Source organism: Schistocerca cancellata, chromosome 1 (genome assembly GCF_023864275.1).
Source record: "Schistocerca cancellata isolate TAMUIC-IGC-003103 chromosome 1, iqSchCanc2.1, whole genome shotgun sequence".
Lineage (NCBI taxonomy): Eukaryota > Metazoa > Arthropoda > Insecta > Orthoptera > Acrididae > Schistocerca > Schistocerca cancellata.
In genome coordinates, this window is record NC_064626.1 from 236,733,218 (window position 1) to 237,309,933 (window position 576,716).

The 576,716-nt window shown below is 43.3% G+C and overlaps 1 protein-coding gene and 1 non-coding gene across 2 annotated transcripts; both read right to left on the minus strand.

The window, feature by feature from the left end:
* Window positions 1-3,666: 3,666 nt before the first annotated feature.
* Window positions 3,667-433,877, minus strand: LOC126166548 (zinc finger protein 467). The gene is made up of 10 exons (XM_049920414.1): window positions 432,703-433,877; window positions 329,368-329,461; window positions 73,888-74,142; window positions 65,058-65,300; window positions 54,331-54,762; window positions 47,159-47,548; window positions 40,736-41,068; window positions 30,138-30,352; window positions 16,728-17,088; window positions 3,667-3,726 (listed from the first exon to the last, which is right to left on the minus strand). Exons 3-10 carry the CDS (start codon window positions 74,128-74,130, stop codon window positions 3,667-3,669), a joined length of 2,277 nt encoding a protein of 758 aa, XP_049776371.1. The 5' UTR covers window positions 74,131-74,142; window positions 329,368-329,461; window positions 432,703-433,877.
* On the minus strand, window positions 73,379-73,453 carry Trnap-cgg (transfer RNA proline (anticodon CGG)). The gene has a single exon. It is a non-coding gene; the product is annotated as a tRNA-Pro (tRNA).
* Window positions 433,878-576,716: the final 142,839 nt, after the last annotated feature.

The window sequence follows — 576,716 nt, forward strand, 5'->3', positions numbered from 1 at the left end:
CAGTGACTAGTTGCTGTTTGTTCATAAATTAAGAAGTATATTGTAGTAACGTAATTAAATGAGGCATTATGTTTGTGACCTAACTCAAGGGAAGGCGTTTTATAACCAAAAGCGATGTATAAATATTCTAACTCCGCGCGTCAGTTTACCACTCTAATGGCCGCCGCCCAGCTATTCAATTTGTTCACTCTTCACAGTCGACCACTCGTGCGGTTGTGGGGGCCTGGTCATCGTCGACAGAGGCCATGTCTGACTGTCGTACAGTTCATAACCGATGATTTTATCACAGAGTCATAGTTCGAAGGACGGGCACTGAATACTCGTACAATCAAATATAATCTTGTGTTTATGTAACACGCCGTGTTCCAGACTATTAGGAGTCTGTGAAAAGAACTTCAGCAGAGATACCAGTTATGCGCTTAGCAACAGTTTCCACAACGAAAATTTGTCTCGAAACCTGGCAGAAAATCCAAAGAGATTCTGGTCGTATGTGAAGTATGTTAGCGGCAAGAAACAATCAATGCCTTCTCTGCGCGATAGCAATGGGGATACTATCAAAGACAGCGCTGCCAAAGCAGAGTTACTAAATACAGCCTTCCGAAATGCCTTCACAAAAGAAGACGAAGTAAATATTCCAGAACTCGAATCGAGAACAGCTACCAACATGAGTAACATAGAAGTAAATATCCTCGGAGTAGAGAAGCAACTTAAATCCTTCTGGTCCAGACCGTATACCAATTGGGTTCCTTTCCGAGTATGCTGATGCATTAGCTCCATACTTAACAATCATATACAACCGTTCGCTCGCCGAAAGATCCGTACTCAAAGACTGGAAAGTTGCACAGGTCACACCAATAATCAAGAATGGTAGTACCGAGCGAGGTGGCACAGTGGTTAGCACACTGCACTCGCATTCCGGAGGACGACGGTTTAATCCCGCGTCCGGCCATCCTGATTTAGGTTTTCCATGATTTCCCTAAATCGTTCCAGGCAAATGCCGGGATGGTTCTTCTGAAAGGGCATGGCCGACTTCCTTCCCCGCCCTTCCCTAATCCAATGAGACCGATGACCTCGCTGTTTGGTCTCTTCCCCCAAACAACTCAACCCAACCCCAAGAAAGGTAGTAGCAGTAATCCGCTAAATTACAGTCCCATATCGTAAAAGTCGATATGTAGCAGGATTTTGGAACATATATTGTGTTGAAACATTATTAATTACCTCGAAGAAAACGGTCTATTGACACACAGTCAACATTGGTTTAGAAAACATCAGTCCTGTGAAACACAACTAGCTCTTTATTCACATGAAGTGTTGAATGCTATTGACAAGGGATTTCAGATCGATTCCGTATTTCTGGATTTCCGGAAGGCTTTTGACACTGCACCACACAAGCGGCTCGTAGTGAAATTGCGTTCTTATGGAAAATCGTCTCAGTTATGTGACTGGATTGGTGGTTTCCTGTTAGAGAGGTCACAGTTCGTTGTAATCGACGGAAAGTAATCGAGTAAAATAGAAGTGATTTCTGGCGTTCCCTAAGGTAGTGTTATAGGCCCTTTGCTGTTCCTTATCTATATAAACGATTTTGGAGACAATCTGAGCAGCCGTCTTCGGTTGTTTGCAGATGACGCTGTCGTTTATCGACTAATAAAATCATCAGAAGATCAAAACAAATTATAGAACGATTTAGAAAAGATATCTGAATGGTGCGAAAAGTGGCAATTGACCCTAACTAACGAAAAGTGTGAGGTCATCCACATGAGTGCTAAAAGGAATTCGTTAAACTTCGGTTACACGATAAATCAGTCTAATCTAAAAGCCGTAAATTCAACTAAATACCTAGGTATTTCAATTACGAACAACTTACATTGGAACGAACACATAGAAAATGTTGAGGGGAAGGTTAACCAAAGACTGCCTTTTATTGGCAGGACACTTAGAAAATGTAACAGACCTACTAAGGAGACTGCCTACACTACGCTTGTCCGTCCTCTTTTAGAATACTGTTGCGCGGTGCGGGATCCTTACCAAGTAGGACTGATGGAGTACATCGAAAAAGTTCCAAGAAAGGCAGCACGTTTTGTATTATCGCGAAATATGGGAGAGAGTGTCACAGAAATGATACAGGATTTGGGCTGGAAAGGCATTTTTCGTTGCGACGGAATCTTCTCACGAAATTCCAATCACCAACTTTCTCCTGCGAATGCGAAAATATTTTGTTGACACCGACCTACAGAGGGAGGAACGATTACCATGATAAAATATGGGAAATCAGAGCTCGTACAGAAAGATATAGCTGTTCATTCTTTCCACACGCTATACGAGATTGGAATAATAGAGATTTGTGAAGGTGGTTCGATGAACCCTCTGCCAGGCACTTGAATGTGATTTTCAGAGTATCCATGTAGACGTAGATGTAGATGAATGCATGGAGGCATGCACTTGACACACACTGGATAGAATGCACGAACTCACTGTATTGACACTAGGGCGGTCCTTATTTTCTCGGATTTCGTGTTTCTTCACGCACACCCCCTAGCTTCATTCCTTTTCTCTTACGAAGAATTTTAGGACCTACTTTGTTGGAACAGAAGACGAGGGACCCATGCCGCAATGGCCGAGAGGCTGCATCATATCACTACGCGTTGCTTACTACTGCTTTTGCGTGTGCTTGACTGCTGTCATACTCCGCAGCGAAGCGTGCGCTGATATGAAACTTCCTGGCAGATTAAAACTGTGTCCCCGACCGAGACTCGAACTCTGTGACCTCTGTCACCGCATAATTGCGTTTAACTAGCTTTTGTTTTCGTCTTGTTTGTTTTGTTTTCTTGAAAGGGAACCGCTCCTGGAGCTAGACGGTGGGTAGGGCAGCGGTTGTCACCCGAGGCCTGACCATCCCGCCGTCACGACTGCCGCAACGAGCGTCCGAGCCGTCTTCTCGTCTGTTGGTAAGGGTTCACCCCCTATTCCATCCACAGGGGACGAACGTGCTCCAGATATCTTCTTCAGTAACAGCGTCTCATGCCCTGAAAACTCCCATGAACACGAGGGTCCTAAAATAAAGTACTTAAATAACTAGCGGAGTGGGTCCTGTACTTCGGGTGGCGGCTGGAAGCCGCATGTGTCACCATCAGGGACCAAAACTTCTGTGTGCATCACGAAATATTTAGTAAAGGGCCATGCCTTTTAGCTTGTTAACGGCATTCGTCCTGGTTGCTGGAATATATACTCTGACGGGGCGCAGTATATCATCAGGGGAGACAGACTCCGACAATCTCCGCAGCAGTAATGCCGGTGTGAGCAGTCAGCAATCGCCAGCCGCGTCACGGGTCAGGCGGTGCGCATCCAAATCAACGACTGAGCACCTCAGACACACGGGGTCGTCCGTCAGATGAATGGACTGTAGCCGCTGACGAGTAGCGAACTTACCGTTCACCGCCACGTTCCACAACGAACGCACCGACGTAGGCAGGAAAGGCTTGTGGGCCGTACGTCAATCTGGAACCGCGCGACCGCTACGGTCGCAGGTTCGAATCCTGTCTCGGGCATGGATGCGTGTGATGTCCTTAGGTTAGTTAGGTTTAAGTAGTTCTACGTTCTAGGAGACTGATGACCTCAGAAGTTAAGTCCCATAGTGCTCAGAGCCATTTGAACCATTTGGGCTGTACGTCACACCGTGTTCCAGCCAACATCGGGGTGCCGTTGAGCGACCGTATTGATGGGTTGTGTCTGTTAGTAAAGGCGATAATAGAGTTACGTGCTGGGCATCTGTGTCCACGGAACGTCCACTGGTAAGTAACTGAGGTCAATCAAGAACTCTCTGATGTGGGTGAGTGGCGGTCAAATATGTTCCACAGAAACCGGTAGATATAGGGGGCACAGTGCCACTTCAGCTACCATGGTGCCCGTCAGACCGGCGTGTGCAGAGGTCCACCAGCGACGCAGTGTTCAGATACAGCTCTCGCACCCGGTTATAGATACGAAATAAACGATACCGCCCACCCGCTGCAGCAGTGTCAGGGTGGCGTATCGTACTTCAAAAACGAGACCGGTGCTCACCGAATGTCCATATGCTACTTGAAATCTGTCGGGGATCGTAACAACCAGGGGAAGGACGTGCGCGAAAGAGTTCATTTTTGAGACAAGATAGGTGTTGACGTAACGTGTTCGTAGGAGCATGTCCATTCGACGCAGTTTGTTGCTCTGTAACAGAGTGCGTGCCTGGTGTAGTAGTCGGCGGTATGTAGGAGTCGCCGTGCGGCGAAAACTGCTTAGAGAACGGCACCTCCAAATTTTGGAGTGTGGGCACTTTCTCAAAAGGCACCGTCGTTGTTTTGGAAGAGCCCCCACCTGTGACATTCATGTATTTTGTCAGCCGACTGAGCAACCCAAACACGACTCAAGACCCGTCCTCACAGCTTTACTTTCGCCAAACTTCATAGAAGCTTGTAAGGCCGGAAATGCATATCATCCTATTTCCATCTATTATACTATAAATTTTTTTCCTTATTTTGTTACCTGAAGATATCACATTTCTGTGTCTTTATGTATTGTAATTGTTTTACTATTTTTATATATATATATATATATATATATATATATATATATATATATATATATATATATATATATATATATACAGGGTGTTTCAAAAATGACCGGTATATTTGAAACGGCAATAAAAACTAAACAAGCAGCGATAGAAATACACCGTTTGTTGCAATATGCTTGGGACAACAGTACATTTTCAGGCAGACAAACTTTCGAAATTACAGTAGTTACAATTGTCAACAACAGATGGCGCTGCGGTCTGGGAAACTCTTATAGTACGATATTTTCCACATATCCACCATGCGTAGCAATAATATGGCGTAGTCTCTGAATGAAATTACCCGAAACCTTTGACAACGTGTCTGGCGGAATGGCTTCACATGCAGATGAGATGTACTGCTTCAGCTGTTCAATTGTTTCTGGATTCTGGCGGTACACCTGGTTTTTCAAGTGTCCCCACAGAAAGAAGTCACAAGGGTTCATGTCTGGCGAATAGGGAGGCCAATCCACGCCGCCTCCTGTATGTTTCGGATAGCCCAAAGCAATCACACGATCATCGAAATATTCATTCAGGAAATTAAAGACGTCGGCCGTGCGATGTGGCCGGGCACCATCTTGCATAAACCACGAGGTGTTCGCAGTGTCGTCTAAGGCAGTTTGTACTGCCACAAATTCACGAAGAATGTCCAGATAGCGTGATGCAGTAATCGTTTCGGATCTGAAAAATGGGCCAATGATTCCTTTGGAAGAAATGGCGGCCCAGACCAGTACTTTTTGAGGATGCAGGGACGATGGGACTGCAACATGGGGCTTTTCGGTTCCCCATATGCGCCAGTTCTGTTTATTGACGAAGCCGTCCAGGTAAAAATAAGCTTCGTCAGTAAACCAAATGCTGCCCACATGCATATCGCCGTCATCAATCCTGTGCACTATATCGTTAGCGAATTTCTCTCGTGCAGCAATGGTAGCGGCGCTGAGGGGTTGCCGCGTTTGAATTTTGTATGGATAGAGGTGTAAACTGTGGCCCATGAGACGATACGTGGACGTTGGCGTCATTTGGACCGCAGCTGCAACATGGCGACCGGAAACCCGAGGTCGCTGTTGGATCACCTGCTGCACTAGCTGCGTGTTGCCCTCTGTGGTTGCCGTACGCGGTCGCCCTACCTTTCCAGCACGTTCATCCGTCACGTTCCCAGTCCGTTGAAATTTTTCAAACAGATCCTTTATTGTATCGCTTTTCGGTCCTTTGGTTACATTAAACCTCCGTTGAAAACTTCGTCTTGTTGCAACAACACTGTGTTCTAGGCGGTGGAATTCCAACACCAGAAAAATCCTCTGTTATAAGGAATAAACCATGTTGTCCACAGCACACTTGCACGTTGTGAACAGCACGCGCTTACAGCAGAAAGACGACGTACAGAATGGCGCACCCACAGACTGCGTTGTCTTCTATATCTTTCACATCACTTGCAGCGCCATCTGTTGTTGAAAATTGTAACTACTGTAATTTGGAAAGTTTGTCCGCCTGAAAATGTACTGTTGTCCCAAGCATATTGCAACAAACGGTGTATTCCTATCACTGCTCGTTTAGTTTTTATTGCCGTTTCAAATATACCGGTCATTTTTGAAACACCCTGTATATTTATGCATTTACGTCGATGTACAGTTGGTTTGTTTTGTAAATATTATTTGTATTTTTACGCTGGGTCTTGCCTAGGGAAAACTATGCTATCGAACGATTACATCGATAGGTCGTGTGGAGAACCGAAGTGTTTAGGATCTTTGGTAGTGTTAACCCTGCCGCGTGGAGCGCGGGAAGAGAGGGAGTCTGGCTGGAGTACGGCGGTGGAGCAGGTGTGTTGTGTGACGCTCCCGCGAGTTGCCGCGCTTTCGAGGTTTGGCAGCATGTAAGTGCGCTCTTGCTATGATAGTTTTCTGACACGGTGTCGCGGACGGGAAGCATTAGCTGGCGCACATCAAGAGCCCGTTTCGCCTGGTGACCGTGTCGAGAAGAAGGCGCGCCAACATCCAGCTCCTGCAACAGCGACGGCCGACAATGAGTGACTGTTGCCACCTCCTCGATCGACGACTTCAAACCTTCAATCAACCAACAAGGAAGACTGAAAGCACGTACAGTTTTAGAACTGTATGGCAGACCTCAGCTTTTCAGACAGTTCCATTTGCCTCACAAAATTACAGCAACTTAGCATGAACCTTTGTTGCTCATTGTCCCAATTGCATTACCAAGCAGGGTCCCTTCCTTTTCCGGAATGAACCCGAGTGTCATTGAAATTCAAATGCCAGCATTAAAGTAATATCATTCAATTACACTGCTTAATTTCAAAGTTCAGTTAAAGTATTCATAGCTGGCTACAATATTTAGATTACACAAGCACAAATTAAGAGTGCGAGTTTTGTTACCATATTTTAGCTTACCTGTGACTGCAGCTCAGCTTGGTACGTACTAAATTTTACTATTGTTAATTGTTCGGAATCATTTAATTCAAGTTCAAAGTTAAATCTCTTATTTCTAAATTGCATAGATTCAAGTAGCTTTTGAAATGATTGTTGAGGTAGCCCACGACTAACCTTATTTTATTGAATTTCGTAGTGCTTCAGAAACAAAATTCACTATTAATTTCAGTCACTAAATTAACTTTCCATTTTCCGGTTTTATTTATTCTTTTGTTAAATTAAGTCAGAGTGTAGCGAAATTTATTACTACTGACAAACAATCAGTTTTCACACAACACGTGTCAACCTTCAGTTGCCACGCTTTTAGTGCTAATTATATGTGCAATATCCTTTCTTTTTCAGTTATTATAGTAGTTGTCCATACGGTAATTTTCCCCAAATCTCAAATATCTAATTAACGCCAGTTAATTGTTAACGTAACGACCGCACATTTACTTTCTTTATTAACTTTACCCCTTTTCAAAATTAATTTCCACCAGTTTCATTTGCATTTTTCCTTTCATTTAGATGTAATCCTTTCCTCCCTCTTTACCGACAGATTAACTTCGGTGACGATTGCTTTTCCCAAATGTCCATTAGGTACACGCGCTTTAGTTTTTACTGTCATTAAGGTCGATAAGTGAGGGGGAGGTTACAAGCTCTCCTGCGAAACTTGCGGGACTACCCCTCCTTGAACAAATGATACAGCGGAAACTTGGCTTAGCCACATTCTGATGAAAGTTTCCAGAATGAAATTTTCACTCTGCAGCGAAGTGATGAGTTTTCTTCAGTCAAGAGTTTGGACATTTTGAATAAGTTAAGCACAGACTTAGATTTCTTAAACAAGGTTCCTTTTTCTTGGGATTCAGACACTTCCTATCTTAGTGACAAACAGGCTACGAAAAGTCAGAAGGTGATATATAATACGACAGAAAGTGAAGTTAATGTAAGTTTTCAATGGACCACTATCAGATGAAAGCAGTTAATCACACACATAAGCTGTAACAAACAGGACGTAGTTACGTGATACAATTTCTCGGCACTGCGGCATGGGTTACTCGTCTTCAGTTTCAACGAAATAAGACGTAAAATTCTTCTTCAAGTAAAAGGAAACAAATTAAGGGGCGTGCGTGAAGAAACACTAAACTTAAAAAATAAATAAATAAAATAAAATAAAAAGTAAGGACCAGACTAATGGATAGAGGGCGCCACATCAGTAAGCGCCATTTTCATGATGTCATGATTAACCAATTCAGCCAATCAGATTCCGTCTTTTTTGGCATAAAATGGGAGCCTCGTCAGTTTCTCGAAGTCAGGCATAGCCCCTGACGATAGTGATGGAGGGAGTTATGCAAAGCCTGGGATGTTATTAGAATTCGAGGCGGCAAATTTACCGAGAATTCTTATCGAAGGACTACGTCGCGAAAGTCCTCATAGCCACAGATACTCATTCCTTTGTAGTTTTACGTATCGACTGATTTAGCCATCCGTTATTTCAGTGAAAATTCTTCTTTTTATCATTTAAAACCGATTAATATACTGCTATTGATTAAACTGATCCAGGACCAATTAATGCATAACTAATTAAGCAGATGAATCGCTGGGGGCCTAAAGTTGAGTGTAAACTTTCGCCGAGGCGCAAACAAGGAAGAAATTAACATTGTTAAATTTTGTTGAATTAGAAAAATTCAAAGAAAAGTAACGAATCGTGGCAAAAATACTTCCGACATGTGGCACTAGATGCTTAAAAGCCATTTGATTAAGCCATCAAACAATTCAAAAAATGTTTCCTCTATGATCACGTCTCTTCATAAACAGAATTACGGTGATCAAGGTAAATTGGTGGATAGAGAGATACCCGGCTTGAATAAATTTAAATTACGAAGTCACTGTTCATTTATTTAAACACAAACTTACAATGTAGAACCAAATATTAAAGTTTTAAAACGAACCATACTCTGATATTCAGTGACAGAAGTACGAGACACATGTATTGAAGCAAATAAATACAGAAATAAAAAAGTAAAAATACTTAATTTTTATAACTATATTTTTTATTTACGTTATTCCGAAAAAAGGTACGCTACTTGTTCTGTCAAAAAATTGGTGACTCCAGTCGCGGATAATGTATGACTGGAAAGACTGGACAAGTATATAAGTGAAAATACTTTTACCCAGTGAATGAGTGGAAACACATATAACAGACCCAACGACTTATCTTAGTAGATAAGCTGAAGAAAGGCAAACCTACCTTTGTGGCATTCGTAGATTTAAAGTAAGACTTGGACAATGTTGACTGGACTACATTCGTTGAAATTTTCAAGATATCAGGGATAAAATACAGGGAGCAAAAGATTATTTACAACTTGTACAGAAATCAGATTGCAGTTGTAAGAGCCGAAGGATATGAAAGGGAAGCGTTGGTGACAATGGACTGTCATGGACTGAGCGGCTGGTCCCGGCGGAGGTTCGAGTCCTCCCTCGGGCATGGGTGTGTGTGTCCTTAGGATAATTTATGTTAAGTAGTGTGTAAGCTTAGGGACTGATGACCTTAAGATTACACACACACACATTTTTGGGGTAACCTATCGCCGATGTCACTCAGTCTGTACACAGAGCGAGTCAGATATGGCAAAAGGCTTCGAACAGCAGTTGTACAGAACGGATAGTGTCTTGAAAACGGGCTTAAGATGAACACCGATAGAAGTGAAACAAGGGTAATGGAATGTAGTCGAATTAAATCAAGCCAAGCTGAGTGAAGCAGATTAGGAAACGAGGCACTATATGTGGGGCTTGACATTTGCATTTTAGGCAGCAGAATAACTGGTGATGGCCGAAGTAGAAAGGAAATAAAATGCAATAGTAAGAAAAGAATTTTCAAAAAAATAAGAGTTTATTAACATATTATATAAATGTGTTAAGAAGTATATCCTGAAGGTCTTTCTGTGAACTGTAGTCTTGCATGGAAGTTAAACGAGGACAGTAAGAAATTCGGACAATAAGAGAAAAGAAACCTTTGAAATGCAGTGTTGCAAAAGAATGCTGAGGTTTCGATGGGTAAATCTAATAAGTAATGAGGAGTTACTGAATCAAATTGGGAAACAAACAATTTATGGCTCAGCTTGACTTAAAGAAGGGATTAGTTGATATGATACATCTTGATGCATCAAGGAAACGTCAGTTTGCTAACGGAGGGAAGTATGGGAGGTAAAAACTGTGGAGGGAGATGAAGGAATGTACACAGTAAGCAGCTTCAAGTGGAGGTTGCAATATTTATCCAGAGATGAAGAGACTTACACGAGACTGTCTAACGTGGAGAGCTGTATCAAACCAGTCTTTGGACTGAAGGCCACACCAACAGCAACGACAACAAATGACGTAACCGTCGGAGGTTAGTGTCTGTCGGTAGTCTCACAACAAGTGAAACCACTGCAACGCGAAGACTGAATGAAAAACATACATACAGCTGATGTGGCCGCAGAGATTAGCTTCATTTCTTTGATTCATATGACTGGAAAAACCGGAAGAACGAAAAAACAATCGACTGGCCAATCAGTTGTTAAAACTAGCCGGTTGTCCCTTCCCTGATTCCGAGACCGAAGACGAAAGGAACATTTCATTCGTTGTGTCAACAGCCGGTGACTATAATCGTTTGTTAAACTCACCTCAAAAATCTTTCTACTGCAATGACGCTCTTTCCAATCTTTCCAATTACGATCTCGCAATACGGAGGACGGAGGTTCAAATCTCATCCACATTTAGTTTCTCTACCTGTACTAAGGGTTAGTACAGGACGTAGTGAGATGGCACCGTGCATACGGCACTAGACGTATTTTGGAGAACGGGAGGTCAAATCACCATTACGGCTATCCTCCATCGCGTAGTTTGCTTCGCGTGTCGCACATCGCTAAAGCCGTGCCGTGAAACAGCGCTGTCGGCACACTGGAGGAGCTGGTTAATGTGATTTCCGCTCTGTATTAAAAGCGTTTGCTTTCTTAACCATATTCTAACCATGTTGTTCTGTCTGTAGTATACATAAATAAAATTTTCAATATCCATGAACATGTTATAAGAAAGCAACGGGGTTCCATGTCCAGTGAATAACGACATCATCATATAAATTTTTTTTAAATAAGACAAATTACTCCTGAGAGGCAGCCCACTTATATTTATATAACCTTGAATATTACAGAAACTATTTCTCTTACTTTAATAATGAAGTCCCGTAACCCTTCGGATAACGTGAAGGTGGGGAAAAAAATCTATATTTAACGGCATGCGAATCCGCTATGCGTTGCCCCATAATCTGAAGCCTGTATCAACTACGCTACGCTGAAGTTCTACAGTGAACGTCCTTATATTTTATATTACTATTATCTGAAGTTCTTAATCGCCGATATGTTATCTAATTATAACAAATCCCACCAAGAGCGACGCGTTTTTGATGAGGTTTCAGTGTGCCATTGCATCAGAACAGCGTATTTTCATAAAACGCGAAGTCTAACACGAAAATAAGTAAACGTGGAAATCCTTTGACAGCTAATATGACGTTTCCCGTCATTTTATCACAGAAAATCTTACCAATAACGACGCTCCTTTGAGAGATCCTGAATGTGCTGATGCTTAGAGACAGCATATATTTGTAAGTTATACAAAATATGGACATCAACTGAAAACGACAGATAGATCGTGGCGTCAGGCAAGTTCTGCTTGTACCGTAGAAAGTGTTCTTGCCTCTTACTAGTTCTATTTTACGTGGCTCACTACCCAAATATTACAGAACTTATTTTCTATTTCACGTGACGAAATGGCCTCGCGACGAGAAAAAGCTGGAACAGACGTCACAAAACGCGTACAGCTCCACTTCGGCATTAGCTAACTCGTGCCATGTGTGGATGCCTTGAGAGTGCTGCGATTCCGGACGCGACCGTGGCTGCTACTTTGTCGACGCCACTGAAGCTCTAAGGACGAGCGCCGGGTACATTTCATGCCACAGAGGCAGTTTTCAAGTAAAAGTACGAGCATATTATGGACAGCCGCACCATACTGGTCTTCCGACTGAGCACCACACCAACTATTGCATTCTGAGACATTGTGAAAGATTCTTCCTTGTTTGATTAATATTCCGTGGGCCGAGTAATCTGTATCTTTCGAGTCTTCTTTATGAAATACTAACGTGAAAGCTAGAGACAGGTAAAGGGCGTGGTAGAAAAAGGTGGCAACAAGTAGTGGGCAGCAATCCGCAAATGCACAAATACTGTGCGAAATGTGAACCAAGCGAACCTGCGGATCTGCACACATACCAGTAGTTTTGTTATGATGAGTGATGGTCAATAAGTAAGCTACTGCACGTGCAATGACGTCAGCTACCCTCACGTGTCTGCCGGGTAAGCATGTATTATGATGTGCGCCCCACTCTCCCCCTCCCAAGCCGTACAAAGGGCACAGATGAGCATCGAAAGAGAACGCATCTATCCATCGTGCTACTGAAGTAGTTTTACATTATACAACGCGCATAATGTGTAACAACTAAAGAGGAAGTATGGATTAAACACTTTCAAGATTGTATAAACATTATATTCATTACTTTTAGTCGTATCACGCAGTACATATCAACCGATGAAAGCATTTTCATAAATCTGATAAAGATCAAAAGTCAAATAGTAAATACAATTATCAAAAAGTAACTAATTTCCCTAACTCGCGTAATATTCAAATGGTTCAAATGGCTCTGAGCACTATGGGACTTAACATCTATGGTCATCAGTCCCCTAGAACTTAGAACTACTTAAACCTAACTAACCTAAGGACAGCACACAACACCCAGCCATCACGAAGCAGAGAAAATCCCTGACCCCGCCGGGAATCGAACCCGAGAACCCGGGCGTGGGAAGCGAGAACGCTACCGCACAACCACGAGATGCGGGCTCGCGTAATATTCTTCAAATGAATAAGTCTCTTGTACTACACATTTCCAAAACCAGCCTATGTTCTTCCTCAGAGTTCATGCTATCTCCATACCAAATTTCATCGAAATCGGGTCATTGGGTTAGTCGTGAAAGCATAACAGAGTTACTTCCGCATTTATAATACGACAATGAAGTGATAAAAATCATGGGATATGTACTGATATCGTGTCGGATTTCCCTTTGCCCGGTGTGGTGCCGCAACACGATGTGGCATGGACTCAACAAGTCATTGGAAGTCCAATGCAGAAATATTCAGCCTTGCTGCCTCTACAGCCGTCCATAATTGCAAAAGTATTGCAAGTGCAGAATTTTGTACACTAACTGACCTCTCCTTGACGTCACATAAATGTTCGATGGGATTCGTGTTGGGCAATTTGGGTGGCCAAAAATATCTTCAAACCAATCGGGAACAACTGTGGCCAAGTGACATGATGCACTGTCATCTTTCCATCGTTGTTTGTGAACATGACGTCCGTGAGTAGTTGCAAATGGTCTCTAAGTGGCCGAACATAATCATTTTCAGTCAATGATCGGTTCAGTTGGACCAGAAGACCCAGTGAATTTCAGGTTAACACAGTTCACACCATTATGGAGAGAGCCACAGCTTGCACAGTCCCTTGCTGACAACTTGAGTCCGTCGCTTCGTGCGGTCTTTGTCACACTGGAACCCGACCATCAGCTCTTACCAACTGAAACCGTGACTCATCTGACCAGGGCACGGTTTTCCAGTCGTCTAGGATCTAACCGATATGCTCACAAGCCTAAGAGAGGCGCTGCAGGCGATGTTGTGCTGTTACGAAAGACACTCGCGTCAGTCGTTTGCTGCCATAGTTCCCCAACGGATACGTTCGTCGTAAGTCCCACTTTGATTTCTGCAGATATTTCACACAGTCTTGCTTGTCTATTAGCACTGACAAGCCTACACAAGTGCCGCTGCTGTCGGTCGCTAAGTGAAAGCCGTCGAGCACTGCGTTGTCCGTGGTGAGAAGTAATGCCTGAAATTTGGTGCTCTCAGCACACTCTTGACACTGTGGATCTCGGAATATAGAATTCCGTAACGATTTCCGAAATGGAACGTCCCATTCGTCTAGCTACAACTACCACCCCGCCTTCAAATTCTGTTAATTCCCGTCGTGCGGCCATAATCACATCGCAAACGTTTTCACATGAATCAGCTGTTACAAACGACACCTCAGCCAATGATCTGTCCTTTGATGTCTCGTGTACGCAATACTACCGCCAGTTGTATATGTACACATCGCTATCCCATGACTTGCCACTTCAGTGTAGTATGGATAAAGCTTTCAGTTATGACCTTTTTTTCGTGATCCTGTTTTGGTTTAAATAATGCCTAACGGTACCCCAAGCTATGGCCAAGTTACCTTGCAAAACTTCATGAAAAACTCTAGTACTTTTGGAGATTAGCCTGTTCAAACACACAAGCAAACAGGCACGGCAGTATTACAGATTTATTATTAGTATGGAGAATGGGGGAAAGAAATGCAGTAGAAGAAGAATGGGTAGCTTTGAGAGATGAAATAGCGAAGGCAGCAGAGGATCACGTAGGTAAAAAGACGAGAGCTAATAGAAATCCTTGGGTAACAGAAGAGATATTGAATCTAATTGATGAAGGAGAAAATACAAAAATGCAGTAAATGAAGCAGGTAAAATGGAATACAAACGTCTCAAAAATGACATCGACAGGAAGTGCAAAATGGCTACGCAGGGATGGCTAGAGGCCAAATGTAAGGATGTAGAGGCTTATCTCACTACGGGTAAGATAGATACTGCCTACAGGAAAATTAAATACATCTTTGGAGAAAAGAGAATCACTTGCATGAATATCAAAAGCTAAGATGGAAACCCAGTTCTAAACAAAGAAGGGAAAGCAGAAAGGTAGAGGTAGTATATAGAGGGTCTATACAAGGGCGATGTTCTTGAGGACAACATTATGGAAATGGGAGAGAATGTAGATGAAGATGAAATAGGAGATATGATACTGCGTGAAGAATTTGACAGAGCACTGAAAGACCTAAGTCGAAACAAGGCCCCGGGAGTACACAACATTCCATTAGAACTACTGACAGCCTTGGGAGAGCCAGTCCTGACAAAACTCTACCATCTGGTGAGCAAGATGTACGAGACAGGCGAAATACCCTCAGACTTCAAGAAGAATATAATAATTCCAATCCCAAAGAAAGCAGGCGTTGACAGATGTGAAAATTACCGAACTATCAGTTTAATAAGCCACGGCTGCAAAATACTAACACGAATTCTATACAGACGAATGGAAAAACTGATAGAAGCCGACCTCGAGGAAGATTAGTTTGGATTAAGTAGAAATGTTGGAACACGGGAGGCAATACTGACACCACGACGTATCTTAGAAGAAAGATTAAGGAAAGGCAAACCTACGTTTCTAGCATTTGTAGACTTAGAAAAACCTTTTGACAATGTTGACTGGAATACTCTCTTTGAAATTCTAAAGGTGGCAGGGGTAAAATACAGTGAGCGAAAGCTATTTACAATTTGTACAGAAACCAGAAGGCAGTTATAAGAGTCGAGGGGCACGAAAGGGAAGCAGTGGTTGGGAAGGGAGTGAGACAGGGTTGTAGCCTCTCCCAGATGTTATTCAATCTGTATATTGAGCAAGCAGTAAAGGAACAAAAGAAAAATTTGGAGTAAGAATTAAAATCCATGGAGAAGAAATAAAAACTTTGAAGTTGGCCGATGACATTGTAATTTTTTCAGGGACAGCAAAGGAACTGGAAAAGCAGTTGAACGGAATGGACAGTGTCTTGAAAGGAGGATATAAGATGAACATCAACAAGAGCAAAACGAGGATAATGGAATGTAGTCGAATTAAATCGGGTGATGCTGCGGGGGCCGGCCGATGTGGCCGAGCGGTTCTAGGCGCTTCAGTCTGGAACCGCGTGACCGCTACGGTCACAGGCTCGAATCCTGCCTCGGGCATGGATGTGTGTGATGTCCTTAGGTTAGTTAGGTTTCAGTAGTTCTAAGTTCTACGGGACTGTTGACCTCAGATGTTAAAGCCTTTTATTTTTTATTTATTTTTTTTATTTTTTGATGCTGCGGGAATTAGATTAGGAAATGAGACGTCTAAAGAAGTAAATGAATTTTGCTACTTGGGGAGCAAAATAACTGATGATGGTCGAAGTAGAGAGGATATAAAATGTAGACTGGCAATTGCAAAGAAAGCGTTTCTGAAAACGTGAAATTTGTTAACATCGAGTATAGATGTAAGTGTCAGGAAGTCGTTTCTGAAAGTATTTATATGTAGTGTAGCCATGTACGGAAGTGAGACGTGGGCGATAAATAGTTTAGACAAGAGGAGAATAGAAGCTTTGGAAATGTGGTGATACAGAAGAATGCTGAAGATTAGATGGGTAGATCACGTAACTAATGAGGAGGTATTGAATAGTATTGGAGAGAAGAGAAATTTGTGGCACAACTTGCTTAGAAGAAGGGATCGGTTGGTAGGGCATATTCTGCGACATCAAGGGATCACCAATTTGGTATTGGAGGGCAGCGTGGAGGGAGACGAAGAGATTAATACACTAAAGAGATTCAGAAGGGTGTAGGTTGCAGTAGGTACTGGGAGATGAAGAAGCTTTCACAGGATAGAGTAGCATGGAGAGTTCCATCAACCCAGTCTCTGGAATGAAGACCACAACAACAACATGGAGACTGCTGGCAGAAGAGACGAGTAACGATGGCCAGAGGGTGGCTACTCACCGTGTGGAATAAGAGATCGACCCGCGTGGAGCAGCGGTAGGGGCACTGGCTGCACGCGTGTTCTTTTAGTAGCCCCTCCGTCGCCTGGGACTCGACAGCGACTGCCGTGGACAACGGGTCGCGGTCTGCGGTGGAGGCAGGCGGAGACCCGGCCGCCTCCTCTGGGGCCTGCTGAGGTTCCTCTTGGACTTGCCGAGGAGGGTCCGCGTCTGCCGCGGCCGACGTCGCCGGCGCCGCTTCCGGCTGCCCCTGGCTGCCCTGCTCTGCAGCAGCGCCCTGCGCGGGGAACGCGCACGCCTTGTCGCGCACGTGGCGGGCCAGCTGCTGCGCCAGGGCGAACTTCATGCCGCACATCGCGCACCTGGAACAGCGCTAGTCGTCCTTCTTGGATTCCGTATCGATCGAAGTTTAAGCTGCCAAACACATACGGACTCACACTTGTGATATATCTCAACTATTCAAAAACAGTCTTAGTCGCAATTATTATTATTATACCGCCAACCGGTTTCAACCCGACGTACGGGTCATCTTCTGCGCGTTTACACTGTGAAAAAAGAAAAAAAAAATGTTTCAAATGGCTCTGAGCACTATGGGACTTAACATCTGTGGTCATCAGCCCCCTAGAACACAGAACTACTTAAACCTAACTAACCTAAGGACATCACACACACCCATGACTGAGGCAGGATTCGAACCTGCGACCGTAGCGGTCACGCAGTTCCAGACTGAAGCGCCTAGAACCGCAAGGCCACACCGGCCGGCTACACTGTGAATATCCGTCAAAAAGATTCCATTATACAACAGCTAAAATTACGTAAATTTAAAATATGTTACCCATTCAAAATATGTTACCCATAGGAAACTATACCAGACTAGCCCGTCGTCATGGTAGCAGCTGGTGTGTTCGTATGGTGTTCTCGCTACACAGACTAGAGGGCGCCTGATATACGCTTTATAATCCATGGCAACGGCGTCCTCACCACAAGGAGTAGAGGGTGTTGTTGTCCTACCATATTAGCCGTTTTTGTAAATTGACCGAATGTTTTCCACGTAAATGTACGAATAGATATATCATAATACAAGACGATACCAGTTTTTGTGTGTCACAAATTGTTTTACTTTATATTATGGCACATAATGTAATATACTTTTACGAATTTTACGAGTTGACTACGGAACATTTATTATTATTTTATAATTAACACTATAATTGTAGCTCTTTTTAAATGGAATGGTTCCGCTCTCTGTTATTTACTGTCACTTAAATTTATGTTAAACCAAGGTGATTAGTAATTACTTATAATAAACTGTATTAAATGCCGTTGATCGCCGCTGGGGGTGTTGCCGTCTATTCACGTGATCTCAGTACGCTATTTAAGCCCATACGAAGGGCTGGTCTCGCATAGTTTCCTGCCGTTATGTAGACAGAAGTAACACCACCAGCAGTCGACCAATGGGTAACATATTTTAAATTTACGTAATTTTAGCTGCGTATAATGGAATCTTTCTGACGGATACTTATAATTTCACAGTGTGAACGCCCAGAAGATGACCCCTACGTCGGTTTGAAACCGGTTGGTGGTTTAATAATAATAAATGCGATTAAGACTGTTTTTGAATAATTGATTAATCGTACTAATCGCTGCTTCATCTCCACAGTCATGTTGTCCAAAAATCTATGTGATATATCTGCTGCACAAGCTGAGAGGTCGTGTAAATGACGCGCGGGGTAGCCGTGCGGTCTCAGGAGTCTTGTCATTGTTCGCGCGACTGCTCTCGTCGGAGGTTCGAGTGCTCCCTCGGGCATGGGTGCGTGTGTTGTCTTTAGCGTAAGTTAGTTTAAGTTAGGTTAGGTAGTGTGTCAGCTTAGCGACCGATGACCTCTGCATTTTGGTCCCACAGGACATACCACAAATTTCCAAATTTCCCGTATAAATGAAACTCTCGTGCTATATGCATACTTCGCTTTTTTTCAGGTCCCATCTGACACATGGAATTCTGCTATGGGGAAACTCACCTGGATCTAAGGCCATATTTAAATGGCAAGAAAAAGCCCATCATATACACTCCTGGAAATGGAAAAAAGAACACATTGACACCGGTGTGTCAGACCCACCATACTTGCTCCGGACACTGCGAGAGGGCTGTACAAGCAATGATCACACGCACGGCACAGCGGACACACCAGGAACCGCGGTGTTGGCCGTCGAATGGCGCTAGCTGCGCAGCATTTGTGCACCGCCGCCGTCAGTGTCAGCCAGTTTGCCGTGGCATACGGAGCTCCATCGCAGTCTTTAACACTGGTAGCATGCCGCGACAGCGTGGACGTCAACCGTATGTGCAGTTGACGGACTTTGAGCGAGGGCGTATAGTGGGCATGCGGGAGGCCGGGTGGACGTACCGCCGAATTGCTCAACACGTGGGGCGTGAGGTCTCCACAGTACATCGATGTTGTCGCCAGTGGTCGGCGGAAGGTGCACGTGCCCGTCGACCTGGGACCGGACCGCAGCGACGCACGGATGCACGCCAAGACCGTAGGATCCTACGCAGTGCCGTAGGGGACCGCACCGCCACTTTCCAGCAAATTAGGGACACTGTTGCTCCTGGGGTATCGGCGAGGACCATTCGCAACCGTCTCCATGAAGCTGGGCTACGGTCCCGCACACCGTTAGGCCGTCTTCCGCTCACGCCCCAACATCGTGCAGCCCGCCTCCAGTGGTGTCGCGACAGGCGTGAATGGAGGGACGAATGGAGACGTGTCGTCTTCAGCGATGAGAGTCGCTTCTGCCTTGGTGCCAATGATGGTCGTATGCGTGTTTGGCGCCGTGCAGGTGAGCGCCACAATCAGGACTGCATACGACCGAGGCACACAGGGCCAACACCCGGCATCATGGTGTGGGGAGCGATCTCCTACACTGGCCGTACACCACTGGTGATCGTCGAGGGGACACTGAATAGTGCACGGTACATCCAAACCGTCATCGAATCCATCGTTCTACCATTCCTAGACCGGCAAGGGAACTTGGTGTTCCAACAGGACAATGCACGTCCGCATGTATCCCGTGCCACCCAACGTGCTCTAGAAGGTGTAAGTCAACTACCCTGGCCAGCAAGATCTCCAGATCTGTCCCCCATTGAGCATGTTTGGGACTGGATGAAGCGTCGTCTCACGCGGTCTGCACGTCCAGCACGAACGCTGGTCCAACTGAGGCGCCAGGTGGAAATGGCATGGCAAGCCGTTCCACAGGACTACATCCAGCATCTCTACGATCGTCTCCATGGGAGAATAGCAGCCTGCATTGCTGCGAAAGGTGGATATACACTGTACTAGTGCCGACATTGTGCATGCTCTGTTGCCTGTGTCTATGTGCCTGTGGTTCTGTCAGTATGATCATGTGATGTATCTGACCCCAGGAATGTGTCAATAAAGTTTCCCCTTCCTGGGACAATGAATTCACGGTGTTCTTATTTCAATTTCCAGGAGTGTACATTGCGCGGCTCACACCAAAAGAATCATGTGGACACTACTTCAAGGAAATATATATTTTTACAGTAGCTATTTGTAGTTGTCTACTATACACCAAAGTGCGAACGGCCTTGCCGCAGTGGTAACACCGGTTCCCGTCATATCACCGAAGTTAAGTGCTGTCGGGCTTGGCTAGCAATAGGCTTGGTCACTGTTAGGGTCTGCCGAGTACTGTTCGCAAGTGGGGAGCACTCAGCCCTTGCGATGCCAGTTGAGGAGCTGGAGCTACATCTACATCATACTCCGCAAGCTAATTAATGGTGTGTGGCGGTGGGAACTTTCGGTACCATTATCTGGTCCTCCCAACCCTGTTCCACTCGCGAATAGTGCGTGGGAAGAATGATTGTCGGTAAGCGTCTGTATTGGCTCTAATTTCTCGAATTTTCTCCTCGTGGTCAATAAGCGAGATGCATGTGGGGCGAAGTAATATGTTGTCTGAGTGCTCCTGAAAAGTGCTGTCCCGAAATTTCAATAGTAAGTCTCTCAGTGATGTACAACGTCTGCCAGTGGAGTTTGTTTTGCATCTCCGTAACGCTCTCTCACCAGCTAATCTATCAAACGATCCCGTGACGAAACGCGCCGCTCTATCAGTGCTACCTGATGGGGACCCCAGATAGATGAACAATACTCAGGAATCGGACGAACAAGCGCCTTATAAGCTACTTCTTTCGTGGATGAGTTACATTTCCCTAAGATTCTTCCGATAAATCTGAGTATTATGTCTGCTTTTCCCACAATCTGTTTTATATGGTCATTCCACTTACGGTCGCTCTGGCTAGTTACGCTTAGATATTTTACGGCAGACGCTGTCTCAAAATACTTGTCGCCAATAGTGTAGCTGTACAGTAGTGGATTTCTTTTCCTATGTATGCGCAATATGTTACATTTATTTACGTTCAGGGTCAACTGTCAGAGTCTGCACCATTCATCAATTCTCTGCAGGTCGTTCTGCAAATTCTTACTACCTTCTGGCGTTGCTACTTTGGTATACACGACTGCATCATCTGCGAATAGCCTTAATGAGCATCCGACGCTTTCTAGTAGATCATTTATATGTATTGTGAGCAGCAGCGGTCCTATCACACTTCCCTGTGGTATTCTGGGTATTACCTTTACCTCTGTCGATTTAGAACCGTTAGGAGCGACGTGTTGAGTTCTATCTGCAAGAAAGTCTTGAATCCAATCGCAAGTCTGCTCCGATACTCCGTAAGCACGTATTTTTTTTCATCAAACGGCCGTGCGGGATGGTGGCAGATGCCTTACTGAAGTCAAGGAACACGACACCAGCCTGAGTGCCGTTGTCCACTGCGCTGTGGGTCTCATGGAGGAACAGAGTGAGCTGAGTTTCGCAGGATCTCTGTTCGCGAAATCCATGTTGATTTTTAGAGAAGAGCTATTCATTTTCCAAAAACGCCATAGTTCTTGAGCATAAAATATGTTCCATAATTCTGCTACAGATTGATGTCAACGATATAGGTGTATAACTGTGTGGATCTGTGTTACGGCCTTTCTTAAAAACGGGAATGACCTGCCCTTTTTTCCAGATTTACCTGATTGAGAAGTAACGACACCAGTCACGAAAACTGACTATGGCCAGGAGAGCGGCGTGCTGACCACACGCCCCTCCATATCCACACCCGATGACGCCTGAGGGCTGAGGATGACACGGCGGCCGGTCGTAACGTTGGACCTTCAAGGCTTGTCTGCATAGTGTTTTTTTTCTTTTTAGTATACACCAAAAACCTGAATAATTTTGACCTTAGGATGTCAATACACCGTCATAGCACTAGACATAGACACACAACAGACAAGCCGCATGCCAGACTAGCAAAAGTCCGCAATCTTGTTCTCAGTACTTCAACAAACTACCTAAAAATGCCCACTCAGTGCCCCTGAGTAAGTTTAAAGGCACAATAACAAAGTAGTTAAAAAGGAAAGCCTTCTACACAGTGAAGGAATTTGAAGAATGTACAATAAATGACGCGGAGTTTTGAGATGGGACTATACAAAATTATAAATTGTAATATTTCATGAAGCTACTAGTGCAGTTATGTTCATTCACCTATCCGAGCAGTATATTCATTCACTGTGCCATACTGTATAAGGCAATACAGAGATAAAGTTTATTATAATTATTAAGATTATATAGAAACAAAAACATTAGAGTGACTTGCTGATTCACTGTGGCCTTCTCTATTAGGTCTACAAAGAGTGATGCCTTCGTATAACTATATACTTCCCTCAAGTAGGTTCTCGGGTAAAAGTGGCCTTGTAATATAATTAGGTAAGAATTCATATAAAATCACTGTTATGTTGTAACTATAAAGGTATATAAATTGTATACGACGACGCCAATTTCATTTAAATATTTTAAAAAGTGAATAATATCCTATTCTATTCTTTCCCTCCACCCACCATTGACAAAGAGAGTGATTCTCACAAAATATTAAAAAAAATTGAAATCTACAGGCTGGCCAGCTGTGCAACTATAACGTCATTGCGTTCGAGAAAACGAACTGATGGAGAGTGTGCCCCAGCTTGTAACATACGAGTATCATTCCTGGCCATGTTCGTCGGCTTGTCGTCGTGACTATTGTGCATGTCGGCGCTGTTTTCTGTGCAGCTGGAGATGATGGTCAACTTTTCCACAATCTTTGTAAACCCATTATGGTCTGTGCATATTATGAGTGCTTAAGAGCTAGTGCCTTTCCCATAAAGGAATTTTTTTCCCGGCAGCTCTTTCCAATAAAATAAATAAAGATAGGAAGCATCACTTTTCAAAGTAGTGTGTCGAGTTCCGTAACTCAATTTGCCACTTCAAGCGCCATCTAGTGGCATGGACAGGTCAGCTTGTGCAGTATAGCGTGCTCCCTATCAGAAAATGTGTCTCTGAGTGTGCATAACGGGACCTGTCGGTTCCTTTGTGTACGAGGGTGTACGAGGTGCATTCAAGTTCTAAGGCCTCCGATTTTTTTTCTCCAGACTGGACAGAGATAGAAACATGTGCATTGTTTTAAAATGAGGCCACGTTCATTGTCAGTACGTCCCAGAGATGGCAGCACCATACGGCAGATGGAATTTTACCGCCAGTGGCGAGAATGAGAACTGTTTTAAATACTTAAAATTGCGACGTTTTCCTTACTTGAACAGCGTGCAATCATTCGTTTTCTGAATTTGTGTGGTGTGAAACCAATTGAAATTCATCGATAGTTGAAGGAAACATGTGGTGATGGAGTTATGGATGTGTCGAAAGTGCGTTCGTGGGTCCGACAGTTTAATGAAGGCAGAACATCGTGTGACAACAAACCGAAACAACCTCGGACTCGCACAAGCCAGTCTGACGACATGATCGAGAAAGTGGAGAGAATTGTTTTGGGGGATCGCCGAATGACTGTTGAACAGATCGCCTCCAGAGTTGGCATTTCTGTGGGCTCTGTGCACACAATCCCGCATGACGACCTGAAAATGCGAAAAGTGTCATCCAGGTGGGTGCCACGAATGCTGACGGACGACCACATGTCTGCCCGTGTGACATGTTGCCAAGCAATGTTGACGCGCAACGACAGCATGAATGGGACTTTCTTTTCGTCGGTTGTGACAATGGATGAGACGTGGATGCCATTTTTCAATCCAGAAACAAAGCGCCAGTCAGTTAAGCACACAGATTCACCGCCACCAAAAAAATTTCGGGTAAACGCCAGTGCTGAAAAAATGATGGTGTCCATGTTCTGGAACAGCGAGGGCGTAATCCTTACCCGTTGCGTTCCAAAGGGCACTACGGTAACAGGTGCATCCTACGAAAATGTTTTGAAGAACAAATTCCTTCCTGCACTGCAAGAAAAACGACCGGGAAGGGCTGTGCGTGTGCTGTTTCACCAAGACAACGCACCCGCACATCGAGCTAACGTTACGCAACAGTTTCTTCGTGATAACAAACTTTGAAGTAATTCCTCATGCTCCCTACTCACCTGACCTGGCTCCTAGTGACTTTTGGCTTTTTCCAACAATGAAAGACACTCTCCGTGGCCGCACATTCACCAGCCGTGCTGCTATTGCCTCAGCGATTTTCCAGTGGTCAAAACAGATTCCTAAAGAAGCCTTCGCCGCTGCCATGGAATCATGGCGTCAGCGTTGTGAAAAATGTGTACGTCTGCAGGGCGATTACTTCGAGAAGTAACGCCAGTTTCATCGATTTCGGGTGAGTAGTTAATTAGAAAAAAAATCGGAGGCCTTAGAATTTGAATGCACCTCATACACAGGTACTGGTGAGCGCCCGCAGTGAGCTGATGCGCAAGTAGCCTGGAGACACCTTAGCGCACCGAAGTACGTCTGAGCCACCCAAGCACTGCAGCGGACAGACTTGTGTTATTTATGATAATTACAGAACAAAGTATTTTTATATAAAAAGTTGTGTTCCGTCTCGTCATTGTGGAGCTAAATAATGGGAGGGCAGTGAGATCTCTCGCACACTACACTCCAAACTTAAACGTTCCCTTGCAGGACCAGAATCATGCGTGCATTTTATTGTGAACCAGCGCGGATGACCATAAAAGCACACAGTTCACTTGTAGGCTATAGTCCTGCTATGAAGTGCAATGGAACCTCAGACCAATACTGCAGGCTATATGGAAAGTGACAGACAGTCTGGTATCCCACCACTCTCTGGGGCGGCTCCAGAACACCTGCGGTCTGGAACCCCATATACAGAAATAGTATTGTCTTTAGTGATGACTCCCGCTTCGAACTGAGCCCCCTAGAGCACCGAATACGAGTCCAGAGACGCCCCAGACGGAGATGGGACACCAACCAGACTGTCACCCAATACATGCCCCGACAACCAGGAGTGATATCTGGGGTTTCACTTCATTACATAGCAGGACCCCTTTCGTTGTCACTCGCGGCACCCTTCCAGCAAAACGGTACGTCGACGACATTCTACGTTCTCTAACAGTCAACGCCGTTTCGTTGCTCTTCATGGCTCAAAATCGTTCAAATGGCTTTGAGCACTATGGGACTTAGCTTCTGAGGTCATCAGTCCCCTAGAACTTAGAACTACTTAAACTTAACTAACCTAAGGACATCACACACATCCATGCCCGAGGCAGGATTCGAACCTGCGACCGTAGCGCTCTTCATGGCAACTAATCCTGAGCTTACAGCTCAGAATATAATGCCCACCCGCACACGGTGTGAATTTCCACAGCTTGTCTTGCTTGCCAAATCCTACCTTCACCTGCAAGGTCGCCAGATCTATCCCCATAACGAAACGTTTGGAGCATAATGAGCAGGGCCCTCCAACCATCTCGGGGTTTTGACTATCTAACGCGCCAGTTGAAAAGAATTTGGGTACGATATTCCTCTGCAGAGCATCCAAAAACTCTATCAGTCAATGCCAAGTCGACTAACTGCTTGCGTAAGTGGCAGAGGTGAAGCAAGGAGTTATTAACTTGCTCAGCTTATGAAGCTGTTTCTCTTGAACAAATCGTCCAATTTTTGTGAAACTGTCATCATTTGTTTCTCTGAACACGTAAATCATATCTATCGGTTCTACTGATTTCGTCCCATACGCATAATTCCTTGGCGGTGCGTCTTTTTTTGTCTTAGTGCGCATATTAATGATCTTGCAGGCAATATTAATAGGAAAGTCAGCTTCTTTTCAGATGATGCAGATATCTATAACGAAATTCAGTCTAAAACAAGCTGCAGAATATTCAGTCAGATCTTGATAACATTTAGCAGAGGTTGAAAATACCGCTACAGTTGTAAATTACTTTATTTTCACACGACCAGGCGCGCCTGGTACACGCAGCGCTCGGGGACCACAGCACAGCTACGACACCTGAGGATGGGTTTATAACAGTCCGAAAACGGTCGTGTGAAAATAAAGTAATTCACAACTGAAGCGGTATTTTCAACCCCTGCTATAATGCTCAGTTGCGGATGATCTTTCAACAGGATTGTTTGTTGATAAGATTTCATTGTGGTGCTAAGATTGGTAACACGCAGAAATGTAAAATTCATAACTGTGAAATTGTGATCTTTTCAAAACGAGAAAGAATATATCCTATGGTTGCCATATCAATGAATCACACTTGGAACCGGTCAGCTCACATGAATACCGGGGTGTAACACTTCTTAGGGATACAATACGGAACAATGACAGAGGCCGAGTCGTGGGTAAAGCAGGTAGCTAACTTTGGTTTACTGGTAGGTTACTAGCAAAATACAATTAGTCAACAAAAGGAGATGGTTTATAAATCCTTCGTGCGACCCACTGTAGAAAGTTGCTCAAGTGCGTGGGACTCGTACCAAACAGGACTAACAGTGGATATTGAAAGCATACAGAGAAGGGCAGCACGAATGGTCACAAGTTTGTTCGACTCATGGGAGAGTCTCACAGAGACGCTGAAGAAACTGAACTGGCAGACTCTCGAAGATAGATGCAAAGCACGCGGAGAAAGTCTACTTATAAAGTTCCAAGAATCAGCTTTAAATGATGAATCTAGGAATATACTACAACCCCTACATTACCGCTCTCTTAGGGGTCGTGAGGACACCATTAGCTTAATTATAGCTCACACAGAGGCATTTAGTGAGTCAGTCTTCTCGTGCTTCCTACTAGAATGGAAAGGAAAGAAACCTTAATAACTGGTAAAATAGTAAGTGCCGTCCGCCATGCATTTCTCAGTAGTTTGCAGGACATGGATGTGCTAGGAGCGTTCCTTAAGTAATGCAACACATTTTTTTTCGGTGGGAATAATGCGAAATAAGTTGTCGAACACAGTGTAATATTCCCGCTTCAGCTCATATACTTTCATGGAGTTCCGTTAAGTGCCTATATGTAGCCTTCAAAATGGCGTCTTCAACGGAGGTGCGTTCCAAGCACAGATGCGTCAGTGAGATTCTTTTGGCGGAAAACCAGAGCATGGCAGATATCCATGCGCGTTTGCAAAATGTCTAGGGAGACTTGGCAGTGGGCGAAGTGTCCGTCATCATCGCAACAGGTCTGTCCGATCTCCCGCGTGCTGGCCGGCCGCACACAGCTGTGACTCCTGCGATCTTGGAATAGGCGGACACTCTAATTCGAGGTGATCCACGGATCACAATCAAACACCTCTCTGTACAACGGGGCATCTGTGTTGGTAGTGTTGACACACTCCTCCACCAGTGTGGGTACTCAAAGATTTTCGCCCGCTGGCTTCCTAACAGTAGACCATAAAGAGCAATGAAGGGCCATCTGTCTTTCATGTTACGAGGCTGATCGTGACAATTTTTTTGTCCAACATCGTCGCAGGCAATGGTACAACAACAGTCCATCGAGTGGCGCCAGACCACTTGTCCACCGAAGAAAGAGTTCAAAGCCGCACCCTCTGCTGGTACAATCATAGCGACGGTCGTCTGGGATTCTCGAGGGGCTATACTGTTTGATGTCCTCCCCAATGGTGCAACTGTCAACACCGTACTACGCTATTTAAAAAAAAAAAAAAACTAAAAGAACGACTTCAACGTTTTCATCATCACAAAAATGCAAATGAACTCATCCTTCTACATTACAACAAAGGGCCTCACATAAATCTGCACACCAGAGAGGGGCTCACAAAACTTCATCGGACAGTTCTTCCTCATCAAACCTACAGCCCGGACCTCGGACCTTCCGACTTCTGTATCTCTGACCCAATGACGCTTGAAGCAGAACGTGGATGATGGGGAGGTTACGATGCAGCAAGACGTTGGCTCTCACGTTGATCAGAGTGTCACATTGAACGGAGATCATGTTGAAAAAGAGGATTCTGTAGCCATAGGAGTGGGGAGTATTACGGTGTGCTGGAATCCTGAATGAAACCAACCTGCTTTCAGTAAAAAAAGTGTTGCATTATTTATTGGACGCCCCTCGCTTCTACACTACTGGCCATTAAAATTGCTACACCAAGAAGAAAGGCAGATGATAAACGGGTATTCGTTGGACAAATATATTATACTAGAACCGACATCTGATTATATTTTCACGCAATTCGGGTGCATAGGATCTGAGAAATCACTACCCACAACAACCACCTCTAGCCGTAATAACGGCCTTGATACGCTTGGGCATTGAGTCATTGGTGAATGGCAGCTAGCCCTAAAAGTGGAAAAATGTATATTAATCCAATGAGTGGGAAGAAAAAACCTGTAGTGTTTGGATACAGTCTTATTAGTGTCCTGCTTGACAGTCAAGTCATTTAAATATCTGGGCATAGCGTTGCAAGGCTATATGAGGTGGGACGAGCGTGTGTGAGTTAGGGAAGGCAAATCGTAGACTTCGTTTTATTGGGAGAATTTGAGAAATTAGGGCTCATACGGAGGGATACAGAGTCGTTTTTCTCTCGCTATATATGCGAGTGGAACAAAAGGAGAAATTACAAGTAGTGGTACAGGGTACCCTCTCCCACCCACCGTATGGTGGCTTGCGGAGTATCTAAGTAGATGTAGAAACAGAGCATGGATGGCGTGTACAGGTACAGCTGCGCATGCAGCTTCAACACGATACCACAGTTCATCAAGAGTATTGACCGTATTATGACGAGCCAGTTGCTCGGCCACCATTGATCAGACGTTTTCAATTGGTGAGAGATCTGGAAAATGTGCTGGCCAGGACAGCAGTCGAACATTTTCTGTATCCAGAAAGGCCCGTACAGGACCTGCAACATGTGGTCGTGCATTATCCTGCTGAAATGTAGGGTTTCGCAGGGATCATATGAAGGATAGAGCCACGGGTCGTAACATCTGAAATGTAACGTCCACTGTTCAAATTGCCGTCAATGCGAACTAGAGGTGACCGAGACGTTTAACCAAAGGCACCCCATACCATCACACCGGGTGATACGCCAGTATGGCGATGACGAATACACGTTACCAATGTGCGTTCATCGCGATGTCGGCAAACACGGATGCGACCATCATGAAAAAAATGGCTCTGAGCATTATGGGACTCAACATCTTAGGTCATAAGTCCCCTAGAACTTAGAACTACTTAAACCTAACTAACCTAAGGACATCACACACACCCATGCCCGAGGCAGGATTCGAACCTGCGACCGTAGCAGTCCCGCGGTTCCGGACTGCAGCGCCAGAACCGCTAGACCACCGCGGCCGGCGACCATCATGATGCTGTGAACATAACCTGGAATCATCCGAAAAATGACGTTTTGCCATTCGTGTACCCAACTTCGTCGTTGAGTACACCATCGCAGGCGCTCCTGTCGGTGATGCAGCGTGAAGGGTAACCGCAGCCATGGTCTCCGAGCTGATAGTCCATGCTGCTGCAAACGTCGTCGAACTGTTCGTGCAGGTGGTCATTGTCTTGCAAACGTCCCCATCTGTTGACTCAGGGATCGAGACGTGGCTGCACGATGCGTTACAGCCATGCGTATAAGATGCCTGTCATCTCGACTGCTAGTGATACGAGGCCGTTGGGATCCAGCACGGCGTTTCGTATTATCCTCCTGAACCCACCGATTCCATATCCTCCTAACAGTCATTGGATCTCGACCAACGCGAGCAGCAATGTCGCGATACTATAAACAGCAATCGCGATAGGCTACAATCCGACCTTTATCGTGGTGGTAAGCATTTCTCCCCCTTACACGAGGCATCACAACAACGTTTCACCAGGCAACGCCGGTCAACTGCTGTTTGTGTATGTGAAATCGGTTGGAAACTTTCCTCATGTCAGCACGTTGTAGCCAACATTGTGTGAATGCTCTGAAAAGCTAATCATTTGCATAACACAGCATCTGTCGGTTAAATTTCGCGTCTGTAGCACGTCACCTTCGTGGAGTAGCAATTTTAATGGCCAGTAGTGTATGCTTGAGACCCCACGCACGTGTGGAGTGCAGAGTACTCACGCGCTCATGAGGTTGGGGTGGACGGCGCGGATGTGCTGCTGGAGGCTGGGCAGCCCCTCCACTGTGAGCGGGCAGTAGTGGCAGCGGCGGGGGCCCGCCAGGTGCTGGATGGCCGTGTGGCGGTGCCGCGTGGAGCGCCGGTGCGCCAGCGCCTCCGCGCTGCTGCCGAACTCCAGCGAGCACGCCGAGCAGAAGAACAGCTCCCGGCCGTGCGCCTGCACACACCCACACCGGCACCTGCATGGTAGGCTTTCAGGGCTTATACCACCTGCTACCAGAGACGACATCCTCCCCTTGGGCGACATTGTCAAACAATAGATTGATATGAAACTTCCTAACAGATTAAAACCGTGTGCCGGACCGAGAGTCGAACTCGGGGCGAGATACTGGCAGACGTAAAGCTGTTAGGGCGCGGCGTGAGTCGTGCTTGGGTAGCTCAGTTGGTAGAGCACTGTCCCGCGAAAGGCAAAGGTCCCGAGTTCGAGTCTCGGTCCGGCACACAGTTTTAATCTGCCAGGAAGCTTCATATCAGCGCACACTCCGCTGCAGAGTGAAAATATCATTCTGGGAATAGATTGATACGTTATTAACAGACATTTCCTCAACGGCTGTCCCTGAGATAACTTACCGGTTAGGAGTATTTTTATTAGTGATATGCCTTTCTCCAGCGAAAATACTTTCTGTTTTAATCCAATGCGTTTCGGAAGTATCACTCCATTCTCATGGACTACAATTGAGGGTTATATTTGCCTCCTCAGTTAATGACTCAGTAACAAATGTACGACATAGTCGCTAGTTTCCATCGAAAAAGCGAATAAGAGAAAACAAAATTAAGCTGACGTGAATGATACACTACTGGCCATTAAAATTGCTACACCACGAAGATGACGCTTTACAGACGCGAAATTTAACTGACAGGAAGAAGATGCTGTGATACGCAAATGATTAGCTTTTCAGAGCATTCACACAAGGTTAGCGCCGGTGGCGACACCTACAACGTGCTGACATGAGGAAACTTTCCAACCGATTTCTCATACACAAACAGCAGTTGCCCGGCGTTGCCTGGTGAAACGTTGTTGTGATGCCTCGTGTAAGGGGGAGAAATGCGTACCACCACGTTTCCGACTTTGATAAAGGTCGGATTGTAGCCTATCGCGATTGCGGTTTATCGTATCGCGACATTGCTGCTCGCGTTGGTCGAGATCCAATGACTGTTAGTAGAATATGGAATCGGTGGGTTCAGGAGGGTAATACGGAACGCCGTGCTGGATCCCAACGGCCTCCTATCACTAGCGGTCGAGATGACAGGCATCCTATTCGCAGGGCTGTAACGGATCGTGAAGCAACGTCTCGATCCCTGAGTCAACAGATGGGGTCGTTTGCCAGATGACAACCATCTGCACGAACAGTTGTAGCAGTATGGACTATCAGCTCGAAGACCATGGGTGCGGTTACCCTTGACGCTGCATCACAGACAGGAGCGTCTGCGATGGTGTACTCAACGACGAACCTGGGTGCACGATTGGCAAAACGTCATTTTTTCGGATGAATCCAGGTTCTGTTTACAGCATCATGATGGTCGCAGCCGTGTTTGGCGACATCGCGGTGAACGCACATTGGAAGCGTGTTTTCGTCATCGCCATACTGGCGTATCACCCGGCGTGATGGTAGGGATGCCATTGGTTACACGTCTCGGTCACCTCTTGTTCGCATTGATGGCACTTTGAACAGTGGACGTTACACTTCAGATGTGTTACGACCCGTGGCTCTACCCTTCATGCGATCCCTGCGAAACCCTACATTTCAGCAGGATAACGCACGACCGCATGTTGCAGGTCTTGTAAGGGCCTTTCTGGATGGAGTAAATGTTCGACTGCTTGCCTGGCCAGCACATTCTCACCAATTGAAAATATCTGGTCCGGTGGCCGAGCAACTGGCTCGTCACAATACGCCAGTCACTACTCTTGATGAACTGTGGTATCGTGTTGAAGCTGCATGCGCAGCTGTACCTGTACACGCCATCCAAGCTCTGTTTGACTCAATGCGCAGGCGTATCAAGGCCGTTATTACGGCCAGAGGTGGTTGTTCTGGGTACTGATTTCTCAGGATCTATGACCTAAATTGCGTGGAAATGTAATCACATGTCAGTTCTAGTATAATATATTTGTCCAATCAATACCCGTTTATCATCTGCATTTCTTCTTGGTGTAGCAAGTTTAATGGCCAGTAGTGTAGTTCCCTCCCGACGGAGGTGTGAGTCCTCCCTCGGGCATGCATGTGTGTGTGTGTTGTTCTTAGCATAAGTTAGTCTACGTAGTGTGTCAGCCTAGGGACCGATGACCTTAGCAGTTTGGTCCCTTAGGAATTCACACACATTTGAATATTTTTTTAAATGATAGTTGTTCATTTGCCCACGAAATATTTGTCTGCTCCATCGATCAAAAACTTTCACATTCAAATAATGTAACACTTTTATGACTGTATTACATTAAAATTTGTGAATCTAGAGTGTATTAAAGAATCCGAGCTCGTAATATCACTGTTTACATAACTGGTGAGTGTAAATAAAGTTATTCAAATCAGTGACAGTTAAAAACATTTTACATTCTTGCACATGATTTGTCATGCCTACTAGCACAGTGTCTGACTAAAACTACTCGTCACAATTTTACCTACGTATATTGACAAATACATAATTTATATATTTGACTGTCTTATGAATCAGTATTATCATTTTAAAGTTGCAGTTGTAGTTCAAAAACGCGTTGGACTTAAACAGTAAAAACAAAATTAACTGAATATGGCGTATTACTAATAAAACACACCTACAATACTTGTCACAGTTTTTGCTATTTCTATTGATTTGTATACAATTTATACATCGTGTATCCTCTGAATCAATAGTATCATGGCAATATCGTAGTTGAAGTTCCAAAACATGTTGACTAAAACAGAAAAATGAATTTTTTTGACTAAAGATATGTACTATTTATAAAAATATTCCTAAATTACTTGTCACGATTTTTCCAATTTCTGTTGATGAATACATAATGTGTACATTTGAATATCTCGTGAATCAATAACATCGGGGAAGGGTTGGAGTTGTTCCAACAAATGTTGGAGTAAAACAGTAAAATAAAATGTTTTCACTGAAGATGTATAGCCAGAATACATTTCTGGCCTATGAGATTGCTAATTTACCACTAACTCTTAAGAAAGACACATTGAAATGTACAGTAAACTTATAATCTGTTTTACACTGTGCAAGTTAGAAGCTAAATATATAGACAGATAGGTAGACAAATAGATAGGTTTGCTTTTCTTGCTACACATCCACAGTCAGGAGATCCTATAAGACGTTGAGTACGTTCTAAAACCAAATGCATAATATATATTTACAAAAGAAGAGATACGCAAATTGTAATTCCACATATCCACACGAAAAAATCCTCAAGAAAATAGAATACATCTAAAATCTAAAACATATTGCCATTTAAAATTTCAAAGCAAAATTGTCACAAACTGTCTAATGCACAAACAATAAACAGCAGAAGATAGTTTTTCAACACTTACTTATACAGACTGCATTACTGTACAGCAGATGTGCAGAACACACATTATTAATAATATATACAATAATAGTACTACCAAATCCGTTATCAAGAGTTATAAAAGACCATGCATTTTAAATACCTAGCATCCAGTCACCTCAAACTGTGAAGACAGTTCTGATACCCAGCAGTTACCAGGCTCAAGTAGAGACAGGTGACAGTTGGCATGTGAGATAAAAATAAATTCCAACATATATGCAATATAAATACAAAGAAAGACCGACGTCAGTTGAATCTTCAAAAGAATTGGTCAATGATGTAGGCGATGGACATCGATATATCCTTGAGGTTTTGTACTTTATTAGTAGCTAAACTTCTTACAGCTGCATGCAAGTTTTGGAAATATGTGTTACGGCATGGTGAAAACCTTCCTGCGCTAAGCAGGTGACTTTAGATCTTTATACAGGGGGTCCAAGAAGCAATGGATATGACAGGAGTGATCATTCGAAGTAAAAAAATCTTGTAAATGTGGGTTCTACATGTCACACTTTAAGAACTATGAGCTCTTCATCTCTGAACCCTTAAAACATATCTCTTCTGCTGCAAGTTCTTTGCTTTCCATATTTTGGGAGGGGGTAGCGTGGACCACAGCAAGGAAAAAATGTCCAGCAAACATGGGCTCTAAAATACCTTATGAGCTACGAGCACATGTTAGTAGAGAAATGTGTTTCGCAGTAGCGAAGATCAACAAGTGCTCATAGCTTTGAAAGTATGCACTTTAGAGCCCCTGTTTATAAATTTTATTGCTTCGGATGATCGTTTCTGTCATATCTCTGATTATTCATCATTTCTTCTGGGAAGCACTGTATACACTACCCTCACTTCTAGTACTGATTCCATGAACCGAACTGTTAGTTTCAAAAACAGTTATCTTATTTGTGACAAGTTTCATAAAATAATAAATGTACTGGGAAGCAGTATTTAGTTACCCAGTTCCTTGAACAGGCCTCTGCAACACATTCTTGAACTTGCATCGCAAATAATTTATATTACACGCTAATGCATCCGTACGACTTTAGCTTGAATTGATGCGAAACCCCAGATATGATCCCATATTATGGAAGGAAAACACGCAAAATGTTCTAGCTTTTTTATTTTTATGTCTCATATATCTGATAACATCTGCATTGCATATAAATAATCCTTTACGCATCTCCTGTGGTATGCTCCTCCCTGCTGAATTTATCATCAAGTCGTAATCCCAAGAATTTAATACTGTCAACCACTTCATTTGCTCATCATCACAATATAGACATAAGCTGAGTGAAAGAGTCTCATAAGCTCTGATCTGCATATAATGTAGGTTTTCGGAAGTTTAGCTAAGTGGAGGCAGGCAAAATATGACAGATGAACAGAAGACTGATTTGTTGACCAGTATTAGATCTTACTGCTATGAGATAACATTTTACACTCTAGCGCTTTTAGAATGTTTCTGTAGCTGTAGAAATAGACGACTGAGAATGTAAAATAAAAGTCTACTTTCTCAAAAACTTCATACACCTTATCACGTCACAAGATATTACCTGGTCCAAACTTGTAGTTTGCTGGTGACAGAGAATAAATCTGTCTATAACCAGTTGCGATGTTCTTATATAGTTAAATAACCACCACCCGCAGAATTCGTATTGATACAAAGTCGTTTGTAATCTGTGTAGGCTACTTGCATAAAATCAGCTGATTGTTTTATTAATACTTCTGGTTAGTCCTGTGACTTCACTCTTTACATCAACTGAAATATCACTTTGCACGACGACACAAATGTGTTGCTTATGGGGGGCTACTCGATCATTGTACCCAGATTTTTAAAACTTTCTACACACAGTCATAGTGCTAGCTGGACTACTGGTAGCACTCTGAAACTGATGAATGACTCCGCCTGCTGATCTTATGCATTTTTTTACAACCTCCCTCCTCCATATTCGACACTCCCTGTCTGTCAGTACATAGGGTCTGCCTAGTCTTCGATCAGCCATAACTGTTGCTTCACATTTCCACTTCACAGCCACATCACCAAAAGTCGACCTGGCCAGCGTTAGGAGGGTTGAAATGTCCTTGATGGATCTGTTACTCAGTTGACATCCAATGACTAGACTACGTTTCAAGTCGCTGAGCTGTCCTGACTGACCCAGTCCACTGTTACTGTTTCTCTGCCGACATCACAGTATGCCTTACCTTCTTTTATACTGATCTCACGTGACATGTAATGGTCAATTCCTCGTCACATGTGAATGTCCAGATACTTCTGATGATATACTGTAAAGCTATGGTTGCACAAATGATAACACATAACTCAGCCTTATTGCAGCATAGGTGCTGGAGCAATGCAGGTTTAAGTGATACAATAATTCCTCTATAAGTCAAAACGGAAGCATAACGCACAGTGGCACCACCTGCCGATGTGCATAGTCCATATGAAGTGGCACTACCAGATAGCAGGTTAGAGTTTCCTCATCAGAGCTCATCGGCGAGAAAATGCGAGAGGACCACCTTGTGAGGAATGGAAATGTAAAGGGTACAATGATAATTCCTGTATGCCAGATCAGTGAGATTACATGGGGACCATAAAGAAGTTCGAAGAAACGGTAGATCGTGCTCTTAGAAAATAAAGGCGTTCTGAAGACCCATGTGCTGCGGATGCATTAAATGGAAACAAGTGGTGATTGTTCATCCATAAAGATCAGGGAAGAGTGTTAGGAAGAAGAAGAGTGCTTCAGGGTAAATATAAAATACAACAGATAATGCTGCGCTGTTGTTGCTGTTGTTCAGTACCAGCTTTGTCTGAGAAAGCGGCATGTGCTCTTACATTTCTGGCCATTTATCTATGTAGTTTGAAGCTCCGGTGGACTTTGCGTTCTGTCTAATGTAGAGGCTGAGAATGAAAGCTGTGTTACATGTGTGTGTTTTTCTGATTTTTGTGCTTAGTATGTTATTAAGTGTACTGCTGCTATGTACAGTGTGTTATTATAGAAATTGGCAAGTTATAATATTCCTAGGATGCTTATAGTTAACATGATTGGGAATTGTACCTAATGATGAGACAAGATGAAATGGTGAAATGTCTGTTTTGTTGCAGAGTGAGTGCATGTGTTTTTTGTATGATAGAAATGATGGATGTCATATTTGTGTCTTGGTGTATGCCTGTGTTGGAAATGGACTGGGATGCATCTGAAACGATTTCAAGTGTTTTATTTGGAGGTAATTGTAGCTTGTGCAGCAGACATGCTCCAGACCTCTTAGACATATAGTAGAGAGGGAAGTATTATTGCCTTCCAAATTAACGTTTTGGCTTTGGTTGTCAACCCATTGTCCTTGAGCAGTGCGTATACACTAATCAGCCACAACATTATGATCACCTACCTAATAAACTGTATGTCCACTTCTGGCACGGACAACAGCAGCGTCACATCGTGGCATGGAAGGACTGAGGCCTTGGCAGGTCTCTGGAAGAAGTTAGCACCACATCTGCACACACACACACAAGTCACCTAATTCCCGTAAATTCCGGGGAGGAGGGCCTTTCTCCCTGACGATGATGTTCAATGACAACCCACCATGTATTCAATCTGGTTAAGATCTGGCGAGTTGGGGGGCTAGAAGATCATTTGGAACTCGCCACTGTGTTCCTCGAATTACTCAGTCACATTCCCAGCCATGTGACATGGAGAATTACCTTGATGGAAAATGTCACTGCCTTTGGAAAACATGGCAACGGCCTTGCCGCAGTGGATACACCGGTTCCCGTGAGATCACCGAAGTTAAGCGCTGTCGGGCGTAGTCGGCACTTGGATGGGTGACCATCCAGCCGCCATGCGCTGTTGCCATTTTTCGGGGTGCACTCAGCCTCGTGATGCCAATTGAGGAGCTACTCGACCGAATAGTAGCGGCTCCGGTCAAAGAAAACCATCCAAACGACCGGGAGAGCGGTGTGCTGACCACACGCCTCTCCTATCCGCATTCTCAACTGAGGATGATACGGCGGTCGGATGGTCCCGATGGGCCACGTGTGGCCTCAAGGCGGAGTGCTGTGTGTGCTTTTGGAAAACATGATCGTCATGAAAGGGTATACGTGGTCTGCAACCAGTGTACGATACTCCTACGCCATGATGGTGCCTTGCACGAGCTTCACTGGACCCATGTATGCCCATGTGAATGTCCCACAGAGCATAATAGAGACGCTGCAAGCTTGTCTCCATCCTGCAGTACAGGTGGCAAGGATCTGTTCCCCTGGGGTGTCGGATTCGGGTCCTCCCACTAGCATGATGAAGAAGGTATTATGATTCATCTTACCATGCAACACTTTGTCACTACGCCAACACCTAGTGCCGACGGTCATGTGTCTATTTCATTTGTAGTTGCGTATGTCGTGGTGTTAACATTGGCACATGCATGGCTCATCGGCTGCAGAGGCCCATCGATGGAAGTGTTCCGTGCACTGTGTGTTCACACACACTTGTACTCTGTTCAGCATTAAAGCCTGATGATAGTTCCGCCACATTTCACTGCCGTTCCTGTTTCACCAGTCTGCCCAGCTTATGATGTCAGACATCTCTAATGAGAGGTGGCCAACCAAGTCCAAGACATCTGGATGTGGTTTCACCTTGGTTTCACGATGTGCTGAAGACTCTCATCACAGCACTCCTCGAACAATCGACAAGTTGTGCAGTTTCCAAAATGCTCATGCTGAGTCTCTGGGCCATCACAATCTACCCTCAGGCAAACTCAGATAGATCACGTGCCTTCCACATTCCGCACACGAACAGCACATTCGTTGATACAACATGCGCTGTATGTGTGTCTGATTAGCACTCATTCCCCACCAGGTGACGCTGCTATCGCTTGGATGGGTTTATGTCGATAGTGTGTTGATGCCCATAATATTCTGGCTGATGAATGTAACTGATGAAACGAAGCGAAACCCTGATTATATGCATCGGTAACGTGTAAGTCCCAAAGAAGTTTGAGGTCAATTTTGAGGTCTACACATTTTACCAATTCGCACTGGGGAGGTCCCATCTGTGTAGAGAGATTTGACGATTGGAAGCTCCTCCCGGTAGTGAACATAATAGCGTTGCATTTCTGTCGATTAATTTTGATTTTCCAGAACTTACACAACTGAGTAATTAGTCAAGGTGCCACTACAGGCACATGGCGATGTGATTTGGGTTTGGGCGACTCGAATAGAACGCTTTATCATCTCTGAAGAGTGGGAGATGAATGTTGCCTTTTTGGGATGTTGTTGTTGTTGTTGTTGTTGTTGTGGTCTTCAGTCCTGAGACTGGTTTGATGCAGCTCTCCATGCTAGTCTATCCTGTGCAAGCTTCTTCATCTCCCAGAACGTACTGCAGCCTACAGCCTTCTGAATCTGTTTAGTGTATTCATCTCTTGGTCTCCCTCTACGATTTTTACCCTCCACGCTGCCCTCCAATACTAAATTGGTAATTCCTTGATTCCTCAGAACATGTCGTACCAACCGATCCCTTCCTCTAGTCAGGTTGTGCCACAAACTCCTCCCCAATTCTATTCAATACCTCCTCATTAGTTATGTGATCTACCCATCTAATCTTCAGCATTCTTCTGTAGCACCACATTTCGAAAGCTTCTATTCTCTTATTGTCCAAACTATTTATCGCCCACGTTTCACTTCCATACATGGCTACACTCCATTCAAATACTTTCAGAAACGACTTCCTGACACTTAAATCTATACTCGATGTTAACAAATTTCTGTTCTTCAGAAACACTTTCCTTGCCATTGCCAGTCTACATTTTATATCCTCTCTACTTCGACCATCATTAGTATTTTTGCTCCCCAAATAGCAAAACTCCTTTACTACTTTAAGTGTCTCATTTCCTAATCTACTTTCCTCAGCATCACCCGACTTAATTCGACTACATTCCATTATCCTCGTTTTACTTTTGTTGATGTTCATCTTACATCCTCCTTTCAAGACACTGTCCAATCCGTTCAACTGCTCTGCCAAGTCCTTTGCTGTCTCTGACAGAATTACAATGTCATAGGCGAACCTTAAAGTTTTTATTTCTTCTCCGTGGATTTTAAAACCTAGTCCGAATTTTTCTTTTGTTTCCTTTACACCCCTGTCTCACTCCCTTCCCTATCACTGCTTCCCTTTCATACCCCTCGACTCTAATAACTGCCATCTGCTTTCTGTACAAATTGTAAACAGCCGTTCGCTCACTGTTTTTTACCCCTGCCACCTTCAGAATTTGAAAGGGAGTATTCCAGTCAACTTTGTCAAAAGCTTTCTCTAAGTCTACAAATGCTAGAAACGTAGGTTAGCCTTTTGTTAATCTAGCTTCTAAGATAAGTCGTAGGGTCAGTATTGCCTCACGTGTTCCAATGTTTCTACGGAATCCAAACTGATCTTCCCCGAGGTCGGCTTCTACCAGTTTTTCCATTTGTCTGCAAAGAATTCGCGTTAGTAATTTGCAGCTGTGACTTATTAAACTGATAGTTTGGTAATTTTCACATCTGTCAAAACCTGCTTTCTTTGGGATATCGTTAGTATAAATAGTGTATAGTTTGGGATCCAGGACAGAACTCTGCTTCTCATGGTTAAAAATGATTCAAATGGCTCTGAGCACTATGGGACTTAACTTCTGAGGTCATCAGTCCCCTAGAACTTAGAACTACGTAAACCTAACCAACCTAAGGACATCACACACATCCATGCCCAAGGCAGGATTCGAACCTGTGAACATAGCGGTCGCGCGGTTCCAGACTGTAGCGCCGAGAGCCGCTCGGCCACCTCGGTCGGCGCTTCTCTTGGGTTGATGATACTTTATGACTAGTCTGACGTGAGAAAAAGTTTCCTATTGCCTAAGAAAGACGTCAGAATTTTGATTATGTGAAGGGGATATCTGATTAATGTAGCTTGTGTATTATGCCATAGTGTCAAACACAACCGAAGGCCTCCTCCACATCTAAAGCTTTCTGTATTACAGCTGCAGTGGTGGCGCGCGGCTCACCTTCTTGACGTGTCGCTGAAGCTCGGCCCACGACTGGCAGCGCAGGCTGCACTGGGCGCAGCTGCGGAGGCACGGCCTGGCCACCCTCTGCATCAGCCGCAGCGCGCGGTAGTGGCCGCGGCGGCGGGCGTGCGCCAGCACCTGCGCGCGCAGCTGGAAGCGCCGGCCACAGTCGGCGCACCAGGGGAGGCGGCGGCGCCGCAGCTCGACGGGCAGCGAGCCCGCGGCCGCCGCCACCAGCTCGCCATGCGCCTGCGAGCGCAGGTGCCCCAGCAGGCCGGCCGCGCTGTCGCACGACGCGCGACACAGCGAGCACCAGTAGTCGCCCTGCAACTGTGCGGCACCCCTCTCACGTCACCCCCTCGTTCACGATTTAACCCTTTATTTGGCACATACACAAATATTTGAAGAAAAAGTACTGAGTTCATGAATTATACTGAAGCACTAAAGAAACTGGTATACGCATACATATTCAAAAACATAGCTGTGCGGTTCAGATGGCTCTTAGCACTATGGGAATTAACATCTGAGATCATCAGTCCCCTATAGTTAGAACTACTTAAACCTAGCTAACATAAGGACATCACACACATCCATGCCTGAGGCAGGATTCGAACTCCAGTTTTTGTAATAACAGCGCCTTGTCATCCTTTGCATATCCATAGCTTCTCTTATGCACTACGTGGTCATATTGCTGTGTACATATTCGAAATCTGTCCATAATGGCTTTTTTACTGTGTTGCAGATGATCGTCCATGTACATAACTATGTTTAGTACCTACTCCTTGGACAACAATTGTCCTTTAATATGTTTCACTGGAGATGTGATATGTGGCTCCTGGTCCGACAAGGATGATGAGCTACAGGGGTCGACACCTGCTTCAATGTAACTTTTATTGTTGAGCACTTATTGTCATCATTGTACTCCTCATGTACAATCTCCACACAGTCAAATGTATACGATACCACACTTTCAGTGACTCATCTTGTAGAAACGCTAATATTTCATCTGCCGCTTCTTTCTCACCCTGCCAAATTCTTTGGATTCCTTTCTGAAAAAATGTCATCTTCTGTAGATGTTGTAGATACAATGCAATATTTGCTTTGTTTATCATTGCCGTTGCTCAGCTTTGTATCAATACCACTTGCACTGTAGCACTTTTGTGAGTTACACGTCGACTAAGCAGTTCAACTACACTCTGTAGCCTCATTCTGTGCTCACCATCTACAGCGTGAAAACTATTTAAACTGACAAACTCTGGGAGGTTGTAGGGGACATCAAAACAAGTATTTTTTCCCTAAAGTAATTTTTTCCTATAAGGATTATTTAAACCGGTGCAGGCTGTATTGCGCTCTTCAGTTGTTCGAGCCCGTATTACGATCTTCAGTTGTTAGAGGGCGTATTACGATCTTCAGTTGTAGGCAACTGCTGTCCACCAGTGTAGTAGTGCATTGTCTCTGTTTATTAATGGAGCGATACACCTGGAGTGATTACACTGCTATGGTTGGTGCATACTACGTAGCACACCACAACAGACAAGCTGCACAGCGGGTTTATCAACAATATCCTAATCGCCGTATCCCGCATCATATGACCTTTGCTGCTGTGTACCAATGTCTGTGTGAGGCCGGGTCATTTAGCTGATTACCTGAACAGGGATGCCGTCGCACGGTAAGAACGCTGCAATTTGAGGAAGCTGTCTTGCAGCTTGTCGAGTGGGATCCTTCAATCAGCACTCATGCAATTGCACGTAACATGGTGACGAATCAAACGAATGTAAGAACAGTCCTTCGAGAACAATGGTTACGTCCATTTCACTTACAGTGGGTCCACAACCTGGATACCAGTTGATTATCCACCCAGAGCACAGTTTTCGCAGTGGTACCTGGAACAGTGTGAAATGCATCCTACATTTCCATCCTCTGTATTGTTTACCGATGAAGCAACGTTCGGGCATGATGGAGTCTGCAACATGCACAATCCGCATGTTTGGAGTGAGGATAACCCACATGCTATAGTTACTAGCGCTCATCAAGTGCGGTTTTTTGTGGGACGGTGTTGTTGGGGACCGTTTAACTGGGCTGTATCTGCTACCTAGGCCATTAAATGACAGGCACTATTATAATTTTCTCGCTAGGGCATTGCCAGAATTGCTGGAAGACCTCTCACTCCCAACAAGACAATGCATGTGGTTCCAATATGACGGGGCGTCGGCACATTTCAGTCATCGTGTGCGTCGATTCCTTGACCGACGGTTCCCAGAAACGTGGATTGGCAGAGGTGGTCCTGTACCATGGCCTGCTCGATCGCCAGTTATGCCCCCTCTGGACTTTTTTGTGTGAGGAGAGATGCGCAACCTTGTTTACGCAACCCCTATTGCATCACAAGAGGATAGTAGCAGCAGCAGGAACAATTCAGGATACTCCGGGGGGTTTTGCCCGTTTCAGACAGAACATGATGCGACGGTGTAACCTTTGTTTACGTGTCAATGGAGGCATTTTTGAAAATCTACTGTAATTGAAATTGGGTTGTGTTAATGTGTTGTCTCTTGGTCATAAAAAACTGGAAAAGTGTTTGTTGGTTTAATTAAAGAGAGAACTTCCTCTACCGGTTTAAATTCTGCTCATAGGAAAAAATGACATTAGGGAAAAATATTTGTTTTGATGTCCCCTACAACCTCCCAGAGTTTGTCGGTTTAAATACTTGTCACCCAGTATAGTCTCGCCGCCTGTTGCCATTGGCCGCCAATACTGTTGTTGCAAGGTAGACAATATGTGGGGCGTCGAGTACCGTAAACATCATTGGCCTTTTGCGACCTCACACTCGAGGAATTCCTGATGAGTTTATTAAAAAGTACTTCAGCTTATACTTCCAGAGTGTATCATAAAAATTACAACATCTCACGTGAACTTGTACATTAGGAACTTTTCTTAAAAATACCCTAAAAATTTTAATGTTCGAAGACTAAACTCATGACTGGGCCCCCAAAATATGCATATGAGTGCGTAATGAAATTACCATCTCCCTACAACGTTCTAGTTCCAACACCCTGGGTGTGGCTTGTAAAAGCAAAGAACACTCTGTCATAAAACTACTGACTAATCAGTGTCTCAGTTTCATACAGCAATCACTCATTAAAAAATATTGCACTGCACTCAGTTGGAAATGAGATAAAATAATCTCTCTTTAACTCAGTGTCGTAGGTTTATAAAAGAGACCATTGACTATGGAATTAACAACGAATTATGTTCCCCCTCTTCGTAATAACTTCTGTCATCTAAAATAATTTAATTATTATTAGCTTCAGTAGGCCTGGCTTGGTGGAAAAATATAAAGTCGTCATTCAGCAGTGCTCGATACAATTTATAGGATGTGCATGACTGTGGCCTGCTGCGTTATGCACATCAAACTGTGCAAGATAGGTTACAGTGATTTCTGTGGAACCAGTGGATGGTTGCTTAACTTCAAACAGTGCTACAGAGTTGGGAGACGTAAGACACAGAAATTTCAAGCAAAGCGTTGATTTGACGATGGACAGCAAACTGCAGAATCGGCACGAAAATTTGCAGATGAGATAAACAAACTTAACCCATCGTTCAGTAAGGAATATGGTTTCTTCTCCGACCAATCGGGATTTCAAGAGGAAATGTGTAGAAATGCATAAAAAGTGAACTCTGGAGATCAGAGGTACCAAGAGACTTTTATCGAGGTCAACTAACGTCAATGCCTTAACGCCTCTGTATACAATTACGTCGACTGTTAATCTGGATGGTAAATTGTCTAGAAAGTTATTTATTGTGCTGTGAGAAATTGGTGGTGCCCTGTCCCCTACCATTCTTTCTCATGTGCATGATCTTGCAAGCACAGTACGGAATACTTACGCCACAGCAAGCATGAGTGGGAAAATAGTAGTAAGAGAACTACAACTATGGTATGAGCACTGCTTTTGGCCACTAGCTGGACAAAATAACTTGCTTTTGCTTGATTCCTGGAGTGCATATAAACATCACACTCCTTTAGAGCAAACCATCCCTAGGACAGAATCAGTGTCTGGATATTTGCATTTCCATGCCTATGAAACATATTATCGGACTATCTACAGCTGCACCTTAAAATACAGTCAGTTTCACGATAAGATCCATGACCGACTGTTTTGCGTTCGGTTGCATGCCAATACATTCCATCATTTCTCATCACTTTGTTACACCAATATGATTCAACAAACATCAAAAAAAGTTTTGCATCACCCTGGTTCCGAGAACTCCTGAAGGTAGACGTTGACTGTGGATACTGTATCACAGATACAGTCCCTTTGACTGTTCAGAGACGTTACTAAACCCGCCCAAGGATGTAAACAACCATGCATGAGCAGCTTCTATTAGATGGAGGGGGTCCGACAGCCGATCACTTCGAATCATTCCACCAGGAAGGACGTACACGCCTAGACGGCCAATACCGCGGTTCGATCGTGTCCGCATTGTTACTTTGTGCCAGGAAGGGCTCTCAACAAGGGAAGTGTCAAGGCGTCTCGGAGTGAAACAAATTGATGTTGTTCAGGCATAGAGGAGATACAGAGAGACAGGAACTGTCGATGACATCCCTCGCTCAGGCCGCCCAAGGGCTACTACTGCGGTGGATGACCGCTACCTACGGAATATGGCTCGGAGAAACCCTGACAGCAACGCCACCATGTTGAATAATGTTTTTCATGCAGCCACAGGACGTAGTGTTACGACTCAGTGTGCAATAGGCTGCATGATAAGCAACTTCACTCCCGACGTCCATGGCGAGTTACACCTTTGCAACCAGACAGGATACAGCGCAGTACAACAACATGCCGAATGGACCGCTCAGAATTGGTATCACGTTCTCTTCACCGATGAATGTCCCATAGGCCTTCAACCAGACAATCGTCGCTGACACGTTTGGAGACAATCCGGTCAGGCTGAACGCCTTAGACACACTGCTCAAATGGTTCAAATGGCTCTGAGCACTATGAGATTTAACTTCTGAGGTCATCAGTCCTCTAGAACTCAGAACTAGTTAAACTTAACTAACCTAAGGACATCACACACATCCACGCCCGAGGCAGGATTCGAACCTGCGACCGTAGCGGTCGCGTGGTTCCAGACTGCTGCGCCTAGAACCGCTCGGCCACACAGGCTAGCAGACACACTGTCCAGCGAGTGCAGCAAGGTGGAGGTTTCCTGATGTTTTGGAATGGCATTATGGGGGGAGGGGCGACGTACGCTGCTGGTGGCCATGGAAGGCGCTGTAATGGCTTACGATACGTGCATGCCATCTTCCGACCGATAGTGCAACCATATCGGCAGCATACTGGTGAGGCATTCGTCTTCGTGGACGACAATTCGCGCCCCCATCGTGCACATCTTGTGAATGACTTCCTTCAGGGTAACGACAGTGCTCGATTAGAGTGGCCAGCATGTTCTCCATACATGATCCCTATCAATCATGCCCAGAATAGACTGAAAAGGGCTGTTTATGGACAATGTGACCCACCAATCACTCTGAGGGATCTACGCTGAACTTGTGGATGGTATGTCACGACGAATACAGACATGCATCAATACAAGAGTTTGTACTACTGGGTACTAGAGGTACCGCTATGGTGGTACAACATGCAGTGTGTGGTTTTCATGAGCAATAAAAAGGACGGAAATAGTGTTTATGTTGATCTATATTCCAATTTTCTGTACAGGTTCCTGAACTCTCAGAACACAGGTGGTGCAAAACTTTTTTTGATGTCTGTATATGGATTCTTTAGGAGTGGACATCTAACTGAACGTGCCACGTGGTTTGTAACTCCCAAGGAGTTTGCCTTCGATCTTGATGGTGCAAACCTGTTGCTCACTGTGAAATGCCATTTTTCAAATGGCTCTGAGCACTATGGGACTTAACATCTGAAGTCATCAGTCCCCTAGAACTTAGAACTACTTAAACCTAACTAACCTAAGGACATCACACACATCTATGCCCGAGGCAGGAGTCGAACCTGCGACCGTAGCGGCGCGCGGTTCCAGAATTTAGCGCCTAGAACCGCCTGGCCACTCCGGCCGGCTGCCGTTTTTCATTCAATGTTCATGGTGCAAGTTAAAGGTTTGTTTTGAACATTTATTGAATGTTGATGATGTTCATTCTGTGTAGTTCAATACATACATCGTGTAGAACGTTGATGTCTGCTCCTCCTGGACACTCATTTCCTCTTGTCCTCCTGATGAACATGGTGAGTCATTAGCAGCTAATATGTTTCACGTCATAATTGTTAACACAACACTTTCAAAAGAGCCTTACTAAAGACTTACTTGAGACCCTGCACTCAAGGGGTTCCTTGTCAGTCATTCAGAACAATAAAAGAACCACTACACGCCATAAACCCAGAAGCGACAGTTGCAGCGACTTACCTCTGTGTCACGCTGGCGGTGCTCGCGGGAGCAGACGTGCTGCTCGAGATCGTGGGCAGTGTTGAAGTAGAAGTGGCAGGGCTGGCAGCGGAAGGGGGCCAGCCTGGCGATGGCAGGCATGTGGCGCAGCACCAGCTGGCGGTGGAGCTGCGGCGCGGCGGCGGCCCCGCGCCGCCAGTGGTAGTGCGACAGCAGGTGCTGGCCCCACTGGTGGCGCTGCAGCCGCGCGCGGCACGCCTCGCACTGCGCCAGCCGCTTCTGCCGCTGGCGCTGCTGTTGCTGCGGCCGCGGCTCCTGAGCTGCTGCTGGCCGTTGCTTGGTGGTGGTGGCAGGCGGCGGGGGGCTCGAGGGGGCCACGGCCTGCGACGCCGCCTGGCGGTCTGCCTCTTCCTGCACGCAACATTTGCTGTCATCATATATCTCCTGACCAGAAGTGTCGGCACCATAGATACTGTCCTTTACAGTGCTAGAATCCTGATGGAAAAGAGGTTCTCTCTCACTGGCACAACATATGAACGACACAGTTGTTCACCCTGTAGTTAGTGAGTCTTTTCAGGCATATGGTAACATCTCTTATGTAAGATGACTACGTTACATTTTTATTTCAAACCAATGCTACTGCTTGCTTGCAATGGTGTTTATGGGATGGTAGAAGACCTAAAGTCCTGTAGTTCTGGATTTTCATTGATTTCCCTACCTGCATCCATTATTATAGGTTTTAGCAGCAGAGAATGCAGATTTATTTCCATAAATCAGTTGAAATCACACAAAAGCAACACAGAGGGCCAAAGTGAGGAATGTATGGCACACCTTAAACACAGTGTGAAGGGCGTTTTTGTATTGATGGCACAAACATTCAAGTATGATGCAGAACAGCAAATGTAACAATTTGTGATAAGAAAACCTTGCCTGGAAATTAGTAGCCATAAGCAAAAACGAGGAAATTTAAATTTATTGTCAGCCTTTTGATGATAATAACCATCCAGGTGGTCCCATGTTCTGTCTACACAAATATAAATTAAATTGCTTTGTTGCGGTTTCTGTCTGTATGTTGCAGCTAATCTCAGAAACTACTGTAGGGCTTATTATACAGTTTCACAAATACACACTGAAAAGACAAGGAACTGGTACACCTGCACGCAGAGGTGCAGCAACATGATGTAGCAAGGACTTGACTAATGTCTGAAGTAGTACTGTAGGGAACTGACACCATGAATCCTGCAGGACTGTCCTTTAATCCGTAAGAGGACAAGGGGGTGGAGATTTGTTCTGAATAGCACGTAGCAAAGCATCCCAGATATGCTCAATAATGTACAAGTTTGGTGGCCAGTGGAAGTGTTTAAACTCAAAGGAGTGTCCCTCGGATCACTCTGTAGCAATGCTAGACGTGTGCGGTGTCGCACTGTAATGCTGGAATTGCCCTTGTCCGTCGGAATGCATAATGGACATGAATGGATGCAGGTGATCAGGCGGGATGCTTACGTATGTGTCACATATTAGAGTCGTATCTAGACAGATCAGGGGTCCCATATCACTCCAACTGCACGCCCCCCACACTATCACAGAGCCTCCACCAGCTTGAACAGTCCTCTGCTGACTTGCAAGGTCCATGGATTCATGAGGTTGTCTCCATACCCGTAAACGTCCATCCACTTGATACACTTTGAAACGAGAGTCGTCCAACCGGGCAACATGTTTCCTGTTATCAACAGTCCAATGTCGGTGTTAGCGGACCCAGACAAGGTGTACAGTTTTGTTTCGTGCAGTCACCAAGGATACACGAGTGAGCCTTCAGCTCCAGAAGCCGATATCGATGATGTTTCGTTGAATGGTTCGCACACTGACATTTGCTAATGTCCCAGTATTGAAATTTGCAGCAATTTGCGGAAGGGTTGCACTTCTGACACGTTGAACGATTCTCTTAAGTCGTTGTTGGTCCCGTGCTTGCAGAATCTTTTTCCGGCCGCAGCGATGTCGGAGATTTGATATTTTAGCGGATTCCTGATATTCATGGTACACTTGTGAAATGGTCGTACGGGGAAATCCCCTTCATCGCTACCTCAGAGAAGTTGTCTCCCATTGCTCGTGCGCAGAGTATAACACCACGTTCAAACTCACTTAAATCTTGATAATCTACCACAGTAGCAACAGGAACCAGTCTCATAACTGTGCGAGTCATTTTTTGGTCTTATATAGGCGTTGTCGACCGCAGTGCCGTATTGTGCCTGTTTATACATCTCAGTATTTAAATGTGCATGTCTATACCAGTTTCTTTGGCGCTTCAGTGTATATAGTTTGTGTAAATAATTTATTAAATTTGTGCAACCTGGCTGAACTGAATTAAAGTCCCTCACTGCTGTGATAACAATGTTGTTGCCTTCCGGCAGTGAATGGCAGAGATTTTTGGAATTAAGTAAGTACGCCCATCTACCCCCCTAGGCTGGCGTCAGCTACTACTAATTGTGTTGGTTGCCAGATGGTACGCCAGGCCAGTGCGAACTAGTAGTGCTGGGAGGTCGGTACAAGCTACTACTGACACCTGAACGATCTCTAATGCATGACACTTCAGATGTTAGCCTGATAAAATCAGATATTATGTTATGGAGTTAATGTTTAACCAGTAAGAAGGTAAATGCAGGAAAAGGTCACACAGAAAATTCAGCTTGCACCAGATGCACTGAAGCCAGGTCAGTGGCCTTGTGCTGAACTGGCACTGAAATCAGGTGGAGTGTGTGTTGTGGTAGTACACAGATCCCATCATTACCACGAGATGTCAGTCCAAACAAGAATAGATATGGAACAGATAACATTTCAGCAGATAATTCTGCTGGCTGTAGATACTACATGTGCAAAGCCAGGGTGGGTCACTATTTCTTGCAATAATTTCACAAAATCTGCACAAAGTACTACATTCACAGCTACTTATCAAAGTCACATCCTACATACTCTATGTAGAAATGATACTGTCACACAAAATTGTGCCATACCTACATAAGCAAAGCCAGCTGTCATTCAGACAATGTCAGTGACAGACTACAATTAGCGTCATGAGTTCTTCTTCAGTTTCGACTCATATCTCGTACGCAAGACATTTTACATAACCCCACAGGAGCAACTGAAAGTCAAGAGTTCACAACAAGATGTGTAAAGTGAACTCAATGTCTAATACATTAGACTCATATCAGCGCACAAAGATCAAGTGGGACATCATCCAGCAACGTGGGGCATATGCATCGCAGACGCAGTGGTCACTAATATTGTTAAGCAGGGAGAAAGCCTGGTAAAAAGTTCACTGCAAATCTGGTTCTTCGCAATTGTAACTTGAGGATTCTCTGTTGCACCTATTTGGCATGTCTTCATTGATGAAATGCGAATTATCCGAGATAATTACATACGGTGTAAAGTGACTGTCAATAATGCAGCACAGTAACAGCCTCTGGATCAACACAATGCACGCTTTGATGTCAGCAAGCTGGAGCACATTCATTTTTGTGAGTAGCTCGCTACTGCTCCCATATTACTTTCCATACTAGCGTGTGAGATACGTATTAAGCGTGCGACTGATCGAGTGCTGGCTCAAAAATTCTAATTGGGACGAGCAAAAATTGTTTCTTCCACGCCAGAAGTCCACACGGGTTGTTGTTCTCCCCAATAATTCTAATGTAGCACCATATTCCCCTGATCGATGGCACAGCCTTCGAAACATGGTGAGCTTCTGATATTTTCTACTTATAACTTATCTTTACTACAGTTTCCATCTGCATGTTGATACATGAATATTATGTACGCTAATTATGTTACTTGGTTTAATTAGGGCTGGTACTTCAACTTGGAAATACTGACTGCAGTCATTCCTAACTTTTACATCAGAACTGTAATGCAAGTGGATACATCACTCCAGGCGAAGTGCATTATTATAGTTTCATGTCCTTTGCTACTCCACAATGCTGGCGACTACTTCTACCTAAATAAAAATAGAGGTCTATGTGTTTGTTGCTACACCAACTTCGTATGCCTGAAACAGTTCCACCCAAACTTTGTGAACACAGTATTTACTATTTTTAAACAAATACTGTGGTGACAAGTGACTCCTAGCACACCTATGCCTTGGGAAAAGAGTAAATACAAAAATTATGGCTGAAGCAATCGCAACCAAACCTTCGTCATTGTGTGACTTACTGGCTGGAATAAATGTTGTTGGAATAAGACATGTCTAAGAGTTTGGGTGCAAACTCTGGATAATCTCGACAAATTTAAAGCTTAAATGGCACACACATACATTAGTATCCACAAAAACATACTATACTCATGGATGTGAGACAACCAAAGCACTGCTAGCGGTTGAGATCAGTTACTGCACTAAATGAAAGCAAGCAATATTAGTACTGAATACCCAATTTTGGGTTCACTAGGTTGAAAGCTTCAAGACTGGAGTTAAAATTCAGGGCGAAAGGATATCAATGATCAGATGACATTGCTATCCTCAGTGTAAGAGAAGAATAATTAATGGACATGGTGAATGGAATGAAGAGTCTAATGATTAGAGTATATGGGTTGAGAGGAAATCAATGAAAGACAAAAGTATTGAGGAATAGCAGGAATGAGATTAGTGATAAACTTAACATCAAATGTCTGCTACCTTGGAAGCAAAATACCACATGACAGATGAAGCAAGGAAGACAAAAAGGCAAATTAGCACAGCCAAAGCCAAATTCCAAGTCACAGGAAGACTACATTTATCATACATTGGTCTTAATCTGAGGAACAAATGATTGAGAAATACGATGGAGCACTGCATCGTATGGTAGTGGATCATGGACTGTGGGAGAATCGGAAAAGAAGAGAACCAAAGCATTTGTTATGTGGTGCTATAGAAGGATGTTGAAAATCAGATGGCTCGATAAGACATGAAGAGGTTCCCCACAGAATCAGCACAGAAGGGCAAATATTGAGAACAGTGACAAGAGGGATAGAATGGTAGGACATGTGTTTTGACATCAGGGAATAACTTCCATGGCACTAGAGCGAGCTGCAGAGGGTAAAAACTATAGGGGAAGACAGAGATTGGAATATATACGACAATAATTGAGGATGTTGAGTGCAAGTGCTACTTTGAGATGCAGATATTGACACAAGAGAGGGCTACATTCATCCACTCAGAAGACTGGTGATTAAAAGAGAAAAACGTTGATTTGTGACAGTCCAGTTGCTATTTCATCCTTAGGCGAGGTGGTGAGGCTGGAATGTTGTGTAAAACAGGGACATTGGTGCAGAGTGGATTTGTGAGCACCATGGATACCTTTAGATATTAGGTTGATGCATAAGTTTGTGTCATTTTAATTTTGCCCATTGGTATTCCGCTTGCTATGGGTATATTTATAGGCTGTCATTTTTTATTTGTAGCTCACAGTTGCTATTTGAGTTTAGATATTGTCATTTTGTCATTTGAAGACAGTGATTGGAACTGCGGACACTAGAAAATGGGGTGCAAAGTGGAGAGATTGGAACATTTCCGACATTTCCTTCTGTTTGGGTTCAATACAGGGGTCTCAGCAGTGGAGGCAGTACGAAAGAATTGTGTCATGTATGGGTATAACGCTACTGGACAGAGCATTGAAAGAAAAGGGATTTCTCGTGTTAAGGGAGATCATTTTGATAGTAACTGTCCACATTCAGGAAGACCTCTGCAGTTTGATGAAGATCATTTGAATACATGAATTCATAATGATCCACTTCGGTGTACTCGAGGATGTGATGAACTGTGGTCATTCCACCATCGTGTGATAAAAATTTGTAAGGGCTTATGGGACCAACCTGCTGAGGTCATTGGTCCCTAAGCTTATGCACTACTTAATCTACCTTAAACTAGTTTACATTAAGGTCAAAACACACACTCACACTCACTCACCCACCCACACACACACACACACACACACACACACACACACACACACACACACACACACATGTCTGAGAGATGCCTCAAACCTCTAACGGAGGGAGCTGCACGGACCATGAGAAGATGTCTCAGACTGTGCGGATACCCCGTGCAACATCATGTGCTATTTTCATGCAATAGGTAAGATTAAAAAATCGGGTGTATGAAAAGCATATGCTTTAAGCCACAATCACAAAAATCTACAAGTGGCCATATGTGGATCACTGTGTGCTCATTATCAATTGGCTCATGAACACCATCTACCATTCTTGTGCTGTATTGTTAATGGTGACAACAAATGGTGTCTTTACGCTGATGTAAGGAAAGGAAAGGAATGGTTGAACCCAAGCAAAGCAGCAACTGTCCATACAGAGAACTGCATGCAGCCACAAAAGATAATGTTAGAATCTGATGGTGCAGTGACGGTGTACTTCCCCGATATTTACCCATCCCTGCTGTCACTTATTGTTAACAACTGAGATGTCTTACAGACAAAATCCAAGTACAACGACCAGGAAGACAGCGTGAAGTGATGCTACTCCACGATAAAGCCCGTGCAAATTCTAGACTGACAGAGAAGACTATATAGGATTTGGGTTGGGAAGTCATTTTGCACCCATCTTATTCACCTGATTTTATGGCCTCAGAGTTTCACCTTTTCCACTCTGCATCGAACAACCTTCGAGGAAATTTCTGTCCAAATAAGGCTCGAATAGTTTTTCACCTTCAAATCACGTGATTTCTACAGTTACAGAACCAAAGCTACCAGAGCATTGGCAGACTGTTGTAAATAGTGAAGGAGAACTTATTACTGATGACTAAAGTCTCTGTTATGTGTATCTGTCGTAAATTTACAGTAAAACGTGACAAAGTTGTGCACCAACCAATACTTTCTCGAGCCTGGGAGTCCACAGCTTGTTGTCTCGCGGTCACAATCTCGCTTCTCGAGCAAGGGGTCCCGGGTTCGACTGCCGGCAGGGCCACGGATTTTCACCTGCCTCTAGATGACTGGGTGTTTGTGTTGTCCTCATCATTTCATCATCATTCATGCTAGTGGCGAAATTTGACTCAGTAAAAGTTGGGAATTTGTATGGGCACTGATAACCGCACAGTTGAGCGCCCCACAGTCCAAACATCATCATCCTCATCATCGAGCTCGGAGTCACCCAAGAGCATATTTATGCTTGTTTATTGCAGGGAGGAGAGATTAGAACTGTTGCAGTGCAGTGTGTACCTGCAGGCGGCGGCGCTTGCTGGGCGCCCAGAGGTGGCTGTTGATGTAGGCGGCAGTGCGGCGCACGACCCGCTTCGCGCGCGGCCTCTGCTGCGGCTGCAGCTGCGGCGGGCGGCTGGTCTCGAGCTGTCGCTCGAGCAGGGTGCGCTTGAAGTGCAGCTCGGACTGCAGGTGGCGCTGGTAGAGCGCGCGCGAGCTGAGCCGCCGGCAGCAGGCGCCGCACCAGTACTGCACAGTGCTGCCCTGCTTGCGCACCGCGCGGCCTCCGGGCACCCACTTGCCGCTCGTGTGCCCCGGCGGCGGGCCACCGCCCCTGCCCTCTTCCTCTTCGTCGTCATCTTCCGGCTCCTGGCGGCTCCTCGCCTGCTGCTGCTGCTCTTTGGGTTGCTCCGTCTCCGGCCACCGACTGCTGGCACTGCTTCCACCGGAAGCCTGCAGACGATGTTGAAGTATAAACACACAACTGACAAAGTAAAGGATTCAATTTGAATAAAATTTATTTGGAAATTAGACAGTGTCGTTTTGAAACTATAAGGGGCGTTCAACAAGTAATACAATACATTTTGTTTTCTCGGCCAATTTCGGTTGAAAAACGCGGAATTTATTGTGGGACATCGTGCAACATTCCCACTTCAGCCACTATACACTATGTGATGAAAAGTATCTGGACACCCCCAAAACATACAGTTTTCATGTTAGGTGCATTCTTCTACCACCTACTGCCAGGTACTCCATATCAGCGACCTCAGTAGTCATTAGACATCGTGAGAGAGCAGAATAGGGCGCTCTGCGGAACTCATGCACTAAGAACATGGACAGGTGATTGGGTGTCAGTTGTGTCATACCTCTGTACGTGAGATTTCTACACTCTTAAACATCCCTAGGTCCACTGTTTCCGATGTAATAGTGAAGTGAAAACGTGAAGGGACACTTACAGCACAAAAGTGTACAGGCCGACATCGATACCTCTCCTCAGTGCAGCACTCCGTGACTAATGGGCTGCCATTCCCCAAGAAACCTTCCGGCACCTGATGGAACGTATGCCTGCGTGAATGGAAGCTGTCATCAAGGCTAAGGGTGGACCAACACCATACTGAATATCATCATTACCGAAGGATGACGCCACGAACTTGTAAGTCAATTTCAGGCAGGTGTCCGGATACTTTTGATCATGTAGTGTAGCTTCATGAACTTCCGATAGGTGGAGGCACTACATGTAGCCTTCAAAAATACTGTCTTTAATGTAGTTGCGTTGCAAGTAGAGAACTGTCACTGAGTTTCTTTTCGCGGAAAAACAGAGCATCGCACATATTCACAGGCGCTTGCGGAATGTCTACAGCAAGCTGGAAGTGAACGGTGAGTCATTGGGCGAGGCATCTGTCACCGTGGCAACAAGGTCGCACAAACCTTCCCGATCTCTGTCGTGCCAGCTGGCTGCACACAGCTTTCACGTGTGGACACTCTCATTCGAGCTGATAAACGGATCATAATCAGAGACATCGCTACAGAACTTGATGTCTCTCTTGGTAGTGCTGACACGCTCGACCACCAGTTGGAATAGAAAAAAGGATATCCTCGGTGGGTTCCTCACCGTCTAGCAGAAGACCACAAAGAGCAATGAAGGGCCACCTGTCCAGAATTGCATACGTGGATGATGGGAAAGTTATTGATGCAGCAAGACTCTGGCTCTGATATCTATCAATGGAGTGGTACCATACAGGCCCTCCCAGGAAGATGGCATAAGGCCGTCATACTGAATGGAGATTATGTTCAAAGGAAAGGGTTTTGAAGCCAAACGAGTGATGGTGTGTCGGGATCCTGAATAAAACCAACTTCTTTCACAAATTTGTTGCATAGCTTATTGGACACCCCTCGTACAACCACCATTAAATCGATGCTTCGGCCTTCTTTGGAGCAGTTCTCTTCAGACTGAAACTGCCTGATGGGGACTGCTGCAAAGACAGTCGACTCACCGTGCTTTCAGTTTCAAATTGACTTGGCTGAGGATCCCAACAATTTCTTTCTAGTTTTAATTTCCTCAATTACACAACCACTACCAATAGACAATATTGCTATTCATTTTAACATCTATACAGTAGAGCTCGTGGTACTATCATGTGATCATTACAACTGGAAAGCAACCCGTTGCATAAAAAAGACAGTTGCTTTCTAAAAGAAACGAGCTGGAGGCTGCAAAATGAAAACCACTGAAAGGATCGTAATGTCACTGCCCTCGGAAGGAGGTGAGGTCCCTGTAAGATCACTGAGGTCCCAAACTCGCCGCTTTCCACAGCAGTCAGTCGTATTGAGAACAGTGAAATGACGGCTACAAAAGGCGCTCCCTGACGCCGGTGGAGTGCGGGGTACGGAAATTCAACGAAGGGCGGAACAAGTGTACAGAGGGAACTGTATGTTTGTTGCAAGGGTCAAGGCGCCGCACAATCGACTCAGGGAACGACAGTTGTCGTCTGGAACGCCACACTGCATTACCAGTACAGCAGAGGTCAGTGGAAAGCGTTTGTGCCATCTTTGAGGGCACATTTAAGTTCAAAAAAATGGTTCAAATGGCTCTGAGTACTATGGGACTTAACTTTTGAGGTCATCAGTCCCCTAGAACTTAGAACTACTTAAACCTAACTAACCTAAGGACATCACTACACCCATGCCCGAGGCAGGATTCGGACCTGCGACCGAAGCGGTCGCGCGGTTCCAGACTGTAGCGCCTAGAACAGCTCGGCCACACAGGTCGGCCACATTTAAGTTTCGCAGAGTATGCGCCCAGTGGGTGTCACATAGTCTTCAACAAGCACAGAAAGCCTACTAGATGGGACTCTAACTCTTCAACATCTGCAGTGCTACGCCAAGAAAGGCAATGGCTTCTTGTCATGGGTGATCGATAGAGACGAGACATGGAAACTTTCCCGCGTTATCAGTTGAGTCAGGTTTCCTGGTCGTCATTTCCGGCAAAGATGTGTTTGGAGATAAGGAGTATGAAACTTTTCGAAATATTAGCTACATCACGACGTCCTGACTCGGCTGTTAACTCAAGGAAACTTCATCATGGTGTCATCACTTTGAATCAGAGTCAAAACGAAAAGTCTCCAATGGAAGCATGTAAATCGCAGTCACCAAAAAACAAGGCCATCCAAACAAGTGCGGAAAAGGTTACTCTCACCTTCTTTTTTGACCAAAAGGTGAATGCGCAGAGTTAGCTGTAAATCTTGACTACATTTCGAAACTGATCAAACTGAAAAAACAGTGGCAGCTCACCTGTGGGTTCATTCTCCTCCACGCCAATGCAAAGCACCATACAGCGAACGTAGTCAAGGAGCTCTTGCAGGCATTGAAATGGGAGGTTCCTAGTCGCCCTTCACATTGTTCGGATCTGTCCTCCAGCGATTATGCCATTTTTGATGACCTAAAGAAGGCTATGAGGGGAAAATGTCGTCGGACGAGGACGCCAAGTAGTACCTTCAGAACTGGTTCACAGTGCAGCCCCAGGAATTTTACAAGACCGTCACTCACCGCCTTGTGTCGCAGTGGGACAGATACCACAACAGTGCTGGCAATACTTTTGTAATAAAGGTACAGGTTTCGTTTACAAACCTCCATCTCGACGTCTTTTTTTTTTGTGTCCCACATACGCAAGTGTTGAAGAACTCAACAAAGATAACATAATCCCACCATCAACCTAAGGACAGCAGGTGTGTGACCGATCCTCATTGTGCTGAGTCGACTGCAGTGCGCGCGAGAGAGGGCGAAGAAACAACGGATAGCTTGGTGGTAGTTCCCGAAGATGACCGGTACTGCCTCACCTAATGACATAGCTTCGTGCTGGGCTTGTACGGACATGTAGCACTCACCGTGATGAACCCACTTCTGAAGTTTCAGAGAGTGCAGATGCCATATGTTCCCTCTACTCACTACCACTTTGCACTGTCTTTTGACGTGTCCAGCCTTCTTGTTTCCTTAGCCACGTGGAAGGAGCACGTACCTTTTGGATCGCACTCAGCCAGAGCTCGCTTGCATGAAGGTGCCGAGATACTTGTAAACCTTCACTAAGCCATGCCGTGAGAAGAGCTGATGGTGGGGATTTTAAAAAAAAATATATACTGTGAAGTTTACAAATAACCTGCAATCTAAGGACTAACACAGATTGAAGCCCCCCGGAAAAGGCACAGAGGGTAGGCGCCCCGGCTGCCGTAACCTAGTTATACCACGGTATGTGAGGCAAATCGTGGCTGTCAGCTCTTTTTAACACAATCTAATGGACACAGAGGTGGTCTGTTTGTCATTCATGGGACGATTACGTCTGGTAACTGGGTCGAGGACGCATACACATCATCTCAGTAAAAAATGGTTCAAATGGCTGTATGCACTATGGGACTTAATATCTGAGGTCATCAGTCCCCTAGACTTACAACTACTTAAACCTTACTAACCTAAGCACATCACACACATCCATGCCCGACGCAGGATTCGAACCTGCGACCGTAGCAGCAGCGCGGTTCCGGACTGAAGCGCCTAGAACCGCTCGACCACAACGGCCGGCTCATCTCAGTAGTAACCATTGCTCTTTGACCACATGGGCGAAAGCGACATTTTAATGGGTCTAGTGTATGGGAAGAATGCTGTCCTAATTTGTCATCTGTCCAGCCCCCTACAGATAGTGCTTTATTGCACTACATCAGGTGAGATTAGTTCTGTGAAGATTCCTGAAACAGAGAGCCTCAGACTTCCTCTCCAACTTGTCCAATTGGGCATTTGTTTACATCCTCGGACTCCCGAATGGCTCTTCTCCTCCCGCTTAAGCTTTCGCACGGTGGAGATTTTATTTACTTCCACCGTGCTTATTGTCTACTTATACATAATATGTCGTGTTTACAACTTTCTTTAACATACAGCAACTGACTAGAAAGTTGTGTTTCAGCATAGCACTAATAATAATAACAATAATAATAATAATAATAAAGTAATAATGAAAATGTTGTTAGTAGCAATATTAATTGTTATTACTGTCAATACTAATTGCGGGAATATATGTACAGTATTGCCTGAAAATAAAGAGAATGAAATTTTAAAAAGACGAATCTACGTTACTAAAGGGCTGAAAACACCTCAGTCCAGGTTTTGGTTGCATATCTAACGGCTTCCAGGGGCAATTAAAATTTGATTTATGTACTGTTTCATACAATTACTGGCCAAATTTAAAATTTTAAAAAGTTGTTAAAATCTGCTCATTAAGAGGTATAAACTTACGTCAAAGGTTCAACACAGTAAGTCAAATATTTAAGTTAGAAACTATGCGTATGTCTTGAGGCGGAGTAACTAAAGGCGCGCAAATTACCCAGACTATATTCATCAAGCATTTCAGAACGAGAGCGTTTAGCGGCTTACAACAAACTTTACACTCCATTTCAAATCTTTTCGAAACTTTTTTTTCGCTGATGCATAGCACCAAGTAATGAAATGAAAAAAGCTTGTCCCTTACTACAATTTTGCTGTTTAGGCAATAGAACTTCAATATCAGACGAGTTCTAGTCTTTAAAATACCATGGGGGAGGGGTGTCATTTGAAAATACTACATAGATAAAATTGAACAGTAACCAACATGATTAAGCTTGTTCTTAACACCCTGCCCACAAAGTGGGGTGGAAAACCACACGCCCGCTCAATTTTCCGTAGTGCGTATGCGGGATGTAGCGCAGATCTTATCCCCAGCAAGTGTATCCTTCTAGCCCGTCGCTCTCACAGTATTGGAGTGGTCTCCTGCTCCGTGGTAAGCACTACCCGGGTGGGATTTCACCCAACTTGTCGTTAACGCCCTACCAATCCACCATATGGGTAGACGGTTATGCATGTATATGCGCAGGGTTTCCCTCCTAAAAGTTGAGAGGCGCATTTTCTCTGGTGTTTCGGAAGATATTTGTAATTTATTCTTTGCAATGCGTAGCCGGAGTCAGCCCAAACAAATACTGCTCATCACATCGTCCATTCGACACCCAGTGTCGAGGGTAAGCGGCCCGCGCTGCCTGCTACCACCATGTGGCAGCACTGCGCTGTTATTGCTGGAACAGCGTAGTTTTCCTGTTCTACTGACGATTTTAATACACATCGACGAAAAGAATATCCCGCTACATTAATTTGGGAACGTTCTACCGAATAGGCATGAAAAATTCCACTCTAAGAACATCACTTTTAGAATAATATTGTTGTTAACAGGGAGCAAACCGCCACTTACCGTAGGCAACAGGCGTCTTATGAAAGATGTGATGATCGGTATTTGTTTGTGCTGACTCCAGCTACACATTGCAGAAATAAAATTGTAAATAGCTGGCGAAACACTAGAGCAAATGCACCTGTTGTCTGTTAGTGATGTTCTATATTCAGGGATATGACAGGAACGATCAATCTAAGAATAAATTCTACTTAACATGAGCTATGAAAAGCATTCATTAAGATCGATGAGCACTCTATTCTCTATACTGCGAAACAAATCTACTCTACTGCAAGAAATTTGCCTTAGATGTTTTGGCGAAGGTAGTATGGACTAAAACACGAAAAAAAGATCTAGTGAAGATGGGCTCTAAAATCTATACCTTAAGAGCTATTACCACCTGTTCCGTAGAAGAGGTTTGCTTCACAGTAGTGAAGATGAACAATTGCTCATAGCTCTGAAGGTATACATTTTAGGATCCAAGTTTACTAGACTTTTTTTTGCTTCGAATGATCGTTCCTATGATATTCCCGAATACTGGCCATTCCTTCTGGGACGCCCTCTACACAGACTGGAATTGCGTCAGAGCATGTTACTGCTCTACCTCTGCTGTTTTAGAAGCCATTCGCAGAATGGACTGTTTGCAGAACTGTATTACACTTCATGTGTTACTCAGTTCTGTGTGACGTGTAGCTCCCTTTCACTGCCACTGAGATTCAACTGATGTTCTGCCCGCATGGGGCTTTTATGGTACTGCGGGTTCTGACTATTATGGCGCCGTGATCCTGGTTCCACATACATATTTTCCAACACATCAGCCGCATTCATATCTTCCACATCACTGAATACACTTGCTATCATGTCATCGTTCACATTCATGCAACTACAGTGATGCTATACAGGGTGGTCCAAACGCTCGGAAACACCTCATAAATCCAATCTGAGTAACAGTCCCCACACATGAGGAAGGGGAGGTAGAAAACCTTACAGGCCATTTCACTAATATGGTGGCCGTCTTCAAAGCTGTCATCTTGGATTAAAGTCAAAATTTCCTATGAGAAACTGGTCATGTGACATACCGAAGAGGTAGAGAATTTCACCAGAAAAACGCTGACGTTGTTATTTTGAACACAGCTTCATTCATTCTAGAGTTATAACTAATTATGTTTGGTGGCAGCGTGAGTGTTACGTACCGAAAAGGCATCAAATGGGGTTTTAAACGGTGCAAAGTGCAAATCCCATGCCTGACATGTTACATGTGTTTAAATGTTAGGTAACATTTACTCATGCTCGCGTTTTAACCGTTATTTCCTCATTTACACGTTACGAAAATTTCATTAACACGCGAAGAACGCATCAAAATCATTGTGATGTCAGGAGAACAAAGCACAGGGGTAATTGCTGAGTATTTCAAAAGTCGCCACCCGACCAGTCAACCCACTTGTCACAGTGCAGTTGTCAAGCTTTTGGATAAATTCGGGTAACAGGTTCCATCGGAAATAAACCTAAAGGTGGAAGACCAAAATCCGTCACAGATAAATTAACAACAGGGAGTGTGCTGGCATCATTTAGCAAGAATCCAAAAAGGAGCATTCGGTGCCTATCGCAAAAATGTGAGGTAAGCCGTATCTCAATTCTGCGAATTTTACCGCACTAATAATAGCACCCATACAAAATTCAACACCTCTATGTGGATGAACCAGACCGTCGGGTACAATTAGCAGAATGGGTGCCGCAGAAACTGCAGATAAACCCTCGTTTTTCGTATCAGGCACTGTTCAGTGATGAAGACAATTTCTTTATCAATGGTGAGGTGAACAAGCAGAATCACGTATACTGATCAGATAAAATTCCGGATTGATGCATCTAAAACGTTCGGCTAGCAAAAAGTGGTGTATGGGGTTCAATAACAGCCAACGGTTATCTGAGGTTGTTGGATGAAGAAGTGTTTCCTTCGCTGTTAATGGAGGACGGGACATCTCTGGAGTTCTTTTAGCACGATGGAGCCCTGCCGCAATGTGGACGCTGTATGTGGGCGTACCTGGATGTGCAGATTCTCCAGAAGTGGATTGGTCGTTGGGGTGCAGTGGAGTGCCCATCATGATCACCAGATTTAAATCCTTTGGATTTTTATCTGTGGGGTCACGTCAAAGTTCTGGTTTTTGCCGTGAAAGTACGGGTCTGGTTCACCTTAAGCAGCTCACTGTTTATGGGTGCGGGCAAATTCAGCATGATATGGTGCTCAAAATTCCTTAGCACTGGGTTCGGAGAATGGCATTAACATTTTGCCATAATGGACAGCATATCGAACCGTTCCTGTGATTGTTGATGTTCTCTCGGGAGAGTGTAACTTCGGCTTAATGCCATTGCGGAACGTAATACTCACGCTGCCGACCGTATCACGGCTGCCACACGTAATTAGTCATAACTCGACAACGAATAAAGCTATGTTCAAAACAACAACGTCATCGTTTTTCTGGTAAAATTCTCTGTGTCTGATATGACCACATTCCCACTGGAAATTCTGAGTTGACTCCAAGTCGTTGGCTTTCAAGATGGCCGCCATGTTGGTGACATGGCCTATTAGATTTTCCCCTTTCGCTTTCTTATGTGTAGGGTATACCGTCCCCAGCGAAATAATAATAATAAAAGACAGTATTTATAAAGAAGAGACATTTAAAATTTGAATAATAAGTGGACACTAGCCGCTCAGGCGAACATAAATTTTTCTCCGTAGTATAATAATTTCTCTGTGTAAGTTTTGAGGGCAAAGAAATATAACAAAATGATCTAAAGAAACGACAAGATAGCTCTTTTGTTAATTTTTTAGTCGTCTTCACTTCTTCTCTTGTCTTGGTTGCGTGTAGACGGACATCTTGCGAGTGCTGGAAAATGTAAGCATATTTGTACTAATTAAGAAGACAATATATTGATTTAATATTATTGTTCACTTTTAATTTGTAAGAGGTGATCCCGATTTCATGTCCGCCTTCCTTGAATTAACCTGCATTCGAGTAATTTACAGTTCAACAATCGCAGCGGCCGATGCAGCCAACGACGCCAATACGTGGCGATATTAACTTATAAAATTTAGCAGAAGCGAAAAACTCGCCCGCTATTAACATAATATACATTTTTATCCACAGCCGCCCGACGTTGCAGAAAATACGAAGCTTTAAGATTCTTATTTTCAGAACAACATCCGAGAACCAGAGCCAGGACATCGACTACAATGCAATGGTTAACGGAGATAAAAAAAATACTCTCGCGCGTGTGTGGGCCCCAATTGTAATTAATAACTAAAGATTTTTTGCTTTGCTCAAATCTTAAGAATCAGAGAGTCTAACATTCATTAACGTAACAAATAATTTAAGTGCCTATTGGCTTCCGTCTCGGGTTCTTCGGCCGACGTTCATCTAATGATTTTTCTGACGTTTCGCCAGCACGAGTGGCTGGCATTGTCAAAGCTTCACCCTCCATTGCCGGTGGTGAACTGGAGGCGAGCTCGCGGCCGCAGACTATATGTACCTGGCGCGCCAACGTCCGAGGGCTTCTCCACGGTCATTTCCGGTGCGGTTCTCCTCTTGCTACCTGCGACGGTCGTTCGCTGCAGTACGGGAAGCCAGGATCCGTTTACCTTAAGGCTTTCCTCCTTCTTGTTGAAACTGTGAATGAGACCGACCACGCAATAAAATTCGCCGACACGGAAGTTCTGGCTGTAGAGAAGCACTATCACACGCGCTTGTTCAGAGAAGCTGTAGAAATCCAAAAACACGCGAACAGTTTCAACAAGAAGGAGGAAAGCCTTAAGGTAAACGGATCCTGGCTTCCCGTACTGCAGCGAACGACCGTCGCAGGTAGCAAGAGGAGAACCGCACCGGAAATGACCGTGGAGAAGCCCTCGGACGTTGGCGCGCCAGGTACATATAGTCTGCGGCCGCGAGCTCGCCTCCAGTTCACCACCGGCAATGGAGGGTGAAGCTTTGACAATGCCAGCCACTCGTGCTGGCGAAATGTCAGAAAAATCATTAGATGAACGTCGGCCGAAGAACCCGAGACGGAAGCCAATAGGCAGTTTGTCAACAAGTGGCCACGAAAGCCTCAACAATTTTGAAATAATTTAAGATTAATATTGTTAAAAAGGAGAACTTCACAAAAGCATTTAATCGTAAATGAAAATAAAATGAGATATCATTTTTATTAAGGCCCACCACATAAGTCGGTAACAATCAAAATAAAAAATAATAATATATTAAATTACGACGGCCGACGGACGCGAGAAGGGATGTAGTTTTACTGCTTGCTACTCCGTTCGGATTTTATGAGGGTACTTCTGGACTTTTCAACCACCCTGTGGGGTGGATTTTTTTTAAGTATCGTATCCTGGCATATTTGTCTTTCTCGTTTCGGGTGGGGGGTGGATAGGGGGCGGTGCAGTGGGATGATGTTAACGACGCTGTGTATCTTCGTCCACGATTCGTGATTTATTACAGTTGGCTACGATGCCTACCTCTTGCTGGTGATGGGGAGGTGAGCCCGGTCGGTGTTCCTGGGGTGACAGCTGCGGCCTCCACTTGCCGCCGGTGAAGGAGGGCGGCGGCTCCAGCGGCGGCGGGGGCGGCAGGGGCGACGCGGCGCCGCCCCCAGCCCAGGCGCTGGGCCGCCACTTGCCCCCTGTGTGGCCGCGCGGCGGACACTCCTCCTCAAAGTCCGCGAACTCCTCTCCGTCACTGTACTCCTCCTCCTCTTCCTCCTGAAACAGCACATAACTAAAGTTGTGTGTGTGCGAGGTCTGGCTAAAAAATAACAGGACTCACCTTTTAACAAAGAGCACTGCCTTCGAAGTTCAACGATATACGGGCGAGTCACGTGACATCCTCTCTCTCCATTTCCGCTGCGTGTTCACCCGCCGATCACACAGTCGGACGCTGGCCTCCTGTGTCAGGCCGTGTATACGCAGCCCGTCGAAAATGTTTCGAAGAGCAACACATGAATGTGGAATTAAGAGTGGAACTTGTAAATACTGTCGCAGAGGTCCATTCTTTATTCAAGACACAAAAGAATTAAAGGATTAGCTGCCAGTGGGCTGTGATTTACACTACTGACCATTAAAATTGCTACACCACGAAGATGACGTGCTACAGACGCGAAATTTAACCGACAGAAATAAGATGCTGTGATATGCAAATGATTAGCTTTTCAGAGCATTCACACAAGGTTGGCGCTGACGGCGACACCTGCAACGTGCTGACATGAGGAAAGTTTCCAACCGAATTCTCTTACACAAACAGCAGTTGACCGGCGTTGCATCGTGTAAGGGGGAGAAATGCGTACCACCACGTTTCCGACTTTGATAAAGGTGGATTGTAGCCTATCACGATTGCGGTTTATCGTATCGCGACATTGCTGCTCGCGTTGGTCGAGATCCAATGACTGTTAGCAGAATATGGAATCGGTGGGTTCAGGAGGGTAATACGCCAGCCGGTGTGGCCGTGCGGTTCTAGGTGCTTCCGTCTGGTACCGCGTGACCGCTACGGTCGCAGGTTCGAATCCTGCCTCGGGCATGGATGTGTGTGATGTCCTTAGGTTAGTTAGGTTTAATTAGTTCTAAGTTCTACGCGACTGATGACCTCAGAAGTTAAGTCGCATAGTGCTCAGAGCCATTTGAACCATTTGAGGGTAATACGGAACGCCGTGATCGATCTCAACGGCCTCGTATCACTAGCAGTCGAGATGACAGGCATCTTATCCCCATGGCTGTAACGGATTGTGCAGCCACGACTCGATCCCTGAGTCAAGTCAACAGATGGGGACGTTTGCAAGACAATAAGCATCTGCACGAACAGTTCGACGACGTTTGCAGCAGCAGAGACTATCAGCTCGGAGACCTTGGCTGCGGTTACCCTTGACGCTGCATCACAAACAGAGCGCCTGCGATGGTCTACTCACCGACGAACCTGGGTGCACGAATGGCAAAACGTCATTTTTTCGGATGAATCCAGGTTCTGTTTACAGCATCATGATGGTCGCAGCCCTGTTTGGCGACATCGCGGTGAACGCTCATTGGAAGCGTGAATTCGTCATCGCCATACTGGCGTATCACCCGGCGTGATGGTATGGGGTGCCATTGGTTACACGTCTCGGTCACCTCTTGAACAGCGGACGTTACATTTCAGATGTGTTACGACCCGTGGCTCTACCCTTCATTCGATCCCTGCGAAACCCTACATTTCAGCAGGATAATGAACGACCGCATGTTGCAGGTCCTGTATGGGCCTTTCTGGATACAGAAAATGTTCGACTGCTGCCCTGGCCAGCGCATTCTCCAGATCTGTCACCAATTGAAAACGTCTGGTCAATGGTGGCCGAGCAACTGGCTCGTCACAATACGCCAGTCACTACTCTTGATGAACTGTGGTATCGCGTTGAAGCTGAATGGGCAGGTGTACCTATACACGCCATCCAAGCTCTGTTTGACTCAATGCCCAGGCGTATCAAGGCCGTTATTACGGCCAGAGGTGGTTGTTTTGGGTGTTAATTTCTCAGGATCTATGCATCCAAATTGTATGAAAATGTGATCACGTGTCAGCTTTAGTATAATATATTTGTCCAATGAATACCCGTGTATCATCTGCATTTCTTCTTGGTGTAGCAATTTTAGTGGCCAGTAGTGTATATCAAAGGAGCAACTTGAAATTTGTGATGTTCCGCGTCCGCAGCTCGTGGTCGTGCGGTAGCGTTCTCGCTTCCCGCACCCGGGTTCCCGGGTTCGATTCCCGGCGGGGTCAGGGATCTTCTCTGCCTCGTGATGACTGGGTGTTGCGTGATGTCCTTAGGTTAGTTAGGTTTAAGTAGTTCTAAGTTATAGGGGACTGATCACTATAGATGTTAAGTCACATAGTGCTCAGACCCATTTGAACCATTTTTTTGCTGTTCCGGGATTCAAATCCGGGTTTCCTGTTTACCAGGCAGATGTGCTGAACAGTACGCCAACCCGGACACTGTGGTCACTACAACTGCACGGACTACAACAACACGCCTCCCGTCAGACCCAAATCCTCAGCTTAAACCACACACTACTGACGCAGTGTCCTAGCTCATTAGCCTCATTACCACCAGCGTGAGCTTGATGTGAATCTGAACTGAGTTTTTTTTTATACATATGTAGGAAGTACAGAGGCCACACATACGTATGCCATTCTTTATTGAAACAGTGCTATGGTGATGAACGTGTTTCACGCAGTCATGTTTTTTAGTGATTTAAGCGGTTGATAGGGGGACGACAAAACATTCAAAGTGAGCCACGTTTTTAGTGACACTCAGCGACAACAGAGAGCGAAAACATTGAAAATCCTGGAGATTTAATCCGAAAAGGCCGTCGGTTGAGTATTCATGTGGTTGCTGTTATTGTAAGAATCGACAAAGAAATACTTTGCAGACTTCACATAAACATTTTTACGTGAAGGAAGTTTGTTCAAAATTGTTCCCCAAGAGCACGAGGCCTGTTATGCCGTTTTTGGCAAAGCATGGGTCCCTTACCTATCCTGCATTTATCATGAATCTCTCGCCCAGAGCGAAGCCACAAGCGACTGGAAAAAAGCGCTGGTGACTCCAGTATTTAAGAAGGTTAAAAGAACGGACCCGCAAAATTACAAAGCAATATCTATAACTTCGGAATCGTTCAAATAGCTCTAAGTACTCTGGGACTTAACATCTGAGCTCATCAGTCCCCTAGAACTGAGAACTACTTAAACCTCTAAGGACATCACACACACCCATGCCCGAGGCAGGATTCGAACCTGCGACCGCAGTGGTCGCGCAGCTCCTGACTGAAGCGCCTAGAACCGCTCGGCCACACTGGCCGGCCCCTAACTTCGATTTGCTGCAGAATACTTGAACACATTCTCAGTTCGAATATAATAAACTTTCTTGAGACAGAGAAGATTATGTCCACGAATGAGCGTGGGTTTTGAAAGCATTGCAAAACTCAGTTTGCCCTTTTTCCACATGATATGCTACGATCTATGGATGAAGGGCAACAGGCAGATGCCATATTTCTAGATTTCCGGAAGGCGTTGCACACTGTGTCCATTATAGGCTGCTAACGAAGGTACGAGCCTACAGAATAAGTTCACAGATGTGAATGGCTCGAAGACTTCCAAAGTAACAGAACCTGTAGGTTATCCTCGACGGATAGTGTTCATCAGAGACAAGGGTATCGGTAGGACTGCCCCAGGGAAGTATGAGAACACCGCTGTTGTTCTCTATATGTTGTTGTTGTGGTCTTCAGTCCTGAGACTGGTTTGATGCAGCTCTCCATGCTACTCTATCCTGTGCAAGCTTCTTCATCTACCAGTACCTACTGCAACCTACATCCTTCTGAATCTGTTTAGTCTATTCATCTCTTGGTCTCCCTCTACGATTTTTACCCTCCACGCTGCCCTCCAATATTAAATTGGTGCTCCCTCGATGTCTCAGAACATTTCCTACCAACCGACCCCTTCTTCTAGTCAAGTTGTGCCACAAGCTCCTCTTCTCCCCAATTCTGTTCAATACCTCCTCATTACTTATGCGATCTACCCATCTAATCTTCAGCATTCTTCTGTAGCACCACATTTCAAAAGCTTCTATTCTCTTTTTGTCTAAACTATTTATCGTCCACGTATCACTTCCATACATGGCTACACTCCATACAAATACTTTCAGAAACGACTTCCTGACATTTAAATCTATACTCGATGTTAACAAATTTCTCTTCTTCAGAAACGCTTTCCTTGCCATTGCCAGTCTACATTTTATATCCTCTCTACTTCGACCATCATCAGTTATTTGGCTCCCCAAATAGCAAAACTCCTTTACTACTTTAAGTGTCTCATTTCCTAATCTAATTCCCTCAGCATCACCCGACTTAATTCGACTACATTCCATTATCCTTGTTTTGCTTTTGTTGATGTTCACTTTATACCGTACTTTCAGGACACTGTCCATTCCGTTCAACTGCTCTTCCAAGTCCTTTGCTGTCTCTGACAGAATTACAATGTCATCGGCGAACCTCAAAGTTTTTATTTCTTCTCCATGGATTTTAAGTCCTACTCCGAACTTTTCTTTTGTTTCCTTTATTGCTTGCTCAATATACAGATTGAATAACATCGGGGATAGGCTACACCCCTGTCTCACTCCCTTCCCAACCACTGCTTCCCTTTCATACCCCTCGACTCTAATAACTGCCATCTGCTTTGTAAATAGCCTTTCGCTCCCTGTATTTTACCCCTGCCACCTTCAGAATTTGAAAGAGAGTATTCCAATCAACATTGTCAAAAGCTTTCTCTAAGTCTACAAATGCTAGAAAGGTAGGTTTGCCCTTCCTTAATCTTTCTTCTAAGATAAGTTCTCTATATACATCAATGAATTGGCGGACAGGGTGGGCATCAAATTGCGGTTGTTTGTTGATGTGGTGTACGGTAAGGCGTGTAAGTTGATTGACTGTAGGAAGATACAAGACGATTTAGACAAAATTTCTAGATGGTCTTATGAATGGCAGCTAGTCCTAAATGAGAAAAAATGTTGGTTGATGCTGCTGTAGCGTTGGATATAGTATATTGAGAAAATTTAGAGAACCGGTATTTGAAGCTGACTGCCGAGTGAGTTTACTGCGACCAACATACACTGCGCGTAGGGAGCATGAGGTAAGATATGAGAAATCAGGACTCATACGGAAGCACACAGACTACCATTTTTCCCTCCCTCTCCCTGTGAGTGGAACAGGAAAAAAATGACCAGTAGTGGTACAGGGTATCCTCCACCAAGCACGGTACGGTGGCTTGCGGAGTATCGATGAAGATGTAGTTGCCTGCGTTGGAGCCACATATTGCTCCCTATGACTTTTTTCTGTTCATGAAAATGAAATCTACACTGAAATAAACTAGTAGTGAGCCACTTGAGGCCGTGAAAGTAAAAGCGACGGACACCATAAACATGCTTTCAGAAGATAACTTCTAACACTGCTCTGAGCACTAGAAAATTCGCATGGAGCGGTGTAAGGATCGTGGAGAAGAGTATTTTGAAGGGGAAAAAGGACCAATTGTGAAGCAGAAAAAAATAAAGAATGTAATATCCCCGATGCGGTTATTTTTGTAGCCAAACCTCATTCTTTCTTACCGTATTGCTTGACAACAGCGTTCACTTCGGCTCCTAAACAGGGACGACGTATCTGCTTACTCAATTACGTAATGTAAAGAAATTGTAAAGCAGAGATTGGTTCCTGAAATCTAAAGTGCTCCTTGCATATCTTTATCATTTATCTGTTATAACAATGAGAGGCTATTGTACTACTTCTGTCTTGACTGGTGTCACTTGTCTCTCCGTCTTCGTTTTGGATATTGTAAGTGTTACTCATGTAAAAAGGTTTTTTGAACAATTACTTAGTTAAATTTCTTAGCAATGTTTTATTTAACATAAATGTTTGAAGCATTTATTTTTCGTATGATTTTATCTTGCAATACTAAGTTACTATTTCATAGGACGCCGTTTTCAAAAGGATTCCGACCGCCACTCTTCAGCGTCGAAACGATTTCAGTCTCATCTTTGCCTTTTTCATTAATTATTCACTCATCAAAGAAAGAACCTATCTATGTGTAAGCCGAAGTCAAATCATATTAACTTCGTTTTTACACTCCCATGATGTAAGAACTTCATGAATGACTCGCGGTCAAAAGCTCACTGAACAGTGTCGCGAGCTACCCGTCACGCATTGCCCTAACATTCAGCGACAGGAGAAAATTTAATTACTTAACACTTAAATAAGTTTTCTCATTGTAGCAACTACTCAGATAATGAGAAACGAGCCCATCGCTGTTGGAACGTGCTTTCATGACGCAGAAAAATACAATGCCGGAGAAAACGTACTAGACCTGGAAACACGACGTCGATTTTGATCGGATGACGGCGTATGTCACCTGGGCGATAGTAGATCTACTGACAATTGTTTTAACATCGTCCGCCAAGAGATAGCTTAGTGGCGTAGCTACCAGAGCGTCACCGGTGTCTACCCTTTAATATGGAAGGCTCACAGCCAGAAGGCTTAGTGTGGCGCAAACGTGTAAAGCAAGCAGGCAACTATGCCACAGAGACGCACTCGTGCTTCCTACAGCCAACTGAGCGAGTTTGAAAGGGGGTCAGATTGTGGCTTCGGAGCGGCGGGATGGTCCTTTCAGAGAACTGCCACACAAGCTGAACCTTCTGGGTCAGTTTTGCAACGATGCTGGTGTCAGTGGTCATGTTCAGTCGTGTTGTAAGGACACCAGTGGCAGGTCGTGCAGGCAGCAAAGCACAGAAAGGCGGCTTGTGGACCCAGACGTGTCAACATGGACTGTTGCGAATAGGTTATTAGTTGTGGCGCTACGGTTACGCACACCTCCAACGCCTCTTCCACTCACGCCACAGCGTCGACGTCCACGACTCGAGTGGTGCCGTTAGAGGATCACTTGGAAGATGGAATGGCACGCCTTGATCATCAGCGATGAAAGCAGAATCTGCCTCTCCGCAAGCGATGGTCGTTTGCGTGTGTCACGTAGACCTGGTGAGCGCTGTGTCATTGAGTGCATCCATGCAAGACACAGTGCCCCCAGACCTTATAGTCTGGGATGCGATAACCTACAACTGTCGTTCTGTTTGGAGTTTCTGGAGGGGACACTAACCAGGACTCGGTACGTACTGAATGTTGTTGGACCTGTTCTTTTGCCGTTGTTGCAACGGGAAGGTGTTGTGTTAGTCCAATAGGATACTGCTCCGCCAAACTGCCCGTGAAACTCAACGTGCTCTGCAAGACGTTCAGCAACTTCCCTGGCCAACATGATCTCCGGACTTGTCTCCGATGGAGGACTGGAGGGAATGAGAAGTGACTCGTGCGACTCGTCAACCAACTACTCTTACAGAACTACGTGAACAGGTCGAGCAGACATTGCATAACGTATCCCAACACACAATTCGTCATTTGTACGATCGACTGGATGCCAGAGTCAGCGACTGCGTTCAAGTCTTTGGAGGCTACACCACGCAGTAATATGTGTGTTTCAGCATGAGCCGATAACTGGTACCTCGGAACCGCTAGTACTATTGGTCTGGAATTGTAATCATAACATGCGCTCCATATACACTGTTGCAACAATGAATCTTGAGTGAATTGGAAACCTCTAAAAGGGTGTAATAATTTTTTTCCAGCAGTGTATGTACGGGAAACCTCGGAATTTCTCCCATCTGTAAATGTCGCACGCTTGAAGGATTATCCTATGATGTAATTCTCTCTAAGCTGGAAGCACTTCCAGATAGAGCTATCCAAGCACGCCTCACGACCCGCCCTTACAGCTTCACTTGCACCAGTACCTCTCCCCTACCTTCCGAAGCACACAGAAGGTAGCATGCGTATTTTGCGGGACTAGCACCCCTGGAATAAACTGCAAAGAGGAGAAGTGGCTTAGCCATAGCCTAAGCGATTGCTTCCAGAATGAAACTTCCTGGCAGATTAAAACTGTGTGCCGGACCGAGACTCGAACTCGGGACCTTTGCCTTTCGCGGGCAAGTGCTCTACTAACTGAGCTATCCAAGCACGACTCACACCCCGTCCTCACACCTTTAATTCCGCCAGTACCTCGTCTCCTACCTTCCAAACTTTACAGAAGCTCTCCTGCGAACCTTGCAGAACTAGCACTCCTGAAAGAAAGGATATTGCGGAGACATGGCTTAGCCACAGCCTGGGGGATGTTTCCAGAATGAGATCTTCACTCTGCAGCGGAGTGTGCGCTGATATGAAACTTCCTGGCAGATTAAAATTGTGTGCCGGACCGAGACTCGAACTCGGGACCTTTGCCTTCCGCGGGCAAGTGCTCTACCAACTGAGCTACCCAAGCACGACTGGCGGAATTAAAGCTGTGAGGACGGGGTGTGAGTCGTGCTTGGATAGCTCAGTTGGTAGAGCACTTGCCCGCGAAAGGCAAAGGTTCCGAGTTCGAGTCTTGGTCCGGCACACAGTTTTAATCTGCCAGGAAGTTTCATTATCAGCGCACACTCCGCTGCAGAGTGAAAATCTCATTGTGCTTTCAGAATGTTTCACTCTGCAACGGTGAGTGCGCCGTTCCAAATCCGCGCGGACTCCACTGCAAAATGAAACATTCGTTGTGAAAACTACAACAGTATTGCCAACTGAAGTCTTTGCTCTCAATAAACATGCATTCAACGGGAGCGCAAGAATTCCAACGCTTCGAGAAGTGCCTACTGAACCGCTGTTAATGGATTAGAAACAGAGGTAACAGCTTCAGTAGGGAATGCTAGTGGTGGGTGAGTACCTCGTCTGTGTCGCGGCCGGCGCGCTCGTTGCTGCCGGCGGAGGTGCCGGGCGCGGCTGAGGCGGCGGCGGCCTTCTTGGCGGAGCTCTGCAGCTCCAGCGAGGAGAAGAAGTCGTCGGCGCGCAGCTCCTGGCCCTGGCGCGGCGGGCAGCCCGCCTTGCGGTGCTGCACGTAGTTGTCCAGCCCCGTGATGGTCGCCCGGCACTTGAGGCACAGGTGCGTGTCGTCGTCCTCCTCCTCCATCCGTGCTGCTCACTGCCAACACAACACCGGCCTCTGCACTCACATTCACACACTTGGGGGGCATTGTCGTTCCATCTAAACTTCCGCGCTTTTTCGCTACACTGAGGTGAAAAATGTCACGCGATAGCAATATCTACATATAAATATGACGGTATTACCGCGTAAATAAGGTATAAAAAAGAAGTCTACATCTACATGTATACTCCGCAAGCCACCCAACGGTGTGTGGCGGAGGGCACTTAGCGTGCAACTGTCATTACCTCCCTTTCCTGTTTCAGTCGCGTATGGTTCGCGGGAAGAACGACTGCCGGAAAGCCTCCGTGCGCGCTCGAATCTCTCTAATTTTACACTCGTGATCTCCTCGGGATGTATAAGTAGGCGGAAGCAATATTCTCGATACCCCATTCAGAAACGCACCCTCTCTAAACCTGGACAGCAGGCTACACCGCGATGCAGAGCGCCTCTCTTGCAGAGTCTGCCACTTGAGTTTGCTAAACATCTCCGCAACGCTATCACGCTTACCAAATAACCCTGTGACGAAACGCGCCGCTCTTCTTTGGATCTTCTCTATCTCCTCTGTCAACACGACCTGGTACGGATGCTACACTGATGAGCAATACTCGAGTATAGGTCGAACGAGTCTATTGACGGAGCTGTCGTTTGTACTCAGGTGATTCATGTGAAAAGGTTTCCTACGTGATTATAGCCGCGCGATGGGAATTAACAGAGTTTGAACGCGGAATGGTACTTGGAGCTAAACCCGTCGGCTATGGCAGTAAACGACCGACATGGGTGCTTTTGCTAACAGATACTTGAAGCTAAACGCGTCGGATATGGCAGCAAGCGATCGACACGAGTGCCTTTGCTAACAGCACGACATGCCTCTAGCACCTCTCCTCATCTCGTGGCCGTATCGGTTGAACCTAGACTACTGGAAAACCGTGGCCTTTTCAGATGACTCCTGGTATCAGTTGGTAAGAATTGGTTTGGGCCCGCCCGGTGGGTCGTCCGGTCTAACGCACGGCTTTCCGGGCGGGAAGGAGCGCTTGGTCCCCGGCACGAATTCGCCCGGCGAACTTGTGTCGAGGTCCGGTGAACCGGCAAGTCTGTGGATGGTTTTAGTCGGTTTTCCATCTGCCTCGGCGAATGCGGACTGATTCCCTTTATTCCGCCTCAGTTACACTATGTCGGCGATTGCTGCGCAAACAAGTTCTCCACGTAAGCGTACACCACCATTACTCTACCGCGCAAACATAGGGGTTACACTCATCTGGTGTGAGACGGTCCTTGCGGGGTCCACCGGGGGCCGAACCGCACACTAACCCTGGGTTCGGTGTGGGGTAGCGGAGGGGTGAAGTTGACTGCGGTAGTCGTCGTGGGGTTGTGGACCACTGCGGCTGCGGAGGGGACGGAGCCTCTCCGTCCTTTCTAGGTCAACGGATAACATACGATACAATACAAGAGTTGGTTTTTAGGTTTGGAGTGTGGCGCAGACACCCGAAGCCGTGGACCCTAGTCGTCAACAAGGCATTCTCCAAGCTGGTCGTGGCTTTACAATGGTGTGGGCAGTGTTTACATGGAATGTTCAAAAATGTGTGTGAAATCTTATGGGACTTAACTGCTAAGGTCATCAGCCCCTAAGCTTACACACTACTTAACCTAAATTATCCTAAGGACAAACATACACACCCATGCCCGAGGGAGGACTCGAACCTCCGCCGGGACCAGCCGCGCAGTCCATGACTGCAGCGCCTAGACCGCTCGGCTAATCCCGCACGGCTACATGGAATGGGATAGGTCTTCTTGTCCAACTAAACCGAACATTGACTAGATATGGTTATACTCAGGTACTTCGAGACCATTTGTAGCCATTCATGGGATTCATATTCCCAAACAACGATGGAATTTTTTATGGATGAAATTGCGCCATGTCACCGGGCGACAGTTGTTCGCAACTGATTCGAAGAACATTCTGGACAATTCGAGCGAATGATTTGGCCACGCACGTCGCAGTTCGTACACGAAATCCTGCACCAGAAATACTTTCGCAATTATGGATGGTTATAGAGGCAGCACGGGAACTCCTTTCTCTGTTTTACGAGAAATGGCGCCATCTCTTTCCATTCGTTCTACAGGACACAAAATTCCCCTATTTTGGTATTTCGTTTACTCTATTCTTCACTCCAGCCCCAGTGGCATACCTGTCGTCCGATTTCCGAACGGAGACCACCGTCACTCACGACCTTGGAGCGTTATCAGCATATAACGACAGCAGTACGCTCACATCTATGCAGACTGTTGTGAATCTGAGGCGAGTGTAGGATTCGCCTTCTTTTGCACTTCTAGTGGCGCCTACCAAATGTTTGTGCTTCTACTTCAATCTTCTATCTACACGGCGGAGCTACTGACTCGCTATGGTACCAGGACATTTCAGTTCGTCCTGATACTTACGGACTCTCAAAGTGTGCTGCAGAAACTGCAACGTCCCGCATTTGATAAACAGACCATTAGGTACCTTCTGGACGTCTTGACGGCCATAAGAGAGGCGCAGACCTTGGGCATTGCCGTTCAATTACTCTGGATTTAAGGACATCGTGCCATTCTTCATAATGAAACTGTTGACCGCCCTGCCAAAAGGACTATTACAGAGAGCCAGTTATGCCGAACGCCGGTCTCTTATACGGATATCACATCGACGATACGGAAGGCTGCTTATTAGGCTTGGAACTGTGAATGGCATGTCTCTCAGCACTCTAAGGGCGGCCCCCTGGTGGCCATAAAATCTAACATCTCTTCTCGACCATGGTTCGCCTCGGTGCAGCTTCGTTGACGTCAAGTGAGTTCTGTATTTCGCATGAGGCTGGGACACGGGTGTTACCCCGCTGACCTATATCGGTTGAAGATAATCAACTCTGGGCACTGCGACAAGGACACAGCGGCAGTAGTGGATTGGCACCTATCAAGTACACGACTGCACAGTCAGACTTGTATAAGAAAATGGTTGCCAGAGGTTACCCCCTCCTCACCAGTGTTCCAGTTGTACGCCACCATTTTGATAAATATAACTTGCTCACAGACTATTTGAAAGCCACCGGCATCCACATTAGATTTATGAGTTGCCGAAGTCTTCATTTTCACATGGCATCAGCCCTGTTCGTAATCCGGTGCGTAATTTTGTGTTTTAACAATATAAACGACTTGCCATTATGTAGTAGTATGGAGAGGCATCTATAGGACATTACAGGTGTGGGTGAAAATTGGAAATCATGACTCACTCCCCCTCCACCCCGACCGTCTCGTGAGCTGGGTCTCCTTTGGATTCGTTTTCATGGATATTAATTGTCGACATACATTTTAGTCACTTCACGATCGATTTCCAATCAGTCACAAACTGCTTTATGTCTGCGGAATATCTGCCCGGATGATGTTTTGGTCGTGCAAGTGCGAGACGATTGGAAACTGTTACATGATTATGGTGTCTGAAGTTTTAATATTATTTTGCAGTATTCATATGAACACCAGCCACTTTCCATGGAACATAGATGTCACTATTGATATTATACCACAAGGACATAATATATGCCAATATATGTAATGACAATCTATAGTGAAAGCCTGGACAGATAAAAGAGAAGCCTTAATGTTGCCACGGTAAACCAACAAATATTTCTGATAGTTTCTTTCAGGCAGATGCCATAGTCATATAAAATTTCTTGTCTGTAATTACTGTTTTTTGGACTACTGAGGCATTTCGCCTACAATGCCATTTTGAAGCGGTAGTTGTGCATGAGGACAAGAAGCCGGCCGCTGTGCCCGAGCGGTTCTAGGTACTTCAGTCAGGAACCACGCGGCTGGTACGGTCGCAGGTTCGAATCTTGCATCCGGCATGGATGTGTGTGATGTCCTTAGATTAGTTAGGTTTAAGTAGTTCTAAGTCTGGGTGACTGATGACCTCAGATGTTAAGTCCCGTAGTGCTTTGAGCCATTTCAACCATACGAGGACAGGTCACCAAGCTGTCCAGCCAACAATATGTAGCAGTCAATCATATAACTTAACGACAAGAAATCCTCTTGAAGTTGAAGCTCAGTCTTCTGCCGGAGTTTTCTTACAAATAAATTTGTTTTTCGATAGGTTCCTATTTGAGCAGACAGATTCTTTTTCTTTCCACCGAAACGTGTTTCACCGAAATTACAGCTTCATTGGTGGGTTCTTTTATCTTTCTTTCGATTAAATAATGCAAAACTGCTTTTTACTAGCTGTACATGTAAAGCTTCAATCTTACGTACAGGATTCACAAATCTGAAAAATAGTTAGAAAGTTTAAATACGCTATTAACACATATTGTGGTTTCTGACGATTTCTGGTCTTTGCGTCATAGCTGTTTGTGTTTTTATAAACACCTGCAGCCTTACAAAACTTAACATAGAAATCTTATTCAGATCCAAAATTTAACACTATGTTCTCTGCCCTCGCACAACTGTCAGACTATTGAAACCCACACATACCAAAATACACGCACACACGAAAAACACGCACACACAAAAAAACACGTACACACAAAAAAACTCGCACAAACACGAAAAAAATACACACCCGGAGAGAGAGAGAGAAGAGACAAAAAGAGAGACTGCTCAAAGCCTAAGGCAAAACGAGATTCGAAATTCTTCCCCATAAGACATTAAACTGTTCGCCAACTTGTTTTCCTAACTTGGAAAGTGTCAGATAGCGTTTAAAAATGCAGTTTCACAGTGTGAAGGCAACATGGAAACCTGTAAAAGAGTAAATATATTGCCGCCCCCCCCCCCCCACACACACACACACACATGAAATGTTTCAGATAAAATAATGTTAACCACAACACTTTCACATTCGCAGTCATAAATTTTGAATATTGTGTTCTGTATGGCTGTTGATAGCAAACTTTAAAAGATAAACAGCTATAACGCAAAGTACAAAGAAAATTTAAAAAAAGCGCTGATGATAGCCCATTGTCAGCGAAACACGTCCGGGGAGAAAAAAGAGAAAAAGTATGTTTGCTCATGGTGGGACATATTTGAAAACAATAAGTAATAATGATAAAATTGGTACGAAAACAGATTAAAAGTAGTAGGATAGAAGAGGACATTGTTGACTGAGAGTTAATTGAAATATAATTAACTGCCGCAGCAGCATCGGTAATAGTCATACAGGCAAATACCTCCCGGATTGGTCAGCATTAAGTGAGGAACCTAGGAACAGACTAGAGCCCTCCCTGCATTGTTCCTGTAGGCGCAGTGAGTACTTCAATAGACTTGTTGCAACGTACACAGAATCAGCTTTCCCACGCTTCATAAGCGGATCCAATGGAAAGAAACCCTTAACGCAGCTCTCAGACTGGCGACTTCGTCGCGGCGATTCAGCCGCGGTTCAACCGCTGCAATGCGCGACTATTGCGCCCCTGAGTCGCGCGACTGAATAGCCGAGCACGCGGCTGAACCGCGCGCCAGAATTTCAGTGGCGAGAGCTGTCTGTGCGCTTGTGCGAGACAGTTACCAGACGGATTCTGACCGGGAAGTGTTGCTTTTCGCTTTGCTAATGAAAAGGAAATACAGACGCCACCGATGTCAACGAAAATACTGGATTCATCCTATGCCGACCACTCGAGAAAAACACGGAGATATTTTTTTACACTTTATAAGGACTTTGGAGAAAACTATGTAAAATTCTTTAACTACATAAATAAAACGTTTATTTTACTTATACATTTATTTGTAAGGTAGGTTTAAAAGTAATTTGTTCCGATGTATAATATTTAAATACGATGAACCAACTCTTTAATATTTACGCTACCCAGAGAATAAATCAGAGACAACTGATGAATCCGATGATGTAGGTGAAAGTATGGCATCCCGATTTGATGTACTTGGGGTTGGATGGATGGATTTGAATATACAGATACAGTTATGTGTGGAGTGAACTGAAAATTTGTTTTCGAGTGAACTATAAGACCTGTTCTACTTACACAAAATTAAATTACTTCAAATTTGGTGTTCATCTTCAGATGCTGTGGCACAGATTTCAAATCATCTAATAATAACAGTACATAATATTTATCAGCGTCATCTGCTTCAGGCTTTTATGAATTTTTTTCTTTATGTTTACTGAAACGATCACCCCCCCCCCCCCTCTCTCTGTCATAATTTGTTTCATACGAAAATCCTGAGGATCAGAATCATTTCCTGCGTCAGTATGCAGTCTGCTAGGTTTAGTGGAAACTACCGGTGAAAGGAAAGGTAGCACATCAAAAAATATATGTACATACATTTTGATTAAACAGGAGAACCACTTTTTGAGGCTTTCCTCTTGTTGAGTTAAACTTGGCAAAGTCTCGACATTTCTCTGACTCAGGTGAGCCTCTTTCATTCTGCTTCGTCGGGGATGAAGCGTTTGTTCTTGAAGACAACATGCAACATCAGTCCCGTGGAAGTAATTTGACAGAGAAAAGAAAAGTTTATAATTATGGTATGTAACAGGGTGGGATTTGCAATGTTTAAACCAAAGAATGAAATGGACATTTTGCCATTTGCTAAGTTTCGCATTCACCTTGGAAAAAAAATCCAAAATCTTGACAGAAGGCATTTTCTTGAGGAAATGGTTCATTCGCATGGTCAAGTTACTTTTTAATAGTGTTTCAAGCTGTTTATCTTTTTTCTCATACTTTTTCATAGTATTGTAACTCTAATCGAGATAGGCCTACGAACAAAATGGTTTCACTAATCATCATGCCTTTTCAAAATTAAGAACAACAGACTCAGGAAATAAAAAGTGCTTGTTACTTTCACTACGTTACAACTAAATACGTCAGTTTACATTTCAAAACATTGTTCAGAAACAACAACAGCTGAACTATGAAAAGCGGAACGTATAGCGCTTTAGGTATCCGATAGATGGCATGCGAAGATAACCACGACTGAAAGGGCATTATTCGAGGAACAAAGCCGTTTCAAGAATTACGTCGCTGTAACAAAGCCGTAAAGACACATTTACAACGTGAGGAACAAAGCCCTTTTCATGCAGAAGGGTATATTCACGTACGCACGTATAGAATCTAGCACAGTTCTTAATTAATTTTGTCAAAAATTATTATATCAGTTGGTTTATTTTCTAAACCATGAACAGATGTTTTACAAATCTCCTTGCAAGCATTACGTTTTCCTGTCTTATTGCTGTAATCCTCATTTCCTGAGTTTCAAATTACAGGACGGCATTCTACATCAATGATGAGAAGTTCCAGGTCGAAAGTCGTTTTTGCAGCAGAAAAGAGCAAAAAAACTGCACGTGATTCACAAAGCGCTAAGAAACGACAACTGCAACACAGCTACGCGAGTCGGCAAGTGTTTACCCCCTATCTCTGTGACACCTTCCTGTCTCCTCTATATTTCTTTTGTTACGCAACCTTCCCTTCTACAATAACCTATGAAACCTTCCCTTAGGATTTCTATCCCTTGATTAATAATAACAAATGAAATCTTCTCTTTGAAATTAATTCTCTTTCTCAATAATAATAAGTGCAATCTTCGCATACAAATTTAAATGGTGCTTATTAAAAGTGATTTGCTGATTGTTTCGACGAAACATAGAACGTGTCGTCGTCGTGGCCCTCAGTCGTTACCTGCAATTACCCAAAACTCTTCCTTATCTTTTTTACTGTTACTGAATCGCCATCTGAACGCTACATCGAACTGCGACATGAATATACTTACTCTGTTTCACTATACTCTATTAGCTGCTGGTGGGCTGTCATAATAAGTGTCTGTATTTATTACCAAAGCTGACGTTATTCTTTAATAGAAAAGTTGATGTTATTCTTTAATTAATTTGACTGAAGTTACGTAATCCATAGTTAAACTTTTTCTTGACAGCAATAAAATATGGCAAAGTTTTACGTTGATGGTTTCTGGGATGGATTATAATCAGTAATGCAGTACTGCTGGCAAAAATTAATTATATTCTGAAAACGATCCTTCAGATATTTACTGTTGCTAATGAAATGATTTTACTAACGTTCAAATGGGACTTACTTTTTACACTAATCTTACAACTAGCATTGCGCAAACATTACTTCAGTAGTCCTGAGTTTCTCAAAAAAAAAATAATAATAATTCAATAATATTAGTTCCTCTTATGATAATAGTTAGCTCGCTGGCAGGCACACTGCTCCTCTCAACCTCTCGCTTCAGACCTGCTACCGACTCGCGCTTCACATCTAGCTTACTACTGACTTCCTACGAACGCTAAAGTGCGGTCTCTCCCGCCAAAAATGTTTTCTGGTGCAGACAATCCCTACTTCCATTACAAAATGTATCAATGCGCGGTCTTTCACGCTCTTTCCTTAAAATGTATCCATACGCGGTCTCTCCCGCCCTTCTTAAAATTATATCAATGTGCGGTCTCTCCCGCCAACAATACTTTGGTGCAGACATTCCCTGCTACCACAATTATTTCCAAAATGACAAATATTCATTATTCCTACTTAACCCTATTAATAAAATATAAACATCTTTCATAAATTGTGGTTTGACAATAGACAACAGAAATATACACGTCTTACATCTGCAACCGCACTGATTGCCAGGGTAAGCCGCGTGGTCTGAGGCGCATTGCCGCGGCCTGCGCGGCTGCCCCCGCCAGAGTTCGAGTCCTCCCTCAGGCATGGATGTGTGTGTCGTCCTTAGCGTAAGTTAGTTTAAGTTAGATTAAGTAAGTCTAGGGACCGGTGACCTCAGCAATTTGTTCCCACAGGAACTTAACAGAAATTTCCAAATTTTCCAAAAATTGCGATCACCGCGACCAGCCGCGGAGACAGGTGAGTGCACAGTGCGTCGTGCGGTCAAATCGCCAGTGCGTGAGACCTTGTGGGAACTGCGTGTTAGTCGCGCGAGCAAATATCGCCAGTGTGTGAGCGCCCTGATACGTGGCACGATCGGAAGTCCCCTATGCTACGAACACTTTCCGTTTGCAGAGGACGAAGGTAAATTTGGCGTGGGACCTCGACGTGAGTACAGAACTAAGCTGACGACCTCGGTCAGTAGGCTCCTCGGGAAGGTCCCGGCCGCCTCTTGCAGTGGCAGAGCAGTCGTGCGCTTGGCAGCGCTGGGTGCGGAGCACACGGCAGGTGCGGCGATGCGCGCAGATAGGCTGGCGAGCGAGTCCTGTGGCGCGTCTTGCCTAATGATTTGCGAGCCCGCGCGCCAGATGGCTGCCGCGATACGGCACGCCGCCGGCCTCCCCCTTCCCCCAACCCCTCTCCCACCTGCGCCCTAACTCAGCCGCCACAATTAGGGCGGCGCCGCCCATTGTCCGCCGCCCAAACAAAGCCGCGCAGTGCTGCGGACGCCTCGGCGCGACCCTCCCCTCCCCAAGCCAGCCAGCCAGCATTAAAATATCGGCCGCCGACTATTTATCAGAATTCGAGCTACCGGATTTAAGCAACGACCAAATGCAGGTGGGCGTGAAATATACTGCTCGGAGGATTTCACGCAGGCGAGGACGCGCTCCTTCTGTCGCCTGCACACGCAGCCGCGAAATCACGCGCTGGAACGTCGGCTTAAGCGGGTCCCCACTCTCTCGCGCCCGTGGCTTTCTGCTACCGCCTTCTGCTGCCCTGCCACATCCACATACGCGAGAGACATCCCTGGTCTGGAGCACAAGAACAGAAGATCGTGAAATGTGAGAACAATTGCAAGAAAGTGCTGAGAGGACTTCCTAATACAAATGAATCTACACTACTGGCCATTACAATTGCTACACCAAGAAGAAATGCACATGATAAACGGGTATTCATTGGACAAATATATCATACTAGAACTAACATGTAATTAAACATCCTGGCAGATTAAAACTGTGTGCCCGACCGAGACTCGAACTCGGGACCTTTGCCTTTCGCGGGCAAGTGCTCTACCAACTGAGCTACCGAAGCACGACTCACGCCCGGTCTCACAGCTTTACTTCTGCCAGTATCTCGTCTCCTACCTTCCAAACTTTACAGAAGCTCTCCTGCGAGAAGCTATACTGGCAGAAGTAGAGCTGTGAGACCGGGCGTGAGTCGTGCTTCGGTAGCTCAGTTGGTAGAGCACTTGCCCGCGAAAGGCAAAGGTCCCGAGTTCGAGTCTCGGTCGGGCACACAGTTTTAATCTGCCAGGAAGTTTCATATCAGCGCACACTCCGCTGCAGAGTGAAAATCTCATTCTGGAAACATCCCCCAGGCTGTGGCTAAGCCATGTCTCCGCAATATCCTTTCTTTCAGGAGTGCTAGTTCTGCAAGGTTCGCAGGAGAGCTTCTGTAAAGTTTGGAAGGTAGGAGACGAGATACTGGCAGAAGTAAAGCTGTGAGACCGGGCGTGAGTCGTGCTTCGGTAGCGCAGTTGGTAGAGCACTTGCCCGCGAAAGGCAAAGGTCCCGAGTTCGAGTCTCGGTCGGGCACACAGTTTTAATCTGCCAGGAAGTTTCATATCAGCGCACACTCCGCTGCAGAGTGAAAATCTCATTCTGGAAACATGTAATTACATTTTCACGCAATTTGGATGCATAGATCCTGAGAAATCAGTATCCAGAACAACCACCTCTGGCCGTAATAAAGGCCTTGATACGACTGGGCATTGCGTCAAACAGAGCTTGGACGGCGTGTACAGGTACAGCTGCCCATGCAGATTCAGCACGATACCACATTTCATCAAGAGTAGTGACTGGCGTATTGTGACGAGCCAGTTGCTCGGCCACCAGACGTTTCCAGTTGGTGAGAGATCTGGAGAATGTGCTGGCCAGGGCAGCAGTCGAACATTTTCTGTATACAGAAAGGCCCGTACAGGACTTGTAACATGCAGTCTTGCATTATCCTGCTGACATGTAGGGTTTCGCAGAGATCGAATGAAGGGTAGAGCCACGGGTCGTAACACATCTGAAATGTAACGTCCACTGTTCAAAGTGCCGTCAATGCGAACAAGAGGTGACCTAGACGTGTAGAAACGTCCCGTTAGAAAAATTATACATGACTGTGCTTAAACTGACACAATATTTTTGGCGCAACGCAATCTGACTTTCAATAATCCCTACAAAAGAATGGCCCTGACTAACATTAAACTATACCTTTCACAAATCACTTACCTCACAAAAATCTTCGTTACTCAAGCTACTGAAATACAGCGAGCGCCACTACTGCCAGCTAAATAAAATATTCAAACTACTGAAGGCACTAACTACTGATGGGCATAGTTAGCAAATGAAAGATTTTGATAGAGAACAAACAATGTATTTACCTTAATAGTGTTCAAAAGTCATAATATATATAGCAGTTCATGACATCCATTCTTATAAATGTACTGTTTCTGATGCACACACGTCCAGATCATCCGCTCTCAAAAATCCGCTATCTCTCTCCCCACATCCACCACTTCTGGCGGCTCACCTCCAACTGCGCAACTCTACGCGCTGTTAACATCCAGCTGCCCAACACTACAATAGCCAACAACAATGCAAACCAGCCACAGACTGCACACAGCACAGCCAGTGATTTTCATACAGAGCGCTACGTGGTGTTACCAATAAAAAAAACTAAACAGCCTACTTACAGTGTAACCAATGGCACCTCGTACCATCACGCCGAGTGATACCCCAGTATGGCGATGACGAATACACGGTTCCAATGTGCGTTCACCGCGATGTCGCCAAACACGGATGCGACCGCCCTGATAGTCCATGCTGCTGCAAACGTCGTCGAACAGCTGGTGCAGATGGTTGTTCTCTTGCAAACGTCCCCATCTGTTGACTCAGGGATCGAGGCGTGGCTGTACGACCCGTTACAGCCATGCGGATAAGATGCCTGTCATCACCTCGACTGCTAGTGATACGAGGCCGTTGGGATCCAGCACTGCATTCCGTATTACCCTCCTGAACCCACCGATTCCATATTCTGCTAACAGTCATTGGATCTCGACCAACGCGAGCAGCAATGTCGCGATACGATAAACCCAATCGCGATAGGCTACAATCCAACCTTTATAAAAGTAGGAAACGTGATGGTACGCATTTGTCCTCCATACACGAGGCATCACAACAACGTTTCACCAGGCAACGCCGATCAACTGCTGTTTGTGTATGAGAAATGGGTTGGTACCTTTCCTCATGTCAGCACGTTGTAGGTGTCGCCACCGGCGCCAACCTTGTGTGAATGCTCTGGAAAGCTAATCATTTGCATATCACAGCATCTTCTTCCTGTCGGTTAAATTTCGCGTCTGTAGCATGTCATCTTCGTGGGGCAGCAGTTTTTAAGGTCAGTAGTGTATATGGTTCCAGAGACCTTTTCATGTCTCAAACATTTATGAAGATCGCAGTCCTTTGAGATTTGAAAACGTCTCTGGAGCCATATAGTTCTATTTGATTAAAGTAGCTATGTCTGGGTTTAAGGCAGGATCGCCCATTTCGTTCGACGCTGAGATGTCATTCCCATGCAGTTGGAGAGGGGAATGCAAAATGGACTGAGGCATGAATGGGAATTTGGATTTGGTTTGAGAGGGAGATGTGCTAGGGTATTCTGTGCAGTTGTGCAAAGACATAGTTCCAGGGTGGCGTAGCGGTTAGTGTATCTGCCTAGCGAGCGGGTGACCTGGGTTCAGATCCCGGACTTGGTACAAATTTCGATTCATCGCTTCAATCTGCATATATACTTCCTAAGGTCTATAGTTCCGTAGTAAATGTAAAGTGACTGCTTTAATGGACACAAGTATTCAGTGTTTGCAGCCCTGCATTCAATTCCCAGTGCAGACCTAGATGGTGCAGTAGGTCAGGCAGTGATCACGTGGAGCAGCGAACAAGTAAAGCAAAGCTCCAGGTTTTGGGCTGTAATGAACAAATCTGGATCGACAGACCGCCGTATCGTCCTCTGCCAATGGCGTCTGGGATGCAGTTTTGGCGGAAAGGGGGGGAGGGGGCGATCAGCAAATGGCTCTCCCGGCTGTCGTCGGTTGACTTGACCCTGGAGCCACTCCTTCTCGCTAAAGTATCTCCTCAGCACGCACCTCTAGCCTGAGTGCACCCCATTCTAGTTTTGCCACCAAGTACCGGGGATTGAACCCGGATCCTCTGCACTGCAGTCAGTGCAGTCAGACATGTTGGCCACTGAGCTACGGAGGCGACAGTAGGGTCCGGGCCATTAAGGTTTTGATTTCCCAAATATTATCTAAAACATTCCTGTTGAATCTGGTGAATCCTAGGACAGTTACTGCGACGATTCTGTCTTCCCTCCGCTTCCAGCAACGCACGAATCACTAATGACTACAATGCCTTCATTGAACATCCCGATGGTTTTTTTGAAAAACGCAAGGCCGAATTCTTTCCCTGTCATACCCCAATCCGCGACAACTAACTACTAACAAGGCCAAGATGTTCGGATCTCAAATTTACTGCAGACTTTGTACACTTAATAGTCCATTAAGACAACATAATGTGGCGTTGTAAAACGTACTCCGTAGGCGATTTCGAGAAGATCGCAGGAGAAGTTTCACGACTCAATGATGTACCGATGTGTGGCGACCTTGTGCGTGAGTTGGAGACCGTTATATGGTTACAGTTCAAGCCTCGTAATAGGTGGATCGCTGGACCGAGACCAGGTCGAATTTTTTTTATTATTATTTTACAGCTTTCAACACTGTTTCATACATATTACATGTGAAATGTAATATTATGAAAAGACACGTGTATTTGCACGAACATTCATTGAATTTCCAATGTTATTTGGCTGCTTACTAATTTTTATTACTACAACAAATATTTTACTTCTTTTATTTCTATAAACAAGTTAAAAACTTTATCAAGCTTGTTCATATTTGATTGAAAACGAACGAGAAATTTCTTTTCGTGAACGTGTTACTAAAATTCAGTCAATCGTACATCGTCAATTTTCGGCACCGATATTTACGAAGATCCTTTACGCATGGTTTGTATGCAAACTGTCGGAAGAAAGATAAATTTTCCAAATTTCAACGAGCTTTGTTTTTCCTTAGAAACTCCGAAGAGTCCTTTTTCATACGGGAAAATTGCATTCATTCGAAACAGCAGGTGCGGTTTTAATTTATCTTTTTTGTGTTTGTACGAAAAATCTCATCTTGCAACTAGTAATGTCGAAAGCGCATCCGACATTAATCGTATATTACTCTCATATTCTGGCATACTCTCAACTTATTGCATTATTGAACAAATTACATCTTTATTTATTGATGTTTGATTTGGACTTTCCAAGTCTGTTCTTCGCCCTTGAAACCTGTGTCTGCAGAACGTAGTGTCCAAGTGAAAATCAATTCTAGGTACCTTACCCGATTACAGGTTATCGTATTTCGGAACTCACGACAGGCATACATTTTCAGGAAACTTTGTGTATTTGGTCATCTACTTGTCGACAGTTATCGTATTTGTTCTGATAATAAAACTTAGCAAACAACCAAATAATATTGGGAATTCAATAAACATTCACACAAATAGACATGTCTTTTCATCTTATTACCTTTCAAATGCAATATTTATCAAATAATATGACTAGCGTTGAAAAAATGTAACTTGAGCGGGACTCGATCCAGCGATCTACCGATTACAGTGTGTTCAGGGTCGCAATGCATCTCTATATCATTGATGCGTTCTTTACTCCTGGTGTTGGCAGTAGCGCAAAGATCCGAGGCCCGATTCCTGATGATCTGACACTAATTATCTAAAATCCAACAAATATTAACAGAAATATGCATCGAAGATCCTCATTTCATATTAGTGGGTATTTATTCGAGAAAAGACGAAAATGAACGAATTCCTTTCTTCAGGGCAGAGGGGTAATAACAGTCTCGCGCATGATACCTCAGCTACATACTGTGCTTTTTCTTGTACACGCTGTTTGACGGACTCAGCGTTCACTTTATGCAGGCAAAAACGAAAACATGAATGTCTAAAACCCGGTAAAATTCAGAATTACCCTATTTAAGATTGATGCTGGATGACTGTCTGTTCAGTAGTGGTGTCGGTAGTTAAAAATGACGACCGTGTGTGTGTGTGTGTGTGTGTGTGTGTGTGTGTGTGTGTGTGTGTGTGTGTCTGTCAAGGCTAAAAGCTAGTAGTAGACCACGTCTTAGGTGTTCCAGCTGTTGATATACATAACCTCCTTCGTCAACACAGTTCAGACTAGAATTTAGATGTGGGACACAAAAGTGGCGACGTGGAATTTTTGATACCAAACTTACTAGTATTTCTCTATTTTAAAACACTAAGCGATTGAAAAGAATGAAAATCTCATTCGGACTTTACACAAGCATTAGTAGTGTAGTTAATTAACAACACTTTTAGACCTTCTTTATTCCACATTTTACGTCCTTCTTTGCTGCTGTACTACTGGCAGAAAAGGTCCCCCACGAAAGAAATTTTTGTCACAAAACAACTGTTAGCTGCTGGGAAGCGGCCGTTAACTCTACCATAATTCCTTCGAATGGTCCCTTAAGAAGGCAATAACCTCTGAGCTCTCTCATTAATTTAAAATGCCTGTATGAAACCGTTCCCTGGTGATGGTAGTAAGACTGGTTGTTTTGGCTGTTTCGGTCGATGTATTTCATCCAGTCCTACCACTAATCTACTATATATAGCAATATGTGCCCATACATTCTATTTCTTCGATTCCTCGCCAATTTTTTTAACCATTCATACATTTTACAATATATTCATTCCCTGCTCGATCAGTCCATCACATCTTCAAGAGCTTCCTGAAACACTACAATTCAAAGGATTCAGTCGTTTCATTTTTGTCTTCCCCATTTTTCACAACAGTTCCAAACATAACTTTTCATGAATCTCTTTCAGTACAGTTATTATCAAGTTATTAGGAGCGGTATCGAAAAGCAGTAAACGAAAATATTGTACATAAATACAAGAAATATGTAAGTTCAATAACGCACGAGATTTAATCACGGACGTTTCCAGTCATGTCCACTGTTGCTGCTGTTGTGCTTTTCAGTCCGAAGACTGGTTTCATGCAACTCTCCACACACTTCTGTCCTGTGCAAGCGTCTTCACCTCCGAATAACTGCTACAACCTACATTCATTTAAATCTATTTGACAACTTCACGCCCAGGTCTTCCTCCACAATTTTTTACTCCATGCGCTTCCCAACGTTACCAAATTGACAATTCCTTGATGTCTGCTCGATGTTTACCTGTGATAATCGTATGTTATTTTCTGAACCGAACTACAAACAGTATTCTGCGGAACTGGACTTACTACGTGAGTAATTCACCAAGTAGAAGATTCTGACGTAAACATAACAAAAATGACAGCAAGAGGTCAGAGATAGCGTACATGTCGCCCGTGTGCCTGGCTGAACTTGAGTGATCGTTGTAGAAATCATTCAGCCTGCAAACGAAAAGAAAGCGCCTAGCCAATTATTCTCCAATCCGTCAATGGATTACTTTTGCACAGAAAATTAAAAAAAGTAGTAAATAAAACAGTTTGTTAAACGAATATATCAAATTTCATCCAGTGAAACTGGTAGATTCATACGTGCATTTACCAGCTACCGATGACAAGTATTTGAAGCAATTTCTGCTGAAAACATTTTAACTTTGCAATACACATCATTTTTCAATGAGAGGTACTTATTTGCAAAAGTCAAAATCCGGTGTGGGTTTCTTTGAATACACACAACTGTTGCATTACACTTTCTATACGACTTCCACGGTAACCTCGTCTTTCGTAACAGATTCGCACAACAACAATTCATCGCCTATGCACAAGCACATGCACAAACCTACGCACAAACGAAAGGTTTCCTACATTTATCATCCGTTTTTTTAGCTTTAAGTTTACGATACTCGTCTGCCGTTAAAAATCTTATCCTCCTACCGTTCTACAGAAGGCATTTGTAGTTTCCAAATCTATTTTAGTCTTGAATACGACTTCCGCAAAGACCTCGATCCATTGGTAACAGAAATAATTTTTATTGCAACGGAAAGAAAATGAAACGTTATACTGAAAAGTAAGTGTCGTATTCGGTAAAAGTAACGAACGAAATGAGAACCGTTCACTTCTTCATCTTCACTTCTAAAAATGAAAATAAGTATAAATGGTTCCCAATAAGTGACTGCATTGCATAAAGGTAACTGCGAAATAACGCCACCTTTCCGTATTTAGTTAGCAGCAAGGAATAAGGGCTGGATGCACTAATATACGTGTGGCGCGACATGGGGAAATTTTTCTTGAGTGATAGCAATGCCATTTACTGGAGGAAATACAGTTAAGACTTCCGGAGCGAAATATAAATTTACGTAGTCTTGAGAGTGGTACTACTGAAACCTCTAGAACAGTACTTAAATCTGACGTTTTTCTTCGATGTGCACGGGTAACAGAATATTAGATTTTCTGTTAAGAGCTCTTCATAGCGATTCGCTGTCATATCGGGATAATGGCTATTGCGGCCATTGCTGCAAAATTACAACGAAAAGATGCGATATGCAGTGCTTTTCCATATAAAGATGTACGATATCGAGATTTCTTTTACTTCCAAGGGAAAAGAACAGCGCGCTTACTAAATAGACAGACACAAGTCTGTGGAAATAGGAGCTATTCTATTAGAAGATTACCGTATTCACTCATACGATGTAACAAGAACAACTGGACTATTCACAAGACTCGAAGCCATTGTAATCCTGACAATATTCCCCGAGAGTTGTTTTCCTCCTCCTTGCAACAAATGCAATAATGAATTTCTTATAGTTAACATAAGGACACTGCTAGAGACGATTCAATTACTTTTTTTTTCGAAGTGGCTAACTGGAGTTCTACGATCACTACAATTGTGAATATAAAGAAAATTCATTTTTGTTAATTAATGTAAAAAACAGATGACGTAAATGATGGCCACCACAGTCGTTGTACATTAGTTTTTGACATGGTTTTGCATCGACAAACGAGTAACTAAAATCGGGTTGTGTATCACGAGTGTATCACGAGTTCACAGTACACTGTAATGGACAGAAGAACAATTGATTAACGAACCACAAGGTTGTAAAGTGATGAAATCGTAAGTATTTGAATTCAATGTTAGGGCAGAATACCAGTTGCTTATTTAGTTAAAGAACATCAATTAACGTAAAGTGTTATGACAGTTATTGAAGATGCTGCGAAGGAAAAGTGTTCTGTAGTTGTAAATGGGCCGACCGAAGATTTATCTGTTAAGTTATTGTATAATAGTTTATAATGTCACACTTTTTTTAAAAACTGTTGCAGATATCTGGACTCTCCATCTGCTAATCTAAAATAGGTTAGTTATGTGGAGCTGACGTTAATTTCGCATTTCACGTAGCCATTTATTGTAAGTAAATATAAATTTTCAGGAAAATATTGACAAATGACTTAACAGTAATAGGATTGCAGCAACCATATCACCGTTGTCGTTACGTGAATATCCAAACAATGAATTAATTTAGTTCTGTCACTACAAAGTGTGGGTCACATTAGATTACATTAGATACGTGGTTTCGTTTCAGAGATCCAAACTTTTAGATACTCTAGGTCTATTGCATACGAGGTCAGAAACACTAAAATACGAAAACAAGAATCACAAAATAACTAATATGCTAATATTCTTTTCGGATATTTCAAAGTGAAATAGTTCTAGATTATGTGGAATAAATAAAAAATTTTAAACTCGTTTCCGTTTACAAATTAATACAACACTTATTTCAAACACATGAATGTAGTGAAACAAAAGTGCACAAGTTTTATCTGTTATTTTAATTTATGAATTTCACATCTTTTTAAACTGTTGCAGATACCTGGACTCTTCATCTGGTAGTCTAAAATAGGTTAATTATGTGGAACTAATGGTAATTTCGCATTCTACATAGCGATTTGTTGTAAGCAAATATAAATTTTCAGTAAAACGTTAACAAATGGGTTTAGAGTAATAGTACTGCAGCAATCATATCACCGCTGTCGTTGCGTGAAAATCCAGACGATGAATTAATTTAGTTCTGTCACTATAAAGTGTGAGTCACATGAGATAACATTAGATACGCGGTTTCGTTTCAGAGATCCATACTTTTAGATACTCTAGGGCCATTGAATACAAGTTCAGAAACAGTAAAATACGAAAAAATAATTACAAAATAACTAATATGCTTATGTTCTTTTCAGGTATCTCAAAGTGAAATAGGTCTTGATTATGTGGAATAAATAAAAAAAATTGAAATTCCTTTCCGTTTACAAATTAATATAACACATTTCAAACATATGAATGTAGAGACACGAAAGTGCCTAATATTTATCTGTTAAATTATCATAATTTATAGATCTCAAACTTTTTTTTAACTGTTGCAGATACCTGGACTCTTCATCTGGTAGTATAAAATAGTTAGTTATGTGGAACTCATGGTAACTTCTCATTGTAAATAACCATTTGTTGTAAGCAAATATAAATTTTCAGGAAAATAATAACAAATGAGTTTACAGTAACAGGACTGCAGCAACCGTATCACCGCTGTTGTTAAATGAAAATCCAAACAATGAGTTGGTTTAGTTCTGTCACTACAAAGCATGACTAGGCAGTTGTAGACAAGCATCGCCGAAATAATTTACAACGTGCTAAAAAGTCGTGAAAGTCAAAAATTACATAGAATTCACGTCAACAATATAGTGTATACAGGGGTTCTACAAAAATTGGGAACACTGCGAGAAATGCATGCTTGAACATAAATGCAGATGCTCACCAAGCTTGCAGGCTTGGCTGTTAGATTAGATTAGATTTACTTTCATTCCAATTGATCCACAGTGAGGAGGTCCTCCAGGATGTAGAACATGTCAGAAAAACAATACATGACAAATATTTACAACTCAAACAAATAAGCTAATGTACCATTCCACAGGTCCCAAGTAGCATGGTCATCATTTTTCAATGAACGCTGTATGAAAGAATCATTTTACAAATACTAATGCACTGAATTTAAAATAAAAAAGTTTTTATTTATTTATAAGGTAATAAACGCGTAATACAACTACTAAATACTTATTTACAATGAACACATTACTGCACTGAACTGGTGCAGAAGTTAGATTGTACTTACACACACACACACACACACACACACACACACACACACACACACACACACACACACACCTATTTACAATGAACACATTACTGCACTGAAATTGTGCAGAAGTTATATTGTACTTATATATAAATCAGTTGGTTCTTCTGAGAAATTCATCAATGGAGTAGAAGGAGTTGGCCACCAATATATATATATATATCAGTTGGTTCTACTGAGGAATTCATCAATGGAGTAGAAGGAGTTGGCCACCAATAAATCCTTTAGGCTTCTTTTAAACTGAATTTCATTGGTTGTTAAGCTTTTTATGGCTGCTGGCAAGTTATTGAAAATGTGCGTTCCTGAATAATGCACACCTTTTTGTACAAGACTAAGTGACTTTAAAACCTTGTGAAGATTATTCTTATTTCTAGTATTGATTCCATTAATTGAGCTGTTGGTTTAAAAAAGTGATATATTTTTAATGACAAATTTCATTAAGGAACAAATATATTGGGAAGCAGTAGTTAGTATCCCTAGTTCCCTAAACAGGCTTCTGCAGGATGTTCTTGAATTCACACCACATATAACTCTTACTGCACGTTTTTGTGCCCGGAAAACTTTAGCTTGGCTTGATGAATTACTCCCAAAAATAATCCCATATGACATTATGGAATGAAAGTAAGCATAATATGCCAGCTTTTTCATTTTTATATCCCCTATGTCTCACACAATTCGCATTGCAAATAGAGACTTGTTAAGACGCTTCAGCAGTTCTGTGGTGTGCTCCTCCCAGTTGAATTTATTATCAAGCTGTAATCCCAGCTATTATATTTGACCACGAGCGGCATGTGTGCAATGAATGTCCTCAACACGTTTCAGGCGTCAATCATGGTCAGAAAAGTGCTCTGTGTAGTAGTGAGTGCATTCTGTTGGAGCTTAGTGAATATGAGAGTGGGTAAATCGTCGATTGTTGGTGCTCGTATGGTGGCAGAGAAGGTAGCCAAAGTGTTTGACGTTTCAAGAGGTGCCATACCAAAGATTTGTAGCACATACAGGGAAAGCGGAAAAGCATCATGCACTAACACAGAATGCGGACGAAATTGGGTGTTGAGTGATCGGCACGGACGACCGCTGAAGAGGATTGTAACGAAAAATAAGAGGACGACAGCTGCAAAAGTCACTCCAGAACTGAACGTCGGACTCACGAACCCTGTCAGCACCAAAAGAACACGAAGAGAGCTCCAAAAGAGCAAGGTTACTCTATAACTGCAGGGCGAGATGGGATTCCAAAATCACTCATCAGTGATGAAAATGCCCACAGCAGGAAAATGTGGTGGCGAAGCCATTGAACCTGGACTATGGAGTAATGGAAGAGTGTCATGCGATCGGATCATTCTTGTTTCACACTGTTTCCAACTTCTGGCCGAGATTACATCCCAAGAGTGACACATGGCGAGGGTTCGGTGATTTGGGCAGCCACGTCGTAGTGTTCCCTGGGTCCCATGGCTCTGCAAGGTCGCTTTACTGACAACGACTGTGTGACCATTTTGGCAGATCAGTTCATCCACACTACAGTGTTTGTTCCCCAGTAGCGATTCTGTGTTCCAAGACGACAGGGCCCCGATTGACACAGCTCGCATTGTCCACGACTGGTCAGCACGTGGATGAATTTTCGTATTTCCCCTGACCGTCGAAGTCACTAGATCTCAACATTATTCAGCTTTCTTGGTCTGCTTTGGGGAGAAGCGTGTGTGATCGCTATCTACGTCCACCATCGTTACCTGAATCAGCCATTGTTTTGCAGGAAGAATGGTATGACTCCATTGAAAACCATTCAGGACCTATATCTGTACAATTCGAGACGACTGGAAGCTGTTTTAAATGCCAATGGTTTTCGTGCACCACATTAGGCTTGATAACGTGTTGTAGTTTTGGTGTTCCCAAATTATTGTCCACCCATGTACCTCAATGGCCTCTGCTAAGAAGGGGTAGAAGGATTTGACTCTTGTAAATCTTTTAATTCTTCTTAAACTGTGCTCTATAAGCAACTAACTTTTCATAACTGAGTGCGTTACTGAAAACTTATGTCCTTGAATTATAGACAAATTTCTAGGCGAAAGACAGTGATTTAGGACCTTCATGTAGGCAGTTTTTATTCCTAATACAAGAGTTGGAACTTACGTAGTGGCAAGACTGCTGTGGAGACACTATGAAATGGAATTTACTATTGTCGCTGATAGCACACGTTGTTGACTTATCTACCTTACCCCTGAGCAAATGGACTCGCCCGTCCAGACGTGCGCACAATCGAGGGAAAAACAGTCACTTGTGAGCGAGCGGTCTAACGTAACGGTGTCACTATGTTTTCGAAACAGGAACAACGGAGTTGGATCGAGATTGAATATGCCAGAGGTCGTACAGCACGACAGTGTCATCAAGGTCTTCAAGAGGCGTGCGGGGAATCGGCATTGCCGTACAGAATAGCAGAATAGTGGCACGGTGGGTAAAAGCCTTCAACGAAGGTCGGAAAACTGTGGCAGACATGCATCGGGCAGGCCGTCCTAGTGTCTCTGAAGAAGAATTGCAAGCTGTTGCCGCGTTAGTGGACAGTGATCGACGCCATACGATTCGTGAGCTCGTCCACGAATCCGGATTAGCGCATAGGACTATGCTTCGCATCCTGAAGGAACGCCTGGGCATGCAAAAATTGCATCACGATGGGTTCCGCATAAATTGGCGGAAATACAGAAATGGATGCGTTACGACGTTACGACGCTGCTCAGACGCACTTGGAGCGCTATGAAACATGGGCCACATCGTAAGAGACAAAACTGAAACGCCAAACCAACGGACGGCGTCATTATGGGTCACCGCCAAAGTCGAAAGTGCGTCAGAACCCCAGTATGGTGAAAGTTATGGTGATTCTTGTGTACGACTGTGATGGTGTTATACTAACGCATTACAGTCCTCTACGACAGGCCGTCAATACACAGTATTTCTGTTCGTTTTTGGAGCATCACCTGCGACCAGTTTTGCGAAAGAAGCGGCGACACTTTCTGCACAACCCACCCATCATTTTGCAGGACAATGCGCGGGCGCATACAGCGCAAGCTTTGGCTGCTCTGTTCGGTCGATGGAACTGGGACGTCCTTGTGACTGATTTGATTCCGAAGATGAAGTTCGTGGCATTCACTTCAGAAGTGTTCGAGAGATTCGACAGGCAGTAGACCGCTCCATTCGCACCATCAACAGAACAGGCTCTGCTAACGCTATACTACGTCTTCCACATCGCTGGAAACGGGTTCTACACAACGCTGGTGACTACTTTGAAGGACAGTAACAGGTGTAGACATGTAACTCTTTTGTATCGGTTGTGAATAAATAGTCGTCACTATTTGAGTTCAAACACTCGAATTTATTCCGCGAATGGAGTTGTTGGTTTAAAAGCCAGATACATTCTTCAAATTTGATTACGGAGTAAATGTACTGAAAATCGATAGTTAGGGAACACAGTTCTTTGAACATCGTTCTGGAGGACACTATACTTAACTAGTACTATACGCTTTCAGACTCTGTTAAGTGGTTTAAGCAGTCTCGTGAAATGTCCCTACCAACTCGACTTATTAGCAAATCGTAATACCCAGAATTTAGCTTTGTGAACTCCGTCTGTCTGCATCCACTTGGTGCAAATCTCATCTAAGTTTTCAACTGTATATAGTAGTTTCTTGAAGCTTAGTATCCAGGAATAAAAAACGTGTGATGAAGCAAATGGTTCACACTCATTCAACCATTTAGTGGATATCCAAGCAGAATACCGTCTCTAATGACCTCGATGTCGACGGGACGATAAACTATAATCTTCCTTCGTTCCTTCCTTGCTTTCGAACAGAATAACGTTTTTGCACAAATAACATCTACTGTTCAGGGGGAGACGGAGTGGGGTGGGATGAGACTGGAGCATTTCTCCGATAACATTAAAATCTCAGTACAGACTTCGTTGCAGCGAAAGACATCAGTGTACATGGAAAAATGTCGCGAATCTGCTTCGATCTTTTCACGAAGTCCATATAAAATTACGTATTTTTCTTATGCACACCTGTTTTCATCATTTATAGTAAGAACGTCCTAAAGTAAATCATAAATTTTTAGGAAATTTTATGTATTGTTTTATGAATGAGCTATACACACGTAAATACACGTTTTGCGTCCATGTTACGTACTCAGAAGCTAGAACTCGTTTGGTACTTGTAAATCGGTTTGCACAAGTTGGAACATTTTCACTACGCACAGCTTTAAATGATATTTATTCCTTTTGCTTGAAAGAAACCACAGACAGAAAATAACGAGTGAGAATGAGTATATGACAATCGGTAACATATTCCGGATGTACATTTGACGTGTACGAGCTTCCCGTGTCATTCTGAAGCGCGTAGGCAGAACGCTCACGAGTCCGACTGGGTAACGTGTCGTTAGTATGCTAATTCATGTTTACAAGAATGACGACAGGAAGCAGATAGTCGGCGGCATTCATTAAAATTTAGCGGATTCGTTCGAGGAAACCTACACAGCCCGTATAGGGAGTGTTCTGCAGTCGCCACAAGTGACGAGCAAGACAATGGACTCTTTAGTAACCACAACAGCTAGTGCTCAGCATCTCTGTAATTTAAAGCAAACAATAGGCACTAAAAATATGTGCCTGCAGTACCTCAAATAATAGAATATTATTGGCACCAATAGAGTGGTGATACAGTGTAATATACAATGTGAAAGAAACAAATCCTTGGTTCAAAGATTAGTACCTGGCAACCACTGGAACAACATCAGGGCGCTATGGCACTTCGTTCTTCTTATAGCCAACATGCATTTATTCTACATCAATTAATTGTTTAGTCTCAGAGATGTGCTGCCAAACAATGAAAATTTCCAAAAAGTCCTGCATTAACGAGAGCTCATTTCTTTATCTAGATCACTTCTGTACCATTCCGCAAAAACTGTGCATATAAAGAGGAATGAGACTTATTTACCTGACCCGGTCACGTTTGTTCGGGCTTCCACAGACGTCGTTAAATCATTCCAAACAAACGCCAGGTGGTTGCTGCTCCGAGACTGGAGAGAGATTCCGTAAAACGCTACGTTTGGATAAGAGCGCTGTATAGCGCGCTGTATAATAAGGTAACGGTGACAATGGGGAAGACAAAGATGAAACGATTAGGAGTATTTGAAATCTACTGTTACAGAAGACTATTGAAGATGAGATGGACTGATTAGAGTAACAAATGAAGACGGCCTGCAACGAGTAAACAAGAAAGAATATAGAGCACAAGGAATGGAAGAGATTGAATGATTGGGCGCCTACTACGGCATTAGTTTTTGCTGAAAACTGTAGCAGAAGGATGTTGGGAGGAATGAATTTTAGGGTCACACCATCTCCAGCGATGGGAAAGACCCACCATGGCTTAATAGCCATGTAAGAAAAATGCTACGTAAACGAAGAGAGCCTCATCACAGATTCAACAGAAGTCGAAACCTAGCAGACAAACGAAGCGAAAATGAGCATACGGAGACCAGCAAGAGAAGCGTTCAATCACTTTGAAAGTAAAATTTTGTTAATCTGTTTGGTCTTACGTAAAATCAGTAAGCGGGTCGAAATCATCTGTTCCGTCACTCAGTGACCGTACAGGCAGCGAAATGGAAGAGAAGATAGCGAACGCCGAAATAATGAATTCAGTCTTCCCAAAATGTTTCGTCAAGGAAAATCGTAATACGGTCCCTCCTTTTAATCGACGAAATAGCAGATATTGGGAAAGCCGGTCGCGGAACAGAAAAGCAACTACAATCGCTTAGTAGTGGAGAGGCATCAGAACCACGTGAGATACCTGTAAGGTTTTACAAAGATTATGTGAAAGAACTTGCTCCCCTTCTAACAGCAGTTTTTCGTAGTTCGCTGTAGCAACCAAGCGTACCTAGCAATTGGAAGAAAGGGCAGGTCATTCCCGTTTTCAAGAAGGGTCGTAGAACAGGTACGCATTATACATCTGTATTGTTGACATCTATTTGGTATAGAATTGTGGAACGTGTTTTTTGCTCAAGAATTATGACGTTTTAGGAGAATGAAAATCTCGTCTATAAAAATCAACATAGATTCCGCAAACAGAGATATTACGAAAGTCAGTTCACTATGTTCCTCCATGACATCTAATGGCACTCTGGTTCATCCCGTGTTCCTTGACTTCACGAACGCGTTTGACATCGTCCCACACTGCCATCTAGCGGGGAAAAAAAAGATTACCGAGTATTGGACCACTTCTCGCAGACAGAACTCAAAATTTCGCTTTTAACGGAACAAGATCGACAGATGTAAAGGTAAATGCCGGCGTACCCCAAAGTAGTGTGATAGGACCGTTATGTTTACAATGTATACAAATGCTCTGGTAGAAAGCGTCGGAAACTCTTTAAGACTGTTCGTAGCTAGATGATAAGGTTGTCTATAAGAAACTAGAAACACCAGAAGATAGTACAGATTTGTAAAACGACATACATAAAGACTGATGAATGGTGCAGTCTCTGGCAACTGACCCTGAACCGTAAATAAAAGTGGCATTTGCACATACATAAGAATAGAACTCCACTACTGTAAAACAACAGTATTATTGACAGATTGGTGGAAACAGTATACACCGTAAAATATCTGGCAGGAACTGTCCAGAGCGACATTAAGTTGAATGACCAAATAAGACAAACAGTAGGGAAAGCAGACGCCAAACTGAAAATCTCTGGAAGAATCTTAAGGAAATGTAACTCATCCACAAAAGAAGTGGCTTACAGGGCACTTGGTTGGCCGATTCTTGTGTTATTCATCAATCTGGTACCCTTTCCGAGTAGAAGTGATAGAAGAGATAGAGAAGATCCAACGAAGAGCAGCGCGTTTCGTCACGGGATCGTTCAGTCCGCACGAGAGCGTTACAGAGATGCTCAACAAACTTCGGTGGTAGACGCAACAAGAGAGGCGTTGTGCACCACGGTGTGGTTTTCTATTGAAATTTGGAGAGAGTACTTTCCGGGAAGAGTCGGACAACGTATTGCTTCCTCCGTAACACATCTCGCGAAATGACCACAATGAAAAATTCTAGAAATTAGACCCAATACAGAAATTTACCGACAGTCATTCTTCCCACGTGCCATTCTGAGTGGAAGAGCGAAGTGGAGATCATTTAGTGGCACCAGATGTACCCTCCGCCACACACCGTCAGATGGCATGCGGAGTATTGATTTATATGTAGATTTAATACTCTCTTTCAAATCCTGAAGATGTCAGGGGTAAAATACAGGGAGCGAAAGGCTATTTACAATTTGTACAGAAACCAGATGGCAGTTATAAGAGTCGAGGGACATGAAAGGGAAGCAGTGGATGGGAAGGGAGTGAGACAGGGTTGTAGCCTCTCTCCGATGTTATTCAATCTGTATATTGATCAAGCAGTAAAGGAAACAAAAGAAAAATTTGGAGTAGGAATTAAAATCCACGGAGAAGAAATAAAAACTTTGAGGTTTGCCGATGATATTGTAATTGTGTCAGAGACAGCAAAGGACCTGGAAGAGCAGCTGAAAGGAATTGACATTGTCTTGAAAGGAGGATATAAGATGAACATCAACAGAAGCAGAACTAGGATAATGGAATGTAGTCAAATTAAATCGGGTGATGCTGCGGGAATTAGATTAGGAAATGAGACGCTTAAAGTAGTAAATGAGTTTTGCTATTTGCGGAGCAAAATAACTGATGATGGTCGAAGTAGAGAGGATATAAAATGTAGACTGGCAATGGCAAAGAAAGCGTTTCTGAAGAAGAGAAATTTGTTAACATCGAGTATAGATTTAAGTGTCAGGAAGTCGTTTCTGAAAGTATTTGTATGGAGTGTAGCCATGTATGAAAGTGAAACATGGACGATAAATAGTTTGGACAAGAAGAGAATAGAAGCTTTCGAAATGTGGTGCTACAGAAGAATGCTGAAGATTAGATGGGTAGATCACATAACTATATTAAATAGAATTGGAGAGAAGAGAAATTTGTTGCACAACTTGACTAGAAGAAGGGATCAGTTGGTAGGGCATATTGCGAGGCATCAAGGTATCACCAATTTAGTATTGGAGGGCAGCGTGGAGGGTAAAAGTCGTAGAGGGAGACCAAGAGATGAATACACTAAACAGATGCAGAAGGATGTAGGTTGCTGTAGGTACTGGGAGATGAAGAAGCTTGCACAGGATAGAGTAGCATGGAGAGCTGCATCAAACCAGTCTCAGGACTGAAGACCATAACAACAACAACGAGTATGTAAGCAGTACAGTTACGCTATTATGAAAACTACAGGTGACAAGCGACAGGACTACATCAAACCAGCTGTAGTGTTAATTACCGAAACAACAATATGAACAGATTCTTAAGCTGTATGTCCCATTAACACTGCAGTAAGTTGATCACGTCATTTACATTTTTGGAACTTATCGATGTCCACGTCAGAGAGACAGCAAGTTATATTACTGTTAAACAATCTTTGGTTTTGTCGTGGCACAGTCTTTGCCGCTGAGCCGTTTGGTATGTTCTTAGCTGAAATGTGGTAGGTGATGGACGTATTCGGTAGTACAGCGTTGACTTGTGATTGTAGCTGTTAGATGAAGAAAGATATACTGAAAAGGACAGCAAGGATGAATATGATGTATATATTAGGAGGCGAAAAGACTATAAATTTTGTATAATGTTATTATTTTTTGAAGAGCAGAAGTCTGAGGTTAGATTGCAGCACTGCGCAGCTAGGAATGACTATTGTCAGCTAGTTAAATATGTTCACCTGCTCATAGCTGAGAGGAAGACCACCCTATTTCCCTGAATCACGCTTTAAAATATCAACTGATAAAGCTGTTTGATTTTTATAGAAATTCCCTGTTAACACTGTACCATTTTAAAAACCAATATTGGTCAGTCCAGTGTTATATGTGAAGATCACACGAAATTTTACTCTGCAAATACATAAAACTGCAACCAGTCACTTTTTTGAATAGTTATTTATTATTCCATGAACCGGTTTTCGAACCTTTTCAGGTTCATCATCAGATGGTTTTCTGGAAGTTACGTCACTATTTCTAGCACACAGCATTATGCTAGAAATAGTGACGTAACTTCCAGAAAACCATCTGATGATGAACCTGAAAAGGTTCGAAAACCGGTTCATGGAATAATAAATAACTATTCAAAAAAGTAACTGGTTACAGTTTTATGTATTTACACTCAATTAATAGATAAGGTTAATTTTACTCTGTCTTGTTGAATACATACTTCATTCTAAAATCGTTGTCTTGGAATAACATTTCATAGGTATATTTACCCTCCCCATTCCACTATTTAAAGAAGGTTTATCATCACGCATTACCTTATTGCACCATGTGGTACGCAACAAAAAATGGCTCTAAGTACTATGGGACTTGGAATTAGATTTTCAACCTGCAGCGGAGTGTGCGCTGATATGAAACTTCCTGGCAGATTAAAACTGTGTGCCGGACCGAGACTCGAACTCGGGACTTTGCCTTTCGCGGGAAAGTGCTCTACCAACTGAACTACCCAAGCTTGTAATCTTCTATTTCTACGATTTCTCGATATATATGACGAATTTTATAATCGTATGTCATTGACAAGAATTAAAAATAAATAAATCACCCCACAGACGTACTCTAAGTGCCGCATGTTGTTGATTAACCTAACCAGAATAGAAGGTTCAGGCACTCTCTTACTTTGGATCCGGGTTTTACACATACAAATTCGCATATTTCTGTTTCTGTGTACGCATTTTAAGTGAACCAGGGTAATAGAAAGACTCATTTACGAAGACACTGAAAGAATTACTTCAGTTTGATTTCCTGTATTTGGCGGAAAATTTAGCGCTGTGCATATTACGACTCTAATCACTCGTTTATATGTGCGTTGCATGCGAGTCACTGTTGAGATCTAAAATACTGACTCCATTCGAGTTAACTTTTGCACGTAGCGCGCAAGTTTACGCAGCTAGCGAAATGCGACGCGGCTTATGCTGCAATCTAGCGGCACCGTTGAGAGTTAAGGTAGCAGTGAGTGCAGAGGTGGTTTCTGCTTTACTCTCAGTCCTTTGCTGTGGCAGTCCTGAACTATCGCTAAGCGTAGCAAGTTTCATGTCTATTATCGCGTTTGAAATGAATAATTAAGACGAAAGACCTCTACAGTTTTTCGTTGACTACAAAAACATGAGTTACAGAAACAAGAGGGACGTTACAGCTAAAGTGATGATGACAGCAATATTACAGTCACTGAGAAAACAAGAGAACTCCTTGCTGAGAAAGCAAATGAAGCTCTCAAGGAAATTTATGGTTGTTCAATAAGCAATAAAGTGACAATGAACATAAAGAAAGCTAATGCCATGAATTTGAGATTGAAGAGAAAAATGAGAATGTTAAATTAAATGTAGATGGCACCTCTATAGACTGTGTAACAAATGCAAAATTTCTAGGAATGAACTGATTCGCAGTTGAAGTGGTGTGAACACACAAAGCTACTTGCAAACAGAATGTCATCAGCATGTTATGCCCTTAGAATCCTATCATCAGTGTAAAGCATGCAGTGTCTTTTAGTTACATACTATTCGTATGTACACTCAATTTTTAGCTATGGCATTCTTTTTGGGGGAAAAATGCACAAAATATGAACACAATTTTCAAACTCCAGAAAAGAGCCATAAGAAACATAACCCAAAATGGTAGTCGAGCTCATTGTAAAGATCTGTTCAAAACACTGGGGATTTTAGCTGCTCTGTGTCAATACAATTACCAGTCAATTGTACACATCAAAAATAACATTGGTACTTACTGCGCAAACAGTTTTGTCCATGACCATGGAACAAGAGATAGACTCAACTTACATTTGCCAAGAAAAAATAAACATAACACTCAAAACAGCATTTTTACCAAGGAATAAAATTGTACAATAAATTACCAAAAGAGATAAAAGAAATTGCAAAAATACACCTACTTAAAAACGCAACTAAAAAGTACCTGTTGTGCAATACATTTTATACATTGAAGGATTACTTGGATAAAACAGAGTAGGGGTTTGGTAAAAAACGTTATACAAATAAATAATAACAATAATGATTATAAAACATCCAATATCCCACATAACGCCTTCATACTATGTTTTTTTCCTTCTTTTTTCCTTTTCTAGAAAAACTTACCCCCAAGCTATGCATTGCACAATGCTAACACATCTTCCTCTTTTTGAGCTCAACATCTCATTTGTTATAGAGGGATGCTGACTCAGTTTTTCAGGATAGCAAATAGGATGGTTAAGATGGCTCTGAGCACTATGGGACTTAACTTCTGAGGTCATCAATCCACTAGAACTTAGAACTACTTAAACCTAACTAACCTAAGGACATCACACATATCCATGCCCGAGGCAGGATTCGAACCTGCGACCGTAGCGGTTCCAGACTGTAGTGCCTAGAACCGCTCGGCCAAACCGGCCGGCAGCAAATAGGAAGTTCTGGTACAGAAAATGGTCCAATATCACCAGTGTGTGTGTGTAGTGAGTGAAGTGTTATGAAACAAAGTGTGTATAGTATGTGCAGTGACTGATAGTGAGATACGGGTGAACAGTATGGCATTACATTATTTAATAAGTTATTTGTAAAAAAAAAAGTTTTGTATACCATGAATAAATCTAATGATTGTCTCTAACTAGAAGTCTGTAAATATATGTGTGTACGAATTAGCAGATTTTAAATTGGTCTAAACTTGTAAATACTTTGACATGCGCTATATCCTTGAAAAATGAGATCTACAGATGAATAAAGCTACTACTACTGGTGTTACTACTACTACTACTACTACGTTATGTTACCAAGAACACATATAACAAAAAATGTCTCTCAACAGCCACAAAACTGAAACACTACAAAATAGCCACACAGCCGCAAACAACGAATGTTAGCGAAGCTATATTTAAAACAACCAGTACTTTAACAATACACAGTTTACTCTAAATAGAAAGAAGGACACAGAGAGTGGAGAATAGCTTCAAACGAAACTGCTTTTAAAGAAATAGAACCAGTGACAAGTAAAGTGAAAAAGAAACGTATCTCTTTCCTAGGACATTTGATGACTACAACAGAAAACAGAATTAGCAGGAGAATAATCGAAAAGTTATGGAATAGTAAGAGGGGCATTAGATGGATTGCAGATATCAAGGAGGACATGATCAAATTATAGATTACGATGGAGGATTTGAAAGGCAAGACAGACGCACTCAAGATACTTCAGGACAAACAAATCACATAACCAATAAAAATTAACAAACAGAGAATCGGAAGGGTGATTTCGGATGAGGAGAGAAGGGCACGATCTGAAAGAATGAAAAAGTATTGGATCAAAAAAAAGAAAACCAGAAGAACAATGTTAATAATATTGACTAATGTGGTCCAATGTAGGCCATAAAACAAATAAGTAAAATTATTATTATTATTATTACTATTACTATTATCACTATTAGCGACTGCAGCTGCAGTAATACAAGTAATGTCAGTGTTAACTTTGTTAGTTCATAGTCAGTGTAAAGTACTTACACTGCCACTTCAGACACTCAAATCACTTTAATGCTAATTGTCATATAAAATTGTTATTTCTTAGGGTAACTATGATATAAAAAAGGTACCGTATGTGTGAACTCCTGGTCCGATGTAAGAGAGGGCCTGATGGCTCTAATCAGATCATGTTAAATAAAAGAATTAAGATTAATAAAAAAAATAATGAATGGTCTGAAGAAACCTTGTAGATAAACTTTGGAGTATGGCAGGACAGACAAGAGCCGCCATTAAATGACACGAACGAAGACGAAAAACCCAGCGAGTTGGCGCAGTGGTTAGCATACTGGACTCGCATTCGGGAGGACGACGGTTCAAACCCGCGTCCGGCCATCCTCATTTAGGTTTTCCGTGGTTTCCCTAAATCGCTTCAGTCAAGTGCCGGGATGGTTCCTTTGAAAAGGCCCGACCGACTTTCTTCCCCATCTTTCCGTAATCCGACGGGGCCGATGACCTCGCTGTTTGGTCCCCTCCCCCAAATCAACCTACCAAGACGACAAAATAAAATTTGGTGCCTACCTCGTTGCGATATAATATCATCAGTGCTCATCATACTGTGTAAAATAGTTCAATACATTTCTGTGAAAGTAACATACGTAGATTGAAGTAGCACAGTCGAATGTTGGTAGTCACTTTGGGATACTTGTAGAAGCCAGTGAAATCTCTAAATGATGTTCATATATAACAGCTGTATTGTTCAACGAGTTTAGTAATAGCTCGTCACGTTCAGTAACATCGTATTAGACCAACCTTCGTAATCTAATTCGGTATTTAAACTGTAGCAATGTTCGGAAACATCGATATACCTACACATCACATTCCTATCCTCCAATAACTACCACGTGATGTCATCTCCTCAGTGTCTGAATTCGAGATATTTATTGGAGCTGCCACAGTAACAACAGATGTGGCAACCGCTTCCAAGAAAATCTAGGGATTTTCTTTAGTCAGTCTCCTGACTAGCCTAAAGTGCCCAAATCATCTGACAGTGCCCAAATCATATGACAGTACCATTTACAACCTGCGTCCTCGATTATTTGTTGCATTTATTCCAATACCTGTCTCCCTCTACAGTTATTGCCCTCTACAATTCCATTCAGTACCATGGAATTTTATCTCTGATATCTTCATACTTGTCCTTTCATCCTCTCCCTTCTTCTAGTTCGTTTTTCCCAAATACTGCTTTCTTCATTGATTCTGCGGGGGGGACCTTATCATTTCTTACGTTATCAGTCTACTAAATTTTCAGCAGCCTTCCGTAACAACACAACACAAGCGTTTTGATTCTCATTGTTTCAGGTTTCCCACATAAAATGGTTCACTACCATACAATGCCGTACGCGAGATGCTTAGTCTAAGGAATTTCTTCCTGTAATCAATCCTGTTTGATATTAGTAGACTTATATTAAAGAAAAGTGCCCTCTTTCATTGTATTAGTCTGCTTCTTATATCTTCCTTGGTTAGTTCGACAAAATATTGCTTCAAAAGTAGTATAATTTCTTCATTTCGCCTACTACGTGGTTCACAATTTTGGTGTTGAGTTCAACAATAATTTCGTTCCTGTTAGTCCTCATTATCGTGTTTTTCTACAGATTGCTTTCAATCTATATTCTGTGCTCATTATACTCTTCATTCCACTCAAAATGTCCTGTAATTCTTCTTACTTTTGCTGAGGAAATCAGTTATGATTGACATCTATTGGTTCAAATGGCTCTGAGCACTATGGGACTTAACTTCTGAGGTCATCAGTCCCCTAGAACTTAGAACTACGTAAACCTAACTAACCTAAGGACATCACACACATCCATGCCCGACGCAGGATTCGAACCTGCGACCGTAGCGGTCGCGCGGTTCCAGACTGTAGCGCCTAGAACCGCTCGGCCACCCCGGCCGACTGACATATATTCACCTTAAATTTTATACTACTTTTTAATGCCCCTCATCCATTACTTCTTCAGGGTATACTTTGAAGAGTAGAATACGAGATGTAAATAACTGCCAAAACGTCAGTTCACTTAGATGATGTTTTGAATTATCCTCTAGGTTAGCTTTGGTTGAAGATGTGCTTAGCTTGTCGTTAAAAAAAACCTATTTTGGGAAATATGACTCCGTAAGTAGTTATCTATTAACATACTTTGTTTCAAGTAAATTATCTGCATTTCCAAATAATACCTCATTTGTGTTTTAAATTCTTCTGGGTCTACAGTCTTATACATGTCTTGTAAGGACAGTATATATACATTAAGACAAAACGCTGCTATATTAAGACTTTTTATTGAGATGTTATTTTCTGGTGCTGTACATTTATTTCGGCTCCATGGCCATTGTCATACTTCCTCCAAACGTATGGTGTTGCTAGTACGTACATCTATGTCTGTCCATAACTGAAACAATTTTGCGTCTGGTTGTTGTAGTACTTACTTCCATGAGACAACGTTAACGCAGTCAATGTCTAATAGCTTGTATTGCTGCTTATAATTATTATTCTGTAATATAACGTCTCAATATTTGAATTTTTTTGCTGAGTAATATTCACTAACACGTATTTCATATTTTGCTACGTTTCCACTGACAGCAAAATCAACGACCTTATATGGTTACATAGTTGGCTTCTTTATTTATGGAGGTATATGTGGTAGTAGTAAAGTCTTTGCTGAATAACATCGTTAATTTAGCTGCCAACTGAAACTTACGAAAATAGACTGTAGCGAATATTGCTCAGCAACAAATTCCGCTACTGAGAAAACGTATCCCAGTACAAAATGAATCTACATTAAATTTCCTGGGAAAAAAAAGCCGTATTCATTTTTTCTTTAGGAGATGAGAGCAACAAAGTACTGAAAATTTCGCACAATGCACATGCTCCGTAGTTAAAGTGATTTATGTGAGTCAGTTTGAGGCACACTTGATACACCAGAGTATCCTAAATCAAATTATTCGCCTTGACTTCCTCTCCAGCGCCGTGGTGTGGAGTAAACAGTTACCGCTTACACCATGTATATTGATAACATTAAAGGCGCAATTACGATTATTGGGATACATCCGATGTTACTTACATTTCCGTTCAGCATTCGCTGACTACAGAACGTGCTGGCTTCTACAGAAGACTTCGTAGTCATGGCAGCCATAGCCTGGATATATCATTTTGAAGATAAGACTACATCGGCGACAAGTCCATTATTTATAAGTTCGACCGTTTACGCAGCATTTTAGCTGCGTCATCAGGTGCAACCTCCACAAATTAGTAGGCAAAAGGTCATGTGAGACAAGAAAATGCAAAAAAAAAATAAAAAATAAAAATCAAGTGATGTTTCGATCGAGAAAAGAGAAAGGGATGCCCTAGCTTTCATTGTCAGAAATTTTTCGCTAAGTAGCGGACGTTAGGTATGAAATAACATAAAATAACAAAGAAGGCTCACGTGATTCGTAGAAAGGACGAAAGCAACATATAATAAATTGCTAATAAAAAAGGTATAACGGGTTCTCATGTACCGAAAAAGTGATAAAAAACACTTATAGGATTACGTACAAATATGCTGCTCACGGCCCCTGTTTGCCTAAGAAGGATTGAAAAACATACTGGTATAAACCCCAGTTATTCGATCTTAAATTTTCTTTCATCCCCCAAAAAATCCAAACTGGTCGCCCTTATAAATAAAGAACTTGCAGCTGAAGCGGTCTTATCCTAAAAAAAGTACTGTATTCTAGTAGACTAATATGACACTTAGCCAGTCATGTACACTGAAGCGCCAAAGAAACTGGTATAGGCATGCGCATTCAAATACAGAGATGTATAAACAGACAGAATACGGCGCTGCGATCGGCAACGCCTCTATAAGACAAAAAGTGTCCAAAGCAGTTGTTAGACCGGTTACTGCTGCTACAGTGGCAGGATCAAGATTTAAGTTAGTTTGAAAGTGGTCTTATAGTCGACGCACGAGCGAAAGGACACAGGATCTCCGAGGTAGCGATGAAGTGGGGATTTTACCATACGACCATTTCACGAGTGTACCGTGAATATCAGGAATCCGGTAAAACATCAAATCTCAGAAATCGCTGTCGCCGGAAAAAGATCTGCAAGAACGGGATCAACGACGACTGAAGAGAATCGTTCAACCGTGACAGAAGAGCAACGCTTCCGCAAATTGCTGCAGATTTCAATTATGGGCCATCAACAAGTGTCAGCGTGCGAACCATTCAACGAAACATTATCGATATGGGCTTTTTGGAGCCGAAGGGCCACTCGTGTACCCTTCATGACTGCACCACACAAAGCTTTACGTCTCGCCTGGGCCCGGCAACCCCGACATTGAACTGTTGATGACTGGAAGCATGTTGCCTCGTCGGACGATCCTTGTTTCAAATTGCATCGAGCGGATGGACGTGTACGGGTATGGAGACAACGTCATGAATCCATGGATTCTGCATGTCGACAAGGGACTGTACAAGCTGGTGGAGGCTCTGTAATGGTGATGGGTGTGTGCAGTTGGAGTGATATGGGACTTCTGATACGTCTAGACACGACTCTGACAGCTGACGTGTACGTAAGCATCCTGTCTGATCACTTGCATTCATTCACGTCCATTGTGCATTCCGACGGACTTGGGCAGTTCCACCGGGAGAATGTGACACCCCACTAGTCCAGAAATGCTACGGAGTGGCTCCAGGAACACTCTTCTGAGTTTAAACACTCCCGCTGGCCACCAAACTCCACACACATGAACGTTGTTGAGCATATCTGGGATGCCTTGCAACGTGCTGTTCAGAAGAGATCTCCACCCCCTCGTACTCTTACGGATATATGGACAGCCCTGAAGGATTCATGGTGTCATTTCCCTCCAGCTCTACTTCAGGCATTAGTCGAGTCGATGCCACGTCGCGGGGGCCTTACACGATATTACACAGGTGTACCAGTTTCTTTGGTCCTTCAATGAACTGACCGTTGTGGCCGAGAGGTTTAGGCGCTTGAATCTGGAACCGTGCGACGGCTATGGTCGCAGGTTCGAATCCTGCCTCGGGCATGGATGTGTGTGATGTCCTTAGGTTAGTTAGGTTTAAGTAGTTCTAAGTTCTAGGGGGCTGATGACCTCAGATGTTAAGTCCCATAGTGCTCAGAGACATTTGAACCATTTGAACCACACAGTCAATGAGCGTATCTAGAGACTCGAAAATGTGGCACAGCGTGGAACGACTTTCGAGACTCTGGGTAGACCGTATCTACGTGTTCATCTGTATCTTCTTATCGTGAGTAAATAAATGAAGATTTTTTTTTACATAACTGTGCTGATAGAAGTTTCTTATCCAGCAGAAATGTTAAGCTTAGGATACTGCAACAGACCAATGTCAGCGATGTTGGTCTGTAATTCTGGCATTTGTTCTTTCTACCTTGTTGTAAGCACATCTAAGCAACCACACGGACTGGTCCGCAGCTCGTGGTCGTGCGGTAGCGTTCTCGCTTCCCACGCCCGGGTTTCCGGGTTCGATTCCCGGCGGGGTCAGGGATTTTCTCTGCCTCGTGATGACTGGGTGTTGTGTGATGTCCTTAGGTTAGTTAGGTTTAAGTAGTTCTAAGTTCTAGGGGACTGATGACCATAGATGTTAAGTCCCATAGTGTTCAGAGCCATTTTGAATCACACGGACTAATTATGCGAGTCGCAGGTTGTAGAAGTCATTGTAGGCAAAATGCGGTTAGAAAAGCGTCCTGGAGAATGATAGTCTATTCCGTTGCCTTGGAAGACGTTCCTAACCGGGGTCCATCAAATTCTAAAACAAGCTTTAGACAAGCATTGTGCGAAGTGCGGGGGAGCCCCCCCGGAGATGGCACATTGCGGACAGAAGTCGGTGTGGCGCCGGCGGCGCGCGTTCGGTTCCGATTGTTTGTAAACGCCGGCCGGGCTCTGACTTCCTGCGGACGCGGCCGCGTCACCGTCTCAGGGCCCGTAGACGCAACATGGCGGCGCCCGCCCGGAAAGACGTCACCGCCGGCGCCTCCCGGCGCAGATAAAGCAGGTGCCCGTCACCTCGCCCTCTGCCGGGATCGACGGCCTACACGTGCTGCGCTAGCACGTCTTCTTCCGAATGCACACTGGTTTTATGCTGCGTTCTGTCCTGTGTCGCCGTACCTCCTTACCTTATCAGTTGTCGATGTTCAATTGCAGATTAAAACGCAGTGGAATGGAACAGTTCGTCACAAAGGCTTGGGAACGTAGACACTGTGGTTCTTGATACTCCACTACCTAGGCGCTCAGTCCGGAGCAGCGCGACTGCTACGGTCGCAGGTTCGAATCCTGCCTCGGGCATGGATGTGTGTGATGTCCTTAGGTTAGTTAGGTTTAAGTAGTTCTAAGTTCTAGGGGACTGATGACCATAGATGTTAAGTCCCATAGTGCTCAGAGCCATTTGAACTCCACTAACACAGCAGACTTACACCGAAAATGATGTGACTCGTCCACATCCTGCGCTTGTCAAGCAAGTCTACTGTTCCAGGCCGTGCCGGTTTTAATGCTTCTTTGAAAATAGGCATCTGAACTTCGAAGCCGCATAAGGGAAACCGAGCGAGGTGCCGCAGTGGTTAGCACACTGGACTCGCATTCGGGAGAACGACGGTTCAATCCCGGGTCCGGCCATCCTGATTAAGGTTTTCCGTGATTTCCCTAAATGGCTCCAGGCAAATGCCGGGATGGTTCCTTTGAAAGGGCACGGCCGACTTCCTTCCCTAATCCGATGAGACCGATGACCTCGCTGTCTGGTCTCTTCCCCCAAACAACCCCAACCCCATAAGGGAAGAACTTTAGAAAACACAATAACTTTTACTTGTATGTATTGTATGTTAACCGGGGACCTAGAAACGACGGAGAGGCTCCGTCCCTGTCCTAGTCGCAGTGGTCCACACACCCACGATGACTACCCACTTCACCCCTACGCCGCCCCACACCGAACCCAGGGTTCTTGTGCGGTTCGGCCCCCGGTGCCCCCCCCTCCCCCTCTCCTCCAGTAACGTCTCACACCAGACGAGTGTAACCCCTATGTTTGCGTGGTAGAGTAATGGTGGTGTACGCATACGTGGAGAACTTGTTTGCGCAGCAATCGCCGGCATAGTGTAGCTGAGGCGGAATAAAGGGAACCAGGTCGCATTCGGCGAGGCAGATGGAAAACCGCCTAAAAACCATCCACAAACTGTCCGGCTCACCTCGTGTCAGGGACCAGGCGCTCCTTCCCTCCTGAAAGCCGTGAGTTAGATCGCTCGGCTAACCGGGCGGGCTACCTTTTACTTTGAGAAATATGCCTCTATATGAGACTGGCGATGTACCATCAGGTTTTCGGAAAAACATTACCCACACAGCTTCGACGAATGCAAGAGCTGACAAGAGCGAGAATTATCGCGCGATGTGTTTAACAGCTCATGTATTCAAGTTGTTGGCAAGAATAATACGAGTATACAGAAGAACGGAAAAGAAAATTCAGGATCAGTTAGATAACGATAAGTTTGGCTTTAAGAATGGTAAAGCAAACACACAGGCAGTTCTCACGTTGCGCTTGATAATGGAAGCAAAACGAAAGAAAAACCAAGACACGTTCGTAGGATTCGTCGACCTAGAATGAATGTTCGACGATGTAAAATGGTGCGAGATGTTCGACATCGTGAGAAAAGTAGGAGCAAGCTTTAGAGAAGACGTGGTGTACAATATGCATAAGAACCAAGAGGGAAAAAGACTCGAAGACAAACAACGAAGTACTCTGATTAAAAAGGGTGTAAGACACGGACGCAGTCTTTCGCCCCAACTATTCATTGAAGAAGCAACGTCGGAAATAAAACAAAGGTTCAAGAGTGGGATTAAGATTCAAAGTGAAAGGACATCAACGTTAAGATTCGCTAATGACATTGCTATCCACAGTGAAAGTGAAGAAGAATTACAAGATCTGTTGAACGGAATGAATCGTCTAATGAGTGCAGAATATGGACTGAGAGTAGATCGAAGACAGACGAAAGTAATGAGAATTGGCAGAAATGAGAACACGGAGAAACTTAACATCAGGATTGGTGATCACGAAGTAGATGAAGTTAAGGAATTCTACTTTCTAGGTAGTACAATAATCCATGATGGACGGAGAAAGGAGGACTTCAAAAGCAGACTAGCAGTGACAAAGAGGACTTTCCTGGCCAAGAGAAGTCTACTAGTATCAAATGTAGGCCTTAATTTGAGAAAGAAATTTCTGAGAATGTACGTTTGGAGCACAGTATAGTATGGTGGTGATATGTGGACTGCGGGAAAACCGGAACGGAAGAGAGTCGAAGCATTTGAGATGTGTCGTTACAGGAGAATGTTGAAAATTAGCTGGGCTGATAAGATAGGGGACGAGAAGGTCCTGGCAGAGTCGGCGAGGAAAGGAATATATGCATAACAATGACAAGACGAAGGTACAGGATGATAGAACATCCGTTAAGACATAAGGGAATAACTTCCATGGTACTAGAGGGATTTTTAGAGGGTAAAAAGTGTAGAGGAAGACAGAGATGGGATACATTCAGCAAAAGTTGAGGACGTAGGTTGCGCGTGCTATTCTGGGACGAAAAGGTTGGCACAGGAGAAGTATTCGTGGCGGGCCGCATCAAACCAGTCAGAAGACTGATGACTCAAAGTGAAATTAAAAAGTACTCCATGTGATAAAATGAATTGTTTCACGTGTTTGTGAACGTACTGGTGATAATAATGTATTACCACAGCATAATCCTCAAACAACTTTACGGACCTGCCCTCGTTCACAATTTTAGACGAACAGTTGGTAACAGGTAGGTTTTTTAAAATTAAAATACAGAACGTAGGTACGTTTGAACATTTTATTTCGGTTGTTCCAATGTGATACCTTTGTGAACTTATCATTTCTGAGAACACATGCTGTTACAGCGTGATTACCTGTAAATACCACATTAATACAATAAATGCTCAAAATGATGTCCGTCAACCTCAATGCATTTGGCAATACGTGTAACGACATTCCTCTCAACAGCGAGTAGTTCGCCTTCCGTAATGTTCGCATTGACAATGCGCTGAAGCATGTTGTCAGGCGTTGACGGTGGATCACGATAGCAAATAGTCTTCAACTTTCCCCACAGAAAGAAATCCGGGGACGTCAGATTCGATGAACGTGCGGGCCATGGTACGGTGCTTCGACGACCAATCTACATCTACATCTACATTTATACTCCGCAAGCCACCCAACGGTGTGTGGCGGAGGGCACTTTACGTGCCACTGTCATTACCTCCCTTTTCTGTTCCAGTCGCGTATGGTTCGCGGGAAGAACGATTACCGGAAAGCCTCCGTGCGCGCTCGAATCTCTCTAATTTTACACTCGTGATCTCCTCGGGAGGTATAAGTAGGGAGAAGCAATATATTCGATACCTCATCCAGAAACGCACCCTCTCGAAACCTGGCGAGCAAGCTACACCGCGATGCAGAGCGCCTCTCTTGCAGAGTCTGCCACTTGAGTTTGCTAAACATCTCCGTAAAGCTATCACGGTTACCAAATAACCCTGAGACGAAACGCGCCGCTCTTCTTTGGATCTTCCCTATCTCCTCCGTCAACCCGATCTGGTACGGATCCCACACTGATGAGCAATACTCAAGTATACCTGTCATGAAATATGCTATTCAATACCGCTTCAAGCGCACGCGAGCTATGTGCCGGACATCCATCATGTTGGAAATACATCGCAATTCTGTCGTGCAGTGAAACATCGTGTAGTAACATCGGTAGAACATTACGTAGGAAATCAGCATACATTGCACCATTAAAATTGCCATCGATAAAATGGGGGCCATTTATCCTTCCTCCCATAATGCCGCACCACACATTAACCCGCTAAGGTCGATGATGTTCCACTTGTCGCAGCCATCGTGGATTTTCCGTTGCCCAATAGTGCTTATTATGCCGGTTTACGTTACCGCTGTTGGTGAATGACGCTTCGTCGCTAAATACTCGTAGAACGCGTGCAAAGAATCTGCCATCGTCCCGTAATTTCTCTGTGTGCCCAGTGGCAGAACTGTACACGACGTTCAAAGTCGTCACCATGCAATTCCTGGTGCATAGAAATGTGGTACGGGTGCAATCGATGTTGAGGTAGCATTCTCAACACCGACGTTTTTGAGATTCCCAATTCTCGCGCAATTTGTCTGCTACTGATGTGCTGATTAGCCGCGACAGTTGTTAAAACACCTATTTGGGCATCATCATTTGTTGCAGCTCGTGGCTGACGTTTCACATGTGGCTGAACACTTCCTGTTTCCTTAAATAACGTGACTATCCGGCGAACGGTCCGGACATTTAGATGATGTCGTCCATGATACCAAGCAACATACACAGCGCACGCCCGTTGGGCATTTTGATCACAATAGACATACATCAACACGATATCGACCATTTACGCAAATAGTAAACGGTCCATTTTAACACGGGTAATGTATCACGAAGCAAATACCGTCCGGACTGGCGCAATGTTACGTGATACCACGTACTTATACGTTTGTGACTATTACAGCGCCAATTATCACAAAGCGAAAAAAGTGGTCCAACTAAAACATTCATATTTATTTACGTACTACACGAATATGTAATAAAAATGGGGGTTCCTATTTTAAAAAACGCAGTTGACATTCGTTCGACCTATGGCACCACCATCTAGCGGGTCAACCATAGCGCCATCTGGTTTCCCCCTTCAAGCTAGACGAGTTTCGTTCTTTGTAGTGTTTTCGTTTGATGCTTATTTCAAATGGCTCTGAGCACTATGGGACTTAACATCTGAGGTCATCAGTCTCCTAGAACTTAGAACTACTTAAACCTAACTAACCTAAGGACATCACACACATCCATTTCCGAGGCAGGATTCGAACCTGCAACCGTAGCAGTCGCGCGGTTCCAAACTGAAGCGCCTAGAACCGCTCGGCCACCACAGACGGCTGATGCTTATTTTGTGAGATATTTAGCCCGGTCACTATCAATGGACCACCCTGTATACTGTCCGTCCAAAAAGTTCCAAGACTGTTTCGTTCCTGTCGTATAAGCGACGTCGGCGCGGTAACTACGGTGGCAGCTGAAACTAAAACTCAGTCCACCATTGCGGTTTTTTGTATTCAACTTCCCGGACGCACTTACATTTCCAACAGTGCAACTACGCGTGCGTGATTTCCTAGACACTGTGGCCGTGTGTACAATCGTATTCTTTTCCGAGGCTGAATGGAAGTCTCTTGCAATGTCTAGTAAACGACAGGCAACTGGGGCCCTTGTGTGCTTCGTTGTGTAGTGCGTTGTGGTTATGCTATACGACGATTTATGCGCAAAATTTCTGTTGACTCCAAAGAAAGCATGCCGTAATTTCTAGCTAACTACAGACAACGAGAAGTCATGTGGAATGTAGCTTTTAAAAATTATTTGAATAAAAAATTGGGTTGTGATGCCCTGAGAGTCGAGAATTAAATGAATACTCTTCGAACCTATCACAATAAAGGATAAGTATCGAGGTAGAGGTAGAAAAACAGAGAAGAAGAACCTGATAAGCTCTTGAAAAGAGCATATGAAATCTGTGGGTGAACATTCATCAAATGGCGACTTAAAAGCACGACAGCTGGAATGCCCGGCATCTGAACGAAAGGAAAGGTGACATATGTAGAGCTACTCAATAAAATGCTGAACTTTGAATTTAACTGACATTAAATTCAAAATCAGAAAACACAACCCGCATTCTAGCGGATTCTGAGGTCTATAGCATTACCGAATTTGTGGAGTACAAGGCTGTTAAACTATATGCAATCTCTCTTACGATCCAAGATGCACAAACAGCCTTTTATAAAATAAATTAGGAAAATTAATTAAGTTTCACAAAATATCTAAGTACTTTCCGTAAGTATTTCTCAGTTTTGGGAACAGTCGCTGAAATGCTTTGTTTCTAAATACGAAAAAACTACCTCATAGTTATATTTAAGTCGCCGATTGTCAGTTAACGAAATGTTACTGTCAATCTTATCACCGCTATTTCTCAAGCAGGAAATCTTAAATCTCGTTGTTACCTTCTACTCAAGTTGGCAAACAAAACGTCGCCATCACTTTGAGTTTCTCGTACTTCTGTTATTTAGATACTGCCTTTCCCATGGTCGCCTTAAGTTTTTTTCCGTCGCCTTTCATGACACTAGACGCAGCACAAACTGCCGAGCAAAAAAATTTACGTATAGCAGACTGCTTGCACAATGAAGCAACGTGTGAACAAGAGAACACGTACCTATGTGCGTTCGTTCCACTAATTTTTGTGGTTGTCCTTTTGTTTCCGTGCGTCAACGATTGCGCACGAAGAAAGAGCATAGTGTAGACATATCTTAACTTTAAACAGGTGTATATTCGACAAGACAGTTGTGAGCAGGCAGCGATAAACAGTGGACGTGCGACATAGTATTTCGAAGTTGTGTCACAGATCGCAGTGCAGTAACATCTCTGAATCAAGTGATCGAGACATTTTCCAGAATATTTTGAAGAAGAGAAAAGAGTGTACTAAGCTGGTCCCCGCACACCTTTACTTTCGAACGAAAACAATGACGCCTAGACGCCTATCACGACTTGACTGAAATAAAAAACGCGGACAGTTCTTTTCTGGTCAAAATTGTCACGGGTGGCAAGACTTGCAGTTACCAATACGAACCTACCACAAAGCGACAAAGTGTAGAAATTCACATGAAGAGTCAACGCTTTGACGGCAAAATCGATATTCAAGTCAATGTGATGCGCGAGTTGAACAACATCCCAAAGAAGGACTTTTCGGACAGTTTCTTATCGTTACACGAACGTTTTGCGCACTGTACTCATGTGGAGGGATACTATGAAGAACGCCAGAAGCATCTTAATGTTTATATATTTTTTAACGACGCACTTTTTGGTTATTCCTGAAGTTACTTTTCCATTTGAAGTTCTCTCCTCTTTAAACAGACGTGGGAAATTCCTTTCTAGTAGACGGTTTTGAATGCAGTCACAAATCAAATCAAATCCAATACTGCATAACTTCGTATGTTGTTTTCGAAGCGACCTGTATCGCTGGTCTTCCATAAGTCACGCAGTACAGCCTGGGCACCGTTAATACGCGAACCTAAAATGTATCCCAGAATTGTGCAACAGATTAACATAAGTGATTTGGTTGGTTGGTTGGTTGGTTGTTTCGGGGAAGGAGACCAGACAGCGAGGTCATCGGTCTCATCGGATTAGGGAAGGACGGGGAAGGAATTCGGCCGTGCCCTTTGAAAGGAACCATCCCGGCAATAAGTGATTTAAGCTTACAATTGTGGGAATATGTGCCAGGACATCCTCTGGAAACTAGAATGACATACGCCTTTTTCCAATGATTTGGAGCGCTTCTACATCAACGTGCTGCTATAAGTTGAGCATGTCCTTCCACATTATCTACATTGCCGGACATTGAATTTGTAACACCAGGGAAGCAAGGAAATAATGGAATATTACTTATTATGAGTACACAATGTAGCAGGAAGAATACACGACTGCACTGAGGTGGAGAAAGTCATAGGACAGCGATATGCACGTATACAGATGGCGGTAGTATCGTGTACACAAGGTAGCCAAGGGCAGTGCATTGCCATTAGTACTCGGGTGATTCCCGGCGCACGACGGGAATTACAAACTTTGAACGCGGAAGGGTGGTTGGAGCTAGAAGCTTGGGACATTCCATTTCGGAAATCGTTAGAGCATTCAATATTCCTAGATCCATAGTGTCAATAATGTGCCGAGAATTCAAATTTCAGGCATTACATCTCACCACGGACAACGCAGTGGCCGACGGCTTTCACTTAATGACCGAGAGCAACGGCGTCTGAGTAGAGTCTTTAGTGCTAAGAGACAAGCAACACTGCGTGGAATACTGAAAAAATCACAGTGAGACAGACGACGAACGTATCCGTTAGGACAGCCCGGCGAAATCTGGAGTTAATAGGCTATGGCAGTAGACGAACGACGCGAGTGCCTTTGCTAACACCACGACATTGCCTGTGGCGCCTCTCCTAGGCTCTTGACCACAACTACTATGTTTACATGGAATGGAATGGTTCCTCTTTTCCAACTGAAGCGATCGCTGACTGGCAGCGGTTATGTTTGGATACTTGGAGATCATCTGCAGCCACTCATGTACTTCATGCTCCCAAACAACAATGGAATTTTTATGGATTATAATGCACCATCCCCCCATGAACCATGGACCTTGCCGTTGGTGGGGAGGCTTGCGTGCCTCAGCGATACAGATGGCCGTACCGTAGGTGCAACCACAACGGAGGGGTATCTGTTGAGAGGCCAGACAAACATGTGGTTCCTGAAGAGGGGCAGCAGCCTTTTCAGTAGTTGCAGGGGCAACAGTCTGGATGATTGACTGATCTGGCCTTGTAACATTAACCAAAACGGCCTTGCTGTGCTGGTACTGCGAACGGCTGAAAGCAAGGGGAAACTACAGCCGTAATTTTTCTCGAGGACATGCAGCTCTACTGTATGATTAAATGATGATGGCGTCCTCTTGGGTAAAATATTCCGGAGGTAAAATAGTCCCCCATTCGGATCTCCGGGCGGGGACTACTCAGGAGGACGTCGTTATCAGGAGAAAGAAAACTGGCGTTCTACGGATCGGAGCGTGGAATGTCAGATCCCTTAATCGGGCAGGTAGGTTAGAAAATTTAAAAAGGGAAATGGATAGGTTAAAGTTAGATATAGTGGGAATTAGTGAAGTTCGGTGGCTGGAGGAACAAGACTTTTGGTCAGGTGATTACAGGGTTATAAATACAAAATCAAATAGGGGTAATGCAGGAGTAGGTTTAATAATGAATAGAGATGAATACACTAAGCAGATTCAGAAGGATGTAGGTTGCAGTAGATACTGGGAGATGAAGAAGCTTGCACAGGATAGAGTAGCATGGAGAGCTGCATCAAACCAGTCTCAGGACTGAAGACCACAACAACAACAATGCACCATGTCACCGGCCCTTAACTGCATGCGATTGTTTTGAAAAAAAATTCTGGACAATTCGGGACAATGATTTGGCTGCCCAGATCGCCCGAGATGATTCCCATACAACATTTATCGGACATCATCTAGAGGTCAGTTCGTGCACAAAGTTCTGCACTGGCAACATTTTCGCAATTACGGACGGCTACGGAGGTAGCATAGATCAATGTGCAGGCAACTTCCAACGACTTCTTGAGCTGATGCCACGTCGAGTTGCTGCACTACGCCGGGCAGAAGGAGGTCCGACACGATATTAGGAGGTATCCCATGACTTTTTTCGCCTCAGTGTACGTTTGTAGGTGATTTGAGGGTATAATTATAGAGTGTGCAGTGTAAGAGACAGAGCGGCATTCTCTTGAAGCAACAACGGCTCTAATCCGTCTAGGCATCGAGTCGAACTGAGCTTGGATGAAAGATAAGGGCATGTCATTACACGCTGTTTTATGCCATAGTTCACCAATCGCAGTGAATACCGAGTGGTGACGAAGTAGTCTCACTGAAACGCATGACCAGATGTTTTCAGTGGGTAAGAGTGAAACGAGTCTCTGTATCCGTCTCATGACATTTTGATTGGTTTACCTTGCTATCCTATCTCATATTAGTACCTCTGATTTTCGGTGCGCTTCTTCACTTAACCTGGGAGAAGACTGAGCAGTGGAATAATTATTTCAACCATAGATAACGTTATGATGAAAACGACATGTCTGACGTGCATTAGTTTAAAACATATTTATATATGTGTAGCTATTATCCATTGTTTCCTACGTAATCCACACGTCTGTTATACGTAAGTTGTATCTTTTATTCCTATGTTCCCTACGTTCTTTCCTTTTCCGCTCCTCTTGCATGAAAGACTGAGTGAATGTACGTGCCTGCTTTGTATTTCCCAGGAGGTTGTAGTGTAGAATTTTACGTCAGCTACCATGACAGTATGACCAACGTCGAGTAGTTTGATGGAATTTCCTCATTTTGAGAGAACTGAAGAGCAATATGTTTAATTGTTAAAAACCGTTTAACAGACAAATTCGTACAAAATGGTTCAAATGGTTCTGAGCACGATGGGACTTAACATCTGAGGTCATCACTTCCCTAGAACTTAGAACTACTTAAACCTAACTAACCTAAGGACATCACACACATCCATGCCTGAGGCAGGATTCGAACCTGCGACCGTAGCCGTCGCACGGTTCCAGACTGAAGCGCCTAGAGCCGCTCGGCCACACCGGCCGGCTCGTACAAAATAGTTTTTATTTAAAGCAACCGGTTTCAACAGATTATGGTGTCATCTTCATGTCTTAGATCTGCTGTTGTAAAACATGTTCATTTTACGCTGACTTCACGCACAAATGTCCAGTGGATAAAAATAGCACATTATAGAAGGTTTTTCATCCCTAAAATGTTTAAAAACCTTTTAAAATGTGCTATTTCTATCCACTTAACATCCAGTGTGTCAGGTCAGCGTACAATGAACATGTTTTGTAACAAAATATTTTATGACCAGTCGTCTGTTGAAAGCTGTTGTCTTAAATAAAAAATATTTTATTTGATCTTGGCTGTTGAATGATTTTTATCGAGTATCCTGACCGAGGCAAAGAGTTTGGTCCTCAGTGTGGAAGTCATTCGACTGTTGTTAGATTGGTGGAGAAAGGGACCTCTTTGGTCACTTCCGTCTACCTGTGCGATTCTCTGGTCAGCAACAGTGCTCGCGCACTCTGCTTCTGGGTTTTGGTGAGTGAACATTGTCGGTCAAGACCGAGCTTGGTAATTTAGAATCATGATGAGGGTGAATAAGTCTTCGGCCTTACTGAAGGATTTAATCATCCTCTTTTGCAATTAGGTTTTCGGAACCATATTCAATGATTTATTTAAGTAGGGAATGATAAGATTTCCTTGACTTATTGATTTATTCAGAGACTTGCTTTGCTCCACTGGAACTTTGAGATGTGAAACTGTGAGATACCTTGTGAGACTTAAGTTGTGTGAGAATAATACTCTTTTTAATGTGCGTGTAACTGTCTCTCTCTCTCTCTCTCTCTCTCTCTCTCTCTCTCTCTCTGTGTATGTGTGTGTGTGTGTGTGTGTGTGTGTGTGTGTGTGTTATCCGGTGCTTTTTTCCCACTGGGTTCAGTTGTATTCACATTTCCTTCAATGATCCTTCAGTTTCATCTTTTCCTAACTCCCGTGGTAATCTTTCGGTACAATGAATGCAATGTTAAAAGTGTTTCTCTAACATCTTCCCTAATTCGAGTGGTAATCTTTCGTTACACTGAATGCAATGTTTAAATGTTTTCCAAGTAAAATTAATCCAGGGTTCTGTTTTTCTGAAACTTGCGTCTTTCGTATGTACCACGTGTTACTACGAACTGGTCGAATCCTCAGCTTTCCCTACTCATTATTTAATTGGCACTACTGCATTTCACTTAATCTTTTTCGAACGTGTGTTGCTTATTTAGTCAATTTTCAACTTGTATGATAATTCATGTGCTTGCCACCTTTGTTAAGTTACTCAACCACGTGGATTCTTTCGCTTGTTTTTGCGTGTGAATATATTTTGGATCACTTATTACATCCTATATTTGTGCTTCTTTCGTTTATGTCTTCATGAGATTAGTCGGTACGAAACTCTACGCCATAACAGTGGCTACGGTGATGGTGTAGCGTCTACCTATCTTTCATGTTTTCTCTATGAATCCAGTTATGAGTGTGCCAATCTATTCTTTCGTTTCCTTGAATTTCATATGTGATTCAACAAACAGAAGCCCTTTTCGGCATCTAGAGTGATTTCAGTTCAAGGTAATCTCATGAATAAATCAGGCACCAGTAACCGTTAGCTATAGGTAGTTCTTTTCATGCAAATAAATGTTCACTGTAAACATCCCAGTTTGTCTTACCACATGGTTTCCTTAAATTTTCTTAGCTGAACTTCATAGACATCATCATAAGCATTACCAAAGTACAGTTCATGATAGGGCAAGTAAGTGTCTTATATTCTGTAGAGAAATTACTCGATTTACTTGAAATCCATTAGGTTTTAATGGAAACGACGAAAGTCTATAAGGCAGCGATAAATTAAGATTATATCTCCTCTCCTCCTCCCCAAGAGGGTTCGCAATAGATTACCAGATGTGGTTTGGTGTAACGAGGATTAGCTTCTTTAGTGTTCCTCAATTAGACTGTTGTGTGGCTCTATTGGTATTTACTTTCATTCGTTAATTTGTGCTAGTTGATGTTCTGATCTTATAGCATAGTGTGCTATGAATGGCTTGACCGCTAACGAGGAAAACACAGCAAATGCAATAACCTTATTTCCCAGAAACTTCGCTCGGTGGAAGAGGAGTCAGAATAAGCGAACAAGTGTCTCGGCTTATGCGTAGATATTTCACTGTTTCTGAGAAAACGAGGCTCAAAGTTTTCGAGGTACTTTATGTATCTTTAGCGAGCGAATAGTTAGGCCTAAGCGGAGGCAAAGTGGCTAGCACCGCGGCTTCATACTTTTGCGCCCCATATTAGAAACCCTATTATTGCTGTTATGTCCGCCGCTGGTAGATGAGTGGTCAGCGCGACAGAATGTTATACCTAACGGCCCGTGTTCGATTCCCAGCTGGGTCGGAGACTTTCTCCGCTCAGGGACTGGATGTTGTGTTGTCCTTATGATCATCATTTCATCTCCATCGACATGCAAGTCGCCGAAATGGCGTCAACGCGAAAGACTTGCACCAGGCGAACGGTCTACCCGCCGGGAGGCCCTAGCCACACGTCATTTCCATTACTGTTATTTTTATTTTCGTTCTTCATTTATCTACCCATGTCCACGAATGTTTTCCAGTGTCCTTATTCGTCTACTGTTGAACACATTAAAAAACAAAACAAAAAAACAATAAATGTATGTAAAAATTATTTGAAATTATTTTCTGTGGAATTGCTGTAGTCTATCTCGACTCATAATCAACTGCAAGCGCCATTTTCGGAAACGTGATCCTTATGCGCAGTTTATCGGGGAGTTGTTGATAACGCTTGAAATCTTTATAAACGTTAACAACATTTCTTTCCCGAGTGAGATTTAAGTGAAAAAATGTCACTGTGCAAACCTCCCTTCATGCGATGCTCGTGCTGTTGGAAACTTCTATGTCAACAATGTTTCTACTATCTGTTTTATCCAAGGCAATGCACCAAATCTTTCTGAAGAATAAACAAAAGAATAAAATATAATAATTAAAAATTGTTATAAGAATGAAATTTAAGAATACGGCAATTACTGCATAGACCAGTTGTAATTTTGCAATTAATATAGCGCCCTTGTGTTCCCTAACTAGATCAGAAACATTCGTGTAGTAACCTTCTGCGGACATGGAAAAAATAAAATGAAATGAAGTAAACAGAAACAATAATCGGGTTTCAGACACGGTAATCAAAAGTGAGGGACCACGATAGTAGTCACCATGCTACGGGTTGGACTGAGCTGAGTGGGCGCTAAAAGGCATCTAAAGTACTTCGAAAACTTTGACGGCAGTTTTCAAAGAAACGGTCCAGTAATCAAAAGTAAGCCGAAACACATGTTCGCATATTTTGGCTCCTCTTTCACTGAGCGAAGATTCTGGGAAATCGGGTTATGGCACCTGCCGTGTTCTTCACTTACCGTGTTCTCCTGGTCAGCAGACAGTTTTATTTTATTCAGTTTTGTCTCAGCCAGCCTCGCGCATCGCAACCTACACATACACTGGCTACTTTTGTATTATGAACCACCTTCATATAATCAACTAGCTATAGATAATAACCACTTTTAAGAGCTCTGGAGAACGTGTTGGACAAGGCAACTGTCGAACAACCTCTATATCGAGGTGGGTCTGGACAGCACGGGAAGCATGTTATCTTGTTGGAAGAATGTTACAGAGATCTCTAAGATAGGGCACAGCCATTAACCTTAACACTTTAGGAACGTAACGACTGTCCTCCAACTTGTCGGCTATGGAAACTTACACCATCACTCCAGGTGCAGTGCCCGTATCACGTTGACAAATGCAACCTGGCAACGTTCGTTCTGCTGGGAGTTTCCACACTCCAAGTGGTCCGTCGTGATGCCGTTTGTGCTGTCACGTAAAGTGTAAATCCAGCAATGGTCACCTTGCAGACAGTCCGTGAATCTCTATCCGCTCTCTGTTCGTGTGGATACTCTTCGTGCTACAAACAAACCAATTTCATGTTGCCCTGGACGGCAATTATTCATCAGAGAGAAGAGTAACGTCATGAGTGCTCCAGGGGAAGTGTGATAAGGCGGCTCTTGTTCTTTATACACATTAACTGTGTGACAGACACGGTGAGCAGAAATCTGTAACTTTTCGCTAATGGCGCTGTAGAGTACGTGAGTACTCCGTCGTTGAGTAACACTAGGAGCATACAGGATGACTCAGACAGAATTTCTGTTCGGTGTGATGCATGGTAGTCGCTCTAAATATGGGAGAATGTACGTTAATGAAGATCAATACGAAGAACAGCCCTGTAACTTTAGATTACAGTATTAGTGACATAGTGATTCGCACAGTCACGTCGATTAAAATCTAGGCGTAACGATGGAAAGTGATATGAATTTGAACGAGAACGTAACGTCAAAACTAGAGACCGCTAACGGTCGAGGTAGTAGGGAAAGTGAATGGTCGACTTCGGTTTACTGGGAGAATTTTTGGGAAATTGTAGCTCATCTATGAAGGAGGCCACGTATAGAACGCTACTGAGACTCATTCTTGAATATTGCACTAGTGTTTCGTATCCCCAGCAAATCGAATTAAGGAAACACATCGAAGCAGTTCAGAGTGTGCTACTACATTGCTTACCGGTAAGTTCGATCATCATGCTAGTATTACGAAAATACTCAATGAACTCAATGGGAGATCCCTGGAATGAAGACGACGTTCTTTCGCGAAACACTACCGACAAATATTTTTAACTTTTGTAGGGCTGTCGTTCTGAGTTGCGTATAACATTAGGTATGGACATAATTTTTACTTCTGGACGTTGGACGTCCAGTTACAGCCCTCTCTCTCTCTCTCTCTCTCTCTCTCTCTCTCTCTCTCTCTGACACACACACACACACACACACACACACACACATGGAACAAAAACACAACATATACAACAATATCCATGGAACGTGTGAGTAGAAAAATTCAGATGGCTATAAGCACTATGGGACTTTACGTCTGAGGTCATCAGTCCCCTAGATTAGAACTAATTAAACCTAACTATCGCAGCACATCACACACATCCATGGCCGAGGAAGGATTCGAACTTGCGACCGTGGCAGCAGCGCGGTTCCGGACTGAAGCGCCTAGAACCGCTCGGCCACATTGACCGGTCCTCTGAGTAGAACTTTAAATTATCACTACATCTTAAAAACACAAACTGTCAGAACTATTTACAACCTATATAGACATCGTCCTTAATATAAACTAAGTAGTATAAACAAAAATATGTACTTTTCCAGGCCATTGAAAATGCCTTGCAAAGAATAAAGGCAAAACGTGTATGACACAAAAATTTTGTTTCATTCAGTTGTAATTAGACGGTATAAAAATTTTAAAAAAATCAACATACCGTAATACAATCCAGAAAATGTAGAAAACCTCTATATGGTGACTGACTGCAAAATGAGTCTAATGCCGCCATATTACTTTTACGTAAGCACCGCAAACGCAAGATACGATAAATTAGGGCTCGCACGGATGTACTCAAGACAGTCGTTTTTCCCTCGTTCCGTTTGCGAGTGGAACGGGAAACGGAATGACTAGAAGTGTTACCAGATACCCTACACCATGCACCGAATGGCGGATTGCGGAGTATGTACCGAGTGACAGTTACTCGACTGTATGAAATAAAATTGTAATAACTTCTAAACGATTTGCGTTACGACGTTAAAACTGCACGACTGGCCGTAGGGCGCGGTGGCAATCAGTATGCGCTGTATGGTTTGGTTTAGCGAGGAAGCTCATTTTCATCTGGGTAGGTTCGTCAATTACCAAAATTGGCGTATTTCGGGGACTGGTAATCCGCATTTCGCGATCGAGAAGTCTCTTCACCCTCAGCGGGTGACAGTGTGGTGTTCATTGTCCAGTCACGGAATAATAGGTGCGATACTCCTTGATGGCACGGTGATTACCGAAAGGTACATGAAGCATTTTGAAGATGACTTCATCCCCCTTGTCCAAAGTGACCCTCATCTCGACAAAACGTGGTTCACGCAATACGGAGCTCGACCCATCCACGCAGGAGAATGTTTGATGTTGTGGAGGAGCACATCGGGGAACGCATTCAGGCTCTGGGGCACCCAGAGACCACTGGCATGGGCCTCGATTGGCCGCCATATTCTCCCGATCTGAACTCATGCGACTCCTTTTTGTGGGGCTATATCAAAGACGAGGCGTACAGCAATAACCCGAAAACCATTGCTGAACTGAAAACGGCCATTCAGGAGGTCAACGACAGCATCGATGTTCACACACTTCAGCAGGTCCCGCAGAATTTCGATATTCGTCTGCGCCACATCATCGCCAATGATGGCAGGCACATCGAGATGTCATAACCAAAATCGGAATATCTGTAGTGACGTTTACATGTCGAATAAAGTTTGTTTAAGCCTTAGTTTGTAACTAATTTACGTTTCTTTTCATATTGTTCAATAATTGTCACCCTGTACCTAGGCGTGCATGTACATTCAAGGTAAGTGACGTGCCTGTACGATATGCACAGCTGAGCGAATAATATACCTGTTCGCGTGCTGGTTGCGTGAGGCAGCCTGAGATTCTCCATAGCGTTTGGTATGGCCCTACTGAATATGTGGAGTACATACTCGCATCACATTCAAGGCGTTCCGCCCAACACGAACAGCAATATCACGGAATAGTTAACCACAGTTTGAACAGACCACAATCCTGCCCCTTCTTACACGAGGCATAGCACGGTTTTCTCACAAGTAAGACTGAAATACTACTTATGAATGAGAAAAACAATGTGTAATTGCTCGTTGCATACACATGGCGTTACTGCTACCTGCTTCCTGTGGTTGCGCTGAAATGCTAGCCACTTGCTTATCCAAGCGTGTAGTACACATGATACATTCCACCTTCATGATGCTGCAGTATTAATGACCAGCAAAGTACACAGAGATTAATCCCGTAAGACACACTGTACTGCCGCGCGGGATTAGCCGAGCGGTCCAGGGCGCTGCAGTCGTGTACTGTGCGGCTGGTCCCGGCGGAGGTTCGAGTCCTCCCTCGGGCATGGGTGTGTGTGTTTCTCCATAGGGTAATTTAGGTTAAGTAGTGTGTAAGCTTAGGGACTGATGACCTTAGCAGTTAAGTCCCATAAGATTTCACACACACACATACTGTACTGCCCAACGTAGGTTGTCATAACTAACTGCCCTACGATCAAACCTGTCCTTCAGCACAATATAGAAATCGTTGTAAAGCGAGGCGATGCACGAAGCGCAGCGACCCCAATCAGGAAGTTTTGGCTGGCCGGGAGGAAGTAATAAGCCATAAAACATCCGTCGAGCCACGAGCTGCGACGTCACGGCTGCCGCTCTCTGGCAGGATACGGGGCCAGCCAGCCAGCCTCTTCCTCCTCAATGCATTTCTTTCTGCACGTACTGGCATACTCCTTCAGTCTCCGGCGTAAGTCTGAGTTTTCCGACATTGTGAGACCAAATTTTGCACAGGTGTACTTTACAATGCAAGACATGGTACTGTCAAGAAGCACATTAGATGGAGCACCATGTCAGCGCCCTCTAGCAATTCTATTGTGTTTCGATTTTCTAGTGCCTAGTTACAGGAGCGTTCAGTATTGTATTGTACTGTATGGAACCGGGGACCTACAAACGACGGAGAGGCTTCGTCCCCGCCGTAGCCCTCAGAGGTTCACAACCCCACAACAGGTCACAGCAGTCCACTCACCCCACCCCCGCCCCACACCGAACCCAGGGTTATTGTGCGGTTCGGCCCCCAGCCGACCCGCCCCCCTCCCCCGGGAACGTCTCACACCACACGAGTGTAACCCCAAATAAGTGCGTGGTAGAGTAAGTATAGTGTACGCGTACGTGGAGGCAGTGTTTGCGCAGCAATAGCCGACATAGTATGACTGCGGCGGAATAATGGGAATCAGGCCGCATTTGCCGAGGCAGATGGAAAACCGCCTTAAAAACCATCCACAGACTGGCGGGCACACCAGACCTCGACACTAATCCGCCGAGCAGATTCGTTTCGGCGACCGGCGTTAGACCACACGGCTAACCGGGGAGGCCAGTGTTCAGTAAGTAAGGCAACCACTTTTTTTCTCGGTCAGTTTCTGCTGAAAAAAAAAACAGAATTTGTTTTGGGACATCGTGGAATATTCTCGCTTCAGCCTCTATCGTTTCATGAAGTTCCGACAGGTGGCAGCGCTATACGAAGCCTTCAAAACGACGTCTGTAAAGGAGTTGGTTCCCAAGCAGAGAGCTGTCACTGAGTGTCTTTTACCGGGATACCAGAGCATCGCAAATAGTCGAAGGCGCTTGCAGAATGTCTACGAAGATCTGGCAGTAAACAAAAGCGCTGTGAGTCGTTAGCCGAGGCGTCTGTCATCATCGCAACAATGGAGTGAACAAAGTATCATGCCCCAGTTGTCCTGCCTACTATGTAGGGAAAACAGGCAGAAACTTCAAGACCCGTTTTCAAGAATATGTAAATGCTTTCAGGCTCAAGAATTTTGAAAAATCAGTCATTGCACAACATATGTTGGAAACTAAACATGTCATAAACAGTCTGGAAAACAATTTGGTAATACTACATAACGAACCCAATTGTAAGACCCTAAGTCTGTTAGAACAACTGGAGATATACCTCCACAAAATCAAAAAACCAGAATCTATGTTAAATGAACAAACAGATTTCGCAAGCCATAGTTGATGATGGCTCTGAGAACTATGGGACTTAACATCTATGGTCATCAGTCCCCTAGAACTAAGAACTACTTAAACCTAACTAACCTAAGGACATCACACAACACCCAGTCATCACGAGGCAGAGAAAATCCCTGACCCCGCCGGGAATCGAACCCGGGAAGCTATAGTTATTTCAGTAATTTTAAAGCCCTTTTCTAAAGTTATTCCTTGCATATGTTTAAAGTTACATATTTAGCACTATGAATAAATTCATCTTTGACAACATCATGTACAAGAACATCTGTGAAGTGTTTATAAACGTGTGTGCAAATGTACATCCTGAATGAAGTGACATGTAAGAAAATGACGGAGAAAAGAATGTTTGCCGGTGCTAAAACGTTGAAAATGCTTTCCTTGGATTATGTGGTAAGTTTGCAATGTGTCATTTTCCACTATTTTGCACATATTTTCCGCGTTCGACTTACGAAATTCATAACATAACATTAAACCTTTTCGTGACAGGAATATGACGAAATTCATAACCTAACATTAAACTTTTTCGTGTAAGGAATATGCATTTCACCTCATTGAGGAGAAGAAATAAAACATATATTAAGACAAAGTACACCTGATGATGGACCCACAGGGTCCGAAATGCATCGTGTAGTTAATAAAACGAAAAATTTGTGACTGAAGGCTTTGTTTAACTCATACCTCCAATGTTTTGAATACAATCACGTTTTAAGCTGCAAAATATGGATAAAATTAAAATGTTGCGACAACCTGTCCCATCTCCTCTTTTCCGGCCGGCCGCACACATCTGTGACTCCTGCAATGGTGGAACGTCCAGCCACTCTCATTCGTGGTGATCAACAAATGACGACAAGCACCTCCTGGTCAACGGGAAGTCTCTGTTAGAGCTGACACACACTTCCACCCGTTGGGGAGCTCAAAATTTTGTTTTTATTGGGTTCCGCGCCGCCTAACAGAAGAATATAAAGAGCAGCAGAGGACAATATGCGCAGCAAGACGCTGGCTCCGATGTCGATCAGCGGAGTGGGACATTGCAGGCTTAGAGGTTCTCCCAGTAATGTAGCGCAAGGCCGTCGCATTGAATAGAGATTATGTTGAAAAATTGACTTTCTAGCCAAAGGAGTGGGAATAATACGGTGTATTGCAATCCCGAATAAAATCAACGTACTTTCACAAAAAGAATGTTTTGCATGACTTTCTGAACGCCACTCATAGTTGCGAGTTCTATGCTTCACCTCAAGCATGCTGGTCAGAGAAACACAACCAGACAATCTACGGAACTTCAAATCGAGGAACATTTTACAAATAAACGCACGTTAGAAATGCACCGTTGTGTAACCATAAAGCAACAGCCAATCAGTGACGGCCGGCCGCCGTGACCGAGCGTTTCTAGGCGCTTCAGTCCGGAACCGCGCTGCTGCTACGGTCGCAGGTTCGAATCCTGCGTCGGCATGGATGTGTGTGATGTCCGTACATTAGTTAGGTTTAAGTAGTTCTAAGTTCTAGGGGACTGATTATCTCAGATGTTAAGTCCCATCGTGCTCAGAGACAATCAGTGACGAGCGCGCGGAAGTGTGTCCGCTAAGTGAATCAGATTTGTCCTGTCCCTCAGTGAGAGGAGGCAGCTTGAACTGTTCCTCGACGATGTCAACTTTGTAGCGATGTTGGACGCACAAATTCCGAACATTTTCTGCCAAAATTTTGATTTGAAAAAAAAAAAAAGGAGAGTGCAGTATTTAATTTCTGTCTTTTTTTTTCATCACTGTCTTCGTTCACACTTATGATCTAGTATACTTGTTACACTATAAATTCATTCGTGCTCTGTGTACATTAGCAAAAGTCAAAAAATGTTTCTTTTAGATTTCATTGTTAATAAAATTGTACCGTCCGCCTCCGTAGCTAACAACGGAAACACCTCATCGCAGCCCCTCACATTTAGCGGTAAGCATCCCATAGGACATCCCATCAAAAACTGAACAAACATCAAGAATAAAACAGGAAGAAGATATATTGAATTATGGGAGAAAGAAACAAAATAGGAGCAGTGAACGGTCAAATTTCACCATGTGCAACATAGAGCATTCTTGAACGGCCGTGGCGTCTTAATAATGTAGTGACGGTGTTGGACTGCGAAGGGGGAGATCCGAGTTCAGGTCACCACCGTGCCTAATTTTTTTTTTCCACGAAATTATGAACTGTCAGTCCGGTCATTGACGTGTCTATTCGCTTATTCAGATTTGTGTGTAACGTCCGTTTGCAACAGCCACGAGTAACGAAGTGACCTTCAGACGTACGTAAAGTGACCTCCAGACGTACGTATCTCCTATTCGTTCTATAAAGTACCACACTTTATGACTCTTGCGTTCCGTTTAGGAAGTTTTGCCGGCCGGTGTGGCCGACCGGTTCTAGGCGCTACAGTATGGAACCGCGCGACCGCTACGGTCGCAGGTTCGAATCCTGCCTCGGGCATGGGTGTGTGTGATGTCCTTAGGTTAGTTAGGTTTAAGTAGTTCTAAGTTCTAGGGGACTGATGACCTCAGAAGTTAAGTCCCATAGTGCTCAGAGCCATTTGAACCATTTAGGAAGTTTTGACTCTTGACTTCCTTCGTTGTAACATAGTTCACACCCGTTTATTTTTGTTGTTTTCATTTCTGTGAGAGGTCTATGCGGCATCTCACCTGCTATCACTGTTCGTCACATTTACTTGCGACAGTAAAATAGCCTTACCACATGACTCATATTCTATAACCAATGTATAGCATGACAATTTCGAAGACTACAGGAGAACAGTCACGTCAATGACCGGATGGATAGTTCATGGGTTTGTGAAAAAAAAAATTGGGCATGAGGGAGTGTTAAACACTGATTTCCCGCTTTGCAGTCCAACACCGTGACCACAGGACCACGACGCCGTCGTTCTCAGAAGTCTCTCGACATTTCAGATCTTGAGCTTGGATCGTTCACTGTCTCCGGTTTGCTTCTTTTTCAACATTTCAATACACCTTCTTCTTGTTTTCATGCTTGATCTGTGTTCAGATTTTGACGGGCCACTTTAGCACTAAATCTGAGGGGGTTGCGATGGGGAGATTCCCTCGAAGTGTTCGGCTTAGCCATACGGAGGGCCCGCATTCAATTCCAAGGTATAGCCAGAGGTTTTTCCTACATGCGAGCATTGGAACGCGGTCTACTCAGCCTCGTGATGCCAAATGAGGAGCAACTTGAATGAGAAGTAGCGGCTCCAGGATCTGCCAAACTGGCAACGGTCGGGAGAGCGATGTATTACACCACGTCACTCCATACATAGGCAGAGGATAACACGGCGCTCAGTCTGTCCCGATTGGTCCATCTGAAACCATAACGGTGGGACTTTCTTCCTTGCAGAGCAACAAGTCGAATACCTTACGATAGTGCTGTCTGTGGAACAATTTATTATCTTAACAAATTAATTTTTTTTTTTTTTTGTCATCAGTCTACTGACTGGTTTGATGCGGCCCGCCACGAATTCCTTTCCTGTGCTAACCTCTTCATCTCAGAGTAGCACTTGCAACCTACGTCCTCAATTATTTGCTTGACGTATTCCAATTTCTGTCTTCCTCTACAGTTTTTGCCCTCTACAGCTCCCTCTAGTACCATGGAAGTTATTCCCTCATGTCTTAGCAGATGTCCTATCATCCTGTCCCTTCTCCTTATTAGTGTTTTCCACATATTCCTTTCCTCTCCGATTCTGCGTAGAACCTCCTCATTCCTTACCTTATCAGTCCACCTAATTTTCAACATTCGTCTATAGCACCACATCTCAAATGCTTCGATTCTCTTCTGTTCCGGTTTTCCCACAGTCCATGTTTCACTACCATACAATGCTGTACTCCAGACGTACATCCTCAGAAATTTCTTCCTCAAATTAAGGCCGGTATTTGATATTAGTAGACTTCTCTTGGCCAGAAATGCCTTTTTTGCCATAGCGAGTCAGATTTTGATGTCCTCCTTGCTCCGACCGTCATTGGTTATTTTACTGACTAGGTAGCAGAATTCCTTAACTTCATTGACTTCGTAACCATCAATCCTGATGTTAAGTTTCTCGCTGTTCTCATTTCTACGACTTCTCATTACCTTCGTCTTTCTCCGATTTACTCTCAAACCATACTGTGTACTCATTAGACTGTTCATTCCGTTCAGCAGATCATTTAATTCTTCTTCACTTTCACTCAGGATAGCAATGTCATCAGCGGATCGTATCATTGATATCCTTTCACCTTGTATTTTAATTCCACTCCTGAACCTTTCTTTTATTTCCATCATTGCTTCCTCGATGTACAGATTGAAGAGTAGGGGCGAAAGGCTACAGCCTTGTCTTACACCCTTCTTAATACGAGCACTTCGTTCTTGATCGTCCACTCTCATTATTCCCTCTTGGTTGTTGTACATATTGTATATGACCCGTCTCTCCCTATAGCTTACCCCTACTTTTTTCAGAATCTCGAACAGCTTGCACCATTTTATATTGTCGAACGCTTTTTCCAGGTCGACAAATCCTATGAAAGTGTCTTGATTTTTCTTTAGCCTTGCTTCCATTATTAGCCGTAACGTCAGAATTGCCTCACTCGTCCCTTTACTTTTCCTAAAGCCAAACTGATCGTCACCTAGCGCATTCTCAATTTTTTTTCCATTCTTCTGTATATTATTCTTGTAAGCAGCTTCGATGCATGAGCTGTTAAGCTGATTGTGCGATAATTCTCGCACTTGTCAGCTCTTGCCGTCTTCGGAATTGTGGATGATGCTTTTCCGAAAGTCAGATGGTATATCGCCAGACTCATATATTCTACACACCAACGTGAATAGTCGTTTTGTTGCCACTTCCCCCAATGATTTTAGAAATTCTGATGGAATGTTATCTATCCCTTCTGCCTTATTTGACCGTAAGTCCTACAAAGCTCTTTTAAATTCCGATTCTAATACTGGATCCCCTATCTCTTCTAAATCGACTCCTGTTTCTTCTTCTATCAAATCAGACAAATCTTCACCCTCATAGAGGCTTTCAATGTATTCTTTCCACCTATCTGCTCTCTCCTCTGCATTTAACAGTGGAATTCCCGTTGCACTCTTAATGTTACCACCGTTGCTTTTAATGTCACCAAAGGTTGTTTTGACTTTCCTGTATGCTGAGTCTGTCCTTCCGACAATCATATCTTTTTCGATGTCTTCACATTTTTCCTGCAGCCATTTCGTCTTAGCTTCCCTGCACTTCCTATTTATTTCATTCCTCAGCGACTTGTATTTCTGTATTCCTGATTTTCTCGGAACATGTTTGTACTTCCTCCTTTCATCAATCAACTGAAGTATTTCTTCTGTTACCCATGGTTTCTTCGCAGCTACCTTCTTTGTACTTATGTTTTCCTTCCCAACTTCTGTGATGGCCGTTTTTAGAGATGTCCATTCCTCTTCAGCTGTACTGCCTACTGCGCTATTCCTTAAATTAATGACATCACTATAATTTTAGAGTAGCATCAGATGTTGAGTGCTTACTGTGAAGGACAAGGAGTTGCTACGTACTCGAGTGAGACAGCGTAATCAGCAACTGCCAGAGTTTCAAAGAGGACTCGTTGCGGGTCTCCATTTGGTCGTCTGCCCATATCGGGCAATACCCATAATTGCGATGCGTTCTGATGTGGCTTTAGTCGTGTGTTAGACTGGATGGGAATGTGAAGGCAGGCATAATCGTCGTCAAGGTTCCGGTCGAGCACGGCTGATCACCACAAGAGAGGATCGGCGTACTGAGCACCAGCCACACTGTAATCCCTTCCCACTTGCACTTGCCATCCAAGAAGTAGTAATGGACTCCATGCAACATTTTGTCTCATCCCGCACCATTGGCGGGAGACTAATAGCACCAGGACTAGTTTCACTACCGACCCATGCGTTGGTTGTCGTTAACACCACAACATAAACAGCTGTGACTGGAATGGTGCCGTGACCCAGAAAGCATGGACTTCTGATGAATGACATCACATTCTGTTTAGCGATGACTCGAGGTTGTGCTCCGCCCCAGATGACTCTCATCGACAAGTACGGCGACGACCTGGGGAGAGGCTCCATTCTTCCTGCGTTTTGGGGACGAGCAGTGACGTCATGGTGTGAGGAGCTATCGGGTATAATCTCAGGTCATAGCTAGTAGTGGTTGAGGGAACTCTGATGGCGCAACGGTACGTCCCGCTGATGGCGCAGCGGTACATCACGGGCTTCCTGTGTCCTCGTGTGTTACTTCTCATGCGACAGTTTCGTACCGTCATTCTTCAGCAGGACTATGACTCTCAATACAAGATGCGAGTATCTATGAACTGTCTGCGTGATGCTGAGCTACTCCTATGGCCAGCGAAACACTCAGATCTATCTCCGATATAACATGTGTGGGACAAAGCTCAGGCGTCAACTCTGTCCCTTTGCTAGTATCCATGATGCCAATCAATAGTTACAGTAGTTGTAGGAAAGCTTGCCCCGGCAGAGTACACAACGGATTTACGACACCCTTCCCAACCGAATTAGTGCATGCATCCAAGTCAGAGCGAGAGTAAGGTCACAATGATAAGTGGGCTCTTACTGCCAAGCTTTTTTTTTGTGAATTTAACTGAATTTTGTAATCACTGGAATGACGTCTTCTACCCTTCGCAAACCGACATCATTTCGTGTTCCCCCCGTCTGGGTGCTTGGCATTTTTTTTTCCCCATTCAGTGTAACTTGTGTGCTCGCAAGCTTTCGAAATGACGAGACTTGCATGCCAAGACGATTTCATTAAGATAATTAACTTAATTTGTAGATAGATATCGCTGATTTTTGAGCAGTGGAAGAGGCAAGAAACCTCAAAAGAAGGTCTGCACAATTCGCCACGGGTTCGTTTCGTCAGCGAAGGAGAATCAGAAAGATTATAAACAATATGGGGAGGGAGGCGCTAGAAATAACGCGATATCGTGGAGAAACCTGCTCAAATAGTTCCAAGCATTCACGTTCCCGAACGAGTCAAGGAATATATTACGTTCTTCAACACAAAAATCGCGTAATAACTAGACGCTGTAACTTCAGAAATGGAATGGGAACAGCAATAATTACACTGATACACTATATGAGATACCCTCCGCCACATACTGCACGGCGGTTTGTGAACCTTAAGATGTATCTGTTGATAGATACAGATTTATAGATGAGTTCACATCACAGAAAACAATAATTAGTTTAATAACTGAAGGAGTACAGGGTAAGTATAAAATCCTTGAAACATGTAAAAAATCGGTAGACCCATAGGTACATACCGTATTTTACCGACTATAATACGCTTCGGTCTCTAGCAAACACTTAATATTCAAGCATTAATTTTTTTAAATAAAATTTTACAATTTTTATCATTAGATTGCAAAGCCAGGTTTAAGAAAATTATTAGTTTGTAAAATAGGACTGACTTTTAAAATCCGCGAAAATTGTCATCTGAACTTTCTTCTTCTTTTTCTTGTTTTTTTCTTCCTCTTCGTCATCGTCGTTGTCCTCTTCATATAAATGATGGTCTTCACTGCCGCCGAGAGCGTTACTTACGCCGCACTCCTCTCACTCTAGACTACGACTGTTTTATCCACTAACACACTTGTTTCATTGTAGGTCGTTTTAAAGCTCCCTTCGGCGTGAATTCATGTTGGATTGGATTCACCATCCATTTGTTCCGTTTCCCTCTCATATACAATTTAAATGGTTTATTTATCGAGGCATGAGAAGGTTGCAATTCTGAAGTAAATCCTCCCAGATTAATTCCGTTTCCCTCTCATATAAACTTTAAATGGTTTATTTATCGAGGCATGAGGAGGTTGCAATTCTGAAGTAAATCCTCCCAGATTAACAGCAAGCTCTCTATTTCCCTGTCTAACTTTCTCTTTCACAGAATTTTTGAAATGACTACTAAACTGATCTAGCACAAGAACAGAACTCTTCTTCAATAAAGCACCTTTCCTTCTCTCCCACACTCCGTTAACTCGTAATTTCATACCAGCCTCGTCCATCCAACCCTTTCATGTACGTGAACACCAATACCTGGCGGTATTTCAGAAGTTTTTGACATTGCTTTGTGGTTGAAAATGGTCACTGGATTAAGTTTAGTGGCGTCAGTATAACATGAAAGGACAACAAGGATGTACTGCCTGGCGGTAAGGCGACCATGGACTACGACAAGATGAGTACGACTGTCAACGCTGATACCTCCTCGTACCATCAGGGAACCTTGGCCGAATGTCTTCCCACACCATAAGGGAACCTTGGCCGAATCTTTCGATTTCTTGGCCAACGTTTGGCAAATATGGCTCAATACCAACACCAACACGGCCAACACCAACACGGCCATCATATTGCGTCGAAGGATATCTGGACTGCGAACAAGGGCGTCTACATCTACATCTACATAGTTACTCTCCAAATCTACATCTACATCTACATGGATACTCTAAAAATCACATTTAAGTGCCTGGCAGAGGGTTCATCGAACCACCTTCACAATTCTATATTATTCCAATCTCGTATAGCGCGCGGAAAGAACGAACACCTATATTTTTCCGCACGAGCTCTGATTTCCCTTATTTTATCGTGGTGATCGTTTCTCCCTATGTGGGTCGGTGTCAACAAAATATTTTTGCATTCGGAGGAGAAAGATAGTGATAGGAATTTCGTGAGAATATTCCGTCGCAACGAAAAACGCCTTTCTTTTAATGATGCCCAGCCCAAATCCTGTATCATTTCTGTGACACTGTCTCCCATATTTCGCGATAGTACAAAACGTGCTGCCCTTCTTTGAACTTTTTCGATGTACTCCGTGAGTCCTATCTGGTAAGGATCCCACACAGCACAGCAGTATTCTAAAATAGGACGGACAAGTGTAGTGTAGGCAGTCTCCTTAGTAGATCTATTAAATTTCCTAAGTGTCCAGCCAATAAAACGCAATTTTTGGTTAGCCTTCCCCACAACATTTTCTATGTGTTCTTTCCAATTTAAGTTGTTCGTAATTGTAATACCTAAGTATATAGTTGAATTTACGGCCTTTAGATTAGACTGATTTATCGTGTAACCGAAGTTTAACGGATTCCTTTTAGCGCTCATGTGGATGAACTCAAACGTTATTTAGGGTCAACTGCCAATTTTCGCACCATTCAGATATCTTTTCTAAATCGTTCTGTAATTTGTTTTGATCTTCTGATGACTTTATTAGTCGATAAACTACAGCGTCATCTGCAAACAACCGAAGACGGCTGCTTAGATTGTCTCCCAAATCGTTTATACAGATAAGGAAAGTGCCTATAACACTACCTTGGGGAACGCCAGAAATCACTTCTGTTTTACTCCATGACTTTCCGTCAATTACTACGAACTGTGGCCTCTCTGACAGGAAATCACCAATCCAGTCACATAACTGAGACGATATTCCATAAGCACGCAGTTTCGCTACAAGCCGCTTGTGTGGTACAGTGTCAAAAGCCTTCCGGAAATCCAGAAATACGGAATCGAACTTAAATCCCTTGTCATTAGCACTCAAGACTTCATGTAAATAAAGAGCTAGTTATGTTTCACAAGAACGATGTTTTCTAAACCCATGGCCGGCCGGAGTGGCCGAGTGGTTCTAGGCGCAAGAGTCTGGAACCGCGCGACCGATGCGGTCGCAGGTTCGAATCCTGCCTCAGGCATGGATGTGTGTGATCTCTTTAGGTTAGTTAGGTTTAAGTAGTTCTAAGTTCTAGGGGACTGATGAGCTCAGAAGTTAAGTCCCATAGTGCTCAGAGCCATTTGAACCATTTTCTAAACCCATGTTGACTGTGTGCCAATAGACAGTTTTCTTCGGGGTAATTCATAATGTTCGAACACAATATATGTTCCAAACTCCTTCTGTATATCGACGTTAACGATATAGGCCTGTAATTAAGTGGATTATCCCTACTACCTTTCTCGGATATTGGTGTGACCTGTGCAACTTTCCAGTCTTTGGGTACGGATCTTTCGTCGAGCGAAAGGTTTTATATGATTGCTAAGTATGAAGCTAATGCATCAACATACTCCGAAAGGAAACTAATTGATACACATTCTGCACCAGAAGACTTAATAAAATCAAGTGATTTAAGCTGCTTCACTACTTCGCAGATATATACTTCTATGTTATTCATGTTGGTAGCTGTTCTTGATTCAAATTCTGGAATAATTACTTCGTCTTCTTTAGTGAAGGCATTTCAAAAGGCTGTGTTTAGTAACTCCGCTTTGCCCGTGAGCAAAAGGGTGGGGGCTGCCCTCCTCCCCCCACAGTCGCTCAGGGAAAGGGAAAAATTTAGTGTAATGAGGTGTTTTTCTTTCACGAAGATCATTCAAAATTCGGCTTTACGTAGGTTTTTAACAGGACCTCAACTGGAGATATTTTATGGCTACTTATAAGTCGCCATTCACTTTCAAAAATATTTAAATACTACATACACCAGGTACCGCCCTTCCCCATTCCTTCTCCCGCTACAGACTATCGCACGGGCATCCTCGTCTGCGAATAACACGTTTCGCCAGTGACTAAGTGGCAGCTGACTTGGGAACGGCAGAACTGAAGGCGAACTGCAAGATGTCGTCGTGTCAAACGCGGTACTCAAACGGGATATGTCGGTCGTAAGGTCCTTCATAAACTGTTGATTACAGTCCGATCGGACACAGCCCTTCTCAGACTGTCTTGCAGTGCTCTGGCGGTATCCGTATGACGCCACAAAGTACAGCTGGGCAGAGGTCGGTGGGGTTGTAGTGCGTCGGCGACCTTGCCCAACTCGCCTTGTGTACTTATCTGTCTCCCTGCAGCGTGTCCACAACCTATGGATGAAACATGGAGAGGCACTGCAATCTGCAGCAACACGGCCAAAAGTCCATCCTTTATGCATCAAACAGACCGTTCCTGCAACTTGCATTGCACTAAGATGTCGCATTGCATTGACTGAATGCAACGTCCACAAATGACAACTGGCATCTGTGAGACTCACTAGAAAACACTGGGACATTTGTACTAACTTCCTTGTGAGTGGTCACTAGATACTTAAATGCATAACGCAGCCAACAGATAGCGAGTGATTTTATTTGTTGACTACATTCAAAATGAAGATCTCCAGCCATGCAGTAATATCACAGGTACTGTTTCTATCAATACAGGTTTAATATACCGGACATTGATACACGTGTTCCCCTAAGTCTTTTGAACAGTCTACGACAAGTACACGAGATTGGAACCTCAATATGACTGTAGGAGCATACCAGCAAGTTACAGGAGGATGTGAAGACGAAGGATCCAAAGGTGTGTTTTTGCTTCACGACTACGACCCACCTCATTCTGCACGGGACGCAGTCACACATAGTGCCTCTTTGGACTGTGAAATTTTGCCTCAGGTTCCACCCCCGCCCCCCCCCCCCCACTCCCCTAATCCTTCTCCTGACATCTTCCTCTTTCGTCAGAAGAAGAAACCATTTGTGACGGCCATTTCCAGATTGACGACGAGATGATTTTAGAAATGAATGTTCTGTGAACAGCTACGCTACTGGCCATTAAAACTGCTACACCAAGAAGAAATGCAGATAGTAAACGGGTATTCATTGGACAAATATATTATACTATAACTGACATGTGTTTACATTTTCACACAATTTGGGTGCATAGATCCTGAGAAATCAGTACCCGGAACAACCACCTCTGGCCGTAATAACGGCCTTCATACGCTTGGGCATTGAGTCAAACAGTTTGGATGGCGTGTACAGGTACAGCTGTCCACGCAGCTTCAACAGGATACTAGTTCATCAAGAGCAGTGACTGGCGTATTGTGACGAGCCAGTTGCTCGGCCACCATTGACCAGACGTTTTCAGTTGGTGAGAGATCTGGAAAATGTGCTGGCCAGGGCAGCAGTCGAACATTTTCTGTATTCAGAAAGGCCCGCACAGGACCTGCAACATGCGGTCGTGCATTATCCTGCTGAAATATAGGGTTTCGCACGGATCGAATGAGTGGTAGAGCCGCAGGTCGTGACACATCTGAAATGTAACGTCCACTGTTCATAGTCGCGTCAGTGCGAACAAGAGGTGACCGAGACGTGTAACCAATGGCACCCCGTACCATCACACCGGGTAATACGCCAGTATGGCAATGACGAATATGCGCTTGAAATATGCGTTCACCGCTATATCGCCATACACGGATGCGACCATCATGATGCTGTAAACAGAACCTGGATTCATCCGAAAAAATGACATTTTGCCATTCGTGTACCCAACTTCGTCGTTGAGTACACCATCGCAGGCGCTCCTGTCTGTGATGCAGCGTCAAGGGTAACCGCAGCCATGGTCTCCGAGCTGATAGTCCATGCTGCTGCAAACGTCGTCGAACTGTTCGTGCAGATGGTTGTTGTCTTGCAAACGTCCCCATCTGTTGACTCAGGGATCGAGACGTGGCTGCACGATCCGTTACAGCCATGCGGATGCCTGTCATCTCGACTGCTAGTGATACGAGGCCGTTGGGGTCCAGCACGGCGTTCCGTATTACCCTCCTGAACCCACTGACTCCATATTCTGCTAACAGTCATTGGATCTTGACCAACGCGAGCAGCAATGTCGCGATACGATAAACCGCAATCGCGATAGGCTACAATCCGACCTTTATCAAAGTCGGAAACGTGATGGTACACATTTGTCCTCCTTATACGAGGCATCACAACAACTTTTCACCAGGCGACGCTGTTCAACTGCTGTTTGTGTATGAGAAATCGGTTGGAAACTTTCCTCACGTCAGCACGTTGCAGGTGTCGCCACCGGCGCCAACCTTGTGTGAATGCTCTGAAAAGCTAATCATTTGCATATCACAGCATCTTCTTCCCGTCGGTTAAATTTCGCGTCTGTAGCAGGTCATCTTCGTGGTGTAGCAATTTTAATGTCCAGTAGTGTAGAATGCAGACGTCTACAACCTAGCTCTGCGCTCATCACCCATCATTGTGGAAAATGTGTGACGTTCAAGCGTGAATATGTAAGGAAACTTTGTTTCTTTCGAGACGAGGGTTAAAACTTTACCACTGCCTCTGGTATCACTCATTAACATGTCTCCTGTTTCGCTTTCTCGCCCTGAGGATGCATAAAATTCTTGCCGTGTTGCATTCAGGGAGCACATTACGGGAATGGTAACCTCTGTGTGGACCGCAGTGTCCTGCGGCTCGCGCGCGGCAGGCCGGTGCACGCGGACTGGTAGCGTCTGAATTATGTATCGGAGCGCGCGGCACCCCGGAGCACATCACTCTAACAGCGGCCGGCGTCAGTCGGCTACAGTGAGTGACGCGCGCTGTCGATGGAGCCGCCCTCGGAGGTCGTTGAGCGCGCCTCGCGGCTCTCGTCACCGGTTAGCGGCGCATCAATCAATCAGCCCAACACGCTGCCACGCGGATACCGCCCGGTACCCTGTCCTCGAGAGCCATCGTGTCCCGTCTGTGTCTGCGGGTGACGCCGCGTCCATTCCGAATTACATCTCTAACATCGCCACCTCGAACGCAGCATGCCCAAGCGCGACTGCTGCACCGCCTTCTTTCGCTTCGAATGACGGCAATTACTGCTTGCGCATGCCTCGTAATTAACCCTTTTTTTCCTGTCAGCAGTCTGTGACACACCACGAGTAACGCCGAGTAACTCGATCTACATGTACGATGCACAAGGATTCTACGTTTTCATTACCACAGGGTTGCAAAGAGAACCCAGAGTTTGTTGCTGGAGCAGGTGACAGTGCACAGATCTGACAGTTAAGTGCGCGAGCTACAGGGTACAGCACTGACCTCCATTTGTAGCGTGTGTTTGTACGGTGGATGGGAAGAAAATGGTTAAGGGGCTCCGGAAAGGCTCAAAATCATGAAAAGTTCAATTTTTACTTTTTTGCGTTTTCTGAATCTATAGACTATTACCTTTTAATAGATATATAATTTATTCAATTCCGAAGACTACAACTATTTTTAAATTTTTTTTGAAATGTGTTCTACATGGGCGTGACCCACTGTGGCGCTGTTAAACTGCTGTCAAATGGTGTTATTATTAACGTCCGTGTTCAACAGGTACATTTTAGTGATGTGAGATAAAGTATGTGTTGTGGCTAACCTGTGATGGTTCAATATATATCGCTGGTGTGATTGTCGATTGTTTCATGTTTATTTACTCTGTCGTTATCTCGAAAATGTTCGTAATTAATTCTGTTTCTTGAGTCTCTGTTTTGTTGAAGTATAATAATGAGTAAAAGTAAAGTTGCTGTTGCGACTTTCAATGATGGCAACATTGTAAGGTGCAAGGTATTTAGAAATATGGGAATGAAGATAGGTTCTAACATGGTATGAGCGATGCTTGCTTTAGACAAGGAACGCCTTCGGGCTGCAGACAGGGCTGTAAAGAGTCTAGAAATACAAGCAAGAGTAAACAGGAGGAGGAACAAGAGGAAGCTGGAGGAGGAGTTTGCAGAGGATGAAGATAATCCATCCTATGGACCTGTGATGCACTAAAAAGTTAATCCAATCTTTGTCGCTCGATTCCCAAAACTTTTATTTTCTCATACTAATTACATGTTTTCTAAGGATCTTCCAAACATATTTGTTTCAAACTTTCAGTAAATGTTACACAGTACCTTCTGCATAATTTAACACAGCCTTTTTCCAAAAAACTGTATATTTTTGAATATATAAATAAAAAATTGCAAAAAATGTTGTGAATTTTCATTACAATTGAAAAAAAAATCGTCTTTAATAACTGAACTAAAATTTTGTAAAATCCCTGTGTTAAGTTGTAGCCCATATTCCAATAAATAATTTGTAAAAAGTTCAACTTCCTACCTCAAATACTTTGTGAGGAAATATGTAATTTATAAGCGTTATTTTAACATTGCAAGTATAGGGCGTTCCGGAGCCCCTTAACAGGGTATTAGAACAAATAAGCCTTCGGTCACAAATATTAAGTCAAAATTGACCAGGTTTCGACGCTACTATGAGCGTCGTCTTCAGAATTAGACTAAGTGTCCTAAAACATATTAAGCATATAATTCATTAATAAAATTAAAGTTTGTACTGACTGGAAAAAGATGCAGTACTTACAAGTCACATATTAAAAAAGATCTAAGCAGGAAAGGCGACGTCATGAATAGTTGTAAGTAAGATGGCGAGCCGCTAAGGACTGCTCGTACTTTAGTGAACAAGTATTATATGCTTAATATGTTTTAGAACAGTTGGTCTAATTCTGAAGACGACGCTCATAGTAGCATCGAAACCTGGTCAATTTTGACTTAATATTTGTGACCGAGGGCTCATTTGTTCTAATATAATTCTGACACGGTCGCTGAACCTTAGCAGCTATGTTCAAAGTTTTATGGTTCAAATGGCTCTGCGCACTATGGGACTCAACTCCTGAGGTCATCAGTCCCCTAGCACGTAGAGCTACTTAAACCTAACTAACCTAAGAACACCACAAACATCCATGCCCGAGGCAGGATTCGAACCTGCGACCGTAGCGGTCTCGCGGTTCCAGACTGTAGCGCCTAGAACCGCTCGGCCACTTCGGGCGGCTGGATGGGAAGAGGGAGGGGGGCCGGGTTGCAGTTCATTTCATTCCAAAAACAGGTCTGATGCAACTCTCCATGCTAGTGTATCCTTTCGCGCATCTTCATCCCTTCAGAACTACTGCCACCCACATCCACATGAATCTATACACTGAGGTGCCAAAAGTCTTGGGACAGGGATGTGCACACATACGGACGGCGGTAGTATCGCATAAACAAGGTGGAACTGTCATTTGTAATCAGGTTATTCATGTGAAAAGGTTTCCGACGCGATTACCGACGCACGGCGGGAATTAACAGACTTTGAACGCACAATAGTAGCTGGAACTAGACGCAACTGGAAATTCCATTTCAGAAATCGTTAAGGAATTCTGTATTCCGAGATCCACAGTATCAAGAGTGTGCCGAGAATACCAAATCTCGGACATTACCTCTCACCGCGGAAAACCCAGCAGCCGACGGCCTTTACTTAAAAAAGACCCAGAGGAGCGGCGTTCGCGTAGAGTTGACATTGCTAACAGACAAGCAGCACTGCGTGATGTAATCGCAGATATCAAGGTGGGACGCACGACGAACGTATCAGTTAGAACAGTGCGGCGAAATCTGGCATTAGTCAGCTATGGCAGCAGACGACCAACGCGAATGCCTCTGCTAACAGCACGACATCTCCTGGGCTTGTGACCGTATCAACTGGATCCCGGACGACTGAAAAGGTGTGGCCTGTTCATACGAGGCCCGATTTCAGTTGGTAAGCGCTCATGGTATGGATCGAGAGTGTCGAAGACCCCATTAAGCCATGTATCCAAGTTGTCAAGAAGGCACCGTATAAGTTGGCGATGGCTCCATAATGTCTACTATGTTTACAAGGAATGGAGTGCATTCTCTGGTCCAACTGAAGCGATCACTGGCTGGAAATGGTCGGATAGTTGGAGACCATTTGCTGGCACTCATGGACTTCACGTTCCCAAACAACGATAGAATTTTTATGGGTGACAATGAGTCACGTCACTGGGCCAGAATTGTTCGCAAACGGTTTGAAGAACATTCTGGACAATTCGTGCGAATGGTTTGGCCATCCAGATCGTCCGACATGAATCCCATCGAACATCTAAGGGACACAATCGAGAGGTCAGTTCGTGCACAAAATCCTGCACTGGCAACTCATTCGCAATTGTGGACGGCTATAGAGGCAGCATGGCTCACTATTTCGTGAACTTCCAGCACGGTATTAGCAGGCCAGGTTAGCTGATGGCGCTAATGCGCTGCTTCCTGAACTCGGGTAGGAGCGCCGGCCCCGGATCGAATCCGCCCAGCGGATAAACGACGGGTGTCGGTGTGGCAGTCAGCCTTGATGTGATTTTTAGGCGGTTTTCCACATCTCACTAGGTGAATACCAGGCTGGTCCCCATCGTCCGCCTCAGCTACACGCCTCGCAGACATTTGAAAACGTTCACACACTCTCTGGCTTACTCTAGATGCAGTACACCAATTCCGTCCCGGGGGGTACAGGGTGGTGACAAGAAGGGCATCTGGCCACCCTCCAACACTAACATCGCCAAATCCATAGTAACAAGGCCGACCCCGCGTTGAAGTGGGAAAAAGGCCCACGAACATAATGATGATGATGATGACACTTGCCTCCATTACCAAGTAAGCGATTCATTAATGGCTCACAATGTGGCCTATTTCATGTACTGTCTAAGGCCTTAATATATCCCACGAGCAGGTAACAAACGACGTAACTACAAGCAACCTCCTAGACGAATATCAACCAAGTTTCCATAAACATCACAGCGCATCTGCTTTAATAAAGATAACAGATGACCTGAAGGTTGCCATGGATGCACAAGGAGCGAGTATCATGTACTTCTTAGACTACAGCAAAGCCTTTGACGCTGTCAGCTTCGACATTTTACTTGCTAAACAGAGCAGACTAAATTTCTCGCAAAGTCCAGTGCAATTGTTTTGCTCATAACAGACGTCTCGCCAGCAACGCGTCATGTCTGACACCATAAACTCATAATGGAAACAGGTAGTATCAGACGTCCCCCATGGTTGTGTATTAGGTCCTATACTATTTTCACTGTATTTCAGTGCTGTGCCATCAGTTCAAAATGGTTCAAATGGCTCTGAGCACTATGGGACTTAACATCTATGGTCATCAGTCCCCTACAACTTAGAACTACTTAAACTTAACTAACCAAGGACATCACACAACACCCAGTCATCACGAGGCAGAGAAAATCCCTGACCCCGCCGGGAATCGAACCCGGGAACCCGGGCGCGGGAAGCGAGAACGCTACCGCACGACCACGAGCTGCGGACAGCCATCAGTTCTGTCCTACTGCAAACACCACACGTACACTGATGACCTCCAGTTGTATCTAAGTGCAAAACCAGTAAACCTGAAGACAGCTACTGAGAAACTCAATACCGACATGTTCGCACTGTCAAAACGGGAGCAGGGTAGAGGGTTAAAGCTCAACCCATACAAAACCCAAGCGATGCTGGCCGGTCACTGTAAGCTCATTGGCGAGATATACCGGGAATCTGCACCTTCTTTAACGCCACATGGGACAGATATCATCATCTCTCCCTCAGCAAAGTACCGAGGAGTGATAATAGCTGAAAATCTAAATTGGACTCAGCACGTAACCGCAAAGTGCAGGAAGGCACCACCATCTCTTCCACAAAAATGTGAAAAGCTCTTGCCTTTGTACATACACTTATGCTTCCGATTATTGATTACAGCGATGTTATCCTGCAAGGTCTTTCTCAGGATATTTCACTGCTGCTGCTAATTCTTTCAGAGTACAAGTTCGTGGTTCACGAACTTCAAGAAAGATTACAGAATGTTGGGTAAATTGAAAGAAAAGGTGGGGGAGAAAGGAAAGGAAAGGGAAAGGACAATTGATACTAGTTGTGTCAGGACGTTGTGTGGCATTAGGGGCGACAAGTGCAAATATGTCCGGACTGGGAGTCGAAGCCGGGATCTCCTGTTTACCGGGCAGTTAAGCACTGCGCCACCCGGACACAGCGTTTAGCGCAACTGCGCGGACTATCTCGGCACGCCACCCAGCCAGCCCACATTCTCAACTAGCACTACCTGTCCACAATACCTGTCCGTGTCCTCCATGCTCACTACTTCGAGATTCCCGCAGGAGGTCAGACGTAATACTGCATTCGCACTGAATGTGGTGGATCCATTTCCCACAGACGCAAATCAATTTATGAATGGGTGGCGCCTGTTCTTTCGGACATGTCTGAAAGAACAGACACCTCGCCTTCATATAAAACAGACTGTGACTTAGACACATCCCCGCTTTCATGAGAGCCAGAGATGTGCATGAAGACCACTTTATTCGCTAAGCGAGGGAGCCTTTTTTTCGAAGAAGTAAACCAGAATCCTGCAAGTTCCCGATATAGTTACACTGTATTTGGAACGCTGATCAAAGTGGATTTGATTATAGACTAGCTTCTTGTGCGACACTCTATAAAAAACGGAAATAATCAAGAGTTGCCTTGCTCCAGTCTGTACATAGTACAACTCAGATGGTCCAGATCTGCTTTCGCCAAATGTGCCTATAATAATTCGGCACATTGTTTTATTCATTTGGTCGAGGAGCGTCATGTACAGATTTAAATTCTGATAGTTGGCAAACTGTGGTGTGCGTACTGTAATACCTTCGGTACACACACCATCAGATTATTTGATTTGTCGCTCTAACGAAGTAGGCGAGTGTCAGCAATATGTCTCGTGGTCTTATCGTGGCGTGTTTATCTTCTGCCGTTAGGTCAGACGATAGAAATGCCACTTGCACGCTTAGAGTAGCAGATTGACGGCCACCAACTTAAAACAGAACTTGATTAGTTTTCACACACATTTATTAAAATAATAGAAATAATAGATATTACGTAACTTGATTCTGGATGCTGTTTACAATTGGCAATCTGAAGTTCCTTTGATCTTGGTACCTTAATCTTATTCTCACATATTCTGATACTTGACAAAGTGTCTATACATTTCTCTTCATGCCTATGTACAGGAATATGATAATCTTATTAGGCGCAGACTGAAACTTGACTATAGACTGGTACAGACTAATGCAGACTGGTACAGACAGGTGCAGATAAATGCAGACTGACTAATCGGAGGTCTGTACCTCGTTATAATACCTCGCGCGTTCAGGTATCACTGCGCGAGTGTGATACGCGAGGAGAAAAGGTTCTACGTTAGCAGCAATCACATTGGCTGCGTTACATATTAATACGTGGATCGGCGGAAGCAGAATTTGGTCCGTCTCTAAGACAGCGCCATCTCGTAATGCGGAGATGGACGAGCGCTGCGCCTGCGCTCTTGTGCTTAGCGGGGCGCGCTCTAGTGGGAAAGTTGTGTACGCGCTGACTACGCGGAACTATGTACACAATACAAACTAAGAGCAAAAAAATCCTAATCACAGGGGTACGTAAAGCTTCTAAATACAATTGGAACACTGAATTCCTGATCGAGCCAAGAGACTTCCCTTGTTAGAGCGACGGGTTCGCAACGATTGAGCGTTGCGTAACACTGGCCTGCTGTCCTTTCACGCAAAAGAGGGCGCTTTTGGGCCTAGTGCGCTAGACCTCTCTGCCATTTAAATCACTTATTACAGTTCCGCTGTTCTACACGTCCTCTTATCGTAGCTCGTAGCAGACCATTACTTCCGAGTGTTTCGTTTTTTACAAACAGTAGTGTAGAGGAAGAAACAGTTGCAACAAAAAGAACTTGTTCAGTAGGTGAAGAAACAAGTCGTTGGGATGATGAAGAAGGCGCGGGAGAGGGGGCCGCCAGCCACCGCTGTCGCCATACAGCGGCCGCAGACGAACCGCGCTCTCCATTGTTGCTGGCGCGTCCGCCGCACCGGGTGATTGATTGATTGGCTGGGAATCGGCTGCCAGAGAGCCGAGTGGCGCTGCAGCAGAGGCAGCTGGCCTGGCCTGGCCGACACACCGCTTCCTTTTTCCTCCTGTCTCTTTCTCTCTCTCTCTCTCTGCCTTCTACGGTTGCTCTTCTTACGACTCCTCAGCCTCTCTCGGGATGATGGATCCATTACTTTGGTCCTGTCAGGAGATCCAGGCCGGTAATTATTAGAAACCTCGGATATATCTAGCAGGAGAAATTAGTTTTCGCGGTCATCTCGTAAGGACGCCTGCTTCCACTCGTATCTACTGGTGGAGCGCGGTGCGGAGATGGGGGGCGGGGGGGGGGGGGGGGAGTGGATGGCCGCTTGAGCGGCGACGAAGCTGCTCGGCAGAAAAGGAATTATACGAGGAGCCCGCGCTGCCGGCAGATGATGGAACGCGCCCGATGGTCGCCGCGTCGATACGAAAAAGATTCTGCCAATTTTAACGGCGCCCCAACATCTGCTGCTGCTTCTGCTGGCGTTTTCACCATCGCGCTCTGGGCAACAACCTCCTGCAGCGACACATTTTTCTTGCCAAATTTCACGACTGATACACATACAAGTACACATACAAATGTAATGTATTGCGAATACATAGAAAGAAGGATCCTTTATTGTATGATTATATGATAGCGGAACAAACACTGGTAGCAGTTACTTCAGTAAAATATCTGGGAGGATGCGTATGGAACGATTTGAAGCGGAATGATCATATAAAATTAATTGTTGGTAAGGCGGGTGCCAGGTTCAGATTCATTGGGAGAGTCCTTAGAAAATGTAGTCCATCAACAAAGGAGGTGGCTTACAAAACACTCGTTCGACCTATACTTGAGTATCGATCATCAGTGTGGGATCCGTACCTGGTCGGGTTGACGGAGGAGATAGAGAAGATCCAAAGAAGAGCGGCGCGTTTCGTCACAGGGTTATTTGGTAAGCGTGATTAGCGTTACGGAGATATTTAGCAAATTCGTGGCAGACTCTGCAAGAGAGGCGCTCTGCGTCGCGGTGTAGCTTGCTGTCCAGGTTTAGAGAGGGTGCGTTTCTGGATGAGGTATCGAATATATTGCTTCCCCCTACTTGTACCTCCCGAGGAGATCACGAATGTAAAATTAGAGAGATTCGAGCGCGCACGGAGGCTTTCCGGCAATCGTTCTTCCCGCGAGCCATACGCGACTGGAACAGGAAAGGCAGGTAATGACAGTGGCACGTTAAGTGCCCTCCACCACACACCGTTGGGTCGCTTGCGGAGTATAAATGTAGATGTAGATGTAGATGTAGACTTCTTGATGATACTGAGATAGTTGCAAACTTGCTAGGCAAATCTGTCCCTAATGCATAATATTCAAACGTAATTTAACTCACGGTAAGTGTCCAAAAATCATGGGTACGCACTGGATCCGACATCCGGTCGCCGGCTGCTGAAGCCATTGCGATGCAACTGTGCCCGTGCAGTTCTGGTGGAAATGACTTCCTGGCACCCCACCTTCACATCGACGGCGAGCTGACTCACACAGAATAGACCGTCGGTCACCCCGTATGATTCTGGGGAGTTGAAGTGACACCCGATCGTCAAACACTTGTCGTTCTACGCGACGGTTTACGCATGTGGAGAAATGGTCTTTCCGATACTGACGATACACCCCTCGACGTTGTTGACCTCGGAAACTCGAGTTCTTATGTAATCTCCAATGTGCTGCCATCGTCACTACTAACATGCTTATAACAGACGGCTAAGAAATCGTTTTACACTAGTGCCATACACCGAATCTGCAGGGACTGGAGAACAATAAGGAGACATCGCGAGGAATGCATACTTCAACATAAAGGTAGATGTTAGCCAAGCCTGCAGGTTTCCCTTTTGTATTTGACCATGAACGTTGCCTATGCAATATCCTCAATATGTTGAAAGAGTAAGTAGAAGTCAAAATAGTGTTCCGTGTAGTTGTGAGTGCATTATGTCGGAGCCAAGTGAATTAGAAAGTGGGCAAATTGTTGGTGTTCCGTAACCAAAGTAGCTGAAGTGATTGGTGTTTCAAGAGGCACCGTAACGAAGCTGAAAAAAACGCCAAGGAAGCCCCATAGGGAGGGAACTGTAGGGCGAGCTGGAACTCCAAAATCACTCATCAGTGACGCAAATGCCCTTCACAGGAAAACGTGGTGCCGAACCCATAAAATATAGACTATGAAGCAATGGAAGAATGTGATTTGGCAGGATGACTCTCACTGTTTGCAACTTATGGCCTAGTTTACGTCCCAGGAGTACAACATGGCGGGGATTCAGTGACGATTTGGGCAGCCATATCGTGGTATTCCATGGGCCCCATGGTTACATTGCAACGTCACATTATTGCCAAGGATTAGGTGTCCATTTTGACTGAACAGGTACATCCCATGATACAATGTTTGTTCCCCAATGCTGACGCGATGCTCCAAGAGGACAGGGCTCCTATCCACACAGCTCGCATCGTACAGGACTGGTTTTGTGAGCACGAGGACGAATTGTCGCATCTCCCCTGGGCATCACATCTCAATAGTACTGAGTCATTGTGATGTACTTAGGAGAGAAGGGTGCATGGTCACTATCCTCATCCATTATCGTTATCTCAACTTGCCACTGTATTGCTCGAAGAATGCTATAAGCTACTATTTAAAACCATCCAGGACCCGTATTTATCCATTCTGGGAAGACTAGAAGCTGTCATTCATTTCCCTACACCATATTACACATGGTAATGTGTTGTATTTTTGGTGTTTCCGTGTTTTTGTCCACCCGCTGTAGCTGCAAAATTCGGGTGTCATATATGTCGTATTGCAAATTGGACCACCCTTCCCGTGACTTTGGGCCACTCAGTCTATGCTCCTGTTGGAGGTGACGGTAAGTTATAAGGTCACTCACAAAGAGAATTCCCCAGTAATATTGTATATGGATATCGTTTGAGATTTTGATTTAGTAGTTAGCGGCGACCATTATCCAAAAGCCGTTTTTGTCTACCCATTACAACCAGATTCAGTCAGAGGTGATGTAAGCAACGGGTCCTTCGGTGCCAAACAGTGCCACAGCAGTCTTCCTTCCCGGTGACTCTGCAGTAAGCCAAGGCAGACTCTGCAGAGAGCAACGGTTTTATATTGCTAATATCGGCTTGGCAATGCCTTTTCGAGAACTTCGTGTTTTCGATGGACTAGCTGCTTCAAAAGAGTTGGTGCTAGTAGCTTGACCCCATCTTCTGCATTCGCCTCGTGGAGTACAGAGCTGCAGACGCTCTAGTCGAAATTGTTTCACCAGGTATCTCTCAGATTTCAAGAATGAACAGAACCTACACGTAATTCCGAAGTGCGCGAGAACAAATGGTTCAAATGGCTCTAAGCACTACGGGACTTAACATCTGAGGTCATCAGTTCACTAGATTAGAACTATTTAAACCGAACTAACCTAAGGACACCACACACAACCTGCCCGAGGCAGTATTCGCACCTGCGACCGTAGCAGTCACGCGGTTCCAGACTGTAGCGCCTAGAATCACTCGGCCACGTCAAAATAATGTTCCGAATAGTTGTGAGTGCATTATGTCGGAGTCAAGTGAATTCGAAAGTGGGCAAATTGTCGGTGCTCGTATGGTGCGTGCTTCCGTGACAAAGGGAGCTGAAGTGTTTGGTGTTTCAGGAGGCACCGTATCGAAGCTGAAAACAACGCCTAAGTGAATACCGGGTGAGTTTAACGCCAAGAAATCCCCGTAAGGAGGCAATTGCAGGGCGAGCTGGAACTCCAAACTCACTCTTCTGTCAAGCAAATGCCCTTCACAGGAAAACTTCCGTTGGCCACCAAACTCCGCAGACATGAACATTATTGAGCATACCTGGGATGCTTTGCAACGTCAGATCTCCACCAACCGTACTCATGGATTTATGGACAGCCCTGCAAGATTCATGGTGTCAGTTCCCTCCAGCAGTACTTCAGACATTAGTCGAGTCTATGCCACGTCGTGCAGCGGCACTTCTGCGTGCTCGCGGGAGCCCTACATGATATTAGGTAGGTGTACCAGTTTCTTTGGGTCTTCATTGAAACTGGTACTTTCATGTGTAATTAAATTAAATATAAGAATTGGAGAGTATTACATTGACACCGAAAACAAGAAAAAACAGTTTCCAGAATGAATAGTACCTTGACGTTATTCCGGGCAGTGGAAGAAAATTGGTGACAGGTGGCAGCCGTGACGCCAGCTTTCAACTACGAGGCGCAAAAGGCTGCCGTCAGTAATCAATCTAAACCACAGTCGTATGGAGCCTCGCAACAATGAGACGTTACCATAGATACATAAACAAAATCGCATCACGTGATTGGTTAGGACAGACGTGATTGGTTACGACAGACACGAGAAGCAGCCGTAACTAGCTACGTTAACTGTCAGGGATCTTTTCTCGCCATACGGACTATAGTTTTGGATCTTCGTGGAAGAGGTCTGTGAGCTGTTTCTTATGTATAAACTTTCGTACATCATACAACGTTGTTCATTTCTCAGTTACTGAATTGGAGACACCTACCCAGAACCGTGTAGCACCCGTTTTGTCTCTGCTGAGTGCGGTGGCAGTGGCTTGGCGGCATGGACTTCAGAAGACATCCATAGCATTTGGGATTAACCCTCAACCACCGCGCACAATCCACACGTACTGGTCGATGCTGGGTCGAAGACGCCCCCATCTCGTCCGAAGGCGACCAATGTGAACTTAATACGACTGAATCCAAGTGCATATCAAGCCATAGGCATATCTCATTATGTGTACATCAGACCATCCTGAGACACTTCACGAATGACGGAGTGGTGTAATTTCTTCCTAAAGTATAAGCTGCCTATGGCGTGCTTTAGCTGATCGTACATTGGGTTCCTGTATTGTTCACTGGCGAGATAGGATACAGAAGACTCACTGGACCCATATTATCACACATAAAACGTTCTCCACACGAGAGTATTCCATCATTTTCCTGAACGGTATGCTTTTGGGAAGCGGAGTCCACTGCATCATGTAGTTTCCAAAGTATTCGTTCTTTCAACTGCCGCGGCGACACCTGTCAGCATCAGGCTCTTCTGCACGACTATGGTAGTGGCGAATTTCCCCGAGTCGAAGAACTCACGGTACACCCTTGACACGAGGTTACTTGCTCCTCTTCTTGTTGTTTATTGTAGGTCACTGGACGAACGAAGCGTTCCTACTGACAGCAAAAACGTCTTTCCAGTTTTCGAGAAGGGTTGCGGGACAGAGTGCATTTTTGGGACACGTTTTATGCTCGCATATTATTACCTCTTTAGTAGTCGATGAGATTTCCGCAAACATCGTATGAAACCGAGCTCACTCTGCAAGATGACAGTAGAAAATGGCGCTGAAATCGATGGTTTTCCTTGACATCTGGAGATTGTTAGATGCGTTTCAGTGCTGTCGCCCAATAATAATAAAATAAAACAAGAGCGTATATAATACCTGACAAGTTTAACATACTGAATTTAAGAGTTCCTAAAGAATTTCTGACAAAAGAACACAGAATGTCATTCGTATGTGACAGAAATCTTCAGATTGTAATCTCTCCTCTCCATCCTAATTCCAGCTATTGTCCACAATAACAGGCCCGACGATTTCAATAAACTTTCTAGTTTACTTGGCTTTTCATGTAGAGCTGGCTCCAGTGCTTCTTGTGTAGGGGTCTGATTCTTGAAGCTGAAATTCTTACATTTTAGGTCGTCGTGGTTGATTTGATCTAAATAAATTTGAAGATTACTGTTGTAGAATTTTTGTCGTTACGTTACTATATGTTGTCGCACTTTAGTATAACATACAGTCTTTTGAATTTTCACATACACAAAGCCGAAATTACATTGTTCGCTCAAAATACAAAAATAAGTCCGATCACATCAGAAGCAAGCGTACTACTACCTCACTCTGCGGTAATAATCATATTCCAAAGAGTTTACAATTTTTCTTGACAAAGGAATTTCTATTAATGTCGATTATTATTTCACAAATGAAACCAGAAATAAACGTAGTAAACAGTACTAGATTGCGTAATCAAAAACATAAATTTGAGTTGTACCAAATAATTCGTAATTTCAAATGTTTCAAAAAAAATTAATTATACATTCAGTGCAAGTACTTATCGACTGTAACATCGCAAATAAAGTAATTAGTTTTTATAAATTTTCTTGAAATATACCGTATTGTGTATAAAATTACATGAAATTTTCAGAAAAGCAGCTGAGATAATACTGACCTGTCCAAATTCGAAAAATAATACTGGTATCGACAACCACTGTTGAGGAATAGTAATGCTAGAGGAGGACGTCCCATTGCAAGATTTAAACGCATCTTCGGGCGTATCCCACGGGAGTGTTATAGCATCGTTACTGTTCATAAAAATGACCTGGCGGATACGGATTGAAGCTCCATGACGCTTTTTGCGGATGATGCTGTTGTGTACAGACACGTAAGTCGCAACACTAGCAAATTGTAGTTAAATGTGGGAAGACCTGCAGAGGATCGATGCTTGGTGCACAGATTGGAATTTGACATTCCGCGTAAAGGAATGCGCATAAATAGGTGGAAATCCCCGTAATAGTATGATTCCATGGTTGCCGAACAATCACAGAAAGCAATCAGATCCACTAAGTCTCAGGCAGTATGCGTACGGACCAGTTTAAAGTGTAACGAGCATATAAAACGAATAGTAGGTAAGGCAGATAGCAGACTGAGATTCATTGAAAGAATTATCACTAAATGTAGTCCACACATGAAGGGTCGTTCGACCGACACTTGAATACTGCTCGTCATTCTGGCACCCGTTCTAGAAAACATTGACAGAGGAAATAGAGAAGGTAAAAAGAGAGCAGCACGTTTCGTCACTGACCGTTTGGTAAGCGAGAAAGCGTCACACACATCCTCAACCAACTCCAGTAGAAGACGCTAATAGAGACGAGTTCTGCATCAAGGTGTAACTCACTGTCAAAATTCTGAGAGCGTATGTTCTTAGAAGGGTCAACCAATATAGTGCTTCCTCCTGTAGACATCTCGCGAAAGGGACACGAAGTAAAGTTGACAGATTGAACCCAATGCAGACCATTCGCATATCGAACAAGATAGGGGCAAGTGAAGTGGATTAGAAAGTACCCTCCCCCGTACACCATATGGTGCCTTGCGAAGTATACAGGGTATACCAGGAAAAATGCTCAGTATTAAGGGATATGATGGGAATGATCATTCGAAGCAAAAAGGTCTAGTAAACATGAGCTCTAACATGCTTACCTTACGAGCTATGAGCCTTTGTTCAGTAGAAGAGATGGGTTTCATACCAGCGAAAATGAACAGATACTCATAGCTCTTAAGGTATGATCTTTAGAACCCATGTTCTCCAGACGTTTTTTCTTGTTTCGGTTCATACTGCCACCTCCCAAAACATGGAAAGCAAAGATCTTACAGCAGAAGAGATTTGTTTTAAAGTATCGAAGATGAAGAAATGTTCATAGCTGTTAAGGTATGCATTTTAGAGCCTATGTTTACTAGACAATTTTTGCTTCGAATAATCGTTCCTGTCGTATCCCTGGATATTGACCTTTCTCCTGAGACATCCAATGCATGTATAAGGGGCGTTCAAAAAGAAAAGAAAAGAGCCGGAGGCACAATTACAGAAACCAGTACCTGTGTGTTACAAGTATTGACACTGGCTTTTGAGACACTTGTCCCACCGTGACACAGGGTGGTGAATGGCTGTCTCATAAAATTCCCGGGTCTGCGAAGTTAACCAGTTCCGCACGTACAGCTGGATGTCATCGTCCACACGAGTGTAGGAAAGGTTATGCTGACGTTCTTCTGTGACCAAGATGGGCCCTTCTGATTCACTTCCTGCAGCACGCAACAGTGAATGCCCAGTGAAACAGTGAAACCCTGACCACAACTTCGCCAAGCCATCAAATCAAAACTACCAGGCAATCTCACCCATGGGGTCATTCTGCTCGACGACAATGCAAAGCCTCATACGGCCAACCCAGTCGCGGAACTCCTGCAGAAATTCAAATGGGAGGTTATCGGCCACCCTTCACAGAGTCCGGACCTCTCTCCCTGTGATTACGCCATTTTTGGTCCCCTTCAGAAGCCTCTGAGCGGCAAACGATTCACCTCGGACGACGACGTCCACCTGTACGTGCGGAACTGGTTAACATCGCAGACCCAGGAATTTTATGCGACAGCCATTCACCACCTAGTGTCACAGTGGGACGTCTCAACAGCCAGGGTCAATACTTCTAACACACACGTACTGCTTTCTGTAATTATGCCTCCGGCTCGCTTCTTTTTGAACGCCCCTTATAGATGTTCGGCCTCATAGATGGATAATTCTATGTATATAGGAGGACACGATCCAGCCACCTTCAGACGCTCTGGTATTGCCTCTCCTACGCTGTACTGACACGCAGACTTATTACTCCCTTTACACGGAGGGCTGATGTATTCGACGTGGCAGCAGGAATGCTCGCTCTACGACAGAGTAAAACACACACACACACACACACACACACACACACACACACACACATACACACACACAACAGATAAATAAATAATGAAATAAAAATTTTAAAAAATTAAATAAACACACACCCATTCACCTGCACACACACACACACACCCACACACACACACACACACACACACACACACACACACACACAGACAAAGCACAAAATGACAGATACACCTCATAAAGATTCAAAACTCCCGCCCAAAAACCATTCAACTGTACAGCTGTCACCACGTAACCGCTACGGTCGCAGGTTCGAATCCTGCCTCGGGCATGGCTGTGTGTGATGTCCTTATGTTAGTTAGGTTTAAGTAGTTCTAAGTTCTAGGGGTCTGATGACCTTAGAAGTTAAGTTCCATAGTGCTCAGAGCCATTTGAACCATTTTGTACAGCTGTCCGCCATCTTGCTACTGCAGTTTGTAAACAGTGACATAATAAGTTGCTTAGCGCAGGCCTTCACAGTGAAGATAATGGGGAAAGCAGCAAGAGTAAGTGAAATACATTGTAAAACACACAAACACACAGAGTCTTCTACACAGTATTAGTTAATGGTAGGCATGACCGTAACATGCACAGTCATGAATTGTCGAAATAAATAATTGCTCTATATTCATTCTGTATGATTGCAGAGGACAAATTATGAAAAAAAAACAACAGCATTAAATTACATAAAAACTCGGAAATGCACAGCCTGTGATAATAAGGAATACACACAAAAAAATTTGTCAGTTTTTCAAATATGTAAATACTGTCTTAAAAACTCAATTTAACATGTGTACAAGTAGCAAAAAGCATTTTTCCTGTTTCAAATGCAGAGCGAGATGGCGCAGTGGCTAGCAAACTGGACTCGCATTCGGGAGGACGACGGTTCAATCACGCTTCCGGCCATCCTATTTAGGTTTTCGGTGATTTTCCTAAATCGGTCCAGGTAAATGCCGGGATGGCTCCTTTGGAAGAACACGGCCGAGTTCCTTCCCTGTCCTCCCCTAATCCGATGAGACCGGTGACTTCGCTGTCTGGTCTCCTTCCCCAAAAACAAGCCAACCCTGTTTTATAGACAGTAGCAAAAAAACCACTGATGATGTTGAAACTTCAGCGAAACATGTCCGCGGAATATAAAGAAAAACAGAAATTGTCTTTTGCTTAAGGTGGACCCTCTCAAAAAACAAATCTATTTACAAGCAGACAAGGACAGAAGATCGTTCAAATGGCTCTGAGTACTATGGGATTTAACATCTGAGGTCATCAGTCCCCTAGAACGTATAACTACTTAAACCTAACGAACCTAAGGACATCACACACATCCATGCCCGAAGGCAGGATTCGAACCTGCGACCGTAGCGGTCGCGCGGTTCCAGACTGAAGCTCCTAGAACCGCTCGGCCACACTGGCCAGCAAGGACAGAAGAGCTTCAAACTCAAGATGATAATGTCTAATTAAATTGCTCATGAGTGCGTATAATACACTCCTGGAAATGGAAAAAAGAACACATTGACACCGGTGTGTCAGACCCACCATACTTGCTCCGGACACTGCGAGAGGGCTGTACAAGCAATGATCACACGCACGGCACAGCGGACACACCAGGAACCGCGGTGTTGGCCGTCGAATGGCGCTAGCTGCGCAGCATTTGTGCACCGCCGCCGTCAGTGTCAACCAGTTTGCCGTGGCATACGGAGCTCCATCGCAGTCTTTAACACTGGTAGCATGCCGCGACAGCGTGGACGTGAACCGTATGTGCAGTTGACGGACTTTGAGCGAGGGCGTATAGTGGGCATGCGGGAGGCCGGGTGGACGTACCGCTGAATTGCTCAACACGTGGGGCGTGAGCTCTCCACAGTACATCGATGTTGTCGCCAGTGGTCGGCGGAAGGTGCACGTGCCCGTCGACCTGGGACCGGACCGCAGCGACGCACGGATGCACGCCAAGACCGTAGGATCCTACGCAGTGCCGTAGGGGACCGCACCGCCACTTCCCAGCAAATTAGGGACACTGTTGCTCCTGGGGTATCGGCGAGGACCATTCGCAACCGTCTCCATGAAGCTGGGCTACGGTCCCGCACACCGTTAGGCCGTCTTCCGCTCACGCCCCAACATCGTGCAGCCCGCCTCCAGTGGTGTCGCGACAGGCGTGAATGGAGGGACGAATGGAGACGTGTCGTCTTCAGCGATGAGAGTCGCTTCTGCCTTGGTGCCAATGATGGTCGTATGCGTGTTTGGCGCCGTGCAGGTGAGCGCCACAATCAGGACTGCATACGACCGAGGCACACAGGGCCAACACCCGGCATCATGGTGTGGGGAGCGATCTCCTACACTGGCCGTACACCACTGGTGATCGTCGAGGGGACACTGAATAGTGCACGGTACATCCAAACCGTCATCGAATCCATCGTTCTACCATTCCTAGACCGGCAAGGGAACTTGCTGTATCCCGTGCCACCCAACGTGCTCTAGAAGGTGTAAGTCAACTACCCTGGCCAGCAAGATCTCCGGATCTGTCCCCCATTGAGCATGTTTGGGACTGGATGAAGCGTCGTCTCACGCGGTCTGCACGTCCAGCACGAACGCTGGTCCAACTGAGGCGCCAGGTGGAAATGGCATGGCAAGCCGTTCCACAGGACTACATCCAGCATCTCTACGATCGTCTCCATGGGAGAATAGCAGCCTGCATTGCTGCGAAATGTGGATATACACTGTACTAGTGCCGACATTGTGCATGCTCTGTTGCCTGTGTCTATGTGCCTGTGGTTCTGTCAGTGTGATCATGTGATGTATCTGACCCCAGGAATGTGTCAATAAAGTTTCCCCTTCCTGGGACAATGAATTCACGGTGTTCTTATTTCAATTTCCAGGAGTGTATCTACAGGACAAGTGCTACAATTTTTATTTGCACGTAACAGAAAAGTTGCTATAAGGTGTTTTCAATTTATTTGTACCTAATTCCCGTAAGATTCATTTCAGGTCACTGTGGGTTTAATAAATCCACTGACATCACATTAAGTATTTTTAAATGAAACATATCACTGGCGCATCCTGTAAAATAGTCGGAAGAAATGAACTTTCCCAGCTAAACAATGTAGACGAGTGCGCGTTACCGGAAATTAGAATCTGTCTCGTTTGCTGTGCCTCGAAGTTGTGCAATGGTATATGGTGATGCTCGTTGGCTATGACGTAAGTTACGCACTCGTATACTGTCACTGATGCGGTTATAAATCATGCTTTCACGAGCCAAAGTGTCCATACGACTCATGCCCACCCATCAGCGATGTAACCCTGGGAAAAGCGTCATGTTTTTTTGAAACTAAGAAGCTGAAACACAGTTGGTATATAACTTGAAAATAGTATTACTATGTGCGAATTTTGAAATTGCGATCTAACACTACTAAACAAACTCCATTCGCAATAATAATCTGAGATGAAAACAGAAAGGTAACAGCTGCTGGATCCCTGACAGTTTTTCCCCGATATTGGCCACTCTCTCGCAATAAGTAAACACGCAATGCTGGCAACTTTCTTTGGAAGTGTATTATGGAAGTCACATTTATTAATAATTTTTGTAGGGCTCCAGACGAACTCGTGTTCGGAGAGTGCCATTTCATTAAAGTTTGAAGCGATGAGACGCCGTGAAACTTAAGTGCGACTTGATTAAGCAGCCGCCCGCGGACTTGTGGACTCGCTCTAATATTAAAACAGGCAGGTAACAAGGCGGCTGCCGGCACACTCTGTCTGTGCGCCTCCCACTTGCTGTTTCCGCACGAAGAGGCAGTGGCTCTCTGAGCGTGGAAGGACCTCAGCTAAGTGTGAACGACCTGTCTGTCACTTTGCCTGCAGATTCAGGCCGGAGGCGGACGATCAATTACACCTAATATTCTGTCTGTCCAGTTCGGACCTTGTTAGGGTCTCACTGTACTTCTACCGCGCGATGTAGCGCAGAGATTAATTAATTGATTGATTGTTTTACTTAACCTGATCAGATTAGGGCCATCGGGCCTTTATTTTACATCTGGCCACGGTTTCACACGTACACTACTTTTTTCACCTCATAGTTATGTAAGAAGTAACAGTAATTTCACCCAACCGGCTACGCGTGAGCATTAAGTAGTAAAAAAAAAAATACTACGCTCAACTTGAAGAACAACGCTGAGCTGAAGACGAGCCAAATAAGTAGAACAACGACGATGAAAATGAAGGGAAAAAAAGACAACCGCTTCCGGGACGGGGAGGCGCCCCGGCCACGATTCGAATCCGCCCGGAGTATTACCAACGAGGAGCGGTGTTCCAATCAGCCTCGATGTGGTTTTTAGGTGGTTTCCCACATGCGACTAGGTGAATACCGGGCTAGTAACTACGTCCGCCTTGCTTTCAAATATTTAGAAAATGTTCTCCTCTTGCACATATAGTTTACTCTAGATGCTGACAGATGTGGTACGCTGATTCCGTCAGGTGGGGGGGGGGGGGGGTGAATAGGGGATTGATGACCTTATGTGTTCAGTCTCCTTAAACTCATATCAGCACGAGCAGCAGCCACAGTAATTATAATATGATATATAGTAATAAATTTGTAGTAATAGAGTTGAAAATTATTGGAATGCATGGAGAGAGAACGTGAATAAACAGTTCTAAGAACTAATAAAGTTAAAGTCAGCAGTACTGCTGTTATCGCTGCTGTAATAATAATAATAATAATAATAATAACAGTGGCAGACACAAAAGGTGTTGATGGGTGTACAAAAGTGATACCCATGGAGGGTTCTAATGGAAAGAAAATTAGGTAGACAACACCAGCTAAGAGCACTGGAATGAAGAATATCGGGTTGGAAAGGAGGCTGTAACGGAATAACAGGCGTGTACAGGGAAACAGAGAAATATTAATCATGCTTCACTAAACATGTTATTAAATGTCTTGTGAAGTTGGAAATGTCATTCAGTTCAGTGACGCAATGAGACAGACACAGAGGAATTAATGACATTTAGCTGCTAGTGGGCTTTGATTTATATCAATGAGGAAGTTGAAAATTTGTGCCGAACCGGGAGTCTAACGCAAGTCTTCTGTTTACTAGGTAGACGCTCTGGCCGCTACGCCGTCCAGTCACAGTGATCACTGCAACTGCACTGACTGTCCTAGCACGCCACCCAGCAGACACTAATTTTCAACTTATTCACATACTACTGACGTAATGACCCTTCCCATTACCCTCATTACTCGCGGCGTTCCGTCGATTCCCGCAAGAGTTCGAGCGCGACGTGCATCGCTCTGAAGGGATCATTGGCCAGCCTCGCCTAAATCATATAGGTGATGTCTGTTCCTTAGGACATGACTGGATTGTGATCCAAAAGAGAATATTGCGCCTGCTTCTGACTCTATCGAAAACCACCGCTCTCGCTAATACATGTTAAGTCCGGGCCCACCAACAGTCAGCAGCACAGTGGCTAACGAGCCTCGCACGTTAAACGCTCTACGTGCATCCAGAAGCACAGGCAGAAGGAATGTGCGGTAGTGACGCTTTCAGTTGGTGTGTCACGTGATACACTATTTCCTTGGTACTCTACATCGCCCCCCCCCCCCCACCCCATGTGTCCTCCTATGTGCACCCACTATAATACTGCATACAAAGAAAGCTCCAGATCCCAGCGTCCAGCATCAGTATCTTCTCTGGTTTCCCCTATTCAGGAAGAAAGCACTGTCATTTCTCGACATTCAGACACCTCATTGAAAGTATCCGCAGCAGAGTTCAAGCCACCATAAAAGTTAATGGTGGATACACCCCGTATTAATGTCGACTAATAGGTGGCCGGACGCTTTTGATGAGACAGTGTAGTAATCAACTTCGGCAGTTTGGTAGCTTACAGGATTTAATCGAGCGGCTTCAACTAGATACGGCATACCTCAACCATCTTCCTCGCCAAAGTGAGAGCGTTATAACGACTAGTGGCAGTGTTACGCGATATTAGCGTATTTACTACTGTGGGTGTCTCTTCTGTTTTCCTTCGGCCGGCCGCGATGGTCTCGCGGTTCTAGGCGCTCAGTCCGGAACCGCGCGACTGCTACGGTCGCAGGTTCGAATCCTGCCTCGGGCATAGATGTGTGTGATGTCCTTACGTTAGTTAGGTTTAAGTAGTTCTAAGTTCTAGGAGACTGATGACCGCAGCTGTTAAGTCCCATAGTGCTCAGAGCCATTTGAACCATTTTTTTGTTTTCCTTCAGTGTGCTTATTTTCCAAGCACACTATTGCTCTGCACGAAAACAGGCACATTAAAGTCACATCGCACGGAAGTATGAAATTATGTCGAATGACCGATACCAGGCACAGCAACATTTCAGTGAGGTGAGGCGCGCAGCACTGTGGGGCACGACATTAAGCCGACTTGTGCCATGAGGCCTCCTTTAAACCTATAATCAGTGTCGAATGAAAAGCCTTTAAGGCCTTCGTAACTGATCAAACTTGTTTGTCAAATTCGCTCGGATTTGTCAACACGTACACGTACGCACAAAGTCCTTCAGTGTAACCTCACTTCAGAAGTTCGTGTATCCTGTATCTTGTTAGTAGTGGGAATGGCTACAAACGCAGATCAAACATTTCTGACATTGACTCCTGCACTGTATTTAAAGAAGAAGTTGAAGATGACAACACGACAGTGGTCCAGGCAATCGTTTAAAAGAGAGAGAAATATACGCATGAAAATCTGTTAAAGGAAATGTTACACTCGAAACACGACAATTTCATCAACTTTCTCCCAATAGACATCGAAATTTTCAATAAGTTGTTTACAGTTATTTCGTCCTCACATTGCACAAGAAGACGCAAGTACGCGAGAATTTATTTTCTTCTACTTGGTCCCTTAATTAAAACACCACTGAAGAACCGGAGAGCTTTCATTTTTTTAAATTTTATTGCACGGCCGCTTTTATGTTATGGGTAGAATATTGATTTTCTTCTTAACCTCTTCTTGCCTAATATATGGGAAAGATGTTACACTTCTACTATCTTGGTAATTCCTAGTGCTGTTTTGTTTTCGTCCTCGATCGTGGTTTCCACAGCTGTGGAGCCGGCCGGTGCGGCCGAGCGGTTCTAGGCGCCTCAGTCTGGAACCGCGCGACCGCTACGGTCGCAGGTTCGAATCCTGCCTCGGGCATGGATGTGTGTGATGTCCTTAGGTTAGTTAGGTTTAAATGGTTCTAAGTCTAGGGGACTGATGACCTCAGCAGTTAAGTCCCATAGTGCTCAGAGCCCTTTGAACCATTTGAACAGTTGTGGAAATTTACGATACATTGAGATAAATTGGAATAAAAACTTCTTCAGTAAACGTATGCAGCGAAACATCGCCACAAACAACGTCTGCCATTTCGTCAAATTTTACATCAGTTAGAATTAGTCTCAAAGACACTCTGTATTTCACAAATATTTCGAGCAGCTCTGTGTATAGTAAAATAGTTGACAAACCTAGAAAAATTCGATAAACTGATCATTTATGAGGGTCTTTCGAATGTTCCAAATTGTCGCAGAGTCCTGCACCTCTAGAACACGCCTTTAACAGGTAGCGGAACAAAGCTCTCTTTAATTAAACATATGCACCGAAACATCGCCACAAACAACGCCTGCCATCTTGTCAAATTTCCCGTCAGCCATAATTTCCCTCAAACACATCAAACACGCTGTGTGTCTGACAAACATTTATAACAGCGCCACATGCGGTCAAATAGCTAACAAACATAGAAAAAACACGCCTTTAACAGGTAGCGGAACAGAATTCTCTTTAATTAAACATATGCAGCGAAACATCGCCACAAACAACACCTGCCACCTTGTCAAATTTCCCGTCAGCCATAATTTCCCTCAAACACATCAAACACGCACTGTGTCTGACAAACATTTAAAACAGCGCCACATGCGGTCAAAAAGCTGACAAACATAGAAAAAAACACGCCTTTAACAGGTAGCGGAACAGAATTCTCTTTATAATTTATAAAAAACAGCTACCAGCCACATGTATGGTTTAAAAAGGTTTATTATCTTCACACACATCCATGCCCGAGGCAGGATTCGAACCTGCGACCGTAGCGGTCGCGCGGTTCCAGACTGACGCACCTAGAACCGCTCTTTAATTAAACATATGCAGCGAAACATCGCCACAAACAACACCTGCCATCTTGTCAAATTTCCCGTCAGCCATAATTTCTCTCAAACACATCAAACAAGCTCTGTGTCTGACAAACATTTAAACCGGGCCATATGCGGTCAAAAAACTGACAAACACAGAAGATTTAACAAACTGTTTGATCGCTTACGGGGGCCTATAGAATGATCCAAATTGTGGCACCGTCCTGCGCCTCCAGTACGTGCCTATAGCAGGTAGCGGCCAGCCGCCCCGACTGTAGGCGCGGACCGGTGGCGACGCCCCGGCCACGGCGTGTTGCGGCGTGGCCTGCGCTAAGGAGGCGCCTCGCCGACGTGTCACCTGGGAGGGTCAGCGCGCCCCGCTCTCAGTGTATCGATTGGCCGCGGGCGACGCCGAGCTGCCCGCCCCTCCTTGGGGCACCTCTCACACACACAGCCTCCACTGCCACCTGCTAAACACCCGCTCCTAGCCCACGTGTGGCTCGGGCTGCTGGTTTCAACTCCTCCCTCTTCTGCGTGTGCTGGAGCGATGAGGAATTACACCTCAAACGACTTCTACACCTACTTGCGGAAGTCGTACACTTCCAAAAAATCAAAGTTACGAAATGTTTTTTCAGTCTTGGTATACCTACTGAGGCGACGAAAGTCATGGGACAGATCCTAATATCATATCAGACCGCCTTTTTCCCAGCGTAGTACAGCAACTCGACGTGACATGGGCTCCACGAGTCGTTGAAAGACCCTTGCAGAAATATTGAACCGTGCTGCCTTTACAGCCGTCCATTATTGCGAAAGTGTTGCTGGTGCAGGATTTTGTGCACGAACTGACCCCTCAATTATGTCCAATAAATGATCGATTGTATTCGTGTCGGGCAATCTGAGTGGCCAAATGGTTCAAACGGCTCTGAGCACTATGGAACTTAACTTCTGAGGTCATCAGTCCCCTAGAAATTAGAACTTCTTAAACCCAACTAACCTAAGGACATCACACACATCCATGCCCGAGGCAGGATTCGAGCCTGCGACCGTAGCGGTCGCGCGGTTCCAGACTGACGCGCCTAGAACCGCTCGGCCACACAGGCCGGCGAGTGGCCAAATCATTCGCTCGAATCATCCTGAACGTTCTTCGCAGCATTCGCGAACAATTGTGACCTGGTGACATGGAGCGTTGTCATGCATGAAAACATGAGTCCATGAACAGCTGCAAGTGGTCTTCAAGTAGCCCAAAACAGCCATTTTCAGTCAGTGATCGGTTCAATTTGACCAGAGGATCCAGTACGTTCCATGTAAGCACAGCCCACGCCGTTATGGAGCCACCACCAACTTGCACAGTGCCTAGTTAACAACTTGGGTCCATGTCTTCGTGGGGACTCTATCACTCGAATCCTAACATCAAGACTTACCAAATGAAATGGGGACTCACCTGACCAGGCCGAAGTTTTCCCAGTCGTCAAGGGTCCAACCGACATGGTCATGACGGCCGCTGTGGCCGAGCGGTTCTAGGCGCTTTAGTCCGGGATACCACAGCTCCTACAGTAACAGGTTCGAATCCTGCTTCAGGCATGGATGTGTGTGATGTCCTTACTTCCACCTACTTCACATGTGCATATTGCTGTCCCACGACTTTTGTCATCTCAATGTACATCGAAAAACTAGGTTTAAGTAGGGGACTGATGACCTCAGATGTTAAGTCCCATAGTGCTTACAGCCATTCAACATGGTCACGAGACCAGGAGAGGTGCTGCAGGCGATGTCGTGCAGTCAACAAAGGCAATGGTTCGCCACATTCTTCTCATGGATACGTTTGTCGTATGTCCTACATTAATTTTCTGTGCTTATTTGACGCAGTGTTACTTGTCTGTTACCACTGACAACTCTACGGAAACGCCGCTGTTTTCGATCGTTCAAAAAAATGTTCAAATGTGTGTGAGATCTTATGGGACTTAACTGCTAAGGTAATCAGTCCCTAAGCTTACACACTACTTAACCTAAATTATAAGGACAAACACACACACACACCCATGCCCGAGGGACGACTCGAACCTCCGCCGGGACCAGCCGCATAGTCCATGACTGCAGTGCCCTAGATTCGATCGTTCAGTGAGAGCTGTAAGTCACTGCGTTGTCCGTGGTGAGAAGTAATAACTGCAATGTGGTATTCTCGGTACACTCTTAGCTCTGTGATCTTGGAATACTGAATTTCCTAACGATTTCCGAAATGGAATGTCCCGCGTGTCTAGTTCTAACTACTATTCCATGTTCAAAGTCTGTTAATTCCTTTAGTGCAGCCACAAGCACGTTGGAAACCCTTTCACGTCAATCACCTGAGAATAAATGACAACACCAATGCACTGCCCTGTGCGATACTTAAACCTGCTTAACATGTGTATATCACTGTCCCATGACTTTTGTCATCTCAGTGTAAATTGAAAAACCCGCGTCACAGTACCATAGCACGCTGATCACGAGTGGCGTAGTCCAATGGTACAGTGGTATATTGCGTGTTAGTTGGCTTACAGCAGGAGCAGAAATGTTGCAGCAGTTTCGGTCCACTCCAGAGGACTTGGTTAGTTGGGATGTGGCATTTTGGATTCCCTCGTCTAGTGGCTTCCTATTTCAATGTGTACTAGAAATAAAGAAACGAACAAAAGTTAATTAAGTAATTTTACGTTTTTGGGGTGATAATTAAAACTTTATGACTGCATCTTGCATGTGTGCAGGTCGATAAATTTTGTACTCACTCGCGTGCATAGAAATTTGTCGCAGAGCGGACTACTTTCTAAAACTGATATTTTTTGTACAACTGATTCGATGAGTTGAACTTCTCGCGCCTCAAAAATTAAATTTGGTAAGAAGTACATAAATCATAGGCCTATTGCATTTTAAACGAGAGATTTTATGTTTTTTGATTTAACAATATTTAATCACATACTTATGTATGAGGGACACTCAATTCAATAAGTGTTGCTACATTTTTTTTTATGAAAGCAGGTGGGTTTTATTCTGGATTCCAATACACCATATTGGCTACGAAACCTTGTTTTTCAACATAATCTCTGTTCAATGCGACGGCTTTACGATACTTTACTGGGAGGGCAGGGCCTGCATGCCTGCATGGTTCCACACAACTGGCTGACGCCGGAGCTAGCGCCTTGCTGTATCAACAAGCTCCCCATCATTGATGCACTGATTCCCGCAGAGTGTATTCTTCATTGGGCCAAACAGATGGAAGTCAGAAAGTGCGAGGTCAGGGCTGTAGGGTGGATGAAAAACAGCCCCATTAAAGTTTGCGAGCTCTTCTTGGATACGCAGACTTGCGTTGTCATGGAGAAGGAGAAGTTGGTTTGCAACACCTCGAATGAGACTGTCCGCACGTTCCAACGCTGCAGGAGTCACACCTGTGTGCGGCAAGCAGGCACGCGGAAGATCGGTCAGGTTTCCGCGACCTTGCGATCATGTCAGATGCCTCGCACAACGACTCACTATGAATGTCTGCCATGCTCTGGTATTCCGCCAAAAGAAACTGAATGACAGCTCTCTGCTTCGAACGCCAAGTTGGAGCGTACATATGGCGCCGCCACCTATCGGACTTCATGAAACAATAGAGGCTGAAGCAGAAATATTCCGCGATATCCCATAACAAATACTGTGTTGTTTTTTTTTTTTTCAACTGAAAGTGGCAGGGAAAAATTGGTTTGTGTATAGCATTACCTACTGAATACCCGTCGTATCAAACGTATGCAACAAGTTTAAGTAACGGACCATAGAATGAAGGCTTTCACGACCGGATGACATAGTTGCTGGTAAACCTTTCGGGATGTGAGGTCGTGGTTCAAGTAACTCTTCTGTTCCTGACGTTTCGTCCAGAAGTGTGCTGGACATCTTCAGAGCCACTCCTCCGCTGAGTCTTGCCGACTGACTGGTCGGACGTCCGAGAGCGACATATATACTGTAAGAAAGGGGGCGTGGTCGAAGTAACACGTGGTAAGCAGAGCTAATCCTTGTCAAAGATAAATCCTAACTATCGATTGTCATCTTGTCAGAGATAAAATTGTCTAGCTCTTCAGATTCGAGACACAATTTTGTCTTTGACATGACGACAATCGATGGTTAAGTTTTTTCTTTGAGAAGGATTATCTCTGCTTATTACGTGTTACTTCGATCACGCCCCCTTTCTTACAGTATATATGTCGCTCTCGGACGTCCGACCAATCAGTCGGCACGACTCAGCGGAAGAGCGCCCCTGAAAATGTCCAACGCAGTTATGGGTGAAACGTCAGCAACAGAAGAGTTTCTTGGGCCACGACCTCACATCCCGAAAGTAACGGAGATAGAAAATATTCCTATATGAAAATAAATCTCCTTCATAAGTAATGTTAGCCTGACACTGAAAGCAAAAAATTTGAACTACCGTGCCATGCGAAGTATGCTGTTGCTACCACAACACAAACGGCTGGAGGAAGCATGGATTGCTTATGAATGATATCGTATTGTGTTCGGCGATAAATCGCAATTCTGTACTACCCCGGATGACCATCGTCGGCGAGTATCTTCCAATGCTTTCGAGAAGCACAGCGATGTTACTTCTGGAATCGTGGTGTGGGGAGCCATCGAATGTGGTGACTTCAGGTCACGGCTGGTAGCGATTGAGAGAACTCTGGTGGCACCGTAGTACGTCACGGACGTCCTGTCCTCATGTGTTCTCTCTCGACTGGCATACGGCGGTGCCATTTTTCAACAGGGCAATACTCGTCGGCACGTCATGTGTCTCTATGAACAGAGTGTGTGATGTTGTGGTGCTCCCATGGCCACCAAGATCCCCACATCACTCTCCATCACAGCATGTATGGGACAGCTCGGATGTCAACTCCGTTCTAATGCTAGTACGCAAGATATCAAGAATCAGAACAGTTGTGGGCCCGTTAATTTCAGGACAAGATACAAAGACGTTAAGTCACTCTTCCGAACCAAATCAGTACATTCATCCAGACCAGAGGGGTGTAACATCATAAGGATAACTGGGCCCATAGTGCCGAGTTCTTTGTAAACTGGATTCGATTGGATCACTGAAATAGCGTCATATACCCCCTCAGATCTAAAGTTTCATTCCGTTGTTTCATTTGTTCTGGATGCTTAACTTTTTTGTCAGGCAGTGTCTTTATTTATTTATGCACTTATTTCACCTAGCAAAATTAAGGGCCTCAGCCCCACTCTCACATCTAACCAGACTCTCACATCTAACCAGACATGCTTAGCGAGTCAAAATTACAATTTGTTTAGCACATGAATATTACAGTAACAATAAAAATATTATAATTACAATGAAAAAAATGTATTAGTAATGAGTATACAGGGAATTTTAAAATTTCAGTCTTACTAAAATTAAGCATTTCCTCATTATGGTCTTGTTGAGTGTGAGTACTGACAGCTAACAGAAACGTGTGCCAAAGGTACACAAGGAGTTAATGTGGGAAAGAAGGTGGCTCGTCAGAGGAAGTGTGAGAAATAATAGGGTGTGATTAGCAGAATAGATGGAAGGGTTAAAAAAAGACATACAAGGGCATGAGAGAAGCATAGGTAGTTTACAACGTGACAGTGACATAGGCTCCCTGTTGAAAGGAAAACAGCTGGGATTTGCAGACAGTCAAGCTACGCCGGTGATAACAGATAAAACTTGAACCACCTCTTGAACAAAGAGTGCTCCTGGTAAGACTAAAGTTATAGGGTAGTGTGTTCCACAGTCGTATTGCTGAAATGTGCAAGGAGATGGAGATATTTAGTATTACACAGGAACAGCCAAGAATATGAGAAGTCAAGTAATTCCTATAAGCATCAAACACTAAACGAATCTGCCTTTTGACTTCTATTTTTAGTTCAATTCCATTATACCCCGGCCCATGACAAACATCAACTTCAAGGGTCTCAGCAAACAAAAGATGTAAACAAATATATGCAAAAAATCGCAGTTCAAGATGTTTACAAAGAAGTCCGCTCTTCTGCCTGCTGTGTGTGTGTGTGGGGAGGGGTGTGTGTGTGGAGGGGATGGGGTGTACGTGACGAAAAGACTTCCTTTCTTTTTTCAGAAATAATACCGGTACGTCAAAAGTTGCCTTTATTTGTAGCTTGCCTTTATTTTACGTAGCTATGTATTAAGACAATTTACCGATAACAATAGTCAGAAATCTACCAAAAATGCTCAGCACTACACGTAGTTCATAGGTTTACTCGGTGATTAAATATTTAAGCTCTGTTTGGGTAATCCTAATCCGAAAGCCATATATACAATTCGAGTAAGAAAAACTTGTTGTTTGGCTGAAAACTGAATTTTGTCACTCAAAATCAGGCACTCTCCTTCCGTTGTGAACAGCGCTACGAGCCTGCGATACTATCTAAGAATCACCGCTATTTGTAAATGTGTGAGACAAAATTAGAAACTAATTTTCAGGTCTCAGCTGACAAATTGCATTAATTTTTTTTCCGCGCTACTCAAACCCCCCTTCCCCTGCCATCACCAGAAGTATACTCACATCACTTATCTAACCATGCCACTACTCACCTAACACACGCTGCACTTTGCCAGTATGCACCAAGAGCAACGCAAAAATGAGAAATTCTTCCGAAGCGATAGACAGCGAGGAAATCAGCATTACCATGGTGAAGAATCTTGCAGATTGTTAGGAACAGTCTTGAGATACTTATTTTTCCCTCGTAAATGGGAAGTATCTCATTACCGGAAAAGAAGTATAGTTCGGGCTATTTCTAAGAACGAAAATCCACAATTGCCTTGTGACCTTAGAATATAATGTTCACAACTAAATTACTGAACTCATACATTAATTAAATTACATGACAGTTATCAGTCCGGTCTTCCTAAACACCATAACGCTAACACTGCTCTCATTAAGAAAACTGCTCAACTGAAATATGTCACAGACAATCGTGAGGCTATATAATGACTCTACTAGATTTCAGCAAAAGCATTTGATACTGCCAATTCTGACATACTGCTCCGAGAAATGTACAGCTTACATTTGCATATAGCCCGCTGATATTGTTTGAAAAGTACTCGAGAATTATGCAACAGCGTATTGTCTGTAGGAATGAAAGGTCGTCCTTAAGCATATTTTATCTGTAGTACCCCAGGGGTCAGTCCTGTGTCCACTATTGCTCTCCTCGTATTTCAAGGACATCATGCCGATTCTGTCCTGTATGTGCCATTTCTTTGCCGACTACTTGCATCTTTACTTATGTATTAGAACTGAACATATCACTACTACCATTGTTCAGATAAAAATAGATATGTCTTCAGTGGTCAGATGGGAGCAAAACCTAGGACTTAAACTAAACGCGAAGAAGTTTCAAGTTATTTTAGCATTCTGCGAAACTTTAATGAGTTATCACTTCCACGAAAAATTGCCTCCTATTATTCTCGATGGTATCCGAATGCTACAGCAGAACATTGTGAAGAAATTGGATTTAACTTTGGATTTACATATCAGCTGAGCAGATAATACAGTATCCAGAAGCAGCAAGGCTTCCGTTTGCCTCTATGACCTCGAAAAGCATCGAAACATAAAGTGCCTGAAATAAAATAAAATAAAAACTTAGGCACCCGGAAGACATAGTCAGATGTCAATGTAATTTCGTAAACGAACAAACCATCGCGGGCATATAAATGCTTAGAGTTGCAGTTCTCTGTGACAGGTAGAACGGCCACCAGAGTGCATCAGTGTTGTTTGTGTTTAGTGTTGTTACGACGCCTGATAGGGTGCATAAAGGGCGTGAAAAGCGTCAGATGTTAAGTGATCACTGTGAAGGACACGGAAATGCCACGTATTCTTGTGAGACAGCGTTATCAACACCTGACAGGCATTGAAAGAGGCGTCACTGTAGGTCCCCATTTGGCCGGCTAGTCCAATAGTGCACTCGGATGCGACAGTGGCCCTAAGTTGGACTGACCGGAAATGTGAAAACAGACGTCCTCATCGCCTTGGTTTCGGTCTACCACTCTCGACCACCACAGCAGAGTATTGCCGTACTGTGCATCAATTACATCCCAACACATTCATACCTGCGCCTCCCATACTCCCTGCTTCTGTGTCATCCCACACCATTCGCCGTACGCCGGCAGCAGCCGCTCCAGCGAATTACCGTCCCATGAGTAGTACGCTGTTAACACCACAACACAAATGGCTGCTGGAAGTATGCACTGCTTATAAATGATATCGCAATGCGTTCAGTGGTGACTCATGGTTCTGCACTACAGCGGATGACGATCGTCGGTGAGTATGGTGGCGACCTGGAGAGAAGCTCCATTCTTCGAATGTTCTGGAGAGACACAGCGGTGTTACTACTGGTTGGTTGGGATGCAGGAGGGGACCAAACAGAAGTCATCGGCCTCTTCGAATTAGGGAAGGATGGGTAGGGAAATGGGCCATGCCGTTTCAAAGAAACCAGCCCGGCATTTGCTTTAAGTGATTTCCCTATATCACGGAAAACCTAAACCAGGATGGCCGTACGCGGGTTTGATCGACACCCCCGGGATAACAAGGCCGCCCAGCAGTGTTAGTGACGTCACACTAAGCGGCCCATAGCCGACGCAGCAGTCCACGGACACCGTACAGACGCGCCTGATGCTAAAGATCTTCTGTCCGTCATACAGAAAGGAGCGAACTATAATTCGAACCAAAGACCAAATTATATATATTCTTGTAAACAGCATAAAGGGGGTTGGGTTGTTTGGGGAAGGAGACCAGACAGCGAGGTCATCGGTCTCATCGGATTAGGTATGGAAGGGGAAGGAAGTCGGCCGTGCCCTTTCAAAGGAACCATCCCGGAAATTGCCTGGAGCGATTTAGGGAAATCACGGAAAACCTAAATCAGGATGGCCGGACGCGGGATTGAACCGTCGTCCTCCCGAATGCGAGTCCAGTGTCTTACCACTGCGCCACCTCGCTCGGTCAAACAGCACAAAGGTTCATAGCGAAATACCGATTACATATACGGACAGGAATAGGTTCTAGAACTCCTCCGAAAAGTGTTTATCTTCAGTACCAGAATGAACATCAAATTGTCAGATTTTCTAAATAGAAAAGCACTTTCTTAGTAACAGACAGCAATAATGAGACTTGCAGTTGGTGATTTCTACGTGGAAAAGGAAATAAGCTGTAGAGAGATTGAAAATGATAAGTAAAGAGAGCCTCAGCCTTTTGCTCACATTCTTACATGTAATACACTTGGTTGTTTTTCATTTCCTTACCTTTCATAACATTTTTAATATTGTTTCAAGAAGTGTATCTTCAATAGCAGAGTGAACTTCGAATTGTCAGGCTTTTCTTAAAGGAAAGAGCAGTCCCTTAGTATCACAGTGCAAGACCGAATCTTGTGTTCAGTGATGTCTATGTTAAAAGGAGAATATTTTATATCTATCTTTTGTTTCCATTCTTTATTACTGGGGATACACTTGCAAAAATTCTTGAAAAGAGCTGTCACCATGAACGTATGAGTAAATTCACAATAGTCATGTGTTTTATGAGATAAAGCGAACTCTTGTTACCTTATTGTAAACGAACGTTGTGAGGGTTTTGCTATGTATGACAGTGTTTAAGATAATTTACTTTCAGTGTAATAGCTTGAAAATGTTAAGTCCTGCTGTCAGTTGGCATTTGTCACCACCTGTATGCGAGTTTTAAAGCTACATAGTGTTCTGACAATTATAAAATAGTGGCAAAGTTCCTCAATCGATTAAACTTATTCCTGCCCGTATATGTAATCGGTATTTCGTTATGAACCTTTATGCTGTTTACAAGAATATATATAATTTGGTCTTTGGTTCGAATTGTAGTTCGCTCCTTTCTGTATGACGGACATAAGATCTTTAGCATCAGGCGCGTCTGTACGGAGGTGTCCGTGGACTGGGTCTGATCCGTCGTCCTCCCGAATGCGAGTCCATTGTTACTCCTGGCGCCATGATGTGGGCAACCATCGGGTACAACTCAGATCACGGCTGGTAGTGACCGAGAGAATTCTGAGGGTACAACGGTTTGTCACGGAGTCCCTGCATTCTCAAAAAAATGGTTCAAACGGCTCTGAGCACTATGGGACTTAACTGCTGAGGTAATTAGTCCCCTAGAACTTAGAACTACTTAAACCTAACTAACCTAAGGACATCAGACACATCCATGCCCGAGACAGACTGTAGCGCCTGGAACCGCTCGGCCACTCCGGCCGGCTCTGCATTCTCATGTGTTACATCTAACGCGACAGTACCGTGCTGTCGTTATTCAACAGGACAATGCTCGTCCACACACGGCGCACATGACTACGAACTGTCTGCGTGATGCTGAGGTATTCCCGTGGTCACCAAGGCCCCCTGATCTGTCTTTCATAGAACATTTGTGCGACCTGTTCGGATTGACGACTCCGTTCCAGTGCTAGTACCCAGGAAAAGGACCAGTTACAACAGTTGTGGGCAAACTTGCCCCAGGAGAGAGTACGACAGCTTTATGACACACTGCCCAACCAAATGGGTGGTTGCAGCCAGAGCAGAGCGGGTGCAACGTCACACTGATAACTGTGGTCATACTCCTAATTTCTTTCTCAATTTGACTTTATTTTGTGATCACTGAAGTAACATCACATAGACTCTCAATCTGTGAAATTTCATTTTGATTCCTCTTCCCCTTTCGGGTGCTTCTCATTCTTTGTTAGGCAGTGTATTTCCACAAGATATGATACGTACACTTGTATAATCATTGGTTCTGCGGAGCCTCCACTGTAGGGGTATAATCGAACGCAGCATGACTAGTGAAGATCCTAGGCTGTTAGAACCGACAATGAATTACATCTGGAACATCCGTCTATTTCACCATGCCAGCGTCTCGAAACTACCAAACGCTGCATCTACCTCATCGGCTCCTCTATGTGCTGCCATAATACTATCTTACATCAGGAATTAAGCACCTGTCAACTCACCATAACCGCAACACAAGATGACATATAGACATGATATCCCAGGAGGAACAGGAGCCGCGCGGGATTTGCCGAGTGGTCTAGGCGCTGCAGTCACGGACTGTGCGGCTGGTCCCGGTGGAGGTTCGAGTCCTCCTTTGGGCATGGGTGTGTGTGTGTTTGTCCTTAGGATAATTTAGATTAAGTAGTGTGTAAGCTTAGGGACTGATGACCTTAGCAGTTAATTCTCATAAGATTTCACACACATTTGAACATTTTTGAGGATCAGGAGGTATTCAGGGTTACGATAGGAACGATCGTTCGAGGCCAAAGAGTCTAGTAAACATAGACTGTAAAATTCGTACGCTCAGAGCTATGAACATTTCTTCATTTTCGATACTGTGAAACAAATCTGTTCCACTGCAAGCTCTTCTTTGTCATATTTGTGATGAGGTAGTATGAGCCAAAACAAGAGATGATTGCATAGTAAACATAAGCTCTAAAATGCTTTGCTTAAGAGATTAGAGCACTTGTTCCGTAGAAGAGATATATCCCACAATAGCGAAGATGAACAAGTGTTCATAGATCTAAGGTATGCATTTGACAGCCTATGTTTACTCGACATTATTTTCTTATTTAGACCATACTACCACCTCTCAGAACATGCAAAGCAAAGAGGTTGCACTATGTTTCATAGTATCGAAGATGAAAAAGTGCTCTTAAGATTTGCAGTTTAGAGTCCATGTTTACTAGAATGTTTTGCTTCGAATGATCATCCCTGTCATGCCCCTGAATATTGACCATTCCTTCTGCGACACCCTGTACAGTATCGTAGTTGCGTTCACTTACAATGCAGAAACTTATACAAAATCGTTCTCTGTTTGTACTGTCCGCCTCTGGAATGAGCTACAACGCACTCGACACTCAGTTCAATGCCATGGTGCATTAAAGAAAAAGCTTACGCACTTCCTTTTGTGAACCCCGTAGCTCTTGCCTAAAAATTTTAGCCATACTGCCAGTCTGTATCTATAATAAAGTAAAGCAAATGCTTCCACCGTTTCTCAGTTATCCTTCGTTTCCTTTTCATTTCTCAGTGTGTCCCGCCGTTTCTTCATTACTTGTTTATCTATAACGTTACTCTTTCTCTCCGTCTCCGACCCCATCTCACTCGCCCACTGCTGCCAGTTGTAATGGGACACCCCTCTCTAATATTACCTTTATTTATAGAAATAGCCGATACCAGGGATCTCTCGTATAGGTGAACATCATCTCGGCTATTTCAATGAAAGAATTTCATATAATTTTGTATACGATGTGTTGTATTTCAGGCTAAAATATATAAACAGAAATTAATTTATAGCAATCAATATTTACTATCTCTGTTCGTATAGCTAAAACTATTCTTCTTACGTCGGGAGAGCGTGCAGTCATGATGTGAATTGCTGATCGTCTACCCCCTTGCCTTACATTGGTTTCTCAATTTCCTGTTTAAGAATTCAGGAACATCCCGATGGAAGTGGGGTGGAGCACCGTCCTATTGGTAAATGAAGTCCACATTATCGGTCTCCAGTTGTGGCATGAGCCAATTTTCCAGTATGTTCAGATACACGCGTCCTGTAACGAGACAATAAACTTTAAACTATGAGACTATACAAAACACATTAACTTTTGGTGAATCTCGAACGTACTGCACGATAACATGGGTATTCTCTGTCCACCAGATGCTTACACTGTACCTGTTTACTGTGTCATTCACAGAAAATGTTGCTTCATCACTGCAGATGAGTTGTTCACAAAATCCATCCTCTTCCATAAACTGTTGCAACTGTGCCGAAAATTCAAAGCGTGTGACAGTCATCGGGAGTCGGGGCTTACAGCAATTGCAGGAGGTAATGTTTCAGCTGGAGTAGTTTTTTTAAGAACTTCCACACGGTCGATTGTGATATGTTCAGGTATCTGCTTGCTCTGTTCGTCGACTTCTATAGGCTACGTGCGAAACTCGCCCACACGCAATCAATCGCTTCCTCATCCGTTGATTTCCCCTTGCAGAGGCAGCCCGAAGCTTTAAACGGTGCATACCATCGCCGAATGGAGTAGGCAGTTGATGGATTTTTGTTGAACTTTGTTCTGAAGTGTCATGGCACTATTAGGGCAGACTGATGTGAAAGCGTTCAAGCACAGCTTATGCTTTCTCTGCACCGGTCACCATCTTGCCTAACGGCTTACTCCTCCGCTCAGCGTTCCAGACTGAGTTCTATAAATTTCCTACAGCAGACAAAAGAATTCTCCAAAATTATACCATTTCAGTAACTTTTCACAAAATATCTTAGTCCTGTCTATTCCTTTAAATTACTATTTGTTAACAGTGTTGGCAGCTTGAAAAAGTTTAGTTGCATGTTCAGAGCCATAAAATTATCGTACAACTCAAAACATTATAGTACATAAACTAAATCTTTTTTTAATTTGTAAATAAAAATACATTATCTGACCAGAAAATTAAAAAAAACATGCTCTAGAAACGTCACATTTGATTTCTTCGTAGGTTTTTCATTATTCTATTGATTTACCATTAGCTCACCACCTAGATCTCACTTCGCAACTCGACAGCTTTATCCACTGCACTACTGTAAGCAAACAAAATCTGTGTCCGTGATTTTCACTTACATCTCCTGGAGTCTCTTAACCGCCGATCTATAATTACTTACATTTTATAGTAACAATATGAAAGCGTTTGCGAGAGATAGTATTTGAAACAGCATATATTTATAGGGCGTACTTTATAATATAAAACACATCAAATAAAAGTTTCAGGTCAAACGACGAAGTCCAGTATGGCGTCTCCTCAAAGCACGGTACGATCACGAAGGTCGTTAGGTATCTCAAACGATCAAAACTGGGCCTGTACACGGCATAGCGATGTCATGGAGAGGTACAACTGCGGTTGACCTCCCACGAAACGAAAGATGTAACAATGAATTTGAAGAATATATTGGATTTGAACTGAAATATGGCAGTAGCAGTAAGGCTGCACAAATAAAATACTTCCCCAATTTCCGCAGCACCGAAATTGTCTTCCGCAAAAATTTCCCCTAAGTTTCCGTTTCTCCAAAATTTGCCCCCCCCCCCCCTCCCAGATAAGTATTTTGTTCCAAAATTGCGATAAGGTCTCCAATCTGAAGTCGCTCGCTCTACTCTTGTGACATAAATCTAACATGTGTCTGTAACAATACAAAACATTTTGAGTTTTTCCATATGTGACTCTTGAGTTGTGTGACAATATCTCAGTTAACGTAGCTACAGTGAATTTACGAAATCCCTTCAGTCCTTTATAATAATATTATATCGCATATCCAGAAGCATTTGAATAAATTTATTTAGATATAACGTAAAGATGAAGAAATCATTATTTTATTTATTTTCTACACGTATGTGCATCTGCTCCCAAAGAATGCAGAACATTTGAAAGAGGCACTGTAATGCATGAGAGGCGTTAGCTATAGTCCGATTAAAATTACTTGACAGCTGAAGACTGTTCTTGCCGCTACAGTGTTGCCACTTCAGCTCTCCGCTACCGTTCCGTTATAGGCGACACACAAACACGGCTAGTCACTTCACAAATGCTATTAATGTGTAACCGAAGCAATGCTGGAAGCGAGCATCGCGATTTATGACGGAAATGCTAGATTCTCTGTCGACAGCTGACTTTAAGTGACCAATGATTGAACTGCGGCTTACGTCGCTTTTTGTAGCCCTTACCTAACCACAATCTCGTGTTATGCAACGTATCCGAATGTTCAGATGTTCTAATGTGTGTCAATTCCTAAGGGACCAAACTGCTGACGTCATCGGTCCCTAGACTTACACGCTACTTCAAACTAACTTATACTAAGAACAACACACAAACCCATGCCAGAGAGAGGACTCGTACCTCCTCTTGCAGGACGGACCGCGCTCGCGTTGTCCGTGACTCGGCGCCTCTAACCATGCGGCCACTCCGCGCGACAACGTATCCGTGAAGGCGTCGATCAACAGTCTGCGGCAGAAGTAAAAATCACGATCTCATTGTTCACGGCGTTTAATCCGTTACCAACCGATGGGCAGTCCTGGAGAGCATATGGTTGCAGATCATAGGCGACACAAGCGGATTCCAAACGAAAAAAGAAGACAGGAAGAAAAACAAGAGTAAATAACACTATGACAACAATTACTTGGCAAAGTAAGAAAGAAAAAAAACTACATTTAGGCTAATTAATTGAATACAAATAGTAAAGTATTTTGATTAGATTTAGAAAATTAAAAATTTCACTGCATGTGACGAAATTTTAACCTATGACCTCCCACACGTCAGGTTTATACGCTAACGTTTGCGCTGCACCATTGTACTGCAGAAGATTTATGAATTTGACTGACTGCAGCCTTCAAAAATTCGGCTTCACGCAGTGTGTAAAATGTCAGACGATCTTTGTGATTATAGTAACTGTATATCTGATGCTGATCGCCTTTTGTGAAAGGTTTGTATTTCGTTAGTGGCGATGGTGTGTGTGTGTGTGTGTGTGTGTGTGTGTGTGTGTGTGTGTTGTTTTTGGTGTGGTTATCATGTGCGGTGAAATACGAAATAAAGGAGCCAGACCCAGGCTTTGGGATCCAAACACATCAAGAAAAATAAATAAATAAATAAAAGCCGGACAACGAATTGGAAGTAAACTGTGTGGCAGATTGGCAACGGCGATCGGTTCAGACGTGACTCAGAGGCTGTAATTGGAGGAAACCAGTTGCAACGTGTGATGTGTCAATCATAAAGTAATTATAATCAGACTATAGTATAGGGACACAAAAAACTGATCGATTAATTTCGAAACAAATATTTTAGTTTTGAAGATCGATATTTTTCGGTATTTGTTTGGCCTCGGTAGTAAAAAATGTATTTTTTGTTTTTTTTACGACGATAATAACGCGTAAAAAACGAAATATCAGTTACTCATAGCAACAGTGCTAAATTTTTTTGTTTTTAAATAAACATATTATTAAAAAAACGGGTAATTTTTACTTGTAAATTACCAATGCTTAAATATTGCGTTGTAATAGAAAATGGGAAAATTGATCAGTGTTATTTTAGTAACAATACTAATACAAACAAACACATGACGTAAGATTTGGTACAGCGTTGCTGTGAGAATAATGTACCTGTTGCCATGTACCGTGGTATATTTGATGGTAGATGTGTACACGCAGTGTGGCAGACTTGCCCCATCTGGTATATACGGTAGTTTCTCACTGTCGTCGTCGGACATAACTTGTAATACAGAACGGCACCACCCTTAGTCTGGAAGTATTTTACGAAGTGTAGTGTCAATGAAGTAACGATGAAACTAGAAAGTAGTTAATCTATCGCCTGTGTCTACATAAACGCCTTTATCTACCTGTAGCCCTCGAAAACGGACAAATTAACACCAAAAAGACAGGTCCTCGGCCTCAGTTTGCACCCTTTAGCACTGACTATTCCTAACGGCCAAATAGTGGTACGATGCTCGATTACAGCATCATTTTTGGGCAATGTTTCAAAAAGTTAGATTCGACAGGAGAATACTGATTATTCTTTCTAATATTCAACCACTTACCATTTTTCGAGAAAAGCAGCGAACGGTGGACGGAATAAGTGTTCCTTTATTTGTCTGTTTAATTGAACATTTAGATTCTATGTATTCAGTCTTTATTCGATTTCTGTGTTTACTGCAGGAAATATTAGTAATAAAAAATCGAAAGTCTGTTATTTTAGAAATGGTTATTTTGAGCGGTTTTAACATCAGGTAAAACTGATGTGGTAAAAAACTGATATAACCGAAAACCTGTTGTTTCTGCGGCAACCGCCATCCCTGCTATAGTAAATCAGCAAATAAAATAAATAAACACAAAAAAGGATAATGGACCACTGTCGCCTGCTTAGCGGCATCTCGGTAGGAAAGGCGACCCTGAAGTGAGGGTATTTACATTTTTATACGCAGCAGTTGCTGTGTGGTGTGGGCGCGCGGATGCCGGCTCGGCTACGCCAGGTCAGGCCGCGAGGACCGGCGACTCGAGCCGCGCTGCTCGGCTGTGCGCGCCGAGGCCCGCCGTGGCCCGCCGTCTAATCGATGCGGTGTCTGCGCCGCTTTGCCTTACCACTCGCCACCCATTACGCACCTTAATAGCTTTCCTGTAAGGGGGAGACCCGGCCGCGCCCGCCTCGCAATACAATGGGGAGGGGCTGGCGCGGGGGCGGCGGAGGCGGAGGAGCGCCGGAGGCGGCAGAGTGGGGGCGCCGCGCTGCGACGCCGCCGCTGCCCCCGCCACTCGATAAAAGTAGGATTGCGTTCAAGGGAATGCGTCCGAGCCCCGCCGGACACCGGGCCCCCGGCTCTCCAAAGCGTCCGAGGTACGAAAAGCCACACTCTGCCGCAAAAACAGCGATATCCTGCCACTGCTCATTTATTTGTATCGAAAGACCAGCGTAATACACAAGGTTTACAACGGATAGACATTTCTGTATAAACATTTTTATGTCGTAAGCAGAACCAATTTCCATTGGCGGGAACAAAAATCGCAGAACTAAGGAGTTGTGCCACGAAGTTGGTAGGCGTGTTTCTACATCTGAAAGATGATGTCTCTAAAAATTTCACACCACTTGCATAAGAGTGGCGCTACTAGCGCCACAATGAGAATGCAAATCAGGAAATCACGTCTGCTTTAAATACACGCTGTAACGGTCGTGACCGTTAGTTACACTATTGGCCATTAAAATTGCTACACCAAGAAAAAATGTAGATGGTAAACGGGTATTCATTCGACAATATATTGTACTAGAACTGACATGTGATTACATTTTCACTAAATTGGGCTGCATAGATCCTGAGAAATCAGTACCCAGAACAACCACCTCTGGCCGTAATTACGGCCTTCATACCCCTGGGCATTGAGTCAAACAGAGCTTGGATGGCGTGTACAGGAACAGCTGCCCAAGCACCTTCAACACGATACCACAGTTCATCAAGAGTAGTGACTGGCGTATTGTGACGAGCCAGATGCTCGGCCACCATAGACCAGACGTTTTCAGTTGGTGAGAGATCTGGAGAATGTGCTGGCCAAGGCAGCAGTCAAACATTTTCTCTATCCAGAAAGGCCCGTACAGCACCCCCAACATGCGGTCGTGCATTATCCTGCTGAAATGCTGGGTTTCGCAGGGATCGAATGAAGGCTATAGCCACGGGTCGTACACATCTTAAATGTAACGTCCAATGCTCAAAGTGCCGTCAATGCGAACAAGAGGTGACCGAGACGTGTAACCAGTGGCACCCCATACCGTCACGCTGAGTGATACGCCAGTATGGCGATGGCGAATACACGCTTCCAATGTGCGTTCACCGCGATGTCGCCAAACACGGATACGACCATCATGATGCTGTAAACAGAACCTGGATTCATCCAAAAAAGTGACGTTTTGCCATTCATGCATCCAGGTTCGTCGTTGAGTACACCATCGCAGGCTTTCCTGTCTGTGATGTAGCGTCAAGGGTAACCGCAGCCACGGTCTACGAGGTGATAGTCCATGCTGTTGCAAACGTCGTCGAACTGTTCGTGCAGATAGTTGTTGTCTTGCAAACGTCCCTACCTGTTGACTCAGGGATGGAGACGTGGCTGCACGATCCGTTACAGCCATGCGCATAAGATGCTTGTCATCTCGACTGCTAGTGATACGAGGCCGTTGGGATCCAGCACGGCGTTCCGTATTACCCTCCTGAACCCACCAATTCCATATTCTGCTAACAGTCATTGGATCTAGACCAACGCGAGCAGCAATGTCGCGATACGATAAACCGCAATCGCGATAGGCTACAATCCGACCTTTATCAAAGTCAGAAACGTGGTGGTACGCATTTCTCTTCCTTACACGAGGCATCACAACAACGTTTCACCAGGCAACTTTCCTCATGACAGCACGTTGTAGGTGCTCTAGAAAGCTAATCATTTGCATATCACAGCATCTTCTTCCTGTCGGTTAAATTATGCGTCTGTGGCACATCATCTTCCTGGTGTAGCAATTTTAAAGGCCAGTAGTGTACCTTTGAGACTGGACGTGGTGATTTGCTGTTGGCCAAGAATGCCTCTAAGGCGAAAAAACGCCATTATAAACAGCTCAATGAGTTTGGACGAGATCGCGCAACTGGGTTACGAGAAGCTGGATATTCCTGCCGCAATAATGCGGGATGACTTGGGAGGAAACTAGCCAATGTATCTGATTGTTGGCATCGGTGTTCACGACAAAGTATCGTCGCAAGAAGACTGGGCTCCGGATGCCCACGTGGCACTGCCGACAGGGAAGACCATCGTCTTCGGGGTACAGCTCTGGTGCGTCCCACTCCATCTGCAGCAGCAATTTGAACAGCAATTTGCGGCATAGTCACACAACGAATTGTTACAGATTGGTTACTTTAATGATAGCTTCGAGCCAGACGCCCTGTAGCGTGCAAACCACCGCCATTTGCGACTTCAGTGGTGTCAAGCGAGAGCTCAGTGGAGGGGACGGTGGGGATCTGTTGTGTTTTCTGATGAAATCTTAATCTCCCTCGGCGCCAGCGATGGTCGTCTGTTGGTTAGAAGCATGCGTAGCTTGTAAAATTATTTTCGACAGCTTTTTTGACAATTTCGGCTCCAGCGAAGCTACATGTTTACTATGGAATTTGTAAACCGTGGGAAGTCAGTAATTAAGTTGTTTTTCAGAGACAGTATTTTGTCGTTTTTACACATGGAGGTAAAAGAAAAGGGAGTTGTCATTACGTCACGAACTTGAAGCCGACGTCCACTATCTTACATAGCCCAAAATATTAGGTTCACAGCATTTATACTTACACGGTTCGCCGCAGTGATACTTCCCTGTGATGTCACTCTAACGTGTATGTGCCCGGTTTCTCCAGCTGGGGATATCTATCGAATTTTGTGTTCGTATCCTAAAATAGAATCTGGTGCTCTGATTGTGTGGAGACGTAAACGTAGCTGTTTCATAAAAAATGTCAGCTTGCGTCGTTTAAGGGTATGATAATCGGTCCGACCATAAGCTTACGATTAAAGATATTTAACTAAACGAACACTCCTTTTTGCCTTGTTTCACAGACTTTATCATGATTACTGCACAACTTAGATTTCAGGTTAGAACCCCATTTTGAAGTACGTTACTGATTTAAATCGTCATAAAGCAAATATAAACATGATGATAAAGGAAAGATAAACATCTCAACTTCTTAATGTATTAATCCTTGGCTTAATGTAAAATTACTTCAACGATCATATTTTTCACAAATTACATACGGAATTACACAATTCAACAATTACACAGATATATCTAAACATACCCAGGAATAAAGCTATCATCAGCCTGGGGCTTCATGTACTGATCGACTCAGCCGCCAAGTTTTACATCTCTCTAGTAGTTGTCATATCCTCTAAAAGAGGTGAATAATTGAACTGAGTTTGCTCACTTAATAACAAATGTGGAGATACATGTGGAGATTAAATGAGCAAACACAATTCAATTATTCACTTCTTTTAGATGATATCACAACTCCTAGACAGAAGTAAAACTTGAGGTCTCAGTCCATCAGTAAAAAAAAAGTTCTAGTCTGATGCATAACTTTTTCCTACGTATGTTTAGTCATGTTAGTATAATTGCTGAATTGCGTAATTCCAAGTATAATTTGTCAAAAAGAAATGGTCATTGAAGTACTTTTAGAATAAGCCAAAGATCGATACAGTAAGAAGTCGACATGTTTATTTTAGAAACATATCTTTGCCTTATCATCATGTTTCTCCTTGCCATACCACCTTTGGAATCAGTAATGTACTTGAAAATGGGCTTACAACCCGAACCTAAGTTGTGCAGTAATCATAATAAAATTTGTGCAACGCGACAAAAAGTGTGTTTGTTCAGGTGGTTTACAATGTTTCACAAACACCTGCGGTTGATTCCATCAAAATTATTTTGAGAGCAAGCCAATCAACATTAACGGTGCTTTATAGACGATTCCTAGCAAAGAAGGCGAAAAAATGTCAATATACGAGGGCTGTTCGGAAAGTAAGTTCAGAACGGTGGCGAAATGGAAATCATTGTGAAAATCTGATGAAGTTTTACACAGATGTGTTTGGTAGTGTCTCTAGAATGCCTGTCGACCGCAGCACGTCGCTCTTTTCAATTCTGAGAGCATAGTGAGCACGTAAAGATACCTAGAGAATACTGTCTCCCGCCAAGTATGAGGACCTGATAAAGGATTTCGCCTGATGTCCTGCAGCCCACATTACATAACTGTCATGCGTTTCGCCTTCATAACAATTCTCACCCATACTCTGCAGGGACAATATAGATCCTCCTGCAGCGTTTTCGATGGGAAGTCATAATCCACAGTACAGCCTGTAATTTGCTCTTCCCGAGTTTCAGCTCTGCTCCAATGAACCGCTAGCTATGAGCATCATATTTTGACACAGACAACGAGCTGTAGACGAGCGTAGAGGATTGGCGGAAAACACAGGCGGCTGCCTTCTATCACGAGGGTATTAGAAAGTTGATACAACGCTACGACAAATGCCTAAGTCGGAGCGGCGGCTATGTAGAAAAGCAGCTGTAAGGTGTAGCTAACTACTGTAATTAAAACATTTTTGATATCCGCAGTGGTTTCCGTTTCGCGACCAATCGGAACTTACTTTCCGAATAGCCCTCGTATATGGTTTAATAAGCAGTGCCTAAATTACGAACTTATGCCAAATACGCTACCAGCAAGATCAAAGAGACCTCAGCATCCATAAGACATGTGGAGAAGGCAGCAGAAAAACTATGGTTAAAACAATAAATGTCGAATTAGCACAGAGTTCGTGATAATGTGAGTATGCACCTCAAATTAATACATATGCAGCTTAGTCACTTGCTAGATCCATGTGAATTTATGTGGTTGGACAATACTGTCAGAGAATCAGTGTCAAACATCATTTATAATAAGTTTTTTTGTCAAAAGAAGAAGTTAGAACAGTTGCTATCTATTAAGAAGAGAACCCTAACCCCCAAAAATTCCGATCCAGTTTGCAGAGAGAATCGCGAACTTATCAGCATTAACCCTTTCAGAATTATAAGAAAAGTTATTGTCAAAAGGCTCCAAACATGTTAACAAAACCCCAAGTGTTAGACCATCGACGTGTAGACCTGGAATTAGCCGTACAGAAAGATATAGTAACTAAAGTGCAATGTATACAGGAAATTAAGCAAGCACAGAAACAACAACAACAACAAGCACAATATGGGAAGAACGAGTTGTTAGCCATGAAGAGATTTAGGACTGAAAGCAATAATGTCATTGTGAATAAGGCAGATAAAGGAGAGACTGTAGTACTGTTAAATAAAACATATTACACAAGTGAAGTAGAAGATTTTTTCCAGTTCGTGGAGCTACAAAGACTACTGAAATATCCAACAGCTAGTTACAATGATCAGGCTAAGCAGACAGTAAGCAAGTGCTCCAACATCTTCTCTATTCAGCCTGTAAGATCATTTGCAAATGAATCCTAGTTGTATGGTTTACCCAAGCTCCACAAACCAGAAGTGCCAATCCGTCCAGTGGTATCTGCAAAAGCTCTGGTACACAGTATTGCCAGAAGGATCAACAACATCTTGAAGAAGAAACTGAACTTCAAATCGAAATATAGCATTAAGATTAGTTTAGATTTACTTAATAAGTTAACAGATGTCAAGTCTCCAAGAAATGCAAAATTATTCTCTTTTGATGTGCAGAGCTTGGTGACAAGTGTTCAATCGAAAGACTGTGTAGACATTGTGTCACAGTGATTCTATCCGCAATACATTAATCAAGAAGAACAGCTGAGCATCTTTAGTACAGTGGAATGTTGTTTAAATGAAAATTATTTCTGTTTTCAAGGGAGCTATTGTAAGCAAGCAGATGGTCTGGCAATGGGCTCACCTTCATTCCCCTTACTAGCAGAAATGTTCATGGGCAAGTGGGAGACTGATTTTTAAGGAGGAGCCATCGGCAAAACGTATTGTATGTTGGTGCAGATATTTTGATGATATTCTTGGTATGTGGAAAGGCTCAAATAGACAACTCCACAAATATGTGGAAGATATGAACCAGTGGCGCTATAATATAAAGGTCAGCGTGGAGTTAGGGGGATCTAGTTTAATTTCCTGGACATTAGCTTAAAGATAGACAGCAGCCATAAAATTTAAATTTATCGGAAAGATTCTTTCACTGACACATTCATCCTGGCTCCCTCCCAACATCCTACAGACTATAAACATGCGGCATTCCACCACATGATCCACCGTCTCCTTTCTATCGCCATGTTCCAGGAAGACTATGACCAGGAACTTAATATAATAAAAACAAAAGCCACAAATAACGAATTTCACCCCAACATCATAGAAAAAATTCTAAGTAAAAAGATGCAGAAGCAAGCCAGGTCTCTACTGTCCCCACTGAACACTGACCAACTGGAAATGAAATGGTGCAGATTACCTTTTATATGGAAATCGCCAAACTCGGTAACTAACATTTTGAAGGCAAAGGGTTTCTCAGCGCTTTTCTGTATCCCTCAGAATATCGGTAGTTGGCTGTTCAATGCAAAAGACAAACAGGCAGCCAACGCAAAGGTGGGATTTATAATATCATACGCTGGGAGAGTCAGTCTTGCTGTATTGGACCGACTGGGCTTAAGGAACATCATAGAGGCTGGAGATTGCGGAACATTGCCCTAACAAAAATCACAAATACATAATAGATGTACAATGCTTACACACACAGGAAAAGAGGCCACAACTCAATGTTAGAAATTCTAGAAATTAAAAGAAAAGTATCTCCACACATATTATTAAATGAGCAAACCCTATTCAGTTATGCACCTCTTTTAGACATCGCAACTTCTAGACTGAAGTAAAACTTAGGGTCTCAGTCCACCAGTAGATAAAAAACTTCTAGGTTGAAAATTGTGTAATTACATATGTAATTTGTCAAAAATGGTCATTGAAGTAATTTTACATGAAGCCAAGGATCGATACATTAAGAAGTTCAGATGATTATTTTTGCCTTATCATCATGTTTATCTATGCTTAATAATCTATGAAAGCAGTACTATACTTGAAAATGGGCTTATAACCCGAAACCTAGGTTGCGCAGTAATCATAATATAATTTCTGAAACAAGGCAAAAAAGTGTGTGTTCAGTTAATTTACAATGTTTCACCAAGAACTCACAGTTGATTCAGTTAAAAAGGAATCACATTTCGTTCATAAGTGGAGCCGTTGAACCAATATTTTCTTTTGTACAAATGAACTATAGTTATGCCGTTTACTTTTTTCGTTCCTGTGTTTTTCATTATCTTCAAAACAGCAAACCCTCCGAATCCGAGTCACTTTTCTACCAAATAGCAAAATCACATTTAAAACATTTCTCACTCTAATTCTTTCAGCAGCACCTGATTTAATTCGAGTACAATATGTTACCCTCTTTAAACGTTCGTTGATATTTATCTTATAGCTTCTCTGAAGAGGCACATTCCATTCCATTGAAATGATCACACTTTCCATTACCATCTCTTACAGAACTACAACGTTATCCAAAAAGTATCCATCAGCATCTTATTTGGAAATGGAGGGAGGAATGGAGGAATTCTTAGAAAAACGTTTACGAGAGGACGGACAGGGTATTGGAAAGATTGGTGATAGAGTCAGCCATAAGATGAGCTGATTATCAAAGGTAAAGAAATAGTGATACTGAATGAACCTGGTCCAAAGCTATGAATAGAGAGAGAGAGAGAGAGAGAGAGAGAGAGAGAGAGAGAGAGACAGAGAGAGAGAGTAAAAGCGACAGACCATTCATAAATTAAACTCAACAATGCGTCAGGTGTCAGTCCTTTCTACGCTTACATCCCTCTTCTGCGTACCATAGAAGTCATCAGATTTTAAGTAGAGCCCAGCAGATACTACTACATACTTAAAACCAAATACATCTCGAAATCAGATAAGGGTGACAAAATGCGGTAAATTTTACATGATTTTACGCGCAAAAAATACCATTTACAGTATGAATGAATCCTTCTTCAAATGCAAACACAGAGTAAACGGAGAATATACTGCGCAAATTGCAATAGATATTGCACAGCAACTTTTTGCGCATGTGACTTTTTTCGGGGCTTGTTTACTTTAGCATTACCTACAGTCCGACTGTTGACATTTCGGGCACACCTGCTGAAAAAAATACCCTCGATATTTTCATATGTAGCTAAATCTGACAATGAGGTATGGTTTTAGGTAAAAACGAATTAAGAATTTGTTCTGCTAGAGATGATATTCCATAATTTTTCCATTTTGAAAGAAAGTACTTTACATTTTTTTTCTCACAGGATTTTGCATGTTTCATATTCTAAAATCTACTTCAGCTCCGCAGTTCATACTAGGAACTTAACTACCGGCCGCTCAGGTCAGCGTTATTTTTGTTCCCCTTAAAGCGAACAGTTCTAATAGCTTTCTATTCGCCACGCCGTATACCATGCAGGCAGCAAATAAAGAGCAAACTAATTATCGAAATCTGGAATTCATTTAGACATCACACGGAAATTCTGTTACGCAATCCACCAATAAAAGATAACATTGTTGCATTCACGCCACAACATTTTACTATTGCAGCGATATGACGCAAGCGTTTATAACAAAGGTGTGTTCAAAGCAGACAGCTATCATTGAGTATCTGTTGGCGGAAAACCAGAGCACCGCTGATATTCGTAGGCGCTTGCAAAAGTCTACGGAGATCTGGCAGTGAACAGAAGCACAGTGAGTCGTTGGGCGAGGCATTTGTCGCAAACCTGTTCGATCTCCCACTTGCCGACAGGCTGCACACAGCTGTGACTCCTGCAATGTTGGAACGTGCGGACACTCTCATTCGAGCTGATCGATGGATCACAATGAAAGACCTGGCTGCTCAACTGGGCGTCTCTCTTGGATATGTTGATACACTCGACGACCAGTTGGGTTACGCGAAGGCATGTGCCCGCTGGATTCCTTGCTGCATAAGAGATGATCATAAAGAGCAACGAAGGGGCATCTGTGCACAACTGCTTGCACGTTACGACGCTGATCATGATAATATCAATCATGTGTTCGTCACTTCGAACCGGACACAAAACGGCAGTCCATGGAGTAGCGCCATACCATCTCTCTTCCGGAGAAAAAGCTCAAAGCCGCACCATCAGCTAAGTCATGGCGACGGTCTACTGAGACTCTGAAGGTATTATTCAGTTTGATGTCCTCCCTCATGAATCAACGATCAGTTCAGAAGTGTATCGTACTACCCTCAGGCAACTGAAGAAACGACTTCAGCGTGTGCGTCGCAACATAAATGCAAACGAACTTCTCCTTCCCCATAAAAAAGCAAATCTGCGCACCCGAGAGGAGTTCACAGAACTTCATAGCCGGCCGCTGTGACCGAGCGGTTCCAGGAGCTTCTGTCCGGCACCGCGCTGCTGCTAAGATCACAAGTTCGAATCCTGCCTCGGCCATGGATGTGTGTGATCTCCGTAGGTTAGTTAGGTTTAAGTAGTTCTAAGTCTAGGGGACTGATGACATCAGATGTTAAGTCTCATAGCGTTTAGACCCTTTTGAACCATTTTGAACGTCATTGGACTGTCCTTCCTCACCAACCCTACAGCCCGGATCGCGCACATTCCAACTTCCATCTGTTTAGCCCAATAAGGGATGCACTTCGCGGTTGATGGGAGGTTACTGATGCAACAAGACGTTGGCTCTGACGTCGAGCAGTAGAGTGGGCATACAAACCGTTCCAATAAGATGGCGTACGGCCGTCGCACTGAACAGAGATTATGTTGAAAAACACGGTTTTGCAACCAAAAGCGTGAGAAATAATATGGTGTAGTGGAATCGCGAATAAAACTAACCTGATTTTTAAAAAAATTGTTGCATTATAAGAGGGGCAATTAGAAAAAAAGTTTCCCCTGTCGACTATGAGCAGAGTTGTGTGATATGAGTGAAAGACGACACGGCAGGTGAGCGCGCACGTGCAAGACACCGATACGCAACTGGCTAGAGGTCCACTGCGATCAAGCAAAGCGGAGGCCAGCCGCTCAGTCTTTTCTCGGAGCTACGGAGAGAGTGTGCGTTTTGGAGTCGTGATCAAAGGCGGAAGTGAGAGCTGTTATCCGCTGTGAATGGGCACGTCGAGTATCAGGCACAGAAATTCATAACCGCCTTGTTGAGGTTCATGGGTCAGGTATGATGTCGAGGCAAATGCTGCGGAGAGGGTGCCAGCAATTAAGTGATGGACGTCAGCAAGTGCAGGACATACCGAGACCTGGACGGACGCGCACGGCCATTACAGATGAAAATGTCAGGAAGGTGGATGACATGATTAAAGCGAACCGGCATATCACCATCGATAGAGTAGCGGCGTAACTTGGAATCGGAAATGAGCGAGATCACAAGATCATCCACGACATTCTTCGATACAGGAAGGTGTCAGCAGGATGGGTGCCCCGCCAACTGACACCGAGACACATGGTACAACGCATGCCGTTCAGCCTGGAACAGCTCGTGCGTTACCATGAATCCGGCAATGAACTTTTGTTTCGGATTGTGACGGGGGATGAAACGTGGGTCCACCGCATCCATGGAGGAGTGGAAACATCCTACATCACCTGTCCGAAAGAAGTTCAAAAGCACTCCGTCTGCAGGTAAAATGCTACTCACCGTCTTCTGGGACGCCAAAGGAGTTTTGCTGCTGGACTTTCTGGAGGATGCAACCATCAATGCTGCGCGGTACTGTGCCACTCTGTCTAAATTGAAAGAGGTGATTCGGAAAAAAGCGGCCTGGCCTTCTCAGATCTGGCGTTCTGCTGTTGGGTGACAATGCGAGACCACACACGGCGACGGCAACGCAAAACCATATTGCAACTCTTGGTTGGGAGCGCCTACACCATCCGCCTTACAGTCCGTATCTCGCACCGTCTGTTTCCTGCTTTGAAGAAGACTCTCGGCGGAAGGCGCTTTGGCAGCAATGCTGACATCAGAAAAGCCGTTCAACGCTTCTTCCGTAAGCAACGCCCTGATTTTTCCCTGGAAGGCTTTTTGAAGCTTATAAAGCGGTATGAAAAAAGTCTCAATGTACTTGGAAATTATGTAGAAAAATAAAGATATGTCGTATCTGTAACGTCTCATTCTCTTTTTTTTCTGCTATCACACACAACTCTGACCACAGTCGACAGGGGAAACTTATTTTCCAAGTCCCCCACGTATATTGAACGCCCCTCTACATTCTCAGGCGAGAATGACTAAATTGTTGCCTCAGAATCACAATTTTCTAAAACCATTGTGCATTAAAACAAAAGATCCCACACGACACGACACTTCTTGCATGAATTTTTAATTTTCTGCTCCTTTTGCGCAAAAATTAACTTTTTCCTTATTGTTCTATCTCTTTCAGGACTGACGCAGAATCAGGTAGTAGTGGTGTTTCAGATGTTCATACACGCTTCGTTTCACGGCGACACGCAAAGGTACACCCTGTAACGGTGGACGAGGTAGTATCGGTAACGGAAGAGACAGACGGAGGCGAAGTTGTTATCGCACGCAGCGAAACGTAGGCGCAGAATACTGCGGCAGTCATTAACGAGTTACACGTTCGATAAAAATCCATTCGCCGGCGCTCTCGCGTTTACACGACCTAAACGCGCAGATGGATCTGGAACACCGTACTCCGGTCGGAAGCACCCGGTCGTATAATGTATACGGTACAAGTGACGCAAAGTTCGACCGCCCGCTGTGGCGATGTCGGATTAGTTAATGCCCGCATGCACGTAATGAAAGTACCGGCCCGGACGCCGGTTTGCGAACGCGCCCGGGGTTTATTGCATGTCTGGATCGGTGTCCGCAAGAACAAAGTTTTAAATAGCGGCGGCGGCGGCGGCAGCGCCAAGTTAGTACAAGTCAGAGCGACGTCAAGGCGGACGTAAGTAACGGCGGCGTTTGCGTGCCCGCGCTCGGATGACGAGACGCCGCTGCGATAATGGCCGTGCGGCCCCGAGGCTGCGTCGCGTCGCATTGCCTTGGCAGGGCCCGGCTCGCGCTGCGTCACAGCAGTAGGCCGACGAACACTGGAGACAGATTTAGAGACGGCGCCACCCTTCACCACACAATTCTCGGCAAACCCTCTCCCCACCTACCGCATCACACCTGTCACTCCTATTAAGTTTCGTATTAAACTTCCCTAATCCTTGGGTGTAGAGAACACACAGATGAAAACTTGAACTACACTGAAGACCCAAAGAAACAGGTACACCTGCCTAATATCGTGTAGGGCCCCCGCGAGCACGCAGGAGTGCCTCAACACGACGTGGCATGGACTCGGGAGGGAATTGACGCCATGAATCCTGCAGGGCTGTCCATAAATCAGTAAGAGTACGACGGCGTGGTGGTCTCTTCTGAACAGCACGTTGCAACGCACCCCAGATGTGCTCAAAAATGTTTTTGTGTGGGGAGTTTGGTGGCCAGCGGAAGTGTTTAAACTCAGAAGAGTGTCCCTGGACACACTCCGTAGCGATTCAGGACGTGTGGGGTGTCGCATTGACCCGCTGGAATTGCCGAAGTCCGTCGGAATGCACAATGCACATTAATGGATGCAGGTGATCAGAGAGGATGCCAACGTACGTGTCACCTGCCAGAGTCGTATCTAGACGTACCAGGGGTCCCATATCACTCCAACAGCACACGCCCCGCACCACTACAGAGCCTCCACCAGCTTGAGCAGTCCCCTGTGGACTTGCATGGTCCGTACACGTCCATCCGCTCGATACAATTTGAAACGAGACTCGTCCGACCAGGCAACATATTTCCAGTCATCAACAGTCCAATGTCGGTGTTGTCGGGCCCAGGCGAGGCAAAAGCTTTGTGTCGCGCAGTCATCAAGGTAACACGAGTGGGCCTTCGGTTCCGAAAGCCCATATCGATGAGGTTTCGTTGAATAGTTTGCACACTGACACTTACTGATGGCCCAGCACTGAAATCTGCAGCAATTTGGGGAAGGGTTGCACTGTCACGTTAGTAGTCGTTGGTCCCGTTCTTCCAGGATCTTATTGTGGCCGCAGCGATGTCGGAGATCTGATGTTTACCTGGATTTCTGATATTCAGGGTACACTCGTGAAATGGTCGTACGGGAAAATGTCTGCTTCATCGCTACCTCTGAGATGCTGTGTCCCATCGCTCTTGCGCCGACTATAACACCGCGCTCAAACTCACTAAAATCTTTAGAACCTGCCATTGTAGCAGCAGTAACCGATCTAACAACTGCGCCAGACATTTGTTGTCTTATATAGGCGTTCCCGACCACAGCGCCGTATTCTGTCTGTTTACATATCTCTGTATTTGAATACGCACGTGTCTATACTAGTTTCTTTGGTGCCTCAGTGAACAAAAAGTATATTAGCTGCTCAAACAATTATCGTTTTCGTGATTGATGGGATACATACGTCCCACTATAGCAGTGTTTCCCAGACTTTCTTACACCATTACCCTGTGTGCAACCAAACATAAGACATTACCCCCACCCACCCCCTCCCTCCACCCCCCACCAGTTGCTGCACCCGCTCTCCCCCACATTGTAACTAATTACTGCACCTAACTAAACTGTAGAAATAAAGACTTATTTTTAAAATGATGGAAGATGAATGAAATTTAGTGTGCGTGTTTGGTATGTGTGTGTGTGTGTGTGCGTGTGTGAGTGAATGTGACAAAGGAAATCATGGTGTATCGCAGGTGCTACCCGTGACTCTGTCTCAGATCAGAAAGCTAACTATCCACAGAGAGGGCAGATATCTGTTCCAAGACATACTTCTCCTGCATTAATCCTCTCCACTGCGGCACTTGCTTGATCTGCACACTGCAACCCCATTTAAAATAAAAATGTTCTGATGAGTGTACTATACTTACTGTTTGTAAATCAATTGAGTGCTGCACTTTTTACTTCTGACCTGCCAAAAATTGAACGACTTCAGGCTGTTAATGCGTTGTGTCTAACCACTCCAAGAACAATAATAATAACAGTGTGTACAACACTATAGTAGCCCTTACATTGTTAATGCTGTGTCGTGCTGTCAATTAATTCATTTACCTCTTTCGCAGCGAGTAATGAAGCAATTTCTGACCTACTGCAGGCACTATCTACAACTTGAAGAATACATTTTCTTGAAGTATTTAGCGCTTTTAGCTGCAAGTCTCATTTTTATCATCAACGTTGTACGAGACAAAGCACAACATATGTGTGTCGCGTGTGGACTATGTGAGGAATCTGTGACCTCCACCGCATTAATGCTACTAACTGAAAAAAATTAATTATTGATAACTTATATAATCAATTTTAGAGTATTTTAAAATTGTGGTAATAATAATGATCTTTTGAAAATAATGTAGTTTCGTAACTGAAACAAAATCGAATCGTTTAGTTTTCACCACTAATAAAATTTCATTGTACCCCTCAGGGGGTAATTAACCCAGGTAGGGAATCACTGCACTAAAGTAATGAACAGTTTTCAGCGTTGGCAAGTCTACATCTCATATCTGTCTAGTGACAGCACGTAGCGACGTGCAGTCGGAAATTGAAAAAAAAAAAAAAAACAGGTAACATAAGGTGGACGTGTATAAGGCTGTGAGTGATAAAATGGGATGGTGAGTATTTATAGTGTGTCTTTTTCACGGAAATCGGATCAAATCACTATCTTGTTCCTTCCAGAATTTTTTAAGTAACTAATTTTGTTTTCTTATACACGATGTTTCACAATTCGTGTTACACATTTTTAGAGGTTGCAGAGGGGTCTTAGTAGATCAAGTTTTACGTAAGAACCCCTGTCCGGAAACGTCATCCAACGTCATCAGTATAGGAGCGACGCCTGTAAGTGTATGTATACAGGGCTATTGTTTCCAAGCTCTAGGGATTGATCGTTAAGATGATAGGAAACAAAAAAGATCTAATCGGACTTACGTTCGGAAATGCATGGTTTCCATTCTAGAGACCATTTATTCAGTCATACTTTGTTACAGGGACCGCGGTCTAATACGCGCTGTACCATGCAGCCGCAATTACAGTATGAATGGTTTCCCCTTAGAGGGTGGTACTGTTCCACATACGTCACGACCTAGCACCCTCTCCTACCATAGCAACTGGTAATGTTGTGTCCAGTTCACTTCTCTTGTCGATTTGCCTTGTAGTGGATGTGACACAGCGTCGTACACAGTGATTCCGTTATCGAATCGAGAGCTTCCCGACATGGTGTTTACTTATGCCCGCCGACAACAACCACAGCGTTCAATGTTTGCAAAAGCGTTTCGCCGTGTGTCTGAGAGAGGGTCGTTTCAGGGAGCAGGAAATCATGAAGTGCGTACCCGAAATGTTCGGACACCGGACTTGAAGGAAAATATGGTTAACAAGATGGAAGACGATCACCGTGTCAGTACTAGGCAGTTGGCCCGCCACTACAGTGTAAGCCAGACGACATGTGAAACATTCTCCATCACAATTGTCACTACCCTATTACTTACAACAGGGCTTACTAGCGATAGAATTTCCACATCGGGAGCAGTTTTGCCAGTGGTTTCTTCGCCAGGCAACCACGATTCCGGTATTTGTGCCGTCCATCCTGTTCACAGATGAGACCACCTTTAGAGGAGTGGTATCATCAACTTTCATGACAGTCATCTATGGGACAGTACGCAGGACTCCCATTGTATGATGATAGCGAATCATCAGCATCGGTGTAGCCGGAATGTGTGGGCCGTGATAACTGGCGATCATATTTTGGGACCAGTCTTCCTTTCACATCGCCTAAGAAGCCGGAACTATCGCCGTTTCTTGCAAGTGACTTTGCCTCCCCTGCTGGAGGAATTGTCTTTGATGATTCGATTCGTTATGTGGCTGCTACGTGACAGTGCTTCGCCGTTAAGGTACGGACGCATCTCAACAGTATCTTTCCTTGTCTCAAAAGTATCGAGTACGCAGAGTCCATTCCAGATGTCGCGACCAGTGGAGCAGCGTATTCGTGTCGCCTTTGACACTGTTCGGATGTAGCCTGGCCGATGTCAACGTGTGAGGCAGAACATGCTACGGCGCGAAGACGCACACGTTGAGGGACCATGGAAATCATTTTCAACACACACTGTAATTGTGGCTACTTGGTACAGTGCGTATTAGACTTCAGTCTCTGTAACGATGTATGACAGAATAAATGATTTCTAGCATGCATTTCCGGACATAAGTTCGTTAGACTTTCTTTGTTCCGTATCCTCTCAACGATCAATTCATATAATTTGTACACGGTGGAAAAAAATCATGCTGTATACAGGATGGTTCCGTGATGATGTTACAAACTTTCAAGGTTGATGGAGAAGGATAAATGTATCAATTTGAGAGACGGTCCCTAATTCGGAAACGAACGAGTCGAAAATTACAAGTGAAAATCAACCGGATACATCTGACGGTGGAATACATGCAACGATACTGTTGTTGTTAAGAATGTTGTAGCCGCGCGGTCTCAGGCGCCTTGCCATGGGGCAAGGGGGTCCTCCCTCACGCATGGCTGTGTGTGTTGTTCTTAGCGTAAGTTAGTTGAAGTTAGATTAAATAGTGTGTAAACCTAGGGACCGATGACCTCAGCAGTTTGCTCCCATAAGAACTTACCGCAAATTTCCAATGAATGTTGCAGGAAACATTCAGAGGTGGTAATAGGGACCAAGACAAGAAGAAACGTCTAGTAAACATGGGCTCTAAAATGGGTGCTTGAGGAGCTGTGAGCAGTTGTTCATCTACGCTAGTGTGAATCATACCTCCTCTATTGAAAAAGTGTTCATAGCTCTTCATGTACCCATTTTAGAGCCCATGTTTACTAAACATTTATCTTGGTTTGGTCCACACTAGCATCTCTGAAAGGTGCCTACCCTACAATCTTAGCAATAACAGTGCCGGTACATGTAATGTCAGAGGTATCAGAAGTACACTCCTGGAAATGGAAAAAAGAACACATTGACACCGGTGTGTCAGACCCACCATACTTGCTCCGGACACTGCGAGAGGGCTGTACAAGCAATGATCACACGCACGGCACAGCGGACACACCAGGAACCGCGGTGTTGGCCGTCGAATGGCGCTAGCTGCGCAGCATTTGTGCACCGCCGCCGTCAGTGTCAGCCAGTTTGCCGTGGCATACGGAGCTCCATCGCAGTCTTTAACACTGGTAGCATGCCGCGACAGCGTGGACGTGAACCGTATGTGCAGTTGACGGACTTTGAGCGAGGGCGTATAGTGGGCATGCGGGAGGCCGGGTGGACGTACCGCCGAATTGCTCAACACGTGGGGCGTGAGGTCTCCACAGTACATCGATGTTGTCGCCAGTGGTCGGCGGAAGGTGCACGTGCCCGTCGACCTGGGACCGGACCGCAGCGACGCACGGATGCACGCCAAGACCGTAGGATCCTACGCAGTGGCGTAGAGGACCGCACCGCCACTTCCCAGCAAATTAGGGACACTGTTGCTCCTGGGGTATGGGCGAGGACCATTCGCAACCGTCTCCATGAAGCTGGGCTACGGTCCCGCACACCGTTAGGCCGTCTTCCGCTCACGCCCCAACATCGTGCAGCCCGCCTCCAGTGGTGTCGCGACAGGCGTGAATGGAGGGACGAATGGAGACGTGTCGTCTTCAGCGATGAGAGTCGCTTCTGCCTTGGTGCCAATGATGGTTGTATGCGTGTTTGGCGCCGTGCAGGTGAGCGCCACAATCAGGACTGCATACGACCGAGGCACACAGGGCCAACACCCGGCATCATGGTGTGGGGAGCGATCTCCTACACTGGCCGTACACCACTGGTGATCGTCGAGGGGACACTGAATAGTGCATGGTACATCCAAACCGTCATCGAACCCATCGTTCTACCATTCCTAGACCGGCAAGGGAACTTGCTGTTCCAACAGGACAATGCACATCCGCATGTATCCCGTGCCACCCAACGTGCTCTAGAAGGCGTAAGTCAACTACCCTGGCCAGCAAGATCTCCGGATCTGTCCCCCATTGAGCATGTTTAGGACTGGATGAAGCGTCGTCTCACGCGGTCTGCACGTCAAGCACGAACGCTGGTCCAACTGAGGCGCCAGGTGGAAATGGCATGGCAAGCCGTTCCACAGGACTACATCCAGCATCTCTACGATCGTCTCCATGGGAGAATAGCAGCCTGCATTGCTGCGAAAGGTGGATATACACTGTACTAGTGCCGACATTGTGCATGCTCTGTTGCCTGTGTCTATGTGCCTGTGGTTCTGTCAGTGTGATCATGTGATGTATCTGACCCCAGGAATGTGTCAATAAAGTTTCCCCTTCCTGGGACAATGAATTCACGGTGTTCTTATTTCAATTTCCAGGAGTGTATTTTCTCTTTTTAACTTTGGACTCGTTCGTTTCTGAACCAGGAACCCTTACCTCAAATTGATATATTTACCCATCTCCATCATCCTTTAAAGTTTGTAAGATCATAACGGAATCACCCTGCTTACACACACATTTACAGGCACTGGCTCCTATGATTTTGACGCTCTCTAGCGTCGCTGTATGATGTTTCCGGACGTGGGCCCCTATGTAAAACTTGACCTACTATATCCCCTCTACAACCTCTAGAAGTGAGTAACATAAATTGTGAAACAGCCTGTACATCATATACATTGTTCTGATACGTTACTTAACACCACAGTAATTCTGTTGCATTGTAGATAATTTGTATATAGCGGCGCATACATGACGAAGAAAACTTTATAGAATGTAGAAAACATTGGTGAGCGTTATGTCAAAACCACCTTCAACTGTTATATTTAAAACCTGAGCGGGATGCTTCATTTTTTGTCATTGTCAGAAGAATAAATGTGTTTTGTTTTTATTTTTATGCTTTTTTCGTAGTCGTCGTTCTGATAAAATCTTTCTTAAAGTAAACTCTGAAAATCCCAGTTTGACATTAAAACATGGATCTAGTTAGATCCATGAGACACATCTGTTCCACTTCACCGATTTTCAAAATTGGCCAGCTTAAAAAATTTTTGGTAATGAGTTGTCACAAAGGAAGACAAGTTATGATCTTTTATTTTTCAAGTACATGCTAAATAAATTTTAATCGTGATAGAGTTGAGTTCAGCTAATTTTGCTCTTCATGTGCTTGTTAGTCTTGGCTACAAACAACCTCCTAATACGCTGTGTGTATTTCCACTCAATAATGCCTTATGGAATAATTTTCTGAAGTCACTCATCACTCAGAAAGTAAGTAACGTTTGCGCAAAAGCAAGCAGTAACAATATTAGGCCGCCTGGTCAAACGATCCGGACACCTATTAGTGTAAATTAGTATGAGGTGGCTCCATTCTTCGCCTTTATGACAGGTGGAACCGTGTTGGTGCCACTTTCAGTAAGGAGTCCGAAACTCTGTTGAGGAATGGCAGCCCATTCTTCCTCAAGAGCCCAAATCAGAGAAGATAGTGATGTTGGACCGAAGTTGACATTCTAATTGATCCCGAAGGTGTCCCTTTTGGTTCATGTCGAGACTCTGCACAGGCCAATCTCTTTTGGGAATGATACTGTCCACAAACCGTTGTCTCGCAACTGCCCCTTTACGGCAGGGCTCTTTGTCATGTTGATACAAACAATCTTCATCCCCGAACTGTTTCCCTGCTGCATGCAGTAGACAGTGCTGTAAAATGTGTTCATATTCTTTCGTATTTAGCGTTTCCTCAAGCGCAATAAGGAGAATACAACCTTACGACGAAAAATAAACTGTACTATAGCACCACGTCTGTGGTATCGATAGCTACGATGCCACGGCGTGGGTGCAGGTACGTAGGTTGGCACTACGACACCGACACCTACGACAGCGCCCTCTAGCCGGCGGCGTTCAGCTCTACGAGCTCCGCTCCCGATTCAGACCATTTGATCAAGAGCAGACGGCCGGGACACTTCGCTTCATATAGATAGAGCCTTTACACTGCTTACGACGGGTCTATGGCTTGCTCATCATTGCGAAGTTACGTAACCATTTATTAACTTGTTTTTGCCTATAGTAAACATCTATAATATGACACGTAGTACCGACGTGTTTTACCTTTTCCTGCTCCTACTCACTTCCTACATTCGGCCTACCCTTCAGTTTACAGGAGCAGACCCACGCGCCGCCTTCCAGGCAGGATACCAAAACATCACTTGTACTCCACTGTTGGCACTACACATGATGACAGGTGAAGTGCGCGGGATTAGCCGAGCGGTATAAGGCGCTCCAGTCATGGACTGTGCGGCTGGTCCCGGCGGAGGTTCGAGTCCTCCCTCGGGCATGGGTGCGTGTGTTTGTCCTTAGGATAATTTAAGTTAAGTAGTGTGTAAGCTTAGGGACTGATGACCTTAGCAGGTTAAGTCCCATAAGATTTCACACACATTTGAACATTTTTGAACAGGTGAAGTTCTCCAGGAAGTCGCCAAACTCAGACCTTCCATCGGATTGCTACAGAGTGTACCGTGATTCATTACCCCAGACCACTCGTTTCCAGTAGTTCACTGTCCAGCAGCGTCGGCCTTTACACCGCCTCAAGCCTCACTTGGGAATGACTGCAGTGTGACGCTTATGTGAAGCTGCTTGACCATTGTAACCCATTCTTTTGAACTCCCTACATACAGTCGTTGTGCTATCTGGAGTACTGATAGCACTTTGGAACTGACGAATGATGCCTTCCGCTGATTTCATGTGATTATTTTACTATCACTCTCGGCAGTAGCCCACGGTCCCTGTCCACTAGTACGTGAAGTCTACCTGGTCTTGGTTTAGCTGTGGGTGTTCCTTCACGTTTCCACGTGAGAATCACATAACCAACCTGAGCAGTTCGCGTACATCACGCCCACAGCATACTGCTCCTTACGTAGAACATCACTTTGTCGTGCAGACATCCGAGCACTCACATCTCTGTGCGGAAGACTTGGGTCGCGTGCAGTGTCGACTTCCCACAATGCGTTACTGCGTCGCACCAACTTTGATCGAACTTATAAGCGCAAGGAGACATGTGCTCACAGAATGCGAGAATCCTTATTTTACTTTCTCCATCCTTGTTGAGCATTCCACGTATGAGGCAAGCAACCGCAATGTATTTTGTTAAGTCAGGCAGTACTTACTGATGTCAATTATTGAAACAACGTAAATAATTCGATGTAGACAAGAGGGATTACCCAGAAACGTCGGATGATGGAATGTGTATTTGGAATTAGATCGTATATGTTGAATGAATAAGCAACATCAGTTAAGTGCGTCCTGAGAAAGTTTGCAATCTTTCAGAGACAAAAATTTTTCTTTAAGAAGGTCAGCAGGTAAATGAATTTGCACGAGTTGTTCAAAAGGAATCAGAAATAATAACAACGATGGCGAGATGATAAATTTTACTTTATTCGTAATATAAATCAAATTGACCGCATACGCGGAACTGAAACTATTTGTTGGGCCAAGACTGTAACCCGAATTTCCCGCTTTCCCCTGGTAGTGCGTCATACCAATACATCGCACGGACGGACTCCAACCTTCAGCCTGTCACCTCACAGCAACACACTTTCCCTCGTGCGTTAACCTGACTGCATTGTGGGAGATCGTATGGTGAGTTTGGAATGAATTGGGAGGATCTCCTTATTTCAGCTGGTCTTCGAGGCGTGCTCACAGGCGTTATTTAGCAGCGCACTGACAACCAGAGGCACGAGACCCGAGATCGAATCCCGATGCGCCTCATAGTTTTGACTTGCAGCAAAAATATCACGAGGTAGATGGTCATAATCAATTCTTATCGCTACCTACAGAAACGTCCGTGATAACAGCTGACTTATTTGCTGTTTTACAGGCCATATCACAAGAAACACAGCTGGCTCGGCAGAGATCTGATATGTACCGACTCCATCAATGTTCTAGTGCCCTTTGCTTCGGAGAAAACAGCAAAATATCGCACGACATCCAAAGACTTCTTACGATATCTAAAGCTCTCCATACATCGATCTCTCTCCTGTGGATACCGGGTCACATTCGCATAATGGGCAACGAACGCGCTGGCTAGCTTTTCAAAAAGAACATGTGCAACAACTCGTAACTTTGAATAACATAATGTCTTCATCTGTTCATGATAATGAAGCATACAGAAAATACTTTACAAATTTCAGAATTTTCATGTCCTATACATGAAATAACTTCAATTTACTGCTATCTGACGTGACTAAATTCTTTACTTCGTTGTATGCCTTTCTCCGAAGCCATTTGACACAAAATAGATGAAACAAAGCAATATTAAAGTTGATATTTACTGTAACGCGCAGGAAAGGAATATTACAGTTTAGTTTGCCTTTCACGTTGAGTTCATTTAAGACGGAGCACAAGCTCTGACTGGACAAGACTAGGGAATCATCCCAGAATTCGCTTGATGTGACTGCGTGATATCAAGAAAAAAAAATCATAAGGAATGAACGTTAACGTCCCGTAGATATCGAGGTCATTAGAGAAGGAACAAAAGCTCAAGATAAATTTAAAGTCCAATCATCTTCTAGAGACAATTTGTTCTGAATGCATTTGTGTTCCTCCTTTTATAACGAACAGATAGTGACAATAACTTCCATTTCATCCCAGTCATGGAAGCCCCAGTGTTATCATTCTTACATGATACCTTGCGAGCAGTAGCCTTAGGCTAACAGGCAGGCATCGTCTTCTTCCGTTTCTGAAAGTCGTTCGACACTGTACATCGCCACCGTTGTCGTCGAGTGATTATAGGAGGATACAAGATTACTTATACAAAATTTCTAGTTTGTGTGATAAATGACAACCTGCTCTAAATGTAGAAAAATGTAAGTCAATTCAGATGAAAACGAAAAACAAGCGCGTAATGTAAGAATACAGCATCAGTAGTGTACAGTTTGACAGAATCACATCGACTAAATATGTAGGTGTAACGTTAGCGAAGGCAAATGATCGACTTCGATTTATTGGGAGAATTTTAGGAAAGTGTGACACATCTATAAAGCAGACCGCATATACACACATGCAAAACATTTTTTCATCACCTTAGTTTCGAGAGTTCCAGACTTGTACAGAAAATTGGAACAGAGATCAAGATAAACATCATTTCTGCCCTTTTTATTGCTCATAAAAACCACACATAGCATGTTGTACCACCATACAGCGAGACCTTTAAGGTGGTGGTCCAGAATGCTGTACACACCAGTACCTCTAATATCCAGTAGCACGTCCTCTTGCATTGATGCATGCCTGTATTCGTCGTGGCATACTATCCACAAGTTCATCAAGGCACTGTTGGCCCAGATTGTCCCACTCCTCACCGGCAATTCGGTGTAGATCCCTCAAAGTGGCTGGTTGGTGTCACGTCGTCGATAAACAGCCCTTTTCAATCTATCCCAGGCATGTTCGCTAAGGTTCATGTCTGGAGAACATGCTGGCCACTATAGTCGAGCGATGTCGTTATCGTGAAGGAAGTCACTCACAAGACGTGTACGATGGGGGCGCAAACTGTCGTCCATGAAGACGAATGCCTCGTCAATATGTTGTCGATAAAGTTGCACTGTTGATCGGAGGATGGCATTCACTTACCGTACAGCCGTTACGGCGCCTTCCATGGCCACCAGCGGCGTACGTCGCCCCCACATAATGCCACAAAACAGCAGGGAACCTCCACCTTGCTACACTCGCTGGACAGTGTGTCTAAGACATTCAGCCTGACAGTGTTACCTCCAAACACGTCTCCGACGATTGTCTGGTTGAAGGCATATGCGACACTCATCGCTGAAAAGAACATGATGCAATCCTGAGCGGTCCATTCGGCATGTTGGGGCCATCTGCACCGCGCTGCATTGTATCGTAGTTGCAAAGATGGACCTCGCCATGGACGTCGGCATTGTAGTTGCGCATCATGGAGCCTATTGCGCACAGTTTGAATCGTAACACGACGTCCTGTGGTTGCACGAAAAGCATTATTCAACATGGTGGCGTTGCTTTCAAGGTTCCTCCGAGCCAGCGGACCTGCCATCTCTTTTAGGCAACACTCGGACGAATGTGGTTAAAGTTTCAAAGTTCTGTGCCCTGTCAAATGTTTTTACAAAGATTTTAGGGAGAGGATTTTAATTTTCTCACTGTGTGACAAGCTCGCCCATATTTTATGTAAGTGGCCAGCCAATAACAATTTCCTGTGACATTCTTGTTGCTATGTTTCCCCTTTCCTTAGGTTTTACTTTCTTATGTAGCATTTTCCTTCTTTTCCTGCTTTCTTTGAGTGTGTGCTTTAGTTTTCTTAGGTCTGTCCACATTCGTTCCTTTTAATGTGTGTCAGGGCGCTGATGACCTCGATGTTGAGCGCCCATAAGCCCCAACACACGACCACCACCACCACCACCGAGCCATAATCCTTAGATAGCGGTCATCCGCTGCAGTAGTAGCCCTTGGGCGGCCCTAGCGAAGCATGTCATCGACAGTTCTCTCTCTCTCTGTATGTCCTCATGTCCGAACAACATCGTTTTGACTCACTCCGGGACGCCAGGACACTTCCGATGTTGAGAGCCCTTTCTGGCACAAAGCAACAATGCGAACGCGATCGAACCGCGGTATTGACCGTCTAGGCTTGGTTGAACTACAGACAATACGAGCCGTGTAGCTCCTTCCTAGTGAAATGACTGGAACTGATCGGCTGTTGGACCCCCTCCGTCTAGTAGGCGCTGCTCATGTATGGTTGTGTACATCTTTGGGCGGGTTTAGCGACATCTGTGAATTGTCAAACGGACCGTGTCTGTGATACAATATCCACAGCAAACGTCTATCTTCAGGAGTTCTGGGAACCGGGGTGGTGCAAAACGTTTTTTGATGTGTGTAGAACAGTAGTGCGATCCATTCTTGACTATTACTCGAGAGTTTGTGATCCGTTCCGGGTTTGATTAAAGGAAGATATCGAAAGAATTCATAGCTGCGCTGGTAGATTTGTTACCGGCAGGTTCGACCAACGCTGTATCTGCGAGTGGAACAGGAAGGGAAATAAGTAGTAGTGGTACAAGATACCTTCCACCAAGGACCATTCAATGGTTTGCGAAGTAAATAGTAAGTAGATGTGACTGTAGATCTACTTATAACCTAGATACCACTATAGGAAGTAAATTTACGGGGTATGTATGAAGCATAAGAATACCTACAGTCCCTGGTCAATCGGCCTAACCATCTCATAGGTTCCTCATGTGCGTTTCACAGCTGTCCGCTTCGTATACCGTCCCAAATATCCCACTATTCTCAACGATTGAACAGCACCCAGCTACGAATGATTTATTCAGACATGGCCTCGTCTTACTTCACTTCAAAGAGTTCATAGCGACGATTTGCTGCTTCCGTTAACTCATTCCAAAACGATCAGTGAGTGCCTGTATGTGTTACCTGTCTTGATACTGTTCATGTTTACAAATACGTCACCTGCCGTTCACAGCTCACCACTAAACCACCGATATTCGTGTGGTTTACGTCGAGACCGCGCGGCAATGTTGACCGTGAACTTTACGGAAGACCAATATAATTTCAGAGTTTCTCACTGCAATTTTGTAAATCGCTGTCTGTTACATTTGGTACAGTTTCGTGTCATCTCCACCAAACATATTTGGTCAATGCTGTGGTATCACTAGCGGATCATTTTTGTAATATATTTTAAGAAAAAAAAAGGAATTATCCGAATGGAATGGAAATCGATAGATGCGACTGCATGAAGAGACAAACAAATAATTACAATTTCAAAAAACTGGATGATTTATTCAAAAGAAAGAGTTTCACAAACCGAGTAAGTCAGTAACGCGTTGGTCCACCCCTAGCCTTCATGCAAGCATTTATTCGGCTTGGCACTGATTGAAAGAGTTGTTGGACTTTCTCCTGAGGAGTATCACGCCAAATTCTGGCCAACTGGCGCGTTTAATCGTGAAAAATCCTGCGATGGCTGGGAGGCCTGCCCATAATACTCCAAAAAGTTGTTAACTGGAGTGAGATTCTCAAACTATGGTCATTTGTTTGTCCCTATGTGTACATCAAATCTTCCAAATTCCGTTTCATTCGAATAATTCCTTCGTGGTGCGCCTTTTTTTATCTTACAGTGTATATTTTGTAATCAGTGTGTAAAAATATGATGATGACGGTACAACAATGTTGAGACGTGGTTGGTGAAGATAAAACAAAATTATGTACTAAATAACAAAAACTTTGTTTCCGAAAATATTGATGCCCAGTTACGGGAAAACTGCGATACAGATAGCCGTACCGTAGATGCAACCACAACGAAGGGGTATCTGTTGAGAGGCGAGACAAACGTGTGGTTCCTGAAGAGGGGCAGCAGCCTTTTCAGTAGTTGCACGGGCAACAGTCTCGATGATTGACTGTTCTGGCCTAATAACACTAACCAAAACAGCCTTGCTGTGCTGGTACTGCGAAGGGCCGAAAGCCAGGGGAAACTACAGCCGTAATTTTTCCCGAGGCCATGCAGCTTTACTGTATGGTTAAATGATGATGGCGTCCTCTTGGGTAAAATATTCCGCAAGTAAAATAGTCCCACATTCGGATCTCCGGGCGGGTCCTACTCAGGAGGACGTTGTTATCAGGAGAAAGAAAACTGGCGTTCTACGGATCGGATCGTGGAATGTCAGATCCCTTAATCCCAAAGAAAGCAGGTGTTGACAGATGTGAAAATTACCGAACTATCAGTTTAGTAAGTCACAGCTGCAAAATACTAAAGCGAATTCTTTACAGACGAATGGAAAAACTGGTAGAAGTCGACCTCGGGGAAGATCAGTTTGGATTCCGTAGAAATGTTGGAACACGTGAGGCAATACTGACCCTACGTCTCATCTTAGAAAATAGCATTTGCAGACTTAGAGAAAGTTTTTGACAATGTTGACTGGAATACTCTCTTTCAAATTCTGAAGGTGGCAGGGGTAAAACACAGGAAGCGAAAGGTTATTTACAATTTGTACAGGAACCAGATGGCAGTTATAAGAGTCGAGGGGCATGAAAGGGAAGCAGTGGTTGGGAAGGGAGTGAGACAGGGTTTTAGCCTCTCCCCGATGTTATTCAATCTTTATATTGAGCAAGTAGTAAAGGATACAAAAGAAAAATTCGGAGCTGGAATTAAAATCCATGGAGAAGAAATAAAAACTTTGAGGTTCGCCGATGACACTGTAATTCTGGTAGAGATAGCAAAGGAGTTGGAAGAGCAACTGAACGGAATGGACAGTGTCTTGAAAGGAGGATATAAGATGAACATCAACATATGCAAAACGAGAATAATGGAACGTAGTAGAATTAAATCGGGTGATGCCGTGGGAATTAGATTAGGAAATGAGACGCTTAAAGTAGTAAATGGGTTTTGCTATCTGGGGAGCAAAATAACTGATGATGGTCGAAGTAGAGAGGATATAAAATGTAGACTGGCAATGGCAAGGAAAGCGTTTCTGAACAAGAGAAATTTGTTAACATCGAGTATAGATTCAAGTGTCAGGAACTCTTTTCTGAAAGTATTTGTATATGTCGTGAATCACAATAGAGCAGCGATTAGCAGTCCAACAACACTTTATTCCATAGTCACAGATCATACAATACAACAAGTCAAAGATACATTGTCCAAAGAGTAAACAAACAGTCTCTCACTTGCGAGAGGTACATCACTCTGTGACATCCTCCCCACCCTGGTCGACCTCCAAAGGTACGGCCAGCTGCACAGGACGACTAATGATGTGACCTTCTGGTGTCCGGAGTATTATCGTCCTTACCCTGCCGTCTCTTCCTGGTAGTACCTTTTCTATCCTGGCCTTCTTCCACATATGTCGCGGACGAAGGTCCTCTTGGATCAGCACGATGTCGCCAGGGCGAAAGGGGATGACTCGTCCCGATGGGCGTTTAACTTCATGGTAGTTCCGGAGCTCCAATAGGTATTCTTTAACCCAACGGTTCCAAAAACTGTCACAGAGTTGCTGTCTCAGTCGGAATTCCTTTGTTAAATTTGTGCTCGCTGAAGGCTCTGGTCCCGTCGGAATAGTCGTAAGTTTTTCTCCCGTCAGAAAATGGTATGGTGTGAGTGCATCACAATCATCTCCTGGTGTGATGGGCCTGGAGTTCACCGCGGCTTCAATACTGATCAAGGTGGTATTCAGTTGTTCCTCAGTGAGCTTTGCGAGTCCCAATACCTTCCGTAGGCAACGCTTTATAGTGCCCACCATTCTTTCCCACCATCCTCCCCACCAAGCCGCACGGGAGACAATGAATTTCCAAGTAATACCGTGGTGGGCGAGGAACTGATAAGATTTTGTGGTGGTTAATGCCTTCCAAAGTTGGGCTAGTTCCATATTCGTGGCGTGGAATGTTTTCGCGTTATCTGTATATATCGTGTGGGGTAGTCCGCGTCTTCCGGCGAATCGCTGAAGTGCCATAAGAAACTTGTCCGTTGACAAGTCTGTACAGAGTTCGAGATGGACAGCTCGTGTGGTAGCACATGTGAAAAGAGTGATATATGACTTGTGCGTTTCCTTCCCCACTTTGATGAATAGTGGGCCAGCAAAGTCTATTCCGGTTACAGCAAATGGTTTGGCAGGTGAAACTCGTTCAGGTGGCAGCGGTGCTTCGATCTGTTGCCCTCGTGGATTCTTCAAGATCTTGCATGCGAGACATGAGTATAGGATTCTGACGGTCATTGGGCACAAGACTGTAAGAAGATCGTACGCGTTAATGATCGAATAGATAAATTGAAACTAGCAAACAGATGCTTTCTTTGTCTTCAACGTGGGCACAAGGTGTCAAATTGCAAAAAGAAGGAAAAGGCTCGGTGTGTTAACTGTAAAAGACTGCATCATAAGTCCATTTGTGAGGAACGAAAGGATATTAGGGGTCCTGCGGGTCAGACAAACGTTACTTCCGTGGGAAAGGTATCTGTCGCTCCTCACGGATATACGTACCTTCAGACAGCTCAAGTATGCGTCTCAGGACCTACAGGATTGAGCAGGACAACGCGATGTCTACTGGACGCAGGTAGTCAGTCCAGCTTCATAGCAAAATCGCTGATTGATGATCTGAAACTGCAAACGGTAGACCGACAAGAACTAACTGTTTGTTCCTTTGAATCAAACCCTACACGCCCACGCCACCGCAGGCTTGTTCAGTTTAATATGAAGGGGCTTTGGCAGGATTCTTCAGTGCCGCTTACTGCCTTCGAAAGTACTCACGTTATTTCTCACCAGCCTTCGGTTCCACAACATATAAAGAGTCTACCAGATGCCCGTAAGATTACGCTCGCAGATCCGAAAACCGATTCAACAGAAGATCTTCCCGTGGAGATTCTTATAGGAGGCGATTTTTATTGGAAGATAGTGAAGCACAATTCGCCCATACGCATCTCTGAAACCTTAGTGTTAGTTCCTTCTCTGTTTGGCTGGATACTTAGTGGTAACAAGTCACAAGCCTGTGTGCATGCAACCGTGGTAAATTTTGCTCAGACTGACCGATCTCCTCTGCACCCTGACAATGATTTCAGACGCTTTTGGGACTTGGAAACTATAGGGATTACTGCCGATCAGGATCTACCTGTGAACAACAAGGATACGAGACTTCTTGAAGAGTTTAGAGCATCTTTCTCTATAAAGGATCATCGAGCAGTAGTTACACTTCCAAAAATGCAACATAAAGTGCTTTCGAGTAACAGACCTATCGCGGAAAAACGATTCAAGCACCTCAGGGAAAGATTTCAACGTCAAGAGACATTTAAGCAAATGTATTTCGATCTTATGCTAGACTACATTACGAAGGGGCAAGTAGAGGTCGCTCCAGAACTCGTAGTATAATTACCAGCATGCTTGCACATCTGAAAACTCTTCTGTCACATCTTAAAACCTGTATGGGATTAATGACAATCTTCTCCTGAGTGAGAGATACCTTCTTAACTCCAGGGTCCTCATGAAGGATGGCATTGATTGTCATAACCCAAAGACAGCGTGGCAATACTGTGTTTAGTTGTAGCCATACTCTCCTATACAGTTCTTGTATATATCGAGGTACATTCTCATGCAGCAAAGATTTGAAATAACTTATGATGGTTTCAGCAAAAGGCCATACACTAGTTGCTGGCATATTTAACAGCTGTCTTAACAATTGAGCAGTTCTTGATGGACATGTGGAAATATGGGCGCGATTCTGGGAGCAGTTTGAGCAGTCGGTTGACAAAGATCCGACGGTAACTACAATCAATAAACACATTTTTCTTCGCGGCTATCTCTCCGGAGAACCAAAGCATTTAGTGGACGGTATTGCGGTGACGGCCGAGACGTACGCAGAAACGAAGAGGATTCTCCGAGCGCGTTATGGCAACAAGGATCGAATAATTCAAGCCCACTTAGATTATCTCGAAGCCATAAAACCAATTAAGCTGTCCACCCCAGAGGAACTTAATTCAACATTCATTGAATGCCAGCGACGTATTCAAGCTCTCCGGGCACTTGGAGAAGACGTGAACGGATACGGCCGAGTCCTCGCGCCGAAAATTTTACGCGCCTTTCCGGATGACATATGCCGCCGCTGGATAATTCACGACAGTATAGAGTGTAGCCCTGTATGGAAATGAAACGTGGACGATAAATTGTTTAGACAAGAAGAGAATAGAAGCTTTCGAGATGTGGTGCTACAGAAGAATTCTGAAGATTAGTTGGGTAGATCGCATAACTAATGAGGAGGTATTGAATAGAATTGGGGAGAAGAGGAGTTTGTGGCACAACTTGAATAGAAGAAGGGATCGGTTGGTAGGGCATATTCTGAGGCATCAAGGGATCACCAATTTAGTATTGGAGGGCAGCGTGAAGGGTAAAAATCGTAGAGGGAGACTAAGAGATGAGTACACTAAACAGATCCAGAAGGATGTAGGCTGCAGTAGGTACTGGGAGATGAAGAACCTTGCACAGGATAGAGTAGCATGGAGAGCTGCATCAAACCAGTCTCTGAACTGAACACCACAACAACAACAAAATAGAATTGCTGACATTGTCGGTTTTTTTTAACAGTAAAACGTAGGGATATGAGGAAGAATTCAGAATACATAAAAGGTTACGATTCAGTAAAAGCAGGAAGTAGTTAATAATCACTGCAGTCTATGTTAGTGGAAATAGTTTAGACTGAAACTGACAGACGAGACAAAATGATTTGCGAAAAGTATTTTTTGGCGCTGGCAATTTTAAAATGCGTTGATAAGTGTTATTGCACTTTCTCGGTGACATCGTGAATATGAATGTAAAAAAAACTGGACAAACCTTTCTACGAATTAACGATATTCTGTTTTCAAAGATTTGAAAGAGGCAGTTGACTGATATTCGCTGGTAACCGTAAAACGTGTAAGTAATTTTTGCCATATGTTAATAAGACCGCAAATAATTAAAAACACTTATATTCAAGGATACCATTTTTTAAGATCGTAAGTTACTTCATTTTTAAAGAACTGAAAAAGAGAGTGGGCCGAAATTTAGAGGATGATTCACTGACCACCATGATGCGAGAAATGGACATGCAGGGCTTCACAAACAGAAAACTGAGTGCGCGATGTACTTACAAAGTTGATTCCATTTATCGCGCGTTTATCAGATCCAGGAAACATAGTTCGAGGTCGTAATGGACTTATCAAAAGAAAAAAAAATGTTGCCGCTGAGAGTAGCAAAGTGTATAGGCGTCCTCAGAACTGCGACCGCTACGGCAGCAACTGATTTCAGCAGCGGCGGATTTTCTGTTCTTGTTTTCCACGCCGCGTCAGGACATTAAGGCTGGAAACTGCTCCGACATAAAACGCCATACGTCGTTACAGTTATTATACGCGCTCTGTAAAACAGTTCCACCTGAAATTGTCCGCCGGCGGCTCCGGCGCGCGGAAGGATACATTTTCACATGTTAACGAGACATTAGGGTGCGGAATCGCTAAAAACAACACCGCGAGCCGCGTCAGTGCGAAAGAGAGAGATAAATCAATTACGTTTGATACGCGCGGCTCGAGTCTCTCCACCCCCGCACTCGCCTCACTTTTTTTATACGGCACTGTGTGAGTGTGTGCATGTGTGTGTGTGTGTGTGTGTGTGTGTGTGTGTGTGTGTGTGTGCGTTATTTTTTTAACGGCATCGCGGCATACGAGTCAATCCGGTTTCAATTAGTCTCCGGAGACATCACAAGGATAGCCGCACAAATAAACCGCAGCGGCGGCGGCGAGAGAGCGAAAACGGCGGCCGGGATTAATTCACGACGGCTGACATAATGCCTGGCGTCGCGCGCGCCCCGCCTGTCGGCCTGTCCGTCGGACGCGTCGCGACGCCGGCGCCGCCACCTGCGATTTATCGCGGCCGGGGTTACGCTCGACCGCTCGGTCGTTAGCGCACCGCGGCGCCCTCTATCTGCGCCGTGTCAACCCGCGCGGCGCTCCCGCGCGTATCCCGCTGTTTGTTTTAAGCGCGAATACCCCGCGTCGATCGGCCGAATCGGCATTAGTCTTTCGCTGTCCGCGTTACTACGCGTCCTATTAAATTCCTGCACGGGTTCGCCTCGTTGTTAACGTTAGTCACAATTGCTCGGCCCAAACCTGCGATTAACTTACACTGTCCGCTCGGTAGTGGCGTCGTCCGCACAGCGGATTTCTAACCGAAGGGACTCGCGTTCGATTCTCGGCCAAGTTGGAGATTTTTCTCCGCTCAGGGAATGGCTATTGCGTTATCTTCACGTTCGTATCGTCGTAATTCTCATTTCACTATTCAGATGTATGTATGGGTACGTCCCGAAGGCCAGTAGCATACTCGTAAAAACTTTCAGTGGCAACTTGGTCTATATGCCCTCTTTCAGAAGTTAGGGGTTTGGGAATTGAATACGAACCTAGACTGCAACGTACTGATATGCTTCCATCACGACACCCCACAGGAAATATCATTTGTCTTCAGAATGAGGCCGGCCGATGTGGCCGAGCGGTTCTAGGCGCTACAGTCTGGAACCGCGCGACCGCATCGGTCGCAGGTTCGAATCCTGCCTCGGGCATGGATATGTGTGGTGTCCTTAGGTTGGTTAGGTTTAAGCAGTTCTAAGTTCTAGGGGACTGATGACCTCAGAAGTTAAGTCCCATAGTGCTCAGAGCCATTTGAACCATATTTTTCAGAATGAGATTTTCACTCTGTAGCGGAGTGTGCGCTTATATGAAATTTCCTGGCAGATTAAAACTGTGTGCCGGACCGAGACTCGAACTCGGGACTTTTGCCATTCGCTGGCAAGTGCTATACCAACTGAGCTACCCAAACACGACTCGCGCCCCGACCTCACAGCTTTACTTCTGCCAGTACCTGCCAGTACCTCGTCTTTGGAAGGTAGGAGACGAGGTACTGGCAGAAGTAAAGGTGTGAGGACGGGGCGTGAGTCGTGCTTGGGTAGCTCAGTTGGTAGAGCACTTGCCCGCGAAAGGCAAAGGTCCCGAGTTCGAGTCTCGGTCCGGCACACAGTTTTTATCTGCCAGGAAGTTTCATCATTTGTCTTATTAAAATTTAGTCTTCCATGTCAATAGTTTCTGTTCAAATGGTTCAAATGGCTCTGAGCACTATGGGACTTAACACCTGTTGTCATCAGTCCCCTAGAACTTAGAACTACTTAAACCTAACTAACCTAAGGGCATCACACACATCCACGCCCGAGGCAGGATTCGAACCTGCGATCGTAGCAATCGCGCGGTTCCGAACTGAGCGCCTACAACCGAATAGTTTCTGTTTTCATTCTAATTTTGTTAGAGGTGACAAAGACACTCCAAAATCAGTTTAACGATATGGACAATTTCTTGAAAAGACGTAAAAGATTTAAAAAAAATTATAATAAGGGTAATGGACTGGTGTCGAATTAAGTCCGGCGATGCTGCGGTAATTATATTAGAAAAAGGGACGCTGATCGGGTGCACGAGTTTTGTAATCTTGACAGACATACTTGAAAAACCGACAGTGCTAGAAGTAAGTAGTGCTGACTGACAATAAGAAGAAAAGCGATTTTGGTAAAGAAAAATACAAATTTAAGTATTGGTAACCCTCTCATGAAAATACATCTCATGACTATAGGCCCTTATATGGAAGTGAAACATCGGCGATAAAAGGTACAGGTAATAGAAGACTTAAAGTCTTTGAAATGTCGTGCTACAAAAGAATTCTGAAGACTGGATTGGTAGATCACATAACTAATGAACTAGTACTGATCGGATCGAGAAGATGTATTTTCGGGAGCACACCAAAGGGGTGTTACAGCGTCTCCCTAAGGCGGCGTGATGACACTCAAAGGGGGGGGGGGGGGGAGAGGCAGGCAGGTAGAGCTTATACAGGGTGTTACAAAAAGGTACGGCCAAACTTTCAGGAAACATTCCTCACATACAAAGAAAGAAAATATGTTATGTGGACATGTGTCCGGAAACGCTTACTTTCCATGTTAGAGGTCATTTTATTACTTCTCTTCAAATCACATTAATCATGGAATGGAAACACACAGCAACAGAACGTACCAGCGTGACTTCAAACACTTTGTTACAGGAAATGTTCAAAATGTCCTCCGTTAGCGAGAATACATGCACCCACCCTACGTCGCATGAAATCCCTGATGCGCTGATGCAGCCCTGGAGAATGGCGTATTGTATCACAGCCGTCCGCAATACGAGCACGAAGAGTCTCTACATTTGACACCGGGGTTGGGTAGACAAGAGCTTTCAAATGCCCCCATAAATGAAAGTCAAAAAGGTTGAAGTCAGGAGAGCGTGGAGGCCATGAAATTGGTCCGCCTCTACCAATCCATCGGTCACCGAATCTGTTGTTGAGAAGCGTACGAACACTTCGACTGAAATGTGCAGGAGCTCCATCGTGCATGAACCACATGTTGTGTCGTACTTGTAAAGGCACATGTTGTAGAAGCACAGGTAGAGTATCCCGTATGAAATCATGATAACGTACTCCATTGAGCGCAGGTGGAAGAACATGGGGCCCAATCAAGACATCACCAACAATGACTGCCCAAACGTTCACAGAAAATCTGTGTTGATGACGTGATTGCACAATTGCGTGCGGATTCTCGTCAGCCTACACATGATGATTGTGAAAATTTACAATTTGATCACGTTGGACTGAAGCCTCTTCCGTAAAGAGAACATTTGCACTGAAATGAGGATTGACAAATTGTTGGATGAACCATTCGCAGAAGTGTACCCGTAGAGGCCAATCAGCTGCTGATAGTGCCTCCACACGCTGTACATGGTACGGAAACAACTGGTTCTCCCGTTGCACTCTCCACACAGTGACGTGGTCAACGTTACCTTGTACAGCAGCAACTTCTCTGACGCTGACATTAGGATTATCGTCAACTGCACGAAGAATTGGCTCGTCCATTGCAGGTGTCCTCGTCGTTCTAGGTCTTCCCCAGTCGCGAGTCATAGGCTGAAATGTTCCGTGCTACCTAAGACGCCGATCAATTGCTTCGAACGTCTTCCTGTCGGGACACCTGGAAATCTGTCTCGATACAAACGTACCGCGCCACGGCTATTGCCCCGTGCTAATCCATACATCAAATGGGCATCTGCCAACTCCGCATTTGTAAACATTGCACTGACTGCAAAACCACGTTCGTGATGAACACTAACCTGTTGATGCTACGTACTGATGTGCTTGATGCTACGTACTGATGTGCTTGATGCTAGTACTGTAGAGCAATGAGTCGCATGTCAACACAAGCACCGAAGTCAACATTACCTTCCTTCAATTGGGCCAACTGGCGGTGAATCGAGGAAGTACAGTACATACTGACGAAACTAAAATGAGCTCTAACATGGAAATTAAGCGTTTCCGGACACATGTCCACATAACATCTTTTGTTTATTTGTGTGTGAGGAATGTTTCCCGAAAGTTTGGCCGTACCTTTTTGTAACACCCTGTATAACCTCTTTCAGAAGTTAAGTGGTTTGGGAATTGAATACGCACCTAGACTGCAGTGTACTGATACGCTTCCATCACCACAATCCCACAGAAAATATCATTGTCTTATTAAAATTTATTCTTCCATGTTAATAGTTTCTATTTTCATTCTAATTTTGTTAGAAGCGACAAAGACATTCCAAATTCAGTTCAACGAAATGGACAATTTCTTGAAAAGACGTTACAGATTTTAAAACAATTATAATAAGGGTAATGGACTGGCGTCGAATTAAGTCCGGTGATGCTGCGGTAATTATATTAGAAAAAGGGACGCTAATCTAGTACACGAGTTTTGTGTTCTCGATAGACATACTTGTAAAACCGGCGATGCTAGAAGTAAGTAGTGCAGACTGATAATAAGAGAAAAAGGTATTCTGGTAAAGAAAAATACAAATTTAAGTGTTGGTAACCAGCTCATGAAAGTAAATCTTATGATTGTAGCCCTTATATGGAAGTGAATAGTGGGCGATAAAAAGTACAGATAATAGGAGACTAGAAGTCTTTGAAATGTCGTGCTACAAAAGAATTCTGAAGACTGTAGTGGTAGACCAGATAACTAATGAACTAGTACTGATCGGATCGAGATGATGATGTATTTTCAGGAGCATGCCAAAGGGGTGTTACAGTGTCTCCCTAAGGAGGCGTGATGACACTCAATTGGGAGGGGCGGGGGGGGGGGGGGGGGCAGGCAGGAGGCAGGTAGAGCTTATATATAAAACGCAGTGACCTGACTGACTGACTACTGAATCATCATCGCCCAGCCCAAACCACTAAGGATAGATCTGGAGAAGGAGTGGATCTTATACTGTACGCGTTGTCTAAGAAGGGATTTTTCGAAATTCCTTCCCTAAGGGGGTGAAATGGGGACTGAAGTGTTTTCTTGAAAAATACTGCTACTAAGGCAGTTTTGAAGCTAGACCTACAAAAATTTGTATTTGGTTTCTAGGTCGGAAATAAAGAAATACGTGTTTCAGAATTTTTGGAAATTTGACCCTATGTGGGTGAAATAGTGGGTGAAAGATTTTTTTTAAAAAATACAATATTAAAGAATTACTGAAGTATTTTTAAAGCTGCATCTATGAACATTGGTATTTGACTTCTCAGTTACAAATTAAAAAATACATGTTTCATGTTTGTGGAAATCGATCACCTAAGCGGCTGAAAAACGATATAAAATTTTTTATGAAAATATTTTATTATGAAAGCATTTTTAAAACTTAATCTATGAAAATTTAAATTTGGCTTCTCAGTTAGAAATAAAAATATACTCTCTCAATGCTTTTGGAAATTCAACCCATATGAGGATTGAACGGGAAATGAAAGTTTTTATGGAAATATTTCACTGTGCATGCATTTTAAGGTAAAGCTATGAAAATTTGCATTTGGCTTTTCTGATAGAAATAAAAGATACACATATCGATGCTTTTGGAAATTCAACCCATAGAGGGGGGAAACGTTTTATGAAAATATTTCACTGCGAAAGCATTCTTAAAGCTAAATTTTTGAAAATTGGTGTTTGGCTTCTCGGATAGACACGAAAAAATACGTGTTTCGCAGTTTTTGGAAATCCAATCCGTAAGGGAGTGAAATAGAGTGATTCACTGACTCATCGCCGCCCAGCTAAAACTGCTAAGTACTAAACTTGAAGTTTGGAGAAGGTGCGAATCTTATACTGCAGGCATCGCGTCAGAAGGCATTGTCCGAAATTCCACTCTCAAGGGGGTGAAATAGGGGATGAAAGGCTTTTTGAATGTATGTCGCTATTAATGGAATTTTGAAACTAGAACTACGAAAACTGGTATTTGGTTTCTCAGTCAGAAAATAATTAAGTGTTTCAGAATTTAACCACTAAGGAAGTAAAATAGTGGGTGAAAGCTTATTTGAAAATAAATAATTACTAAAGAACTACTAAAGGATTTTCAAGATTATATCTATGACAATTGATATTTGATTTCTGCGTTAGAGATTTAAGAAAATATATGTTTCAGTGTTTCTGGAAATTCAACCCCTAAGTGAGTGCAGTAGGGAAAGAAAATATTTAAGTAAATATTTCGTTACGTTAAAAAAATTTGAAAGCTAAATTTATAAAAATTGATATTTCACTTCTCGGTTAGAGGATGAAAGTTGCTGTGGAAATATTTGCAAAAGAACGCAAAAGGCATGATTAACGAAAGCTTTGGACTCCAGCTACCAGAATCGCTTTTTGGTCAGAAGTACATTGGGAGAAGACCATGATTATATGGCCTTAATTAGAATGTAAAGCTTAGCAAGTATTGCAAAATTCGATTACATAAAAACAAAATAAACCTCTGCAGGGAGTACAGTTTACGCGAGCGCTAGGCTAGTGCATTGACAAATAGGGCCACACAATGCATTCAGTAATTAACTTTTCAATACGGCATTAAAAACCATTTTAGTAACTACTGGTGATTCCTTTGGGTCTGGTTCGCAAAGTAAACTTTTCCGAAGGCAGCTGTCGTGCTAACTTCCCTGTAAACCCCGCACTCCACTGATGTATTCCATCATCTTTTTGCACGCTGCCTCCAAGACAGAGAGCAATAGTGAGCCATCGATTCTGGGTTTGTCAATGTAGCGGATCGATGTTGCGAAATAACGTAAATTTACTGATTCTTGGTTACTGGTAGTATGTAAGGTTTGTACCTGCATAGCTTTAGCGTCAAGATATACACAATACTTTATTATGTTTATATTGTTACCGCGGCCGGCCAAAGTGGCCGTGCGGTTAAAGGCGCTGCGGTCTGGAACCGCAAGACCGCTACGGTCGCAGGTTCGAATCCTGCCTCGGGCATGGATGTTTGTGATGTCCTTAGGTTAGTTAGGTTTAACTAGTTCTAAGTTCTAGGGGACTAATGACCTCAGCAGTTGAGTCCCATAGTGCTCAGAGCCATTTATTGTTACCGCGGCCGCGGTGGCTGAGCGGTTCTAGGCGCTTCAGTCCGGAACCGCGCGACTGCTACGGTCGCAAGTTCGAATCCTGCCTCGGGCATGGATGTGTGTGATGTCCTTAGGTTAGTTAGGTTTAAGTAGTTCTAAGTCTAGGGGCGATGACCTCAGATGTTAACTCCCATGGTGCTTAGAGCCATTTGAATCGCACGGCTAGGTAACTGATGACCTCAGATGTTAAGTCCCATAGTGCTCACAGCCATTTGAACCATTCTGAAGTGGGGGGAGGGGGGACTCGGGGGAGGGGCATGTCGAGGAAGGCAATGGGGGCGATGGTGACGGGGGTGGAGTATTGAGTGGACGAACGATGTCTAAGAGACAAGTGCGGAAAGCACGATGAAAATTTGAAAATTGGGTCGCGAATACAGAAAGGTTGAGTACTGCTGGTTTACAATATATAGGGTGTCCTTGCAGGAACAATCTGTATCCACGGATATGACGCGGACGATCATTCGAAGCAAAAAAGGGCTATTAAATTTGGGCTCTAAATTGCACACCTCAAAACTTACGAGCACTTCCGTATCTGACCTACTATGAAACAAATCTCTTCTGCTACAAGCTCTTTGCTTTCCATATTGTGGGAGGAGGTAGTATGGACAAGAAAACAAGGAAAAATAAAAAAAATATGTAGCAAACATGGGTTCTAAAATGCATACCTTAAGAGCTGTGAGCACTTGTTCAGTAGAAGGGATGTGTTTACTGGAGTGAACACGAACGAGTGTTGACAGCTCTTAAGGTATGTATTTTAGTGCTTCGAATAATCGTTCCTGTCATATCCATGAACAGTGACCATTCCTTCTGTTATACCCTGTGTACGCAGCAACTTTAGAAAATAAGTTACACGTGTGGTTCCAAGCTGAGACCACTGAAAACAAAGAGCAGCGCATTGCCAGAAGAGAGTACACGTAACGAATTCCCTAGAGATACAGCTCTACTCCGGTGCGGATAACAGGTGCATCAGAGTGCGCAATTGAAATGGCGTGGCTATTGGAAACGTTCAGGCTGAAGTACGCGGAACAGTACATCCTTGTGAGCGAAACGTCTAAATAGTACACAGATTCACCGTAAAATCCTCGCGGTTTACGCACTAAATGCAATGACACGACCAAAAATAGTGAAATGGTACCAACAGTTCCACCATAGCCGGACAGACATCTACATTCATATCTATGTGACTACCCTGCAGTTCAGAAATAAGTGTCTGGCAGAGGGTTTATTGAACCACCTTCAAGCTATTTCTCTGCCGTCCCACTCTCGAACAGCGCACGGGAAAAATGAACACTTAAATCTTCCCGTGCGAGCTCTGATTTATCTTATTTTATTACGATGATCATTTCTCCCTGTGTAGGCGAGCGCCAATAAAATATTTTCGCGTTCAGAGAAGAAAGTTGGTGAGCGAAACTTTTTGAAAAGGTCTCGCCGCAACGAAAATCATCTTTGTTTTAATGATTGTCACCCAAAATCTCGTGTCATATCTGTGACACTCTCTCACCTAATTTCCGATACTATAAAACTAGCTGCCCTTCTTTGAACTTCTTCGGTGACCTCCGTCAATCGCATCTGATACGAATCTCATCCCATGCAAGAATAGTCCGGGACAAAAGGTGATGCTGATCCACTATACAGCCCACATCTTGCAGCATTCGATTTTCATCTTTTCGGCAAGCTGAAATAACATCTGAGGGAGGGGGGAAGAGGGGGGGGGAGGAAGAAGAGATTTTCCAACGGTGAGGACCTTCTTCACACAGCGGTTCTCCAATGCCTCCGTGCAAAGGAGAGGATTTCTATTTTCGAGGAACCGAGCGACCGGCTGAACATCCGAACGTTCAAATTTCCTGGCAGCTTAAAACTGTGTGTCGGACGGAGACTCGTACTCGGGACTTTTGTCTTTCACAGTCAAGTACGCTACCGACTGAGGTACTCAAGTACGACTCACGGGCCGTTCTCACAGCTTTACTTCCGCCAGTACCTCATTACCCATGTTCCAAACTTCTGCCAGGAAGTTTCATACTAGCGCACACTCAGCTGCAGAGTGAAAAATTTCATTCCGACCGTTGTTTGCACTGACTTGGTGACCATGTTGACAAATACAGTCATGTATCTGCGTGTTACTTTGAAGTGCTGTGCAGCATTCAGTTAAAGTTAGCTGAGTTGTCATAATAAAGTGTAACTTACTTTTTGCAGTCCCACCAGTCAAATGAACTGGTGGATGTCGTCGGAACTTCGTGAGGCTGTTCGCGGACGATACTTTCCTCTATGTCTATACTCCAGACGATACTTTCTGATCACCGCTAGTCCCCTACCTTCCTGTTCCTGTCGGGGATAATTGGCGGGAAGAACGATTGCCAGTTAACCTCCATGTAGGCTCGAATGTCTTTATTTTTATTTTCATGGGCTTCACGCGGGATATACGTAAGAGGAAGTGAAGTATTTGTTGACTCTTCTGGAACGTACTCTCGGAACAAACCATATCGTGATGCTGAACGCCTCTCTTGGACCGTCTGGCAAAGGAGTCGGTTGGTCATCCCTGTGACACTTTCGTGCTTATTAAACGAACCTGCAACGAAAGGGGCGGCTCTTCTTTGGAACTTCTCTATTTCCTGTATCAGTCCTATCTGGTACGGATCTCATACTGACGAGCAATATTCAAGTATTGATCGAACATGTATTTTATATGCTACTCCCTTTCTTGATGGATTACAGTTCCTGAGAATTCTTCCACTTAATATCAGTCTGCTGTCTCCTTTATCCACGTTTAATTTTTCATCTGAGATCGCTCCATGGAACTTTATGGAACTAACTGCTTCTAGTGATTCTTCTGCTATCGTGTAATCATATAACAAAGGGTATTTCTGTATTCGCAGTACATTACATTTGTTTATGTTGAGGGTCAGTTGAAACTCCCTACACCAAGTGTCAATCCTCGGCAGGTCTTCCAGAATTTCAGCCGGCCGCTGTGGCCGAGCGGTTCTAGGCGCTTCAGTCCGGAACAGCGTGACTACTACGGTCACAGGTTCGAATCCTGCCTCGGGCATGGTTGTGTGCGATGTCCTTAGGTTAGTTAGATTTAAGTAGTTCTAATTTCTGGGGGACTGATGACCTCAGATGCTAAGTCCCATAGTGCTCAGAGCCATTTGAACCATTTGAACCAGAATTTCGTTACGATTTCCTAGCGTCACGAGTCGCCTGTGGACAACAGTATTATCCGCGAAAAGCTTCCTGGAACTTCCTACGTTATCTGCTAGGTCACTTATATATACTGTCAAAAGTAATGGTCCTATAACGCTCACCTAGAACACGCCCGAAGTTACTTTTACGTCTGACGATTTCTCTCCGTTGAGAATGACACGTTGTGGTCTGTTTCCTATAAACTCTTGAATGGAATCACAGAGTTGGTCTCATATTCTGTACGCTCATATTTTCTTCATCAGGAGGCAACACGGAACTGTATCAAATACCTTCCGGAGGTCAATGAACAGGCACCTACTTGGGCACCTGTACGATTACTTTCTGGCTCTCGTTGATGAACAGATCGAGCTGTAAGATTGCAACGCCCGAAAACTGTGGCGAAATGCGGGAAGATCTGCAAAGAATCGACGAATACTGTTGGGACTGGCAACTGACCCGGAATGTCAATAAATGTACTAACAAGTGAAGAGATTCATTACTATTCGATTACGCTGTCTGCAACAAACCACTGAAAAACGAATTGTAGTTCGACTGCAGCAGTCTACAACTAAATCTTACTTTCTCTGGATTCCAGCACAGCAAGGTACCCAAGAAAAAATATAATTTGGCTCCTTCGCAAAGCATGCAATGCACAACCGGTTCTCGTTCATCTCTGGTTTCAATGCATCCAACTTCATCCGTGATCGTAAAGCGAGGGCATGCAATGTAAGAATGGGAAGAAAAACGACGGCATGGAGAATGATAGTACCATAATCAGGAACCTGCACTCCAATCCAGCACCAGTATGCGTTTCCATAGCAACGGCTTCCCCCCTCAGATCAGCAGGATAGTTATAAGAGACTCAAAACTTGTCATGCAACCCAACATCATTAATAGTTGGTTAAAACATCCCATCTTTTCGACTGAAAGGTGGTGCTATTCTGAACTGGATACTAGCCAAGCTGAAACACCAATTTTCCACTAGTGCCATCAGTAATGTCGCATTGTAAAATAAAAACAACATACTGGATCATCATTAGTTTATTAAGAGTTTCTTATCAGCAGCAACAGGGAATGCGACAGGTTACACAATCATCACGAAATTTACAAGATATTGCAAGCTGCACATGTATGAAGTGCATAGTCCCAAGGGCAGCTTTTGTACAATCTTATGAAGGAGACAGTGCCTCGTCTATATATTGTTCGATCTTTGTCTTAAAAAGTCGTCTAATAACAAAGTTTTTGTCCTCAATTGTTTAAAAAATATCATTTACTATCAGTGACAATAATGTGTTGTCACCAGCTATTATTTGTTCTATAACTCTTAATGCAGTATTTGTTCTTATCATCACACGTACCATCTCAACTAATAAGGTACTGGCTGCATACTGTGTATAACCGCCTGTATACAGCGTGGTCAGAAACAGTCTGAAAGCTTGGACGGGTGTTGCAGGAGAGACTGTGCTAAGAAATAATCGCTAAGAAAAAAATTCGATGCGTTGCGCCCTTTCCGAGCCATTTAGCATTGCTGTTAGCCAATCTAGTCAAAGCGCGCCTGTCAGAGACCGTGTCCCCAAACTGGTTTTTCGTTTAGTTTCGTCAAACTGAAGAAACGCCGCTTTTGCGTAACTAACTTAAATTTATCACTTCCAAAAAGACACATTTTAACTGATAATGAGTATTTGAAAAAGTGATAACTCACGGGCCCATATATGTCTGTGCCTTACAGCCATAATTCATCTTCATGAATAAATACGAACATTGGAAGTAAGTCAATTTTATACACAAAGAAAAATCTTGCTTTCTAGTTTCACGATTCAAATCATAATGGAACCTTTATCTTCGGGTGTTACATTTTCGATTACTGCATTTGTGCTGTTATCTGCAACGTCAGTTTAGTGTACATGCTGGTCTTTGCTATCTTGGTCGCTCAGCAAATTACAGTTTTTTTTAATCATCTGTGATGATTTGTGGGAAAAATTGTACTTTCATTAATACTGACCTGATTTGGCATAGAGCAGCATAAACGAAGTACTGAAAATGTACCACAAGTTTCTCTTCACGGAACATCCGCAACTGTTATTCATTGTCAGTGATAAAATCCGCTACGGTCGTAAAAATTATTCTAAAAAGGAAAGTGCATCTCGGTTTCAGAAAATATGCTCCTTCTTCAGTTGCATATTAAAATATTGCGAGGTGCCGGGGCTAGCAGTGTATTTAACACTCAATTCTTCTAGAATCTACACATGTACATGATGTTCTAAGCCCCCCTATTCTAACTCCAACTTTTGCTGTTGCACAAGGATAAAAAAAAATACGCAAACTGACTCTAATCAACCCTGCCAGTGGAGTAGAAGAGAGTTTGGCACCTGCAACAATTTAATTTGATAAATAAGTTAAATAAACGAAGGTTTCATTAACATAGTGAGGAATGATGGGGTTGCTCTACCGATTAACAGAATGAAAGTTCTGTCCAAAATAACAATATGATTTATTAAGACTAAACACAAAATAATAAACAAAAACACATGAAACATTTATAATATATCAAATTGGCTCAAATTGGAGACTCAAACAAACGCTGTGAATGTGAAGTTGTCCCTAAACTAGATTGTGAGGATTATGACGAAGTGGTATGTGCAGCCAATTCCTTGCAACTCAAATCTTAGAGAAAACACATAGCCAACCCAACATTAATTCCTGCTACCCAAGACAGAACAAAGTTAGAAAAAGACGAACAGGCACGCTCTGCTGAGCTCTGATTATCACCTAGGAAAATCCCTGTCTGCCGGTGCTGCGGACATACCTTACCAAACTGTCTTCTTAACTGCCAGAAAACGATCTGGCATACCGGAGCCGATGGCCGGTTGCTTCGACGTCCTCGACCGAAAGGCGAGAGCCAACTACCCACAAGAGCACCTGTACAAAACCGAACACAGAACATTCCCTCCCCCACGACAGTGGCCGTGGTTAAACGTTCCAATCAGCAACTCGAAAACCGGCGGAAAATTCCACTCCATTGCCGGAACGCTACCATGCCACCAATGGAGATTCTTGGCGCCAATTTCTGCGCCGATCTTGCTACGTCACGGAGCTATGCCCTGAGCAAGCCAATCACAGTTACTATTTTGCAGAAAGCGCGGGAATTTTCCCGCCACAGCTGCCTGGGTACACAAGTCATTCCCACGCCTCGCTGGTAGCCCGCCAGAAAGTGTTTTCGCTAAGTTTCTGCGAAGTAACGGAACCTCTAGCCCAGCCGCTACTTCAGGCCCTGCGGGCGTGCCTCTTGACAATGTCGGCGTCTGGAAAGCATTCACTCGACTCCCTCACACCTGTCGGCTTACCCTTTCAAAGTCAACACAGCCCGCCTGTCACTGGACCACCCGGGTGAAGAGAGACGCTGCGTGGGAAGTCCGCGTGTGAAGGAATAGCAACTTTCCACCGCATGCAATTAGAGAGGAGAATCGTAAGATAGAAATATGAGAGGGGGGGCTATGCCACCTCTCAATATGAGTCCACAAAGGCTACATAACTACAGTTAGAATAGGGAAGAGGGTCAATGAGGTTCTGGAAGGTACTGAAAAGGATGTGGAACCATACCAACCCCAATGCCATGGGTTGCTAGGCTAGGAGTCTTGGTTGAGAGTCCACGGCGCAAACAGCCCGATCGAGGTAGTCCCATTCGATTGGATTTAATCCCGAAGAGTTTGGTGGCCATCATGCCAAAAAAAAAAATTAACTGCATGAAGGGATGAACATGGTCCCACAGAATAGATGCATACTTGTGTTGGTCAATTGTGCCTCCCCAAATAATGAGATCGTGCAGGGAATGCCACGAAAACATTCCCCAGACCATAACGCTCCCTTCTCCCTGGGCCCTTTAGACGATTTTTGCAGCGTGTTTGCTTTCGGACGTTTAACACCGATGGAGATTAAAACGTGATTCATCTGAAAAGGCCATCTCTGGTAACAGAGCGGTCGCCTAGATAAGGTACTGGCGTGCATCTTCCAGTTTTCGTCCTTGTGAACTGCAGTCAGCATGGATGCACACCTGTTGCAAAGGTCCATACGCAACAACAATCGCTGAAGGGTCGCCGAGGAGACACTGTTGGTAGCCTCTTGGTTCATGTGGGCTTTCAGTTGAACGTCTGTCCACCCGTACACATCTCCGCACTGGTCGTTCACCCATGTCATCTATGGCCTGTGTTGCACCACAGTCGTTCCTGCGTCGGTTTTGGATGGAGCCATTTTGTCATGCACAATATAGTTCAAAAATGGCGACAAGCGAACATTTTACAAACTTACCATTTCGGAAACATTTCCATGGCCCGAAAGCAAATGATTTTGCTCATTTGGACATCAGATAACGCACTCAGTATCAGCAATATAGCGAGGACTGCAGTGTTTTCCACATCCTCTCCTTACCAGCTTTATATACCCTCTACTGCAGGACTTAACAACTAACCGGTTTTGAGCGCGAGTACTCGCGTCTGCTCAGGCACGTGCTCGCGAGCAGGTGCAAGGTCGTGGAGTGGGGAGGGAGGGAAATGCGTGGGCACGTTTGAATAGGGCCGCAACGTGCCTATTGAATTCGCGCCGACTGTGTAACGTTTAAAATACTACGATCAGCTCTAACAGTCCCTTCGCTGGTTAAGAATCATGTCAAGTCGCCGTTGTGTAACCCCAACCATGCTTTCGCAGTTCAACCCCCATTGGGAGGAATTGTATCTGTTTACAGAAAAAGTTGGTGTTGTAAAATGTTTAGTACGTCACAAAACGCGGAATTCTTTTAGGAAATTTAATTTGCAGCGACATTATATGTCGTACCACGCGAAAGACTACGGAAGTGGAAAATGTGATGGACCAGATCGTGCACAGTAAGTTATTAAACTTAAAAGGAAGCTATTCGAAGAAGATCTGGACGACGAAGAAAAATCAACTGAGGCAGCTCTCAGAGTGAGTTACAAAATTGCTTTCCTTTTAGCAAAATCCCTGCGGCCCTTCACTGATGGCAATTTAATAAAAGAATGTTTGGTAGTTGCAGCGGAACATTTGAGTCCATCTCTAGTTGAACAGTTTCGGATTGTGCCATTATCTAACATGACCATTATGCGTCGCATACAGGACATGGCAGACGACTTCCAGAGCCAGCTTGCAAATATCTGTAAAGATTTTATGGCGTATTCTCTAGCTCTGGACGAAAGTGTTGATATCACTGGAATAGCGCAGCTTTCCATATTTATTAGAGGTGTTAATAGAGATCTTCAGGTGAGGGAGGAGCTCCTCGATGTAGTAGCCATGAAGAACACTACAACCGGAGGTAATATTTTATGTAGTGTTGAAGAAGGTGTTGAAAATATAGGATTGTCGTGGAATTCTTTAGTTTCAGTGTCTACAGACGGTGCACCAGCGATGACAGGGAAAAAATCAGGTTTAGTTGCGCTGTTGAAGGAGAAAATGCAAAAACTGACCGTGCCGAATGAAATAAGGGGCGTTCACTGTGTGATCCACCAGGAAAACTTATGGGCAAAGAGCATCACTCTAAAAAATGTTATGATTGTTGTTGTTCGTACAACCAATTATAGAAGGAAGCACGGGCTACAACACAGGCAATTTAAAAGCTTTCTTGAGGATGTAGAAAGCCAGTATGGTAGCCTGCCTTATTACAGCGAGGTCCGCTGGCTTAGTCGTGGCGAATTATTAAATCGATTTTTTTGCCTATTAGATGAGATAAATATGTTCATGGAAATAAATAACATGTGTTCCTGAATTGAAAGAGCCTTCATGGATGTGATCTCGCGTTCTTAGCAGATTTAACTAGCCATCTGAATGCTTTGAACATTTCACTACAAGGTAATGATCTGCTAATTACTCATTTCATAGATCGAATACGAGCTTTTAAAATTAAATTGACACTTTGGGTGAGTCAGCTGGAAACAGGAAATCTAGCTCATTTTCCTAAATTATTACGATGTTCACAAAGACTGTGAACGTTATTCACATAGTTTAGTTGCTCTTAAGGAAGAATTTGATCAACGCTTTCAAGATCTGACAGCGCTAGACAGTGATTTTGATCTGTTCTCCTGTCCATATTCAGCGAATATTGAAGAGATTCGTCCTGAGCTGCAACTAGAAATTATTGACCTGCAGTGTGACAGAGAATACAGAGACAAATTTCAGAACAAGAAAAACATTTTGGATTCTACAGACACTTCCCTCAGGATAGATTTCCTCGTTTGCACAAACTGGCGGCTACAATAATATCAATGTTCGGTTCCAGGTATGTCTGTGAACAACTGTCCTCTGCAATGAAATGTAACAAGACGCGCCTGAGAAACGCATTGTCTGATCGAAAATTAAACTGCACGCTGCGCCTACAATGCACAAGAACAATTACTCCGAACATAGACGCAATTGTAAAGGGCAAAAAGTACAAGATAACCGAGAGTCCCACACTTCAGTGACACCTTTTATTGTGTAACAGTTCACAAATTAATACGAATGTAGAGGCATACACTAAGCTAATAAAATTATGTGGCACGTGTACATTCTCCTTTATTTGTTTCATTTGTCGCAGTAATAATTCGTGAGTGATATCCCTGCAGGTGGCCGCGGATTTACATTGACTGGCGGCAGCTTTTGTGTGCCCCACGTGACTCTCCCCACTCTCCGCTCTGGTCCGGTAGTGGGGGTAGCGTGCTCGCGCTGCTCCGTGCTCGCGCCTGCTGCTCACAGCTTGCTCCGCGAGCACGTATGTTGTGAAGCCCTGCTCTACTGCCACCTGCGCCTGTGCATGGTTATTCCATGTTAACGTCAAAAAAGGGCGATTGTCACATTAATGCGACTGGACCGTTTAGTTAGCCATTAATAATCCATCGCCAGCCCTTGTGGCCAAGCGGTTCTAGGCGCTTCAGTCCGGAACCACGCTGCTGCTACGGTTGCAGGTTCGAATCCTGCCTCGGGCATGGATGTGTGTGATGTCCTTAGGTTAGTTAGGTTTAAGTAGTTCTAAGTCTAGGGGACTGATGACCTCAGATGTTAAGTCCCATAGTGCTCAGAGCCATTTGAGCCAATAATTCATCTTGCTAAACACTATAACAGTCTCAAATTGTGAAGTAAATACTGAAACTGTAGTAATGTGGGCTGTATATGGTGCATCGAGCCCTTCTGTATGTAGATACTAGAATTACGGTTCTGGTCAAGTGACCACTCCCTTGCCTTACTCCGTCGCCTGCGTCTCTACCAACCCCGCTGTGTACAATATTGGTTTCAATCTTTGCAACAGGTTTCCATTTGTTTTGAGCATCATTTTCGAAACAGCACGTCTACTGACCTAACTACCGATTGGTTTCACTATGTCCGTGTAATCTGTTCGAAAGGAGAATAACAAAGTTTTATTGTAAACTAATAATGTTATATTGAAAACTAATAAACACCACTTCGTCAGTGAGGTGAAAACCAGAAAATTCAGATGTCAGTAGTTATTATCACAATCGTTTACAATAACGAACTACACCTCGCAGATTTCAGTAGGCGGCAACACTGGTAGTAGGATGCGAAATGTGTCGATAAATAACTGTGGTGGTGTCAGGTCGGCGCAGCTGACGCTTTTCGTGATAATGATTCCACGTCTGCCGCAACTTGCGTCGCAGGTTGTATCGCGAGCTGTCAGCTTTCGAAATCAGCCGCCCACCAGCTCGACGTAACGTAGTGTAATGTGGATCAATGTCCCGCAATATTTTCCGCCTGCCAGTGTGAATCTCTTTCGGCGTTAATCTCTTCGGAAACAGGCACTAATCGCGATGTGACCTCACGGCAGCACACCGCCATTTTTAATGAGATTCTCCCCCGCCACCGGAGCCCGGCACATCACATGCTGATGAAATTTAGGAGGCAGTACACGACACGTTCACTTTAACTGAAAGAGAGTTCCTCCGGCCTCTCACTACTCATCCGCAAATCTAGCGTAGTTTGTGAAGACAACAGCAGCACTAAGCAAGAATGAGGGTGACATGAAGATACGTTATGAAATGAAAATTATAAGACAATAAAGGGTACTCCAGCATCTAATGGTACTTGAGTTACGTAACCATTACGGCAAAACCTCAACCTCTTGATACCAGCAATGTTCTACTGTGTTCCTGTAAAATAGTTAACATATTTCTGTGACAACATTCAGATTTGATTTCATTAATGTAGAGGTACTTCGATACATCGATATGTATATATTGCAATGATATTATTCTTATGTGTATTCTTTCTTTTGTCACTATGATCTTTGACGTAACTCTGATTTTTGGGCACGTAAGCGGTTATCAGAGAGTCAAGCTCTGGTCGTCAAGTTAAAAAGACGCAAATTGTAGTCAGTTTATGAAATGTGAACTTTAACAGTGAGGAACATATTTTCAAGTATGTTTTATATTGTGAAGTGATGTTTTGGAACGAGTTACGTGATATAGCAACAAAAGCAATAAAAAAGAAGTGGAACTTAAATTCGGAGTGCTGATTACTTTTTTACATCACCATTGTCCTAACTCGCAAAAGTTTAATCTTCAAGAATGGTTTATGAAACACATCTATAAAACTTTTGAATATCGCAGAATAACACCTAGGCCTCTTTGCATCCGAGCTTGGAATCATCACTACCTAGATTTTCGACGATTGAGCCATGAGTTCACAACGAGGCCATCGTGGGAAACACGAAAAGATGAGTGCCTAGTTTATCCATTATTTCAAGAAATGACTTTATTAACTGTGCTCTAATGACACCTGCCACATAATATAACTTTGTTGTTCCCCAAAATGCAATATTTAGCAGCGTGAGCAACACTACAATCATAATTAATTTTGACCTTTGTTGTGGTAGGGTTGTTAGAAGCATTGCTGCGACTTCCGATCGCTCTTATTAGTCGTAAGCTACAGAAGTGGCTCGCATTTACTTTAGGTATTATAGCATCAGGGAATAAATTCTATGTTACTAGATAGAGCAGTGGTTTCCCCATCTTTCTGGGACCATTACCCCTGAACGAGATCAGATGATATCCAATACCCTGAGCAAAGTTTGGGACGTAAATGAACATTAAATTGTAAATAATTAACACTCGTCTTTGAAAATCACAAATGATTTACAATTCCTGGCTAATGTTCAAACAACTGAAACTCTCATGCTGTCTAAATTTTTCACTGCACAAACAAATAACGTTAGTTCAGTTCTAAGCTTTTGTTTCCATTGCTACCGTAGCCGAAGGTGTACGTACGTTCACACTTGCATGTTGCGAACGGAATCGGTGTTCTTCAGAGTTCATCCAGTAATAATAGCTACTAATAACCGAACTTTCGCTAAATTAATACCTGTTCCGTTTCAAAGAAATCTGTTAGATTTGTATTGCCTTTTCGAGGTGCAAGAAATAGTGCTTTCGCACGAATTTCATCGTCTGAAAATATTCCGTCAGTCACAGAATTTGACCTAAAAACCCAGATATTTCCTTACTAGTTTTCCCTATTAGAAAAACTAGTTGCTATTAGAATTCATTAATGATGGCGAGCAATAACTACTACCACTGGATGGACAGAAAAAGAAATAAACAGAAATTTAAAATGGTCTCGAATGCAAATGACTCTTTGCAGTGAGACCTAGCCTTTTAATATGAAAACCATTAAAACTTTAAGGGCTACTCAGTGACACATGGACAGATGCACGTTGCTTATTTCTGGGAAAGAGAGGAAAGCAGAAAAATGGGTTAGAGAACAGACTAAAGTCGAAGATGTAATTATGATAGAGATAAAAAAATGTGGGGTGGACAGCAGACAGGAAGGTGGATGATGCATGGCCAAACGAAATTCTCTTATGGTTTCCAAGAAAATAACCGAAGACTGAGAACAACAAACGGAAGGTAAGTAGGTAGGAAGGTAAGTAGGTAGGTAGGCAGTCGGGAACAGAAAATAATCAGGAGACGCAAGGATTCGTATCGCTCAAAGTCGTAGTGCATGGAAATATCTAGAGGAAGCCTTATGCAGCAGTGGATGTCAAATGGCTGATGCTCATCCTCCGTTACATACCAGAGTGTACCTTTATAGTGACAACAGCGATTATTTTCAAAAAATCATTCTGAGTGGTTATTAAATCATCAATGAACCCATTTTGGTTGTTCCCCTCAGAAAGTTTAATTCTACCTCTTACGGGGTAATTAATCCTAGGTTGGGAAGCACTGAGGTAGAGCCACAGGTGGCAACGGAAGAGCCGAGTTATTGAGAGTGTCTGAAATTTAGTCTAAGAATATGGGGGGGGGGGATACTTTAATAAATGGTTCAAATGGCTCTGAACACAATGGTACTTGACATCTGAGGTCATCAGTCCCCTAGAACTAAGAACTACTCAAACGTAACTAACCGAAGGACATTACACACATCCACACATCCATGCCCGAGGCAGGATTCGAACCTGCGACCGTAGCAGTCGTGCGGTTCCGGACTGAAGTGCGTTGAACCGCTCGGCCACAACGGCCGGCCTTTATTAAATCCAAAGACCTACTCGAGGTTTGGCGTAAGGTGTTTCCTTTTACAAGACATGATGTGGGTTGAATTACTGAGACGCGAGACCCTTCAGAGCAAAGTTTCAAACCGTAGGAACATGTCCCTACGTGTAAGAACTTTTGGCTCTTTTTTCCATAATGTAAGGATGTAGGGACGGATTTCCGATCTCTCTGTAAAACGTAGGGACTTTTTGTCCAAGAAAGAAAAATAACAAAATAAGAAACTAAAATAGGAAAAATTGCAAAAGTGAATAAATTTAAAACATTGTATTGTCCGGTACCACTGCATACGGAAAGTAGGCCTATGAAGACCTACCTCAGGAGCGAAACGAGGTGTAGAAGGGAAATATTTTAGTCCGTGTCTGGAGAGGGTACGTGAGAGGGGAAATACTGACGGGTCTCTTGCTTAGCCCTTCTCGTACCGATGAGCTGCAGCCTCCTCAGGTCAAATTTCGCGCGGAAGTAAGCCTTATCGCTACATTTCCCTACGCAGAAATTCTTAAATCTCGCTATGACCAAGCTTCCTGGAGAAATGCAAACAAAACGTCATCGTCACTAAGTATATCTCGTACCTCCGCTGTTTAGATACTATTTTATCCATAGTCGTCTTGTGTGTGTACGTCTTTTATCGCCTTTCAAATAAATGCAGCACAAAGTGCCGAGCAAAGTAATAGATGGGCAGCATACCACTTGCCCATTGAGGCAACGTTTGGACACGAGAGCGCCCAACTGCGTGAGTTCTTTCTACTAATTTTTGTGCATGCCCTTTTGTTCCTCACTACGAAAGACGCTTCGTGTGGACACACCTTTACTTTGTCGAGTGCTTAGTGTTTGACCACGAGCTGTACGTTAGTGGAGGGCGTAAGTTTGGACTGAAGACCGATGGTGTTAAAATGTAAAATGGTCTACAAAAAGCAGCTGCCGCGTTCCTATTTACCTCACAGATGTGCATGAACGTCTCTGTATCATACTTCTATGAAACACTGACACTTCTATGCGTCATTTCAATCAGAGCAAGAGTTCGGTAAGAATCATGAGGTGCATAAGTTATTAGGACTACGGAACATCTTGAGAATCCTGGCAGTGGTACTGGTTTCAGCGCTTATCATGCGCCTGCTTTGTTTCAGCATTACACAAAAATGAAGGTCAGCTTTCAGGTGCGAATTTTTATTTCTTCAGATACGCGTTTCGAAGTTACCCAATACAATAATTTGAAGATTAAGACTTTGTGAAACCCCAGACTAGTCAACTGAAGAGATAAAAATTTGCATCTGAAAGCTAATTTTCTTTCGTTGTATAATGAGTACCATATATTCCTCGTCGAATCCTTACTCGCATCCCTCGGCTTCCCAAGAACCCGACAGTCTTAGAGAAAGAAAACGGATAACAAAATTTAAAAAATACATAAAAAATAAAATAGAAATTAAAACTGAGTCTTTTCTCTTTAGACGCCTACAATGAAGAATAACTGGAAAGAGTGCGTCAGTTCCAGTAGAAAGAGCCCCTTTCGCTGCGTCCGTTGGCGCCTTTAGTAAGAAGCAAAAAATGATGTGCTGCCGCACATGGCATACAGGCTAACTGCAGCAAGCTTCCCAAATAACACTGTCAATATTTTGTTTGAAAACAGTGACTGTTCAGTGAACAGAATTGTTCATAAATGGATAATGTTACTATCTAATACATGATTAGCTTTTTTTACGTCAGTCCAGAATTTTTTGCATCGGTAGGAAATTTCAATGTGAAGGAGTTACGGCTTGCCTAGTGAACAATACGGCGGTGGTCAAATGTAGTCGACATGCATCTTGACGACCAATATGCCTGCGCTCGCGCTCCATTTAGCCCAAATTAGAGCCGCTATCGCATCCGAGTGCCCCACAACAAGGGCTGTAGACAAAATATCGACATATCGATATTTTCTATGAAAATAAATAAACATGGCGGCGACTCTGTTGCCCACGTATATATCGATATCAAAATAGAAATACAGAGTGCCAATATTTTTATTTTACATTATATTTTTTCACAGTCTTCAGTAAATATTTGAAGTTGTTCCTTAAGAAATTGTAGTCGAACATAATTTTACTGTCACTGTGTGAAGGAGTCTTACTACTTTTTGAGCTTTCATCACGTCCAATCTTTCGCTTTGACTGAGTGAAGCAAGTATATCGCAGGTTCGAGTCCTGCCTCGGGCATGGATGTGTGTGAGGTCCTTGGGTTAGTTAGGTTTGAGTAGTTCTAAGTTCTAGGGGACTGATGACCACAGATGTTAAGTCCCATAGTGCTCAGAGCCATTTGAAGCAAGTATATGTGGTACAAAAGAGGAAGAACTCCGATTGTCCTTGGGGCTCTCTGTCTGAATGGAATAAAGATATTTCCGATGTGACAAAACAGCGCACCAGTGGCGTTAAAAAACAATTTCAACGCAACTAGTGTGCTATTTCTTCACATCGGCATTCTCCAAAAACAGTTGCCGAAAATGATGAACAAAACTGTAAATGATAAGATTGGTCTTTCTGGTTGGCGGAGACGTATCAGGTGAAACGCTGACGTAATCGGTGCTCGCGCTACTAACAGAGACTGCAACGTTTAGCTTCACCACGTAATTTTGACACTACAGCTCCTACGTCACTGGCGTTCGAAGCAATAGAAATGCCGTGGTGGTGTAATGGTCAGCATATCTGCCTACTAACAAGGGAACCTCCCCATCGCACCCCCCTCAGATTCAGTTATGAGTTGTGACAGTGGATAGGCCTTGAAAAACTGAACACAGATCAATCGAGGAAACAGGAAGAAGTTATGTGGAACTATGAAAAAAATAAGCAAAATATACAAACTGAGTAGTCCATGGGCAAGATAGGCAACATCAAGGAGAGTGTGAGCTCAGGAGCGCCGTGGTCCCGTGGTTAGCGTGAGCAGCTGCGGAACGAGAGGTCCTTCGTTAAAGTCTTCCCTCGAGTGAGAAGTTCACTTTCTTTATTTTCGCAAAGTTATGATCTGTCCGTTCGTTCATTGACGTCTCTGTTCACTGTAATAAGTTTGGTGTCTGTGTTTTGCGACCGCACCGCAAATCCGTGCGATTAGTAGACGAAAGGACGTGCCTGTCCAATGGGAACCGAAAACAATTGATCGCAAGGTCATAGGTCAACCGATTCCTCTCTCTTCCGTTTGCTGTAGTCGACTGACGTCGTGTGTTTCGATGTTTGTTTAGGTGTAGCGTCCCCATACTACGGTGAAGTTACCTCGCATCAAACGGACGGAGGGACAGATAATAATTGTGTGAAAACAAAAAATTAAACTTTTCACTCTAGGGAAGACTTGAACCAAGGACCTCTCGTTCAGCAGCTGCTCGCGCTAACCACCGGATCACGGCGCTCCTATGGTTACCCTCCTTGATGTTGGCTATCTTGCGCGTGGACTACCCAGTTTGTATATTTTGCTTATTTTTTTCATAGTTCCACACAACTTCTTCCTGTTTTCTCGATTGATCTGTGTTCAGTTTTTCAAGGCCTGTCCACTGTGCCAACGTATAACTAAATATGAGGGGGGTGCGATGGGGAGGTTCCCTTGTAAGGAAGAAGACCCGGGTTCGAGTCCCGGCCGCAGCATAAATTTTAATTCACTTCTTCAGCTTCCAACGTTATCGGAGATAAATTAGAAACTTCAATAACTCAGGGAAAATTTAATTTAAGATCTATACGACCACATGTAGTACAGCACTTCCCCATTACGTCCAATGCTACACTGCTATTCCAATGTCGGAAAGTCCTGGTAATATTGACAATATAAGGAGAGATGTGAACCGGAGGTTATGCTGGAGAGGATATTTGACTTGGGTAGTTCGCATAGCTATGTTAATCATAATGCTGCGGTGGTGTAATGGTCAGCATATCTGCCTTAGCAAGTAAGATAACCCGCGTTCCAGTCCCGGCCGCAGCACAAATTTTAATTCACTTCTTCAGCTTCCAACGTTATCGATACGAAGTGTTCCCGACAAATCCGATATGTGACGAAACCGAACGACGGACCCGTAGGACACCTCTTAACGTGTCACTCATATACAGTTACTATAGTTAGCAAAGTGGTTACCGCCAAGAGTGAACGTCCATCATTTTCCTTTCTATTCTGGCTCTAAAGGGGAAAGGCAGGCTGCTAGCTTGTTGATGTACAGAATACCTAATAATAAATCGTTACTTAAATATACAGCTCTAAAACTGGTAGTATATTTACAATGTGCGGCCTATATTTTTATAGTGCGGTACGTCAATCTTTTTCCGCCGATGTATCGTTGTATCGACAATTTTTTCGATGTATCGCGAGCCGATAATGATACTTTATAAATATCGATGTATCGAATTCCCGATATTTTTAAAAATATCAACTGTCCAATCCACAACCCTGGATATTGCACGACTCGACCACCTGGCCAAATGATGTCCCACAACGAGGCCCCCTCTCAGATACCGTCAGACGCTAGTAATGCCGTCTCATACAAGTACGCAACGTCTCCGTGTCCATCACAGTGACTACTCGACATGTAACACCATTCACATCACTTATATACCCCACCAGGCGTGAAAACAATACTAAAGCCGAAAAACGCTAACGCACTTTGTCGAACTTTCTGTCACAGAAAACTGCAGCTCTATAAATCTACTTACCCACTGATGCCGTGTACGCGCACGAAGGTTACATTGACACCCGACCGTGTCTTCTGGGTGCTTCATTTTTTTTGTAAGGCAATGTCTATAGATATCACAAAACATTTGACCTAAGGTAAAAAAAGACTTTAAAATTATATCATTTGTCCAGTTGCTAATTCAATCTGCGAATTTATACCACCGTATTAATGCTGTACTGATTTCACTACATTCTGAAGCAAACGATTTCCCTTGCGGTGGCAGACGGCAGCCTGTAATGACGTGGCTGTTGTCCTACTCCACGCAGTACGCGCAGGGGTGTCCGTTACAGCCAATGAATGTGCTGTCCAGACATTCCGTGACTGAAGCGGCGGCGGAGCACTGTCACGGAAACTTCCTGTGACACACGCCACAGTCACGTCGCGGCCGCGACAGAATGTTCAGATCTATTTCGCTTTGTACTGTCCCTGATACCGAAATGAAAGACGCAATGTGCTGTTCCGACGGTGTCTAATTTGCAACCGCACATACACGAGTAGGTGTACTTGCGGAAATTCTGCTACTTGTTCAGCTATTTACTCTACAAGCTAGTGGCTGGTATTCGAACACAAGGCCTGTCTGACAGAATTACACTGCGCAGCACAATAAAATTGTCACATTTTCGAAACTCTGTGATTTTCTCCTGTTGCGACGCTTCAAACAGCAAGGCTTCAACACATCCGGAAAAAAGACCACAGCACAGAAACTCATGTGAGGTGTAACGAGCACCAATGAAGTCACACTGGCACCAAACGTCACCACAATTCAGTCCAGCACCACCGTGTACGCGTCACACGATGGGAAGGTCGTCATACCCCCTTTTACCCACATTTCACCCCTTCTTTATACACCTCTGCGACAGAGGTCAGATCAGCGACGCATAGCGTTGAGATCACGCAGGTTTCTTGTGGGTGGCCGAAGAAAACATTTCAGTCAGGACGATTTTCTTCACAATCTTTGACACTGTGAAAGACATGCTAGTGAATGGGAAAGGTCGTGCGTTTCTTTCTCATTCATTAGCACGCCTTTCAACTGCTGACATCCTATGACAGTGAAATTACAGTTAAATCAATACCATTAGCTGCTGACGGATGTTGATATACATCAACGGGGACAGTTGAAAATATGTGCCCCGACCGGGACTTGAACCCGGGATCTCCTGCTTAAGCTCTATCCATCTGAGCGACCGAGGCCACAGGGAATAGTGCGACTGCAGGGATTTATCCCTTGCACGCTCCCCGTGAGACGCACATTCCCAACTTAATGAGCACACACTACATTCGTAGTGCCCCTGCCCATTACACTCGTTACTCGCGGCAGACAATCTTACCGAGTCCCATAAGAGTTCGGGCAATGCGCGCGCATCCAGCACAGAAGAAGGAGTTCAATGACTAGTTAGCCTCAACTATCCATGAAGATGATATCTGTTCTTTCGGACGTGTCCGAAAGAACAGATACCAGGTGCAGTCGTTTATCGTCGAGTAAACGTCATTAGAAGATCAAAACAAATTGCAAAACGATTTAGAACAGATATCTGTATGGTGCGAAAACTGGCAATTGGCCCTAAATAATGAAAAGTGTTAAGTCATCCACATGAGTGCTAAAAGGAATCCGTTAAACTTCCGTTACGCGATAAATAAGTCTAATCAAATCAAATTCAACTAAGTACCTAGGAATTACACTTACGAACAAGTTAAATTGGAAAGAACACATAAAAAATGTTGTGGGGAAGGCTAAACAAAGACTGCGTTTTATTGGCAGAACACTTGGAAAATGTAACAGATCTTTTAAAGAGACGGCCTACACTAAGCTTGTCCATCCTCTTTTGGACTACCGGTGCGCTGTCTGGGATGCTTACCAGATAGGATTCACGGATTACATCGAGAAATTTCAAAGAAGGGCACCACTTTTTGTATTACTATGAAATATGGGAGAGAGTGTCACGAACATGACACAGGATTTCGGATGGAGACCCATTAAAACAAAGGTGTTTTTCGTTGCGGCGGAATCTTCTCATGAAATTTCAGACACCAGCTTTCTCCACCGAATATATTGTTGACGCCCACCTATATAGGGAGAAACGATCATCATAATAAAAAAGGGGAAATCAGAGGTCGCACGCTAAGATATAGGTGTTGTTTCTTCCACGCGCTGATCGAGAGTGGAATTATACAGAACTACTGTAAGATTTGCAGAGTATCCATCTAAATGAAGACGTAGACAAGGAGTATCCCCGGAACTGTGTGCAGTTCGGCATCTCTTTTGGAAATCCCAGCGGATGATTTCCTTCACCGAGCGAGGTGGCGCAGTGGTTAGCACACTGGACTCGCATTCGGGAGGACGACGGTTCAATCCCGTCTCCGGCCATCCTGATTTAGGTTTTCCGTGATTTCCCTCAATCGTTTCAGACAAATGCCGGGATGGTTCCTTTGAAAGGGCACGGCCGATTTCCTTCCCACTCCTTCCCTAACCCGAGCTTGCGCTCCGTCTCTAATGACCTCGTTGTCGACGGGACGTTAAACCCTAACCACCACCTAACCACCACCACGATTTCCTTCTTCCCACTGACTTCCGTTGTCTCTCGCTCCACAATTACAACGCACGTAGTTACTCTGGAGACTGAACCATAATTCCTTCATCAATTTGGCCCTAACGAATTTTACTCGCATGCAGTGGAGTTCGCCGGTAAGATTCATTGGTTAATTTTTTGGTTCAAATGGCTCTGAGCACTATGCGACTTAACTTTTGAGGTCATCAATCGCCTAGAACTTAGAACTAATTAACCCTAACTAACCTAAGGATATCACACACATCCATGCCCGAGGCAGGATTCGAACCTGCGACCGTAGTGGTCGCTCGGTTCCAGACTGTAGCGCCTAGAACCGCACGGCCACACCGGCCGGCGTAATTTTTTGAGTTACCAGTCTTTCGGCTTGACTGAAGCGTCGTCATCTTTTCCCATCTCGTGCTAATATCTTCATCTCAACGTGATTACTAAGACCAACATCCTGTATAATTTGTGTTACGCATTCTAGCCTCGACACTACCTTCCACCGCCCGCTAACTGTTTCTGCATACGGTAGCACATGCCCCACTGACGTGGTCCTTCTTCTGGTTACAGTTTCTCTTCACCTACTCTTTTTAGCACTTCTCCATTTAGAAATTTATATATACAGTTAATTTTTATCATTTTTCAGTAGCGCCAGATTTCAAATGCTTCCAGTTACTTCTCCAGATGATCGACGCTCCATGTTTCACTTCCGTACGACGCTGTGCTCCAAACGTATTCCGTCAGGGGCTTCTGCCTCATGTCTGTTTCAATATCTGCCTCATTTTTGATTCAGTATCTGAGGAATATTTTTGTTGAAGAAAAATTTATTTGTCTTCGCCAATCTATTTCTGAGGGAAGAATTATTCCACCGCAGTTTCATGCCCAACTTCTGCGGCGTTATTCTCGTTTCTACCATATTTCGTCACCTTCGTTTTGTTTTGTTGATCCTTAAACATGATTGTGTGTTAAGTACTCCTGTGCCTTCCGTTCCTTTCAACAGTTTTTTATAGCCACGGTTATGTAATTATTCCAAGATTCCTTCTAAATAAATCAGGCGAACTCTGCACTGGCTCAAATTTCTTCCTTATACGTTTCCAACTAAGTCTTCATTATCAACGGAAGGTTAACCGATGCTCTTAATTAAGGGAAGGAGATAGGGATGGCAATTACAGCTGAAACAACGAGTTTTCGGTTATATAGAATTTTTTCATCATCAATTTGACCTGATTGTTAAAACGGATCAGAATGACCCATTTCTGAAAGAACCGATTTTTTATTTATTTTTATTGCTATTATTTCCAGTGATACACATACGCTTCCTACAGAGATTGGAAAATTCTAATGAAGGTGAAGGATTGATATGAGGTTGAGGCTGTAACAGAAATCGTTCTCAGTGTCTCCAGTAAGGATGGCGAAGACGAAGGAGACGGACGAGGCGATAGTGCGAGCGAAAGGACACATGTTGATGAACTTCCTGCTTTGTCACTTTTGGACGGTTTCAATTTTTCGCCCTTAAGCAACCATAAAATTAAGAGTTCACTTATTATTCGAAGTTTATAGCATGGCAGTAAAATTACAGGTACATCGATCAAATTTGCCTTCACTTGCAATGAATATTGTGGGTACGTTCTCCTTATAATGTGTCGCAAGTCTATTGTGCTTCCTCCGGTTTTAAATCGTTCAGAGCAAATGGAGCAATGTACTTCATGGCTACCGAACTTCGTAAAATAGTTCCAACCTAGGGATCGTACGACTCTGCAACGCAACTGATGTCCGAGAACGACAGTAAGAAACAGCGCTTGCTCCCTGCACGTACCGTCTGATAGGCCACGTCACATACCAACATGTACATTATTGTCTCAGCAATGCTGTACCGATCCTTACGTCATGTGCTTATTGCTAGTTTCTGACTGTTGGCGTCGTTGCTAAAATAGCACTGGTCGCTTTACCCATTTCCTATAATAACCCAATATTTCGAAGCAATGAAAACTTTACGAATATATATTCCTCGGTCGTAAAAAGGTTTGATTTGAAAACCAAAAATTTTAGCACTGCTGCTGCGGCCAACTGATATCCCTGTTTTCTACCCGGTTATTAGCACAAAATGAAAAAGAAAACTGTTATAACCGAGACCAAACAAATATCGAAAAATACCGTTTATTCAGAACTAAAATACTGGTATTGGTTTTAACCGATAGTTTTTCCCATCCCGAGAGGGAGAGAGATGGGATATGGGGGAGGGAGAAGAAGAGGAGAGAGACAGAGAGAGAGAGAGAGAGAGAGAGAGAAGGAATGAAGAGTACAGTTTAACGCCCCGCTGGAGCAGAAGGGCTGTTTTTGTTTTTTGTTGAGTATCAGGAAGAAAATTGGTCGTGCCCTTACAAAGCGGCTGTCCCGACATTTGCAAGCAGCGGTTTACAGAAATCATGGAAAACCCAAATCTGGATGGCCGAATTACTGTAACATATTTCCTAGTATGTGTCTCGTTTCCTGTCAGTGTGTGTGTGTGTGTGTGTGTGTGTGTGTGTGTGTGTGTGTGTAGGTGGGTGAACGGGTGGAGAGGAGAGGAGGGGAGGAGAGAGGAAGAGAAAGAGAGAAAGAGAGAGAGAGAGATAGAAGGGGGTGGGGAAGGTTAGGAAGGAGCGACGGAGAGAGTGAGTATACCGGAGGAACAAGAAAGGCTGTAACTGACACATTCCCCACTCATTTCTATTGCATTTAACGAGAAGTTACGCGCTCTGACCATGAGATACGTCAGAAGAGAAAACCAAATGAGCCGTTACTGACGTAATCAGATATATAGCCAGGCCTCTGTCTGTAGCAGACTTCTTTAGATAATTTAGCATTTCCTATCATATGAACATGCATTTCCAACACTAATGTTGTGGTCAGGTTCTAAAAAAAACTAATACTTATCCTACTTCACTACTTCTAGCTCTTAATAATCGGCCTCGCCTGCAAGAGACCAGTACGGCAACATTTCACAGAGTGTGACGAAGGATATCGAGTTACATTGGACTCAAACTGTCACATAAATTGAATTTTGAAACAGAAATTTACCTTACTATGAAAGTGACTTATCGGTATTTCACAAGGTTAAGCGCTGGTCCTCTTTGAAATGAAGGTCATAATTGACTGAATACTTCGAGGCGCAGTTTTCGGTGTCGTGAAGACAGACATCGCAGACTTAATTTCAAAGACTCCTTTTCAGATATTTGGTTAAGATCACAAGTTAGTACTGTTTTCGTGAAAGTAAAGCGATTCAGAGAGGGATAAAAAATTCGTTCTGGATCCGTAATCGCTTATTTGAGACAGCAAGTTTAGATAGCCTGCCTAAGTAAATTGTACACTGATTATCCGTATCGACCTTATATGCCAAATAGATACGGACACATAAAGAATTGTCGTAGAGATTAAGTTATTGTCATGAGTGGTATGTATCCACTAGGGGGCACCACGCAAAACCAAATACAATAGCAGCCCTTAGCACAGTAATTTTTATATGGATTTCATTAAATAAATAACGCGGTAATTTTTCAAATAAAAAGTCAAATCTAACGGTAAAAATATGAATTTTTTCCCCTTACTCTCAAAATGTCAATGAAAATATAAGATAATAACACCTTCATTAATGAAATATTTTGAGGTGTTTACCGTAATAATATTTCGGATGTCCTCAGTTTTCTAGGATGCACAGCCTCTCCTCCCGTGTTTTACTTAAGTATTCTGAGAAGACTTTATTCTGTCGGCACGTCGCGAAAATCTATCATATTAATGTGACGACCTGCCAAAAGCTTTAATAGCTGCCTTTTGCAGCTCGAAACGTGCACCAAGACCGTTAGTGAGGTTCCGGAAGATACCGAAAGAGATGTGGAGCCGTGGCAACTCCAGTACCGTTTCGCGCCCTACACAACAATGGCCATCTGCCTGACGAAGCAAAAGTCTTTTGGGATGTTTACCGCATTAATCTTTGGGGTATCCTCAATTTCCTGGGACGCACAGTCTCTCTTCCCGTGTTTTACTAAAGTATCCCAAGAAGACTTTATTCCGTCGGCACGTCGCGAAAATCTATCAAATTCGTGCGACCTTCTGTCAAAAGTCTGGATAAATAACTACCTTTCGCAGCGCGAGACGTTCAGAAAGAGACTTAGTGAGTATTTATTTATTTCTAATTTCTGCTACCAGTCACTTTTTTATTTTATGTTTAATGTAACATAATACAACGCGTTTCGAACATGTTATGTTCATCTTCAGGCGTTTATACATACATACAGAGAAATGTTACTTAAAAGAAACAGTCTTAAATTAGATTAATCTAGAAATCCTTGTCCATTGTTTGTTACTGTAGCGGCTGGTGTGGCATTTGGGGGGGAGGAGGGGGGGGGGGCAGTGGTTCAAATGGCTCTGAGCACTATGGGACTTAACTTCTAAGGTAATCAGTCCCCTAGAACTTAGAACTACTTAAACCTAACTAACCTAAGGACATCACACAGATCCATGCCCGAGGCAGGATTCGAACCTGCGACCGTAGCGGTCGCGCGGTTCCAGACTGTAGCGCCTAGAACCGCTCGGCCACTCGGCCGGCGGGGGGGGGGGGGGGGGGGGCGGCAGGGCAGTGGATGGCTAGAAATCGAAATCAGTGATGTCTCTTGCTGGTTTTCTTCCTTTTGGTTGACTATGTATGATATCACAGCCTGCATAGGGTGCAGATAGATTTGCATCAGTTATGTAACACATAACTGGTTTTCTTCCTTGTGGTTGATTATGTATGATATCACTGCCTGTATAGGATGCGGATAGATCTGCATCAGTTATGTAACACATAACTGGTTTTCTTCCTTGTGGTTGACTATGTATGATATCACAGCCTGTATAGAATGCAGATAGATTTGCATCAGTTATGTAGTACATATCTGGTTTTCTTCCTTGTGGTTGATTATGTATGATATCACTGCCTGTATAGGATGCGGATAGATTTGCATCAGTTATGTAACACATAACAGGTTTTCTTCCTTGTGGTTGACTATGTATGATATCACAGCCTGTATAGGATGCAGATAGATTTGCATCAGTTATGTAACACATAACTGGTTTTCTTCCTTGTGGTTGATTATGTATGATATCACTGCCTGTATAGGATGCAGATAGATTTGCATCAGTTATGTAGTACATATCTGGTTTTCTTCCTTGTGGTTGACAATGTATGATATCACAGCCTGTATAGGATGCAGATAGATTTGCATCAGTTATGTAATACATATCTGGTTTTCTTCCTTGTGGTTGACTATGTATGATACCACAGCCTGTATAGGATGCAGATAGATTTGCATCAGTTATGTAGTACATATCTGGTTTTCTTCCTTGTGGTTGACTATGTATGATACCACAGCCTGTACAGGATGCAGATAGATTTGCATCAGTAATGTGTAACATCTCACACATAGTCAACAACAAGGAAGAAAACCAACAGAAGACATCACTGATTTCGACTTCTAGCCATACACTGCCCCCCTCCCCCCCCCCCCCCCAAATGCTACACCAGTCGCTACAGTAACAAACAATGGACAAAGAGTTCTAGATTAATCTAGTTTAAGACTGTTTCTTTTTAGGTAACATTTCTCTGTATGTATGTATCTATGTATAAACGCCTGAAGATGAAGAGAACATGTTCGAAACGCGTTGTATTATGTTAGATTAAAAATAAGATAAGAAAGTGACTGTTAGCAGAAATTAGAAATAAATAATTATCCCACACAGTCACGGTCCACAAACATAGCCATCATGGCCGAAAATAATTAAGACTTAGTGAGGTTACGGAAGGTGCCGACAGGGATGTGGAGCCATGCTAACTCCAATGCCGTGTCCGTCGCAACTCAGTGGTTATACAGTTGCGGTATTGGCGCACATATTCCACCCTTCGTCGCCGACGAACAACAGTCAGCATGGGTGCATGAACCAGGCACCTGGTGCGGAGGCCCATACGCAACAACGTTCGCAGAACAGTCGTTGAGGAGATACTGTTGGTAGCCCATTGGTTCATCTGGGCGCTCGGTTGCCCAACAGTTGCGCGTCTATTCGCCCTTACACATCTCCGCAGCTGTCGGTCACTCCTGTCATCTATGGCCTGTCGTGCGCCAAACTTGCCTCAGCACCTGTTTTGGATAGCACGTTTTACCCACGCACGGTATACTTTAACCACGGAAATAAGCGAACAGGTTACAAACTTAACCGTTTCAGAAATGCCTCCACCCTTGGCCCGAGAGCCAATTACTGTGCCTTTTGGACGTGAGCTAAATGGCACTGTCTCTGTATTACGACAACGACTTCACTGTTTTCCGAGATACTCCAGACGGTTTATGTAATCTCCACTGCTAGTGCTGCCACTGCCGTCTCTGCATGGTTATTGTGCATTAAAATAGCCGGTGGTTACATGAAAGGGGGGACCGTGTAGTAGTTCTAAGTTCAAGGGGAGTGATGACCTCAGCAGTTAAGTCCCATAGTGCTGAGAGCCATTTGAACCATTTTGAACGGCCTCTACCCCGCACCTCTCGACTTCCATCTGTTTGGCCCAATGAAGGATGCACTCCGAGGGAAAGAGTACGTGGATGACCAGCAGAAAGGTACCATGCAGGAATACAGGCCTTCCCAGTAAGGTGGGGTGACGCCGTCGCATTGAACTGAGGTTATGTTGAGGGCTTTGTAGCCAAACGAGGGCGGAAAATATCGTGTACTGGCATCGTCAATAAAACCAAAGTGCTTTCAGAAAAAAAGTGAATTAGTTATTGCACGCTCCTGTTTTTATTACCTGAAGATATGTCCCATGAATTGTACAGTGCAATGGTTTTTTTATAGTACTTACTTACATCGAAAATAGAAGAGCTATACTTACTAGGCTTGTAGAAAGTGTCTTGCAGTTTTGGCCAATCACTGCCTTTTCTTTGGTAATAACGGTTGTTAATGATGCACTACACAGATACTTTCTGCTAAATAACAGAACACATAAGAATGGAAAATTACTATTTAAGTTCAGTTCACCAATTTCAGTTCACTTGGAGCCTTCTGAAACATATAGCTCTTTGGAGGCTGGTAGAATCTGCCTTTCTTAGAGAGGAATCAGAATATGGCGAAATGGAATTATAGTAGAATTCGTTTCCAGCAAACTTATTCCTTCAGATATTCAGCCAAAGCAAACGCAAGTTGCAAGAATTCCTTGTTATTGGGGAACATGAACTTCTTAACTAAATTTTTCCTTTAATACGCAAGGTGTTTCTCAATTTCTTCATCAAAAGTGTTCTTGAATCTCCCCGTTTGATGAGTTAGCGTTACTGAATTACCTTGCTTAATTCCTCCCATCCTGTCTCAAGGTATGCTTCGAGGTACAGAAAACGGTTCAGCTGCCTCTTTCGCGGTCACTTCTTTACAAAAAAACATTGCTCACAGCCATTTCTATGCAGTTTTCATTCCATTTCCATCTTATTTTTTTCCATTTTCCGCCAAATCAGCCGGAAAATAAGTAAGAAGGAGGAATATGAAAATTGGAAATACTTCTGGTAGATACTGAAAGACGTGGGCCGGTACCTCGCGACAAACACACCGTAGGATCTATTCATATACTACGTTATTTTTATAGAAACTGTCATGAAACTTTTGTTAGCTGTCAGCCCTTACATAATATAGATACCCGAAATATAACGTCGGAATTAATCACTTACCTTAAAAAGAGGTAGCACAGACCTCGAAAAATCTTCCGTGCACTAAGAGTTCCAGCAATCGCCATCAAGAACCCTGAGCAGACAAAGCACTGAACGGAGGGAAGAATATATCCGTCCCCAGCGCACATGGATACACAGGCTTGCTCTACTTAACTGTATACTGCTGCTAGTTGGAAGCGGAAAGAGAAATCACAGTAGTGGTCAGCACCGAAACCGGCCGATACTGCTCGGCTTCCCACGCTGGTTTAGCCAGACGCTAGGCTAGTTTCCGTCTCAGAAGGCACGGCACACAAACAGTTGAAATGGAATCACACATAAGACAAATTTTCCACAGTTCACAGACAGGTGTTCGACACGGCTTGCTCCCTTTGTTTTACTGGCGATTGGGATGACAGGAAACACATCCGGCCGTACAGTTAAAACAAAATAAATCTGCCAAAACTTGAGGTCAACGGAGCCAGTATTAGCCGGGGTGGACGCTAACGAAAAGAACATGATAAACAGAGAAGGAAGAGGAAGGTTAATCGACCGTCTCCTTTCCGAAGGAACAATGCCGATGTTCGCCTTGAACCGTCGTCACGTCAGTATAGAGCATGCCGTGTTTCTGACGTCATAGCGTGGAAAAAGCACATTGAGGAATCTCTCCGATGTATAGAGCATTGGTCGTCAAAATTTTTTACTCAAGAGCCAATACTAACATCCTTGGGCGGGGCTTCGGACGAATATGTAGCGCGATCTCATCATTAACTGGTAACCTATATAAAATAGTGTTTCTTTTTTTAACGAACACACCGCCATTTGGATGTATTGTTGTTTATTCATTACAACCCAGGTTTCGGCCTTTTATACCAGTTCCAAGTGACCGAGTTTATGTCATTAACACATATTGCAAGGCATGAAGCTAAAAATTGAAAATAAATTAAGATAAATATTCGCTCCCCACAAAATGCCAGATGTAAAATCATCATCTCGTAAAAACTTCAGTAAATATTAGTGGGAGCACGTCACATTTAATAACAAATGGGTCGTAATTAAATAAAAAACAATAAAGTGAAATGGCGGTGTGTTCATTTAAATATTATTCTATGACTGTTGCTCACCAACATCAAAAAATTGTTTATAAAATAGTGTGTTGTGAGCCCTCAATAGACTACTATTGTGCCGGCCGGAGTGGCCGCGTGGTTCTAGGCGCTTCAGTCTGGAACCGCGCCACCGCTACGGTCGCACGTTAGAATCCTGCCTCGGGCATGGATATGTGTGATGTTCTTAGGTTAGTTAGGTTTAAGTAGTTCTAAGTTGTAGGGGACCGATGACCTCAGAAGTTAAGTCCCATAGTGCTCAGAGCCATTTGAACCATTTTTGCAACTGCCTGACGAAGCGTTGTGTTGTCTGAGTGACTGCACGACTGTCTGTTGAATAACAGTAACTGTACTAACATTGCATAATGCATTTAAATATGGCCCGCATCTCGTGGTCGTGGGGTAGCGTTCTCGCTTCCCACGCCCGGGTTCCCGGGTTCGATTCCCGGCGGGGTCAGGGATTTTCTCTGCCTCGTGATGGCTGGGTGTTGTGTGCTGTCCTTAGGTTAGTTAGGTTTAAGTAGTTCTAAGTTCTAGGGGACTGATGACCATAGATGTTAAGTCCCATAGTGCTCAGAGCCATTTGAACCATTTAAATATGACGCACGATCACAAATGTTTACTAAATGTTTTCAATCTCATTTTTCTTTCACTCATTGCATTGTATTACAACACATTTAATTTAATTCCACATTTCTTGCTACAAATCTGTGCCTTTGAAGATGACCGTCTCTATGTTGCGAATTGAGGAATACACGTTCCGTTCCATTTCCAATTTATAGTATGACAGCTGATCCATACGAGGCGCACACGCCCGCGAATTGTCAGTACTGGAAGACAAACAATAACACATTCCCCTTGTCACATCCTTTAACGCCACAGTGCCTGAGCTACTTATCATTCTGCCCCTAAGGTAAGCGGCGAACTTCACTTAGATCATGACCGAATTCACCAACGTCAATTACAGTTAAGCCCATCATGAAATATTACTGTCGCTGTAAGTATTGTTGTTTGTTACGCATTCTTCAGAAGCTCTTAACGTTAGTTGACGTTTATGGGATTCGGCTGTTAGTTGCTAGATCCATATTATTATAATATACGGCTTAGAACAATTGATGTGGGCCAGAGTTTGACGAACACTGGCTTAGGGCAATATTAAGCATGGGAGATATTCTGAACGTGCATCTGAACGTAGACCAATGTGAGGGAAGAACGCTACCTACGTCACATACACGCCATCGCTTTTCAGTGCAGAGACAGGAGACGCCATATTGGTTTTCAGTTAGCCAGTTATTGGTGGGTTTTATATTATAATTTAAGTTCTATGAATTATGCTGTTTCAGAGCACCAGCAGATTGAGGACCTTGCGAAAACCGGACCGTAATTGGTACGATTTGCTGTAATAAAAGGACTGGAAACGTCGTATCGATGCAAAAGAATTTTTGAATTGTTACTTGCGTATTCGGAAAGTATGTCGTTTCAGCGCAAAGGCACATTGAAGATACATCAAAACCACTTTCTTCTTGGTACTATTAGAGATAATTAAATGCCAGTTAATAACACACCTGCGATTAAAGCCTCTAGAGGTCATATAGTATAGAAGTTCAGGGAAGCGTAATTAATAAGACATAGAATTACAAAGTGTTGTGTGATGTGTAGCTGCTTCGCATCTCACTATACGAATTTATTTTTGCTCGTCTTCGCATTTTTCAACAGATTCTGAGACTTTCTTACTAATGTAATAGAAGCGTATTCGATAATATTCGATGTTATCTAAATATAAGTGCGCTCTCTCTCAGCAGTGTCTTTCATCGACTGGCCTTATCAAGAAGAGAGTTTGCAGTGCTTGCACAGGATATTTTGCACTTTCTGGCTTAAACTCTTGTATTTCGCATGTTTTAAAGATTCTGCTACTGAATAGAAACAGTTATATACCTTCGGGTATTACTAAAATTTGAGAATGATGAAAGAATTTTATCCTGTGTGGAATACTATTGTAAGTTATTGTAAATTTGTATCGCACTATCTGTAATGGTACTTTCAGAAGCTGATGTGCTTACTGAGTGGATATGGAACCTCCCGTTTTGCCTTATAACATGGTCATGGATACTGAAGTTCATATTTATGTGTAATATAGACAGGACAACATGACTAGCATATGGACAAAGCGGGATATGTGTGCTTCATCCAGACAGCAAATCCATTTCGTAAACAATCTGCGCGGTTCGCGAGCCTGATACAGGCGACAACTGCCGCTCGAACGTGCTGCGATTGTATCACTTTGAAGCTCACATAACGTAAGCAGAAGCTAGGTAGTTGTCTGAGCGTTCAGCAGGACGATAGAGATCAGGTTAGCGCGTTACACTTGGATGCCACGGGTCGTGTGGCGACTGCTTTAGGGAAATCACGGAAAACCTACACTTGGATAGCCAGGTGGGCATTTACACGTCTCTCCTGCGAAATGTGAATCCATTGCGCTACCGCGCTCGTTGGAAGGATGAGTCATGCCCAGATATTTTCAGTTCACCAAAGACACTTACTATACGCACAATATAACACGGCGCATTCCGCGGGGGACGCTGGGTTTGTACGCGCGCGATCGCTGCCTAGCACATGTGGTATTGCGTTGAGAGGTGAAGTGGAAAAGCGGGGGAAGGGAAAGGGGGGAGTGGAGGGTGGCAGGGGGGGGGGGTAGGTAAGCACCTACACTGCTCGAAGCAGTGCTGGCGTAAGTGTTACGGTATATCTTGCGTCCCGCTGGTATGGAAGGATCCTAGGCTTCGTACAGAATCCAGCAACTGTGGAACCGACAAACGTTAGCTGTTATTCAGCACACACGAGGAACTTACCAATATTGCCTAATACAGGGTGTTGTCAGATTCTTGGTGCAGTCGGAAACACAACCAAACCCGCTATGTAATTGCAGTAAGGTTCAAATGGATCAAATGGCTCTAAGCACTATGGTACTCTGAGGTCATCAGTTCCCTAGACTTACAACTACTTCAACCTAACTAACCTAAGGACATCACACACATCCATGCCCGAGGCAGGATTCGAGCCTGCGACCGTAGCAGCAGCGCAGCGCGGTTCCTGACTGAAGCGCCTAGAACCGTTCGGCCACAGCGACCGGCTTGCAGTAGAGGCTTGCAAAAATATCAAACATCTTTTTCCTTCGGTTTAACGCATACTGTATGAAGATTTTTCTGTGAATAAGCTAAAACTGAGCAAAATGTTTTACGAAATGTTTTCCGCAGAACACTCGCATCTCCCCCCTCCCCCAGATGTTTCTTTGTTATTGCTGTAAATATCATGAAATATACATGTGAAGCTACTAAGAATTAACAGGTTTGACAAACAGAATGTGAATGAACCGACGTCATTGAGTCCTATAAACCACATGTTACATATTTAACAATGGGTGCATTATTATAAAAATGTAATATGCAAGCGTCCTAGTTGCCTAGTTTTAGGCTTTATATTCTGCAAAAATGCGAGGACTAAGCATTGCGATGAGCCATAAAGGGAGTGCAAAATGAATTTCTTACTATCGCTGAAAACGTTTTTTATCACTTATAAAAAAGGAGTCTTCTGCTGCAGAGAAATAATTAATAAAACAATTTTTAACTGCTTAACTATCATGGGATACAGATACTTATATTATGTGCTAACAAAACAGCGTATCGCTAATAATTAAACTAATGATGTAATGAGAGAATCTATGGAAAACTAATATTACAGACAAACAAGCTTTCATTAAGTGAACATGTGATTATAAATTTGGGAGTAAGGTCTTATGGTTCGCAAAGAAATCTGTAAACAGCGTTAGCATCAGAGATTATAGCTCAAGGCGCCAAAGGTGCGAAACTACCTGAAAATTAAAAAAAAAAGAGCGCTATTGTTTACAGAGTACTCATCACTATCTTTGTGTAAGTGAATATTCAAGCCTTTATGAAGCAGACTTTTAGTGCCACTTTTCTACACTCACGCGAGTTTGTCGTCGGAAGCAGTGGGTACGTGAGTAATACGATTTAAACGGTAGAAGTTTATTTTACTGCTTTGCGCTTTAACCATAAATTTACAATATAAGGAAAAAAAGAAGAGCTGCATTTCTGGTCAGAATTCATGGAATTATTGAGCTTGAAGTTCTTTCTCTAACTATAAGCGGGAAAGACAGAAATAAACACTTCATGCCAGAGTCTAATTAGCACAAAGTTTTCCAGCAGCTGCTTCCGTATACAAACACGAAATGATAAGGGCAGAAACTGCATAGATCCACATACACATTGGATTATTAAATTACTCCTTCCTTGCGCAGTAGTTACCTAAATGTGTCACACTAACGAACGTGTTCTTTGATGTTTTTTTCCGATGAAATTCGCGTGCAATGTGTTGGGAAAATGAATTAAAAATAACAAATATCTAAGTTTGTTTGTTTGTATGTGTGTGTGTGTGTGTGTGTGTGTGTGTGTGTGTGTGTGTGTGTGTGCGCGCAGCCATATTAGTATCAAAATGTATGAAACAAGTGAAATATAGAATTAATGGAAACGAATATTACTGCCGAGTTCATAGTTTTCCGGGATCAGTACAACGCTGAAACGCTCAGAGCAATTTCAGCCAAACTTGCTACACATATGACTTAATACCCAGAAAATAAAAAGTGTGGGCTAGAATGTACGCAGATCTCCAAGGGATGGGGATGGACATAAGGGGATGACGTGTAAGTATACCTCTAGAACATTTGGAGGACTTTCAACAAAACTTAGTACATACTGCCTTACTATCTAGGAAAATAATACTTTAGGGGTTAGACGCGTCTAGCACTCCTATCTTGTGGGAGTCGAGGCGATGATGATAACGTTTTGACTTGTAAGAATAATCCTGGAGCACTTTCGCCAAAATTTGAAACATACATGATTCAGTACCGATACAAATAAATTATTTGGATGTAACACATGTTACTCTAGAGACAGATTTCATTCCTTTCCTATTTGGAACAAGAGTGTGTTAAACACGTAACTGAGAAACGCCACGTAATCAGCTAATTTTTAAGTAAATGAAGTTCAGTTAATTGGTACTCGATGATAGAGATGATCGTGTGACAAGATTGTATGGTACATTGATCAGAAGTTGAATCGGAAATCACATACTATGGGTGTTATCGAACACTTGAATGCAGCAATATTTGTTGTACATATAGGCGTAATTGTTGCTTTTTGTGACGAAAGTATTAGAAATTTATCTTACGATTCATACTTCCATTCATTGATTACATATGGAATAATTTTCTAGGGGAATTCCAGACAAAGAAATAACGCATTCGTTGACAGAAACGTGCTGGAAGGATAATATCTGGTGTCCATTTTCGGCAAATATTTAAAAAATTAGGAATGCTAACAGCAGTCTCATAACACAATTACTCCCTAAAGAAGTTTGTTGTGATGAATCAGGCACAATTAAAAAATAAGAGCAGATTTCATAAATTTAACACTAGGAACAAAAATAGTCTGCAGTATCTATAACTTAAACTTGTTCTGGCACTTGAAAATGTTTGAACAGTTGCCTTTTGAGCTAAGATGTTGCCAAATAATAAAAGTAAAATCAGACTATTTCATGTACATTTTGTTAAATGTCAAGGAAAATTATGTTGCTGAGTGTTTTACATATGTTTACTTCATTTGTAATACATACAGTTCTTAGTTTGACAAATGTTGCTCTGGTGTGATGTGATTTTCAAGTCTTTCGAAGGTTCAAAGTTTTACGAGCCTGTTGAATACCATACGAGAGAGTCAAGCGTCGAGCATCAGCGTTAGCACAACCGGTCATAAATTTCCTTAAGCGTTTGCAGAACGCTTCTACATTCTTGCTGGGACAAATATAACGATCGTTTCGTGAAGACTGCACTTTTCTCCTCACTCTCTGGTGCTGCAGCAGTTGACAGCCCCGGTATTCAAAACTCAAGTGTCTGTGTCAGAAAGTGAAATTTATAAACAGCGCTCGGTGCAAGTCAGTACTACTTTTTTCATGCTTTTATTATAGATACACTGCCAAACGCAGTCGACTTTCCAATGACGACGAAGACTTCACCGCGATAACTTTTTAATACGTGCATGAATGTATCAATCTCACGATTCCTTATTATTTTCTCGTCAAAAATGTACCATTATTATTACAAATTAACAGTCGAAGGGGCCATGAAATCATTTGAGTAGCTCATTATTATTATTATTATTATTATTATTGTTCCTTCCGAAGAAACATGATTCATTTTAGCGATGCAAGTGTTACGCTGTCCTCACCCGAAACGTGAGACCAACGTGGTCGAGGAAATGGTAGAATATGGTGACGTCAAAACGAATAATTTCACATTTCAGAGCATTTTCAAGCTTGAAAAGCAGAATGAGACACAATAGTTTTTTGTTTCGTTGAGGGGAAAGTGGTCAACTATAATCAGAACTTAGGAGACGCCGTACTGATTACGCCTTTTGCAACTGGTTGGGTTTATGCTATAACTTATGAATATCTGTCGTTTCAAAGAATCAGCACATTGAGGATCTCTGAAAACGCTTCGTTTCTGGCACGGTTTGTTACAACAGAGTGACGGGAAACCGCTTAATAGTGGTAAAGTCTTTTCGTCTTTGAAACTTTTAGTACTGCAACTTCCGAGCTATGAAAGTATGCCGCTTTAAGATATCGGCACTCTAAACTCATCATTTTTAGTACGATTTCCTGTACTCAAATGTCTATTAATAGTAAACGGTGATTAAATCCTTGAGGACATGGCAAGGTCACAGAGACTAAAACTGACATACGTTAACTGCAGCGTACCGGACAGAGGCGTGTACTGCGGGGTGAAAGATTGCTGGTTAGCACCCAACTTCCCACACATATTTTTGTCAAATTCATCTTTTCTTTAAGATTCCAAGACTCTCGTCAGCTTGAGACAAATATGATCTGCGATATTCGATGTTAGCTGTAGAAGTGCGCCCTCTGTTCAGGAACGAGATTAACCTGGAAACAACCACCAATGAACTTCGAGATTGTTGTCTACACTGCTGCCTTACTCGCTAGCAATTCAGTGTTTACACAGAAGAGCCATAGAAACTGGTATAGGCATGCGTATTCAAATACAGAGGTATGTAAACAGGCAGAATACGGCGCTGCGGTCGGCAACGCCTATAGAGGGTGAATCACTAACTATTGCCACCAAGAATGACTCCGAAAGTATGATAGGAGCTGAAAAGTTTGTAGGACAAAAGTTGCATCGGACAACGGGGGCCATAATGTGACGTTGGTTTTATGTTGCTAGGTGGGGTCTTGTCAGATACATGAAGGTCAACTCTGTTTTTTTAAATGGGATGCTATAGTTCGATACTTATTTTCTGATAGCGTCTATCGAGAAGAATCCAATGATGTGTAACAGTAAGGTGTTTGAATGTCAACGAAGGTCACAAAGGTGGCATGAAAGTTCATTTACAGAAGGTGTTCGAAAAAATGACCATTGATATCAATGCAGTGCTGCAATCTTCTTATCATGGATTGAGTGGTATTCCTTATCATATTGCCACTTATCGAAGCACATGCTCTGACAATTATCTCTCGCATATCTTCAGGTGTAGTTGGAACGTCTTTATAAACAATGTCTTTTACGAATCCCCATAAGAAAAAATCCAGATGTGTCAAGTCTGGCGAACGACACGGCCACGACAAATCTCCTCCGGGTCCAATTTAACGATTTGGGAATTTTCTCTGCAAATCATTTCTAGCCATCAGCGAAAAATGTGCCGGGCACCCATCGTGTTGATACCACATTCTGTTCCTTGTTCCTAAAGGTATTTCTTCCAGTAACAGACCAAATACTTCTTGCAGGAATGTGGTGTACTTCCTACTATTAAGATTTCCTTCGATGAAATAGGGGCCTATAATTCTGTCCTCCAGAATCCCACACCATACATTCACCGACCACGGTTTTTGGTGTGCAACTTGCCGCAGCCAACTTGGGTTTTCAGTTGCCCAATTATGCATGTTACGCAAATTAACATTTCCATGGTTCGTGAATGTAGCCTCGTCAGTAAATAAAATCAAATTAACAAATGTGTCATGCCTCTGAATCTGACGCTGAGCCCATCGGCAGAATTCAATGCGACGAATACAATCCGTACCAGTTAATTCTTAATGGAGACTGATATGGTAAGGATTATATTTATGGCGATACAGAACACAAACAACACTACTCTGGCTCACTCCCGATTCCCTTGCGATTTGACGCGAACTAACACAAGGATATCGAACCACAGCGGTAAGAGTACCAATTTTCGTTTCCTCGTTAGCAACTTTCCTTTGTCGGATATGTTTCCGATGCGTTAAAGATCCAGTTCTTCTCAATTTATCATACACATATTTAAATGTACGACGTTTAGGGTGAGTACGTTGAGGATATCTTTCAGCGTATACGTTTGTAGCTCTCACTGAATTTCGTTGGCATTCTCCGTAAATGAGAAGCATATCGACTTCTTCTTCGAAGGAATACATCATTCACATTCCCTTGATTCGACCATACTAGTCTTGCCGTTCTTATTAGTGTTGTATTGCGAAATCGTCGACGGTGTTCACATGTCAATGGCACGTTAGATGGATGATCCGTATTGGGCGAATATTTACTATTTGCATGATATACGAGAGAGAACTGTCAGAGAATGTGCTTCGATAAGTGTCGAAGTGATAAGGAATACCACTCAATCTACGATAAGAAAATTGCAGCACTGCATGGATACCAATGCTCATCACTTCGAACACCTTTTGTAAATGGACGTTCATGCCACCTTTGTGATCTTCGTTGACCTACAAAGACCTTATTGTTACACATCACTGGATTCGTCTCGATAGCCGCTATCAGAAAATCAGTACCAAACTGTAGCATCCCACTTAAAAAAATCAAGTTGACCTTCATATCTCTGACGCGACCCCATCTGCCAACAAAAAAACCAACGTCATATTATGGCCCCCCCTTGTCCCATGAAGCATTTGTCCCACAAACTTTTCAGCTACTATCATACTTTCGGAGTTATTCTAGGTGCCAATAGTTAGTGACTAACCCTCTATAAGACAAGTATCTGGCGCAGTCGTTACATCGGTTACTGCTGCTACAATAGCACGTTATCAAGAATTAAGTGAGTTTGAACGTGGTGTTATAGTCGGCGCACGAGCAATGGGACACAGCATCTCCGAGATAGCAATGAAGTGGGGATTTTCCCGTACAACCATTTCGCGAGTGTACCGTGAATATCAGGAATCCGGTAAAACATCAAATCTCCGAGATCGCTGCTGTCGGAAAAAGATCCTGCAAAAGCGGTACCAATGATGACTGATGAGTATCGTTCAAAATGACAGCAGTGAAACTCTTCCGTAAACTGCCGCAGATTTCAATGCTGGACCATCAACGAGTGTCAGCGTGCGAACCATTCAACGAAACATCATCGATATGGGCTTTCGGAGCCGAAGGCCAGCTCGTGTACCCTTGATGACTGCACGACACAAAGCTTTACTCCTCGCCTGGGCCCATAAACACCAACAGTGGATGACTGGAAGCGTGTTGTCTGGTGGGACGAGTCTCGTTTCAAATTGTATCGAGCGAATGGACTTATACGGGTATGGAGACCACCTCACGAATCGATGGACCTTTCATGTCAGCAGGGGACTGTTCAAGGCTGGTGCAAGCTCTGTAATGGTGTGGGGAGTGTGCAATTGGAGTGGTATGGAACCCCTGATACGTCTAGATAAGACTCTGACAGTTGACACGTACGTAAACATCCTGTCTCATCACCTACATCCATCAATGTCCATTGTGCATTCCGACAGACTTGGCAATTCCAGCAGGGCAATGCGACACACCACACGTCCAGAATTTCTACAGAGTGGCTCCAAGAGCACTCTTCTGAGTTTAAACACTTCCGCTGGCACCAAACTCCCCAGACATGAACATTATTGAGCACATATGGAATGCCTTGCTATTCAGAAGAGATCACCCCCTCGAACTCTTACGGATTTATGGACAGCCCTGCAGGACTAATGGTGTCAGTTCCCTTCAGCATTACTTCAGACATTAGTTGCGTCCGTGCCACGTCGTGTCGCGGCACTTCTGCGTGCACGCGGGGGACCTACACGATATTAAGCAGGTGTACCAGTTCCTTTAGCTCTTCAGTGTATTTATTCATCGAAAAATCTTACCAGATTGTGACACACACACACACACACACACACACACACACAAAGTACAGGAAATTCAACAGTAAAATTGCAGTAAATAAATGATTCTTTTACTATCTACAAGAATGCGTGCACTACGTGTAGTAAGAGATTTTGCGTTTTGTTACAACTGTCTTGTATTTCACAAGTTCTAAAAATTTGATACTGAAAGGAAGTAATGGTCTAATAGGAATGCTCTTAGCAGTTTACTAAAAAGTAAGAATAATGTTATAATTTTTATCTTACGTGGAAGATTGCTGTAAATTTGTGTCCCACTATTTTGATTGCATCCTTACTGACTGGATATGGAAGTGTTCTGTTTGCCTTGTATCTCGTTCACGGATACTGAAGTTTGTATTTGCTATACCACAGACAGAACAACATGGAAACACACAGAGAACGAAGCAAACGTGCGTTTTAATAGCGCTATCGTAGCAACATTAAGCGCCTCACAAACTGTGTGGTGTGCACGCCTGGTACAGCCGTCAATTGCCGTCGAAGTTTGCTGCGAGCGCCACTCACGATGAGGAGTACATTCCTCGTGATACACCAGCTCGTGACATCATAAACGGTAGAAACCACCTTTGGAGTCCTTTACGATAAGAAACAAGGTCTCAACCAGTCGCGCAATGAGCTGCCAACATTAAACCGAATGCGCACTGGCCACAGCATAAATGCCGACGCCCCGCATATATTAGCGAATATACCGTGTCCAACATGTGACTGCGGAGCCAAAATGCAAACAATCTGAGATACAGTGGAAGAATGTGCAAAGCGAGCCCACAAGGACCCTTCACCGATTTCCTTGCAGCAACTGATTATATGCGATGCCTGGATTTAATTTGTAATTAAGTTTGGTACATAATGTGTACACGTGCACATGATCTGTGTTGAGTTCGTTGTTATATGGATATACAGGGCATCTCCTCTATGAGCGACCGCCTCTGTAGCTCAGTGGCCAGTGGGCCTGGCTGCTATGAGGAGGCGCCCAGTTCGATTCCACGCAGTGCCAGCGATTTTTCCACGGTGGGGAGAGTGGAATGGTGTGCAGTCAGCCTCTTCATGCCCGTTGTGATGCTAACCGAGTGAGAAGTAGTGGCTCCGAAGTCAAGAAAGCCAAAAATGGCTGACCCTATGCTCTTCCATATCGCATCCAACGACGCCACTGGGAGAGGTAGACACGACGGGCGATCAAAGAAAACCTTCGGTTTGTTTCCCGTTACAAACAAAATGATTTTTAAAGGTGATTTTTTCGTTCCCTTTCGATAGAGCGCTCCCGAAATACTATTATGCGACGTTTGTTTTGTCGATTCGTATTAACAGGGACAGTAAAACTAGAAGAATTACTAGTACTCCAGCAGAGACACGTGTGCCGCCCTGCCCCGCAGTCCGCTACCGCCTTGCAGCAGCGCCACTCAGTCGTTGCTGGTGTAACCTGGTTTACTGTCCCTCTTACTACATATCGAAAAAATCTGCGGCGCCTATCGAAAGGAGCGTAAAATTCCGCGTTAAAATTCCGTTGTTAAAAAACAAACCGACGTTTTGCGATGGCACTGAGCGTCGCATGAAAAACATGATGAACAGTGTTTGGACGGACTGATTCCAGCTACACATTTCAAAAACGAAATTGCGAATATCTACCGAAACGCCGGAGAAAATAAGCCTGACGGCTCTTAGTAGACACACTCGATACGTGTATTATGTTGTACGCCATACCATAAACAAAATAACAAATTTACAACAATTCTGCAAAAGACGACCAGAATCCGCGACACGTCGGGTGTATGCTTCCCCTGTCAGTGGGCTCGACTGTTTCTGTTTCGGAGTGATGAAGAGTACAAGAAGCAGCGAACGACGCAGGACACGCCGGTGTGGGATGCAGGGAGAGAGGAGCGGCCCGTGTGACGAGAGAGGTTCGTGTTCCCAGAGGCCCAGCTGCCAGCCGACGATATTTCAACATTTTACTGTGGCCGCCCGCGGCGCAGGAATGCGGCGTAAATCAAGGTGCGTATTAGCCACCGAATGCTGCCCTGCGCCGGCCAGGGTCCCGCTGTACCTTGCATCACGACCTGTCACGCGCCAAACATTCTGTCTGAGCCCTTACTCCCCCTCCCGTGGTCCCAGTGTTCTCCCAGATGGCGGCGGTTGAATTTTCGTCAAGACTATGTGATAGCGATATGCACATTTACAGTATGGCGTACACAAGGTACAGAAGGGCAGTGCGTTGCCAAAACTGTCATTTGTACTCAGGTGCTACAAGTGAAAAGCTTTCGGGCGTGCTAATGGCCTCACAACGGGAATCGACAGACTTGGAACGTGGAATGGTAGTTGGGGCTACACGCAAGGGCCATTCAATTTCGGAAATCGGTATGGAATTCTATTTTCCGAGATCCACCGTGTCAAGAGTGTCCGAGAATACCAAATTTCAGCCACCACCTCTCACCATGGACAACGCAGTGGCCGGCGGCCTTCACGCAGCGGCCGACAACAGCGGCATTTGCGTAGAGCTGTCAGTGCTAACAGTCAAGTAACACCGCATGAAATAAACGCAGAAATCAATGTGGGACGTCCGACGAACGTATCCGTTAGATCAGTGTGGCGAAATTTAGTGTCAGTGGGCTAGGGCACCAGACGACCGTCGCGAGTGCCTTTGCTAACAGCACGACATCGCCTTCAGGGCTTGTCTTGGGCTCGTGACCATATCGGTCTACTGGGAAACCGTGGCCTGGGTAGATAAGCCGCTCTTTCAATTGGTAAGAGCTTATGGCAGGGTTCGTGTGTGATGCAGACCCCAAGAAATCATGGACTTAGGTTGTCGACAAGGCACTGCGCAAGCTGGTGGTGCTGCATAATGGCATGGGCTGTGTTTTCTCGGATCATTGACCGGGAATTGTTACGCTCGCCTATTTGGAGACCGTTTGCAGCTATTCATGGACTTCGTGTTCCCAAACAATGATGGAATTTTTATGGATGACAATGTGCCATGTTACGAGGCCACAACTGCTCGCGATTGATTTGAAATACATTCTGGGCAGTACGAGCGAATGGTTTGGCCACCCAGATTATCATCATGATTATCATCGAACATTTATTGGATATAATGGAGAGGTCAGTTCGTGTACAAATTCCTGTACCGGCAACATTTTCGCAGTTACTGGCGGCTATAGGGGCAGCATGGCTCTATATTTCTGCTGGGGACTTACTGGGGACTTGCTGAATCCATGCCACGTCGAGTTGCTGCACTACACCGGGCAGTAGGAGCTCCAACACGATATCCCATGATCATAACGTTAAGCTCTCACGGCCGGCGTCTTCACTGATTGAAATTTCCGGGCTAAGAGGCCTCTTCACGTTTCGTTGCCAACTGCGGGAAGATGTTACCCGCAGTTGGGAACGAAACCTAAAGACGAAGAATTTCTACTAGCCACGAAATTTTAATTAATGCTTATCCCATGAGTTTTCTCACCTCAGTGTAAGCTGAACGGCGGAAGCTTTATTGAGAAAAGCTGGCGAACTTAAATTAATGTACAGTCTCTAGCCACACTATTAGGTGCATCTTGAGTTTTTAACATAACACGAGCTTGGGAGGGAAAATGTTGCAAAGATTATTTTGAGCAGTCTAAATGGATTTCATGTCTTTAAACATTGTAGATTATTAATAATCGATAAACCACACACTTTTAACAGTAATTTTTGCTGTTTCTAAAAAATGTCGAATAAGCGGAACTAGGCCCATCTGCTTAAAGCTTTGTCTCGCCGCCTTTTGCAGCTATGAATGGTTTAGTTCGTTTTGGCATACTGTTAATTCAGGCTTGTACAGCGTTCTGTATTGTGGGTGATGACACCATATTTGAATTATCTTTCCAGTAAGACGAATTTCTGTGGTAATTATTTCCTTTTCATCTTCATCCTCAACTTCCAAACATTTGCATTTGGATTCAAGTAGGGCTGATTTCCTGGCCAGGGCACCAAACTGAATTTTTCTTGCTGCAAAAAGGTTTTTACTTGCAATGAAGTGTGGCATGGAGCTACGTCCTGTATATATACAAAAGGCTGTCCTTTAATGAAACATTCTTTTATTTGAGGTAGTAGCCTCCTTAACACCTCCTTGTACTGGGCTCACCGCATTGTTCCCTCAACCAAGTACACGCGTCCAGTGACTTTGCCACTGATGACAGATCATATCATAACCTTGGTGACATATTTCAGTCGGTTCAAATGGCTCTGAGCACTATGGGACTAAGCACCTGAGGTCATCAGTCCCCTAGAATCTAGAACTATTTAAACCTAACTAACCTAAGGACAACACACACATCCATGCCCGAGGCAGGCTTCGAACCTGCGACTGTAGCGGTCGCGCGGTTCTAGACCGAAGCACCTAGAACCGCTCGGCCACACTGGCCGGCTTTCAGTCTGCACAATACAGCCGAGATTGTACTTTTCACCGGGTGCCTTCGTACGAACTGATATTTATTTACCAAAATTTCAAATGTACACTCATCACTAAAGCAAACCTGAAACGAAATGAAAAAGACCATTAAGATTTGCTTTAGGATTGCCCTTGAACTCAGAAAACTTACTTATCACTACCGTATTAAGGCTAATACGGTGTAGTTTAATGATACTCACCGACTTACAGACGTTCAAATCTTGATACTTGTGCTTCTTTGTCCATGCAAGACATTTTGAGATCTTAGCAGCAGGTAATTTTGGCTTTCGGGCAGGCCTACGAGCCTTTAAGTTCATTTGTGAAATTCTGCGTTTTAGAATTCTTTCAGATGCAGTAACGTCGCTGTGTTCCAGTTTTGTTTTAACTTCTTTTGTACAAACACACCAGTTCTCACGGGATTTCTTTTTCAAGGAGCGCTCAGACCTCGATGAAAATACGAGTACTGGTCTTCTGTCACAGCCGTTCTTCCTTTAAGGAATTAATTCTTCACTAAAATCAAGTTTCTGCTTTACACGCCTTATGGATGATTCTGATATGCCCAATATTCGAGAAATCTACCGATTTGAATCCATATTAGTGCCATCACAGCTTTCACTCTGCTTTGTTTCGAAGAGTCAAATCACTTACTTTACCCATTATTTTCGTATCTTATTGTATGCAAAATCATTCATTAATCAGCAGACCTTGTCATTAGAGGCTACAGATGGTAAATACACCAGGAAACTAACAATATTAAATGTTAATAATGCACTCACACTTTATAGATGTATGCTCTTTCTGTCCTCAAACTGTAACTGGCAAGCGTTCATCAACTATCAGCTCTCACAAGAATGCTGCAGCACAACAAATGAGCTCATTTCATTCAATAATAGCTCTTTAACAATATTCGACCCAGAAACAGTCATTGGTGAGCCAGCTTACAAAATCAAACTCCAGAAATAAATAAATTTGTCAAAAGATCGAGTGCGTCAAATAACATAGCTAGGGGCTGTATGTTTATACAGTTTACCGATCTTGGAGCACGTGCATTTATTTGTGATGTATTCGCTTCGCTGAAATAGTAGTCAATACTGATGAGTCATTGAAGAAATGATCTCTCTTTCCGCGTCGATGAAAGCAACGATAGATGTGGTTAGCTCACCAGACAAAACATTAGTCAGCACATTAAAATCGCACAATGGTTCCCCAAACTGTGTTGATTTGGCGATCAAATTCTAACGCAAGTCATGGCAGTGAAATACTGCACATGTGACAATCGGATGTGTGGACTCGGCAAACTCACATGAGTCACCGTGGAGACGTGACAGAATAGCAGAAGATCGCTGTCAGGTTTGGACGTGTCATTGACGACAATGTAAATAAATTCCTCAACGTGAATGTCCAGTGAATCTGCCAGGGCTGGTGTTCACTCGCAACACTGCAACGTGGCATTCGAAAAATGGTCGCAAAAAGATCCTAACCGATGAGTTGAAGAAAGTCGCTTCCAAACTCAACAGGAACGCTACCGACAGGGAATGCAGGTCCATCTCAAACATTTCCGGGAGAACATTTGCTTGAAATTAATGTTTGGAATCGAATACCTCGCAAATGGCTGCGGTACATAAAATTGCACGTCTTCAACGGGCCAAATAACACATAAACTGGACAGTAGTTTAACGGAAACATATTGCGGTCCAACTAATCGCGACTTTGCTCTTTGCAAATGATGAAAAGGGTCGATTCACGGACGACCCTATGAGGCGTTTTAAACCACATTGTATGGAGGTGGTTCTGTGACGTGTTGTTCGTTATCTTGTATTGAGCCCACTTATTCAGGTTACAGTGATCACTGTGGTGTTCCAGATATAATGAGCAGCAGCGTCCTTGTTTTTCGCTTGAGCGACATCAGGTAAGCTGTATCAGCATATGCTTTAATTATGTAAATTTATTTTTAGGATGTGTGCACTGAAATGTTGGCGTTTTCCGTCTGTTTCATGTTGCACGGAGGAGGCCGTGGCAGGTAATTCATCGGTGTTGCACCGACGCAGCAAATTGGCAGTGCGGGTGATAATCACACGGTCCGCGACGGTGAGAACATCGGATCACCATTGTCAGCATCACCTTTCTACATTGTTAAAAACTGATGTCTTAAATAAATATATGAAAATTTTTCAGTTCAGAAGAAAGTCTTGAGCTTGTATGACAATATCACATTATCAACGTTGGTAATATAAACTGAATGTTAACTAAATTTGTGTCAACTACGTCTACTGATTAGCATAGTAATTGTGTCGCTTAAACGTAATGAAGTTACTGAGTTCGAACTTCTTGCAAGGAAGTTCTTAACGGGCAAAACTATTTTGTAAATTAATGCACGATGGAACATAGAACAAAATTTGTGAAAAGCGGCGGAATTAGGTTCGGTTACTGTAATATCACAGAAAAAAATTAACCTTCTGTAAGGTGACGAACTCTAAACAATGAGCTAAGTAGTTTCGTTCGATCGCTTAACTTCAAATTTGATCCTGGTAATTAATGAGGTGTGTGGTGGGAAACTCAACGCAAAAATCTAGAGGAGGAATCATTCTTACTGTTTCTAATCAGTTATCGATAGATATACATGAAGACAGTAATCGAAAGTGATATATTTTAACGTTCCCCAGCAGAACTGTTAAAGAATATCTGTGGTCGATCGAATTTCGTCAAGCTGATGTGCCATTGTTTTAGCGAAGCGAAAAAGCAATACTTACATGACGAAGATGATTTATTATAAATTTAAAAACCAGTACCTTCTCAAGCAGGCTGACTACACGAATCTGATATACACAAGAAAACAACAAATAGGAATATAATTCCCCTTAAACAAGATATGAATGATCTACAAAGAAATTTTCGTATGAGACGTGGTCCTATCGATAAACACGGTCATTTATGTTAATGGAAAGAGTCTTTGAAAAAAAATTAAGTAACTTTTGGTACATCTGAAAAATGAGCACAACATTTTATCATAACCTGAATACACCGGCTTTACTCTCTGAAGTATCGAAGGCAGAGAGGCCTTTAATTATTAAGATTGTACCAAGCAGAGAATAAGCTGCCAGTGGCAGAAAGTATCACAGCAACTAACAGGATGGGCCATCTGCGAGATAACAGTAGCCTTGCTCACGGGGCTCTAGGCACACTTTCCTCGTCTGACTAGCACTGGTGTATCCTATCGTACCTCGACTGTCCCGCTATATCAAACTATATTAGTTCCATAAAAAAACGTCTCTATCTGAGGCAAAGGGTGAAACTCAGCAGGCAACATTCATGTTTTATAAGAACTGCCCACAGACGGCAGTAGACACGTCACATGGTTTAATGCCACTCATGTTGTACACTGAGTAGTGGATATCGTATTGCATGTTAGATTTTCCGTAGAGTTTGCTGCAACAGTACATTTCATACCAACGAGGTTTGCTCAAAAAAATTCTACCCAAAAAAATTTTCTGTGCTTATCTTTTACTTATTGTGCATGGCCTCCTTCGAAATACTCTCCTCCACAATTGATACACCGCTCCCAGTAACGTTTTCACTTCCGGAAGCAGTCTTGGTACGCCTCTTGCTGGATCGCGCGAAGCGCCGTCTGCAAATTTTCTTTTATCTCGTCTGTCGTTGCAAATCCTCGCCCTCTCAACGTGCTTTCCAACTATGGAAATAAAAAAAAATGTCCGCAGGGGCCTGGTCTGGGGAGTACAGAGGATGAGTCAGCACAGTGATTTCGTTTCTTGTGCAATAGTCACGCACCAACAGGTATGAATGTGCGGGTGCGTAATCGTGATGCAAGAGCCACGAATTGTCTCGCCACATTTCAGGCCGTTTCCTTCTCACAGGATATCATGATATGATCCAACTGAAATGTTACATTCTTCTGCAATCTCTCGGACACTCAGTGTCCAGCTGACACGCACAATTTCGTTGACGTTCCTGACTTGAGTGTCGTCGGAAGATGTCGAAGGGCGTCCAGAACGAGGGTCAACTTTAACTTCCGTCCGGCCTTTTTTAGGCCGTGTGAACCATTCATAACATCTAATACGGCTTAAGCACTCACCACCATAGGCTTCCTGCATCATTTGGTGACTCTCTGTAAAGTCCAGCCGGGGTGGCCGAGCGGTTCTAGGCGCGTCAGTCTGGAACCGCGCGACCGCTACGTTCGCAGGTTCGAATCCTGCCTCGGGCATGGATGTGTGTGATGTCCTTAGGTTAGTTAGGTTTAAGTAGTTCTAATTTCTAGGGGACTGATGGCCTCCGACGTTAAGTCCCATAGTGCTCAGAGCCATTTCTCTGTAAAGGCTTTCTTGCGGTTCAAGCAAAATTTAATGCAGACGCTTTCCTCCTGTTGTCTATCTAGAAATTCGCAAACTGTGCGACCACCGTTCTACTCAGTACAGAACTGAACAATAACTAAGAGACACATCAGTGAAACTTCCGGCAGCTACACACTAAATACAGGCGTGTGCAGGGATACGAACCGCATTTCGCATAACAATGGTGCGAAATTACGTATATTCCGGAATATGTTAAACCAGTTGCATTTATGGGATACACAGCTGACTGCTAGTCCTGTAAGTATATTTTAGTTTTTTTCTATGAAGCACAGTTTACTATACAGGATGTTTCAGAAGTGATAGTCAATATTCAGGGATATGACATGAATGATCATTCGAAACAAAAAAGTCAAGTAAACATGGGATCTAAAACGCATAACTTAAGAGGTATGAGCAACTCTTGACCTTCGATACTGTGAAACAAATCTCTTCTACTGCAAGCTCTTTGCTTTCCATATTTTGGAAAGTTGTAGTATGGACCAAAACAGGAAAAAAAATTTCTAGTAAACGTCTTCATCTTCGCTATTTTGAAACACAACTCTTCTAATTAACAAGTGCTCATAACTTTGAAGATATGCATTTTAGATCACTTGTTTAATGGACATTTTTGTCTTGTTTTCGTTTATACTACCATCTCTTAAAATGTGGGAAGCAAGGAGATTGAAGTAGAAGAGATTTGTTTCACATTATCGAAGATCAAGAATTGCTCATACCTCTTAAGGAATGCGTTTTAGAGCCCATGTTTACTTGACTTTTTTTGTTACGAATGATTATTCCTGTCATATCCCTGAATCACTTCTGAAAGACCGTCAATATCTTATGCACTTGATGTTAAATACTTTCCTGAAGATCACATAATCCGAAAATGGGCGGAGTATCGACCGAAACCGACTCCTACAGTAAAGCAACAGTACAGTCGCCCATTATAAAATGCAGTTACAAAAGTTCCTGAAAATATTCAAAACCGCCTATACATACTATGCGAATACGGTGCTCTCGATCTAGGATACTGTGGTTTTATATCAACATTGCATTAACATCAGGTAAGGCAGTATTAGAAATTACCAATAGGCCTCCACGCCCAGTTATTTAAAGAATCGGACCACAGTGTATAAAACAGTTCCAAACACTTGATGAGTATAGTCTGGGCAATTTCCGCTCAGTTTTAAGAAAAGTTGCTATTTCACTCATCTTAATGTTTATGACATATTTCCTTAACTATTGATCTTACAGTGCTATAGTTTTTCAGGTGTATTCAGTGCTATACGTACATACTGGGAAAATATGTTCCGAATAGAATTAGTAATAGAGAAGTGATAAATTAAAACTACAGGTCCGATGTCGAAGATATACCACACAAACAGCGAAAATGTAGCAAGCGATAACCTCTTTCTCACCTTTCATTGTTTTGTGGGAGGTATCAGCGAGAAAAAGTTTAGAAATGGTTTAAAATTACGTGTAAAGTTCGTCGGAAGTCGTTAAGTGGTCTCATTCTCAAATACCGGATGAATGAAGTCAGGGTGGTTTGCGAGCTGCGAGTTAAGCTGCCTGAAGGCATATACACAACATGTAACTTGGGCACTTGGTATATTGTGTTAAACATTTGGCGTAAGCTTATTCCTCTTAATGAGCAGATTATGAGAGCATATTAAAATTTTTAAATTCTTTCAATTATCATATTAAATACTGAAACTGAAATTTTTGTTGTCCCTGGAAGCGGATTGGTAGGCAACTAGCAAATCGGATTAGATGAAGGGGTGACTAGGCTCCCATTTTTAGGCTTTCAGTAATGCAGACAATGATTTAGCAATGATAGTTCATGTATTATAACAGGGGTCTACAAGATTAACACTAGAAGGGCAGAAGTGGTCAAAATGACCCCTGTCATAAGTTTTTCGTTGTTTGTCATATCCAATTTATTTACTTCGTTAATGAAATTGTATGACCTTTTCTAATTTTTTCTCCTCGTTCTGAAGATGCTTTAGTACTTACAAAATATTTTAATTTTCTTCGCCATTTCATTCAGTATACCTAGAACGGCGGAAGGCTCAAATGGTTCAAATGGCTCTGAGTACTATGCGACTTAACTTCTGAGATCATCAGTCGCCTAGAACTTAGAACTAATTAAACCTAACTAACCTAAGGACATCACACACATCCATGCCCGAGGCAGGATTCGAACCTGCGACCGTAGCGGTCACGCGGTTAACGGCGGAAGGGGTCAATTTGACCCCACAGTGGCAACAGTGAGCATTAACGCAATGCAGTTGCTCCTTATTGTTGCAATTTGGCAGATGTACATTCCAGTCCGCCACATCTTATGTTGTGTCACTCGGTCAGTTTTTGTCCGTGAAATACGTTTTAGAACATGCATCGTCAGCGTGGAGTTTCTGATGAAGAAGTGTTACATCTATTAGAGAATTCTGAAGATGAATCGGAAAATGACTTCACTAATGAAGATGATGATTACGTACCCGACCCAAGTGAAGATGAAGACACTGTGAACGAGGGGCGATTAGTGGAAGATGATTCAGATGCTGATGTACATCAATCATCACCTCCTTCATCACAGCAGGTACAGTTGGAAGAGTCTACAAAGATGATTGCAAGGGATGGAACCATGTGAGAGATTGGAAATTATTCATCTTCTGCAAGATGTTCTGAAGGAGACCGGAGGTCCCACTGGTTATGCTTGCGAACGAATGGACAGCTCTGTCATTAGTGCCTTCCATCTTATTTTTGATGAAGCAATGCTTCATCTCATGAAGAAATACACAGAATCAATGGCTCGGAAAGTACTACAAAACAATAACTGGACTGTATCACTTGAGGAGCTGGAGAACCTGATAGCCACCACGTATGTTCGGGGTGTATTGTGCACGAAAGGTATGTCTGTGGATGATCTCTGGTCTCACTCTTGGGGGCCGGCTTTTATGAAGGACATTATGCCAAGGGACAGATTTCAGGAGCTTCTTAGTTTTCTCCATTTTGATGAAAGATCAACCTGGGCTGAACGCCTCGCAGTCAACAAATTCGCTCTTGTGTCTGAAATTTGGGTAAAGTCCATGGAAAACAGAATTCTCGCTTACCGCCGTGGAGAAAATATAACCATTGACGAGCAACTGTTACCAATCAAAGCAAGATGCAGGTTTACTCAATTCATGTCCAACAAACCAGGCAAACAGATGTTAACGACAAAGTATGCATGTAATGCTTTGCCATATCTCGGTAAAGAGGACACACATAGAGAGAAACAGCCACTTTGACAGTATGTCGTTCTGCGTCTCCTGGAGCAAGGAAGAAATGTGATCACAGACAACTTCTTTACGTCTCTTTAACTTGCTAAAAAACTCAAAGAAAAGAAAATTTCATTAATTGGTACAATGAACAAGATCCGCCGTGAAATCCCCGATGAAATAAGGAAGCGGAATGCTGAAATAGACTCCACCACAATAGTGCAAAATAGTGGCAACACAGACTGCACCTTGGCTGTATACCAAGGAAATGCCTTCTTCTGAGTACGCTGAATGCTGAAGCAGCAATAAGGAAGGAAAGAAAAAAACCTGCAACCGTAACATTCTTCAATGCAATAAAGTGCGTAGGTGGACGGGGTTGATCAAATGACTCGTAAATATACTATGAAGGTTGCATGTAGGAGATGGCCAATGCATGTGTTCTACAACATATTGGACATGGCGGCAATAAATGCGTGGGTCCATCTATAACATAGTAACGAACAAGAAAATGGAAAGGAAGAAGTTTTTACTTCAACTGGCAAATGAACTCAAGGGAACGAAAGAGCAAGAACATTAGGCAAAGGAAGAGGGTATGGGACTGAAATCACCTAGAAAGCGGAGGAAGTGCCAAATCAGCCTCTGCAAAGGGGCCACGAAGCCGCGTGCGAAAACTGTGCGAGTAAAGCGCATCTAGCAGCTTCAAATGACTTGAGTGACAAGTAATACAGAGCTGTTGGTAAAACACACGTGAGAGTAAAATGGACCAAATATACTAAATGTGTGTAGAAGGTTGTATGAATAGTAATTAAATTAAAATCTATAGTTAAGAAACTTGTTCCAGTAGCAACAATAAATTTGTATGATAAGTTGTAGTTCAAATAAATTAGTAATTATTATTTATAATTGTAAGTAATTGTTGTGATTACTAGAAGTGAAGTATGGATTAACAAACACTAAAAAAGTACTTGTTTAAGTTAAATATGAAAATATTTTATGTGGCGTCAAAATGACCCCATTCCATCGTTTTAGGAATGTCAGAAACATCGCCGTTCTAGTGTTAATTTGAAGGCATTTTTCGCTTTCGGTATCGTTATCTCGAGCATAATGTGTGTAATGGCACTCAAAATGTGCCAGGCTTCTCTCAACATTCATAGAAATTCGTTACGCCTCACATGTTGTGGTTTGTAGGAGAAATAACTGACGAAATAACTGTAATTTATTTCACGTAACAGACGGATCAAGTAATATCACTTAGTTGAAATGTGCGTGGATTCCTAAGGGACCAAACTTCTGAGGACATCGGTCCCTAGACTCCCACACTACTTAAGCTAACTTATGCTACGAACAACACACACACACCCATGCCCAAGGGAGGACTCGAACCTCCGGCGGGAGGGACCGCGCTATAACTTAGTAAGTAATAAAAATTCATTTGACATAAAATCGCAGCGTCCTAGGTCTTATGAGCTCAAGAAGAATTTAATTAATTGTGGCGTTATTGGCTACGTAATGGAACCGTGAATGTGTGGAGTAATTATTTATTTGTATTTTCTGCTACCAGTCACTTCTATTTGTTTTATAACATAAGGCAACGCGTTATCAGCATGTTCTGCCTATCTTCGGACGTTTATGCATACAGAAAATTGTTACTTAAAAATAAGTGACCTTGAACTACATTAACATGGAACTTTTTATTTACTGTTCGCGGTTGCAGGGGCTGTTGGGATACATGGAGGGAGAGAAGGGATGACAGTGGCTGGTCTGAAACTGATGACCAGTGATTTCTTCTGCTGTTATGGATATGAATCTCGTAGTTTAATACGTCAGGCTGTGGTGTCAGCCGTAATACACAATGGGAGCAGTTCCACATCTCCAGCAGCTACCAGTAAAAAAGAAGTTGTATGTTATTCTAGTTTAAGACAATTTACTTTTAAGTAAAAATTTTCTCTATGCATAAGTGTCTGAAGATGGTCAGAACGTGCTCTAAGCGCGTTGATGTTAAATCAAACATAAAACAAATAAAAGTGACTGGTAGCAAAAATACAAATAAATAATAATAGGCATAAGATATTCTCAAACTGTAGGATAAGAATGTTATCTGTTCATGTACAAGTATCCTTAAATCAATAAACACTTAATTTCTCAGGAGAACGGGTAGTCATAGTCGTTTTTAACAGTAATTTTTTCAGGAAATTTAATAATAAAAAGCGCCTGCTCACATCATGGTCCGAGTTTCTATGTAGGAAGCTTCATAACGATGTTTAAAACCCCAAAATGCGTATCTGCGAATTTTGCCGATTTCTGTCTCGCAGGAATTCGAAGTCAAGTAAGTTCACCATGGTGTTTACGCAGTTTTCAATGTCGATACTACATCTTGTAGTTATCAAAACATGCAGATACTCGCTTTTGGAATGTTGGCATGACTGGTAAAGTCCTTACACAGTGAATGAAGCCCTGAAACTATGACGTCAGAATGTGCGTTGGCGCAATGAAATCGCTACTGGGAAGACAGCAGGTGGAGTTTATTATAAAGTTTTCTAGTCATTTAACAGTCTCCGTTTTGCCGAGAACAGCCACTACGGCCAGCAGCAGAAAAGTACTTTTTTTCCCCACACGTGAATCTGGAAAGAAAAAAAAGGGGAAAAAAAGTAAAAGTCCCGGCGACGAGCCGGAGCTTCATCACGAAGTGACGGACGGGTGTATTCAAGACGGTCCGCTTTATTTGGCGGCAGGCGCAGCAATCTGGGAGCGGGCGGGTCGCCCGCGGCCAGGAAGGAGGCGGAAGAATACCGCGGCCGGACTTGACGTTAATCCTTCACAAGTGGCGCGCCGGGCAGCGGCAGAGGCAGAGGCAGAGGCAGGCCAGATTGTCGCGGCGCGCCCCCAAGTCAGCGGGCCGCAGCCCGCGGCGCGCCGCCCGCTAAACAAGCTGACCCCGGCACGCCACCTGCCTTTTGTACATTTTAATTAAGTGCTAAAGCACCAAGGACGCGGCCTTTGTTTTTATTTCAGCTGTCCGCCGTCCCAGTCCGTCACGCTGGCTGGAGTCCTCCCGTTTTTGCGGGGGAAATGCCGCGCGCTGTGGGCTTTCCGGCTTTAAAGCGCGCAGGCCTAAGCTGGTCGCTCGCGTTTGCGAAAGCGCCTCTGGGTGGTCGCTCGCGAGCTCCGATAAATAGCCCTCGCCATCTTTTCATACTATATACACTGTTCGAAAGAATCAGGGGAACACAAACATCAACGTCCGGTATGTTAAATCTATTATGGTACAGACGGTACCCGTCTTTTGCATAGCTTGGGATCTTCGCTTTCAATTTAGGCAAAAATTAAAATCATTCGCCATATTAAGTAAACTGAAAGGTGGATACGGGGGGGGGGGGGGCGGGAGAGGAAAAGGAAAGAGAGAGGACCATTGCTGCCAGCTGCATTCGGACGTTACGCGGAATAAATGGCATCAAGTGAAAATATGTACCAGACCGGGATTCGAACCTGGGATCTCCTGTCTGCTAGGCAGGTGCATTAACCACGTGGCATGCGGGGCACGGCGTTATCGCACCTGCGTGAACTATCTCGGCCCGCCTCACGGCCGATGCACACTCTCATCGAGCGCCACCTATACGCCGCCCCTATCCATTTCCTCTGAGATTTCCACAGGGGTCAAACGTGCAACCGCACAGAATAAGATAGATCCGTTGCCCAACTACATCTACATCTACATTTATACTCCGCAAGCCACCCAACGGTGTGTGGCGGAGGGCACTCTACGTGCCACTGTCATTACCTTCCTTCCCTGTTCCATTCGCGTATGGTTCGCGGGAAGAACGACTGCCGGAAAGCCTCCGTGCGCGCTCGAATCTCTCTGATTTTACATTCGTGATCTCCTCGGGAGGTATAAGTAGGGGGAAGCAATATATTCGATACCTCAGCCAGAAACGCACCCTCTCGAAACCTGGACAGCAAGCTACACCGCGATGCAGAGCGCCTCTGTTGCAGAGTCTGCCACTTGAGTTTGCTAAACATCTCCGTAACGGTATCACGCTTACCAAATAACCCTGTGACGAAACGCGCCACTCTTCTTTGGATCTTCTCTATCTCCTCTGTGAACCCGACCTAGTACAGATCCCACAGTGATGAGCAATATTCGAGCATAGCTCGAACGAGAGTTTTGTAAGCCACCTCCTTTGTTGATGGACTACATTTTCTAAGGACTCTCCCAATGAATCTCAACTTGGCACCCGCCTACCAACATTTAATTTTATTCGATCATTCCACTTCAAATCGTTCCGTACGCATACTCCCAGATATTTTACAGAAGTAACTGCTACCAGTGTTTGTCCCGCAATCATATAATCATACAATAAAGGATCCTTTTTTCTATGTATTCGCAAAACATTACATTCGTCTATGTTAGGGGCAGTTGCCATTCCCTGCACCAAGTGCCTATCCGCTGCAGATCTTCCTGCATTTCGCTGCAATTTTATAATGCTGCAACTTCTCTGTATACTACAGCATCATCCGCGAAAAGCCGCATGGAACTTCCGACACTATCTACTAGGTCATTTACATATATTGTGAATAGCAATGGCCCCATAACACTCCCCTGTGGCACGCCAGAGGTTACTTTAACGTCTGTAGACGTCTCTCCATTGAGAACAACATGCTGCGTTCTGTTTGCTAAAAACTCTTCAATCCAGCCAGACAGCTGGTCTGATATTCCGTACGCTCTTACTTTGTTTATCAGGCTACAGTGCGGAACTGTATCGAACGCCTTCCGGAAGTCAAGGAAAATGGCATCTACCTGGGAGCCTGTATCTGATATTTTCTGGGTCTCATGAACAAATAAAGCGAGTTGGGTCTCACACGATCGCTGTTTCCGGAATCCATGTTGATTCCTAGTGAGTAGATTCTGGGTTTCCAGAAATGACATGATACGCGAGCAAAAAACATGTTCTAAAATTCTACAACAGATCGATGTCAGAGATACAGGCCTATAGTTTTGCGCATCTGCTCGACGACCGTTCTTGAAAGCTGGAACTACCTGTGCTCTTTTCCAATCATTTGGAACCTTCCGTTCCTCTAGAGACTTGCGGTACACGGCTGTTAGAAGGGGAGCAAGTTCTTTCGCGTACTCTGTGCAGAATCGAATTGGTATCCCGTCAGTTCCAGTAGACTTTGTTGAGTGATTTCAGTTGCTTTTTTATTCCTTGGGCACTTCTTTCGATGTCAGCCATTTTTTCGTTCGTGCGAGGATTTAGAGAAGGAACTGCAGTGCGGTCTTCCTCTGTGAAACAGCTTTGGAAAAGGGTGTTTAGTATTTCAGCTTTACTAGGCAATTAATTATATGGACAGGGGATGCGGATAAGAGGCGTCTATGGGAGTGTCGACCGGCAGTGAGACGTGCCGAGATAGTCCCGTATCGTGCCGTGGTTAACGCACCCCGGGTTCGAATCCCAGTCCGGTGCACATTTTCACTCTCGCCGCTGATTCCGCGTGATGTCCCTATGGAGCTGACAGGAATGATCCCCTCCGTTTCCTTTCCTTTCTTCCCGCCACCCGCCTTCAGTTCACATATAATGGATCACAGCTGTGGAGGAGGAGGATATTAGTGTTTAACGTCCCGTCGACAACGAGGTCATTAGAGACGGAGCACAAGCTCGGGTGAGGGAAGGATTGGGAAGGAAACGGCCGTACCCTTTCTAAGGAACCATCCCGGCATTTGCCTGAAGCGATTTAGGGAAATCACGGAAACCCTAAATCAGGATGGCCGGACGCGGGATTGAACCGTCGTCCATCCGAATGCGAGTCCAGTGTGCTAAGATCACAGCTGTGGATTCTGCGTGCACCACACATTCATATCATCCGCCATCTATTGGCCGTGTTATGCATTACAGTATCAGGTGACTCCTCAGACGTGCGGTTCTGGCGCTGCAGTCCGGAACCGCGGGACTGCTACGGTCGCAGGTTCGAATCCTGCCTCGGGCATGGGTGTGTGTGATGTCCTTAGGTTAGTTAGGTTTAAGTAGTTCTAAGTTCTAGGGGACTTATGACCTAAGATGTTGAGTCCCATAGTGCTGAGAGCCATTTGACTCCTCAGAAGGAAGGAAGCGTCGATGCCCCAGTGTTCTCTAGTGAGGTACATGGGCGGTAGCTCTCGTTTGCGACCACTTTATTCCATCAAACACACTTAATGTGGCATCTTAATGCAGTGCAAGTTGTAAGGGCATTTTGTTTGATCCAAGAGAGGATGGGCGTTGCTGCAGTTGCCAATGTCTCTCCGTCTGTTATCCACAGGTTGCGGACACACTACAGGAGACAAGTGAGTACAGAAGGTCGCCGACGCATTATAACCCACGTGAAGAGTCATACTGGCCATCTTTGCGCTGTGTTGTTGTACGGCTACTACCCTGCACTGCTAGACGGTCTCAGAAGGGCCACTGCAGCCGGTGCATCCGATCATATTGTAAGGAACAGGTTACAAGAAAGGACCTTACAACCCAGACGTCCTGTTCGAGTACCCTGCTTGATACGACATGTAGCAGCTCGCCTTCAGTTCCACCCTCCCCATGTTAAATGGCAACTTAGTCAGTGGCGAAACGAGTTATTCGCAGACGAGTCCAGAGTTCTTCTGACACAAGGCGACAGCCGTGCTCGTGTGTGGAGGCCCCGTGCTGAGTGTTACCTGCCGAATGTTGTCCGGGAAATCGAAAGATTCGGCCACGGTTCTGTGACGGCGTGGGAGCCGTACGGATCTTGTCGTTGTCAGCGGTCGCCTTACCGCTGGGCAGTACATCAGACAGATCCTATTAGGAAATTTGGTGGCTGCTGCGTACGGAGGTGTTCCTCATTTCTTTTTAATGCTAGGGCCTATGTGGCGGGAGTCACCAGGGATATTTTGCAGATCCTGCACATTAAAGTAATGGAATGGCCAGAGGCGAGTCCTGACCTAAATTCCACCGAGTATGTGCGGGACATGCTTGTCAGACGTGTTCGTGGTCATCCTGCTCCACCACAGGTCTCTAGGAACTCTCATGAACTCTCATTTAAGAATGGGGACAGGTACTGCAGGGTGACCTCTATAGACTTATACGGATCATGGCACGCAAGTGTCAGGTGGTGATAAAAGCTCACGAAGGGCATACACGTTACTGAAGCTCTCAAAGTCAAACGAAAACCACCCAGGGTGACGGGTTGAATGATTGTTTCCACCTTGTTTTCGACACATTTCGAACGTTACGCGAATGAACTAGGATATAATCACGTTTTTTAATTTGTGAAAGATAAAAATATAACTTGGTTAACATATCCAGTCTTCAATTATTCTTCAGTGGAGTACGGCAGAAGCCAAATTCACGTTACACTAATTCTTATGGAAATGAGCGTTTGGCGTCATTGGCCGGGAGGCCCCTCGCGGGGCAGGTCCGGCCGCCGTGGCGCAGGTCTTATTACATTCGGCGCCACATTGGGCGACCTGCACGCCGGATGGGGATGAAATGATGATGAACACAACACAACACCCAGTCCCTGAGCGGAGAAAATCTCCGACCCAGCCGGGAATCGAACCCGGGCCCGGAGGACGGCAATCCGTCACGCTGACCACTCAGCTACTGGGGCGGACACTAATTCTTATGAGCAGTGTATTTTGCGACTTGTTCACAGGTAATGCCGTCTCTCGCTTCCTCCGTAGTTCACCGTCTTACTATACATCGTTCTTGCGATATCTGAAGTGTTATCACTCATCGTCTAGGCCAGTTTTCCCGGCCTAGGCTTAATTACACCATGAGGGGTAAAAAATAATCGAATGGTAAAAACAAAACGGTTCATTTGCATTTTGGCCACGAAACAAAGTTATTTTTAAAAAGATCGTTACTATTATCAGTATTTAGGAACATCGGAACATCGATTGCACAAGTTCCCAAGAAAATTTTTCGGTTTTAAATTCTAGTGTCAATGCGTGACGCAGTATGGTTACAGCATCTGAAACGAACGCATGAACATCGTATTTGTGGTGTCGTCCGAAGAGCGGAGTGCGAAAGTAAGGTTGGTACCTCGCAAGGAAACCACAGAAAAGTATATTCGCAGAATGCCGTACCGATGGAGTACCGGCATAGTCACGCCTTCTAGAACTTCGCTAAAGCCACCGCAACCCAATGGACTATTTAGCCCGCCCGGCTAGCCGCGGGAAGGCGTGCCGGTCCCTGGCACTAATTCGCCAGGCGGATTAATGTCGAGATCCGGCGTGCCGGCCAGTCTGTGGATGGTTTTTTATCCGGTTTTCCATCTGCCTCGACGAATGCGGGATGGTTCCCCTCATTCTGCCTCAGTTACACTATGCCAGCGATTGCTGCGCAGACACTGACTCACTTGTCTACACGTATGCGTACACCATAATTACTATACCACGCAAACGTTTGGGGTTACACTCGTCTGGTTCAAATGGCTCTGAGCACTACAGGACTTAACTTCTGTGGTCATAAGTCCCCTAGAACTTAGAACTACTTAAACCTAACTAACCTAAGGACATCACACACATCCATGCCCGAGGTAGGATTCGAACCTGCGACCGTAGCGGTCGCGCGGTTCCAGACTGTAGCGCCTACAACCGCTCGGCCACCCCGGCCGGCACACTCGTCTGGTATGAGACGTTCCCGAGGGGGGGGGGGGGGCGGGGAGGGGGGGAGGGGGCGGGAGCTCCACTGGTGGACGAACCGCACAATAACCCTGGCTTCGGTGTGTGGCGGCGGTGGGGTGAGTGGGCTGCTGTAGCGTGTTGTGAGGTTGTCAACCACTAAGGGCTACGGCGGGGACGAAGCCTCTCCGTCGTTTCTAGGTCCCCGGTACAATACACATAGCGGTCTAGTTACGGCTGAGCAGAGGAACATTCGCCCATCTTCACAGTCAACGATCGTGACGCCAGCACCGTCTTAGATACGCCACCAGAGTATTAAGTGTCTTAGGCAGCATTTATGTGACCATTATGTCAGTTGTTCTACGACCAAAAAGACTCGTAAAATTGCTGCATCAAGTGAGACTTTGATATTCAGTGACAGTTGTAAATAGCCAGAGCACTCCTGTGGAAATGCGTTATACAAAGTTAAGTAAATCTTCAAATCTGTACTGTAAAAAAGTGAACTAATATTTTACATGTTATAGTTCCAGGCCGTCTCCTTACAGAGCAAACCAAAGAACCCACCGTTGTGCCAGCGAATGTACTTCCGTACAGCAAAACAATCTTCCCCACATAGTCCACCCACTAAATACATACTTCGTACCATTTATCTATGACATGTACATCACATATGTTTAAGTATCTCTTGAAAATGCATTCTCTGTGTTGTAGCTCAGAGTAACACCTTTCGTACTCAGTTATTCCAATCTCTCTCTTCCCACACAGTTTTTACCGTTTAAAGCTGCCTCTAATACCGTGGAAGTTACTCCCTGAGTTTAAACACGTCCTATCATAGTGCTCCTTCTCCTTATCGTGTTTTCTACAGGTTCCTCTCTTCATCTATTCTGCGCAGAATCCCCCCCCCAATTTGTTGTATTATCAGTCCATCTAATTTTCAGCATACTTTAGTAAAACCAAGGCTAAAAGCGAACACCTCAGGCTTTACCGTGAGTGATACTGATACATGTTATGCGTTGTTTAACTTCCAAGGTAGCAGAATTCCTTCACTTCGGTTACTTTTTGGTAGCCAATTTTGATGTTAATTTTATCGCTAATCTCATTGCTGCTTTTCCTCATTACTTTAGTCTTTCTTTGGTTTACTCTCAATTCATATTCCGAGCTCATTAAATTGTTGATTCCATTCTACAGGTCTTGTAATTCTTCATGGTTCAAATGGCTCTGAGCACTATGGAACTTAACTTCTAAGGTCATCAGTCCCCTAGAACTTAGAACTACTTAAACCTAACTAACCTAAGGACAGCACACACATCCATGCCCGAGGCAGAATTCGAACCTGCGACCGTAGCGGTCAGGCGGTTCCAGACTGTAGTGCCTAGAACCGCTCGACCACTCCGGCCGGCGTGTAATTCTTCATCATTTTCACCGAAGATAGCGATGTCATCAGCATATGTTATCACTGAACCCTTCTTTTAATTTCGTCATTGATTCTTCGAAGCACATTAGGGGAGAGATATTGAATCCCTTCCTTACACCCTTTTTAATCCAAGCACTTGCTTTCTCACCTTCCATTCTTATTTTTCCCTACTGGTTCTTGTACATATTGCATATGACCCGTCTTTTCAACATCTTACACCATTTCACACTTCGAAATTCTTTTTCTAAGTAGATAACACTACTGGCTTTAATTCACTGGTAATAATAAGAACAATAAAATATTTAATTTTGTCCATCATACACGGTTTTTTTCGAAAGCCTGCAAGTGTGTCACTAATAACTGAAATAATGTAGTACTTCACCAGTTCCGTTTCATATATGTACCACAACCTGTTTTAAGAATTTATTTCTATTTCCAAGAGCTACTGGATTCATGCGCAAACAGCAAAATGTATTATAGTTCCCTATGACATCCACAGTTACTGTAGTTATTCAAATTGTGCTCATCAGCGCCCGGAAATTTCTGATTGCGCCGAATTCCTGCTCGAGTAGCGTTTAGCTAAATGTCCACTTTGAATCCTCCAAGTGCTGTTCGAATCGCTTTACATTGTAAGCCATTTCCATTACAATTCCCCCCAGCTGCACATCAAACGATGCTAAGTACGAAAAAAGATTTTGGTTAAATATACCGTCGATGATGAGGTCCTCAAAGACGAAGCACAAGCTCGTATTGGGGAAGAATGTCGGTACTGCACCAGTTAAGCAACTACACTCTCATAGTACTTGAAAACGGAAACAATTTCCCGAAACAAGTTGTGCCACGTACGAAAAAACGTAACTCACGCAACGCTTTATTTTTCAAAACATTAATTGCAAAATATAAAGGAGTATCCGTCCGGAGCGGCCTAAAGGTGAACTACCACGTAAAACCAGTAGTTGGAAAAAAGCTGTCAGCCTGACATTCAGTGGAAAGATTATAAGGAAATGTAATCCAACACGAACGAAGTCGCTCAGAAAACATCAGTTCTGGCTATTTACGGGGCACAGATTCTTTCATGTCCGACAGTGCTTAGCATCCCATCCACTTTCTAGAGTCATAAAACAGTACGGAGTTCAATACTTACACTGGAATCCCATTGGGACATCTGTGTACTTCTACTGTAACACAGGAAATTATTTGGCTGTGATAATTCAGTATCTCTGCCACAGACTGTCGTACCACTGTATTGCTTTTCGTCATAAGAGCTTACGGGTCCTGCTGACGTGAAAGGACATTATTGTGTTTTGAGATTTATAATCTGGTTTTGTATTGTTTCAGTTCATATAAACCGATATTACTAATGCAATAAGTGTATAACTCGATCACATACGATGAATATATCCTGGCGGAACTCAGAAGTTCAGCTTGTGTTTTGTTCATAAATTAAAACAAACATATGTATTCCAATGCACTATTCTCTTTTTAGCTGTATTCGTTATATGCTCTCCAAATATTAAATCCTTTAGTGCAGAGTTTCATAGTTTGGGCAGGAAAGGGTTAACTACAATTAACACAGGTCAAATAGTTTCTACCGCGGGAATACCGTAAAAGCGAAATTTTACTACTGTAGAGTGATCAAATAATCGTTGAAGTCGAACGGTTTAAATTATTGAGAAGAAGAGTAGATGAAAATCTCGCTAAACCCAACAATACTACTGATGTTTTCAAGCTCTTCAGGATAACAGTTTCAGTGTGCGAGTCAAACGCCAGAATTTCCTCACGTAATTTTTCTGAAATCAGAAGCAAACCTTTCAATTTGGGGCTTCGTAGCCGGTTATTCCTGGATGTCTATTGCGACATTTCGAACCAATATTATGAAGACCAAATTTCAAGTTATTCTTTCTACAGGATTACTGGATTATGTAAGGAATAATAGAGCTACTGGTAGAAGATGATCTGGATTCCGTAAACGTGTAGGAAGACGCGAAGTAATAACGACCCTACACTTATTTTGAAAGACAGGTTGAAGAAAGAAACGCACAAATGTATAACATTTAGATTTAGACACGCTTTTGGGAATGCTGAGTGGAATATACTGTTAGAGAAAAAACAGAGGGAGAAAAAGTTAAGGTATACCTTGAACTAAAATCAGGCTACAGATATGAGTCAAAGAACATAAAAGGGAGACAGTAGTAGACAGGAAAATGAGACAGGGTCGCAGCTTATCCCCAATGTTAGTCAATCTGATCAAGGACGGTTAGTGTCTTGGAATGAAGTACTAGGTGAGCATCAACAAAATTAAGACTAGGGTACTAGACCATAGTCCAGATAGCTAAAGTCATACTGAGGGCTTTAGGTTACGAAATAAAACGCTAAAAGCAGTAGATAAGTTCTGTTATCTGAGCAGCAAAATAACTTACGATAGCAAACAATAAAGAAGATATAAAATTCAGAGCGCCAATAGTAAGTTTCTGAAACAAATTTGTCTGGAATATAGCCTTATACGGAAGTGAAACGTAGACGATGAATATTACAGACAAGAAGAAAAAAGCTTTTGAACTGAAGTACGATAGAAGAATGCTGAAGATTGTATCGACAGAGTGAGCAACTAATGAAGACGTAATTCATCGTATTGAAGAGAAAAAAAGAGCTTTATAGCACAAGTTGACTACAACAAGGGTGCGGCTGATAGGGCACATCCTGAGATCGCTACAGGGTCGGACTGTGAAATAGTCTGGATAAAGCTGTCAATCAGACAAGGATTGACCATTGTATTAGGATTTTTTTATAGACCACCAGAATCCGCAACAAACGCCGCAGAACGTTTCAGGGAAAGTCTTGAGTACATAGGAAATAAATATCCAAATTATCCATTAGTTATAGGTGGAGACTTTAATCTGGTATCCATTGACTGGGAAAATTACACGTTTATCACAGGGGGAAGACGCAAAGACTGGTATGAAGTTTTTCTAGGAGCGCTCTCAACGTACAACCTTGAGCAATTGGTTAGAAAACCAACTCGAGACGGGAACATATTAGATATCTTGGCGACAAACAAACCTGATCTTTTTGAGTAAGTTAATCTAGAAGAAGGTATTAGCGACCATAATGTCCTTGTGGCTTCTATGCCAATGGAAGTTTCAAAAATACCAAAGGAAAAGCGTAGAGTTTTCTTGTTTGGGAAAGCAAATAAAAGTGTCATTAATGAATATCGTCATAGTCAGCTGCAAGCATTCACCACGGGACCCAAAGATGCCGAGCATCTTTGGTCAGAATTTAAGTGTATTGTCCACCATGTGCTACAGAAGTATGTGCCTAGCACAAATATAGGGGAGGGAAAGGATCCACCTTGGTACAACAAACATATTAGGAAGTTGCTGAGAAGGCAGAGAATTTTGCACAGTCGTTTTAAACGTAGTCACTGCCTCGCTGACAAATAGAAATTGTGCGAAATGAAAGCAGCTGTCTGAAGGACAATGAGAGATTCTTTTAACGAATTTGAAAGCAATATTTTATCTGCAGATTCTGAAAATAACCCCAAAAACTTTTGGTCGTACGTAAAATCTATGAATGCTACAAATAATTCAATACTTTGTCTTGCTGACAGTACGGGCTATGTAACTGACGATGATAAACAGAAGGCCGAAATTCTAAACCTAGCTTTCAAAAACTCGTTTACGGTAAAGGACTGCAGCACCATTCCCCCTTTCAATTATCGAACAAATGCAAGGATGACTGACATAGTGGTTAGTGTATCTGGGACTGTAAAACAGTTAAGATCCTTACACGCCAGGAAGTCATCTGGCCTAGACGGTATCCCCGTAAGATTATATGTTGAATATGCTACCATTCTTATCCATCATCTATCAGAGATCATTGGAAAAGCGGGAAATTCCACGGGACTGGAAGGAGGCCCAGGTCATAGCAATCTATAAAAAGAGTAGAAAATCGGATGCACATAATTACCAGCCAATTTCACTGACGTCGATTTGTTGTAGAAACATGGAACATATTTTTGGTTCAGACATGATGCCCTTTCTAGACTCTGAGAAGTTCATCTGTAGAAACCAGCACGTTTTTAGGAAACAGCGGTCTTGCGAGACACAGCTGGCCCTCGTTGTGTATGATATACAACAGGCTCTAGATACCGACTCCCAGGTTGATGCCATATTTCTCGACTTTCGAAAGGCGTTCGACTCAGTTCCGCACTGCCGCTTGCCCCAAAAAGTGTGCGCTTACGGTCTATCCGATGACATATGCGGTTGGATAGAAAGTTTTCTAACAGACAGAGAGCAGGCATGTCGTCCTGAATGGGGTGACTTCAACAGAAACAGGCGTAACTTCAGGTGTGTCCCAGGGCAGCGTACTAGGTCCGCTGCTTTTTACGATTTACATAAACGATCTGGTTGATGGTATTGGCAGCGGCATTAGACTGTTTGCCGATGATGCTGTAGTCTGCAAGGAAAGTAGTATCACACGAAAGTTGTGAATAAATCAATGAGGATTTGCAGAAAATAAATGGATGGTGTAATGAGTGGCAGTTATCTCTCAATATTAGTAAGTGTAACCAGCTGCGTATAACAAGGCGAAAATCCCCATTAATGTACGAGTACAAAATAAATGCCCAGTCTTTGGAAGCGGTAACATCCGTCAACTATCTGGGTGTGACTATTCAAAATGATCTCAAATGGAATGATCAGATTACACAAGTAACGGGCAAGGCGAACTCTAGATTGCGGTTTATTGGTAGAACCCTGAAGCGATGCAGCCCTTCAGCAAAGGAAATAGCTTACCATACGTTAGTTCGTCCAGTCTTAGAGTATTGTTCGTCTGTATGGGACCCTTACCTGTTGGATCTGATTCAAGAGACTGAGAAGGTCCAAAGAAGAGCGGCAAGATTTGTGACTGGTACATTTAGCCATCGCGAGAACGTTACAAATCTCATAGAAAGTTTGAAGTGGGACACACTTGCAGATAGACGGCGCGCTAAGCAGAAGGAGCTGCTCACTGAATTCCGAAATCTGATCTTCGCCGAGGATGTAGAGTATATATTATTACCATCAACTTTCAAATCGCGCAATGATCACCTTTCAAAGATAAGGGAAATTAGAGCTCGTACTGAGGCGTTCAGAGAGTCGTATTTCCTTCGCGCGATCGGCGAGTGGAACAGACGGGAGAAATATGACTTTGGCGCGAATTGTGCCATCCGTCACACATCGCTTGGTGGCTAGCGGAGTATGTATTTAGATGTAGATGTAGATGAGGCAGTACCAATGGGTTACACTAGACAACAACATTTTTGTTGCATTGCTATCAGTAATTGTTCTTCCTACATTTAAGGGTGGTTATCTCAGATGTGAGGTCGATTTTCTGCTTAAGGCTCCTTTTTTCCCAATCGCCAAATGCCAATATTTCTTATTAATATCATTAAATCATAATGTGGACGGATAAATATTTGATTTAACTGTCTTGAACGTAGCCAGGTAACACAAATTAAATAAAAATCGAATAGAAACACAGTCTAAATATATTCAGTGATACAAACTGCAAAGCATACCACCATCAAGAAAGTTACATTTAGATAACAGTGACTTATACAGACATTCCTTTGATGGAGGAATATTCGTTTCAAGTTCTTCCGTTTGTGGGCTACTACAAGGAGATCTCGTTTAACACTCCAGCTATAGTCTGCTGGTCCTAACTCCCACGATACTTTCCTTCCATTGTCGCGAGCTCCTGAGGGAACCGTCCCCTTGGTCGTCACCGAAGACTCCTAACCTATCAGGGAATTTATCTACATGACTGTACAGAAACTGGAGTTTGACACTCATTACATCGTAGGACATGAAAATCTAAAACCAAATCAGCTATGAGACTTTGACAGTCAGCAGCTTTTTTGTTACCAAGAAAGTTTTACATTAGCGCCACGATGACACCGATGAAACTCTTTCCTTGATGTAAATTCTTCATGAGGTACAAGTGCCTGAATCTGGCGTCCATTAAACACTCCTGCCTTGATCTTCTCAAGGGACAAAGCAATAAGAACACAGACCATGTTTTGGAAGCACTCACCGTCACCATCAAATGCTTAAACAATTTCTTTAATCAGACCCAATATGATATGGAGTGGACGGAAAATTTATTTTTCTCAGCTGAGAATTGGATCATTCAGAGCATTTGGTGTACCGGCTTGCAGAGTTTCAAGTCTAGGCTACTCCTTCTAGCTCCAGTGTCTAACTCGTCCGTCGCTTTCCTAACGGGCAAGGCGAACTCTAGATTGCGGTTTATTGGTTGAATCCTGAAGTGATGCAGTCATTCAACAAAGGAAATTGTTTACAATACGTTAGTTCGTCCAGTCTTAGAGTACTGTTTGTCTGTATGGGACCCTTACCAGTTGGGTCTGATACAAGAGATTGAGAAGGTCCAAAGAAGAGCGGCAATATTCGTGACTGGTACATTTAGCATTCGCGAGAGCGTTACAAATCTAACTGAAAGTTTGAAGTGGGACACACTTGCAGCGCTAAACGGAAGGGGCTGCTCACTAAATTCCTAAACCTAATCTTCCCCGAGGATATAGAGCATATATTATTATCGCGCAATGAACACCATTCAAAGATAAGGGAAATTAGAGGTAGTACTGAGGCATTCAAACAGTCGTTTTTTCCCTCGCGCGATCCGCGACTGGAACAGAGAGGGGGAAATATAACTTTGGCGCAAATTGTGCCCTCCGCCACACACCGCTTGGTGGCTAGCGGAGTATATATGTAGATGTAGATGCAGAATAGTAAATTTGATAATGGAACGAAATGCAGAGGTTTAAAATTATAGAGGAAAACGAAAGCTTGACTACAAAAAGCAGTTTCAAGTGGATGTATGTTGCAGTAGTTATACAGAAATTAAAAGACTTACACAGAACAGAACAGCCTTCGGACTGAAGGTCACAACTACAGTATTACCACCAAAACTAGTCTACATTTTCGATCGTACGAACTGGTTAATAAAGGAACTAAATATTTCGAACGGTGCCAATAGAGTATCGTAATTTTCATGGGAAGTAAGCGGGAATCAAGGTGAGCAGCCACGGAAGCAGAGGAGACGGTATGTAGGCACGCAGGCGTGTGCTGGTGTTCCCGTCAGGTGTTTATATCCCACCCGGCAGTTCACGGCCGCCTCGATCGGTCGTTTTCTCGGCCGCTGCTGCCCTGGCCCCTGACATGCCTTCCAGAGGCTATTGAACAAACAGTAGGGGCACCATCAGCCGACAGTTACCGAGGTGTCAACTCCCACACACGGACGCTGAATGGAAATTGTCTGGACGCACACTCGTACTTAAAACACGCCTCTTCTAGTTTCAGCATTGGTAAGTCCTTTTACGTTGGTCCATAAACGCGCAATCTCTTCACAAAAGTGAGGTTTAAGTAAGAAATTTAAGGATCTCGGAACTGGAACTTGCTCATTAGCTTTTGGCCAATCAGTGGAAAAACGGCGCATGCGTTTACAATATCTTCTTGTCACTAAATAGGTTTCGAACATCGTACGTATAGCATTCGGCCATCGCCATGGCTTTTTGATGCTGAAGTAGCTGACAATCAGTCCTCTAAGTTGCGGAGTGTTGCAGTTAAACACTTGATATAAATTGTGCCCAAAACCAAGTTTTATATTCACAATCAAAGGTTGAAGGAATACTGAAGTGATGTGTGTGTCTGTGTAGGTGGGCGCGCTCATCTCCTATACAAAGTGTTTGTAATGCAAAAAAAAAAAATCATCTATTCAAAGGTTTTAAATCATTTATTTAAAAAGCTATCACTATCAGTTTAGAAGAGTCATAACTGGTCTAAGTTTCCTTGCACGTCTGGTTGCCTTATAGTGTGACATTTCACACAATCAATATCCTGAAGCAAATCGAGATTTACACGCCAAATCTAGAAAAATTTACGAATTAATAAGGAAAAGGACAGAGCTGTGTCATATTCTTGAGGGCGAAATGAAGTATTTTTAAAATATATTGTTTAAAAGCAAGCACGTCCTTTTTTGCAGTAAAATTTGAAATCCTATATTTCTGTTTACCACGAAAAAGAAGCACCATGAAGCTTTTAACTTAGGACAGTCATGTCGTTTAAAGAAGAACCGTAGCAATTCGAAACTGGTGACGGCGCTATTTTTTAATTAAGGGATTTGCAACTAATTTGTGACTGGTTGATGTTTCACTATAAAAATCCTCCGTACAAGACCTTTGAGATTTATGTTATATTGATCACATTATCTATACATAGCAATTTATTACGTAACTATGCGTTTCATATTTTATCACAAAATATCTTTTTGAATTAACTACTTTTTTCAGTCTCAACATCTGAATAACTTTGAATAACGGTTCATATGATGCGTGCTGATATAACGACTAGCCAGTTAATATGTAGCGTCCACAGATTTATAAATAAATTTAGTTTGGGGATTATGTACTTGACCCATCTAACAGGTATTCTAAGGATTCTTACGTAAAACCTCTGCGGGGTTTGCGTCCGAAACGGAAATAGAGAACCACTACGCATCGATAACGTGCTCATGGATTCCCTTTAATATCCTCACTGATGTTAGGCAGTATGCACAACTGTAATTATAGAAGTTCGCTCAGAGTTTGCTTCTTTGCACAGATAATTGCCTCGCCTAAAAAAATCGCTTAACGCATCAGAATTTACAAGTAGATCGAAACATGAACGTAACCAAGTACGAAGAAAGACATTAACTGCGAAAGTGTTCTGTGACCGTTTCGTTGTAGCTTATTGTAATTTGAGAAAACATATTTTCTGAATTTATTGCATATCAGGTCGTTTTAAAGTAGCGCTGTGTATAAATTAACTATGGAAATAAATTCGAGTACCCAAACCAGGAATTATGAATGTTAAAGATACGACTGTCCCGATTTCTTGCACTGTCTATAACGACAAATAATTTCCACGACATTTTTCCTTGCATACGTCCTTTGCTGGCGTGACGTGTTCTTTGACAGCCATATTTGATTTGAGTTATTAATGTGCAGCGAAGTTCTGTCAACGAGACATGTGTAGGAAGTCAAAAAAATTCTAGTGCAAGCTCCTGACTTGAAAACGATCTTTTTACTTCATAGGAGAAAACGCTGATAGGTTACTAGGTATGAAACGAACTTGCTTTACGAAACTGAAATGCAAAATAAGATGCACATTGCTTTTAGACATAATGTGAATCGTGGTTCCTGATACACGGAAATATGATAAGATACAAAGGCAACATCAGTCAAGAGCGGAAACACGAAATTTAGCTTACTCAGCCGTACTATGCAGATTGATATAACTGTGGACATGAGCAACAGAAAACTGGTCGAAGAAGAAAAATGAAATTATAAAATACAGAATACATAAAAGAATCTATGTTGGTGCCATACCGAAAGATTTCATTAGAAAAGCTTGCCATTCGCTTTAAATACAGTATAAACGATTCGTTTTTAAACGTTGGTTTACTCGTCCATCAACTGCCAATAACAGTCCAGGTAAAACAAGTCTTCATGCACGTTATACTTAATTTTTGCCCACCACACCGCTTATTGTTTGAGTAAACTGCTTATTCTCTTCTTATAACTTCTAACAGTTCTAAATTTAGCGCTGTGTAAGATTATTCACATACCGTCAGAACAGTAAAGCACTAACTCCGCTTAGTTCCATATTCTTAGTATTCTTAAGTTCCGAATTCTACTGAACGCGCATTTCAAGTGACCCACATATAGGGTGTAAAAAAAAATTACATATAGAAAATTTTAAAGTGTTTAGCGCAGATAAAAAGAAACTTTTTCATGTGATAAAAAAGTCACAGGTGCATCATTTTCCCTCTAAGGATCAATGAAGATTTTGACGCTACTGATGATCAGAGACGATGTTCAAACATTCGAGTGATGATTATTGTTTCAGAGATGTTGCTCGAAAAGTCGCAGCTCTTACTTGTTATATTTTACCTCTTTGTAATACTGGATCTCTGGAATATCAGTTTTATCATGTGTCGTTCAACTTATTTCACTTCTCAGAATAAATGTTGTAATTTCTCATTTAGTTTAATATTTAATGTGTTTTATCCAAGATCAATAGTTCTAAATCGCATTTTGACTGTAATAATACCTCTCGTTTTAGCCCTAAATCCAAAATTAACAACTGTCATCTTTGGCAACGATCTGAGATACTCTGTGGACGCACTAGTTTAAAATCTTAGATCCCACAAAAATTTGAGAATCACACACCGGTTTTTAAAATAGTAATGTTGTAGAATTTTACATCTGTGTCGTGTGTTTCTTCATTGAGAATATATAAAATATTCTACTAAGAACAACGGCACAGTCAAATAACGCAATCTTCTTTGCCTTTATTGAAGGAAGCATCAGACTGCACCCTGTAATTTATGGAAAACAGAAATAAAACCAACGGCGGACAACCTGATGAGTTCCCCAAATACTAAACCAATGGCTAACTCGCCACTCGGTTTAGAAGCGAACATAAAACTGCATTTTCTTTGACGAAATGAACTACGCTATCAATCACAAATCTATTCTTTCTTGCTGCTTAATGCATTGTTGTTAAAGCAGTGCATTGTTCCTCAAGAAATAAAGCATTTATGAGTGTTTCTCTCCTCCGCTTTATTTGAAACGGATATGACTTCACAATAAAAGCAAACGGTGGATGTTTATTTCTTCGTTAAGCAGTCTCAAGGCATAGATGTAGTCAAAAATAATTCTTAGCCAGCGAACAGAGACAACAGCCTTGAAATAGCTGTAGTTGAGATACGGTAAACCTTTCCGTCATTTTCGAGTTTAGTCGTTTAGGTCTCGATTCATAAATATGAGCCGCTGTTTTACGAGCAACAGTTGACACCGTGTAAGCGGTAAATCGTGATATACTATGTTTTATTTCAAAGAAAGCAAATGTTGTAGCGACTTCAAGATAACACTAGCACCGCCAGAAGAATTACACGCTCCGTAGAGTGGTTTTTTGACGGCCGATGTGGGAGCGCCACAAGAAGAGGGAACGCTCCTAGTTAATTGGAGTATGCTGCAGCAGTCACTGTTCAGGCTGTCCAACTCATCGGAGTAATTGAGTGGGCAGTAATTTATAACTCGTGACTGTCACTTCGGAACGCCCTAGTACACATCTCCGTCCATAGACTGGCACACGTGTACGCTCTAAGAGGAGATATTTGCCATTGTGTTGCAGTGAGTACCGCTGCTCAGTACTGATGCCAGTTGGAGATAATTCTGCCGATAACACGCCGTCGATCGTCTTATGAAAGCCTTCAAGAATGAGCCTTTTTGCGCACTGGCCAACGATACATAAATTTTAAAATTTTTAACAGTAGAAGCAAGTTATCTGACCAATACATTCCCATCTTCGGTTCAGCATTTCGCTTGATCTGAAAGGAAAAACTTACTATTAATGTGATAGCCAATCAATAAGATGCTCATATGCTCCACACTACGGCACATGGGCAGCTAGATTACTATCATGTTTGTGAAGACCACAGCAGTAAGACTGCAACCACAGAGAATAAAAACTACCTCATGTGTGACTGGAACGAAAAAAAGGATGTTAGATTTCACATCCCATCAACATAGAGGGTATCAGAGCCAGAACAGCAGCTCATGAAATGTGATGTTGTTGTATAAAGAAAACATCGGAACAAGAATCTACAATGGATCGAAGCTTGGTGCATGGAGTGGCAATGACATTCACTGAAGATCCCTCAACATAAACAAATGTAACGGTCGTGTTAATAAGGCTAAAGGGAATGATCGCAGCTATCACTGCCGTTCTATGTGTACGCCGAAGCAATACGAAAAGTTTAAAATTTTGCAAGTGGAATAAAAGTCCAAGGTAAACAGAAATCAATGCTAATATTTGCACATGAGCTAGCGCTTCTGATTGGATATAAAGGACACTTAGAGAACGTTTGAGAGGAATGGACAACACAGTTAGCACAGAATGCGGCTTAAGAATCAACGGGGCAAAGACAAAGGCGATGATGGATAGTATAAAGAACAATAACGAACGCTTAAAAAATTTAAAAAAGTATTCAGTATGTAATGACATTTAAAAACCTTGGTACTGAATTGTCCTGCAATGGTTAGTGAACAAGTGGCAAAAGCGAACAAAGTAGCGGGATATTTAAATGAGCCATTTGGAAATAAAGCGTATAGGAAAAGATGCAAAGCCAAGAATATAAAAAACAATACTGAAACCAATTAAGATATACACAGCAGAGACAAAACATGAACCGTAAGGCAAAGGATGCACAGGAAAGAATATACAAAACAATAGTGAGACCATTTATGATATACACAACTGAGAGAAAACCTGAAACTGTTGGTAACCATGGAAATGAAAATTCTGCGGAGGACTGCAGGGAAGACATTCAGGGATAGAGAGAGATGTGAAAGCATTAGAAAAGAATATAAAGTGGACCCTATTAATGAGTGGGTGCATAAGAGAAAGCATAAATAGATCTAACATAGGATGAATAAACGGAAGACTGTGAAAATCGTAAGAAATAAATCACCAGCCGGTGAAAGAAATATAAGCCATCTAAGGAAAAAGTGGAATGACAACCTCAAAACAGACTGAGGAGTAGTGAAGAATGACAACATCAAAATAGACTGAGGAGTAGTGAAGAACAAAGGTTTCAATCGAGGAAGAAAGGAAGAAGAAGACCTGCTTAATATAAAAATTGGAACCACATACTACTGGAAGAAGTGAGGAAATTCTCCTATTACGAAGTAACCAATTACTTTTTCCCTTTCATTTTTCGTGCTGAGTGTCAGCCTGAAAATGTTTCGTAAAGATTTGAAATTATGTGTAAAGTTTGTTGGAAGTTGCTAAGTGCTCTCATTCGCAAATACTGGATGAATATTGAAATGAAGTCCCATGCTTCTTGAGAGAGCGTAGGGGAACGATGCGGGAGACCCACCACCGCCGTATTAGGCAAGGTCCTATGGAAGTGGTTTGCCGTTGCCTCCCTCCCACCGTAATGGGGATGAATGATGAAGACGAAGACGACACAAAAACACCCAGTCATCTCGGGGCAGGTGAAAATCCCTGACCCCGCCGGGAATAGAAGCCGGGACCCCGCGAGACCACGAGCGACGGACTGGATGAATATAATCTGGGAAATTTTGCCCCTTGAGTTAGTTGTCTCCAGACATGCACACATTTTCAAAACGATTTATTGACAAACAGCCAACACGGATTCAGGAAATATCGTTCTGAAACACAACTGGCTCTTTATTCTCAGGAAGTAATAAGTCCTATCGATAGGGAATGATTCTATACTTTTAGACTTCCAGAAGGCTTTTGGCACCGTTCCTCACAAGCGGCTCCTAATAAAATTGGAAATTTGTGGTAAGGTCTTATGGGACCGAACTGCTGAGGTCATCGATCCCTAAGCCTACACACGACTTAAACTAACGTACACCATGGACAACACACGTACCCATGTCCGAGGGAGGACTTGAACCTCCGACGGGGGAGCCGCACGGACCGTGACAAGGCGCCCTTAGACCGCGCAGCTCCTAATAAAATTGCATGCCTATGGAGCACGGTCTAAGGTGTGCGACTGGATTTATGACTTCCTGTCAGAAAGGTCACAGTTCACAGGAACTGAGGAAAAGTCATCGAGTAAAATAGAAGTAATATCTGGTGTTCCCTAGGGTGTTATAGGCTCTCTGTTCTTCCTGATCTACACAAACTATTCAGAAGACAATCTGAGTAGGCCTCTTATTTTGTTCCCAGATGATACTGTCATTTACCGTCTTCTAAAGTCAACACACAATCAAAACCAGTTGCAAGTGCTAAAAGTGACAACTGACTCTAAATAATGAAAAGATCGAAGTCATCAACATGAGCACTAAAAGGAATCAGCTAAATTTCGGTTACAAATCTAAACTACATACATAGCTACTACAACTACGAATGACTTAAGTTGGAACGATAACACAGATAATGTCGTGAGGAAAGCAAACGAAAGACGGTGATTTAATGGCAGAACACTTATAAGACGCAACAGATCTACTAAAGAAATTGCTTAAAACTATGCTTGTCCGCTGTCTTCTGCACTACTGTTACAGCCGTGGGATTCGTATCAGATAGTACTGACGGAGGACATCGAGAAAGTTCAGTGGAGGGCAGATCGTTTTGTATTATCACGAAATAGGGGAGATAGTTAGACAGATCTGATACCCGAATTGGGTGGTAATCATTAAAAGAAAGGCGTTCTTCCTTGAGGCAGGAGCAATCGCCCCAGAGGGTGAAAATATTTTTTGGAGCCCACCTACATAGGGAGATATAATAATTATAATAAAATTAACCCTATGCCATTCACTTAACTGTGATTTACTGTGTAATCACGTAGATGTAGATGTAATACCTGACTTACTGTTGTAAACCTTTAAAGTAAGATTATACCTGTTAATGACCAGATTATGACACCATTTTAAATATTTCGAGAATGATTATGTGAAATACTGAAAATCTACTTCTTGTTGTTCCTGTAAGCCGTTATATAAGCAACCTGCAACAGACACCGTGTGACAGTTTTAGCCGTTTAGAAATATAGATGTTGGGTGTAACAGATACGCAGAGATCACAATATCAACGCAAAGCAGGAAAAGGTGGAAGATAGCACCGAACCAGTCGAACGAATGATGACCTAAAAATTTTTAAAAAATCGGCTACGTAAGCTAAAATAGCCATTCTTGCTCGATTACACGACTGACAATCACTGGAAAGAGTATCAATGTATAATATTTATCAGTATGCATCTGAAGCGCCCAACTTATTGCGATTCATTGAAAGAATCTTCGGAAAATGTAACTGCTTCACGAAAGAGGCTGCTTTAAATTCCTAGTTGACCGAGTCTAGAGCCTAATAAAAAAAAAAAAAATGGTTCAAATGTCTCTGAGCACTATGGGACTTAACTTCTGAGGTCATCAGTCCCCTAGAACTTAGAACTACTTAAACCTAACTAACCTAAGGACATCACACACATCCATGCCCGCCCGCATCTCGTGGTCGTGCGGTAGCGTTCTCGCTTCCCACGCCCGGGTTCCCGGGTTCGATTCCCGGCGGGGTCAGGGATTTTCTCTGCCTCGTGATGGCTGGGTGTTGTGTGATGTCCTTAGGTTAGTTAGGTTTAAGTAGTTCTAAGTTCTAGGGGACTGATGACCATAGATGTTAAGTCCCATAGTGCTCAGAGCCATTTGAACCATTCACACATCCATGCCCGAGGCAGGATTCGAACCTGCGACCGTAGCGGTCGCGCGGTTCCAGACTGTAGCGTCTAGAACCGCTCGGCCACTCCGGCCGACGGAGCCTAGTCCTTCGGGGTTTCCCTTGGGCAACTATTGAGCAGTTTCCCATCCACAGTGCGGTACACGTAATTATCTGTCCCAAAACTTGTCTAATTTCGTTCCAAAAACTCTATGTGACTTTCGGAAACGTGCTGGTGCCCATTACCAACCATGTTGGTTCACAATCTGGTGGAGGTTGTCAGCGGAAAGTGGTACCAACTGAGACAACATTCTTTGTTATGTGCGTAGGCTAATTGCTATTTTTTCTATTGTTTTTTTTTTCATGAGAGGATTAGAACAAGCAGACACAACTTCGCATTTTATCTTCACCTTATTTCCTTCACTGGTTTTGGACGTTATCATATTTATTATGGAGAGGTGCTGATTTATTAAATATAACCTTTACACGAGAGCTGAAATGTTTGTCATAGCTTCCTCTCATGTTATTATTCTGCGTTTGTTTGGCCACTGAATTAGTAAGAGAAAGCATATTATGCAATCATAAATTTGATATAGTTCTCTTTATGGTTCAGTGATGGAGATCAACATACAGCATCGAACTGGAAATGGAATATATAATTGCGATTTGCATTGATAGCAGACAACATCAGAGTTCTTCTGGATATTACATTACATGATAATGAGCCTTTCGAAGACGGAAGTCGAAACAATCTGAAACCATCGAAGGATAAAAAAGTGAATATCAAAACCTAAATAATGTCTGGAAGCTGTAAACTCTCTAAGAGTGGAATATGTTGTATTATAACCACAGAGAGCAACAATCCATACATGAGATTTTGGGTCTGAAGAAGACTGAGGGTCCAAATGCCCCAACACCACTTCATTCAGAAACCAGTGGCAGAATTCAACACGCGCAGGCTGGTCTCGAAACTTAATCACACCCACAACAGTAACGCACTGATTCTTTTTGATAGTGCTCTGGCATAACTATATTGTAAGTTGAAGGTGTCAGCGGAAAAAGTGCTGAACCCACAAGAGCGTATCTGAAGTTACTTCATGTTATACGCTTGTTTTAAATCACAGACATTAATATAGTAATACAATACATACAGCAGAGAAAACAGTACTTTCTAGAGTTACACGTTGAATTACTTACTACTTGCATGTGATGCATCGGAAATACAATAGTTAACGTGATCAGACTAATCCGTACTAACCTGAAGATTAGCACTTTTAGTTCCCACTTGCACAGTTAACAGACGTTTCAATTTTTCCACGTACGCAATGCTTTCCTGTAGTCTAAATCAGTTCGGAATAGTTTTCTAATGATCTCTTTCCAGTTAAGGTTACGTTGTCAGGAAATGCCGAAAAAGCTTGCCGCCGCCAACCTGTCTTGGACATCTTGTATGGTAATACTGATGATAATTATGATGATGGTGATGATAGTGAAGGTGATGACGCACCACCCATCACCACTACCACCACCACCATCACAAATACCACCACCATCAGTAACAGAACAGATCTGAGATTTATTAAATTCTACGTAGTACCGGGCTTCGATTTTATTTTTACCCTGTGACACGTTTTTATCCTTAATGGTAATCTTTAATTTTCATCCGTCTCATATGTGCCAACTATTTTTATTTGTATCTGATTATTTTGCCAATGATCTAAGAAAAATAAAATGCTGCCCATTAGTATTGCAACACCAGGAAGAACAGCAAATAACGAAATTGTACCTATCGTGCATGTATGAGTTCAGTATAGTAGTAAGAATACATGACTACATTTGTAGGTGTTCTGAGCGTACAGGAGACGCGGAATTTATTACACAGAGCTGTCACCTCTGGAAGCAGAAACGGATCTCACCCGGCTGGCAGTTGAGTCGAAATGATTGATTAAAACGATGTGCCGAATCAGGACACGAGCATGGGCCCTTTGCCTTTCCATAGTCTACCGACTGTGCTATCAACTAACAACCCGCCTTCACAGCTTTACTTACGTTAGTACCCACCTTCCGAACTTGCAGAAGTTCTCCCGCATACCTCGAGTGTTCAGCACTTTTGGAAGAGAGGATATTTCGGAGGAACGGCTTAGCCACAGCAGGGAGACGCTTCCAGAATGAAGTTTCACTCTGCAGCGGTGTGTGCTCTGATTCGAAACTTCCTGGCAGATTAAATCCTTACTTACAGAAGCGCTGCTCTCGCAATGTACGCAGGAGAACATCTGTTAAGTTTGGAATGATGTAGATGAAGTTCCCGCGGCAATAAAGCTGTGAGGAAGGGTCATCACACGCGCTTGGATAGCTGAATCTGTCGGCACTGTAGCTCAGCGCGTTCGGTCTGAGGGTTAGCTGCCCTCTGTAATTAAAAAACCGTGTTAATGGATGAACGATGAACTTCAACAAGCGTCATAGGACGTCCGCCCCGAATAAACAGAACGAACAATAACGAACAAAATGAGATTAGAAAATAATTGGCCGAACAATTCCCGAGCAAAGCAAACGTCCAAGGTATTTTCAGATCACCACCAGATGAAAATTCACTCTAGAGTAGAACTAAGCTTTAATGGCAGATACGGATAGGTTATTAAACGCCACAGTTCATCAATCGTAGTGGCTGGTGTGTGAAGGCACTCTAGTCTTTCACCATCCCATAACCAGATGTTTTCAATGTGGTATAGATCTGGAGAAAGTTCTGGAAAGGGAAACAGCTGAAAACCCTCTGTATCGGAGTTGGGCACGACGGGCATGTGTATCACTGGGTATTGAGTTATCCTGCTGAAGGATAGCGTCACGTCAAAACTGTAACGCCAGCTGTTCAAATTTCTGGCTGTGCCAACCAGAAGTGCATCCAGTGGCATCCCACCTCGTCTCGCCAGATGCTGGGCCATCACGTCGATGAGGAGAGGGATCTGGTAACACACGTTCTCCTCGAAACCTCTACACATAGCTGTATTCATCGTGATCCTGTACGTGTCGAAAAAAAAGACATGGAGCTGTTCCTGTGTCCACTTGTTAAAAACTATTAAAAAATCAAGACGGCACAAAATATTTTTCTATTCAAGACAACCGGTTTCAACAGTCTTAGCTGCCTTCTTCATGTCTCATAACACGATCATTTTACGCTGATATCATGCACAACATGTCAAGTGGGTAAAGCTCAGCACATTATAAACGTCTGTCATTGCTAATTTATTTAAAAACACACAGCATCTTGTCCAAAAGGCCATGTCCATATGCACATTGCTCACAGATGCTTGTTACATGACACAAATACGATACACAATAGTGCATCTGTTTACATACGCTAGACACATACTAAACAGTACAAATAAGTTTTTAACAATTAAAACAGATCCTCCTTCAGTACTCTCATAACGAGAAGAATCAATCCTGTGTTCATTGTTGGTGTGAGCTGGACCACTATAGATGCATGTCTCTCTCTCTCTCTCTCTGTTGCCACATAAAGGGAAGCTGAACAATGGTAACCGTACTGACAGCCAACAGTTGTTCAAAGCCTCACAACAGGCTACAGCAGTCCACTCACCCCACCGCCGCCCCACATCAAACCCAGGGTTGTTGTGCTGTTCGGCCTCCAGTGGATGGACCCCCCCCCTCCCCCAGGAACGTCTCATACCAGATTAGTGTCACCCCAAATGTTTCTGTGGTAAAGTAATTATGATGTATGCGTACGTGGAGACAGTGAGTCAGTGTTTGCGCATCAATCGCCAACATATTGTAATTGAGGCGGAATAAGGGGAACCAGCCAGCATTCGCCGAGGCAGATGGAAAATCACCTTGAAAAGGCTGGCCAGCACACCGAACTTCTACACTAATCCGCCGGGCGGATTCGTGCCGGGGACCGGCACGCCTTCCCGCTCGGGAAGCAGCGCGTTAGACCGCGCGGCTAGCCGGGCGGGCTGTCTGGATGGGTACTTGTGCTGCAGACAACCCCACTTGCTGATTCGAGGAACATGTCGTGGCTGCTACCCTCCATGGCCGAATGATCAATAATGTCTGTCCTCTTTGGCGCTAGACGCACAGGGCAGTTAATTCCCTGCATGGCTTTGAGTATTACCCTCTGGAACCTATCGATTCCATCTACGCCCAACGCAAGCAGTAATGTCGTGAAACGACAAACCACAGTGCCGATAGGTAACGATCGTGTCGATATCGAATCCTGCCATGTGCTGGCAGACGATTCTTCTTCTTAAACGATCCATAACACGATCTCATCACAAAAAACTAACATTCAAATGTGATCCCTAAATGAGAAACCCTATGCGTAATCTTTCCTCATATACAGAGGGTTTCACATTTCCAATTACAGGCGTATAAGGGTCGTAGAGGGGACTTAGGAACTTAGTAGAAACTTACCGTCTGGATTTAAAATAAGTTGGAAGATCAGACCACTTTCAAATCTCCCACCTCACGGTACGCACACATTCTGAGAAGAAAGCGCTGCCATCACTCTCCGCTGTAACCCATACTAATATTATAAAGGCGAAAGTAACTCTGTCATGTTTTCGCGACTAAACAACTGAGTTGATTTCGATGAAATATAGATGGATATAGCTTGAACAATCAAGAAGACTTCAGAAAAAAGTCCAACCCTAAGAGGGTGACGTAATAAATGGGGCATCTTTTTTTTTACAACAGCCAACATAAACTTCGTTAAAAATGATTAAATTTGTTGCATCATGTACACATTGTATAACGTACAGATCCCCACGCCCCGGTGCACGGGCAGATCGACAGCGATGCTGTAAGTACTGCGTCGTCGGGCGTTGGGGCAGTAGGGGGATGGCACAAATCGCGAGCTATGCTTACCATAACAGACAGACACTTGATAGCAGCTGACGTTGTTGTACATACAACAGCTGACTTACTCACCATCACTCAGCATGCGAACATTACTGATTATATCATAACAGTCAGTCATGACATAATATACCATTTTCGTTCCCCTACAACAATGCCTGCGAGAATCCGGTACGTTCGCAACTAGAACGGTTGACTGTGATGCTCCACGGACGCGCTGCAGTCTCGACTTTGAAGAAGACGTTCTTCCTCTCATAGAAGTGAACCTCACGACTAATACTTGAAACATTGTCCATGCCATATTTCTTTCATCGTGGGTTATTTTGCTTCCTGGGTATTGGAATCCATCAACATCCTCCACTCTGTGACCACCAGTTTTTCTTGGTCTTCTCCTTTCTGCTATTTCTCATTACTTTTGTCTTTTTCCGATTTACTCTCAGTTCATGGTCTGTAACCATTAGACTGTTCATCCATTTAAAAGATTATGTAATGCTTCATCACTTTCACTGAAGATAGCCTTTCATCTCGAGTTCTAATCCCACTCTTGAACCTTTATTTTATTTCCACCATTGCTTCTTCGATGTATAGACTGAACAGTCTTACTCCATTTTCAATCCAAGCACTTCGTTCTTGGTCTTCCATCTTATTGTTCCTTCCTGGTTCTTGTACATATTTCATACCACCCGTCTTTCCTGGTAGCTCTACTTCAATTTTTCTCAGAATTTCGAACATCCTGCACCATTTCACATTATCGAACGCTTTCTCTAAGTCGACATATCCTACGAACATATCTTAATTTTCCTTCACTGGTTCCAAGATGAAGTGCAAGGCCAGAACCGCTTCTCTTGCGCCTTTAAAATGGTTCAAATGGCTCTGAGCACTATGGGACTCAACATCTTAGGTCATAAGTCCCCTAACTAACCTAAGGACAGCACACGCACCCATGCCCGAGGCAGGATTCGAACCTGCGACCGTAGCAGTCCCGCGGTTCCGGACTGCAGCGCCAGAACCGCTAGACCACCGCGGCCGGCTCTTGTGCCTTTACCTTTCCTAAAGCCGCACTGATCGTCATCTAACAGATCCTGAATTTTATTTCCCATTCACGTATATATTGTTCTTGTCAGCAGCTTGGACGCGTGAGATGTTCACCTGATAGTGCAATAATCTTCAGAATTGTATGGTTGCTATTTTTCCGAAAGTGCTTCGCCAGTCTCACTGAATCTACACACCAAGTTGAATAGTCGTTTGCTTCCCATTTCCCTCGGCGATTTTTGAAATCTGATATGATCAGGAGCGGATATAGAGTCAGATCACAATTAAGTAATGATGGTCCTTTGTCAAAACTTTGTGTACTAAGTCCCTTCTGTAACCCCTAGACGCCTGTAATAGGAATAGTAAAACAACCGGTAAAAAATGTACATGCCATTACTTGTACCTACGAGGGGTGTTCAATAATACAACACTTTTTTTTCTCAGCCAATTTCGCTTGAAAAAAATTTGGAATTTGTTGTTGGCTATAGTGGAATATTCCCGCTACAGTCCCTGTACTTTGATGAAGTTCCGTTGCATGGTAGCGCTATACGTAGCCTTCAAAATGGCGTTCGTCACTGAGGTGCCTTCCAAGCAGAAAGCTGGCACTAAGTTTCTTTTGGCGGAAAACCAGAGCATCGCAGATATTCACAGGCACTTGAAGAAGTGTACGGAGACCTGGGTGTACACAAAAGCACGGTGAGTCGTCGGGCGACGCGTCTATCATCATCGAAACAAGGTCGCGCAAAACTGGCCAGTCTCCCGCGTGCCAGCCGGCCCCACGTAGTTGTGACGCCTGCAATGCTGGGACGTGCGGACACTCTCATTCTAGGTGATCGACGGATCGCAGTCAAATAACTCGCTGCACAACTGGACGTCACAGCTGGTAGTGCTGACACACTCGTCCACCAGTCGGGCTACTCAAAGGTATGTGCCTGCTCTGTTCCTCGGTGCCTAACAGGAGACCATGAAGAACAACGAAGAACTATCTGTGCGGAAACGCTTGTGCGTTACGAGGCTGATCGTGACAGTCTTTTTTGTCGAACATCGTTACAGGCGATGCGACATGGATTCATCACTTAGAACCAGAAATAAATCGGCAATGGTTCAAATGGCTCTAAGCACTATGGGACTTAACATCTGAGGTCATCAGTCCCCTAGACTTATAACTACTTAAACCTAACTAACCTAAGTACATACATCCATGCTCGAGGCAGGATTCGAACCTGCGACCGTAGCAGCAGCGCGGTTCCGGGCTGCATCGCCTACAACGCATAAATCAGTAATCCATGGAGTGGCGTCTCCTCCAAACAAAAAGTTCAAAGCGTAATGAAGGATGCACTGTGTGGGGAGCAGTACGTGGGTGATGGAGACGGTACTGAAGCAACAAGATACTGGCTTTAACATCGACCAGCAGGGTGGACCATGCGGGTATAGAGGCCCTCCCAGTAATGTGGCGCATGGCCGTCGCATTGAACGGAGATTATGTTTAGAAATAGGTTTTTGTAGCTAAAAGAGAGGGAACAGTATGGTGTATGGGAATCCTGAGTAAAACCTATATGCTATCAGAAAAAAACGTTTCGCTGTACTTATTGAACGCCAATGGCCTTGCCGCAGTGATAACACTGGTTCCCGTCGGATCACCGAAGTTAAGCGCTGTCGGCTACCATCTGGATGGGTGACTGTCCGGGTCTGCCGAGAGCTGTTGGCAACCGGGCTGCACTCAGCCCTTGTGAGGCTGAAGGAGGAGCTACTGGGCCGAGTAGTAGCGAAGTAGCGAAGACCGGCAATGACCGGGAGAGCGCCATGCTGACTACATGCCCCTCCACAGCTGTGTCCGGTGACGCCTGTCGGCTGTGGGTGACACTGCGGCCGATCGGTACCGTTGGGCGTTCTGAGACCTGTTCGGACGAAGATAGCTATTACTTAAGCCGTCGGCACACGGACTGTGCATCCGAACGTTGAGCATTGAGCGTGCCGAGTTTCTGACGTGACAGCGTGGAACAGCAAGCTCGGGAGTGTTTCCAAACGTGCAGAGCAATATCTGGCATGTCAGATATTCTGAGCGTGCGTCTGAGCGTTGACCAATGAGATGGAACAACGCCACCTACGTCACACGCACGCCGTCTACCTTCAGTACAGAGCTGTGAGGCGACATATTGGCATTCATTTCAAGCCTATATGTATATATGCCGTTTCTGAGCACCAGCAAATTGAGAATCACTGGAAAACCCGTTGTTAGTTTTGTGATTAGATCCAATAAAATAATGAGAAATATCATATTCGAAGCCAGAGAATTATTGTAACTTGTGTATTATGAGAGTAGGCTATTTGATGGCAGCGACACACTGAAGATCCACCCAAAACGCATTGTTCTAGGTACAATTTGTTATAATTAAATTTCAATTAGTAACATAATTATCTACGATTAACATTTTTTGCAAGGGGTAAGATAAAATGATGAAGTACACGGAGCGTGTTGTTGATTAAGCGCAGTCAGTAGCGACTCTGGTCAATGACCAGATCTTGTTGGGGCGGTGGTTCGCGTCGTAACACTTCCAAATTTTTTTCCTAACATTATCGTTTTTATTAGGTTCTGATACTTTATTATTAGCTTAAAATAAGTATATACTATATTTGATGTTATGTAAATATAAGTTCACCTTTTTTTTGAGGGGATGACTTTGTTCGATTGGCTTAATCTACAGGACAGCTTACGCTACTTGTATAAAGATATTTTGCTCCTTTTTCTTTTACGCTTCGTAATTCGCATGGTAGGTAGGAACAGTGATCAAGTAAGACTGACCTTGGCGTTTTACTAAAGTGTGGGAATGATAAAATAATGTTTATCTTATGCGGAGAAGTATTCCAAATTTTTACCGCACTGTTTCTAATGGAACTTTTATAAGCCTGACTCCTTACTGATTGTACATGGTACTTTCCTTTTCGTGGACGATGGAGGAAATGCGCGTTTTAACAGAGCTAACATGGGAATTTTACGCGCGCCCATTGAGTAAATACTGTGATTTACGGACTAGAAACATCACTCAACTGCCGCTGGAGTGCGTTGCGATCACGTATACCACGTTGGGGCCCACGTACCGTATGCACAAGTCGCATCGTTCCTGAGCATCCAGCAGCACGTTGTACTTTGGCATGCTCAACGTTGACGTTCGACAGCACGGTCCGTGTGCCGACGGCTTTAGTAAATGCCCCTCGTACTTTGCGCGTTTGCCTACAAATGGTTTTAATGGAGAGCTGTTTATTTGTTAATTTATCAATTGGAGGCGCTATAAAAATTGATGCCACAACGTAAACGTTTCGTCTTCCAGTATTTAGTCTGAAGCATAAATTTGCGTGTCGCAAGGAATAGCAGCTCAGAGTGTCGGGATCAATTTACAAATATATTTCCCCTTCTTGTCCACAGTTTGTGGATGAAAACAGTGAGGATCGGAGTTTGCGGACGCCCCCGCCTCGGTGGCGCTGCCGTCGCGCGGCTATATATAGCGCGTCTGCGCAGCGCCGGCCGTGTGACGTCACGCGCCAACAGGTGAGCGGCGCATCAGTCAGCGGCGGCCCGCGGGACGGCGCTTTCGCAACGCTGTTTATTCGTCTCGCGGCGCGTCAGCTGGCAATTAAATCGGATGCCGCCAGCCGCCGAACCCACGCAGTCTCCGCCGCTTCTGCGCCCCGCTCCCAGGATCCGTCGTCGTCAGCAGCGTTCATCGCTCGCTGTGTTACAACGCATAGAATTCACGCACGGACCCAGATTTCACTTATGTTTGTTATTGTTTCTATGTACAGGGTGGTCCATTGATAGTGACCGGGCCAAAGATCTCACGAAATAAGCATCAAACGAAAAAACTACAATGAACAAAACTCGTCTAGCTTGAAGGGGGAAACCAGATGGCGCTATGGTTGGCCCGCTAGATGGCGCTGCCATAGGTCAAACGGATATCAACTGCGTTTTTCCTTACATATTCGTGTTGTACGTACAGAAATATGAATGTTTTAGTTGGACCACTTTTTCGCTTTGTGACAGATGGCGCTGTAATAGTCACAAACGTAAAGTACGTGGTATCACGCAACATTCCTCCAGTGCTGACGGTATTTGCTTCGTACATTACCCGTGCTAAAATGGACCTTTACCAATTGCGGAAAAGGTCGATATCGTGTTGATCTATGGCTATTGTGATCAAAATGCCCGACGGCCGTGTGCTATGTATGCTGCTCGGTATCCTGGACGACATCATCCAAGTGTCCGGACCGTTCGTTATTTAAGGAAACAGGATGTGTTGAGCCACATCTGCAACTTCAACCACGACCTGCAACAAATTATGATGCCCAAGTAGGTGTTTTAGCTGCTGTCGCGGCTAATCCGCACATTAGTAGCAGACAAATTGCGCGAGAATCGGGAATCTCAAAAACGTCGGTGTCGAGAATGCTACATCAACATCGATTGCACCCGTACCATACTTCTGTGCACCAGGAATGGCATGGCGACGACTTTGAACGTCGTGTACAGTTCTACCACTGGGCACAAGAGAAATTACGCGACGTTGACAGATTATTTGCACGCGCTCTGTTTAGCGACGAAGCGTCATTCACCAACAGCGGTAACGTAAACCGGCATAATATGCACTACTGGGTAACGGAAAATCCACGATGGCTGCGACAAGTGGAACATCAGCGACCTTGGCGGGTTAATGTATGGTGCGGCATTATGGGAGGAAGGATAATTGGCCCCCATTTTATCGATGGCAATCTAAATGGTGCAGGTATGCTGATTTCCTACGTAATGTTCTACCGATGTTACAACAAGATGTTTCACTGCATGACAGAATGGCGATGTACTTCCAACATGATGGATGTCCGGCACATAGCTCGCGTGCGGTTAAAGCGGTACTGAATAGCATATTTCATGACTGGTAGACTGGTCGTCGAAGCACCATACCATGGTCCGCACGTTCACCGGATCTGACGTCCCCAGATTTCTTTCTGTGCGGAAAGTTGAAGTATATTTGCTATCGTGATCCAACCAACAACGCCTGACAACATGCGTCAGCGCATTGTCAGTGCTTGTGCGAACATTACGGAAGGCCAACTACTCGCTGTTGAAAGGAATGTCGTTACACCTATTGCCAAATGCATTGAGGTTGACGGACATTATTTTGAGCATTTATTGCATTAATGTGGTATTTACAGGTAATCACGCTGTAATAGCATGCTTTCTCAGAAATGATAAGTTTACAACGGTACATGTATCACGTTGGAACAACCGAAATAAGATGTTCAAACGTACCTACGTTCTGTATTTTAAATTAAAAAACCTACCTGTTACCAACTGTTTGTATAAAATTGTGAGCCATATGTTTGTGACTATTACAGCGCCATCTATCACAAAGCGACAAAAGTGGTCCAACTAAAACATTCATATTTCTTTACGTACTACACGAATATGTAATAAAAATGTGGGTTCCTATTTCAAAAAACCCAGCTGATATCCGTTTGACGGCAGCGCCATATAGCAGGCCAACCATAGCGCCATCTGGTTTCCCCCTTCAAGCTAGACGAGTTTCGTTTTTTGTAGTTTTATTCGTTCGATGCTTATTTCGTGAGATATTTGGCCCGGTCACGATCAATGGACAACCCTGTATAAATCATTTGGCGGAAAGGACGGGCAGTAATCTGTGTTTTTTGCAGATGATGCTGTGCTGTACAGTAAGGTGTCAACGTTGAGTGACCGTAGGAGGGTACAAGATGACCTAGAGAAAATTCGTAGTTGGTGTGATGAATGGCAGCTAGCACTAAATGTAGAAAAATGTAAGTTAATCCGGATGAGTAGGAAAAACAAACCTGTAATTTTCGGATACAGCGTTAGCAGTGTCCTACTTGATACAGTCAAGTCGTTTTAATATCCGGGCATAACGTTGCAAAGCGATATGAAATGGAACGAGCGTCTGAAGACTGTGGTAGGGATGGCGAATGGTTGACTTCGATTTATTGGGAGAATTTTGGGGAAATGTGGTTCATCTGTAAACGAGACTGCATATAGGACGCTGATGCGACCTACTCTAGATTGATACTCGGATGGCTCTGAGCACTATGGGACTTAACATCTGAGGTCATCAGTCCCCTAGAACTTAGAACTACTTAAACCTAACTAACCTAAGGACATCACACACATCCATGCCCGACGCAGGATTCGAAGCTGCGACCGTAGCGGTCGCGCGGTTCCAGATGTAGCGCCGAGAACCGCTCGGCCACTCCGGCCGGCCTACTCGGATGTTTGGGATCCTTATCAGGTGACGTTAGAGGGAACCATCGAAGAAATTCAGGGGTTGACGTCTGCATTTGTTACCGGTAGGCTCGAACAACAGGCAAGTGTTACGGAGATGCTTTGTGAGCTCAAATGGACTTTCTTTGTGAGGAACACTATTGAGAAAATTAGAAAACCAGCATTTTAAGCTGACTGCCGAACTATTCTACTGTCGCAACGCACATTGTACGTAAGGACCAAGAAGATAACATGCGAGAAATTAGGGCTCATACGGAGGCATACAGACAGCCGTTCTTCCCTCGCTCCTGCCGGCCGCGGTGGTCTCGCGGTTCTAGGCGCTCAGTCCGGTTCCGGACTGCGCGCCTAGAACCACTAGACCACCGCGGCCGGCTTTTGTAGCAGAAGAAATAGTTGTAGTATATATATATTACATCAATGTATGTATCAAAAATATGGAAAGTACCTGAAGAGTATTAGACATAAATAATTAATACATCATTTTACACCATCCAATAAAATGTGATTCGTATGGCCTATTTTAGCTTTTCAGATAATGAGGTGCAGTTATGAAGAACAAATAAATAAATTACTTGACCGCTGGTTTGGCCGTCAACTGCAGTACCACGTTGTAATAACGCACTCACAATGATCTCTGCAACGAGAGAACACAAATAGCCGGCTGGTCGGGCCGTGCGGTTCTAGGCGCTTCAGTCTGGAACCGTGTGGCCGCTACGCAGTTTCGAATCCTGCCTCGGGCATGGATGTGTGTGATGTCCTTAGGTTAGTTAGGTTTAAGTAGTTCTAAGTTCTAGGGGACTGAGGACCTCAGTTGTTAAGTCCCACAGTGTTCAGAGCCATTTGAACCATTTTTTTAGAACACAAATACTGATTATGTGTGTCAGTTATTAAGCTTTAGCGAAATAATGCCGTAATTTTATGATCTTCGTTCTAATTGATTGTACATGAACGATATGTCAAATTATTCGAGCTGTACATTCTGTATGAATACTGTGACTTAAAATTTTATGACGATGTGTTAACTCGTTTTGGCAGTTTTACTGATCAATACTGGTTTTTTATGATTTGAAAATGGCTCGTGTGTAGGTGAAACTAATAATGACAATAAAATTAGTTTGCGCTGTTGCTTCGAGGAGTTTTAATCCTTAATGTATCACAAACAATTATGACACATTGCTCGTCTCCAATGCTGACTATGTCAACAAACATGACTTATTCATGGACCAAGAGTCATGTTGGGATTGTCGGGAATGAGAGGCCGACCAGGTGGCAAAGAACACTGCAAAGAACGAGGTACAACACAGATGCATCCCAGCTGGAATCTATTATGCGCGCGCCACTAGATGCGCAGCAGCTTAGGCTGGTCATTGACGCCGATGTTACAGCCTGACCTACCAGCATGGATCTACTTTAGCTCGTTAACAATGAGACGTGTGCTGCAAGGCCTTCTCTATCCGCGTTTCTTCTTACCGTGCTCCTCGCCTCTCCGACAGTGGTCAGCGCTTACCGCGACTGTATCAGTAGCTGTATTCAGAGACATGGCCAAAAGCGAACGGAACAAGGCTCGGGAGACATTTACACAACAGCACCTGGTACAGACAAACCCACTCACATACACCGAAGGCACAGTGGTGCGCTGAAAAGTGAGATAACCGCACAGGCAAGGGATACAAGAGACGGTTCGTAAGAACCGTTAACCATACCCACATTGAAATTCAAACGCACCCGCTACAGACAACTAATCGTTACAGCTCACGGTATACCATCGCCAAACTGCGACTGTGGGAAGATCCAGGACGTCAACCATTTATATACAATATTGCGATGGTATCTGTTCTTTCGGACATGACCGAAAGAACAGATACCACTTCCATATAGTTAAAGATTACCGGCCATTGACCTTCTTCTTCCGTGGAGATGCACACGCATTGCTCAACCTCTTACGGAACTCGGTAAGATTGTCTGCCGCGAGTAATGAGTGTAATGGGCAGGGGCACTACGAATGTAGGGTGTAGACATTACGTTTGGAATGTGGGTCTCACGGGGAACGTGAAACGGATAAATCCCTGCAGTCGCACTATCCTCCGTGCCCTGGGTCGCTCAGATGGATAGAGCATCTGCCATGTAAGCAGGAGATCCTCGGTTCGAGCCCTGTTCGGGGCACGCATTTTCAACTGTCCCCGTTGATGTATATCAACTTAGGGTCCTTATTTAATTATCATTTCATTTATAAACAATGGTTGCTCTAGACACAGAAAGGGGTCTGACTGGCCACTTACGGTGCTGGTTAATATAAGACAAGAGTTTGGCTCCAGTGTCATGATACTCTTGGCACAGAGAATAATAGACATTTTTAAACTGATCGTGAAATTCCTGTTAGACGTTGGCATTAAATAGTAATTCATTTGTGTGTGTGTGTGTGTGTGTGTGTGATGTATGCCTATGGTAATCACAAATATTTAGAAAGTAGTTTGTTAATCCAAGACGTGACTGTGCGGCTGGTCCCTGCGGAGGTTCGAGTCCTCCCTCGGGCATGGGTGTGTGTGTGTGTGTTTGCCCTTAGGATAATTTAGGTTAAGTAGTGTGTAAGCTTAGGGACTGATGACCTTAGCAGTTAAGTCCCATAAGATTTCACACACATTTGAACAATCTAAGAGGCAGAGACGTTTTAGTCAATAAACTTATTGAACTACGAGTGTTAGCGTTAATTTTACTGAATTTTGTAATTTAAATTACTCATTTATATACGGAAAAGACAGACTAACGATTACAGTTGACATAATCGTCTTGCGAGTTTCAGTAACTGTGTTGATATTTTGTTCTCACTGTACAAATTTTTAATTAGTTTAAATGTGTCTACCACTCTGAAACATCTTCAGATCTAAGTCTACTGAGGACTATATATCAGGTATTCTGACATATGGTTCTGTGTAGATAAGACGGGTTGCTGACGCCACTACTTGGATCGTAATATGACCCACAGTGATCGAAACATGTAATCTAATTAAAAATTTGCAACTGGAGGGAACAATGAATGAGGATTAAGGATTAATGACTTCTGTGGAAAGGCAGCATTGTAATTTTGAAGTAGCTCTGATGTACTCACGGACCATTAAACAAAAACTAAAGTTCAGATTCTGCAACACTTGCATCACCAAAAAAGATCTGTCTACCGCTCACGTTTGGTATTCCAACTACTGCAACCTTTCCTTACTGTCGCAGAAGTGTAAGTGTGACAGTGGACGGTTTAGAAAAGACAAAAGGAAGAGAGATAGTAATATTGAAAATATCATCGTAAGGTGTACTGTAGTTTTTGAAGTAAAATCTGCAAAACTGACAGCGATTGTGTGGGAGTGTGGGAAGGAGTGTAAACTTCCAAACGACAACTCTGTTTATACTGTATGTTCTGCAAATAGAAATTGGTTTTGTGATTAATATGATACAGCAACAAGATGCCATCTTAACAGATTGAGAGCTTCTACATTTAATTTCTAGTTTGGTACTGATTTGATAAACCTAACACCAAAGTAAAAAATCCCCATTTCTATTCTGTGAAATCTTTTGACTGGATAAAGAGTACCAGTTGCAAGCGAACAAGTGAGACAGACAGTGCACAATCAGTACGCCCTCCAGGTTGCACACCAACCATTGCAGAATTTCACGTCGCAAATCATCTTGAAGGATATAAAAATGGAAAAATAAACTCGATTTATTGTGAAAAATGTCCCATCACTTCACTGTAACAATATGAGAAAAGGATAAATATACCATAAAGGATAAATATACCATCCAGATTTAGGCTAAAGTCGGTATGGTTCAAGAACGCAGACGATTTCCCTACCCATCACTTCGCAAGGCGAGCTCGTGCTGGTCTCTAGCGACGTAGTCGTCGACTCGAGTTTACCCCTTATTTCCAGCCTTCACATTATATGTCGAAGAAGTAGCTGACCGTGAAAAATATTTGTTGCAAAGCGATTTTTTAACATTACATACCATTTTGTAACAATTTTTCACTTTATTCTTTGCTCGGTCTGTCGGTAAATAATCATTTATGTATAGCAGTTAACCTTGTCAGGACTGATTTTTGACTTGTCTGTGCACGTAACAGAACGTTTGAGACCTTTCTGGTGCGGCGTACTACTGGAACACGGCATGGATAGAAAAGTGGGGCGTCAACATCCAAAGAACAAAGATGCTTATCGGATGAGTACAGAAAAAACTGAATTTTTAATTCTGTCTGAGGGACGTCGTTAGAAGACGAATACTTTGAACTAAGACGAAGGCACGATTGGAGAAACTCCAACGTATTTTTAAAATTTCGGGTTAGTACGTGGAGAATATCATCTTCTAATTACAACTGTACCACTTTCCTCGCCGTAAATGAGTAGGTATGGTAAGTTGAACACACAGACGCACGCACGCACACGCACACACACACACACACACACACACACACACACACACACACACACATCGTTCATAGGGGACAGTATACTCTTCTGCGACCAGTTTCAGTGCTGGCATTACAACGGCAATGACCAGTAGTGAGTGAAATACGCAGTTGACATATGATGCACATAATTTAAGTTCATTACACGATTCTGGAAGAAAGGAAGTTCATATAACTGTTTTAACTGTCGCCTGAATTACATTACCCTACAGCAAGCAGCCCAGGACTGCCGTTTCAGTGGTGTCCTCCGCCGTCGTGATCAATGAATCCTGGTGCTTAGCGTCATTCTCTTTTTTCCCCTTGTGAATGAGGGCAGCAGATAATTTAGTGCCAGATATTATGCTGCCTCTCAAAATGAGCAGACCAGCAGTGTGGGTGTCTCGGCCAACAAGAGAGCTCTAAACATCGATGCCGGATTTCATTGTACAACGTTGGCTACACTGGATTTCCGTCTTCCAATGGACTCTTACACATTTTATGTCCCAGAGAGAACACATGAGCTAAGGGATAAACGAGTTCCAAACCTGATGTTGCGCGTGTAAATTACTGCTCGACCGCTGTCGGCAAGAGGGAATTGACTATTTTACTGCTCCTGTTTAGATCGTAAACAGTGCAGCCGAAAACGGAACCCGCAGTCACACGTGTTATGACTGCCCGCAGGAAACTTTGAATCTACGGGAAGGCAGCAATGACGAGTAATTTTGTACTCAAATGCACTAGCAGTCCTCTGCGAATTCGCTCGAGAAATGTTTATCAGTACCGGCGTAAAATTTAACTTAAATTACATGTTTCTCGTGTTGTTAAGAAGCAAGCCATTATTTTCTGGAATCCTCATGCCATCTTTATGAATATTACGTTGACGCAAAACCATCTAACACGATTAACAGGGTAACGTAAATGTTTTTCGTTCTAAACTGCGAATTCCCTATGTTAGCGACACGAGGTATTCATCGCAAATTTCAACTAGAAACCACGCGGAGATCGAAGTTGTTCGATATCATACGGTTAGATATTATAACATTAGAGTATAGACAAGTGAAAGATCGTCATTTGACTCGTTCGATTAATCGCAACACTTTTCTAAATTTCCTCTTGTGTTCCCGGTTTACAGAATACAGTTGAGTTATGTGTCTTAACAACGATAAAACGATTTTATTAGCGTTTGTAAATTAATGAGAACATACTGCTTCATTCAATATTGTCGTAGGGTATATTAAAAATGCTGAGTGTTAAAGTTGTAAGTAGGCTGTTTAGATTTTTATGTTGGTAACACCACGTAGCGCTCTGTATGAAAATCACTAACTGTACTGTGTGCAGTCTGTGGCTGGTTTGCATTCTTCGAATATTTGCTATTGTAGTGTTGGGCAGTTGGATGTGAACAGCGCGTAGCGTTGCGCAGTTGGAGGTGAGCCGCCAGCAGTGGTGCATGTGGGGAGAGAGATGGCAGAGTTTTGAGAGCGGGTGATTTGGACGTGTGTCCGTAAGAAAAAGGAATTTGTAAGACTGGATGTTATGAAATGACTTTTGAACACTATGAAGGTAAATACACTGGCCGGCCGGGGTGGCCGAGCGGTTCTAGGCGCTACAGTTTGGAACCGCGCGACCACTACGGTCGCAGGTTCGAATCCTGCCTTGGGCATGGGTGTGTGTGATGTCCTTAGGTTAGTTAGGTATAAGTAGTTCTAAGTTCTAGGGGACTGATGACCAAATAAGTCCCCTAGTGCTCAGAGCCATTTTTTTAAAATACATTGTTTGTTCTCCATCAAAATCTTTCATTTGCTAACTATGCCTATCAATAGGTAGTGCCTTCAGTAGTTAGAATCTTTTATTTAGCTGGCAGTATTGGCGCTCGCTCTATTGCAGTAGTTCGTGTAATGAAGATTTTTGTGAGGTAAGTGATTCATGAAAGGTATAGGTTATTGTTAGTCAGGGTCATTCTTTTGTAGGAATTATGGAAAGTCAGATTAAGGAAAGAGAGAAATGTCTGAGTACGTTCTGTTTTGCTCGTCTGTTTGAAAATCAAATAACGTAGAGGTTTTCCAGCACTGTCATTTATAATTTTCCAAAGGGGCCGTTACAAAGTCCCTGCACGCAGGATTTGGAAATAATGCTGTAGTAAAAAGAGGAAAGTAGCAGTTCTTCTGCGACACGTATTTAGAGCCATTATCGTTCATAACGCTGGAGAAACCATGTATCTATATGTACAACGTCTCTCAATATTGAGAAGCAAGAATTGCTCGATGTCTTCCACTCACTAATGCCTTGTAGTGTTAATGGAAATGTTTAAAGAACATATACAACAATTGTATGGTTACAGTGAATGCTGTCTACTAAGACACTTTTTTTTCGACTCGTCGGCCTTCTGACTGCTCTGGTGTGGTCCACCACGTATTCCTCTCTTGTGTCAACCTCTTCGTTTCACAGCAGCACTTGCACTCTACAACCTCATATATTCGTTGAATGTACAAGAGTTTCCCAGAAAGTAGAGCACCGCATTTTTTCTCCAACAATTCTTTACTGAACATAATGAGATCTACACACACGAAAGAATAGTGTTTTATCTACACATCCTATTTTTCCACGTAATCTCCATCCCGTTCTATGGCCTTCCTCCAGCGCGAAACAAGGGCGTGTAAGCCCCTTCGGTACCAATCCTTGTCCTGATGGATAATTGCTTCCATACTTCCTTTGCTAATTGACAGATGCAGCGCCAACTGCCGTGTCATAATGCGTCTGTCCTCGCGAATGACGTCATCAGCTCGCTGCAACATGTGAGGTGTGACAGCCATGGATGGTCTCCCCGACCGCCGCAAATCGTGGAGCTCGGCCGAACCGCCTTTTGATGTCCTCACCCTCCGTGCCCAGCGACTAACTGTACTGTCGACAGCAGATGCTCCATACACTTCGCACAAGCGTTTCTGGCTATTCCCCACAATTTCTTTCCTTGCAGTGAGAAATTCAATGACGGTACGTTGCTTGTAACGTATATCACGAACAGACGCCATTTTGAAACTGTCCTGCAGCTACGCTATCCGTCGGAAGTGATGGAAACTTGGCGCGCTCACTCTGGAAACTTCAAATAGTACATCTTTCTCTTCATTTTATTGTCCTCTACAGCTCCTTCTAGTACTGAAACCTGTTACACGTCTAAATAAACATTACTTGTATCGTCTCGTACTGTAAGGGACATTCAAATGAAAACGAGATATATGGAAAAAGTAAGTAAACTGTGTATTATTTCAAATGTAGCCACCATAACCGTTAACACATTTATCCCAGTGTGAGACAGGACGGTCAATGCCTTCATGGAAAAATGTTTGCGGTTGTCTACGGAACCGTGATTATGTCCAGGCGTGCGTGCATCTTTTTGTCCGGAGGAAATAGGTCGCCGCAAATGTCTTTCCTCAGGACACCAAATAGATTGAAATCGCTTGGCGAGTTATAGGGAGTGTATGGAGGATGTGTACGGGCTTCACAGCGAAACTAATCCAACTCTGCCAAAATCAAGATGACCTTTTTCTCTGGCTGCAAGGGACCGCTGCTAATTGGCTTTCTGGAACACGGTGGCATAATTAACGTTCAGCGGTACGCGGACACTTCGCAAAATTTGAAGCGCACCACAAAATCCAAACGCCAAGTATGTTACAGTACACTTGTTCGCCCACTGATTGAATACTGCTCACCGGTGGGGAATCCGTACCAGATAGGATTGATAGAAGAGATAGAGAAGATCCAACGGAGATCACAGCGCTTCGTTACAGGATCATTTAGCAATCGTGAAAGCGTTACGGAGATTATAGATAAACTCCAGTGTAAGACTCTGCAGGAGAGACGCTCAGTAGCTCGGTACAGGCTTTTGTTGAAGTTTCGAGAACATACCTTCACCGAGAATCAAGCAGTATATTGCTCCCTCCTACGTAAATCTCGCGAAGAGACCATTAGGGTGGGGGGGGGGGGGAGTCTTTGGGGAAGGAGACCAGACAGCGAGGTCATCGGCCTCATCGGATTAGGGAAGGACGGGGAAGGAAGTCGGCCGTGCCCTTTCAAAGGAACCATCCCGGCATTTGCCTGGAGCGATTTAGGAAAATCACGGAAAACCTAAATCAGGATGGCAGGACGCGGGATTGAACCGTCGTCCTCCCGAATGCGAGTCCAGTGTCGAAGAGACCATGAGGATAAAATCAGAGAGATTAGAGCCCACACAGAGGCATACCGACAATCTTTCTTTCCACGAACAATACGAGACTGCAATAGAAGGGAGAACCGATAGAGGTACCTAAGGTACCCTCCGCCACACACCGTCAGGTGGCTTGCGGAGTATGGGTGTAGATGTAGAATGTTGAGGGACGGCGTCATGCTGTTGCAAGGCAATGCCTGCCCACATGTTGTCAAGGTTGCTTCGACTGCGCTGCTGAAGTTTCGCTGGGAAACCATACAGAACCGATTTCTCCCCCTTTCATTTCCATATTTTTGGTGCTCCGAATTAGTGGGCGTCGATTTACTGGAGACGAAGAGGTGCACGCCCGGTTACAATTACGATTTCGTACGAACCGCAAACATTTTTTCATGAAGGCACTGGCCTTCCTGCCATGTGTATGCTCACGTCATACGCATCTTCAAGTGGAACGTGACTTTGATCACTCGGCTTAGTTCTGTGTACACGCAGTGCGGTGGTAATCTCCAAAGCTTTTATGATGACTGAGTCATACAGCACACTAGCGAACCCAGTAATGTTTGGCTAATTGCTAAATATGTGTGGGAATTGGATATACGGTTTAATCTGGAGTATCCCTGGGAATTGTGTCAGGACATACATTTCGGTCCTCCTTGCAACTTGGCCCATTTTGAGGTATGGAACTCGAAATTATAATAAACAGGGCCAGGGCCGCTTCGAGAACCTACAGAATGTCCATAAAGTCCCTTTACAACTTCAAAATTTTATTACAACGGCAGTTGTTGAAATATTTTAACAAAATTTCTTCCATTGTAATCACTGTTTAAAAAAGTTTTTATATATACTACATTTTTGTGTTTCAGGCACTCTGTTGATGGAAGGAACTGAATCTCTATGAAATGGCAACTCCTCAAGGGAAGTCACAATGCGTGTCCTGGTTTATTGAGAAAAAATCGGATGTTCATATCAACGAAACTTCAGAACGAAGTATCGAAGAGATCCACCATCGCGCCTTTCAACACATACATGGCACAAAAAATTTATGGAGAAAGGGACAGTGTTGGATAAAGGAAGGAGCGGGTGACAAGAACATCCGAGGAAAATATCGATCTCGTTTTAAACCTTTTCACTCGTTGACCTACGAAGTCCATCCGCACTGCTGCCAGACTATTGCAACTACCACGTTCAACTGTGCCTAAGGTCCTCCACAAGAACTTACGGTTGTACGCTTACAAACTGCAACTGTTAAAGGCACTTGAGACAAATGACAAGCCAAAACGGACAGAGTTTGCACTCAACATGCTGGGAAGCCTTTCGGAGGATGAAGCATTCCTCCAGCAAGTTTGTTTCAAAGACGAGGAAACTTTTCATGTTTCTGGGACATTAAACAGACACAATATGAGAAACTGGGGATGTGAACACCCCCTCACTAGGGAGCTTCACCGGGATAGTCCAAAAGTGAATGTGTGGTGTGGAATCATGTGCAGCCGAATAAGTGGTCCATTTTTCTTCAACGAGTCAACAATTAGTGCAGATGTTACCTTGATCTTCTGACCAAATATGTAGCACCACAACCGACTGACTTACAACCATCATTTTCCAGGAAGATGGTGCACCACCACATTGGGGACTGCATGTTCGTCGGTTCCTCAATGAAACATTTCCAGGCGGATGGATTGTGAGGGATGAGCCAATTCCTTGGCCACGGCGTTCGCCAGATATCACTCTCTTGGACTTTTTTTATGGGGGTATGTAAAAGATATCGTGTATCAAACACAGATACGGAACATTGCTGACTAGAAGCAAAGGATTCGTACTGCCATTGTCACCATTGATGACGCTGTGCAACAGCGAACATGGCAAGAAATCGAGTATCGTCGTGACGTGCTTAGTGCAACTAAAGGCGCTCATATAGAGGTCTATTAAACACTGTCAAAAAAACTTTTATAGACACTTATTACAATAAAAGAAATGTTGTTAAAAATGTCAACAACTGCCGTTGTAATAAAATTTTGAAGTTGTAAAGGGACTTTATGGACACCCTGTATTTCCAGACAAACGAAATTTAATTTCCTTTTTATGGTTTTTTAAATTTTTTGTACACAGTCAATTTTTCCGCTTTAGATACGGTGTAACAAACAGTGAACCAGTGAAATGAAATGAGCGTTTGGCGTGGCTGGCCGGGAGGCTCCCTCCGGGGAAGTTCTCCCGCCAAGTGCAAGTCTTATTTCATCCGACGCCACATTGGGCGACTTGCGCGCCGATGATGAGGATGAAATGATTATGAGTACAACACAACACACAGTCCCCGAAAGGAGAAAATCTCCAACCCTGCCGGGAATCGAACCCGGGCCCGCTTGCATGAGCCCGTTACCACCCAGCTAAGCAGGCGGACAACGAACCAGTGAAACGGCAGCGTAAAACTGGCCACGATAAAAACACTCTTATCGTAAATCGATTCCAACGAATCTGAATGGCCGACCATGATCCTTCTTTATTGTTACTGAAATCAAAATCTTGATTCGGTTAAACTGAATGGGTAAATCAGTAGGAGTGACTAGAATAGGGGGTATGAGAGAGACCTCTCCAGCTGCTGGGTTTGTCAATATTGTAGCTTCAACGACATCATTTCGAGTTTCAATCCGCGAACGGGTAGAATTCTCAAAGTTCAAATGGCTCTGAGCACTATAGGACTTAACATCTGTGGTCATCAGTCCCCTAGAACTTAGAACTACTTAAACCTAACTAACCTAAGGACATCACACACATCCATGCCCGAGGCAGGATTCGAACCTGCGACCGTAGCAGTCGCGCGGTTCCGGACTGAGCGCCTAGATTCTCAAAGTTTCTGAAGATTCAAAATACGCACTAGTATCAGATACACATATAATTTTCGTAATATACAGGTTCTCTGTTAAAACTGACTGCGAGGAACAAAACAAAATAGCACATTGTTGTGTACACAGTTTTTGTATAAAATTATATCTACGAAAAACAATATACAGGGTGAGTCACCTACCAATACCGCTGGATATATTTCGTAAACCACATCAAATACTGACGAATCGATTCCACAGACCGAGCTTGAGGAGAGGGGCTAGTGTAATTGGTTAATACAAACCACAAAAAAATGCACAGAAGTTTGTTTTTTAACACAAACCTACGTTTTTTTAAATGGAACCCCGTTAGTTTTGTTAGTACATCTGAACATATAAACAAATACGTAATCAGTGCCGTTTGTTGCATTGTAAAATGTTAATTATATCCGGAGATATTGTAACCTAAAGTTGACGCTTGAGTACCACTCCTCCGCTGTTCGATCGTGTGTATCGGAGAGCACCCAATTACGTAGGGATCCAAAGGGAACGGTGATGGACCTTAGGTACAGAAGAGACTGGAACAGCACATTACGTCCACATGCTAACACCTTTTTATTGGTCTTTTTCACTGACGCACATGTACATTACCATGAGGGGTGAGGTATACGTACACACGTGGTTACCGTTTTCAATTACGGAGTCGAATAGAGTGTGTCCCGACATGTCAGGCCAATAGATGTTCAATGTGGTGGCCATCATTTGCTGCACACAATTGCAATCTCTGGCGTAATGAATGTCGTACAAGCCGCAGTACATCTGGTGTAATGTCGCCGCAGGCTGCCACAATAAGTTGTTTCATATCCTCTGGGGTTGTAGGCACATCACGGTACACATTCTCCTTTAATGTACCCCACAGAAACAAGTCCAGAGGTGTAAGATCAGGAGAACGGGCTGGCCAATTTATGTGTCCTCCACGTCCTATGAAACGCCCGTAGAACATCCTGTCAAGGGTCAGCCTAGTGTTAATTGCAGAATGTGCAGGTGCACCATCATGCTGATACCACATACGTCGACGCGTTTCCAGTGGGACATTTTCGAGCAACGTTGTCAGATCATTCTGTAGAAACGCGATGTATGTTGCAGCTGTTTGGGCCCCTGCAATGAAGTGAGGACCAATGAGGTGGTCGCCAATGATTCCATACACTTACAGTCCACGGTCGCTGTCGCTCTACCTGTCTGAGCCAGCGAGGATTGTCCACGGACCAGTAATGCATGTTCCGTAGATTCACTGCCCCGTGGTTTGTGAAACCCGCTTCATCGGTAAACAGGTAGAACAGCAACGCATTCTCTGTTAATGCCCAAATACAGAATTGCATTCGATGATTAAAGTCATCGCCATGTAATTGCTGATGTAGCGACACATGAAACGGGTGAAAGCGGTGACGATGCAGTATGCGCATGACCTTTGACTCAGTCCACCGGCTCTCGCAACTGAACGTCGGAGGTTTCAAGCGTCAACTTTAGGTTACAATATCTCCGGATGTAATTAACATTTTACAATGCAACAAACGGCACTGATTACGTATTTGTTTATATGTTCAGATGTGCTAACAAAACTAACGGGGTTCCATTTAAAAAAAACGTAGGTTTGTGTTAAAATACATACTTCCGTGCATTTTTGTATGGTTTGTATTAAACAATTACACTAGCCCCTCTCCTCACGTTCGGTCTGTGGAATCGGTTCGTTAGTATTTGATGTGGTTTACGAAATGTATCCAGCGGTAACGTTAGGTGACTCACGCTGTATATAAGAAAACAGTTTGTCTAATGGTTCAGACGCCCCACTATATTAATTAAAACCAACTACATGAAAGAGAGCGAAGCTGAATATTTTCACAGTATTGCAGTCTCCCTCCCGCAGTCGGTTTTAGCAGAAAACCTGCACATTGTAGCCGGCCGGAGTGGCCGTGCGGTTCTAGGCGCTACAGTCTGAAACCGCGAGACCGCTACGGTCGCTGATTCTAAGTTCTAGTTCTAGGGGACTGATGACCTCAGAAGTTGAGTCCCATAGTGCTCAGAGCCATTTTTTTTGCACATTGTATAAAAAATTATACCACCTATGTCCGTCCGACAGTTTGTTAGAGAATCTTGTGAAAATTTTGAAGTAAATCGGTCAAAAACTCTCCGAGGTTCACACACACACACACACACACACACACACACACACACACGCACGCGCGCACACACACACACACACACACACACACACACACACACACACATACAATACCGCAAACTGCAAGCTCTACTTAAGCTTGCGAGCAAGGACCAAAGTCTTTACCAATCCGCCTGCCTCCTGTACGAACTGAGGATGACCTAAGAAAGCAAGCGATAACAGTCACTGAGCCGGCCACGGTGGTCGTGCGGTTCTAGGCGCTCCAGTCCAGAGCCGCGCTGCTGCTACGGTCGCAGGTTCGAATCCTGCCTCGGGCATGGATGTGTGTGATATCTCTAGGTTAGTTAGGTTTAATTAGTTCTAAGTTCTAGGCGACTGATGACCACAGCAGTTGAGTCCCATAGTGCTCAGAGCCATTTGAACCATTTTTGAACAGTCACTGATACCGACATGAGCCATAATTTGAAGATGACTGCACCCTGCATCTTCAGTAGCTGCATGCAGGGCCTCTTCCACATCTCGGATGAGGCACCCGAGTGCACAGTGAAGTTCTTCCAATCCTGAACGCTGCTTCCCTAAGGGGTCCATTACGCGTCTACCTAGCAAACCCTTCTCCCCGTGTGGCTACCCCGATACTGTTGATGAATAGGCTGTTTGTTTACTCGTAGGGCGATTGGTTAGAGATGGGGTAACAGACTCATTTCAACAACTGGTGGCCAGTCGATTGTTTCATCGTTCACTCTAAAAATCTCCTGTGTTTTTTGCTACACAGGAGAAAAATAAACTACAGTTGGAAACCCGTGTCCTAAACAGTCACCCATCAAGTCACAGAAGCACAAAATTCATAGGAGATACGGCCTGTCTACGCAACAGCTACTCCACTGCCGATCGTAGCATTCATTCGCAGTCACTGAATAATAAACAGCATTGCCAGATGTTTCCCCTACAGTCGGTTAATATACACAGTCACGTTTGCTGCCAAAGGGATGACCTAGTGTCAGACACCGGCTCCTATAACTTGACGCTCGGTAGCGTCATATTAAATAGAACAAAGATCTGTATTCATTCTTCAGGAAAGAAAGATGAAAAAAGGAATGTTACCAGAGTACTGTGAACACGAAGGTATTAATAAAGCAACTCATGAAATACCTGAACTGTGGTTTTTAAGGTGCACTTCTCTCAGCTGGCAGGCTGTTGTCAGGGCAATTCACCACTCCATCACACCAAGGAGGAAATTTCAGTCCTGTAAGAAGAAAAATCCCAAGTAAGAAAAACTACAATAAAACAATGAAATAAAAGGTGCCGTAAGAGAAAAAAAATCTCTCTCTACTCCCTGGGTGATAACGGGCAAAACTTGGCCCCTAAAACGACTATTCTGTAATGAAACAGCAGTCGCATTTCTGAAGCCACAAAATGACGTTAATTCAAAGAGCTTGATCATGCGGGATAGCACTGATTAAGGCAACGGATCTGCGTCTGGGAGAAGAAGTTTTACGACCCCGTCCGACCACTCAGATTTAGATTTTCCGCTGTTTGTTTAAATTAATATGAATGCCCTGGAGGTCCCTTGAAGAGGTCACGTCCAGTTTCCTGCTTCATACTCTTGCATTCCGATCTTTTCCACCGCATCTTCTTGTAAACGAGAAAAACTGTCAACATCGGTATCAGTAAACTGGTTGTTTCATTCGATATCAATAACAGTCACGATAAAGCCTAGCCTAAAATGTTCCCATTTAAAATTACAGTACTGACTTGTTGATCGTCACTGCACATTCACTTTTCTTTGATATGCTTTCTTTCTCGATAGTGTTATGCACTCGGTACCAAAGCATCTTTGGGTCAAATGGTTCTGAGCACTATGGGACTTATCATCTGAGGTCATTAGTCCCCAGAACTACGAACTACTTAAACTTAACTAACATCACACACATCCATGCCCGAGGCAGGATTCGAATCTGCGACCGTGGCGGCTGCGTGGTTCCAGACTGAAGCGCCTAGAACCCCTCGGCCACAACGGCCGTCAAAGCTTCTTTCTCTGCTTGTTGAGATGTATCTAACCAAGATATGAAAAGTACAGTAACATTTAATTTTGTAAATTATATACGATAACATCCTTTTTGTTAAATTTTTGCAGTTGGGATAACATGGTATTTGGAAAACATCTAACTTTTCTAGCGTCTCGATTCTGCTTAACATTCAAGTCGTACTTTCTGAAAACTGAGTTACATGAAAAGAAAAATCTTCCGACTGATTTAAGATGTTTTTCTTGTTACATAAATACCTGGCTCTGAGCACTATGGGACTCAACATCTTAGGTCATAAGTCCCCTAGAACTTAGTACTACTTAAACCTAACTAACCTAAGGACATCACACACACCCATGCCCGAGGCAGGATTCGAACCTGCGACCGTAGCAGTCCCGCGGTTCCGGACTGCAGCGCCAGAACCGCTAGACCACCGCGGCCGGCCATAAATACCTAAACATGTTTCAGTGAAACATCGATCCAGCAGTGGATCTTAAACGCGTAAATATGATGTTTTGTTATCCCTTGCCACCATTAGTTGGCACTCGTTTACTTTGCCGAAACTTCAAGTAATATGCAACACATGGCAAGTTGGAAATATGAACTAGTATGACACTGTCACGAGTATATGCCCACGTTTAAGATGTTTACCTTTTTATTAAGAGGTGTCTTACTGGTAGTGACGGACTCATGCTACAAAAATTTTTCCCGTAAAATGGACTCCTTTACTTCCGGTGTCATAAAAAGTTTTGGTCGGATCTTGTAAAAAAAAATAGGACAAATGGTGGACCACTGCCACATAAGTCTAACAAGAGGAGAAAACAGAAACAGTTATACATCATCAATACAGAAGCTAGATAAATGCGATGCGTTATTATCGCGGCCAACGGCCGACCTTCAATTCTTAGGATTACCTTGGAAAAAGGTGTCACAGAGTCCGCTGACGTAACATTAGAGCAATATTATGTACGAGTGTATTACACCTTCTACGCTACTCCGGAAGACATGTTTCGCTACGGGTCAAGAAGACACGTCATGTATCTCCAACGTAATGGACGATTTGACCCTGTGTAAGGCACCGCTGTTATCAAGCCGCATAGGCATTTGCGTATACATTTTAACTGGTTTAAGGACCGTCGTTGGCACTGATGCCGCTAAGAGGGTCCTGGATTTACGGCTGAACATCAAATCAAGGCACTGGAGACGAAAAGAAACGTAACGATCTGCAATCATGTTTTTACTGCGCAGAGCAAAACTTCGAGTTGTGTTACAGACGTTCTTATATGGGTTGAATGCGATAATAACAGATTAACAGCCATTTCACAGCCAGAAATTTTATTTGAGGGCTCCAACATTTGCTGTACCTTGGCACTGAAAAATCGTTAGTGGAAGTTCTTCTATCTCGGCTTCCTATTAAAGTTGTAAATCGCCTCTCTCTGCAAATGTAAAAGAACGTGCACAAGCACGAACGCGCGCAGACACACACACACATACACACACACACACACACACACACAAAAGCATGAATCCGCACTTTCTCAAGTCAGGCAAAAAACTGGGGGGAGGAGGGGGGGCACCGGGAAGTTTAGATCATTGGTTTTGAGGGGTTTGCATAAAACAAACTTTTTCACTTGTAACTAACAGAAGCTACTGCACTCACAAAAATACTGAGATGACGTTGAAACAGTTATGTCTTATCTAGCTCACACTGCTCCGAAGCCTATAACTTTGATTGACTCGATTATATTTAGCTGTACAGGAGAAATTGTACAATTAGAATAAAGAAATTTACACAAAGTAATAACAACACAAGAAACGACAAAAGGAACGATATTACGTCCGATCATTCAAGAGGACACGACGAAAAGAAAACAAAATATGTGATATGCAAATACTCATTATACTTCCGGATACAGTTTTAGAAACAGTTACGGAAAGTGTTCCACTCATTTCAAAGTCTGTCAATGGATGAAGCAGTACACTAGTTACAGAAGCTTATCACGAGTAGTTCTAGTGTAATCTGCAGCTGAAGTAGTGAAAATCAAAGTTAAGGTAAACTGTAACTAAAGCACTTTATATAGAAGTGAAAAATTAATAACTTATAAGGAATCACAACGGATCGGCGGAATTGTTTTCTTTGCTCCCTTCTTAGTCCCAGCTTTTATTTTTTCAGCTGGAGAGCAACCCTCTATCTGCATGCACAAGATGCTCCTTGTCAGTAGTGAAAAGCGGCTTACTCTAATTTCTTCATTACTGTTAATTACCCTTCTTACACCGTAACTGAGAGGATCGATCCCTTCCTACTTTCCTCACTTTCAGTTACCTGTATAGTCTTCACAGTCAGACAGTTTACAATTTACATTCTTTTCTAATAAATCTGGAACCACTTCGGCAGAGATACTGAACGAACGTTAAAAGTACATTCATTGGTTATAGGCGTGTACAGTACACTAAATATTACGATTAGTACCCACCTGTTTATGCAAAACACTAATTCTTCTTGTCTTACTTCTGTCCCCTGAACGTCTTTCGGTATATCTGTGCCATCGCCAGTGGGTTGTTATGTTACTAAACATGCAGATAAATCCGAAATGCAAACAGGCTGCAAATGTGACATGGCCTTCCTAAGGCACACAAAGAAAGAATTCCTCTAAGAACCACTGCAATATTCGTGCTCCTATATACCAGTTGGCGAAATAGGTCGAACGCATTCTCAGAGGATATGAGAAGTGTCAGCACTACATTCGCAACTCCGCTGAGTTTGTACACCGCCTGTCAACTCCGCCTCCAGGTTACCGGCATTATGGCCGGTTTTGATGTAGTTTCCCGCTTTAGGAGATTTCCACTTTCTAGTTTCTTGGAACTCTTCGCGGGATAGTTCAAAGATTGTTTCACAGAACTTTTTAGACACGTTCTGGCATCATCTTATTTCCTGTTCGACGGAAAATATTATGAACACACCGATGGCGTGGCCATGGATAGCCCGTCATAGCCTATCGTGGCGAACCTATACACGGGACACTTAGAAACGAAGCCATTAGAATACGGCAAGTTGAAACCCACGTTGGTATGTCGTGTGACCATATGGAGCCGAAAAGCTTCAAGAGTTCATGGAACATTTAAAATACATCTGTGGTAACATACAATTCACGATACAACCTTAGAAAGAGGGCCAATTACCATTCCTCGACGTGTTAGTTAAGAGACTGGACGGATCTCTGGGTCACAGTGCATATATAAAACCTACACACACTGACCTCTATCTCCACGCCTCGACCTCACTGTCCATCACAAAGATGGTGCTAAAGATTCTGGTCCATAGAGCACGAAGGAGAGACTGATATTGCAAAGGAATGGGTATTCAGAGCCTCAAATTGAACGAGCGATGCAGTTAACATCAAGAACACCTGAGAGAAAAGTTGAGACAGAGAACAAAGAAGAGAATTCAAACATCGTTTATCTGGTTGGTTGGTTGATTTTGGGAGACCAAACAGCGAGGTCATCGGTCCCATTGTAGAAGGGAAGGATAGGGAAGGAAGTGGGCCGTGCCCTTTCAAAGGAACCAACCCGGAATCGCTTGTCTGCCTTATGCTGGCCCAATATCTGGAAAGATCGGTAAACTCATACGGAAACATGGCATCCGGTGTATTTCGCTCCCGTCAACTAAGATAAAAACTGCTGTTTGTAACGTTAAAGGCGATCTAGGTCTCCTAAAGCTGGATGTCCCATGCGAATGTGGCATGTCTTACTTGGGGCAGACTATCAGAACAGGAGAAGTATAAGGAACAGCAGCGACACAAGCGACTAAAACAACCGTGCAAATCAGCTGTCACCGAGTACTGCCTCGAGTGTAGCCATGAAATGAAATATGATGAGACCAGCAACGTGGCGCAAACGCCAAGTTTCTGGGGCACCAGAATTAAGAAGTCTATCAAAATAAATGTCAGGAAACCTACACTACTGGCCATTAAAATTGCTACACAACGAAAATGACGTGCTACAGACGCGAAATTTAACCGACAGGAAGAAGATGCTGTGATATGCAAATGATTAAATTTTCAGAGTATTCACACAAGGTTGGCGCCGGTAGCGACACCTACAACGTGCTGACATGAGGAAAGTTTCCAACCGATTTCTCAAACACAAACAGCAGTTGACGGGCGTTGCCTGGTGAAACGTTGTTGTGATGCCTCGTGTAAGGAGGAGAAATGCGTACCATCACGTTTCCGACTTTGAAAAAGGTCGGATTTTAGCATATCGCGATTGCGGTTTATCGTATCGCGACATTGCTGCTCGCGTTGGTCGAGGTCTAATGACTGCTAGCAGAATATGGAATCGGTGGGTTCAGGAGGGTAATACGGAACGCCATGCTGCATCCCAACGGCCTCGTATCACTAGCAGTCGAGATGACAGGCATCTTATCCGCATGGCTGTAACGGATCGTGTAGTCACGTCTCGATCCCTGAGTCAACAGATAGGGACGTCTGCAAGACAACAACCCATCTGCACGAATAGTTCGACGACGTTTGCAGCAGCATGGACAATCAGCTCGGAGACCATGGCTGCGGTTACCCTTGACGCTGCATCATAGACAGGAGCGCCTGCGATGGTGTACTCAACGACGAAGCTGGGTGCACGAATAGCAAAACGTCATTTTTTCGGATGAATCCAGGTTCTGTTTACAGCATCATGAGGGTCGCATCCGTGTTTGGCGACATCGCGGTGAACGCACATTGGAAGCGTGTATTCGTCACCGTCATACTGGCATATCACCTGGCGTGATGGTATCGTGTGCCATTGGTTACACGTCTCGGTCACCTCTTGTTCGCATTGACGGCACTATTAACAGTGGACGTTACATTTCAGATGTGTTACGACCCGTGGCTCTACCCTTCATTCGATCCCTGTGAAACCCTATATTTCAGCAGGATAATGCACGACCGCATGTTGCGTGTTCTGCACGGGCCTTTCTGGATACAGAAAATGTTCTACTACTGCCCTGGCCAGCACGTTCTCCAGATCTCTCACCAATTGAAAACGTCTGGTCAATGGTGGCCGAGCAACTCGCTCGTCACAATACGCCAGTCACTATTCCTGATGAACTGTGGTATCGTGTTGAAGCTGCATGGGCAGCTGTACCTGTAAACGCCATCCAAGCTCTGTTTGACTCAATGCCCAGGCGTGTCAAGGCCGTTATTACGGCCAGAGGTGGTTGTTCTGGGTACTGATTTCTCAGGATCTATGCACCCAAATTGCGTGAAAATGTAATCAAATGTCAGTTCTAGTATAATATATTTGTCCGATGAATACCCGTTTGTCAGCTGCATTTCTTCTTGGTGTAGCAATTTTAATGGCCAGTAGTGTAATAAACCGGGATGGAGGTTTCAGTTTATATAACTCTCGGAGTTTGGCACTCAATTTATTATCACATCCATCAGAGTCGGAAAACGCTCAGAAAATTTGCGTTTCATAGAGCATCAGCGTGCGCTCTGTCAAACAAAAGAACATCAAAGGGCTCAGTGAATGTCGGGAATCGAACTCGGCTATAAAAAGCGACGCGAGACCAACAATAGCTGACAGTCTGGTTGGAGTCAGCGCAGCTAATACACATAATAGCAAAACTCGCAGCACCTGAAGAAGACAGCTGGGTCGGTCGTGGAAATATTGCGCAGAAAATGGAAACAACAGCTCGGCTGAATACCCGGAAGCTCACTATTTAACAATCCGTAGACGCTTCTAACAAAGTAACACAGCAGGGTAAAATTTAAAACACAGTGGTGTCAGCCCATAATCGAAGATCCAACAAAGTGTCAAAGTTTCAAACTAGATAAATATAGCGTAGGTCGAACAACACAGGCAGGAGAGGACGCTGCATACGTTCCGCTACCATTAAAAACCAGCACAAAAGCATTAGAAAGCAGAAAAGACCAAGATGTAACCATTTTCCTACCCTGTATTCATTAGCATATTTGGCACAACAACAAAAATTGATTTTGACTTCGATTTATTCCACCCTGCACATCTCAAAATAACATTGCCGAATTAAAAGACAAAATTGTGGAGCATGTGAGTTGTCAGTCAATACGAACACCTCGTATCATACTCAGAATGCCCTTACGTATCACAGAATCTTTAAGGTCGAAGACTGTAGCCCCTGAGCTTTGATAAACCAGTGCCGCGCGGGATTAGCCGAGCGGTCTCAGGCGCTGCAGTCATGGACTGTGCGGCTGGTCCCGGCGGAGGTTCGAGTCCTCCCTCGGGCATGGGTGTGTGTGTGTGTGTGTGTGTGTGTGTGTGTGTGTGTGTGTGTGTGTGTGTGTGTGTGTTTGTCCTTAGGATAATTTAGGTTAAGTAGTGTGTAAGCTTAGGGACTGATGACCTTAGCAGTTAAGTCCCATAAGATTTCACACACATTTGAACATTTTGATGAACCAGTACGTCCTACCATCAAAGTCCACGGTACATTCAAAATCAAAGAGTATGTTGTAGTTGTGGTCTTCAATGGGAAGACTGGTCTGATGTACCTCTCCAAGCTGTTCTGTTCTATGCAAGCATCTCTCTCTCTCTTCATAACTACTGCAACCTACACCAACCTGAAGCAAATTACTGTAGTCAAGCGTTGCAACTCCCCCCCCCCCCCCCCCCGGTGTTCTATCATCTTGTAGTCAATTTATTACTTTTTCCGCGATTCGATCCAATACTTCTTTAATTATCTTACCTACCCTGTATCTTACCTACAAATATAGCACCATTCTTATCCATCACTGATCAGAGATCATTGGAACAGCGGAAAGTTCCACGGGACTGGAAGAAGGCCCAGGTCATAGCAATCTACAAAAAGGGTAGAAAATCGGATGCACATAATTACCGTCCAATTTCACTGACATCGATTTGTTGTACAATCATGGAACATATTTTGTCTTCAGACATAATGACCTTTCTAGACTCTGAGAAGCTCATCTGTAGAAACCAGCACTGTTTCAGGAAACAGCGGTCATGCGAGACACAGCTGGCCCTCTTTGTGCATGATAAACAACAGGCTTCATATACCGTCTCCCAGGTCGATGCCATATTTCTCGACAATCGAAAGGCGTTCGACTCGGTTCCGCACTGTCGTTTGCTCCAAAAATCGCGCGCTTACGGCCTATCGGATGACATATGCGGTTGAATAGATAGTTTTCTAACAGACAGGGAGCAGTATGTCGTCCTGAACGGGGTGATTTCAACAGAAACAAGCGTAACTTCAGGTGTGCCCGAGGGCAGTGTAGTAGGTCCGCTGCTTTTTACGATTTACGTAAACTATCTGGTTGATGGTACTGACAGCGGCATTAGACTGTCTGACGATGATGCTGTAGTCTACAGGAAAGTAGTATCACATGAATGTTGTGAGCAAATGAATGAGGATTTGCAGAAAACAAATGCGTGGTGTAATGACTGGAAGTTATCTCTCAATATTAGTAAGTGTAACCTACAGCTTATAACCAGGCCAAAATCCCTATTAATGAACGAGTACAAAATAAATGCCCACTCTTTGGAAGCGGTAACATCCGTCAAGTATCTGGGTGTGATTATTCAAAATGACCTCAAATGGAATGATCAGATTACACAAGTAACGGGCAAGGCGAACTCTAGATTGCGGTTTATTGGTAGAACCCTGAAGCGATGCAGCCCTTCAGCAAAGGAAATAGCTTACCATACGTTAGTTCGTCCAGTCTTAGAGTATTGTTCTTCTGTATGGGACCCTTACCTGTTAGATCTAATTCAAGAGATTGAGAAGGTCCAAAGAAGAGCGGCAAGATTCGTGACTGGTACATTTAGCCATCGCGAGAGCGTTACAAATCTCATAGAAAGTTTGAAGTGGGACACACTTGCAGATAGACGGCGAGCTAAGCGGAAGGAGCTGCTCACTAAATTCCGAAATCTGATCTTCGCCGAGGATGTAGAGTATATATTATTACCATCAACTTTCAAATAGCGCAATGATCACCTTTCAAAGATAAGGAAAATTAGAGCTCGTACTGAGGCGTTCAGACAGTCGTATTTCCTTCGCGCGATCGGCGAGTGGAACAGACGGGAGAAATATGACTTTGGCGCGAATTGTGCCCTCCGTCACACATCGCTTGGTAGCTAGCGGAGTATATATTTAGATGTAGATGTAGATGAGGCAGTACCAATGGGTTACACTAGACAACAACGTTTTTGTTGCATTGCTATCAGTAATTGTTCTTCCTGCATTTAAGGGTGGTTATTTCAAATGTGAGGTCGATTTTCTGCTGAAAGCTCCTTTTTTCCCAATCGCCAAATGCCAATATTTCTTAAAAAATGGTTCAAATGGCTCTGAGCACTATGGGACTCAACTGCTGAGGTCATTAGTCCCCTAGAACTTAGAACTAGTTAAACCTAACTAACCTAAGGACATCACACACATCCATGCCCGAGGCAGGATTCGAACCTGCGACCGCAGCGGTCGCAGGATTCGAACCTGCGACCGCAGCGGTCTCGCGGTTCCAGACTGCAGCGCCAGAACCGCGCGGCCACTTCGGCCGGCCAATATTTCTTATTTCTATCATTAAATCATAATGTGGACGGATAAATATTTGATTTAACTGTCTTGAACGTAGCCAGGTAACAAAAATTAAATAAAACTCGAATAGAAACACAGTCTAAATATATTCAGTGATACAAACTGCAAAGCATACCACCATCAAGAAAGTTACATTTAGATAACAGTGACTTATATAGACATTCCATTGATGGAGGAATATTCGTTTCAAGTTCTTCCGTTTGTGGACTACTACAAGGAGATCTCGTTTAACACTCCAGCTATAGTCTGCTGGTCCTAACTCCCACGATACTTTCCTTCCATTGTCGCGAGCTCCTGAGGGAACCGTCCCCTTGGTCGTCACCGACGACTCCTAACCTATCAGGGAATTTATCTACATGACTGTACAGGAACTGGAGTTTGACACTCATTACATCGTAGGACATGAAAATCTAAAAACAAATCAGCTATGAGACTTTGACAGTCAGCAGCATTTTTGTTACCAAGAAAGTTTTACATTAGCGCCACGATGACACCGATGAAACTCTTTCCTTGATGTAAATTCTTCATGAGGTACAAGTGCCTGAATCTGGCGTCCATTAAACACTCCTGCCTTGATCTTCTCAAGGCACAAAGCAATAAGAACACAGACCATGTTTTGGAAGCACTCACCGTCACCATCAAATGCTTAAACAAATTCTTTAATCAAACCCAATATGATATGGAGTGGACGGAAAATTTATTTTTCTCAGCTGAGAATTGGATCATTCAGAGCATTTGGTGTACCGGCTTGCAGAGTTTCAAGTCTAGGCTACTCCTTCTAGCTCCAGTGTCTAACTCGTCCGTCGCTTTCCTACGTGCAAATAAAGCAGGAATACTTTGCAAACCCGTTCTGTTAGACTTCCTGCCAATTAACCATTTTGAGGTCCACGAATATTGTCCAGGAGTGCTCTTGGTATTTTAGTGGGGTAATCAAAATCTTAATGTCATTAATAAACAAAATGACTAATCGAAACAGGTGCACAGATATTCCCATTATGTAATGAACTGCTTTTTGAACTGTCTATAAATAAACGCGTCTTCAGGACTGTACAACGTAATCTCTAATTCCTGAAGAAGACCTCAGACGTTATGGCAATAAACAGATTTATGACATAAACATAATATGACAGAAGCTGACACTTCAACTGTAAGTATGGGGAAAGACACAGTTTCGTTTCAAACTCTTCCGTTGTGAACAACTTCTGGGAGATCTCGTTTAATACTCCAGCAACGGTGTACCATCATATGTTTGTGTCCATCTCCCTTCTAAGTAATTAATCTAACCGCAGACAGCTGGAATGGAAAAGTTCGAATTGCATGAAAACCAGAGCATGTAGAGCAAAACCGATTTCATATTTGAAATCAATAGATCAAAAAGAATAAGAATCAGTAAAAAAAATCTCATGCAACTGAGAAATGGAAAAAAATTTGTTCACCCGTGTTTCACGCCTTCAGTAATTTGCGGCTAATCTGAATATTTACCTATACAGAAAGTACCATCTTACTTGCAGTTCATGTTCGGCAGCTACTTCCACCCTCATTGTTGACGAGTTATCAGCTAAGCTGTCACGGTGCGTCGCCTGTAAAGAGGCAGTCCGAGCTTGCATAACGTATGTAACAGTAAGTGCTGACCACATGCCCCTCCGTATCCGCATCCAATAAAGCCTGTAACTGAGGACGACACGGCGGCCGGTCGGTACCATTGGGCCTTCGTGGTCTGTTCGGGAGGAGTTAAGTTAATATTAAATGGCCAATGAGGTCTTTAAAGACGGAGCACAAGATCAGATGGGGGAGGAGGGAGGGGGGGGGGAGAAAGCACGTGGAAAGGGTGCGGCTGTGTTGTTTTCAAAGGAACCATCCCAGCATTTGCCTTTAGCAACTTAGGAAAACCACGAAAAACCTAAATCTGGGTAGCCAAAGGTGTTCCAGAACCGCCATTCTCATTGAAAAAGAGCTCGTCTTACGACTGCGGCTGTCTAATTCGCGTGATTTAAAGTAACCTGCTTTTAGTGTTCACCACTTTTTTTCTATGCTTGTTTTCCTCTGTCGATGGGGATGAGCGTTAACTGCATCGGCCTGCAGAGTTGTTCTCTGCTTCTCTCATGCTGTCTGAGGATTTGTAGCACGGGTCGGGGCAGAAACAGATCACAGCTGCCTAAGACGCATCGACAACTGCATAATAAATGCAATCAACCTCGGCGGCCAGACAGATATCGATTGTTACTCGGGTTAGCCGAATCGAAACAGCTCTGGCCCGCATTCCCGTCGCAGGAGACAAGGACTTAGTGCTCTCTGCTATCCTCGTGATATACTCGTAATTATCCCTCCAAGACTGGCAGCCAGACAAACTACATTACATACGCTTGCATCTGTGGTAATTCTAAGGACCTTACTACGTTAAGCGCGACGTACGAACGTCGCCGTAGATCACAGTACATGTGTGTGCCAGCAAGTACCAGCCTGCATTCCCAGCTGCATATGCGCAAGCTGATATTTACGACATGGCTTTACAGTCAGGCTGAGTCAAGCCCAGTTTTGCTGTAGATCTTACTGTACCTGTGAACGTAAATTTGCAAGGGCAAAAATGGATATATGGCAAGCCTAAGGCTAATCTATTTGATTTAGTGTTAATCCTGAGGAATAATGGGAGAGCCTCTTTGAAGTTTAGGTGATATGGAGAGGAACTAGAAGATACCATAATTTTTTGACGCAGTCCGTGAGACTGATAGCACAAGAAAGGCAGCGATCTCGGTTCGAAAGTTTGTCGGGCTCAAGTTTTGTCAGAAGACTTCGTCGCAGCATGCACTCCGCTAAATAGTAGAAACCTGTCAAGGTCAACATGTAAGCATTTATGTAGCTTTTAATTTAGTTTGTAACTGCCTATACTGTGAGTAGTATCCGAAATTATACTCGTATACGCAGTGCGTTTTATAACGACCAAATACGACTGCACTGCTTCTGTCTTCTGTTTTTAGGGGAGTCTACATCCATATCTGCTTCTTCCTCCGCAAGCCAAAGTGTGTGGCGGAGAGTCTTTCTGATACTACCATCATTTTTTTGGTCCTTTTTCTCTTCCACTTCTGAAGAGCGCAAAGAGAGAACTATGTTAAGACTCCGTATGAGCTCGAATTTTTCTGAGTAAAAGCTACACCTTATTCCAGAAGCCACGGTGTGTGGCTCGGAAAGTGCTTGTGATACCGTTATTTTTTCCCATTTTCAGCTCCACTTGAGAATAACGCGAAGGAAGAACGATGTTTTAAGACTCCATACGAGCTCAGATTTTTCTTGTTTTTACCGTCCAGGTCATTTCGCAGGGTGTATGTGGGAGGAACCATTGTTGATTGCCTCTTCTCAGAATGCACGTTCTCAACAAACTTTCTGTGAAACCCAGTGCCTCTCCTTGTATCACTGGAGCGTGATGAGCACCTCTGAAACACTATTTCGTGTTTACAAAATGATCCCGCGACGAAATGTGCCACTTTTCTTTGCATCTGCTCTTACAACCTTACCTATTAAGGGTGACAAACTGACGGAGATATACTCAACAATCGGTTGTAGAGGCGTTTGCAAGCTATTTCGTTCTTTGACATCCAAGGGAGTCTACACTGCAAAGCAACCGCGAGGTGAAAATTCAAGGCCACTTAACTTCATTGAGGACGTTCTCAATCTCGAAACATAAAAATCTTGAATATTGTATGATTCGCAGCTTTAAGATATGTATTGAAGGATAGAGCTGCACTAGAAAAGTTTATTTGTCATAGCCGGTTTTCGGGCTGACAACCGATCATAGCAGCATCTGATACAAAGAAACGAACAATTCTATGTACATCAATTTCTGCAAAACGTCAACTGTACACGAGGTGCGACAGTAAGGTAATGAGACTAATGTGAAAAAAATGTTGCTTACCATTTTAGTCAAGTTTACTATTGTCTCCTTCAAAGTAGTTTCCCTTCTGAATGCACACACTTTTTCCAGCGCTTCTGCCATTGATGGTAACATTTCTGGAACTCATCTTCTGTAATATCCTCCAAGACCCTCATCACAGCTTTTTGGACACCTTCTGTCGTTTGAAAATGGTGTCCCTTGACCGCAGTTTTGGCTCTTGGAAATAGAAAAAAGTCGCACGGAGCGATATCTGGTGAATAAGGTGGATGTGGTAGTACTGAAATTTGTTTTGAGGTTAAAAATTGCTGTACTGACAGAGCAGTATGGGATGGTGCATTATCGTGATGCAGAATCCAATTATCAGCAATGTTGGCACAGACACGAAGAACTCTTTTACGAAGTCTTTCTAAAATTTCTTTGTAGTAATATTGGTTAACTGTTTGTCCAGGAGGCACCCACTCTTTATGAACAATTCCCTTGGAATCAAAGAAGCACACAAGCATGCATTTCACTTTTGACTTTGACATGCGAGCTTTTTTTGATCCGGGTGGTCCTTTTGAGCACTATTGCGAACTTCAGCGTTTTGTCTCTGGATTGTACTGAAAAAGCCAACTTTCATCACCAGTGATAACACGGCTCAACAATTCTGGATTGATTTCCGTTTGCTCTAACAGTTCGGCTGCCACATTTTTCCGTGTTTCTCGCTGTTGTGGTGTGAGATTTTTGGGGTCCATTTTTGCACAAATATTTCTCATACCAAGATCCTCCGTTATTATTAGACGAACCGTTTATCGATTGATGTTCAGTTCTTCTGCAATCATTTTCACGCGTAATCTTCGATCAGATCGTACGAGTTCATGCACCCTGGCCAAGCTGACATTCGTCCGTGAGGTTGATGGTCGTCCACTGCGGTCTTCATTTGCAACATTCGTTCTGCCTTCACTAAACATTTTATGCCAAGGAAAAACTTGAGCTCTTGACATAACCTCCTCTCCAAAAGCCTTCTGAAGCTTACCGTAAATTGTCGTCGGGTTTTCACCCAATTTAACGCAAAAAGAAATGGCATACCGATGCGCAATATTATGCGGCTCCATTTCTGTGACGAGAGACACAAACACGTGTTAACTTATTACAGCACAACTCACGACTGAGCAGTTGCATCGATGTGCTGCTTGGATTAGAAGCAGCTTATAGACCAAGGTCAAAGATATTGTGCCTACACAAGCCTGCAGGGTTGCCACATCTTGCAAAGAAAATCAGTCTCATTACTTTATTGTCGCACCTCGTATTCAGTAGCGGACGTCTGTCTATTTACATTATGTACCTCTACAGCATGACATGCGTGTCAGTTAATACCATAGTATATGAAATCTGTCCTATCATACAGTACACAGGTTGTCAAGTGTTATTGCTGTCAAATCTTAGGCAGTGACAATCCCTGATCACATTTTATTTAACTGTCATATAGTGTAAACATGCAACTGACAGGTCGAACAGTCTACAATACCTATCTTTCGTTATTTCTAAGATCATATTAATATACAGCTGTGACATGCATTCATATATGTAAATTATATATCAGATGATGGGTTATAAACCCGAAAACCGGTTTTCGCAAATAAACATTTCTAGTGCAGTTCACGGAGTGTGGAAGATGTCCTTTAATGAAAATTTTGAAACATCTTTTTCTATGCCTTCCTGACACGAAAGAGATGTGGAAATTGGAACACAGGAGTTAGCTGCAGGACGTCGCAAGTAATGCAAACCTAACAGAGCTATTGCGCTTCCTCATAACTAGCTTGTAAAAGTGACCTATTACGAACATCCATTTAGAGAGGCAATAGAAAACAGTGTCAATCACGACATTACGCTGTTTTCTTGTTGGAACGGAGCTTTCGGAAAGAAATCCGTAGTAGCACTCACACTCACTTTTGTCAATTTTCTGGAACTGCCAACACGTAATATACACTATCTTATTAAGAGCCCGCGCATCCCTGCGATACGGATCTGATCCTTAGGCGTGACGAAAGGCGGAATCGCTAGTATAAAGAGAGGCAGCGAGCATTCTGCCGTAAGCAGAGAAGTAGGTCGATCAGGAGAGCTCTGCAGCTTCGAACGTGGACTATTAATTGGATGCCACCTGAGTAACAAAACCATCAGGCACATTTCAACTCGTCTAAAGCTGGTTCTTGCAACTCTGCTAACTTTATCAATAGACTAAAGTCAACTCAGTGAAACTGACTTACAGGTGAGCTTCGATGTCACCTCACTTTTCACTGAAGTTCCTCTTACGGACTTTTTGTCACTCATCAGCAATAATTTCACAGCCGATATATCAGCACTTTTTCATCGTGTCACTTCCTCGTCCTGCTTTTTACTTAACAACGAATATTTTGAGCAGGCTGACGGTGTTGCCATGGGCAGTCCTCTCTCCCCTCTGGTAGCAAACTTCCTTATGGAAGACTTTAAGGGCCGGCCGTAGTGGCCGTGCGGGTCTAGGCGCTACAGTCTGGAGCCGAGCGACCGCTACGGTCGCAGGTTCGAATCCTGCCTCGGGCATGGACGTGTGTGATGTCCTTAGGTTAGATAGGTTTAATTAGCTCTAAGTTCTAGGCGACTGATGACCTCAGAAGTTAAGTCGCATAGTGGTCAGAGCCATTTGAACCATTTGAAGACTTTAAGGAAAGGACACTTGATTCGGCAGAACTTAAACCAGGTGTCTTCAGGCGATATGTAGATGACTCTTTTTGTAGTGTGGCTCCATGGTGAAGAAAAACTGTCACGCTTCTTCCAATATCTGAATTCAATCCACAAGAACATCCAGTTTACGATGGAAATAGAGAAGGATGGTTACTTACCGTTTTTGGACTTCTTGTTTACAAGGAGAGTGGATGGGCTAAATGGTTCAAATGGCTCTGAGCACTATGGGACTTAACTTCTAAGGTCATCAGTCCCCTAGAACTTAGAACTACTTAAACCTAACTAACCTAAGGACATCACACACATCCATGCCCGAGGCAGGATTCGAACCTGCGACCGTAGCAGTCCCGCGGTTCCGGACTGCGCGCCTAGAACCACTAGACCACCGCGGCCGGCAGAGTGGATGGGTTATTAGGGCATTCTGTCTACCCTAAGCCCACACATACGCACCTTTATCTGAAAGGTCGAGCTGCCATCACGCTTCAGAAGCTACAGGCGTCCTTAGAACGTCGGTGCATCAAGCTCATATTGGTTTTGATGGAGACGGCCTTACAAAGGAGCTGGAACATCTACAGCCGGTGTTCAAAGATAATGATTACTCCCCAAATCAGATTACTATTCCGCTGAGGAGGAAGAAACGTGACCACCCATAACATCTAGAAGATAAGGAGCTGGTGAAGTCCAGGACGTTCCTTCCATACCCTGGCAACCTTTCGTCTAAAGTAGGCAGGATCCCAAGGAAACATCAAGTTAACGTAATCTTCCGTGCACCGGCGAAGATTAGTGCCGCTTTTTACAAAATTACCTTCCAGTGTGGCACAACTTACATAGGTCAGACGATGCGCACAGTACATTAAAGGTGCGTTGAACATGAACGCCACAGTTCGCCTTACGTGCTCAGTAAGTCCGCCGTAGCTGAGTGCTGTACTACCACAATACACTCTGGGCTTTTTTTTCTTTTATTGAGTTTCGATTCCCCCCCCCCCCCCCTCCCGAAAGGGGTGGCTGGCAGCGGCTTAGTACGCCGCTCTTCAGCCTACAGAATTTTTAAAACCTAAGAAAAAGAAATGCACAATAAAAGCAGGCGATTAAAACGGTGACTTAAATTGTAAAATGGTGGAAAATTGTGGAAGTTAAAACATAAAACAAAGGCTTGGCGATACTATTAAAATACACAGGAAGCTGACAGGTAAAATAATAGACAGACAATTAAAAAAGCACGGCGACAGTCTGGTTTCTGTTCACAAGAGATGTAAAAAATCACACCCAGCGACAGTATGATTTCTGTTCATAACACTTCGGAAAAGGCACACAACACTTAACACACTGCGCTAAAAATTTGGCACGAAGATGACACACCATAGGCAAGGGCAGATAGGGGGGACCTGGACAGATGAGGGGGAAAAAAAGGGGGAAGTAGAGGAAAAACGAAGTGGGAGGGGGGGGGCCGACAGAGGGAGAGAGGACTCATAAAGAAGGGGCAGGGCAGACACGAGAGGGAGTGGGGAAAGGCAGAGGAGGGGATAGAAGGGAGTCACAGAGAGTGTAGGCAGGGAAGAGGGGAAAAACAGGATAGGAGGGGGAGAAGAGGAAGCCCAGAAAAGGACTGAGGAAGGGAGGGGGAGGTGAGGATCAGAGTTGATAGGAGGCATAAATGAAGGGAGAGAGGGCATCATCTGGGAGGGGGAGTCGACGGAAGCCACCTTGGAAATGGAATTGAAGTGTGTAGAGGTGGAGGGTAGGGGGGACACAACAGTGAAGGCGTGGTAGAGGGCGGGGGTTGGAGAGGAGAGGAGCAACCAGGGGATGAGGGGGATCAAGTCGGCGGGAGGTGTAGAGACGATGGATATGTTCGAGGAAAAGGAGCAGATGGGGGAAAGGAATCAGGTTGTAGAAGATCCGCGTGGGAGGCGGGAGGCGTATGCGGAAGGCGAGGCGTAGTGCACGGCGCGACGCTCTGGGGATTATTCAGCCGTAAAAATATTGGCACCGGCGAGATCTTTTTGGGATTCAATAATTAAAGAATCTATGAAAATACATCTAGTACAAAATCTTATAAATTGTGACGGTGGCTTTCAACTGGACAAGGCTTGGGACCCGGTGGTGTCTAAGTTCTTCTGAGACAAAATATTTTATTCATACTGACACGCCTCGGGACATTTGTTTTTAGCGATGCGAGCGCGCATAATGAAAGTGGGCGCATAGTATTTACAAAGGGCGTGGACTTCGATAGAGAATGCTCCTGTGACGGTTGCCATTGCGCATGCATTTCCGCACAAAGTTTTGTTAAAAAGCCAACACCGTGAACTAGTAGTCTCTTCTGGCGGACACTAACCTGAAGATGTCTAGACGGTTGCCAGCCGAAATACTGTGGCAAGAAGTCAACATGAGCCGGTTACAATTCCGAAACCTTATAGAATCTTCTAAAGTTGCCCAGTTGGCCTGCCGGTGATGTGACTGTGAAGTGGAAACGCGAAGAAACAACCAAAACTACTGCAAGACCAGGCAGATCTCATGTACTGACGAACAGAGGCCGTCGAGCATAGCGTGGCGATATCTGTTCTTCCATCTTCTGGCGAAAATGGAACTTGGAAAGAGAAGGAGTAGTCTTCCGGAGACTCCGTGCTCACACTGCGTTCTTATGTAGTAAGACATCCGCGAAGATTAGACTGTATTCACGCCTCGCGAATTTCTTCATAGACATACACAGTGACAATTATTGAACTAGATGAAATAAAATCGTCATAACTTCTGATAATGGTTACTCCACACATCAGATTAGTACTGCGCTGAGGAGGAAGAAACGTGACTACCCGTAACATGCCGCGGGGCATGATGGGAATTAATTTGCGCATGCGCACGCGCCTCGTTGCTGTCAGCCAGTTGCACGTGAAAACTGAAAAATTGGCGCATTTGGGGGACTGAGAATCCGTATTTCGCGATGGACAAGTCTCTTCACCCTCAATGGGTGACTGTGTAGTGTGCAGTGTCCGGTCACGGAATAATCTATGCGATATTCCTTCATGGCATGGTGAGTACGAATGGTACGTGAAAGTTCTGAAAGATGATTTCATCCCCATTATCCAAAGTAACCCCAATTTCGACAATATGTGGTTCATGCAAGATGGAGCTGGACCCCATCCAAGCAGAAGGGTGTTTAATATCATGGAGGAGCACTTTGGGGCCGCATTCTGGCTCTAGGGTACCCAGAGGCCATTGGCAAGGGCCTCTATTGGCCGCAATATTCTCCTGGTATGAACACATGCGCCTCCTTTTTGTGGGGCTATATTAAAGACAAGGTGTACAGCAATAGCCCCAAAACCATTGCTGAGTTGAAAACAGCCATTAGGAGGTCATCGACAGCATCGATGTTCCGACACTTCAGCGGGTCATGCACAATTTCACTATTCGTCTGGTCCACACCATCGCCAATGATGGCAGGCATGTCGAACATGTCATAACCTAAATCCGAATATCTATAGTGACTTTTACATGACGAATAAAGTGTATGCACACCAACTAATTTACTCATTTTTCATACAGTTCAGTAACTGTCACCTTGTTTTTAACGGTTATTAACTGCTTCCAGTTATGGATCGCCATTAGTGTAATCGATCAACCAAGCATTTTAAGCGTATTTTTACGTCGTTGAAAATTAACTGCCAGTTCCCGTACAAAATATTGATCCTCTGCATGTTTTTCTACATTTTGGTGCAATTTCCTGGTGTTAGGACTTCCTACTTTTTAGAAGCTTGATGTACGAACAGCCTCACAATGGAAGGAAGCGTAGGATTCAATGTCCGCTCGACGACGAGAGCTTCTAACGTTTTCCACTGTTGAGTATGGTCAAGAGTAAGGGCGCTAAAAAGCTTTTACCTGGTTATGTCGCTCCATTTCGGATGACGTGTGGACTTCTCTCTGGTGCGAAGTCCTAAATCCAGTCACAAAGCTGGCCCAATATTCCGTAATGTCGTGAACAATATATCGAATGCCTCAGATGAAAAAGCCATACTGAGATATACGTAACCGGGAATCCTTGGGTAAAAGTTTAAGTGGTACTTGATGCGTATTTTACTGTTCAACGGAGAGAGCTCCTTTTGTGGGTGTGCATAAGAACTTGGGCGCAGTTCCTTATTGAAGACTGTTCTCAAACAGGTTTACGCTAAAACAGAGCGCTTTCTGGAGATAGGATCACGCTCGTGTCATTAATGCCGTATGGGTTGTAAATCGTGAGGAAAACTGGTTATACAACTAAGTTGCAAAGTATCTCGATCTGTAGCCTTTTTAACATTAAACAACTTATTATTACTGGACACAGGCGGCCGAAAAACGTTCGCAACTGTTACGACCTGCGATGAACGGCATGCTCAGTGGTCCACTAAGTTAATCCGTTGATCAGCCTCCAGGTCAGCCCAGTTACTAATGGGAAACTACCGACCCGCATCACGGTCTCTCACAAAGACCGAGGCTTAGTGTTTTCCAGTAGGACGATCAAAAATTTCCGTAAAATCCGATAGACTGGGACTGGACGATATGTTTCAGTAGGTTGTCGTCGCTGTTTCTACTCAACATATAGAGCTGTAAGTCTGCTATTACCTTGAAGTTATGGCTCAGAATCCCCCCAGACTCTGTCTTACACACGTCGCCAGCAACCTTGACGATACCTTATTGTCGCTTTGCACAACAGAAGTAAGCGTGTTGTAGATTTTGCTTTCTGCTAAAAATTCCACGTATTCGTAAGAGTTGCACCCCGCTATGATTTTATCTACATAGTATTTTCTACCCCTTGCAGTTACTGTTTACGTTGGTAATAGATATCGCTGTATCTCCGATACAGACTGTACGTATCGATACGTCTTTCGTTTAAAACTATGCAGGGCAATGAATCGAGCCTTCCTTAGTTGATTTTGGACTATTAGGTTCCTGCATATATTCGAAGCTTATTTCCGTTAGACAGTTAAGCGTTGATAGCACATTACCTAGAGTTTACTGTCACTCATTTGGTATTTGGAGCACTGTGTACAGAAATATACCATGGACTTTGAAAAACTCAATAAAATATATGCGATTTGTATGTTGAGGGAAAAGTGAAATCTCCTGACGAATTCTTCGTTTTGTCCACAATTAGTGAATAAAAATAGAGAAAGTCGCTGAAAACATTTGCAGCGTCTACAGATATAACGATTTTGAAAACAGCAAGAAAATTATTTCATCGTTTTTAAAAGATTCACTTTTAACGCAAGGTACGGCACGTTCGGGCATATTAAATGGATGGAGGCTAAGCTAACATTTTAAACCATCATGACTCACGCTAGTCAAACCATTATTTAGTTGATATGACTAATTTTGATCAGTCATTTCATGGGCAAGGTTAAAATACTCGTTTGTACGTGTCACATACTTTAAGTACAAAGTAAAAAATCAGCGGTATCTTTGTAAGTCTCTGCGTGTTTATCATCGATTATTAGTTCATGTATAGCAATGACGTTTGTTGCCAAAAGTCAACATCGACTCTGTCTATCTGAGAACTTTAGCAATAACAAATAATGGTATCATTTATAAATTTCAAAAACAGGAAATGCCGCAGAGCAGTGCCAAAAACACAACATTTCCCTACAAAACATTCCCTCTGTTGATAAAAGATGGTGTTATGCATTTGGCATGAGAAAAACGTACCATGTTCTACGAACAGATCATCGGATAAGCAGTGTCATATATTCTTAGCAACCCAAATGCCTTTCAGCCGCAGGAGAGAAAAAACGACCGGGAAAACTACATCACATGCTACTTGTGATATTTGTCACCGACTGTTAGAGGAATACTCTTTAGCAATCTTGATGTTGGCTACTTGCCTGTCAGCTATTTGGATCAGGTGTGAAAGAATCTGTAGTGGCGAGTGCTAGAGCTCATCTGTACAGTGCGGCGTGTATATTTTCTAAGTTAATCAACCATAACATAACGGTCCTGTAATTTGGAGCAATCAGTTAAACTTCTGAGTCAGCAACTATAAATAACGTAACTGAGAACCTGCAACAAAGTATATGTAGCAACGCCACCGAAAGAAACTCGACTGAGTTGTTAATGTGGGCGCGAAGCAATTATGAGTGGCCACTGGACGGAGAATGTCGCATACCATAATACTCGTACAATATTACACATTTGTACGTGATTACCACGGCGAAATCAGGTACCTAAGAGCATAGTTAACGTGTGATTCTTCATTTCCTATACTTCAGTCCTTAGGTTTCCGTCTTTTGGTTTTCTATGCAAAAGGTATTGAAGGAATTCTTTCAATAAGGAATCTGGTTTTCCATCTGACTCAATAGCGTTTTTATTTGTAAAGCTGAAAGTTTGTCCATACCCAGCTTGGGAGACGTTCTGAGATAATATAGAGCATACTACTGATTAATTTATGTAATTAATTTTTCCCAAATAAAAATTACAACATAGCCGAAAAAAAGGAACTTTTCTATCGCCACAATACAATTGCAGCGCTCGATGTGTCCTCGGAGTCTTTCGAGGTGGCATACTGAACTCAGTGTACTCCTGACGACGATGGCGGGGATGGCCATCGAAAGCTCGAGGGTTTTATTCGAATTGACGCGGCTGGAAAACCGAGAACGTTTTATTCACGCAGTGCTCGATTTAGTCTATGTCTTCTGCTGGAATTAAATATAAGTTTATTAATTCTTCTTAGAGGCAGACCACTAACAAATTCTGAAATGCCCGAGCCTCTACAAAGTAAACAAAATATTCAGTACTGTAACCAGAGCAAGAATTTAGTTACGTTGTTCGTCATTTGGTATTACGTATACCGTGCAGCTATCCTTGGTACGCTCCACTTCATTAAACATCATCATCTTATAATATAATGTAGAATGTACATAAAATACTTTCAATAGATATAGAAACATCTCAAAAATGTTTGCCTAGTTTTCACGTTTGTACTAAACTGAGTAGAAGGTTGATAGAACAAAAACAGCTACAAGAGAAAAAAATGTTGAACTATCAATGATAATCTTATGTATCACAGTCAGGTTAATGTGCAGGGAATCAGATAGGAAAGTAGGTGCAGCTTTTGTACTCCTATACCGGAAAACATTTGCGTCACATCTGTGGGAGTCTGGACACAGTTCAAGTAATTTTAGGAATACGTTTCGGATGAAGTAGTGTCTTTCTGAGTGGTGGAATACCTCGAGGTGAATGACAAGCTTCACATGTTCCTATATCTGTATTTCCGCAGATCTATTGAGGTGCTTGCGCACGTCCTTACGGCTGTGCCGTGGATAACGATTTCATTCTACAAAATGACCAGGGAAGTGTCGTCTGATGGAAGAATATCTTCCATCTAAACTATTTGTTTCTTAATTAGTACCGTGTTATATTCTACGCTTTGGCTAACCTGTAGCTATTAACCATACCACTTTTGCAAGTTATCGCTACTTGTGTGGCTTTTTTGTTAATTTTTACGGAAACCAATGCACTGTCTCGGCTGGGGACTGCAGTTGATACTTTCAAGCTTTCTCATTGTTGTTTCATTCTTGATTCTTGCGATTAATTCGCCGCCGGGGCGATGTGAAATCGTACATCAAATCTTGTAGATATAACCAAATTAATACAGAACTACTGAAATGTGGTTTATTAAATCTAAAGTCGCGCTTCTTCATAGTGACAACCGATTTCGATGAACCGCAGAATATCTTAAGATCATAGTTACTGCAGAGCGACTAGTCATTTTCAGGTGCTGTATACAGCTTTCATGAGCCACCTTAGTGACCTGTGTGAGTCATGGAAGCTGTACGCAGCACGTGAAAATGATTTGTTGCTCTGCAATTACTATGATCATAAGACAGGGGGTACCTAGCAATTGGCAGGGGAACGCTACTGCCCAATCACCTCGTCCACAGGAAAAAAAATTACTTTCATGAAACAAATTCACAAGTTGCCCTCCACAAAAGAAGGCGTATCATTTCAGTATCAGTATGAAGAAAGCCAAGAGGATACTGCCGTAGAAACTTGTCTGTCAGTTAAGTTCATTGTAGGGAGTACGGGGACTTATTAAAAAGTGGTAACATTAATCTGTTCGGTGATTAGTAAATACAGCTTTTCAATAGTTCTGAATTTCACTTTGTAAGAAATAGTGTATCATTTTCTTCGTCCCTTCCCCTTCCATGAAACTAACGAATTGCCCCCGCCCCTGCCCCAAAGTTAGGGTATGTTCCATGCTCTTATCTGGTGGTGATCTGTAACCGAGCGAAATCAGTTATCCCTCCAGACAATACATATGACTTTCAACTATAATAAAAGACTTGACGGAAATAAAGGAAAATTTCAGGAGTGGGATTAAAATCCACAGTGAAATGATATCAATGATATCATTAGCTGATAAGATTGCTATCCTCAGGAAAAGTAAGGATAAATTACAGGATAAATGAAATTCAGAGGCTAATGGTCACAGAATAATCACTGAGAGTATATCAAAGAACGGAGAAAGTAATATAGGGTAGCACAAATGAGCGTCAATATAAATTTAACACAAATATTGGGGCCCACGATGTGGAGGAGTTGCGCTACCTTAGAAACATAATAACGTATGATGGACGAAGAAAGAAGGGTATAAGAAGGAGACCTCAGCATGTAAAGAGAAAGAGTCTCGCTGAGGTAAGTCTACAGGAATGAAGCGAAGACCTTAATTTAAGCAAGAAACTTCTGAGACTGTACACCTGGAGGAAAGCACTGTACGGAAAACAATCGTTCGTATATTGTTAAAAAAGTAACGAAAGAGAATCGAAGCTTTTGAGATGTGGTGTTACACTTGGATGCTGAAAATTACGGAAACCGATAGAAATGCGAAGGCGCTCCACGGAACCCGCAAAGAACGAAAGACGTGGAAAACACTAAAAGAAGGAACAGGATAAATAATAGGCCATGGTACAAGCGGAATCCGTAGAGGGCAAAAACGCTAGAGTACACGGATATTGGTATACATAAAAATAATAATATAACAAGTAATCGAGGATGTTCGGTGTTAAGTGTTACTCTGACCTGAAGAGGCGGCGCGGGACAAGTCGTGGCGAGCCGCTTCAAACCAATCTGAAGATTGATGAACTGCCACCCCTGACATCAAAACTTCTAGTCACGAATTTCTCTTCTTGACAGTGTGTTCACACTTTATGACGATACTATATCCACACAAGTCACATATATTTATAATTATATTTTGGTATGTTGTTTATTAATTTCATTTTTTTCCTGTGGTGGCATCTATCGTTATGTTTCGACAGTCACGCAGCAACAGTTGCTTAAGCTTTGTTCAGCTGTGAAAAAAAATAACATTTGTCTGCCGACAATGTATCGTGGCCCATAGTTGTTGGTTGCGCTGGGAGAAGATATGAAACAGGTACAATTCGTAGTTACAATTGGTCGACAGCATTTATGAGATGTGGGCGTCATAGTACAGTATCAGATTATTGTTTTAGACAGTATGTTCAGTTACACATTCATGTCTGAATTTTTAGCTGAGGTGAATTTTCAGTCCAAAAAAATTTCTCGAAACTGAAGTAAGCATTTTCAGAGATTATGTATTGTCGATTATAAGTGTTCGTGAAAGAAACGGGATATTAAAACTAACTTTGCTAACAGTAACTGACCATTCTAATTTACAGGCTTCACTGCCCGCCGCCTCATTATCGATTATAACTAAAAGTTTCATAACTCTATTAAAGTAAAGCCGGCCGATGTGACCGAGCGGTTCTAGGCACTTCAGTCTGCAACCGCGAGACCGCTACGGTCGCAGGTTCGAATCCTGCCTCGGGCATGGATGTGTGTGATGTCCTTAGGTTAGTTAGGTTTAAGTAGTTCTAAGTTCTAGGGGACTGATGACCTCAGACGTTAAGTCCTAAAGTGCTCAGAGCCATTGGAATCTTAGAAAGTGGTACATGGTTCCCTCCGCCAAGCATCATTCGGTAGCTTGCGGAGTGTGTATGTAGATTTAGATATAGATCTTTATTGTATTCACTCTTCATTCCAGTTCCTGGTGGTAGCGCATGGCCGGCCGGGGTGGCCGAGCGGTTCTAGGCGCTTCAGTCCGGAACCGCGCTGCTGCTACAGTCGCCGGTTCGAATCCTGCCTCGGGCATGGATGTGTGTGATGTCCTTAGGTTAGTTAGGTTTAAGTAGTTCTAAGTTCTAGGGGACTGATGACCTCAGATATTAAGTCCCATAGTGCTCAGAGACATTTGGTAGCGTATGAGTCCATTCACTGATAATCTTCTCCAGTCCGCAGTTGAAGAGCATGCATGAAAGGTTATTGTGATGTCACCGCCAGACACCACACTTGCTAGGTGGTAGCCTTTAAATCGGTCGCGGTCCGCTAGTATACGACGGACCCGCGTGTCACCACTGTCAGTGATTGCAGACCGAGCGCCGCCACACGGCAGATCTAGAGACACGTCCTAGCACTCGCTCCAGTTGTACAGCCGACTTTGCTAGCAAGGGTTCACTGACAAATTACGCTCTCATTTGCCGAGACGATAGTTAGCATAGCCTTCAGCTACGTCCTTTGCTACGACCTAGCAGGGCGCCATTATCATGTGCTATTTATCTTGTGATGCCTGTACCGTCAGACCGATGTACACCAATTATGGATTAAAGTTAAGTATTCCAGCAGCAACGTACCTTATTGGCTATAGTAATTACATTGTCCTGTTCCAGACCTCACGTCAGCCTGAGTGAGCCTAAACGCGTGCTTTTCGGCTACCAATCATAGTGGCTTGGCTGTCTTGCCAAGTCACAACAGTTATCACAGTCTCTAACTTCTGTTTGAATGGTGAAAGTTTTAGAGAGCTCACCTCTAAGCTTGACTTCGGAGGTGGTGTTTCTCAGAATGACTTGCACTAGTCTGATGGTCCATTTACCTTGGCCCATTTCTCGTACAATGGAGATCAGGGCCTTCCTGTCTACCGATCAAAATGCCTTTTGAAAGTTCGCTACTTCGGGATATCCACCATGACTTCAGTATGTAAGGATGATCTTGGGGTTTTGTATTTGCTCTGTGTAAGATCTACCAATTCGAAAGCCAGCCTGATATTCACCTAGCTGGGAGTCTCGTTTGTTTGCGGATCTAGTTAGGTGACTGATATCAGAGATGGGGCTATGTATTTGTCGAGGTAGGTCTTACTACCCTTCTTGTGAAGAGGATGGTTCACAGCTGAGGTTCATCTTCCTGGTAAGGTCTGGTAAGGTCTCCCTTTCCCATACGTGCTCCATAATCTGATTGATACTCTGCAGAGACTGTTATTATTATTACTATTATTTATTTATTTATTTATTTACTAGCTATACCTGGTTACACTTTCCTGTGGCTCAGTCTGCTCAAATGGAAAAGAAAGATAAGAGAAAGCATATGTTATAAGATATATGGCAATTAGATATATGATATGTCCTAATGTCCTAATCTCCTTATTTCCCCTGCCTCTGTCCATCTTCCCCTCTTCCTTTCTTTGTTCATCTCCTCCTCCTTAACCCCTTTCAGTGCAACACCTCCTCCCCTGTCTCCCCATCTCCTCCTGCCCCTCTCTCTTCCCCTCTTTTAGTCCATCATTCTCTCCCACCTTTTTCAATTACCTCTTCCCCACTCTCTCTCCATCTCCTTCTGTCCCCTCTCTCCCCCTCTCTAAGTCCATCTTCTTCTTCCCCCGTTCTCTCTCCGTCTGCTCCTGCCTTCCCTCTTCATGTCCTCCTTCCCGTTTTCTACGTCCATTTTCTCTCATCTCTCTGTCCATCTCCTCTACCTCACTCTCCCTGACCTTGAGCCTTGTTTGTTGTCATTACAAATTCAGATTCTGTAATAGTAATCAAATAAATGATAACAATGGCGTGTGACCGTCGGGTAGACCGCTCGCCTGGTGTAAGTGTTTCAATTTGACGCCACGTCGGCGACTTGCGCGTCGATTGGGATGAAATGATGATGATTAGGACAACACAACACCCATTCCCTGAGCGGAGAAAATCTCCGACCCAGCTGGAAATCGAACCCGGGCCCTTAGAATCGACAGTCTGTCGCGCTGACCACTCAGCTACCGCGGGCGGACAAATGGTTCAAATGGCTCTGACCACTATGGGACTTAACTGCTGAGGTCATCAGTCCCCTAGAACTTAGAACTACTTAAACCTAACTAACCTAAGGACATCACACACATCCATGCCCGAGGCAGGATTCGAACCTGCGACCGTAGCGGTCGTGCGGTTCCAGACTGTAGCGCCTAGAACCGCTCGGCCACCCCGGCCCGGGGGGGGGGGGGGGGCGAGCGGACAGTATTCTAATCATAAACCAATAAGCCAAAATACAACAATCCCGTCTGCTAACAACGTTTCACTAAAAAGCACGCAGTGTACATGTGTCTGAAAGTTTAATACAGTAAGGTGTAAAAATCTGAAGTAAATCGCAAAGTTACATTTTGAAATTTTCGGTAACTACGTTTCCCTTTAGAATTAAGCACCTAAAAACATGACTGTGTTTAATTCAACATTGTATCAAAATTTCAAAGCAATCGGTCAAGAACTTTCAGAGTAACGATTCTGAACAAACGAACATTTACATTTTTGTCAATAAAATTTTTTGACCCTGAAGAAGGTCACCTGCAACAGAGACCGAAACGTCGGCAGTTTTACATATTGACTAAGCGATCACAAAACCAGAAAAAATTTATTGACTGTGACAATGGCCTCGGAAGTCATTAATGTTATTATAAAAATCCTAGGCATCTGTGGCATCTCAAAAATGGGGAGGGTGACAGACAGCGAAAGTTGACTGCATACTGATCTACATCTACATCTACATCTACATCCATATTCCGCAAGCCACCTGACGGTGTGTGGCGGAGGGTGCTTGAGTACCTCTATCGGTTCTCCCTTCTATTCCAGTCTCGCGCTGTTCGTGGAAAGAAGGATTGTCGGTATGCCTCTGTGTGGGCTCTAATCTCTGTGATTTTATCCTCATGGTCTCTTCGCGAGATATACGTAGGATGGAGCAATATACTGCTTGAGTCCTCGGTGAAGGTATGTTCTCGAAACTTCAACAAAAGCCCGTACCGAGCTGCTGAGCGTCTCTCCTGCAGAGTCTTCCACTGCAGTTTATCTATCATCTCCGTAACGCTTTCACATTACTAAATGATCCTGTAACGAAGCGCGCTGCTCTCCGTTGGATCTTCTCTACCTCTTCTATCAACTCTATCTGGTACGGATCCCACACTGCTGAGCAGTATTCAAGCAGTGGGCGAACAAGCGTACTGTAACCTACTTCCTTTGTTTTCGGATTGCATTTCCTTAGGATTCTGCCAATAATCTCAGTCTGGCATCTGCTATACCGACGATCAACTTTATATGATCATTCCATTTTAAATCACTCCTAATGCGCACTCCCAGATAATTTATGGAATTAACTGCTTCCAGCTGCTGACCTACTATACTGTAGCTAAATGATAAAGGATCTTTCTTTCTATGTATTCGCAGCACATTACGCTTGTCTACATTGAGATTCAATTGCCATTCCCTGCACCATGCGTCAATTCGTTTCAGATCCTCCTGCATTTCAGTACAAATTTCCATTGTTACAACCTCTCGATATACCACAGCAGCATCCGCAAAAAGCCTCAATGAACTTCCGATGTCATTCACAAGGTCATTTATGTATATTGTGAACAGCAACGGTCCTACGACACTCCCCTGCGGTACACCTGAAATCACTCTTACTTCGGAACACTTCTCTCCGACCTGATCAACAACAAAAGCACACTCGTATGACCCTCCCGCCCCCCTCTCCAACTCTTCCAAAAGAAACGGCGAAGGAAACCATATTCGGAAAACCATCTCAAATGACGAACAGAACAGAACCGTGGCTCGGCGCGTGCTCCGCAGCCTGTGGTAATGAGAGCGGAAGCAGCTCTCCGGCGGACAGAAGCTCCAGGGCGCGGCGCTGAGGCCGGCTGAGCCGAGAGCTTCCTCCGGACAACGACCGACCGGCCGCCTAACGACTGGCGACTGATTTACCGGGAGCCGGCCGCTGGCCAGCTCATTACCTCGGTCCCCCCACTCGCGCGCGATTTAAGAGCGCGCGTCAACGCCACCGTCGCCGATTTATACGCGCTGATAACAAAACATGCTAAAAGGTTTTTTCGCTTCTCCAGCCCCCTCCCTGCCCCCTCGGCCAGCTGGCCCTGCCCCCCGCGCCCCTCCCCTCTCTTTTCCAATCTCTCCCCCTCCCCCCCCCAACTCTGTCCACTACCGTCTCTCTCGCGGCAGTTCGCTGTTTGCGAAAATTACTCGAAAGAACAAAGACGGCGAGCGCATCGGAGGTCGGAGCGGGTATCGGTCGGTATTCGCGCCTTTTTCCAGGCGCGGCCGGCGCCGTATTTCTTCGACTTTAGGCGACAACGCGACAGCGCGGACGGCCCTCGCGTCCGGCACATTATCGCCCGCCGAACTGCGTACGTTATTCGACGCACCTGACGTCTGTATGCGAGCCGGCGAGCAATGTGAAAAGGAGAAACCCGGCAGGTACAATAAAAAGAACGGGCAAGAGGGGGACGGTGGGGGGAGGAAATAATAAAGAACGGCTCAGCTTATCCGATACTGTTTATAGTTCCCCCGTACCCTGGCCAGTCTTGTAATTCCAAGTGTACCGATGCGCACCGCGCGCCGGTGCTGTTAGCTACTCGGCAGCACAAAAGGCAATCGTGTCCCCCGCGCAATGATTAGCGCGTATGACGTGGAGCACCCGCAGGAAACTCGGCGTTTCCCGCGATACGTGGCGACGAGTGGGTCTGTGCAATATTGTTACCCCTACCTCAATTTGTTTTTCCTTTTCACGTCGGCCCTGTAACCAGAAAGTGAATGCTTTCCAAATATTCTGCGACCTAAGCCAAAAAGAGGGAGAGAATGTTCTGATTCTCCAATCATACTCCAAATAACTAACAGTTTCCTTGCAAACATACAACAGTAAAATGCTGAAAAATACATAAAGCACCAAAGTAAGATATCTACTAATGTATTTTGAGAGAGAAAGTATACAGTTACTATGCATTATTAGCTTTGAGCTATGACAGCCAGAAATAGAAAAAAATACTTGCTCGGCCAGAAACGAAGATACGAATATTGGCAAGTACTAAACGAAGCAGAGAAAACCAACAACTCGATCACGGAACAGGCTTCTACAGAAGACGTAATTATGACCATAATAGAAAGAAAATGGCGCCAAGCAGAACATGTCTGGTAGAGGGATCAAAAAAGTTATTTTACGGATTCGACGGGCTAAGAAAACACCGGGACCATGACACACGGAGAATTCAAAAGTTGACGTTAAGGAACATGTACATGTATTCTTCATGACCGTAAAGGCTGGCTCTGAGCACTACGGGACGTAACTTCTGAGGTTCAAATGGCTCTGAGCACTATGCGACTTAACTTCTGAGGTCATCAGTCCCCTAGAACTTATAACTACTTAAACCTAACTAACCTAAGAACATCACACACATCCATGCCCGAGGCAAGATTCGAACCTGCGACGGCAGCGGTCGCGCGGCTCCAGACTGTAGCGCCTAGAACCGCTCGGTCACTCCGGGCCGGGAAGACCGTAATGTATGTAGTACTTTTGAGGACACATTTAAGGTCGATTCACACTTGATGGAACGGAATGTCATGCCACTTTACGTCACATGAAACCATTGCTCAGTGCATTTCGAGTGGCGTCATACACATAAGACGACAACGGCACAGAACGTCACGTCGCGTCACATCCGTCACGTCACAACACCGTACTTTTATTTTTCTTGATCTTTGTGTTATCATTTTACCCTGTTTTCTCATCAAATTTCAAATTTTCACTGATGAGTTTGATTTTTTTCCATTGAACATTCTTCCATACACGAGGCCAGCAATCTGAAAGCGAAAACTGTTGTAGGTTTTATAATAACGGAACAGAACTGATGCCTACAACGTGTATAAATAAGAACACAAACAGATGGAAAAATCTACACATCTGCATCAAAAATTGGACCTTCTGGTCCGTTCCGTCTCCTTCAGAATTTGTCAGGCCATCTATTCATATGACTTCCCAGAGATCTTTTGCCTCTTGGTCTGTATTGTTTTATGGCTTTAGTGATTCTTGCATCTGGCATATGATCTATATGGTCTTTCGATCCTAAGTGATATTGTTTTGTTATGTCAATTGTGTTTTCCATATTCAGTTCAGCTTGGATGCCATCATTTCTCTTTCTGTCCATCAAAATATATACGGCCACGTGTCTAAAGAAATTAATTTCACACGGTCATATTCTCTTTTCATCTCTCTTCTTAAGAGTCCATTTTTCGCATCCATAGAGCAGTGGTGGTAGAGCAATAACCATAAAAAAACTTCTGTGGACTATCTTTTCCATTGTTACGCATAAGGTTCCACTGAAATAGTTATATAGATCTAAGTTATTTTGTATTTCATTGTTTGTCCTGTGCGTAATAATGCACCATAAATATTTAAATGTCTTAACTTGCTCTGTGATCTGCCTGTCGGCCTCAATCTTAAATCGCATAGGCTGGCGTCCTAAAAGTGCAATTGAGTTTGTCATTGTGATGGAGACTTTCAGATTGTATTCTCTGGCTATTTTACTTAAACTGAAGGCAGCTTCTGGTAAGTCATTTTCATTCTGACTAATAATTAACTGGTCGTAAGCAAAAAGCATGTTACTAACATCCACATTGTTAATTTTAAAATGTTGTGCTATCTACCAAGGTTCTGGTTACATCGTCGATATACATATTAAAAAGAGTGGGTGAGAGGGGGCACCATTGTCGAACTACTTGGTTTATTTCAGCCATATTATGTCGCGGCCAGCTATTTTTATTTGTATTTTGTTATTCATATACAAACCCTGTACAGGTCTTATAAGCTGACACAAAATCTATCTGTTTCTTAAAATTTCCCACAAGTTGTTTCGATTTACTTTATCACGTGCCTTTTCGTAGTCAATGAATGCAAGAAAAATTGGTACATTGAATTTTTTTCTGTTAGTCGTGTCATGGTGAAGATACAGTCCGAACATGATCCGACTTTTCAAAAACAATGTTGGGCATCAGATAGTACAGTTTCAGCACTGGTGACGGTCGTTTTGTTAAAACTATAGCATACAATTTATACCATGAATTCAGAAGCTGACATTCAAGCCTGTTTACTTTCTTATAAATTGGCCATATCTGGGATACATTCCACTCTTTAGGTATATGAGCACTGTACCAGTACATATTCATGACATCGGGTTTCTTATTTTCGCAATATTTGATGCAAATTTTATCAGTTTTGTATAAGTTTTATCACATCATGAAGTCTTCCAGTTCTTTCTTGACATACTGCATCCTGTAGCAAGTCTACATTCCTAACGGCTTCAGACATAATCACCTGTGTATCTTGCACATCCGCCCAGAGTGTTTTATCGTAGTGTAACCAATTAGACTGGGATTGATGAAGTAATTCTCATTAAATAACCTTTTATTAAGTGGAAAAGTCAGTTCTATTGACAGATAAAAATACAGTCTTTTATGACGTTATTTGCTATGTGGGAGAAAACATAATGAATGAGGAGGTAAACAGGCTGTAAGTATTTTCTTATAAATAGTGCTTGTTGTGTTAGTATGTATATTTATATTCGCTATCAAATAAATGTCGACGTTTTGAAACGTTTTTTCACTTCTCAGCAATTTATCAACAAATCAAGAATATCAGCTACGAAGTTTGCTTTGGCATTTAATAAATTTGATCGTTATGAGTTCCTCAGTTCCGACACTATATTCAGACTTTTTATCACAGATGGAACGGAAACGAATTCTTACACTCGGTAGAAGAGAATCGTCCTCGTTTATGGAAATCCTCCCCTCTTCTCGAGCCACGACTGGCAAATTGCCATTAACACAAGTCAGGGAACAGTATAAGACAAGACCATCAGATCTCCAAAAGGCGTCTTGCGTCACTGCGCAAACGTCCGTGAGCATCATTCCTGCAGTAACGACTGAGGAGTTTCGCTTATTCGTAATGCCTAACACGTTGCTGGAGGTCCTCAGGGACATTTACATTGCGTGTGGGTGTCGATAGAGCGGTGAGCACGATGGGGCGTACTGAGAAATTCACGCTTCACAGCAGTAGCGTTTCTGTGATCTGCTTTGTTCTTTATAGAAAACTGATTAAAAATGCAAGTGGAAGTCAGTAACGGATGTCGCAGGAGGAGAGGAGCAGGAAGAGGGGGAGGGGGAAGAGAGGAGAGAGAGGAAGAGGGGGAGAGGGGAGAGAGAGAGAGAGAGAGAGAGAGAGAGAGAGAGAGAGAGAGAGAGATGGAGGGTAGATGCAAGGGGCGTAGAATAAGTTTTGCAACACGTATTGTTCTCAGCCAATTTCGAATGAAAAAATGCGAAATTTGTTGTGGACCATGATGGAATATTCCCGCTTCAGCCCCTACAGCTTCATGATGTTCCGAAAGGTAGCGGTGCTATACATAGCCTTCAAAATGGCGTCAACAACGGAGGTGCCTCCCAAGAAGATAGCTGTCCTTTTCACGGAAAATCAGAGCATCGTAGATATTCACAGACACTTGTACAGTGTCTACAGAGACTTGTCAGTGAACAAAAGCACGGTGAGTCGTAGGGCGAGGCGTCTGTCATCATCCCAACAAGGCCGCGCAAACCCGTTCGATCTCCCGCGAGCCGGCCGGCCGCACACAGGACGTATCACAATCAAACACCTCGCTGCTCAAATGGACGCCTCTGTTCGTTGCACTGACACACTCGGTCAACAGCTGGGGAACTCAAAGGTGTGTGCCCACTGGCTTTATCACTGCCTAACAGGAGCCCGTAATGAGCAACGATGTACCCTGTATGGGGAATTGCTTGCATGTTACAAAGGCTGATCGTGACAGTTTTTTCTCGAACATCTTCGCAGGCTATGAACTTGGGTTCATCACTTCGGACCGGAAACAAAACGGCAATTCATGGAATGTTGCCATACAATTTCTCCTCCGAAGAAAAAGTTCATAGCCGCAACGTCCGACGGTAAAGTCAAGGCCACTGTCTTCTGGAACTCTAAATCGGTTATTCTGTTTGACGTCATCCCTCACAATGCAGCGAGCAGCTTTGAAGTGCACTGTGTCCTCGGCGTCTTTCTTAGTGGTTGGCTTCAGTAAGCTCGAGTGTGTTATCGAAAAATGGTTCAAATGGCTCTGAGCATTATGGGACTTAACATCTGAGGTCATAATTCCCCTAGACGTAGAACTACTTATACCTAACTAACCTAAGAACATCACGCACATCCATGCCCGAGGCAGGATTCGAACCTGCGACCATTGCAGCAGCGCGGTTCCGGACTGAAGTGCCCAGAAGCGTTCGGCCACAACGGCCGGCTGTGTTATCGAAATAACGTGGTCTGAAGTGTGTTGTGCTACCATCATGAAACTGAAGAAACCATGTCACCGTGTTTGTCGCCACAAAAATTCAAACGAACTTCTCCTTAGAACATGACAACCCAAGGCCTCACAAAACTCTGCGCATACGAGAGGACCCCACAAAACTGGATTGTACTTCCTTATTCACCCTACAGCCCAGAGGTCGGACCTTCCGACTACCGTCTGTTTGGCCGAATGAAGGAAGTTCTCGGCGAGAGGCAGTACGTGGACGACGGGGAGATTTTTGATGCGGTAGGAAGTCGACCAGTAGAGTGGTACCATGTGGGCTTACAGACTCCGCATTCAACGGAGGTAATGTTGAAAAATAGAGTTTGTGGCCAGTAGAGTGGATAATATTATGGTGTATTGCATTCCAATATAAAACCCAACCTGCTTTTAGAAAGAAATGTGTTGCATTACTTATTGATCGCCCCTCGTATATGATTTATAGGCGAGGTGAATTCGGAGGGTGAAAGGGACTCAACGGCCGCATTTTAAAAAGATACAGCATTTGATGACATTGTTAACCTCGTTACAATTAAGGAACAATGCAAATGCCGTGTGGCTAGGGCCTCCCATCGGATAGACCGTTCGCCGGGTGCAAGTCTTTCGAGTTGACGCCACTTGGGCGACTTGCCTGTCGATGGGGATGAAATGATGATGATAAGGACAACACAACACCCAGTCCTTGACTGGAGAAAATCTCCGACCCAGCCGGCAATCGAACCCGGGCCGTTAGGTATGACATTCCGTCGCACTAACCACCTTTTTTGTTCGTTGTTGATCGTTGTGTTTGGTCGTCGCGGACGTCGTAAGACATCCGGCAAGTTCGTTTGTTGATCCTTCCACTCAGTTTTTTTATTACAGAGGCCAACCAGCTCTCTGACCGAACACGGTGAGCTACCGTGCTGGCATCACTCAGCTACCAGGGGCAGACACAGTAAGGAGTGAAAGGTCTAACGAGCACAGCACGCGGATGACAGCTAACCGAAGAAAGGGGAAAGAATGACGAGCATCTGAAACGAAAATAGCGTCAAACGTGAAATTGAGGGATCCAGTAAGAGACGAAGTGGAGGAATGCCGCTGCCTCGGAAGCGAAATAGCCCATGACGGACTGCGAGCTAACATCCCATAAATGTTCGGGCTAACATGCGGTTCCTCTTCGTCGAAATGTCTTGGCTCAAACTCGTCTAGGGGTTGAACCGCACGTGTCGCATTACACGCCCTAAATTAGACACTTGTGACCCTTTGGTTAAAGTGTCTGGCTGATGGCAAGTTTGCGAAATTGTATGAAACATACAACGTTAATATAACACATAACAACAGAAATAATAATATCTGGAGCTAAATTAACGACCCACAAATGATGTAGGCCACACAGTTGCGATTTGCATAGAATAATGTTTATTCAGAAAGCAAACTAATAGCGAAAGTGGTCGTATTTAAAGTTACTGTTACACTCGAGCGCATATCCATTTGACACAGTTCCATCATTCATAATCTCATCAAGAAGCACAAGCACTCCACCTCGATATTTACACGAAAAGTTAAAGAGTTCACACCAGGTGCACGGCTGCTCACCGCTCAGATCCTAAGTCCCGCGATACCTCACAACGCGAAATTTTCTAAGTCGTTTCACATCCTAGCTGCCTCAAGACCGACTGTCCGCTTTCGCGTCTCAATCCGAACTGTACCCTTTGGTGTCTCCAGCCGAACTGCCCGTTTTCGCGTCTCTATCCGAACTGTCCCCTTTGGCTTCGCGACCAGAACTGTACTCTTTGGTGTCTAGACCAAAACTGTCCCTCTTTGCCCGTCTCCGGCCGCGTTTCCCGCGCGCCGAATATCCTCGCTCAACTGACTAGCAGCAGTTCCCTTTTCTGAAGCCATCCATCTGATTGGCTATAGATTATTCTACATTACTTAACATTTTAACATATTTAAATAATCAAAGCTTGACCACTTTCACGTTGTAAATAAAGTAACAATAATATGCATTACATAATAAACGTTTAATTCTTTTACATAAAACCAATACAATTTCCTTCTTTGAATGTAACGGCCAGTACCCTTCCACCAATGTGCTTTCTGACAAATAAATAACGAACAAAAGTAACTATTATGCTCTAAACATTACAACACATATTCTATTAACTAATAATTCAATAAGGTGTCATGCTGTCATCGTTCAATGTGTTTGTGTGGAGGAAATGATGATCTGATGCTTAACTGAAAATCCTGATAATTTAAATTTACTATATCTTTTAAACAAATGAAGTTACAGAGTTGATATTTACATTGTTTGTCATTTTAACGGTGCGCTTCTATATGAAATGTCGATCCTTAAGATCGACAAAAGCGTTCAGATTTTAGTATTCAGGTCTTTGTTACAAAACTTGTTAATTTCACTTTAACAATAAATCCTATACTATTATAGATATCATCAATATTCAAGTTTTATTGGGATCACCATGAAAATTTATGGAGAATGGCAGGTTAAAATTACTACGGCTTGATTCCCTGAATCACTACAGAATTAAATAGTTTCCATAAATGCTTCCCTTTATGGCCGATCTTAGATCTGTCATATTTAACACTACTACGTATCCCTGGCCACAAAGGTCTTCTACTGGGTTTTCCTATGACGTAGGTTCTCGTCTGTCTCACTCGCACACTACAGCGCTTAGGCTTCGATAGACAATAGATGCCTGTGAGTTTACCCTTCTCGTGGTGAATCTGCGCCCTTTGTGGCACGCGGTCCTGGACGACAAGGTTCCTTTCACACTTCCTGAAGGCTGACTCTTACTGCCATATACTTGAATGAGAGCAAAATGCTCGTTAACTCATGGGACGAAGCAAGGAACAGATAGAAAACGGTTTAGCAAAGGCAAAGAGGACATTCCTGTACAGAAGAAGAATGGAAACATCAAACATTAGCCTTAATCTGACGAATGTGCGTTTGGAGCATAGCATTCTACGGAAGTGAAACACGCAACTGTGCGAAAACCGGAAAAGAAGAGAAACACTGAGTCTGAGATGTAGGGTTACTGAAGGATACTGAAAATTCAACGTACTGGTATGTTCTGTGCAGAAGACAGGGACTAGAAAAAGGGACAGGTTGATGGACGTGTGTTCCATACTGTCTGAAAATAAGATGCATTTTTCCAGAAAGGAAAAACAGCAAGCAGCTGCTGTAAATTATTATAGATACCATTCATAATGCTGCCTGTATGCAATGCCGCACATAAAGTTCTTTATATATGAAGTACAATGCATCTGCAAACATTTTCTTAAGTGTTTCCATCATTCACGGAATTATGTGTTAATATACACCTGCTTCAAATAGACAGGTGCAGCTAATTAAGAAATTTACTTCTTCGTCTGCTTCCGTATTGTATACGGAAACTGATGAAGTAAATGATCTGAAGGGAGATAATGCTTGGATATATATATCATTATTCCCTAACAGTATCACTGCTCATAACTTTTTTAAACACCAATAAAAAATTCAAAAAGTGTATAAGTGCGTAGTAACTACAAACATGGAGTATCCGGTAGGTATCAGTCGAAACACTGCACGATTCAGTAAAATTTTAACAGCTACTGGAAATTCGTAAGTCAGCAATTTTTAAGTAGAAAATTAGGTTCATTAATGGTTCCAGATAAGCCAACATCTTAGTAAATTTTTTTATTGACCAAGAACTTCAGAAACCATTTGGCCTATCCGTAAAATATTATGGAACAAGAGTCAACAGGCTTCCATCCTTCACAACTGACGTATTTCAGGGATAAGGTTTTAAGAAAATATATTCAAATATTATGGGTGTACTGGCTTTTTTTAAATCGGGTATCTTTAAAGCCTTCTAGCGTAAAGTTACATTGTGAAACCTTGGCTGGTGTGGTTTTTTTACAGGAAGCACAAACTAGTACCAGACACTACTAATAATTCTAACTGATAAAAACAAATTGTGCTGTTATTCTTTTCGAAAGGACATGTTACCTTCCGATGACTATTAACATTTATCATGTGTCCTATACATGGTGCTAACCATATCACGTCATCAGTAACCGGCTATGATTACAAGTTTCGTGGAGTGGTGCTATCCACGAAGTGTGTCTTCAAAATCAGAAGAAGTTTATACTATGGACTACTATTCGGCATAATATGAAGCCTTGCTACAGCAGACGTCACCCTCACAAAAACATCGCAACATTTTCGAAATACGCGCAAAATAAGTAACCGAACAGGTTAACTGGCCTTTTAAAAATCAAATATAAAAATAATCCTTTGTCGGTTCTAAATCGGTAACGGTGCTTTTTTTCCAATCAAAAGATAATCCAATGGTAGCTTTTTGCATTTTTTTACTTGCTTTCAAAAGCTACCTGCATATTTTTAAACAATATTTTTTACGGTTTTGAGTGGCAGGGAAGGAGCGGGTTAAGATCCGATGGACCATTTAAGGCGAGGCCGTAACGCATGCTTGAATTGGATAGGTAGTGAAAGGATACTGACCGCGTAGTTTTCAAAGCAACCACTCGGCTGTGGCCGGTAGAAGGAACCACCTCGGCGTCACCTTGTAATTATTTAGGGAAAACATTGAAACTTAAGTCAGTGCATGCTTTGTATCCCGCTGCTCCAAATAACGCGTTCTGTGCCACACAGCCTCCACGGTTTTCAGCAGTAAATGTGGATATTACGTTTCATTACAAGTAAAATTAATCGTTGAGGTGTGACTTCACTGTAGGAGATACACCGTATTTCACAAATATACCGTATTTACAGATTCCACGAATGGACAAAGCGGATAAGTAACACTTGTACTCCACCAAACACCGTAAAGTAGCGACGTATGATTGCCGATGTAGATATCCTTGCTACTAACTAACTAAACCTGAATTAAAAACGTATATCGGTTCATAATCAGAGCACGGCCTCCAGATCGACTGCAGCGATCGAGTTGGGAAGTGGTGGCGTTATTTCATTGGCATAACCAGTTTCATTCTATTAACATACAGCAGGCTGAAATATGCGAAGTGGCTTATGCGCCTCATTATTTGGGGAGCGTGATACATCGAAGGCGACATCATTGTGGCTTAAGTGGACGAAAGGCTACTAAATCGACGTCAGGGCGTTGTCTCGTTCCGCGCTCTACAGAGAACTGAAGGGCTAGATTTTTTTCTTCCAACGTGTGTTTGTCGTGCCTAACTTGTTTGGAATAGTAAGAAGGAGGAAAGAAAATAATGGTTTAAGGTCCTGTCGATGACATGATTGTTGGATACGGAGCACTAACTCGGATAACGAAACTATGAGGCAAGTAATGGGCCGTGGCCTTTCAAAGGAACAATCCTGGCACTTAGGGGAATCACGGAAAACCTAGATCTGGATGGTCGCACGGGGATTTGAACAGTCGTATTCTCGAATGCTGGTTCAGTGTCTTAGCGTCGGCCTGAAGAGACCCAAACAGCTGTTTATTCATTTACCACTACATGAGAGGCCGTGGCAGCATACAATAAACATCCTTACATAAAACATCTTACGCTCATGTATGACAATATATTAGCTTTCCTCGTAGCCGCAGGTGTTCACTCTGTGAAGACAAAAAGGCAAATTCTAAGAAAATAACAATTTCTGCAGTGTCTAACCAACAATGCAATAGCACTGTGTTATGTCTGGGTAGAGTTATTTTATCAGCACTGTCGTCTTGTCCTTACGTTACGTAAAGGTGATTTACGACAGAGCTTGACAATAGTTAAGATTGTAAAGCGAATTGGCTTCAATCAATAGTCTCTTACTAACAAGCCTCCTCCATAACTGTCGACGTACACACATTATTAATAGCGAGCTTGTATTCATAAACTATGAAACATATATGCTGTAAGTATTTCCGGGTTCACGAGCTTAAACGTACGTGCAGTATTGGAAGCGACGTCAGGCAAGACAATGATAAATAACAAATGCTCTCGTGGTATCTTCTCGGCATCTCACATGCGTGATTGCGTCTCAGCTTGACATTTTTCACGATGTATTCCACAAACAGTTTTCTACATATTGTTTAATCCTTAGCTTAGATAATACATCGTATGACTAAGAGATTACGTGGCGACGTAGTGTATTTGTACTTGGCTCTGAGCAAATGTTTGAGCACTATGGGACTTAACTTCTGAGGTCATCAGTCCCCTAGAACGGAGAACTACTTAAACCTAACTAACCTAAGGACATCACACAGATCCATGCCCGACGCAGGATTCGAACCTGCAACCGTAGCGGCCGCGCGGTTCCAGACTGTAGCGCCTAGAACCGCTCGTCTATTTGTACTATTTTGTATCTTTGTTGTGCAATAATCTAAAAGAAATTTATTTCTTATATACGTTACCAAGGTGTGTTAGTAAGATCTATTGATAGTTGTTATATGCCCCAGAAGTCCGTACAAAAGTGTTTCAGTTATAAAATGTACCAACTATGTAATTAAGTGGCATATACAGCAAACACACATAAATAAACACAAAAAAGCCAATATGATATTATTCTTTCAGTTGCTGTCGCCAGGTCTCCGGAACTATAATATCGTATTGAAAGCTTCATTACAATACGCCTGAGAAGGCCTGAACATGGTCAAAAAGGACAACTCAGAAACTAGAATTTCAGAATACATAAGACTGTGAGAGAAATTATGGGCCTTATCAAAGACGATGGGTATACAGAATCAGAACTCTAGTAACACCTAGCCGGCCGGTGTGGACGTGCGGTTCTAGGCGCTTCAGTCTGGAACCGCGTGACCGCTACGGTCGCAGGTTCGAATCCTGCTTCGGGTATGGATGTGTGTGATGTTCTTAGGTTAGTTAGGTTTAATTAGTTCTAAGTTCTAGGCGACTGATGACCTCAGCAGTTACGTCGCATAATGCTCAGAGCCATTTGAACCATACTAACACCTAGAGCGCGTTACAACTGCAACAAGAAAGAAGAGGCTTTTTTTTTTTTGTCATCAGGTCAGAATGGACAACCCGAGACTCACGTCATGACCACCGTTTCTAGAGGAGAAGTGGCTAACGATAAGTGAACAGGACTATTTAGGAAAGACCTTGAACAGCTAGAAATTGACCATAATGACATTCAGGCTGAGATCAGTGTAGTACATTTATCAAAACATCAGATTCTCGTCAGTCATTAACAGCAGTAAAATTGCGTTCCCGGAATGGAGAATTACGGACGTAGGACTGTAAAAACACCCATTGTCCAAGCTGAGGAAAGCTCGCAAGAATTAGCAATGACGTAGGCCTAAATGAAGTAAAATAATAATAATAACAATAATAATAACAAATTAAATTACAGATTAAATCAACACGCACATGAATACGCTGAATTGCAGAGTGTAAAAATGGGTACAGCACGATGGTAGACGCAAAGCTAGAGAAGCGCGCCGGCCGCGGTGGTCTAGCGGTTCTGGCGCTGCAGTCCGGAACTGCGGGACTGCTACGGTCGCAGGTTCGAATCTTGCCTCGGGCATGGGTGTGTGTGATGTCCTTAGGTTAGTTAGGTTTAAGTAGTTCTAAGTTCTAGGGGACTTATGACCTAAGATGTTGAGTCCCATAGTGCTCAGAGCCATTTGAACCATTAGAGAAGCGCTCACTAAGGAAAAATATCTGCGCCCTGAATGAGTCGAAGACTACATTTAACTATATAATAGCACAAGCAGTGTAAGTCTTAAATCGTAAATATAAGGTTGAAATATTTACAATATAAGACTGGTTGTAAGATACACACTTCTTAAAGTATGAATTAACAGAAATTAGTTAAAAATGATGTAGGTAAGCTAGACGTTCATTGGAAGCGTGATGGGTAACTCCCGCCTATAGACACAATCCAGTAGTGGGAAAGTGACCATCGGCGTTCGCAAGTGCGCACGAAAAAGTCGAAATGAAACATCTGTTAGTCAAACTGCTACAAAAATAGGCTTAAGCCGGCATAAGAACGGCAACACAGGAAAAAGGCAATGAACAGGCAGAACAGATGTCATAACAGATGAGAAAATATTTCTGAAACCATTCTGTTCATTTAGCAACTAGCGTGACTATCTCTCTCTCCTTTTAATTCAGTAAAAACTCAGTTGTTCAAACGTATGGAAATGGTATCCTTGATGAAATAGTGACAGATTTATGCGTCCTACATTACGTTCACGATTGTGTTTCAAAAAGTTGTTTTATTGCTGTGTTACGTCATATTCTTAGTAGTTTACTATACTCCTTTTCTCTTTCTTTTTGAACAGATCATCTGATGATGAGTTTCTAAGAAACAGAAATCGGATATGATAAAATTTGTACACTCCGTGGCTCGAAAAATATACTAAAATAATTCTGTTGATAATACGATCACCATATCCCTCTCAGACATTATTCACTGTTTAGTCTATGTAAGGCTGCCTGGTCTATGCAATATTCTTGTACTGATACAAAATTCTTTTCTACAGCTACACCCGTACTCTGCATGGCACCTTGTGGTGTGTGGCGGAGAATACTTCTGCTGGCCCTATCTTGCCCTCCCCCTCCCCTTCCCCTGTTCCACTTGCGAATGGTGCGTAGGAAGAATGATTGCGGGAAAACCTCCATATGAGCTCAAATTCTCCGTTTTTCTCGTCGTGGTCGTTTCGCGAGAGACGTACACTCCAGGAATTTAAACTGTTAACTTCTTCTTGGTGCACAACGCTTCTCTTCTAGTGAGCATGTAACACTATCGGTTAGTACAGACTTAGCAATACACTAATAATGTTACTCCTGTGAAAGGATTTTAGGCACTTCAGTCCGGAACCGCATGCCCGTTACGGTCGCAGGCTCGAATCCTGCCTCGGGCATGGATGTGTGTGATGTTCTTAGGTTAGTTAGGTTTAAGTAGTTCTAAGTTTAGGAGACTGCTGACCTCAGATGTTAAGTCCTATAGTGGTCAGAGCCATTTGAACCATTTTTTGAAAGGATTTTAATTTATGACCGTGAAGGTGTGTAATGGAAAGGTATTGGGCTGTTTTAAGTCTCTCTAAAGATTTCTGTTGAGAGGAAGCAATAGTAAAACTAACGAGAATCGAACGAAGGTTCTATTAGTAATAAAGTAGCTGTAATTACGCAGAAGGAAACGGTTGGCAGCCGAATAAGGCAAAATAGTGCCAAGTACTAACACTGTTTATGAAGATAGTTAACTATGAAGACTGACTTTACTTGATACTGCAATTTTGTTTTGCAAGTAAGATATAAGGCAGTAGCGCAATTTAGGAAGTAATGTACCACTGAAATGAACTACACAGGAGAAATATTAACACGTTTTGGCAACAACTAGCTCTCAACAACACTTACTATCTGTATAGTAAAGCAGCATACTGACGATCATTACAAGTAAATGATTTACTGATGGTGGGGCAGTACGAACTTGGACAAGACGTTCTTTTATCAGTTTAATTATTGGAAAACACTATCACCGAAATGGTTTTCTGATAATAAATTTCTCTGTTATGCTTATTATTTGTATCCTCAAGGAGCATTCACTTATTTTTGCTGTATAACTCAAATGGGTCATGCGATACCCAGATCTAGCATAGTTTGAACAGTTGCAGCTATTTGCATATTATAGTACTGACAGATTAGATTCTGGGTCCTCATGCTAATTGTTAAGCTGGATTTCAATGTCACAGTACAACTGCAGCATTAATAAAGTGCATTTGCCAGCCTTCTAACATTTTTACTATAATAAGTAAATAGCTAGAAATATTCAAACTATACTGGATCCAGGTATCACATGTCCTATTTGAATTATATAGTACAAATAAGTGGATGCTCCTTGAGGATGCAAACACTAATCACTTATCAGAAAACTATTTCACTGATAGTAATGTAAATAACGGTAATTCCAAACCAGCACAATAATTAATCCTTGAGCTGGCCCTCGAAGTCTACTAGACAGTGAGTATTAAGAATTATGACAGTTTTTGCAGATAACTGTAATACTGTACTGAGATTTCATTAAGAACAAACTTCAAGGCTGCATACTTTCTTTGGAATTATACTTTAATAAAACTTCAACTATTCTTTTATGAAAAACGTGGATTTGATGAGAAAATTTCGAGTTCAAAGGCTTCGCATATTGCTCGTCTTACACACTCTTTGTCTTAGTTCAGCGTTGGTTTGCCAAGTAGGCACTAACTTCGCACAGTTCTGAGACGGAGCTCTCTTTGCTTTCGTAGCAACTTTCTGACACACGGAAGGTCACTCCCAGCACCTCACAACCCTGCTAGACACATACTGCTCTGAGGCGTATTGATCAATGCTTTTGTATGCTTAGCATATGTGCTCTACATCTTCGTCTTCGCAGCTAAATATTGGATGTGGACTACTTACATACTGCGCAATTTGTGTACTGTCACTCTTTGTAAACAAATTATTTTCCTATCTTTCCTAACATGCCTTGTAACACCTGAGGTTAATAATGCTAGCAAAATGTAACATCCGCTCCCACACGTCTCTGTCACATTAATTCTCTTCCCCTATTCCTACCTTATCTCATCCTTTCTCAAATAGTAGGTCAAAGTCCGTATTTTGCTGGATATTATTATATTGCTTCAGTAATGCTACGAATTTTGAAGTTAGGATCGGATGACGACGTGGATTTTGGAAAACGTAATTTTAAATAACCAATCACGGATAAAAAACTTCGAGTTTACTTTTCTCGTTTGTTATACGAACATCAATAACGGAAGTATGAAATGTCTGAAAACTGCCAGAACGTCACGAAATCCCAATTAATTTTTCACATTGAAAGACCAACTCAGACCAAATTAATTAATTTACTATTGAGTATTTTATCTGGAATAATAATCGATAGTATAAGGTGCCACGACACACATCTACGCGTCCACATGTCACGAATGCAGTCAACTGCAAGTTATGACTCCCAGCTCGCTACAGACTGCTATCATGCGGACAGCGCTAACAACAACGATTAAGGGGGAACGACAGGATGACGGTCGCAAAAATTCGAATTTTTTTAATCACGGATTTCGAATGTACATATATTGAAGAAATATTCCCCAAAATATTATGTACGAACTCCAAAAAGCGTTAGCCGCGCATGCACGGCATGCCTCGGCGTTAGGGAAGCAGTTCCGCGCTCAAGCTCCCTTCGTTGCGTCCATGAGATTTTTAGCGCTGATTGGTGCAAATGTTTACTAATCTTATGAAGACATAGTCGTTTTTTACTTTTTTCTTGTTGGCCCCCTGGCAGACGCTCAGACAGCTGTTTCGTGGCCGAGTTAGCGTCAGTCGGCGTCATTCAGAGACGTGTGTTTTTATTGTTCGGCGTAAAGCGAAAATCAATTTTGCTTGGTATTTTTTACATTTAATACACGGGGCAAATGCCGTTCAAATCACAATCGGCGATGAAATGCACCGATTCAGTGAAAATAGAGACGCCAGCGGCGACGCGCTCAGCGACGAAAAGGGCTTTGAGGATGGAAATGAGGGCTTGTCAGGTCAAAGCAGCAGAAAGCAGCCATCCACTATCCGGGGCGATAGCTATTATGGACGAGACATCAATAATATCCCGCAAGTTTAAAGCTTTGTCCCTTTTTTATATGAAAAATACTTGTCAAACTTTAAACGCGTTTTGCTCTAAACTATGCTTTTCGGCATGGTTGTCCTCGCCGACGTTACAATTTTCATCCGATTTTAATGATTTTTGGTCGCCCTTGAAGCAAACTGAATTCTCTTCAGTTTGTCGCCGCCGATTTGATTTTATGACGATTTGATTATATGATGTTGTCTAGTTTTTTTTCGGCCAAAATAAAGGGGGGTCCATAATGGCCATTTTTTCATACAATTATAATTTCGCCAAAAAAAATTTTTTTTTAATCCCTACAAGGCAGTAAAATTACATCTGTAAGGATCAGGTTGGCATGTTAATTTCGTGCTCCGGACAAAGTTACAGCGACAACCATCGATCTATCTTCTCCCACAGCTGCCTTGGGAAAATCCTAAGATATTAATATTTTTCAGTAAAAAATACCAATAAAAACTTCAATGTAATTTTAGCACTCGGCGCATCTTAACCATCTGTGCTGCGCGATTAGAGAGATATAAAGATATACGCAGAATGAACGCAACAGTAAAATGACAAAAGCGACATTTATTAAGCGTAAGGATATACGACCATTGACGCCCTTCTCTGCGTTAACTGATTCGAGCAGTATGCTCACACTGACAAACCTGTGCTCGTGGTCGTATACGAAAATTCCACATAGGAGGGAACACTGGAAGCAACACTCCCAGGAAGGGAGGGAGGGATGGTGAGGGGGAGGGGGAGGAGGCCAGAAGTGAGGTGTGGCGAGGCGTGGCGATGCGCCGCCGGCCTTGAGACGAAGCGGTCGGCGCCTGCCGTGGCCCGCGGCGTATGATGAGCGCGTTTTCTGTGGGCAGTCACGCCCCAGCCAGGCGGAAGCTATGCTCATTCCCCGCACGTGCCGGATGCCGGACACAGCTGCACAAGCTGCCTCCGGACCACATAGAGTATAGACAGTCGTATCTGAAGGGAATCTTCGCCACTGCGTGCAGCTGGCAAATGCCAGTCGGGTTTCTTGAAAAAAATGTTGAAATGTGTGTGAAATCTTATGGGACTTAACTACTTAAGTCATCAGTCCCTAAGCTTACACACTACTTAACCTAAATTATCCTAAGGATCACTTACGGGCGCAGCTTTTCCATTCGCCTAAATGTGTTTCTCCGCATGCTACACGACTACCGGCTGTAGGAGAGACGTGTGTTTTGTCTGCTAGATGCAGCAAGAGTCGATTTACAAGTGTGCCTTTACTGAACATGCTGTGGGAACATCAGAGACTAGCTGTAGGAGTGTCATTGAGAACCAAAAGAGCTTACCAAAAAGCTTCCAAACAACGAAGCTGAAGAAGAATGTATTGGCTTTAAAAATGCACTTTTTATTTATTTATTTCTTCTAATGAAGGATCCTAGTCTAGCGATCAAATGGAAAAATAAACGTGATATATATCGTCCTCGCAAAAGACGTTCTAAAGCAGGTTTTACAATCATAATAAATCCAAACATTTTCATAATCTAACTTGAACAAGATTAATATCAATCAACTTCACAGCTACCTACGGTCGATTGTCAAGAAAACAATGAACTGGCGCAAAAACTTATCTGTCTCGTTTTTTAAGTCTACCGTGAATGGTTTCATTTTGTACAAAGACATCACCAAGCAAAAGATATCTCTAGTGGAATTTATAAGAAAAGTTTGCATGAACTTGGTAGTTGCAGGAGCATATATTCGATCATTGCAACCAACACCAGCCATTTTCCAGAAAATATACCACCCACTGCCAAGAAAGTAAACGCCACGCGCTACTGTAAAGTTTGCTCTGACAAACGACAGAAAGAGACTGGCAAGCACAAAAAAGACAGGCAGGAGAACGGTATACAAAGACTGCAAGGTTGGGCTTTGTATATCACAATGTTTTCAAGACTACAACTTGGAACTAAATTTTGTATAATTTACATGGAATCATTTTCTGTCATAAAAATTAAATGAATATGCACCAATGAAGTTTTAAGCTTTTTTTCAGGGGGAGTTTATTCATGTTCTTGGCAATGCTAATACACCAGCACTGACGCGCGTACATGTATATGCTAGTGCATTTCTTCATCTGTAATGTATAGGGTTAAGATGCTTCACTATTGTGTTATTATTGTTTCAGTTTTGTAGAAAATCGCCAGTTCACCTCCGCAGTCGAGAAGGTTCAAATGGTTCTGAGCACTATGGGACTCAACATCTTAGGTCATAAGTCCCCTAGAACTACTTAAACCTAACTAACCTAAGGACATCACACACACCCATGCCCGAGGCAGGATTCGAACCTGCGACCGTAGCAGTCCCGCGGTTCCGGACTGCAGCGCCAGAACCGCTAGACCACCGCGGCCGGCCAGTCGAGAAGGAAAGAGCACTATTGAATGTGTTAAAAGACCGCACGAATTGCAGTGACGAATTTTTGTTCTTATGCGTATACTGAAGAATACATGTTTAAACTTGTAGATGATTTAGAGGTTTACAGGATGCTCAATTTACACTCATGCTCATAAATTAAGGATAATGCTGATAGATGGTGAAACAACGCTCTGGTGGGCGGTTTGAGGGTTTAAATCACCTCGGGGGTATGACCATGCGGTGCATTTAACCTGCGGTCGTCGCACGGTGGCGCTGGCAGCAGTCCACATACACAGAGGTGTGATGGTGCGAGTCAGAGTACGGTGCAGCGAGTAAGTGTGCAGACATTTTCAGACGTGCTAATGGCGACTGTGTGTTGAAAAAGAGCAAAGAACACCATATTGATGACGTTATGAGGGGTAGAATACTAGGGCGACTGGTGGCTGGTCAAAAACAGCAGGTCGTAGCACGGGCCCTCCGTGTGCCACAAGCTGTGATGTTAAGATTATGGCAACAATTCCAGCAGACAGGAAACGTGTCCAGGCACGTACGGGACGTCCACAGTGTACAACTCCACAAGAAGACCGATATCTCACCATCAATGCCCGCAGATGGCCACGGAGTACTGCAGGTAGCCTTGCTCGGGACCTTACTGCAGCCACTAGAACAGTTGTCTCCAGACACACAGTCTACTTACGACTGAACAGACATGGTTTATTCGCCTGGAGGCCTGCAAAGTGCATTCCACTGACCCCTGGTCACAGGAGAGCCCATAAAGCCTGGTGTCAATAACACACTACATGGTCAATGGAACAGTGGTCCCAGGTTATGTTCACGGGTGAGTCCAGGTATAGTCAGAACAGTGATTCTCACCGGGTTTTCGTCTGGCGTGAACCAGGAACCAGATATCAACCCCTTAATGTCCTTGAAAGGGGCATGTATGGAGGTTGTGGTTTGATGGTGTGGGGTGGGATTATGATTGGTGCACGTACACCCCTGCATGTCTTTGACAGAGGAACTGTAAGAGGTCAGGTGTATCGGGACGTCATTTTGCACTAGTATGTCCGCGTTTTCAGGGGTGCAGTGGTTCCCACCTTCCTCCTGATGGATGATAACGCACGGCCCCACCGAGCTGTCATCGTGGAGGAGTACCTTGAAACAGAAGATATCAGGCTAATGGAGTGGCCTGCCTGTTCTCCAGACCTAAACCCCATCGAGCACGTCTGGGATGCTCTCGGTCGACGTATAGCTTAACGTCTTCAAACCCCTAGGACACTTCAGGAGCTCCGACAGGCACTGGTACAAGAATGGGAGGCTGTACCCCAGCAGCTGCTCGACCACCTGATCCAGAGTATGCCAACCCGTTGTGCGACCTGTGTATGTGTGCATGGTGATCATATCCCATATTGATGTCAGGGTACATGCGCAGGAAACAGTGGCGTTTTGTAGCACATAGTGTTTCGGGACTGTTTTCTTAACTTATCACCAGTGCCGTGGACTTAAAGATCTGTGTCGTATGTGTTCCCTATGTGTCTATGCTATTAGCGCCAGTTTTGTGTAGTGCCACGTTGTGTGGCACCACATTCTGCAGTTATCCGTTACTTATGAGCATGAGTGTAGTACTAATAGCATACTGTGAGAGGTGATGTTCCCGTTCGAAAGTCATACAATCGGTACGCTAATCAGCCGTGAGCAATGTGGCAATCATGCTACTGATACACCAGGTTGAAGATACCCATTTGGAAAAGCACCGTATCCTGTTGACTGAAGAAGCCCGTAATTGCCTGCTGCACATTCTTTTTTAAGGCACCGAAGGCTTAATAATCGCACGGGGAGCGATCAGGATTATTGGCCGGGTGCTCGAGTGTCTTCCATCTGAGTTGGCGTAACTTCCGCGTTACGACGCCGGTGATATGGGGGCGTACGTTATCATGACGCAGCATGGAACTCGCGCACCATTCTACAATGGTGGTTTTCGAGTTATATGCATGTTATTCACTCTCCGATAGATGTCTACCGGTGTTTGTCTTTCAGCCAACAAAAGAATAACAGCACGTCGATCCTAATTGGACGCATATGGTAAAAACGTCATCACAGTTTGCGTTTCCGCATTTACCGCTTGCACGTTGAAAAGACGCGAATATCGCACTAATCCCTTGCCTAGATGTCGGAGCTTATACATCCGCATCGGAGTCGCGCTACATTGCACATAGGCTGCAGCAACGCCATCAAACCGAAGCTTTTTGATCGCCCCTTATAAAAGTAATGTGCTCACTGAAGCTCTCTGCCCAAATCCTTGAGCGCCATGCACGCCACCTCGCTTATCGCATCCGTTTACCCCATGCGGATCCTCTATGATTTGATCCCCTTCCCCCATCTCCTCCTGTTCCTTGAACAAATACGAATCCTATATGCCTCCCGCAAACTGGATCCTCTCCATCCTTTGGTTTCCCCCATCCTCACCCACCACAGCCCGCTGCCGCACCTGTACCACAGTGTCCCAACTGGTCTCCATCTTCACACACTCCATACCCTCGCCCAAGGTGGCTTCCGCCAACTCTCCCTCCCAGATAATATCCTCGTGCCTTCCATATACCCCTCCTATCAAATCTAATCCCCTCTTCTTTCTCCCCACACTCCTCAGGGCTCCATCTTCCCCTTTCCCTTCTTTCTCCTTTTCCTCTGCCCCCCACCTTCTTTCTCCTTTCCACCCCCCCCCCCCGGGGGCTTCCGGCTCCTTTCCTTCTCCCCTCCACCACCCTCCTCCTGGTTTCCCCTTACCGTTTCTCCCCCTTCCTGCCCCCCCTCCCGACCCTTCACACGGTGGTGGCACCCCCCCCCCCTTCGGTGCAGTGATTATTAACGTTTTTGGTGTGACACAGTGTTTCTCCAGTGCCGTGTGCAGTGCTACGTTACATCGCCACCAACAGTGTCGCCAGTGTCACTCATTTGTGTTCCCACTATGGTGCTTCTTTGTTTTTGCTTCGGTCTACAGTGCTTATTTTCCACATGTGTGTGTGGCTCTCATCTATGTTTTTAAATCTACCTTTTATACTCATCTGTTTTTGTTATCGTTTATTCACCCATTTTTACCATTCTCGTTTACATATTCTTTTCTCATGTGCTTATGTTTTCTGTAACTCTCTTGACTGAAGAGAGGCATATTGTGCTGCTGCCAGCCCGCCCCATTATGGGGAGTGAAATGACAATAAAGGGAAAGAAATGAAGCTCTCTGCCAGCATCGTGGCGAACTTGAACACATTAGAAGATAACCCTTACAAGACAAAATAGACGGATTAATATCGGAGTGATATGAACACATGAGAAGAGTGGAAAGATAAATATCAAGAAGGATGTTCGAAGTGGAGTGTGAAGGACGAAATCGAGAGGAAGACGGAGGGATAGAGGACCGAAAGGAGTACAGTAAAGTCTAGAGAGGAAGGGAAGGAAATGGAACGTGGTGAAAGATGAGAAAAAATGGGAAACTACAAAATGGTGCGCTGCTTGTCTTTATAGCAGATGCAACACACGACTGATGGCGATAGTGATGATCATAATGATAAATTCCAAATACTTTGATATGTTCAGGAGCTTACCAATTCCGCAAAATTCGTCTAGACTTTTAAAGACAACCGTGCTGGAAACAAGGCAACCTCTCGGCTTAGGGCCCGTTCACACAGCACGAAAGTGCAGCTTGATTCAGGGCGCCGAAGCGATTAGATGTGCATAGAACCTCACGGGTCCTTTCACACAAAACTTCGTCTTCCTGCCTCTGTGGCCGTCATGCCCTTTGCTTTCAAGTGAGTCGCTGCTCTTCGATTTATACGGAGTCAACAAATGGGCCCCATCACATGGCGGGCGGAGGTGAGTAGGTGCGGGGGAGGGGGGGCAGCCGCTTGAAGGCAGTGGGGCGCCCTTCGCACGGCGTTTCGTCACATCATCGAGTCTGCAGTTGTATTGTTTTCACTCAATGTTCGCTGTTTATCACTAGCATACTGCGTACTAAAGGTTTTTTTGTGTGTGTCTGACGATGTAGTAAACAGTGACTTTATTCGTCGTAGAGTTTCCTTGTCGAAGTGCAATGTAGGCTAGTACTGCGGGACTAATTATTTGAATAAAAATAAATTTTTAACATACCACATTTTAAATTGGACTAAAAAATATAAAATAGTTTCTCCTACCCCCATACAGACTCCTAGCCCCACGCAGGCAGTCTCTGTCCACCTTTGTGGAATTCCGTTAAAAAGAGAAAAACCTAAACTTAAGCTCAGCGATGATGTACTCTTCAGTCGTTTTTAACAGCTTTTTTTATTTAAAATTATGTGGTATGGAGAAAAACGGTGTACAGCCTGTCTCAGTTTTCTTGTTGCTCTTAACAACAAATTTCTTATTCATGTTGCTTTCTACATAAATGCATGATGATTATTACTGGTACATCCACTTTGTACTCAACCCGTATTAAATATGTGCATCGTGTTATCAAAAACCCGTAAAAACTTTTACCGATATAACACTGTAAAGGCTTTGTGATATCCGTTCATTTTTATATATGATGGCTTTTTAGATGCGATGTTACATAGTGCCATTTTTTACTAGAGTAGTAGGTTTAACCTTCGTACTTTGTATTTTCTTCAAACATTTTTATCTTCAATATTAAGCTGTAAAGAGGATTCCCTAAGGCGATTTTCTATATTTTGCTTGTTTACAAATCTGAAGATGGTTGTTAATTACAACAGAAACTAGCTAATCACATTTTAATCGTCTTATGTAAATGCGGTTTAGGCAATAAAAGATTTTTTTGAAAATAATGTTTTTGAAATTTTAACAAATTTTGTAATAGTTGTGAAAAGACTTGTAATATTTAAAACGAAAAACGTGAGGTGCATGCAGTAAATAATAATAAGGATGTGAACTACTGCTGCATCAAGTATGTACTGCAAGCACCCCACGTTTTAATTCTTAACAGTGTTTTCATAGCTATTAAAAATCCAAAATCATAATTTTTCAGGACTCTCTGAATGTGTTTAAGAATCTATATGGGGCTAGATGAAATTATTTTATACTTTTGGTCCACATTAAAAACATGGTATATTAAAAATTTATCTTTATTTCAATAATTATTTTCCGCTTTTCTGTTTAGCGCATGTGAAATTTTTCACTGTATTTATAACAGAGCGATATGTTAAATTTCTCGTTTATTTAAGTGTTTTTTTTCCGGCCGATAAAATCTGAAATAGAATAGTATCATACCTACATACTAACAATATAGCAAACTGTTTCATTGTTTTTTCCTAAAATAATTAAAACAAAGAAGCAGGCAGGGAGATATCGAGATGTATCAGCTACCGTGTAAAAACGGACTTCAGCCGCCTTCTCACGGGACGTGAAAAGCCACGTGGACGAGGAGCTGGTGACGTCACAGCGTGGAAATCCACGTTCCAGTGCACTGTGGAGCATGAAATAAAGACTCTGGTTTTTCAGATTTTTGCCTCGTGGATATGAACGTTGCCAAATGAGATGCGACATCGTTTTACGTTACAAGCACAACATAGGAACCGCCAAATTGTATGGCGTTAAACATCGTATTTCATGGATTTTCTTTCTCTCACAACATGTGGTACGGATATAATCCGTTTCAGAGCATCAGCAAATTGCGGATCTGTCGAAAACGCGTACTTTTAGGTATGATTTATCATAATAAGTTGAAGGAAAACTTCATAGACTTCCTGTAGTTGTTTTTAGTGTTAAACTTGTGTCTACCGTTTCAAGGCTACAGCACAATGATGATCAATCACAAGCGCGTCTTTCTGTACAATTTGCATATTAAATATAATACAGTGACATTTGTAGATACAGTATCTACAAACTGTAAACCATATATGAAGATGCTATTGCAATGTCGATGTTGTAGCGCAGCGGATAGCACCGTGAACACTGCGTTGAAGAGCGCAACGTAGCATGTTCGTGTGCACCGTCTACAAAAAAAATGTTTTTCCAACTTTCCTTTTCAAAGAGATTCTGTGTCTTTCTTACTCATTTACTAGAAATATTGTCTAAATTTCTAGTAAATAATGTAGTTGCTGCAATTCTGGTTGCAAAGGCCAACGTCTGAAATATTTCCCTAGTGGTTATTATGAAACTTTCTGTGAAATATAAGTATTTACCTCTGGGTTTATGCGCTGCTTCTTGTTTGTATCTTTCTGGTAAATATCTTTTTCAGTCATGGTGAGCAGCTTCGAGAAATTTCCTGACCGTTCGAATGAAATCACGAAACGGATCAGCGAGCTAGGTGGCGCAGTGGTTGGCAAACTGGACTCGCATTCGGGAGGACGACGGTTCAAACCCGCGTCCGGCCATCCTGATTTAGGTTTTCAGTGATTTCCCTAAATCGCTCGAGGCAAATGCCAGGATGGTTTCTTTGAAATGGCACGGCCAACTTCCTTGCCTAATCCAATGGGACCGATGACATCGCTGTTTGGGCTCCTCCCCCACATCAACCAACCAATAACGTAAACGAATCTCGATCTTGAAATCTATTTGATGAAATACGTTACTTCAGAGTGTGGGTAGTCAATGTAATGTCTCGAATATGGATATTATACATGCGCAAACTGACATTAGACACTATTCACTGAAAATGTGATAAGTATTTCCGAATGTGGGATGAAAATTCAGTGGAGTTAGCGAATAGCTTCTACTAGTATGTATCTCAAATTTCTCTGCAGCATTATGTAGTGTTCCTCAGCCAGCAGCCGGCCGCTGTGGCCGAGCCGTTCTATGCGCTTCAGTCTTGAACCGCGCGACGCTACGTTCGCAGGTTCGAATCCTGCCTCGGGCATGGATGTGTGTGATTTCGTTAGGTTAGTTAGGTTTAAGTAGTTCTAAGTTCTAGGGGACTGATGACCTCAGCAGTTAAGTCCCATAGTGCTCACAGCCATTTGAATCATCAGCCAGCAGATCGCTGTTTAAGCCATCGGCTAGACTAGAATCTGCTTCCCGATTTTCTCCGCTCTTCTTTGACAATCGCTAATAGATTTGACGCAGCTATTTTACGGACGTCCATTGTCGTAAGAAAACTGCGTGGTTTGTGAGCCAAATAAAGCCGTTAACGGCCGCTGCACAGCGCCAAAAGCGCAAATCACTTTACCCAGCTCGTCCAGAGTACCACCGGCGCACTCGCTCGTGAAGTCGGGTGTCCCGTTCGCATCGGCATCAACGTTAGCTGTTTCGTTCCGTGTGAGGACAGCTTTGTAGGAGACAAGGGTGGCATGACGAGGCGAGGAATGAGGCAAGGCGAGCAGGCGGACGTCGCAAGACGTGAATCGGCGAGCTGGGACGGCAAGCGGGGGATGAGGGCGTGGGCGGGCTGGGGCGATCGTGACCAGGTGAGGCGTGCCGGGAAAGTGTGAGCCGCTCGCCAAATGCCGGCAGCGGCCGCGGCGGTGCGCGAGGCGTCCGCGCCGGAGATAGCCATCGGCCTGGCCGGGGGCCGCCGCCGGTCCCTTGCCTCGCCCCTGCCAACGGCAGAATTAAGGGCCGCTCTCACACAACGGGCCACACAGCGCTCGCCTTATCTCATCTCATGGACGGCTCCTATTTTTTCGGCCCCGTCTGTCGAAACCGCGTCTGTGTCCGCCAGAGGCTCGGTATTTACTTTCGTAGAGTACCTGGCAAGCTAACAGCCACTTCAGTCATACCAACTTGAATTCACTCTAAGACAAAAAAAAGAAAAAAACAAAAACGCACCACGAAGTGATTATCCGAATGGACAGAAAGCGGTACTCGTGGCGTTCGTGTACAGACAAACAAATAGCTAAAGTTTCAGAAAGGTTGGATGATACACTACTGGCCATTAAAATTGCTACACCAAGAAAAAATGCAGATGATAAACGGGTATTCATTGGACAAATATATTATACTAGACCTGACATGTGATTACATTTTCACGCAATTTGGGTGCATAGATCCTGAGAAATCAGGACGACCACCTCTGGCCTTAATAACGGCCTTGATATGCCCGGGCATTGAGTCAAACAGAGCTTGCAGCCCGCATCTCGTGGTCGTGCGGTAGCGTTCTCGCTTCCACGCCCGGGTTCCCGGGTTCGATTCCCGGCGGGGTCAGGGATTTTCTCTGCCTCGTGATGGCTGGGTGTTGTGTGCTGACCTTAGGTTAGTTAGGTTTAAGTAGTTCTAAGTTCTAGGGGACTTATGACCACAGTAGTTGAGTCCCATAGTGCTCAGAGCCATTTTTTTGAAACAGAGCTTGCATGGTGTGTACAGGTACAGCTGCCCATGCAGCTTCAACATGATACCACAGTTCATCAAGAGTAGTGACTGGCGTATTGTGACGAGCCAGTTGCTCGGCCACCATTGACCAGACGTTAACAATTGGTGAGAGATCTGGAGAATTCGCTGGCCAGGGCAGCAGTCGAACATTTTCTGTATCCAGAGAGGCCCGTACAGGACCTGAAACATGCGGTCGTGCATTATCCTGCTGAAATGTAGGTTTTCGCAGGCATCGAATGACGGGTAGAGCCACGGGTCGTAGCACATCTGAAATGTAACGTCCACTGTTCGAAGTGCCGTCAATGCGAACAAGAGGTGACCGAGACGTGTAACCAATGGCACCCCATACCATCACGCCGGGTGATACGCCAATATGGCGATGACGAATACATGCTTCCAATGTGCGTTCACCGCGATCTCGCCAAACACGGATGCGACCATCATGATGCTGTAAACAGAATCTGGATTCATCCGAAAAAATTACGTTTTGCCATTCGTGCACCCAGGTTCGTCGTTGAGTAAACCATCGCAGGCGCTCCTGTCTGTGATGCAGCGTCAAGGGTAACTGCAGCCATGATCTCCGAGCTGATAGTTCATGCTACTGCAAACGTCGTCGAACTGTTCGTGCAGATGGTTGTTGTCTTGCAAACGTCCCCATCTGTTGACTCAGGGATCTGACACCCTCCGCCACACACCGTCAGGTGGCTTGCGGAGTATGGATGTAGATGTAGATCGAGACGTGGCTGCACGATCCGTTACAGCCATGCGGATAAGATGCCTGTCATCTCGACTGCTAGTGATACGAGGCCGTTGGGATCCAGCACGGCGTTTCGTATTACCCTCCTGAACCCACCGATTCCATATTCTGGTAACAGTCATTGGATCTCGACGAACGCGAGCAGCAATGTCGCGATACGATAAACCGCAATCCCGACAGGGTTCAATCCGACCTTTATCAAAGTCGGAAACGTGATGGTACGCATTTCTCCTCCTTACACGAGGCATCACAACAATGTTTCACCAGGCAACGCCAGTCAACTGCTGTTTGTGTATGAGAAATCGGTTGGAAACTTTTCTCATGTCTCCACGTTGTATGTGTCGCCACCGGCGCCAACCTTGTGTGAATGCTCTGAAAAGCTAATCATTTCCATTTCACAGCATCTTCTTCCTGTCGGTTAAATTTCTCGTCTTTAGCACGTCATCTTCGTGGTGTAGCAATTTTAATGGCCAGTAGTGAAATTAAAGTTTCAGAAAGGTTGTATGATGTATTCAAAGGCGAGAGTTTCACAGATTGAGCAAGTCACTAACACGTTGGTGCCACTCTGGTCCTCAAGCAAGAAGTTTTTCGCCTTGGTATTGACTGGGGTTGTTGTATGTCGTCTGAGGGATATCGTGCCAAATTCTGTGTAACTGGCATGTTAGATCTTCAAAATCGCTAGCTGGTTGCTAGATCTTGCCCATAATGCAGCAATTGTTCTCAACTGGGGAGAGATCAGGTAAACTTGCTGCCCGAGATATGGTTTGACAAGCACGAAGACAAGCAGTAGAAACTCAAGACACGTGTGGGCGGATATTATCTTGCTGAAATTTAAGCCAATGATGGCTTGCCATAAACGGAAACAAAACGGGGTAGAATATCGTCGACGTACCGATATACAGCTGATCACAACCAGAAGGGTTGGTCCTTCTATGAAATGAAATTACGCCCCAGATACCGCCATATGATGGGCGACAGCAGGATAGTATCCCACTGCTGTCCGGGGTCTCTCCAAATGCGGCTTCACTGGTCATCGGGGCTCAATTCGAAGGGGGACTCATCACTGAAGACAATTCTACTCCCGTAAATGACATTCCTGATCGAAGACGTGTCTGGAGGCGACCCGAACAGAGGTGCGATACCAACCTAATTGTCGCCCGCCATACAGTCCGACAAGCAGGAGTGATGGTCTCGGTGCCATTTGTTTTCATAGCAGGAACCTTTGGTTGATGTGCGGCACCGTTACAGCACAGCGGTACATCGACGACATTCTACGTGCCATTTTGTCGCCCTTCACTTCAAGCTTACATTTGAGCAAGATAATGCCTTCGCGCATACCTCAATCTACTGCTTTTCTTTGTGTTTGCCAAACCCTACTTTGGCCAACAAGGTCGCCACGTCTCTCACCAATTGGGAACGTTCGGAGCATTATGAACAGGGCCCTGCAGTCGGCCGCTGTGGCCGAGCGGTTCTAGGCGCTTCAGTCCGGAACCGCGCTGCTGCTACGGTCGCAGGTTCGAATCCTGCCTCGGGCATGGATGTGTGCGATGTCCTTAGGTTAGTTAGGCTTAAGTAATTCTAAGTCTAGGGGACTCATGACCTCCGATGTTAACTCCCATAGTGCTTAGAGCCATTTGAACCATTTTAAAGGGCCCTCCAACCAGCTCGTTATTTGGACGATGTTAGGAGCCAGTTATACAGAATTTGGCACGATAACCATCAGCAGGACATCCAACAACTGTATCAATCAATGCCAAGCCGAATGACTGCTTGCATAAGGGCCAGAGGTGGACCAGCGCTTTATTGACTCGCTCAATTTGTGAAGCTCTTTCTCTTGCATGAATCAAGCAATTTTTCTGAAATTGGAATCTCTTCTTTGTCTGTAGATATACATTACGATAAAGAATTAATGGATAAAGTCGTCCGACAGGCTTTTACAAGCAATACTGTTTTCAGTTAGAGGACGGGGAAACCGAAAAATTTTAATTATCACCTTGAAAAAAAAAAAAAGAAAATGCGAGAGTGAAACTTGATAGTGATGCTATGCTTCCCCGCACATGTACTCTTCAATGCGACAAATTTTTCTCAAACGTACATTACTTGACGCAGACATTAGGCGTAGTAGTCTGCGTTTTAGGTGTCCATGAAACGTTAAACTTTGAAAATTACATCGTCGTCATTTCAGAAATATCTGTCGCTAAATGCTGTCATCATTCAAGGAACTAAGAAGTCCCTGGACGCCATTTCAGGAGGATATGATGGAAGAGGGAGCAGCATGCCCTGGACAGAATGATATGGGACGTTGTTGTGCGGCAGAAACAAAAAATATAGGATACTCTACCCTAAAATAACTGGAACTTCTGGTGAAATAAAAGTAGCTAATGCGAAAGTTTTCCTTCCATTATTAAAAACGGTCACAGATCGCATCAGCTCAGTCCTAATACACAACATTGGCACAGTGTTTAAATGGGCAAGAAAGTTATACGTATATTTGAGTAGTGTAAGGACCTGCGCGCAACACTTATCGCGGCAGGAGTATAGAAAATTCCTTGTACATGGGATCAGGTGTATATAGGAACGACTAGAAGAAGCATCAGTCGTACCTTAAAAATACAGAAACTGTCGTTTAGGAGACACGGATAAATCGGCAACAGCGAGGCCTGCGTGGGGACCAAAGAACCACTACATTCGATCTACTTTTCATCAATACTGGAATATTACTCTACATACGACCAGGATTTCTTTGGGTCTTCTGCCAGATTTTGAGACAGAGTTTCGTTGAGAAAACTAATTAAAAAGCGTCTCATATTGAAGTTCGCACTAAATTTCGAGCGTCTATAATACTTCGCCTATTATGGCGATTTTGCGTTGTTTTAACTTTGACATGTTTTTTTCATTGCTTCTACAATAGTGTTCTGCCCTGTTTTGTGTACCATGAAGGATCAGTACCATCTCTCATTAATTCATTAATTTGTTTGGAACATATCTCTCAACTGCCGTCGATTCTATTTTTTTGAATTTAAACCATATATGGTCTACGCTTACTTTGTCAGATTGGAAGGAGTGAAGACTGTCTCCTATGAAGGTTTCAAGCGAATTTTTATCAGCTTTTTTAAATAGCTTTATTTTGCGTTTGCTTTGGTTAGGTTTGGATGTTAGTTATTCAGTCTAGCCACAACAATCTTGCGGTCACTAATCCTTGTCTCTCTCATGATGCTCCTTATTTGATCAGAATTATTTGTTGCTAAGAAGTCAAGTATGTTTTCGAAATCATTTCTACTTCGAGTGGGCTCCTGAACTAGTTGTTAAAAAATTTTCTGAGAGGGCATTCAGTATGACTTCGGACGACGTTTTATGCCTACCATCGAGGGTAGATTGAAGTCACCACGAACTATAATTATATGCATGGGGTACCTGTTTGAAATGACACTCAAGCTTCCTTTGAACTGTTCAGCAGTTATATCATCTGTATAGAGCGGGGGGGGGGGGGGGGGGATGAGGGGGGATGGGGGATTGCTGAAATGATCCAGTTACTAATTTATTCCGCTTGTTAAGTGTAGCCTCTACCCATACTATCTCACTGAAACTATCTACTCCAATTTCACTATAAGGTAAACTACTTCTAACAGCAACAAACACCCCACCATCAACTATATTTAGGCGCTTCACTCCGGAACCACGCGGCTGCTACTGTCGCAGGTTCGAATCCTGCCTTTGGCATGGATGTGTGTGATGTCCTTCGGTTAGTTAGGTTTAAGTAGTTCTAAGTTCTAGGGGACTGATGACCTTAGAGTTAAGTCCCATAGTGCTCAGAGCCATTTGAACCATTTGATCAGCTATATTTAACCTACTCTTTCTGAAGACGATAAAGCCCTTTGTAAAAATTTCAGCTGAACTTATTTCCACTTCTAGCCAGCTTTTCATACCTATAACGATTTTAGATTCAGTGCTTTCTATTAGCGCTTGAAGCTCTGGTTCTTTTCCGAAAACAGGTACGACAGTTTACAACAACAATATTTATTGTTTCTTTCCGCACCCTTTGAAACTGGAGCCCTTTCTGCGTATTCCGGACACCATCTAACCTAAAAAAAACCGTCCAGTCCCCTCCACACAATCCCCGCTATCTGTGTAGCCGCTTCCTGTGTGTGGTGAACCCCTGACTATTTAGCGGAACCTAAAAACCCACCACCTTACGGCGCAAGTCGAGGAATCTGCAATATATACGGTCGCAGAACCGTCTGAGCCCCTGATTCAGACCCTCCATTCGGCTCTGTAGCAAAGGACCAACATCACCATTATTATCATGCAGTGCGTCTTGGTTCTGGTGTACGTACGACCAGGATCTCTTTGGGTTTTCTGCCAGATTTCGAGACGGAGTTTCGTTGAGGACGACGATACTACAGATGACGAGCTCCACCTTCATCTTGCAAGCAAGACTGGCAGTCTTTACTACTTCAGCTTGTCGCCCAAAACCAGAGATCTTCTGATCCAAAGCGACACACATTGTTAGTCCCAACATGGGCCACCACCTACAACTGGCTGCACCCTGTGCTCTACATGGCATCCGGAATCACCCATTGCACAAGTGGAATGACTGCTCCTGGTATGCGCACAGAATGCACACTGGATTCCTACCATTCCTTCGCAGCTATATTCCCAAGGGGCCCCATCTAACGATGACACTCCCAATTACCAGTAATGTTACCCTCTGTATATGCCCACACCTTGCAGGCCGAGAGGATTCTCCTGGAACAGGGTGACGATTCCATTTGGTTCAGGGACTTCGCCAGCCACAGAGCGCGTGCAACACGTTCGTCAGACGAGGCTCTTCGATCGGCCACTCAGAAAGTCTTTCGCTGCCGGTCGTATCTTGGAACGACCTCTCACTCGGCCACGGGCGAGGGGCCAACGTTAGTGCGGGCAGCACCCGGGGCGGCCACAGTGGTGGACCGATAGGGGGGACACGTGGATCGTTCTGGGCAACCCTCGGATCGCCTCGACCGGCTCCCCACAATGATGCCCATTGGCAACAGCCTCAAGCTGCGCGACCGAAGCCAACGCCGTCTGGATTTGTGAGCGATGGGTCACCAACTAGGCTCGCAGCTGAACACAGTAATCACATTTTCTGTCCGTACTAAAGACGGCCTGATAACTACACACATACGCACAAAATATTGGAGTTGAAACTAAGTAAGTCGCTTCTAATGAAGAGCTGTGTCTACTTACAGTACTGGCCGGCCGGTGTGGCCGTGCGGTTCTAGGCGCTTCAGTCTGGAACCGCGTGACCGCTACGGTGGCAGGTTCGAATCCTGCCTCGGGCATGGATGTGTTTGATGTCCTTAGGTTAGTTAGGTTTAATTAGTTCTAAGTTCTAGGCGACTGATGACCTCAGAAGTTAAGTCGCATAGTGCTCAGAGCCATTTGAACCTTACAGTACTCGTAAGCATAATTCTCAAACGAACGGCGTACTCGACTTTGTCTGCAGCAGGAACGCTTGCCCTCTCTCACTGTAGGTCTAACGGACACTGACCTGATCTCACTAAAACAAATAAACAAAAACCTATACGATATGAGGGTCGATGGAAGCGGAATTCTTTACACTACACTGGCATTAAAACGAAAAACTATGTCTAGTAAGCAAACAAACACGCAAGAAATTAAAAAATTAAACTTGTATCCAAACAGATAACTGAAACAAATCAGTTCGGTTTGAAGCTCGTAAACATAATTCTCAACGAACGGTGTAGTTGCCTTTATCTGCAACAGAAACGCAGAATGAACAGAAAGGCCAAAGAAATAGAAAAACACAAAAACAATTTTAATAGAAAAAGTGGCCGAACTTGGTGCGAAACAAAGGAAACACTAGCAACTTTCCTGCAGTAAAAACTTCAATAACAACGCCGACGTGACTCCATGATCTTTGTCAGCGGTCGAACGACTTCACGATCAGACCTTTGTGCGGTTACGTATAAACGGTTCGGCTTGCTCACATTGTCTGAGATAAAAAATCAACTAACGCTGTCTTTGTAGTCTCTGACCGTGACTCCAGCATTAGGAGACGAAATGTTAACCATTGAAACATGCCTTAGACCACAGCCGAATGCCCGTGTAACTATTACGTTTTTCCATTGGTTGATGAAGTATATTTCCGAAAGAACCAAAGTATCCAAAGTGAGCAGCAAAATGAAAGTGGTTTAGATATGTTCCATCAGTAAGTATTCCTTATTTTGTTTCCTGATTTTATAATCATAAACGTTTATCTCTGATTGGTGAGAATAGTTCTGTCTATATGGAATCTGCTTGCCTGACATCTAATCCACTTAATCAGAATCATGTAATTATTTGTTTGTGTTCAATACATATACCGGTAATTCCAACTAAGAGAGGAGTTCAAAAAGAGAAATTTACACATTATCACGGCTGCCCGAGTAACTTTGACTGAAAACTGAAATTCACTTCACAGCCAAACAGATACACGACACTATTTTTCATCATAGTCGCCAAGTCTCGGTAAAGAATGTCCGGAACATGCTATTGGTCGTCCAGTTCCTTGACGGGAAAAATTCGCTCCTTGGTGACGGAGCCATTCGAGCTCAACTATGTGAATGTTGTCATCACTGAAAAATCTCTCGACCCCCCCCCCCCCCTCCCCTTCCCACTGCGCACTAGGTATTGTTTCGCTTTACCGAAGAGATAGAAATCACGTAGTGGAAGATCTGGACTTCCCGATCAGCCATGTTACATTGATCAGATTGTCGGCATCATTTCACTACGCTGGATGCGACATTGCATTTGGCCCATACACAGCCAGATTTTCACGGCGAATCTGTTTGAAATTTAGACGTTTTGCTCACAAGCATCGTACTGACCCGCGTTCTTCAGCTGTGGAGTACTTTTCCATTTCCTGCGCCATTTTTATTGCCCGTTACCCGCACCGCAGCATAACCCTGGTTGAAGGAAACATGGAACACGCACTCTTCTCTGACAATGAACCACTCTTGGGCGCAATTGTCTTAGCATGTGTCGACATGTGAAACTTACTTTCTGAAATTCGTAAGTTCATTTCCAGGGACCTGAGACGCAACAATAACTCCGAGAATTAAGTTCTGATATCCGTTTACTCCGTCTGTCTAGTTATCTATCTGTGTTTTCATATCTCAGTATATTTCTCGAAGTCACAGCTCGAAGACAACATAGGCCTTTGTGGCTGCACACGTAGCTGCCAGAACAAAAAGTGACAGATGAAAGGCACAAAATAAAATTCACGGGACTGCTCTGCTCTCAAACTTACGACGCTCAAATTAAGGACTAGTACCAACTACATTGAATTCTGCAAGCCGCTGTAGTGTTTGCGGCGGACAATGCGCCAGTGTCACTTTACCCCGCTCAACTCGAAACGGTCCGCGTCTAGAGTGAATGTCGCCACACATTCGTTTAAGTGCAAATGTGTCGGCACGCACTCGCGTTCCCCAGCGCCACTACTGGAGGTTGATGATAAACTGAATACGCTGCTTGTCTACGACTGTAGCTACCAGAAACACACTCACACACTTACAAAACACTTTCGACAGATTCTGCATGATACATTGCGCTTAAAATGTAGAATGATTAAGGTTTCGTAAACGACAGCGCTCTGAAGTTTGTGTTTTGGGAAGTTAGTCGTTAAGTTTGAAACTTTTGGAACGAAACGGCCATATTTAATACTATTTAAGTGGAATCAAAACGCTCAAAAGCACAGTCAGGGTTAGAAATAATGATATTACCAAACGAATGAGTATTAGCATAGCAAGAGGGAAACACGGCAAGTTAGAAAGTTAAGAAAAAGTTTTTAAAAAAAGCTTTTTATTGGGAAAACAGCATTATAAGTAACATTTCTTCACACAATCTCCCTCAGCTTCTATACAGGTTGGTCCATTGATCGTGACCGAGCCAAATATCTCACGAAATAAGCGTCAAACGAAAAAACTCCAAAGAACGAAACTTGTCTAGCTTGAAGGGGGAAACCAGATGGCACTATGGTTGGCCCGCTAGATGGCGCTGCCATAGGTCAAACGGATATCAACTGCGTTTTTTTAAATAGGCACCCGGATTTTTTATTACATATTCGTGTAGTACGTAAAGAAATATGAATGTTTTAGTTGGACCATTTTTTTTTTTGCTTTGTGATAGATGGTGCTGTAATAGTCACAAATATATGGCTCCCAATTTTAGACGAACAGTTGGTAACAGGTAGGTTTTTTAAATTAGAATACAGAACGTAGGTACGTTTGAACATTTTATTTCGGTTGTTCCAATGTGATACATGTACCTTTGTGAACTTACCATTTCTGACAACGCATGCTGCCACAGCGTGATTACCTGTAAATACCACATTAATGCAATAAATGCATTTGGCAATACGTGTAACGACATTCCTCTCAACAGCGAGTAGTTCGCCTTCCGTAATGTTCGCACATGCATTGAAATGCGCTGACGCATGTTGTCAGCCGTTGTCGGTGGATCACGATGACGCTCCGTCGCTAAATAGAACGCGTGCAAAAAATCTGTCATCGTCCCGTAATTTCTCTTGTGCCCAGTGGCAGAACTGTACACGACGTTCAAAGTCGTCGCCATGCAATTCCTGGTGCATAGAAATATGGTACGCGTGCAATCGATGTTGATGTAGCATTCTCAACACCGACGTTTTTGAGATTCCCGATTCTCGCACAATTTGTCTCCTACTGATGTGCGGATTAACTCCGACAGCAGCTAAAACACCTACTTGGGCATCATCATTTGTTGCAGGTAGTGGTTGACGTTTCACGTGTGGCTGAACACTTCCTGTTTCCTTAAATAACGGAACTATCCGGCGAACGGTCCGGACACTTGGATGATGTCGTCCAGGATACCGAGCGGCATACATAGCACACGCCCGTTGGGCATTTTGATCACAACAGCCATACATCAACACGATATCGACCTGTTCCGCAATTGGTAAACGGTCCATTTTAATAAGTGTAATGTATCACGAAGCAAATACCGTCCGCACTGGCGGAATGTTACGTGATACCACGTACTTACACGTTTGTGACTATTACAGCGCCATCTATCACAAAGCGAAAAAAGTGGTCCAGCTAAACCATTCATATTTCTTTACGAACTACACGAATATGTAATAAAAAATGGGAGTTCCTATTTAAAAAAACGCAGTTGATATCAGCTTGACCTATGGCAGCGCCATCTAGCGGGCCAACCATAGCACCATCTGGTTTCCCCCTTCGTTGTTTGTAGTTTTTTTGTTTGATGCTTATTTCATGAGATATTTGACCCGGTCACTATCAATGGACCACCCTGTATACTTGGTTGATATCTTGACAAGCTTCGCAACTCCGTCCTGGAAGAGGCCTTGTCGCATCGTCATACCCAATCCCGCACTGCCTCCACAACGTCCGTCATGCGACGAAAACTTGGATTCATGCGTTGCTCCTTCATCGGACCGAAAATGTGAAACTCACTTCCAGCTAGGTCAATACTGTATGGTGTGTGTTCCAGTAACTCAGAACCAAGATTCTGAATCCACTGGATTGTTTTCTCATCAGTGTGGGTGTGGGCACTATCCTGAAGCAAAATCACACCTTCGTTCAGATTCTGGATTTCAGATATCGCAACAGCTCACACCAACTGTCACTATTAACTGTTTGACCATTAGGGGTGTAATGAATCAGCTGTGTGACATTTCAGACCCCAAAATACGCACTATGGTCACCAACTTTCTTGCAGAAGTTTGACTTTTGAGTCTGAATGCTGTAGACGAAGATGGATCTTTCCTCAACATGCTCTACCACACACTGGCTTGTGTGAGGGACAACGACAGTCGTAAGCAGACACCTTGAATAATAACCGCTTGGCTGCTCTTGTAAATAATTTATTTAACGATCGTTTTAGTAGCCTAGAAATCACATCAACAGGTTAAATCGGTTAAATTACAAAAAAAGGTATAAGAACCGTCATGAAGTATCCTCTCAACCTAACGCGGCAAAAAATCAATACTAGAATAGAACACTCAGTCAAAAATTAAAAACACGTATTTCATATCGGTTTTTATAGTTAAAAAAATTAGGTACGCTGGAGGAATCGTGGACCCATACTTCCCGCTTATCTGACGATCTGCTAATTGCGTCATTTATACACAGACATGGAATGTTCAGTGCCGTCCATGTTGCAACATTAATCTCATGATTGACCATGTAAGTAATTTGCTCTATTTCTCACTAGTGATTGTAACTTTAATTCGACCCAGACTGTAGCGAACACTTTTTGTAATTTAACGGGTTTAACCTGTGATGTGGTTCCTAGGCTACGAAACCGGTCGTTAATAAATTATTATAAGAGCAGCCGAGCGGTTATTATCCAAGATGTATAGTTATTGTGTCATTAGTAGAAATGGACTATGATCTATCCGACTTTTTCCTCAAACCGCCCCTAAGAAGTACAAAAAAATGATAGTTTCGATATCTTTGGAGCTAACAAATGAAAACTTTAGCTGCTGCTGAACTCCTGTCAATATAATCAATCCTGGCGCGGCCAGGAATCATTCACTTAACTGTCTCGAAGATGTGGCCGGTTTTCGAAATGGATGACCTATCCGAACGCTTTTCGTCGAAGACAGGTACTCGTCCAGTTTTAAAGTGATTTTTCCACCAGTTCACCAAGATAGCTACCACTACAATTATTATAGCTGCTTTCTTCGAATAATATCCGAACTTTAGTCCGTTCAGCGTACAGAAGAGGAAACACTCCATCATTTCTTCTGTGGTGCGCACGGACAACGGGGGCCCCATAATAATAATAATAATAATAAAACCTCCGAAATTACATTGGAGAAGTTCACTGAATCCATGCAACCAATGCACAGGAACAACAGAAAGGTTGAGTCAGTTGTTTCAACGTAAAGAGCACAGAAAAAAACTGCCCTTGCTTATTGATTTCTCCTCGTATGCTAATTAATTTGCAACTGAATTCTCATTTCTGTGATGGTTTCACAGAAGTTGAGGTCTGTCCGTTACGGAGATAAGCCAGCATACCAGAGCAGTGTACTATCTCATTATGCCACAGAAACAAAGCAGACTGCTTGCAGTAGGACTCCGTATTGTATACTGAAGGGAAAGATCCTGTCAACGGGCGACTGTAGAGGCACAAATAATGTCATAAAACAGCAGCAGAACCGATGTGGCGAGTCGGTAACAGCGGACGGTATTATGTTCATTTGCGTGCGCCAGCGCCGCGGTGACAAGGGGACTAATAAATATGCACCAACTACGGAGTGTAGTAGTTTCTTTCGAGCGATCGTGCCGCCTTGTCCGTTGGCGTTTGTTGCGATGTACCGTGTGCATTGTCCAGCACTGGGAGCGTGAAGCGGAAAGGAAATACGAGACGCCGCGTGCTACCACTGTGTTCTGTGATACACACATGGTGAGCAAATGACAAGCTGCGCACAGGAAGTTAGCGTTCCGTACACAACGATGTGGCAACAGCAGCACAAGTGTTTTCGGATGTAACTTCAGTGGGCTCGTGTCTTGCTGGAGAACTACTGTTTCACCTAGAATGACTTGTGGATGCCGTCCGCACTGGCGGAATGTTACGTGATACCACGTACTTACACGTTTGTGACTATTACAGCGCCATCTATCACAAAGCGAAAAAAGTGGTCCAGCTAAACCATTCATATTTCTTTACGAACTACACGAATATGTAATAAAAAATGGGAGTTCCTATTTAAAAAAACGCAGTTGATATCAGCTTGACCTGATTCCATATTTTGTTTATTTCCACAAGCCTTTTGACATCGTTACTCATAAGCGACTTCTAATCAAATTTCGTGCCTACTAAATGGTTCAAATGGCTCTAAGCACTATGGGACTTAACATCTGAGGTCATCAGTCCCCTAGGCTTAGAACTACTTAAACCTAACTAACCTAAGGAAATCAAACACATCCATGCCCGCGGCAGGATTCGAACCTACGACCGCAGCAACAGCGCGGTTACGGACTGCAGCGTCTAGAACCACAACGCGCGTGCCTACAGCCAACTGCATTCGTGATTTCCTGTCAGAAAGGTCACAGTTCGTAGTAATCGTAGTAACAGACGGAAAGTCGTCGAGAAAAACGTAAGTGATAATTGGCGTTTTCCAGGCAAGTGTTATAGGCACTCTCCTAATCCTACTCTAAATTTCGTCGTAATTGACGGATGGTCATCGAGAGAAATAGAAATGATAGCTAGCGTTCCCCAAGCACGTGTTACAGGCACTGTCTGCTCCTAATCTATTATAAACTATTCAGGAGACAACCTGAGCTCTTAGATTGTTTGTAGATGATGCCGTCATGTACCGTCTCGTAAAGTCATCACAATATCAAAAAGAATTCCAAATTAATTTAAACGGCATTTGTTTACGGCGTGAAAAGTGGAAATTAACTCTAAATAATGAAAAGTGTGAAGTCATCTACGTGAGTATCAAAAGGAATCCGCTAAATAGATAACACAAAATTCAATTATATATATAGTTTAAGATCAATTGTAAAATTTGTACCGAACAGACAGGTAGACAGACAAATAGACCGAAAAATAAGGTACGCTCCGCAACACACCAGAAAGCGATTTAACCAGGAAGCTAGTTTAATACATTTTTATTAGGTCGGTTTCTTCTCTGGTTTTTTTTTTCGCTACAAATTTTGCAATTGATTTTAAACTAGCTTCATGGTAAGCTACAGACTTGAAACTTTGAACTTAACCAAGAACTGGATGACAATGCAATATTAACTCGCTTTCATTTCTGGTATGCGGCGCACAGTAGGTACTTGGTGTAAGCACTGGATGACACTGGAATGTTAAATCGCTTTCTGGTGTGTTGTGGAGCGTACCTTAATTTTCGGTATATTTGTCAGTCTGTCTGTTCAGTACAAATTTTACAATTGATCTTAAACTAACTTCCTGATCAGCTATAGACTGAAACTTACAGCTTAGCTCAGAAGTGGATGACAATGTAATATTAACACGCCTTCTCTTTTTGTGTGTGGCGGAAAGTAGGTACTTGGTGTACCACTGCGATTTCCCTGTTGTCATGTTCCAGTCTGGAATGTTTCGCAGTTAAGAACTACTGCTGCTAAGCTTCCCTGGGCGCTCGATCTCTCTCATTTTTACATTCGCGGTCTTTTGGCGACATATGTCTATGAGGAAGCAATATATTGATTGACTCAGTTGGAAAGAAAAGAAATAAACCTGAAGTTTATTTTAAAACGTCCTAATAAGTATTAAGTAATCTCTCCTAGCCCCTTACAGATTCCTAACGTCATACAGGTAGCACTGAGAATCTGTGCTTTCGAATTTTTAATAGCTATGACACTACCTGTAAACCGGAAAAATTCAGGGGGCGTGTATGTAGCTGACATGATTTTCTGCACAAAATATTTATCTTCCACACAAATAACAGGCTGAATATTCAAATGATTTTTCAGCATTCGTCGACATCGTTAAACACTGCCTATAAAAAGAAATGCAAACTGTCGCTAAAACGAGTCAAGATCCCTTTCTTATTCAGGGAACCATTGCGCTCATCTTTGAATCCCAAGTTAGGGCTGCAATACGTCTGGATTTCCCCGGATTGGTCCTAATTTTGTGGGCGACCAGAAGCGTGCTGCAGGAATTTTAATATAACTGACCGGGTAAGGCTGGACCTTCTTCCGTGTCTGTGGAAATTCGATTGATTGGAAATAGATGATAATAAACTTTAAGTAAAATTCATTATAGGAGGACCGAACCAGAGATAGTTTCTTCGTTTTAATCTGTTAAAAACGCAACGCCAAGCACCCATAGATGCTGTCCTATACGCATACAGTAAGTTCCAAAATGATCTTTACAACTTTTTTCACGTATGTGGTAGTAGGTAGAAAGGTGCGGCTTATGGCATAATATTCACACACACCTAAAGCTGATTTTTTTCTTATTTTCACATGTTAATTATTGACTGGCTACCCTCCAGCAGTTGGCACAATGTGTGGAATGGTTGGTAGAGACCAGATTTGACACCCAGGTCCTGCGGAACCCCATTACATTTTTTTCTTCGAGCGAAACTTGCACCAACTGTGAGCTCACATCACAGCAGCAATGAATGAATGAATGAATGAAAATTAATTAATTAAAATGAAACAATGAAAATAGCCTGCGTTGTCCCATTGAGGGCAAAGGCCTCCTACAAGTAGGGGTAGCTGCTTTTAAATACTCACGCGGTGAGCTAGTCCGCATAAGAGGGTACCGCACTTGATGCACACTACACATTGAATTACACTTGCTCACTTAGTTGTAGTTCTAATTCTTTCCTTTCCTTTCTGTCTCTGCCTATGCTGGTCCACTGTCTTCCTGCTTGTTTTCTGAATAAGTGGGGGCCGGCCGGGGTGGCCGCGCGGTTCTAGGTGCTACAGTCTGGAACCGCTACGGTCGCAGGTTCGAATCCTGCCTCGGGCATGGATGTGTGTGATGTCCTTAGGTTAGTTAGGTTTAAGTAGTTCTAAGTTCTAGGGGACTGATGACCTCAGAAGTTAAGTCCCATAGTGCTCAGAGCCATTTGAACCATTTTTTTCTGAATAAGTCCGGCCATTTGCCTCTTGGTCTGCCTGGGAGTCTCTTGCCGATGTTGGGGTCCCATGTGGTAGCTCGTGCCTTCCATCTGTCGTCTTGCAGCCTCGCTACGTGGTCGCCCCATTTCCATTTGGTCTTCGTAGCCTGCTGTGCTATGTCTATTGTTGCCGACATCTTGTGTATCGAGGTGTTCGATATTCTGTCTTTCAGAGAGATGCCAAGGATATTCCTCTGCATTTTCCTTTGGCATACCTGCAAAGTGTTCCTCTCTTTGCCTTTGAGAGCCCATGTCTGATATCCATATAATAACACTGGAAAAACGCAGCTTTCGAATGCCTCCATTTTGAGCCTCCTATTCATGGTTCTGCCTAGCAATATGAACTTTAAGGCCCAGAAAGCTTTCCAAGCTAAGGAAACTCTTCGTTTTATTTCTTTTTCCATTTTGTTGTTAAAGGAAATTATTTGGCCTAGATATATCTACTGTGATGCATACATCAGTTCCTTTCCTTCAAGATATATTGGGGCTTCTAATCCATTTGTCATTACCTGCGTTTTAGCTTTGTTCACTGTGAGTCCTGCCATCTTGCTTTGTGTGTTAAGCTCCTGGAGCATTGTTGCAGTTCCCTTGCAATTTTGGCAAAGATGACTATGTCGTCAGCGAACCTAAAATTGTTAGTCTCTTGTCGTTGAGGCACATTCCGTCTTTCATATTCCATTTTATTTTCCTGTATATGTGCTCCAATATGCAGGAAATTAGTTTTGGGGAGATGGGATCCCCTTGTCTAACTCCTCTTTCCACGCGGAAAGGTTGATCCATCTTTTCGGTTTTAACTCTAGCGAAGCTGTGGTTTTGAATGTTTCTTAGTAATTGGATGTATTTTGCTTCTACTCCTTGATTTCTTAGTGCTTGAAGTATGTTGGGGTGTTCGATGGTATCGGATGCTTTGCTGTAATCGACAAAAGCAAGGTATATTTTGAGGGTCCACAGTGCTGAATCCTTTGCGGAATACTGCTTGTACTGAGGGCTGGTTTTCGTCTAGTGTTTTTGTTAATCGCCTTGTTAGTATTTCCGTGAACAGTTTATATAGGCCAGGCATCAGGCCTAAGGGCCTATAATTGTTCATGTCATCTATCGTACCTTTTTTGTGCAAAAGTAGGCCTACAATCGTACTTGTTTTCCACTGATAGGGAATGTCTTCAGATTGCACGATTTTTTGAATACTTCTGTGATGATTGGAGTTAGGAGATCTTGGGCTTCTTTCAAGGGCTCATTGTACATGTTGTCTTCTCCAGGTGACTTCCCATTTTTCAATTCAGTGATGGTTATTCTAACCTCGCTGTGTATTATAACGGGTATGGTTGTAGTGATTGGGTCTTGATCGACAGGATTGCGATCTGTGGCTTTGTTTGGTAGAGAACTTGCTTTGTAGAATTCCGTTGCTGATTTGATTATATCCTCTCTTGTGTTTAGATGTTCTCCCGCCTGATTCTTCGTTCCTAGTATTCATTGTTTCCCGCCCTGGGCGCTTATCCTCGCTTTTCTAATTGACTTGTTTGTTCCTAGTATTTGTCTCGTTGTTGCTGATCGGTGCTCGCGGATATCTTTCGTATTTCCCTTTTCGAATTTTTTTATAGTTATACATATTCTTCTTTATTCCGATCTGAAATATCTCTAGTTTTTAACATTATCGATCTGTGGTCGATTAGCTGTATGGTACTCTGACTTAATTTGCCTCGACTTCTCTTCATTTGCTCGTCTTTGCTTGTGTCCTTGTGAGCTTGGTATATGCATTTTTCTAGTGCGTTATACATTTCTTGAGTGCCTTGTTTTGTACTGATCTTTACTTGTTGTAATTGCTTCTGTATTTCTTGTTTTAATTTGTCTGTGTTCAGTTTTTCTATTTCTGGTTTGCTTGCTTTTCCTACGTTTCTTCGTATCTTTGGAATTTTTATTTTTGCTCTCACCATTCAATGGTCTGTACTAAATTTTAATTGTGAGATTTCTTGGATGTTCTTCATTATGTTTTGTTTCTCCGTCAGAATGTAATCTATTTCGTTTTTCGTCTTGCCATCTGGCGAGCGCCAAGTCTATCTTTGATTTTGATTTTTGCTGAAGAAGGTGTTGGTTATTTTCACTTTGTGTTCTTGAGCAAGCTGTACCTTTCTTTCTCCTCCTCTCCTGTTCCTTGTACCAAAGCCGTGTGGTCCGACTGGGACTCCATCATCGTTACTGTGGGGGACGACTTTACTGTTGAAGTCTCCTATTAGTAGGTTTATTGGTGACTGACATCTCTCTAATGTGTCATCTAGTTTCTCACAGAAATCTTCTACTTCTTCGTCGGTACTCCTGTCTGTTCACAGCACACTCTAATGAGGCCGTCCTAGCCAGTCATGGAACCTGTGTGCTACAGACGACGCACACAGTTGAGGCGGATATCCGTCCCTCCATCCCTCCTTTTTTCGTGACAGTCGCGATTTTCCTAGCTCTGTCCCGAATTTTTTCGAAAGTAATTTGGGACATCTATTTGCCCGGGATTTAACTTCAAAAATGGCTCTGAGCAGTATGGGACTTAACATCAATGGTCATCAGTCCCCTAGAACTTAGAACTACTTAAACCTAACTAACCTAAGGACATCACACAACACCCAGTCATCACGAGGCAGAGAAAATCCCTGACCCCGCCGGGAATCGAACCCGGGAACCATGGCCCGGCAAGCGAGAACGCTACCGCACGACCGGGATTTAACTATTATAAAAATACTTACCTGGAATTATATGTTCATTTCACCTGTATCGGAATGCTGTTACTGAAAGGTTATTTTCCCAAATGAGTAATGTATGAAACAGTGACAAAACGCAATTTGTTGTAGACACTACGACAGCCATATCAATGACGAGAGTGTATTATGGTGAAACTTAAGTTTAATGTTTTCATAACGGTGTTAAAGAATACAGACAAGCTGAAGAAAATTGACAGCGCTGATAAATACTATATGTCTGCTCGCACCCCTTCATCTTAGAAGGTAATAACAAGATATAAATTAATGTACTTTTTGTAACTAATTAAAGTGATAGTTTGCATTTATTACATTCAATTAAGACTTTTTTTAAATTTCAAAATTTTTTAATGTGTCCCGAATTTGGCTCTAGATAATCTGGTTACCTTACACACTGAACTCTGTTAAGCAGCTACTAGAACCTTAGGTATGTATGAACATCATGCCGCAAACCGCTCTTTTCTACCTTTCCCCATTTTTTAAATACACTCCTGGAAATGGAAAAAAGAACACATTGACACCGGTGTGTCAGACCCACCATACTTGCTCCGGACACTGCGAAAGGGCTGTACAAGCAATGATCACACGCACGGCATAGCGGACACACCAGGAACCGCGGTGTTGGCCGTCGAATGGCGCTAGCTGCGCAGCATTTGTGCACCGCCGCCGTCAGTGTCAGCCAGTTTGCCGTGGCATACGGAGCTCCATCGCAGTCTTTAACACTGGTAGCATGCCGCGACAGCGTGGACGTGCACCGTATGTGCAGTTGACGGACTTTGAGCGAGGGCGTATAGTGGGGATGCGGGAGGCCGGGTGGAAGTACCGCCGAATTGCTCAACACGTGGGGCGTGAGGTCTCCACAGTACATCGATGTTGTCGCCAGTGGTCGGCGGAAGGTGCACGTGCCCGTCGACCTGGGACCGGACTGCAGCGACGCACGGATGCACGCCAAGACCGTAGGATCCTACGCAGTGCCGTAGGGGACCGCACCGCCACTTCCCAGCAAATTAGGGACACTGTTGCTCCTGGGGTATCGGCGAGGACCATTCGCAACCGTCTCCATGAAGCTGGGCTACGGTCCCGCACACCGTTAGGCCGTCTTCCGCTCACGCCCCAACATCGTGCAGCCCGCCTCCAGTGGTGTCGCGACAGGCGTGAATGGAGGGACGAATGGAGACGTGTCGTCTTCAGCGATGAGAGTCGCTTCTGCCTTGGTGCCAATGATGGTCGTATGCGTGTTTGGCGCCGTGCAGGTGAGCGCCACAATCAGGACTGCATACGACCGAGGCACACAGGGCCAACACCCGGCATCATGGTGTGGGGAGCGATCTCCTACACTGGCCGTACACCACTGGTGATCATCGAACCCATCGTTCTACCATTCCTAGACCGGCAAGGGAACTTGCTGTTCCAACAGGACAATGCACGTCCGCATGTATCCCGTGCCACCCAACGTGCTCTAGAAGGTGTAAGTCAACTACCCTGGCCAGCAAGATCTCCGGATCTGTCCCCCATTGAGCATGTTTGGGACTGGATGAAGCGTCGTCTCACGCGGTCTGCACGTCCAGCACGAACGCTGGTCCAACTGAGGCGCCAGGTGGAAATGGCATGGCAAGCCGTTCCACAGGACTACATCCAGCATCTCTACGATCGTCTCCATGGGAGAATAGCAGCCTGCATTGCTGCGAAAGGTGGATATACACTGTACTAGTGCCGACATTGTGCATGCTCTGTTGCCTGTGTCTATGTGCCTGTGGTTCTGTCAGTGTGATCATGTGATGTATCTGACCCCAGGAATGTGTCAATAAAGTTTCCCCTTCCTGGGACAATGAATTCACGGTGTTCTTATTTCAATTTCCAGGAGTGTATAAGTGATTTAAGTTGTAAAGACAATTTTGTAACACTGTATCTTCCATACTTTTTTATTGAGGCGAAGGGAATCCGCCGACAATGGGCGATCGCATACGCCGCCCCGTTCGTCAGATAACTGAATGTCTTAAATGCCATTTGCCTTCCACTCACTGAGCTGTATAGAATGAAATTCATTTACTTCCATTTATGTTACTGCAAATAAATATTAGTCTGAAAATGAACGTCTCTATAATGCGCTTTCACAAATCCTTGTTACTCTCATGTGTAATTTATATCTGCTGGTCGGATGGAGGCGTGCGCCCGCTGGCGTTGTCGGTACTGAAACGCAAGCGAGGAAACGTTCTCCCCCCCCCCCCCCCCCTAATGTTCCTGCTTTCTGCGCAACATCGTGGCGTGGCCATCGACCACCTTATCGTCTACATGCTGTTTGTGTCCAGGAAAATAATTAGATTTCGAATTTTTTGTCTGGGGTCGGCAATTTAGGTTCAAATGGCTCTGAACACTACTAGACTTAACATCGAAGGTCATCAGTCCCCTAGAACTTAGAATTAATTAAACCTAACTAACCTACGGACATCACACACATCCATGCCCGAGGCAGGATTCGAACCTGCGGCCGTAGCGGTCGCGTAGTTCGAGACTGAAGCGCCTAGAACCGCTCGGCCACACCTGCCGGCGGCAATTTAGGTGATGGCAGGCCTACACCAGTGATACTCAGGTTTATGTATACTGCTTATTTTAACTCTGGCATACCGCTGACACACGTCTTCACTTAGGACCACCCTCTGTCAATATAATGTAGCACTGCATTAGTTCAACTAATTATATTATTGCAGGCTGGTTTCACTCCTATGAATGAATGGATAGCTCCGTCATCTAAAACCCTGAAGAGTGGTTTCAGTTAAAAGCATGCACACTCGGTTCAACCGACAGAAAAACTAATACTTGTTTTCATTTGAAATAAAGGAATGAATAACTCAATACGCAAAACTTCAACGATGTCGAATCTTTTAATTCGATTGCTACCACTGATTGCTTCTACTAGAAAAAGGTAAATGAATAACAACCCAACCGACAGGAAAAACTACAATTGCCTGACACGAATGCTTTCATTCGGTTGCTCCCGCATACTGGTTGCACTCAAAAGTTTGAATGAGCAGTCCAATGACTGACTCGACTGTTTTCATTCGGTTGCTCCCACAAACTAGTTTCACCCAACAGAATGAATAAATAATACAACCGATACATGTAACTACAACCGAATGAGTCGACTGTTTGTAATGTCCCCACAGAAAATACCCTCTACCACGCACCAATTAATCATTTTCAATCAAACCATCCACATTCATTCACTTTGGAAAAGTTATCTGATCTGATTTTCTCGTAATATACGCGGCGACAGCTCGACGACGCCAAAGTATTTTCTAGTGCGTTTATTCTTTGAAATAACAGAGATGCATATATGCATTCTCCATGGTTGTTAAAGGGTTAACTAGGACAGCTTCTGGAGTATCTGTTGAGCGATTGACGTGTTTCTGAGAGATACATATACTGCTTTTCTTCTCGCTAAAGCGAGCCAATTAACATTTGTGCCGCTAGCGGTTTGTTTGAAGAGAAAGAGACTGTAAACGGAAAATAATTAAGGCGTGGAATCACCGGAGATCTGGACATGTAATGGAGATGGATTTAATACACAATTTCCTCCATAAATAAGGTTTGTAACTTTTTTGTTCTGGAGTGAATGAACGAATGAGTTTTTTCTGAATCATCTGATGATCACGTTGACCCTGTAATTAGTGGGGAAGTTTCAGCTGTGTCGAAGAGAGCCTGCAATCACTGAGTCTGTGTTAAATCGTCCAAAAAGGCTTTGTACACATCTAGAATTCGCAATCTTTCGTAAAAGGAACAAATTGTCCAAACGATTGATTCTCCCGACTGACTGCAGTGTTTAACAGTAATAATAAATGTAAAGATCTCTTACAGCAAGCCAGCCGCTGATTACCAAGACGAAGGACTCCACCAAAGATCCTATTTGGCTGATTTCACGTAATGAAATATTACATTAAACACTGTACGTAGATAAAGGAGAGAAAGAGAGAGAGAGCGAATGAAAATAGAGATAATACTAATAATCCTCCATTAGTCTAATTTTTCGCCTGTCTTATCACGGATCAGCCAAGAACTGGGAGCGCCTTACTTTACTGTACAGACTTATGTGTGAAGGTGAAGGGATCTTAAAGACAACAGATACACGTCTATACAGACAAGACATTACACAGAGATAGCGGCTAGCTGCATTCATCATCTATTCTTAAATAAAGAGACGGCAACTTATTATCCGAACATTTAAAAATGTTAAATGTTTTCCAACAATCAAATGAATCGACTGTTTTCATTCGGTTGTTCCCATCACTAGAGGCCGGCCGGAGTGGCCGTGCGGTTCTAGGCGCTACAGTCTGGAGCCGAGCGACCGCTACGGTCGCAGGTTCGAATCCTGCCTCGGGCATGGATGTGTGTTACGTCCTTAGGTTAGTTAGGTTTAATTAGTTCTAAGTTCTAGGCGACTGATGATCTCAGAAGTTAGGTCGCATAGTGATCAGAGCCTTTTGAACCATCACTAGATATGATACGCGAGATGGGGTGGCAATCGTGAAAACAAAGCCGGTTTTCGTTGTGGCAGGATCTTTTCAAGAAACATCAGTAACCAACTTTCTCCTCCTAATGCAAAAGTATTTCTTTGGCGCCCACCTATATACGGCGAATAATAATTGTAAGAGAAATAGCTTTCGTTTTGTTGTGATAAGTAAATACGAAAGAACCTTCCAGCACTTAATGGCGCTGGTGCAGATCATACTCAGTTGCTCGTCGTCTGGATCGCAACAGAACAATAGTAACGAGGATAATGGAATGTAGTCGAATTAAGTCGGGTGATGCTGAGGGAATTAGATTAGGAAATGAGACGCTTAAAGTAGTAAAGGAGTTTTGCTATTTGGGGAGCAAAATAACTGATGAAGGTCGAAGTAGAGACGATATAAAATGTAGACTGGCAATGGCAAGGAAAGCGTTTCTGAAGAAGAGAAATTTGTTAACATCGAGTATAGATTTAAGTGTCAGGAAGTCGTTTCTGAAAGTATTTGTATGGAGTGTGACCATGTATGGAAGTGAAACGTGGACCATACATAGTTTAGACAAGAAGAGAATAGAAGCTTTCGAAATGTGGTGCTACAGAAGAATGCTGAAGATCAGATGGCTAGATCACATAACTAATGAGGAGATATTGAATAGAATTGGAGAGAAGAGAAATTTATGACAGAACTTGACTAGAAGAAGGGATCGGTTGGTAGGGTATATTCTAAGGCATCAAGGGATCACCGATTTATTATTAGAGGGCAGCGTGGAGGGTAAAAATCGTAGAGGGAGACCAAGAGATGAATACACTAAACAGATTCAGAAGGATGTAGGTTGCAGTAGGTACTGGGAGATGAAGAAGCTTGCACAGGATAGAGTAGCATGGACAGCTGCATCAAACCAGTCTCTGGACTGAAAACCACAACAACAACAACAACGAGATGACAATCCGAAGGCAGAATCAAGAATAGGAGCCCTCTCCATATTGAATTAACCATTTTTGAAGTGTCGGTGAAAGACAATAAAAAATTATGAACTGAGAATTTCACAGTATATTAGCAACAATATATCAACGGTGTACAAGTTATCTTTAAGCGTTATAAATTGTTTTGGCCACTTAACTTTAAAGTAATAGGTTGTTTACTCATGAAAGAACACTAGGCTTCCTATGATCAGATATTTGGTGCTAGCTGTGACCAAGAACTCATAGAACCAAGCAAGAAAGAAACATGTTGCCGCTACTGGCAGCATATGATGCCCCGCGGCTGAAACTCTGTAAATTTCAGCGTCAGATGCATTAAACGCCGTCAGTACCAAAACAGACGCAGCTCGGTCCCAAAACAGCGTTTGCGCGTATGGGTGTAAAAAAAGGGAAAAAAAAGAGGAGGGGGACATATCGACACGTGGAAAAACATATACACGTTCAAAGCTCTAAAATGTATCAAATTTCGTCCCTTTGATGAAAGAAATACACCGGCGGTCATTGGATTGTTCTACTGGCAATAACACTGAGGCTTTTTGTTTCAGCTGGTCGTAAAAAATTAATCACAAGTTACACATTTGCCGAACACTTTGATTACTGCTACGGCGAACACGGTCTAACAAAATGTCGACTCCCTTTGCGGTGAAATCCAACCAATATATTGCGCGCTGATGATTGAAAAACATGTTATTCGTGGCGCCTGTAAGGCACTTGTTGTCGCGAGTTAATTACCTGCCTACAGGCGCGCCCGCTTTGCACGACTCGTTGCGTGGAATGACGCGCGCGCGATCTGCAGACATGCGCGTTCCAACAACGTACGTGTTACATAAAGCACTTGCTCATTATTAGACACTTCAGCCGCGTATCACAAGCGCACTTCACTGATTAAATCCTTCTCGCCAACTGTATTCAGGTGGTCTGTCCTGTTTCCGTACGCCTTCAATCAGCATCTATTTATAACCTGCACGATGAGGTAACTAATAAACTACTTATTGAATGACATCTTCGCAAATACTACACGGACGGAAAAAACGGCAACACGAAAAAATTATTAATGTAGTGTACTGAAATTTCAGGAGTACATTTGTTTAGGAAACATATGTCAGTAATTAATACTACAGGATCACAGGTTAAAGTAACCCCAGACAAGCCATCGCAACTGTGAAACTCTCGTACATTAATAACTGATGTAACCGCCAGAATGTTGAATGCATGCACGCAAGCATGGTTGCATTGTATTGTAAGGTGCGGTATGTCAATTTGTGGGATGGAGTTCCAAGCCTCTTGCTTTTGGTCGGACAATACAGGGCCGGTTAATGCTGTTTGCGGAAGACGCTGGAGTTGTCATCTGATGTCCCATACGTGCTCGATTGGACACAGGTCTGGTGATCGAGCAGGCCAAGACAACAAATTTGTGTGAATTCCTAAGGGACCAAATTGCTGAGGTCATCGGTCCCTTGACTTACACACCACTTAAACTAACTTATGCTAAGAACGACACAGACACCCATGCCCGAGGGAGGACTCGAACCTCCGGCGGGTGGGGCCGTGCAATCCGTCACATGGCGCCTCCAACCGCGTTGCCACCAAGACAAGTCGACCGCTGTAGGGAGTATGGATTACAACAGCGGTATGTGGGTGAGCGTTATCCCGTTGGAAAACACTCCCTGGAGTGCTGTTCATGAATGGCAGCACAACAGGTCGTACAACTAGACTGACGTACAGATTTGCCGCTAGACCACGTGGGATCACCACGAGAATGAACCTGCTGTCATACGAAATCGCACCCGAGACTGCAACTCCACGTGTAGGTCCAGTATATCTAGCACGCAGACAGGTTAGTTGCAGGTTCGTTCTAACCAAGACAAAGCCATCACTGGTACCGAGGCAGAACTAGCTTTCATTAGAAAACAGAACAGACCTCCACCTCACCCTCCAAGGAGCTCTCGCTTGATACGACTGAAGTCGCAGATGGCGGTGGTTTGGTATCTACATCTACATCCATACTCCGCAAGCGGAGGGTACTTTGAGCACCTCTATCGGTTCTCCCTTCTGTTCCAGTCTCATATTGTTCGTGGAAAGAAAGATTGTCGGTATGCCTCCGTGTGGGCTCCAATCTCTCTGATTTTATCCTAATGGTATCTTCGCGAGATACACGTAGGAGGGAGCAATATACTGCTTGACGCCTTGGTGAAGGTATGTTCTCGAAACTTCAACAAACGCCCGTACCGAGCTACTGAGCGTCTCTCCTGCAAAGTCTTCCACTGGAGTTTATCTATTATCTCCGTAACGCTTTCGCGATTACTGAATGATCTTGTAACGAAGCGCGCTGCTCTCCGTTGGATCTTCTCTCTCTCTTCTATCAACCCTATCTGGTACGGATCCCACACTGGTGAGCAATATTCAAGCAGTGGGCGAACAAGTGTACTGTAACCTACTTCCTTTGTTTTCGGATTGCATTTCCTTAGGATTCTTCCAATGAATCTCAGTCTGGCATCTGCTTTACCGACGATCAACTTTATATGATCATTCCATTTGAAATCACTACTAATGCCTACTTCCACATAATTTATGGAATTAACTGCTTCCAGTTGCTGACCTGTTATATTGTAGCTAAATGATAAAGGATCTTTCTTTCTATGTATTCGCAGCACATTACACTTGTCTAAATTGAGATTCAATAGCCAGTCCCTGCACCATGCGTCAATTCGTTGCAGGTCCTCCGGCATTTCAGTACAATTTTCCATTGTTACAACCTCTCGATATACCACAGGATCATCCGCAAAGAGCCTCAGTGAACTTCCGATGTTATCCACCAGGTCATTTATGTATATTGTGAATACCAACGGAATTCACGCTACAGGGCGTCTGGCTAGGAGTTGTCCTCGAAGTAACCGATTAGTAACAGTTCGTCGTGTCACGGTGGTGACAACTGCTGCTCAGATTGCTGCTGCACGTCCAGTATGATGCGCCAGTCCCACACGTCGAAAAGACGATCTTCCCTCTAGGGTCGCGTGGTCTAGGGCGCCTTGTCACGGTCCGCGCGGCTGCCCCCATCGGAGGTTCGAGACCTCCCTCGGGCATGGGTGTGTGTGTGTGTGTCGTCCTTAGCGTAAGTTAGTTTCAGTTTAGTGTGTAAGCTTAGGGACCGATGACCTCAGCAGTTTGGTCCCATAAGACATTGCCACAAATTTCCAAATTTCCGTCTATGCATTGCCACGTGGCTGTCCAGAGTGGGACCGTACATTCCCGTGACCACCACCGCCAGCAATCATGTACAGTGGCTACATTCCCGCCACGTCTTTCAGCAGGATCGGAGAAGGAACATCCAGCTTCTCGCAGACCTATTAGACGACCTTATTCAAATTGTCAGGTATTGATTATAGCGTCTTTGTCGTCTTAAAGGCATTCTTGTCTAACACCAGGCGATCACGTCCAATCTCCACGACCGTTACACCGTATATTTAAGGCAAACCTGATTTGCATCTTCATAATGGTGTTACCAGCGCCACTCTTACGCGACTGGCGCCAAATCTGAATATGTAGATATCACCTTTTAAATATAGAAACACGCATACAAACTTTCGTTTACTTCGGACATCTCCTGTTTGGTCTTGCGGTATATTTTCCCGTCAGTGTACTTGCATACGGAAGATAGTCAAAAAATTTTACCACCTCTAAAAGTTACGGAATTAATTTTTTGTTTGTTTCGAGGTTATGTCTGAAATCCTGGTGCGCAGTGAAACCCCGCGGCATAGTACGTAGCAATCCGTTGGGGGAACCAAAGAAAAGTAGCGCGGTCCACTGATAAAATGGAGGTGCGCTGGGCAGTTTTTCCACATAATAGTGGTGCTCCAATATATGTTTGTGAAGACTGTGATATTCAACAAGTAGTGTATTTAATTACCAGATGAGTAGTTTATAAATCGTTCCTGATAAAGGACATATTGAAGGTGGAAATATTCCGGTTGATTGTTGTTTTATATATATCGGTTCCAACATTCTATAGCATACATTACTAATTAACAACAAAGTAACTGAATAAGTGTCACATTATAAATATTTGGGCTGTGACATGAGATATTATTCTGGGAATGATGTAGATGAAAATCTGCACAAATACAAGCAACGTGTGGAACAATAAACAGAAATCTTACCGAGAAAAACCGGAAAGATACAAAAACTCGTGCTAATTCAGTTTTGCAAAACAAATACTTACATGTTTACCGAATGTGTGGTAGCTATTGTCCTATGATTTGATGTGCAATTAATACTGTGTAATGTATCGGATGATCAGCTGGCCTGGTTGCTACATGGACGGATGTATATGGTACATACTATCTGATCAAAAATATCCAGACACTCCTACGTAATGCGGAAGTGACCGCTGAGTGTCACGAAAGGCGTACGCGCCAGTATAAAACGGCACGGGGAGTACTGTGTTGGTCAGGAGTGCACAGTCATTTCGAACGTGGACTAATCATTCGCTGCCATCTGAGTAACCTATCCATCAGATACGTTTCAGCCCGTCTGAAGTTACCCGAGTCGATTGTTGGTAATGGGATTGTGAAGCGGAAAGGCGAATAAACAACAACAGCTACACCGAGACCTCTCAGACCTCATGTACTGACGGAAAGGAACCTTCGATCGCTGTGGAGGGTCATGGTAGAAAATCGCATGAGATAAGCAGAATGAATCACATGTGAAATCCGAAGTGGTACCAGCAACCAGCTAGCACAATAATTGTGCGTAGGGAGTTAAAAAGAATGGAGTACAGTGGGTAAGCACCTCCTCGTAAGCCAAACATTTCAGCACTCAAGGCTAAGTTACGCTTGAGGTGGTGTAAAGAGTGACGGCACGGGATAATGGATGACTGGAAGCGAGATATTTCGAGCGGTGAATGCCGCTAAGCTCTGTGGAAATCAGATGGAAGAGCTTGAATTTGATGAACGATTCCTGCCGTCCGTGTGTAGCGCCAACAGTGAAACACGAAGGAGGTAGCGTTGGTTTTAGTGGTTAGCGTGTAGTCCCCTTATTGTACTAAACAAAACGGTAAATGGTGAAGGGTATGAACATATCTTACACCATCGTGTGCTGCATAGACTAGAGGAACACTTCGAAGCAGCGCCTTTCGTGACACTCAGCGGTCACTTGCGCATTACGTAGGAGTGTCTGGATATTTTTGATCAGATTAGTTAGGTTTAAGTAGTTCTAAGTTCTAGGGGACTGATGACCACAGATGTTAAGGCCCATAGTGCTCAGAGCCATTTGAACGTTCCTGAAATGGACTGGGTTGCCCAGAGTCGTGACTTTAACCCAATAGAACACCTTTGGGATGAGGTAGAACGTCGACTTCGCTCTTGACGAAGAATAGGTTGCCATTCTTCCACAGATATGCAGACACTTCATTAATAGTGTCTCCAGCAGAGTTCAAGCCGCTATAATGACGAAGGGTGGACACACCCCATAATAATGTCCACTATTACGTGTCAGGATACTTTTGATCACTTGCAAACGGCTGTATTAGCGAAACTGGCCAGTAGTGGTTTCAGTAAATGCTGTTCTATGTACATATAAGTCTTGGGAGAATTGATGTCTTTCAAGAAATTTCAGTTGACTGTGGAACCTAACCTGATAAAACTGAGTGAGACACGTCTGGACAAACCCATTATCAACAGTCGAGTCAGAAAATTTTGAGAACTGAAACTGATTACATACAGATATCATGTTACAACAACTTCTTAAATGTAGTAGACTGAAAAAAGAGACAATTTTCCGTTTATTGAACAACGTACACATATTGAGCAATTTGCGCTTCTGGAGAAGTGAACTAAAATCGAATGTTCACGTCTTGCGACTGACATTGTGAAATCAGCTTGAAAATACTGCGAATTCTGCATATTTTCACCTCTGACTTGATGGGTTTGTCCGGAAATTGTCGATGTCTAGTTTTTACAATACAGGGTCTACAAGTACGCAGAAAATGCGTAGTAGGTACCAGCTAGTTCCAAAGTAGGGGAGAAATGCTTTCTGGTGTTACGTCACTGAAAGCATATCCAAACTATTACAAACAGCAAATTCGTTAAAAAAGCGAAAACCTCTGTACGGAAGAGCAGAGGGGGAAGTTAAAAAGTTAAGGGTGGATTACTTCCCGCAACGTGTTCGTACTATACGGTACAGCGAAACAGAAGGAATATGTCTTTAATCTTGCGCTCTATGACCCAATAGCCGGCCGCGGTGGTCTAGCGGTTCTAGGCGCTCAGTCCGAAACCGCGCGACTGCTACGGTCGCAGGTTCGAATCCTGCCTCGGGCATGGATGTGTGTGATGTCCTTAGGTTAGTTAGGTTTAAGTAGTTCTAAGTTCTAGGGGACTGATGACCACAGATGTTAAGGCCCATAGTGCTCAGAGCCATTTGAACCATATGACCCAATACTGAAAACCCGTCTATAAAGGATGTGTGAACCATAATGACCAAGAAAGGACTCTCGTCATTTTTTTTTCATTTATTATGAAGATGTCAGGAAAGATCGTAATCTATACGAAATATCTTTCATGTTAGTGCATATTGCCAAAGCAATACAAGATGCACAGAATCACAGAAATGAAGGCGGCTCTTTTGGAACAATATGTGGAGAGTGATCTTCATTTTGGTGTACTCAACAGCATAACTAGCGTATGGCAACCAGTACACATGCCCTGTGCACCTCCTCCCTGGGAGCGTAGTTTTGTGAGAGGCGAAAAAATGAGAAAGGGCAAAAGAGAATGGGGAGGAAGAAGTAGGAGAGAGAGAAGGAAGAATATGTACAAGATGAAGGGAAAGGACGGCAGGGAAATAAAATTATGAAGAAATACGGAGTGAACTGTGCTGAAGAACAGTTTCAATAGACATAGTTGTCCCCGATACGGAGACACTTGCTTCTTTTTTCGGTTTTCAGATGGAGTCACTCTCATTATTCCAGGTGGGCCAATACTTTGAGGGACGGAACTCCGTTAAAAATATCTGGGCCGTAGAATTCGTCATAGGGAAAAAAATGTACCAATTATTCGCTACGCCCATTATTGCATATCATGCTGAAGGGTACCTGCCATAGCGGCCGAAAAGCTGGAACGTTTGGCCGCAAGACGCTTCACACGACCTACAACACGGAAGGATTTTACGGAAAAAGACTTTGCACTGATCGTTAACGAACAATGAAAATCGAACGTGTTGTTGGAAACACTATGGCAATGAACTGGGTGCTGCTCCGTGTTTTAATTTGTTGTTGTAGTGTTTACTTCGAAGACTGATTTTATGTAGCTGACCATACTAATTTAATCCGTATATGCCTCTATATCTCCGCGTAACTAATGCAATCTACGTCCGTTTCAAACTGTATAAAGTGTATAAGTTTCGTGCCTCTCCTCTAGAACCCTCCCCCAAACACACACGCACACATTTCCCTCCATTACGAAAATGACGACCCCTTGATGCCTCAGGATATGGCCTATCAACGGACGTACTCAGATATTTCTCTCTTTACTTATTCTGATCATCGCTAAACTGACACACAATATTTTCAGCGCAACGCAATCTGACTTTCAATAATCCCTACAAAAGAATGGCCCTGACTAACAATAACTTATACCTTTCATGGATCACTTACCTCACAAAAATCTTCGCTACTCGAACTACTGCAATACAGCGAGCGCCAATACTGCCAGCTAAATAAAAGATTCTAACTACTGAAGGCACTAACTACTGATAGGCGTAGTTAGCAAATGAAAGATTTTGATAGAGAACAAACAATGTATTTACCTTAATAGTGTTCAAAAGTCATAATATATATATATATATATCAGTTCATAACATCCAGTCTTACAAATTTCCTTTCTCTGACGGACACACACGTCCAGATCGTCCGCTCTCAAAAGTCCGCCATTTCTCTCTTCACATCCACCACTGCTGGCGGCTCATCTCCAACTGCGCAACGCTACGCGCTGTTCCCATCCAACTGCCTGCCCTACAATAGCGAAATTTCCAACAATGCCAACCAGCCACAGACTGCTCACAGCACAGTCAGTGATGTTCATACAGAGCGCTACGTGGCGTTACCAACAGCCTACTTACACTTTTTACGTCGGTCCATTCTTGTAACTGCAATATGGTTTCTGTATTGCCTCTTCGCAGCCAAAACTAATCTTCCGTGAGGTCGACTTCTACAAGTCTTCTGTAAACACTTCGAATTAGTATTTTGTTATCTTCATTTATTAAACTTAATATTTTGTACTATTAACGCCGTCAGCAACTAAACTGTATCATACAAAAAAGAATTGATAAAATGTGTACCTCTTCCTTCGTTGTAAAATTGCATTGATCTCATTAGCCAATAAATAGGTGAAGCAGCGATGAATATTAAACAAAAAATAGGAAAGAAGGGGAAAGGGTGCAGTGTATAAGTTCGCCCTCGGCACCAATTAGCCTGTTTATATCACTGAGTGTTCTAAGGCAAAAACTACGCTACTGAAGCTAATTATATTACACTTTCCGTACGTCAGACAAGAACTGTTATTTTCGTATGGAAGTCAATAAATAAGATTTTACAGGTAAATCATCATCTCTTAAAACCCTGTACCTCTAATCAGCACACATGGAGTAATATGAATAGTTTCCCTACGCTACTGGCAAGGTCGCCTAACGTTTTTCTGAACATGCGGCACATTAAGTCACGCCCCTACGAAAGCTACGCAACGCAGCCGCGAGATGTTCTCCAGTGTGCTAACCGGTTCTGCCGAAACCCAGTGTGCGCACGCGGGTTGAACCTGCATTGGAAGACATCAGAGATTATGTTAAAATTCTTTCCGACTCGGATTGTCTAATTACCATTTTCTAGCAGCTAATGCCTGCGACGAACGGAATGAGATATGTAGACGCCTTTCTTAATTAAACCTGAACCAGTTATGACTGTCATGATTCAAATACGGCGATTAAAATTCCAAGCTGCTATTTTTTTGTGATGAACAGTCATTTAAAAGTTACCTCAACCATACCAATGCGACAGGGTTCCAGACTTCTTCCCCCGTTTTTATCTTTCATCTTCTTTCCGGTGTTGACAGGAATTTTTTAATTCATCATGAAACAGTTAAAAAACAAAAGGTATTTTTGACATATAATATAATTTCTAGTCATTACTACCAGTCCTATAGCCATGCACAAATTTGTAGCTCCGATTATGTCTATCAACAAATTTTCAACACAAGGATGAGATGAAATGTGTGCACAGAGGAATTTTTATTTAAGGTGTGTAGTGCACAGCACTACCAAGACAGACGACTGGTAAAAAACACAGTTATTGTTCTGCGAGAAAATTTCTGAAAGTAGAAAAAAAACATGCGTAGTATCTTGGTGCGGCAATCGCACATTCAGATACTTATTGATGTTGTATCAGCTGAATTCATATGTTAAGTTGTAGGTGATGAACTAATTCTTTATAGATCTTCGCGGTAATAATGTCTCTACTAAAGGCACTAGCTACACAGAATTCCAGGCATGTAATATCAATTAATTTAGTGGATGATACTGACGTATTTGAGCAGCTTCTCTTCACTTCAGTGATCAATACAATTCAGTTCTAACTTCGGGCAAATGTTAGTTTAAGTAGTGTGTAAGCTTAGAGACCGACGACCTCAGCAGTTCCCATAAGACCTTACCACAAATTCAAAAAAACAGCAGTAGTTCATCTTACAGAGCCCCCTATTCTGTCTTTGCAGTAACACAATTACTGTATGGTAGAAAATCCTGGTACTGTTAAGGATGTTGTTGTTACAGAGTCGATACACATGCAAAATTCAATGAATAAGCATGCTTAGCATGTAAGTTTGCATATCTGCATCTACCTACTGACAGCATATGAACGATCGGCTGTGCAGTATACGCACGCACGAGAACAATGGAATAAGTGACAACCACTTAAAATTATTCATGTTTCTGTCGGACTGCGCCGGCGTGTGCGAACACGAGCTAAAAAAAAAAAAAAAGGATTAATTACTCAGGTGTGCAAAACTTGAGGACGAAAGGAAATTTTGCATAATGCGTCAACTGCCAAATAACATAGCTCGATGAAGCTTGGACCATACATAGAAGCAAGTGCTACAGAATAGTACAGAAGGTAACTGAAAGAAATACGCAATGAGACGAACAGAAATGAGACTTTTATTCGAAGAAAAAAAGTGCACTGGAGTGACTGCGGTTCATGATGGTCCTCTTGACATTACGAAAGGCAGGACATGGTTCTTAATAGGTTGTGTGGTCACCGCAAACAGCAATGCATGCTCTGAAACGTACTCTCATACTGGGCACAAGGTTGGTTAGGAATTCTTGTGGTAGGGAGTTTCATTTCTCCACCTGCGTGGTTGGCGATGCTAGATGGTCGTTTGTGCAGGCGAACGTGCTGCAGTACATCTCCCGAACGCACCCCACAAGCGCCCGATGTGCTTTAAGTCGGGAGAACGGGTAGGCCAGTCCATTCGCCGAGTATTGTCTCGCTCCAAGAGCTCCTCGAATTGACCTCTTCGTTGCAGCCGCGCAATGTCATTCATTAAAATGACGTCAAGGCCAAGTGCATCCCTGAAAAGACGCACACGGGAAAGGAGTACAGTGTGACAATAACGTTGACTGGTGAATGTGCAGTGTTTAAACATCTGGAGGTCGGTAGCCATGCAACATTATGACTCGCCGTAAAGCAGCACCTGGACCACCAAAACGATCTCGTACGCCAATGCTCCTGGGTGCATATGAGGTTACGCCCTGAATCACTCCTCAGACTGAATCTGTTCTCATGCGCTTCAGTCGTCACACTTCATCCTTCTTCCCGTTTCCCGAAAAACATAACCAGTCTGAACTCGTCCAAATGTTGTAAGGAAGAACACCTCCACAGTACACCGTAACTGCGCTTTTCCCGTTCCTTCCTCTGTTTCACGCTTTGGGGACAGCGCCAAACGGCGCTACAAAAAATTTTCTTACAAATCCGGCCGTTTGAATGGCTTACTGTACATACTGAAAAGAGGAGGAAAGGAAGATTAGGATTAAAGTACCGTCGTCATCAAGATCATTAGAGTTAGAACATTAGCTCGGTTAGGAAAGGGATTATATAAGAAATCAGAGGTTTCATTTTCACAGAGACCATCCCAACGAAATTCGCCTCGATTGATGTAGGGAAATTATGGAAAAACTACGAGTATACCTGGATGAATAGAGGCTATTTCAGTCGCGCTTCTCTCCTACACCGACCCAGCGTTTTAAACACAGCCCCTTCTCGCTCTTCAAGACTGTACGTAACACACACAAGCATACACATTGCCCGACAAGGCCCAATGTAAAACAGTGAGTCGTTACACGAATCCGCCGTCATTTATTCGGTGTAGGCGTACATTTTTCCACTGTAAGAATAATCTACAACTGGTTGTTTATCGAGAAAATCAGTTAATCCCCTCAATATGTTACTGAATTAGCTCAGCTTATTATTCAACTTAATAAAACCAACACTCAATTTGTATAAGGTACTATGTATTATATTAAGATTCAACATCCCATTGGCAGTGAGAGCCATAAGCCACTACGCAAATTGTCATATCTAGACATGACTAGGAAAGGAAGGATTGCGGCCCAATCGTCGGTCGATCCGGGGGTTTCCTTCAATCACTTACCACTTATTTCACTTCTGCCAATGTCTGGTACGTATGAAAAGACCAAGTAGCATTACGGGTCTGACTCCACGTTAAACTGTAGGTCCCTTATTTAAATAAGATCAAAGGTCGCATGAAGGCAAGAGCATACCCAAGGCCGGTTCGGGAAGTATTTTCCAGAAACGCGATTTATCATTTGGCGTCCCCCCCCTCCCCCTTTTCCCTCATACACTTAAACCTGTGTCAGTTTTCGCTGCTAATCACCATACGCACTCTACACAAATCTTGTACTTGGTCGCCCCGTCCCAACTTTGCGCCCCAAGCGGCGGTTTGTGTCACTTGGACCTCCGACCGGCTCTGGGCTTACCACCTCGTATACGACAATGTCTTGTAAAGTACTATGGTGTCCAAACCACCGTTGGAATTGAAGACAACTTCACCTTACATTCTTCTTATAAACGAAGACATAATTTCGAGCTCCAGTTCGAAGTGCTACAGCTCAATTTTTTTTAATAGGGTTATCCAAACAAGAAGCACAGAGTATCGAATATTCGTGAAACATTTATACTTTGTCTATAAGTCGTTTATTTCAACAGTCAATCCATTATAAAATGCTTGGTTATATTTTACGTTTTACAGTTTTTTTTGTGAGATCGGAACGGGCAACAGCATAATTCTTGAAAAGGAGACGATGACGACGACATTTGCTCATTAAACATTTACCTCACTGAGACAGACAGTACAAGACCCATTATTGACATTGTACAGGTCTACTCAAATTACTTGCTGTTACCTGATGCAGTTTCCCGTCGATAACTCGTTGGAGGACTATAGAATTTTATTCGATGCTTTAGATAGAAACATTTTTTTTCTTCATAAGCGTAATTTCTAGCGCCGCCAGGGGGCATTTCCATTGGTCACCTGACGGGAAGTTACATGCACGGCCTTCACCAAAAACTGGTACGCAACACTGACGTGAATTATTTTGGTGTTTTACTTTGTATCTATTCTGTTTGTTTTCGGGACGTGTGTTGTTTTGTACGTACAGGTCTTGTGTGTGGCCCGAACTCCACCGATACAATTTCAGAGGTTGTTCAGTGATATCTTCAGATTATTTTGGCGTAAGGAATACGCGTCTCCTGCAGCTCATTTCAGAGCCATTGCATTTCCTTTGATTTCTTACCCCATTTACCTTTGTAAGCGTACTGCGCTGAAAATATCTACACAACAGTACAAGTGTCGACTGTAAACGCTGTGTCTCTTGTTTAACCACCAGTTTGTTCCAGTCATTTTACTCTTCGACCTCAAGCGTTCATTCAGTATAGCTCGGTTCTGCATAGGGTTTTGTTTTTCCTGAAGCATTAGTTGTACGTTGACAACAATGAAAAACAGTAAACATTGACAAAATCCCTCATATCATGCAGGAATAGCGTCGAAAAGTTTTCAACGCAACTCCCTTACCGTCCTCTTACCCTCAAGCGTAACAGTGGAATCAGTCCACAAGACCCCACAGCAAAATTTCCCAAAATGACGCCAACCAGCATCTTTCACATTCCGCAGATGAAGCGATAAGCAACACAGTACGTAACACTCACGACCGTATGGAGTCTGAAGGAACTTTCAAATGCAACGATCGCCAGCAAATCATTTATTTATTAGATTTCGATAACCGGTTTCGGGTCTTAATGTTTTATAAGACTACATCATCTTTTTCATCTGTACTGCAGGTGTATTACACGACGTATATACGTGTCAGTGTGGTGAACTTCACTAGAAATCGGCTTGTCAAACGCAAAAGTAATACACTGACACGTATGTACGTGGTGTAACATTACTTGTGATGCCGATGAAAAAGATGATGTAATGTTATAAATCATAAGATCCGAAGACGGCGAAATAGCCTTGCCGAAACCGGTTATCTAGGCCTAATAAATGCTTTGCTAGCGATCTTGGCGTTTGAAAGTTTCATCAGAGTCCACACTACTGCAAATCGCCCCACGCTGATACAGTGTCAGGAGTATACGAGGGTTCGAACTTAAATAGTGGCAACTATTTATTTACAGCTCGTACAAAATAGATAAGTGTTTCAAAGTTTTACTGACCTTCAAAGTAGTCACCAGCATTGTGTATAACCCGTTGTCAGAGATGTGGAAGTAGTAGGCCACTCTTAGCAGTGCCAGTTGTGTTGACAGTTCGAGCGGCGCGGTCTATTGCCTGACGAATTTGTAGCAGGTCTGAAGCGAATGCCGTGAAGTGTTTCCTTCAGTTTAGAAATCGAGTTGAACTTACGAGGGTTTAAGTCAGAGGAGTGCCGTAGGTGGTGTAGGACTTAGCAGCCCATCAGTCAAACAAATCAGTAACAGTTTGCACTGTACGTGCTTGAGCATTGTCCTGCAAAATGATGGTCGGGTCCTGCAGAAAGTGTCATCGCTTCTGTCTCTAAGCTGGTCGTTGGTTGTGTTCCAAAAATGAACAGAATAGAGACAGAAGTAATGACACTTTCTGCAGGACCTGACAATCATTTCGCAGGACAATGCTCAAGCACGTACAGTGCAAGCTGTTACTGATTTGTTTGACTGATGGGGCTGCTAAGTGCTATGCCACCGACTGCACTCCCCTGACTTAAGCCCTCGAGAGTTCAGCTCGATTTCTAAACTGAAGCAAACACTTCACGGCATTCGCTTCAGAACTGCTACAAATTGGTCGGGCAATAGACCGCGCCGCTCGAACTGTCAACACAACTGGCACTACTAAGAGTATCCTACGACTTCCACATCGCTGGCAACGGGTTATACACAATGCTGGTGACTACTCTGAAGGTCAGTAAAACTTTGAAACACATCTATTTTGTACGAGCTGTAAATAAATAGCTCCCACTATTAAAGTTCAACCCTCGTATAATCATAACCCTACCATAAAATCATTTTCGCGACCCCGCTTGTTAGATAAAATGCATGGATGTAAATAGATGCGATCCTTCGAGACAAATAGGGGTCCCTAACTCATCAGACAAGCGAATGTTAGTATGGACAGGTCAACTGGTGAACAATATTTCTAAGGGAACCGGTCTGCATTTGTCTCGATTGTACTGCACATTTGCGGTGCTGATTGAACATCCTGTGATAAAAGTGTGTGTGTTTCGCCTGTAGGTAGTTACATTACTCTGTATTTTGTGTCGTATGTTTTGGTAACTGCATACTACAGGCTTTTTAGCTGTTTTGAAAGTATTCTCACAGAAATTTTCGTAACTGGGTTAGAAGACCCAATAAATCATAATTTGACCATACATTATTACTTTGTAACGAGTCATCAGAGACCACGGGTCCCATACACCAAAATATTCATAAAATATCCCTACACTACCGCCGAAATTTTATCAGTAGAAGTCGGGCTGTGTTTAGTCAGAAAGGCAAAATGGGATTTAAACTCAATAAGCAGACTACAGAGTTATCTCTCTTGATAATTGAATGTCATCGCTTAATGGGAAGAAGAAGAAAACAGTTGTATTAGCCAGTCTTCTTTAGGTAGTCCCTTCTCATCAAGTTAGTATTAAACGTAAAAGCTCAGTTAAGCCTCATTCGATAAGGAGTAGTATCAAAACATGCAGAAAATCACTTTCGATATATATCAAACGTTTACTATACACGCCACCCGCATGTTTAAGCGTTTGATGGAGAACCAAATAACGCGCATGTTTGAAAACTAAACATTCAAGATGTCTTCACGTGATTACTCCAAAAATGAATGTAAACATACGTCCCGCAGTGAACATCTCCCTCACGTGGGAATCCGGCCTCTAGTGGCGGGCAGAAGATAGTAAGCACGGCGCGACTGCACGTCATGACAATCCCTGCCAATCTCGCAGTGCAGACACTTTTTGCGAGGTGTATATAGCGTGTTTGCTCAAAACTCCAACTAATGCTCAAAAAAAAGCTAATCCGGAACCTACCTTAATGCCAGTTAATTACGTGCCTCTCTGCTGTCCCAGCAGGGCATGAAAACGAGAGTGGCAGCTGGAAATACGAGTTGGGTTAATACGAGTTGGGTTAATGGGAAGGGGCAGTTATGACTGATACTGCAATTTAGAAAAGACAGTCAACAAGAGGGCACCTGTTTGCAAGGGCTAAAATGCTAGAACAGTTACTGAAAACAAATAAGAGTAAATAAATTAAGGAATGACTGGATGTGAGCAGTATGGTAGAATTAAATAGATAAGCTTACAATGCTGGAATTTTCCTTAACTCCATGCTATCCAACTTCAGTCTGACTGAATTACAGTACTAATACGGAAAGCCTTCCACACGCTGCGGAGAGAAAATGTAATAAAAAGCTTAAACCTACAAAAATGTTATGTCAAGAACAACAGCAGTAGTACCGGCGCAAACCGGACAGTTGGTTTCAGAAAAAGGTGTTGAGATATGCAATGTAAGGGAAATGCGCAGATGGTAGTGAGTTGCATTCAAGTGACTCAGGGTCCCACACTAACGCAGAATACGGCAAACTAACACCACAAATACTTGGGCTGGAGAAATAGCTTAAGACTTCAACAAGAATGTAATAGCACCAATTCCAAAAAAGCCAGGTACTGGCAAGTGTGAATGTTACTGAACCGTCAATTTAATACATCATGGTTGCGAAATACTAAGACAAATTCTTTTCATACGAGTGGAAAAACTAACAGAAACCGATCTCAGGAAAAATTTGTACTCCGCAGAAATGTAGTAACATGTAAGGCAGTAATATTCCTCGGACTTATCTTACACACATTTACAGCATTTCTAAATTAAGAGAATTTTTATCTATGTTGACTGCAACACACTCTTTGAAATCATAAGGGTAGTAAAGATGAAATACAGAGAGCGGAACAGTAGCTACTTGTACAGAAACCAAACTGCGGATATAAGATGCGAAGATCACGAAAGAGAGCAGTAATGGGAGCTAAGGAGCAGTTTGGAAGGGGAATTAAAGTTCAAGGAGAAAAAGAAAAAAACTAGTTTAGCGATGACACTGTAATTCTGTCAGTGGCCACAAAAGACTTAGGGAGTCAGTTGAACGGAATGGTGAGAGTCTAGAAATGGGTAATAAGATAAATTTCAATAAAACGAAGGTAATTAAATGTATCCGAGCTAAGTCCGGACAGTGCCGAGGAAGTAAAATTAAGAAATGAGACACTGGAAGTAGAAGACAAGTACTGCTATTTGGGGAGCAAAATAAAGTGACAATACCAGAAGTAAAATGCGGGCTGACAGTAGTAAGAATGCTTTTACAGATGAAATAAATATTTGTCAGTTTCAAAACAACCATTTTAACAATTACTGACGTTTCCAGAACGACATTCCAAAGAATTAAATAACATAAATTTAAGTGTTAGAAAGTCTTTCCTGAAAGTGTTTGTCTAGATAGTACCTTAAGCGAAAGTGAAACCTCGGCGGTAAACAAAACAGACTGGAAGAGAATACAGCGTTCTAAGTACGGTGACACAGGTGTATGCTGAAGATTAGGAGGGGAGATCGGATAACTAATTAAAGAGCTACTGAATAGAGTCGAGGAGAAAAGAAATTTTTGGCACAGCTTCACTAAAATAATGGATCAGTTGATAGGATACATACTAATGCGTCAAAGAATAGTATGGAGGGAAGTGTGAGAAGCGGGTAAAAATACTAGAGGCAGACCAGCGCTTTACTGCAGTAAGCAGGTCAAGTTGATCTAGGTTGCACCGGGCTATGCAGGAGAATTGCACTGAATAGCCTGGCGTCTACAGCTGCATCACATCAGTATTCGGACTGAAAACCAGAAGAACAACATTTAGTTCGGAAAAATATAGCGCACAAAAGCGTAGAGAGTAAGGCAGTTATGTATTTTATTATTAGTAAGACCAGATTTGAGATTTTGTATTAGCACAATTTATTTCCAAAACCAATTCTAGATGGAGAGTTTCTGTTATGAATTCAAGAGTGAAAAAGACTTGCTAAAATCTGGAGCAGAAGATTCGGCCTGTGCCTAGCTTAAACATAACATAACTTAGGCAAGTATTGGAACTGGTATGTAACGTAAGTTGTTATTCCATTCTTCACTGTTCGACTGTCAAAGATAGCAACTGAATTAGGTCTGTGAAGAGAGGACTGCATTCAAGTCTGTACTGTAAGATAAGGATTCACAAGGCATCGGTACCAGTTCACAGCTCCTGCAAGGCATGTGCCTCGCATCTCCCCCCCTCCCCCCACCCCACGCAAAAAATATGCATGTAAGGAAAACAGTACGTCGATCGCAAAAACTGACGATGGTCTTATAGAATTTGTCCAACAGGTACCTCTCACCACATAAAAGTATAGTTGGTGAATTCCTAGAAATACTGTCCAGCGATGAATTCCGGTTTTATAACCTCCTTTGCTCAAACACACTTAGCGTTAAAATAACAGCAAGATGGTTTGTAGCGTGAAATGAACAGTGAAAAACAATCCTCCCATCGAGTGAATGCTGATAAAGATCTGGGGTTTCCAATCATAAATTTAAAAGAGTGTGTACTACACTGAATTAAATATTTCATCGTAAGACTCGTGCTTATTATTGGGATAAAAAGAATTTTGATATCGCTTTGTATTGATACTGCGTCGGCAGATCATAAAAGTAGAATTCTATTCATCGTCCTCCGCTTCTGTAACATGCTGCTACGTATACTTATGATGGCTTGACAATAGAGCATGGATTCGAAACACAGTATGAATAAAAGATACGGCGACTGTATTGGTTATTGTTTCTATTCTCACTAAACAATTGCGCGTTAAAGTCACGCACTACATTCATAAAAACATGCTTACGTCTAGAGCAATCTCTTCGCAAAGCAGCGTATTTCTATCGTAATTTTGTCGATATTCGTCCACGAAGTCGGTCTCTTCGATTTGTCCCAATGATTTTGCATTGTTACTGACACTTCCGACACAAAAAGTCTATTGACGATATTTTGTTCTTCCAATTTAATTTAAGGTACAGAAATCAGAACCAATAAATCGAAGACCTTTAATATTTTCCTCACCACATATTGAAGTAGCTGCATGCTAAATTGTCTTAGTGGAAGCTTACTTTCTTCTTCACACATATGTTTGCTGAAACCTGGTACAGAGTAATTTTTGTCGACATATTCAAACAATGAGAAATCAAATTATTTTATTTTGAAACTACAGGAAACTGATGCCATAAATTTCAAACCGAAAACAAAAATGTTGCAGCAGTCGCGGAAATAAAATGCTCAATAGTATCAATTGTTTCCCTTTGCAAGCAATACAGTAATGCTTCCGAACTGTTGACAAACATCGACTTTACGATAAGCAGCGGGATAAATACTCGGCAGTTTAAGTTCAAATTCACTGCTTTTCTTTCTATCATTATCAAAATGAATTACGCAGATGTTGAGTCATTTGTAATGGAAGAATTCGGACGCAGTCTCCCCTTAGAAATCGTTAACTTCGACGTTGTAAACCAAAAACTGGATTCATTTTAGCTGTTTACTGCACAGCTGTCGTTTCTATAACGCCGTATATTATTGTAATATTCCCGTTACACTGATAAATTTGGCAGTTTGTTTTCGTACGTGCAGCCCACTAATACACAAAAGTAAGGCTATACCTGCTGCATGAAATACTACTCTGACTCCTCTGGAGGTGCCTTCAGAGAGGCAAACGACCCTATTTTCTTACCACTAAAATTATCTGCTTTTCTGGTATGAAAGCCATCTTGTTTGCTGTCCATGCCCGATGACGGTGCCAAGATACCATTCAAATAGTACAGGAGATAAAATTGTGTAACACGGATAACCCAACATTCTCTCTGTGCAATACTGCACCCAGAAAATTCAACCGATACTTAATTAGAAAAGTAAAAATCGCCGTATGTATACGACTACTGAGAGTTGTCACCAACATTGTATCTTTATTTCATACACACTCTCCCAATATCAACTATGTGGTGCTCTTCTCCTGTTGAGAAGCAAAGAACTCCACCGATTGAAGTAAGCATTCACTCCAACGTGGTCTCGATGCATGTGGTAAATTGTCTCAATATTTGTATTTCCACCTCCAGCGTAAAATTGTTCGACAACAGTCTAGTAGCAGTTATAATTATCTCCAACATTTGTTGTAACACAACCACACCGTATAGAAAAATTTAAGGAGAGAAAGCGTGTAGAGTTAAGTTTTCTGAGAAATAGGAATGTGCATGCAAGCGCTCTCTATTGAAAGCACTGTTGAGAAAAAGCTTCAGTTTCTTATTGGGAGACAATTTAATATACAAACAAAAAATAATAATTAGCGAGCTGCATCAGATTTTATACTAAAGTTTTCAATCATGTCCTTTTGCAAGGCAACAAAAGGAGCACATTACAATTCAAAAGAGGCTAACAGCAAAAATCAGAGTTCGCAAAGAAAAATTAAGATCTTCCCTATGAGCCTTAGAATATAAATTTCAACGCAAGCGCTCCACAAGTGACCAGTGTCGCGTACCGTTGATAAAATTTTGACAGTTGATCCACAAGATTATCCTGCGTAAATATACACCACAATTTGAGACGTTTGTTCTCACAGAAGACGTTAATAACCACATCTGTACGTGATTTACCACAAAATATTCCAAGAAAAACTTCACCTGCCTTGTTGACATTCGTTGTTGACGCGCTATGTTGTTATTTATTTTTTACAGTGAAAGAACTTTTCGTGAAGGTCTAAGTATTAATCATGGACCATGCGCGAGCATGTGGTTTTGGGAAAATAGGCCGTAACAAAGAATTTATTCTTAGCCGTACGTTATACTGTGAAAGATCAACCAACATAATTCACAATGGACTGGTTCATTCGATGAATATTTTGGTTTCGATTATTGCATGTTGGCAATGCTTCTAAATTTATGACACGTCAAGGATTCTCACTATACCTCTATTGGTGTCCAAATTTAACGAAAAACTTTAGGAAAGGAAAACCCCATACGTTTAATATGTGAGAATGACTATGATGCGTAACTAATCATGATATATTAAAAATACAAACAATTTCTACACGAAATAATGCGATGAACACTGCAATGCATGACAAATAATCTGATTCATATCTCGTTTTGTTCTATAAAAGTTTCTGAAAACAAAACAAAAATATTATTAGTATTAAGTTTGCTCACGTGAAGAAGCTGCACGAAACTATAAATTCGAATTTATTTTTTAATTGTGGTAAAGCTCTGTTTCAAAGTCAAATTACCTTAGTAGCGGATATTTTCAAACGTACTAATATACAAAAATAATGCAAATAGACGCAGCGTGATTCACTTTTCTTAAAGAGAGATTTTAATTATTGCAGTGATTTCGTGTGTGACGAAAATATTAAATCCGAAGCTACAGATTACTACATCCTGATAACAACGCATTTTAAACTAGAGACAACGAAAATCAAAACATTACAAAATACACCATATGAATAACACGCAAAAAAGATCACGTCATTCCGATCGCACACGGGAAACAGTATCTGAATGACAAAAACTGAAGAACTACTGGGAAACTGTCCAACAAGTTCGACACCGTGCTCACTATTAACGTCACTTCGCTTAAAAGCACATTATAGTAACTTTCACACTTTTTTTTTACACATGAAACTACGTCAGTTCCGACATTCACGAATTATTTCTTTCGCTGCAGTATCGTAATCATACTGGTGAAAGATGTGTATTGTTGTGACAGTAAAACACATGTGCACTTAACAAAAAAAAAGGCAATCGTAATCCAAACGTGCGCCAATCAATGCACCGCTGGAGCGTCGCGCCGCTATTGGCCCGGGCCCGCCTCTAAATGTTCTTCTGTCTCGGACGCTGCTGCCACCTGGCACCGGGCGCGGCAAACACAACATAAATCTTAGCGCTAGCCTCGCGAGCGGGAGCTCGGGTATTCTCAGCGCCGCCTACCGCCGCTCCGACCAACCCAAGCTGCTACGAGTTGAGGTTATGTTGCCTCAAACTGCTTAGTAAAAAGAGATAACGTCGTTTTTCAAGGCAAACGAGCAAAAATTGAACTCAGTTGATGATCTGGTGTTGTCGGAATAAATGATAAACACCGGTTATCAGAAGCTTTCTGTTTCGCTTGCGGAGCAATATACGGTGCCCAACATGGACGCCCGCTAGCGAGTGAAATGACACGAGTAACGTTTCACACGACGTATGTCAGCAGCAGAAAGATTCACAGGGAGGAAATACGCTAACTGCGATCACTGTGACACCAGAAATAATGTAGTATCACTTACCTGTGATTTCGAGGTCAGGAAAAAGTCGGGGAAATGCTTCTCGTAGCACTGTATTAACCCCCTCTCGCTGTGATCGAATGGACTGGCCGCGCAGTGGTGGGGAGCGGAGGGGAAGGGATGGGCGGTGACTGGCGCAGGCTCCGCCCAGCACGCGTGACGTCACCAGCAGACCCATGAGGTTACTCGCACCGCGGCAGCGCGCGGTGGCGGTGTTTGCTACGCGACGACGTTTAGATTTTCGGAATACTCGGTGACGAGGAGTTGACAGCGGGAGCCGCGCGGAGCGTGAGGGAGCACGAAGTGAGCGAGAGAGGGGGGAAGGTGTCGAGAGTGAGAGAGAGGGAGAGGGGAGGGCGTGCGAGTGAGAAAGAGAGAAAGAAAGGGGGAGGGAGAGAGAGAGAGACAGCGCGCGCGCGGACTACGGAGTGGCTGGTGATTGCGCCGCCCGGTCGGCCGGCCTGGGTCTATCTGTCCGCCCGCCGGCCGCCTGTCTACTGTAGCGGAGCCGTGTCAGTCAGTCAGTCAGTGTCTGTCGAGGCTGGCTGACCGCTTCGCCCCGCCGTCGCCACCGCCGCCGCCGCCACAGCCGGCCAGCGTTGCGTCGCCACGCCACGCCGCTCAGTTGTCGGCGCGCAGGTGACCGAGGAGGAGCTACTACCACCACCACCGGCGCGCTCTGTGCTTTAATGTGATTGTTGCGTGCCGCGCTCTCTGCGGAGTGGGGGGGTTTCCCCGCGCGAGTGAGAAGCGACGCGTGATGTGTGGCGTCACTATGACAAATCGGTGAAAACTAGAGGAGAGGCAGGGAAAGGGGCAAAAATAGAGCGAGAGAGAGAGAGAAACGAATAGTGTAGGGGAGAGTGGAAGAGTAATTACACAGCTCAGTGTTTGTCGCGGGCGTCCGTCGTCATGGTGATGAAGCGCTGCTGAAACTGACACTTGCCGTCACAACTGGCTCGCCGACAGCCGTCAGCCGCCCGAGTGCCGGAAGTCGTCGTCGTCGCCGCCGCTGCAGCCATGCCGAGGAGGAAGCAGGACTGTCCGAAACGCATGAAATGTAAGTACGCGGCCCCGTGTTCCTTCCCCGGCGCGGAGTTTCGATTTTTGCGCCGGCCCGGCGCGGCGCGGTGCGCCCGCCGGCTGCCTCTTTGTGCTGTGAGTGACACTTGAGTGACGGGGCCACGGGGGAGAACCGGGCGGGCCCTTTTGTTGTCGCGCGCCGAGCACATGGCTGGGAGCTGTAGGTCGCGCAGGTCGATGCAATGTAGCGCGCGCGCACACGTGCGGACCGCCGCTCACGTGGAGACGCGGCGCAGCGCCGGCGATAACGCCACGCCGCACGCCGCATGCTTACCAGCACTCCACTACACACGCCCTCCACTTTCCGTAAATTCGGATACGGAGCGATTCACTCGTTGTAGACTGCTTCGATTTTCTGTAGATCGCTGACCATCTTGGTAGTTTTCAAGCAAACCGCGTGATATCGTCTCCTATTGGGCATTTATGGCACTGCAAAGCTTTCAGTAGCGTGACAACCTAGAATTTTAGATTGTACGAAACCGACCAAAATAAAACGTGCCATGTGAGGTAGTTTTACTGTGTAAATGCATTTTGCATTACTGTTGCCACCGATATACAGTCAGCGAAGTACTCTCGGTTTCAGAGGCCGCTTCCCTTTTCTGTGGCTGCATCACAGCCGTTGTTTTGGCTGGAGTGCGATATCGGATCCCCCCTCAAATCTCGGTTCTGATGATAGTCTGATATGCAGCAAAGCCCGAGATCTAGGTTAGCTCTGACTTGAGTTGTCGAAGCCAACGAATATGACGCCAAAGAAAGACCGGTCTGTAGCGTAGCCTAACGTTTACCAGCACTCCACTACACACGCTCTTCAGTTTCCATCAAATTCCTAAAAATAAATACAAGTACGGAGCAATTTACTTGTTGAAGACCTCTTCGGTTATCTGTATACCGCTGACAACCGCGGTAATTTGCAAGCAAGTCCCGTAATGTCGTTGATTGTTGGACGTCTGTCGCGCTGCAAAGCTTTCAGCAGCCGCCGCAACCTAGAATTTTAGATCATATGAAACCAAACAGGATAAACTGAGCCACGTGAGGTTGTTTTACTGTGGAGATGCACTTCGCAAATTAAAAAAAAAAAACCAATTATATTTTCGTAGACCGCTTCGCTTTTCTGTTGCTGCCTATCACTGCCATCATTTTGGCTAGAAGGTGATAATGATATTGGATCCCCCCTGAAATCGGTGTGATGACAGTCTCGTCTGTAGCATAGCCCGATGCTTACGTTAACTCTGACTTGAGTTGGCAAAGCCAACGAATGCGATCGCCAAACTTCGATTGTTGTAACAGATTGACCGGTAGCGTAACCTAACGTTCACGTTTGCGCCATATTTAACGCACTTATCGTCATAAAAACTGAAACAGCAAGATAAATTCCAGAAAACATATATTAGATAATGGAGAAGTCTTAGACAATTATTTTGATATATACTAAGTTCATATCAGTAAACTAAAAAGGTGCAAGGGTGACGGATTGCGTAACGCAATCATCCCTAATTCAACACAATCCTCGTGACATCGTTGTCTATTCGATATATGCGTCATTGCAATCATTTTGAAAACCGCGACAACCAAGAATTTTAGGCTGCGCGAGACCGGCCAGAATAAATTGTAGGACATTCGGCATTTTACTGTATACAGACTTTTTGCTTTTCTATAGCTACTGATATTTATAATCAGCATCGTGAATATACTCCCATTTTCAAGCAAAAAAAAAAAAAATAACTATAAATAATGCGCCTCTTCTCTTCACAAGCGATATCTTTCTACATCGTTGTTTTTCTGACATACTAATAATTTTATTAATATTGCCAATTCCGCCCCAACATGCCTAGCAGCTCTCGCGATATGCTTATTAGTTTTAGTCAAACAGCAAACAATAAAGTCGGGAATGGAACGCATTTATTTGTTGGGGACCGCTTCGCTTTGCCGTAAACTGCCGATTACCGTCGGCGATCTTAAGCAGATAACCCCTAATCCAATGCAAAACGCGTGACAACTTTCTTTCTTAGGTAAACGTGGCAATAATCGCAACAACACGGAAATTTACATTGTGTGAGTGCGACAGAATAAACCGCGCCACGTGAGACTATTTCACTGTACAGAAGGCATTTTGCTTTTCTGTAGCTACGATACACAACCAGCGTCGTGAGTACGCACTCTTTTCCCAGGAAAAAAAAAAAAAAAAAAAAAAAAAAGGCAAATGTTCGCCAGTGCTCTTTGTTGAAGTTAGTACTTTCGCTCCTACTACATATAGAGCATCCCAAAAATTTTAATAATTTTGCCAATTTAAGTCACCTTAAAAAAAAGCAAAAAAGGAAATAAAACAGATGTATTTGCCCATTTCGTCGTGTTTCAGTATTGGCAACCGTACCTTTGTTTATACCAAAATATTTCTGGAAAAATCTTACTTTTTACTGTAGGTATTGGAATCTTCACGTGATCGCCCTCGTGGTGTGAGTAAAATAAAAATAAAAAGTGTCATGAACCTTCTCCCTTCATGTTTGTACGTCATCTCAAGCTTACCACGTGGATTTCGTAGGTAATTTTGGCAACCTCACCACCGCCTCTGTCTGTATACGTAGTAATACAAACATAGTTTGGGAGGAAATTCCAAAAAATTCTCGAACGTGTGTAGCTACAGAAATCGCCACGACTATGTACCAAATCTCATTCCCGCACTAAATAAATTTTCGCCACCCCTTTCCTCCTTTAGATCGCAAATACTTGCAAATAAAGCCTCAAACTGCTCGTGAATTTTCTGACACCTTCAGCACCTGTCGCATTCTAGGCCAACACCTGTGACAATATCGGGCCAGTGAATCTCTGTGAAATTTCAGTTTTCTGTCACTGTTGAAACAGTCGTCTTTTCATGCCTGAATACTTCAACCAGTTTTTTTCTTCTGCTTTTCAATTTATCGCGTCCTAAAATATTTCCAGGCAGATCATACCTACATTGTGGGCAGAGACGTACTTCATTGAGAACTGTAAGTTTTCTTGAGAGCACAGGAAAAAGTCGTAATATATACATGATTCCGCTTTCCAGATGAAAGTTTACTTTTCTCCTGGTGCTTATATTTACTGCAAGTCATTGCAATTAGTTTTGCGCCATAACAGAGAGATCAAGGGTTTTAGCATCGTTTGTCCATCACAGTGCATTGCCAAATAAACTGAAGCGATTATTGTTGGAAGAAACAGGATTTTTTTTTTTTATTTCTGGTATTCACCTTTTACGCTGATGTACAGTTCGTCTTCTGCTGTGGAATAAATACCTTTATCAGCAACTTTTTGTACAGTCAAATCGCTGTATAATTTACCTCATGAAACGCATATTTTTTACCCACTACTCTGCATTCCTGTGTCATTACAGCAGTAGCTACAGAAACTGTTTCATATTGTCAGTACTCTGAACCGATACAACGAAACTCTGGGAACTATTGTAGAGTGCTGAAGGAATCTCCAGATTGGCATTGCCAAATAAACTGAAGCGATTATTATTGCAAGAAACAGGATTTTTTTTTTTTAATTTCTGGTATTCATATTTTACGCTGATGTACAGTTCGTCTTCTGCTGTGGAATAAATACCTTTACCAGCAACTTTTCCTTCAGTCAAATCGCTGTATAATTTACCTCATGAAACGCATATTTTTTACCCACTTCCGTGCATTCCTGTGTTGTATCACGAAGACTGCCTCTTCAAGATAACGTAGATACCGCTAATAATGCTCTAGTCTTTGAACAAATAACACTATCGCGTTCTTTTTCCTTTCAGTTTGGAGAGGAGATGATTATGGTTATTTCGTTCCCGTGTCGTCCTGGACGGCACTTCTGCCACGTCGGATATTGCCGTGCTGGATTCGTTTTCTGAGGAGGCCACGGCGTGGAATAGAGCAGGCGAGTGCCTTGTTAGTTGGTCTGTTCCTGCCACTCGGAGAACTTAGTGCGGGTCGCGACGCATTCCGGTCGTCGGTTCCGGGAAGGCGGCTGTTTGCTCGCCCCCAGAGAAGACGCGCGCCGTGAAATTGGAGGCCCTCGTGGACAAAAGGCCGCGCCAGATAAGCGCCGCACGTGTCCATCCATCAGACGCGCCCGCCTGCCAATCAGGTGTCAGCCGCTGTCTTTGTGGCGGGCGCTCCTCATCCATCTCTTGTCGCCGCTCCGAATTAACACGGCTCCAGCTGCCGCCAAAAACCCCGGGCCTCGCGGCGACCCCGCTCCAGGCGTTCGGAACACCGGCGATACGCGACAACTGCGCCGTATAGGGCCAATGTCAAAAGCTACCGGCAGACTCCGGTGGAGCCTGGCCGAGGAATACTCTGTTACGTGAAATTATCGGTACACTGGACGAGACAGAAGAAATAATCACCATGTGTGACAGATCACATCTCTATCAACTTGAAATGGATAAGACCCTTAAAGTATCATTCACTTTCATCGTCCGCGATACGATACAAAAGCGCAGCAACTATCTAAATTGCGATCTGACACTTTGTATAATTTTGCCATTGTAGCGAAAATAGAATTCAGGCCTTAATTACGGTAAATCCTGTACACAGTGGTCTCAGGGCGAAGTTCTTAATTTTTCCTCGTCATCTCTCAATTACTGTGTATGCGTAGCACAGAATGGAGACGAAGAGGCAGCTTTTCGCGGCAGCTAGCGCGTCTGATTCACAGCTACGTTATCCATAATTAAATATAAATCGAGTAGAGAGCCTGCAAATGTTGTCTGCTATCTGGATGTCATTACAACAATAGCCACACAAACCGTTTACATTGTCAGTACTTTGTATCAGTACTACACCTTATATGACCAGTCAAGGTACTGGCGGATTCCTATGAACGCTGGTCGAGCATTACTGTTATGTGAAGTTACTGCGGACCGGACGAAAAAGAAGAAATAATCACAATGTGTGGAAGACTTCGTCGCGTCTCTGTCAACTTCAAATTGTTACGACTCTTAAGATATCACTCACTTTCAGTATAAATCGTCCGCGATGCGACATAAAGCAGTAGGAACCATCTAAAATACAAGTTGACACTTTTTTTATTTTTGCCATTGTACCGACAACAGAAATTAACCCTTAACTATAGTAAACTCTGTACGCAGTGGCGATAGCAGGAAGCTCTAAATTTTCCATTGCTGTCACCTCTCAAGTACTGCATATATGTCGCACTTAGTAGAAACGAATGAGGCAGCTTATCGTAGCCGTAAGCGCGTCTGTGATTTACCGCTGTTTCATCCAAAATTTGAAAAAATTATGTAGAAAGACTATACATGTTGCCTTTACTAATCTGTGTGGCTGTCATTACAGCAGTAGCTACAGAAACTGTTTCACTTTGTCAGTACTCTGAACCGGTACAACGAAGCTCAGGGAACTATTGTAGAGTGCTGAAGGAATCTCCAGACTGGCATTGTGTGCAAATTTTAGGTTTTAGTGTCGTGGGAGAACAAACAAAATTACTGATGCCTTGTTCAGCTACGCAGAAAGCTGTGCTTAATGGGAAATCACAACTGTACTGGGAAAGAAGCGTGCAAGTGCGAAAGAGAGAAGTTGTCTTCCGTATTCGCGTACAGCTTGAATGTGTTTAGGCGCCAATATACGGTAAATTTGTGCGTTACGTGAAATAGAATTTAGAGAAATGTTTGTAAAGACTGTTTGTCACACTGAGATTATGTGCTCTGACATAGCACCAACAGAGACTTGACAGGAATTATATTTGTAACACACTACATTGACTACATACGACTGTTCAAGAGAAGCAATCTGATTCTAGCCTGTCCACATAAGTCACAAGTGACTTCTCTATGACGTCGATCACGCCTAACAAATATCGCCAAGACTCGAGAGAAACGCTTTGAAACAAATATCTCAGCCTCTTCGCGCCACTTAAGGAAAATCCATTATAAAGTGCAAGTATGGTGAGCTGAGTGGAGGCGAAAGAAATTGTTTTGCACAATCACTAGCTTCCTGTGTAAATTTCTGTAAAAAAAGTACTGTGGAATTCTGAGGCTTTTGCATGGATCTAGCAACGGTAGAGTAGCAGGTTTTTCGCTTAGTTTCGTAAGGGCGCAAATGCCATTTTAAGCTCAATAGTGGCATAGTTTAGTAATACTATTTTATTGGTAAATTGGTGGTACATAAAGCACAATAACGACGTTAATTTTGTAGCATTTCTGTCCTGTCCCAGAATCGTCAGGGGAACAGAAAAACAAGTAATGACGTAAATGCTAGTGACAACACTACTTGACACGCTCTTCAGTGAACTGTTCGATTAGTACGTATATACGACAATACTCTATGCATCACGTCGCTGATGAAATTTTCAAGATTTCGACCTTAGAAAAAGTATTCTCCCATTACAATGTAAATGATATCCAACGCCTTACGGAGAACGCGTGTTCTTCCAAAAAATGCAATTTACTGGTAGCAGTTGGGGGGTTATTTATTTGCACACTACCTGACGGAGCATTATTAGATGGCAGACAGCCTCGCTGAATCGTATAAGGAACTTTTCCTGATTAAAATACGTCAAACATTTACAACGGTGGTAAATTTAGCGTTGCGACTTACTGTTTTAAAACAGCAAAGTCTCTTGGCAATAACAATTGTGGAGTCCTAGAAGCATGCAAAATGTATTGTTAATCTTCTTATAACTGCAATTGTTTCTGTTTTCACGAATGCCATTTGACTTTTCCATAATTCTTAACACTAAAAATAACATATCTGACAATATGCGTCGTGAAGAGAAGTAATTTCACACAATGTCGTACTTTTTTAGAGATAAGTTAATGAAATAAATTTTGTCATTCAAACTACGTATTTTAAATGTGAATAAAAATTTAAAACAAGATATTTATATGGCATATTACATTTTAACATTTTTACTTACATTACATTACCTTTATATTTTAACTTTGTTGCTTTTCAACTTCGTCATAATTAACAATTTCTTATATCTGTAGCAACTAATTTTGTGGACAGTTGCATCTATTACATTTTTTAAAGGTAATTAATATCGCCACAATGTGTAGCAGTAAAACTATTCATTACGTACATGTCTATAACGAAGTGTCCTTTTTTTAAGCTCTCACGAAGTATTTAACAAGGAATTTTGCTAGTTTACTGCTGACATAGAATTACATGGCGGGTAGGTGGTTTACGAAAGTGTGATGATAGTACGTAGTAGTACTTTTGCAATCAGTAATATTAAGCAAACAAAGTTGCTCCTATTGTTGCGTTGTAGGCATATTGTCAGTAGAAATATCGCTATGAAACGGTACGTCATGAAACATCACTTGACCGACAGACTTTTGCAGATAACTTCTCGGATTATAATTACTTACAATTTTTTCGTGGCTCACAAAAAGATGCTAGCAAGAATAAATTATCTGTAAGGTTTTTTTTAATATACGTAACTTATCAACGGTCGCCCACAGAATAAAAAAAAATAATTATTTCATGAAAGCTATTACGATTATGTCACTTGATTCCATGCATTTAAAATTTGTAGTTTAGGGCTGTAAAATTTCCGCCAAATACGTATCTCATTTTCAAAGCGTCGTAGTTCTGTACCTTTGAAGCCACGCTCGTTGCTTATCTTTTCCGATCATTATTACATTATTATATTAGAAAATGGAAAAAAAATTGTCCCTTTGGATTGGTATACCCTTGCTTTCTTTTGAGCTGTGAATCAGCTCTCTCTGCAGTTACGGCAAAACACATAGTTTAATGTAAAACTGAAGCCGCGGTAACATTTCGACGAATAACACTGTATTATGTTAATAGGTCTGATAAGAAAATTAGTCACTGAAGTATAAAACGCAAAGCAGAGGAAAAGAATCTGCGGAAATATTATAGTCTTGAAATGAAAGAGACATGCGCGTCAAGAAACTGTAGTGTCACGCACAATTTTTGCAGTCCCTTCCTAGCATGTGCAGTTGATCTAGTACGCAAAATTGTTTGCTTCTGTGTTTTTCCACCTTTTCTTTCATGTCTAGTTCATCTAGATCAAGGGTGTCCAACCCGCGGCCCGTGGACCGCTTGCGGCCCAAGAAGTGAGCATCTGTCACACGATCCGTCAGGGGAAAAAATTCCATGAAATTCCGTTAATCTAAAGTTATCATGAATTGAATAATTTCAGTCTGAAACTCCAGCCACACAGTGCTATTCTCTCATTGGTCGACACTTTCTTTTTTTCTCTGTGTCGGTGGTTATTGTTAGAGTTAAGTGTATTATGGGCGGCACAAAAATACTCGTCACCCAGATAAGCTAAAAGGTTGGACACCCCTGATTTACATTGTAAAATTGTATATTTTTCCTCTGCCAGTTAACACTTAGGGCATGAAGCACTGCCACGCTCAGATAAAAGAACTTGATACTGAACGAGGAATCTTCGAGTGATGCACAGCCCAGCAGGAAATATGCTGGCGTAGCGATGCAGGCGAGACTCAAGGAGTTTGCGTAGAGGCGGAGAGCCGGGCAGTCAGATAAGGCCCGTAGGCTTTCCGAAATCTGTGTGGGGGAAGCGAGCGATGCGACACGCAGGTGCGTGGCGGTGCAGCGGCGCCTGTGTTACATGGAGCGGCGGCAGGAATGCCGGAGAGGTGGAGTGGAGGCGGAGGCGCCACGCCAAGTGAAATGGACCGCGCCGCCGCATGTTTTCGGCACGGCTAGTAGCACGGGCCAAGCCCGCCCCCGCTCGTGTTGGCCACCGACTTAGGAAAAGGGAGCGCCGTCCTAGGACAAACGGCGACCACAGTAAAACACGACTGTTCTTGCCTTCTCCTCTTTGCTTTCTTCCATGTCCGCACCCTAGATCATTTGTTGTCATTCCCTTTCTCACCCTCTGATTTCAATCTCCACTTTTAGTACCTTCTAAGATACGAAGGTAATAAAATAGAAATCGCTGGGAAAAATCGTGAACGTATAAAAAATATTAGGCAGAACAGCTGTTCTCCTCTTCATCTTGTGGCTTGTCCGTGTCTGATTTAACATATTATTATAGAGATACGCTTCTATCTTGAGCTGTCGCAAGTGAATACACTGTAGTGGATGAAATTGCAGAGTCCACAGAATATGACATACTAGAACAAAATATCCACTGTACTGCAAATTGGTACTATGAATAAATTCCCATTGATTCTCCAAAACAATATTAAAACGTCCTTTTAAAAAAAAAAATGAATGAAAATTCTTCAAGGCCTCATTTGCTCCATACATGTTCCTTTATTAGGCAACACAATCTATTTCATTCAGACCATTACAGGTGCATCTTCAGGTTATAATCCGTATTGAATATAAAAAGTGCTTTTATAAATTTGCTGGTATATAACAGCGAGAAAAAGGAACAGGTTTTTACTGACAACCTTTCACTTCATAAGGCTAGAGAGAATATGTGACGTCCTAAAGTTAAAGTTGTATATCGGTTAATTGCCTAACCTAAAAAGGCTAATCATCGAATGGCTAAACTTGGAATTTGCACTATTCTAAGACGAACGTCGAAAGCGTCAATAAAATACCTGGCGAACGAGAGAACAGCACTGCAAATAAGAGCATAGAAGGCGAAAACAGTGACACAGGAGACTCATACTCCAATAAAAATGCATAAGGAACGTGATCAAATCACTGAACATTAAAACGTACAGAGCAGAAACAGTGGTAATGGACGCCGTGTAGTGAAAAATGTCACTCAGACAAGACTGTGTTGTGACAAACTCAAGGAGTAAAATGTTGACTCCTTATTAAATGTAGAGCTAAAATGCGGTCCGCGACAGAAGAGGAGTGCAGTTATAACACAGAAGATCTCCGCCGCGTGCATAAAACTACAGTTCTTGTAAATCACCTGCAGACAAACATGAACCGATTTTCTTTTTAAATGATCGTAGGCGAGTGCAAATAGGGAAAAATGGGGCAGCAAGCACAATCTTGTTAACCGGGAAGAAATGTTAAGAAAAAGCTTTTTGGTCACTTACCAATCAAACTGAGCTAAAACATTGCTAAAGGAAGTTTGGAGTGGTCATTCGGTGGTAGGTTCTTGCACCAGGCTATTGGGAGTCCCTCTTGTGTATCCATTACACTGGGTTGTTGTGGCAGTCATACAGCAGAAGAGATCACTGAGAGGTACTAAGACGTGCTGAACGCGGTCTGACCACGAGTTTTAGAAAGGATTATTTTGGAGATTTCTTTACAGTAACAATGTATGATCTAAGCTGTGGTTGCCGTAATTACAAAATAGACTGTATTACAGATGTCAGACAGCCACATAAACATTATTATGTGATTTTAAGAAGATAAAAGAAGCCACTGACGATTGAGAAACTTCGTCGAAGCATGTTGGTTGTTAAATAGGATGAATTTGTGTTTGCACAAATTGTTGTCTTCAGTCGGAAGACTGGTTTCATGCAACACGCTACGCCACCATATTCTTCCTCTCTGCATAACTACCGCAACCTACATCCATTTGGACCTGCTTAGTGAAGTCAGGCGGTTGTCTCCCTCTACAATGTTTACCCCTCCATAAAGGAAGTAACTATTCCATTTTGTTTCAAAATCTGTCCCATCACCGAAACCTTCTTTCCAGACTGTCAAGTTAAACACCTTTCGTCTGTTGGCGGCAGGTGATTTTGAAGTAATCACTGTCTCAAAAATCTACGGATAGCGGTCTTGGAGAGCGGGCCCCTACTTTGACTGGACCAACGGTGTGAATCCTTTTTACACGTCTGTCATTGGGCCGGAAGATGGCTTAATGTATCGCCGAAACTGGTCGTCCAATAAAATAACAATTTCGAAATTTAGACGACTGAAAACTGTTCGATTTGACATTCTGTGCTGAACAGTCGAGGTCCCACAACCATCTGTGGAACGATGGACATAAAGATCCCTTTTTTAGTCAAGCTATGCAATTAATTTCTGTTCTCACATCTAATCTTCAGCACCCCATCTATATGTAGCACCACACCTTAAAGGCTTCTATTCTCGTCTTACGTGAACTGTTATCGTCAAAGTCTCACTTCCATACGAGGCTCCTACTATTGATATTATAAATTTCTCTCGTTTAGAAACGCTTTCCTTGCCATTGATAATCAGCAGTTGATATCCGCTATAGTTGGGCTATCGTCAGTTTTCTTCTGTCCAGGTACCAACCCTCATCAATTACTTTTAGTGTTTCAGTTTCCTAACCTAGTTCTGCCACCACCATCTTATTACATTTGTCTACATTCCATTACCCTCGATTCACTTTTGCTGATGTCATCTTATAACATTTTTTTCAAGTCACTAACCGTCTTATTCAACTGATCTTCCACGTACTTTTGCCGTCCATGACAGAATAACTTTTCATACAATTTTTCCCACCGAATTTTAATTCCTTTTTCAAATTTCTCCTTGGTTTACTTTACTGGTTGCTTACGGCAGATATTAGATAGGGACAGGCTAGAGCCCTGTCTCACTCCCTTCTCAGCTACTGTATTCTTTTTTGTACAAGTTGTAAACAATCTTCCACTCCATGTTTTTTATCCCTGCCACATCCAGGAAAGTGTATTCCAGTCAATATTGTCAAAAGGTTTTTCTAAATTTGCGGATGCTATAAACGTGGATTTTCCTTTCTTCAGTCGATCTTCTAAGACAAGTCGCATGACAATTAATAGTAAACTACTGAGTGGACAACAAATAAATCAAGGCAAAAATTGTGATTTTTAGAACAGCTACCGAAACAATCACGGAAGGCTCCGATCAGAAGTATTATTTCTCATTACGCCTTATAGAAACAAGAACAACATTAGAAAACTTTCGAAGATTTAAAATATTACATTTTGGTAGCGATTATTCTGACTTTATGAGTTTCGCACTTCCTTATTACTGCTATGATTAGAATGATTCCGATCCAAATTTTACGTTGCTATTTTGGTATTAGGCTCCCTCTGAACCTATTTTACAAAGTACTTCAGCTTCTTTCAAACGTTTACATTTTAATCTACTGCGGATAACGTCATCAGCTGATGAGTCTGCCGAATTTTTAAAACAAGTTAACATTTCCAGCATAAAAGCAAGCACGGTTTTTATTTCATCAAGAATTATACTCAAATTACATCATTCAACAACCTGTTCAATGACTAACCTAATGTCGAACATTTTCTAAGCCCAAAATATTCAACTTTACAAGCTTTTATCAAAAACTGTTATTTATTATTTTCTTGGTTTTGTTTTGAAGCTTCAATGGCGCTGTACAATACAGCGGTTACGTTCGTCTTATTTATTGAGTCACCTCAAACGTACTGTAACTCTTTATTTTAGCGAATGCTGCTCGAAGTTATTGTGTACAATCGTCATAATCTTCCCCTTTGTAGGTCATGTTAAATAGTGCTTCGGTAAAATTTAACAAATATTCCTATTTTATTTTTTCTGTGTAGCTCTTCCTCGATTTTCTTTACTTTGCATGTCACCATTGTCTCTTTTACAACTGGTATATTCATCGTCTTTATTAATTAGTTTGTTTTTGTAGAAATCCTACTATATTCGACCCATTAGTTTTAACTGCAAAGAATATTTCATATCTGAGGTCCACTTGTAATTGTTCACCTTATGTTTCTGGTTTGTAAGTCTGACCAGAATTTCGAACGGCATTTATATTTTGGGTTTCAATCATCGCACAGTAAGGTCCATTACCAGTGTTTGCAAACCTGTCATGTAATATACCAAATGATGTTTCGTTTAAATATTTCACCAATGTCATTTCGAACATCAGCGTCTTCATTTCGTCTTGGAAGCTCGTCAGGTATTTCTATGATTATTCGGCTTCTTCTGGAGAGTCAGAATAGGACTGAAATATTTCACTACTATCGTCAGTTACGAGAGAATGGAAATAATATTGTTGGTTCAGAACTTCTAAGGATTTGAGCTTTGGGAGCGTCATGCGCAGACATAATTTTGTAGAAACGTAACTCTTACAGAGAATTCAATGTGTGGTTAATATATATGTATATATCGTAAAACAGACAAACAATAAAAACTACAATTCGTTGCTAATGCTCGAGGATTTAATGACAAAGTTATAAAGATTACAGTGTACAATGAATCTTTGGCAAGCTGTGGAAAAGTCATAATTTAAGACAATTGTGGCAGATATTTCTTTGTACGCTCGTTCAAATACGTTGTGTAGAGCCCAGGAGGATTTACACCGCATTCCAAACATGTTGCTCTTTACCAGGAAGCGAAAAATATTGAACAGAAGGTGAAAAAATTGTATCTAGAGATTGCTTTCGAAACCTTCGTGTCAGCTTACAGTCCAGATCTCAGAAAAATGACACACAAATCGTAACAATAAAAAGCAACTTAAATAAATAATCTGAAGACATTTCTGATATCACAGCCCGCTTAAGTCTAGAGCAGGGGTTCCCAAACTTTTCTATTGACGGAATACTTTGAGAACACTAATATAATGAGTTGCTTACCTTTTTTTATTTTGAAGGTTAATAAAATTTTTAAAAAATAAGAAAAACTCGTTTTTTGCATTGATTACTTCAGTTTATATCATAGCAAATAACACATAAACCACAATGAAATTTTAAATAATAATTAGTATCGGCCAAATGTCAAAGAAAAAAAACTCCATGTTATTTATTGTTTTTCGAGGAGAATTTATTCACTTCTCGCAGAACTGCAGAACACAGTTTGGGAAATCCTGTTCTAGAGTACAGATCATGTCGTGTTCTTCAGTGGGATACAAAATTTTGGATTTGCCCATTCATAAATATTACTTTTTTGTAGCGAATTGATACAATAATTTCGATGCGTTGCTAATCGTTATTGATCGCGCAAGAAAGGTAAATTTATTTAAAAAATAGAACAACATCATAGCTAATAAATATATAAATTTGTTAATGTTTGAAGATAAATATTTTGACCTCGTTTTCAGTTTTAGGGTTATAAATAACCATTATGTGGGGCACAATACAAGCGATTCAGTGTTTGCAGAAATGTACATTGAAAGCATCGAAGACCCATTTGACGTAAACAAAAATTTCCCCTTGCGTATTTACCTCTTACTTTCGAAACTAGTAATAAGCAACGAGATATTAGAGATTGATACATCAGTCTGTTTCCGATTTTCTTAGTCGGCAACAGAAAGAAGTAATAATTAGCTCAAAACTAGACGCAATTATTTATTCTACTCGAAGAAAGAAAGAAAGACAGTTTTAAGCCCCGCAAAATGCTACTCTTGTACTTCTTCAGTATAAAACTCTAACGCTCCTTTGTTTTGAGTAATCGTTTTCTGCTCATCATGTGTACATATTTCAATGTATTTTCCATAAAGACTTCAGTTCCAGTATGATGCTGACGGTGGAATTCTTCCATTATTAAGCTCGAGGACATTGCAAAATTTAACGTTTTCTTATGATGCTACCCCATGTAAATAACGAAGAACATTTTAATAATATTTCTTGTTAAGCTTTTAGTGGTAAGAGATACGGATTATTGTGGAATTCTACTCCAGAAATTCGAGAGTCTGTTTCCTTTCTCAGCGTTCTTCTGTGTGTGTGTGTGTGTGTGTGTGTGTGTGTGTGTGTGTTGTATCATTGTTCCCGAACATAGTTCAACAGCCACCCAGAAATGCGGTTATTTTACGGCAAGTTACCAGCTTATGAGGCGAACGACGTTAAATGCCGTAGAGTGTGTTGCAGGATATTTTTCACTCAGTAAATTCCCTAACCCCAATACATGATATTCCGTAATGGCACAATGAGCGGAGATTAAACGATCGGCTCTGAATACACTATGAACAAATAGAAGCTCTCCATAATAATTTTAGTTTTTGGGTTCGGAACTTGTCTACTAGGCTTATCAATGTTCTTACGCGGGACTGGGTGAAACAGTGAAGCGGTTGAGATATTGGATTCGAGAAGTGCAAAAGTGAAGTTTAAAGATCCGTCTGATCATACTGTTTTATTTTTTCTTGGTTTCCCCAAGTAACTTCAGCGAATGACTGTATAGTTTGTCTAGACCGCGAATTTCGCCATCATTTTTTAACTGAGCTCACATCCCCTCTCCAATGATTTTGACGTCGATCCTTACTCCAATAATTCCTACTATGGTACTGACAAGTTTTTACTAATAGGCTATTGTTAAAATTGAATGTGAGCATAAAAATGGCCCCAATTAATATAATTTTCGTCGATCGCCCCGGAAGAGCATTTATATCTATGTAGTGCAGTTTGAGTTTGCTTTAACCGTGTGGCTTGGTCCAGCAATTTCTTCATTCTTTGGTGTATTATTCTTATGCGATTGAAAGATGATAGCAAGGCACAAAACGATCCTAAGAAACATAATCCAACATGTAGCGTGGCCTAAATTGTAACACAGTAAGCACCAAACTCAGCAGAGGGCAACGGGCGTAGACTAACCGTGTAAAGATGGCGGTGGATGCAGATGATGGTGGTGTGTAGCTTACAAAACGACTATTTGTATGACTGCAGTGAATGGGACATCGGACAAAACTAGAGTGCTCCGTATATAGCCTGGATGGATAAACATCACTTTAGTTCGCAAGTACGACGCTGTGCTGGCTGGAGAAAACGGGTGCAATACTATAGAATAACTGGATCTTCCTTCTGTTACATTTTGTTGTTGTGGTCTGCAGTCCAAAGACGGGTTTTACGCCTCCATGCTACATCCTGTGCAGGTCTCTTCATCTCCGAATAACTACTGCAACCTACTTCTTTCTGAATCTGCTTACTGTCTCTATTTACAATTTTTACCCCCAACACTTCCCTCCAATACTAAATAGGTGAACTGTTGATGTCTCAGGATGAGTCCTATCAACCGATACCTTCTTTTAGTCAAGTTGTGCCACGGATTTCTTGTCTGCCCAATTCTATTCAGTACCTAATCATTAATTAACGTGGTCTCACAAGCTGCGACATAGTTGCGAATTGAACAGTGACCCGAATAGAGAATAAATTTCCATGACTTTATGTCTACTGTCACAAATTTTTTGTCATCAGACTACCTGTTTCGGTTTATAATGACCATCTTCAGATCCGTTTTATAAAAACATGTCCTAATATACTGGAGCCGTATTGGCATCAAGTGCTGAACATAAAATGAGCGCCAGCATCTTCAAATGCATATAAATAATGGTATATACAACAGTCATCTTGTCAACAGCACTCATTTACGTGGTCTGACCATCTAATCATCAGCATTATTCTGTAGCACCACGTTTCAAAAGCTTCTATTCTCTTCTTGCCTAAACTCTTTATCGTCCGCGTTTCACGTCCATATATGGCTACACTCCAGAGAAATACCTCCAGAAAAGACTACCTAACACTTAAATCTATGTGTAATGTTAGCAAAGTTCTCTTCTTCAGAAACGCTTTTCTTGCCATTGCCATTCTACATTTCATATCCTCTCTGCTTCGGCCGTTATCATTTATTTTGCTTCCTAAATAGCAAAACCTATATTATACTTTACGTGCCTCGCTTCCTAATCTAATTCCCCCAGCATCACCAGATTTAATTCGACTACATTCCATTTCCTTCCTTTGATTTTATTGATCTTCATCGTATATCGTCCAATCAAGACACTGCCCATTCCGTTCAACTGCTCCTCCAAGTCTTTTGCTGTCTCTGACAGAATTACAATGCCATCAGCAAACGCCGCGCGTGATTAGCCGAGCGGTCTCAGGCGCTGCGGTCATGGACTGTGCGGCTGCTCCCGGCAGAGGTTCGAGTCCTCCATCGAGCATGGGTGTGTTTGTTTGTCCTTAGGATAATTTAGGTTAAGTAGTGAGTAAGCTTAGGGACTGATGACCTTAGCAGTTAAGTCCCTTAAGATTTCACATACATTTGAACATTTTTGAACATCAGCAAGCCTCAAGGTTTTTATTTCTCCTCCCTGAATTTCAATTCTTACGCCAATTTTTCTTTCGTTTCCTTGGCTGCTTCTTCAATGTACAGATTGAATTACATCGGGGTAGTTACAATGCTGTCTCACTCACTTCTCAACCACCGTTTCCCTTTCATGCCCCTCAACTCTTATAACTGCCATACGGTTTCTGCACAAGTTGTTCAAATGTTCAAATCTGTGTGAAATCATATGGGACTTAACTGCTGAGGTCATCAGTCCCTAACCTTACACACTACTTAACCTAAATTATCCTGAGGACAAACACACACACCCATGCCCGAGGGAGGACTCGAACCTCCGCCGGGACCAACGGCACAGTCCATGACTGCAGCGCCTCTGGAGCCGAGCGACCGCTACGGTCGCAGGTTCGAATCCTGCACCGAGAATGGATGTGTGTGATGTCCTTAGGTTAGTTAGGTTTAATTAGTTCTAAGTTCTAGGCGACTGATGACCTCAGAAGTTAAGACCCATAGTGCTCAGAGCCATTTGAACCTTTTTTTTTTTTTTGACCCAGCTAATGCCGCGCGGCGCACAAGTTGTAATTAGCCTTTCGCTCGCTATATTTCAACTCTACCACGGTCAGAATTTGAAAGACAGTATTCCAGTCAAAGTCGTCAAAAGCTTTCTCCAAGTCTACAAGTAGGTTTACATTTCTTGTACGAGAAGTCACAGGACCAGTATTCCTACATTTCTGCGGAATCCAAACTGGTCTTCCCCGAAGTCGGCTTCTATCAGTTTGATTTCCTTTACTGCTCGCTCAATGTGCATTTTATGCTACATTGCATGCTCTGCAAAATGTATGGGTGCATTTGTAATAGCAAACCAGTAAATAAATAAATTACGTGCGGGAAGAAAGAAATAGTGTTATGATATTCGGACGAGTCCTTTGTCAGTACGGATTAGCAAGTGTGAAGAAGTTTCCGTGGGGAGGGGGTTGGGGCGGGGTTTCACGCATGCTGCGGGAGCAGAATCATTTCACGGTTATAAAAGTGTTGTCGCAGCGAGTGTATTAGCCCGGTGAAGAAGTGGGTCCCGGCAGCGACAAGCCTCGCGCCTTTTTACAATTTCCCCTCTCCCCGGTGCCAGCCCGTGGCGCGGCGTTCCCGCGTAATATATTTTTAAAGACCGGCGCCGGTGGGTGAATGGCGCGCGGCGGCTGTGTACCTGACCAGAAGGGTGCACGCAGCCTGCAGCCCGGATCGCGCCCCCCTTCGGTCCTCACAGGGGCCGGCGCGGTGCGGTGCGGTGCACGCTGCAGCCGGAGCCGCCTGTGCAGGCGCGCGCGCCGCTCTTTGAAAGCCCAAAGTCCTCTCCTCTCCTCTCCTCGGCGACTCCCTTTCGCCTCCTTTCTTCGCGTGCTCCCCCTCCCACTTTCCTGTGGCCGGCCCGTGCCGCCGCCGTCTTCTTCTACTACTACTTCTTCTTCTTCGGCGGCGGCGGCACACTCATTCAACAAGCGCCCGCCACGCTGTGCCTTATCGACCAAAAAGTGTGCGTGGGCAGGCGGCGGCTACCGAGACCAGAGGACTCCCTCATTGAGCCCGCCGCCGAGCCGCGGGGAAGAGGGTGCGAGAGCGGGAGAGCGGGGGAAGAAAATGGTAAGGAACGGAAGGAGGAGGAAGAGAAAAAAATAGTGGGCGGTGACGTGTGCAGTACCGAGATGGTATCGCGGATCGATCACCTCCGACGTCCCTTTCCTGTCTGTCATACCTGGCGCGCCGCTGGACTCCAGGCGACATTCCTGCGTCCCGGCACGCCGAGGGCCTCACTTCCAGCCGGCTGGACACGCCGACGTTTCCCTCCCGCTCTGCCTCCACCTCCTCCCCTTCCGCATCTCTCTCTGTCCAAAGAGCTCTCACTCTTTTCTCCTTGCCCTCTCCCGCTGCATATTCTCCCCCCGTCTGGAAGCAGGCTGGCTTCACTGAATAAAGACGTCAAAACACAGTGACCCACCAAACGGTGGCGGCGCCCTCCTAGCGCGGGGGCGGAATGCAGAGGACGCCCTGTTTCGTAATTCTGCCGCTGAATGAAACGCTACTTCTTCCTTCAGGGCTACAGACCTTCACAACGCGACAATCGCCCCTCACAAATAAGAGCGCTACAGTACCTGATTCGGAACGATATTTGGTATCGACAGTAATACATAATTCTCTATCCATACCTCGATAATATTGGAACAAAAGTGTCGATATCGACAATATTGCAAGATACTGTTTCCACTTTTACATATTTCTGAACTTGGTTAAGCGCAAAAGTTCTTATTTAGATTACAAAACGAAATATGAAAGCCGGCCGGTGTGGCCGAGCGGTTCTAGGCGCTACAGTCTGGAACCGCGCGACCGCTGCGGTCGCATGTTCGAATCCTGCCTCGGGCATGGATGTGTGCGATGTCCTTAGGTTAGTTAGGTTTAAGTAGTTCTAAGTTCTAGGGGACTGATGACCTCAGAAGGTAAGACCCATAGTGCTCAGAGCCATTTGAACCATTATTTGAAATATGAAAATTATGAATCAAATTGAGTTTAAAAACAAATCTAAATCTACATCCATACTCTGCAAACCACCGTGAAGTGCACGGGAGAGGGTACGTCCCATTATACCAGTTACTAGGGTTTCTTCCTGATCCATTCACGTATGGAACGCGGGGAGAATGATTGTTCGAATGCCTCTGTGCGTGCAGTAATTATTTTAATCTTATCCTCACGATCCTTATGAGAGCGATACGTAGGCGGTTGTAAAATATTTCTAGAGAGACATCATGTAAAGTCAGTTCTTGGAACTTTGTTAATATACTTTACGTCTATCTTTAAGAGTCTTCCAGATCAGTTCGTTCAATACCTCTATCACTCTCTCCCACAGATTTGACAAACCTGGCCTTCTCTGCATACGTTCAATATCTCCTGTTAGCCCTATCTGGTACAGGTCCCACACTCTTGAGCAGTATTTTAGAACCGATTGCACGAGCGATTTGTTGGCAATCTTCTGTGTAGGCTGATTGCACTTGTCCAGTACACTAAAAATAAACCGAAATGTACCACCTGCGTTACCCATGATTGAGACTATGTGATCATTCCATTTAATATCCCTACAAAATGTTAGAACCAGGTATTTGTATGAGCTGGCCGGTTCCAACTGCGATTCACTGAAATTATGTTCATAGGACACTACGGTCTTTTTATTTCCGCAACCGCAAGCATTAAAAAGAGACATATTCCAAACAGGAAATACAAAACAGGCCATACTTTGAATTTTATGCTACACCCATGTACTGTTACTACAAACAAAACTATTTTTGCAATAAAATGTCACGTGTACTTCATTTATTCTTTTCTCTGATAAGCTGCCTAAAAAAATTAACTTTTCTACATGTTTACCATGAAGCTGAATACTCTGTTCAAGGACTCTGGCTCCAAATTGCGAGAAAAGATGTACACATGACAGTAAAGTTGAACTTGCCATCTTGAGTACATAAATTCCTTTTGAGTACTCAAACTAATTTTCTAAGTTAATGGCTGTGTACTTTATATTGTCGGTATTGTTGCTGAAGTCTGATACATCCGCAATGAGCTGCTTACGCCATGCAGACTTTACTACTGCACTTGTGTCCTATATATTACATAGATGCTGTATACATTTTAATTCTCATCGATATAGTGTCAAGTTACTGTTCCTCGCACAGTATTCGATAACTTCGTAACCAATTCTCTGATATTTCTTGCAAACGTATGAAATTATCAAAAGCCTTCTATCAATACTTATATCAATGTTACCAAAGCGTTCCTTTATAGAATACAATGGCGTTTTGTCGTCTTCTTCACCACTTTTGACAGATGTGTTGATATTTTATTGCATCATTTTGTCGTAAAACAATTTCCTATTTAAGAGTGAAACTCACAATGACTATAATTCACGCTGTGTTTTTTTTAATCCACTGCCCCTTTTTATTAAATTTTGTACCTTTGCATTCCACATAGTAATTAGCATATTAGCCAGAAATTAGTAACAAAGGCTTACTTCAGTAGCTTAAGACTGTTTTTCTTTCGAGACTACTTAGAGTACTGCGAGTAGGTGGTATTTTTGCTAGAGATGTGTACTAGTCAGGTGCTTCCACCAGAAGGATTGGAACATTTTTCCTGTCATACATCTACAAACATACTCCGCAAGTCACTTTACAGTGCTGGTAATTCCTACCAGTACTAGTGATTTGTTCTCCTATTTCATTCGTGTGTAGGGCGAGGAAAGAATGACCTACCTCTGCCCTCTCTGACTTTATTCTTGCTATTTCTACTCAGGAACTACGTAGAAGACTGTAGAATTGCCGTACGGTCTCTCTGAACACCAGTTTTCCAATTTAGTAAATAGTAAACTGCCACAATACATTTACGTTGACAGTTGCTGACAATGTTACATCTGTAGTGCACCGCTGGCAAGTTATCTTTTTGTATTTATTTATTTATTTATTTTTTAAAGCTGTCGATCGCGACGATAACGGGAAACATAAAAATGCCTTTTGCATATATCTCTGTCCACAACTTGGACAAAGAAAGTCTTTCAAGCTTGTATATTATTTTAAAGTCCATTTTTTTCTGAATTTATTTTGCCAAATTTCCACGAAAGGAGGAGGTCGTTCAACATGGTAGCAATGCGTAGGTGCAGTGTGTGCATGCGTTGCGCAATCTTATTCCTGTATGTATATCGTGTTTCGCATGATTATGCAACATGTTCCAGAGAGGAAATTTATAGTCTGGTCCACATACGAAAACTGTATGGAACCAAGTACACATTTGTCATTATTGTGAGTAGAAAACTTGAGAAGTATTTCATGTTCATAACTAAACTGGCTTACTCTTTGTTTCCATAGCAACTTCGCTCTGTGAAAAAAAAAAATCGTATGAATGAACGTTTTAATCGTCTGAACTACCAGCAGCTGGAGTGCTGGGTTTCGTACAGTCTGATAAAGTTATGTTTCGGTTGCCCTTGGCTGCCACTACACTGAAATGTCATCGATCTCGTTGGAAGTCACCTTACAACACGTCTCTTAAAGATAAGTTAGAGAAAAAGACACTCAGATGCACGGCCTTCGCAAAACCTGTCTCTGAAGCAATCGCTGGTAGATTCACGCTTCTGCCTCTTGGAAGGCGCCAACTTTCCTCTTCGAGCGGTAGTGCTAACAGCTGTGAAAATACTACTGATCGTACAACCGATCTGAGGTTGTCACTGAAGTTACAAGCATACCATGCTTTCCCCCACATGTCTTATTCTGCGTCGATAGGAACGCGGATCAAGACTTAATTAAGTCCGTATCGAGAGTTATGCAGATTTTAGCGATAACGCCGTTTACCTATACGCCGGTGTTCTAAATCAGGCATAGAATCGACTTAGATTTTATTTTCTCCTGAGGTAGATGCTGGAAAGCCAAAGGCGAATACGTGTGCAAGAACAGAAGTCACAGTCTCATGCGTTCTACAAGAGATTGCATGTCGATTAGCAGCTTCAGTGATGGGACTGTTCTTAAGCTATTAAGACGTCTGTGACATTCTTGAGGATTTTATTATGTAAGTATTTAACAATTACGTGTTAAGTACGTAGCAGTTTCCTGGCATTACAGTAATGATGTATATTCGAGGTTTTATCGCCACGTAACTTGCTTTTTCCGTTCTTTTTTTGTGCTGTATGCTAATCACATCAGTGTGTAACCTTTTTTCGTGTGATAGCGTGCTGTTAGTTAGTCTTAACTGCCCACGTATGCTGATTACCTGTGCATATCCTCTAATTCAGTGTTGCTCTTGTAACTTCCTCACTGTACTTATTCACTAGAGTAGCCATCGTGTTGATATTCTTATTAAACGAAGTTGCCTTCCGACATTGTTGTTCTTGTATGAAACGGGTAATGTTTCTTCGTAGTATTGGCAAAAACTATAGAAAACGCTTCAGTGCTACTCAGATATTCTCTTGGATTTTGGGCAACGTTTTGAAAAATTTGTAAACAATTTGTGTGATACCGATAGTGACCTGGAACTGTGCAGATGTATGGTAAAGTTTTGATTTTGGTTTCTGGCGGCATTCGTATGTTGGAGGATGTGGAGAATTACACGTAATCAGACTGAAAATCCTTGTAGACGCATGCAACCATTAGGAATAATCGATGGTAGGCAATGAAAACTTCGCAACTACTTTTCGTTAAATTTTGCAGGGGAAACAAAAATGCCTTCTTAAAAAATAATGTTAAGTGATACAGAAAGTTGCTACATGTAGAACTGTTTAGTAGAAGCCTAGTTATTGACAGATTAGATAAATCCATGCACTTTCAATCCTCCTTTTGATTATGGAGTTACTGGTTACTGTAATTACGAATTTTCACAGACAATGGAGCTACGAGGTTTTCATTGCCTACCATTGTTATAATTACTGGAAGGAATTTAAAAAAGCTGTGCGGTTGCTTAAAAAGAGTCTCTGGTTTTCTTTGAATTTTATATTAACTGTAATGATGCGTTTCTGGTTTGACCCATCATCTGATGACCTACTATAAACAGACAAAAGTAACAGAGGCTATGTCACAAATTTTACAGAAATGTATTTTTTTAATAAAAGTCAGTTCTAAACGAACAATAGTCAAAAACAAAACCCCTTTTGATACAGAAATATATATCATGTTAGATATCAATACATGAGAATTTGAGGTAGACGTCAAATACTGTCATTACTGATATGCAGAATGACTGGTGGTACCATTAGTTGCACCGTTCGAGGCTAATTATTGCAGTACCACACACGTAATCTCAGTGCCACCGTATGCTGGGATGAAGGCTCAGTCACATTAGGTGGCATAACTATGTCGGTGCAGGTTTAAAGAGTGCCAAACAGTTTCGTGGCCCATGAAAGTATTACATTTAAATTTTTAAGAAACAATTGCGGAAAGTGCGTGTCAATGTACAAACACTTAAAAATTGCTTGCCCACACACAGGCAATAACCCTAACTTACAAAAATTCAAGTGACATGTTATCATGAAACCAGCATATAAAATTCTATACAAGGTTTTTTGTTTGTATACGTACGTCAAATTATCAAGATATCACCAACTGAAATCTGTCACAGTACAGATTGGCTATGTAACCACAAAAATACATTTCCATTTTTATTACAAAGTAAAAGTTCACGGGTTATTGCTCATCCGACACACATTCTTACAACATTAGATAAAGTTAAAACTTCACAAATGAAAGGCAACAATTTCAGTTTCACAACAGAACAGAGACTCACGTGCCGTCAAAGACCCGACCTAGTACATAATAGGTGTAAAATAAGATGAAGTTAAAATTTCACAAAGAAAATGCTATGAACGGGATAAGCAGGAACGGGATACTATATTCTTTCATTTTATTCTGATGGAAGAACAGTTATCCGAAAATCCCAAATTACATAATTATACCTCTTAACTTTGTTAGCGTCTATTCAGAGCTGGACCCGCCGATCGTAAAGTTTCGATCAAACCTTCCTACAAGGGGCTGTGAACGCATGCTTAATTTTCATGACGATATGAAGTTCACGTACGATGAAATTGAGTAGCGAAAGCAATCAGAGATCTCATCCAAAATGGTAAAAGGTGCCGTGCATAGGGCCTGGACACACCACCTCGGTGATAATATACGGAACTTACTGTGAGAGCAATGTAGACGTAACGGCCGTTCAGCAAATTTCCTATGTCAAATGGTAATTCGCAGTCGCGTCAGAAAGTCTAGCTGTAACTGACTACCGATACCATCGCTGGAAATTATTTTAATAGGAACACACGCGCGCCGGTTGTCCCCGCCGTGAGATAGGATCTCGATGGCGAGTGCGTGTGCGATGTAAATTGGCGCGTTCGGCACAATTTGTGTCATCAAAAGGAGCCGGCAGCGAGTGGGGGCGGCGGGCGGCGCAGGGCGCCTAATTTTAGCCGCGGAGCGAGGGGCCCCACCCGCAGGTGGGAAGCGAGGCGCGTCGCCCAGCCGAGGACGCGACCTGCCGGCGCGGCCCAAGTCTACCCGCGCGCTTCACTCGCCTCGCTGCTTGCTCGCGTCCAGTGGGCACAACCGCCTCCACGTCGACAGTCTTAACCCTTTCGCTGTTGTCGATCCTGCAACGCCGTTCCCCAGGTGCTGTGGACCTGTACACGCGCGCCTCTTGGTTTTCCCTGTAGTGCTATGGACGTCTGTATGGATCCAGAACCGCCGATCTCTCACTGCTGCGGGCGAGTTCCTTCCCTAACTCGGCGAATGAGGAAGTTTCGAGTATTTATCGTACAACATATGTACCTCAATGCGTGCTACCATTTGCAAAAAAACCACATTTCGATATCTTTAGTCGTTTACGAAATATGACGATTGTTATGACCACATGATTTGCAGTGCGCGAGGAGGTGAAATGGCGCGTCGCGCGCGACCCTCCGTCGGATGTAAAATCCAATAACTCGAGGTCGAAATGAGGTATCGTTCTGCTTTCAAATTTAAATAATATTTCTATATCTTATATACATTTCATTTACAGAAATGTATGAGCTAAAATTTACAAAATGCGTTTTTACCTTTGGAAGATCTTGAAAATTTCGCGCAACGTTTCGCTTAACTTGATGCAGCGCAGTAACTATGGGCCGAGCGGAGTGGCCGCGCGGTTTGAGGCGCCATGACACGGAATGCACGGCCCCTCCCTCCGGACATAGGTGTGTGTGTCGTTTTTAGCATAAGTTCGTTTAAGTACTGTGTAAGTCGAGGGACCGATGACCTCAGCAGTTTGGTCCCCTAGGAATTCACAAACATTGAACAGTAACTGTGGTAGATAACGGAAAGAAATTCAGTCACTCATCGAGAGAAGAGATCAGACTGTAAAACATGCAAAAATAATTTTCTTAGTTGACACCTGTAGTTTTCTTTAAAGCGGATGCTAAGTATTTCGTATTGGCTGGAACGCCATCTCTTAGCACAGGCATCAGTAAATGGTGAGGACAGCCACAACAACAGCCACCCTCTGCACGGAACGCAGAGAGAACATCTGCAACAGCAACAGGGTTACTGTCGGCCGCTGTGGGCGAGCGGTTCTAGGCGCTTCAGTCTGGAACCGCGCGACCGCTACGGTCGCAGGTTCGAATCCTGCCTCGGGAATGGATGTGTGTGAATTACTTAGGTTAGTTAGGTTTAATTGGTTCTGAGTTCTAGGGGACTGACGACCTCAGATGTTAAGTGCCATAGTGCTCAGAGCCATTTGAACCATTGTGTCTCCAGTGTCACATCTGGGGCTGCGAATTTCAATGACGTCACCACTACCACCACCTCCACCACCACCACTACCACCATCACCATCACTAACTATGTTACATTGCTAGATACAGGTCTTCTCTATTCACTTCCACCCATTTCTTCAGCCATACGCATGCTATTTCCAATTTTATCTTATCCATCATGAACAGTGAACTTGCGACTATGGGTCATATGTCGGATGCTTTGTATTGATAGTGCTCAGTCACTTCATAATGCTGTTTTTCCTTTCCACTCAGGAACAGCACGCTCGAAAAACCAAAACTTAACTCTTTCCGTGCCAGCTCTGATTGTTTTCATTTTATTGCGATGATCATTTATCCCTATGTAGATGGGCGCTAGCAAAATATTTTCGCATACGGAGGAGAAAGCCGGTGATTGAAATTTCATGAAAAGATCTCACCTCGACGAAAGACGTCTTTGTTTTAATTATAGCCACCCAACGTCGCATATCATGTCCATGACACCCTCTCCCCTATTTCTCGATAGTATAGAACGAGCTTCCCTGCTTTGAACTTTGTGGACGTGCTCCGTCAATACTAGCTGGTAAGGGTCCCATATCGGACAACAATATTCCAGCAGAGGACTCTGCAGACGTTTTGTTTTATAAATAATTTATTGTCCGGCGCAACGACTATCCGCAGTTCATAAAACATACGCCGTGGTTCAGTCCCATCACTGCTGAAACCACTTTGACTATTGACAATAGCGGAAACTGGTCATTTCGTTTGGAATTATTGTGGTCGTGCTACCCGTTAAATCACCATTCACTGTGCGTCTCCAGCTCGACTAAAACGTGGCTTTTTCCAAAACCTTGTTTTATACGAGGCGAACCTACTGGCTGGAATCGTGATGCAAATAAAAAAAAACAGGTTACAAGGCATCACCCGTTAGTGAATATTATACACGTAAGACACATTAATGTAACTCATCATTTATTCTGGAAAGAGCCGTTACACATATACGGATTTTGATGAAATTTTTTTATCTTTCGTAGTTTAGTTTCGGAGTTGTAACTTCATTTTCATTGTCAGCAGCCAAGACGTCAGGGACCACCATTGGCTGTGACTAGTGCCGACGCCGGGTCACAGCCAGTTGGACTGGCTGGGGGCAGGAATGATTGGTTGAGAGTAGGGCTACGATCCTGAAACCAAAATAAAAACAAAAAACCACCAATAAAAGCAGTAGTGCAGCGATAGTAGTCCCAACTTAATTGTATTAAATCTCGTGGAATTAATGATGAATATACAATTAATATATTGCAAGGTACGTCCTTCCCACCCTTTCTACCACTATTTCTATAGAGCAGGAGTGTCGAACTTTCCGCTTTACATGGGCCACACTGGAAAACAATGAGTATTTTTGGGCCTCATGTAATGTATTTAACACAATAACAACTGAACAAAAAAATTGTGTTCCAGAAAAGCAAGACGCTATTAATTTGATATCTTATATATGAGTTTTCATTAAATTACTTTCATAACTGTACATAAACGTAATTTTATTTATGTTTATTGGCAGATGCACACTTCTTGGGCCACACTGAAACTTGCTTTGGGCCACACGCGGCTGTTGAAATGTAGAAAATGATCCCTATTCTATCAGCTCATAGCTATCTACTTTTACCTTCATATCAAGTTTGCAAACACCTGACAATTTTTATATCTGCGATGTATCTTGTACCTTTATGTGACCCATTATTTCTTTTGCTATGTGTTGGCAAAAAAAAGTATGTTATATCACACCTTAACACTAAAAAGTAAATATTAAAAAAAATTAGTGTTAAGAGCAAAGTGAATTACTTGGATTTACATTCCTGAATATCTCTGCCTGAGATGGAGTACAATATACTAATCACGATTACCTAGTTGAAACTCTCACTTACTATTTATGTATCCTGAACATTATTGTAGTACTTAAGCCAACTGCATATGTCCGTACATTTTGGGTAACAAAATCATATTCTTTTTTCATTTTAGCACTCAAGAGAAGACGTCGGCGTAACTATGCTGAATATCTTTCGACAGGTGACCCTGACATGCCAAAGGACTTAATGTTGCTAAGTCTCACATCTCACATCTTGTAATCCTTGGCGCTTAAGTCGATTGTTTGTACAGAAGCTATGAAACCATGTGCATCTAAGTGCTGTTTTTTCTTCGCTGGTGAATACTGCGACGCCTTAAAGTGCTGAACTTACAACTTAGGAAATTACATAACGTATAAGTAATAAGATCACACCAAAGTCCTTTATTTATTTGCATAAAATGGTACAATATATAAAAACTTGAAATATTTTCACCTCCCGGGCCTACCATTTGAGGATGGGTCTGATATGGCTGGAAAGGTAGCCAATGGAAGAGTGAAGGTCTTTTCTTTAAAAAAAAAAAGTTATAAATTGACCGGTCATAGTGTCAGTTGTAACGTCCAATGTTTTCTGACGTCATGCAATCATTCTAGATCGTTGTCTCGAACTTCTCTTGGAATCTAACAGTGAGCTTCTACACCTACATCCATACTTTGCAGGACTGTGAAATGCATGACACAAAGTACTTACGAGGGGACAATACGAACTTCCCGTCATCGATTTGACAGTGTGCACAGGGCACGACTAAGATTGTAATATATGTGAGCAGGAAGAAACTAGTCTCAACTATTTTTGAGAAAATAGAGTTTGAAAACTGTAATGTTGCTTATGCTGTATTCTTTGTAGGACCGGTATTATTCGAGGAGTCCGGAGCCGAGAGAGTAAGCGCTTGGTTTGATACGGGCGAGGTCTCTGTATCGACTCTCGCTGTCAGTAATTTTTTTTTCACCCCCACGTAATTCTAAGAATAGATTTATTATGACCGTGCAAAGTATGAATATTTAATCATTCATTTACTATTTTCCTAATGTTTGGTATGAAAAAAGGATTGAGAGTTTTTTCTCTCAAGGAGTTTGGAAATGAAAAAGAATACACGAGAACTTTCAGTCAAATACATATAGTCCTTTTATTTATATTATTGTATCTACCCTTGTGACAAGTACAATGTGTAATCTACGGAGCTCTGCGAAAATCAGGATGATACTGATCGCAAAGCACAGAAAACAATCATTATGCGATATACAACACAAATAATGACGCCCGCTTTTTGCATGTTCTTGGTTTTTTCAATGTGCCTATTTGCGAAACAAAACTGGTTTACATTCATAAGCGGTTCTGGGTCGTCACACCATTTTGCGGTGTACCACACATATCGAAACATGGTAACGAATGCGGTATCCAGTTTCAAGTTTTTCGGTATTTCTGTGATTTTCTCCCGTTAGTCAAACAATAATGTAACCTAATCATACATGTTGTCCTTCTTCGAATACGCTGACCGTACTCTCTTAATCCTGTTTCGTATTAATCCCACACAGCAAGCGCAAGTTATTTGCAAACGGTCTGCTTTGTAGAGTGACTGCATTTTCCCACCAGCGAACTGAAATCTGCCATCTGTTTTACTTACGACTGAGTCTACGTTACGATTCCATTTCATACCAATGAAAACTGAAAACCCCAGGTATCTGTGCGAATTGTTTTGATCCTCGGTCGGAAGTATGGTCTGATGCAGTTCTCCATGCTAGGATCTTGGGCAAGCCTTTTTATCTCTATATAATTGCCGCAATCTATTTCCACTTGAACCTGCTTACTGTACTCAAACCTTTGTCGCCTTCTTCGATTGTTACCCACAACACATCATTCCATTACCAGTTTGATAATTTGTTGATGCCTTAGAAAATGTCCTCTCAACCGATCCGCTCTTTTAGTCAGATTAAGCCATAAACTTCTTTCTTCCCCAATTCGATTAGGTACCTCCTCATTTGTGATTCGATCTACCTATCGAATGTGTGAACTGAGTGATTCCAAATGATATTGTATAGGACACTACATTTACGATTTTCCTCCATTGCACGGTTTTCTGCTTCTGTGCGTTTAAAGCAAGTTGCCATGAACTGAGCGATTGCAATTGTAACTCATTGGTATTGTATAGGACACTACATTTCTGATTTTTGTCTAGTGCACAGTTTTATGCTTCTGTACGTTTAAAGCAAGTTGCCAATCTTTGCACCTGTGTGAAAACTTATCAATATCTGCCTCTTTATGCTGTTTTTTCAGACCGAAGTTTATTATATGCATTATCTGCAAAAAGTCTAGAGTTACATTTAATATTGTCTGCCAGATCTACACAGCACGAACAGTACTGTCCCAACAAACTTCTCTGTGGCACTCCGCCGGCCGCGGTGGTCTAGTGGTTCTAGGCGTGCAGTCCGGAACCGCGGGACTGCTACGGTCGCAGGTTCGAATCCTGCCTCGGGCATGGATGTGTGTGATGTCCTTAGGTTAGTTAGGTTTAATTAGTTCTAAGTTCTAGGGGACTGATGACCACAGAAGTTAAGTCCCATAGTGCTCAGAGCCATTTGAACCTTTTTTTTTTTTTTTTTTTTTGTGGCACTCCTACATCTGTGATGACTCTCCACGCAGGATAAAATAATGCGTCTTCCCCACCAATCTCGGTCCATTTACCACTATGTCGCTCTGTTACATCTACCTCCCACCTTCATTTGATATGCATTACGGCCCTAATTATGCCTTCCACTCCAGTTTGTTGCTTGCGCCATTTGTCTGTTTCCCTGTCTCTATTAATAATTCTCAACAAACATCTCACCATTGCTCGCTGAATAATCCCCACCGGCATCAATCAAAATCGGCAACGCAAATTCGTCGTAAGCTTTCCTTTCCAGACAAATCGGAGGCTTCGTTCTGAAAATCGTGTTTACTTTACCAAAACCAGTTCCGATACATGTTTATTCACCTGTTTACCTCTTTCCCAGTCCACCCAGTCGCTGCCTTGGTGTGCCCCGATTAGAAAAGGGTCTCCAGTGCTCTTATAACTTCATTCTTAAATTGTAGTAATTTCTTTTCAGTATATTCGCTATGCATTATTTTAGTCTCAATGAACTCGGTTTTTCAAGCCAACTTTCAAACTCTGTCCGTCAAGATAGTCTTGTTAGGTTAGGTTATTGGAGCTCACTTGAAATGGAGGTAAACAGTACAATGTCATGGACAAAACGTAAAACGGTTGAGATGTTTTCCATTAAAATATATTTCTTTTTAGTTTCCCCAATTTAAACTTCATCTAGGGCCGTCAATAAAAGTTTTGGTGATACTGCATCTTGTAGCCTGACTTCTCTTTCAATTCTGAATTCCTCATTATCCAGATGAACTGTAGTGGAAGCTGTAACATTGATGTAAACATTCTCCAATATACAAACATAAGTTGAATGAATACTTCGTTTCTAAAATGTTGCTGGTACAGATTTTGGCCTGTTGTGCTTTATGCACTTCTAATGCCAGCTTACTCCTTTATCTGATTAAAATCCAATGTTTTTTTTCTATTTTTGGCCCTTATGTCCAAAGCTGAATCAATAAAGTGTGTTGCGGAGGGCATTTTTTTTATTTCGTGTTAAGACGTGCTCCAATGCTATTCACGGATGCAGCGTGCAAGGAAACATTGTTAATATTGTTCAAATGACTCTGTGCGCTATGGGACTTAACTTCTGAGGTCATCAGTCCCCTAGAACTTAAAAGAACTACTTAAACCCAAATAACCTAAGGACATCACAAACATCCATGCCAGAGGCAGGATTCGAACCTGCGACCGTAGCGGTCGCGCAGTTCCAGACTGTAGTGCCTAGAACCGCTCGGCCACCCCGGACGACATTGTTAATATGCCTACGTGTATGTGTAATTAGTCTCACCTTATCTTCATGTTGCTACAGGTGTTATTGTGTCAGGCTTGTCCTCCATATCAAAACTGGCTCTGGAAATATTGCAAGGTAATGTCTACTTTTAATCATTTCTGCGATAATCTCCCAGACTAGAACAACTCTGTGTAAATCTGTGCCGGTGTTGACAATTCGTACCCACCACCTTCTACAGATTACAAAAGTAGACCTTCTACGTAGTACAAGTTAGTGAGGAGAATTTTTTTCAGTTTATTTTCAAATTTAACATTGCCATCTGCCAAACATTTTATGCCCCTGGGTAAGTGATAAGAAATTTTGATGGCAGTGTTGTGCACGGCTTTTGGATGCCAAAGCATATGTCCCACAAATCTAATCCACCTCCTGACAAAAGCGTTCAATAGATTTCTTCGCTATCCAGTTGTTTCTTTTCCTTTTTCCTTTAATACTTTATCTGCCATTCTTCGAATGCGTCGTACGTCAAATGCTTTCAGCTTATTCTTCTCCAGATTTCCTGTGGTACTGGTATCACTTCCATACAGTACTGTACTCCAAATGTACAGTTTTAGCAGCTTCTTCCTCATTTCCATATCAAAACCTGGTACCAGAAGCTCCCTTAATTTATGAAAACTTTCTCCGACTGTATCAGTCGGCGTCTGATATCTCCCTTATTTCCGCCAATCTGTGTAATTTTACTCACCAGACAGGAAGATTACTCCACTGCTTCTATTGTTTCTTTCCCAATTTTGATGTTAAACAAGTCGTTACTGTACTCTTCATTACCTTCATCTTTGCTTCGTTTATCCGTAAACCATATTCTTTGATACGTATGCTGTCAAATATTTTTTAAAGATAAGTCATTCTTAGATCCGGCTAGAAGTGTTATGTCAGCTTTACTTTATGGCTGCAGATGTGCTCCTTACATATTTTTTCGACTTCTGAAATTTTGACTTTCTTCATTGCTTCTTCGACGTACAATTGAACAACATTGGTTATTTATTTATCGTACGACGAAAACAAATATAGATACACAAAATTTACAGACAAATGTATACAGTCAAATGTTCGTAGAATCGTACATCTCCAAAGCAAGTTCTCTGATCCATTCGATGGCCTCATCCGATGCGTGGTGATTGTCCATTATCGTTCTATTTACGCTGGAAAATGACAGTCATCAGCGAAGTGATTGACGGGCTGTAAGGAGGCACCAAAGTCACAGTCTGCAAAGCCATTCCATTCTTACTTGTGCATTAGGTAACCACATCTACCTTGTTTGAATACAGTTCATGATCCTCCATTGACGCCTGGGGCGATCAAGTCCATATCATGGAAGAGTTCTGAACTAGATGTTCGTTGATTTCTGATGACTGCTCACACTGGATTTTCCATGAATGTTTGGTACTGGAAGAGGACACAACAAGATAGTTTACTGTGAGCCACGATGATTGCCGTTATTTCAAGCGTTCGTGTTCTGCTTACGCAATATCTTGATGAATGGATGGCTGAGCGTTCTTCAGAATTTTATTCTAGACATACAAGAGAGCTCTGATCTTGGAACAGGAGGTGGGGATATTGCTGAAAACAGAAATCCGTAGGGCATCTGTACCCCAAATACATCTTTCTCAACACGAACTTGTTTCTCTTGACCTTCCGCTTTTATTGTTCTCACTCGTGTTCGTATTGAAATCGTCTTCCATCCCCTCCTTCTTATGTCGTACACGGAGACGAGGCAAGTTCGACTGTGGATAATCCTTCATGTTAACAAGACTGTTGTTTCGAATTTTAAGGCATGATCATATAACAACGTGTATGTGAGAGGAAAGTATCTGTTTCTTAACTAATCCTGGAATGTCTGCCCATTTAATTGAAAAAAAAAAAAAACGTTCAGATGGTCTACTTTCCAGCTGAAACTCCCACTGGAGACTAAGTGACGAAACAAACCTTCACCAGTCTTCCAACTCTTCTTTGAATTTTCTACATTTTGTTGAGTTAACGGAGGAACACCTTCACTAACAATGCTCGAGAATTAGTCGGACAAGAGTTGCGTATAGGATGGATGTATACTTTCAACGGATCTCAGTTTGATACTTGCCTTCTGGATACATAGATTGATAGGGTTGCTTCACACCAATTGGCTCCGGACAGACTCCCGTTGGTATTTGACCGTCTCGTTTACCTGTGTGACTGTTTCCAACGATACTAAGATGGAACGTTAATTTCGTTAAAAAACGTATTTCGCTGAGGAACTTGGGTTTTCCACTGTCCAAACATTGGACCTAGCACTGCTACTTGTCTCAGCCACTACTGAAATCGTTTTCCCCTGTCATGTTACCCGTAGTATTTGTATGACATGAAACAGATCTCAATTGATATACTAAATTTCACGTCACCCATGTTTTCAGAAACAGTGTCGGCTGTCATGCAGCTGGCTATTTTAGTTCAAACTGAGAGTGTGTGTTTGGAGGGGATGGAGGGGAGGACAAGTGGTACAGTTGGAGTGAAGGCTGGATAGAGTGGCATCATAGAAATTGTTTGGTATGGCGAGGTTACACCTACTTTGTCACTTTTGTTCCACGTGCTTCATTTACTGTAAGTGACATATGATCTATCGCGATGGTTGCTGTGGGCATATCAACAAGGCTTTTACAGGCTCACTGATTTCGCTGCTTACATATTCGATTTTTGTAGTTTGCGGGCGGGCGGTGGTGGGGTGGAGGATGGGGGGTGAGGGAGGTATATTCCAGCTTTCCCCACCAGCCATAAATAGCCTATCCTCTTACGCATGTCAGTCCAGCTGTAACTCCGACTGGATATATTCCTGTTTGTTTTGCGTTGCAAATCTTCTTAATCCTAAGTGATTCCACTGACTTGTTTCACCCCCCTGTAGTAAATTTCAAGAACTCCTCGAGAACTACGCGATCAGCTCTGACGTGTTTTCTTCGTACCTCTGCTCCAAAAATACACCTTGATTGAAGCTCATTATAATTCCATTAAAGAATCATTGGTATTTTTATGGTAGTCATACATTTTACATCTAAATTTTGCCTCATCGCACTGGAACCACAGTAAGAAAAGCTGTTTTGCACGTAATTATACGCATCATCTGATGGGAAAGAGTGATCATTGTACGCTTTGTGCCATTTGCGTTGGCAGGTATGGAATCGCGGTAGTAACTTGAAAACAGGGTATAGGCTACAACTGCCGTTTTATATACAGTACTGTAAATTTTCAGTTTAGTAATACCGAAGCTGAGATACATATTGTTGTGTAAGCAATTGTATATATTACTTAAAAAGGTGTCTTGAAGATACACACATCAAAAAGAAGTTTTGCATCACGTCGGTTCTGAGAGTTCCGAAACCTGTACAGAAAATTGGTGTAGAGATCAACATAAACATCATTTTCGCCCTTTTTATTGCTTATGAAAACCACACATTACATGTTGTACCACCGTACAGTGAGACCTTCAGAGGTGGTGGTCCAGATTGCTGTATGCACTGGTACCTCTAATACCCAGTAGCACCTCTTCTTGCATTGATGCATACCTGTATTCGTCGCGGCATACTATCCACTAGTTCACCAAGGCGCTGTTGGTCGAGATTGTTCCATTCCTCAACGGCGATTCGGCGTAGATCCCTCAGTAGTTGGTGGGTCACGTCGTCCATAAACAGCCCTTTTCAATCTGTCGCAGGCATGTTCGACAGGGTTCATGTCTGGAGAACATGCTGGCCACTCTAGTCGAGCGATGTCGTTATCCTGAAGGAAGTCATTCACAAGATGTGCACGATGGGGGCGCGAATTGTCGTCCATGAAAACAAATGCCTCGCCAATATACTGCCGATATAGTTGCACTATCGGTCGGGGGATGGCATTCACGTATCGTACAGCCGTTACGGCGTCTTCCATGACCACCAGCAGCGTACGTCGGCTCCACATAATGCCACCCCAAAACAGCAGGGAACTTCCACCTTGCTGCACTCGCCGGACAGTGTGTCTAATGCGTTCAGCCTGACCGGGTTACCTTCACACACGTCTCCGACGATTGTCTGGTTGAAGGCATATGCGACACTCATCGGTGAACAGAACGTGATGCCAATCCTGAGCGGTCCATTCGGCATGTTGTTGGGCCCACCTGTACCGACGAACTGCATGGTGTCATGGTTGCAAAGACGGACCTCGGCATGGTCGTCGGGAGTGTGATGTTGCTCATCATGCAGCCTATTGCGCACAGTTTGAGTCGTAACACGACGTCCTGTGGCTGCACGAAAAGCATTATTCAACATGGTGGCGTTGCTGTCACGGTTCCTCCAAGCCATAATCCGTAGGCAGCTGCCATCCACTGCAGTAGTAGCCCTCGGGTGGCCTGAGCGAGGTTTGTCATCGACGGTTCTTGTCTCTCTGTATCTTCTCCACATCCTAACAACATAGCTTTGGTCACTCCGAGATGCCTGGACGCTTCCCTTGTTGAGAGCCCTTCCTGGCACTAAGTAACAATGCGGACGCGATCGAACCGTGATATTGACCGTCTAATTTTATAGATAGACTATATCTGATATGCGTAGCAACTTGGCTGTACCTTAGCCCAACAGGCAATTTTTCTTCGTCTCCTTCTGCATTTCAATCCTACGACTATGAAACAAATTTCCCTTTAACATGCAGCTTATTGACAACCGCTGCGCAGTAAGAGAAGATTAAAACTTTATCTTCGTTTCTGTTTCTATTTTATTCATTTGCTAAACTTACCTTAATATTTCTCGCTTTTCGTCTGACCAATCAACTGCTCCACAGTGATTCCTTCTGCACTGCTGTTACACGTCTCTGATGTGACTATTTACATTCGACAAGAACGTAATGGAATAAATTCCGTAATATTATTAAGATCGACATTTCTTAAGGCACTGGTATTCATTACTACACCATATTGTCACTATTATTATTATTATTATTATTATTATTATTATTATTGCTACGGTCGCAGGTTCGAATCCTGCCTCGGGCATGGATGTTTGTGATGTCCTTAGGTTAGTTAGGTTTAACTAGTTCTAAGTTCTAGGGGACTAATGACCTCAGCAGTTGAGTCCCATAGTGCTCAGAGCCATTTTTATTATTATTATTGCTATTATTATATATTGCCCAGGTACCATACAAACTGTAATGTTAACTCACTGAGGAAGTCTGCTTATATGTAATAAGAGAGGACCTGACGGCCGTAATCTTTGTCAAGGGGAATAATTGCGTGGATAAATAAATATCTTATCATATATTTTAGTGCAATCCCTAACATTAAAATGAGCAACTAAAACACTCAAGTAACTCCAGTGATACTTGTGTTTACTTCTTGAACACGTGGATATAGCAGTGAATTGGCACCTGAACATTTTAAGATAAAACTCCTTGCAACGAATGCTTTGTGTTCCAAAGACATTTTACTTTGATGTGACGTTAGCACAGTTTAGTAAGAGCCAATTAATTGTACCATATACGAAAAATGTTTAGTATGCCCTGCCAGGACTAAGATAAAACTAGTCACATGGAAAGACGTGGCAAACAGAAACAACATAGTTATTTAAATAACACTTATAAGGAGGTTTTAGTTTAGTTTCGTATGGTATGGGTGATGTAAGGCGTATAAGACCAGCAGAGCGTGACCATAAATGGACAGTCTCTATTGCATTGCGATAACTGGCTTCTTTTTACTGTTTGGTTTCTGGTGGCTGTAGTTCCTTATACCGTAGCAATAAATTATATTCCTAACCTGTAATGGCTGCAAGGCTTTCCGCATAATCTGTCAAAGAAATAATTTTTTCTTGGTAAGACTGTCTTTCGAAAGAATCGAGATCTTACGGCGGCCGTTCTGGGAAGTAGTGTGTATAATTATGTACAGCGGTGTTTCCTAGAAATTTGGGGAAGAGCCTGGCAGGCGAGGGCTGGTCGTGGCCGGGCGCTCACGACACTGACGTATCTGACAGGCGCGCTCGCTATCAATCACGCCGTTACTTATCGGTCACAGCGCCACTTAGGCACGACAGCCTGCAGACTGCGGCCGGCAAGATCCTCGCAGTTGCCGCCTCTGCTGCCCTGGCGCCGTTGCTTTACAGGCTCTGGCCTTTCTGGCAGTCGCGACCATCAGCAACTTTTGGAAAACGTGGACCGCTGTACTCTCATCGTTACAAGTGAAATACCATCAACTGAAGTGCAAAGTAAACCACTGCCTACAAGGAACTGCTGGTTACAGACGCGATTTTTTTTTCCAGTACCCATAATCTTTGTTGTATATGTAAACATGCAACATAGCCCCTCTGGGATACAAAGACACTGGAGATACTTGCTATCTAGTTGAAGGCTGTCTCTAAGAAGAGGAGGAGAAATAACCAAAATTGTAAGATTATGTCTATCCGTATTCAATTATAAGAAAAGTGCATTGTCGCGGAGGTAGGTTTGAGTATGACAGTGCCTTACTAACCATAGTGAGAACTACCACAGACCGCTACGGTCGCAGGTTCGAATCATGCCTCTGGCATGGATGTGTGTGATGTCCTTAGGTTAGTTAGGTTTAAGTACTTCAAAGTTCTAGGGGACTGATGAGCTCAGATGTTAAGTCCCATAGTGCTCAGAGCCATTTGAACCATTTGAACAACCACAGCGAGTAGATCGTACAGGGGACAGCGCTCTGCTTAATGTAACAAACTTTGCATGGTGCTCAGCCTCTGGTAGATGATGGAACAGCCACTCATTTTACACATAATGTGCGTGATCCATACCATTACATATCCGGCGGAACTCGAAAAGCAAAGTTTACAGTAGTTGCTGTTGTTGGGATGAAATGCAGAATGACTCGGGAATTGACAAGGTCCATTAAAATGAGACTTTCAGTTTATTATAATAATACCAATGGTGGTGGTGGTGGTAGTAAGAGAAGATGTAGTAGTAAGAGAAGATCAGGAAATATTCTATAAATCGAGTGAGCAATGTAGAAATATTGGACAATTGTTATTAAACATTCCCAAAACGGAATATACTGGTAGATTCACTGACTGAATATCAGTACATATCAGTTCCTAACACTTTAGGCATGAAATGGAAAGAAACGCCCAAAATTAGGTTTTTACATTACCATAGCTCAAAATAGAGAAAAAGCGCTTAACGAAACTATATTTTGCCCTGTCGTTAGCAATCATTCTCCTAAAATGTGGTGCCCTGTTGTATGAAATCAACGATCACTGCTTACTGCTGGATCCTGTCGCTGGAAGAGGAAGAGGGACAGACCATCATGCAAAATTGTTCGCCCACCCTGACATTAAATTCCTCCTTTCAGATCGTGGAAGACTATGAGCTTTTCGGCTTATCGAAAACTATGAACTAGAATAAATAAACTTTTTTGGAAAGAAATTAAACTCGCTATGACACCGCCAGAATGATACTTGGAAGTGTATACAGAAGAAATAGGGTTTTTTCAGCATTGTTAAGCCATGTTGAAAATGGCATTCCATAGCACAAAACATTGCTTAACGATATCGAAAACACTCCTGTTCTGCCATGCAGGTTTCCAAGTATCGTTCTGGCTAAGTCAAAGCAAATTTGGTTCCTAACCATGAAATTTCCTCGTTTTCTGAATTAGATTCAAAATGAAGACATTTTTTCATTATTTCACTTTAAGAAACATCCGAGCACAGTTTTTGTTTACAAGTTTCTAAGTTTCTCCAAATCCGTGACTGCACCAGGATTCGCCATTTCCTATGGTTTTTCTTTCCGATCTCCAAAAACCCTACAAAATAGTAATATCCTGCAGGACCAGTCTGTGCTTTTAAAACCCTACAGACCTTTTACAACGGGGCAGGATCGCAAGTCACTTTCCACAGCACGTACCTAATACCTCGCAAGTTACGGTTTTGTAAAATATCGATAGGAACATTACATTTTGGTGGCGCAACACGTTAACTTACAAGACTCTTGTGGACCCCTCCTGACTATTCACCTCCTATAAGGCAGCGCTTCAGATAAAATTACGATTGACTTATGGAATAATTGAGTAAATACGTCAGAAGCGAATGGCTACCTTTATGTTTTCTCAGCTCTGATACTTAGGTTATGGATTGTAAAAATATATTTTTGTTGTTTTGTAATCTTCAAGCAATAATAATAATGGCATTTTTTGTAAATTCAAACTTTCACGAGTACTCTTTTTTGACCAGAGTTGCTCAGAGACAAAACTTTTTAAACTATGAACTTAATTTCCCAGGGCTGACGTGCGATAGTGGAATACAAATTATTTTCAATAATAATATTCCACTTCAGTTTGCTGATTCATAGGCTTAAGTCATTTTTTTAGAAAAATGTGCAAAACTCGTAGGCTAGTCGGATTCGTTGAGAATATGCAAAATTCTATGCGGAACTGAAGCACAGTAGTTAGAAGCAAATTATAGAAATGGTAAGAGAACTGTTGCTCGTGACACGTTACTTTTGATCTTTCAACATTCGTCACATCTTAATTACCAATTCACTGATGCACTTAACTGCTACAGCATCTGTTAGGCCATATGTAACACTTTTGGCGGAACGTATCTAAAAGGTTTTTCCAATAGAGAAAGAAAAAGTAAAGCTTCAACTGCCAGTGTTCACATAAAACTGACAAAATAGCAAAGTGCAGAAGCCTTTAATTACTGGAACCTGATGTTGGCTCTATGTTCTAACTGTCGGAGAGATACTTAACTACAATTTAAGCGACCTGTCTGAGTAACAGATGGTCGTCAGATACTTTGAAAATAATATTTTTGACACATTTACAATTCCTCTTTCTTGTTTTGTCTTGTTGTACAACCCACCAGGCAATGCTAGAAACACAAAGGATTCGCATCTCGCCATCGGACTATCTACTTTGTAAAAAGAAACCAGATGCTCAAGAGTTATTGAGCACTCGCTGTAGCGATGCGAAGCTGCACAGTTTTATGATGGGTTGTTTTAATAAAAGAACTCCATGCTAATGTAGAAAATATTACTTGCTAATCATCCATGCGTGACCGTAAAAAAGTGATAGATATTTTACATTGCCTACCATTGCCCGTACATGACCCCTGCTTGTAAAGTCCCCCTTAATACACTGTACACGTTGCAGCAAATCTTAGAGCAAATTTTTTGGAAAGATTTCCCATTTGTTAACGGTGTCGTATTTCTCTTTTGCGGCCGGTGACGGAATAATTGTCGCCTCATTGATAATAAGGTAAATCTGCTTCTGCGTTACGTCGCAATCACATCTCTTTCTTGGCCGCTGTTGCAAACTGACATGATCTTTGATCAGTCATACATTTTATAGGTGCGTTTCTTAAATCCACGTTTACCCTATGGTTTCCAGTTTTATACCATTTTCACTCCAAAAACCTGCTCATCTGTCTCCTACTCTTCCTCCTTCGGTCCTTTAGTTACCCTGCTGTTTCTTGGTTCTTTTTTTTTAACTCTTGATGAACGTCTGTCACTTTTATGTACACGCATTTATCTATTATGTTACCTGTCGTTAAGCCTAGTTCTTCTATTTGTTCTATAACTTCCTTCATCCATATCCTGTTGGTCTTGCATTTCTTGCTGTATTCCCATATCCTCGTGGCCAGTCTGCTGTTGTGCGTCATATAGAAATGCCCTGCAACTTTTGTTTATTAGTTCATTGGTACATGTATAAAGCCTCTTATTTTGCCTTTTTATCCAAAAATCGCCCTCCTTTAAGGGGCCAAATATCCTCCTTAGTGTTCCCATCTAGACCTTTCTTAGCTCCATGGTTTCTTTTACTTATTGTGAATTAAGACATTTGGATGCGTAATGAGCCTCTGGCATCCTCATTGTGTTCTGGTGCCTTAGTTAGATGGTGGATACTGATTCTTGTTGTAAACGAGATGCATTAGTTTGCAAGCCAAACAACAATTTTTTCCGTTATTTATATTAACTGAGAATGCTGCTCTCCAGTGAGACCGAAGACGGTACTTCTGTCTTCTGCAATTCAGCTTTTCGAAAATATGGATTTCATACTGAATGTCTTCTAAGTATTATTGCATTTTCGAGAGACTCTGTTTATATGAGATTTAGCCAGCGAAAGAAGAAAACTGCAACGCTGGTGAAAATTTTCAGTTATTTGTTTTTAACTGAATAATTTCTGTCTCCTACTCCGTAACTGTTCTTTATGTCCACATCCTTGTCTCGATTTTTTAATGCAAAATCTCCGATGTTTTCCGTCGTATGAGACGTCTGATATATTTCTGCGTGCACGCGAGAGTGTTCTGCATTTGTTATGTCGCATATTCTCCGTCTGATTCATGTCCTAGATCCCAGATAATACTTTCATATACTGCCAGTAGAAATCGGTCTTTTTATAAATGAACAGTAAATATTTTCTTGTCAGCATGTTGTAGAGCGCTCTTCAGATCTCCTCGTATTCAGGCGTTACCGAGGTCAAAAAGAAAATTACAAGTATCAGCTGTTCTCTAAGCAAAACAGAAATGAAAAGAATCATTCGATTTGAATCCGGCACGTCTCCACAGTGCATGAGTGCTGTTCTTAATAGTAACCGTTGCGTTGAAAACGCGACTAGATATTCCAGCCACCATTCTCGTGCTGGCATGTTGATAAAGGTGTGTGTGACTGTTTTCTAACATAGCAACATTTTTTTATAATACCAAACCATACATGCTGATTATTAACATCGCTATGATATTAAGAATTATTTTCTTATCATGAGTAGATTTTCGCGTTTGTTCTATGTACTCTGCAGAAGACATATCTGCACACGAAGGACCGATGTCGGTGAGTGTTCACTCCATCAGAAACGTGTTCTAGCATGATGATGGAATATAATGGAACGAAATGCTGACAAGGTACTACCAACAACACTTCAGCATTTCATTTGAAAAGCTACGACTTCCAGGCTTTTTGTTTCCTGATGTTATTCGTAACTATATTTTCAAAGAAGCTTGTCTCTTAGTTTTATTAAAGCTTGGAGAACAAACAGATCATAATCTTCAATAATGCACAGTTTCGGTACTAGTCTAATGCGTTTTGGAGAAATCTTTGTCACTTTATTCACAGTGGCATAATCTTAATTCAAATTATAATCATTTGCACATGAATCTACCGGACGATAACTTGCAAACAAAAATTTGACTGTAAAGTAATACAAACTGAGGCAGTTGGGGACCAAGTAAAATGTAAGAATAATTGAGAGATCACGTATTGAATTGTATCTTCCTCTATGCTTAACTTCGAATAGAATCACAGAATAAAATCTGCTGGCCGACTGTACATCACCTTTCGGCGACGAGGGGACCGCCGTATTTCTTTTGCCAACGTGTATATTGAATCTTACAGTGTGAAAAGTGAGGCGTTAGTGCTATCGCGGATTTGTAGGAGCCACGACAAATAAGTGATTAGCGTCAAATGAATGCAATTCTTGTGCCAAGTTTGTCATGACTTGTTGTTAACTGGTTTCATCTGGTGTCGTACCTCGGTAATTGCGGAACAGAACTGTAATTACACGAATTCAGAGTTAATTTTGGGGCACACATCTCCTGTTTACAGGGAAATTAATTCGCAGGAGCTGAAGAACGGCTTTGTAGCTACGTCTGTTTGCAGAATTCATCTACGTAAGTTGCGCAGACATTGCGTCACGAAATCCATTTGCTGAATATACAATTGTTATATTGTTTGAGCTCGCTAATTCGGATGTACGAGTTCAGTAGGACACGAGCATACGGGAGGCAAATTATAGTTCCTTGTTAAATAAGGCCTCATATGCTGACGGCCAGGCAGACAAAGAGCGTATGAATTATTTTCCCCCCCGGGCGGAAATCCCAGCGGTGGCGACGTGCGGGATTTTGGAGCCCGTGTGTGCGCAATAATGTAATGCAAGATCCCGTATATTCTTCAGATAAATATCCTCCGGCAAACAGCGCACCAGGATTCGTGCAAATAAAAACACCGGGAGCGCGACTCGATGTAAAGCGGGGGAAATTTATGTAATCTCTGAACTTCAAACAGGGCGACTGCCTTAAATCCGCGAATAGTGTTGTTTTTTCATTTCAAACGTAATTCCTTGTTAACTTGCGCTAAGAACCTCTGCATTGTTCTGTGCTTTGATAAGGGTTACCAGCCAGCCAACAGGAGGCTGTTTTTACTCAAGTCTTCAGCAAACATAGTGATATTACTTCTGCAGTTCATCGATGGTCGCTGTTGGCTCGTTAGTGGTTCCCGTAATTACTGTCTTGCATACGGCAACAGGCGTACCTCACCGACGTGGGTGGTCTTCACTTCGATGTCACGCGGGCGAATAACGGCCTAATTGGAATATTCAAATGAAAGTATTCGTGTAATGCAATGTTGCTTGAATAAGTGCATTTTAGCGGCAATAACAAAATATTTTGGAGCCAACTGATTACGGTGTGCCGTATCGACCGCGCTTTTCCGCTGTCAAATAACTATGAGCAATGTCTCTCCGTGCTATTAATTAGTATATTCGTTTCGTAGCGGCTGATTATTTATTGCTATTGGTACGGCAATCCAAATAAATCAGGCGAGCCTTTTACAATGACCTGTGTCGCTTTTGACAAATGTTTTGTCAAGCCCTAGTCTGTGACATATGGTCTGCGAGGGGTACATCGCCTTATAATCGGTTGCCCGCCATTGTATGGTTGTCGAAATGGATTTTGTTACACCACCCTAATTACATACATGTGTTTAAAATATTATTTAGTTAATATATTGTTTCTATTCGCCTCAATTTAGTATTACTTTTCATGTTAACAATTGCATTTTAGGTACAAGATCTAACAATTGCACTACGTGTGATTGGCTCTCCTTTCACCGACGCGTTGCCTCTAGTCTAATATTTATCGTCTCATAGCTGAGAAAATGGATATTTTTTACTTGCGCGAACTAAGTCTAGATGGAAATACTTACCTGACGTTTGTTTGCACATAATGTCAAGCTGTTAATCAGTTTTTATTTCTATTGTGAGAAAATTACGGGAGTCTGCATTGTGGCGAATACTGTCTATTGGCTTCCTGAGTATTCTTATTTGTGGCGTATAATATCCAGAGACATTGGACAGCCCAGTCGAACAGATTACTTCCTCATTTGTTTACTGTTTTGTTTTAACATGTGTCAGAATACAGCATTCGGAGATAGAACAGCATTATGACATTAAACTTAAAACGTTAAAGTTGAAGAGCCATTTAGGAACGAGTTCTAATAGGACTATCCAGGATAGTAGGAACTAAAACTTGTACGCCAAATAACACACAAACTCAGTATGACTTTTGGGAATAAGTGCCACATCCTCACGTTTTTATAAAGATACTTTAAGCAGATTGATACGGATTCGTCAGGAATTGTTATTACAGACTGCTAAGGAGTATCTTGCAGTAATCATTTTACACTCACCATTATAGCAGTGAATAAACAGCTTGCCGATCCATTGTGGTAAAATGAATACAATATTTGATTATATGCAGAATTTCCATTTGTCAAGTCAGTTAACGGATTTGCAGTTGCCATTATAACAGTAAACAACCTGCCGATATGTCGTTCGTTGTAAAATAAATATTTTTATTTGATGACAATTCAGTGCCATATTTGCTACTCATATCAAAACAAATATTTGCTCACAAACTTGCAAGTAAATATGTACATATTACTTCTGAAATCTTCATAAATATTCATGTTGAGACAGTAATAAAGAATTATGTAAGATATGGAGATGTTCTGGGTCGTGAATAGCCTGCTAAAAAAGTAGAAGAAAATACTGAATGGCAATCTTGCCTATAGAGCCCTAAGTATTTATAATGCTCCGTATGAATGTTACAGTAGCTACATGAAACAGGCTAGTCGAACCGCTTCAAAAATGTTCAAATGTGTGTGAAATCTTATGGGACTTAACTGCTAAGGTCATCAGTCCCTAAGCTTACACACTGCTTAACCTAAATTATCCTAAGGACAAACACACACACACCCATTCCCGAGGGCGGACTCGAACCTCCGCCGGGACCAGCCGCACAGTCCATTACTGCAGCGCCTGAGACCCTCTCAGCTAATCCCACGCGGCAATCGAACCGCTTCCTTGAGTTGCATCAAACACCAGCAGGACACATTGTACAGACAATTGGGAAAAATCTGTGATGCCGAGACAGATGCTTATAAATAATTGCTACTCTACATGATCAAAAGTATCCGGATACGTTTAGTATGGAGTGCCTCCACTCTTCATCTTTATGAGTGCCTGAACTCTGCCGAGAACACTTTCAGTGAGGTGTCTGTATATCTGTGGAGCAATGGCAGTCCATTCTTTCTCAATAGCCGGAACCAGAGAAGGTAGTTATGTTCAACGTTGGGATCTTGAGTGAAGTCCAGGTTGTAACTCATCCCAAAACTGTTCCACTGGGTTCAGATTGGAATTAAGGGCAGGCCAGGTCGTTTTAGAAATATAACTGTCGACAATCGATTGCCAGATAGATGCTGCATTATGAACAGTGTACTGTCATGCTGATGCAAACACTCACCGTCTCCGAACTGTTCCTCTATTGTACGCAGTACACAGTGCTGTAAAATGTGTTTACACCCTTTCGCATTCAGCGATTTCTTAAGCGCAATAAGGGAAGCACACCACAACCTCGAAAATCACCCCCATGCTGTAATATCACCTTCTCTGTATTTTGTATTTCACTATGAGCACTAAACATGTTGGCAGGTAACGTTCCTCATTTATTCCTCAAACCCAAACCCCTCCATCAGATCGCCACAGGGTACAGCATGACTCATCACTCCGAATCACACGTCTAGTCACCCACTGTCCAATGATGTCGCTCTGTACATCACCTCATCCTTTCCTTAGCACTGACTACAGAAATGAGTGGGTTGTTACGAGCTGCTCAGCCATTGTACTACATTATTTTTAACTCTTAGGCGCATTCGTCCTGCTAACTGGTCTGCTGGTTGCATTTTGCGGAAGTGATTTCTTCCGCTGATTTTATGCGATTTTTTTACAGTCGCCGTCCGTGATACTGGACGATTCGTGTCCGCTAGTAAATAAGATCTAGTCTTGCTGTAGTTGTTCCTTCGTATTTCCACTTCACAATCACATCACCAAAGTCGACTTGGTCAGCTTTAGGAGGGTGGAAATGTCCCTGATGAATTTGTTACTGGTTCACGTCCAGTGACTAGTCAACTTTCGAAGTCACTGGGCTCTCCCGACTGACCAATTCTGATATTACTGGTTCTCTACTGACTCCTAGAGTCCTTTTATATTGGCGGGTCGGCCTACCCTGACATAAAGCGGTCAGTTCCACGTTACATAGGGATGCGCAGATAGTTTTGATCAGATAGCGTAGATCTTAGTTGAGGAGACACGAATTCCGGCGCACACTTCCAAATTATTACCGTTCAGCAATTACTGAGGCCATGGAAGTCAGACTGTACGTCACCAAACGAAATAGTTATAGGGCTTCTTACTCAACAACGTGTGGTAGTGGGTGCTCGGCGCAGAGAGGCTACAAAGAACTACATCGTGTTTCAAAAAGACTCATCCGGTTTCATAAGACTGTGTCTTCTACATGACTGAAGATAGTGACTTTGAATGAATTTTAGCTTACGTATAGAACCAAACTGAATGTAAAGTCAGTCCGAACAGGTCTCGGATGACCCTAACGGTACTGATCGACCGCCGTGTCATCCTCAGCCGATAGACGTCACTGCATGCAGGTATGGAGCGGTGCTTGGTGAGCACACCGCTGTACCGGCCGTAGTCAGTTCTCGTGACCGGAACCGCTGCTTCTTAATCAAGTGGCTCCTCAGTTTGCCTGACAAGGGCTGAGTGCACCCCGCTTGCCAACAACGCATACAAGTGTTAGCCAATCCCGACAGCACTAAGCTTCGGTGATATGCCGGGGACCGATGTTACGACTGCGGCAAGACCGTTGGCTTACACATAGAACTACAAGGGTTTAATTTTCAAAAGAACCATTCGATTTTAGAATGTTACAGCCCCTACTTGTGTTTGGACTTACAATTACAATCAGGATCAAAGTGCTCATCTACTTTTCAAAATATGTTCAATGTAACTTCCACTTGATGCATGACAAGCATACAGGCGATTATCAATCTGGTGTCACCCTTTTGGAGCACGTGTGGAATTAATGCATTTACTACTGTTGGGCTGCGCGGTTACAGGCACCATGTCACGGATTACGCGGCCCCTCCCTCCCACCGGAGATTCGGGTCCTCCCTCGGGCATGTGTGTGTGTGTTGTTCTTAGCATAAGTCAATTTAAGTAGTGCGTAAGTCTAGGGACCGATAACCTCAGCAGTTTAGCCGGCCGGCGTGGCCGAGCGGTTCTAGGCGCTACAGTCTGGAATCGCGCGACCACTACGGTCGCAGGTTCGAATCCTGCCTCGGGCATGGATGTGTGTGATGTCCTTAGGTTAGTTAGGTTTAAGTACTTCTAAGTTGCAGGGGACTGATGACCTCAGAAGTTAAGTCCCATAGTGCTCAGAGCAATTAGAACCTCAGCAGTTTGGTGCCTTAGGAATTCACACACATTTGAACTCCTGCTGGTATGTGGAGGAGCAGTTCATTCAGTTATTGGAAGCTGAGTTACGTGCATGCAGTCTTCTACGAACTAGCACAAAAAATGAACTTTCAGGCCAGTGGTGTAAGAAGAGAGCTGTACACCTCTTACGGTACGTCATTGTTAAGAAATGGCCTTTCTCACAAGCATAACTAGGTACGTGACTCGGCTAAAAGCCAGCGAGTTAGGTGCACTAGGGGAGACCACTACGAGCAACAACATGAACTGGCAGTTTACTGGCTCCAATGTATACATTTAGTTCCGATTCGAAACTTAAAATCAATCCCAAGTTTTTATCTTCATTCAGGTGAAATTAGTCTTGTCAAATAGGATGAATCAGATTCACCCTGTAGTCTGTAAAGCATCAGTTTTTTTTACAATTTTTCAGACTTTTATGGCCGGCCGAAGTGGCCGAGCGGTTCTAGGCGCTACACTCGCAGGTTCGAATCCTGCCTCGGGCATGGATGTGTGTGATGTCCTTAGGTTAGTTAGGTTTAAGTAGTTCTACGTTCTAGGGGACTGATGACCTCAGAGGTTAAGTCCCATAGTGCTCAGGGCCATTTGAACCATGCTTTTATGCCGTGGTCAGATGAATTTCTTGTTGAAACCGACCATTTCGCCCCCCATGTGGAGGACATCTTCAAGCGGGGGATTTAGCTTTTTAGACGGCCCGAGCTGTGGTGTATTGTACCAACTAAAGTACTTCAGTAGGAGATCGACCAGATACTACAACACACACATACACACACACACACACACAGATTATTAGTAATATATTAAAACTTGAACGTGGTAGAAACTTACCTTTGGTAACAATTAGTGTCCACATAGTGACATGTATGTGAGGCTGTTGCTGACACTTATAACATTTAACACTTCGTCACTGCAGAATGATAATTCACATCAGAGTACAATTGTCTTTATAAAGTTCTGAATAACTGTTTTATTGGCACACAGCCAGATCTGTGCTAAGACGATACTGTCATCGTTAGCAGTGGTTACAAGAGGTCGCTGATTACATAGAGACTGGGCGGCACTGTGCTCGGACATAAATAGCTTTCCGTTAGGAAACATATGAAAGCGTGCCTACTCCGACATCACCGATTCGTTGATGCGTCTGGCAGCGACTACCTTTACTAGTGGTGTCGTACCAACTTCTGCATGAGATCTAGTTCTGCGGACGACAACACACGAGGCACACCCTAGCTTGCTTCGCTTCAACAAGAAATAAATCCGACCACGGTATACTAACATTTTAATGAGTGTGACTCTGTAGTCGACGTCGTGATCATATCAACAACACTGTAGGCAACCTATCGTCTTTGTGGATTCAAAAGTTCAAATGGCTCTGAGCACTATGGGACTGTGGTCATCAGTCCCCTAGAACTTAGAACTACTTAAACCTAACTAACCTAAGGACATCACACACATCCAGGCCCGAGGCAGGATTCGAATCTGCGACCGTAGCAGTCGCGCGGTTCCGGACTGAGCGCCTAGAACCGCGAGACCACCGCGGCCGGTCCTTTGTGGATTCCAGCCATATTTGCCAGAGCTGGTTGCTTCCGTGCCGAAGGAAATGATGGATATTAAAGTGGCTACGCACGTAACTGCATGCTTGACAAACACTCTTGGACAAGCATGCACAAAATCCGCTCGCCTCCATACGGCTCAAGGATATTTGTACAAGCAGCTGTGTATTTAGGCTGGAAAATGTCGATCTCAGTCAATAATGCGCTGGCTATGGCACAAGACACATTGCGCAGACTCACTCTTGAACGCTTGCACAAGTCTGATGATTGAACAACTTTATCCTACATATGCTCAAGCATGCTTGTGCAAGAGTGCTGGTCAAGCATGCTTGAATGTATATAGACAAGCAGCTGTGTATTTAGGCTGGAAAATGCCGATCTCAGTCGACAGTGCTCTGGCTGTGGTACAAGACACATTGCGCAGACTCACTCTTGAACGCTTGCACAAGTCTGATGATTGAACAACTTTATCCTACATATGCTCAAGCATGCTTGTGCAAGAGTGCTGGTCAAGCATGCTTGAATGTATATAGACAAGCAAGCAGCTGTGTATTTAGGCTGGAAAATGTCGATCTCAGTCGACAGTGCGCTGGCTATGGCACAAGACACGTTGCGCAGACTCACTCTTGAACGCTTGCACAAGTCTGATGATTGAACAACTTTATCCTACATATGCTCAAGCATGCTTGTGCAAGCGTGCAGGTCAAGCATGCTTGAACGTATATAGCCTCTTTGACGTCACTAGCGTACTGAGATGCTTTATATTGTAGAAATGCGGTTTTCTACTTCTTGAAATGTATTGAACACGTTATAGCTCGGAATGGTGATACTTTTGGGACTAAGCACTATGGATGGCTTGAATATTTTCAAGATGCTACGTATAGGTCGCATCTCGTACGCTCGCGCAAGTTATCAGATTGAGTTGGCCCTCCACAGACACCTTTGTGTAGCGCCCACTGTTTACGCTCTGCGGAGCACTTGTTTGTAGGCGGCGTGTTTTCACAGCGCAGCACAGCGCGGACGTCGTCGGCGGGTCGGTCCGGCAGGGACGATTTCAATCATCCGGCAGGCACAATGGGAGCACTGTGGGTGACGGACAGCTCGATAGAAGGATCGGCGCTAAGAGATAGGGCCAAGTGCGCCGGACGCTCGCCCCTCCAGAGCAGAGCAGGGAGCAAGGCTCGGCTGGCTGTCCCTGCCGCTCGCAAGATCGCCGTCGCGCACACCCGCACCGCCTCAACCTAGTCAGGGCCTACAGCTTCGCCTCTGTTACTCCAAGACAATTGATAAGCTCACCGGACAAAAAATTTGTCGTACCCCAGGAGATGTCACGCCAACACCGTTGGATACCGCCTCGCCTCAAGTAAATACTCTCCAATGTGGTCAATGTACTGGTAGTGAGCGAATTTTCCTCTTTCAGTCTCCTGACTGGTTCGAAGCGGTCGGTCACGAATTCCTCTTATAAAGTGACTTATCTTAATAATATGTAATTTATATATGTGTTTGGTAAGAGAGAGAGAGAGATTGATTTTTGATTGAGATTTTTACTTTAAGTCGTAACTGGTACCTGAATTTTGGTTGCTGTCTCCTTGAATGATCAGCTTCTGCACCAGTTGGTGACGTATTACGATTTGGAAGAAGTTATTGTTCTTTAAGGTTTAAAATACGACTCTGTTAGTTACTTGGCCGGATTGCGGATAGCTTTGAGCCCAAATTTTCGTAGCCGGCCGGAGTGGTCGAGCGGTTCTAGGCGCTACAGTCTGGAACCGCGCGACCGCTACAGTCGCAGGTTCGAATCCTGCCTCGGGCATGGATGTGTGTGATGTCCTTAGGTTAGTTAGGTTTAAGTAGTTCTAAGTTCTAGGGGACTGATGACCTCAGCAGTTAAGTCCCATAGTGCTCAGAGCCATTTGAACCCAAGTTTTCGTAGCTTTTCATACCTAAGGGACCACTGTTGTAAGTAAATAAGATCAAACAGCAATCTGCTTTTCGTGAGAAAAATTGGTCAGTGGAGTTCAGCACCATACTATTGTACAAGAACATAATCCAATTACTGTAATCAAGAAATTATGAGAGGTTGTTTTTATTGAATGAAAACTATAGAGAATGCATTTCTTTTCCTGTATTTAAGTGAACTTTGTACACTTAACATTCTGTCGATTGACAGACGGCGACGACAATGAAGTTCACCTCCTTTTCCAAAACAAGATGTTCCTATTCTTCACTTCCAGAAAATTTGTATACATAAATGTTTGGCAACTCCTACACATACTTTGCTCGGTTTTATCACTAAAATATCAATTTTCATTAAATGTTACAATACGTTCTGAGCCACGGCCTAGCAACACGTCCTCTTTCCACAAGATACAGATTAACAGTTCTCCTTTTTTTTAAATATTTTTTTAGAGTCCATACTCAAAGATTCACAACTATTATCGTTGCGGGGTTTGCGCGCTCAAGAGTTTCTTGCTGTCCAGATGCGATGCGCTTCACTTCACTTCAAGTACTTTTTGAATCACATTTACATTTGCGGTATTTACGTATATTACTGAGCTTCTCAGAATAAAATCAGGCACAAATTAGTTAAAAGAAAAAAAAGCAGTGAGGCACACATTACATTTCACTCTCCTGTGTCAACACTTTCATCTCAGAGTAGCACTTTCAAGCTTCGTACTCAATTATGTGTAGGATGTATTCCTATCTCTGTCTTCCTCTATAGTTTTTAACCTCTACAGCTCCCTCTAGTACCATGGGAGTTATTCTCTGATGTCTTAAGAGATGTCCTACCATTCTGTCCCTTCTTCTTCTCAGTGTTTTCTATATATTCCTTTTTCTCATTCCTTACCTTATCAGTCCATCTATTTTCAACATTCTTCTGTAGCGTCACATCTCAAATGCTTCGACTCTATTCTGTTCCGGTTTTCCCACAGTCCATGTCTCATTGCCGTACAATTCTGTGCTCCAAATGTACATTCTCAGCAATTTCTTCCTAAAATTAAGACCTGTGTTTGATAACAGTAGTCTTCTGTTGGCCAGACATGCCCTTTTTGCCAGTGCTAATCTGTTTTTCATGCCCTTCTTGCTCCGTCCGTAATGGGTTGTTTTGCTGTCTAGGTAGCAGAATTCCTTAACTTCATCTACTTTGTAATCACCAATTATTATGTTAAATTTCTCGCTGTTCTCATTTTCTGATACTTACTTATTACTTTTGTCTTTCTCCGATTTATCCTCATTCCATATTCTGTACTCATTAGACTGTTCATTCCATTCAACAGATCCTGTAATTCTTCTTCACTTTCACTGAGGATAACAAAGTCACCAACGAAGCGTGATATTGATATCCTTTCATGTTGAATTTTAACCCCACTGTTGAACCTTTCTTTTATTTCCCCGATCTCTTCTTCAATGTATAGAACGACATATACCCTCTTTAATCTGTGCACTTAGTTCTTGGTTTTCCATTCTTATTTTCCCTCTTGGTTCTTGCACACATTGTACATTACCTATTTTTCTCAGGATTTCGAACATATTGCATCATTTGACATTGTCGAACGCTTTTTTTCAGGTCGACAGAGCCTATGAACGTGTGTTTCATCTATAGAAGACTAAATATACTCTGTTTTTATCCATAAATTTGCTTACAGGTAGATTTTGTTCTTCATTGCCATTTCGTCATTGCCCTGCAACCATGAAACACATTGAGAAAGTATCATTCTTAAACGGTTATTATATTATGTATAACTGATACAAAAAATGGGGCATGAATAAGTGATAAGTGTTGAGATATTATACCACTAGAAACTACGAATAAAGTAATTATACCATAGAAAGAAACAACTTAGCATATCTAGCCATCTTGTGCACAGCATATCTAGACAGACACACACATTTAAATTCTTTATCATTACATTTAATACCAATTTAATGTTTTGGGTTGACAGCAGCATTGTAGCTGATGTTGGAAGGGGAACCTTTGCGTTACTCAGTGCTCGGATAAAAAAAAATTTGTTGTGTCTTGTACCTGTTACGCGAGAGTGGAAGATGATTCACGTCTCTCTGTTAATTGCATATATCGCGCAATGGATATTCCTTCAATCCTATTCGGAACAGGTTGGTTGGAAATTTGCTTCGGTTTAAGCGCATGCGCGTAATCGTTGTTACGAATCTTCTGCTTCTATTCCAATCGATAAATCGAAGAGATAATGTTATTTTAAGTTGCAGCCGGGCGAAATGCAAAACTTTAGAAATCTTTATCGAATCCCATTGTTGCGTCTGCCTGTCGTTTCTCATTTCTTCATTGATTAATTTCAGCCCTTCTTGGTAGGGAAGTCTGTCAGCCACTGGCTGGCTGCTGTTGTCTTCTCTGTGAGAGTCAACCTGTATTTTTTACACAGCCACGGCCTCAGAATGTCTGTTTTCGACAAAACAGCATTATCATTTAAGTTTTCTTCTATGTTTATTGTTCGCTTCCCTATTCTGTCTACTGTTTCGTGTTCCGTTTGGTTTTTTGGGGCTCTTCAGTACACTTAGTGAGTCGGTTAATACCACTATATTGCTCCATACTTTACCGCTACCTTAACTGCGATGGCTTCCGCGCAGTAGGTTGTAGCCTCCTTAGGGAGGGAATATATGGTTTGATAATTTTTTACAGGCTTATGTACTGAGTGTCCTACTTTGCCACCTTTCAACTAGTTGCACTTCGATATTACCTATTCCAGTTCGATAATCATCTGACCCTATCTGTAGCACGTAGCCACAATCTGAATTAAATTTCCTTAGCTACATGTCTGCACTGTGACCAAACCGCTTGTAATACCGTTCAGAAATAAGTTTTACTTAAAAGTTAGTACCTCACGTCTGATACTGTACCTCAAAAATATAAACTTCCTAAATAAACTGTCTGGGCTCAAAATTAAACGCCCTTATGGTGTTCAAAGGATAAGCATAACAGTACTACTCGAAATGCGTAACATCCAGCTGCATACATGCTTTTCAGTTTTCCTTGGACAGTGTGCTTACGAACTGTTTTTCCTGCGAGATATCCGGTATGAAGCAATAAAGGGAGCAAGTGATATTAAGTAATGTACGTCATATAGAGGATTCTGGGTTGCAGTTGTGAAACAAAAAGCCCTTTAGATTAATGCTGATTGTGTCATTGTTTTATAAGTATTAATTCCTATCTCATTTATATTTGCAGCTACATCGACAGTTCTCAAAGCACTTTACAGTTTGTGGCGAAAGGGACTTGTACCGACAGTCTTCCTGTTCCGTTGGCGAATGGTGTACGACTTCCGTATTTTCCAGTCATAGCAATTACGCAAGTCGCATGTGGGAGAAGTAAACAGTTGTCGGACTCATCTTGGAACGTAAGCTCTCGAAACTTTACCTGAAAATCTCTCCACTATGGACAACGCCCCACTTGTAGCTGCTGTAATTGAAGTGCGTGATGCTCTCGCGCTTTCTAAATGAACCTGTACAAAAAGTGCTGCTCTTCTTCGGATTTTTTTCTGTGTCTAGTACCTATTCTACCTCGTACGAGTCCCAGACCAAGGAGTAGTACTCAATAACCGACCGAACCAGGTTTTGGCAAGCTACGGATTTTGTGGGTAAATTAAATTTCGTTAGAAATGTTCCAGTGAATCTCAGTTTGTAACCTTTTACGAAGGCTAGTTTTGTGTGGTTGTCCTGTTTCAGATCGTTCTGGACGTTTACGCAGCTGTCATTTTTAGAGTGATTTTTCGCTAATAGTGTAATCAAACAATAACGGCTCTTCTCTCCTATTTGAGCGCAGTATGTACTTTGGCTGAGAACCAACTTCCATTCTGCGCTAAACATCAATCGTCCGCAGATATTATTCAACGAAATATTAATTTCAACAGAGACACGTTCTACTAAAACTGTGGTTCGGCAGTTTTCGTACTCTACGTAAATGATGTAGTAAATAGTAGGATTACCAGTAGAACAGGTAGAATTTGAAGGAAAAGAAACATAAATGAATGTGTGAGAGAGAATATGGGAGCCGACGACTTCCCTTTATTTGTTTGTTTGTTTGGTCGTTTGTTTTGCACGTAATTAGAACCGCACATCATTCAGTCCATTGTGCATTTTATATCTTTACAGAATTGCGTTTTATAAGTAACTGAATTGTGTTTTTATTGAATTGCATATTATAAGTAATAAAAATTAATTGATCCCGTAACTTCTGCGCTTTTATGGAACTAAAACAGCCGGCCGCGGTGGTCTCGCGGTTCTAGGCGCGCAGTCCGGAACCGTGCGACTGCTACGGTCGCAGGTTCGAATCCTGCCTCGGGCATGGATGTGTGTGATGTCCTTAGGTTAGTTAGGTTTAAGTAGTTCTAAGTTCTAGGGGACTGATGACCACAGCTGTTAAGTCCCATAGTGCTCAGAGCCATTTGAACCATTTTTTTGAACTAAAACAATTACTTTTGATGCAACTACAGAATACATGCACAAATATAAAGAGTAGTTGTAATTATTGTTGTTATTTTATATTCAATACAATCTTCTTAATCATGATCAAAGGCAAGCATTTTCTATTATTACTGATAAACGTGAAAGTGTTTTACTAATAACAGGAACATGTTTATATAAGTTCGAGAAAGTACTGATGTGATGTTTGATATAGTTTTGTTTTACGATTTTTTATCTTACCTTTTTACTGAGTAAATTTAGTTTGCTAGCACTGTATTATAAACCCGTATTGTTTCCTTTACTTTTTTTCAGCATCCCTCTGTTTCACATTAGAAATCAAGAATTTTCGGATAAAATGTGAATTAAACATTAACAATTTCAGTTTCACTATAAATATTGTTTATTCTTAAATAACGGATAGGAGGATAACTATGCAGAACAAAAATGTTCCATAGATTACCTGGCCGGTTATATATCCTCATACAGTTTCTAGACCGTTCACTACTTTCGATTTTTATGGCAAGCTGGTAAGACACTGATCGTATACAAAGAGAAAGCAATCGTTATGAGGTAACGCCCGATAGGTATGCAACACACCCAATATACCGGTAACACAGGTACGACATTAACCGACCAAAGATGCTAGGAAAACTGCTGTAGTCTGCACTTACTTATGGTAATCTGTGGAAGCCTATGGTAATTTTACAGCTCTAAACCACACACACATCACAGTTATCTGTATTCGACAGATATTCTTAACGCACAACTCTCACACTTTGTGAAGGGAAGGTGTCATTGGCGCAAAGAAAGAAAACTCTTTCCCATTAGGGATCTGAACCTACCATTCGGAGTCTCTCAACTAACGATACCATGATACTTTTGTTGATTTTCATGCTGTAACCCTCAGGTATAAGCCTCAAATGAATAGGAAGGAATATGGTGTGGCTCAAATGATGAAGGCCACAAACACTGGAGCAGCGAATCATATGAGGGGAACATGGTCTTTTTCTGCAATGATTTTTTTTTTTTTAGTGTCATCAGTTTTGTGACTGGTTTGATATAGCCTCCCGCGAATTCCTCTCATGTGCCAGCTGTTTCATCTCAGAGTACTACCTGCAACCCACGGCCTCAGTTATTTGATGGATGTATCACAATCTCTTTGTTCCTCTACAGTTTTTACCTTCTACACCTCTCTCTAGTACCATGGAAGTTAGTCCCTGATGTCTTAACAGATGTCTTATAATCCTGTCGCTCCTTATTGTCAGAGTTTTCCATATATTACATTCCTCGCTGATTCTACGGAGAATGGCATCATTACTAACCTCATTAGTCCACCTAATTTCAAACATTCTTCCGTAGCACCACATCTCAGGTACTTTTGTTCTCTTCTATTCCGGTTTTCTCACAGTCCATGTCTCACTACCATACAATGCTGTGCTCCAAACGTTCATTCTCAGAAATTTCTTCCTCAAATTCGGACCTATGTTTGACACTGGTAGATCTCTTTTGGCCAGGAATGCCCTTTTTGCTAGTGCTAGTCTGCTTTTTATGTCCTCCTTGCTCCGTCCGTAATGGGTTATTTTTCTGCCTAGGTAGCAGAGTTCCTTAACTTCATCTACTTCGCGATCATCATCGCTGTTCTCATTTCTGCGACTTTTCATTACTTTCATCTTTCTTCGATTTACTATCATTCCATTCAACAGATCCAGTAATTCTTCTACACTTTCTGTGAGCATACCAATGTCATCAACGCATCTTAATACTGATGTCACTTAACGCTGAATTTTAATTGCCCCTTTCTTTTATTTCCTTCGTTGCTTCTTCGACGCACAGATTGAACAGCAGGGGAGAAACACTGCATCACTGTCTTACACCGTTTTTAATCCAAGCACTTCGTTCATGGCCTTCCACACTTATCGTTCCCTCTTGGTTCTTGTACATATTGTACATTACCCGTCTTTCCCTAACCTCACCCCCATTTCTCTCTCAATTCCGAACGCCTTGCCCCATTTGACACTGTCGAATGCTTTTCCCATTCGACAAAACCAGTGAACGCGTCTTGACATTTCTCCAGTCTTGCTTTCGTTATCAACCGCAGTGTCAGAACTGCCTCTCTGGTGCCTTTACCTTTCCTAAAGCCAAGTTGATCATCAGCTAACACATGGTCAGTTTTCTGTAGTGTACGCGAAATATGTACCATAGAGTAAGACTTTTGCATCCGGCCTATTTGGCGTGTCACAGAATGGCCAGTTTTGCCCACGAAGATCAGACCGGTATTAGTAGATGTCAGTCAGCAGTTTTCGGCACTATGTAATTAGATTCCCGACGACTTAATGAAACTCGGCTGGCGCGGCCCGGACATCGAAGCGCGCGACACCCTTCCCCCAGCCGCGTCGGCGTGACGCTAATAACCGTGTCGTTGCTACCGGCGCAGATACCAATCTACAGCGCGGCCCGGCAAACACTGGCCAGCTAGCGCTCTCGGCCCACCTCTGATGAAACCTGAACGCCACGCGCCCACGAGCCCTCCACAGCGTTTGTAACCTACTGCACTGTTGTGACTCGGAGCCCGCGGGCGACGACTGTGCAATCCACTCCTGTGAAGTTCCGCGTGCGCCAGGTGGGCGAAGTCGCGACCACAACAAACGTTTCATTTCCTTTCTATTCCTAAATGTGAAAGCTGTTTTATATGTTTCTTCTCTCCCATTTATTTGTTTATTTATCACGTTCTGTGTGACGATCCGCCGGCCGCTGTGGCCGAGAGGTTCTAAGCGCTTCAGTCTGGAACCGCGCTGCTGCTACGGTCGCAGGTTCAAATCCTGCCTCGGGCATGGATGTGTGTGATGTCCTTAGGTTAGTTAGGTTTAAGTGGTTCTAAGTCTAGGGGACTGATGACCTCAGATGTTAAGTCCTGTAGTGCTTACAGCCATTTGAACCTTTTTTTTTTTTCACGATCCGAGCCAAGGCTACTTGACCACAGAATGAGTTAGTACATACACTACTCATCAAAAGTATCTGGACGCCAATATGAGTTATGTCCATCCTTCGCCATTTCGAAGGCTTGAACTGTGCTGGGGACACTTTCACTGAGGTTTCTGCCTCTCAGTGGAGGAATGACAGCCTATTCTTCTTCAAGAGCTCAAACCAGACAAGGCAGTGACGTTGGACTGTGCAATCTGGAGCGTAGTCGACGTTGTAACTCATCCCAAATGTTCTCCAGTGGGTTCAAGTCGGGACTTTCTCTGACAGGCGTTCGTGAAACCCAGAACTTTACATCGGATCGCCACAGCGTGATTAATCACTCCGAATCGTTTCCAGCCATCCACTACCCAGTGCCGTCGCTCTTTACACCGCCTCAAGTATAAAATGGTTCAAATGGCTTTAAGCACTATGGGATTTAACATCTGAGGTTTTCAGTCCCTTAGACTTAGAACTACTTGAACCTAACCAACCTAACGACATCACACACATCCATTCCCGAGGCAGTATTCGAACCTCCGACCGTAGCAGCAGCGCAGTTCCGGACTGAAGCGCCTAGAACCACTCGGCCACAACGGCCGGCCTCAAGTGTCATTTAACAATGACTACAGGAATGTGTGACTTTGCTTGACCATCATACCCGATTCATCTTAACACCATATGCGCAGCCATTGTGCTAGCTGGGTTGTTGCTAGCACTTTGGAACTCACTAATGATTCCTTCCGCCGAGTTCATGCTGTTTTTTTTTTTTTTCAACCACACTGCACATTGCTCGACGGTCCCTGTGCGCTAGTACACGAGGCTTGCCTGCTCTTGTTTTAGCAGTGGTTGTTCCCTCGCGTTTCCACTTCAGCAATCATATCGCCAACAGTCGACTTGGCCAGTTTTAGAAGGGTTGGAATCTCCCTGATGTATTTGTTACTCAGGCGACACCCAGTGACTAGTTAACATTAGAAGTCACTGACCTCTCCTTGCCGGTCGATTTTGCTGTTACTGCTTTCTTGCTGACAACGTGATATTCCCCACCTCCTTTTATAGTGGTTGATCCGCCTATCGTGATATCTAGTGGTCAGTTCCACATTACAGAGCAGTATCCAGATACTTTTGATCTGATAATATACTTCACATTGTGCTGATTAGAAAATTTATAAAACGTGACAAGTAAAACACGAAAAAATACGCTTGCGTAGAAGACTGGAACCACAAAATTTAATATATCTGTGAAACAGGGGTGTATCTTGTCGCCCACACTTTTTAATATCTGTTTTGACGATATTGTTAGACAGTGGGAAACCAAGACAAAACGAAGCATTAAGACAGAACCAGTCAAATGGTTAAACACCATGATATTCCCTGATGACCAAATAAGAGTGAGGACTATGTCATGGTGGCAGTATAGTGCTTGGACTGGTTTTGAAACTCTACGGTTTCAATATTCTTCACAGAACGACAAAGATTATGTGTTTTGAAGGAAAAGACCCTGTACGTTACAAAATAATGTTAAATGGTCATGCATTAGAACAAGTTCGTCGTTTCAACTTCTTAGATTACGATGTAAACTAGTAACTTAAGAGACCTACATAAGAAATGAATTAAGCATCTGGTGATGTGTCGTACGTTACTAAGAACGCTAGGTAACGAAGTTCAGAAAAGAACTACCGGTACAATAAAATTGTATAAAATAATGGCTAAACATGTTTTGACGTTCGGCTCAGACACTCTCCCGTAGTTTTCCAGGATTTCGTTTCCCTTGTGTTTTGTAGTTCAGTATCTGTTTTGTTGTCCTTCTTTCTGGCATCCTTCGAAATGTTCTGTTCATTTTACTCTCTTTTGTTTTATTAATTCGTTAACAAAATAAATTCCCAACTCAGCTCTGATATCTTCGTTTCTTATCTGATCCATCAGACTGCAACCTTTCGTGTGCGTCCGTTCAGTCGGGGTATATTGTCTTGGTTTCGTGTTAACTTTCTTGGTATTAGTATAGATCACAGACGCCTTTTCATAGCAGCGGCAGCAGTGTGCTGTGAAGAGACGTCAGTGCTCTGGGCTGACTTGAAGACCTTACATATGTAGTTTTCGACTTAAGGGCGATGGTGTGGACCATCTAAATGCATGATGGTACAATCGAAATGTGAACGCCGCAGTAAACTGTTTTATTGATATTTAAATAACAGTATTTACCGACGAAATAATCACAGGTCACTCAGATCATATTCAGACGACGTATACATATCCATAACATACAAGTAAACATTATATGAAAAGTTGCACAACTGAGTTCTCGATGACAAAAATAATGAAGTTATTGTTACTGGATTCGTTAAAACGCGTTAAAGGGGGGTGTACCTTGCTGTCCAAAGTAACATAATAAAGTGTGAATACAAAACCTTCTAATGCCCATTATCGTACTATAGACTTGTATAGACGCCAGTTACAAACGACATCATAGCAATAGTTCAGTGAAAAGTGTACTGACACAGGCTAGAGTCGCAGTGGAGCTTGCTGCTGGATCAGCCTTTAGTTTCTATTGCTAAGAGCATATCGGGAACACGGATTCTCACTTCCTTCAGGCGTCATAAATAATTTAGCGCAAACGTGACTTTGAAATATAATGTTGTACGATCGTTTAGAGGAGAGTATTAAAGAGTATTTTGTCTCCCACAACGCAGCCCCTGCTATAAGCATGGTCGCCGCCCGGCGCATCCGTAATTAGAAACACCTGCGGTCAGGAGACAGTGCGGCCTGTATGCCAACATACCGTGACTTGACAAAATCCCCACCTGCCATTGTCGCATTGTGTCAATGTCACATTCTTTTTAGCGAAAACACGTGCGCTTTAAATTAAAGATGAGGCACCTCGCGAGCATCAGAGGACATCGCTGGTGCCTGACAAGAATGTGAGATTATCGAACAATAGCGAACGTTAATAAAACTCATCTCTGTTCACTGAAGTAGTTGCTACTAAGGATATCTCATGCTTGATAATGGTGACTTGTCAAAAGGTGACAAAGGAAAATCTCTCTTCTCTCCCATTTCTTTCTCCCTCTTACTGTAACGCTTCAAAGTGACCCTCGACCTTTCTCGCTGTGTTTTGTTGTTATTGTAATCACACCCTCTTCACTAAGCAACAATCAACATGCAGGTGAGGAAACTAACAGTGTGTGATTCTGCCAATAATTACGGTGTCTGTCTACAGGTTTTTAATGAAGCTACACATGTGCGCTGAATTCAGGTGAAGCTCAAACACGATTTTACTGTTGTGCGACGTGTAGGTGATATTCTTAAAATGTTAACAGTATAGGTTCCACTCATTTACATCGGACCGTAGAGCGAGGATTCGGTTAAATAAAATTAAGTGTGAAGTACATACAGGTATTTTTATTAAGATCTGCAAAGTAAACGAATTGAGAGCTCGAACAAAAATCTTCATCGCTTCAGAACCACGACTGGGTGAAGTGAAATTCTGTTCTCTTTTTTAGTTCATATGGATATACGTGCAAGTACATTTGTGAACTTTGATGTATGAGAGTCGTGTGTTTGATACAGAAACGGCGAAATGCAGAGCATTTGCTGAAACGACCTCTAGAAATGTATGTAATCTGGTTACCCCTTAGTGCTGCATGTGACTATTTATCATTGTTATGATGCAGTTGGTTTTCTGATCCTTGGATTGTTACTCCTTTGTTACTCTGCATGCTGCGTTTATCACCTTGTTGTGCCACGTCTACTTTACATTTTAACAAAAGAATCACGAATAAGTCAAGCAAGAACTTGTTAATTGGCTTACATGTGCCGCTGCTCGAATCCGCACACAATTGTTGCAACAGCAGGGCTAAGGAAATAGAAATGCTATTTGTAATGATGTGAGTTGGCCACAGTTATGTTCCGAAGAACCAAATGTTATGTCCTCGTTGCTAATGATTAATGGGTAAGTTGGACAAATGAATCTGTCGACGTAGGGATCTATTCAGGCGAGCAAAAGATTAGTTGACACAAGTGGACTTTAAATAAATATCTTGTACTCAGCTTGTGGGGGAATTAATGCTACACGGCTGAGAACGCGAATATCTATAAGCACAGCCCCGACATGGGCGTGCGTCTGTGTACACTGAATGTTTGCCGATAGAGCTAGCTATCAACAATTCTGTGCAATGATGTTCGGCACCAACTAGCAACGCGGTACTAATCTCGAATTAGGAGAAGGTGCCCGCCGCTTATAACACCGTCCTGGCGGTCGGCGGCCAGGAGGTTTTCCATTGGTACTGATGTTCAGAGCGCCGCTCACAGCGTCCGTAGGAATACTTCGTACCGAAGGAGTAGGGCCTCGAGACGGAGATGAAGCTGTTTATTTCGGTCTTTTAACCATAGTGATATCAAATAAGTACATTGAGCAAGCACTTGGAAACTAAGAAGAAATTTGGTAAAGGAATTAAAGTTTAGGGGGGAGAAATAAAATTGTTAATGTTTGTCGATGACATTGTAATGGTCTCAGGGAAGGGAAAGTTCTAGGAAGACCAGTTAAACCGGATGGACAGTGTCTTGAAAAAATATTAAGCTCAATAAAAATAACACACAGGTAACGGAGTGTAATCGAATGAAATGGTATGGAAGACTGTTGATGCCAGGGGAATTAGATTAGGAAATTGGAATATGAAAGCATTATATAACATCGTATACAAAATTAAGTAATTGTGTAGCGAAAGGTGAAAAACATCAGCCAAATCAGTTTGCAAAAGTTTATTGAAAACCCCCTTGACCTAGTTTTCGCCGTCTTTAGTCTTCTTCAGAAAGTTCATTGACTAACGGAGTGTAGTGAACTGAATGATACGGAAGACAGGTGATCCTATGGGAATTAGATGAGATGTTAATCACTGATCTGTCTGAAGAAAACGTTTTTAAAGACGTCGAAACCTAGGTCAAGGGGTTTTCAATAAACCTTGTACTACTGCAACTGATTTGGCTGTTTTTTTGTTCACCTTCTGCCGTAGGAATGGTACGTTACAGTTGCTGCCTAGAGCTATGTTCTTGATTTTAAAATAAAATTAACTGTTAGGAACTATTTTCAGGGAATATTTGTCTGGAGAGTATCCTTCATTGGAAGCGAAACGTGGACGATAAACAATACAAGCAAGAAGGTAAGAGAACGCTCTGAAATGTGGCGCCACAGAAGAATGCTGAAGATTAAATAAATAGATCGAATGACTAATTAGCAGGTAATGAGTGGAATCGGGAAGAAAAGAGCTTAATAGTAGAAGTCGATTGAAAAGGCGGATGATTTGACAGAGCACTTTCTGAGGGACCAGGGAATAGTTCATCTGGTTATGAAGAAAGTGTTGGAGGGTAAAAACTGCAGAAGGCGACAAGGGCATGAGGACAGTAAGCGTGCTTAAAGCAGTTTTCGGACTAAAGACTACTACAGAAATAATCAAAGTGTATGTTTTCTTTCTTCTTTAGCGCCAGCAGCATAATATGTCAGATAATGCCATGATTACTTGAAAGATGCACCAGAATAGCAGCTTATAGTAATTAATCATTATTAACGTGAGAATTTTCGACATTTATCGCCATTGTCAAGTACCTGGAATACACTTTTGGTGAGACCGTGTATAGCTGTGAACATCATTTATATTTAAGTGACTATATTATACTCACGTCTAGAATGATGTGACGTCCATATTATAGCGTTAGTGAACTGTCTTTAACTGTCAGTGATTCCGTCACATGGTCAAAGATGTAAATATATTTAAAATAATTCATTAATTACGGTTTAACGGTTGTCTGGCAGTTCTACTTTCACGACATTATTGAACAGCAATATTATTTCATTAACTGAATCTTGTTACGAGTATCTTTGGTCGTTGCACATGTTAATTCCGATTTTGCTTTTTGTTTTCTAAAGGTTAACAAAAGCATTTGAGGCATCGTATTAAACGAACATACAGTACAGAATTTAGACAGAGACACTATATCAAAAACTTTATTGAACTTTTAGAACACGAGAAAGGATAAGTGATAAATAACATATGCAACAGGCAAAGATAAACGTGACAGAAATTAATATCGCTGTTACTTCTGTATGTTGTTGTTGTGGTCTTCAGTCCTGAGACTGGTTTGATGCAGCCCTCCATGCTACTCTATCCTGTGCAAGCTTCTTCATCTCCCAATACGTACTGCAGCCTACATCCTTCTGACTCTGTTTAATGTATTCATCTCTTGGTCACCCTCTACGATTTTTACCCTCCACGGTGCCCTCCAATACTAAATTGGTGATCCCTTTATGCTTCAGAACATGTCCTACCAACCGATCCCTCCTTCTTGTCAAGTTGTGCCACAAACTCCACTTCTCCCCAATCCTATTCAATACTTCCTCATTAGTTACGTGATCTACCCATCTAATCTTCAGCATTCTTCTGTAGCACCACATTTCAAAGGCTTCTATTCTCTTCTTGTCCAAACTATTTATCGTCCATGTTTCACTTCCATACATGGCTACACTCCATACAAATACTTTCAGAAACGACTTCCTGACATTTAAATCTATACTCGATGTTAACAAAGTTCTCTTCTTCAGAAACGCTTTCCTTGCCATTGCCAGTCTACATTTTTTATCCGCTCTACTTCGATCATCATCAGTTACTTTGCCGGCCGAAGTGGCCGTGCGGTTAAAGGCGCTGCAGTCTGGAACCGCAAGACCGCTACGGTCGCAGGTTCGAATCCTGCCTCGGGCATGGATGTTTGTGATGTCCTTAGGTTAGTTAGGTTTAACTAGTTCTAAGTTCTAGGGGACTAATGACCTCAGCAGTTAAGTCCCATAGTGCTCAGAGCCATAGCCATCAGTTACTTTGCTCCCCAAATAGCAAAACTCATTTACTGGTGGTCTCGCGGTTCTAGGCGCACAGTCCGGAACCGTGCGACTGCTACGGTCGCAGGTTCGAATCCTGCCTCGGGCATGGATGTGTGTGATGTCCTTAGCTTAGTTAGGTTTAAGTAGTTCTAAGTTCTAGGGGACTGATGACCACAGCTGTTAAGTCCCATAGGGCTCAGAGCCATTTTCATTTACTACTTTAAGTGTCTCATTTCCTAATCTAATACACTCAACATCACCCCACTTCATTCGACTACATTCCATTATCCTCGTTTTGCTTTTGTTGATGTTCGTCTTATATCCTCCCTTCAAGACACTGTCCATTCCGTTCAACTGCTCTTTTAAGTCCTTTGCTGTCTCTGACAGAATTACAATGTCATCGGCGAACCTTAAAATTTTTATTTCTTCTCCATGGATTTTAATTCCTACTCCGAATTTTTCTTTTGTTTCCTTTACTGCTTGCTCAATATACAGGCTGAATAACATCGTGGAGAGGCTACAACCCTGTCTCACTCCCTTCCCAACCACTGCTTTCCTTTCATGTCCCTCGACTCTTATAACTGCCATCTGGTTTCTGTACAAATTGTAAATAGCCTTTCGCTCCCTGTATTTTACCCCTGCCACCTTCAGAATTTGAAAGAGAGTATTCCAGTCAACATTGTCAAAAGCTTGCTCCAAGTCTACAAATGCTAGAAACGTAGGTTTGCCTTTGCTTAATCTAGCTTCTAAGATAAGTCGTAGGGTCAGTATTGCCTCACGTGTTCCAATATTTCCTCGGAATCCAAACTGATCTTCCCCGAGGTCGGCTTCTACCAGTTTTTCCATTCGTCTGTACAGAATTCGCGTTAGTATTTTGCAGCCGTGACTTATTAAACTGACAGTTCGGTAATTTTCATATCTGTCAACGGCTGCTTTCTTTGGGATTAGAATTATTATATTCTTCTTTAAGTCTGAGGGTGTTTCGCCTGTCTCATACATTTTGCTCACCAGATGATAGAGTTTTGTCAGGACTGGCTCTCCCAAGGCTGTCGTAGTTCTAATGGAATGTTGTCTGCTCCCGGGGCCTTGTTTCGACTTACGTCTTTAAGTGCTCTATCAAATTCTTCACGCAATCATATTTCCCATTTCATCTTCATCTACATCCTCTTCCATTTCCATAATATTGTCCTCAAGAACATCGCCCTTGTATAGTCCCTCTATATACTCCTTCCACCTTTCTGCTTTCCCTTCTTTGCTTAGAACTGGGTTTCCATCTGAGCCCTTGATATTCATACAAGTGGTTCTCTTTTCTCCAAAGGTCTCTTTAATTTTCCTGTAAGCATTATCTATCTTAGCCCTAGTGAGATAAGCCTATACATCCTTACATTTGTCCTCTAGCCATCCCTGCTTAGCCATTTTGCACTTCCTGTCGATCTCATTTTTGAGACGCTTGTATTCCTTTTTGCCTGCTTCATTTACTGCATTTTTATATTTTCTCCTTTCAACAATTAAATTCAGTATTTCTTCTGTCACCCAAGGGTTTCTAATAACCCTCGTCTTTTTACCCACTTAATCCTCTGCTGCCCTCACCACTTCACCCCTCAAAGCTATCCATTCTTCTTCTACTGTATTTCTTTCCCCCATTCTTGTCAATTGTTCCTTTATGCTCTTCCTGACATTCTCTACAACCTCTGGTTCCTTCAGTTTATCCAGGTCCCATCTCCTCAAATTCCCACCTTTTTGCAGTTTCTTCAATCTACAGTTCATAAGAAATAGATTGTGGTCAGAGTCCTCATCTGCCCCTGGAAATGTCTTACAATTTAAAACCTGGTTCCTAAATCTCTGTCTTACCATTATATAATCTATCTGATATCTTCTAGTATCTCCAGGGTTCTTCCATGTATACAACCTTCTTCCATGATTTTTGAACCAAGTGTTAGCTATGATTAAATTATGCTCTGCGCAAAATTCTACCAAGCGGCTTCCTCTTTCATTTCTTAGCCCCAATCCATATTCACCTACTATGTTTCCTTCTCTCCCTTTTCCTACTCTCGAATTCCAATCACCCATTACTGTTAAATTTTCGTCTCCCTTCACTACCTGAATAATTTCTTTTATCTCATCATACATTTCATCAATTTCTTCGTCATCTGCAGAGCTAGTTGGCATATAAACTTGTACTACTGTTGTAGGCGTGGGCTTCGTGTCTATCTTGGCCACAATAATGCGTTCACTATTTTGTTTGTAGTAGCTTACGCGAACTATTTTTTTATTCATTATTAAACCTACTCCTGCATTACCCCTATTTGATTTGTTTTTTATAACCCTGTATTCACCTGACCAAAAGTCTTGTTCCCCCTGCCACCGAACTTCGCTAATTCCCACTATATCTAACTTTAACCTATCCATTTCGCTTTTTAAATTTTCTAATCTACCTGCCCGATTAAGGGATCTGACATTGCACGCTCCGATCCGTAGAACGCCAGTTTTATTTCTCCTAATAACGACGTCCTCCTGAGTAGTCCCTGCCAGGAGATCCGAATGGGGGACTATTTTTCCTCCGGAATATTTTACCCAAGAGGACGCCATCATCATTTATCCATACAGTAAAGCTGCATGCCCTCGGAAAAAATTACGGCCTTAGTTTCCCCTTGCTTTCAGCCGTTCGCAGTACCAGCTTAGCAAGGCCGTTTAGGTTAATGTTACAAGGCCAGATCAGTCAATCATCCAGACTGTTGCCCCTGCAACTACTGAAAAGGCTGCTGCCCCTCTTCAGGAACCATACGTTTGTCTGGCATCTCAACAGATATTCCTCCGTTGTGATTGCACCTACGGTACGGTTATCTGTGTCGCTGAGGCACGCAAGCCTCCCCACCAACGGCAAGGTCTATGGTTCATAATAATTACAAATGTATAAGGTCGAAGGAGTGAAACTACTGTCAAACCACGATTAACGTATTATTTTCGATATATTTACATCATTTACCATATAACCAATACATTGACAATTATAAGACAGTTCACTAACGAAGTAATATGGACGTCACATCATTCTAGACGCGAGTACAGTCAGTTTAATATAAGTGACGCTCATATTTATACACACACTGACCAAAATTGTGTTCATAGGTACCTGACAAAGCCGATAAGTGTCGAAACAGTTTGTCGTTAATAACATCTACATCTACATCGATACTCTACAAACCATATTCAAGTGCCTCGCAGAGGGTTCATCGAACCACCTTCACAATTCTCTATTATTCCAATCTCGTATAGCGCGTGGAAAGAATGAACACCTATATCTTTCTGTACGATCTCTGATTTCCCTTATTTTATCGTGGTGATCGTTGCTCCCTATGTAGGTCGGTGTCAACAAAATATTTTCGCATTCGGAGGAGAAGGTTGGTGATTGGAATTTCGTGTGAAGATTCCGTCGCAACGAAAAACGTCTTCCCTTTAATGATTTCCTGCCCAAATCCTGTATCATTTCTCTGACACTCTCTGCCATATTTCGCGATAATACAAAACGTGCTGCCTTTCTTTGTACTATTTCGATGTACTCCGCCAGTCCTACCTGATAAGGATCCCACACCGCGCAGCAGTATTCTAAAAGAGGACGGACAAGCGTAGTGTAGGCAGTCTCCTTAGTAGATCTGGTACATTTTTTCCAAGTGTCCTGCCAACAAAACGCAGTCTTTGGTTAGCGTTCCCGACAACATTTTCTATGTGTTCCTTCCAATTTAAGTTCTTCGCACCATTCAGATATCTTTTCTAAATCGTTTTGCAGTTTGTTTTGATCTGATGATTTTATTAGTCGATAAACGACAGCGTCATCTGCAAACAACCGAAGGCGGCTGCTCAGATTGTCTGCAAAATCGTTTATATAGATAAGGAACAGCAAAGGGCCTATAACACTACCATGGGGAACGCCAGAAATAACTTCTGTTTTACTCGATGACTTTCCGTCAATTACTACGAACTGCGACCTCTCTGACAGGAAATCACAAATCCAGTCACATAACTGAAACGATATTCCATAGGCACGCAATTTAACTACGAGCCGCTTGTATAGTACAGTGTCAAAAGCCTTCCGGAAATCCAGAAATACGGAATCGATATGAAATCCCTTGTCAATAGCACTCAACACTTCATGTGAATGAAGGGCTAGTTGTGTTTCACAGGAACGATGCTTTCTAAACCCATGTTGACTGTGTGTCAATAGACCGTTTTCTTCGAGGTAATTCATAATGTTCGAACACAATATATGTTCTAGAATCCTGCTGCATATCGACGTTAACGATATGGGTCTGTAATTTAGTGGATTACTCCTACTACCTTTCTTGAATATTCGTGTGACCTGTGCAACTTTCCAGTCTTTGGGTACGGATTTTTCGGCGAGCGAACGGTTGTACATGATTGTTAAGTATGGGGCTACTGCATCAGCATACTCCGAAAGGAACCTAATTGGTATACAGTCTGGACCAGAAGACTTACTTTTATTAAGTGATTTTTGCTTCACTACTCCGAGGATATTTACTTCTACGTTACTCATGTTGACAGTTGTTCTCGATTCGAGTTCTGGAATGTTTACTTCGTCTTCTTTTGTGAAGGCATTTCGGAAGGCTGTGTTTAGTAACTCTGTGTAGCGGGACTTTGAATTTCGCCGCGCTACGCTCGTTCCCTCAGATAAAAAATATCCCGTCGCAGCGGTATGAGCGCTCGACGGCAGAGCAACTACTAAAATTGTAGCTGTTTTTTGTTTTCTATTCGTTTCTTAATTGTCTCTTGATAGCCGGAGCTTAAGGCAGACGTGATCTGATGAAGACGTTTAAAAAACTTATTAGCTAGTCTTGATCTGATTTTAATGTGTAGACATGTTGTGCAAGTTGTTAAGAAATTCGGAGGATGGAAGTAGCAAAGTAAATTAAATTGCATACAGTATCAAGATGATTTTAATTGGTATAAATTAGTGATTCCTGGACTATTGCAAGATTTCGGAGCAGACTTTTCACGCAGAAATGAAGGAGATTTTTGAAGACCTGGACGCCGCCCGAAAGAAGACAAGTTAACCTGGTAAAGGATGATCTCTCATCTACGCCACTTCCCCCTGTCAGTTACGTTCTGTTATTCTCTGTTTCTTTTCAGTAAGTTTTGTGGTGGAAATTGGTTTAACTTTTGCTCAAAAACGCCACAAGGACCACCCCAACTATAGCTTTTCTGTAATACGAAGTCCGATTTGCATTTCATTCTTTCCTTTTTTCACGGTCATTTACGATCTTAAAACCCCCTTTTTAGTCACCATTTCTTCCCACATTTTCAACATTTTTTCTTTTTCTTTTATTCTCTCTTTCCTTTTTTTATTAACCACTACATCTGCTTTGGCAGCACTGTCTTCGATAGTATCTCCATTGCTATCGCGCAGAGAAGGCATTGATTGTTTCTATCCGCTAACGTACTTCTCGTACGACCAGAATCTGTTTGGATTTTCTGCCAGGTTTCGAGACAAAGTTTCGTTGTGGAAACTGTTATAGGCATCTCGCATTGAAGTCCGTGCTAAATTTCGAGCTTCTATAAAAGATAGTCAATCTTGGGGATTTCTGATAATCAAAGTACGTGATTTTTTTATATTTTTTACGAATTCCCCGAGGGGGAGGCATTGCCAGGAGTACGGCAAGGGCAGCGGAGGCGGCGACCGGCGCGGCGGCCTTGGTGCCGGCCCGTCCGGCGTCCAGTGAGAGTAGCTGGCGGCTGGGTTCCGTTAGCGACTTTATGGCCCCAGATCGTTCACCTCGGCCGGGCTGGGGCCTGGGGCCGGCTTCGCATCGCGACCACTGGCCGAGCCGGGCCGTCACCTGCCTGCCCCCACCCTACCGCGCCAGCACTCAGCAAGTGTCTGCTAGAGCTTCTACCACGCAACCTGTGCCGAGTGGCAACTGTGGGGAAGACGCTGAAGGACGGCTGGTTGAATCCTCGCCCGACCAACCACATTTAGGCTATCCGTGGTTCCAACAAATCGATCTAGGGAAATGACGGCATGATTCGTTCGATTCCCTTTCCCACTCTTTCCCAACACGAGTTTGTGCTGCATCACTGATGACCACGTTGTGTCGACTGGACACCACTCCAACGCAATGGCTCCCAATACTAAGCCACATCCCGCCGCCACACCTGCGACGTACTGACGCCCTTGTACGTGAATACAAAAACATCATGGGAACTCGAAGCCTGCCATTTCACCAAGACATTGAGGCTGCAAACACTAACAGGCTTCGATCTAGGAACCCACCAACAAGAACAGCAAGGAACTGTGTACAAGAAGGTTTCAGTATCACAAACGCACGGTATGAAAAATGGAACGCATGGCAAAATCATAACATGCCTTGCATCACACAAAAGCCACCTGGTTTTGACCTACCACGCAAAACGTGGTCCACTCTAAATAGGATTAGAACTCGTCATGGCAGATGTGCTTACTCCCTGTATAAATGGGGTAAAATACCATCCCCTGAGTGTGACTGCGGAGAAAGTCAGACCATCAGCCACATTGTTGAAGAGTGTCCCTGCGTATAATGGGAGTCCCGACGACTTCCTGCTCGCAACTCCAGAGTCGATAGATTATATTAATGTACTTGATGTTTGTTTGTAATCCGTAAACTTTGTTATATTAGTAATGTTGGTTTGCAATTATTAACGTTTGTTATATTAGTGATTTGTCTGTCTGTTTCTTATGTGTCTGTATTGCCATACGATAAATAAATAAATAAATAAACCGTATGACAGTTAGCGAACTCTACAGTGTGTAACGGATATAAATGTAGATATTTTAATATGTGGTACTTTAATACGTACAGACATCAGTGTGTCGATTGTATTTCTCTGCATCGAACAGTTTTTCCACAAACACGTCGCAAACTGTATGACCTGCTGTATTCTGCATGGTTGTACCTGGGCCACCAAGTGAACGACGTCTGGCAGTATATGCTAACTGTTTTGCGTCCACGTGTCCATAACTCGACACCAGCCCTGCTGCCCAGGGGAAACTAAGCATTAATAGCTTCCTCTTGCCACATGTACTTGGAGCTGCTAACCGACATAAAAACATACGACTTGTAAATAGCTGTAATGATTAGCCTGGAAATTGTGTAAATGATGGTGTAATGTTGTTCAGTACACTGTCCTCAGTTACCAGTAGAAGTATCTCTACTTATATCTGTTACACCCTGTATCTGCAACATTTGTACAGAGCTAAGTACCGCTGCAGTCAGAGCACTGGATTCACAGGAACACGGTTCAGATCCCACTCCATTTACTGCGGTAGAGGCTTCCCTTGGTTCTGCTGTCATTTGAGGTGATGCTTTGATAAGGCCCACACACTTCCTCATCCTACTCCATTGAGCTAATTTCCCATAATTAATTATGCGATTGACGCCGAGGCGTTGAACTCTAAAGTGCCTTTGGAAGTTCGTCGTTGAATGGTGTATATTTCTACACCTTTTTGTTCTTCTAAGCGAGGTACTAGCTGGCATCGAGAGATAAAAACTACGGTCTACCTTAACCTAAGGATTGGTTCAACCACCAGAGCACTGCAACAGGCATGTACCATGGAGGTGGAATGCTCAGGCATTCCTTTGATCCTTGAACTGTCTTACCCAGCCATGACGTAAGTTCTTAGATGGTAGCAGTAAATATTGTTGTACTATATCATACTCTACATTACTAAACAGCTAAAACGGTCAGATACGACCAGTTGCAGGTTGCCTATCTAGGGACAAAAAATTTAATTCCCAGTATTTGATATAATTACTGACAGAATTTAAAAATTTAAAATGCTGCCAGAATCCACTCGTTAAGAGGTATACTCTTGCCTTAAAGGTTTATGATAATAGGTCAAGTATTAAGTTAGAAACAATATGTGTGTCTTGAGGACAGTAACTCATGGCGCGCAAATTAACCAGAAAATATTGATTCAAATGGCTCTGAGCACTATGGGACTTAACAGCTGTGGTCATCAGTCCCCTAGAACTTAGAACTACTTAAACCTAACTAACCTAAGGACATCATACACATCCATGCCCGAGGCAGGATTCGAACCTGCGACCGTAGCAGTCGCGCGGTTCCGGACTGCGTGCCTAGAACCGCGAGACCACCGCGGCCGGCTAGAAAATATTCATACAGTACTTGAGAATTAGTGGACTAGGCGACTTTTTCTCGGTGACACAGCCTCCCAGCCCCTTCTCACTTCCCAACATACGGACGCAAAATAATAAAAGGAAAAAAGTTTAGCGCTTACTACATTTTCGATGTTCATGCAGTAGAACTTCAGCATCAGGTATGACGTTTTAGTTCGCAACATATATTTTGCATACTGTATCCACACATACCATTGAAGTATAAGCAAAAATATATCATTATACGACACATAATGTAAGAGATATTACGTAATAAACATTGAGAAGCGTGACATGGATATTTTATACATGAGAGTTCAATTCCCTAAAGAATCGGGAGTGGGAGGAAAGGGGGGGGGGATTCTACTGGTTAGGACTAATGCACAACGAAGGTTTGCAGATTATGAGTACAATGTTACCATCACAAATCTTTTCCAGCAGTCCTGTGACCTAAATTATACGTTATTTTACTGCCGAGTGCCGGAAGAGAAATTTTGTCAGAAACAGGCTACATACAATGCAGTCCAAAAGCATGTACGAGAGAGAGAGAGAGCATTGACGCCGTATACAAGAACCTAGATATTAACACGCAAGTTGTCCTACATAAGGCATGACCAGAATGGAAGTGAGTTCTTGTGTACTCAGTTGTCAATGCCATTCCGTTATACACGCTACGGCATTCGGATACAGATGCCATACGCGTAAGATAAAGAGCTAATGAGTACTACAGGAATCCATAGTGGCATTACTGCTGAACATTCCTCTGGAATGAAGAGAAGTCGTTATCATCTGACAAATCTTTCAAATCCCAGTTATTTATCCAGCTGGTTTATTGCTAAATAGAATTCTGGAAGAGCCGAAAACATCAGAAATGTAGGTAAATACAGTATCCATGTGCGCTGAAACTTTAACAGTTGTTGTTAATGTTTGTAACTGAAGACAGATTTACAGTGCTTCTCAAATAAAGTTAGACGGCATTATTTCAGAATTATCGTAGTTACACGGGGACCTGGCCCTTACAGACGCCAATCTTATAGCAGGGAAATATGGAAGTAAATGAGATCTTGATTTGTTTTTTCTGGTGACATGTTTTCTAAAGAAGAATAAGATGCCCTCTGCTACCATCAATCTTGTCTCTGCTGACGAATGTGCGTAGTTGCGTCTCTAGTAGCCTTCGGCGCCCTAATCATTAATCATTAAAAAAGTTGACTGCGATAAAAGTTGATCAGAGAACACAACTGATCTACTTGAGCAAACTGATACCTGGAAGTATTAATGAGTGACCATAGGCCAATATTTCCTCGGCCGCAAACAATAGTAGCATCTGGAGCAGTCCGCGCCGCTTCCCCGAAGAATTGCTACGCAGTGTGGCAGTGAACAGTGCTGAGTCACAGGTGTCGTCGCTATTTTTTTTTTTTTTTGCGGGTGGTATTACGGGGGAAGTGACACGCCCCTTGATTGACTTAAGACCAGACAAATACTTTTGCAACAGATTCCATTTTTTAAAATTGAGATCTTTATGGATAAGTGAATCTGTTATGTTTTATTAGATACAACTTATATTTTTAAGGAAGTCATGTTGATTTCGCTTTTGCAGTGTTTTTTATCGCTCAGTGTAATCCCAAGGTCATTAACACATTTCCTACCCATATTTGCGGTCAAAGTGTTGACGTGTATACTTTACTTGTTTAGTTCTATGTAGTAAGTGCATGACTTCCATGTCAGCATGCGAGGACACCGTGTGGGGTGGGATGAAATGCATGCGTGTACAGTATTTAGGGGGTTTAGCCAGTCATGCAAATTAATTACATGTTGCACCACGTTATCTTCGCCAACATTATTCAGAAATATACGCTATAGCGTATAGTTTAATGTGCGCACAACTGGAGGAAAACGGAAGGCTTGTAACTCTATGTTAGCTTCGAATCTTTTCTTAGATAGCACATTGTTTCTCTAAATTATACGTCTGACGATTACAGAGATTAGCAAAAATGTGTCTCTCCCTCCGTTGGAATGTTCTGAAGATTTCGTGAGTATTGTTTTTTCTTTTACTTATTTGCTTCGTGAATAAATAGTTTGATTTAGATATAATCCAAGACATTAAACATTACTAGAAAAAGTATCGTTATCAAATAGGTTCATATTTTTCACAAAAGCAAAAATGGTTCAAATGGCTCTGAGCACTATGGGACTTAACTGCTGTGGTTATCAGTCCCCTAGAACTTAGAACTACTTAAACCTAACTAACCTAAGGACATCACTCACATCCATGCCCGAGGCAGGATTCGAACCTGCGACCGTAACGGTCGCGCGGTTCCGGACTGTAGCGCCTAGAACCGCTCGGCTGCTCCGGCCGGCGCCTCATAAAAGCATGCTGCTTGTCGATGGAGTAATATATTATTCTAATCGTGACTTTGCTTCGATGAAGAAAACAACCGATCAGAGAATACTCCGAAAACCAGCAAGAGTCATCGACAGAAATAAAATCTTTTTTGGAAATCAAATATTTCGAACAAGACATTGTAGATGTGGCATTCACTATACTATATATCGACTTGGCATTTTAAAGATGCTGGAAGGAAGACACTGCAAATTAATAGACTACTTTACGAATTCGTATACTAACGGAAACTTAGACAACGAGCGGATGGACAGTGGAAGAAATTCCAAATGTTCCTAAATGGAAAGCTGATATTAAGTTGTAACGAACGTGTATGAGACACGGGGAAGATCGTAATATGCGTGCCTTTCGATCGACGACACTATGGCAACTTGCATGTCAGTTTCGTTGGTGGTTTATTATTATTATTATTCAAGTAGCTACCGATTTGGCGTCGAGAGAATAAGCAGACCTTATTCCACAACTTACCATCGCAAAAAAAAATTTATGTTGGTATCGGCAACCGAATCCGGGAGCATCACGTCACTAGCCAATAACCAAGGCCCACGAGAAAGACAGCCGGCTGTTGTGGCCGAGCGGTTCTAGGCGCTTCAATCTGGAACCGCGCGACTGCTACGGTCGCAGGTTCGAATCATGCCTCGGGCATGGATGTATGTGATGTCCTTAGGTTCGTTTGGTTTAAGTAGTTCTAAGTTCTAGGGGACTGATGACCTCAGATGTTAAGTGCCATAATGTTCAGAGCCATATGAACCATTTGAATCACGAGAAAGATAGGCCGCGGCGCGTTCGTCACGAAGATAGGCCTGAACTCGCTCGCTTGCTCAGGTCAGCAGACAAAATGCGTTTCTAAACCTGTCAATTCGCAGATGGGCGTGTACGTGCTAACGAGAACTGGATCTTCTACTGGAATCTGCTATTGTGAAGTCTCACTGATAAGAGCACTACCCCAAAATTTAATTTAAGATCAGTACTCGATATAAATGGTATAACGGCTTGTTTACAGCATTTAGTCTCTATAGCTTAAAAGTTCTCATTTCATACAAGAAGTGGTGTCTTACGCAACTGATAATCATTTTGACCTTTTGTTAAAAGTTTATTGCACCCCAGTACAGCCGTAACAAATTATATGTAGGCCTATGGACTCCCGATCATTGCAGGATAACAGTCAGAGTCCATAATAGAGGATTCCAGTAGAAGATGAAATTTTCGATTGGCCGTACACACTTAGTTACGAGTTAACAGACGTAGAAACGTAGTTTGTCTGCTGAGTTGAGCGAGCGAGCGCCCTCAGGCCTACCTTCGCGACGTACGCGGTCTTTCTAGTAGGCCTTGCCAATAACGCTTACCACTTGACTACGGAGACAAAAAATACTGATACTCTCCCGTATCGTTTTAGACACTCGGTGCGTGGCTGGAACCTGTATTCACCATTTCGGCGACGTCATAGTACTGGGAAATATGAAAACATGCTGGCCTTTAGCCTACCAGGAATCGAACTCGGCACCATAGCGTCATTAGCTAATAGCGCTAACCGCTGGACAGCGGAAGGCTGGCGATATTCCATCGTATTACTAGACACTCAGCACGTGACTGGAATCTCGATGAGACCGTAGTAGGGAGACTTTGAAAACGTAGTGGTCTCCAACTCTTCAGAGTGGCTCGGATGTGTGATATGTCAGACCGGTGACCGGTGAGTGGCCGTTTGCGTGGCCGTTTTTCACCGAAGCCGCAGCTCGGCCGCCAGGAATAGAGAAAAGAGCGTCGCTGGCGCGGCTACTGCGGCTGTCGGCAGAGTGCGCTCTCGGCCGCAGGAGGGGAAGTGCGGCTACAGAGGGCGGAGCGAGATTCGGGTTTCTAATTTATGACGACGTGATGAACAGGCGTCATAAAGCACGCCAGTCTCTCTCTCCTCCCTCTGCGGCGCGGCCACGCCGGGCCTCGCTGCCTGCCGCTGTTATCGGCCGCCGGCTTGATTTGTGGTCCTAGACACAAAGCAGCAGCCCCCGTCTTAATGCTCATTTCTGCCCTCCTCTCCGTGAGAAACGTCCTAGACCTCGATTCTCTTCTGTCGTGTCTGGCCGTCCGTCGTCCCGTCCGGGGCGCGCCTGTAGTATCTTTCTTTTCTCGTGCGCGGGGAGTGGGGAAAAGGAAAATTCTGTTAAGCCGAGGCGCGCTGTCGAGATGCGCTGATTTGTGAGCCGGCTCGGAAACTGATCGTGGGGGCCGCGCCGGCCGCCGGCCGTGATGGCTGCTGCCGCCGCCCGGAGGTTGCCAGGTCGGCCGGTCTGCCGCCTCGCGGCGTGGCGTGGAGGGGCTCCCCGAAAATGTTCGCAGTCTGCGAGCGTGTCGAACTGAAGGGCCTGCAAGCTGCTGTGACTGTGTAGCTCAGAAATGCCGCGAAAAGATGTAGGCGGGTAGGAGCCAAATATTGAATCAGGAGATGGATATGTCACGAAAATATTACTATTATTTATTTAACTTAGTCCAAGATAAATGAAATACTTTGAGATCTGCAAGTGTAATAACAAATTTATAAAATACACTAGTGGCCATTAAAATTGCTACACCAAGAAGAAATGCAGATGATAAACGGGTATTCATTGTACAAATATATTATACTAGAACTGACATGTGATTACGTTTTCACGCAATTTGGGTGCATAGATCCTAAGAAATCAGTACTCAGAACAACCACCTCTGGCCGGAATAACGGCCATGATACGCCTGGGCATTGAGTCAAACAGAGCTTGGATAGCGTGTACAGGTACAGCTCCCCATGCAGCTTCAACACGATACCACAGTTCATCAAGAGTAGTAACTGGCGTATTGTGACGAGCCAGTTGCTCGGCCACCATTGATCAGACGTTTTCAGTTGGTGACAGATCTGGAGAATGTGCTGGCCATGGTAGCAGTCGAACATTTTCTGTATCCAGAAAGGCCCGTACAGGACCTGCAACATGCGGTCGTGCATTATCCTGCTGAAATGTAGGGTTTCGCAGGGATCAAATGAAGGGTAAGGCCACGGGTCGCAACACATCTGTAATGTAGCGTCCACTGTTCAAAGTGTCGTCAATGCGAACAAGAGGTGACCGAGATGTGTAACCAATGGCACCCCATACCATCACGCCAGGTGATATCGCCAGTATGGCGATGACGAATACTCGCTTCCAATGTGCGTTCACCGCGATGTCGCCAAACATGGATGCTACCATCATGATGCTGTAAACAGAACCTGGATTCATCGGAAAAAATTACGTTTTGCCATTCGTGCATCGAGGTTAGTCGTTCAGTACACCATCACAGGCGCTACTGTGTGTGATGCAGCGACAAGGGTAATCGCAGCCATGGTCTCCGAGCTGATAGTCCATGCTGCTGCAAACGACGTCGAAGTGTTCGTACAGATGGTTGTTGTCTTGCAAACGTCCCCATCTGTTGACTCAGGGATCGAGACGTGGCTGCACGATCCGTTACAGCCATGCAGATAAGATGCCTGTCATCTCGACTGCTAGTGATACGAGGCCGTTGGGATCCAGCTAACAGTCATTGGATCTCGACCAACGCGAGCAGCAATGTCGCGATACGATAAACGGCAATCGCGATAGGCTACAATCCGACCTTTATCGAAGTCGGAAACGTAATGGTACGCATTTCTCCTCCGTACACGAGGCATCACAACAACGTTTCACCAGGCAACGCCGGTCAACTGCTGTTTGTGTATGAGAAATCGGTTGGAAACTTTCCTCATGTCAGCACGTTGTAGGTGTCGCCCCCGGTGCCAACATTTGTGTGAATGCTATGAAAAGCTAATCATTGGCATATCACAGCATCTTCTTCCAGTCAGTTAAATTTCGCATCTGTAGCACGTCATCTTCGTGGTGTAGCAATTCTAATGGCCAGTAGTGTAAAAGATTTTCAGCTTGAGTGGCGTTTGTTTTCCAATACATAACGACGTGACGCGTTTCAGCGGCATTGTGCCACGATCAGATGCGTTATATCATACTGTTAGGTATCCATCAGTTCTTAAACACGGACTACAAGTGCTACTGAGGTTCCGAAATACGGTTGCCCCTCTCCACAATGATTAGTACGTTAGCGTGCACTATCCTGTCCTTCCAATCCATATGTGGCATACAGCAAACCAGTGCTTAACAGTATTGGTTAAAAACAGTCTTGGTTGCAATTTCAGTTTTTTATTTTTCAACTACGCGTCTCGCCTTATTTAGGCATCTTCCGGTTATCTTAATTTGGTATTTCTTAGAAGGATCCTTTAGTCAGTGTAGCCAAAGGGCATCGTCGAATATATCAGGCCAACATCGCCTTCGTTAAACTCAGTAAAAACTTTTTTTAAAAAAATTGGCTCTGAGCACTATGGGACTTAACATCTGAGGTCATCAGTCCCATAGAACTTAGAACTACTTAAACCTAACTAGTCTAAGAACATCACACACATCCAAGAACATCACACACAACCAAGACTGTTTTCAACCAATACTATTTTGTCCAATGTATATTAATTATCGCAATGGTCTCTCTACACTGTTTCCGAACACAGGAACAGTCCGTAAAGCACGTTAAGCCTGTTGCAGGGTAGGTTGTGCTGAGATGTAATTGTTAAGAAATAAATTCTATACGTGGCACTGTTTCCGACTTAATTAACGTTGAAGTTAGCCAGCAGACCGTTGCGTCCAATTCAAGCGGCCCGCCAGAGACAGTGTCGCCAAACGTATTCTTCGTTTGGTTTCCTATACCAGAACAAGAGAGCGATACAAAAATTGGACATGTTACGGTAGTAATGATCGAATCCGAGCCAAAGGCTGAGTAGTCTCGTGCGCTATAAGAACTGACACTAATTGCATCTACAAGAAATATATTGACAGTTGCGAACATGGACAACCTTCAGCTGTATAACAGAACGGCGACAGTGAAAATTTGTGCCGGACCGGGAGTGGGTCCGGATTTGCCGCTTATCAGGAGCGGTCGCCATACCATTTGGCTATTCGAGCACGACTCACGGCCAAACCCAAACTTCCAAATGTTGTCAACGATGTGTTTACAACCTGATAGCGTACATCCATTATGTATGTTCCCGTACAGTCGAGACATTTCATATGAAAGTCGCTGTCTCGGTGTCGGCTGAGAAATACGATATTGCAGTGCTTGTGTTATTCCAAATTACGATGGAAAGTTACTTCGGACGTACATGCATGTCCGGAGGAACTTTGCATCGTCGTTCGGAATAACACAGGCACTGAAACGTCGTACTAATTGTATCTGGTGGGCCGCTTGAATTTGCGCGCGCAACGGCCCGATTGGTTATCTTCAGTGTTCATTAACTCGAAAACGGCACAGCGTATCGAATTTTTTCTTAATAATTATTTCTCTGCACAGCCTCTTCTGCAACACCCTTACAAGCTATACAGACTGTGTACATGTTGTGGGTATATATCCTTATGGCGCACGTGAGTAGTTAAGAGACTTCGGGAGTGCTTACCCAGTAACACTACATGCTCCCAGTGACCACTCGTAAAAAAAATTGAACTGCAGTCATTAAAAATTGAAAGAATCACAGTATATAAAACATACCATTAAGTCAAATACGTGCACAAAAAATGTTTGTACTCTTGGTGCACGTATTACCGATTCAGCTGACGTATCTTTTGCATGCTCTATCCACTGCACTATAAACAAGTCCACACGAAAGTACCTTGCGAGGTGGCGCAATGGTTAGCACAATGGACTCGCATTCGGGAAGACGACTGTTCAGAACCGCTTCCGGGCGTCTAGATTTGTGATTTTCTAAATCACTCCATTCAAATGGTGGCCGATTTCTTTACCCTTTCTTGAAACATTCCGAGTTTGTGCTCCATCTCTATAGATCTCGATGTCTACGGGACGACAGACTCTGATCCTCCTTCCATTGTTCTGTAAGAAAGGGTGAAGAGGTGCCGCTGTATCTGTTCTTGCGCTGAGTGCACCACAAATGGCTATATTCCCATAACATCTAAATAAACATATCCTTGGCGCACACGAACGCATATTGATCTTCTCGGACAGGTGCGAAAATATATCGTAAACAGAACCTCAATGGCGCTCCCAGTTAAAAATCTTTTCGAACTTCACAGGAGTCTGTAGTTAACATTTGATGATTGAGTGACGGTAAGGCACCTGATGATGGCAGCATGTTCCTGAAACGCTTCCGGCCAGTAAATGAACATGATTTAAATAGAAGACAAAGTTACTTCAAAACTGCAATTCCCAATGTGCTTCGGTGATTACGCTGTCACCTCTATCTTCAGGCGGAAAGCATCCTGAACGTAATTATTCTTAGTTGCGAACAACAGCAATTTCTTGAAGCATCATCCATATTTGCTCTCTGCAAATCAGCGTGAAGTTAACTATATTTCTCCTCCTCCTCTTCTGTTCATCACTTCCTGCCCAATTTCTCCCTGTCTGGCACCTCACTAGCCCCCTTTCTCTGTTCCTTCCCTCATCTCTCCATCTCAGCCTTTCACTAGCCATGCCCAACTGCACATGAAACCCCTGCACAACAGATCGGTAAAGCAGGCCAATGGTACTCCCACAACACATCTGTTGTGCAGGGCAGCCTGCACATCAGGGGCTCGAAAATTGTTGTTGGCCACTGCTTGGCTGCGCGGGGTAGCCGTGTGGTCTAAAGCTTCTTGTCACAGTCTGGGTGGCTCCCCCCATCGAGTCCTCCCTTGGGTATGAGTGTGTGTGTGTGTGTGTGTGTGTGTGTGTGTGTGTTTTGTCCTTAGGGTAAGTTAGATTTAGTAGTACGTAAGCTTAGGGACCGATGACCTCAGCTGTTTGGTCCCATAAGACCTTACAACAAATTTCCAATTTCTTTTGCACCTGATTGTAGCCTGCCCTTCAAAGCAGGTCGATAAGGCAGGCCAACACTACTACTACACAACATGTCTGTTGTGCAGGACTGCGTATACGCCAGAGGCAGGAAAACCACATTTTGCCCATGTCTCTGTCCGTATTGGAGCTAGGAGGTTATCAACCCACCCTGCTGATTCTTGTGAGGCTTACTGTTGGCGTGACAAATTTGGTTGAAGCAGATGTAGGTGTTTGGGAGGAAAGCCCAGACGTGTGCACTTTCTCTCTGCTTTAAGTATCACATAAAAGATGAATGTCCCACAATCTGCTGTCATCGACTGTTACACCTCCATATCTGAGACTCGCCAAGTTTGTCGTCTTAGAAGGAGTAATTGCACAATTATGAGTGGTGGAAATTTCTACTAGGCAGCTTCCTGAGTCCCAAATGCCAGAGTACGATTTTTCAATGTTTTTTTTTTGGAGGGGGGGGGACAGCTAAATGTAGGAAACTAAGTGTTTTTTTAACGAAAACCATTGAAGGCTTTCAGCTTTATTCATAAGAATCCTTGATGGATGATAAATGAAATAAAACTTTTTAACTGTTTGCTTCATGTACCAACAATCCTTAAGTGAATAATGGCCAAGGAGCTGAACGAGGTCAGCATGTATAAATAATACTTATTTATCAAATCCACTATTACAATTCCGGCCATGTTTTAATAATCGAATGGAGTACTGTGAAAATTAAGATTCACACATTAAAGCAGTGACACGAGGCGAACGAAATTTTCCCAGTTGTCCACTTCTTGTGCTCATGGGGCTGGAACTTGCAATAGAGGATTGTATGAGGAAATATAAGAAGTGTTCAAAAAGTCTTGGTCTTAGCGCATTGCTATAGCGTGTATGCAACGTAGCATTGCAGGTATATAAGCAGCGACATTTAGGCAAGGGATTAGTGTAGCATTTGCGTCTCTCTGATGTGTGTGCATGTGTGTGTGTGTGTGTGTGTGTGTGTGTGTGTGTGTGTGTGTGTGGAAACATGAACTACGGCGACGTTATTACCAAATGCGTCCAAACGGGACCAGCACCCTGTTCTTCTTTTATTGGCTGCCGAATAACTAACTCTGGTAGACATGCATTGTAGAATGTGTGGAGCAACATGTGTGCCAAAAGCCGCAACTGTGGAATAATACCCTAGGTGTTCTGCTGGCCGCAATTCGACGCAGGTCGCCTTATCCATTACGGACAACACCAACTCAAGTAGAACATACTCGAGGACCTGCCTATAGTTCTGATCTCTTCCCCTGCAATTATGGAGCTTAGAGTCCCTTAAAAAAGGCCTTGAAGGGTCGACGATTGCTGCCAGACAAGACTGTGCAGCAACATTTACGGACTTCTTCACACAGCAGGACACGATGTTTTACCAAACATGTTGTGTATCACTTTGTACATAACAGTAAGGAGAGGTGGGCTAAGTAGTGGTGTAGTAACAGTCATCGCTGGAAAGCTGTACAGTAGCAGAAGTGATTGGCAAAGAAATCACAGTGCATAGAAGATTTACTTAACCTGCATTTTTCCAATCAGTCGAAGACTCATTAGAAATATTGCAGCAAGAAATAGTCAGCTGTCAGTGTCATGAGCTATTACACGGCGTGAGCGTAGCGTCCTTTAGTGAAGAGGCATCAAGAGCGAGTGGACTGTGTCGGTGCTGCCGACAATCTTATACCACGTCGGTAGTGGGCGCTCGTGGTACGGAGCCACTGCAGGTGTGGCTCAGTGGGCATGCACCATTGGGTCCACCAGATCCCGCGTGACGGCTGCCAGAGTCAGACGGAAACTTGCAATTCCGTTGCTATGATGCCTATGGGTGGTCTTAATAAGTGATACCACAAAATGGGTACTTCGGCGTGGTGCATCCGTACGCTGATTGTCTCAGAGCTCACGGCGATTTTGCTCAATTGCCGCACCGATTCTGGACTGTACGGTCTTCGAACAGAAGCTTTTTGATTGCTCCTTACAGTTTTGCAGTCGCTTTTTGTTGTTGTTGTTGTTGTTGTTGTTGTGATCTTCAGTCCTGAGACTGGTTTCATGCAGCTCTCCATGCTACTCTATCCTGTGCAAGCTTCTTCATCTCCCAGTACTTACTGCAACCTACATCCTTCTGAATGTGCTTAGTGTATTCATCTCCTGGTCTCCCTATACGATTTTTACCCTCCACGCTGCCCTCCAATGCTAAATTTGTGATCCCTTGATGCCTTAGAACATGTCCTACTAACCGGTCCCTTCTTTTTGTCAAATTATGCCACAAACTTCCCTTCTCCCCAAGTCTATTCAATACCTCCTCATTACTTATGTGATCTAGCCATCTGATCTTCAGCATTCTTCTGTAGCACCACATTTCGAAAGCTTCTATTCTCTTCTTGTCCAAACTATTTATCGGCCATGTTTCACTTCCATACATGGATACACTCCATACAAATACTTTCAGAAACGACTTCCTGACACTTAAATCTATCTGATTTGATCCATTATAAATGGTTTTTGAAAGGCTGCGACTGTAGATACAATAGGTTTGTTTATAAATAAATAAATCTTCTGCTACCAGTCACGATTTTTCATTATTTTACTATTCGCACGACGCGTTTCGAGAAATATTTCCCATTTTCAAGTGCGTTTTTTTTATGTGTGTTAAGGCATTTCTTTTGATGTTGTCAGTGTGTGTGAGTCAGCTTCATTTTGTTGACATTTACTGTAATACATAAGAAACGCGATTTTTAGTTGGGTATCAATTCTTTCTGTGAGGTTAGTGGCTAAAGTTTGAGAACAATTTGTACTTACAGTTTTCTAATGGTCCATTTGTGTAGAGTCTCACACACACTTAACATCACACACAACTTGTACACTTTACACATCGAAAATATCTTATATAAACAAAACAGTTACAAAGATCTTCTTACAGGTAGTTCACAGAGATAACATTATAGGTCTTCCACAGATAATGATATGCTTCAGATGTTTCGATAATATACTTAAATGAAATAGTAAAACATAGAAATAAGCACAATTGTAAAATCAATATAATTAATTCATGAGCCAAATTGTTAAGATAAATAACTTCTGTACAAAAGCATATCATAATCTGTGGAAGACCTATAATGTTATCTCTGTGAACTACCTGTAAGAAGATCTTTGTAACTGTTTTGTTTATATAAGATATTTTCGATGTGTAAAGTGTACAAGTTGTGTATGATGTTAAGTGTGTGTGAGACTCTACACAAATGAACCATTAGAAAACTGTAAGTACAAATTGTTCTCAAACTTTAGCCACTAACCTCACAGAAAGAATTGATACCCAACTAAAAATCGCGTTTCTTATGTATTACAGTAAAAGTCAATAAAATGAAGCAGACTCACACACACTGACAACATCAAAAGAAATGGCTTAACACACATAAAAAAAACGTACTTGAAAATGGGAAATATTTCTCGAAACGCGTCGTGCGAATAGTAAAATAAAGAAAAATCGTGACTGGTAGCAGAAGATTTATTTATTTATAAACAAACTTAAATCTATACTCGATGTCAACAAATTTCTCTTCTTCGGAAACTATTGCCAGTCTACATTTTATATCCTCTCTACTTCGACCATCATGAGTTATTTTGCTCCCCAAATAGCAAAACTCATTTACTACTTCACGTGTCTCATTTCCTAATCTAATTCCCTCAGCATCACCCGACTTAATTCGACTATATACCATTATCCTCGTTTTGCTTTTGTTGGTGTTCATCTTATATCCTCCTTTCAAGTCACTGTCCATTCCGTTCAACTGTTCTTCCAAGGCCTTTGCTGTCTCTGACAGAATTACAACGTCATCGGCGAACCTCAACGTTTTTATTTCTTCTCCATGGATTTTAATACGTACTCCGAATTTTTCTTTCGTTTCCTTTACTGCTTGCTCAATATACAGATTGAATAACATCGGGGATAGGCTACAACCCTGTCTCACTCCCTTCCCAACCACTGCTTCCCTTTCATGCCCCTCGACTCATAACTGCCATCTGGTTTCTGTACAAATTATAAATAGCCTTTCGCTCCCTGTATTTTACCTCTGCCACCTTCAGAATTTGAAAAAGAGTATTCCAGTCAACATTGTCAAAAGCTTTTTCTAAGTCTACAAATGCTAGAAACGTAGGTTTGCCTTTTCTTAATCTAGCTTCTAAGATAAGTCGTAGGGTCAGTATTGCCTCACGTGTTCCAGTATTTCTACCGAATCGAAACTGATCTTCCCCGAGGTCGGCTTCTACCAGTTTTTCCATTCGCCTGTAAAGAATTCGCGTTACTATTTTGCAGCTGTGACTTATTAAACTCGCTTAAAAAATGTTAGCTGAGTACGAACCCGGTTACGAAAATTTAGATGTGGCGGACAACTGTTGTTTCTCGACGGATTTGTCGAGTGACGTCTGGTCAGGTGCGCACAGGGCAGGGAGCACATAAGGCTCGGTTGTCCGTGTGCGGCGGCTCCACCGCAGCTCGGGCGCGGCGCACAGAGCGGCTCTGAGCCCGCGGACAGTGACGGACGGCTCGCGGCGTCGCGGCGGCCAGTGTCAAAGGCGGGGGACAAGCGACGCCTGGCAGCGTCCCAGCGCAGCGCCCCGCGATCGCCCGCGCCGTTACATAAACACAATAACAAGGCGCACCGACGCCCTAACGAATGCGCGTAATTAAGAACCTGCGCTAGGAATAGAGCCACGCAATGAGTCAGCGCGCGCGCGCGCCTGAGCCCGATGAGCTATGCGACGCCGGCCTACTTCTCCGTCAGCGCAGCGCCGACGTCCCACCACCGGCCGGCGACATGACGTCTGTACGTGTTTTATGACCTGATTTATCCTTCCATTGTTATGCCCGCCGCTTGAGCCATAACGATACGGTTTAGGAGCTGCAGTGCTTTCACTCGCATCGAGTAGCTCAGATTAAAACAAAAAAAAGGTGGTATGCGCTCTACTTTACCCGGAAACAACACAAGGACTAGGTCACTACTGGGCGACACACCTGAGCTCCGGCACAATCGTTTCGATTGCCTACAGACAAGATCGTTTCTATGGCCTCTTGAGGAAATAATGGCCACGCTAATATGTCAACTGGTGCAGATTTGCTACGCTTTCTTGTTGTACCTTTTTGTGTAACTTCAGCCAGAAAGAAAATGCTAAGCTCTATTTCCTCTCAATGACGTTACTAATCTTGCCATTAACATGTCTCTGCTTTCCGCTTGTCTTTTTCTCTCTTTTATTTTTCTCTTCTTCCATTATTATTCTGCCGACTGAGTACAGGACATTCGATGGGCTACAAAATCACTCAGAACATTATTACTCCTGCCTGTTTCTGTGATGCCGAAGCAGCTGACCACATCTATGCAAGTGATATCTGAATTATTTTCTTCCTTGTGGACTGCACAGCCTGTACTAAGTTGTAAGGCAAAGTCATTGATCCTTTTTTTGGCTATACCTGCCACACAAAGTCAACTGATTTTGGCGGCGAAGGCCATTTTCATGTGTTTAGTATGTGAATATGATATAATGCGTTAACATTTCTGACGCATTTGCATTTTCGAATATAAATGTAAAGTGTTTTTTGAAAGAGTTAGCATGGAGTATAGGTTTAAATGGAAACTCGCCTTTTACTCACATCTTTGCTTGTGGACGCCAACAAGACCTATAACACACATTTACTCGTCCCTCTTCTCTCTTTCCATCTCCTCCTCCTCCATCTCTCTTTCTGCCTCCTTCTTTCCAAATCTCTCTGCCCTTCTCCTCTTCCCTGTCTCTCTGTCCATCTCACCCTCCCCTCTCTCGTCCATCTCCTGCTCCTCCATCTCTCTTTCCATCTCCTTCTTTCCACATCACTCTGCCCATCTCTTCCTCCCCATCTCCCTGTCCATCTCACTATCCCCTCTTTCATCCTCCTCCATCTCTCTTCCCATTTCCTTCTTTCCACTTCTCTCTGCCCATCTTCTCCTCCATGTCTCTCTGTCCATCTCATACTCCCTTCTCTCTGTCCATCTCCCCCACCACCCCATCCCCTTTCTTCTCTCTCCTCTTCCTTTTCCACCTGACCATCACGCCTTTCCATCTTCCACCTGCCTCTTACACATCATCTTCCTTCCCTTTTCTTTGTCCGTCTCATCCTCCCATTCTCACTATCCTCCCCACTCTCCCTGCTCACCCATTCCATCCACACGTATTCCTCCTGGAAACCATTCTGATACTCTTACACTCACAGTACTTCTTCCCAGATAATAAGTATTGTGTGCACCAAATCTGGTTGGAATCAGTCCAGTGGTCTTGGAGAAAATGCTGGAAACACACATACATGCACACATCCTTTTTCATATATGCATATGCTTAAATGTGATCTGTTATAAGTACAGACGTGAATAGAGGACGATCTTTTGAAATGTAGTGTTACAGGTATGCTGTAGACTAGTTGGATAGTTGGGTAACTAATGAAGGAATACCGCAACAAATTGGGAAGTAAAGAGCAGTATGCCGCGCGGGATTAGCCGAGCGGTCTGAGGCGCTCCAGTCATGGACTGTGCGGCTGGTCCCGGCAGAGGTTCCAGTCCTCCCTCGGGCATGGGTATGTGTGTTTGTCCTTAGGATAATTTAGGTTAAGTAGTGTGTAAGCTTAGGGACTGATGACCTTAGTAGTTAAGTCCCATAAGATTTCACACACATTTGAACATTTCTTGAAAGAGCAGTATGGCTTAATGTGAATGAAAAAAGTTACAGGCTGATGGGACAAATTCTGATGCCTCAAAGAATAGTTAATTATGTGATGAAGCGAAGAGTGTGAGACTGAAAATTGCGTGGGGAGACGAAGACTTGATTACAGGAAGCATGTTCGAGTGGATGTGGGTTGCAGTAGTTATGCAGATATGAAAAGGCTTCCACAGCATAGACTAGCGTGGAGAGCTGCATCAGACTTTTGATGAGATACCATAACGAAAAGATCAACATTTAAGTCGACCTGCCTTTCAGTACAGCAATTTCCTAAAGTCGTCCAGTGGCCATACTCTCTTTCAGTTAGCAGCTAACTATCTGTGTGGTACTGGGCGTGTCTAATATTTCGCTTATGTACGTTGAGAAAATTAAGAAACATAGTGCACTTCCTTACGGGCTATGTCGAAAGAGTCATCTGCGGTCTCCGCTTAATTTACGGAAGGCGGACCTCGAGTTGCTTCTTCTTTTAGCCAGTTTTCTTGTTGTTGTTCTCATGCGCTTGAGTGTGTGTGTGTGTGTGTGTGTGTGTGTGTGTGTGTGTGTGTGTGTATGTGTATGTGTGTAAGTGTGTAAGAGAGAGAGAGAGAGACCGTGACGCGCGCGTGATCTTTTGGATACGTTCCAGGAATAAAGGCGTGCATTTCTGGTGCGGGGCGCCTAGGCTAGGTACCGCGACGCGACGCAGCGGCCGTCAATTCCCGTGGAGGTTTTTAGCGGCGGTCCTCGCCTGCCTTCGCTGCTTCGCCCTGCCCCGCCTGGTCTGGGGCAGCCCTTATCGGCGCAGCCCTCTCGCTCTGTTTATCTGGCCTCCTACCCCGGCCGCGGCCACGGCCGCTTCACTCCCATTCTAACCAGGATTTATTAGATGGCCACTATCGTTGTCGTCTTCTTTACGTGATGTGTTTGAAACCGACGCCTCCTCTCCGTCTCTCCGCATCCAGCAGCGCCACAGCTCCTCCCCTCCCCCCCCCCCCTCCGACCACTCTACCCGCGGTGCTCTTTTCAGGCGTCCTTGGCGGCGTCCTTCCCACATGGCACCTCCCCCCCTCCCCTCCAGCCCAATTCCTCCCACCACTGCCATCAACAGACGCGGCCTAATAGCAGAGGACGCACAGAAAAGCGGTAGGAACTTGGGTTACACTGCGCGAAGAGCGCCATCTCCTATTTAGCGAGATACACGCAACGTTCAAAGAAGAGCTGCGCCGTTCACTGTTTTAATGTCTCACTGTTGCGCTCAGCGGATTCTTATGGACTAGGCTATGACTAGACTATGGTGCTGGGCGGCACAGAAAGGATTACTCTCAAAATTAAAATTACGGAAATATACATTACGAAAGTAGTCATGCTACTTGCTACTAACCAACTACCTCCCACATACTCATCACATAATGATATGGCGGTGAGAGCGCCCATTTGTTTGTTTGTTTGTTTGTAATTCATACAAATCTGCAATTTTATTCCACAGTCTTGATGAAATTTTGCACATTTACCTTCAAGAAAAGAGGAAGAACACTGTCTGCATAAGATTACGTAATCTGACTTATGACATATGTGTGTGTGTAATATATAAAGAGGAAAGATTGTTACCAAAAGTCTCTAAAATTTCTTGGCCGACTTACTTCGTAGCTCCTCTAATGAACATTTGGGCGGACAGGACATACGGCCAATCGCTTTGTGTGGCAGACATTAAACATCCCGGGCAGCACTGGACACTTGAGCTAGTATTACGTAAATCTGAATTAATATACAAGGTCAAAATTATACTAACGATATCGGCTCCAACACTGAATAATTTGATACCAATGTTAGGAAATCAATATTCAGTTTTTTGCGGACTTAAAACAACTTACGCTTTATAACAACAACTTAAGCTCATAGAAACTATTCAGGATGACGACCGTAAGTGTTAAAACAACCATTGTGATGGTGCAAAAAAATTTACGACATTCGCTCGAATATGATTTTCCCATTTTTGGGAGCCACAGTCGTATAGAATTCTCTGAATGATAGTACTTTCGCCTTTCGACCTTTTATTGCCTTTTGCGCATTGGTGCAATTCCGATTCTATACCCATTTTCAAGTATTTCATTATAATTCTATGGTAATTACCCTTGTGTGCTACAGCATGCAATGCGGTTAATTACCGTAGCATAACAATGAAATATTTGGAAAGCGAACTTGAAATGGTGTTCCAAAGAAAGTAAGAGAACAAACAGTAAAAGTCTTATCACTTAAACAACTCGCAAATGCTATGTGTTGTTGGACCTTTCAGTTTCTGCTGGTGTCTCGCCCACGTACGACTTCAGGTAAACACACAGTCAACACAACTGAAGCAGGAGAATCCAACTTAACAAATCTCACGAAAGCAGCTTGATGAGATCTGTAAAGTTGCTGCGGTAATGTTGTTGGATTCTGCTGTTTGAACCGTGTTTACTATGGCACGTAATGTTTTTCTGCGTGCCACACAATTTTTAATTTTTTTTATGTGTGCGTAGACACGAAATCTTTCACCTGAAAATCACCCTACGTCAAAATTGCAAATTGACAATTGCAGATGTGTGCTAGACTGGAACTCGAACCCGGATTTCTTACTTTGGTGAGCAGTCGCCTTAACCGCTAGTTTATCTCATTACGTCTCCAGGCCGGTTACAAACTTTGTCACTGGTTTTCCACCTTTTCCAGGTTCACTGTTGCTGTTATGGTCGTCAGCTAGACAACTGGTTTGATGAAGCTCTCCACTAGCCTGTCCTGTGCATGCCTCTACTTCTGCGCATAAGTACCGCAACCTACACCCATTTGAACCTGTTTGCTGTATCAAATCCTTAGTCTCCAATTTTTGCCTCTCACACTTTCTTCCATTAACTAACTGACAATACCTTCTCGCCTCAGGATGTGTAGTATCATCCGATCCGTTCTTACGGTCAAGCTGCGCCATAAACTTCTTTTTACGCCAGTCTGGTTGAGTACCTTCTCATTTGTTACTCGATCTACCCATATTATCTTCAGCAATCTTCAACAGCACTACATTTCAAAAGCTTCTATTCTCTTCTTGTCTGAGATGCTTGTCGTCCACATGTCCCTTTCGCACATGGTTACACTCCAGACCTTCAGAAAAGACTTCAGAAAACTTAAATTGATGTAGAGGTTAATAAGTTCCGTTGTTTCAGGAATACTTTTATTGATATCTCCAGTCCAGATTTTATACCCTCACTGTTGCGCCCACGATCAGTTACTGTGATGCCAAAATAGCAAAACTCATCTACTGCTTAGAGTGTCTCGTTTCCTAATCTAATTCCCTCGCTGTTACTTGATATCCAAAGTGGTCAGAAACAGTTTGACAAGCTTGTAAGTGTTTTGCAGGGTAGGCTGTGCGGAGAAATAACCGTTGAGAAAAAAGTTAGATAAGTTGCGCCGTTTCCGAATTCACTAGCACTGTAGTTAGCCAATCAGGCCCTTTAGTGTGCACATTCAAGCGGACCGGCAGATAAATTTAGTGGTAGTTTTTCTCGTAGACTGCTCAGCTTTTGGCTCGGGTTCGACGCTTGCTACCGTCCCACGTTCAGTTTTTGTATCGACATCTTGTTCGCTTTTAGAGAACCTGTGAAGGACATGTTTGGCTACACCGTCTCTGGTGGGCCATTTGAATTCTGCGCACGCAGCAGTTGACTGGCTAACTTCAATGTTCAGTAACTCGGAAAAGGCGCAACATATCGAAGTTTTTTCCTAACAGTTGTTTCTCAGCAAAATATACCCTGCAGCACCCTTATAAGCTTTTCAGACTGTTTCGGACCACCCTGAATTTCAGCGATATTCCATTACGTATCTGAAATAAGGCCGATAGTCGAAGGAGAAATCGTCCTTCAAGAAGTGACATCGCCAAAGGATTACGTATTTGTCGCACGTTTACAACAGCACAATTCATTGTCTTAAGCAGGTCCAGTTAAGGCATTTCGTACAAACAAAAACAACAAATTAGTATTTGAAATCTCATCGACGGTTTGCCCATTCGAGCAGGACTGGACGATACGTGTGACCTATTCGAAGGTCATTTTTGGCCATAAATGATTTGAAGAAAAGATGGAAAACAATGTGAATGACCGTGTAGGAATTTCGCCAGTACACTATATCGATGGAGGCTTTTGTACGTCCACTCATATGTGGCTCTTCTGTTCTTTATGCGCAATAGAATGGCACAAGAAATGTCATTGAAATTGTTAGTTATATACTAAATGACTATGGTTGAGTGCTTAAAATGCAACCAAAGGCGGTAGTAATTCATATGGGACGCTTAGCATGCACCAGCTGCGTTTAGTACCTTCCAAATTTGCGAATTCGGCCGAAACCCTACGCTTACGAAATTTCCGGGTGGAGAAAAGGACTTTGTACGATGACTCAGCGAGTACTCCGTCCTTCACCCCCACCCCCACCTCGAGTGCCTGCCGCAGGAAGGACTCGCCACCCTTGAAGAGACGGAGACGCGAGACGACGTGGAGAACGAGGAACACAGGATGTGAGAGCTACTCCTCAGCAAAGGAGCCACTTGCCGGCAGCCGTTGAGATTCTTCACATCCATCACATTTTATAGCATTTCCGAGTAATATGGACCTTTGTGTCCTAAAACAACTTGAGCGCAGCTGCGACGCTGCAGCATTCGCTTGCATTTTTCAGTGTGGCGTCTTCTCGCTGCTTGTGAGTGACAAGGAAGGATACAGCTGAGAAAACCTGTTGTTCACGACGGTATTCTGTTTCAGTTATCCCAACGTATCTGTCCTCTACAAAATTGTAGAAATACAACAGCACAAACCAAAATATCGGGATACATTGTGCTGTTCGAAAAATAAAAGCGTAAAATAATGTAAATGTATTTATCAGAGTGGTAGTGGACGAGCAGTTCATTATGTCGTTATGTACTGGCACTCCGCCGAAAATCAAGGACGATGGCGCCCCTGCACAGCACTGCCGTCTAAGACATGCAGCTATGTGTAGAACATAGGAAGTAATTGAAAATGTATGTGTGGTTAAGCTCCTGGGACACTGTCATAGTTTTGCAGTTTCTGCAGATGAAGCTAAGCTTTCACGGCAAAGCTTCGGCGGTACTGCCGTTTGCCTACGCATGAATTATTTTACCTCGAACATTCTTTTGAAAACCGTCCGGCACCTAGACAGAGTTGCCACGAAAAATCAACATCAACTTTCTTATTAAGTGCTGCGCTGTCCATACGCTTTTAAGCAGTTACTGTGTCGATGTGTTGCCAAGACTGTGCAAATACGATGATTTTTGCTGCCAGTACAGTTACAGATCTAAGAAGTAAATTATGTTTCGCTTCTTCAGGAAAATGAGAACATTCCGACATTCTGCAAAACTACAGACAAAACTTTCAACAGCTGACTGAAACAGGTAGAGATTGTAGAAACTTTAAGATTTTGAAAACGTTACTTAACCCCTGCGGTACAAAACCGTCGTAAAATTTACGATTGCAGTTGGTACAAATTCGCAGGTCCCGCCAATTTCATCTGTAGTGCACGGTTTAATACGGCATTTTGTACTTATTCTGTATGTGACATGTCATTGGAGACCTTATAATTGTAATTAACTAATGCCTAAACTGTAAATTATGATCTCCTTTGAATCAAATGTTGTTGTTGTGATCTTCAGTCCAAACATTGGTTTGGATGCAGCTTTCCATGTCACTCTATCCTGTGCGAGTCTCTTCACATCCAAATAACTACAGCAGCCTACATCCTTCTGAATCTGCTTACTGTATTCATCTCTTGCTCTTCCTCTACGATTTTTTACCCCCACATTTCTCTGCTGATCCTTTGACGTCTCAGAATGTGTCCTACCAACCGATCTATTTTTCTAGTCAGGTTGTACCACAATTTTCTTTTCTCCACAATGCTATTCAGCACCTCCTCATTATTTATCGTCTGCGTTTCAGTTCCATACATGCCTATACTCCACTCAAATACTTTCAGAAAAGACTTCCTAACACCTAACTCTATATTCGATGATAACAGACTTCTCTTTTACAGAAACGCTTTTCTTGCCATTCCCAGGCTTTTGCCATCATGTTATTTTACTGCCCAAATACCAAAACTCATCTTTACTTTAAGTGCCTCATTTCCTAAACTGATTTTCTCTGCATCACCTGATTTAATTCGACTTCATTCCATTTTTCTTGTTCTGCTTTTGTTGATATTTATCTTACACCTTTGAAAATACTGTCTGTTCCGTTCAATTGTCCTTCCGAACCTTTTGCAGTCTCTGACAGAATTACAATGTCATCGGCAAACCTTGAAGTTTTTATGTCTTCTCGCTGAACGTTAATTCGTACTCCAAATTTTTCTTTGGTTTTCTGTACTGCTTGCTCAACGTATAGACTATAACATCGGTGATAGGCTGAAATCCTGTCTCACTCCCATCTCAACCACTGCTTCCCTATCATGCCCCTCGACTCTTTATAGTTGCTGTCAGTTTTTTATTTTCATTTTATTTTTTTACAAGTAGTAACGAGCCTTTCACTGCCTGTATTTTACCTTTTGTAACTTCATTATTTCAAATAGAGAATTCCAGTCAATATAGCTTTCTCTAAGTCAATAAATAGTATAAACGTAGGTTTGCCTTTCCTTAACCTATGTTCTGAGGTAAGTCCTAGGGTCAGTATTGTCTCGCATGTGTCTACATTTCTACGGAATCCAAATTCAAGCTCCCCGAGGTCGGCTTCTACTGAAATCTTATACTGAATAAAATATGCAACAATAAAACTTACGGTTGTTAAGTAACAATGTACCATTCTGTCCCCCCCCCCCCCCTCCCCTTAGTATAGCAGGGTTGGTTCCAGTATTTCCGTGGATGTGTGAACCATGACTGTAACTGCCACAATGCCCCTACGATTAAAATGGCGATTGGACACGATTGGTTGGATGTGAGAGGATGTAGATTATTGTAACAATCTGCATCACTGAAAATAAAATATTGTTATCGGTATTTTTTCCTTTCATTAATTGTCATTGAGGAGCCTTTTGTGACCGCGTATAGGACATGCGACGCTCACATCTCTGATCCTCGACATTGCGGAGGAGAGGGACACGACTTGGTGGGGGGGGGGGGGGAGGGAAGTCTACGTTACTCGTCCGCGGCGATCGTTTATATTGGCTTGGGTTGTTGGGGGGAGGTGGGGGGGGGGGCAGGGGGCAGGGAGGAGGGATAAAGTGTCGCACGGAGGCAGTTCTTCCAGCGCGCCGTAAAACTACAACGTGCCTTGCGCTGCCAACTTTGTGGCTGGGAATTCCCTGGGCGTTCCTCCTAAGTCCGCAGAATTCATTTCCGTCACTGCGGGCGTAACTCTCTTATGTTCTAATGAATATTGTTTACTAGCTTCGACGTTGCAAGAAAGAAACAGAAATAAGACATTTGTGCTGCAGTAATAATGATATGAAGTAACGTTTGTTTTCTTTTTGGAAGTCTTGCATCATACTGAAACACATGCTTAAAGTAGTATATGTTTCCCGACTGCACTCTTTTTTGACAATTTGTCAGATTTTGCTTAATTTAAATTGTGGTTTCAGCGTATACAATACGAGAAAACAAAGTTTGTGTATTTTCAGATGTGGCCTCCACTCCGAAGACTGTTTTGAGGTAGCTCTCTACGCGTTTAAATATGCAGTTATAACGCTGTGAGATAGACGAAGATGTGAAACCAGTTTTAGGACGACAGTTGGAGTGCTTGACGTGCTGAGAGTTTTCTAGAAAACTAAATTGTGTTTGGAAAGTAAATAAGATTGTAGCAGTATTAGAGAAACCTCTGACTGAAATTTAAATAATAGTTTTCATCATGTGATAAGGTTTCAGCGATGCGCGCGTCTCACATAATATATGGAAATGACGTCTTTCGCGACTGGGTCCTTGGATAAAAAGTTCTCGGTTAACTTGTCGCATCAAACAAGGATAACATCTCAAGCTTTCGATGATTGTCTCCATCGTCGTCGCAGGGGCAAAGCCAATACTTTGTTGGTTGCACCGTCTGCCGGCCGGTGTGACCGAACGATTCTAGGCGCTACAGTCTGGACCCGCGCGACCACTACGGTCGCAGGTTCGAATCCTGCCTCGGGCATGGATGTGTGTGATGTCCTTACGTTAGTTTAGTTTAAGTAGTTCTTAGTTCTAAGGGACTGATGACCTTAGATGTTAAGTCCCATAGTGCTCAGAGCCATTTGTTGCACCTCCTGCGCTTTCAAACGGTCTTGCAAGTTAACAACGATTTTTGCTGGGCTTGATCGACTGGCGACCGATGTGTTGCCTGAATAACTATGGGGTGGTTATTTCATTGTTTTACAAGGTATTTCGGGTCATTTCGTTGGAAAAAAAATGAATGTAGCTCTTATCTCCAATTATGTATTGCATTTCTGCGCAAATTCTGTTCCAGAATTTTGAGATATCCCTCCTGGTTCAACGTACTGTCATTGAAAGTAATCTATCTCCCACCTGATGACAAAATACATCCCCATACCAAAATATTTCCCCCACCGTATTTTGCAGTAGGTTGCAGACGTTTTGCTTGCACCTCGACATTTGGCTTTTGGTACGAAAGACACTGGATATGTGCTGTTATCAGCAAATATAACCTTTTGTGTAGGCGGTGCTGGACTGCTGTTAGGAAGCTCAAGAACTGAATTCTAGAATATACACTATACTACTATATTTCTATTAAGGACAATCAATTTCGGCCCTGAGCAATTCGAAGTGAGAAAACGGACTGGTCACTGTGTTGTCAGAGCATAATCGTTACTCATAAGCGATTAATAATGATAATAACGGAACATTCTGAAAGCTATATTTCGCACTGCAATTGGACAGTGCATGGCTAATTTGCATTTTGAGGCCTGAAGATGGTCTGACGCAGGAGCGTAATCGATTGTCTTCAATAAAAATAATGTAGTGCAACTGTATATTGTTCAGCGCAATTCTTAAGTATAAAATTCTTCCACCGCTCTGGCCCTTTGTTCACGGGGACCCTTGCCCACAGACACCGACGTCCTCGATTTATTTTGTTCATGAACGGCTTTTTCGTCGCCACTGCTCCATCCTTCTTCTCTTTCATAATCCTCCAGCCAGTTGCTTCACTTGCTATCTCACCACATTCTCACAGCAGCTAGATGACAATTTTAGGCACACTTAATCTATTATTACACTTAATATTTCTTATGATTAACCATTCTTTTCTTTATTTCAGCTTCTTTGGCTGCCCTTTTTATGGGACAGAGTGTTAAAACATCTGCAACTGTACTTTCTGGGTGTACTCAGCAAACTAGCAATATCTCTGTGACCGCCATCTTTCGTACAGTGAAAGATGAGTTGTCGCTATTGGAACGTCGCGTTAGTTCCCTTACGTCTGATTGCGACACCGTAGACCACGCGGCAGGACGGAATATTAACAAGCGATTGGATATGAGGAAACAGACTGTATTACATCACGCAAAATACGCACTTATAGAAGTGATATGAAGTCCTGTTCTTACGTGATCGAGTATTATAGATTAATCTTTTGCAGGCCTTCCAAATAAATTACTTTAAAGCTGTGTTTTTAACACTTTGCGGCGATTCAAAAAAATGTATTTGAATTCCTGAGAGACCAAACCGCGGAGATCATCTGTCCCTACACTTACACACTACTTAAACTAAGTTATGCTAAGAACAACACACACCCATGCCCGAGGGAGGTCTCGAACCTCCGGCGGCAGGGGCCGTGCAATGCGTGACATGGCTCCTCTAACCGCGCGGCTTTACAGTGATTCAGTGACGCTTTGTACTGTGGCAATTATCTCTCTCTACTAGTCCCAAGAATTTTTGAGCAAGTCTGATGAGCAGAGGCACCTGTTTGTGGTGAAATTTTTGTCTGATTTGGTCCTTTAAAAAAAACTATTTCGGAATATTTTTCGTTATTTTTATATCATTGCGTTAATAATTTCGCTACATTTTATTTCCAGCAACAAAATCTAAAGCAAAAACTATTGATTGCACATCTGCGATGAAACATCTTTTGTTTTTACATAAATTTAAAAAGCTTTAAAATTAAACATCCGATGAAAACATATGCAGCAAAGCATGAATCCTTTGAAATCATTAACCCTGCCACATTAATAAGTAGGGCCAAGTCAGTGTACATATTCCCCGAATCAACCTGAAAAAACTGGAATACAGAGAATTCCATATTACCGGGAATTTGAGTTTTTCTCGTGTCAGACACTGTATTACAATGTGTTGAAAATGACGTCCCACTATCAACATAACCGGCGGGGAGCCACTTAGCCTTCACTGCAACCACAAAAATGCCCATAATCTGATTTCAGGGAAAGAAGCATAGCAAATCACATCAACATCTTTACGTTCTCTACAAGAACTAGCAACTAAATCCCTAAACACTGTGTATGGTTCAGATAGTCTGATGTTAAAAGTTCCTGTAGAATGGGAGTTTGCCCCATTAGCTGCGAGATTTCAACCTTATATATGTAATATTTCTTAATGTTTATTTCTTTCGTGTGTTACATTCCATTAAGTGGTTCAGCTTTATCAGGCTTGCGCTACCTATAGACTGGAAGCGGGATCTTAAATGTAGTCGGCCGGAGTGGCCGAGCGGTTCTAGGGGCTTCAGTCTGGAACCGCGCGACTGCTACGGTCGCAGGTTCGAATCCTGCCTCGGGCATGGATGTGTGTGGTGTCCTTAGGTTAGTTAGGTTTAAGTAGTTCTAAGTTCTAGGGGACTGATGACCTCAGAAGTTAAGTCCCATAGCGCTCAGAGTCATTTGAACCATCTTAAATGTAGCTGATTTTGATTCGGCTGTTTACTAAGTTTATCCGAGGTTGTCTCAAAAAATAAATAAATAAACTGAAAAATTGTATCCTCTAGTAATGTAAAGCTCTTTGAAAGGTCACTAATCTTAGACTGTAGAACATGAATTAATGATCTCTTGTTCTCTAATATCGGTGTGGTGAAGAACCGATTGACATCGATATTCAGATTTAATTGCCATAACTCGAATCGAATTTCCGGCGTTAACTTCACATGATGTAATTCCACACAATTTCGTCGATTATTCCGCTATTTTGCTTAAAGATAAATAGTTTCGCATTTTGAGCAAAAGTTTTTGAAATTTCGCAATTTCGCGCACTAGGAATAGCGTTCTCGCTTCCCGCGCACGGGGTCCCGGCTTCGATTCCCGGCGGTGTCAGGGATTTTTCCTGCCTCGAGATGACTGGGTGTTGTTGTGTCGTCCTCATCATCATCATCATTCATCCCCATTACGGTCGGAGGAAGGCAATGGCATAGCACCTCCACTAGGACCTTGCCTTGTCGGCGGTGCGGTCTCCCGCATCGTCCCCTACGCTCCTCGGAATATGGGACCTCATCATCATCATCATCATCATCAGGAAAAACATGTGTCTTTACTGACGCGTAATCGCTCAGTTGACATCGAAAACTATTGAAAACAGCAGCTGACCGAATATTAATGGTAGCTTCTGAAATTTTCACGGCGTATTTCTTCTTCTAATAATTTCCGGGTGTGCAGCCGGATCCCGTCGACATTCTGCCACGATATTTCGGCCCAGAGACGTCCGGCCATCATCAGGTGAGAACACAATACTGAAGAGCCCAGGTGGAGTCGCGGTATTTATGCCGAATTTGTCGAATCTCCGGCTGCACAACCGGAAATTATTAGAAGAATTAATGGTAGCGTCTGTATACGGATCGTTGAAGTAGGAGCGGGGGCTGGCTGGTGCGTGAGGCCACGTCTGAAACGGCGGTGCGAGAGTTTGCGCTGCCCGCCCGTCGCCCGCCTCCCCCGGGAGGTGGTGTCTGTCTCCGACGCCAGACGTGGCACGGCGCGGCTCGGCGGTGCTGTCCTATCCATCACGCCCCCGCACCCCTCACGCCGGGACAGCTGTCCTTCTGTCACTGCAGCCCGCGTTTCACCCGCGTCACTGTCAGCCGGCGGCCATTATACTTAGTAAGAATTATTACGGCCAGGTTCTTTTAAAGCCCGAGGAAAGAAATGTCGTCTGCAGCGGCGCGGCGTCCCCCGGCGCCATCGGCTCCCGCGCCGCGACGCGTCGCTCAAACAACGGCCAGACTAATTTACTGCGAGGCGGGGGGAACGGCGGCCGAGGGTGACAATGGTGCGAGCCCGAGTCAAGTGGACACACTGTCTCCCTTTTGTTAGTGTAGCGCACCGTTTTCCAGCGTTGCGCTGTTTCGCGCCATTGAAGGGGCCGGACCGCTGAGTCCAGACCACCCAGCAAGGGAGGTCGCAGGCCAGTTTCCTAGAAAGCCGAAACAGGGAACTTGGCTCCCTAAAGGATGCGAACCAAAATTTCTCTTACAGACTTCCCATGACACCGTTAGAAACGTACAAGGAAAACATACATCCAACATCTTTTTCGCGATCGTAGGACACTACTGGCCATTAAAATTGCTACACCATGAAGAAATGCAGATTATAAACGGGTATTCATTGGACAAATATATTATACTAGAACTGATATGTGATTACATTTTCACACAATTTGAGTGCACAGATCCTGAGAAATCAGTATCCAAAACAACCACCTCTGGCCGTAATAACGGCCTTGATACGCCTGGGCATTGACTCAAACAGAGCTTGGATAGCGTTTACAGGTACAGCTGACCATGCAGTTTCAACACGATACCACAGTTCATCAAGTGTAGTGACTGGCGTATTGTGACGAGTCAGTTGCTCGGCCACCGTTGACGAGACGTTTTCAATTGGTGAGAGATTTGGAGAATGTGCTGGCCAGGGCAGTAGTCGAACATGTTCTCTATCCAGAAAGGCCCGTACAGGACCTGCAACAGCCGGCCGGAGTGGCCGTGCGGTTCTGGGCGCTACAGTCTGAAACCGTACGACCGCTACGGTCTCAGGTTCGAGTCCTGACTCGGGCATGATTGTGTGTGATGTCCTTAGGTTAGTTAGGTTTAATAAGTTCTAAGTTCTAGGCGACTGATGACCTCAGAAGTTAAGTCGCATAGTGCTCAGAGCCATTTGAACCAACCTGCAACATCAGTCGTGCATTATCCTGCTGATGTGTAGGGTTTCGCAGGGATCGAATGAAGGGTAGAGCCACGGGTCGTAACACATGTGAAATGTAGCGTCCACTGTTCAAAGTTCCGTCAATGTGAACTAGAGGTGACCGAGACGTGTAACCAATGGCACTCCATACCATCACGCCGGATGATACGCCAGTATGGCGATGACGAATACACGCTTCCAATATGCGTTCACCTCGATGTCGCCAAACACGGATGCGACCATCATGATGCTGTAAACAGAATCTGGATTCATCCGAAAAAATGACGTTTTGCCATTCGTGCACCCAGGTTCGTCGTTGAGTACACCATCGCAGGCGCTCCTGTCTGTGATGCACCGTCAAGGATACCGCAGCCATGGTCTCCGAGCTGATAGTGCATGCTGCTGCAAACGTCGTCGAACTGTTCGTGCAGATGATTGTTGTCTTGCAAATGTCCCCATCTGTTGACTCAGGGATCGAGACGTTGCTGAACGATCCGTTACACCCATGCAGATAAGATGCCTGTCATCTCGACTGCTAGTGATCCGAGGCCGTTTGGATCCAGCACGGCGTTCCGTATTACCCTCCTGAACCCACCGATTCCATATTCACTGGATCTCGACCAACGCGAGCAGCAATGTCGCGATACGATAAGCCGCAATCGCGATAGGCTACAATCCGACATTTATCAAAGTGGGAAACGTGATGGTACGCATTTCTCCTCCTTACACGAGGCATCACAACAACGTTTCACCAGGCAACGCCGGTCAACTGCTGTTTGTGCATGAGCAATCGGTTGGAAACTTTCCTCATGTCAGCACGTAGTAGGTGTCGCCACCGGCGCCAACCTTGTGTGAATGCTCTGAAAAGCTAATCGTTTGCGTATTACAGCATCTTCTTCCTGTCGGTTACATTTCGCGTCTGTAGCACGTCATCTTCATGGTTTAGAAATTTTAATGGCCAGTAGTGAACATACACTGAGATGACCAAGTCGTGGGATACCGATATGCACATACACAGATGGGGGTACTACCGCACACACGAGGTATAAAATGGCAGTTCATTGGCAAAGCTGTCAGGTGATTCACATGAAAAAGTTTCCGGCGTGATTACGGCTGCACGACGAGAAGAGACTTCGAACGCGGAATGGTAGTTGCAGATAGCCGAATGCGACATTCCATTTCGGAAATTGTTGAGGACTTCAATATGCGGGGCCCATCAATGTCAAGAGTGTGCCGAGAATACTAAGTTTCAGGCATAACCTTTCATTACGAGCACGACACAATGGCCGACGGCCTTCACTTAACGGTCGAAAGTAGTGGCGTTTGCGTAGAGCAGTTAGTGCTAACAGACAAGTAACACTGCGTGAACTAACTGCAGGAATCAATGTGGGACGTACGACGAAGGTATCAGGAAAGTGCAGTGAAATTTGGGGTTATGAGCTATGGCAGCAGACGACCGACGCGAATGCCTTTGCTAAGAGGACGTCACCGCCTGCAGCGCCTCTCATGGGCTCGTGCCCATGTCGGTTGGACCCTAGACCACTGGAAACCCGTGGCCCGGTCAGAAGAGTCACGACCTCAGTTGGTAAGAACTGATTGTAGGGTTCGAGTGCAGCGCAGACCCCACAAAGCCAGGTGAACAAGTCACTGTGCAAGCTGGTGCTGGCTCCGTAATGGTGTGAGCTATGTTTAGATGGATAATTGACTGGAAATAGTCATGTTCGGCAACTTGGAGACCATTTGCAACCATTCACGGACTTCATCTTTCCAAACAAGATCGGAAACAACTGTTCGCAGTTGGTTTGAAGAACATTCTGCACAGTTCGGGAGAAAGATCTGGCCACCCAGATCGGCTGACATGGGACGTAATCGAGAGGTCAGTTTGTGTACAAAATCATGTACCGGTAACACTTTCGCAGTTATAGACGCCTATAGAGGCAGCATGACTCAGTATTTCCGCAGGGGACTTTCAGAGACTTGTTGAGTCCATGAACGGTCGAGTTTCTCTTAAAAGACATCATAGTCGCCGTTGACTGTATAAAATATTTATTGTTACTATTGCAATTTCGGCCTTATGGCCATTTTCAAGTAATACTGCGAAGTTACATTCTGTGAGAATATAAAACTATCTGACATGAGTACCTGTCGTCGTCAAAATGCAGCCTTTTGACTGTGGGAGTCCCACAAGATCCGGTATTATATGACTGTGAATCCCAACCATGAGAACTTAATCTACCGTCGAGTTGCTACACTATGCCAGGCAAAGAGAAGTCCAACACGATATTAGGAGATATCCCATGACTTTTCTCACCTCAGTGTACGTCACCTGTGATTATCGTTATCATTATTATTGCTCCTTTCCGAAAAAAAAACCAGATTCGTTATAGTGATACAAGACTCTGGTAGAAGATTAGGGGGAAAAAAGAAAAAAAGTACGGGAGTTGGACTCAGTACACGCAGAATTCTGATCTGTCTCCTTAGCTAGTAGTGCTAAAGTCTCTTCCCGATGGCTGGTGCTCCCATACGGTATTTAACAGGTTAGTGAAATTTCGATTTCTGGAAAACGCTTGAGAAGCGGATCGCAGTAGAGCAGCATTTATGTCATCGTGTGGAAAATGGGCAAAATTGCTAGCGGGATGGGGGCATCCTTCCCTTCTCGGTGATGATGAAACATAGTTTTCTGCTAACTTTGTTTCGTCCACGTTGGACGTGAGGAGATAGCGAAGTAGCTCAGTAACTCGCTTCAATTTTTTTATTTGCCAGACGAGTAACTTCCGCCGGAAATACACGTGTTGATGTCACCTGTCACGTAGAAATTCAGATGAGATTGCAAATCTTTGAAACATGCTTGAGTGTTAGTAAAAATAGCTGGTTCCTTTTATTGTTCCTCGTCGCCCTAGTGGAAAAACAATTATCTTATTCCCGGTGAATTTTGTTGAACTCCATGGCCGTAGTTAACTTAAATATTACTGTACCGCAACCAGCCACAAAAACTTATAAACAAGTTTTATATTATCGTCATAATTTGTTTGTGGCAACTGTGCTCATCGTCAATTATCTTATTACATGTTCACGGTCTGCAAAATGTCATGTGTTCCTGCACCGATTGAGACGTTCCTCTGCAACTCCAGAAGAATGGGCTGCGGAATGTAGCGCTAATAGTCGCATATTTCGCCAGTTGGAAAGATATATGTATGAAGATTGGACACAGTTGTTGTTTTCACTGTTGCGAGGACTGGGGAAATAATAAAATTTCTTGAGCCGGATGCTGAGGATGAATGATCTTTGGTGCCGGCCGTCACCTTTCCGCGGTTCATTGACGCGCGACCCCAGACGTCGTGAGCCTCCGCCTACTGTCTAGGGCTAATCTGCATAGCCCAAGAGCACGCTTCTCTAATTCCCCTGCATTCTGCACGAAAGTTCACTAGTGCTTCCTACTGCCCGCAGCGGACGAATCCAAGGATGTAGTCGCGGGGAGGCAGCGATAGCCCGGGCTAACTGCGGTCTTCGATTGCTAAATAATTCTGCACGTTGACAGTCTCGTGTCAGTACATTGCAACCTGAAGACAGTCTCTCTTAACGTTGTCGTCAAGCCCCCTACGCGAAATATATGAGGCTAGGCTGATGGGCTGAGGCGTGTTTTATCTTTATTTGTAGTTTCAAAGGTAGTTTGGTCACACAGGTGGGTCATTGACCACTCTGTATTGTTTAGGTTTACCTATTGTAGGGTTGCATGAAGAGTCTGTTTTACTTTGATATTATCTTAGATGTTGCCATTTGTTGCTATTGATCTGGGCACTTTGTACCTGTACCATCTCCTAGGAACTATTGACCTTGTAGTAGTTTCGAGTTGTCAGATATTGTGCTGGTACTCGTCTAGTTTTCTCAATAGTCTGTGTGCTCCGTTTTTTTATTATCTTTAGAGGTATTTCTCTTGCACTAGTCGGTGAATTTCAGTAGTTCTTGTCCAACGGAACACCCCTAGACTGTAATTAAGACATTTCTTTTGTAATACTGAGAAATACGACGGTGGCTTTCGTCTGGGCTGCACCGACTTGAAACAATCCTACCAGCACGTGCTTGAATTCATTCTATGTCTGTTGTCATACCTACCTCATAAGGCCTCCATACGTTGGAGTAATACTCAATAATTAATCGCACTAACGTCTTGGAATCGATATTTTGCACAGGAGCATTGTATTTTCCCATGCGACGAATCTAAGTCTTACATTCTCCTTCTTTACTACCGATATTACGTAATAGGCCCATCTCATATCGCTTCTTAGCATTGCCACTATATACAATATGTGACGTGCTCAAGTTTTTCACCACTCATCTTGTAATCGGGCACTATCGGATTCTTGCTCTTCGTTATAGGCAATCTCTTGAATTTATACACATTTATAGTCAGCTGCCATTTATTACAGCAAGTGAAAATTTTATGCAAATCTTTCTGCATTTCCTTTTGATGTCCAACGGTTATACTTTTCGTACACAACATGCTTGCAGTGGTGCTGATCCTGTGCGACAAATCGTTAATGTATACGCCATGAAAACATTATTCTTCTCCTATAGTTGTACAGTTCATTGTGAACGTTAGCCTCCCCACCAGTTATCATGCTCCAACGTTACAGCTTTCCATCCTGTACAGCCTATTTTCTGCAGGTCCTCTGTGAATCCATCCGTCCAGCTGGTTCTTAGTTGACACCGTCCACTCTGATGCCTTAGATTTTCATCTAACATACTTTTAGTTATTTCCATATCACTCATCTTTGCCACGTGCCCCGCCCATCTGAATCTGGCTGATTTCGCTATTCTTCTAATAGGTACAACTTCGTAGCATTGTACCAAGGGAACATTTTTTTTTCAAGCTCCGATCGCTCGTCAAGTTAAAACCACAGTGAAAATCAGATGAAGCTTTGCGCGGGTGTGTTGCGCGGTGTCTCTAGTACGCCCGTCGAACGCGTCACATTTTACAGTTTTAAGCACACATTTAGCACATTAAGATGCCTAGAGCAATAGAATCTTCCGCCAAGTGCTGTTATTCGATTTCTTCTTTCCGGGAGTGGATGGTGTTAGCTTGATTTCATGCAGCCTACATAACGTAACTCGTGATCGCGTTCTACAGGGGCAGCGAAAATGTTCCACCAGCGTTTTCGATGGGAAGTGCTTGGTCACTCACAATACACCCCGGATTTGGCTCACTCTGGTTTTCATCCCTTTGCTCAAATGAAACATTAACTACTGTCTATGACAGTATATTGGCACAGGCAACAACAGCAGAACAGCGTAGGGAATTGGCGCAAAGCACAGGTAGCTGTCTTCTATGACAAGAATATTGGAAAGTTAATAGCACGCTCTGAAAATGTCTAAGTTGGAGCGGCAATTATATAGAGAAGTAGTTGGAAGATCATGTTGCACATAAAACATTTTTGATCTTCTTTATGGTTTCCATTTCGCAAGCGATCCGCTCTTGAAAAAATAAAAAAATAAATGAAAAAAGAAATAGCTGTTACAATATACACCTCATAATTGCACCTCATCCTCTATCTTTCTCTTTCACAGCCTGGGATCATGATTCTTCATGGAACCGTTCTCTAAAAGATACCTAGCATTCCAGTATGTTTCGATGTTAATACGTAAGCATTGGTACGAGACGTATTTTTTAAATTGTTAATTTGGAGGTACCAGGTAAGATCCTTGAGGAAAATTGTCTTCTTTTTAGCAAAATAGACTCTTTTGGCTGCTATTAATCTCTGTTTAATTTCATAAGAGGAGCCATTTGACTAGATTCTCGATCCCAGATATGTAGGTTGCTCAGCTCTCTCAAAAGGTTAATTGTCCAGTGTTATTGAGGGTGACATTTTCTCCTTGCGTGATTTCCCGGCAGCATATATTTTGTTTTCTTTTGGTTTTATTGAGTCCCATGTATCCCGCTTGTAATGAATGCCTCCTCCATTGTCTTCCGAGTTCTTACAACTGTATCTACATTGTGTTTCACAATTCAAGTTAAACAGTTTCAGAGCTTGTAGAAGGGACTTACTAGACCAAGTTTTATATAGGAACCCATGTCCGGAGACGTTCTCATAGCTCTTAAGGTACGCATCTTAGCGCCCATGTTTAGTGGACGTTTTTTCTTGTTTTGGTCCATAGTGCCACCTCTGAAAGTTGCTTACCCTACAATCTTAGTAACAGCAGTACCGACAGATACAATCCACTGTCAGAGGTATCAGAACGGTTTACGCTTATAACTTTTGTATTGTTCGTTTCCGGTACAGGGACTCGTACCTCAAATTGATACATTTATCCTTTTCCACCGTCCTAGAAAGTTTGTAACGTCATCACGGAATCACCCTATATACCGGGTGATCAAAAAGTCAGTATAAATTTGAAAACTTAATAAACCACGGAATAATGTAGATAGAGAGGTAAAAATTGACAAACATGCTTGGAATGACATGGGGTTTTATTAGAACAAAACAAAACAAAGTTCACAAAATATACGACGGATGGCGCTGGACAGCAAAACGTCAGTGACTGCTACCGTGACGGGTGAGAGGTACGCCGATGTGTTACAGAATCGCATCATCCCCAGCCTGGCTGATAAACACCTGCTGGAACGTACGATGCTTATGCAGGATGGCGCTCCACCCCATATTGCTAGACGCGTGAAATATCTCTTGCGCGCGTCGTTTGGTGATGATCGTGTGTTCAGCCGCCACTTTCGTCATGCTTGGCCTCCCAGGTCCCCAGACCTCAGTACGTGCGATTACTGGCTTTAGGGTTAGCTGAAGTCGCAAGTGTATCGTGATCGACCGACATCTCTAGGGATGCTGAGAGACAACATCCGACGCCAATGCCTCACCATAACTCCGGACATGCTTTACAGTGCTGTTCACAACATTATTCCTCGACTACAGCTATTGTTGAGGAATGATGGTGGACATATTGAGCATTTCCTGTAAAGAACATCATCTTTGCTTTGTCTTACTTTGTTATGCTAATTATTGCTATTCTGATCAGATGAAGCGCCATCTGTCGGACATTTTTTGAACTTTTGTATTTTTTGGTTCTAATAAAACCCTATGTCATTCCAAGCATGTGTGTCAATTTGTACCTCTATATCTACATTATTCCGTGATTTATTCAGTTTTCAAATTTATACTGACTTTGTGATCACCCGGTATATATACATTTACTTGCGCCGGCGCTTATAACTTCGACGCTGTGTAGCGCTGTTGGATGACGTTTCAGGACATGGGTTCCTACGCAAAACTTGATCTGCTAAGTCCCCTCTACAACCCCTAGAAGTGTGTAACTTGATTTGTGCAACATTCTTTATAAGGATGTCATGGGCAGAGGCGAGATTTTGCACTGATCTGTAAAAAGATTGTTCCTGTATGCTCTTTTGCTGCACAGCATACATAATTTTTGTTTATGTAAAACATACGGCGTCCAGTGTAGAGTACAGGGTTCTGTTAGTCAGCCAGTCATCGAACAAATCACGTGTGTGCTAAGATACACCGTAAGATCGTGTTTTTGATTGTAACACAGTGTGGAAGACTCCGCATCTAGAAAGACTGAGTCAACCTATTCGCCTGCATCATCACTGAAATTCGGATATATGTCAGACGTTATTATACTTCAGCCGTGGAGCACTTCTGCTAGATAGAACCTGAAACCGTCTGACTTAACTGTGGCGTCCATCCCGAGTTTTCGAAGTTGGCTCGCGGTTCTCCGCGGCGACGACGCGACTTCGGCTGTCGCTCGCGCCGTGTCTCCGCCGCTGACACACAGCTGCATTCGGCGCGAGGGGAGGGAAGACAGTGAAATAGTGCTCGACATCTGTAGCTCATAGTTCACCGCGGCGGCACAAAGCGGCACAAAATATGTCCCCACCTTGGCGCCATTGTCAGAGGGGCCCTTCAGGCGTACAGAACTGAGGCAATAAATCCGGGTTTACTCTAGCCCAGCTTTCTCACCTCCGATCGGCGGTCGCTTTGTGCCGGCGCGGACGCGACGCCGCAACAGTTCCGCTTCGGTTCGGATTTCCCTCAACGCACGCCGCGCTGGGATAATGACGAATTCGACATAAATTCTGTAGCCTTTTCAGAGTGTGCTCTCTTTGAGTTCTGAGGAAGAGCTGTCTTTTTTTTTTTTTTTTCGCCCTTACGAGCGTTCACATAAAGCGATCGTATGCCATAAGATAGTTTAACGCTACTGTGCTTTACTAGCTACGATCGAACTGGAGGCGTACACACTTTCCTTCTCCTGGCATATAAAGCGAGGTGGCGCTGCGCTCAGTGCAACCGACACATTTGAATAAAATACGTTTGCGTGTTAGCCCGTGTCATTCTCCGTTTTTTATTACTAAACGGCCAGTTGAAGGCTGCCTATCTAAGTGCTTCCAGGGGCAAGAAATATTTTATTTCGAGTAATTCATGTAATTATTGACCAGTTTTAAAAATTTAAAATATGTCATAATCAACTAGTTAAGCGGTATAATCTTACGTTGAAGGCTTATCACAATACGTGAAGTAGTAGGTGGTTATAATTAAAGTGCACCTACTCATAGAGATTCAGTGTCAGCTGTAAATATCGTATGGCAGCGAAACTTGGTAGATATTCTGATGCGTTAATGCTGAACAGATTTACGCGAAAAAATATTAGTTCCAAATTTGGCCAACAGGTGCAAACATGACACTTTAAATGCAATTGACTAGGAGTGGAAGTGAGCACATAAGTCAAGTGGAAAAGGTATAATATTGATTTTATTATTACTTGTCGCTTACACAGTTTGTTCGATATGAGCACCGGAGACAAAAAACGAGATTTACACCTGGTGGCCAAAATTGGAACTGATTTTTTTGTTCAGCGTAAACGGAGTCCACATTAACGCTTTAGCATTTCTACCAAGTGTCGCTGCCATACGATAATTATAGTCCACACTTGACCCGGTACAAGTATTAAAATTTCAGTCAGTGTAACTCACGGCGCGCAAATTACACAGATTATATTCATGCAGTATTTGAGAAGGAAATCACTTAGAGACTTAGCAAATTTTACACGTAATTCCCAACGTTTTCGAAACTCGGAAAAAGTAATGAAAGAAAGAAAGTTTATCGCTCTTTACATTTTGGCTGTTCATGGGAATTCGAATCTTTAAAGAACTGAATGTGTACCGGAGGGAGGGGGGCGGGGGTATTTGGTGAAGGTCTTAAAATAAACTACAGTCATGTCGCCCTGAAGACGACCACTGCGTAGACGATCGAAACGTTGAGTGCAGTTATTTTAGTGTTTCATAACGACGTGACCTGACATTCAAAGGGATTTTATTCAAACTGAGGGCGGCGCTAATCTACGTCCATCCACGCATAGTTGCGTTTTCCGTAATTTGGCTAAGTCGTTTAAGGCTAAGGTCGAGATGCTTCCTTCGCGAAAGTCACGGATGATTTCCTTCCGCAATCTGAGCTTGTTTTCCTCCTCTAAGATCATCGTCTGTTACGGGAAATTAAAGCCTAATAATCTTCTTCCTCCCCCAGTCCACCAATTTGTAAGTGGTGCTTACAGTTTAAATTGTGTACCAAACAAATTAATAATGGCATTTTTGACATTAGCGAAGCATTGCCAGAGGTGAAAGGAGGAAAAAAAATGCTGGCCTGGAATCTAGAACATGTGGGTTAAATGTTTAATTCTGCCATGATTATTCAATTCTTGCCTTAAATGTGTTCTTTGTTTGACGTGAAAATCAGTGTTTGAATATACTGTGTCGATTACATACAAAACGGGTACATATTTTGGAAAAAAAAATTCAATTTTATTGCTTTCAGCACCTGCCAGTGAATACACGGGCAGTTGTTAAAAATGGTTCAAATGGCTCTGAGCACTATGGGACTTAACATCTGTGGTCATCAGTCCCCTAGAACTTAGAACTACTTAAACCTAACTAACCTAAGGACATCACACACATCCATGCCCGAGGCAGGATTCGAACCTGCGACCGTAGCAGTCGCGCGGTTCCAGACTGAGCGCCTAGAACCGCTAGACCACCGTGGCCGGCGGCAGTTGTCAATATGACTGAAACCAATGACCAAACTGGATGACTATAAGCACACCGGTTACCCGTTAAAGACTCAGCATGTGTCAGGATATCATTATCGTAAATTGTTGCTATCAGATTTCTTTGTTACATATGTGTGCTAGGACAGTAATTTAAATCAGATCTTTGCTTTCCATTCTTCCAGTTTAGCGTTTCGAACACGCCTTACGGATCACTTCCACTATACTGCATCTCTTCAGTTCTCTGCAGATGCATTTTTGACGACTTTTGAGGATTATTGACGAAAGAAATAAAGATGTGGTGGAGGAAGCTACTTAATCACATCCTAGGTCATTAATTAGGCAATGGCGTATGTATCACTCGTCTACAACATCAGTGTTGAAACCCATATCGCCTGAATTTTTCGGGAAATCGGGAAGATTTCGGCAGAATGGCCAAGACAGAAATGGAGTTAGAGGATCGCTGCGATAGCCTTATGACACATTTTGGAACTAAGCTCTATGGAAGATTACAAGAAAAATGTGGGGATGAAGATACTTGGGGATATGATTGGAAGTGAGGTGGTTGTATGCAGAAACAGAAAGAGAAGTCTTCTACAGGAAACGTTACAGTGTAGAAGCTAAATGGGAAGTCTTGCGTGGCGCACCCTGCTTCAGTTTTTTCCAGAAGGAGCATTCTGTGGAATAACAAGATTAATTTCTCAGTGCCGGCCGGAGTGGCCGAGCGGTTCTAGGCGCTTCAGTCTGGAACCTCGCGACCGCTACGGTCGCAGGTTCGAATCCTGCCTCGGGCATGGATGTGTGTGATGTCCTTAGGTTAGTAAGGTTTAAGTAGTTCTAAGTTCTAAGGGACTGATGACATCAGCTGTTAAGTCCCATAGTGCTCAGAGCCATTTAATTTCTAATTTTCAAAAAGGTAACCACATGAAGATTGGATGGATTTTGTACCGTATCCGATGGAAATTTTGGAATTTTTAAAAGGCCCTTTTAGTAATGTGCACCTGTTTTGCAATTTTCTATGTAAATATCGCAATACATATGCGAACGATTAGAATCCTTTCGACACTGGTAAGGACACTCATGTGGAAAGGAATATTGGAGAGGGATTGACAGATCACATTTATAGAATCAGCACAGAGTCGTATTGCCCAAAAAAAATGGCAATGGTGTGTTAATTGTATGTACTAACATCATTAGCAGCGTTCCAGTTGTGAACAGTCCGACAACATGAAATTCCTAACTCGAGATAGATATCTGTAATAGATGTCCAGTTCTTACGTCGCATAGGCGTTTCCCCGGGAATTTGGTTGATTGTTTGAAGACAGGTAGAGCGATACTACACCTCATGGCTCTCTTTTGGGGTCACGAGTAGCGTAGACTAACTTACAGAGGCATAATTTATGGTGAAATACTTGTCTGTGCTTCCCATTCCAGTAGTATACAGTTTGATAGAACAAAACCATGCAAGGTTTGCAAGTTTTCTAAAGACGCAAGGAACTTTCCTGTTAACGATCAGCATCTGAAGTGAAGGCGATGTTTCTGTCAGCCATGGAATCGTTTTAGCTTTGTATTTAATCCATTTCTATTTTGCGTTCCAACAAATGTCTCTGCGTGCTGCGCACTAAGTATGCTTTGAAGTATTGATCTCCGAAATATTCCAGTCCATTGTAGTTTTAGAGTTGAGAAGAACTGTATTCACGTTCTATCCACTGGTTTTGTAATTCTGCCGTTGTTGTCATTCAGACCGCGAGGGCCTGATTTATGGGTGATAGATGCGACTCGACTTCGCGAAAGTAATTTCAGGATACGTGACGGCGATGCCAGAATGGGGGAGCCTTCTGTTACGCCTGAAGGATTGCATGCCAGGCAGCATCTCAGCGATAATTCAAACTGTTAAACTGGTCTGTCCAGTATGAAAAATTAGTATTTAGAGAGAATACGTTTACAGTAGCTATAAAACAATGGCAAGCAAGAAATGCATAAAGGATTACATAGTGGGATTTTCACAACCACCACCCTCATGTAGAATACTATTTTTTGTATTTTGCTTCACTTTCGAGTAACAAACTTTTATTTTGTACACACATATGACAGTGAAGGATGAGAAAAATAAGCTCTATCAAGACCTTCCCGATTCCGTCGTTTCTACGTTTTCTTTATTGTTTTAAAGGGGCTGTAGAGATGACTCCTTTCGAAAGGACACATTCACTTCCCTTCCCTAACGCTGTGTGGTGCATGCTGGTGCACCTCCCTTTATGACGACGTCATTGACAAGACGGTAGGTCCCAATCTTCTTTCCTTATCGAATTTATTAACATAAGTACATTTGTGATTGGAAACGTCGTGTACCACAGATTCCTTGGTTAGTATAATTTCACTTCTTTGTCTTCCATAAATTGACGTTTAAATTGTCACTTTCTTTTTTTTCATTACACGTTATCGCTTTCGTTCCAGCTATTTTTTAAACTTTTCTTCTCATTTTAAATGTCACCATTTCTAATCTGTCGCGGGAAAATTACTGCGTAGTTCACTTAATGGTGGCAAAAAAATTATAAACACGAGAACAAAAATTGGCAGTAATATATAAAATAAATTGCAGATCACAACAGTAGGCACTACACAACTGCTAGGAACTTTTATACAGTACATGTGGAGACTTCAAAACAAATTAAAAAAAATTACATTAAGAAAGAACGGAGCAGTATTGCTGTTTGTCATTCGTGTGATTTAACTTTCTTTAGGAATGAGTAGGAAAGGAAGAGAACAACATTACCAGGAGACTGTTAAAAGTTGGAAGGAAACAGATAGCAATGCTAACGACCTAACACACTTGGCCAAAGGTAAGAAAGGAGCAATGGAGTTCAACTGCTGTAGAGGAGACAAAGACGAGATTGTGCTAAACTCATTATAAAGCAGTTAGCGATGAAATGGTTTGAAGAGTTGGAGGACTATTGAAGCGTTCGAAAATTTTATGACAATATGTTTCTGAAATCTCTCCTCCCATCATATACATAATTTCTTGAAATGGGTGTTCTGGTGTTTTAACTGTTTGTCTACCGTATTCTAAGAGGTGGAGATGGGAACTATCCCTGCATTTGTCTACGTGAACGTGGAAAATCACCTACAAGGAAACTTCATGCTGACCAGTGTACCAGACCGACCAACGATACAGTAACATTAGATATACTTACTTTCATTGTCAGTGATCTCCTCAGTATGGTTGCTGTAAAAGTGTCAGTTTCCTACAGTCACTTAGCACAATGTCTGCGCCGACTGTTGCTTTGAACGCCGTAAGTCACTGCTACAATGAACCACATTCGTAGAAGTACCTCAGCGCACCACTAGATGTCTCTGTCTCGCAACCACATGCTAACATCACTAGTACTTTTAAAAAATTGATGATATCGTAGTTTCAGGCAGCGACTACTGATACTCAAAGGGTTAAGTAGAACGGCTCGTGGAATGCAGTGTCCAATGATATAGTATAAGCCGGGAATTAAAATCAGGTGCTAACGTGACATGGAAACTGCAGTGCTGAAAAAGCAGGAATTGAACTTCAGAGTTGGTATTCCTTTGTCAATCAGGAATTTGCGCGCTGGAACGGGAGGTGCGGAAGCGTGCGGGAGGAGGCGCCACTGGGTAGGCCGTCCCCGGCGCCGCCCGGCGGGGTGGGGGGTCTGATTGGCACGCACGCCTCCCTGGCGCCAGCGCCGCTTGCGTATGGGCCGCACGCGCATCCGACCTGTCCACCGACGCCAACAAATACGTCTTCGGCCGGCGACGCGAGCGCGACGGCTGGCCGCGGCGTCCGAGGCGCGCTATCGCCGGGGTCGTCGATTCCTCCTCGAATCGCTTTTCGGACACGTGTTGGGAGCTGCCACGCCGGGCCGGGGTTGTCGGTCAGAGCCTTGGGCGGCTCACTGTCGGGAAAAGGCTCTCGCAGCACCTCCTTAGGACGGGAAACCTTCTGCAGCTGTACATGCTGCCTTCCTCTCGACGTCTCTGGCTCCACAAAAGACCGCCATCTATCTTCACAGCGGTCGATTTTTGTCCTACTCCAGTATATTCCCTACTTTAAAAGCAACAGATCTGTCAAGTATTTCCCATATTTCTCGGAAACAGTGTAGGCTCCATTTTTATTTTTTTACGATATTTTTTATTTCCTCTTCAACTTCAAAGACCCTCTGCTTTTCAAAATCGCTTCTGTAACCATCCGCTCGTTAGGTACTTTTGCATTATTTTGCTAGAAGTCTTATGGTATACACCGACTCGCACAGCCGTTCGTAAACAGTGGTTCAAATGTCTCTGAGCACTATGGGACTCAACATCGTAGGTCATAAGTCCCCTAGAACTTAGAACTACTTAAACCTAACTAACCTAAGGACATCACACACATCCATGCCCGAGGCAGGATTCGAACCTGCGACCGTAGCGGTCGCGCGGTTCCAAATTGTAGCGCCTAGAACCGCTCGGCCACTCTGGCCGTCTCTCTTTAAGTTCCTCGGGGCCTAACAGAAGATCATAAAAGGCCAATAAAGGACGTGCTCCACTGGAAGCACTATATGCTTGATGGAGAGGTAATTGGTGCGGCAAGACATTAGCTCCGACGTCAACTAGTAGAGTGGTACCATGGAGGCATACAAGCCCTCCCAATAAGGTGACGTAAGGCCGTCGCGTTGAACTGAGATTATGTTGAAAAATAGGGTTTTGTGGCCAAAAGAATTGGGAAGGAAGTGTGTTATTGGAATCCTGAATAAACTCAATCTTCTAAAAAGAACGCCCCTTATAAGAAGGAATTTGTCATGTCCACAACACCATTTCACCGGTAACTATAAAATGAGGTATACTTGATCACACGCTCGTACTGAAGATACAAATCTTATTCTTGTGAATGATTTTTTCTGTTTTTTTTGCCCGTGTCTCGCTGTACATGTGTTTCCATTGGAGAATGGTACTACAGTAAATGAAAACGATGTCGCAAGTCAGCCTTCAAAGCATTTTTGTAGCTTTGGGATCTGTACACGTGATAAAATTGCAGTTGTTATTATTCGGGTCTGTTGACTAATAAGTTCAGTCGAGATCTTATCTGTACGTATTTCCCGCGTTACTATTTTCGGCATTTGCCGTGATCTCATCGTCTTATAGGTCGTCATCTGATGCAGTGTATTTCGGCACATGTAGTTACAGTATACTTGATCACATATCAACATACGGGGTAATATGGTGAAAGTAGTTACCTGTGAAGCAATAAAAACTAAAATTTTGACTTAATTCATCAATAAAAAGTGCAAAGTGATCGCTGCGTCGTACACACATTTTAGGTATTTCGTCAGATCTCTTGTATGTCATTAGACACACTCTAGATGCCACTTGTATCTCATTTTTATACATAAATGTTGTTTGAAATATATTACACCCGTTGGAGATGCTTGCACCGTCGTGGGATAACAGCATAACTTACGATCTTAGATACCTAGCAATTTTCCTCTTCTTTTTCTTAACGTTATCCAGTATCAAGCAGTATGCGGCCTTGCAGGGATGGCGAGCGCAGCTGCTGCCGTGCGTCGTTACATTCTAGCGTGACAGAAATATGGCGTATTTAGAGACGTTTCCTTTCACGCACAGAGTCTTGCGCCACCCGTGGGACCGAATTTTCGTTGGCGGGCGCACTTTTTTGGGAAACGTTTAGAGGGCAGTTGCGACGTGGTCACGTTTTACGAGGAAGGAGTTTTCCTCCATTATGTCAGGGTAATAGACTGATCCATTGTGGCAGTGTGGTTATTCCCCGGCGAGCGGTTCAGGTCCTGACCCCGTCTCAATCTGTATTCACGCCATCACGGCCAGGTGATGGGCCACGCTTCGTTTTTTTATTCTTTCATTTTTTTTGCCGCCGGCCGCGCCGCGCGCCAGCCGGGGATTCTGTTACTGCCGTCAGTAGCGTGCTTAAACTTTCATTATCATCTTTCTTCTGGTTCCGGGACCTCGCGGAGACTAATACCTGGACGTAAATTAACGATTTCCTAAGTGTTCCGTGACTAATTGTTCGGGAGATATTTAATTAGCCGTAAAAGCGTGTGGACTAAAAATTAGTTAGTCGGCGGGAGCGTACGGCACGCGAGTAGTGGCATATCGGCGCCTGCGCTGTGCTTTGCTCTAGTACAGTAGGCGATGGATTACCTACTGAGCGGCGTGAACCAGGTTGCCGCACCTGCGCGTTATCTTCTCTCGCATTTCCCATTGTTTTTCGAAAACACTCGGCATAAACGACGGAAAGGTCTCTGCACATTGAGCTTGCCATATTATCCCTACAAATACTTTCTGGAGCTGGTTGTGATGGGAACTATCGAATGAAAACAATCGATTCAGTCAGTCATTATAAAACAATTGACTCCTTCGGTTGTTGTTTCACGTATGGGTTGCATTGTTATTACTTAATGCCTTTCGGGTGAAACTACCCCATAATAGCAACCAAACGAAAGCAGTTGATTCAGTCGGATCTAGTTTTGCACATTGACTGAATTATTCAATCTTTCTTTTCAGGTGAAATCTGTCTGTAGTCTTTTCGTCGGTTCCGCCTGCTAATCTGACAATGATTTATTTGCGGTATCACTCGTCCAAGCGAATGCTGGGCTGGTTAATCATCCAAACAATATTAACAAATGATAAAACATTTTTACAGAAAAAATACTTTAAAAAGTTGGTAGTATACACCGAAAACTTAAGCTGTTAAGACCTGAACAAATGAGATTCTAATATGCAATCATCAAAACGTAAACCAGATGCACGTGCAAAAGTATCAGCTTGGTTGTCCGTTAGCTAATTTGTTGCACGTTCTTGGATACCATGTCCTCCATCAACGTTCTTGGATACCATGTACTCCATCACAGTCTTGATTACCTGCACAGCCACGTACTTTTTGATTTCACAAAGTGTTGTTGATGAAATGGTGTGTCTTGACATGTGAGTTTCTGCTATTCAACTGGCTCTTTGGCCTCATATATTTGAAAATGGAATACGCAAGTAACGCCATGGTTGACACCTCTCTCCCAGTTCTGGTCTGCATAGGTTAAAGTATAACAACATTTTGCGTGAAACATTAAGGGTACGGTTTTTAAGGATAGTATGACTTTTCACACATGGTCGAGGCGATGTGATCTCACGATTTCTACTGTTTTAAAACTTTAGGTTTACTAGTACAAAAAATATATGAAGAAAAGATAATTCGTTTTTTTAGCGTCGGGAAACAGAAATCGGTAACACAGAACCAACGCCTTAGCAGCGTACGAGGCATCGTACGATAACAGAAATAAAAAATAAATAAAATAACCGTAAATTCGAGACTCATAGGCCTCACTCGGAGTGTGAACAGTTCGCTACGTTCGGTCGTCACGAATGTGAGAACGATACTGACGCAGACTCCCTTCCTAATACGAAACGACGATAAATTTTCGGGGTGTGCCTATTTTTAAACAGTTTATCGGTTTGAAATTTAAAAGACAGAAATTGCTCGTCATTAAAGCATTTTTGCCTCCCCACGCATAGCGTTTAATGACATATACACCTAACGTATGTTTCATTGTGACACACTAGAGCTACGTTTTTTTCTTTGTATGTGCGCTGTTTGCAATGTTCATTTGATTACCTATTCAGCAGAAGATCCAGGACATCGGAATTATCGCTATAATTATTTCGAAAGTTCTTTTGACTAGTATGTTCAAGTCTGGCAATAGAAACTCACAGACAGCAAATTCAAGGAGAGTTATGTTTTCTACTTGTTATATGCAATGTGACGTCCATCCAACAGTTCACTTAGAGCCAGATGGAGCAGCGATAAACCGTTTGACTCGTATTCGGGAGGACGCCACTTCAAATCCCAGTCCACTAATCTGTATGTAAGTTTTCCCTGATTTCTCTAAATCACTAAAAGCGAATGCCGTGCTGGTTCACTCGAAAGCGCACGGCTGATTTTCTTTATTCTCTCCCAGCCAGTAACCCCCCGCCCCCCAAACCCCGATTCTGTAAAGAATGGAACATTCTTGAGTAAAGTAGCTGCAAATGTCTTACTACTTTACAAATGAGTTAATATGTTAAATAATTCACGTTAAGCATGTAAAACATTTATGGCTGAAGATGCAAAACCATAATTATGTTGCTTTGCTGAATTTCGGACTATTCACCCATAGGCAAATTAAAAAATCAGATTAGTAATATAATTACCATTTCTTTATGCTTCCTTCTATTTTTACTAATTTTATTGAGAGGGCTATACATACTCAAGTAGTTTTTCACGCATCTCAACATTTATGTTGTCATATCTAATGAACTACATGTCGTACAAGATATAATTTTATTTGTGCGTTAAGTAGTATATGTGGATACCGTCTGCAAAAACTGTTGCGAACGGAGTAGTGAAGAAGTAATAAATTAAAACATCATGCCTGATGCCAAAGTTTTAATGTATGAACAGTGAAAATGTAGCGGGTGATTACAATTTAAGGGAAGCTACTCACGGAGGTCCATCGAAACTTGGTAGATGTCATAAAGCGATAATGCGGGTCCGATTTACGCCAAAAAAATTGGTTCCAATTCTGGCCACCAGGGGCAAATCTGGCGCTATACAGTATCTCGTCGACGTCTCCCGTGTTCATATTGAACACACTGTGTAAGCGGCGGTTACTAATAAAATCAATATTGTGCCTTCCTCACTAACCCATTACATATCAAACCATATTTTCTCTACGTCTTTCTGACATTCACAGCACCAGATATGCACCTGGTGGCCAAAATTGGAACTACATCTTTTCCAGCGTAAATATGTTTCGTATTAACACATTGGAATGTCTAACTAGTTTCGCTGTCGTACGATAATTGCAGCAAACACTTGACCTCTGTAATAGTTGCGCTGTAATTATAACAACCGGTAGTAAGCGACAAACTTTTTACTTTTCTTTATTTTGTGTGGGGTGTCACAGAGAAAAAGTTTCGAAAAGTGTTTAAATTATCTTTAAAGTTCATTGGAAGCCGCTTAGGCTATCATTCTCAAATACTGGATGTGTGATTTACGCATCATGAATTACGCTACATCAAGGCATATACACAATTTTTAATTGTAGTGCTTGACGTATTGTTTTAAACCATTAACGAAAGATTATACCTGGTAATGAGTAGATTAATTTCTAAGTTTTTAAATTCTGTAGACTAGTACTGAAACGTTGAAAATAAAACTCAGTGTCATACATTTTATATGGATAAACTGCAGAGCCAACCCGATGACTTTAATCCGACTAAAAGTACTTCATAGTTAACGTCTGTCACTTGTGGCTGTAGTGTTGCCACATCGGCTGCCGGCTATCGCTTGCCAACAGGCGACACACCTACACAGCGGGTCCCTACACAAATGCTGTTAATGTATAACGCGGAGCAATGTTGCCAACAGCGCGCCGCCAGGTGTGACGGAAATGCAAGATGCTCTGTGGACAGCTGATTTTAAGAGACCAATGTCTGAATTGCGGCAGACACGTTTTGTAACCTTCAATTTAAACTCATGTCCTACACTAACGACAAGCACGTGATGTGCAATGTATCCGAGAAAACGGTGGCGAACAGTTTCCGGCAGAACTATAATCGCGATACATCTACATCTACATCTACATTTATACTCCGCAAGCCACCCAACGGTGTGTGGCGGAGGGCACTTTACGTGCCACTGTCATTATCTCCCTTTCCTGTTCCAGTCGCGTATGGTTCGCGGGAAGAACGACTGTCTGAAAGCCTCTGTGCGCGCTCTAATCTCTCTAATTTTACATTCGTGATCTCCTCGGGAGGTATAAGTAGGGGGAAGCAATATATTCGATACCTCATCCAGAAACGCACCCTCTCGAAACCTGGCGAGCAAGCTACACCGCGATGCAGAGCGCCTCTCTTGCAGAGTCTGCCACTTGAGTTTGTTAAACATCTCCGTAACGCTATCACGGTTACCAAATAACCCTGTGACGAAACGCGCCGCTCTTCTTTGGATCTTCTCTATCTCTTCCGTCAACCCGATCTGGTACGGATCCCACACTGATGAGCAATACTCAAGTATAGGTCGAACGAGTGTTTTGTAAACCACCTCCTTTGTTGATGGACTACATTTTCTATGGACTCTCCCAATGAATCTCAACCTGGTACCCGCCTTACCAACAATTAATTTTATATGATCATTCCACTTCAAATCGTTCCGCACGCATACTCCCAGATATTTTACAGAAGTAACTGCTACCAGTGTTTGTTCCGCTATCATATAATCATACAATAAAGGATCCTTCTTTCTATGTATTCGCAATACACTACATTTGTCTATGTTAAGGGTCAGTTGCCACTCCCTGCACCAAGTGCCTATCCGCTGCAGATCTTCCTGCATTTCGCTACAATTTTCTAATGCTGCAACTTCTCTGTATACTACAGCATCATCCGCGAAAAGCCGCATGGAACTTCCGACACTATCTACTAGGTCATTTATATATATTGTGAAAAGCAATGGTCCCATAACACTCCCCTGTGGCACGCCAGAGGTTACTTTAACGTCTGTAGATGTCTCTCCATTGAGAACAACATGCTGTGTTCTGTTTGCTAAAAACTCTTCAATCCAGCCACACAGCTGGTCTGATATTCCGTAGGCTCTTACTTTGTTTATCAGACGACAGTGCGGAACTGTATCGAACGCCTTCCGGAAGTCAAGGAAAATGGCATCTACCTGGGAGCCTGTATCTAATATTTTCTGGGTTTCATGAACAAATAATGCGAGTTGGGTTTCACACGATCGCTGTTTCCGGAATCCATGTTGATTCCTACATAGTAGATTCTGAGTTTCCAAAAACGACATGATACTCGAGCAAAAGACATGTTCTAAAATTCTACAACAGATCGACGTCAGAGAGATAGGTCTATAGTTTTGCGCATCTGCTCGACGACCCTTCTTGAAGACTGGGACTACCTGTGCTCTTTTCCAATCATTTGGAACCTTCTGTTCCTCTAGAGACTTGCGGTACACGGCTGTTAGAAGGGGGGCAAGTTCTTTCGCGTACTCTGTGTAGAATCGAATTGGTATCCCGTCAGGTCCAGTGGACTTTCCTCTGTTGAGTGATTCCAGTTGCTTTTCTATTCCTTGGACACTTATTTCAATGTGCTTTGTTCACAGTGATTGAAGCTAATCTCCACGAGCGAACTCAAGACAGAAACATTTCAGCTTCAGCGCTAAAAGTAAATTGTATTTTCTCGCTGTCATTGGTTAGCTGAAACCATCCTCACGCTGGCTACACGCGCGTTACCAATCGATGAACAGTCAATACGATGTAAATACTACGCGGCAAAATACTATAAATAAAAAAAAATTAACCCAATTAATTGAATAAAAATAATAAAGGAAGTCTTTTGGTTAGATTTAAAAATAAAAAGATTTCGGTTTATTTAACGAGTTTCGAATCTGCGACCTTCTTCATTACAGGTTTATACGCTAACCGCTGCTCTATGGCAGTATGATGTGTCAAGTTGTTGCCGGCCGGTGTGGCCGTGCGGTTCTAGGCGCTTCAGTCTGGAACCGCGTGACCGCTACGGTCGCAGGTTCGAATCCTGCCTCGTTCATGCATGTGTGTGATGTCCTTAGGTTAGTTAGCTTTAAGTAGTTCTAAGTTCTAGGGGTCTGATGACCACAGATGTTAAGTCCCATAGTGCTCAGAGCCATTTGAACCATTTGTCAAGTTGTTGCATTTACGACTATGACGCCCCAGTAGCAACTGTGAATTGCAGCCTTCAAATATGCAGCTTCACGTAATGTAGTGCGAAGCTTATCTGAAGTAAGCCGATCTCTTTGACTATAATAACTTTATATGTGACACTGGAAATGCCCCGTCGCTAGGGCCTCCCGGCAGGTAGACCGTTCGCCTGGTGCAAGTCTTTCGAATTGACGCCACTTCGGCGACTTGCGTGTCAAAAAAATGGTTCAAATGGCTCTGAGCACTATGGGACTTAACATCTATGGTCATCATAACCGAAGGACAGCACACAACGCCCAGCCATCACGAGGCAGAGAAAATCCCTGACCCCGCCGGGAATCGAACCCGGGAACCCGGGCGTGGGAAGCGAGAACGCTACCGCACGACCACGAGATGCGGGCGACTTGCGTGTCGATGAGGATGAAATGATGATGGTAAGGACAACACAACACCCAGTCCCTGAGCGGAGAAAATATCCAACCCAGCCGGGAATCGAACCCGGGCCGTTAGGTATGACATTCCGTCACGCTGACCACTCAGCTACCAGGGGCGGACTTACATGATACTGAATCGCGTCTTTTGCGAAAGGATGCAGTAGTGTAGCATCGTTAGTCAAGCACATCAGTACGTAGCATCAACAGGTTAGTGTTCATCACGAACGTGGTTTTGCAGTCTGTGCAATGTTTACAAATGCGGAGTTGGCAAATGCCCATTTCATGTATGGATTAGCACGGGGCAATAGCCGTGGCGCGGTGCGTTTGTATCGAGACAGATTTCCAGAACGAAGGTGTCCCGACAGGAAGACGTTCGAAGCAATTGATTGGCGTCTTAGCGAGCACGGAACATTCCAGCCTACGACTCGCGACTGGAGAAGACCTAGAACGACGAGGACACCTGCAGTGGACGAGGCAATTCTTCGTGCAGTTGACGATAACCCTAATGTCAGCGTCAGAGAAGTTGCTGCTGTACAAGGTAACGTTGACCACGTCACTGTATGGAGAGTGCTACGGGAAAGCCAGTTGTTTGTGCAGGCACTACCAGCAGCTCATTGACCTCCACGGGTACACTTCTGCGAATGGTTCATCCGACAATGTGTCAATCCTCATTTCAGTCCAAATGTTCTCTTTACGGATGAGGCTTCATTCCAACGTGATCAAATTGTAAATTTTCACAATCAACATGTGTCGGCTGACGAGAATCCGCACGCAATTGTGCAATCACGTCATCGACACCGATTTTCTGTGAACGTTTGGGCAGGCATTGTTGGTGATGTCTTGATTGGGCCCCATGTTCTTCCACCTACGCTCAATGGAGTACCTTATCATGATTTCATACGGGTTACTCTACTTGCGCGGCTAGAACATATGCCTTTACAAGTACGACACAACATGTGGTTAATGCACGGTGGAGCTCCTGCACATATCAGTCGAAGTGTTCGTACGCTTCTCAACAACAGATTCGGTGACCGATGGATTGGTACAGACGGACCAATTCCATGGCCTCCACGCTCTCCTGACCTCAACCCTCTTGACTTTCATTTATAGGGGCATTTGAAAGCTCTTGTCTACGCAACCCCGGTACCAAATGTAGAGACTCTTCGTGCTCGTATTGTGGACAGCTGTGATACAATACGCCATTCTCCAGGGTTGCATCAGCGCATCAGGGATTCCATGCGACGTAGGGTGGATGCATGTATCCTCGCTAACGGAGGACAGTTTGAACATTTCCTGTAACAAAGTGTTTGAAGTCACGCTGGTACGTTCTGTTGCAGTGTGTTTCCATTCCATGATTAATGTGATTTGAAGAGAAGTAATAAAATGAGCTCTAACATGGAAAGTAAGCGTTTCCGGACACATTTCCACATAACATATTTTCTTTCTTTGTGTGTGAGGAATGTTTCCTGAAAGTTTGGCCGCACCTTTTTGTAACACCTGTATATATGGACTCAGGATTCGGGATCCAAACACATCAAGAAAGGAAACCGGACAAGGTGAACTGACCAACTGTTGTGGCAATTTACCAACGGCGAGCGGTTCGGAGTGACAGTGAGCGCTGTGATTGGAGGAAACCAGCTCCAGCGCGTGTAGTGTCAACTGTCAAATGATTTCGATCGGACTGTATCAACTTTTGGTTACAAAATCCTGCACTGCTGTGAGAATGTTGATGGAAGTATCGAACCCCTGACGGAGGTATCGTGAGTGGAGAACGGTGAGGGAGTGAGGAGGTGGGGGTAGGAGGGGAGGGAGCAAGGTGCTCGGCGCCCGCCTCACGCACTATGCTCGCTGCCGGATGGCGAAGGAGCGCGCGCGCCCCGGCGTGGCCGTACTAGCGCGGGGCCATTCAACAGGCTTTCGCCTCCTCAGCGCTGCGCCGCGGCCTTCCTTTTATATTTTTCTTTTTTCCCTGCCGCCTTTACCCTCCGCCCTCGCCTACGGGGCGAGCGATTCCCTCCGAGGCGTAGCGCAGCCGTGGCGCGCACGCTGCCCCACAGCCGGGGAAGTCAAGGGCCGCCGACCCGCAAGCCGCCAACCCCCATTCATAAAGTGGGTCTATTTGTGGGGCACGCGCAGGTGCCCGCACTGCACCCAAACACTGTTCTTTCACTGGTCACGACACACCGTATCTGTCAGAATAGTGACAAGCTTCTACCCTAAATATATTCTCGTTGATCAAGTATACGGCGAGATATATCTACATGATTACTCTGCAGTTCATAGTGCCTGGAAGTTGCGGCAAGAAAGGAAAAATGAATTGATTGTTGGTGTTAATAACGATCATCCTCCTTTACCTCCTCTGCATTACTGCAGATGCCGTGTCACTGAGCACATTTTGTTCTGTGCATGCAGTACACGTGAGGCGCCTAGTTCTTTCCACTGCACTGTGTGGAATACGAAGGTTCTGTTATAGTTCACTAACCTGCTGTCTTCAAGTTGACGTCGCCAGCGCAGAAAACAGCACGTAGGTCGTAGATTCTGTATCTTGAGGCTGAAACTGACTTTTAGCGAGGTTTTGTTCTGAAATAATGTATCACTTCTTTTGGATGCCACTCGCGTATTTTAATATAGCCACACGAGAAGACTACATGATCTTAATACAACGCCTTCTGATACAGCAAAGTACATGATCAAACACAATGTTTACGAAAATGTATCTTTACACTGTGGCACGTGTCTGTGCCTCATTACTACCGGAGTGAATCTTTTAATATTGAATACTGGCAAACACATCCTGCCACAGACAACATGACTGTACATCTCGACTGCCTAATCCAGAGTGACGACAGGAACTTACATACAAATTGGAAACACATCCTACGACAGACAACATGTCTGTTCTTCTCGACTGCCTAATCCAGAGTGACGAACAGCCCGAAACACTTCGCGCGCCATACCAGAAAAGGCGTGGCCCGAACGCTTCCGAAGTGCTTCGTCTGCAATTTCGTCAGTCTTTTGTGTTTGATTTAAATTGTTTTTAATGATTCTAAAATGACTGATTGATTGTCAGCTGTTGAGAGATATTTATATTAAAAAGTGAAGTCATTCCGCCGGCCGGTGTGGCCGTGCGGTTAAAGGCGCTTCAGTCTGGAACCGCGTGACCGCTACGGTCGCAGGTTCGAATCCTGCCTCGGGCATGGATGTGTGTGATGTCCTGTTAGTTAGGTTTAATTAGTTCTAAGTTCTAGGCGACTGATGACCTCACAAGTTAAGTCGCATAGTGCTCAGAGCCATTTGAAGTCATTCCAATGAGTAGTTTAACTAATAATAATAACTATACTTTAACGTTTTGGCGCCCTTGCTCCGAAAACAGCAGCCAATCACAGAGCAGTATCATTTGCAGGCGGTCTTTCTCACTGGAATGGTACCGAATCCAACATCTGTCACAGGTACCTCACACCACATTTCGTCATCTATATACTTCTTGCATCTCCACTGCTCTGGGAACAGCTACTTGGACCCTAATATGATGGTTGACTAAGCCAGAAATACTACAAAGTGTGTTCATCGAACCACCTTCAAGCTGTTGCTCTACTCTTCCACGCTCCAATAGCCCACGCGAAAAACGAACACTTAAATCTGTCCTTGCTAGCTCCGATTTCTCTTATTTTATTATTATGGTCATTTCTCCCTACGTACGTGGGCACCAACAACATATTTTCATACTTGAGAACAAATTTGGTGATTGAAATTTCATGTTAAAAGCCATTTAAAAGTCAAGATCGCACAAAATGCTTTTTTGTGTTCAAGACAACTGATTTCAACAGTCTTAGCTGTCACCTTCAGGTCTTAAACATTCTTTTTTCTAGTAAAACATGTTCATCATACGCTGGACCTCATGTACAAAATCTGGTCCAGCGTAAAATGAACGTGTTTTACTGCAGAGAAATGTTTAAGACCTGAAGATGACAGCTAAGACTGTTGAAATCGGTTGTCTTGAATAAAAAACATTTTGTACGATCTTGTCTATTGAATGGTTTTTAACAATTAAAACAGATCGCCCTTCAATACTCTCATAATGAGAAGATTCAGTGAAATTTCATGGGCGAGAAGGTCCTGCCGCAGCGAGAAACGTCTTTGTTTTAGTGATTACCACCCCAATTCGCGTATCGTATCCATGGCACTCTCTCCCCCACTTCACGATATTGCAAAAGAGCTCCTCTCCTTTGAACTGTTTCGATGTCCTCCGTCAATCGTATCTAATATGGATCCCACACCTCACAGCAATACTCCAGAAGAGGGCGTACAAGCCCAGCGCAAGCAGTCTCTTTAGTAGTGTTCTGCCAATAAATCGCAGTCTTTGGTTTGGTTTCACCACAACACTAATAACGTGATCGTTCCGATTTAAGTTATTTGCAATAGTAATCCCTAAATATTTAGTTGAGTTTACAGCCTACAGATTTGTGTGATTTATCGTGTAACTGAAATCTGGCGTATTCCTTTTAGTAGTCATATAGATCACTTAACACTTCTTATTACTGAGAGTCAATTGACACTATTCGCACCTTACCGATATATGTCTAAATCATTTTGCAATTCTTTTATCACTTTATGACTTTATAATACGTTAAATATTAGCAGCCGGCCGTTGTGGCCGAGCGGTTCTAGGCGCTTCAGTCTGGAACCGCGCTGCTGCTACGGTCGCAGGTTCGAATCCTGCCTCGGGCATGGATGTTTGTGATGGCCTGAGGTTAGTTAGGTTTAAGTAGTTCTAAGTCTAGGGGACTGATGACCTCAGATGTTAAGTCCCATAGTGCTCAGAACCATTTGAACCATTTTTTTGTTAGCATGATCTGCGAACAACCTAAGAGAGCTTCAAAAATGGCTCTGAGCACTATGGGACTTAACATCTGAGGTCATCAGTCCCCTAAGAGAGCTGCTCAAATGATTTCCTCCTAAGTGATCATGTAGATCAGGAACAGAAGAGGACCTGTAACACTTCCTCAGGGAACGCTGGATATTACGTCTGTTTTAGTCGATGATTTTCCGTCGATTATTACGTACCGTCGCCTTTCTTACAGGAAATCACGAATCCAGTCTCACAGCTGTAACTATACCCCATAGGCGCGCAATTTGATTGCAAGTCACTTGCGAGGTACTCTGTCAAAAGCCTTTTTAAAATCTAAAAATATGGAATCAATTTGACGTTCCCTCTCAACAGCACTCATCACTTCACGAGAATAAACAACTAGTTGTGTTTCACAAGAACGATGTTTTCTAAATCCGTGTTGACTACGTGTCAGTAGACCGTTCTCTTTGAGGCAGTTCATAATGTTCGAATACAGTATATGTTCCAAATTTCTGGTGCATATCGACGTTAACGGTAAGGACCTGTAATTTCGTGGCTTCCTCCTATTGCCTTTTTGAATGTTGGTGTGACCTGTTTAGGTTTCCAGTCCTGAGTTACGGATCTTTCGTCGAGCGAGCGGCTGAGTGTAAGTGTTGAGCAGGGAGCTATTGCATCACCATACTGTGAAAGGAACCCAACTTGTATACAATCTGGACCGGAAGACGTGTTTTTATTGAGTGATTTAAGCTGCTTCACTACTCCTATTTCGTACCAGTTCTCCGCATTCGTCTACCAAAACAGTCTGAAAGAATTTGATATATTCGCTTACATTAATGTTATCCGCCTTTAAAGCAGTCCTCATTCGATATGATTCACTTATGCCAGCGCGTTTTCAAATCTCCGAATCACCTCTTGAAATCGTTCTTTGGAATACCTGTTACCTCTCAGCGATGCGTTTGTAATCTCATCTATACTTTTAAAACGATGGACCTGTCAGATATACTTTAGTTTTGGGAACAAAAAATTCTCATGGGGCCATATCTGCTGGTTATGGAGATTGCGTAGCCTTGTCTTTGGCCAAAAATTCACGAATAAGCGACGGAGTGCGAGCAGGTATACTATAAACAGTGCGAAAACCACGATTTTTATTTTTTCAAAACTTCTGGCGGTTTTGTTTTTCATTCCGCTTCAAGCGTTGATCTTATAAGTAGAACTCCTTATTAATAGTTCGACCTTGTTGCAAGAACTCACAATGCACTACACAGGTAAAATTGTAGAACACAGTCAGCACAACGTTGACATTTAACCACATTTGCCCAGCTTGTTTCCTACATGGCTAGACGGAGTGCTTCCATTGGGACGACTGAACCTTAGTTTCTACGTCATATACATAAACCTATGTTTCATCACCGGCTATGACGTGTTTCATTAGTGCTGCACCGTCGTTAAATTCAGCTAGTGAGTCTGCGCAACTTGTATTCACCGCTGTTAAGGTTCTGAATTCTATAAATATGTAACAAGTATTGCGGTCACACAGTTCATACCCGAAACATTCGAAAGAATTTCATGCTGTGAGTCAGTTGATATTTCAGCATCAGTAGCGACTTCTTGAACTGTGACTTGGCGGTAGGTCTCCATTTCTTTCACTTTTTCCACAATTTCTTCAGCTGATACATGTTGAGGCGTCGAGGGCACTCGTTATATTCAACCACTTTACTGCCTTGTTCGAAACGCTTATCCACGGGTAAGCCTTATTTTTGTTCGAAGAAGAAATATTTAATATTTGTAAAACATCCTGCGTAGCAAAATTTAATGCGAATATTCTGATTTGTTTTTATACAAAATAAATAATAAAATAATAAAACGTATGTAACATTCTTGATATTTATTATTTATTTATTTTCTGCCATTTACGAATACCCTGCACCTTGTTAGTAAGACAGGTCGCGCTTTCACAATAGGAAATTGTACATGTACAGAATGTGATACTTATTTGTTATTTCTTATTTTTTAAAAGTGTTAGTAATATTGCAGCTTTCAATACTTATAAACTTAAAAGTAATTAAGAAACAAAAATCTTAAAATTAGCGATTTGTGAATGGAAGATAGGAATTTATGAAGACTGAGAAGAGGTTATGACATATTATAACTTTAAGACATGTTATATATTCGGAAAATTTTCTCTAAAATAAACAAGATTCTTATATTTAAGATGGATAGATAAAAGGTAATAAACATTTATGAAATTAACAAAATTTTGGAAAATCGAATTATAAACCATAACCATATTTTTAGGAAGAATGAAAACAGTAGACAGGAAAGACGATAGATGAACGCCCCTTTACCAAGTGTGTATGACGGTGAGTGTCTTAGAATTGTCCATCAACAAAGCGACCGCTAATCACAGCTCTTTGGCTGCTGTGTTGATTATTTGCGGTATTTCTTCATTTTGATTTACGATCATGTCGGGATCAGTGTTATCACCTGATTCCATGTCGGAATCAGTGCTATTTTCCAACTTGTGGATTCCTTCCTCTCTTTGCATATAGGTTCGTTGTCTGGCTCGGACATACTCTCTATAGGTCGCTTTGGAGATATAGTCAGTAATTGTGTTAACTGGTCCATTGGTCTTCGTGTCTTAGCATTGTGTGTATGATGCCTTGAATACTGTTAGGGTTTAAGTGTATTGTGTGTCTGCTGTAGGTGTATCGTCCGCAGAAAAAGACGACATGTTCTGGAGAGCCTTCTTCCCCACATGTGCATATTGGTGTCTTCCTCACACTCACGCTGTTTAAGTGCGTGGGATAATGACCATGTCATGTTAAGAACTGGACCATACCACGGCTGGGATAGATACCTGACAACAGACTAAATATACGATATCGCTACCACTGTAAAACACTTTTTACATGTTTGCCAAAACGAACACGAAAAAATCTCGCGAATCGGACTAATACAATACGTTGAATTAAGAATACTTGTTACTTTTTGGACATACCTCTTATTTTTCAATAGTAATCATTTTATTTGGGAATTTTAGGCTCTTTCCGTAATCTTTAACTCTGATACTCTCGAACCAAAATTTAATTTTTTTTAACAGAACCGTAACGGTTTCGTGTGGCACACAGACACTGAAAGATATATATATTTTATAAATAACTATCGATTGTCTTTATTTCGGTTTTCCAGATTTTTATTCCCGAAGCGTTATTTCGGAGTGAAAGCTCCATCATCATCGTTTTACAGAAGCAGTGAAGCAGGTTCTCGCAATATGCACGTGGCACTTCTTCGCCAGGTTACGATGAAAAACTTCAAGTGAATCTTGGAAACCTTGCCAATGGAACTTTCGCCCCGAAGTACGCAACGGAAGTAAAAACACATTTTTAAGACCGACGATCGCGGAATATTAAACAAAAAAGAACTCCAGTGCGAAGTTTAGGCCGGAAATTCATCTCATTGATATATTTATTTGTGTGCCTGACATCCTTATTTAGCACACAGATCACTACACCACCACTTCATACTCCCTCATAGAGTTGTTTACATGCAGACAACTGACAAAGTGTGAAATGATGGCATTGTGTTTGTTCTTGTGCTCCGTGTGCCAGATAAGAATGCATTCCCATAACATCGAAGTAAAGAAATAAATGAGATTATTTAAATATGCGACACACACAATAGTGCAGACTAACATAAATTAATTACTGAAAACGTAAAGCTCCAAGATTTTAAACACGCAGTCTGTGGGCATCTTATTCAGACACATGATGCAGTCAGAATGCCAAAAACTCTAAAAACGTCGATAGCACTGCTAGTGGAAAATTATGGACATGGCGTATTTTGTAGAGTGAAAAATTTTTCGTTTTATGCAGAAACGAGAAGTAACTTCACACCTGTAGGAGACAAACAAATGCCTCATTCTTTCTCATTAGTTGGCAAGATTGCAGGTATTTTTACCTGTTACTGATGGAAACTTTCTCTCTGTTCAATATGGTAAAACACAACATAGTAAAAACTAAATGAGAGACAGAAGGTCGAAGACAGACGCCGAAAAAGATGTCTTCGTAGCAATAAAAGAAAATTAAAAAGAGGAGGACCACAGACAGTACAGTTCTACTGTAGCTACTATGCATGGAGTTTTTTTTATTGTTTGTTTTAAAATATCACTTTCTCATGCAACGTGCCGAAACATTGTATTCTTTTCGGTTTCATCTCACGTACGGCAGGACGTTATACATAAACGTATTTTGTTGAGATTTCCTTTTCTGTGCTCCTCAGTTATTTATTTGTCCGCTTCCTGGGCGCATTTCCCGACTTGTTGGCGTTTCTAGTAAAAGCACTTCGCATATGTCGCTGAAACCTGTTTGTATCGATCTCAGCTCACAACCGGTTTCGATGTAGAAGGCATTACGCCATGCCAGTTTTAATTTTGTCCAAGCATGGGCTCCGTATTTGCGTAATCACACGTAGATTTTTGCCTAGAGTACCAGGGTTTTTTGTGCACGCAAATCAACGAGTGACCATGACCATTGCGGTATAATTAATGAAGGGGTCTTAATTGCAATGTGGTACTAATGTTGCCAAAAATTACAACAAATTCATGCGCGTGTCAGAGACTCAAACCTTTTGAATACGATTATCTGCGTCGCCCTTTGCTGTGAGTCTTTTTATTGCTAACAACATTCCAATGATAGTGACTTGTTTTGTGACGTTACTGACCGTGGTAATTTTTATGTGATTGGTTTTTGATGAGAAAAATTAGTTTTCTTGTGATATGTGATGTTAATAAATTACAAATGATTCGAACAATTATTAAGAAATTTTCATTCGTCCCAACTCGTTCTAATTAGTGATTTACGGAACACAGTCCTATAGTTGAGTGGTTTCTAGATTTATCGATAGTGAACTATTGTTACTGAGTTGAACCTCCTTTCCTGTAGTGTACGTTTTTATAGAACTGATTATTGGAATGAGTTATATCTCCTATTCCAATAGGCGCCTGTGACTTGTGTGTAGTACAAGTAACTCTGCTTCCAATTTAGGAAGTCGTTTAAGATATCTGTTGTGCTCTTTTTTCGTAGTCAATGCAGGTATGCAAATGCACGTGCAGCCATTACTGATGGTTTAAGAAAGAAGAGTAGCCATATAATAATAACATGCGCATTCAATGGAAAACGAGTAAAAGAAATCCTGAATGGCAGGGTTCGGTGGTGTGCGCGACAATAGAAAATGTTAACTCCAGCAACAAAAGAAAGAAAAGAAATTTCCAACGGATGGTTGTGTGATCTACACAGAGACCTGTGAAGTAAAGAAAGCTGGATAAAAGAAGCAAAAGAGGCGAAAGACTGACAAAGCTGTTTACTTGAGAATTCGGGTGCAGTTAGCTCTGCCCACAGGAGGAAAATGTTTTCCGGTAACTTGCACTACAGAAAGAATTCTCGAAAAAAATGTAGCTATGCGACCTTGCCATTTAGTGAGCGTTCGAAACAGGGAAAGCGAAAGTAATTACTTGAGAAAACAATCGTGAGTGATATCCATCATTCTTAGTTGACGGTGGGTAGTTGCCAGATAGCGGTCACTTTGTAATTAAAACCACTAGCATATTTCACGTTCTGCTTGAAATATTGTCGCTCCAGTTTTGTGACTTCGGCAGTGACAAATTGCAGATTTTGCTGATTGCGGGAGGAAAGAAAGGACTCTAATTTTGTCATGCAAAGTGCGCGTTCACGTTCGCTGCCTTCTCCTTCCGGTTAAGGGTGCTGTAGAAAAAGTTAAGAAAAGTACCGTTCCATATACTCACTTTTATTACAGCGACATACCAAAAGTTCTCTTAATAAGTGGTTTTCCACTGAAACTACTTACGCGAAATAGTTTAATTATGACGTTGGCACTAAATATCTGAACCTGATACCTCTGTTGTATTTAGCCTGACACTGAAGAATTACCAATACTTTTTAATTAACGTTTTAATTTCAATATAAACCATGATATTTTTTCCAAAAAGTTTTTTATTATTTTAGTTGTTCAAATACTTAATCTACCTACCTTATATCTGTGAATATGTCTAACTAGCATCCTATTATAATCTTAGACTTTAATTTTTGAATCGTGAAAACCTCGTTCAACCGAAGGTCAGAGATTAACGGCCCGTCAACATCAATTTAATTTGGGGCGGAGGATTTTCAGACTACAGAAAATAACCCAGCAGCAGTGTTACGCATTGGATCGTGAATGGCACATGCATTTGTGCTCTTAGTTTTCTTATATCGAAAAGACATAAGCGTAAAATCACTGTTACATTCGACATTCGAAGAGTGTGCAACAAATGTGTGTTCTGTGGCTCTGCGGAACGTTTCTACGGTAGGTAATTTCAGTAAATACGTACAACCTAAGCGGTCAAGTAAGATTTATTAATTACTGCCTTACTTGCCTTCCTTGCACCCAAAGACAGTGCCAACATTGAAGTATCCCTGCATTAATAACCAACTCTGGCCGCCAGACAAAACCCTGTCTTTCTGACGTAGCAAATGAAGCTGTCTTTCGGTGCCACTTATGTACTAAAGGTGCCAATATCATGTTATAATCGCAATGTTTGGTAGTAAATGGAGGAGGTACAACAGGCTGCTACCTTCATTTCAAGGATGGTCTCAGCAGTTTCATGTAATAACCAAGCATGGTTGTAGATTAAACAATAGGTAATGAAGAAAATTTATCATAATCTAATCGTAGACTAATCAATCAAAAAAATGGCTCCGGTATTCAGGTGAATCTTTAGTATGTTACATCCGTCACTGTTGGGTGTACAGCGTGTTACAGTAACGGCTTCGTATTTGTCGCAACTATCCTGTCATCTCGCACGAATCAGACATTTTAGCTATGTTAGTGAAGGATTATGATTTTCTGATCAATGATGGACTTAATCGTTTATCATGTTTTAGCTGTGAACCATAGAGGCAAAATTTGTAGCTGTGTAGAAATTAAGTTACCGTTTTCATCTAGAAGCGACCGAAAACCCGATATGAGAGTTTTCTAAGATAGCGGCTCTATTTAAAGACCGGAAAATGCACTTTTCGGATTATTCTGAGTTGAGTGTTAGGGAAATGGCTGTGTTTTTCGTTATTTAACTTATATTTTTATGTAAACATGAATGATGATCATAATCTCCTCTTGCGTATTTTTAATCTGCATCGAAAACAGATTCTTGCAATTTTGTCAGTGCCCTCGACTGAATGGAAGGAAGAACCAGTAGGCTTTAGCATCCCGTCGACAATTAGGTCATTAGTAACGATGCTGAAGCTGATAGGGGGGAAGGCGATAGGTCGTGAAAAATTCAGAGAAACAGTCCCGGCATTCGCCATAAGAGATTTGGTCAATCTGAAACGTCCCCTTAGAAAAATTGTACATGACTGTGTTTAAACCGACACACAATATTTTTAGCGCAACGCAATCTGACTTTCAAAAATCCCTACAAAAGAATGGCCCTGACTAACATTAACCTATACGTTTCACAAATCACTTACCTCACAAAAATCTTGGTTACTCGAACTACTGCAATACAGCGAGCGCCACTACTGCCAGCTAAATAAAAGATTCAAACTACGGAAGGCACTAACTACTGATAGGCATAGTTAGCAAATGAAAGATTGTAATAGAGAACAAACAATGTATTTACCTTAATAGTGTTGAAAAATCATAATATACATAGCAGTTCACGACATTCAGTCTTACAAATTTCAAAACACCGCCATTTCTCTCCCCACATCCACCACTGCTGGCGGCTCACCTCCAACTGCGCAACGCTACGCGCTGTTCACATCCAGCTGCCCAACACTACAATGGCAGACAACAATGCAAACTAGCCACAGACTGCACACAGCGCGGCCAGTGATTTTCATACAGAGCGCTACGTAACGTTGCCAATAAGAAAACATAAACAGCCTACTTACAAATCGACGGTAAACGTACTTCTGGATGGGAGGACGGGGATCTGAACCGCAGTTCTTCCGAATTTGAGTGCTGCGTCTTGCCGCTGAGTTACCTCGTTGCCCCCTTTGTTCAAGTCGGGCAGATCTGTTGAGCACATTTGCAATACTCTCACATGGAGAGTGACTATGAGATGCACCATTGTTCTGTGTAAGAGTGCACGCTTCCATTTTAATTCAGTTGTAATGGCATTGTGCACAACAGTGATCATTACAGGGCCTGTTAAGGTCGCGTTCGAGTTAAGGTCAATGGACATCTGCATCAGCTTTCTCGTATGATTCACCCTTCTGATCACGGTTCATCTACACCTTTTAATGGGCGCACAGATGACAAAACGATTCATATTTCAGTAGAAGAAAGTTATTTTTAAATTATACATCATAATTAATGTATAGTGCTGGACAGCTCATTACCCAAACTTTACACCGCTTACTATAGTTAAAAATACTCTGAAATACGTCGTTATTAATATATACAAGTTTTTACTATCTGTTACTGAGCATTTTCGTTATTTCAACTGAGAAAGAGAGATCTACCCCTCAACGTACTTCAGAGGTTCAGTGCTGAAGTGCTAGACTACAAACTTCTAGGGTTCGGTCCCCGGTCAATCCCAGGACTACAGTGGTTCGGGAATCTACGTTAAAGGGTAGGTCCCCCTATAACTGGATGGGTAAGTTCGGTCAAAGGTCGAAAAAAGGCAACAGCATATCATCCTCAACAGGACTATGCCTAGTAAACCACTGTGGTATTCAAAACAATTTTCGTATTGATGACTGCTTCATTTTACATTAGGCATTGTGCATCGCGTACGTCGTTACTCCCTAGACTGCGATGGTCTTGGTTCCAAAAAGAGTCAAAAAAATAAACTAATTCCTGTAACATACATTTCGACTGATGACCATGAGAGTAGTTAGATCTCTTACAGAAGTGTACCGATCATTTTACTCGTATTTTTGCTGTGCCTTCCGCGAGTGCACTAGCAAGAAGATAAAAGAGCTATGGCAGCTTCCGTCACATACCATCCAATGGCTTGTCGAATACAAATGTTCTGTATAGACGTACTTGGATTGGATTGTAACAATGACGAGCACATTTCAATGCTTATTTCGGCGACCTGCGTGCTGTTTTTTTTCCATCAGTCTTCTGACTGATTTGATGCGGCCAGCCACAAACTTCTCTCCTACGCCACCTCTTCCCCTCAGAGTAGCACCTGCAACCAATGTTCTCAGTAATTTGTTGTATGTAGTCCGCCTCCGTAGTTGAGCGATGAGAACGGCTGACTATCATGCGAGGGGCCCCGAGTTCGTTTCCCCGCGGGTTCGGAGATTTTCTTCGCTCGGGCACAGATTGTTGCGTTGTCCTCACCATCATTTCATCATCGACGCGAAAGCCGCCCTAAATGGCGCCCATTAAACAGACTTGCGCTGAGCGACCACACAAGTAATGCCATACGATCATTTCGCTTTTTTTTTGTATGTATTCCAATCTGTGTCTTCCCATACAGTTTTTACCCTCTAGTAGCACGGAAATTATTCACTGATGTATTAAGACATACCCTACCATCCTGTCCCTTCTCCCTGTCACCGCATGGTCCTCGCTTCGCCAGTTCTACGGAGAGCCTCACTCGTTCTTCATATCTTATCATTACACCTAATTTTCTACATCCTTCTGTAGCAACACATTTCAAATGCTTCATTACTGTTCTGACCCAGTTTTCCCACAGCCCATGACTCGCTACCATACGATGCTCCAAACGTACATTCTCCGAAATTTCGCCGTCAAATTAAGACCAATATGTGATACTAGAAGATTTCGTTTGGCCAGAATTGCCGTCGTTATCTGTACTAGTCTACCTTTTATTTCCTCCTTCTTCGTCCTAGACGCAATACGGCACTTTACATCGATGCCAGTGTCTAACATTTTTTCACTACGGCAGTAATATCGGAACCACTGTTTCGATACCAACGGTATCGTTGGGCGTTGACTGCATCATTAAATATTTTTAAATTTTTACCACAAAAGGACGTACTTGACTGTAAAATGAATTATTGGAATTATGCTGTTTTTGCATAACTCAACTTGAGGATACGATCAGTACTTGAACTATTTTACTAATGTAATGGGCAGATAAGAAACATTACTGATGCAAGCTGCTGAATTGTGGTATGTTGATTATCGACTGCACATGGTGTGTGAAGGCGTGTCTTCTATACAAGGTCGTTCTTATAAACGTTTAAGAAAAAACAAAAGCGACGTAGTGGGAACTGAGACAATTATTTAATATAAGACGTATGGGGTCATAAATGCCGGGGAATACCCCGAAAATTGATGACAGATTTTGAATATGTGATGTCACCAGATGCGGTTGACCTATCGGTCTGTCACACCTGATCATCACAACCCAAGTATTCACTTTGGTGTAGTTCTGGGTGCACGTGCGCGACTTTAGTGCGTGGGGCTGAGGGTTCGAGTCCTGCGTCTGGCAGACAGTATTTTTTTGCATTGCGTTAGACAACTGTGTGTTTACTTTGAGGTAGTATTCAGTATTTTATGTACCGGTCTCGCGGCCTCCGCTGGTTAATTGCAAAGTACAGCACAACAAAAGCCTCTCATATTGCATCACAAGTAAATAAGTATAAACTTCAGAACTGCATCACTACCAGTAAATGACCTACATGTTCTTTACCAAATAAAATCTTGAAACGAAAAAGAAGGGACGAAACGAAATGAACACAAAATAAGGACAACTTTTTATTGGTTGCAATGGGATCTACAATTTCGTAAAGTCTACGTTTACAACAGATCACATTCACAAAAGATGTTCGAAAATACATTAGCCTAGCGGAGCGATGTGTAACACTGCCACTTACTGGCGAGGGTACTATAGGCGAGCCCAGTCGCTGCATATGCGGCGACGTATGTCATCTGGTGACGTCACATGTTCAACATTTCTCATCCACTTTTGGGGTATTTCCCGATATTTGCGACATCACGTGTCATACATTAAATTACTTGTCTCAGCGTACTCTACGTCGCATCGCGTTTTTTTTTTTAAAGTTAGTAAGGGTCACGGTGTGTACTAAATAGTTAGAATTCACATTACGCTAGTAGCTGAAGGCTTTTGTTGTCCCATCAAGATTCGAGGCACAAAAATATCGGCGCAGTCTCATACATACAGACATGACACACGCTGTTGCGAAAGTACTCGCCGTTTGATAGCTCGAGCGACAGAAGCACGCCAAGCGACGAGAAAGCAGACAGACACATGCATCTTAAGGATACTGTTTGGTTTTCATTATTTTTCACTTAAATAACGAAACAGTTGTTATGTTTTGCGTTCCATGCGTTAGCAAATTACCAAGAGACATGAAATATTGCGAAATACACCTAAAAACAGCCGAATTACACTGATTCATTGACATAAGCTACAACTTATTCATGAACAAAAAATTTCGAGTAAGTGTATAGGTTGGTTGTTTGGTTCATTTAAGAGTGGGGACCAAACAGCTAGATCATCGGTCCCATTGAATTAGGGAAGGATGGGGAAGGAATTCGGCCGTACCCTTTCAAAGCAACTATCCTGGCATTTGTGTGAAGCGATTTCGGGAAATCACGGAAAACGTAAAGCAGGATGGCCGGACGCGCGTTTCAACCGTCGTCCTCCCGAATGCGAGTCCAGTGTGCTAACCACTTTGCCACCTCGCTCGGTATTTTTATATTTCTAGATTATTTCACTGAAAGCAAGACAATATAAACACATATTTCATGTATGACAAACATATATTCCTGTTGGTGTCTGTTGTTATCATAGGCACTTTCCTTGACACTAAAGATCTTTTGTAGAGTCCAATGATTCGCCCACTCTTACACTTCACTCGACTTTCTAATACACGAATATTTTTGTAAATATAATTACTTTTGTTTCATAAGCGAATGTTTTGAAAGTTTTTTACCGTTTGTGGCCCAGGTTCAGCAAAAATTGCGGAACTGATTTCTTCTTTATTACTTTTGATGATTTGTTATTACGTCTGCGTGGTTTTTCCCTTAAGCTACACTTGTGATGGCTTATTTGATACGTTAAATAATGTAGGTATTACATTTATATAGGTTTCCCACGTGTCACATTCACTGATTTCGCTGAAAGCATAGAGAACAGAACTCTGCTTTATTGGGTAGACATACGACGTCTTTCTGCAGATCAGGTCTTTTGGTGTTTATTAGCAATTTTTTGTTATTAAAGGAAAATATA

Excerpts from the sequence above, each read along its gene's own strand:
- LOC126166548 (XM_049920414.1), bottom strand. The coding sequence starts at position 74,130 with ATGGAGGAGGAGGACGACGACACGCACCTGTGCCTCAAGTGCCGGGCG. Across the intron at positions 41,069-47,158 it reads ACCGCCAGCGTGACACAGAG|TTGCAGGGCGACTACTGGTG; the intron begins GTAAGTCGCTGC and ends GGTGCCGCACAG. Across the intron at positions 30,353-40,735 it reads TTCAGCGACACGTCAAGAAG|GCGCACGGCCGGGAGCTGTT; the intron begins GTGAGCCGCGCG and ends GGGTGTGTGCAG.